General features: G+C 42.3%; 2 protein-coding genes, 1 long non-coding RNA gene and 2 pseudogenes across 6 annotated transcripts; 3 read left to right on the forward strand and 2 right to left on the reverse strand.

Annotated features, from left to right (window-relative positions):
• The first annotated feature begins 42,299 nt into the window (after nucleotides 1-42,299).
• OSBPL10 (oxysterol binding protein like 10) lies at nucleotides 42,300-364,688 on the forward strand. 3 transcript variants are annotated; one of them, XM_060162471.1, is made up of 12 exons: nucleotides 42,300-42,425; nucleotides 171,389-171,564; nucleotides 177,993-178,072; nucleotides 219,929-220,120; nucleotides 281,007-281,217; nucleotides 298,756-298,910; nucleotides 330,499-330,648; nucleotides 344,250-344,727; nucleotides 353,642-353,828; nucleotides 356,965-357,147; nucleotides 360,505-360,658; nucleotides 363,378-364,688. In XM_060162471.1, the coding sequence occupies exons 2-12, from the start codon at nucleotides 171,519-171,521 to the stop codon at nucleotides 363,420-363,422; spliced, it is 1,881 nt and encodes a 626-aa protein (XP_060018454.1). In that variant the 5' UTR covers nucleotides 42,300-42,425; nucleotides 171,389-171,518; the 3' UTR covers nucleotides 363,423-364,688. The 3 variants fall into 3 exon arrangements, with proteins under 3 accessions (XP_060018454.1, XP_060018452.1, XP_060018453.1); XM_060162469.1 differs by lacking the exon at nucleotides 42,300-42,425 and adding an exon at nucleotides 79,392-79,843; XM_060162470.1 differs by lacking the exon at nucleotides 42,300-42,425 and adding an exon at nucleotides 79,392-79,843 and having other exon boundaries at nucleotides 344,250-344,631.
• Nucleotides 203,416-203,780, forward strand: LOC132527192 (uncharacterized). Its single transcript, XR_009542905.1, has 2 exons — nucleotides 203,416-203,489; nucleotides 203,552-203,780. It is a non-coding gene; the product is annotated as an uncharacterized LOC132527192 (long non-coding RNA).
• On the reverse strand, nucleotides 289,805-290,261 carry LOC132527190 (large ribosomal subunit protein uL23-like; annotated as a pseudogene).
• Nucleotides 364,689-380,807: 16,119 nt separating the features above from the next.
• On the reverse strand, nucleotides 380,808-476,716 carry STT3B (STT3 oligosaccharyltransferase complex catalytic subunit B). Of its 2 annotated transcripts, none has more exons than XM_060162467.1 (16): nucleotides 475,976-476,716; nucleotides 426,687-426,795; nucleotides 423,175-423,462; nucleotides 409,154-409,219; nucleotides 407,430-407,529; nucleotides 398,933-399,031; nucleotides 397,656-397,802; nucleotides 396,355-396,403; nucleotides 394,815-394,969; nucleotides 392,207-392,418; nucleotides 390,777-390,964; nucleotides 389,880-390,051; nucleotides 388,830-389,003; nucleotides 386,313-386,426; nucleotides 384,104-384,316; nucleotides 380,808-381,075 (listed from the first exon to the last, which is right to left on the reverse strand). In XM_060162467.1, the coding sequence occupies exons 1-16, from the start codon at nucleotides 476,284-476,286 to the stop codon at nucleotides 380,995-380,997; spliced, it is 2,478 nt and encodes an 825-aa protein (XP_060018450.1). In that variant the 5' UTR covers nucleotides 476,287-476,716; the 3' UTR covers nucleotides 380,808-380,994. The 2 variants fall into 2 exon arrangements, with proteins under 2 accessions (XP_060018450.1, XP_060018451.1); XM_060162468.1 differs by lacking the exon at nucleotides 475,976-476,716 and adding an exon at nucleotides 475,584-475,602.
• Nucleotides 432,962-433,292, forward strand: LOC132528073 (non-histone chromosomal protein HMG-14-like; annotated as a pseudogene).
• Nucleotides 476,717-576,716: the final 100,000 nt, after the last annotated feature.

Here is a 576,716-nt window from a genome sequence, read left to right on the forward strand (position 1 = left end):
TGATTCACTTTAGTGAGCCAAGGATCATAACATATGCATACTGTAGCATGTTTGTTCATTTAACAAATATTTATGACTCTCTCAGTGTGTGTGTGTGTGTGTGTGTGTGTGTGTGTGTGTGTGTGTGTGTGTGTTTGTAATGCTGGTAAGACAAAACTGAGAAAAACCCCATCTCTGCTTTGGTTTGTAGCAGATGTGATCACAATGTATGGTCAGATAAGGACTGCCGTGATGGGGGTGGCGATGCCAGGCAGGGGAATCACCTGTATTTTGCAGGGAAAGGGGGAGAGTGGGTGGGGGAGGGACTCTACTCCTTTCTGCCCATTTTACAGATATGGAGTTTCCCTTCCTGCTTGTCCCCTCTCCTGCTCCCCCCCCAAAAAAAATAAACCCAGGTCTACCAATTATATATTGATAAATCAATATGTGTTGGTAAAACCTTTGACATGCCAGTACTCCTGAGAAAATGAAAGCCTACCTGTCATTCATACCTTGGTATTAATTATGTTAACCAGATAATCACTTAAAGTTAACTAAACTATGGGATGTTAAATGTAAGAAAGGAAGATCACTAACTGCCCGTCTAAGAGAAAGCTGAATGTATTTGCTTGCCTGGAAAGGGAGAGCTATGCCATTCAGTCTGAGTTCAGAGTGTTATCCAGAAACTGGGTTTGCCTCTTGGTGAGTGTCGAGCCAAAAGACGCAACCAAGCCAGAGATCGAGAGAAGGAAGGATTTACTACTTGCAGCAAATAAGGAGAACACTGGGGATCTTTCCCAAAGCAGTGTCTCCCCAAACTGCAAAATTGGGGAAGTTCTAAGCTAAGGGAACATGCATGCTCATGAAGGGGCTTGAGCTGAGTAAGGCATCAGCATAGAATCAGGACAAAGGTCGACAGAGTCCAGGCTTCAGCCGATTGAAGCCACAGTGGTCAGGAAAAGTCAACATCATCATCCCTTAGGTTCCAGTTGATATGGTTGTTGAGCACCCCCCGAGGAGGGTAGGGTTAAATTCTGTAAAATAGCTCAAGAAAGCGCTTCACGCTAATCTTTACCATGAAACAGAACTGGGAGTTTACAACTGGTTTATTATCTTTGCTGTTGTTACTTTTCTTTCTTGATAACAATAGTTTGTCCTTTTGTTCCCTTCAGATCATTACTACTGAGACCCATTCAAGGGCAAGCATTGGCCAGGCTTAGATCATAAAATGTCTTAGGCCAAAAATGGCTTCTCTTATGTCAAGAAAGACATGCCTGGTTCTCTTTCTCGGGGGACCCTTGACCTTATCTGCTTACAAGAGCAGAAATTGGAAGGGCTAGGTACAGAGCAAGAAGGGAGCAGGTAAAAACAAGGTAGCCTGCTGAGCTCTGGTCTCTGCATGGTACACAGGGAGGACTGTAAACTCTCCTTTGTAAACAGTCACTTTCCTTCCAAGTGTCACATCAGTGATTCTGAGAAGCCTAGATTCAAACAGATCCAGGAGGGGCCCAGGACAGGATTCAGTAGACAGGATTGTCTAAAGATAGTTGAAACTTAACAAGACGTTCTTGTTGTTTTGTTTTTTAAAACAGGGACCAAGTGGTTCCATGACAGTGTGGATTGAGTTTACAGGAAGCTTGGAGGCCTTCCAGGTGGGACATTCCCGAGGTAGCGTTAAGGGGTCTGAAATAAAGGAGGAAGTCTTTGACAGTGTCAGGGGGATGTAGAGAGCCTTAAGTGTGTCTGTTTGGACACACTTAATAGACTTTGCTGCTTTACCTAGGGTCTTAGGGTCTCTCTCCCCTACATCTGCAACCATTCCTGGTGGTCTTGGCTCCTCTCCATGCAGTAATGAGGAAATTGGAAAGTTGATCACATTTAGCTGAATCAAAAGGAACCCCACCCAGTCCTTTGGGACAGGCTATCCATTTAGAAACTGTCTTGGGACTTACCCGGTGGTGCAGTGGTTAAGAATCCACCTGCCAGTGCGGGGGACATGTGTTCGATCCCTGGTCCGGGAAGATCCCACATGCTGCAGAGCAAGTAAGCCCGTGCGCCACAACTACTGAGCCCATGTGCCACAACTACTGAAGCCCGTGCACCTAGAGCCTGTGCTCCGCAACAAGGGAAGCCACCACAAATAAAAGCATGTACACCGTGAAAAAGAGTAGCCCCTGCTCTCTGCAACAAGAGAAAACCTGCGTGCAGTAATGAAGACCCAACACAGCCAATAAATAAATAAATAAATAAAATTAATTTTTAAAAAATTAAAAAAAAAAAGAAAGAAACCATCTTGCACAGGCTTTGGTCTCTTTTTGTTGCCCTTCTCTGACTTTAGTCTTTGTTCTTGGTTTTTCCTTTTTGATGTCTTTTCTCCCTACTTTCCCCCAGGTTTTAATTCCCCCATGCTCCCCAGGATCCACCTCTGTGGACATTTCCTGAGCTGTACCTTCCTCTATTCCCATAGGGTCCAGATCCTTCACCTCCATTGCCAGTTAAACTTCAGGAAATTGTGTAAAATATGGAACAGATCAGTGATGAATATCCTAATATAAAAGAGCTCTTATAACTTAGAGAGAAAACTGAATATCCTAGCAGAAAAATGAGCACAAGATAGGAAAAGAGAATTTGTACCAGCAGAAACACAAAGGACCAAAAAACATGTAGAAACCTTCAGGATCAGAGGTAATATTTAGATGAGGGAAAGAACAGGTAACCTTTAAAAAATGTATATCTTCTAAATGTTCAATAATAGATATGTATTACTTCTGTAACAAAAGAACAGCAATAAAATATGTTCAAACCATCCGGGATTCAAGTCCTGCTTGGTTCATCTTGGTTGAGGAGTTTGTAAAGGATGGAACAGGCTTTATGTTTTCCCCATTCAAAAAAAACATTTACTGGGAATTCCTTGACGGTCCAGTGGTTAGAACTCTGCACCTTCACTGCCGAGGGCTTGGGTTCAGGTGAGATTTCTGAGCAGGCCTCTGATGTTTTAGATTCTACTTTGTGGGGCAGCTGCCTTCAGAGAGAGCTGATAAGGACTCAGTGCTGATGGTTTCCTTGTCAGCTGATTCCTGGAAGAGAAACCGGTCTTTGGGTGTATTTCCAGAGGCAGTACCGTGATTCTTGGGAGTCACAGAGAGAGCTGGACAGAGACAGAATGGGCCTCACAGGAAGGAGGATCTTAGCACGGAGGTCTCAGAGCAGAGCCTCGATGACTGTTTGTAAGAGAACCTGCTAGACGGGCCCATCCTTGGTGGACCAGACACCTTAACGGCTGCTTTTGTACTATTTACATTCTATGACTCTATTTGTCCATGTAACTGCCCCTAATGGCACCAGCAGGACCAAACTAGAAGACAAAGCTGAGTTTATAGCTCGCCATACACTACCTGCACAAAGGCAGGGGAAGGCAAGTTGGAAAGGGATTAGAGTAAGGATTTCGGTTTGTGACCTTGACCAGGACTGGATGAGGAGGCAACTATGCAGGACTGGCGAGGAATTTGAGGGATTCAAAGAATCTTAAGGTGCAAAGTATCTGTTGATGGTTTCCACTGAAGCATGATGTATCTTTCAGGAAGTTCCTCTTCTAAACAATTTAGCCTTTTGTCTTGGTGTAATCTTCTGGAATAGTAGTCATGCTAATGAGGACAGTGGAATTCTAAAGTTAAATCAACACAGCCTCTAAAAGGTGTGGGGGGCAGGTGGTCTCAGTCCTTAGGGCCCAAGCTGCGTGTGGGGGGAGATGGTTTGCGTTCTCATATTTAAAGTTGAATCTAAGAGAAGAGTGCTCTTTTTTGTACATTTTTACTCACCTTGCTTTCCCAGGTCGACTGCTTTACTGGGAAGAGGACACATTAACTGCCGATCAGTTCACCTGCGTTTAGATTTCTTATCCCAGGTGAGCCCTTGTACAAATCAGCCCCGTGGTGTTCCGTGTCCCAAGCTCTTTATGTAATTCATTCAGTCAATGCTAGTAGTATTTACCATGAGGCAGGCTCTTTGTTTAGCATTTCACATTCATCATTCATTTATTCATTCAATAATTTTTCAATGAGCACCTATATAGTGTCAAGCAGAGTGCCAGGTGCCAAATGCACAATTGTGACCAAGACACAGCTGCTGTTCTCAGGTGGTTTATCCTCTAGGAATCTCATCTTCAAAGTAGTCCCAAGGGATACTGTGTCAATGTCCTTTATGGAGGAGGGGACAGGGATGCAGAGTGCTCACGTGATTTGCCCTGTCTTCCTGATTGCACATGGTGAGTTTGCAGGAATCCTGGTTAATCTGACTCTTACGACCCTGCCCTTAACCTCTGGTGTTGGTCTGTTTACCCCTGGCGTGGTCACTCTGTGATGTTAAGGCCCAAAGATCCTGAGCTGTAGAGCTGAGACCCTGGACTTCTACTTGGCCGCCTTCCTGGTCTGCATGTGGCTCTAAACCCCTTGCTTCCTTGGCAGCCTCCAGCCCAATGCAGGATTAAATGGGGAACAAACTGGTCACTCTGGTGCTAAAAATAGTCAGCAGCCACCTCTTCCGGTGAGATATTTCAGATCAGTATCACTCCTCACTTCCTCCAGAGGGAATACAATGCTCTGCTATTGTACCCTTGAAACATACCCAGGTTGATTCAGCAACCAAGAAATGGAGTTGAAACTAGAAATGGGGAATTCCCTGGCGGTCCAGCGGTTAGGACTCTGCGCTTCCACTGCCGAGGACCTGGGTCCAATCCCTGGTTGGGAAACTAAGATCCCACAAGCTGCATGACATGGAATAAAAAAACAACCCACAAAAACAAACAAAAAACCTAGATATGACTCAGGCCTACAATTCAAGTTTTATGACATCCCACTGCGTGGTTTTTGAAAGATCACTATGGTGCTCGTCAAGACTGGGGAATAGGGGCTTCCCTGGTGGCACAGTGTATAAGAATCCGCATGCCAATACAGGGGACATGGGTTCGAGCCCTGGTCCGGGAAGATCCCACGTGCTGCGGAGAAACTAAGCCCGTTTGCCGCAACTACTGAGCCTGTGCTCTAGGGCCCACGAGCCACAACTACTGAAGCCTGCTCACCTAGAGCCCGTGCTCCGCAACAAGAGAAGCCACCTCAGTGAGAAGCCTGCGCACCGCAATGAAGAGTAGCCTCCCCTCGCCGCAACTAGAGAAAGCCCGCGCACAGCAATGAACACCCAATGCTGCCAAAAATAAATTAATTAATTAATTTAAAAAAACCAAACAGGTAGTCAGAACATCGAAGGATTACTGTTAATTAAAGAAAACCAGGCATCTCAAGTTAATGAATTTAGCCCTTTTCTATGTATGGGCAGATGCAAGAGTCTGAGATCACTGAAATCATTCTTTTGATATGCACCTTAACTATCTAGGACCAGTGTCCTGCTTTTCTCCATCCTGAATCCCCTCAGGGTGAACGGTGGCGGGGGGGGGGGGGGTGTGTGTGTGTGTGTGTGTGTGTGTGTGTGTGTGTGTGTGTGTGTGTGTGTGTGTGTGTGTGTGTGTGTGTGTGTGTGTGTGTGTGAGACTTCAGTGGCTGAGGGCTTGGCAGCCCTTTGACTCCATCCTGAGTTCCCTCAGGGCTCACTGTGGGAGGGCAGTGGTGGCTGTAGTGGCTGATGACTGCGACATCCTTCACAACTGGAAGTAAAAGGCGTCAGTAGGTGGTAACGCCAGGCCATGGCCACATGAGCACCAAGTGCAGGTCCTGCTGGAACCCCACACCCCAGCCTTTCTCTCCCTTTTTCACTTCTGCATCCTGGGGCAAGTTTCCGTATCTGCACTCAAGAGTTTTTGTCTGGCCCAACCTGAAAGGACTTTCTAAATCCTAAAGACAATCTGTATCATTCAAACACCAGCTATTGTGATTGAAAACAACTGAAATCCTAAAGGACAATTAGAACCAGATAAAAACATAGATTGGGTTAGAGAGCCTTGTGAGAAAGTAGTACTTAGCCACAGTGAGCACTGTTACATGCCTAGCCAAGATCCTTAACATTAAAGGGTTTAATTCGTCCAAGTTCTTCTTTCATTTTTGTCTTTTGAGAAAAGTGTCACTGAAAAGCAGCATTTTTTTTTACATCTTTATTGGAGTATAATTGCTTTACAATGGTGTGTTAGTTTCTGCTTTATAACAAAGTGAATCAGTTATACATATACATATGTTCCCATATCTCTTCCCCGTTGCGTCTCCCTCCCTCCCACCCTCCCTATCCCACCCCTCTAGGTGATCACAAAGCACTGAGCTGATCTCCCTGTGCTATGCGGCTGCATAGATACCAAACGTATCTATTTTACGTTTGGTAGTGTATATATGTCCATGCCACTCTCTCACTTTGTCACAGCTTACCCTTCCACCTCCCCATATCCTCAAGTCCATTCTCTAGTAGGTCTGTGTCTTTATTCCTATCTTACCCCTAAGTTCTTCATGACGTTTTTTTTTCTTAAATTCCATATATATGTGTTAGCATACGGTATTTGTTTTTCTCTTCCTGACTTACTTCACTCTGTATGACAGACTCTAGGTCTATCCACCTCATTACAGATAGCTCAATTTCGTTTCTTTTTATGGCTGAGTAATATTCCATTGTATATATGTGCCACATCTTCTTCTTTTTTTTTTTTTTTGCGGTACACGGACCTCTCACTGTTGTGGCTTCTCCCGTAGCGCAGCACAGGCTCCGGACGCGCAGGCTCAGCAGCGATGGCTCACGGGCCCAGCCGCTCCACGGCATGTGGGATCTTCCCGGACCAGGGCACGAACCCATGTCCCCTGCATTGGCAGGCGGACTCTCAACCACTGCGCCACCAGGGAAGCCCCGCCACATCTTCTTTATCCATTCATCTGATGATGGACACTTAGGTTGTTTCCATCTCCGGGCTATTGTAAATAGAGCTGCAATGAACATTTTGGTACATGACTCTTTTGAATTATGGTTTTCTCAGGGTATATGCCCAGTAGTGGGATTGCTGGGTCATATGGTAGTTCTATTTGTAGGTTTTTAAGGAACCTCCATACTGTACTCCATAGTGGCTGTACCAATTCACATTCCCACCAGCACTGCAAGAATGTTCCCTTTTCTCCACACCCTCTCCAACATTTATTGTTTCTAGATTTTTTGTTGATGGCCATTATGACTGGTGTGAGATGATACCTCATTGTAGTTTTGATTTGCATTTCTCTAATGATTAATGATGTTGAGCATTCTTTCATGTGTTTGTTGGCAGTCTGCATATCTTCTTTGGAGAAATGTCTATTTAGGTCTTCTGCCCATTTTGGGATTGGGTTGTTTGTTTTTTTGTTATTGAGCTGCATGAGCTGCTTATAAATTTTGGAGACTAATCCTTTGTCAGTTGCTTCATTTGCAAATATTTTCTCCCATTCTGAGGGTTGTCTTTTGGTCTTGTTTATGGTTTCCTTTGCTGTGCAAAAGCTTTGAAGTTTCATTAGGTCCCATTTGTTTATTTTTGTTTTTATTTCCATTTCTCTAGGAGGCGGGTCAAAAAGGATCTTGCTGTGATTTATGTCATAGAGTGTTCTGTCTATGTTTTCCTCTAAGAGTTTGATAGTTTCTGGCCTTACATTTAGGTCTTTAGTCAATTTTGAGCTTATTTTTGTGTATGGTGTTAGGGAGTGATCTAATCTCATACTTTTACATGCACCTGTCCAGTTTTCCCAGCACCACTTATTGAAGAGGCTGTCCTTTCTCCACTGTACATTCCTGCCTCCTTTATCAAACATAAGGTGACCATATGTGCATGGGTTTATCTTTGGGCTTTCCATCCTGTTCCATTGATCTATCTTTCTGTTTTTGTGCCAGTACCATACTGTCTTGATTACTGTAGCTTTGTAGTATAATCTGAAGTCAGGGAGCCTGATTCCTCCAACTCCGTTTTTTGTTCTCAAGATTGCTTTGGCTATTCGGGGTCTTTTGTGTTTCCATACAAATTGTGAAAAAAATTTTCTAGTTCTGTGAAAAATGCCAGTGGTAGTTTGATAGGGATTGCATTGAATCTGTAGATTGCTTTGGGTAGTAGAGTCATTTTCATAATGTTGATTCTTCCAATCCAAGAACATGGTATATCTCTCCATCTATTTGTATCATCTTTAATTTCTTTCATCAGTGGCTTATAATTTTCTGCATACAGGTCTTTTGTCTCCTTAGGTAGGTTTATTCCTAGGTATTTTATTCTTTTTGTTGCAATGGTAAATGGGAGTGTTTTCTTGATTTCACTTTCAGATTTTTCATCATTAGTGTATAGGAATGTCAGAGATTTCCGTGCATTAATTTTGTATCCTGCTACTTTACCAAATTCATTGATTAGCTCTAGTAGCTTTCTGGTAGCATCTTTAGGATCCTCTATGTATAGTATCATGTCATCTGCAAACAGTGACAGCTTTACTTCTTCTTTTCCGATTTGGATTCCTTTTATTTCCTTTTCTTCTCTGATTGCTGTGGCTAAAACTTCCAAAACTATGTTGAATAAGAGTGGTGAGAGTGGGCAACCTTGTCTTGTTCCTGATCTTAGTGGAAATGCTTTCAGTTTTTCACCATTGAGGACGATGTTGGCTGTGGGTTTGTCATATATGGCCTTTATTATGTTGAGGAAAGTTCCCTCTATGCCTACTTTCTGGAAGGTTTTTATCATAAATGGGTGTTGAATTTTGTCAAAAGCTTTCTGTGCATCTATTGAGATGATCATATGGTTTTTCTCCTTCAATTTGTTAATATGGTGTATCACGTTGATTGATTTGCGTATATTGAATCCTTGCATTCCTGGAATAAACCCCACTTGATCGTGGTGTATGATCCTTTTAATGTGCTGTTGGATTCTGTTTGCTAGTATTTTGTTGAGGATTTTTGCATCTATGTTCATCAGTGATATTGGCCTGTCGTTTTCTTTCTTTGTGACATCCTTGTCTGGTTTTGGTATCAGGGTGATGGTGGACTTGTAGAATGAGTTTGGGAGTGTTCCTCCCTCTGCTATATTTTGGAAGAGTTTGAGAAGGATAGGTGTTAGCTCTTCTCTAAATGTTTGATAGAATTCGCCTGTGAAGCCATCTGGTCCTGGGCTTTTGTTTGTTGGAAGATTTTTAATCACAGTTTCAATTTCAGTGCTTGTGATTGGTCTGTTCATATTTTCTATTTCTTCCTGATTCAGTCTTGGCAGGTTGTGCATTTCTAAGAATTTGTGCATTTCTTCCAGGTTGTCCATTTTATTGGCATAGCATTGCTTGTAGTAATCTCTCATGATATTTGTATTTCTGCAGTGTCAGTTGTTACTTCTCCTTTTTCATTTCTAATTCTATTGATTTGAGTCTTCTCCCTTTTTTTCTTCATGAGTCTGGCTAATGGTTTATCTATTTTGTTTATCTTCTCAAAGAACCAGCTTTTAGTGTTATTGATCTTTGCTATCGTTTCCTTCATTTCTTTTTCATTTATTTCTGATATGATTTTTATGATTTCTTTCCTTTGCTAACTTTGGGATTTTTTTGTTCTTCTTTCTCTAATTGCTTTAGGTGCAAGGTTAGGTTGTTTATTCAAGATGTTTCCTGTTTCTTAAGGTAGGATTGCATTGCTATAAACTTCCCTCTTAGAACTGCTTTTGCTGCATCCATAGATTTTGGGTCGTCGTGTCTCCATTGTCATTTGTTTCTAGGTATTTTTTTTATTTTCTCTTTGATTTCTTCAGTGATCACTTCGTTATTAAGTAGTGTATTGTTTAGCTTCCATGTGTTTGTATTTTTTACAGATCTTTTCCTGTAATTGATATCTAGTCTCATAGTATTGTGGTCGGAAAAGATACTTGATACAATTTCAATTTTCTTAAATTTACCAAGGCTTTATTTGTGACCCTTGGTATGATCTATCCTGGAGAATGTTCTATGGGCACTTGAGAAAAATGTGTACTCTGTTGTTCTTGGGTGGAATTTCCTATAAATATCAATTAAGTTCATCTTGTTTAATGTATCATTTAAAGCTTGTGTTTCCTTATTTATTTTCATTTTGGATGATCCGTCCATTGGTGATAGTGGGGTGTTAAAGTCTCCTACTATGAATGTGTCACTGTCGATATCCCCTTTTATGGCTGTTAGTATTTGCCTTATGTATTGAGGTGCTCCTATGTTGGGTGCATAAATACTTACAATTGTTATATCCTCTTCTTGGATCGATCCCTTGATCATTATGTAGTGTCCTTCTTTGTCTCTTCTAATAGTCTTTATTTTAAAGTCTATTTTGTCTGATATGAGAATTGCTACTCCAGCTTTCTTTTGGTTTCTATTTGCATGGAATATCTTTTTCCATCCCCTTACTTTCAGTCTGTATGTGTCTCTAGGTCTCAAGTGGGTTTCTTGTAGATAGCATATATATGGGTCTTGTTTTTGTATCCATTCAGCCAATCTGTGTCTTTTGGTGGGAGCATTTAGTCCATTTACAGTTAAGGTAATTATCGATATGTATGTTCCTATTCCCATTTTCTTAATTGTTTTGGTTTGTTATTGTAGTTCTTTTCTTTCTCTTGTGTTTCTTGCCTAGAGAAGTTGCTTTAGCATTTGTTGTAAAGCTGGTTTGGTGGTGCTGAACTCTCTCAGCTTTTGCTTGTTTGTAAAGCTTTTAATTTCTCTATCAAATCTGAATGAGATCCTTGCTGGGTACAGTAATCTTGGTTGCAGGTTTTTCTCCTTCATCAGTTTAAATATGTCCTGCCTGTTCCTTCTGGCTTGCAGAGTTTCTGCTGAAAGATCAGCTGTTAACCTTATGGGGATTCCCTTGTGTGTTATTTGTTGTTTTTCCCTTGCTGCTTTTAATATGTTTTCTTTGTATTTAATTTTTGACAGTTTGATTAATATGTGTCTTGGCGTATTTCTCCTTGGATTTATCCTGTATGGGACTCTCTGTGCTTCCTGGACTTGATTAACTATTTCCTTTCCCATATTAGGGAAGTTTTCAACTATAATCTCTTCAAATATTTTCTCAGTCCGTTTCTTTTTCTCTTCTTCTTCTGGAACCCCTAGAATTCGAATGTTGATGCGTTTAATGTTGTCCCAGAGGTCTCTGAGACTGTCCTCAGTTCTTTTCATTCTTTTTTCTTTATTCTGCTCTGCAGTAGTTATTTCCACTATTTTATATTCCAGGTCACTTATCTGTTCTTCTGCCTCAGTTATTCTGCTGTTGATCCCATCTAGAGTATTTTTAATTTCGTTTATTGTGTTGTTCATCATTGCTTGTTTCATCTTTAGTTCTTCCAGGTCCTTGTTAAATGTTTCTTGCATTTTGTCTATTCTATTTCCAAGATTTTGGATCATCCTTACTATTCTGAATTCTTTTTCAGGTAGACTGCCTATTTCCTCGTCATTTCTTAGGTCTGGTGGGTTTTTATCTTGCTCCTTCATCTGCTATGTGTTTTTCTGTCTTCTCATTTTGCTTATGTTACTGTGTTTGGGGTCTCTTTTTTGTAGGCTGCAGGTTCATAGTTCCCCTTGTTTTTGGTGTCTGTCCCCAGTGGCTAAAGTTGGTTCAGTGGGTTGTGTAGGCTTCCTGGTGGAGGGGACTAGTGCCTGTGTTCTGGTGGACGAGGCTGGATCTTGTCTTTCTGTTGGGCAGGTCCACGTCTGGTGGTGTGTTTTGGGGTGTCTGTGGACTTATTATGATTTTAGGCAGCATCTCTGCTAATGGGTGGGTCTGTGTTCCTGTCTTGATAGTTGTTTGACATAGGGTGTCCAGCACTGTAGCTTGCTGGTCGTTGAGTGAAGCTGGGTGCTGGTGTTGAGATGGAGATCTCTGGGAGATTTTCACCGTTTGATATTATGTGGAGCTGGGAGGTCTCTTGTGGACCAGTGTCCTGAAGTTGGCTCTCCCACCTCAGAGACACAGCACTGACTCCTGGCTACAGCACCAAGAGCCTTTCATCCACACGGCTCAGAATAAAAGGGAGAACAAGTAGAAAAGAAAGAAAGAAAGGAAGAAAGAAAGAAAAAGAAAGAAAGGAGGGAGGGAGGGAGGAAGGAAGGAAAGAAAGAAAGAAGATAAAATAAAATAAAACAAAGTAAGATAATATAAAATAAAGTTATTAAAATAAAAAATAATTATTAAGAAAAAAAATTTTTTTAAAGAAAGAAAAAAACAACAACAACGGACAGATAGAACCCTAGGACAAATGGTGGGAGCAAAGCTACACAGACAAAATCTCACACAGAAGCATATACATACACACTCACAAAAAGAGGAATAGGGGAAAAAATCATAAATCTTGCTCTCAAAGTCCACCTCCTCAATTTGGGATGATTCGTTGTCTCTTCATGCATTCCACAGATGCAGGGTACATCAAGTTGATTGTGGAGCTTTAATCCGCTTCTTCTGAGGCTGCTGGGAGAGATTTCCCTTTCTCTTCTTTGTTCTCACAGCTCCCGGGGCTCAGCTTTGGATTTGGCCCCGCCTCTCTGCGTGTAGGTCCCTGGAGGGCGTTCAAACAGGAAGGACAGGGTTAAAGTAGCAGCTGATTAGGGGGATCTGGCTCACTTAGGCCGTGGGGAGGGAGGGGTACGGAGTGCAGGGCGAGCCTGCGGAGGCAGAGGCCGGTGTGACGTTGCACCAGCCTGAGGGGCGCCGTGCGTTCTCCTGGAGAAGTTGTCTCTGGATCCCGGGACCCTGGCAGTGGCGGGCTGCACAGGCTCCCTGGAAGGGGCGTGTGGATAGTGACCTGTGCTCGCACACAGGCTTCTTGGTGGCGGCCGCAGCAGCCTTAGCATCTCATGCCCGTCTCTGGGGTCCGCGCTTTTAGCCGCGACTCGCGCCCGTCTCTGGAGCTCCTTAAAGAAGCGCTCTTAATCCCCTCTCTTCGCACACCAGGACACAAAGAGGGAAGAAAAAGTCTCTTCTTCGGCAGGTCCAGACTTTTCCCCGGACTCCCTTCCGGCTAGCTGTGGTGCATTCGCCCCCTGCAGGCTGTGTTCACGCCGCCAACCCCAGTCCTCTCCCTGCACTCCGACCGAAGCCCGAGCCTCAGCTCCCTGCCCCGCCCGCCCCGGCGGGTGAGCAGACAAGCCTCTAGGGCTGGTGAGTGCCGGGTCGGCACCGATCCTCTGTGCGGGAATCTCTCCGCTTTGCCCTCCGCACCCCTGTTGCTGTGCTCTCCTTCGCGGATCCAAAGCTTTCCCCCTCTGCCACCCGCAGTCTCCGCCCGCGAAGGTGCTTCCTAGTGTGTGGAAACCTTTCCTCCATCACAGCTCCCACTGAAAAGCAGCATTTAACAAAAGTTCTGAACTATTAGTAAGGGTCGTCTGCGTGAAACCCTTCATTTTGTTTGCAAACGGGGAACCTGAGACCCAGGGAGACTAAGTTGGTCTGACGAAGGCCACACAGCAGGTTCGTGTCAGGCTGGGTCAAGAATCACACCTCCCAGTGCGGCCAGCATTGCCTCCCTCCATGTTTCTGATTCGGGGTGTTGGGAGCACCCCAGGTTTCTGCCCTGGTTTCCCTTAGATGATACATTTCCTCCAGTGTCGCTCCTGCTCTCGCCCCCTTTTCCTCCCCCAGCTCTGTTCTCCAAATCGACGCCCAGCCTGGCACATAGTGGGCACACACAGACCATTGATTCTCCTGCCCCAAGGTAGCCATCTCCCTCTCCCTAAGTTGGCTAAGTTGCTCTCCAAGTTGCTAAATCCAGCAGCTTGTATAGGAACTGCCCACTCCCGTTGGCCTGGAGGCGAAACTTGACAATTGAATGGAGAATGCATTCGTTAAAGGGTTTTAGGTTGTAAGGACCTCAGGTTCCCCCGCCCTCCCCGAAAGGACTTCACCTAAGCTAGTGATAGATAAGTAACTTTAATTTTACCACGGATCATTTAAAAAGCATTTCTTCATCCCATCACTCATTTATGATTTCACTTACGTAAAAAATATTTATCGCACTCCTACTCTGTGCCAGTCCACGCTCCTCAAAATAGAGTGGTGCAAGGGCAGACACCATCCTTGCACCCACAGTCCTGCAATTTGTCTGGAAAAGAGATATTAAACAAATATTTGGGGGGGCTTCCCTGGTGGCGCAGTGGTCGAGAATCTGCCTGCCAATGCAGGGGACACGCGTTCAAACCCTGGTCTGGGAAGATCCCACATGCCATGGAGCAACTAAGCCCCTGCGCCACAACTACTGAGCCTGTGCTCTAGAGCCCGTGAGCCACAACTACTGAGACTGCGCACCGCAACTAGTAATGCCTGCGCGCCTAGAGCCCGTGCTCCACGATGAGAAGCCACCACAATGAGAAGCCCGCGCACTGCAACGCAGAGCAGACCCCGCTCGCCGCAGCTAGAGAAAGGCTGCACGCAGCAGCGAAGACCCAACACAGCCAAAAATAAATAAATAAATAATAAATAAATTTATTTTAAAAAAACCAAATGCTTGGGACTTCCCTGGTGGTCCAGCGGTTAGGACTCCGTGTTTTCACTGCCCAGGGCCCAGGTTCGATCCCTGGTCGGGGAACTAAGATCCCAGCAGCCACGTGGCATGGCCAAAAAACAAAACAAAACAAGACAAAAACAAATACAATCAGATGTGGTGACTGTTCTGACAGGGCGTCTGGGGTTCTCGGGGACAGAGCAGGAGGACCTTCTCAGCGTTGGCCTCCACAATGGGCTCTGGAGGAGGTGCCTGAAGGATGCACAGGGAAGGTGAGATGCAGAGGGGAGAAGAGTGATGTGCGAGGCCTGGGGGACAGCCTGAGTGAGGCTCCTGTGAGGAACCAAGAAGCGCCTGTGTGTCTGATGGACAGAGAGGGGGCTGGAGAAGGTTCCGAGGAGAGGGAAGAGGCAGCAGGGTCAGATCAAGGAGGGCCGTGTACTCCATGCCAAAGAGTCTGGGCTTTGTCCCCAGGGTAGGGGAAACCAATGAAGTGTTCTTTAAGCTGGAGAGAGACATGGTCAAATTTGCCTTCTTGAACATTAATTCTGGCTGCAACTGAAGAGAGTGACTGGAGACAGAGTGCATTGGAGACCGTTACTCTGGGGGAATAGTGCCCTTGGTGGGCAGAAGTGGGAAGCACGGGGTAGATTTAGGATAAAGATAAATGGTAAAACCAATATTATTTTTGGTAGCTGAGTGTCTGTGCAGGATAAGAAAGAGGGAGGAATTGAGAGTGATGGTGTCCAGCCTGGGTATCTGATGGATAGGGAGAGAGAAGGATGATGAGCTTGTTGGAAGCACATTGAATTAACCTGCATACATGTGGGAGGTGGGAGGATTGAAGTGCAAACTAGTGCAGAGGAGGCCAGACCTCGCCTGTAGGAGAATATAGCCAGCAGCTATTTAGTTAACTATTTTATTTTATTTTTTTGATTTTTTTAATCGAGGCATAGTAATTGATTTATAATATATTAGTTTCAGGTGTACAATATAGTGATTCACAATTTTTAAAGATTATACTCCATTTAAAGTTATTATAAAATATTGGCTCTATTCCCCGTGCTGTACAATACAAACTTGTAGCTTATTTATTGTATACGTAGCAGTTTGTACTTCCTAATCCATCCTAATCCCCTACCTCTATTTTGTCCCTCCCGCCTTCCCTCTCCTCACTGATAACTACTGGTTTGTTCTCTGTATCTGTGAGTCTGCTTCTGTTTTGTTATATTCACTAGTTTATTGTATTTTTTAGATTCCACATATAAATGATAACATATACTATTTGTCTTTCTCTGACTTATTTCACTAAACAGAATGCCCTCCAGGTCCATCTGTGTTGTTGCAAATGGCAAAATTTCATTCATTTTTGAGGCTGAGTAATATTCTATTGTGCGTGTATACAAACACACACAAACACACACACACTCAGGTTGCTTTCATATCTTGGCTATTGTAAATAATGCCACTATGAACATTGGGGTGCATGTGTCTTTCCAAATTAGCATTTTCATTTTCTTCAGATATATCCCCAGGAATGGAATTGCTGGATCATATGTAGTTCTATTTTTAGGTTTTAAAGGAACCTCAAAACTATTTTCCACCGTGGCTGCACTGATTTACATTAGCTAGTTAGTTAATTTTTATTTATTTATTTTTTATAGCACTTTTTGTTTGTTTGTTTTTTATTTTATTTGTTTTGGCTGTGCCGAGTCTTAGTTGTGGCATGCGGGATCTTTTAGTTGCAGCATGTGGGATCTAGTTCCCTGACCAGGGATTGAACCTGGGCCTCCTACGTTGGGAGTGTGGAGTCTTACCCACTGGACCACCAGGGAAGTCCCTCAGGAATGCCTTTCTTTCTTGTCTTCCTTTAATGTCTCTGAGCTGTCCTGATACAATTTTTTTTTTTTTGCCATGCCACGCAGCTTGTAGGATCTTAGTTCCCTGACCAAGGATTGAACCCGGGCCCTGTGCAGTGGAAGCTCAAGTCCTAACCACTGAATCACCAAGGAAGTCCTGTCCTGATACATTTTTTAAAGGTGACAATCAGACTGTCTGCCTGAACAGGTATCACGCTACCTGAAGCCAAGAGTATAATATTATAATCAAATAGTCCAGCAAGTTTGTTTGATGTATGCTTACTGATTCAGAACCAGTTAAAACATACAGAAGTAGTCAGGACTCAAAAAAGGCCATACTTTTCTATAGTTAAAACACATTTTTCGTGGTTTTTTTCTTCTCAATTTGTTAGTTATCTATAATCATATTTATGTCAATGTTTTTGTCTGGATATCTCATCATGAAAATTTTGAAACATACAGAAAAGTTGAAAGAGTTTTACAGAGAACACCCATATACCCACGGATTAGATTCTGTAACTGACAACATTTTGTTAAAGCTGCTTTAGCACATACATATCCAGTTAGCCATCATCAATTTATCTGATTTGTTTTGTTTTGTTTTGTTTTGTTTTGTGTGTTTTTGGCTGCACCACACGGCTTGTGGGATCTTAGTTCCCTGACCAGGGATTGAACCCAGGCCCATGGCAATGGAAGCTCAGAGTCCTAACCACTGGACCGCCAGGGAATTCCCTATCTGATTTTTAAAAATTAATTAATTAATGTCTGCGTTGGGTCTTTGTTGCTGCGTGCGTGCTTTCTCTAATTACGACGAGTGAGGGTACTCTTCGTTGCGGTGCGTGGGCTTCTTATTGCGGTGGCTTCTCTTGTTGCAGAGCACAGGCTCTAGGCACTCAACCTTCAGTAGTTGTGGCACACGGGCTCAGTAGTTGTGGCTTGCGGGCTCTAGAGCACAGGCTCAGTAGTTGTGGCACAGGGGCTTAGTTGCTCCACGGCATGTGGGATCTTCCTGGACCGGGACTCGAACCCGTGTCCCCTGCATTGACAGGTGGATTTTTTTTTTTTTTGACAGGTGGATTTTTAACCACTGTTCCACCAGGGAAGTGCCCCCCACTTGATTTTTAATGCATTTCAAAGTTGCAGACATTGGGACAATCCCATGCATATCATTAATTAGAGTTCAAGGTTTGGTTACAGATTTTTTTTTTTTTTTTGCGGTACGCGGGCCTCTCACCGCTGTGGCCTCTCCCATTGCGGAGCACAGGCTCCGGACGCGCAGGCTCAGCGGTCACGGCTCACGGGCCCAGCCGCTCCGCGGCATGTGGGATATTCCCGGACTGGGGCACGAACCCGTGTCCTCTGCATCGGCAGGCAGACTCTCAACCACTGCGCCACCAGGGAAGCCCACAGATTTTTTTTGAGGTAAAATTTATATGCAGTGAAATGCACAGATCTTGAGAATGCTATTAGATAATTTTTGAATGTCAATGGTTTCCTGATAACACCATGAATTATTAATCCTTTGAATGATTCCTATCACCATACCCACACAAGTCAATGCAATAAAAGATCAAGGTCATTCTCACCTCAGACTGGTTTCTTTGCATCGGTTACTTTCCTCAGGCTCCAGAGCTAAGTACGTGTGTCTCAGCTGCTCCTCTCCTGGGCTGGTGCCTCGACCTGAGGCTCCACGTTTCCCTTTCACCCCCATGGGGGCCAACAGGTGGTAGACAGTGTAGAGCAGATATTACCAATCCCGGGGCAATGGCTGGATCAGTTGGCAGTAGGATGTGGGGTTGGGGCATGGAGGAAAGAGCCAGGCTACCATGACGATGTGCAGGAGAGAAGGTAGGTGTGAGAATGGGTTCTGGATCTTTGAAGTTTTGGATGTTGGGAGTGGAGAGGTGGGAGGGGGATACCTATCAAGATTGGGGAGAAGGAAAAGGAAAGGAAAATCTAATAGATGTTGCCCAGCGCAGTGGTCAGAGGAGCAGGTGTGGGGTCAGACTGCCTACGTTCATGCCCCTGCGCCTCCATTTATTAGCTGTACATTTGTTTTCACTGAACTCTCTGTGTTCCACAACTCTCAATTTCCACATCTGTAAAATGGGGATAATAAGAGTACCCACCATTCGATTCTTGTCAGGCGCACGTGAAATCATGTAGATGAGAGTGAACAACACTGTTTCCTGGTTGGTGAGGGACAAATGTTGGCTGAACAGGTTGGAGGAGTGGTTGTCTGGTTTACCTCTGGGGCCAGTCTTAGACATTTACAGTTTAGAACACGGAAGGCCTCCTGCCTCTCTTCCTCATTCCCGCATCCTCATCACTCTGCCATCTGCCTGCCGTGGAAGCAGCATTAGTTTCACAGGAAGTAGAGCTACTCATTTTGCAGAAAGTCTTAGTTGCAGATGCCCAGAAGAGTTACTATATTAAGTGGATTTCATTTAAAGTGAAGATCTCTGATCTTTTTTTTTTTTTTTTGATAGGGAAAGGTAGAGAGAAGTAGGAGTCTAAAGAAGATGGAAGAACTAAAGCCACCAGGAGTGGGGGATAAGCAAAGGGGAGAGATGGGTACATCCAAACTGATTCTGTGGAGTGTCAGTTATTATTTTTTTTAATTGGAGTATAATAGCTTTACAATGTTGTGTTAGTTCTGCAGTACAGTGGAGTGAATCAGCTATATGTATACATATATCTCCTCCCTCTTGGACCTCCTTCCCCACCCATCCCACCCATCTAGGTCATCACAGAGCACCAAGCTGAGCTCCCTGTGCTATACAGCAGGTTCCCACTAGCTATCTATTTTACACATGGTAGTGTATTTATGTCAATCCTAATCTCCCAATTCATCCCACCCTCCCCTTCCCCCTCTGTGTCCACACGTCTCTACATCTGCATTTCTATTCCTGCCCTGCAAATATGTTCATCTGTACCATTTTTCTAGATTCTACATATATGCATTAATATACGATATTTATTTTTCTCTTTCTGACTTACTTCACTGTGTACAACAGACTCTGTCTAGGTCCATCCACATCTCTACAAATGACCCAATTTCATTTCTTTTTATGGCTGAGTAATATTCCGTTATATATATGTACCACATCTTCTTTATCCAGTCATCTGTCGATGGATATTTAAAGCAAGCAGTGTTTTCATATATGGAGGACCCCATTTTTGCAATGCAAAGATTTTCTGTATTGTAACTAAGAAATAAGAAGCTACAAGAAAGTGGGTTCAGGACAAACAGTAGAGCTAAGATTCCGGATTTTTTTTTTAAACCTTGAATAATCACATTTATTCTTTTTTTTTAAATTAATTAATTAATTTATGGCTGTGTTTGGTCCTTGTTGCTGCGCGCGGGCTTTCCTCAGTTGCGGTGCGCGGGCTTCTCATTGCGGTGGCTTCTCTTGTTGTGGGGCACGGGCTCTAGGCATGTGACCCTCAGCAGTTGTGGCACGTGGGTTCAGTAGTTGTGGCTCGCGGGCTCTAGAGCGAAGGCTCAGCAGTTGTGGCACACGAGCTTAGTTGCTCCGCGGCATGTGGGATCTTCCCGGACCAGGGCTCTAACCCGTGTCCCCTGCATTGGCAGGAGGATTCCTAACCACTGCGCCACCAGGTAAGTCCCAATCACATTTATTCTTTCTGCGATTTTGTTTCGTGCTGCTGAGTCAGCCCTGTGGGGGAGGTAGAGAGGAGAACACCGCTTTCCCCCAGTTCCCCTTCGAGGAAGATCGCTCGGGAAATCTGAGAGGCTGACGGAATTTTCAAGCTGCAGGGCCAGTACCGCCTGTAAAAGTGCTTGTCAACTCTGGCTGCAGGCTGAACGCTATCAGTTGGGAACATCACCGCCCCTCCTCCCCCCACCAGGTAGAAAGCCAAGCTTGCAGCCCTTCCCTTGTTGACGTTGTGTCCATTTCCTGATGACTCTGCTGTGTACACAGAGGTTCACCTTCTGCGCCCTCGATATGGCTCTTTCACAACCGTCTCTGCCGGCTCTTTGCAGATTGATCTGTTAGCATTAACGCAATTATCAGTTTACCCTTATCATAATCACCATAACAGCTCCTACTAAAATTTACTTTTGATAGTCATTAATGGAATCTAGCTCCTAAGTGACTCACAAGCGTTTTCCTGCCTCCGGGAGAAGCCCAACCGAGCCTTCATGCAGAGGGAGTAGGAATGTTCTCTGGCAGGAACCACACTCCTAAGTGCCTTTAGGAAACCACTCAAGGCTCCACCCGGACTTTCTCACTCACCCCAGCTCCTGGCACCAGCCCTGTGTCATCTCAAAAGGCAAGGCATGCAACAACAACGAAAAATGCAGGTTAAGGGAAATTAAATACAATACTGTAATTTATCTCACACTGTAAATTAATTTTAAACGGAATACACAATTAGGTTACTCTGGAGCCTTTCAAAGCAGGCTGTTCATTCAGAAGTAAGCCTAGTTTGCCCTCCAAAATCAGGTTCCCGTTCCTGCAAATTTCCAGGAGAGGCTGCATTGAATTGTTATTTCAAGTAAGATTCTTTTTTTTTTTTTTGACCGCGCTGCGCCGTTTGTGTGAAAGCACCGAGTCCTAACTACTGGACCGCCAGGAAATTCCCTGTAAGATTCTTTCAACAAATCATCTGTGAGATCCTGCAACATGAAGGGCTCTCCACTAAGTGCGGCAGCTCAGGGAAGGGAGGGGCAGCCGTGTGCCACTAAGCATCCCAGCAGGCTGACCACAGGATCAATTCTGACCCTGGAACTGGTGGTGCACAGGGGGTGGGGTGGGGTGGGGTTGCTTTTGTTGCCTTTTTAAGGAAGAATAGGACTTTGACCCCTCAAAATGGAAAAAAATGGTATGTTCTAGTTCCTACTACTGCATAATAAGCTGCCCTAAAACTTAGTAGCCAAAAAGAATCATTTTATTATGCTCACAGACCCTCTGCATCAGCAATTCAACAAGAGTACAATGGAGACAACGGTATCTAGGTTCCCCAATAGAAAGACTTCAAGGCTGCAGGTGACCCCACAGCTGGGGGCTGGAATTATCTGGAAGCATCTTCACTCACAGGGGTGGCAGTTGATACTGCCTACTGGATGTGACCTTAGTTGGGGTTGTCAGCAGGATACCTGACGGTGGCCTCTCTGTATGGCAGGGTCTTCCTCACGACATGGTGGCCGGCCTCAGGATGGTCAGGTTTCCAACTTGGTGGCCCAGGGCTCCAAAAACGAGTGTTTCCAGAGAACCAGGCAGAAGCTGCATGGAGTTTTCTGACCTAGCTTTGGAAGTCACGGCGTGTCACTTCCACCACATCCTATGGGTTACAAAAGAGGCACCAAGGTGAGCTAGCTCAGTTTCAATAGGAAAGGACAGAGACCCTCACCTCTTAATGGAAGGCATATGGCCATTTAAACACTTGTCACAGGTCTGCTGAGAAAGCACAAGAGCAAGTGGTGCGCTTCCAGCTGCCGGGTGGTCTGTGCTGCTGGAATTTCCCGTGCAGAGTAGAAAATGGAGCTGTGAATGCGGACCAGAGCCCCAGTTTGAAAAATCTTTACTGCCTTTGTGGCAGGCGCCACATCTGAAGCCACACATCACAGAAGAAATAGAACTTTGTTTTTCTGTGAGTCAATCTGATCTTTCTTTTGAGAAATTCCATCAGGGCGTGGAGACTTAATCTCAATTCTGGCAGTTCTCTGCCACTCTGGGTCACTCACCAGGAGTGAGCTCAGTCCCCCCTCCTCCCTCCTCCGGGGCGTATGCAGTGGGGAGGGAGCGAGGTCAGGGCTGACTTCCATCCCAGCTGGCATCGGCCCAGATGTGCCTGTACCTGATTTGTCCTGGGATGTGATTCCAGCTGGGTGTGCCATGTTGTCCCTTACTGCTGGGCTTTTTGAGCTTGGCTCTAGTTCACCTAAAACTGCCCCCTTCACAGGGCATGTGGGGGTGGGGTGCATTTTGGCTCCCTCCTGCACCTCCCTGGGGCTGCAGGGAGCTCTGGGAGGTGCTTTGGGATCTTCTCTGTCTACCTACTGCGTTTCACTCCTGTGCCAGGCCAGCTGCACAGAGACAGCTCAAGACTTCAGAGGTAACAATCAGGCTCCTTCCCCTCTAGAACTTCCAAATCTATCTGGCAGCTCTCACTCCCTCAAAAACCAGGTTCCCTCCCCTGCAAGATTCAAGTAGAGGCTGCATTGAATTGCTATTTCAAATAAAGTTGAGGGATACCATTCTTTCAGCAAATAATTTTAACCACTCTCCCTTACCTTCTTTCCACCCCAAGCAAGGATTCCTTAAGATCTAACCCAACAGTAAACCCCTGGGACTCGGAATGTGAATTTGACTACATTCTTCCAAAACCTTTTGTATTTATGCCCAGAGGACCTCTCTTTTCCAAACTCAAAGGTAAAGATTGGACTCAGGTCCTGAGTCATCCCTTCCCTGAGGCAGTGCAGAGGAAAAGACAGCTCCTCAGCCTGGAGAAGGTCCGAGGGGTAAGAGTGAAGAGGGAGAGCAGTGATCACCTCGTATACTGAAAACATTCCCATTACAAGCCTGGTGAGGCAGGCACAGAGGTGCACAGCTCACATCCCCTTTCAGGGAAGGGCTGGTTGCCCAGCTCTAAGAAGTGTGCTTGTCTGGCAGCTTCCAGCTTTTAGCTTCTTCAGAATCTGCCTCAGCTTTTTTTTTTTCCCCCCCGCAATTGTAGTAAAATAAACATAATGTAAAATTTGCCATCAGTGGTATTTAGTCCATTCACAATATTGTGCAGCCATCACCTTTATCTAGGTCCAGAACATTTCATCGCCCCCAAAGGAAACCCCAAATGCATCAGGCAGTCAGTTCCCTTTTGCTCCCTCCCCCAGCTCCTGGCAACTTTCCATCTACTTTCCGTCTCTATGGATTTGCCTACTCTGGATATTTCAAATACATGGAAGATATGGCCTTTTGTATCTGGTTTCTTTTGCTCAGCGTATATACAAGGTTCCTCTATTGGCCATTGTGATTAGTGCTGCTGTGAATATTTGTGTGTAAGTTTTTGTTTGAACACCTGTTTTCAATTCTTTTGGGTATATTAACTTAGGAATGGAATTTCGGGGTCATATGGTAATTTTATGTTTAACTTACTGAGGAACCACCAAACTGTCTTCCACAGTGGCTACGCCCTTTCACATTTCCACCAGCAATGTATAAGGTTTCCAATTTTTCCGCATCCTCACCAGCACTTATTATCTGTCATTTTGATCATAGCCATCCTAGAGGGTGGACAGTGGTATCTCATTGTGGTTTTGATTTGCATTTCCCTAATGATTAATGATGTTGACCTAAAAAAATGCACAACGTGCGAGTTGCGAGTTAAGTTTTATTTGGGGCAAAATGAGGACTTCAGCCCGGGAGACAGCATTTCGGATAACTCTGAGAAAATGCTCCGAGGAGGCGAGGGGAGGGACCAGGATATAGAGGAGTTTTGCAACAAAGGGCAGGTAGTCGGGAACCTCAAAATATTGTTAATTGAAGAAAACCAGATATCTCAAGGTAAGGAATTTAGCGCTTTTCTATGTATGGAAAGATGCAGGAGTCTGGGCTTACTGAAATCATTCCTCTGTTATGCACCTCAGCTATCTGGGGCCAGCATCCTCTATTTTCTCATCCTGTATTTTCACCTCCTGAGTTTCCTCAGGGCTCACCGCAGGGAGTGGCTGCAGTCTGATGGCCGCTAGATGGCAGGTATTCTTTCCAGACCTGAGTTTCCTCCCAGCTCACCGGCTCACATTGGAGGGCTGCAAACGTTGATGACTGACATCCTTTGTTTACTGATATGGCAGGAAATACTCCATGTATAAATATTCCATTTATCAATGATGTTGAACACCTTTTCATTTGTTCCTTAGCCATTCGTATATCTTTGGAAAAATGTCTTTTCAAATTCTTTGCCCATTTTTCTTTTTTAGTTTTTTTTTGGCCGGTGGTGGGTAGCACGCCCGTCCCCCCCCCCCCCCCCGGGGGGGCGGCCTTGAAGCTTACGGGATCTTAGTTCCCCGACCAGGATTTGAATCGGGGCCAGGGCAATGAAAGCGCTGTGTCCTAACCATGGAACTGCCAGGGAATTCCCCTCTTTGCCCATTTTTAAATTGCGTTGTCTTTTTCTTGTTGAATTGGAAGGGTTCTTTATATATTCTGGATACCTGCATCAGCTTTTAAGTTGAGATTCTCTCTCTTGGGGCATCCCCTGGCCAATGACCAGGTAAGACAGCGATAGGCGGTCTTGGCCAATTCCATCCTATAGAGGATGTCTCTACAGGGAGAAATGTTGCCAGGTCTGCCTCACAGTCAGTCTGAGATCTCACCCTGCCCAACCCTGCTTCCTCCCCTTTTTTCTCTTGCCAGTGTCACTCCCAGTAAATCTCATGCATTCCCCGCTCCATCCTAGCAACTGCTTCCCTAAGTACGCAACCTGCAACAACCAGATGACAGCAGGGTTTATCCATTCTTCTTGTTTGACTGAATGTAGTCACAGCCATGTGACCACATCAAGGTCGGGTGGGGGTGGGGGAGGGTGTGTTCCGTCCACACGACTGTTTTAATTTGGGGCCTATAGTGTTGTCCAAACACATGCACACAACACACACACACACACACACACACACACACACACACACACACGAGAAAAAATACATAATACTAATATAAGAACATTTTGAATTGTAAACTTTAAATATTTTCAAATATACCTTTTTGTTTCTGTATTTTATTTACTTATTATTATTTTATTACTTTTTTTTTTTTTTTTTGCTGCACTGCATGGCTTCTGGGATCTTAGTTCCCCAACCAGGGATCGGACCCAGGCCCTCACAGTGAAAGCATTGAGTTCTAACCACTGGACCGCCAGGGAGTTCCTGTTTATTTTCTATTAAATTGAAGTATAGTTGGTTTACAATGTTGTGTTAGTTTCAGGTGTACAGCAAAGTGATTCAGTTATACATATATGTATATATATATATATATATTTTTTCTTTTTCAGATTCTTTTCCCTTATAGATTATTACAAAATATTGAGTATAGTTCCCTGTGCTATACATTAGGTCCTTGTTGGTTATTGTTTCTTCTTAAAGCAATCTGGGTAATTTGTATTTTCTAGAAGATCATCCATTCACTTAAAGTTTAAAAATCATTACTTATAAACATGCACACGTATAATAGTATTTATAATCAAAATTGTTTTATTACAGGGAATTTGGAAAAGTAAGGAGAAAATAAATACCACTTATAGTCAACTTAAAGAGAGAGAATCACTCTTAACATTAAGGGGTATTTCTTCTGTCTTAAGTTTAAAAAAAAATCCTACATCTTTGTTTTTATACCTATGTTAAAAACAACACAACAGGCCCAAAATGTAGTTGCTTATGCCACACCCAATGATACCAAAGAGTCTTAACTTAATTACAGTTTCAGCCTCTCCCAGAAATGGAATCTCTCTTTTTTTTTTTTTACTTTTTTGGCGGCACTGCGTGGCTTGTTTTATCTTAGTTCCCAATCAGGGATTGAACCCTGGCCCTGGCAGTGAGAGCTCAGAGTCCTAACTACTGGACCACCAGGGAATTCCAGGAATCTTAAACTAGTCAGTCCGGAATCACCTGATCAACACCATTACCATTAGGTCATCTGCTTGATAGACCCTGCCGTGCCCTAAAGGAAAGTGACTGCGATTACCAACGAACTTTGTTTTTTTTTTTCCCGTACGCGGGCCTACTCACTGTTGTGGCCTCTCCCGTTGTGGAGCACAGGCTCCAGACGCGCAGGCTCAGCCGCCGTGGCTCACAGGCCCAGCCGCTCTAGCTGCATGTGGGATCTTCCCGGACCAGGGCACGAAACCGTGTCCCCTGCATCGGCAGGCAGACTCTCAACCACTGCGCCACCAGGGAAGCTCCACCAACGCACTTTTTTGCCTAGTATAGCTTCCTTATTCCTGCTCCCTTCTGGCTACAAAAGCCTTTCATTTCATGACTCAGTTGTAAAAAAGAATGAAATCTTGCCATTTGCAACAACATGGATGGACCTAGGGGATATTATGCACAGTGAAATAAGTCAGACTGAGAAAGACAAATACTGTATAATTTCACTTATATGTGGAATCTAAAAACAAAGCAAATGAACAAATATAACAAAACAGAAACAGACTGACTCATAGATACAGAGAACAAACTGGTGATTGACAAGGGAAGGGGTAGGAGATGAATGAAGTAGGTGAGGGAGATTGAGGTACAAGCTTCCAGTTGTAAAATAAATAAATCACAGGGATATAATGTGTAGAATTGGGAACATCATGAATAATATTGTAATAACTTTGTATGGTGACAGATGGTTACTGTACTTATCTTGGTGATCATTTTGTAAGGTATAAAAATATCGACTCACTATGTTGTACATCTGAAACTAATATAATATTGTAAGTCAATTGTACTTCAATTTTAAAAAGAAGTCTTTTATCCTGTGTAGCTTCTCAGAGCTCCTTTCTCTCTGCTAGATGGATGCTGCCTGGTTTGAACCAATTTTTGCTCAAACTCAAAAATTTCAATAAGCCTCAGTTTGTCTTTTTACATCTCCTTTAAAATTTCTATGTTCTTTTCTTCTTTTTTTAAAATACATTTTTTCTGAAGTTTAGCTCTTTATTAATTCTTTATTAGCTCCTAAAATTTTTATATTAATCTTACTGTTTTCTAGATTGTTACAATTTTTATTTTGTCTTTTACTTGGAGTAGTCTTTTAGTTCATCTTAACTTCTAGATAAGGCTTTTTGTCCATTTATTTTACTCCTCTTGTCTAGGATATGGTTTTTGTTTCTTTTTTTTTTGAACAGCTTTATTGAGTTATAATTTAGCTACTGTGAAATTCATCCATGGTTAAATGTACAATTCAGTGATTTTTAGTAAATGCACTGAGTTGTGCACACATCACCACAGTCCATTTTAGCCCATTTCCATCATGCCATTTTATAACTCCTGCCTGTTTGCAGTCAGCCCTCATTCCCACCTTCAGCCCCAGGCAACCACTGGTCTGCTTTCTTTATCTGTAGATTTGTTCTTTCTGGACCTTTCATGTAATGGAATCATATAGTACCCAGTCCTTTGTGCCTGGCTTCTTTCACTGACCATAATGTTTTTGAGGCCCACCCACATATCAGTACTTCTGATTTTTTAGATATGTCCACCTACTCCTTTCTGGTGGTTTTCCCCCTAGATTCAGGCAGAAATCAGCACTTTGCCGAAGTCTCAAGAGGACCCTTTTGCAAATCTCTGGAACTCTCAGTGCAACTCCCTTATCTCTGCTACGTTACTCCAGATCTTTTAGATATTTTATAGACAACTTTTTTGCTCTTATATAAAAACACTTTTTTTTTCCCCCGAAGTCCTCAGAATGATGCTCCCTTTCCCTTGAAAGCTTCAGAATCTCTTCTAGGATGTATAGATTCTCTCCTCTGTGAATGAGGAGATGGTCACCGGTCAGGTGACTGGACTGTTCTTACCCCCTTCATTGAGGGAGGTGTCAGATTTCTCCCTTCAGGCTGATGGAGAACTGGACTGCACTGTTTTCCAAAACAATTTCTGGTGACCATGAGGCGTTCTTCTTTTTTTTGGCTGCATTGGGTCTTCGTTGCTGTGAGTGGGCTTTCTCTAGTTGTGGCGAGCGGGGGGCTACTCTTCCTAATGGTGCACGAGCTTCTCATTGAGGTGGCTTCTCGTGTTGTAGAGCACGGGCTGTAGGCGCGCAGGCTTCAGTAGTTGTGGCTCCTGGGCTCTAGAGCTCAGGCTTAGTTGTGGCGCACGGTCTTAGTTGCTCCGTAGCATGTGGGATCTTCCCGGACCAGGGATCAAACCCATGTCCCCTGTGTCGGCAGGTGGATTCTTAACCACTGCACCACCAGGGAAGTCCCTGTGAGGCTTTCTTCTGACAGAAGCAAAACGTTTTTCTGCTCACATTCTAAGATTCTCCGACTGCAGAACCAGTCCAGGAAGCTGCCCAGTGGAGTGAGAGGGCCATCTGCCTCCTGCTTGCTGCCCAGCCCTCCTAGTGAGCCCAGAGGCACATCCTCTGTCAGATGGGGTGCATGGGGGGCCCTTTCTTCTAGCACTTATTGTTCTGGGGTTGCTGCCTGAGAGGATGCTCACCTCTCAAGATGCAGCGGGCGCATCAGTAACGGTAGTTGTTGTAATTGAATGGGGAGGGTGCCAGACAGTGAGGCCCAACTTTGGTTTAGACCAGTTTATTTTTTTTAATTTTTATTTTAAAAGATTTTTATTGGAGTATAGTTGATTTACAATGTCCTGTTAGTTTCAGGTGTACAGCAAAGTGAATCAGTTATGCATATACATATATTCACTCTTTTTTAGATTCTTTTCCCAAATAGGTCATTACAGAGTACTGGGTAGAGTTCTTTGTCCTATACAGTAGGTGGTTCATACCAGTTTAGATCAAGCTAGCTTGCCTAAACTAGCAGGACTTCTGCCTAGGTGTTTGGTCAGAATGGGGGGATAAGTCATCTACTTTGTGGCTGTCCATGGTGCAGAGAGCTGAGTGGGTACCATCACGAGTGTATTTTACAATCAGTGTCTGTTCAAACACAGCATTCAGTGGGAAGGTCTTTTTTTTTCTTTTTCTTTCAGACTTTACTGTGTGACCTCTATCTTTCACTTGTCTCCCTGTGTCATTCTGAAGGAGCAGCATCTTAGCAAGTTGGGAGGTGCTGGGGGTCTACCCCTGTTAGCCTTGAGGCAATCTAAGGATTTTGTATTTGATTGTGTAGGAATTAGTAAACTCTTGACAGTTTCAGAGTGGAAATGGAGAGGTGAGTGGGTCCCGGCTCAGAGTCGTGACTCTGGAATGGAGACTAGTTATGGGGCTACTACCACCATCTATAATGCATAAGACAAAAATGGTGGTCTGGCCAGGGTGGGGCAATTGGGATGGAAAGGAGGGAAAAGTTTCTCATTTTTTCCTTAAAATTTTTTTTTTGTGGTAAAATATATGTAACATAATGAGGGACTTCCCTGGCGGTCCAGCGGTTAAGACTCTGCGCTTCCACTGCAGGGGACACGGGTTGAATTCCTGGTCGGGGAACTAAGATCCCACATGCCGCATGGAGCGGACGAAAAAATTAAATGCATAAATAAAATAAAGGATATGCAAAACAAATTCAATTTTTAAAAAAAGCTTTAAAAAAAATCCATAATGCCGTACCTGGAGTAGTCAAATTCATAGAGACAGAAAGTAGAATGGTGGTTAGTTATCAGAGGTGGAGGCGAGGAGGACAGGGGGTTAGTGTTTAATGGGCACAGAGTTTCAGTTTTACAAGATGAAGAGTTCTGGAGATGGATGGAGGTGACGGTTGCACAGCAATGTGAATGTACTTAATGCCACCGGACTGCACACTTAGAAATGCTTAAGATGGTAAACATTATAACGTAGAATTTTAACCTCTGTTTTATTTTCTGTCTCTATGAATTTGCCTTTTATTTTTTGCTTGTTAAATCTGTGAAGATAGCTTGAGTTCTCTTCCTGCCAGAAGGTTGAGGGATAGAATGAATGGATATACTCTTAAGGGCTCTTCCAATCATTGTTATTTCTCCCTCTCTCTCTCTCTCTCTCTCTCTCTCTATATATATATATATATATATAATTTTTTAAAAAAAATAAATTTATTTATTTTTGGCTGCATTGGGTCTCTGTTGCTGCGTGCAGGCTTTCTCTAGTTGTCGCACGTGGGCTTGTTGCGGAGCATGGGCTCCAGGTGCTCGGGCTTCAGTACTTGCAGCACACAGGCTCAGTAATTGTGGTGCATGGGCTTAGTTGCTCCACCGCATATGGGATCTTCCCGGTCCAGGGCTCGAACGCGTGTCCCCTGCATTGGCAGGCAGATTCTTAACCACTGCACCACCAGGGAAGTCCTGCAATATTTTTATTAAAAAATAATATCAGTATCTGATCCTATTGTACAGACGACATTATCTGTTGTGAGTTTCTGTTTTAACATACTTTTTTTCTTTTTTTAATTGCTCTATAGTTGATTTACAATATTGTGTTAGTTTAAGTGTACAGCAAAGTGATTCAGGGACATATATATATATTCTTTTTCAGATTCTTTTCCATTATAGGTTATTATAAGCTATTGAATATAGTTCCCTGTGCTATATAGTAGGTCCTTGTTGTTTATCTAGTTCATGTAGAGTAGTTGGTATCTCTTAATTCCATATTCCTAATTTATCCCTCCCCTCTCTTTCCCCTTTGGTAGCCATAAGTTTGTTTTGTATGTCTGTGGGTCTATTTGTTTTGTGTGTAGATTCATTTGTAAAAGTTTTAGATTCCACATATAGGTGATATCATGTTATATTTGTCTTTCTCTGTCTGACTTCACGTAGTATGATAACTAGCATATTTTTTCTATAAAATATCTTTATGGTGTATCCTACAACCCAACCCACTCCCACTTTCCCATCTCCAAGTTCTCTCTGGGGTGGCCGGCTGTGTACCTGATGAGACTGTCTATTGCATTTATATTTCCTATTTCTCACTGTTTGCTTTTACATATATGCTCTTCCTGTATCAGTTTTTTCCTCTTGAGTCTACCACCAAATAGTCCTTTAAAAGTTACTAATATCATTAAATCAGCTATACTTCAATTAAAAAACCATTTAAAATAATTTAATTAAGTAATTAAAAAATTTTTAAAGTTACTAACATCAGAATTTTGTGGAGTCTTTCAGTATATTCAAAGCCTTTCTGATTAAATGATGGGAAACAATCTAAAAAAATTTTTTTTTGCAAGAAGTTGGCCTCTGGCCCAAATCATAATTAAAAAAAATTATGTTCAATATATGAAAATTAAAAGTTCTAAATACCAGCAACCTTGTCTTCATCTGTGAGCTTAAAATATATTCAGACAGGACAAACCCAGTTTCTGTCCCTGAAATTCTAAAATTGTGAAGTGGGGCTCCCCTGGTGGCACAGTGGTTAAAAATCCGCCTGCCAGTTCATGAAACATGGGTTCGAGCCCTGGTCCGGGAAGATCCCACGTGCTGCGGAGCAACTAAGCCCATGTGCCACAACTACTGAGCCTGCATGCCACAACCACTGAAGCCCGTGTGCCTAGAGCCCATGCTCCACAACAAGAGAAGCCACTGCAGTGAGAAGCCTGCACGCCACAATGAAGAGTAGCCCCCTCTCGCTACACCTAGAGAAAGCTCACGCGCAGCAACGAAGGCCCAACGCAGCCAATAAATAAATAAATAAAATAAAATTGTGAAGTGTTTTATTTTTTTTGGTAGGTGAAGTTCACTTTAGTTCTCCTTGATTATTTTCAATCTTTCTATTTCCCTTGTTAAAATATTTCATATCATCTTACCACCCCCTTGAGATAAAGAAGTACTTTTGGACAAAATGTGATTCCAACCAGAGAATATTTTATATAACTTAAAGGTTGTGCTTAGTAAAATTTTATCACTTGCTTCCTCAAGAAAATTTAGATACTATAAATTTAGCCTCTAACCTCCTTTGACATAATCCTCACTCTCACTTTATGACACAGTCTCTTCTGTTTTATTTAATGGTTTAATAGAATCATGTTTGAAACTGGCTGGAAAGCAATTTCAAGAAATGGTTTACAGGCTACGTTCAATGGGCAAAGTTAGAGGATTTATTGCTCTTGGATATAACATTATTATTATTATTAAAAATTATTTGTTGATTGCTGGTGGTTGCACTTGGAGCCATGTGAGACATAAAGAAACCGTAATCACTGCCCTACGCCCCATTATCTGGCAAATAAAAACGATGTGTCTCTATACGGTTTCTCTGGCTCTGCCTCAGATATTTTCTCTGTAGAGTGAGACGATGCAGTTTCACCTTATTTTCACTGGCTCTCTTCGCATGTGTATTAGATTCCCTGGCAGTCAAGTTGAACTCCCTAAGAGATAAATAAAGCACTAGAGTGCTGAGGTGTACCAGTGACCTCTGCTGGCACGTAAAGTTGATTCTTGACTCCAGGACGGGCCTTAGGCTGCCGTTGCTCATTTCTGTGAGTGAGTGTTGGAAATAACCTTAGAGGTTAGTGTCGTTCCAAACTCACTGGAAGAGAAATTTCCCCACAGGAATGAGATAAAGGGATTTCTTCCCTTACATCGGCAAGGACACTTGGCAAACTCTGCTTGTGCCCACTTTGACAAGCGTTGTCTCTCTTTACCTTGTTCATGCCCACTGTACAGTTTATTCTCTGCAGGCCTGTTTACCAGATCGACAAGGGCAGGGGCCACGGGGCGATGCTCTCTGGACCAAAGGCCCTGCCTCTTTGGTTCTGGATTCCAGCTGAAAGCAGAGTTTCTTAAAGCACGGCTTTCCAGCTCTCTAAGGAAGAAAGGCGGGAGGGAAGGAAGGATAGAAGGAAGGGAGGAAGGAAGGCATTTAGAATTAGGCAGTCACTCAAAAGATTTATTTGTTTATTTACTTATTTATTTATGGCACTTACCTGGTGGCTCAGTGGTTAAGAATCCGCCTGCCGATGCAGGGGACACGGGGTCGAGCCCTGGTCTGGGAAGATCCCACATGCTGCGGAGCAACTAAGCCCGTGCGCCACAACTACTGAGCCCGCGCGCCTAAAGCCCGTGCTCCGCAACAAGAGAAGCCACTGCAATGAGAAGCCAGCGCACCACAACAAAGAGTAGCTCCCGCTCGCCATAACTAGAGAAAGCCTGCACACAGCAACAAAGACCCAATGCAGCCAAAAATAAAAATAAAATAAATTTATTCATATTGAAGTATAGTTGATTTACAATGTTGTGTTAATTTCTGCTGTTCAGCAAGGTGATTCAGTTATACATATATATATTCTTTTTTTGCATTCTCTTCCATTATGGTTTATCATTGGATATTGAATATAGTTTCTTGTGCTATACAGTAGGACCTTGTTGGTTGTCCATCCTATATATAATAGTTTCCTTCTGCTAACCCCAACCTCCTAATTCTTCCCTCCCCCAACTCCCTCTCCTTTGGCAACCACAAGTCTGTTCTCTGTGTCTGTGAGTCTGATTCTGTTTCGTAGATAGGTTCATTTGTGCCATATTTTAGATTCCCCATGTAAGTGATATCATATGGTATTTGTCTTTCTCTTTCTGACTTACTTCACTTAGTATGATAATCTCTAGGTCTATCCATGTTGCTGCCAATGGCATTATTTCATTCTTTTTTATGGCTGAGTAATATTCCATTGTCTGTATGCACCACATCTTCTTTATCCATTCATCTGTCGAGCGACATTTAGGTTGCTTCCATGTCTTGGCTATTGCGAATAGTGCTGCTCTGAACATAGAAGTGCATGTATCGTTTTGAATTATAGTTTTGTCTGGATATATGCTCAGGAGTGGGATTACTGGATTATATGGTAATTCTATTTTTAGTTTTTTGAGGAACCTTCATACTGTTTTCCATAGTGGCTGCACCAACTTACATTCCCACCAACAGTATAGGAGGATTCCCTTCAAAAGATTTTTGTAATGGACTGTGTTAGTCTCTCTGATGATGGGGCAGGGTGCGGGGGGGAACACAGGTAAAATATAGAAGGAACCTTTCCCAAGCAGGGTATAGTTAATTAGAGAGGATAAACCATGTGTTCCAGTAACTGCAGCACAAGGTCAAAGTGGGAAGTGCCACAGGGGATCTAGATGGAGAGCTGGGGAATCCAGAGCACAGGGCAGACTTCTAGTTGGTCCTCACATTCATCAGTAAGGACACAGCAAACTAAAAATGCACCATACCTTCCACAATCTCTCTTTCCTCCTATCTTCCATCAATTATTTCTCATAAAAGGAGCAGATTTCTTAGCAATAGAAAAGGAAAGACGACAGAATGAAGAGGATACCAAACATTTAAAAATACAAAAAAGGAAATAAAGAATCTATGAGCTCCATATGTTTCCAGCCTGCTTAGAGAGGCTTAAAATATAAAAACCACCTCTTTGTAACATTCTTCCTTTTCAAGAAAAGGGAAGAAATACATTTTATATTGCAATTGAGTGTGCATATTATGTGTGTGGGTATGCGTGTCTGTGTCCAAAACACAAGTTTTACAAACCAATACTTGCGATGAAAGAATTATCTGTTATCTATTCTGTAGCTGATGGTGGCTGGGTTGTAGAGGGGGAGGGAAGAGAGCACTCTGGTCTTTGGTTGAAGCAGTTGGGTCAGATGGTGGTGTCATTTACCGAGATGGAGAAAATGGGGGAGGGACATTTTTCAGACATTTAGAGAGAAGAAAATGAGTGGAATAAAGATCTCTGATTCGGCCATGTTATGTTTGCATTACTTACGATAGTGGCTCTCAGACATTTTGACTGTGACCCACAGTTGGACAGACATTTGACGTCAAGACCAAGTTGACTGCCACATCTACCTATGTGAGCACGTGTGCGTATGAGAGAGGGTCTGTATGTCCTCCTTCCTGAGCTGGACCACGTAAGCTCTGGGCTGAGAGATGGGTTGAAAGATACCAGCTAAAGAGAGGACCTGCTGAAGTGGCGGGGCCATCATGAACGGGGAGGGAAATTCTCAATGTTTCCCTTAATCCTAGGCTGAACCCCCATCCAGAACCCACTTCCAGAACCCAGCGGCTAGTTATTTTCAAAAGGCCAAGGTGGCTGACAGATCGAAGACAGCTAGCCATTCTCTCCATTGCTCCATCAGGAAAAGAACAGGAAGGAGGAAGCTCTAGGTCTTGTCTTGCTGTGAGATAAAGCTAAATTGTGAAGCCTGAAGAGGCGTCTCCGTTTTTTGCAGGAATCTGCAAAAAATCCTCTTGCGTAAGATCTGAACACATTCTAAAAATTTTTTTTTTAAAAAAAGAAATAAAGAAAAAGAAAAAAAGGAATTCCCTGGTGGTCCAGTGGTTAGGACTCTGTGCTTTCACTGCCAAGGACGTGGGTTCAACCCCTGGTCAGGGAACTAAGATCCCACGAGCTGTGTGGCTGCGGCCAAAATTAAATTAAATTAAATTAAAAATCTGAACATATTCAATTTTCTATTAGTTTTTTTTTTTTTTTGAGCTAAACATACTGAAAAATATATGGAAAAATTTAGCAAATACTCCCATTTCCAACATCAAGATTTTTGGGGATTTTTTGGCTTCACTGCCTGGCTTGCAGGATCTTAGCTCCCCAACCAGGGATCGAACTCAGGCCCTTGGTACTGAAAGCACCGAGTCCTAACCACTGGACTGCCAGAGAGTTCCCCCAATGTCAAGAGTTAATAACTGTTAATGTTCGTCTGATTTGCATCTTGTCTTCTCATTAACGAATGTGAAACATTATACATGAAGCCGGCATACCCTTTAATCACCGCCCCAACCTGATTCCTCTCCTGTTCTGTGCTCTGACTTCAGTCAGCCCTGATGAGTTTGGGCTGTATCTTCCAATCCATGTTTTATAATTTTCATACATAATTATTTATAGCTAACGTAAGGTATTAATTTACATATCATTTCATTTATTTATTTATTTTGGCCGCACTGGCATGTGGCATCTTAGTTCCTCGACGAGGGATAAACCCCACGCCCCCTGCAGTGGAAGCACAGAGTCAACTGCTGGACCGCCAGGGAAGTCTCCACATACCATTTTATTAATAAATGACTCCTTGGCTGGCCATGGCTATTCTCACTCAAGCTAGTCTCCTAGAACTCCAAGGTTTGTCCTCTCTGGGTGTGACAACAGCCAGTCTGGGGGCTGATGCAGATCTGTGGATGCCAGTGCAGCATCTCTGGCCCAGAAGTGAGGGTATTACTGAGGAAGTGAAGAGGGCTCTGGGGAATTTCGGTCCTGCACCTGCTTCCTCAGCTTAGAGCGCTCTTGGCTAAAAATAGCAGAAGTTGTGCACCATCTGCAAAGCGCAGCTGTGAGGGCCCCTGTTTGGAAATGAAGGGAACGTTAGCATCGCTGGTCATTTCCCAAGAACAATCTTTGTTCATGAGGCAAAATGTACTGCATATACTAATTGATGGAGGGTTTTCTCTCCTGACCAGTGGTATGTGGTAGGAAGCACCCTGGAGTAATAGTCACTAAGGGATCTTTCAGACACACATAATTCCTTTGGCCATCCCTTTAGGCATCCCTGTAATCACATCAATCTGGGTTCTAAGTTGAAGTTATATTAATCAGAAAAGGAACTCCTTAAACAATATTAAGGTTCTTACAGAATCTTAGCGAGGACCAAGGAGTTGGGCTTGGAGGCCACGGAGCCGAGAACAGTGCCCAATGCCCTGCTCCAGCGTTTCTTCCCAGACAAAGCTCGTTTCTGTGACTTTCAGCTTGTTTGTGGCTATGCTTCCTTATACTATAAATATTTTTATAAACTAAAAGTGTGTGTGTGTGTGTAGGTAATACCTGTACATGGTACACAATTCAAAAGTTATGAAAGGATAAACAGGAAAAAGAAGTCTCCTTCCCTCTATCCTAGTGGCTCTTTCACAGAGGCAGACTTATTTTCAACTCCTTGCATGTTCTTCCAGAGAAATGCTATGCCTAAGTATATATGTTTATAGATTTGTTTTTCCTTATACAAATCATAGCACACCATATACTATAGAGTTTGTAACACGCATTTACCACCTAACACTATATTTTGGAGGTTGTAAATACAGACCGGCATCATTCTTTTCACCAGCTGTATCACTCAGTCTAGGGTAGGTTAGGCTACAGTAACAAAGAGCCCCCACATGTGATGGCAGCATTACCCTGATACCAAAGCCAGACAAAGATATCACATGAACAGAAAACTACAGATCAAAATTCCTCATGAGCACAAGCACAAAAATTCTTAATGAAACTCTATCAAATCAAATTGATCAATGTAGAAAAAAGGATTATACACCCTGACCGAGTGTATTCCCAGTGTATCCTGTGTCCTAGGTATGAAAGGTTGAATTAGCATCCAAACATTAATTAATTTAATACACTATACTTATAAAGTCAAATAAAGTAAAAGACTACATGATCATTACCATAATATAGAAAAATCTAACATTCATTCATGATAAAAGCCTTCAATAAACCAGATAGGGCTTCCCTGGTGGCGCAGTGGTTGAGAGTCCGCCTACCGATGCAGGGGACAGGGGTTCGTGCCCCGGTCCGGGAAGATCCCACATGCCGCAGAGCGGCTGGGCCCGTGAGCCATGGCCGCTGAGCCTGCGCATCCGGAGCCTGCGCTCTGCAACGGGAGAGGCCACAACAGTGAGAGGCCCACGTACCGCAAAAAAAATAAAAATAAAAATAAACCAGATAGAAGGGTACTTCTCAGTCTGATAAAGGGCATCCATGAACAACCTACAGCTAACATCAGTCTTAATGGGGGAGGACTAAATGCTTCCCTTCCCAAGACTATCTACTCTCATCACTTCTATTCAGCCCTGTACCGGAGGTCCTAGCCAGGATGATAAGGACAATAAGAAAACAATTCAACTTAGAATCAAACAGAACAAGACACTTAGGAATGAATTTATCAAAAGTAGTGCCAGGAACTTCCCTGGTGGTCCAGTGGATAAGACTCCACACCCCCAATGCAGGGGGCCCAGGGTTTGATCCTTGGTTGGGGAACTAGATCCCGCATGCATGCCGCAACCACGAGTTCACATGCTGCAACTAAGAAGTCCTTATGCCGCAACTAAGATCCCGAGTGCCGCAACTAAGATCCTGAGTGCCACAACTAAGACCGGGCCCAGCCAAAATAAATAAATAAATAAATATTTTTTAAAAAGTAGTGCCAGATATATACACTGAAAACAAAATATTGCTGAGAGAAATTAAAGAAAATATAAATAAATACACATTATAAGTTCATAGATTGGAAGACTCAATATTGTTAAGATGGCAATTTCCCCAAAACTGATTAATTCAACACAATTCTTAACAAAATCCCAACAGACGAGTTTTTGCAGAAATTGATAAGCTGATCAGAAATTTTTTTTTAAAATTATTTATTTATTTATTTTTGGATGCGTTGGGTCTTAGTTGTAGCATGTGGGATCTTTCGTTGTGGTGCCCAGCTCTTTGCTGCAGTGCACAGGCTTCTTTCTAGTTGTTGCGTGAGGGCTCCAGAGCACGTGGGCTCTGTAGTTGTGACACACAGCCTCAGTAGTTGCAGTACGCGGGCTTAGTTGCCCTGCGGCATGTGGGATCTTAGTTCCCCAACCAGGAATCGAACCCATATCCCTTGCATTGGAAGGCGGATTCTCAACCACTGGACGACCAGGGAAGTCCCCTGATCAGAAAACTTATATGGAAATACAAATAATCTTGCAGAGCCAAAACAATTTTGAGAAGGAAAAACAAAGTTGGAGCACTTATGTTGTTCAGTCTCAAAAACTTACTATTAAAGCACCAATGTGCCTAAGGTATTATTATGCTAATTAGGACACCAATATACTGAGATGTGCTACAAAAGCAATGACTCTTGAAAACATTATGCTAAGTGAAAAAGCCAAATGCAAAAAATGAGTATAGTATGATTCCATTTATGTAAACTGTCCAGAAAATACAAATTTAGATACATGGAAAGTAGATCAGTGGTTGCTTGGGACTAGATGTGGAAGGGAGATTGTCTGCAAAAGGGCTCTAGGGAATTGGAGGAAGGGGTGTTCTAAAATTCTAATGTGATGATTGTACAGTTTTGTAAGTTCACTAGAACTCATTGAACGGTGTACTTCAATGGGTGAATTTTATGGCATATAAATTGTATGTCAATAAAGCTGTAAAAAAATAAAAAGGACAAAAGATAAAATTCAAATGCTGCACAAAACCATGAAAATTCACTGTCAGAGCCAATTGTATCATAAAAGTGCACAGGCATCCAGATTTCTAATGTTTTGTGTGATAGGCTCATTAACTCTGCTTCTATAGAGCATTTTGAGTGGAATTTGGAAAGAAATCCCTCCATCACTTTGGAGTCCACATTTGAACAAATATCTAGAACCATCCGAAGAAGAAGAGGCCTTTGCTACCCTGGCCAAAGATCACAAAGTAATTGTGATTTAATTTCTATTTTCTAGTTAAATAGAAATAAAGGATAGGGCTTCCCTGGTGGCGCAGTGGTTAAGAATCTGCCTGCCAATGCAGGGGACACAGGTTTGAGCCCTGGTCCGGGAAGATTCCACATGCCGCAGAGCAACTAAGCCCACCAGCCACAAATACTGAAACCCATGCGCCTAGAGCCCGTGCTCCGCAACAAGAAAAGCCACCGCAATGAGCAGCCCGTGCACCGCAACGAAGAGTAGCTGCCGCTCACCACAACTAGAGAAAGCCTGCGCGCAGCAACGAAGACCCAACACAGCCAGAAATAAATAAATAAAATAAATTTATTTTTTAAAAAGCTATAAAAAAAAAGAAAGAAAAGATAAGAAAGAGAACTAACTTGATGAAGAATCAAACTACAATTCAAGCCATTGATCATGGAGCCAAGTGGAGATAACATGATGAAAGACTGCAAACAATTTCACATTTAACAAATTGTATAATTGCATTTTTAAAATGTGTTGAATCTTTTTTAATAACTCACTTCCACTCAATTATTTACGTATGTGACCAATTCCCATTAAGTGGTGTGTGGCCGTTGAATATACAAAAACATCAAGTTAAGAAAATGCTTTCTATTCCAACTATCTAATAGAAGCTTACATGATCTTTGTCACCAGTCTTTCTTTTCAAATGTATTCCTTTCTCTGGAACTTTCCTCCTACCACACATTTCTGCTTTGTAGGAATTTCCACCTCTCCTTAAAGACTTAGTTCAAATACCACTCCATAGCTCATTCCTTCTTGAGCTCTGATTATTTGTGTAAATAGATTATCAATAGTATCAAGATAGATTATCAAGTATACTTGTGTACGAAGAATGGTGCCTTATTCGTGGTGCCTCTAGGGCACCCTGCACTTGGTAACCTCGAAGCGTTTGTTGCATTGAGTGGAATGTGCCACCCCCTGGTGGCTGAATAGAGGAACAACGTCAACTTTGCTGAAGGATGGCCCAGTTCTTCAAACTCCTGTGGACTTTGGAGGGCTCAAAAACTTGTGGAATTCAATTCAAGAGAGTTTTGAGGGTGATGTTCTAAAATCAGAATGAGGTGATGTTTGCATGACCCCGTCAGATCAAGAGTGGCTTGGGCTCTCTCGGTGGAAATTACCTTTTTTCCATTTCTCCCCCCTCCTCTTCCCCTCTCACTTTCCCTTTTTCTCCCTTGTGGACCCCCCCCTTTTTTTTTCTCATATCCACCAATTTTGAAGTTTTTCTTCTTTCACTTCTTGTTCTCAACTTTTCACTACTCAGTTCTTTGAAACTGTGGTTTCCTTTTGATTTCTGCTTGTTTAAATTCAATTATTTCCAATGTGATCACACAGGAAACAATATTTTCTTTCTTGTTGTATTTAATGGACACAGTGGACCAAACTCCAAACTCGGCCACTGATGTTCAATTCCGGGGACGAAGAAGACCTCTTCAAAGAGGGTGTCTTGCATTTTTATTAATTTTCTTCCAATGTTGTTTCCCATCTATTCTCTTGCTCACTCTTTTTTTGGTACTTGAAGGAGCCTTCTTAGGGTGAACACACAGGTATTAGAACACTTTCCACTCAACCAAAAAGCAAACTGAAACAGAATGAGAAAGAATACCTGTCTCTGATCACAGATACTCAATCTGAATTTTTTTTTAATTTAAGTATAGTTGATTTACAATGTTTCAGGTGTACAGCAAAGTGATTCAGTTATAATAGTATATACACATATATGTATATATATGTACAGATACATTATTTTTCAGATTTTTTTCCATTATAGTTTATTACAAGATATTGAGTATAGTTCCCTGTGCTCTACAGTAGGTCCTTATTGTTTATTTTATACATAGTAATGTGTATCTGTTAATCCCAAATTCCCAATTCATCCCTCCCCCCTTTCCCCTTTGGTAACCATAAGTTTGTTTCCTATGTCTGTGAGTTTATTTCTGTTGCATAAATAAGTTCATTTGTATAATTTTTTAAAGATTCCATATATAAGTTATATCATATGATATTTGTCTTCCTCTGACTTACTTCACTTAGTATGATAATCTCTAGGTCTATCCATGTTGCTGCTAATGGCATGATTTCATTCTTTTTTGTGGCTGAGTAATATTCCATTGTATACATATACCACATCTTCTTTATCTGTTCATCTGTCAGTCGACATTTAGGTGGCTTCCATGTTTTGGCTGTTGTAAATAGTGCTGCTATGAACATTGGGGTGCATATATCTTTTCAAATTAGGGTTTTCATCTTTTCCAGATATATGCACAGGAGTGGGATTGCTGGATCATACGGTAACTCTATTTGTAGTTTTTTAAGGAACCTCCATACTGTTCTCCATAGTGGCTGCACCAATTTACATTCCCACCAACAGTGCAAGAGGGTTCCCTTTTCTCCACACCCTCTCCAGCATTTATTATTTGTAGACTTTTTGATGATGGCCATTCTGACCGGTGTGAGGTGATACCTCATTGTAGTTTTGATTTGCATTTCTCTAATATTAGCGATGTTGAGCATCTTTTCATATACCTGTTGGCCATCTGTATGTCTTCTTTGAAGAAATGTCTATTTAGGTCTTCTGCCCATTGTTTGATTGGGTTGTATGTTTTTTTGATATTGAACCTCAGTGTGATCTTTGTTCCCACTGCCCATTCACTGATGCACTAATCCATGTACAAAGCTGATTTCCAAAGCACTGGGATCAAACTTCTTTACCATAATGGTTTAACAGCTCTAGTTTTCTTTCAGGAGTCTGTAATCACTTATTTCTTTAAGTTTAGCGATACAATGAATGTAATTGCTCAGAATTCACCTGGCATGATAGGACGTTAAAGCTAAGAGGATAAATTCTTTTTTAACAAATGAGAAAATCGAGGCTCAGAGGTGAAATGACTTACCTGATGTCACACAGCCTGTTTGTAACACAGCCAAGATGAAAACCCAGGTCTCTTAAATTCCAGTTTTGTTCACTTTGCAGTGCTCTGTGCAGTCCAAACACAGTGTGGAGGCATTAATGCAGGGCACAAAGAGCCAGGACCTTGGACCCAAACAGACCTGATTTGAATCTCAACCTTGCCACTTCCTAAATCACATTAGGTAAGTTATTTAAGCATGTTTCCTCCTCTGTAAAACTGATAGAATCTTGCACTGACCTTATCAAGTTGTTGTGAAAATTAAAAATATAAAACACTTAGCATAGGGAAAATGTGTAGTTCTATAAAAAGTAATTTTATATATATATATATTTTAAAGTAATTATATTTTGAGACCAGTATAGCATAGTAGCTAAGAAAGTGATCTTTGAAGTCAAACACCTGGTGTTTCTAGTTGTAGGACCTTTGGAAAGCTATTTACCTTCTCTGAGTGTTAGTTTCCTCATCTGTCAAATGGGAATAATAATAATCCTTGTCTTTTAGGGTATCTAGAAGCTTGAATGAAATAATGTATGAAAAATTCAATGTGCTTGGCACGTAAGTCAGAGCTCAGTAACTCAGGCCTCCTAATGGGCAATCCACTGAAGTAAAGAATTTAGTCTAGGAAATATTTTATTAGAAAATAGCATTTTCTTTGCAAAGGGATGAGGTTTGCAAGGAGAGCAGCAGTAGTGACTTTTCATTGTCAAAAAAGTGTTAACAGCCACAAAGCACGAGCCATGGCGCTGCCGGGTCTTTACAGTCTTTTCCTTAATTTAACTCCCCCAATAACCCGACGAGGTAGGTATCAGAATACTCAGATGCAGACAGATGAAGTAACTGACCCAGGGTCATCCTGCTAATAAGCAGTTTCATTCGGGTCCAGGTTGCTCCAAGCTCTGTACTATTATTCTGCTGTGCTATTTTAAGTCTGTCTCCCCAGCCGAACTGGTAGGAGAATTAAAACCTGAGACTTTGAAAAACTGCACTAGATTTCGATAACCTATTCTAACCACCAAAAACTGTTAGAGATAGCATCTGTACATGGCTTTTATAAAGTCAGGAAAAGCTCTTTTTTTTTCTTTTTAAAATATTTATTAATTTATTAATTTTATTTATTTGGTTGTGCCAGGTCTTAGTTGTGGCAGGAGGGCTCCTTAGTTGTGGCTTGTGGGCTCCTTGGTTGCGGCTCACTGGCTCCTTAGTTGTGGCTTGCCAGCTCAGGAAAAGGTCTTTTAATGCTTAACCATTCCACGAAATCTCTTGATTATTCCTAAATGTAGCTCCTACCACAATTGGCTTTTAAACCCCGTATTAGTTTGCTAGGGTTGCCATAACAAAATGCTACCACCCGGGTGGCTTAAACAGTAGAAATCTATTTCTCACAGTTCTGGAGGCTGGAAGTCCAAGATCAAGGTGCTGGAAGGTTTGCTTCCTCTTAAGGCCTCTCTCCTTGGCTTGCAGACAGCTGCCTTCTGTGCACACGCATCCTTGGTGTCTCTTCCTCTTCATGTTTTGTTTGTTTTGTGGTGAGAACACTTCACTTGAGATCTAGCCTCTTAACCAGTTTTTAAGCGCAAAACACAGTATTCTTAACTATGTTGTACTCAGAGCTCCAGAACCTATTCATCCTGTGCTAACAGAAATTTTTACCCATAGAGCAACATCTCCCCATTTCCTCCTTCCCACAGCCCCTGGCAACCACCATTCTACTCTCTGCTTATATGAGTTTGACTAGTTTATATTCCTCATATAAGTGGAATCATGCAATATTTGTCCTTTTGTGGCTGGCCTATTTCACTTAACATAATATCCTATAGGTTCCCCTATGTTGTTGCATATGACAGGATCTTCTCTCTTTTTTTTAATGTATAGAATGTTTATTGAAGTATTGTTTGTAATGACAAAAATTGACAACATAAAACATCTCATTTTAAGTTTTTACTTAGACCAAACCAACTATGCTGTAGACTTATGACGAAATACTGTTAAATCACATAATATAGCTTCATAGTATACATCAAAGTGCTATAGTATTGATAAATCTTTACAAACATGGGATGATATTCACATGTGTGTTTGTGTGTAACAGGTATATATTTGGAGAGAGGAAAAGATTAGCAAAAGGTACATTTAACTGTATAGAATTAGTAAGTTTGATTGGGTTGTAGGATCTTCTTTTTTAAAAGCTGAATATTACTCCATTTTCTCTCTCTCTCTCTGTGTACACCACATTTTGTTTATCCATTCATGTGTCAGTAGACATTTAGATTGTTTCCATATCTTAGCTATTGTGAATAATAATGCAATGAACGTGGGAGCGCAGATATCTCTTTGAAATCCAGATTTCAATTATTTTGGATATATACCCAGAAGTAGGATTCCTGGACCTTATGATAGTTCTATTTTTAATATTTTGAGGAATCTCCATACTATTTTCTATAATGGCTACATGAATTTTCATTCTCACCAACAGTGTACAAGGATTCCCATTTCTCTACATCCTGGCCAACACTTGTTCTTTTTGGTCTTGTTGATAATGGCCATCCTAAAACATGTGAGGTGATATCTCATTATGGTTTTGATTTGCACTTCCCTGGTGCTTCAAGATGTTGCGCACCTTTTCACATACCAGTTGGCCATTGTATGTCTTCTGTGGAGCAATGTCTATTCAAGTCCTTTGCCCATTTTGTAATGGGGTTACTTGTGTTTCTGATAATGAGTTTTACAAGTTCCTTATATATTTCGGATACTAATGCCTTATCAGATATATGGTTTGCAAAAATTTTCTCCCATTTCATAGGTTGCCTTTTCATTTTGTTATTGGTTTCCTTTGCTGTGCAGAAGCTTTTCAGTTTGGTGTAGTCCCACTTGTCTATTTTTGCTTTTGTGGCCTGTGCTTTTGGTGTCAAATCCAAAAAATCATTGTCAAGACTGATGTCAAGAAGCTCTCTCCCTGTTTTCTTTTAGGCGTTTTGCAGTTTCTGATCTTACATGTCAGCCTTTAATCCATTTTGAGTTGATTTTTGTGTAAGGTGTCATACAAGTGTGCAATTTCATTCTTTTGCCTTTGGATATTCAGCTTTCTCAACACCATTTGTTGAAGAGACTATTCTTTCCCCATTGTGTATTTGGCGCCCTTGTTCAAGATCAGTATGTTACCGACCTGGGTTCTTGGACTCTTTAATCAATAGAAATTGATAAGAGGCCAGAAGAGGAATTCAGGCAAGGCTTTACTGGGACTCATGCTGTAGCAGGGGGGAGCAAAAACAAGTAACATGTGTCTTTGCTTGCTCCCTGAGGTGGGGCGAGCTGGTCCCTTATATGGGGTGAGGGTGGGGGCGGATTGGTAGGTCTGGCAGGAGAGGGGGCTCAGGTGGTCTGCCCACCCCCTTGGTGGTGCTGTGTGCAGGGTGCGTGCGCAGTACCCTGCTTTTGCTCCCGGCACCTCAGAAGTGGCAATTGGATGCTGGCCTTTTTGTATCTTGCTCATAATTTGCCCCAAAAGGTGCATGCATGCAGTTATTTTTAGTCCCTTATACTTTGTCTTCTGTTGCTTGAGGAGATGTTTGTCCAGGTGCAAGCACTACAGCAAAGGGTCCCAGGTCTCAGCCTGTCTCAAGTTCACCATATAAGATTAGGTTTATTTCTGGGTTTTCTCTTCTCTTCCTTTGGTCTATATGTTTGTTTTTATGTCAGTACCATACTTTTTTTTTTTTTTTTTTTTTTTTTTGTGCGGTACGTGGGCTGCTCACTGTTGTGGCCTCTCCTGTTGCGGAGCACAGGCTCCGGACGTGCAGGCTCATCGGCCATGGCTCACAGGCCCAGCCACTCCGCGGCATGTGGGATCTTCCCAGACCGGGGCACGAACCCATGTCCCCTGCATCGGCAGGCAGACTCTCAACCACTGCACCACCAGGGAAGCCCGTCAGTACCATACTTTTAACTTCTGTAGATTTGTATTATATTTTGAAATCAGAAAATGTGATGCCTCCAGCTTTGTTCTTCTTTCTTGAGATTGCTTTGGCTATTTGGGATCTTTTGTGGTTCCATATGAATTTTAGGTTTATTTTTTGTATTTCCATTAAAAATGTCATTGGGATTTTGTTGGGGATAATATTGAATCTATAGATCACTTTGGATAATATGGACATTTTAACAATACTAAGTTTTACAAGCCAGGAGCATGGGATGTCTTTCCATTTATTTGGGTCTTCTTTAATTTCTTTCATCAATGTTTTGTAGTTTTCAGTATACCAGTCTTTCATCTCCTTCATTAAATTTATTTCTAAACATTAAAATTGGGAGTGTTTTCTTAATTTTTCTTTTGGATACAGTGTTAGTATATAAAAACGCAAGTGATTTTTGTGTGTTGATTTGGTATTTTGCCACTTTATTGAATTCCTTTATTAGTTCTAAGAGTTTTTTTGTGGACTCTTTAGGGTTTTCTACATATAAGAGTGTGTCATTTGTGAACAGAGATCATTTTACTTCTTCCTTTCTGATCTGGATGGCTTTTATTTCTTTTTCTTGCTTAATTGCTCTGACTAGCACTTCCACTACTGTGTTGAATAGAAGTGATGAGAATGGGCATCTTTGCCTTGTTCCTGATCTTAGAGGAAAAGCTTTCAGTTTTTCACTGTTGAGTATGATGTTAGCTGTAGGCTTTTTATTTCTATTTACTTTATTTTATTTTAGAGGGAAGCACATTTTATTTTATTTATTTATTTTTGGCCGCACCATGCGGCGTGCGGGATCTTAGTTCCCCAACTAGGGATTGAACCTGTGCCCCCTGCACTGGGAGCGCAGAGTCTTAATCACTAGACTGCCAGGGAATTCCTGTGGGCTTTTTATATATGACCTTTATTAGGTTGAGGTAAATTCTTTCTATAACTAGTTTTTTGAGAGTTTTCAATCATGAAAGGTATTTTTGTGGGAGAACAGGGCCTGGGACTTGTATTCCATCATCTTACTAATGTCACCCCTCTTCCTCCTCTTATAATGACACCAATCCTATTGCATTAGGGCCCCACCCTTTTGGCCTCACTTAACTTTAATTACCTCTTTATAAGCCCTATCACCAAATACATTCATTTCAGGGGTCAGGACTTCAACATATGAATCTGGGGGGGGGACAGTTCAGTCCATTAAAGAATCCAAATTTTTATCCTCAAAGTAATAAGAGTGTTTTCTATAAATACTTTCAGAAACACTTTGATTGACAAACACAGTCATGAATTTTGTGTCCAAGTCCCCCAAATTATACAATGTGAGTGCTAGAGGGGACCTTACAGATCATAGTTCGGTGCCTTCAGTTTTCAGTTGGTGAAACTTAGAGCCAGAATAGGGAAGGCGCTTGTGTGAGGGTCACACAGCTGGGACTCACTGGCACCCATACTGGAACCCAGAATTCCCATGTGGTGCAGGGGTCATTTGATTGCAGTGCACCTGGCTATTTCAAATCTGATTTTATATGTGATATCCTCCCTGCTATTCACCACTTTGAATTTCACCAATGCTTTCTTTATATCTAGGCAGATAGCAACTCAGCTCACGCCAAGCACATTTTCTCATTTTATAGATAAGGATGTCTGAGAGGTTAAGTCACTTGCTCAAGGTTCTCCAGCTCGTAAGAGACATAGCCTGAGGCAGATGTAGATTTGAAGGTTTATGTGCTCATGAATTGAGTAGCTCCTGTGTTTGCTCACTCTGAAAGCTGAGTCACCAGCTTCTTTCTCCACTCCTATTATGACGTATCACGGCAGGTTCAACAGCAGACAGCAAAAGAGGGCAACTACAGACCTTCACAGGGCACTGAAAAATGATTCCTTTGTTCTGATTCTCATGCAAAAAAGGATTGCTGGGGAAAACAAATAATTTCTGCATGGCAGGGCCAGGGCACTTTAACCAGATGGCCTGGAGAATACTTTATAACAAAAACACTTTACAGTGATGGTAAAAATATCCTGTCCATGATTTTAAAAAACCTAAACAATGTAGAAAGGTATAAAGGAAGAGTAAATTTTCTCATCTTCCTGATCTATCCCCAGCTGCATTCTCCAGAGGTGATTATTACTACTTTCGTGCATGTATTCAGAAGTATATTTTAAGCACACATAAGCACATATCTAATATATATAAATTATAGTGTAGGATAATACTATAGTTATTGTTCAGCAATGTACTTTTTAATCCTTAATGGTACATCTTGACATAGTTTCATATTAATATATGTAGTTCCATTTCATTCTTCTTAATGATGGCAAAATATTTCACTGTAGGAATATACACGATTTATTTAATTTTTCCTATTATAGACTGAATAATGTCCCCTCCCTCAAATGTCCATCTCCTAATCAGTGGAAACTGTAAATGTTATCTTATTCGAAAAAAAGTCTTTGCAGATGTGATTAAATTAAGGATCTTGAGATGGGGATATTATCCTGGATGATCTGGGTGGGCCCTACATGAATCACAAGTGTTGTTTTAAGAGAAGCATGGACAGGGACTTCCCTGGTGGTACAGTGGTTAAGACTCTGCACTTTCACTGCAGGGGGCACGGGTTTAATCCCTGGTCGGGGAACTAAGATCCCACATGCCACGTGGCGTGGCCTGAAAAAAAAAAGAGAGAGAGAAAGGCAGAGATCTGATACACACAGAGGAGGAGGTGATGTAAAGACAGAGGTGGAAATTGGAGTGTTGTGGCCACAAGCCAAGGAATGCCAGCAGCTGCCAGAACCTGGAAGACGCAAGGGACAGATTCTCTTCTAGAACCTCCAGAGGAGGTGCAGCCCTGCTGCCACCTTGATTTTGGACCAGTGTTATTGATTTCAGACTTCTGGCTTACAGAACTGTGGAAGAAGAAATCTGTGTAATTTTAAGCCACCAAGTTTGTGGTAATTTGCTAAAATAGCCACAGGAAATGAATACAATTCCCTTATTGATGGACATTTAAGATGTTTCTACCATTGTGAACATGACCTATAATGATTAGTTTTCACATGTAGCTTTAACCACTTGTACAATTACATTTGTAGGACAAATTCTATGAAATGGATATCAGAGGCAAAGGATGTACATGTATAAAACAAAGATTTCATCTGGCCCAAAGGGAATATTTTATGCTTCCCAAATGAATTCCCGATACTATATGTCAAGATGTATATCTTTGAATTTATAGCTTTAAATATTTATCATAAAACAATAAAGACTGAAACCAAATGACCTAACCACTCAACTCAAAAATCAACTTAAAGAAAAGAGTAAATTTGAAAAACTAAAACAAAAGGAAGTAATAAATAAAGACAAAAATCAATAAAATAGTGAATAACAATAAAACAAAACATGATGTATATCAATATAACCAATGTTTTGTCAATGTAATTAGTTTGACAAACCTCTAGAAAGATTGAGCAAGAGAAAAAGAGAGAAAACGTGCAAACAAATTACAAAGTAAAAAGCAGGAAATCAGATATAATAGAGATTTAAACACAGTAAAATAACATTTAAAAATTTATACATAAACATATCAAAAGTAAAAACTGAGGGGAGAAGAAATAGGAAACTTGAACGGACTTACTAGTATCTTGAGAAAAAGTATCTCAAAGATCTCTTCCTATGCACATTAAAAACCACAGGCCCGGGCTTCCCTGGGGCGCAGTGGTTGAGAATCTGCCTGCCAGTGCAGGGGACATGGGTTTGAGCCCTGGTCTGGGAAGATCCCACATGCCGCAGAGCAACTAGGCCCGTGAGCCACAACTACTGAGCCTGCGCATCTGGAGCCTGTGCTCCGCAACAAGAGAGGCCGCGACAGTGAGAGGCCCGTGCACTGCGATAAAGAGTGGCCCCTGCTCGCCGCAACCAGAGAAAGCTCTCGCACAGAAACGAAGATCCAACACAGCCAAAAATAAATTAATTAATTAATTTTAAACAAACAAACAAACAAACACAGGCCCGTGATGAATTGGGAGACTGGGATTGACATATATACACTAATATGTATAAAATGGATAACTAATAAGAACCTGTGGTATAAAAAAATAAATTAAATTAAATTAAAAAATTAAAAAAAAAAAAAAAACTACAGGCCCGTGATGAATTGGGAGATTGGGATTGACATATATACACTAATTTGTATAAAATGGATAACTAGGGCTTCCCTGGTGGCACAGTGGTTGAGAGTCCACCTGCCGATGCAGGGGACACAGGTTCGTGCCCCGGTCCAGGAAGATCCCACATGCCGCGGAGCGGCTGGGCCCGTGAGCCATGGCCACTGCGCCTGCGCGTCCGGAGCCTGTGCTCCGCAACGGGAGAGGCCACAGCAGTGAGAGGCCCGCGTACCGCAAAAAAAAAAAAAAAAACAATGAAAACAAAACAAAACAAAAAAAAATAAAATGGATAACTAATAAGAACCTGTGGTATAAAAAAATAAAATAAAATTCAAAAAATCCCAAACAAACAAACAAATAAAATAAAATAGAGGAAAAAACCACAGGCCCAGATGATTTTACAAATATCTCTCAATCTCTCAAGGAGTATATCATCCTTACTTTATGTAAGTTGTTCCAAAGAATAGAAAAAGAAAACATGCTTGACTCATCTTTTGAGTCTAGTATAACCTTGATTCCAAATCCATATAAGGAAAGTAGAAGAGAAGACATTTCTAGGTCTGGGCAGATATAAGTGTGGTAATTTATAAGTGACATTCACCCAATATTCCCAGTTCTCCCCCAGATTTCTGAGTGCACAGTAGAATTGAATATATTAACCTGCTTGAGGCTGGGTGGGGCCTCTTTAAGTTCTGACCAATGATTTATGAGCGTAAATGATAGGTTATTTCCAGGCTGGTAAGTTTAATGGCTGGTCTGAGACCCTCTGGTGTCTGTTTACCTTTGTCATGGCAACCAGCAATGTGCGATGTGGCACAGGCTCCATCAGTCTGGGTCTCTGGATGACTAAGATGAGCAGTTACATCCCTGCTGACCAGTGACAGGCAGGTGGCATATCTAAGAACTAAACCTGTGCTATTTTAAGCCACTGTGGTTTGGGGCTTGCTTGTTATTGCAGCATAATCTCGTCCATCCTGGCCAATGCAATGGTCAATTGATACTCACTCTCCAACCCAGCGTTCTTCCAGCGAGCCCACCCGTACTGCAAAACCCGGAAAACGAAATGCAACCCTTTTCAGTCTCCTTTGCAGCTGGAGTTCTTGGTGTGATGAACTTTCAACAATTAGCTGCACTTGAATAAAATGTAGACATGCCAAGTGTGGAACAGGCCGTGTTCCCGCTGCTCTTGCTGTTACTTTGCTTAGCGTGGTTATGGAGACACTACTAGAGCAGCATTTGGAGTCCAGTCGCTAGCTGTGAGTGTTGAGAGGCAGTTTGGGAAGCATCAGGCTCTGGCGTTTGCATTCTTGTGTGTAATCACTAGCTCCTTTGTGTCAAGGGGCTGTCGTGATGGTTCGGCAGCTTCCTGCCCTATAGGTCACAGCTCCAGGTGGGGTCTGGCAGCTGCTCCTCCGTGGCAGTTCTTAGTTCTTCCTCTGCAGCTGTGGCAGTGGAAATAACACCCATGGTCTGTTCTGAGAGTCATTCCTGGACACCCAGCCTAGCGCCTGCTTCACCATCCCTTTTATGACTTTATAAGCACCCCATTCCCTAAATTTAAACCCTTTCTGCTTATGTGACTTCATACATGCAATTAAACCCTGACTAATTTAAGGCCTACCTCACAACTACAGATGCAAAAATTCTAAATTAAATATTAGTTAACTAAATCTACCAGTAACTATGTATATATATGGGTGTGTGTGAATTATACACACATATAAACAGACATATATGTACGTAATGCAAGGATGCTTCAGCATTAGAAAATCTCTATATGCAACCGACCCTATTAATTGATTAAAGGAGAAAAATCACAAAATTATCATAATATAGAAAAAACGTTTAATCAAATTAAACAACTCATGCTAAAAACTCAGAAAATTAAGAATAAATGGTAATTTTATTTTCTTGATAAAGGCTATTATATTAATCAGGGTACAGTGAACTGCTACAACAAAAAGGTGTAAACAGTGGCCTAAACAAACACTATTTCTTTCTTACTTACCCATCTCACTGTGAACAGTCCTGGTCTGGGGGACAGATGACCCTCTCCATGTCATATTCAAGTTTCCAAGTTTCTTCTGTTATAGTTCCAGCATCCCACAGGGATGTCATTGTCTTTGGTGGAAGCTAGGTGGCTGCCACAACCAGGTTCCTGCTGTTAAAAGACATCACAAAGGAGGCATGGCCAGTGTCTTAAGTCCCAGACCCAGAATGACTCATATTGTTTTTTTTTTAATTTATTTTATTTATTTTTGGCTGTGTTGGGTCTTCGTTGCTGTGCGTGGGCTTTCTCTAATTGTGGCGAGAGGGGGCTACTCTTCGTTGCGGTGTGCAGGCTTCTCATTGTGGTGGCTTCTCTTGCTGCAGAGCACGAGCTCTAGGCACGCGGGCTTCAGTAGTTGTGGCTTGCGAGCTCTAGAGTGCAGGCTCAGTAGTTGTGGCACAAGGGCTTAGTTGCTCCAAGGCATGTGGGATCTTCCCGGACCAGGGCTTGAACCCATGTCCCCTGCATTGGCAGGCGGATTCTTAACCACTGCGCCACCAGGGAAGCCTGACTCATATCATTGTACATTCCAATAATGATAGTTTAGACACATGGCCTCGTCAAACTACAAACACGTCTAGGAAACATGCCAAGCTCTAACTGCTGCCATGTGTACACAACCATTATGCACCACTCCAGATCTGCTTGGCTATGCCTACCTCAGTCCCTTGCAAGGGTGCCCCTGGTGACAGCTCATGCCATTCCTAGGGCCTTAGACACCTAGAGGTCAGGGGAGAGGACCTGAGAGGGTCGCGGTGAGCCACCATCTGGCATTTCTTGAATGCACGCTTGGTGGCAGTGCTGTTTCCACAGTCCAAGGAGTCCCCACCTGTGCACTGCCCAGAATGGACCTGCAGAGACTCTAAGTCTCCTTCAAGCTATTGAGGGGGATGAGGGATGAATCCAAACACGAAGGAGGTTAAGGCCTTAAGGGGCTGACCTGCACCACTGGGAGACAGAACACAGCAGGATACAGCAAAAACAGTGCTCCCTTTTCAACTGTATCAGGTGGTACTGTGCCTCAGTCATTTCACACAGCCTCTATGGAGACAAGCTTCAAAGTCCAGGCAGCACTGTTTGAAGCTGTTTCCAGCCTGGGAACATATTCCCTGTTTGCTTTGACCCCCCTTTTTTTTTTTTTTTTTTTTTTTTACGCGGGCCTCTCACTGTTGCAGCACACAGGCTCCGGACGCGCAGGCTCAGTGGCCATGGCTCACGGGCCCAGCTGCTCCGCGGCACGTGGGATCCTCCCGGACCGGGGCACGAACCCGTGTCCCCTGCATCGGCAGGCGGACTCTCAACCACTGCGCCACCAGGGAAGCCCCTGTCCCATTTCTTGCTTTACTTCCTTGATTTGCTTCCATGGGTTTGCGCCTCTCCCCAGTAGAGTGTTAGCATTTAAACTTTACCTTAAATTCCATTTACTAGGGAAACTGGGCTGAGACACCAAGGCCCACAGAAAGCATCTTACACTAAGGGACAATTTTAGATGCATTCCCTTAAGATCAGAAATAAGGCAGGGATGATTGATATCACCACTGTTGTTCAACACAATACTGCTGGCTCTAGCCAATGCAAAAAGACATAAGAAAGAACTAAAAGGGGCTTCCCTGGTGGCGCAGTGGTTGGGAGTCCGCCTGCCAATGCAGGGGGCACGGGTTTGTGCCCCGGTCCGGGAGGATCCCACGTGCCGCGGAGTGGCTGGGCTCGTGAGCCATGGCCGCTGGGCCTGTGCGTCCGGAGCCTGTGCTCTGTGGGTGTGTGGGGTGTGTGGAGGTGTGGGGTGTGGGGGGTGTGGGGTGGGGGTGGGGGTGGGGGGGGTGGGGTGTGTGGGGGTGGGGGGGTGGGGGGGTGGGGGGGTGCGGCAGTGAGAGGCCTGTGTACTGCAAAAAAAAAAAAAAGAACTAAAAGGTAAAAGGATAATAAGAGAAGAGATAAAATTGTCATTACTTGCAAAAGATATGCTCAACTGTATAGAAAACCCAACAGAATCAATAAACAAACTATCAAAATTTATAATGGTTTAGCAAGGTCTCTAGAAAAAAGACCACCTTACAAGACTCAATAGCATTCATTCCTTACACTAGCGATAAACAACTATAAGGTATAATAGAAAGTGTATCTTTCATAAGTACAAAAAATATAAAGTATCTAGGAAGTAAGATATCAAGGAGGTACTCAAAACCTCTTTGGAGAAAATTTGAAAAACTTAAAAAAATAGAAAATGATCTGAATCAATGAAGAGAGAGTCCATAATATTGGACTGGATGATTTAATATTATAAAGATGCTAATTTCCTTCCAATTAGTAGGCTATATATTCAATGCAATCCAAGCAATATTCCAGTCGGATTTTTTTTAAAAGAAACCCTACCATCTTCCTATAAAATGTCTAAGGAAGGATACATGTCCATAAGGATTCATGTCACTAGGTTCACTTTGAAATAGAAAAGCCAGGCTTCATCTTCCCAGATATTAACACACACTACAAAGCAACAGTAACAAAACAGTATGGTAATCATGGATGAACAGACTGGCCCAAGGGGACAGAACAGAGAGCTCAGAAACAAACAAATCTTTGTGTACAGGAGAACTTGATAGATGGTAAAGTTGGCACAAATCAATAGAGAAAGGAAAAAGTGCCTTAGTATTGGAGAAAAATAAAATTGGGTCCTTACCTCACTTCGTTTATAAAACTGGACTACAGATGGACTAAGGTGCCCTGGAAAGATAAAAGTATAAAGTTAAAAGAAGGGAATTCCCTAGCGGTCCAGTGGTTAGGACTTGGTCCTTCCACTGCAGGGGGCATGGGTTCCATTCCTGGTTGGGGAATGAAGATCCTGCATGTCACGCAGTGCGGCCAAAAAATAATAAATTGAAAGAAATAAAGTTAAAAGAAGAAAATGAAGGAGAATATCTTTGTGATGGGAGTGGGGTTGAAGTATTTCTTAAGCAAGGCCCAGAAAACACAAACCAAAAGGTGAAAAAGTTAAATGGGTTATAGTACATAAAAATTAAGAATTTCTTTTCTTTTCTTTTTTTTTGGCTGCGCCGAGCATCTTACAGGACCTTAGTTCCCTGACCAGGGATCGAACCCCGGCCCTCAGCAGTGAAAGCAGAGTGCTAACCACTGGATGGCCAGGGAACTCCTAATAATTTATTTTAAATATGATACAAGTGACAAAGTTGACAGTTGTCTTACAGGGAGATTTTTACATCATCAAAAAGTGACACAGAAATCCAATCTAGATTATAAAGCAAATCTAATAGAAAAATGCACATAGGGACTATCTAAATGGCCAGCATTGCTCAACTTGGTTATGTAACTGAGAAATGCAAAATAAAATGAGATACCGGGCTTCCCTGGTGGCGCAGTGGTTGAGAGTCCGCCTGCCGATGCAGGGGGCACGGGTTCGTGCCCCAGTCCGGGAAGATCCCACATGCCGTGGAGCGGCTGGGCCCGTGAGCCATGGCCGCTGAGCCTGCGTGTCCGGAGCCTGTGCTCCGCAAAGGGAGAGGCCATAACAGTGAGAGGCCCGTGTACCGCAAAAAAAAAAAAAAAAAAGAGAGATACCACTTTATAGCCTCTGGGGTGGCAAATGTTAGCATCTGATAATTCCAAGTGTGGGTCTCTGGAGAGCAGCGTGCCCAAACTTAGGGATGCTGCATACACCCCATGACCCAGCCAGCCCACTCCTGTGTGAGGACTCCTGGGTGAGGACTCCTGGGTAAGTACTCCAGAGAAACTTACTCACAGCCCACGAATGGATGCGTCCATGGGTGTTCATCTCAGTATTCACCTGGTATTGGGCAGGTGGAGGCAACCAGGCTTTTAACAAGAGGAGGACGGAATAAGGACTATGGAACAGATCAACCTATGGGGTAACTTTCCACAGTTAGGTACTATAAACTTGATATCCAGGTGCATCCTGGGCAGATCTTATTTACTTATTTATTTAACTGAAGTATAGTTAATTTACAATGTTGTTTTAATTTCAGGTGTATAGCAAAGTGATTCAGTTATACATACATATATATCTATTTTTTTCATATTCTTTTCCCTAATAGGTTATTACGAAATATTGAGTATAGTTCCCTGTGCCATGCAGTAGGTCCTTGTTGGTTATCTATTTTATATATAGTAGTGTGTATATATTAATCCCAAACTCCTCATTTATCCCTCCCCCCCCTTTCCCCTTTGGTAACCATAAGCTTGTTTTCTATGTCTGTGAGTCTATTTCTGTTTTGTATATAAGTTCATTTGTATCATTTTTTTAAAGATTCCACCTGTAAGTGATATTGTATGGTATTTGTCTTTCTCTGTCTTAGTTCACTTACTATGATAATCTCTAGGTCCATCCAGCTTGCTGCAAATGGTATTATTTCATCCTTTTTTATGGCTGAGTAATATTCTATTGTATATATGTACCACATCTTCTTTATCCATTCATCTGTTGATGGATATCTAGGTTGCTTCCACGTCTTAGCTATTGTACTAGGCAGATCTTAAAATCAGTGTTGACTGAAAGAAGCAGATTCAGATCCATGGACAATATGACTCCTGTATATTTTAACAAGGATATCAACATATGCAAAAGTACTTATCAAGTCCATTAAATCAGAGGAGGAGGGGAGAGAATAGGGGTGGGAACTGGAGAGAGAAAATAAGAGACTGATGTAGATGCTGGGAGTTGAGGATTATAATTAACTCAATTTCTGCACCTGTTTTCCAAAAACCAATTTAAAAAATTCTAGCCATCTTTTATTTTTTGTCTATAATATGCCCTGCATTGTTCTAGGGCCTTGACACACTTTGAAGCAGTTGTTTGTGCACCTATCGCTCTGCGAAGCTTCGAGGGTCTGGAGAGCACCCATATTCCCCCCAAACCCCTACCCTCCATTGTTCCCTTGGTACCTGGCACAAGCAGGTGACAGTCTTGTTGAACGAAAACTCAGAACACTTTGGAAATCAGTTTATACATTCCTCAAAAGCTTAGAAATGTAGAAAAACCAAAGAATGTGGTGCTTAGAACCAAGGTTTTCTAAATCTCCTCCTGCATATTTTCAAGGCTTGAGGCTGGAAAGCAGGTCCTGTTTTTGGTGCTTGTGTTCTGTCTCCCTTGACTGGTTCCCTGTCTGTTCTCAGCTCTTTCCAGCTACCCTTTCTCTCTGGGCGGGAAAGTCAGCTGACCGTGGCATTGATGTGCAATCCTTCCTGGTGGTAGAAGTGAGAGGCCAGGAGTTCGCCTATCACGGCAATAATCCAGCGAAGGCGGGCCAGGGAACTGTGCTCTCCTGCTTCCACCCCTCCTTCCCCGGGGTTGGGGGGAGGTCGGGGGTCGGGGGGGGGCATCGGGGGCGGGCCCACACTGCCCTCAGGGTAAAGTCTCTACCTGATATTCCAGATCTGCTCAGCCATCGGGCCTCAGCCTTTGCCACTTGAATTGGTATGATCTGCTTCTTTAACCAAGGGTACAACCATGGTCACGCTTTCCGGCTTTTTAAATTCAATAATAAATGATTTTAAATAAAACAGTTAAAATGAAAACAAAATAAGGGAGTAATCAACAACGCTTTCTTATTCCTGGCTCCGGAGGCGTCACTTTGTAGCAGACACCATCTCCACCGACCTTGGGTCTGCCCCTCCCTGCTGTGCTGTAAGTAACAACTCCTTTATCTCACTGTTTCAAACTCAGCTGTTGGCAGGGTGAACAGGTTGGAAAGCACTGTCAGCATTAACCCCTGTGCTCAGAGTTTCCACTCTGCCTCTCCAGACCCATGATTCTCCCTTCTCCACCCTGCTCTGGGCCCTGGAAGGCCCACCTCTCCAGAGAGCATCCGCAGGCTTCCTCCCCTTCCACTTCTGTTTGGGTTCAGCCAGTGAAGAGACAAGCAAGAGAACTAGCCCGTTTCACTGTGCAGTCTGTTCCCTCCCAGGACCTGGAATGATACCGCCCACTGCTAAATCCAGGTCCCTCCTCGAGGCCACCTTATGTCTCTGTAGCACTTTTATCTCTGGAGTCTCATTGTCCTTCCCTGCAACTCAGCATTGGTTGAAGGCCAGACTTGTTCCCCTGAATGTTCTCAGGAAGTAGGATAGGATGGTTCAGGGCAAAGTCGACAAAATGGCTCTACTTCCTCTTCAAGGATCAGCTTTGCTCCATAACCAGGTGCCTTTAGGAAGCGGCAGCCCCATGCAGCCTACTTGCCTTTCACTTGGGCATATATAGGAAGAACACGCCAATAACTCTTCCCTGAACAAAGAACACACACTCTAAGGTGACTGTGCGTTCCACCCTTCGACGTAGGAGAGTCCTACATCAGTTCCTCCTCTCCCTCTTACGCCTTTGCCCAAGTCCTTGCTGTGCGGTAAGGTAACCCCCCCTTCATTTGCCCAACTCCTGCTTTTCCCAGAGCGGGGTCTGCCTCGTGCAGGCAGTCTTCCTTAACCTAGCTTACGTCTAAAGTAAATCCCCTAATTCGACACCTTTCCGCACTGTATTGTAATGACCTGATTATCTGTGGCCCTCACAGAGACATAAGAAAGTAAAAATTAGCACGGACTTTTAAAATCTACCTGGCCAGTCATCAGGCTGGGATAAAAACACAGATAAAATCTTTTCCAAAGTTAACAAAAATTAATATCTCTCTCAAGGACACTGTAGCTATAGAGTGTTACAACAACTCCCTTCTTAGAGTGAGTACTGTTTTCTTACTCACTGAAGAATTTTTTCTCTAAAATCATAGACTATCAGAAACTTTGCTGTCTGGAATTATGTTAGTTAGAATGAAGCATCCACCACAAAAAAACAAATGATAGTTATGTGATGTGATAGAAGTGTTAGCTAAGGCTACGATGGCAATGAGATTGCAATACATAAATGTATCAAATCAACGTGCTGTGTACCTTAAACTTACATAATGTTATGTGACAATTATAATAAGAAACGTTTTAAAAAGTGAAACATCCCACGGTGTGGGGTGGGGGGGAGGGGGGGAGGCGCGTCTAAGTCATGACACAGAGAAAAGCCTCATTTACAAACCAGGTGCAGAGCTTATAACCCAGGTGCAAAACTTCGGATAACAGTATTCCAACGCTATCATAACTTTGTTTCCAAGTAAACAGGTCCCTGGGTCCACTTCATAGTCCAGGACTTACGATAATACCTTAACACAGCCCTGCTTTGCTTTGAGTCTATCAGTATACGGCTTCATTTACATTTCACCTAACCGCCATTCTTTCCCCCAGTCCTGTAACTCTCTCTTTTCCTTTGTTTGGTGAGATCCCCTATGAATTCTCTGATGTGCAGTCCCTCTGCCTTATGTCAATGAACCTGACTTTGTCAGTCTGAGGTTTGTGCCTGGTGGTCTTGGGCTGATTGAGAGAGCAATTCATCACAGCACCTAGAACACAGGATAAGAGCAATATCTGTTCAGTGGGTGAATGAGTGAGTGACACGTTCCCCTAGATAGACTAGTGTGAGGCAAGAAGTGTCCCTAGGCCCTGGCCAACTTGGATGGTTTAGATCAGGATATTGGAGTCAGGGCTGCATCTGAATCCCAACCTGCCATTTACTAATTATGTGAGCAAAACAAGTTTCTTACTTCTCTGGGTCTCAGTTTCCTCATCTCTAAAGGGATTATTATTATTATTTATTGAATATAATCATCCCTCTGTTACAGAATTGTTGTAATTATCAGAAAAGATTGTCCAAAGATTGAAAATGAACAAAAGAGGGACTTCCCTGGTGGTCCAGTTGTTAAGAATCCTCCTTGCGATGCAGGGGACACCGGTTTGATCCCTGGTCAGGGAACTAAGATCCCACATGCCGTGGGGCAACTAAGCCCGAGTGCCACAACTACAGAAACTGCATGCCGCAATGAAGAGCCTGCACGCTGCCACGAAAGATCTCGTGTGACCCAACTAAGACTCGATGCAGCCAAAAATATATATATATATATTAAAAAAAAAAAAAGAAAATGGACAAAACAGATTATTGGGTGTCCTATCAGGGAGTGCTTGCCATTGTTTAGGGGAACTTCTGAGATATGTTTCCATAGGGGTGTGCACATTTAATTGACTTGCTGTGGGAGAGACTTTTTTTTTAAACCACTCTCTGAGGGTAGAAATTAAGTTGAGAAAACTGATGGCTCATAGTAATGGAAATGGTTCCTGTTCATGGCACTGCCAACTAATTTTGTCTGATAGAGAATACAAATCTCTGTAATTCCAATTCTTATTTGAACCAGTTTTAACATCTTACCAGCCTCCTATAATTAACGAGTTGGATAAAACCTTTGACACGTGTTCATTTCACATGTGTACCTGAGTCATGATTTTACCTTTTGAGATTGTAATTTAGTATCATGAAGAGCAATGATGGGTGTGACATGCTTCCTCTGCTAGAGACCCTTGAGAAGTGGCTGTGATGATTATTTCATCGGCACACTGAGATAGGAGACAGAATGTGCCAACAGAGCAGCAAGGGCATAGGGAAGGGGTGAGGAAGGCGCAATTCTTTATTTTTAATGTACTAGATATATAATTAATTAATTTATTTATTTACACATATCTATTCTTTTTTAAAAATAAATTTATTTATTTATTTATTTTGGCTGCGTTGGGTCTTCGTTGCGTGCGGGCTTTCTCTAGTTGCAGTGAGCGGGAGCTACTCTTTGTTGCGGTGCGTGGGCTTCTAATTGCAGTGGCTTCTCTTGCTGCGGAGCACGGGCTCTAGGCGCCCGGGCTTCAGTAGTTGCGGCACGTGGACTCAGTAGTTGTGGCGCACGGGCTTAGTTGCTCCGCGGCACGTGGGATCTTCCCAGACCAAGGCTCGAACCCGTGTCCCCTGCATTGGCAGGTGGATTCTTAGTCACTGCGCCGCCAGGGAAGTCCTATATCTATTCTTTGCCAGATTCTTTCCCATATAGGTTATTTACAGAGTACTGAATATGTTTCCCTGTGCTATACAGTAGGTCCTTGTTGATTATTTTATAAATAGTAGTGTGTATATGTTACTCCCAACCTCCTAACTGGAAGGGGTAATTCTCTTGGGACACATTCTGGCTGGCTGGATAAGCTTGCCCCTCATCTTAGGTGTCTCTTGTTTTCAAACACAGAACCCACCTGGAACAATGGTGGGGAGCTCATGCCACGAAGCATAGGTGGAATGGCCAGGCTTCAGGAAGAACAGACACCGACCTGGATCTGAGGGCATCTTTATTCAAGGACCCCAGTGGCACGGGATGTCTTCTCTCCCCCTCTGAACTTTGCCTGTTTGTTGGCTTGATTCCCTATTCCTGCCATGGACCTTGTCCACACAGCCAGGAACATGGCTGCCAAGGCTCCCAGGACCCACTCCCCAAGGCTGCCACCAGGAAAGAAGGGCGGTCTCTCCTCAGTCCCAGTTCCATGGCTCTCCAGGGAGGACTCTGTGTGGTCTAGTTTGACAAGCTGTCCATCTTAGAGTCTTCAGTTGTGACCATGTAAGAAAAAGGTCTTTGCTGTGAACCACGTGGCTGGAGACAGGGGGGGAGCAGTTCCAGGAAGAAGAGAGAGATGCTGAGCAGAGAAGGTGAGATGTTGGAAACTGGAGTGTAACCTACATGGAACTGGCATTGAGGGGGGACAGCTAACAACGTGAAAGGAGGAACAGTCGGGGTAGGGGCTGACACACTGTGCTGAGAATAGTGCCATGATTTTGCACAGAAGATGTTGCGGAAATACCTGTAGAATGAGTGAGGTAAGCGATGGGCTTATATAGGTGTATTCATTACCCTTCACACATGGGTCAGTATGCTGGCCTCCTTACAGGTGTCAGTTAGCCCTCACAGAGGCCCTCTGGAGAGGTATGATGGTCTTTACCTGCCACTCAGTTTTGGATAAGGAAGCCCACAGAGGTCATATAGTTATTGAAGTAGCAGAACCAACTGGAGGCAATTTGATCCTAAATACCATTTGGAATGGACCTTTGGTTTTGTAAGCACGTATTATAATATAATATAAGCTTGGACATGACTCTGATCTTAATTTTCCTCCTTTATCTCAAGTGCTAACTCACCTGAGCAGAATGACCACGCCACAGTGAAGGTATAGGGAAGGGAGGGAGGCTGACACGTGTATAAGACCCAGGAAAACGAACACCATTTACCAGGTACAGGAAGAAAGCCTTGAATAGAATAACCTGGTACGATTAAGGAAGGCGGAATGAAGGCTGAAATTTCCGACAGGGAGATAATCGCCCCATGAAGATAATCATTAGACCATGTGACTCAAACCTTGAGGAACGGCCAGGGTCACAGCTCTAGATGTTAAAAAGGAAAACGAATTAGTCTTGAAGACGCCACTCAAGAACATTTCGGCACTGAACTCAGGTGAGGGGATTGAATGATCCCTTTCATGCCCTGTCTTTAGGGCCGGTTCTGTGACGGCAGTAAAATTATTTAGAGTCTGATTGGAGAGTTCCATTATAAAACAGAGTGCTCTGTGGGTCGTACTTCCCTGGGTGGTGGGTGTGCCTGGGAAAGGCAGAGCTGTCAGGGTAGTGATCCCATTCCTGACACCGGGGTATAGTTGAGACAGCCAGATTTTCTGAACCCCATAGCAAGATAGATGAATGGCTAATGATTTTTTTAAATGGTTTTTAAATATCTTTTTGGAAACAACCTCCTGGGGCATAAATAGGTAATCGGATTTATTGAAAAGAAAGAAAAAATTGGGGGCCATGTCATCACCATTGACATAGGGGAACCTAGTGGGGAAGGGGCTAGCAAGGCAGAGAAAATGATACTTTTGCCCCGTGCCACACCCCAGGTGACTACTGCAGCCCGGGTACAGCCTGTCCCTGGAGTTAAAATAATGCCATCAAGAGAGCAGAGGGGAGATAGCTGATCAAGCCTGTAAGTCCCAGAGCAATGCTGACAGCAAAGCAGGACCAAAGGAAAAGTAAAAATTAGGCCCTCTCCTGGAGATTATCATCTGTATCTGACTGATTTGAATTTCGCAAATTATGCCCCTCCTTTTTCTCTTTCATGCATCTTCCTCAAAATTGCATTTTCTTATGAATGCAGATTAGTTAAATAGACGTTAAAGATCCATTTATTCTAAAGTGTGAATGACTACCCAAAGCTGGTGGGTACTCTCATTTGGAAAAATAAATTTTATTTATCCAAAACTCTCTCAGTTCTTGAAAAAGAACTGAGATAGTTGGAAACTCTCCAGTAATGGTGGAGATCTACCATAACCAAAGGGGGAAGAACTCTATACGGACAGAAAAACCAATAGACATGGGCTATTAAGGGAAAATCAGGAATAGGAGACTAGAGCCAAAGAGGGAAGAGGTGGAGTTCCCAATATGGACTGAATTAATGGGTAGCCAGTTGGAAAGAACAGCTTTAAAACAGGAAATCCAAATTACCTTATTTGTCATTTATGTATCAAAAATCCTTGGAAAATATCCAATGAAAGAGACAAGGTGATTGGAAATTGCTTATGGGTTCTGCTGGTGACAGAATGAAGTATCTCAAGCCATGCGATCCCAAATTAATATACTTGTGAAGTTCTCTTTCTCAGTTGTAAATAAACCCAGTGCTTGGGGACAACTCTCTGCTGAAATTCTGACTGTTAACAATTCTCCCTTGCCAGCAAGAAATCAACTGACTCAGTGCTCATGTGGAATATTTTGTGAGTAGTTTTCATTTGACGGGCTGAACCACCAGTGGTGAGGTATGCTGATGGGGAGTATAACTTGATGGTGAGGACATTTTTTCTCCCTTCCTTTTCATTTGGGGGAGAAATGCTGAAAGGAAAACAAAAACCCAAACACACCCTCTCATTTTTTGGTACTTTACTACTCACAAAGCATAACACAAAATATCTTATTTGAGCCTTAAAACAGCATCCACATTTTTCTGATGAAAACACTGGGGCTCCGAGAGAGAGTTGGTTACTTCCATGGCAAGGAAGAGGCAAAGCTGGATGCACATTCAAGTCCACTGGACCCCAAATGCCACTAAGCCCCAGCCCTTCCATCTCCCATCCCAAAATATTTGTTTGATGAAATGTGTTATAAGCAGACTATCTGATGTGGAAAGCTAAATACGAAATTCTCCTTGTGTCTGGCATCTGCCAATTCACTAACTCCTCTCTGTCTCTAAAAATGAATGATGTCCCTAAATGATCATAAGACTACTAGAACTTAAGCACTGTCTATTGCAACTGTAATAGTCATACTTATGGGGCTCTGCTAGGCATATACATCGGGCATGCTTTTGTAGCCAGAAATAATTTACTGCATAATGTCTGCCAGTAAATTGGAGCATATGATGATCCTAAATGTGTCTTGTCAGGAAGTAAACCATTCAACTGTAGAAAGGGCACGATATCTGTATATAAAGGCACCCACCTTTGCATCAAGATGAATCTCCATGATCATCGCCTTCCTTTTGGCTTCTATCCCACTGTGAGTGGGGAGACTTGTGGGGAGAAGGGGAGAAGCCCTTTGATTTTCCTTAAGTTCTCCAAGATTCACAAGCTCCCTGTTATTTGAAATGAAGTTCTCACAACAATGAGCTTTCTATCTCCTGTCCAGAGATACTTGTCAAGTTTTTGTTTGTTGTTGTTTTAGGATATTGAGTATAGTTCCCTGTGCTATACAGTAGGACCTTGTTGTTTATCCGTCCTATATATACTAGTTTGCATCTGCTAATCCCAAACTCCCAACCCTTCCCTCTCCCATCGCCCCTTTTGGCAACCACAAGTCTGTTCTCTATGTCCATGAGTCTGTTTTTGTTTTGTAGATAGGTTCATTTGTGTCATATTTTAGAGTCCACATGTAAGTGATATCATATGGTGTTTGTCTTTCTCTTTCTGATTTACTTCACTTAGTATGATAATCTCTTGGTCCATGTTTGTTTGTTTTTATTTATTTTTTAAATTCTGCACTCTCTGGAGAGGAGTATGGGATCTCTCTATTTATTGCTTTTTGGTCTTTTGCGTCGGGTAATTTTGTATTCTTTCTTCAGTAGTTTCAAACTACAGAAATTGACCCGAATGTTAGGATTAATCCAAAAATAAACTTCAATACATGGCAGTTGCTTGTCTCTGGAATTCCTCTCTTTCCCTTGACTGGGTAGTACAAAGATACGTCATAGATTTCCAGTAGAGTGGTCTGTTCTCTTTCTAAACTTTAGGAAAACCAATTTTTAGATCTGTGGATAAAAGCCTTAAGGTCCACAAACCCCCTTTCTTCCTTGGAAATTTATATCTTAAAAAAATTCTTCAGATCAGAGCATAGGTTGGCTCATATGCAGAGGCTGAGAAACCCTCCAAGTGAAAGAACCCACAATCATGTCGTTGTTCTCTTGCATGGGAGGGCAGAGAGAAATCACAGTCCTCCCCAGCAGATTGCAGCAAAAAGAAAGTTACAATTCTCAGTTAAATTTAAAAGGTTTCCTGGGGCAGATGTTTTTCTTTGTGGGAATGCTACATTGTTTTTTTTTTTTTTTCATTTTTATGTCTCTGGAATATTTTGCCTATTTCAGTAATCTGCCAGTCTGGTTATATGGGCTCAGCCACTGGGAAGCTGGCATAACTATTGTGCAGACCACTTAAAACTGAATTGAAGTGGACTCCTGTGAAGAACATTCAGCACGAGACTGGGGCTCCAGCTCTACCACCAGCTCACAGTGTGACCCTGGGGACGTCTCTTCCTCTTTCTGGGTTTCATTTTCCTTTTCAGGAAAATTCCGAGATTGGCTTCATCTTCTCTTTCCAGCCTTTCATACAGCATTTGTCGGATGTCGAGTTGGGACGGGGACATGTCGTGGATGGTCATTAGTGGTGGCTTTGTACCACAGGTACCTTAAGCATTCACTGCACGTGTATTTCACTGCATCTTTGGACGGGGGTTTTCTATGGATTTTTAAGCTGGGGTATTTGTTTTGTGGCCTTTCAGGAGCCTCAACATTGTTGCAGAACAAATGAATGTCTAGATTGTTTCTTCCTTTAGCAGTAGCACAGCTGACATTCGTATTACACTTTTAGTTTATAAAGAATTTTCACATTTGGTGTCGCATTTAGACTCAGACACTCACTGAAATGTAAACGGAGGATAGTTATAGAAAAGACACTGGTATTCCTTCCTAAAAGGTCTGAGTAGGCTTCCCTGGTGGCACAGTGGTTAAGAATCCACCTGCCAATGCAGGGGACACGGGTTTGATCCCTGGTCCGGGAAGATCCTACATGCCACGGAGCAACTAAGCCCATGTGCCACAACTACTGAGCCTGCACTCTAGAGCCGCAAGCCACAACTACTGAGCCCCCGCGCCTAGAGCCCGTGCTCTGCAACAGAGAAGCCACCACAATGAGAAGCCCATGCACCGCAACGAAGAGTAGCCCCCACTAGCCGCAACTAGAGAAAGCCTGCACGCAGCAAAGAAGACCCAGTGTAGCCATAAATAAATAAATAAAAAGAAAAAAGTTCTGAGTAATATCAATCAATCAGTAAATAAAAAGGTCTGAGTAATATCACCTGGGAAACCTAAAGATTTGAGCAGGTGATGATAAGTATGCAGGTAGGCAAACATTCATCCATCCTTCCTTCCATGCACCCATGCATCCATCCATCCGTCCTTGCATCTATTCGTCCTTCTGTTCCCTGACATAGGGAACCCATTCCCTAACATGAAGGCAACCTGGCACTTGACCTCATATATCTTTTTTTCCTTCTTTTTAAAAATTTGTTTAAAATTTTTACATTTAATAAAATTCACTCTTTTTTGGTGGACAGTCTATGAGTTTAGACAAGTGGATAGAGTCCTTATAACCACTGCCATAATCCTCCTACAGAGCAGGTCCATCACCCCACCCCACTCCAAAAAATCCTCTCCAGCTGACTCTGTAGTCAGACCCTGGCTTCACCCTTACCTCTCGGCAACCACTGATCTGTTCCTTGTCCCTGTACTTTTGCCTTTTCCAGAGTGTCCTATAAATGGGATCACATAGTACGTGCTTCAGTCTGGCTTCTTTTTCTTAGCATAATGCATTCAAGATTTACTTGTGCTGTTGCAGGGATCAACAGTTTGCTCTCTCTTATTGCTGAGTAGTTGTCCGTTGTATGAATGTATGTTTTGTTTTGTTTTCAGTTCATTCCCCAGTTGAGGGATACTCGGGTTGTTTCCACATTTTGATGATTATGAATAAAGCAGCAATAAACATTCTTCTAGAGGTTTTATTGTGAACATAGACTTTTGTTACATTTAGATAAACATCCAAAGTGGGATAACGGGGTTGTATTTGTTGTTGCTGTCATTGTTGTTGTTCTTTCACTTGTATTTATTTTTAATTGAGGTAACATAGATTTATAACATTATATAAGTTTCATGTGTGCAACATTATATTTCTACTTCTGTATACCCTACAATGTGCTCACATCCAAAAATTTGGTTTCCATCCCGTTTACCCATTTCGCCCTCCCTCCCAGCCCCTCCTCCTGTGGTAGCTACTACTCTATTCTCTGTATCTTTGTGTTTGTTTGGTTTGTTCATTTATTTTGTTTTGTTTGTTTGTTTTTTATCAATATTTTTAGTGAAGTATAGTTTATTTACAATGTTGTGTTAATTTCTGCTGTACAGCAAAGTGATTCAGTTATACATATATATATATATATGTAAACATTCTTCTTTAAAATAATCTTTTCTGTTATGGTTTATCATAGGATATTGTATATAGTTCTCTGTGCTATACAGTAGGACCTTGTTGTTTGCTTGTTAGTTTTTTATATTCCACATGTTGATGAAAATAACCAATAAACAATCTATAAAAGGAATAGAGAAGAGTTTTATTTGAGCCAAACTGAGGACTATAGCCCTGAAGACAGACGCTGCACAGTTTTATGTCTTGTCAGAACAAAGAACATCAAACAAGTCAGGGAAACATTCCTTCAAGGTTTCAAAACATAGATCAGCACGTACACAGCAAGTCAGCATGGCCTTGGCACCTGAGAAAGGAGTCTTATTGCCAGAGGAGGACCAACATTGGTGTCCCACGAAGGGAGGCATTTCATCTTTATTTTTTTTATTTTTTATTTTTTTTTGCGGTACGCGGGCCTCTCACTGTCGTGGCCTCTCCCGTTGTGGAGCACAGGCTCCGGACGCGCAGGCTCAGCGGCCATGGCTCACGGGCCCAGCTGCTCCGCGGCACGTGGGATCCTCCCGGACCGGGGCACGAACCCGCGTCCCCTGCACCGGCAGGCGGACTCACAACCACTGTGCCACCAGGGAAGCCCCTAATCTTTATTTTTAACATGGACATTCTTGACTTCTGGTCAATGTGCCCTTTTCCTTAATAATTAAAGGAGATGTACAATGTATGTTTGATAAGCCACAAACAGGCTGTTTTAGCATGAAATTCAAGTGCATTCATGTATAAGCCAGAATGACTTCTTATATCTCCATATGTGAAAATTTCTTTTACTACACATATGAGTGAAATCATAGTCTTTGTCTTTCTCTGTCTATTCACTTAGTAAGTGTATGTTTAACTTTAGAAAAAACTGCCAAAAATTTTCCCAAAGTGGCCGTCCTAGTTTGCATTCTCGCCAGCAATGTATAAGCGTTCCAGTTACTCTAAGTCTTCACTAGCACGTGGTATCATTAGTTTTTTGTGGTGTGTGTGTGTGTGTGTGTGTGTTTAGCCATACCAATAGGTATGTAGTATATCATTGTAGTTTTAATTTGTATTTCCCCAATGACTAAAGATGTTGAGCATCTCTTCATGTACTTATTTGTCATCTGTATATCGCATTTGATGATTATTTAAAACTTTCACCATTAAAAAAATAAGGCTGTTTATTTTCTTAGTTCTACATTTTTAGAGTTCTTTACATATTCTGGGGACAAGTCCTTTGTCAGGTACGTGACTTGTAAATATTTTCCTCAGCCTGTGGCTTGTCTTTTCATTCTCTTGTCAGTGTCTTTGCAGAGCAAAAATTTTTTAATTTTGATAATGTCAAATTTTCAATTTTTAACAATATATTATGCTTTTGTTGTAGTATCTGAGAACTATTTCCCTAATCCAAGTTCATAAAGCTTTCTCCTATGTTTTCTTCCTAAAGTTTAAGAGTTTTACCTTCCACATTTTGGTTTATGATTCACTTTAATTTTTTTTTTTGGGGGGGGGTTTTGGCGGGGTACGCGGGCCTCTCACTGTTGTGGCCTCCCCCGTTGCGGAGCAACAGGCTCCGGACGCACAGGCTCAGCGGCCATGGCTCACGGGCACAGCCGCTCCGCGGCATGTGGGATCTTCCCGGACCGGGGCACGAACCCGCGTCCCCTGCATCGGCAGGCGGACTCTCAACCACTGCGCCACCAGGGAAGCCCTTGAGTTAATTTTTGTATAAGGTGTAGGTAAGGTTCTTATTTTTTTTTTTTTTTGCATATGAATGTCCAGTTGTTTTAGCATCATTTGTTGAAAAGATCACCCATGTAGGCTCAATGTAATCACAAGAATTCTTGTAAGAGGGACACAGGAGGGTCAGAATCGGAAGGAAATGAAACGACAGAAGCAGAGGTTGGGGTGATGCCATTGCTGGAGGGGCCATGAACCAAGGGATGCAGGTGCCCCTAGAAGCTGGAGAAGGCAGGAAACTGTCTCTCCCCTAGAGCCTTCAGAAAAAATACTGTACTGCCTGCTAATACTTTGATTATAGCCTGTAAGACCCATTTTTGAATTTCTGACTGCCAGAACTGTAAGATAATAAATTATAATAAATTTGTATTGTTTTAAGCCACCAAGTTTATGGTACTAGTTTACAGCAGAAACAGGAAACTAATACAGAAAGCTCCACTGAATTGTGTTTGCACTTCTATCAAAAGTCAATTGGCTATTCTGTAGAACTATTTCTAGATTTTCTATTCTGTTCCATTTTTCTATGTGTCTAGGCTTTTGTCAATACTACATTGATATATCTTTTTTTTTTTTTTTTTGCGGCACACGGGCCTCTCACTGTTGTGGCCTCTCCCGTTGTGGAGCACAGGCTCCGGACGCGCAGGCTCAGCGGCCATGGCTCACGGGCCCAGCCGCTCCGCGGCATGTGGGATCTTCCCAGACCGGGGCACGAACCCGCGTCCCCTGCATCGGCAGGTGGACTCTCAACCACTGCGCCACCAGGGAAGCCCCTGATATATCATTTTTATTTTAACCTGCCCTGAGTTATTTTATTTTCCCTGCTTCATATCTTCAGGATATGAAAATTTGGTCAAGGGTAGTGAAAAGGAAACAAAGAGATAAAAATTACAAAATGACAACTTTCAAGGTAGCCATCTGTATTAGTTAATTACTGCTGAGTAAAAAATTATCCCAAATTTAGTGGCTTAAAACAGAAACACTGTCTCACAGTTTCTGAAGGTTGGGAATCCAGAAGCAGCTTAGCTGGGTGGTTCTGCCTCAGGGTCTCTCATGAGGTTGCAGCCAAGCTGTCGGTCAGGGCTGCAGTCATCCTGAGGCTTGACTGGGGTGGACGTGCTTCCAAGGTCCCTCATGTGGCAGTCAGCTGGCCTCTGAAAACCTGCCTCCAAGATGACTCACATAGTGGCTGGCATGCTTTAATTCCTCTCTGTAGGCTGCCTGGGTGTCCTTATGACATGGCAGCTGGCTTCCCTAGTGCGAATGATGAGAGGCAGAAACAGAGAGAACATTCACCTAAGACAGAAACCATTGTCTTTTTATAACATAACCTTGGACATGATGTCTCATTACTTCTGCCAATGTTCTCTTCACTAGAAGTGGGTCACCAAGTCTATTCCACACTCAAGGGGAGAGGAATTAAGCTCCACCTCTTGAGAAAGTATCACAGAATTTGTAGACATATCTTTGAAACCACTATAGTCTGGCTACAAATTATTTATATCCCTCCCACATGCAAAACACAGTCGTCCACTCAAGGGCCCCTAAGAGTCTCCTCCCATCACTGCACCAGCTTGAAGTCAGAATCACGTCCTCTAAGCTGAGTCCAGGAGAGGAGAGGATGCTCAGGGGTAGCTATTTAAGATCAGCTCCTTGAGTTCATTCCTGCAACCTGTGAAACTGAAGAAAGGCTGTCTGCCCCCTCCCCCCGTCAACAGACAGTGGTCAACAGACACAGACACAGGATAGCCGTTCTGATATTCCTGTTCAAAAAGGGGGAAATGGGAAGCAGGAAGGAATCAGTGGTCCACGGTGATTCTAAAATCCAGTCAACAAGTTGTAATCCTCTTTCGAGTCCCTTGATTGCATCTCAAGACCTGGGAATAATTCTCCCGTGGTCCTTGACTCCCTCTCCAAACCCTTGGTTTTGCCTCCCAGTCAAACTTCCCTCTTCATAAGAGGTACTCTGTTTTCCTAACCCCAGTTCATAAAGATTTCTCCTATGCTTTCTTTTAAAAGTGAATATTTTTCTTTCACCTTTTAGTTTTTGATTCCTTTTGAGGTCTTTTTTTTTTTTTTTTTTTTTGCGGTACGCGGGCCTCTCACTGTTGTGGCCCCTCCCGTCGCGGAGCACAGGCTCCGGACGCGCAGGCTCAGTGGCCATGGCTCACGGGCCCAGCCACTCTGCAGCATGTGGGATCTTCCCGGACCGGGGCACGAACCCGTGTCCCCTGCATCGGCAGGTGGACTCTCAACCACTGCGCCACCAGGGAAGCCCTTGAGGTCATTTTTGAATAAAGTGTGAAGTATGGATTTTTTACTTTTTTGCATATAAATGTCCAATTGTTCCAGCACTGTTTTTTTCTGGGGTTTTTTTTGTTGTTGTTTTTAAAGCAACTTTATTTTCCAACCACCTTTTTTCTATTTTCTGTCTAAGAGTCTGTGGAAGAACAGCTTCTGTGTGTTCCTGCTGCAAGGAATTTGAAAATGTCTTCCTTGTTCATGTGCAGGACCTCAAGGGCTCTGGATATTGTGGAAGTTTTCCCTTAAGTTACCATGGGAACCCAGAACACTACCGTGTTGACCCCTCCCTGGGTATGTTGGAAAGTCAGCACCTTTGTTGAAATATGGCAGAAGTGACCCTGTGCCAGTCCCTAGACAAGGCTTCAAGAGGCTTTGCATGCTTCCTCTTTCTGGAACCCTCTCAGTGCCCTGAGAACAAGCTGAGGTGAGGCTCCAGGAGGATGAGAGATCCTGGTAAGGACGAAGAGCCCAGCTGTCCCAGCCAAGGCCAACCTAGACCATTCAGCCATCGCTCAAACGCGCGAGGAGACCCAGACAGGATCAGCAGAGTGAAAACTGATTCACACTTTCTGGGAGAATTTTGTAATACATGAGCCATGTTTTTTGTTTTTGCGGTATGCGGGCCTCTCACCGCTGTGGCCTCTCCCGTTGCGGAGCACAGGCTCCGGACGCGCAGGCTCAGCGGCCATGGCTCACGGGCCCAGCCGCTCCGCGGCACATGGGATCTTCCCGGACCGGGGCACGAACCCGTGTCCCCTGCATCGGTAGGTGGACCCTCAACCACTGTGCCACCAGGGGAGCCCTGAACCTGTTTTTGAATAAGATAATCTGTAACTATATTTCTGCATAGAAAAATGTCTGGAAGAACATACACATAACTTATTAACAGTGGTTTCCTCTGGGGAGGTGTTACAAATATATTTCACTTTCTATTGTACATTGTATCTTTGTGTATATGAATCTTTACAAATGATCATCCATTTAAATAAATAATCATCAAAACATGACATAATTTCCATTTTGGAAAAATGTCAATATAATGTATATATGGCTGTATTGCAAAGTTGCATATGACCATTGCAGTAATTTGATTTTCCTGGATATAACCCCCAGGGCGGTCCTGATGGAGCTGCTAGTTCACAGGGTGATGGGCTGTCCCTACTCCCACTGTGGTGTTTCCATCTTCCCAGCGGCTGGTAAAGTTGCAAGTACATACTGCTGCTGAAGTCCAGGCAGTGAATTTGTAAGAACATTGGACTTGGCGTCAGAAGACCTGAGTTCAGGTTTAGTATTGGCTTCTCTTTTCTGAGTTTCTGTTTCTTCCCCAGTAAAACTGCACTTCATTCATCAAACAATAAACATTTATTGAGGATTATGGCGTGCAGGCCCTGTGGCTGGATGCTAGGGGCCCAAGCTCCTGCCCTGCTTCTCTCCCAGTGGTGATGGGAGAATCAATTCCTACATGAACAAAAGTGTAACAAGAAATGGAATTCCAGGCACTGAGCTGTACTTTCAGTGGTTTCATTAAGTAGAAGAAAGAAGACTGAATCCATTATGAAGCAAGTGGAATAGCCAAACTGCCTGAGTTTAAAATCTAGCTCCAACAGGGTTTGGGGGGGAGGCTGCTTTTTTTTTTTTAAGTGGTTTAAGCCAGATATTATACATATATTTAATTAAGAAAAAATTTTTTGGCTGCACTGTGTGGCATGTGGGATCTTAGTTCCCTGACCAGGGATCGAACTCATGCCCCCTGCATTGAAAGCATAGAGTCTTAACTACTGGACCGCCAGGGAAGCTCCTTAAAATTTTTTTTATTTAAAAAAATTTTTATTGAAATATAGTTGATTTACAATGTTGTGTTAGTTTCAGGTGTACAGCAAAGTGATTCGGTTATACATATATGTGTATGTATATACATATATTTCTTTTTTAGGTCCTTTTCCATTATACAGGGGATGTTGCTTAACTATTTTTTTGAAATATAAATTTTTTTTTTTAGTAGATTTATTTATTTTTGGCTGCGTTGGGTCTTCGTTGCTGCGCGGGCTTTCTCTAGTTGCAGCGAGAGGGGGCTCCTCTTCGTTGCGGTGCACGGGCTTCTCACTGTGGTGGCTTCGCTTCGTTGCAGAGCACAGGCTCTAGGCACGCGGGCTCAGTAGTTGTGGCTCGCGGGCTCTAGAGCGCAGGCTCAGTAGTTGCGGCGCACGGGCTTAGTTGCTCCACGGCATGTGGGATCTTCCCGGACCAGGGCTCGAACCTGTGTCCCCTGCATTGGCAGGAGGATTCTTAACCACTGTGCCATCAGGGAAGCCCTAAAATAAATTTCTATTTCTCCTTGTAGAACAAGAATAAAATTTTTTACATCTTGCCCTATTTTTGCTGAACATTTCTTTGATTCAGTTTTTCTCCACCTGTAAAATAGGAACAGGAACAGTACACAGCTCATGTGGTTGTTGTAAAGATTAAACGAGTTACTATGTATAAAACACTTGGCACAGTGCCTGGCACATAGTAAGTGCTCAATAAATATTAGCTATGATTGTTGTTATTTGGGATAGAGAACACATTAGATCAGTTGTTTCTAACACAAATGTGACCAAGTTGAAACAGAGGGTGATCTGCTTGTGACAAACTTCTCTCCACTTGTGGCTTCATGTATGGCATCTGGCCAACCATGTCAGTGACTAATTACTTTTTCTAAAATTTATTTTGGGACTTCCCTGGTGGCGCAGTGGTTAAGAATCTGCGTGCCAATGCAGGGGACGGGTGTTCGAGCCCTGGTCTGGGAAGATCCCAGATGCCACAGGGCAATTAAGCCCGTGCACCACAACTACTGAGCCTGTGCTCTAGAGCCCGCGAGCCACAACTACTGAGCCTGCGTGCCACAACTACTGAAGCCCACGTGCCTAGAGCCTGTGCTCTGCAACAAGGGAAGCCACTGCAATGAGAAGCCTGCACACTGCAACAAAGAGTAGCCCCCACTCGCTGCAACTAGAGAAAGCCTGCGCGCAGCAAAGACCCAATGCAGCCAAAAATGTAAATAAATAAATAAAAATAAATAAAATGCTGTGAATTCAGAACACAAAGATAAAAAAAATTATTTTATTGAAGTATAGTTGATTTACAATGTTGTGTTAATTTCTAGTACTATTTACTCTTGCTGGTCCATGAACATCCTCTTAAGACTTTATGTGCCGTTGACAAGAATGACAGTCCCAGCTAGAAGAGGGGGTTCCGGAAACAGTTACTGGAAACTCCAGACCAGCTCTCTGGGTCCATGTGGAGAAACTGTGGTAGTCAGCTCCCTACTCGGGGTGACTGTTTCTGCCCATTATTTGAAGAGGTGTGGTGTGTTTGTCCTTTTGTTCCAATTATGTATGGCTTCCACTCACAAAGTCTTCACATGGTCCAAGATGGCTGTTAGATTTTCAGTCATTCTACTTACACTTGTATCTTTCTTAATGATTTATACAATCTGGGTAAGTTAAGGAAATAAGTCCTTGTTTTGGGCATGTATGTTTTGCAAATATTTTTGCCAATTTATTATTTCTTTTGTTCTCAAATTGTTTTTCCAACATGAAGAGAATTCTGCAGATATCATTTCTTCACTTGCTATTCTACAGTGGGTCAAGGAAAGCTTTCTAGAAAAAGTGACTTTAAATTTAAAACTCCAGTGATCCAGCAATCCCACTCCTGGGCATATTTCTGGAGAAAACTCTAATTCGAAAAGATACATGCACCCCAATGTTCACAGCAGCACTATTTACAATAGCCAAGACATGGAAGCAACCTAGATGTCCATTAACAGATGAATGGATGAAGATGTGGTACAGATATACCATGGAATATTACTCAGCCATAAAAAGAATAAAATAATGCCATTTGCAGCAACATTGATGGACCTAGGGATTATTATTACTAAGTGAGGTAAGTCAGACAGAGAAAGACAAACATCATATGATATCACTTATATGTGGAATCTAAAATATGATACAAATGAACCTATTTATGAAACAGAAACAGACTCACAGACATAAAAAACTTATGGCTACCAAAGGGGAAAGGGGGTGGGGGAGGGATAAATTAGGAGTTTGGGATTAGCAGATACAAACTACTATATACAAAATAGATAAACAACAAGGTCTTATTGTATAGCACAGGGAACTATATTCAATATCCTGTAATAAACCATAATGGAAAAGAAAAAGTATATATATATATAACTGAATCACTTTGCTGTACACCTGAAACTAACACAACATTGTAAATTGACTATACTTCAATTAAAAAAACAAACAAAAACAACAACAAAAAACCCCAATTCCATGGGTGAGAAGCACTAGCCTGGTGAAGAGGCGGGGAAGAGTGGGGACATGTGTGCTCCTCTCTCTGTCATGGTCTTGCCTCTTCTTGCAGCACATCTGCTCCATGCACCTCTTGCTACTGACTTACCTCTTTGGCCATTTCTGATCCCACACAGCTGGCTTGCTCTCGCTCCACCTTGGTTTCTATGGTCTGAATATTTGTCAACCACAGTTTCTGAGAAACTCCCTCAATCATGTTCTACATAAGTGTATTTGACATAAATTACTACCATGACTGGGATGCAGGAAAATTAGAGTTATGATATCTCATTTGTTTTTTTTTGTGACTTGATCAAATTACTCACTTTCCCTATAAAATTCCTACACTGTCTGCAAGAGTAATTAAAGCATTATATGAAGTAATACAAGGCCACAATGCATTGGAAAAAAATTTTTTTTCTTCTTTTTGGCAGAGGGTTTTGAATCCTTTATCAATATCCACCCAATTCCTATGTTGAAATCCTAATGCCCAATGTGATGGTATTAGGAGGTGGGGCCTTTGAGAGGTGCTTAGTTCATGAGGGTGGGGTTAGTTCTCTTATAAAAGAGACCCCACAGAGCTCCCAAGACCCTTCTGCCACATGAGGACACAGTGAAAAGTCTGAGGCTTGGAAGAGGGTTCTCACCAGAACCTGAACATGCCAGCACCATGATCTTGGACTTGCAGCCTCCAGATCTGTGAGAGAGAAATTTTTGTTGCTTACAGGCTCCCAGTCTGTGGTATTCTGTTACAGCAGGCTGAACAGACTAGCACTCTGACCTTGACTAGTCCTTTCAGTGTAGCCCCTCCCCCCTTCAACTAGACTATCTCAAGGGTCTCAGTTTTTTAGTCCAAGGTGAGAAGTCACAGGTGGGCTGGGTAGGTGGTAGAGGTTCGATAATATGAAATAAGATGATGGCATCTCCCACTTTTAGCCGGACCCGCAGGTGGCAGGCCCCCACGAGGGGTGCTGTGTGGGCATATAACGACTGACGATTATTGTTCAGTATGCGCCCACCTCCCAGTCCTCATGCCAATGAAGGGCTTCAAGATCGCTCATACACTGACCAGCTGGCTCAAGGAAAGTTATGCTGTGGGACAAAATGGTCCCTAAAATCTCAGCGGCAAAGATTTTGTGCATGTGGTATGGCCAAGGCTAACTGGCTTCAGCTCTGTCACACGTCTTCTCACTCCAGGACCCCAGCTGAAGGACAGCCCTGATCTGAGACATGCTGCTCACCTGGCAGAAGGAAGAGAAAGATGGTGGAACCGTGTGATGAATCTTAGACTTATATTTGGACATAGCATCTATTATATCTGTTCACAGTCCACTGGCCAAAAGAAATCCATGGCCGAGCCTGAGGGTCATGTGGAGGGAGAACAGTCCTCCCAGGGGAAGAGGCGGTAAGTATTTTGAACAAATAAACATTCTCACATAGTTCATCCCAGCCAGTAGTATCATCAGTCCCATTTTGCAGGTGAGAAAACTAAGGCTAAAAGAGGTATCAAGGTCATAGATTAGAACTCAGCTCCGTCTGGCTTCGAAGTTGGTCTTTTCTACCATGCAGTCTCTTGAGAATTTTTCTCTTTTTACACTGTGTGGGTACTTGGGATTGTAATTTATTCAGGGCACAACCAACTCTCATCAGCTCCAGAAGCTTCTCCATGATAATTTCTAGAGCTAACCCACCTCTGAAAGCTTCCTGGAAGGATATGGAGCTAGAAAGGAGTCGGGCTGGGGGAACTGTCCCCATGAAAGCCGACTCTATTTCATTTGGTAATTTTTTAACTGTTGAATTATTTATCTGCTTTATGGGTTTGTAGATGGGGATCATCTATCAATATTTGTTTTTGTTTTCTTGTGTGTGTGTTGGGGACAGTGTTAGATCCTGAAAGCTATTTTCCAGGTAATTTTGGAAACTTCCAGATTGCATTGGATATTTATATGCACAAAAATGATGAGTGCAGTGGAGAAAGTGTAACCCATCTACTTCTGCGGAAGAGCAAAAACAACTTTAGATTTAGAAACCCAGCTGCAGCTCCGTGTACCTTGGGGCGGGGGTGGTGGTGGTGGTGGAGGTGGGGGGGGGAGCAGAAGTTACAGCCAATAGAATACTTCGCTCTGTTTGTAAGTATCTGTGATTTCTCCTGCCTTAAGTGCAGTCTTACCCATTTCGGAGCCTCTGGTTCCCAGGTGCTTCGTGCTGTCTGATAACACCAGGTAGGGTTGGATTTGACAGGTTTACGTGTGTCCATCAGGGTGGGGATTAGGGTGAAGGCAGTGCGGCGCCTAGGACGCTCAATTTAAGGAGGCACTCGCAGGAACCCGAGTTCTCTTGCCTCTGGTCCCGGCCCTGGTGTCCACTGTGCCATACTCCGCTGGCTGAAAATGCCCCGGGAGCGCTCTCTGCCCTCCCCTCCCAGACGCACAGGAGAGCCCGGAGAACCTCCCTGCCCTGTTTCTTGGCTCGGCCAGTGAGGTCGATGTCCAGGTGACCGTGTACGTGTGTCCGGGCCAGGCTCAGTGCGGAAGACGGAGAAGAGTGTGCGCGTGAGCCGGCGCTAGGCCGGGCGGGTCCATATCCGGGTGGACCCGGTGGGTGGGACCGCCCCTCCCTCCAGGTCCCGAGGTGGGTGGGGGTTGGGGAGTGACGCGCGGAGATTCCCTTTCGCACCTTCCCATCCGAGAGGGGGCGGCAGGGTGTGGATTCCGGGCGTGCCCACCCTGCGCATTGGCGCTGGGAGCGCCCCGAGCCCTGGGCCTGAGCGGCCGCGGGGACTGCAAAGCAAAGGAGGAGGAACCGGAGGAGGGCTTGCCGAACCGGCCACCCGCTCCGAACTTGCCGGGGAAACTAGTGCGGAGGGAGGGGCCGGGGCCCGGGCCGCGGCCGGAGGAGGGGCGGCCGCAGCTGCATCCAGCCCCGTTGGCTTCCTTCCCAGCTCTTCTTTGCCTCCTCCTCCTCTTCCTCCTGTATGAGTCAGGCGTTTCCCGGGGATTTGGAGCAGCCACGCGCGGCCCGGGTGCCCGGAGCTGTAGCCGCCGCCGCGCCAGGAGCTCCAGCGCCGGGGTCGCCACCGCTGCGGGCACCCGCGTCCCAGCCGCGCGCGAACCATGGAGAGGGCGGCCCAGGGCGCAGACGGCGGCGGGGGCAGCAACAGCAGCAGCCGCAGCAGCAGCCGCGCCACCTCGGCGGGCTCCTCGCCCTCCTGCTCCCTAGCGGGCCGGGGGGTCTCCGGTCGGTCGGCGGCCGCCGGGCTCGGCGGCGGGGGCAGCCGCAGTAGCCCGGGCTCGGTGGCCGCTAGCCCGTGCGGGGGAAGCGGCCGGCGGAGGGAGCCGGCGCTCGAGGGCGTTCTCAGCAAATACACCAACCTCCTCCAGGGCTGGCAGAACAGGTAACACGCCGGCCGCCCGCCCCTCCCTGCGCGCCGCTTGTTGTGAGTGTGAGTGTGTGCGCGCGCGATCGGGCCGCCGGCGAGCCGGGGCCGCCTCGGCACCCGGGCCCTTCCCAGGTCCCCGCTCCGCTCAGCGCGCCGCCACCCCACCCTGGGACCGCATCGCAGTGGCGGGGAGGGAGGGAGAGCCCTGGCTCCTGCTGGGACTGGAGCGGCGGGCGGGCGAGCGCGCTGGTCCCCGGGCCCTGACTGCTAGCGGTTTCCCGTACTCCTGGAGAATGGCTGAGGACGGGGAGGCAGAGGGGGCGTGCTTTGACGCCTGGATGAAAGAGCTAGTACATCTGGTCCCATCACAGCAATTCTCCCCATATCATAGTTCATTTAAAACTTTGTCGTTTAAAGACACCACCACCACCAGAAACCAGCCACTTATCCTCGGCGGCTTCCGGCGCGCATGCTAGCCCCCTGCCCAGTTGGTGGCCGGGAACCTCCAATCTCTGCGACGGAAGTTTAGGGTTTTTTTTTGTTTTCCTTTGACACACTCTCCCCTTTCGAAATGGCAGGTCGCTATTTAAATTATTATTATTATTTTCCCCCTTTAGGTGTTTTTTGAAGTTCCCTGCTCACTCTACTCTCACAGTTGGGAAGCCTAGTTATGGACACGTGGAAGGATGGGTGTCAAGGGAAGGGGTCGCGGTGCTGTGTGGACTGAGTAGTGAGAATAGTGAGGAACACTTGAAAGGAGCAGATGGGGTACTGCAGCTGACATTTTTAAACTGTGTTTTTCAAAAGCAAGTCAAAGGAAAATACAAATATCCATGCAAGGAGAATGGGGCTTTTTGGAGACGTTGTTGATGAGATCTTGTGTCTGGTCCTTAATAGCCCTTGGATATTAGGACTTGGGGTTCTTAAGGATGCTTGTGAGATTTGAATCACACCCTGGGAACTCTTGCTTCTCTCCGCTGGTTAGTAGAGTACTTGGTCCTCTCTCCCTTTGTAAGTTTCAGATTGTTTACGGCTGAAACAGCAGGCAGTTATTTACATGAAACTCAACTAACAGGAAGATGGAGGGTTCCATCCTACGTATGGAACCTGAGTTGATATTATAGACAGAGAACTTTCACGGGGGTTTCCTTGGAGATCTGCTACTGTGTTAGTGGAAGTTGCACCTTAACTTTTGAATCCTTTTATTTCTTAAAATAGCCCCAGTGTCTGCTCTTGGCTCTCCCTTTTCCCCTCCAGTTCTTGGAGAGCTGAAAGGATGGGTCGAGTGCCGAGAGGAGACAGATGAGAGGGCTGAATCTGATTTCAGTTCCTGGTAATTGCGTTGTTAATGGCACCTCGCCGTGCCTTGCTGGTGATAGCATTTGGTTTGTGTGTTGGACAGTCACCTTTAATGCTTTTTTTCCCAAGTAGCTTATGAGGCCAACAGAGCTTTTACCCTGGATTACTGTTATTTCACTTGGGGATGGCATTTTACCTGCAATGTATATTAAAGGATTTGTTCTTTGGAGTGGATTTAGGGGGAATTGGAGTAACTCATGCTTTTGTGTATCTAAATCTACTGGAGTATTTAGGTTGAAGGCCAGATTGAGAAGAGGCAAAATTTATAATAATAACAACAACAACACGTACTTGATTGCAGGCTACACAGGTGAAATGTATTGTGTGTGCTGCTGAGGTCTCCTCTTTATTGAGTTTGTTTACTGTGGTTTGTAGCTGCCTGCCAATGTTTGTTCTCATCGTAGTAGATGCACCGGTTTTGAAGTCTACCACTGACTCCAAAAGCATTGTCTCTTTCTAATGGTTAATGTCTCAGTGTCAGGTTTTGTTGCCCACATCTGTGGCCAAGGGTCCATTTAGTGATCCGGAGAAAATCTGTGATGGCTGTGACTGCATACTTTCTTAAGGGGTCTTATAAAGGAAGATCTGGATCAGTGAAAAGGAAGAGGGAGGAGGACAAAGACAGAAACTTTGAGAATATATTCATTTGTCCATTTAATTATTCAGAGGCACCATTCCAGCCACTCTGGAGCTACTCCAGTGTTTAAAACACATGGGCATCTTCTCATCAAGTAGTGGAGGGGTTGCAGGATTCAGAAGTGGAAGGAGCCCACCCTTCCCCAGTCCAGGGAGTTGCCTTGGTGCAAGTAGGTGGGCTGGGTCAAGCTCCCTGCATTTGGGGGCCTCATGGTGTGTTCCTTTGCAGTTCTTTTCAAATTGCCTGCAGTTAATGAGAAATCTCCAGGCTCGAGGTCCTTGGTGAGTGTTCCTAGGCTGCCACGCTGTTGATAACATCCTCCACCGGCTCCTAGGGCTTCACACCAGTCACCCCTAGTCACCACTTTACTCTGGTGTCTGATTGCACGTCCTCAAGTTGCTGTAAAGCTTATATTTTACCATTCAGTGTCATATTCTGCCTTATTTGTAGCACTCTCATTCTCATCCCCATGCCCTGAGGAAGGTGGTGTGGCCAGAACACAAAATAAAGGACATAAACAGAGGTGACAGGAGGGAAAACTACACAGGTGGGACATGCCCAGGAGAGCTTGTCCAGGACACTTGGCTCTCTCATTGGCTGAGAAAGTGTGAGGTAATCAGAGCTGGGGCAAGTGGGGAGGGGAGGGGAGGGAATACCCATTAAGGAGTTTCTATAATCCATTATTATAGTTCTTTAAAGAAAATATTTCAGACATTACAGCATGGTAGAGATTTGTAAGATGGCATTAAAGAGTAAATGCCTCTAAACAAATGAATACAATTTCAGAAAGAGGTAGTGTGGTCCAGTGGTTAGGACTCTGTGATTCCACTACGGGGGGCCTGAGTTCAATCCCAGTTTGGGGAACTAGGATCCCACAAGCTGCACGGCCAAAAAAAAAAAAAAAGGAACCAGCTTCTGATTCTTTTTCAGGTGATTGGTGGGGTTGTGAGAACTCAGTAAAACACTGAAAAGCAAATCTTGAATAGGATAAGGAAGATGAGTGTTGGCAAAAGAAAACCTCAGGCCACCAATGGACATTTATTTGGAAAGTTAGAGCAGTGTCCTGACGTCAGCATTTAGCACACCGGTTACCTTGGGCCAGTTCCCTAATTGCACTGGGCTTTCCTTTTCCCATCTGTTAAATGTCGAAGATGGTGTTACCCCTATGCTTCTCATTAGTTCAGTGTGGGGGTTAAATGAAGACACCGGCGTATAAGGGGCTGAGAATAGTTCAGGATCCTGAGAAGTGGGAGCTATTATTAGATCTTCAATTTGCCCCATGGTAAATGGACCCTTTCTGGTCCATAAAATTCTTGGTCTGTTTTTTGAATGCTGGGATGACTCTGGGACTCCATTAACGTAATTATCCTAGAGTTCTTTGAGAGGAGAGAGATCATTTAAAACTTGGAACTAGACATTTACATCTCTGTGGGAAGTGACTTACTCCCTCTTCCAGCCTCTAATCCCCATCTCCCTTCCTTGCTTTTCCTCCTAAACACTTAACCGCCAGCTGACATACTCCGTATTTTACTCTTTTGTCTTTCTGCACTAGGTGTTAGCTCCCTGAGGACAGAGAATAATTTCACCTGTCTTGTTCACTGCTATATCGCCAGTGCCTAGAACAGCGTGTGGCATATAATAAAGGTTCAGCAAGTATTATTGAATGAGTAAGCAAAGGAATGCATGACAGAGAAGAAATCAAACCAGGACTTAGTTCTGTTTTGGCCAGTGTTTGCTACTGTTATAATTCTTAGTTCTCTACCTGCTCATAGCCTTGTCCTTGAGTTAGTATGTTTATTATTTGCCCTGCTGTCTGCAACCATCAGTCTTTGTCTTCTGGGTCAGCAGACATGCCCACCCTGACTTCAGACCCACCACAACCCACCCAGGGTAGACCTTTAGGGACTAGATTTCCAGGGCTTGCTTTTGTCTTGATCTGCGTTAACATACTTTGAGAAGGTAGTGTTTAGTCTCCAGCCGTGATTTCCCAGGATTTTGGGGCCACCTGGCCCATTTAGCAAAGCCAGTAGGGGCATATATTAACTTTAAAAATCATACTGCATTAAAATGAATGGTTTTTGAGTATTCCAGTAGTTTTAGAGGTAATTGGTGGTGATACTAGGGATGAAAATCACTGCTCTGGTTTAACGTTCTTGCCTCTGTGTACTTTGGAAGGTTTTGCACATCTTGCTGTCCGGGTTGTCAGATTGTTCTGAGGCTGCACTCAAATAGTTTAGGGACACTAGATCGTTTCGTTGGCAATAATAATAAAGGAGCGGTTGCTTAGGTTACAGAACTGCATATTACATATAATATATGTAATATGCACAATATGTGTAATACATTATATATGTTATAACCTGCTGCACTCTCTGCAGGATCCTCTCTTCCCCACCTTTTAATTATTTTATTATTATTATTTTTAAATTTATCTATTTGGTTGCACCAGACCTTAGTTGTGGCAGGTGGGCTCCTTAGTTGTGGCAGGCGGGCTCCTTAGTTGTGGCAGGCGGCCTCCTTAGTTGTGGCAGGCGGGCTCCTTAGTTGTGGCAGGCAGGCTCCTTAGTTGCAGCACATGGGCTCCTTGGTTGTGGCATGAAAACTCTTAGTTGCGGCATGCATTTGGGATCTAGTTCCCTGACCAGGGATCGAACCTGGGCCCCCAGGTTGGGAGCACGGAGTCTTAACCACAGCACCACCAGGGAAGTCCCCTCCCCCACCTTTTATTTCTTTTTTTAAAAAATTATTTGTTTTTTAATTTCTGGTTGTGTTGGGTCTTCCTTGCTGCGTGCAGGCTTTCTCTAGTTGTGGTGAGTGGGGGCTACTCTTTGTTGCAGTGCTCAGGCTTCTCATTGTCATGGCTTCTCTTGCTGCAGAGCACGGGCTCTAGGCATGCTGGCTTCAGTAGTTGTGGCACATGGGCTCAGCAGTTGTGCGGTCTCTAGAGCGCAGGCTCAGTAGTTGTGGCGCATGGGCTTAGTTGCCCCGCGGCATGTGGGATCTTCCCGGGCCAGGGCTCAAACCCGTGTCCCTTTCATTGGCAGGCGGATTCTTAACCACCGCGCCACCCGGGGAGCTCTCCCCTGCTTTTAAAACGTACATGTATTTGAGGAGATTTACACCAAATGGTTACCACAGTTTTCCTTGGTTGGTGGGATTGTGGGTGATTTTTATTTTCTTCTCTTCTCTTTTTTCCATTATTTTTCCCCCCTAAGGTGAACTTGCATCCATTTTGAGGTTCGAAAACGTTATTGAGAAAAAGGAAAGCTGCCCACACCTTTTCACATAATCTCTGAATAACTGAGTTTTTGAGGGTAAATTTGAAGTCTAACATACATTCAGAAAAGTACACAACTCATAAGCGTACATAATTCAATGACTTTTCGTACACAGAGCACACCCAGATCAAGAAAGAGCAGCCCCCAACCCCATCCCTTGCAGTCATCCCCTCAACCCCCCCGGAGGGCTCCACTATTCTGTTTTCTAGTACTGTAGATTAGTTAGGCCTTTTTTTGAATTTCATATCATACAGGATGTGATCTTCTGTATCTGGCTTCTTTCTCTTAACATTATGTTTGAGAGCCCCATCCATGTTGTGGTCTGTTTATTTCCACTACTGTTTGGTGTTCCATTGTGTGAATATACTAAATATGTTTATATCTATTGCAGATGCAGATAGACATTTGAGTTCTTCCCAGTTTTCGGCCCATACGAATAGTTTTGGGAAATAATATGTATGCCTTTCTGTGGGTGGATACCTAGGAATGGAGATATTGCAAATGTTCCCCTTATGAGATATTGCCAGAGAGTTTTGCAGAGTGGTTGTGTCTGTTAATACTCCACCAGAAATGTGTGAGTTCCAGCTGTTCCACAGACTCTTGCACACTTGATATCGTCTGTTGTTTTCATCGTAGCCAGTCTGGTGGGTGTGTGGTGGTATTTCATTGTGTGGTTTTGATTTGCCTTCCCTGAAGACTAATGAAGTTTAGCGTCTTTTCATGTATCTATTGGCCATTTGGATGTCATGTTTTGTAAGGTGCTGTTTAAGTCCTTTGTCTATTTATATATTGGGGTATCTGCCTTTTTCGTATTGACTTGTAAAAGTTCTTTTCTGCATACAAGTTCACTGATGGGTCTGTGTACACAGGCAGTGCATATTAGAGAAGGCAGCTATCTTCTCTCACTCTATGGTTTGTGAGTTCATCACTTACTAGTGTCTTGGTAAACATAAAATCTTAATTTTAATGTCACATTTTCAATGTTTTCCCTTTATGTTTGGTTCTTTTTGAGTCCTGTTTAGGAAATCTTTGCCTAACCCATGGTAATAAGATGTTCTCTGATGTTTTCTTTCAAGAGAAAAAAAACCTTTTATTAATTTGAAATTAATAAATTAATTTCTTAGGAGTTTGAGTTGATACTGGGGGAATGTAGACTGCTGGCAGAAGCAATACAGCTTTTTTTTTTTTTTTTCCGGTATGCGGGCCTCTCACTGCTGTGGCCTCTCCCGTTGCGGAGCACAGGCTCCGGACGCTCAGGCTCAGCGGCCATGGCTCACGGGCCCAGCCGCTCCGCGGCATGTGGAATCTTCCCGGACCGGGGCATGAACCCGTGTCCCCTGCATCGGCATGCGGACTCTCAACCACTGCGCCACCAGGGAAGCCCAGCAATACAGCTTTAAGGCTTCCAGTCTGTATTAGTTTTCTTATGGCTGTTAAGAAAAATGACCACAAACTTGGTAGCTTTAAACAACAGGAAGTTATTTTCTCATAGTTCTGGAGGGCAGAAATCCGAAATCAGGTTCACTGGGTCGAAATCAAGGTGTTGGCAGGACCGTGCTCCCACCGGATACTCTAAGGGAAGATTGCTTCTTGCTTCTTCCAGCTTCTGGTGGCTGCCAGAGTTCCTTGGCTCGTAACCGCATCACTCCAGTTTCTGCCTGTCTTCATGTTGCCTTCTCCTCTGTGTGTGTCAAATCTCCCTCTGCTTCCCTGTTAGAAGGACTCCTATGAATGCATTTAGGGCCTACCTAGATAATCCCTCCATTTCAAAATCCTGAATTTTATCAATCTTCCATATGCCAAAAACTTTGCTGTGTAAGGTAACAGTCACAGGTTCCCGGGATTAGGATGTGGACATCTTGGTGGTGGGGGGTATTGCATCCCAACAGTCATAATTCTAAGGTGGTTCTTTAGCTCACCAGCTCCCTTCCCCATCCACCTTTCCTGCCTTCCACCAGTTGCCATGGTGACAGCCATCTCTCCCATGGAAGGGCACAGGTTGCTGTCATGACTATAATGGGCTTGTTAGGAAGCATCGGTGGTCTCATTCATCTTTGTTTGCTAGACAGACCCCTTGGGCAAATATTAGATAGGTAATATTGTGAGGGAAATTGTTTTCCATTTTATCATCAGAATGACTCATTAGTCCAAGGACTTCTTTTTAAAGTTATAATTAACATACAAAAACAGGTCTTAGGTGTTCTGTTTGAATTTTGATACTTGTTTATACCATGTAACCACTGCTCCAAAAGGTACAGAACATTTCCACCCCCCAGGAAGTTTCCTTGTGCTTCTTTCCGGTCCATTCCCCTTTCCCCGCAATCTGTTTCTGATTTTTATCACCATGAATTTGTTTTGTCTCTTTGGGTTTCATGTAGATAGAACGATACAGTATATCCTTTTCGGAGTCTGGTTTGTTTAGTTCAGGAAGATGTTCTGAGATGCGTCCACATTGCCGCCCCTGTCAGTAGTTTATACTGGGTTTCTTTCTGTTGTTGAGTCATAGTGCATTTGTGGTTATACCACAGTTTGTTTATTGATATACCTGTAGGTGGACGTTTGGGTGGTTTCTAGTTTTTGGCTATGACAAATAAAGCTGCTGTTGGTGTACAAGTCTGTGTATGGACATAAGCTTTATTTCTCTTGGGTCAACCCCGGGGTTGGAATTGTAGGGTCCTAAGAGAGGTGCATGTAGAAACTGTTAGAGTGGCTGGACCGTTTCTCACTGCTCACCATCAGTGTGTAAATGAGTGCGTTGCTCTCCATCCCGGCCACCTTCTGTGTTGCCACCCGGGGAGCTTTTGGAAGCTGGGACTGCCTCCTTCTCCTGGAATTGCCTTGCTTCGGAGGGGACAGCCTGCAGGAGCACAGGCTGGTGACGTGCTTAGACCCCCTTGCTGGTCCAGCTTTGCCTCGTTTTTGCTGCATGACCTTTACAAGTCACTTACTTCTTTGGACCCTGGTTTCCTCATCTGCGCATGAGGCCAGCCTCGGAGCGTTGCTGTGAGCTCCTGCATGCATCGCGCCTGGCACAGTGCCTAGCACGCAGTAGTTTGTTTGCTGGGAGTCTGGTATTTTAAACAGACCAGTGGGTGACTTCGTGGAACCTGGGGGTGAGTTGGTGGTCATTGTTGACCCAGCCGTAGCCAGTATGCAGCTATTTCTCAGCCCTTCCTCCCCCACTCAGGGCCCCAGGTGACAAATGGTTTGATTTGCGTAGCGGATGCTGGTCTCCATTGGCTGCCCAGCCTCTGGCCCGGCAGGGTGTGCTCCAGTGGACAGCTGTTTGAGAACCCTGGGAGGAAAGGAGAGATGAGGGCCTTTGTGTCCTAAAAGCAGGATTGAGATGATTGTACCAGAAATATGGGAGGTGTTTTGCACATTTCCTCTGGGCGACTCCTGATGGGATTTCGGGCCTGGCCAAGACAGAATTAGAAAGAAAAGCATCCAGAATTTGGTTTTGATAACCCAGACTCCATTGGATATGGTCACAGCCCAGAAAGAAAGTGCTTTATTTGTGCCTTGTGTAATGTTATCAAGAATAATGATACAGGGCTTCCCTGGTGGCACAGTGGTTAAGAATCCACCTGCCAGTGCAGGAGACATGGATTCGAGCCCTGCTCTGGGAAGATCCCACATGCCTCAGAGCAACTAAGCCTGTGCGCCACAACCACTGAGCCTGTGCTCTAGAGCCTGCAAGCCACAACTACTGAGCCCACGTGCCACAACTACTGAAGCCCGCGCACGCCTAGATCCCATGCTCCGAGACAAGAGAAGCCACCGCAATGAGAAGCCTGCGCACTGTAATGAAGAGTAGCCCCCGCTCGCCAACTAGAGAAAGCCCTTGCGCGGCAACGAAGACCCAATGCATCCATAAAAAAAAAATAATAATAATCATAACGCTACAGTCAGGAAATGTGGTACACAAGCCTGTTCTTTGAAGGTCGGAGAAGGCATTTGAGCCGTGAATAACTTTTTCACGTTGTGCAGTAGTTTTTAAGGGACTATTTCTGTTTCTGTGTGGTTTGGTCCCTTTCTAGAAATATTTTGATGAAAATATAACAAGTTGAAAGATGACCGACCTCAGTGTTTAGTAACTCTTTTCCAGGATGTGTTGTGTTTATCTGCAGTGCCGGTCATGTGGCTGGTGAGCCACGAGCAGATATTGGGAACCACCGTGGGATTCAGGTTCTCCTGAGTGTGTGAGGGTCTGGGGCTCTCTGTCAGCCCCTTGTTCGGGGGGAGTTAAGTGGATTAGGCAACAGGTATGTCGCTGCAGTGGTCACTCCGTCAGAACTGTGATGGGCTGTGAACAGTGCCGGGAACGCCACCACGGTGTTTTTTCTGGGCCCTTTGGTTGTTCAACTGGGAGACTTTCCAATCCCTGCATGAGTTGGCAGCATCAGCCCCCAAACACACTGCTCTCTATGTGTAATTAGGCCTGATGGATGTTCACACCCCGTGTACTTGTTGAGCACCTTTTATGTGTATACCAAACGCCGTGCAGTATTTCTGGAGAAAACTCTAGTTCAAAAAGATACATGCACCCCAGTGTTCATTACAGCACTAGACATGGAAGCAACCTAAGTGTTCATTGGCAGATAAATGGATAAAAAAGATGTGGTACATACACACACACACGCACACACAATGGAATATTACTCAGCCCTGAGAAAGAACGAAATAATGCCATTTGCAGCAACATGGATGGACATAGAGATGATCCTACTAAGTGAAGCAAGTCAGACAGAGAAAGACAAATCTATGGTATCACATGTGGAGTCTAAAAATTGATACAAATGGGCTTATTTACAAAATTGAATATACTCACAGGCATAGAAAACAAACTTATGGTTACCAAAGAGAAAAGGGGATGGGGAGGGATAAATTAGGAGTTTGAGATAAACAGATACAGACTATTGAATGTTATATATAAAATAGATAAACAATGAGGTCCTGCTGTATAACACAGGGAACTATATTCAATATTCTATAATAAACCGTAATGAAAAGATATGAAAATGAAATGTACATGTATAACTGAATCACTTTGCTGTACACCAGAAACTAATACAACATTGTAAATCAACTATACTTCAATTAAAAACAAATAAACAGGGCTTCCCTGGTGGCGCAGTGGTTGAGAGTCTGCCTGCTGATGCAGGGGACACAGGTTCGTGCCCCGGTCCGGGAAGATCCCACATGCCGCAGAGCGGCTGGGCCCGTGAGCCATGGCCGCTGGGCCAGCGCGTCCGGAGCCTGTGCTCCACAACAGGAGAGGCCACGGTGGTGAGAGGCCCGCGTACCGCAAAAAAAAAAAAAAAAAAACAAATGCACTGAGAGATGTGGGGGTCAGAAGAGCACAGTGCAGACCCTGCCTTATGGAGCTGACAGCCTGAAACAGGGGTGGCCGACTTTTCCTATAAAGGGTCAGACAGTTAATATCTGGCTCTGTGGGCTCTGCGGTCTCCATGGCAACTCCTCAACTCTCCCATTGTAAACAACTGGGTGTGTCTGTGTTCCAGTAAAACTTTACAGAAACAGGTGGTGGGCTGGGGATTCTGCAGTCCAACAGCCTGTGCTTGCATCCTGGCTCTGCTGTTTACAACCTGTGTGGCCGTGGACCATCTAGTTTACCTCTCTGTGCCCTGGTTTCTTCATCTGTAAAATGGGGGTGTTATAGTGTCTGTGTCATAGGGTTGTTGGGATCAGCTTCAAAGCTGTGTGTAAAGGGCTTAGAACAGGGCGTGGCCCATAGAAAGCACTTATGATACGGGGTGGGGTGGGGTGTGGGGGGGTGATGCTACCCGAGAGGAAGCACCTGGGGAGAGCCCTACCTGGTGGGGATAGAGGGGAAGTGGCAGGTGAGGGGAGACCTAGGATGTCTAGGGGGTTCATCGTGCAGCCCAGGGCTTGGGGAGAGCTTCCCTGGTAGAAGCTCTGTGAGTACAAAGGTTGGGAGGCATGGAAGGAGGGAGATAGTTTGGTATGGCTGGAATGCAGGTGGTACGTGGGCTGTGGCCAGAGACTAGGCAGTAAAAGATAGACCAGGCTGGAAAAGCCTGTTTCCCGAAGGACATCACAAGCCGTGGAGACCACAGGTCATAAAATGTCAGCACTGCCAGAGGGGAAGGGATACATTTGTGGGCCCAGGGAGCATCGGACACTTTACATTTACAATTTAATCCTTAACATGGGATGAGAGGTGTTGCAGATTTATCCAGTCTCCCCTTCTTCTATAGTCACAGAACCCCAGTTTTAATCTGGATGTGTGCTTTGACCTAGATAAAACTATATTTGCACCCCTCATTCCCCCCTCGCAGCTAGGGATGGCCATGCGATTGTATTCTGGTTACAAGCAGAGTGGTCACATAGTAGTTTCCTGGAACCTTCTTTGTACCTTTCCCCTTTTTTCCTTATTGGAATATAGACATGTGGCCGAAACTGGAATACAGACGTGATGGCTGGAATTCCAGCAGTCTTTTTTTTTTTAATAGATTCCTGGAGTCATGGCAGGTCCTCCATTTTTTAAAATATTCATTTTATTTATTTGGTTGCGCTGGGTCTTAGTTGTGGCAGGTGCACTCCTTAGTTGCAGCATGTGGGCTTCTTAGTTGCGGTTCGCCGGCTCCTTTAGTTGCGGCATGTGTGGTCCTTTGTTGTGGCAGGCGGGCTCGTTAGTCGCAGCATGTATGTGGGATCTAGTTCCCTGACCAGGGATTGAACCCTGGCCCCCTGCATTGGGAGCACGGAGTTTTACCCACTGGACCACCCAGAGAAGTCCCCCAGCAGTCGTCTTGAGTCTTTAGGTGACTGGGATGAAGGCTATCAGGGCAGAAGATGCCTCTGATGACTTCGTTGATCCGAGCCACCTCACAAATCCTGGGGTGCCATCTTCTGGACTTTTCTATGATTGGGGGAATAAGCTTTTTTTTAAGTCACTATTCGCAGCCAAATCTAACCCTAACTGATGCAGGTGGAATCTCTGTTTTACAGATGAAGAAACTGAGGCATAGAGTGACCTAAGTTGCCCAGCTAGTCAGGTATGGAGCCAGGATCTGTCTGACTCTGGAGCATGTTTTCTTTCCATTACCCGGGAAGGAACTTGGAGATCTTCTACCCCCTCATTTTATAGATAAGATCACTGAGGGCTTTGCCTCAGGGTAAACCAGCAGTTCATTCCACTGCAAGGTAATCATTGCTCTGTTTTATCCCTCAGTCACTCCCTCTTCAGCCCTGGCCTTCCCCAAGAAGCGCCCCTGTGTTGTAATTAGTGATTTTGTAGCCTTCCCCTGGGCAGAATTTCCTTCTGTGAGTAGTTGATGTTTGGTGGGTTTTCCCTGGTCAGAAACAGGCACTGTTTTTGGGCTGTATGTTTAGAGCTTTCACAGCCTTGCCTCTTGCCTCCTGTAGTTCTTAGTCATCTTTTCTTACTGTACTGTCCTGTCTTCACTCGGGCTCCAAGGGCTGGCTGAGGGGCCCTGTGACTGTTTGGAAGCACTGACAGATGAATCTTCATTGACATGGAGAACTCCCAGGTCATGAAGCTCAGAGTGTGGACTTTGGCTAAAATGTTTTGAATCCATTTTGCTGTTGGGATTCTCGTGTAGCTGAGTTCCACCCTATTACTAATACCTTAAAAATGGGCCTCCCGACCCCTTTGGCTAACCGCTCAGCACAGAGCTTTTCTGTGTGCCTGTTCCAGCTGACTCATTTCGTGTATTGGTCCCAAAACGTGGAACAGGACAAAAAGCAATTTGTGTTGCTAGTGCTGTTGAGAGAGCATTGTTGCATACTTATTATATATGTGGCATTTCATATTTTGTCACTTTCTGTACTAGCAACAATCTTTGCGGTCATTTTTATTCGCCTGGCTAATGTATGCCTTTTTCTTTTTGTGAGGTCTCCATTTGATACCTTGCCCCGAAGTGCATTGTAACGCTATTGTAGTCGCTTAGTTAATCTGGAGTTTCCTGTAACTGAAATTTTTTTTGTTGAACGTCAGTTTTCGTGATTCCTTTGGGGTCAGCTGAAATTCAGGAAAAGAGTATTAAAAGCCAAAACTCTCTATATTTTTCCTCACATTGAATAACAAGATAGGATTGACATAAAGATACTTTAGAAAATCTTTGTGTCAGAGAAACAGGACTAAACTTGTGAAATCAAGTTTAAGTCTGGGCGAAGTCATTTTTTGAACAAAAGCAAAGCATAACCTAACTTGGAAGAGACTAAATCACAGTTATCCGTGTCATGGAATTGTCTGAATTTGTTTATCTAAAGGCTTGCTTCCTTTTCCTTTCCAGCATTGTAGCAGTTATTGGTATTTTTAGTGTTTTTTGTTTTGTTTCCGTCTTTATTTTTGCTTTCTTAGTTTGAAACTGTAAATTCCCTTTTAACACTTCAAAATGTACATTTTGTAACAACCAAATATAACTTGTGATCTGATTTTTTCCTGTAAATGACATTGACAGTGTGCAGTCTATAACTAACAGTACTGTATCCACGTTAATTATTTGATTTTAATATTTGTAGACTGAAGTATATGGGGATAAAGGGGCATTATTTTGGCAACTTACTCTCATGTGGTTCAGGAAAAATGTGTGTGCGTATATAGAGAGAACGAGAGAAAATGATAAAGCAACTGTGGTGAAATGTTACTAGATCTTTAGTAATAAATAGTTCTTTGTATCTTTGTAACTTCTCTGTAAATTTGGAACTTTGTTAACAAGTTAGCAAAAATTTGTTTGGCTTATTTTTTAAAAAGGCTGTGGGGCATGCAGTATATACTTCCTGGCCCAATGTAGTATGTATCTAATAAAAATTACCCAGTTTGCCTTAACCTCTAATCTTCTCAAGTGGCCACTGAGGCAGCCATCCTGCCTACGTCATCCACTCTGGTTTGGAAGATACGCCAGGTGTGGTAAAATGATTCTTAGACAATTCCGGACGTTAGCTATAGTGAAGCTGGTGGGAATTGTTAGTGCCTGGGAGCAACTGTCCATTAAACTAAGTAATGCCACCATATTTGCAGCTTATGGAAAGACCATTCAACCAAAGGCTTGGAGATTTGTGTTTTTAATCCCTTCCCTGTCTAGTTGTTTCATTTTATATGGATGTCAAACTTTTTTTTTTTCATGTGTAAATGAGATGAGGTGAGAAGCATATTGCTTGTTCTCTCTGACTGCAACATAGGAAAATTAGAATGAATTATCATTTATAATCACTTTTAAACTTACAACTTATAAATTCTGTTATCTAGAATTATGGTGATGCTTGTTTTAAAATTACCTGTGAAACATTTGTTGAATAAAGAAGGCAACGGGGGGGGGGGCTTCCCTGGTGGTGCAGTGGTTAAGAATATGCCTGCCAATGCAGAGGACACGGGTTTGAACCCTGGTCCGGGAAGATCCCACATGCCATGGAGCAACTAAGCCCGTGTGCCACAACTACTGAGCCTGCGTGCCTAGAGCCCGTGCTCCACAACGAGAGAAGCCACCAAAATGAGAAGCCTGTGCACCGCAAAGAAGAGTAGCCCCCGCTCGCCGCAACTAGAGAAAGCCTGTGCGCAGCAACGAAGACCCAACACAGCCAAAAATAAATAAATAAAATAAATAAATTTATTTTAAAAAAAAAGGCAAAGGGAATGTGCCTTGGGAGTTTTGTGTGACGATGGGCCAGCTTCTGGGAGCAGGTCTGGGCATGTCTGGTGGCCTTGACTGCAGGACTGTAGATGAAGACTTTGGACAGGAAGTGGTTCAGATATTTTCTCCCATTCCTTTGGCTGCCTTTCCACTCTGTTGATTGTGTCCTTTGATGCACAGAAGCTTTAAAATTGGATGTTGTCCCATTTGTCTGTTTTTGCTTTTGTTGCCTGTGCTTTTGGTGTCATATTCAAGAAATCACTGCCAAGTCCAGTGTCATGAAGCTTTTCTCCTATGTCATCTTCTGGAGTTTTATAGTTTTAGGTCTTATGTTTAGATATTTAATCTAATTTTGAGTTAATTTTTGCATATTGTAAGATACGGGCGTAGCTTCATTCTTTTGCATGTGGATATCCAATTTTCCCAACACCATTTGTTGAAGAGACTCTCCTTTTCCTACTGAGTAATTTTGACACCTTTGTTAAAGATCATATGATCATGTACAGAACGATATACTGTATGGGCTCTCTGTTCTACTTCATTGATCCATTTCTTTGTGCCAGCACCACACTGTTTTGATTACTATAGCTTTGTAATATGTTTTGAAATCAGAAGTGTGAGTCCTCCAACTTTGTTTTTCTTTTTCAAAATTATTTGGCTATTTGGGGTCCCTCGAGAGTCCATATGAATTTTAGGATGAATTTTCTGTTTCTGCAAAAACTGCCACTGAGGGCTTCCCTGGTGGCGCAGTGGTTGGGAGTCCGCCTGCTGATGCAGGGGACACGGGTTCGTGTCCCGGTCTGGGAGGATCCCACATGCTGCGGAGCAGCTGAGCCTGTGAGCCGTGGCTGCTGAGCCTGCGCGTCCGGAGCCTGTGCTCCACGGCGGGAGAGGCCACAGCAGTGAGAGGCCTGCGTACCGCAAAAAAAACCCCAAAAAACTGCCACTGAGATTTTGCTAGGGATTGCATTGAATCTGTAGATCCCTTTGGTTAGTATGGACATCTTTTTATTTATTTTTTATTTTTTGATTGTGCCATGTGTTAGGTGCAGCGTGCGGGATCTTCGTTGAGGCATGTGGGATCTTTCGTTGCAGTGCAGGTGTGTGGGCTTCAGTAGTTGTGGCATGCAGGCTCAGTAGTTGTGGCTCGTGGGCTCTAGAGCGCAGGCTTAGTAGTTGTGGCACATGGGCTTAGTTGCTTCACGGCATGTGAGATCCTCCCAGACCAGAGCTCGAACCCATGTACCCTGCATTGGCAGGTGGATTCCTAACCACTGTGCTGTGAGGGAAGCCCTAGGGGTTTCTTTATTTAGGAAATATTTATTTTTTGGCTGTGTTGGGTCTTAGTTGTGGCACGCAGGATCTTTTGTAGTGGCGCGCGGGCTTTTCATTGCAGTGCGCGAGCTTCTCTCTAGTTGTGGTGCGCGGGCTCATTAGTTGTGGTGCACGGGCTCTCTAGTCGTGGTGTGCCAGCTTAGTAGTTGTGGTGCTTGGGCTCCAGAGTGCGTGGGTTCTGTAGCTATGGCACACGGGCTCAGTTGCCCTGTGGCATGTGGGATCTTAGTTCCCCGACCAGGGATTGAACTGGCGTCCCCTGCATTGTAAGGTGGATTCTTAACCACTGGACCACCAGGGAAGTCCCTCTTTAGGAGTTTCTATACATGTCATTTGCAGAGATAATTTTATTTCTTCCATTCCAGTTTGGACGCCTTTTATTTCTTTGTCTTGCCTAATTGCTCTGGCTAGGACTTCTAATACTATATTGAATAGATATGGTGAGAGTGGGCATCCTTGCTTTGTTCCTAATCTTAGAGGAAAAGCTTTCTGTCTTTTGCTATTGAGTATGATGTTAGCTGTGGACTTTTCATAAATGGCCTTTATTTTGCTGAGGTAGCTTCCTTCTGTTCCCAGTTTGTTGAGTGTTTTTTATTTTGAAAGGGTCTGCTACCTGCTTTTGTAAATAAAGTGTTACTGAAACACAGTCATGCCCATTTGTTTACATATTGCCTATGTCTGTTTTCACTCTACAGTGACAAAGTTGAATAGTTGCTGCAGAGACCTTGAGGCCAGCAAAGACTGAAATGGTTACTGTCTGGCCCTTTTCTGATTGCTGCTTTCAACTATTAATGTGGTAGGTTACACTGATTGCTTTTTGAATTTTGAAGCAGGCTTGCTATCCTGGGATAAACCTCACTTGGTTATGGTGTATTATTCTTTATTTATGTTGCTGGATGCAATTTGCTGATATTTTGTTCAGGACTCTTGCATCTATGTTTATGGAAGATATTTGTAGTTTTCTATTACCGTCTTTGTCTGGTTTTGGTATCAGGGTAATGCTGGCCTTAAAATGAGTTGGGAAGTATCCTTCTTGTTAGATTTTCTGGAAGAAATTGTGTAGAGTTGGTGTTATTTCTTCTTTAAATATTTGGTAGAAATCACCAGGGAAACCATCTGGCCTGGAGATTTCTTTTTTGGAAGGGTTTTTAACTACAGATTCAATTTAAAAATAGTTGTAAAGCTATTCAGATTATCTGTTTCATCTTGGGTATGTTTTGGTAGTAAATGCTGTTTGAGGAATTGGTCCATTTCTTATAAATTGTTGAATTTATAGGGTGTATAGAGTTGCTTGTATTATTCCCTAATTATCCTTTCAATTATCTTGAAGCCTATAGTGATATTCCCTTTTTCCTTTTCCTGATATTGGTAATTTGTGTCTTTGACAGTCTTGCTAGAGATTTATCAATTTATTGATCTTACTAAGAGCCAGCTTTTTGTTTCACTGGTGGTCTTTACTGTTTTCTATTTTTAATTTTTTTTTACTTCTGCTCTAATCTTTTTAATTCTTCCCTTCTGCTATTTATGTTTAGTTTCTTCTTTTTTTAGTTTCTTAAAGTAGAAGCTTAAATTATTTCATCTTTTCTAATGTAAATATTTAATGCTATAAGTTTCCCTTGAAGCACTGCTTTAGTTGCCTTCACAAATTTTGATATGTAGTATTTTAATTTTAGTTCAGTTCAAAGTATTTTCTAGTTTCCCTTGAGTCTTTCTCTTTGACTCATGGATTATTTAGAAGTGTGTTAATTTCCAAGGGTTTGAAGGTTTTCCTGTTATCTTTCTGTTATTCATTTCTAGTTTAATTTCATTATGGTCAGAGAACATACTTTGTATCATTTCAGTTTTTAAATTTTTTTATGGGTTGTTTTATGACCTTGGTTATGTTCTATCTTGGTGAATGTTCCATATATACTTGAAAATAATATGTATTCTTTTTTTTTTTTTTTGGCGATACGCGGGCCTCTCACTGCTGTGGCCTCTCCCGTTGCGGAGCACAGGCTCCAGACGCACAGGCTCAGCGGCCATGGCTCACGGGCCCAGCCGCTCCGCGGCATGTGGGATCTTCCCGCACCGGGGCACGAACCCACGTCCCCCGCATCGGCAGGCGGACTCCCAACCGCTGCGCCACCAGGGAAGCCCTATGTATTCTTTGTCATTGGGAGAATTGTTCTGTAAATGTCAATTAAATCCAGTTCTTGTTGATATTTTTCAGTTCTTCTATATCCTGATTGATTTTAAAAAATCTTTAGTTTATAATTTTAGAGCTGTGTTCTAGAAAGAAAGCACAACCCCTGCTTACATCATATGTATTCAAAATTTCCCCTGAATTTGTGTTCTTTCACAGACTGTCTTATTTGTATATTTACTTTTCCTGAGTATCACCTGCATAAAGTCACGAGAACTTGTATTTGCTCATATTTTTGGAAAGCACACAAACATTACAGGGCGGGGTGCTGTTAATCTCTTTTTATGAGGTCCTCTCCCTGACTGTCTGGCACTTGCCATTATTTTAGGTGAATATCTAAAAAATCAGTTTTGGAGCCACCTGGAGATACTTTTTTTTTTTTTTTTTTTTTTTTTTGGCCTTGGGGCATGTGGGATCTTAGTTCCCTGACCAGGGATTGAACCCATGTACCCTGCAGTGGAAGGGCAGAGTCCTAACCACTGGACTGCCAGGGAAGTCCCTGGAGATACTTTTTCAGACAATTTAGGGGACTCCAATTCAGGCTTAATGTAAATATATTGGGTTCAACCCCGCAAGCCTCGTGGCACAGCCAAAAAAAGAAAATGTATGTATGTATATATATGCATTGGTTCTAATGTGTGGATGAATGGCCTCCCAAGAGGTTCTGAGACCACAGCTCCCCTGTTAAGACTGCTGAGTAGACTGAGTCACCAGGGAGACATCTGTGGAAGGAACCTTTAGACAATCCAGGTTCATCCATCCCCTTTACAAGAGGGGGATTTTCCTTTATTCCCCTAAGACTTCCATTCCAGCTTTGAATATGCAAAGTCTTCTGTAGTACTTTGAGCCTGTTATGGGGCCGGGGTAGACCCTAGACCACATCTGTAGAAGAGGGGCCGTGAGAGCTCTGATCCCTCGGCTCTGAGGATCCCGGGCTGGACTGGGGTCCTGTCTCACACAGGTAACACCTTGATCTCTCTCCTTTTTCTCCCCACCCTAGCTTGTGAATGGCCTTAAACAATACATTCTAAATGGGGGTGATAAAAAATGGTTCCTGGGGTGGTGGTGGTGAAAATGTCTCACTTTTTAATGTATACAGTGCAGATATAGGTAGAGTACATGAAGAGATGAACAGTCTATCTCTTGTATTAATTTCATTGGAGGGATGCTTAAGGAAATTTGTCTGAAAAGGCTCCCTAGGAAACTGATGATAAAAAAGGTTGAGAAATACTGCTTTAAATTGTAGTGCTGAGAGGCGCCAAGCAGAAGAGCTACTGGGCTTTGAACAGTTTCAAATTGGGGGGGGGAGGGTGATGCTTCAGAATTTTATTACAAGAAAATATTTTTATTCAGAGATTTTCAGTGACTAAAACGAAAGGAAAATAGAATTAAGTCATATCATGAATTCAGGTTAAATGTGAGGTGGTTGTTAAGAGCTTTGTTAAGTAACACAGGGAGAAGTTATAAAATAGGGAGAATTTCCTTCTGCCGGGAGTCCTTTAGGAAAGGTCTGGTGGGAAGTAAACCAGGTCTCCTGGAGTGCTGTCAGTCCATTGGGTGGCTGAGGAAGGAGCCTTCAAATCAGTATTTTAAAACCTGGGTACCGGGCTTCCCTGGTGGCACAGTGGTTGAGAGTCCGCTTGCCGATGCAGGGTACACGGGTTCGTGCAGGGAACACGGGTTCGTGCCCCGGTCCGGGAAGATCCCACATGCCACGGAGCGGCTGTGCCCGTGAGCCATGGCTGCTGAGCCTGCGCGTCCGGAGCCTGTGCTCCGCAATGGGAGGGGCCCCATCAGTGAGAGGCCCGCGTACCGCAAAAAAAAATAAAAGAAACAACCTGGGTACCACCGCTTTTCCCATTGTTTGGACAATTGGCAACTTTTGAGTATGGGCTATGTATTAGGTAATACTATTGAATCAATGTTAACTGCCAGAAACTGATAATTGTACTGTGGTTAAATAAGAGAAGGTTCTTATTCTTGGAAAATACATAATGAAGTGTTTAGGAATAAAAGGAGATGTCTGTGCCTCACAGTGGTTCCAGAACACCTGTCTATAAGGAGAAAGGGAGAGGGAAGGGGAGGAGGAGGCAGCTGGCTGGGTGTGGATGGAGGGGAGGAAAGCAAGGGGCAGGGCAGGAGAAGGGAGGGAGGGAGCCAGAGCCAGGATAAAGCAGATACCAGAACATCAGTAACTGCTAAATATGGGTTCAACAATAAAGGAGTTCTCTGTAATATTCTTGCAACTCTTCTGTAAGTTTGAATCATTTCAGAGTATAAAGAAAAAGAAATAAAAAGGAAAGAAGAAAACACATGGCTCCCTTGAGACATACAAGTCATACTGTGTCCTGTAATATTATTTGATTTGATGGTTTATTTTTTTAATTTTAACTTTTTAATTGAAGTGTAGTACATTTACAGTGTTGTCTTAGTTTCTGCTGTACAGCAAAGTGATTCAGTTATACATATATATACATTCTTTTTCATATGCTTTTCTGTTATGGTTTATCACAGGATATTGAATATAGTTCCCTGTGCTATACAGTAGGACCTTGTTGTTTATCCATTCTATATATAATAGTTTGCATGTGCTAATCCCAAACTCCCAATTCATCCCTTCCCCGCCCACCCGTAATGTTATTTGAAATCAACAAATCAATGAAATAGTTTGACTGAAGGCAGGATCCAGGAGAGCAGGTGTTGCCCTAAGTCCTGGCGCAGTGCCGGGCTGTAGTCGGCTCTCAATAAATATTTGTTAGAATGGATGGAATCAGAGTAGCAGTGATTTCAGAGAAGGCCTTGCAGGTTTGGGTGTGTTTCCCCAGACACACCTCTCTGTGCCTCTGTGGTCTCTGTGAAGATCACCAAATGACAAATTTTGTCTCAGGGACCTTGCATTAACGACTAGTGTAATGGAAGAGACTGAAACCCTAATTTTAGACTTCTTGCTGGTAAAGCATATGCGGCACCCAGCAGAGCATTTGTGACATTCTTCCTGTATTAGTTCCCATTTAAAAAGTATGGAATCTCCAGAAAACTGTGTTTAGGTGGAAGCTGAAGTTCCTTTTACTATGGTAAAATATACTTAACATAAACTGTACCATTTTAACCATTTTGAAGGAGAGAGTTCAGTGGCATTAAGTATACTCACACTGTTGGGAAGCCATCACCATTCTCCGTCTCTAGAACGTTTTCATCCTCCTAAAGAGAAACTCTGTATCCATTATGCAATAACTTTTTTTTATTATTATTTGCTTAGCAAACCATTTATTCTACAGAATTATAATCGTTACCTTTAGTGACAGTTGGCTACGGGACCCCAAATCTCAAATTGGTGGCACCAGAATTAGAGAACTTACTTTAATTAATTATCTTGAAAGGAAACACAAATTTAACAGGAATATCTACTGCTAGTTTACACAAATTAACTTTCCCTAAAGATTATGACATACATGGGGAGGGGCAATAGAGGGTAGGGGATTAAGAGATTATAAACTATTATGTATAAAATAAGCTACAGGGATATGTTGTACAACACGGGGAATACAGCCAGTATTTTATAATAACTATAAATAGAGTATAACATTTAAAAATTGTGAATCACTATATTGTACACCTGTAACTTACGTAATATTGTACATCAACTATATTGCAATAAAACGTTTTTAAAAGATTATAACATACACTATAATATATACTGTTTAAAGTGAAATGTGGGACTTCCCTGGTGGCACAGAGGTTAAGAATCTGCCTGCCAATGCAGGGGACACGGGTTTGAGTCATGGGCTGGGAAGGTCCCGCATACCGCGGAGCAACTAAGCCTGTGCACCACAACTACTGAGCCTGTGCTCTAGAGCCCACGTGCCACAACTACTGAGCCCGCTCACCTAGAGCCCGCGCACCGCAACGAAGAGTAGCCCCCACTTGCCGCAACTAAAGAAAGCCTGCGCGCAGCAACAAAGACCCAACACAACCGAAAATAAATAATAAATTAATTAAAAAAAATAAAGTGAAAAGTAAGATTTCTAGGGCTTTTAAAAATACTTCTTAAAATTAACCTTATGGTGGAATAATTAACAGGCAAATGTACCTGTTTTCAGTGTATAGTTCAGTGACTTTTGTGTCTTTTTTTAATACAAAAGAGGGGGGGTCATTCTCTGTTTTAATGACTTCGTTTTCTAGTTGTAAAGGTATTATTTCATGTTCCTTATAAAAAACTTGGAAAATTCAGAAAAGGCTACAGAGAAAACAAAAAACATTAATAATGATCTCTATCTCTCTTTAAAAATAGACTCTTTTTAGAGCAGTTCTAGGCTCATAGCAAAATTGAGTGGAACTACAGAGTTCCCATGTACCCCATGTGCATGCCCCCAGCCTCTCGTATTATATTTTAAATTATAAAGTGGAGAGTTGCTAGCCTTCTGAGTTTTCCGGGGTCACTTTTCTCCCGGAGCCTCCCTGGCACTTGGGTTCTCCTACACCTTGTTTGGTGGCTCGTGACAAAGTCATGCCAAGAACGCAGCCCTGGGCTTCGTGTTTGCCTGGTAGGTCTTCAGTATTTGATGGTTGAGCCAACAAGGGATTGGCACAGCTTCAGATTTCGGTTTGTTATAGACTTGCTTAGAAGTATTCTTTCTGGGGTGAGTTCTACACGGAGGCTCTAAAACAGCTCTGGCAAATAAAAAATACAGCTCTGGCTTCGTGATGAGACATTAACAGAAGGAGGCACCTGGGCATTTATGAGCTATGGCATGCGTGTGCGCGCGCGTGTGTGTGTGTGTATGACACATGACTGATGCCCTTGAAAGGGGGAGAGAGGTGGTCATGCAGTCTCTTGTGGCAGTTTCCAGGAAGTCAGGAAGGTTCAGAGCCACTCATTTGGTTTCTGAGCCGATGAAAGAGGAGACAGAGCTGCAAAAGGAACTCCCATTCTCACTCAGAACTGGATAGTTTTAAGCTGTGGGGGAGCATTATGTACACTAGCTTGCAACCTTCTGGTGTCCACTCTTGCCTTGCTGTCGCATTTAGGTCAATTGGATCTGAGTTAGAAATTTGACCAGACAACAGAATATTTAAACTGGTTTCCCCTGTTGCACCTCATTTCCATAGTCTTTATAATCCGAATCGATGCAAATGCTCTTGTTATCCTGAATGTGCATGCAGGGTTCTGATTTGTTTAATTTTACATCATGTTCATAGACCCACAGACATAGAAAACAAAGTTATGGTTACCAAAGAGGAAAGTGTAGGGAGGGATAAATTAGGAGTTTGGGATTAACAGATACACATTATTATACATAAAATAGATAACCAACAAGGACCTACTGTAGAGCACAGGGAACTATATTCAATATCTTGTAATAAACTATAATGGAAAAGAATCTGAAAAAGAATGTATATGTATATAGACATATACATATATATAAGAATCACTTTGGTGCACCCCTGAAACTAACACAACATTGTAAATTTTACTGTAATAAAAGTGGAAAAAAATGTTTACTTCACGTTGTTGAACTTGGTGAGTGTAGCTGAGGGTCTGAATGACAAGTGGGGTGTGGCTGGTGCCAGCCTTACTTTACGTGGTATCTCTGGCATCCTGGGCCACAGGGGAAGGGTGCTTTAGTTAGGTTGATAAAACCCAAAAACAAGTTCAGGAAGGGACCTCCAGGACTTCCCTGGCGTTCCAGTGGTTAAGACTCTGCACTTCCACTGTAGGGGACGCTGGTTGGAGAACTAAGATCCCACTTGCTGTGGTGGGGCACTGCTCCTGCCCTGAAAAAGTTTAAAAAAAAGGAAGGGACCTCCGAGGTTCCCCGTTTGCCCTGGGTCTTGAGCTGTTTGTTGCTCATGGAAGCTTTTTTGTATGTAGTTTTTTAAACATTCAGCATGGCACTAAGATGGCCCTCTCTGTGCCAGGGAGTTTGGAAGAACCATTTTACAACAGAATACGTCAGACCCCAGGAGGGAGAGTTTTATATTTCTTAACTGCTAGGAAACTTTTTCGTTCTCAGCATTGGAGAGAACTTGATTGTAAGTAACCCTATGACCACATGTTACAACTCAGGAATAATCCTGACGTTTTACCTCTATTCTTTTTCTGGAAGCATTTTCCAAAATAAATAAAAATTGCTTAACAGTAAAAGGCAGGGGTAGGCTGACATTTTCCTTCTCAGGAAATTATTCCGGGACCCCGAAGGCCCTCAGATGAACTTGCCCTCATCTCACAGGTAAGGAAACAGCCCCAAAGAGATGACATTTAATTCAAAGTTATACTCTGACTTTGTGGCAGAGTCAGAACAAGAAACTGGATCTCTGCTCCTCAGGCAATTTTGGAAAAACTCCAGAAGAGTGATGCTAAATATGGTCTTTTTGCCCTGTGGTTTTGTTATACAGCAAAGAATACCCACTGGTTTCTCATTATCTGGCCAGTGCCCTGAGATTCATTCCACATTTTAGTTTATAAGCTGTTTTGAGTGATGGAGAAGCATTTCAAAACGTGCAGAGAGCTATTTTTGAAGCCTGTGTTCCTGGGGTATTAAAAGATCGTGTTGGGGATATCTTATCTCTGAGTCTGATGCTAATTTCCTCTAATATATTGCAAAGAATAAGTCACTTTTTTTTTTTTTTTGGCCGTAGGGTTTGTGGGATCTTAGTTCTCCAACCAGGGATTGAACCTGGGCCCTTGGCAGTGAAAGTGCGGAGTCCTAACCACTGGACCACCTGCGATTCCCTATATCGCAAAGAGAACTGTTTCTTTTTAACTTTTAATTAACGAATTAATTAATGAATTAATTTTTGGCTGCGTTGGGTCTTCATTGCTGCACGCGGGCTTTTCTCTAGTTGAGGCAAGCGGGGGCTACTCTTTGTTGCGGTGCGCAGTCTTCTCATTGCGGTGGCTGCTCATTGCGGAGCACCGACTTTAGGCGCGCAGGCTTCAATAGTTGTGACACGTGGGCTCAGTAGTTGTAGCTCACGGGCTTTAGAGCGCAGGCTCAGTAGTTGTGGCGCACGGGCTTAGTTGCTCCGCAGCATGTGGGATCTTCCCGGACCAGGGCTCGAACCTGTGTCCTCTTCATTGACAGGCAGATTCTTAAGCACTGTGCCATCAGGGAAGTCCAGAACTAGATTTAGTAGTAGCTTTCTGTAGCCAATGTTGCTTTTATTTTATTTTCCAAATTATGAATAAAGAACCAGTCTTTAGGACTGCTTTGAATCTGTCAGTAGATAGTGCACTGTTTCTGGAGATGATGAAATAGAAGATGCACTTCTGAATTCTGGAAGGTACCTAGCTAAATCTGATTAGGTTGCATTAAACATTTGAGACTTCCCTGGGGACTGATGTTTCCTAGCAGGTCTTAGGACAGAGCATTCTTTAGTTGCTTGGCAGTGGCTCTGGCCTGGACCTTGGCACGTTGGAAGATGTGGCATGTTTGTTTTTCTTGCACACTCCTCCATTCTTGAAGAACTGCTCTTTTGGACCACACCCTGGCTCCCTAGAGATGGTGTTTGACCTTTGGGGGACGCTTCCCATGGTGCACTAGTGAGCTTTCCATGTGCTGCAGTGGCTCTTCCTTTGGTTAGGTATAGGGGTTGGCAAACTTTCTGTAAAGGGTCAGATAGTAAGTAATTTCAACTCTGCTGTTGTAGCATGAAAGCCCCCATGGACGGTATGTAAACAAACAGGCATGGCTGTGTTCCAAGAAAACGTTATTTACAAAAAACAAGCAGTGGGCTGCATTTAGCCCATAGGCCATTGTTTGCTTATCTCTGGTTTAGCAGCTTTTCGGAAAACAAGGCTGAAGCACCCTCGGCTTCTGTGGGTGACGGAGGAGAGAATCCAGTACTTGGGACATAAACATCTCAGTTGAGATTTAGTATCTGTGGTGAGGAAGATGCTTTTGTATTATTTTTCAATAACTTCTCAGTTATTATAACAAAAAAGGCTTCTTCTGGGAAAAATTTTCCCTTAATCTCACTGCTCTTGGGATCATACAACTGTATTTTCATTTTTGTACATTTCTTTTGAGTCCTGTCATTTTGTACTTTTACTTTTGCAAAGCCTTGACGTGTGTGCCTACCAGTTGGTTTTATTCAAGAGCCAAATGCACCTGCGTATCTGACAGGTGTTAGTACATTGAGATCTAGTAAAGCCTGAAAGGTATAAATGAGTTTTGGTGGAGAAGATCTTTTAAGGACTGATTTGTGAGGAGCAGTGTCATTTTCTGCTTTTTGACTTTTTCGATAAAAGAGTTATAATTCACTCTTTACCTAAGTCCTGAGCAGTAGCCAGAGGGCCAGCTATTGGAAGAAATCAGGCCAGGACTAAAGTGAATCAGGTAAATGGCTATTCAGTGCCAAAGTCACACTGTCGCTCTAAGTTAACTTTGTGGTCCCCAGGTTTCATAGCGGCATGAGCCTTCCTGCACCTTTGCCAATGGCCGCAGAGGCTAGACCACAGCAGATTAAAAATTTTTTCTTTCTTCTTGGTTGGTGCACACACAATTAACCAAGAAACAAATGACCACACTTCAACCTCACACTATATGAAGTGACTCTGAAGGTGTATTTTCCCCAGCAGGAATTCCCAAATATATGTATCTCCAAGAATGGCAAGAGTCCTTTTTACAACAGTGCTACCATCGGTCAAATTATTTTGAAAGCTACTTTTTTGGAATTGCCTTCAGAACAAGTACAAGCCACCGCAGAAAAGAAGTCTGCCCGCTTTGTGGTCTTACCTCATTTTTGACTAAAAATCGCTCTGACTTGCTTTCTGCTGTTTCCCAATCTCATAACCATGCTCAGAGCAGATGGATTTGTCTCAATGGACCTAAAGGTTATGGGTAATGACAATAAGCCAGGAGCTTCTGAGGGTCTTTCATTGGAGGGAACAAAAATATTTATTTCTGTGTAAGTTGTGGTAGTTAAAAAACAGTCATGCCTTTGTACATCATTAGGCTGTTCTCAAATCACCATGCCAACATGACTTTTGAATGAGATTATTCTTACCTGAAGTGGCCTCCAAGAATGACCTGCTTTATTCCAAATCCTAGTCTAGGGTGTGAGGCAGAGGTCCTTGAAAGGCCCTCATTTTTTATGTGCTCTCTTGTTGCTGTTACCTTGGATATTTGAAAGGCTGTTCTAGGTTTGCTTTTCTGCGAGACCGTGTGTATATTCCTAGAAGCTGACAGACTGTAATATGTTCTCCCTGTTCCTCTTGTCCTCTCCTGCCCTCCCTCCAACATGGAAAGTGGGAAGCTTATGTCCTGTACTAGGGAGTTTTGTTGTCTGGCAGACCGTTGTGTAGGCTTGTAACTTGGGAGACTGTCTCGGAGCTGCTCAGAAGCAGAGTTAGGATCTTCGTTGCAGACAGTAGATTCCTTCTAAGCCATCTAAGCAGCAGGCGATTTATTAGACAGGTTTAATTAGACAGTATTTCTGGGAGAACCAAGCTTCAACACGTTCAGCAATGACACAGCTTGTCTCCAACCAAATCGCAACCATAACATGGTTCTAATTCACTCCCACCCCAGTACCTGTGACAGTAGAGGCAGAACACTAAACCCTCTGCACAGCTGCTCCAAGACATCAAACACGCCTCCCACTGTCCTGTCTTGCTGCAAGTTCTGACCTCCCAGCCTGTGGCTGCTGCCTCCTGTTGTTCCCCTCTGCATTTGAAACCTTGCGTGGGTGCATCTGCCTGTAAGAATCTAGCTGCAAGAGAGTCGGTGAAGGGAGCGTCTAGCTTTCTCACCTCTGCAGAGCAGGAAGGCAGGTGGGCTTGAAGACTGTTGGATAGTGCTGAACTTTGCAATATTTGTGACCAGGGGTGTTTGCATAGATGTGATGACTAAAACTCTGGTGGGTAGATAGATTCTTGAAGTGCAAAGAACAGAGGGAGAAGGACTGAGTGTGGGAGACTCCGGGGCTATTGGGAGAATTCAGTGACTGGGATTCAGTGCAGCTGTCAGTGCTGTTACCACTGTGTGGCAGGTGGCACTACTGTGTAGGAGTGGTTTCCTGCCATGCCTGTGCCCTTGGCACAGTCCTGACCTTGGGAAGAGGGAAGAAGTGCTGGGCTCATGGTGCTCTTTCCTATGTAGCCCTGGGGTTTCGTGGCTGGCAGAACCAGTTTCAGTTTCCAGCCTGATGACCACAGGTAAGTTATTACGCCATTCTGAGTTTTAGTCTGCTTATCTATAAAATGATGATATGCTTATCATGCAGGGAGCTTGTGATGGTAAAATCAGATAACAGGTGACTCTCTAACGCACATCTCTGATGTATGGTGGTTGCCCAATAAATGACTGCTATCATGCTCAACTTTGCCCTCTTTCTCTTTTCCTTTTGTCAGAGCAGGTCACAGCTGCCTTAAACCCCAGTGGGTACAGTAGCTTCTGTGCTTTTTCTTAGCAGTTAGCTTACCTACCCCCCACCCCCCCGTATGGCTAACTTTCCCCTTGCTCCCTGAACATTTTATTTTGAAAAATTTTAAGCATACAGGAAAGTTGGTAGGGTTGTATAGGGAGCACACATATATCTATCATCTGGACTCTACAATGAACATTTCATTATACCTGCTTTATTACATAGCTTTCCATCTATCAACCCATTTCCTTCCTCTCTCCCTCCCTCCCTCCCTCCCTCCCTCCTTCCCTCCCTCCCTCCCTTCCTCCCTTCCTCCCTTCCTCCCTTCCTTCTCCCACCCACATGGCTTTCAGGATCCTAGTTCCCCGACCAGGGATTGAACCCAGGCCCTGGCGGTGAAAGCGCTGAGTCCTAAACCACTGGACTGCCAGGGAATTTCCCATTTTATTTCTTTATACATTTCAAAGTAGATCACCAATATCAGTACACTTCCTTGTAAACATTTTATCCTATCATTAATGATCTGTTTGCAGTTTTTTTCTCTTGATGTAAAATTTCACAATGAAATGCATGAATCTTAAGTGTGTGTTTGCTGAGTTTTGACAACTGCATGCACCTGTTACCCAAAGCCATGTCAAGGTATAGAACATCACCACCTTCCCAGAGTTCCCTCATGCCCCTGCCCCTCCCATCACAGGCAGCCACCACCCTGATTTTCTCCCACTATAGATGAGTTTTACCTAGTCTAGCATTTCATATAAATGGAACCAGACAGAATGTACTAGTTACTTACTGCCTGGCTTCTTTAGTTAGCCTAATGCATTGGGACTCGTCTGTGTCGTCATGTCTTATCAGGCACTGATTCCCTCTCATTGCTGAGATGGCAGCTTTAAAATCATTGCTGCGAAGAAGGAAGAGCCATGAGCCTTCCTCATGGAACTTGGAGGTGGTTTCTCCTTTTCCTTTCCAGTTGGATGGCATCAATGCACAAAGGCTCTTTGTAGCCGATTAGAGTTAAAGGGGCGCAGAGGCCGTTTGGCTCAGTCTCTCTGAGTCTCAGCATCTGGGCCAGGGCGCCCTTTCTCGGATCTGTTTCCCTCCCCTCTCCAGGAATACTGTTAGTGGAGGTTTATGTGCAGGAGGAGTGAGAGGGCCAGTGGATGGGCACCTTTGACATTTAATTGTCTTAGGGTTAAAAAGGATGGATCCAGCCGCCTTCTAATGATTTTTGTTGTTGAGGATTTCGTTATGCTGAGTACGTGCTGGAAATATAGGACCAGTCGGCCGCAACAGCTGGAGTTGGAAACAAATTGCTATTTAGCTTTTCTGTTAACAAATTAACCAGAACCTGAAGCTGCTAAATTCTCTGATGGAAAAAGGAGTCACTTTCTTGCCTCCTCTCCCCAATAATATCTTCCTCCCCCCCGTTCCCTTTCTTTCTTCCTTCCTCCCTTCTCCTCCATCTCTCTGTCTCTGTCACACACACACACACACACACACACACACATGAGACACACGCCCCTTTTGAGCATATTTACATTTAGTGACTTACATGAAAGTTTAGGTAGATCATTTTTGAAGGTGATTGAGATGTTTGAGGGGCAGAAGGAAGAGGGTAGGAAGAGAATGGCACGGCTTGATGACAGGGCGGCAGTGCCTACTCTCCAGGGACAGGTTATTAAGTAATGTGACAAGTGTTGGACCCAGCAAGCCTCCGTATGTGCTGCTTCTTTCCTTGTTCTCTCATTTGCAGAGGCTCTGGAACCTACCTGCACAGAAGTACTGGGAATTATTACAGAATACTTCCCACTCTGGACCAGTTGAACCAGAATGTGGGCCCCTTCCCCCCCACCGTTCAGTGTGCACCCACAGTTTAATATCACTTTGGGACCCATTTTCACATACATTATCGCCGCTAATCCAATCATTCAAGGCAGGCAGGTTTTAGTAAGATCTTATTATTTTAGCTGAGCCAGCTGATGTTGAAGTGGATGTTCGAACAGAGGGCAGTCTGATTGCAGTGGGCACATTCTCCCCATTACCCCGTGTCCCCCCGATCCCTTTATGTGGGTGGTTGTTCATTCATTTGTTGCTCACCATCTGCCACGTGTGGGTGGAAGGTCATTGGTGGATCCCTCCCTCTGGGAGTAATGGGCAGGCAAGGAGATCCCGGACCGTGGCGTGGAGTCCCAGGGCACAGGGGGAGCACGGTGGAGGGGCACCAGTTCTGGATGTGGTAGGCAAAGAACTCTTTCTGGAGGAAATACCACCTACTTAGGACGTGGAGTTGTGAGAGAGCTCTGAAGCTTCGAGCCAAAAAGAAAAGAAGAACCAGGAGCTGGTTACTTTATCACTTTTACCGTGAAACACTCAATCCACCCATCGTGTAGTAAGGCGTGGTTTCTTCCTTGCTCCAGCATCCTCTTTGCATTTGAAAAATAAAAGAAAATGCTTTATCATAGGTTTTCTTTAAATTGCAAATTGCATTGAATTTTAAAGGATTTTTTTTTGTCTGTTCAATATAACATGTTAAGAAGATGTAAAAAAAAATTGTGACTTTAGAGCTAAGAAATCCTGAGCAAATAGTGCTTATGTCCTACCACTCCTGGAAGGCATAGGTGTTCTGTAAGAAGAGTAGAATCATATGAATTATTTCTAATTTCTTTTCTTCCTGGTGGAAACCGTATAGTATAGCCTAGTGTTAAAAGCCTCAGCTCTTAACATTAAATAAAAGCCCAGGGGCTTCCCTGGTGGCGCAGTGGTTGAGGGTCCGCCTGCCGATGCAGGGGACACGGGTTCGTGCCCCGGTCCGGGAAGATCCCACATGCCGCGGAGCGGCTGGGCCCGTGAGCCATGGCTGCTGGGCCTGCGCATCCGGAGCCTGTGCTCCGCAGCAGGAGAGGCTGCAACAGTGAGAGGCCCGCGTACCAAAAAAAAAAAAAAAAAAAAGCCCAGCTTTGTCACTTTCATTTAAATGTATGTATGAAAGTTACCCTACCTTTCTAAACCTCAGTTTCCTCATCAGTAAAACGGGAATAATAATACCACATATAATCTAAAAAATCACTTATTTATTGTTTGTTTCCATTTTGTAATTTTATACTGTGATGAAATGAATAGATGACTATTTTTTATCTTTTTTTAAAAATTGAGTTATAGTTGATTTACAGTGTTGTGTTAGTTTCAGGTGTACAGCACAGTGATTCAGTCATACATCTATCTATCTATCTATCTATTCTTTTCCAGATTCTTTTCCCTTATAAGTTATTACGAAATATTGAATATAATTCCCTGTGCTATACAGTAGGTCCTTGTTGTTTATCTGTGTTATATATAGTATTGTATATATGCTAATTCCAAATGCCTTATTTATCCCTCCTCCCCACCTTTCCCCTTTGGTAACCGTAAGTTTGTTTTCTATGTCTGTGAGTCTGTTTTTGTTTTATAAGTAAGTTCATTTGTATCATTTTTTAGATTCCCCATATAAGTGATATCATATATTTGTCTTTCTCTGTCTTATTTACTTCACTCAGTATGATAATCTCTAGGTCCATCCATGTTGCTGCAGATGGCATTATTTCATTCTTTTTTTATGGCTGAATAGTATTCCATTGTATATATGCACCACTTCTTTATCCATTCATCTGTCGATGGACATTTAGGTTGTTTCCATGTCTTGGGTATTGTAAATGGTGCTTCTGTGAACATTGGGGTGCATGTATCTTTTTTTTTTTTTTTTGTGGTACGTGGGCCTCTCACTGTTGTGGCCTCTCCCGTTGTGGAGCGTAGGCTCTGGACGCGCAGGCTCAGCGGCCATGGCTCACGGGCCCAGCCGCTCTGTGGCACGTGGGATCTTTTCGGACTGGGGCACGAACTCGTGTCCACCGCATCGGCAGGCGGACTCTCAACCACTGCGCCACCAGGGAAGCCCTGCATGTATCTTTTTGAATTATAATAGTTTTCTCCAGATATATGCCCAAGTGTGGGATTGCTGGATCATATGGTAGCTCTATTTTTAGTTTTTTAAGGAACCTCCATTCTGTTCTCCATAGTGGCTGTACCAATTTACTATTTTTTCTAGCTTTTAAAAATGTAATATTTGGTTTATACAAAAGAGTATATGTAAGTATATGTTATATATATATAAGTATATGTCATAAGAGTAATAAGAACATGAACAGGTGTGAGTTCACTGCTCAATCAAGGAAGGATCATGTAACCACTAGAAGCTCACCTATGCATGCGTTCTCCAACTCCTACACCTCCCCCCTTTCAGGTTACCATTAATTCTTGGGTTTTGATTCATCATTGTTTAAAAAATATTTTATTTATTTATTTATTTGTCTGCACCAGGTCTTAGTTGCACCACGTGGGATCTAGTTCCCTGACCAGGGATTGAACCAGGGCCACCTGCGTTGGGAGCGTGGAGTCTTAGCCACTGGACCACCAGGGAAGTCCCTTGATTCATCATTGCTTTGTCTTTTTATAAATAATAATATAAATTATTTTTATAATATTTATTTAAATAATTTATCATTTAGTTTTGTTTGTTTTCAGTTTTATATATTTAAAAAGTATGTTGTGGGAACTTCCCTGGCGGTGAAGTTGTTCCAATGCAGGCGGCCCGGGTTCAATCCCTGGTCAGGGAACTAGATCCCACATGCATGCAGCAACTGAGTTCGCATGCCACAGCTAAGGAGCCTGCGAGCTGCAACTAAGGAGCCCGCCTGCTGCAACTAAGACCCAGCACAACCAAATAAATAAATATATATTTTAAAAAGTATGTTGTATATAGTCTTCTGTAGTTGTTGTTTTCACTCATTATGGTTCCACAATTGATCCCTGTTATTGTGTTTAACTGTGGTGCATTCTTAGAATACTCCTTTGTGCGAATTACTTACCTGGTGGTAGGGTTTTAGAAAGTTCCATTTTTGCTCCCAGGAGCACTGTTGCCACTGTGCACACATGTGTGTGTGTGTCTCCCAGTGCACGCAGTCGAGAATTTCTCTGTGATGTACATGTAGGAATGGGATTTGGGGGTTTTAGAGTATCTGGACTCTCAATTTTATAAGATGATGCTAACTTGTTTCCTAAAGTAGGTGTACCAGTTTAATGCCTGCCAGTGGAGTATAAGCGTCTGTCATTCTACATCTTTTTCAGTGTTTGTCATTGTTAGACATTAATTTTTTTAAAAAAACTAAATTGAAGTATACTTGATTTACAATGTTGTGTCAGTACATATATATATCCTTTTTCATATTCTTTTCTGTTATGGTTTATTACAGGATATTGAGTATAGTTGCTTGTGCTATATACAGTAGGACCTTGAGCTTATCTATTTTATATATAGTAGTTTTTATCTGCTAATCCCAAACTCCTAATTTATTCCTTCCCCCTCCCTTTCCCCTTTGGTAAACATAGTTTGTTTTCTGTGTTTGTGATTAGACTTCTTAATTTTGCTAAGCTACTGGGTATAAATAGTATCTCCTTGGTGTGTTAACTTGGGTATCCATGATTCTCAGAAAGAGAGCAGCTCTTCATTTGTTTAAGGGTCATTTTTTCTTCCTCTTTTGTGAAATTCCAGCTTGTGTCTTTTGCTCAGTTATCTAGTAGGTTATTTATGTTTTTCACATTGGTTTATGAGTTGTTTATATATTCTGAATACTTATCCTTTGTTGGATGTATGTGTTACACATATCTTTTCTTAATTGATAGCTTGTCTTTTAACTTCGTGATGCTTTTTATGGAAAACAAATTTTTATTATTTTTTGTATTATCTTTATTATGCTTCCCAACTCTGACAGCTGCTCCCTTCACTGACAGAAACAGCCATCTCCCCTGGCAGGCTCATCTCAGATGCCTGGGAAGCCAACACAAGCAAACATAAGTAGAGTTTCCTGCAGAGACCTACTTTTAAAAAATTGCTGATTCTCAGATCACTGCATCAACCCACAGCACAACTGACAACTCAAATCTTTCACTGAGAGTAGCTCCCAGCTCTGACCCAAACCCCGTCAATCCACAGATAGTGACCTTAGGTCAAGAGGTTCTTAATTTTATTTATTTTATTTTTTATTTTTTTGCGGTACGCGGGCCTCTCACTGCTGTGGCCTCTCCCGTTGCGGAGCACAGGCTCCGGACGCGCAGGCTCAGTGGCCATGGCTCACGGGTCCAGCCGCTCCGCAGCATGTGGGATCTTCCCGGACCGGAACACGAACCCGTGTGCCCTGCATCGGCAGGCGGACTCTCAACCACTGCGCCACCAGGGAAGCCCCTAGAGGTTCTTAATTTTAATGTGACAGGGTTTCTATATGTTCTTTTCTGGTTAGCTAGAAAGATATTCTTTTTTTTTTTTAAATTGAAGTATAGTTGATTTATAATATTGTGTTAATTTCTGCTGTACATCAGAGTGACTCAGTTATACATATATATTATTTTACATATTTTTTCCACTGTGGTTCATTGCAACATATTGAATATAGTTCCCTGTGCTATGTAATAGGACCTTGTTGTTTATCTATCCTATATATAATAGTTTGCATCTGCTAATCCCAAATTCCCAATCCAACCCTCCTCCACTCCCCCTCCACAAGTCTGTTCTTTGTGTCTGTGAGTCTATTTTTGTTTCATATATAAGTTCATTTGTGTAATATTTTAGATTCCACATATAAGTCATGTCCTATGTTATTTGTCTTTCTCTGTCTGACTTACTTCACTTACTGTGATCATCTCTAGGTCCGTGTAGCTGCAAATAACATTATTTCATTCTTTTTTTATGTCTGAGTAATATTCCATTGTGTATATGTACCACATCTTCTTTATCCATTCATCTGTTGATGGACATTTAGGTTGTTTCCATGTCTTCGCTATTGTGAATAGTGCTGCTATGAACATAGGGGGTGCATGTATCTTTTCAAATTGTAGTTTTGTCCAGATATATGCCCAGGAGTGGGCTTGTTGGATCATACAGTAGCTCTATTTTTAGTTTTTTGAGGAACCTCCATACGTTCTCCACAGTGGCTGCACCAATTTACATTCCTACCAACAGTGTAGGAGGGTTCCCTTTAGAAAGATATTCTTTATTTTCTGCTGAAAGTTTCAGAAGTTTACCCTTCTCAGTTAAGTCTTTACTCTGTCTGGACTTTTGTGTCTGTGGTGTGAGGTAGGGATCCAATATCCTTTATTGTTTCCTGCACTGTACATTGTTTTCCTGAGAATGGAGAGTAATGTAAATACCCCAGCTCTTTACACAGTTCTGGGCACATGCAAGGTGCACTGTAAGCGTAATTTGTTGCTATTTTAACTTTCAGTAACTTTTTTTTCTGTTGATTGGTGCATTTCTTCATGAAATCATTAATGTGTACATTTTAGGAAAGACAACTGAGGCAGGTTTGCATTGGTTAAGAAACCAACCTGCAATCTGTCCTCTCCCCAACTCTTCCCTAGTATTGTCAGAAACTTGATCTGTGAGTTTAATCAAAGGGTAGATCATAATTAATGAGTTAATTGATTTGAACATCTATTTCCTTTTGCACCTGGTTGGTGATTCAGAATTTCTCTGGCATCTTACTGAATACCTTCTCGTGCTGTCCCTGGATAATCAGATAATCTTTTATTACAAGGTTCATCTCATTACTTTGGAATTTGCTTATTCAGCTGTGTATTGCCATAGATGTACCCTCTAAATACGTGAAGACAGGGGCTGGGGCTTCAGCCAGGATGCTGGAAGTTCTCCTAAAGTTAATTCCTGCTTGAATGTCTTGGACCAGATTGTTTAGGCTGCCCAGAAATCTTGCTTTGGGGGCCTTTTCCAATTTCTCAGCCATGCTGTAGTGGAAAGGAGAGGTAGAGAAGTACTTCTTGGAAAATTAAAACTGCTTGGCCACACTCCTGGGACGCATTGAGTGCGCACAATGAAATCTGGAAAGTAAAACATGCAACTTTATAAGGTGAGCGTAAAAAGCACCGTAAAAATTGGAGGAATGTTGTCAGTTATATGGCTGAGGATGACTGCCCGTTTATTGCTTGGGTACTGTCAGAGAAATCCACTCTGAGGCCGGAGGGGTCCTGGGCAGGAGGCAGGTAGAACTGCTGGCTGCTGTTTGTAACAGGCAACAGAAAACCCAAACCTGGGAGAGCAGCCTTCAGCCTGGGTTGTAAAGTTACACTCCCTGCTCGAGGCTTTTCAGAGATGCTCAAGCACCTTGTGGAGGTGAGTTTGTTAACCTCCTGGACAGTTTCCAGGGAGGTGGAAAGATGGAAAGATTCGTGATGAAGAAGGACCCTTCTCTGTTCTCCTGCCTAAATGTTGTTCTCATGGGCTTCTGGAATGATTCTGTAGCAGATGTTGTCGGTACCCTGTCCGGAACCCCTTTAATGGCCCAGCACACCTAGTGCTTGGCTACAGCAGGGTTGGTTGCTAACCCCTCACACCTGGATCCTTCACTGGAAGATTCTGCCTTGCTGGAGAGCAGCTCCGTAACCTGGAGATGACTGGGAGGAAACCCCTCATCCCCTACCCTGGGGTGCCCTGTGCCCAGGGGCTGACATCATTGACTGATGTCCGTGACTGGGGTGTAAAACCTGGCCCTTTGCCTCCAGGCAGCATGAAGTCTGTAGCACAGTTGACTCCGGAGCTCCCTGTGGGATCAGACTGCGGCTCGCCTGCTCTTAGCCCGCATCTTTTCCTTTCCTTTTCCTTTCCCTTACTTTCTTGCATGTTTCTCTTGAGAGCACCTCCTCCAGCACCCATTGGCACAGGAATCCCCACATCAGTTTCTTCTTCTAGGGAACATGACCCAAGACAGACTCATCCATTTATCCTCTCTGGCCATCACACTTGGCTCTGTACGTGGAGCTTCACATCTGAGTCTTTTCTGCCGTGTGAGGTTCTTTGGAGGGCTGGTTTCATGTCTTGTCCATCTTTAGACTTCCACCAACCTCCCAGCACCAGGCCCTGCTCCTGGGACCTGCTCAGTGCTTGTCCAACTGCACGAGGGGAGATTTCATGTGTAGATGTCGAAGGGCTGGGGAGGTGACTACCGATGTTGCTGTGGGGTCTGGTATTGATAATGTGGACGGTTACCCACAAGCTTGCAGTGGGCAAAGCACAGTCCTGCCTCGGTGAGGAAGCCAGTGCTCGGATTTCTCACTCTTAGTGATGCTGTAGGAGCTGTCGTTGGCAGCCAGGTTGGGTGGAGGAAGGCGCCTCAAGCTTTGGTGCCAAGCCAGGGGCTCTCAGCCAGGCTGGATGGACAGTGGGGCGTGGCCCTGCCTTGATCCTTGATGGCCAGACTCTGCAGGTGGGATGCTGGCCTTTCTCTCTCACCCCATAAACCCTCACTCCTCAGTCATTGCTCTTCTTGTGTCTCTTGTCTTGGCTTCACAACTCTGACATCCACTGAGTTGCTGGAGCCAGAAATTTTGTGACTCTCTCTGTCTCATTCTCTCTCCAATATCTAACCAGGCACGGAGCCCTCACTGCCTCTCTGTCCCGCTCTTCCTGCCCTTTACCTTTGTTCAGATGCTCCTCGCTCTGGCCTGGACACCCATGGTCGCTTCTTACTGGCCTCCCTGAACCCAAGCTGGTCTTCTTCAGCACCGTCTCCACAGGGATCTTCCCAAAGTGTATGGAATCCTTAAAGCTCTTAGCAACTTCCCATGACCTCCAATCAAATCCAAGCTCTGCTACAATGGTACCCAATGCCCAGCCCCAGTGTCACCCCCCCATCTCATACTGTCGCTTCCTGTCCCCCCACCTCCCTGCCTGGTAGGTGCTGTGTCCTTTTTTTATTTTTGTTTTTTTTAATTTTCTAAACTTTTGGCCACGCGGCAAGGCGTGTGGGATCTTAGTTCACCCACCAGGAATGGAACCGCACCCTTGGCAGTGAAAGGGCCAAGTCCTAACCACTGGACAACCAGGGAGTTCCAGGTGCTGTGTCCTTTGATAAAGGCGCATGTGCTGCTCCCAGGTGGGAGCTGCTACTACTGCACCTTGCTCAGCCTTCTGTTGTAGCACTTTTCACATGGCATCTCCCTCCATCTGCCCGTGACATTTAATCTGTGTCTTACTCATCATTGTGTTTGCAATAGGAAGCCTCATCTTTTGTACACAGTAGGCAGGAAGTAAAAAAAAAAGTTAAAAAAATTCTTTTTTTAAAAAGCTTTATTCAACTGTAGTTGATTTTAAAAAGTTTTAATTGAGTGGTTTCTAATCTTTTTTGTTATCAGTAAAATAAAAATTTTGAGTTCCCTCTCGCCATTTAATACTTAATAGTGTTTGCTGTTTCAGGAAATACCTAATGGTAAAAGGTACTCTGAATTCAATTATGCTTTTCAATAATTTGGGTTTTATTAGTTGCAGTGGGATCTGCAGGCATATGAAAAATAAACCATATTTATGTGCATAACACGTTATTCCTGTCAGACCAGGGTCATAAGTGCAAATGTTTTGCAGGGTCCAGGCCCTCGAGCTCGAGGTCAAGGGTGGCAGCCTCAATGTCCTGAGTGGTCGGGAAGGTGGGATGTGGGTCTGCACCCAGCATCTGATGGGGCAGCTGCTTCTGAGCTCTGGCCTCTCATTGCTACGGGGTGAACATGGGTCCAACGCTGAGATACCTGGGTATTTCAAGAGGAACGAGATGTGGATTTTTGTGAGCTCTTATTTTTTAAAGACTGGCAACTGGTTCAAAATTCAAAAACAAACCAAAAAATTGACGAAAATGCCAAAATAAACAAAACAAAACACCCTTTTCTGGTCAAAACCAAATGGATTAGTGGACTTGAGGGCTGGAGCCTTTGTTTCCTGCTGTCATTGGAGCTCTGGTCCAGATGGTCCTCAGAGCACCTCTGTGGGGACTCCGAGGCCCCCTGGTTGCTGGTGATGCGGTCGGAACCATAGCTTTGGACCTGAAGTCCGTGGTGGGATTTGACTCCTTGTTGGCTGACATGGGAGGGAGGTTTAGGGAATCTCCTTCTCCATAGTGACTTCCGGGTGCCCTTTGTTGGTGTGGCTTGTTCCCTCTTCATCTGAAGCCACCACACTGGCCGGGATGGGGCTTGTCTCTAAGTGACAAGTGGGTGTCACAGGTGGGATTTACTTTAAAATCACCGTTTGGTTTCTTTATGTGTTAGTTCATAAAGTGGTGGAGGGTGGACCTGCCCTTTCTACTAAAACCCAAGCACTGGATCTTTCTAAGTAAATACATTGTAGGCATTAGAGTTGCCTCTAAGTCTATCCAAGCTTGGGTGAAAGGGACAGAGAGGGATCATTGGGGAGTGAGGGCAGCCACTCATAAATCTTTTTCTCCACATGTCTCTGTGAATATATTAATGTTTTAGCAGGTCTGTTCATTTAAAATAGGGATTACCATTTTCATAGATGCTAAGTCCTCAGATGGCTTGATGACATTGTTGAATAAGAAAGAAAATTGTTACCGCACACAGTTTAAAAGCAGTTCTAGGGCTTCCCTGGTTGCGCAGTAGTTAAGAATCCGCCTGCCAATGCAGGGGACACGGGTTTGAGCCCTGGGCCGGGAAGATCCCACAGGCCGTGGAGTGACTGAGCCCATGCACCACAACTACTGAGCCTGCGCTCTAGAGCCCACGAACCACAACTACTGAAGCCCGCGTGCCTAGAGCCCGTGCTCCGCAACAAGAGAAGCCACTGTAATGAGAAGCCCGCGCACTGCAATGAAGGGTAGCCCCCACTCACCACAACTAGAAAAAGCCCGCTCACAGCAACAAAGACCCAGCGCAGCCATAAATAAATAAAGGCAGTTCTATTATTCTATTCATTTTTAATTTTAGTAATATTTTGTTATAATCTTTAAAATTTTTTATTTTAATAATTTATGTATTTTTACATTAAAAAAAGCTATTTAACATTCCTGGTGGGAATGAAGGTTGATATGACTTTTATGGAAGACAGATATATAGTCTTTATCAACAGCCTTAAGAGTGTTCATGTGGTTTGACCCAGTGATTCTAATGTATCTAATGTATCCTCAGATGGCAATCAGAGAAGTCCACCAGAAACATGCACAAAGATGTTCATTGCTCTGTTATGTATAACCATGAAAAATAGGGAACAGTCTAAATAGGGGAATAGTTAAGAAAGTTAAGCTCCACCTGATGAAATACTATTCAGATACTAAATGATATTTCTGAAGAACATTTAATAACAATGGAGTTAATGTTCCTGATACAATGTCAAGTGGGAAAAAGCTGGTTTCAGTGAAAATATCCACGTGTGTCTGACTCTCTGTGTGTGTATAGCTAGACAGTAAGATTTTAAGGGAATATTCCAAAATATTAATAGTGGTTTTCTTTGGGTGGTGTAATTATTCTTCTTCAGAATTTACACAATGAACGCATATTGCTTTTATAGTCAGGAAAAAAATAACATTTGTTTTTCTTTCAAGCTATTAAATTAAAAAAAACTGTTCTGTGACCAAGCAGTTCCACTTCTAGGTGTATACCCAAAAGAATTGGAAAAAGGAACTTGAACAGACACTCGTATGCCAGTGTTCACTGCAGCATTATTCTCACAAGAGCCAAAAAGTAGAAGCAGCTCAGGTGTCCATCAACAGATGACTGGTTAAGCAAAATGTGGTCTATCCATATAATGGAGAGTAAGTCACCACAGACAGGGGTGAAGTTCTGATGCATCCTGCAATGTGGATGAACTTTGAATGCACTATGCTAAGTCAGATAAGCCAGTCCTGAAAGGACAAATGCTATAGGATTCCACTTATATGAGATTCATAGAGACAGAAGGTACACCAGGGGCTGGGGATGGGTGCAGAGTTTCTGTTTGGGGTCATAAAAACGCTTTGGGAATAGATAGTACTGATGGTTACACAACGTTGTGAATGTAACTAACGCCCCTGAATTGCACAGCTGCAAATGGTTAGATGGCAAATTTTGTTTTATGTGTGTTACCACAATAGAAATAATTCAAAACACGACAAAACTGTGTTGGCCAGGTTGAACCGTGTGTTTGCTTTGAATGACAGTGGCTGTCACTTGTTGGTTCATTTATCTCAATTTTTGCTTTTCACTTCGACCCCACAAATATGCCTGCACTGTAAATGTGTTGTTTTGAAGATTTCAGATGCCAGGCTCAGATCTTGATAATGGAGCCGGGGGTTAATGAGGCATCTAGGAGGGTTTAAAAGAATTTATAAAGGGGAATGTGTTACTCTTAATCTTGGGCCATACACTGAGTTCTTGCCTGGGAGGAGAAGGAAGAAAGAAAAGGCTTGGTGATACCCAGCAGCCCATCACAGTTCTGGAATATTCAGAAGTCTTCTAGCACATCAGACAGCCCTTGAAGAAATACAGCCTGCACTTTTTGGCTTTGGGAATTCACTTGGCAGCAAGAAGTGCTAAAGGAAGAGCTTTACTTACATTCTCTGCTTCCTGATATTTAAGGAATTCATTTCACTTGCAGCTTCACACCAGTGCATTTTCTTTCCCTTGCAAAGGGGAGGCGGTGCCCCTCTGACATGTTAGAGATGGTGGATGGCTGAGGCTGCTTCCCTTAAAGGTGACTTCTTTGCGGTCCATCTGAAGGTGTTTATGGAAAGTAAGCAGTTGGGGTCAGCAGGGATCTTGGCAACAGGCAAGCAGCCAGATCCCTCAGGGGAGTTTGAAGTGTCTAGACTTGATGCTTTTGAACTCTTGGTATGTTTCCAGATCATTGTTCGGTTCCTCGCTGCTTCTGTTAGAATTTACACAGTTCACAGAGGTTTGTTGGAGTAAAGCTCAGCTCCCCTTAAATCAACTGAAAAAGTGACCACTTTTATATTCATCAAAGAGCCTTCCCTGCTCAGTATGCCTTCCCTGAGATTTATTTGTTAACCCAAGATGACTCCCATTTCCCTTTTATCTTTGCTTTTGGAGTAAGAGTTAGCCGAGTCTGTTTGTGTTACTTTTCCTTTCTGTTTGCAGCAGACCTTGATATAATACAGTCTCTTGTGTCTCAGTGGTTACCGAAGTATTAAATATAAAATATTTACGTTCTTTTTCTTTTGAAGTTATTTTTCCTTAAATACTGATATTGTTAAGTTTCCATCCCTTCGTGTTTAGCTTGAGGAGAAAACATGCTTTGAGTATTTCACTCACCCATTGAACAAATGTTAACTGAATACTTGCTCTCCTCAATCCCTGGCACATCTAGCAGTGACTAGCTCGCAGCCTCCGTCCTCAGGGAGTTTATATCCTAGTGAGGCAGATGGACAGGTACATTTCAGAGTAAAAGGGGTTGTGGTATCAGCAAGCACAGGGAGTGGCAGGAGCCCAAGGGAGAGACCTAATTTAGTGTTGGGGGAACAGGAAGACTTCCTGGAGGAAGTGACATCCACACTGAGTCTTGAAAGATAATAGGAGTCAGCCACTTCAAGGGTTGTGGGGCTGCCCAAAGCAGAGGGGGCCAGAGAGGAAAGAGGACTTCATTTGTTTGGGAAAATATAAGAACTTCAGCGTGAGAGCACCATAGCCCATGAGGGAGGGTCAGGGAAGAAAAGTTAAGAGTAGACATTGGGGGACTTCCCTGGTGGCACAGTGGTTAAGAATCCGCCTGCCAATGCTGGGAACACGGCCTTGATCCCTGGTCCAGGAAGATCCCACATGCCGTGGAGCAACTAAGCCCGTGAGCCACAACTGCCCACTCTAGAGCCCACGCTCTGCAACAAGAGAAGCCACCGCAATGAGAAGCCTGCGCACTGCAACGAAGAGTAGCCCCCGCTCGCTGCAACTAGAGAAAAGCCCATGCACAGCAACGAAGACCCAATGCAGCCAAATAAATAAATTTTATTAAAAAAAAAAAAGAGTAGACATTGGAGAGGAAGGTAAGTATGACCTTCCAAAGGCCTTTGTCATGAGGTTGTGGAGCTCTCAGAAAAATTTTAAATGGGGAAATAACTTGATCAGATTTTAATTTTAGCAACTTCACTGTAGTTGGAGACATATATAAATAAATACAGGTATGTGTATGTACATATGTGTATATATTTATTTGTTTGAGATATAATTACATACAGTAAAATGGCCACAGTTTAGTCGACGGCCAGTTTGGTTGATGAGTTTTGACAACTGTATACATTCACGTTACCACCACCCCAAACCAGATATGGAAATCTCTATTCCCCCAGAAAGTTCCTCTAGGTCCCCTTCCATTCAGTCACCCAACCCCCACACCCCTACAGCCACTTTCTGACTTTTATCTCCAGTTATGTCTTTCTTGGAGTTCATGTAAATGGTGTCACACAGTAGGGGCTCTGTTGTGTCTGACTTTTTTTCAGTCAGCATAAATTGAAACTCATCCACATCATTGTATTTATAAGTAGCAGCTCCTTTTTATTTTTTAAATATTTATTTATTTATTTTTGGCCATGCCACGCAGCTTGAGGGATCTTAGTTCCCTGACCAGGGATCGAACCCGTGTCCCCTGTAGTGGAAGCTCAGAGTCCTAACCACTGGACCACCAGGGAATTCCCATAGCAGCTCCTTTTTATTGCTGAGTAGTATTCCATTGTATGGATGAACCACAGTTAGTTTATTCACTCTCCTGTTGGACATTTGGGTTGTTTTTAATTTTTGGTTTTGATGAATAAAGGTGCTATAAACATTCTTATACAAGTCCTTTTTGTTTTTGGGTGTACATTTTCATTTCTCTTGGGTAAATAATAGTGGGATTGCTAGGTCTGGCGGTTTTTTTTTTTTTCTCTTTACGTTTTAAAATAGATCTTTATTGGAGTATAATTGCTTCACAATACTGTGTTAGTTTCTGTTCTACACCAGAGTGAATCAGCCATATGCATACATATGTCCCCATATCCCATCCCTCTTGCGTCTGCCTCCCACCCTCCCTATCCCACCCCTCTAGGTCATCGCAAAGCACCGAGCTGATCTCCCTGTGCTATGCTGCTGCTTCCCACTAGCTAGCTATTTTACATTTGGTAGTGTGTATATGTCGATGCTACTCTCACTTCGCCCTAGCTTCCCCCTCCCACCCCATGTCCTCAATCCCATTCGGTCTGGCTGTTTTTTAAACAATATATTGGAGTTGAAGGGCTGGGAACAGGGAGGCAATGGAGTGCAGTCCCACTGAGAGATGAAAGTGTCTAGAAATAAGGTAATTTAATCCTGGAGGTGGATACAGTGAAAAAATCCCTGTAATGAGGAAGTTGAATGAACGGGACTCAGCGATGGGTAAAATGGAGACGAGAAGAAAAAGCCTCACTGGATATGGGAATGAATGGCGGTGTTTTCTCTGAACCAGGAAATGAATGCAGGAGGTGCAGGGAGCAGGGAGGGTAACAGCTTTAGTTTGGGACAGTTGAGTTTGAGATGTTTGGCAGCAGGAGAGAGGGCCAGGAGGCAAATGGCTCTGTGAATCTGGAGGCCGGAAGAGCGATCTGGCCATCACGTGAGGAGCAGATGGTGGTCACCATGGAGGCGGTAAAGGAGACCATGGGAGTGGAGGAGATGACCAGGCAGGGGATAAAGACCTACCCACAGTGGGGAGAAGATATGATGACACACCACCGACAGTGCAGCACTTGATTACAGAGTATATGAAAGAACTGCTAAATATCAGTAAGACAAGGGTAGCAATCTAATAGAAAATGGACAAGTGATTAAATGAGGCTCCTCAGAGAAGAGGAAACCAGAAGAGCCACTAAACTCATCATACTCTGCCCACCTTACTAGTCATCTGAGAGGTGGAGTTTAAACCACTGCGGCACACAATTCCACACCTTTTAGGTTGGCAAAAACAAAAACAAAAAAATCCTCAGCAACAAGTGATGGCAAGGATGTGAAGTAGTGGGGACCCTCACCCACTGCCGATCAGAATGGAAATGAGTACAACCTCCACAGAAAAAAAGTTTGTTTGATGCAATAATAATAATAACGAATATACTCTCTAGGAGGGTGGTAATTCTCCTGAGCACAAATCCAAGTGGATCTGTCACGCATTTGCACAGGATATATGCACACCAAGGTTAATAGCAGCATTGTTTACACACACACAAATATGCAGGAAGCCCAAGGGTCCACCAACCGAAGATGAATAAGTGAATAAATTGTGTAGAATAGGAGATACACACATGCATGAATTCCACAAACATAATTTTAGGAAAAAAAAAAAGCAAGTTGCAGAAGGGTGTGTAAAACATGCTCTTCTAAAACATTTTCTTTTTAATTTTTGGCTGCGTCAGGTCCTAGTTGCGGCATGCGGGATCTTCCTCGCGGCATGTGGGATCTTTTGTTGCTGCGCGGGCTTCTCTGTAGTTGTGGCGTGTGGGTTTTCTCTCTCTAGTTGTGGCGCTGGGGCTCCAGAGTGCGTGGGCTCTGTAGTTTGCGGCACATGGGCTCTCTAGTTGAGCTGTGCGGGCTCAGTAGTTGTGGCGCGTGGGTTTAGTTGCCCCACGGCATGTGGGATCTTAGTTCCCTGACCAGGGATCGAACCTGTGTCCCCTGCATTAGAAGGCGGATTCTTTACCACTGGACCACTGGGGAAGTCCCTAAAACATTTAAAACTGAGCAACATAGTATTATATATTGCTTAAGGACTCACATCCAAACATAGTAAAATCGGGGGTGGGGGAAATACCAAATTAGAGTTGTGGTTTCCTCCAGGAGTGTGGGAGGGGGTGCCTGCCAGGTTCCCTGCTCTTACCTGGTTGATAATGCTTTGTTTTCTTGAGTAGGTGCTGAGTACTTGAGTGTTCATTGTGTGTCTCTTTGTGCCTTTTTGCATTTCTGGATGATTTTAAAAGGGAGGGAGCCCAGGACAGAACCTTGGGAGCACCTACATGTAAGGTAGCAGGATTTAAAGTGTTCTGACTCTGACCCACAGAAAGAAGTACTTTCTATTCCAGGTGTACACATGTACACAAATACAAACAAGACCCAGAGATCAAAGTTTCATGGGAGGTCTTTATCCTTTCTTAGGAGACATACTCTGGTAGTTTCTATTTTATTTCAGTCTCTTAAAAAAAATATATTTGGGTTGCAACCCTCTAAGCCAGTGGTTCTCAAATGGGAGTGATTGCCAGTCTGACCACATCTGGAGACATGTTGGCTGGTCATGACTGGCATCTGGTGAGTAGATACTCGGGATGCTGGTAGACAGCCTGTAAGGCACAGGGCGGCCCCCACAACAAAGAATCACGTGGTGTGAATGTCAGTAACACCAAGGTTGAGAAACCCTGCTCTGAGTTGATTTCCTGAAGGTTGAAGACTTAACAGTTTGAAAAGCAGTGATGGAGGCGGGGGAAGAAAATTGGCGAGCCAGACACAAGGAAAAGCGGAAGTGTGTGTGGGTCTAGGAAGCTGAGGGAGGAGAAGGGGAGGGTGTCTGAAATGTGCTGGTGGAGTTTGGCAGCTAAGACTGTGCTGGTGTGAGTTTCGCTGGAGGTGTGGGGAACAAAGCCAGGGTTAGTGGAGGGGAGAGAAGATGGCAGAGACGTCTCAAGAAGCTTGGCTGTGAAGAAGAGAATGATAACTAGAGTAGACTGTAGGTTTGAAGCAGGATGTTTTTCCCAAGATGATAGTCTTGGCACATTCAAATGATGATGGAAGGGAGCTGGTAGAGAGGAGGATTTGAGGGTATAAGAGAGAGTTAACAGAATGGAGCCTGTGCCTGGGAAGTCAGGAGTGGATGGAGCCCCGAGCAGGGCTGGAGGAGGGAGGAAGGACGTAGAGACAGAGGAGCTTGGGGTGAGGAGGAAGTTGAAGGTATTCTTGCTTCCTCCTCTGTGAAGCAAGAGGTGAGGTCATTTTCTGAGAGTGGAGAGGGAGGAGGGGGGAGGTGGTGGACTCCAAGGCTTAGGTAAAGTGGAGGAGGTTTGAAATAGCCTTTGAAGGGACTGGGAGAACAGCTGAGTGGGTGTGCTGGGCAGCTCCAGGGGCCTCTGGAGAATGGAGACCATGAACCTGTTACGCCATCAGCTTTAGCGGATGTGTGATTTTCTCCTTGGTGTTGAGCGCCATGGAGAGAGACACAGAGGAGGTGATGGGGACCAGGGTCTGGGGTTGGGACTCGGTTGGGTGGGTGTATACGGGAGCACAGGGGAGCTGAGATCATTGGCCAGTGGGTGGTTGATGGAGGGTGGAGGAGAAAAGGGATGGAGACAAAGGACGCAGAGAAGTAGAAGAGAGAGCGATCGGCAAATTGGAGCATCAGGTGAAATGGAGGAGCTGGTGTGGTTGGAGAAGTTGTAGGAGAGATCTGAAGGGGAAGTTTATAGAGGATGAAAAGAAGTGGAGCGAGATGTTTGGAGGGCCTGCTAGAGGTGGGGCAGTTCTGAGTGTTGACGTGAAGGTCCAGGATGGATCTTTGGGAAGAAGGCCGTAATGCAGAGAAGGAGGTTACAGATTGAGGACGAGGAACCAACTCGTCAGAGCTTGGGGAATTCTGAGGTCGCTCAGAATGACAGCTGGACGCAAGGAAGACAAGCCAGGTGACAGGGTCTTCAACGAATGGGGGGGAGGACTGGTAGATGTAGATGGAAGTGTCACCCAAGGGTGGAGGCTCTTAGTTTGGCTTTGGGGAATAAGAAGAGGCTGTGGTGTGTTTCCATCAAAAGTGCCACTTTCAGCCAAGAAAGGAAGAGAGGCTGGGATGAGAGGTGGTTCCAGGGGGTAGGAGGATGGGGATGTGGGTGTAAGATTATGGGAAAGGATGGCTGGGGGCAGGAAGGGACTTCAGCTTGGCGTAGGGCTGAGAGGCATGACGGGAGTGAGTAGCCCTGTGGTTCTCTAGCTCCCCTGGTGGTTGGGAGGATCTAGTCTTCTCTCTTGAAGCAGTTTGGGAAGTGTTCTGCTGGACCTAAAGTGATGCTGTCTGACTTCCTGACTTGGAGTAAGTTGGCTGTACCTTTTCTTTTGTGAGTGATGAGCCCCTAAAGAGGATGGAGAATCTACATGGCCCGGACTTGGCACTAAAAGGTCTTTTATGGCATCTAAATATTTCATGGTCCTTTGACTTCCTAGAGGCCCATGTACTGGAGACGTGAATATTCTCAACTGCTTTTTTTTCCTGGTTTCTAGAAAAGAGGAGAGTTACAAGACCCCATGGGGTTCAGCTCCATTCAGTGCCTTTGTAAATTGGTGTGATCAGACATGCCTGGTTCTTTCAAGTCAGCAATGAATAAAACCTTTCCTGTTATAGAGAGTGGAGTTCCATTGGGGAGTTTGAACACATTTTCCTTTAATGGCTTAAATGAAGTGTTGCCTTTTTTCATGAAAGTTTCATATATTTGACCTATTTAATTTTATTTTTTCTTCAGGAAATAAAAGATGACATTTTTTTTTTACCTCCTTCCCACAAAAGAAAAGCATTGGATTTTTTGGCAAGGAAATACCTATAGGTGCTATGGAAATTGATGGGGTTTGGAAATGAGAAAAATGTAATCTCTCCCCCTTTTTAAAAAACTATCAAAGTGAATTAAAAGAAATGAATGTTTTAATGGAACTAGATATGATTCGAAAGCTTTAGTATCAGGATGAAAAATTATGCGTTGAATGCTTTCCCTACTTTTTCTTAAAAATATGAACATTTCGGGCTTCCCTGGTGGCGCAGTGGTTGAGAGTCCACCTGCCGATGCAGGGGACACGGGTTCGTGCCCCGGTCCAGGAAGATCCCACATGCCGCGGAGCGGCTAGGCCCATGAGCCATGGCCGCTGAGCCAGCACGTCCGGAGCCTGTGCTCCGCAACGAGAGAGGCCACGACAGTGAGAGGCCCACATAACGCAAAAAAAAAACAACAAAAAAACATTTCTTCTTGGAAACAATACTGGCATCTGTAACAGCATTTAATTAACAGCAGCCTCCATGAGTTACCAAGAAGGGTGGTTGAAAAAATCAAGTAAAAATTATACAGGAAGGGCTCACTTAATAAATAAATGCTAAACCCCAAATTGTTTTGGTAGTATAAGAAAATGGGAGAAGAAGAAAAGTAATTAAAACATGAGAAGCTGAACCAAAGGAGGAGTGAAACTTTGGAGAAACTCTGGAATGACTTTTTTTTTGGCCGTGCTGCATGGCTTGTGGCATCTTAGCTCCCCAACCAGAGATTGAACCCTCACCCTTGGCAGTAATGGACTTTTAAAGCCCAAGTTGAAACGTTCAGACGAGGGGAAGTTACATAAAGAAAGGACAGTTCTGGAATTGAGAAGGGATGGTGGGGAGGAAATGCTTATAAAGGCGTAAAGGGGAAACCAAAGATTTTTCTCACTGGAATTGTGACTTTACATTAAAAGTGAAAACACATCAGCTCCTGATTGTAGAATTCTGTTATCACTTTATTTCCAGGACCCTTTGTTTAAATGCAGCATATTCCTTCTACCTTTCTAAGTATGAAGACAGACTCTTTCATAAGAGTATTTTTTCTTCTTTTAGTTCCCAAAGCAGTATTTTCCAAGATGCGTTGCACCAAATGGTGTTTCAACAGGCTGTTCAAAGGAAATAAGGAATTTTGTGTTCAAATAAGTTTGAGAAGTATTGTGTTAAAAAAAGGTAAACAGGTTTATTTACTGCACAGTTTCTCAGAGTCTTTAATACAAAACATGCATGTTTGAATTTCTAAGATAAATAGGATGGATCTTTTAAATTCCTAAATAAACATTCAGTTTCTAGTTTCTTTTTGGTGCTCTGGTTTTGCTCTAGGTGAAAATGTACCTGGGTAGAAAATTTCACCTCCCTGGACTCCTTTGCCACTAGCAGTGACCCAGTACTGGCCAATGAGACGTAAGTTAAGTCTCTGCAGGGTGGGGCTTCCAAGGAAAGCTATTGCTTTCTCGATAAACAGGATCCAAGGAGGCTGACACACACCTTTGTCATTGTCCTTTCTAATTTCTCCTGCTTGAAGGAGCTGTAGTCAACTTGCACCAGGAGAACAAAAGCCACATGGTATGAGTAGCAAATCAAGAAGATCGAAGGAAGGAAGATGGAAGCAGTTCTTGATGGCTTCCTGAAGCTACTCCACCAGCCTTGGAATCTTCATCTGGGACTGATTGTCCCAGTTGAAAAATAAAGCCCTATTTTGTTCAACCATTGTAGCTGAATTTTTATTACATGTAACTGAGTGCAATCCTGTCTCATATGAGGGTGATGTAGTAAACAGCCATTGAACTTAACCATAGAAACTTGTTTTGTTTTTGAAACTGTGTGGAAGACCCTTTGGGAAATGCTGCCTTAAAGAAAGAGTAGGGGATAATTAGGAGTTCGGGGTTAAAATATACACACTACTACATATAAAATAGGTAAACAACAAGGACCTACCGTATAGCCCAGGGAACTATATTCAATATCTTGTAATAACCTGTAATGGAAAATCTGAAAAAGAATAGATTTTTATATATATATGTGTGTGTGTGTGTGTGTGTATGATCACTTTGCTATACACCTGAAACTAACATGACGTTGTAAATCAACTGTACTTACTTCAATTAAAAAATAAAGGGAAAAAAGAATATAATACAAACACAAAGGTAGTCATATATATTTAGCCCTGTTTCTACAAGTATGAATTTTCTGATGTTCTTTGACTGTGGAATAAGTGTTTTGAATTTTGGTCTTTTTCTTGTATTCTTACCTCTTCCCCTCATACAAGAAGTTTCTGCTTCTTTAAAAAAAACTTGATAATTTTTTTATGCCCCTTACCAAAGTACTTTACATAAGCCAGATTTCAAAAAAAACTGAGATGATTTTATTAGCCTATTCATGCCTTCTTTATATAGTAAAATTGTCCTAAAAATTTGTAGGTGAGTTGATTCAGATGTACATTTATTTCCATCATAATATCAGAGATGTTTCTTTTGAATTCTTTTATTCTTGACTCTGGCACCTACCCTCTTTCTGCCTTCTCCTTCACAAAATTAATGTTGGGCAAACCAACACCTGAATGTTCTAGGGAAGCTCTTCATGTGAGTGATTTTTGTAAAGTTGGAAATCATTTGTAATTTGATTGAACACAGCATGATTGGTCTTCTTCTGTAAGTTGGGTTTTAATTTTAAAAATTTTTTAATTTATTTTATTTTTGGCTGCTTTGGGTCTTCGTTGCTGCGTGCGGGCTTTCTCTAGTTGCGGCGAGCGGGGGCTACTCTTCGTTGCGGTGCGTGGGCTTCTCATTGCGGTGGCTTCTCTTGTGGAGCACGGGCTCTAGGGCGCGCGGGCTTCAGTAGTTGTGGCATGCGGGCTCAGTAAGTTGTGGCTCGCGGGCTCTAGAGCGCAGGCTTAGTAGTTATGGCTCACAGGCTTAGTTGCTCTGCGGCATGTGGGATCTTCCCGGACCAGGGCTTGAACCCATATCCCCTGCATTGGCAGGCAGATACTTAACCACTGCGACACCAGGGATGTCCCTTTCCTAGGGTTTTTAAAAAAATAGTGTTAGGCTATATTCTCTGATAAAAGAATTTTCTAATCTGTTTTTTAAAAAAAGACATGTAGGGGGCTTCCCTGGTGGCGCAGTGGTTGAGAGTCCGCCTGCCGATGCAGGGCACACGGGTTCGTGCCCCGGTCCGGGAAGATCCCACATGCTGCGGAGCGGCTGGGCCCGTGAGCCATGGCCGCTGAGCCTGCGCGTCCGGAGCCTGTGCTCCGCAACGGGAGAGACCCCAACGGTGAGAGGCCCGCGTACCGCAAAAAAAAAGACATGTAGGGACTTCCTCATTCTACAGCTGAAGGGACTTACCTATGGCCTCAACGTTGAGCCAAATGGTGGCAGAACTGGGGTCATCACCACTTGTGTCCAGCTCACTCTGGTGACAGCCTGACAGTAACACCATGGAAAGTTATAGTTCATTTCATTGATCTGGCCACAGTTTCTCCATTGGTAAAATTGGGTATCTTCTCGTTTGCCCAACTCACAGTAAAATCTTTAAACTGTTTTTTTTTTCTTTTTTTAGTTTATTGAAGTATAGTTGGTTTACAATGTTGTATTAGTTTCTGGTGTGCAGCAAAGTGATTCAGTTATACATATATATATTCTTTTTCATAGTCTTTTCCATTATGGTTTATTATGGGATATTGAATATAGTTCCCTGTGCTATACAGTAGGACCTTGTTGTTTATCCATTCTATATTTAATAGTTTGCATAAACTATTTTGAGTTGTTTGGAATTGAATACTTTTTCTAGTGTACCATGTTTGTTGGGAAAGAAGGATATTTGGCTTCAAAAAAGTTTATATTTTTAAAAATCAGGTTTACGTAGAATTCAGTCTTTTCATGTGTGTAATTTAGCGAGCTTTGACAAATGTACATGGTTTGTCTACCACAAATAAGAAAGAATATTCCCACCATCCTAAAAAGTTAGAGAAGTTTATTTTCTTTGATTAATATGAAATAGTAATACTTTTGGCAGTAAAATTCCAATTAGTTGCATGCGGATTACCCATAGCAGTATTTTGTAAGTACAAGGTAGTTTTTCCTTTTCTCTCTCCTCCTTTCATTGCCAGTCTGTGTTTACTTAGGGAGGGCCAACTAATTTTTTTCCTTATTGAGGTATGATTGACATATAATACCATATTAGTTTCAGATGTACAACATAATGATCCAATATTTGTATATATTGTGTGATGATCACATTAAGTCAACATCTGTCCCCAACATCTGTCACCACCACCATTTGGCCACAGTGTGCAGCTCGCGGGATCTTAGTTCCCAGACCAGGGATTGAACCCAGACCCTTGCAGTGGATGCATGGAGTCCTAACCACTGGACCACCAAGGAATTCCCGCAAACCCTTTTTCTTGTGATGAGGCTTTTAGGGTCTACTCTTTAGCAGCTTGCAAACCACATTTTCCTCATTAATTTGAGATATTGCTTCTATCGTATTCTTATTTCTCACATGCATTTTGGATGGATTGGAGGACTGTCTGTTCTTCACTCATCTGACCCACTGCCCGTACTGATTACACAGTTTTAATTGTTGTAGCTTTATGATATATCTGTTTGAATATTTTATAGGGCTATTCTCTCTTTGTTACCTTTATTTTCAGAATTTTCTTTGTTATTCTCCCCTGCTGGTTTTCCCATGTGAATTTTACAATGTGCTTATTCAGTGCTTCTCCCCCATCCCCCCAAAAAAGGTTTCCTAGTACTTTTATCAAAATCGTATTGGGTTTATCAATTAATTTAGGAAGAATTAACATCTTGAGAATGTGAAATTTATCCCTAAGATGTAATATCTCTTGCTTTTATTTAAGTCTTTTTTAGTGATAGCTTGGAGTGTTTTAAAGTTTTCTTCATATAAGTCTTGCACATATCTTGATAAGTTTATTGCTGGATACTTTACTTTTTATTTCGTAGTCATCTTGAATGCTTTTCTTCTATTTTATATATATATATATTTATTTTATTTTATTTTATTTTATTTTATTTTAATTTATTTATTTATTTTTTTTGCGGTATGCGCGCCTCTCACTGCTGGGGCCTCTCCCGTTGCGGAGCACAGGCTCCGGACGCGCAGGCTCAGCGGCCATGGCTTACAGGCCCAGCCGCTCCGCGGCATGTGGGAACCTCCCGGACCGGGGCACGAACCCGTGTCTCCTTGCATCGGCAGGTGGACTCTCAACTACTGCGCCACCATGGAAGCCCCCTCTTCTATTATATTTTATAATGGTTATTTTTCTCTATATTAAAGCTACTTTCTATTTATTTATTTATTTGGCTGTGTTGGGTCTTTGTTGCTGCACGGGGGCTTTCTCTAGTTGCTGCGAATGGGGGCCTACTCTTCGTTGCGGTGCGTGGGCTTCTCATTGCTGTGGCTTCTCTTGTTGTAGAGCATGTGCTCTAGGTGCGCGGGCTTCAGTAGTTGTGGCACGTGGGCCCTAGAGTGAGCGGGCTTCAGTAGTTGTGGTGCACGGGCTCAGTAGTTGTGGCTCACAGGCTCTAGAGCACAGGCTCAGTAGTTGTGGTGCACGGGCTTAGTTGCTCCATGGCATGTGGGATCTTCCCGGACCAGGGATTGAACCTGTGTCCCCTGCGTTGGCAGGTGGATTCTTAACCACTGTGCCACCAGGGAAGTCCCTAAAGCTACTTTCTGTTAATTTTATTTCAGTAAACTTTTTTCGTGTCTAATTACATTGATTGGAATCTCCAGATTCATGTTAAAAAGTACTGATGATATATTACATTCTTACTTTGAACCTGACTAGAAATCTGTTAGGCAAGATGCTTGCTTTCATGTTGAGATAGAGTTTATGATGTTAGAAAATACCTATCTCCATCTTTTTTGTTCTTCTAAGAAAGGATGTTGAGCATTATCAGATGCCTTTTCAGTGCCCGTGGCAATGATGGATGACCTATCATCTAAAAAATTTCTTTTTAATCCTAATTGTATATGAAGGAGGTAAATGAGGTAGTTGAAGGTTGTATGTCTCTGTGATTCTATTGTACAACTCATCTCTCTTATCAAATGGTACTGGTATTTCATAAACACAGACCTGATAATAGATTGATTTTTGAATAGTAATTTTATATTTCTACCTTCCTCCGTCAACACCTTTTGGTACCTTCAGGTCAGACTTCTAGTCTAGATGGAGTTATATGGCTGTAAATGTGCATTCCGGGCATTCTTAGTTGTGCAAGTCTGGGGTAGATGCTAGGGCCTGTATCATCTGAATCAAGAGTAGGGTATTGGGGCGTGGGAAGGGATGGCTCACACAATAATTATTGTCTGGCAGCATGCAGATAAACTTTTAAAAGTCACCTTGATGTATGAGTCATTCCTGAAACTCTCAATTAGTGGTTTTTTTTCCTCTAGGCAGATTAAGATACATGCCAAATGGACAGGATGCTTTGCTTATGTGTTGCCTGTTTTAAAAAAATCAATACCTCTGAATCAAAGTTTTGTAAGGACCTAAGTGCTCATTTTCTGTAGAGTTTTAAATAACGCCTGCAAGTCTCAGTTATTTTTCTGAAAGGTATTTGTGCTTTCCGATAGAAGGTGATTGTTATAAATGTACCAATCTCATCCCTTGGGGGTTTCATGGCCTTATTTTACTGATTGTGGCTCCTGTTTAATTTATTCTCCCTCTTTGTTCCTCATTTTGATCATGCAAACTAGCCTTTTGGGGCTTTTAAAACTTCTTACTCCTTACCTGTGTGTGGCTTCCTCCCTGTTCTTGAACAAAGGGCTAGGGGTTGGGGTGGATGAGAGAAACTCCAAGGCATGAACATGCTTAGATGTGAGAATTCACAGGCACAAAGCTCTTTGCCCTGTATTAGTGGAAGAACTCTTTAACCATCCATTCACTCAGCCTCTTACCCAGATAAGGTGTTTCTGGTTAATTACTTCATACAAGATTTCCAGAAGAGCTGAATTAGAAGAGGCTGCAGATGAAGGCCTGGGCAGGTATGCCTGTTGCAGCAGGAATGATGGTTACAGCTTAGTGGGTGACCCTGGAATTAAAACAGGAGAAAACCAGCCATAGGGGGCCGTTTCGTGAAGGGCAAGCCTTCTGTCCCTTTTCAATAGGCTGAGAGGGTTATATTAGTACAGTATTAAAGTAGTTAAGGTGACCCTGGGCATCCAGGAGAAGCAAATTTGACATAGTTTGTTCTGCTTATGAAAGGAGAGAGGTATGCCGTGTGTTTTAGACTCAGTTCTTGGGAAGATTTACTGAGCTAGTATTGAAGAGTGCAGATTCCTGTTAATAAGGAAACATAAAAGATTTGTTGGTGGCCAAGTTTTTCTTTAGAAATTAATGTTATAAGATTATGTGGTTGAAAATATCCTCTAAATATTCTGGAGTTTCTGTTACATATAATAGTGGCCTTGGTTCTGATGGTAGTTGAGGAAGTTTCAGATTCACCTTTTGTAAAGAATACAGTTTTAATCTACTTTAGATCCCAAATGTCAGTGACTCAGAAAGTGTCTGGAATTTGCAGCTTTTATGTCATCTTTGATTTTGTGTATGGTTGAGGAAGTCCCACGTGTGTTAGTATTTCTCTTGCTGCCTATGTTCTGTATCATTCCTATGCTGGTTGAATAACCTCTGCTTGAGAGTCTTATTCAAAGCACTCTGCGTGACACTGTGTATCCACACTGCCCTTCAAGCCAATCTGTGAATCTTTACGGGACGTCTGTGCATTTTTACTTGTCTTACATTACACTAACACCTTGAGTGTGTTGGCTTACTGAAGATGTTTATGGCATATAGGATAAAAATTTTCATGTCTTTCTATTTCTGTCATCCAGAATTTGTAGTAACTTCATGAGGAAGTGAGCTGAAGTTTTAAGTTTATTCCAGGGTTTCTCAGCCTTAGCACTACTGGCATTTGGGGCCTGGATAATTCTTTGTTGTGGGGGCATGATGTGTGTTGTAGGACGTTTAGCAGCGTCCCTCTACCCACTAGATGCCAGTAGTATCTCCCCTAGTTATGACAACCAAAAATGTTTCCAGACGTTGCAGATATCCCCTGGAAGGCAAAAGTACCCCCAGTTGAGAACCACTGGTGTATGGTATACAAAGGATGGTTTTTGTTATTATAAGAAAATGAATAAACATTTGTTGAGGGCTAAAACTATAGGATAATTCCAGCATAAAGAAGAAACATTCTTCAAAGAAAAACACATAGGTGAATAAGTAAATATAATACTGTGTGATAAAGGCTATCATAGATATAAAGATAAGGGAGTGGTTACCTCTGCAAGAAAGAGGTCAAAAAACACAAAAAAGGGGGGAGGGGAGATATTTGACTTGGGCCATGAAGGATGAGTAGGAGTTGACCAGGATGAACTTGTAATGGCTTTCACAACAGAGAAGTCATATGAATAAATGTTAAATGACTCTATGGTCTCCCTTGGGCTATGCTTCTTGTCCTAGCATAGGTATTAATAACATTCGTTTTATTCTCAAAAATGCTCTAGTTTGAACAATACACGGTCACTCTGGTAAGGGCTTGGAGACCTGAAAGCACATGGCCAAATGATGTATTTGAGGTGCAGTGAGTCCTCTAATGTTGTCAGAGTGTAGTTTGGGGGTGGAAAGAGATGTAGAGAATGCCTGGAGATGACGTTGGGACCAGATGTGGAGCGTCCTGAGGGTCTTGTATGCCATATTACAAAGATTGGACTTGCTGCAGACATTCTAGGAACCATTTCAAAACTTCCACATGAGGGAGTGTGTTAGGAAGACAGCCACAGGGAAGGTAAGCTTTCTGGGCCCTTGAGAAGTTTCGGTTTGATCCATATGGTGTGTGCATCTCCCAAACACTTCCCCTTAGAGAAAATAGTTCCTTGAGCAGTTATTCTTGGCCAAGTTTTGCTTGGTTACATCCAGGTATTGTTACTGAGTCTAAGCTCATACTGCTCGCCGCACGACAGGCCAGTAAATCGAGAGACAGAGTGTTGGGGCAAGGAATAGTGACCTTATTTGGAAAGCCAGCAGACCAAGAAGAGGGTAGACTAGTGTCCCGAAGAACCATCTTACCCAAATTAGAATTCAGGCAGCTTTTGTACTGAAAGGGGAAGGGGTGTGGCTGGTTGTTGCAACTTCTTGGTGCAGGAATCCTGCTCTCCAGGTAGGTCTGATCACAGTGTTCCTGTAAACCACCACCAAGATAAATGTTATTCTCTGTTCTGCAACTTCTTATCTCTGCGTGAATGGAAAAGCCTTGGAGGCAGAGCCTTGAGAAGGGGCTATCCCATATAGTTCAGGCTGTACGCAACATTCTTTTACAAAAGGTGCAGAGCCAGCGTGACTAAGTACGGACAACAGAACCCAAAGTTTAGAGCTAAAGGAATAGGTCCAATATGGAGTCAGGTTTGTTCTTCTCTGTTGCAGTACCGTTTACAATTGTGTGACTTTCAGCTGCGTTTCTTTAAGAAATAAGGAGACTTTCAGAGGATTCATGTAGATTTTCTTCCTGACTTATGAATGAAAAAAGTTTGTGTCTGTTCCTGAAATTTGAATGGATGGCAGCTATTTGAGAGAGAGAGAATGAATTATCTAATTCAGTAGTTGGCAGAGTACATCCTGTGTGTCAGATCTATCCTGCTGCTTGTTGTTATGTAAAGTTTTACTGGAACAGAGCCCCGACCATTCATTATTATTGTCTACGCCGTTGAGTGCTCCAAAGGCAGTGAGCAGTTGTCACAGATGCCCTACAGCCTGCAATGCCTGAAGTGAATAAGATAACTTTTCTCATAAAATCACTGAATCACTCAGATATTTTTCACATCTTCACTCTGACAAAGATAATTTCCAAATTATGCTGTTTTTAGTACATGTGCTTGTTCCAGGTGAGGCTTGTGTTTTCAGCCTTACAGTAGACATGGTGTTACCCAGGATTTTACGTGAGAGAGCCATAGTGCTCTAGAACTTGGCTTTTCTGTCTTCCAAGAAGTCTTGAATGTACTCACTGGATCCGTTACTGATCTCACGGGGACATGCTGACGGGCTGAGTGCGTGGTGGGGCTCACTCCATCCTGGGTGTCTGTGACACTGCTGCCCTGTTGGCTGTGGAGTGTGTCTGACAGCTTTTTCCAACTCCAGAATCAAAGCCATAAAGGACAAATATATTTCACACGTTACGTTTTTTTTCAAGTTTTTTTTTTTTTTTTTTTTAGAGAAAAGTGTTGTTTTACATGAATTTGTATGTTGGAGAATATTTTTAGCTTTTAAAAATACAGGAGGAAAAAGAGGTAGTGTTTGGTCGGCCTAGTGCATTTCCTCCTCATAATTTTCTGGTCTCCCCTCATTTTAATGGCCATGTTTGTTTGTTTATTGCCTTTCAGAGTGACTCTTGCATTCTGACTCGTGACAAGCTGCATACGGGTGTGGGTAGAAACAGGACCTTTGGCGAGACAGCCAGGGACAGCCAGCTATTAGCCACAGACAGTGTTAATTAACCAGAATTGGTGGCCTCCTGCCCCCTTTCCAAAATCAGACTGGAGAGCTTGGCTTTTTGTGGAATTTGGCTGCTTGCCTTTAAGGATTCTCCAATGAAAAGAGAATGGTTACCCTAGGAACCCAGTTCACATAAATGAAGAGTGCTTTTTAGTCCTTTATGGTCCTTGCCCCTGTTCTTTTTTTGTGAAGTGTTCACACAAGGGTTTCCTTCATCTCTCATTTGCTCCTTTAAAGCCCCGAGTGATTTTTATACCCTGTGAACCCCTGACATTAACGGCTTGAGATTTTTCGGGAAATTGCTGGTGTCACTTAAAATAGCTTCTGTTCTGTGTTGTAGAAAGTTCTTGTTGCCAATTGCCGGTAGCTACATCTTTGAGTTAAAGAGGTTTGGCCGGATTTGGGTGCATTTGTGAGATGAAGAATTTCAACCCAAGGGAATTCCCTGGTAGTCCAGGGGTTAGGACTCTGCACTTTCACTGCTGAGGACAGGGGTTCGATCCCTGGTAGGGGAGCTAAGATCCTGAGGCTTGCGCCAAAAATTTAACAAAACGAAACAAAAAAACCTTAAGCATTTAAAAAAAAAAAAAAAAGCATCCCATCTCCATCTCCCAAAAAAGCAAGATGGAGCCACACGTGAAGCCATCTGGGCTGGGGACCAGGTCACTGTAACACTCTGAACACTGACACCCCAGATCCTTGGTCTGACGCTTCTCTTTCCTCCCACTTTTAAAAAATTAATAGACTTTTTAAAGAACAGTTTTGGGTTTACAGAAGAATTAAGCAGCTAGTACAGAGAGTTCCTGTATATTCCCCATGCCACCCACACAACGTCTCTGTAATTAACATCCTACATTAATGTGGTACATTTGTTACAATGAATGAACCAGTATTGACACTTTTTTTTTTTTGGCCGTGCTGTGCAGCAGGCAGGATCTTAGTTCCCCAACCAGGGATCGAACACATGCCCCCTGCAGTAGAAGCTTGGAGTCCTAACCATTGGACCCTCAGGGAAGTCCCCTCGACACCTTATTATTAACTAAAGTATATAGTTTGTTCCGATTTCTTTTTTTTTTTTTTTAACCTGATGTCCTTTTTCTGCTCCAGAATCCCACCCTGGATACCACATTTCATTTACCAGTCTTGTCTTGATTGTGACAGTTTCTTCGACTTCTTTTGTTTTTGACAATTTTGAGCAGCGCCAGTCAGGTATATTGTAGGATGCCTCGGGTTGGAATTTGTTTGATGTTTTTCTCACGATTAGACTGCGGTGATGGGTTTGGGGAGGAAGAGCACAAAGATAAAGAGCCATTTTCATCCCATCATAACAAGAGTACATGTATCAACACGATTCATGACTGTTGCCAGTTAACTTTGATTGCCTGGCTGGAAAGTAGTGATTGTCAGCTCTCTCCACTGTGAAGCTTCTCTTTCCCCTGCCCTTTTCATACTGTGCTCTTTGGAAGGAAGTCACTATGTGCAGCCCACACTTAAGGAGTGGAGAGTTATGTTCTACTTCCCTGGGGGAAGAGTATTTACATAATTTATTTAAAATTCTTGTGCACTGAAGACTTGTCTGTTTGCCTCCATTTAATCATTTATTCATATCAGTGTGGAATCATGGGTATTTACTTTTAACTTTGGGTTATGGTCCAATATTACTTTATTTTGTTGCTAAAATTGTTCCAACTTTGACCATTGGAAGTTCTTTCAGTTGGCTTCTTTGTCATTTTGACATGCCCCTATCCTTATGGCCTTTTTATTCGTTTGTTTTTGAGCACTTCCTTCTTTCTGGCACTGCAAGACCCTCCAGGTTCCTCTTGTGTATTTCCTGCCCCAGTCCTAGCATCAGCCATTTTTCCAAGGAGCTCTGGTTCCTTTTATTGGAGAATGGTGTTAGAAACCAAGATCTGGGTGCTAGGTGTGCTTGTTGCTGATGGGGTGTCATTTCTCTTAGCACCTCTCAGCTGACAGAGGAAAAAAAAATGTGTGTGTATACTAAGCCGCGTGTGTGTGTGTGTGTGCGCATGCATGTGTATGTATGTGTACATTTCTGTATCTATACATGAGTTTAACTCATTTTTAACATTACTGATATCTCCAACTCTAGACTCCTCCTCTTGTTTATCTGTAAACCCCCAGTTCAACAGTGAGAAACTTGGATTTTACCTTCTGACATCCATTTACTTAATTGTTCAATTCCATTGTACATGTATAGTAGTATCAGAATTGTTAACTAATAGCCCTGTGGGAAACAACTTTATCAAGGAGAATAAGTGCTTAGGTGTAGTTTCTTTTTTTTGTTTTTTTTTTAAATTTTATTTATTTATTTATTTATTTTTGGCTGTGTTGGGTCCTCGTTTCTGTGCAAGGGCTTTCTCCAGTTGCGGTGAGCGAGGGCCACTCTTCATCGCGGTGCGCGGGCCTCTCACTGTCGCGGCCTCTCTTGTTGCGGAGCACAGGCTCCAGACGCGCAGGCTCAGTAGTTGTGGCTCACGGGCCCAGTTGTTCCGTGGCATGTGGGATCTTCCCAGACCAGGGCTCGAACCCGTGTCCCCTGCATTGGCAGGCAGATTCTCAACCACTGCGCCACGAGGGAAGCCCGGGTGTAGTTTCTTTTGCCTTTAGTCTGACAAATTCCACTCATTTCCAAAGTTACTTAGGTCAGCACTTCTCCCCACTCCCTTCAGTGAGGTTGTTTCATACATTTGTAATATAGTTAGATTCTCTTGTCACAGTCTGGCTTCTTTCCTGAAACCCCCGACCTCCTAATTTCTTTCTTAATTTGCATACATCAGGGTTCACTGTTTGTGTGGTACATCCTATGGGTTTTGACAAATGCATGCCATATCCACCATTATAGCATCATACAGAACACTTTCACCACCCTGAAATGCCCTATGCTCCACCTATTTATTTCTCCCCTTTTCCCCCCAGACCATTGACAACCACTGATCTGTTTGCTTTCTCTACAGTTTTACCTTTTCCTCCTTCCATTTAAAAAATTCTTTACAGGGGAATTCCCTGGCAGTCCAGTGGTTAGGACTCTGCACTTTCACTGCCGAGGGCCTGGGTTCAATCCTTGGTCGGGGAACTAAGATCCCACAAGCCACACAGCATGACCAAAACAAACAAACAAACAACCTCCCTCTTTACGTTTGACTATCTGAAGTAAGCTTCCACTGAGAATGACCAGCCATTCAGAGCTTATGGTCATTATTCTGCTGCTCTGGGAGGTTCAGGAAGGTGGACCTCTCTTTGGAATAAAGGAGAGGATAATTATGATAGTGTGTTGGAGGGGAGGCGAAGGATAAATTAAGAGTTTCGGATTAACAGATACACACTACTATACATAAAATAGATAAACAACAAGGACCTACTGTATAGCACAGGGAACTCTACTGAATATTTTGTAATAACTTATAAGGAAAAAGTACCTGAAAAAGAATAAATAGATACAGATGTATGACTGAATCACTGTGCTGTACACCTGAAACATTGTAAATCAACTATACTTTAATTTTAAAAAAAAAGAAACCACCAAAAAAAAAAAAAAAAGAAAGTGTGTTTGTTCAGACCTTCTGCACAGCCTGGTTTGGGGGGCAGTGCTGCCCTGCCGGTGTCTACAGCCTTGTTTTCCCAGCCCAGGATAGGAATCCCCATTGGAGACACATTCCAGAAGCCATTCCTCCTTCTTTGTGGATTGCCTCCCGCGAACACTTGTTTATTCCCCTCTCTTAGACATTTTAAATTGCAGAGATGGGCAATCAAGGTGGGTTCTTGCTGGAACTCTACAAGGTGCCCCCTCAGGAGCTGGAACAGTTATGTTCATCTCTGGAGAAACAGAGATTAGGATCAGAGAGAGAGGGGACACTTCCTCTCTGTTATCTGGATTTCCAGTCTTTGCTTCCAGGACTTTCCTAAGGCCTGGCCACCTCCCTTGGCTTCTATGAGATGCGTTGAACCCCCTTAGTAAGTCACCCCTGGGTTTGCTGAAGCAAGTTCAAATTAGTTTCTGTTATTTGCAGTGAAGGAGCCCTACTTGAAGTGATCTGTGTTTCAGTTTAGTCTTTTCCTCTGCCAGGTGCCATTCTGAATGTGTTTGATGTGTCAGACTTACATTGATACTAAACTGTTATAAAAGCCCTAGTGGAAATCTGTGTAGAGGCAAAGGAGGGGATGGTTGAGGCTCTCTGTGGGCAGCAGGACAGAGCTCAGGACACAGGTGGGTCTGTCAGGTGGGCAGGGCAGGGCATTCCACGTAGAAGGTGCAGTCTGAGCAGAGGACTGGAGTTAGGGAGTGGAGTCATCTCAGGAGTTGCAATAGATTGATCAAAATCTAAATATTACAGTAAAAGAGATAGCTTTAACAACATATATTTAGTCCATGTATTTCTTTTTTTTTTTTTTTTTTTTTTTGCGGTATGCGGGCCCCTCCCTTTTGTGGCCTCTCCCGCTGCGGAGCACAGGCTCCGGACGCGCAGGCCCAGCGGCCACGGCCCACAGGCCCAGCCGCTCCGCAGCACGTGGGATCCCCCCAGACCGGGGCACGAACCTGCGTCCCCTGCACCGGCAGGCGGACTCTCAACCACTGCGCCACCGGGGAAGCCCTAGTCCATGTATTTCTTAATGGGAGTTGAGGCTTAAAATAAAAACATGTATTAAACAAGCACAGTTAAGTCAGAAAGACAAATACCATATGATGTCACTTATATGTGGAATCTAAAATATGACACAGGGGGAACTTCTCTGACAGTCCAGTGGTAAAGAATCTGCCTTCCAATGCAGGGGACGCGGGTTTGATCCCTGGTCGGGGAACAAAGATCTCACATGCCACGGGGCAACGAAGCCCGTGTCCCACAACTACCGAGCTCGAGCACCTCAACTAGAGAGCCCGCGTGCCACAAACTACAGAGCCCACGTGCTCTGGAGCCTGCGCACCACAACTAGAGAAGAGAAAACCCGCACACCACAACTACAGAGAAGCCCGCATGCCACAACGGAGAGGCTGTGTGCTGCAATGACAGATCCCATGTGCCTCAATGATGATCCCGCGTGCTGCAACTAAGACCCAGCGCAGCCAAAAAAATATATATAAATTAAAAAAATAATAAATAAAATTTAAAAAAACAATAAATAAAAAAATATGACACAGGACTTCCCTGGTGGTCCAGTGGTTAACAGTCTGCTTTCCAATGTAGGGGATGCAGGTTTGATCCCTGGTCGGGGAACTAAGAGAGCCTGCAGGCTCTGGAGCCTATGTGCCACAACTAGAGAGGCTGTGCGCTGCAGCTACTGAGCCCACACACTCTGGAGCCTACGCGCCACAACTAGAAAAGCCTGCATGCTGCAATGAAGAGCCCGTGCACCTCAACGAAGACCCAGCGCAGCCAAAAATAAATAAATAAAAATAAAAACAAACAAAATATGACACAAATGAACCTATCTATGAAACAGACTCACAGACATAGAGAACAGATTTGTAGTTGCCAAGAGGGAGGGGGTTGGGAGAGGGTTGGATTGGAAGTTTGGGATTAGAAGATGCAAACTAGTATATGTAGGGTGGATAAACAACAAGGTCCTACTGTATAGCATAGGGAACTATATTCGATATCCTGTGATAAACCATAATAGAAAAGATTTTGAAAAAGAATTTAAAAATATTTATTGAACAGAAGAGTTAAAATTAAGATGGAAACGGAGAGATAGGTGGCCATTTTTAAGGAAGGGCCAGGTGGTTGAATCAACCCAATTGGGTTCTTCAGCAGGAACAGGAAAACCCACTGATCTTGGTTTGGCTAATTGGAAAGAGGAAGGGAGATTAACAGGTGCCTGAGAAGTAATTAATCACAGATTTGTAAAGCTTTTATGTTGGGGCAGTGGGGGGAGGGAAGGTGATTGTGAAAGTGTCCACTTCAGTCTTTTGAGAGTATTGAGCGGAACAAACATTTACATTTTTATTGTGCTGATTAACATGATCCGTGGTGAGTGGTGAACTCTAGGAAATGATCATTTTAGGGGATGGTGGTAAAAAAAATTGACTGTGAGTCAATTTAGAGGGAGGTTGGTTTCTTTTCTTTTTTTTTAAATTAATTTATTTATTTTTGGCTGTGTTGGGTCTTTGTTGCTGTGCGCGGGCTTTCTCTAGTTGGCGGTGAGCGGGAACTACTCTTCGTTGTGGTGCCCGGCTTCTCATTGCAGTGGCTTCTCTTGTTGCGGAGCATGGGCTCTAGGCGCGCGGACTTCAGTAGTTGTGGCTCGTGGGCTCTAGAGCACAGGCTCAGTGGTTGTGGTGCACGGGCTCAGTTGCTCCGCGGCACGTGGGATCCTTCCCGATCAGGGCTCGAACCCGTGTCTCCTGCATTGGCAGGCGGATTCTCAACCACTGCGCTACCAGGGAAGCCCCGGGAGGTTGGTTTCTCAAGAAAGTGTAGGATATCTCACTTCTGCCCTGCTCACAAGAACAGAGGCATCATAATGTCTGTAGGAGACCTCTTGTCACACTTGACCCCTCTGATTTTAGAGGCAGGGGGCTGGCCACTCACTCTAAAACCTGCCAGATGCATCCAGCCAGGAAGAAAAACCAAGAAGGAACATTTTATGGTTACTCTAAAATTGAAGAAATATGTTTTTGCATGTTGACTAACTTTGAAACGTTCTAGAATGTAGGCCCTCTGAGTAGAACTGAGTATCTATCAATGTGTGTTTTAGACTTTTTGGTAGAATTTGAACCATGGCATTGAGAGTAAATAAATACTTACTGTGCATTAATTATTGACTTACTAGAGACAGTGCTGGATCCATGGTAAGGAGATTTTTTTCCAACTTAATAAGATGTAACTGACAGACATGTAATGTTGTATAAGTTTCAGGTGTAAGATGTGATGATTTGATACACTTATATATTGCAAAATAATTGCCACAGTAAGGTTAGTCAACACATCGATCACTTCACATAATTACTGTGTGTGTGTGTTTGTGTGTGAACAGTTAAGATTTGCTCTCAGCAACTTTCAAGTATGTGATACAGTATTGTTAACTGTAGTCACCAGGCTGTACATTAGATCCTCAGAACTTATTCATCTCATAACTGGAAGTTTGTACTTGAGGTATAAACTTGTACTTGTGGGATTTGACCAGCATTCCACATTCTTCCACACCCTAGCCCTTGGCGACCACCAATCTACTCTCTGTTTCTATGAGTTTGGTTTTTTTTCGTTTCCACGTATAAATGAGATCATGTAGATTTGTCTTTGTCTGATTTACTTCACTTAGCATAATGCCCTAAAGGTCCCTCTGTGCTGAGGGGATGCTGTGTGGTCGGTCACCAGAGAATTTGAGGACAGGGGTTGGGAGAGGAGAGGGTGTGGTTGGAATAACTGCAGAGCAGGGCAAGTCTTATTCATGATAATTTTTACCCTGTTCTCATTCAACAACAATTTATTAAATGCTGTGTTCAAAGCACTGTGTTGGGTGCAGGTGCGCATACAGTAGAAGACACAACAGACACTTCCCTGAATACAGGAAGTGTAGATTCTAGTGCAGTGCTGTCCAATAGAATCTTCTGCAATGATGGAAATGACCCATAGGTATGCTGTTCAGTACGGTAGCCCGTAACCGTGCTGTGGGTATTGAGGAACTTTAAATTTTATTTAATTTTAATCAATTTGAGTTTAAATAGCCACATGTGAGTAGTGGCCACTTAGATAGCATAATGGGTCACGTAGATTCTAGTAATCTTCCTATTTCAAATGCCTCATTCTAGGAAACCAGAAAAATTGAGTTTTTGTCTTTTCTTTTGTTGATGTGGTGTATCACATTGATTGATTTGTGTACGTTCAACCATCCTTCTGAACTTGGGATGAATCCAACTTGGTCGTGGTATATGGTCTTTTTTATGTGTTGTTGGATTCGGTTTGCTAATATTTTGTTGAGAATTTTTGCATCTATATTCATCAAAGATATTGGCCTGTAATTTTCTTTTTTGATGGTGTCTTTGTCTGGTTTTGGTATAGAAAAATTTGATACTAAGGACTAGAGTCCCAGGCTCAAATAATCCCACATATGGGGAAATGAGAATCCCATCTTGGATATATTATTGCTATGAAATTTCCCAGAGCAAGTTCCATGGAACACTAGTCCCATGAGATATATTGCCCCCCCCAAAAAAAAACTTACTATGGTTTGTAAGTTTGGAAAACACTGCCTGCTGGATCCCCTTGTAGGGCTGCACAACAAACACGAGCATATTTATAGACTCTGATAAGTCATACAGTAGAGGAACTGATGCTTGGTTCAGTTTCGCTTTAGCTGAGTTTTTCAAACTTAGCTGATGATAGCACCTTTTTATTCACTGACACCTAGCAACACATAGAACAAGTTGGCAACTGAGCTTGGTTTAGGACTGGCTTAAAAACAAAAGGAAGAAATGGCTGTAGTTTTGTCATAGACTGAATGTGTCCCCTTTCCTCCCTCCCCCAATTCATATGTTGAAGCCTAATCCCAATGTGATGGTATTAAAAGGTGGAGCCTTTGATAGGGTAATTAGGTCATGAGGGTAGAGCCCTCCTGAATGGGATTAAAGCTCTTGTATAGAGACCTCAGACAGCTCCCTCGCCCCTTCTACCTTGGCAGGACTCAGCAGAAAGCTGTCTGTGAACCAGGATGTGGGGTCTCACCTTGAATCTGCTGCACCTTGACTTTGGACTCCCAGCCTCCAGAACTGTGAGAGATAAATGTCTGTTGTTTATAAGCCACCCAGTCTGTGGTGTTCTGTTATAGCAGCCTGAATGGAATAAGAGAAGTCTCTGCTTCATTCTTAATTTTCCGAGTATATGAGAATCTTTCCATTCCCCTAGATTTTGGTGGGTAGAAATGTGACAGGGTCTGGGGCATAGAACTGCATGGTACACATTTGGGTGCTGAATGATTGCTTCTTGTCTAGAACAACTAAACTCTTCAGAGTTTTATGTATATAAATGTTGTCTAGTCAGTTTTGTAAGTTTTCTAAGCTAGGTTGTGGTCTAAGATAGCCTGAATTTATACATGCACAGAGAGATTGAACGGTTTGATTTTGCTTTTCTATTTATTTGTTTTTATAAAATACTCAGGCGGCCATTTCCACCTTCTGGCTTGGTTTACAAAGGCCTGTATGAACTCCATGGCTGTTGTTTAAGTCCCCTGATCTACTTGGTTGTAAATTAGAAGCACATAGTCTAGGATATATTAACCCATATGGTATTAGCAAAATTCTGGTTGGATTGAAGTGTACATCAGTTGTCACTCACTATTTTTAATTTACTTAAAATTTTTTTTAAAATTGGGATATAGTTGTTTTACAATGTTGTGTTAGTTTCTACTGTACAGCGAAGTGGAGTTCCCTGTGCTCTACAGCAGGTTCTCATTAGTTAACTATTTTATACATATTAGTTAATATGTCAATCCCAATCTCCCAATTCATCCCACCCCCACTTTCCCCCCTTGGTGTCCATACATTTGTTCTCTACGTCTGTGTCTCTATTTCTGCCTTGCAAACAGGTTCATCTGTACCATTTTCTAGATTCCATATGTATGCGTTAATATACGATATTTGTTTTTCTCTTTCTGACTTACTTCACTCTGTATGACAATCTCTAGGTCCATCCACGTCCTGCAAATGACCCAGTTTCATTCCTTTTTTTTTTTTTTAGTTTCATTCCTTTTTATGGCTGAGTAATATTCCGTTGTTTATATGTACCACATCTTCTTTATCCATTTGTCTGTCGATGGACACTTAGGTTGCTTCCATGTCTTGGCTGTTGTACATAGTGCTGCAAATGAACGTTGGGGTGCGTGTATCTTTAGAATTAGAGTTTCCTCCGGATGTGTGCCCAGGAGTGGGATGGCTGGATCATATGGTAACTCTATTTTTAGTTTTTTAAGGAATCTCAGTAGTGTTCTCCATAGTGGCTGCACCAATTTACATTTGTCTATGGATACTTTTGTGCTCCATTAGCAGAGTTGAGTAGTTAAGGCAGAGACTCTGGCCCACTGAGCTTAAAATATTTACTTTTGGGACCTTTCCAGAAGAAGTTTGCAACTCCTGTTCTAGGGCCTCTGCCATTGGCCCTGAGTGTCAGCTGTGAGTGTCCTTACAGATCTGAAGGCTGAAGCAGGCGGGGCATTAGCCGAGTTCCCGGTGGGTGTTGCATTTAATATGAACCCTGCTTTGGTGTCCTGAAAGGCTGTACCATTGTGATGCAAAGAATCAAAGTAATAGCCCAAGTGTGGCAGACCTTGAAATAATCTTTGATTAAGGAGAACATTTTATTCTGGTCTGTGTTTGAAATAAGGGTGTGCTGGCTTACAGAATGATTGGAATGAAGGAAATAGGGGCCCTTTGATTTATGAAGTGGATTAAATTGAAGTGGAAGGTAAAAGAAGCATGCTATAAATATTGGTAAGGCTTGGGAGACTTAGGGATGCAGTTGAAGGAAGGGACATTTTGCAGTGGAAGACCGAGCGGTGTTTCAACAGTACTGATCCAGCTCACATTCTATTTGCCAAGAACAGGGCTTCCCTGGTGGCGCAGTGGTTGAGAGTCCGCCTGCCGATGCAGGGGACGCGGGTTCGTGCCCTGGTCCGGGAAGATCCCACGTGCCGCAGAGCGGCTGGGCCCGTGAGCCATGGCCGCTGAGCCTGCGCGTCCGGAGCCTGCGCTCTGCAACGGGAGAGGCCACAGCAGTGAGAGGCCCGCGTACCGCAAAAAAAAAAAAGAAAGAAAAAAGAACAGCGGAGTGGGGGGCGTCTCTGGAGTCCTGGCCTCTGAATTCTGCAACTGCCTTGTCCCTTCCTGGAGCACGTGTCCCTGTATTGAAAGACCAGGGAGTTATGATGCTATTGGTTGTCCTCCCCTCTCCAGGGCAGCGGCCTCTTGGTTTTCTTGGACTTTGCTTTTCAGTGCCTCCAACTTCTCAGACTTTTTTTTTTTTAAAGGATGTTAGGTGGTTGGTTTCGAAGCTGCTACTCAGAGTGGCAGCCATTCAGGGAGATGGATATGAGGTTCACAGATGGCAGAGTTGCCCAGCATGTGGAGAATGGCCCGGGAAGAAGAGCTGACGTGGACGCTGAGGGTCTGTAGAATCACAAGCGCCCGTTTGACCGGAAATTGCTGGGTACCACAGTGGCTCTGCTGAGTCAGTGAGTCACTGTAGGAATGTCATTTGCATTTTTTCGCTAATGAAATGACTTGCTGAGAGGAGGTGATTTGGTGAGCAGTCCCTCTCCCCTCTCCTTTTTTATTTTTAACCTTGAGCTGCACCAGCCATAGCTTTTCATTAGCCACAAGAGTCATCGAGTTAATGGAATCTTTTATTTTCCATTATCTTGTTCTCTTTCCCAGGACTAATCTCCAGGTGCCTCAGAAACAGCCTCAGAAAACAATGCACAAGACCAGAAACCAAGTCAGGAGGGTGTTATGGCTGAACGCCGACATATTTCCCTTGGTAGAGAACGCTGGTTAGAAACCAGAGGTCTTGGTGATGAGCGGATGTATGCCTTTAGTATAAAGGAGAGTGACTGTAGAAACAAAGCTTTGAGAGACCACCAGAGGCCAGGCCCTGCCACCTGAGGAGGTCACTTGAGCCCTCAGGTTACTTTCCTCATCAGCCTCTAGGGAGGGCTCCCTTAGCTCAGTCTATAAAAACGAAAATTAACATTATTAAGAATCCTGATGCTATTGTTGGAGGATGGAAGGAATGAAAAGTGCCCTCTGAACTGGGAAGGTATTTTGAGATGGAAAGATGAGGCAGGCAGCTCCATGTTGTTAATGGACCAGTTTATCACAGGATAAGTTACAGGGTGGGATCTGGATCAGGACAGCAACCTGGAAGCATTCGCAGCTGCACTCCACACCTCCGAGGGGCCACTGGGATAGTTTTATAGTTAACCTAGGGTATGGGGGTGGGTGCTCGGAAACAGGACGTGCCTTCCTAAGTCAAGTTTATGAATGGGTAACTGGTTTCGTGGGTGCCTGGAATGTCAGCGAAGGTCTTCATCATTGTTTGGGGACTAGCAGAGCATGGAGGCCACCTGGTCCTAATGATTATTAAACAATGTCTATTAACTATTAACTACAAAGGCTCTGACAACAGAGAGGCGATTTACCGCACAGTACGGTCCTGGGTAGGGTCAGCGGGAGAGCAGGAGGAGCCGCACGGGCCAAGATGGCGTCAGTTGTGCCAACAGGCATACGGCTGTGTGGTAAGGTTTTATTCTTTTTTTTTTTTTTTTAAAGAAGATGTTGGGGGTATGAGTTTATTAATTAATTTTGGCTGTGTTGGGTCTTTGTTTCTGTGCGAGGGCTTTCTCTAGTTGTGGCAAGCGGGGGCCACTCTTCATCACGGTGCACGGGCCTCTCGCTATCGCGGCCTCTCTTGTTGTGGAGCACAGGCTCCAGACGCGCAGGCTCAGTAGTTGTGGCTCACAGGCCCAGTTGCTCCGCGGCATGTGGGATCCTCCCAGACCAGGGCTCAAACCTGTGTCCCCTGCATTAGCAGGCAGATTCTCAACCACTGCGCCACCAGGGAAGTCCAGGTTTTATTCTTTCAAGAGACCTCGTTCTAATCTAAGTGAGACTTCTCTCCAGTGAGCTACAGTCAGTGTTATTGGATGGCTGTTGACCAGGCCCCTCTCTCTGATGGATGCTGTTGGAGAAGTGATTTCAAGGTTTCTTGTTGGTTACAGATCACCAGTTAAGGGAGAGCCAAGCTGCGTGCAGTGCCTGAGGGGAGCTGCCCATCTTCTCTTCCACCTCTTTGCCCCAAAGTGCCCCCATCACCTATCGGAGATCAATATCCTCCAGTACTTGAAACACATCCTAGCCAATGGGAATGGACTATTCGATCAGGGAATTGATGGCCACAATCCAGAGAATCACACAGGCTGTGTAGAGGCAAGCAAACATCTTAAAATTATAGAAACCAAAGTCAATGCCTGTCCCTTCCTTAACCTCATCCTCACCCATGAACCACAGTCAATACAACTAGGCCATTTACAGTGGAAACGCCCTGCGCCCACGCCCAAGGCTGGCCATCCTGCCTCTGAGTCAGCGGATAGATGAACAAGTTATCAGGCTGCAGGTGGAGGAGAACGGGGTGACTGTTTTAGCTGTGCTGGAAAATTCTGTGTTACTTATCTGTACACGTTACATGTTATCTGCTGGCGTAAATCTCTGCCTGGACTATTGCAGTTAGCTCTTAACAGACCTCCCCGCTTCTCCAGCCACCCACTTGAGCATCGTTCTGGAGTGATCCTCTAGCGTCAGAGCCCTCCAGAAGCCTCCCCTCGTATCTGGAGTAAAATCGGAGGCCCTTACCGCAGTCTGCAAGGCCCTGCGTGATCTGGCTCCTGGCTCTCTCGCAAGTCAGCTCCCATCACTTGCCCGCTCACTCATCTGCTCCTGTTACACTGGCCTTTCTCCTGCTCTTTTCCAGCACGCCCAGCCTGCTCCCACCTCTGAAATTGTACGTATTGCCTGGAACACAGTATTTCCTTCAGCCGGTGCACCTCACCTTCCTTCTGGTCTCGGCTCAAATCCTCCGCGTATAGACAGGCCTTCCCTGACCTGGTGACCTTAGAATGCTCCAAATGGCAGCCTTTTTTCACTTTCTGATACTGTATTGTTTTATTTTTTTCTAAAGCGCTCACGGACACTTAACATATTTGCTTAAAATTTCTGTCCTCCCACTAGAGCTCCATGAGGCAGGAATTATCTGTTTTGTTTACTGCTCTTTCCCCAGCATCTAGAAGAATGCCTGGTAGTGAATGTAAACCTAAGTTTAGGAAACCTTATCATTTAATGAAATAAACCATGGACCAGAAGTTCAAATAGCCGGTCCTTTTACAAAGTAGTTGAGAGATAACAGGAAAGTCACTTAAATTTACCAGCCTTAGGTTTCATTTGCATAAAATGGAGTGAAGAATATCTCTGCATTTTATAAGATGATGAAATAAGGACTCAGATGAGTGTTGGGTGTGTTGGGTGCTGGTTGGGTTCGCGGCCACAGGACCCTTGCACTGCAGATGCTCGGGACCCATTGGCTCCATGTTGCTTTTACTCCTAGTCACAGACCCTTGAGTGTGTCTGGGGTGTGACCTATGACCTAATGGAGACCTTTCAATAAATTATGACGTCAGTAATTCAGAGGCAGGCTGTGTAGTTTCCCTGATTCTCCAGAGGGCTGGGGAAATGTTCAGCTTCCCAGAGCCATCAAAGTTCTCTCGACGTAAAATCTTCTACAGAAGTGGGTTTGGCAGGTACGCTGTCTTCAGTGACCTGAATGACGATTCTTCAAAATCAAGTTTAACTTCAGGGAGTTCTCTGTTAGCTATGGATGACCTAACACCATCATTGTCACCATCAGGTGCAGCCTCTCTTATCCCTAAAAGTCGAATGCAATCTGCTCGTGGTCAGCTGCGTGGAGCCAACCTGGTTCTCTTTTCTTCCTGTTCAGAGAGGAGTGGCCAGTGGGGGAGGGGACTGGGGACTCAGGGTGGTCCCCAGATGGATGAACTAGGTCCTGAATGGTTGGGGATTGATTATTCTGCTGACTGGCTGGTCTTTAATCAGGGATAAGTACACTGGGTAAGATGCAGAGTCAATGACTTGAGATTTCACAAAAGCAAAGTTTCCTATCCTGGTGTGGAGTCTCAGGCGTATTCACAGAGTACTAAAAATGTTCTTGGTGATGGAGAATAGTTTTGGTTTTAGAGAGCTTTCTATTCTGATTGTGATGGTGGTGATAATAGGTAAATGAGGACAATAAATGATAATGAAGGGACACATTTTTGTTTACTGACCTTCACCTTGGTCCATCAGGGAACTTGTATTTGCCTCCTTCATATGTGAGGTTCTGTGCCCAGCCCAGAGGGATTCTTAATCAAGTGACATGGCCCCAAAGGAGTTTCCAGCTTAGGTGGCAGAGATAGTCGTGTAACTGATGATGGTGATGATGATGATAATAATAACAGTAATAATGATAATAGGAAGCCAAGTGATTTCCCACCTTTTCAGCTCCAACAGTCGGCTGCGGGAGGGTTGATGAACGAGAGATGAATTCTGGCTGGGGGTGGTAGGAGCAGGCAGGTCATATATATTTTACGAAAAACAATTTAAGAGATAGTTGGGGGAGGGTATGAGAAACTTGAAGAATCAACTGAAAGGAGATTAGCTTTTTGTGAAGTGGACTGTTTCGTTTGCTCTTGCTCTGCAAGCTGAAGTGGCAAGTAACTGACCAGGCAAACGAAATAGTTGTCATGCTGCCCGTCCTTGATATTTACGTCTTTGAGTGCACTGTTTGCAGTGCCTTCTTGAAATACCACACAGCTTAGTGGGGAGCCCCCAAACTCATGTTGCCTCCACAGGAGAGGAGATTAATAAGGTCGAACAGTGGCCACTGGTGCTCAAAATTCAGGCTAGACCGTCCCTGTCTGTGGAGAACACACATCTCTTCATTCCTCTCTTTCTCCTGTTTCCCACTCTTTGAGGGATGGGAAGAGTCAGAATGGTGAATCAGGTGACAGTTTCCTTGGCAAGAAATGCTGAACTGTCTTGCTAAGAAGGGTTAGATGTTTGTTCTGGAGATGGTGTAGTGGGCATTTCAAATCAGATTTGGAAAATACCGTTGATGGTTGGGATTCAGTTGATATTTACTAATCTTCATCCTCCTAAATCTCATTATTGAGATGAGCAGCCATTAGGCTCTTGGACGCGGTGCTCTTTGTGGAATGCCACTCGCTCTGACATGTTGACAGGTTTGTTGTCGTCATGTGACTTGGGGAGTAGGGAGTCACAACTGGTGTGTATCTAGTACAAGATCACAGACACATGCCCCTGAAAAAATAAGACCAGGATTCCTTTCTGCATATTGTTTCTTTATTGGTAGAATAGAAGTAATATCTATGTCACAGCGCTGTTAGCTCAGCAACTAGAATATAGTAAATTCCATAACCTGCTGTCCCCAACAACAAAAATAATAAAATAAAAGCTCTTTCCTTAATTGTAAAATGAAAAAAAAAAAAAGACCAGGATTTTTTTAAGGGTAATTGCTAAGTATCTCCTCAATATGTTATTTGAGCAATATTTGCATATATATTATTTATATATGTGGAATATATATATTGCTAGCAGTGTGCCAGACATTGTTCTAAGCATTTTACAAATAATAACTTATTTAATTCTCAAAAAAGTCCTTTGAGGTAGATACTTTTCTTACCTGATTTCTTTGTTGTGTGTTCATTTGTTTCGTGGCCACTAGAGACATGTTGGTAGTTGCGTCTAGAAAAATTCTTTCGAGAAAAACCTCAAAACTGGGAATTCTATCCACTCGCTGACACCTCCTCTTCCCCAGAAAATTGGGGAGGTTCCATGTTTCCTTGAGCTCAGTGGCAAAACACCAGCGGCTTCCCCAGGCGCAGACCTTGACAAGGTCAGACCAGGTTGGAAATGATTATGACTCGGGCTCCCTGAGAGAGTCTGTGGCGGCGAGTGGGCATGTGTGGACACTTGGGCCTCTGTGTTCCCGCTCAGGATTCTGTGTCCGCAGAGAGCGTGATGTGTCCACAACTCCCAGGAGGACCCGGCGACCTCAGGGTGGCTTTGTTTTGGCCCTGGTGTTGTGGTCGCGGTGGATCGTGTTGCATGGAGGCCTCAGAGCATATGTTGGAGGAACAGTTGAGACTTTAATCTTGTTTTGGGCAGCATTTTTGGTACGTTGGACCCTTTCAGGTTAGTTTAATGACGTGCCAGGTAGAGCTAGCCAGCATGCGGATTTCCCTTTGGGAATGTGTGTATTTTTCCAGGGCCCTTGGTGGCAACCTGCGCTGAGCTGATCTGATCTGCCCATCTGTCATCTCGGCTTATTCTTGCATTAGTGCCCGGGACTTGTTGCCAGGCCTGCCCTGTCCTTCCTTCCCAGCCCTGAGATCCATAGGCGGGGGAGCTACGATGCTCCTGCTGAGTGTTCGGTTTCCTGGAGGACCAGGGAGAGAGTGAGCAAGCCAGCTGCCCACGGCGGCCACAAGAGGCAAGACGCTGATCTCTCTGGGTGAAGCCCATCAGCCCTGGTGAGAATTCTTTGGACGGTCCTGTTTGGATTTTCCCCTTTCATCTCCTCTCCTCCCCGTCTCTTTGGTGTTAGCTGCCTGCAGAATCCATAGAGGAGAAATTGCCACTGGGCAGCCGAGTTCACTGGTTTGAGCAGACCTCCCACCTCTGACTTGCAGTCTGAATAGTCGACATTTCCTGACCAGGGCGTTCTCCCACCGCACAGCTCTGCTTAGAAGATGATTGAAGGCTGAGGCGCCTTGTCCTGAGGGGGGAGATTTAGTGTGCTCACAGCTTTCTGAGACAGGCAGGATGGTGCAGGGGTTAGGGGCAGATTGCCTGGGCTCACGTTGTCTCTACTGCCTATGGGCTGTGTGACTCTGGTAAAAGAGAGCCCCTCTCTGTTTCTTCATGGTTAGAAAGGGGTAGTAATGATACCTACCTCAGAGGGTTAGGCCAATCTGAGCAAGTACTGTCTTTTCCACCTTCCCTCCTCTCCTCCATAGAAGGACCATAAAATAAAGGCAGGGATTTTTTTGTTGTTGCTAACCTTTAGATCCTTCTTGTTTATTTTTTATTTACTTATTTTTTAATTGAAGTAGAGTTGATCTACCATATTGTGTTAGTTGCAGGTGTACAGCACAGTGATTCAGTTATACATACATATATATATATATACATATATATATATTCTTTTTCATATTCTTTTCCCTTATAGGCTGTTATAAAGTATTGAGTCTAGTTCCTTGTGCTATATAGTATAGGTCCTTGTTGTTTATCTATTTTACATCTAGTAGTGTGTGTGTGTTAATCCCAAACTCCTAATTTATCTCTCCCCCCTTTCCCCTTTGGTAACCGTAAGTTTGTTTTCTATGTCTGTGGGTCTATTTCTGTTTTGTACATAGATTCATTTGCATCTTTTATTTTTAGATTCCACCTATAAGCAATATCATATGATATTTGTCTTTGTCTGTCTGACTTACTTCATTTAGTATGATCATCTCTAGGTCCATCCATGTTGCTGCAAATGGCATTATTTCATTCTTTTCTTATGGCTGAGTAATATTCCATTGTACATGCATGCTTTTTTGCATAAGCTTTGCAGGGTTGGTTTGGAGGTTCCACAGATTTCAGAGACCCATGCTCCTTCTTACTTTCTGCTTCATCATCCCTAGGGTGTGGCTGTGTCCTCAAAGTCCAAAAGGAGTGTTGGAATTCCAGCCATCACATCTACCTTCCAAAAAAGCAGGTAGAGGAAGGGAAGGGATCTAATTCATCACTGTTCTTCATGAGCTCAAACTTACTCAGATGACCACATCTAGCTGAAAGGAAGGCAGGGAAATGTATTCTGGCATCATGTATTGGCCCAGATGAAAATTGGAGTTCTCTTGATTTGAGAGAGGCAATGGATATTTGGTAGGTGGGGTAAGTAGTCCGCTGTCCCCACTATACTTGGTTTCAGACCACAAGTTAATCCTAGCTAGAGCTGAGGTTGCAGCCCCTGGTTTCAACCCAGAGATCCATCTTTCCACTGTTTCTAGTAAAAATGGAACATGAGTATTGGGAAACAGCTGGTGGACTCAGTACATGTTTGGAAGAAAAGAGAAGTTCTTTTCTCTTGGGCTTGCACACCAACAGGAACTGATTTGCTTCACAATAAACTTAGGGTCATGGAAATCCATGAATCTTTTTTTTTTTTTTTTTTTTTTTTGTGATACGTGGGCCTCTCACTGCTGTGGCCTTTCCCGTTGTGGAGCACAGGCTCTGGACGCGCAGGCTCAGCGGCCATGGCTCACGGGCCTAACCGCTCCGTGGCACGTGGGATCTTCCCGGACGGGGGCATGAACCCGTGTCCCCTGCATCGGCAGGCGGACTCTCAACCACTGCGCCACCAGGGAAGCCCCATGAATCTTTAAATATGCAAATAGATCATGTATGGTCACAAAGAAGACATGTTTCAGTTCCTATCTTACTGACATTTTGTTAGCATTTGACACAGATGATTACTCCTGCCTTCGTGAACGTTCTCTTTCTAGGGTTCTGGTTTTCCTCCTACCTCTCTGTCTTGTTCTGTCCGCCTCTTTTCCTGCTTAATGTTGTAGTTCCTCACGTCTTGATCCTGGGCCCCCTCATCCCTGCCCCCCTTCTCCTCCCTGTATTCTCTTTCTGTGCAATCTCACCCATGGCTTTGGCTTCCATGGCTACTTATTTTTAGATGATTTCATCTTTATATTTCCAGCTCAGACCTTCTCTGGGTTCCAAATCCATTCATCCAATTGCTAGTCAACACCTTTTGGAAGTTTTAAAGGCGTGTGAAGTGCGACAGTCCCCAAACGGAATTCCCAGTTCATTATCAGGTCTTGACAATTGTACCCCTGCAGTGATTCTGTCACCTCCACCCTGGTCTAGGCTATTGCCAGGATTGTTGAAGTTTTTTAAAAACACCTTTATTAAGGTATAATTTACACACCATAAAATAGACCCATTGTAAGTATACAGTTCAGTAATTTTTAGTTAATTTATATAGTTGTGCAACTATCACCACAATCCAGTTTGAGAACATTCCTATCAGCAAAAATAATTTCCTCTAGCCAGTGTGTAGTTAATACTGTTCCCATCCTCAGCCCCAGACAGCCACTCATCTGCATTTTGTCTCTATAAATTTACGTTTTCTGGACGCTTCATATAAATGAAATCATATAATATATAATCTTTTTGCATCTGGTTTCTTTCATGTAGCATCATATTTCTGAGGTTCACCCATGTAGCATGTATCAGTACTGTGTTCTTTTTATTGCTAAATAGTATTCCATTGTATGGATGTAACACAGTTTGTTTAACCATTCACCAGTTCATGGACATTTTGTCTTGAGAAATGAGGCTCAGCACAGCTATAGTCACACGTTTATTTTTGTAAATATTTTATTGTCTGTTGGCACCATTTTTCCAAGCCCCCATCAGATCAGGGACCTTGTTGCCCCCCCCAATATATTTTTAGCATTTAGCATATAGTGCCTAGCAAGGTTGGTACTCAGTTAAAAATTTTTTTTTTAAAAAAACGAGGGAATTCTTGGAAATAAAACTTAGTTTTGGAACCAAAGCTAAATTCTTTAAAAATAGCTGGGCTTATGTAGATTCTCTTTTGTTTAACCATAGAATGAGTAAATGTATCCACAATGCTTTACCCATATCACAGAACATGGTACAGCTGACCACACTGAGAACCTTGCCAAATAATATTGCCATGGCACCTCCAAAAAAGAGCAAACACTGGCTTGTGTTTTAAGTTCTGTCTTGTTGGCTTTGTAGTCAATTAACTAAACTGCTCTTGCTGATACAATGCAATATGAGCATTGGATCCGACTCACTGTCTGCATTCAGAAATGTGATGTGGACTTTTGGAAGTTCTGGTTTTATAACCAGACAGACCTGGAGGCACAGCGATGGTGGAATGGTTCCAAAGAGAATGAGCCAGCTTTGTGCTTTTGCCGGCGTGGGCATCGAGGCTCAGGGTGGATGAGTACCCTGGCCAAGTTCACAAAAGTGAGAATTCAGTGGCTCTCAAAGTGTGGTCCTACCTGCAGCATCAGCATCAAATGGGAACTTGCTGGAGTTCTCTGGCTCCACCCAGACCTCCTGAATCTGGGGGAGGGGCACAGGAACTTGTGTCTTAACAAGGTTCCAGGTGATTCTGATGCAGCAGATGTTTGAAAACCACAGGTCTAGTCAGGCCTTTTGCTGCCAGATCACACCTCTTTCCTATATGCCGTGTAACCATAGGGAAAAATAAAGGACGCTCTGATCCAGGGACAGTGGGGCTTAGGGCCTGACTCAGTTGGATATTTGGGGCAGAATAGCTGAGCCTAGGGGCCTGCTTCTGCTCCTCACTGCTTCCCTGGTCTCCACAGGCCAGCTTCCCATCTCTCTTCATTTTGATGGGTACCAGGCCTGGGCTTCCCACTCGTCTTTGTCCCGGGGCTTTAGCCAGTATCAGAATCCTTTTCACTGTGACTTGATGTATATGTTGAAGCTCTTAGTGATAGGCAGAGACTTGATTCAAGACTCGGTCCATCTCAAGGATTCCCAGGTAAGTTCCATGTGTTGTTGATGGCAAGAATGAAAATGAATTGTGAGCGTTAAGATGGGTCTCAATATTTTACAGTTTAGTTAAAGTAGTAGTTGAAGTTCTTACCTAATGTCCTTGGAAACCTAAGAGTTAATAGGAGTTCAGAAGGTGACGGGGCAATATTCTGAGAGCCTGCACTAACTTGTGTTAGAAAGCTCTCAGTTCTTGCTCCTGGTATTAAATCACCTGGTCTTTAAAAGCAGATGGAGTGTCATGATAGATCAAATCCAAGCGCAGTACATCAGATCTTGTGTTAAGAGTTCACTGTGAGTTATGCTGGTCCTTTGTCAGGTGAGGCGGTTCCCAAGGCAGCAGCCACTCGGGCTGGTGGCCCTTAATCTTCAGGTGCTTCACTTGGGCTGGTCCTGGGGCTGCTCTGCGCAGGTGGGCGCCTGCGTGATGCTAGTTGATGATCCGATTATACAGGAACTCCAGGCCTGGTGACTTCGTAACTTTTCTTTAAATCTTTCCAAAAATACTTCCAATGTAACAGAGCCAAGATACCTACTGCCTGAGCTGTGGTGATTTAGGAGCAGGGCTTTGGCTCTTTCAGACCAAGACAAAATGAGGTCAGCTCACGCTTAAATAATATGTTCTGCTTGGTTGCATGGGCCCATAGTGCTGAGATGTTTGTTGAATGAATGCCTAGGGGTGAAAGCTTGAACGACCAGAAAAAAAACAGTGTGTGAGTAACACTCTAAGGTTTTATCCTGACTCGATTTTGTACTGGTTTTTCTACTTGGATGATCTAGGCAAACTTTGAAATTCAGTTTCCTGATTTCCTGATCTCAGCCACAAAGAATCTGATTCTTTTTTTTTTTTTTTTTTTTTGCTGTACGCGGGCCTCTCACTGTTGCGGCCTCTCCCGTTGCGGAGCACAGGCTCCGGACGCGCAGGCCCAGCGGCCATGGCTCACGGGCACAGCCACTCCGCGGCATGTGGGATCTTCCCGGACCGGGGCACGAACCCGTGTCCCCTGCATCGGCAGGCGGACTCTCAACCACTGCGCCACCAGGGAAGCCTCTGATTTTTTAAGTATGGGCTGGGAGTCAGGAATCCACATTTTTAATAAGCTTCCAGGCTGATTCAGAAGCAGGAGGAAGTAACCCAAACTGTAAAAAAACCATTCTTTTTAGAAGGCAAGACACTTCAGTATTCTTTTTTAAAACTCTGCTTTATTGGTTGTCTTTTAATTTTATTTATGGATTATTTTTAGCTGGAGATTTTTTTTTTTTGCGGTACGCAAGCCCCTCACTGTTGTGGCCTCTCCCGTTACGGAGCACAGGCTCCGGACGCGTAGGCTCAGCGGCCATGGCTCACGGGCACAGCCGCTCTGCGGCATGTGGGACCCTCCTGGACCGGGGCACGAACCCGTGTCCCCTGCATAGACAGGCAGACTCTCAACCACTGCGCCACTAGGGAAGCCCTAGCTGGAGATTTTTTTAAATTTAGGAATATGTGTCAATACTTTTCTTTATGGTTTTGCAATCTCTTGTTATGGAGCCCTCCCCACCCTAACTGTTTAAAAATATCCACCCATATTTTCTCCTAATACTAATATATAATATGACATAATTATATGTGAATATATTATTAAAACTAATACTATTAGTTTATTATTTTTAAGTATTTAACATGTCAGATGTTATTTTGCTATGAGGTGCAAACATTGTGCCCTATAAAATTTCTACTTTTAGATGTTTGATGTTTTTTTAGACAACATTTTGGAAAATGTTCCATGCACATCTAAAAAGAAGTTATATTTTTCATTGGAGTATGTAATTATTTGTAACATTTGAAATAAAACTTGGGAATATATTGTTTTGAATCTATATATCCCCGTTTGTTTTCTGCATATCTGTCCAACTCTGGGTGAAAGGAGAATTCTAAAAATCTCCCAATCTGATTGTGTTTAATTTTTTTTTTCTTATCTGTCTGTCCGTTTTGATCCTATGTTTTTGCATCTTTGTAGTGAAAACGGTATTTTAATAAACACAAGGTATCTTAGTTTTGAGCCGTGGCCTGTAAGGCTAGATTCCCTGGTTAACGTCTACCCCATAACTTCCTCTCCGTAAGATCTTGAGCGTGTTTTTTTACCTTTCTGCGCTTCAAATTTTCATCTGTAGAAAGAGGTTATGGTCACATCTACTTCCTAGGACTGCTGGGAGGTGTAAATGAGATAATATGGCAGCACAAATGCGTGACACATAGAAAGTGCTCTGTAAACATTAGCAATCATTTTTATCAGTGGTTCAGTTTATATATTTTTAAGACATCTGAAGACCAGCATAATGGTTCTGCTATAGACAGGCCATAGTACATGACATTTTTCTGATACATTTGAGGTGGAACTTGTATTGCATGCCTGGATATTTTTAATAATGTCTGAGTTATGTGACAGAGTATATTTATCCCTGAGTTGGTGATGTGCCTTAGGGCCCTCTGACAGTTTAGTACTTTCTGGAGTGTGTTGGAGTCTCTCACTTAGTGCTTTTGGTGGGGGGTGGTGGCAGTTGTGGAAGTCTCTGATGACAGGTTGAATAGTAGGGATTTGAGAGATGTAAGAAGGCCTCTCTGCTTTTCTCTCACCATCGCCCCAGTTTCATGTGTTGAGAGGATTCCAGACTTTAACACTTGGCTGGGATCGAGGTTGCCTGCAGGTGCTGTGCCTTGGAACCTTGTTGTGAGGTTTTGATGCTTGGATCCATCGTCTATCCTCTCCAGGAAGTTTGGTTATCCTGAGAGAAATTCTGGAAGATTTATCCTTCTTTCTCAAGCCAGAAACTCTAAGGGTTTTGAGTGTGAACCCTTCTGAGGTAAGGAGACCACAGTGGCCAACGTGTCATAGGCCCACCTGGAGAGGCAGAGACACCCTCTCTTATGTGAGACAGGCAGCTCCACGGAAGTAACTCTGGGGTAAACTTTGATACATTCATCTCTGAAGATGAGAGGTGTTTAATCAATGATCAGCAGCTGATAGTCCTTTTGAAGACTTAAGGTAAACTTAGGTAAATACACCCACAATTTGAAATCCTCCTTACCTTCACGAGTATGCTTTGCTGTGCTGATTTTCCTTGAGTTTTTATTTTCTATAAGCAATAGGTTGGAAGTTGTAGAAACGTGGTGATACTAGATCTCAGAAATGGTGCTATTTCGGGTGGTTGTGGGCAAGAGGGAATTGGAAGGCAGGTGAAACCTGGAATATGGGTGTGTAGTGCCTGCACCGGGCAAGGCGTCCCTGGGACTGTGGGGAGAGCAGGACGCTCCAGGCCGGCAGGACCAAGCCGCTGCCATTTTGGTGTGTTGCTGGCGTGTGGACTGGGATTCTGGAACAGTTAGGCAGTCAGTCACCCAACCCAGAGAAGGGTCTTTAGCTGAAGAACAAAGGTCACTGTTGTCATGGCCAGGACAAGGCACAGGTGGCCTCCAGCAGGACCTTCTCAGAAGACGGAGGGCCTGGCATATGCAGATTTCTTCAGAAATTATGAATCCGTGAAAGAGTTTGAGGCAGTGAAGAAGGTTGGCATCTTTCAGAGTGCAAAGTATTTTGGAATGTAAAGAATTTCTTTGGGTTCAGTTCCATGGAAGTTTGTCACTGAGCTGTGTTCTTGAACTATGAAGTGTGAATATTTGGGCTAAAGAATAGCTTCTCTCTCTCTCTTTTTTTTTTAACATCTTTATTGGAGTATAATTGCTTTACAATGGTGTGTTAGTTTCTGCTTTATAACAAAGTGAGTCAGTTATACATATACATATGTTCCCATATCTCTTCCCTCTTGCATGTCCCTCCCACCCTCCCTATCCCACCCCTCTAGGTGGTCACAAAGCACCAAGCTGATCTCCCTGTGCTATGCAGCTGCTTCCCACTAGCTATCGGTTTTACATTCGGTAGTGTATATATGTCCATGCCAGTCTCTCACTTCGTCCCAGCTTACCCTTCCTCCTCCCTGTGTCCTCAAGTCCATTCTCTAGTAGGTTGACGTCTTTATTCCTGTCCTGCCCCTAGGTTCTTCATAACCATTTTTTTTTTAGATTCCATATATATGTGTTAGCATATGGTATTTGTCTTTCTCTTTCTGACTTACTTCAGTCTCTAGGTGCATCCACCTCACTACAAATAACTCAATTTCATTTCTTTTTATGGCTGATATTCCATTGTATACATGTGCCACATCTTTTTTATCCATTCATCTGTCGATGGACACTTAGGTTACTTCCATGACCTGGCTATTGTAAATAGAGCTGCAATGAACGTTGTGGTACATGACTCTTTTTGAATGATGGTTTTCTCAGGGTATATATCCAGTAGTGGGATTGCTGGGTCGTATGGTAGTTCTATGTTTAGTTTTTTAAGGAACCTCCATACTGTTGTCTATAGTGGCTGTATCAATTTACATTCCCACCAAGAATAGCTTCTCTTGATAAATAGTTAATAAATACTGTGGGGGCGAGGGGGGAAAAGAAGAAAGAAAATAGAGGGCCTGGGAAGGTGAGGCAGATCCCAACAGGAAAAATGCCTGTGCGAGCTGGGGGCTTGGTCCGCTTTCGCGCGTGGAGGGTGGTGGACGGGGCCTCGTGCCTGGTGTGGAGCGAGCGGCAGAGCCCCATGGAGAACGGGAGGGGTCCTGACTCCCTCCTGGAAGTACTACCGTGGGTGTAAAAGGTGTCTGCTCAGGCATCACGGGCCTGGCCATCACCTCCCTTCTCAAGCCCTTTCCTCTTGCTTTAATTTTCACTTTTCAGTTTAGATGAAATGATTTAGCTTTTTGTCAGCAGCAAGCCTGTCTGGCAAAGTTCCTGTTCGAAAGATTTTTTTTTCACTGCATTTTTTTCCTCTTTGTAACCCTCTTGTAGTTTGCTTGTACCTTCTGCTTCTTGGCATTAATGAACTGGTTCCCCCATGTCCCTCCCCACCATCCCCCCAATCCTTTCCCTTTATTTTTCTGCTCCTAACTGGATGCTAACGGCCATTGGTGTGCCTCCACCTTCTCAAAGTAAATATGTCTGGTTTTCAACTTCTAGATCCTGAAGTTGAACCTTCATGAAACTGTGTCAGGCAGGTGGGGGTGGGAATTAAAAGGCTACAGGTGTTGACAGATGACCCTCAGCGAGGCAAGGCTTGGAGAGCAGTGATGGGTAGGGGCAGCTACTTTGTGTGTAGGCCCGCTCAAGTGAGCGTGAATGTGTATGCGCGTGTGAGTGTGTGTGCATGCAGGTGTGTCTACGTCTGTGCACGTGCTCACATGTTGTTTTTGAAGCAGTGGCCTGTCCTCAGCCCTCCTGAGGCAGGCCTGCCACTCGCCGCGGGTCCCAGCTTTGGGACGGGGTGAGGCTGCCACCCCGAAACTGGCCTGATCGGGACTGGTGGCTCTTTTCATGGGTTGGTTTGATGTCTCCCCCCTTTCTCTCTTTTCTCTCTCAGCACCCTCTTTGGTCTGTTAACATAGTCCCTAAAATATGTTCCCTCCGTATACAGTTAAGTTCACCTGCACATTGGTTAAGTTGCAAACTAAAGCTCGAGATGCTAATTAGAAAAGAACCCACTAGGAATTAGGTTCGTCTTATTCATTTCTCCAGAGGGAAAAACCTTAAAGAATGTTTCAGGATTTTATCCGGCGTTTGCACCTCATTTAATGAAGCCTCATCCAGGAACACGGTTAACTTTTCCATTTAGAATGAAAGCTGTGAGTTTCAGATACAGCAGCGAGCTTCAAACAGCAGTGCCTGACCAGAGCCCTGACCCTGCGGGGATCCCAATGCAATTTCTTTCCTCTCAGGGGATGTGACCCCCAGGCAATGCCCTTCTTAGTGCCGCGTGGACAGCTCCTACCTGCATGGGACACAATCTAAATCAACTTTCAAAGACCATCCTGAAAGAACACTTGATGTTTAGTCTGTTGTAATTTTTAATCAGATATTCTCCTTTCACTCCCTTCCAAATACGATGGAATTTTTAACTGTCTTTAGAAAAGGAGTAAATTATTGATGACCTTGCTTAGTGCACATGATTCAAACCTGTGCATTTGCATTAAAACTATTTTAGGAAGCAGTGGAAATGTGTTTTTTTTTCTGCCTGAGGCAGGGGGTTAGAATTAAGTTGTCATTTTGAAATAGGTAATGTGAAAAATCATTAATGTGTTCCGTATTCTGCATAATGTGACCTCAACTGGTTATTCTGTCATCCTTATTGAAAAAAACCCCCAGTATTCAATTCATTTCTTGGTACCAGCTTCTTAACAATGTCCTTTGCAAATATATGGTTGGTCTGAGCAGGATGCGTTTGTGAAGCTGCTTCTGGGAGCGGGGAAGGCTGATGGGGGCCTGGTTGATGAGTGGGCAGAGCAGAAAGGGGAGAGAGGTGTTCAGCCCTTTCTCCGTTCCAGCCAACGACACAGGGTGGATGGGGGGTGGGCAGGGGAGTTGAGGGCCACTTGCTCTTGCCTTTTCCTTGAAGCCTGTTCAGGTTATGCGATGCAGTACCTTTCCTACTTCCTGCTGTGTAAAGGAGGCATGTTTATGGATGGGGGACACTGCTGCTCTGCCAGAGCGGTTTGGGGGGTGCAGGGGCGGCTGGAGACACAGAATGCTGTAGTCGGAGCCGAGGTTCCTTCCCTACGCTTGTACGGATTCTTGCTCTTCATCCTGTGATTTGCCAGGAGCCGTGTCTGCACAGCTGCAGTCACCATGACTGTGCTGACATTAAATATAGGTCACGTGGAAAACATTTGCTCTTTTTTTAATAGATCTTTATTGGAGTATAATTGCTTCACAATATTGTGTTAGTTTCTGTTGCACAACAAAGTGAATCAGCCATATGCATACACATGTCCCCATATCCCCTCCCTCTTGAGGCTCTCTCCCACCCTCCCTATCCCACCCCTCTAGGTCATCGCAAAGCACCGAACTGATCTCCCTGTGCTATGCTGCTGCTTCCCACCAGACAACTATTTTACATTCGGTAGTGTGTATATGTCGTTGCTACTCTCACTTCGCCCCAGCTTTGCCCTCCCACCCCATGTCCTCAAGTCCGTTTTCTATGTCTACCTCTTTATTTCTGCCCTGCAACTAGGTTCATCAGTACCACTTTCTTTTTTTTTTTTTAGATTCCATATATATGTGTTAGCATACGGTATTTGTTTTTCTCCTTCTGACTTACTTCACTGTGTATGACAGACTCTAAGTCCATCCACCTCACTACATATAACTCAATTTCGTGAGAACATTTACTCTTAAAAAGAAGCGCAGGGTCAGCATTTGAACAATGTGACCGCTGGCGGCTCAGAAATCACCCCAGGTATTCTCTCGTTGACGGAATTTGGTCTTCACATCACAGAAGGGAGGAGAGGAGCACATTTCAAGTAGAAGGATGTGAAAATAGACATTTAAAAAATATTTTTTGTGAATTTGTCAGGCTGGCTTCTTTAACTGATCTTAGTGGCCTAATAAGCAGAAGCTTCTTTCTCATCCATGTAGAAATGAGGTGACTCTCTTCCAGGTGGTAATTCGGGGATCCAGGCTGCTTCCCTCTTGTGTCTTTGCCACACCTGTTGTGGATCCCGAGTTGCCCTGCAGGGTGTCTCCATTCCAATCTGTATGTGTGTGTGTGCGCGCACATGTGTGCGCACATGTGCATGCGTCTGTCTGTCTGTATGTTATAGGTCTGGCTTGCATTTCTTCTGCTCACATTCTGTTGGCTACAGCTCAAATGGCCACACGTCCTTACGAGGAAAGCTGGGTAATGTATTCTGCTTGTGTCTCCTGGAAATGGAGGGTAAGGATTGGGTGATGAGCTATTAGTTTAGGCCAGTGCTTCTCAAATTTGAGCTGCATCAGAATCACCTGGAAGCTTCCTGGCCGCCCCACACCCCCACCCGTTTCTGATTCAGCAGGTCTTGGGTGGGGCCAAGAATTTACATTTCAGAAAAGCTTCCAGGTGATGTTGATACTGCTGCGCGAGGAACCGCACTTTGAATAGTCCTGGTCCAGGAGCACACTTTTGTGTCTTGATTTATCCATGCTAATCGTGGATACCAGAAGTATATCCTTATTATTGTGACTCGAGAGATAGGGAAGGAGAGGGGTAAAAAAGGTAAATAGCCTTGGCCAGGACATTTGGAATGTTACAAATAATTAATGTTTCTTAGAGGAATTGGAGTTTTGGAGGGTTGAGACCTGGGTCGTCAGGTGCGCCTGCTCTGTGGGATGGGGATGAGGTGGGACCTCTGTGACCAGGCAAAGGTGCTTTCAGCCCGGCTAGCTCTGTTGGAGCAGGAAGCTTTGGAGAATAAAGTACCTAAGTGGATACAGGAGAGGTGACACGGAGCAAGCGACAAGCGGGGGGACTTGCGTGAGACTCGAAGGAGAGTTTGTGAGTGCTGGACTGAACCAGGTGTGGATTTGGACACAGACAAGTGGGACTTAGATTTTGAGTTTCTTTGAGTCTTAGTGCCTGTAAAATGGGGAATAATGATGGCTGTCTGTCGGTTACTATGAGAATCAATTAAGTCAGAATTTTGTAAACTTTCTTGGTTCGTGGTGCTTAGAGGTTAAAAAATATCCTACAGTTTCATTTATTATGAAAGCAGTCAGCTTTTTTTTTTTTTTTGCGGTATGCGGGCCTCTCACTGTTGTGGCCTCTCCCGTTGCGGAGCACAGGCTCTGGACGCACAGGCTCAGCGGCCATGGCTCACGGGCCCAGCCGCTCCGCAGCATGTGGGATCCTCCCGGACCGGGGCACGAACCCGTGTCCCCTGCATCGGCAGGCGGACTCTCAACCAGTGCGCCACCAGGGAAGCCCCAGCTTTTTAAAAATTATTATTAAAGCAGCCAGCTCCAAACAACTTCATGTACATTGATGTCCTAACAACTCAGTGGCCTTTTGAAAAAATAATCAACATAAATGTTTATGTTTCTACGTTATGAATATGTGTCTCCATTAAATAACTGCAAGTGCTTGTTGATGGACTGTGTGTGTCTGCGGATTCTGCACAGCTTCTCTCTCAAACCTTGGGATTTTGTTGGCATCGTTGCCCTCTTCCTATTCCCTGTCGATGTTTCCTTGTTAACCCAGCAACTGCTGAAAACCCAGCTTTGCAAAGATGCTATGTCTTTGAAAGGAATGCAGTGCAACTAGTATCGAAACTGTGAAAACTGCCTGAGTTGTTCGTATGCTTTATATCTGACCGATGTTGAGCATCACTATATCCCTCAAAAGTGTGACATATTTCCCAGTGCCTCTGCAAGTTCACAGTGGTGACCCAGCTGCTTTGGTGCACGGATTGAAAAGAGTGGAATTTGGTAGTTTTTTCCCTTTCATTCATTCACTGAATAAATACTAACTGAGTATCAGCGAGGTGTCGGGCACTGTCCACCTCCGAACAGCGTAGAGTCTGGGGGGAACCAGACATTGAATCGCATAATTCTGCAAATGTAGACACCCGATGAGCCAGGGCCATGAGGGGTGAGTTCAAAGTGAGAGCTTGTGGGAGGAAGATTTAACCTGGTCAGGAGACGCTTTCTCAGGTTGGTGGCACCTGAGTTGTTCCTGAAGTTACCGTGCAGTAAATAGGGCAGGGAACCACGTTCTAGCCACAGGGGTGGCAAGTATATCTCAAGCTGATGAAGAACTTGCTTCCTCCCACCCCCCAATTGCGCCGTGGTTGATTTGAGACTGGTATTGTGGCTTGTGTGCGCCATGTGTGTCAGACAATGTCTGGACTCTTTCTTTAATGAGACAAACCTACTGACGTGCAGCTGGATGGTGATGCGAAGCCCAATTGTGGGAAGAGTTTCGATGTTGTGGATTGGTAACGATCTGTATCACTTCGAGTAACTGCTCCAGGTGGGGGAAACGGCATGAGCAAAGTGGTGGAAGGCAGCTGGGTGAGCCAGCGTGAGTGGAGCAGAAAGTGGGAGGCTGGGAGAGTCAGCAGGGGCTGTGGTGAGCCTCTGGGTCGCAGCGGGCATGTGGGTCTCACATGAAGACAACTCGTCCTGGTGGAGAAGGGGACGTTGTCTTGATTGCTTCCTGGTGATAGATGGTGACTATCAACAGGCCAGGTACTCGGCTACCAAGATTTGTTTGAGTGATTCAGGCAACTCGCAGTTTCCCTGTTTTCACCCTGAATGTAGACTCCAGTGGCATTACAGCCTCCCAGAGCGGAGGGAATCTTGTCCCTTTGTGTGAAAAGTGATCCACGGAAGGGCCCGCTGGAGGATGCCCAGGGGGCTGTGTGAGCACCTCCAGTTGGCTGGATTGACCAGCTCTGGAGCTCAGGCCCCATACAGTGCCCAGGCTGTTGGCTGGAGTCTGGCCCAGTTTGCTGCTTCTGGGCTGTGAATTCAGCTGTTCCTGTGAGGTCACGTGGAGCCTGTTACCAGAGTCTGTGTCCCAATGCTTCTCTCTTCTTTACCATTCTGAGGCTTACGTATGAATGGGCATTGCACCGAATCGAGAATGGGCCTGGCCCTTGCCCTTGCCCCAGGGGCCATGACAGGTTCTGCTTTGACTTAAGAATTGGGTGCTCTCTCCCTACACAGGGATGACTTGTGTGGGTGCCTGGCAGGGACGTTTAGCTTCCAGCATCCTGGATTGGGAGCCTTGATGTCAATTTAAGGATTATGTTCTTTTTCTTCTTTGCTTGGAGGGAAAACTGATGCACTGTGGTTTCTCCACACAGGTACTTTGTGCTGGATTTTGAGGCTGGTATCCTGCAGTATTTTGTGAATGAGCAAAGCAAACACCAGAAGCCCCGAGGGGCCCTGTCTCTGTCTGGCGCCATCGTGTCCCTGAGTGACGAAGCGCCTCATATGCTGGTCGTGTACTCTGCCAATGGGGAGATGTACAAACTGAGAGGTACGTTCTTCTCCCGGGAACTTTTCAGACGGGCCTCCTGGGTTCACAGTTACTATGGTGATGGCTATCTTGTTTTTTGATTTTTTTAAAAAATCACCTTTAACAATTTGCCGGTTTTGCGGACTCTGGTGACAGATGCTGCTTCTCCTACCCCTGGGGTGGGGAGAGGAGCTGACATTAGGAAGTGTTTGTCCTAATTAACTGAGCAATTAAGGACAAACAAAAGGTGAGTGATCGCAAACCTGGCTGAGCCTCAGGACTTGGGCAGATTTTTCATATTAGCTCAGTATATATTTTCCTGGACCGTATACTGTCAGTCTTTCCTCCAGTGCCCGTGGGGCTGTGATCTGAGCACAGGTCAAGCCTTTTAAGGGTCATGGTGTCCTCCGCTCAAAGTTCCTCTAGAACCAGCTCTTAGTAGAGGCCCCTTCACCTGTACTTTATTTAACCCATTGTGGCCCTAGAGCCTGGTGAAAAGCCAACTGGTGTTATGTCCTGTTGTCCACTTTCTCCCCTTCTCTTTGCTTCTTGAAAGCTGAGGTCTGCTAAGCATTCTCCTCAGGTCTCGGGGGAGCCCAGCATTTGGCCGGAACTGTAGGTCTTGTCGCCCCCGAGGCATATCCACCTCGCAGGTTTTCTGATGGGCCAGAGTTGTCTGCAGCGGTGTGATTTGATCGCTAGATCATTCTTCCAGCATTCTGTCATGGGCACATTGCTGGAAAAATTGTCAGTCTTCTTCTAACAACATAACAAAACCAAACCCCAAATGCACATGTTTGCACGCTTGTGCATGTACACACACACAGAGTCAGTTTGCTGACCTTCCTCCAAGCTTTGCTACCCAGAGGCGGGCTAAGCTGAGGTTCCTTTATTTTTATTTTTTGGCCACGCTGTGCAGCTTGTGGGATCTTAGTTCCCCAATCTGGCTCTGGCTTTGGAAGTGCAGAGTCCTAACCACTGGACCACCAGGGAATTTCCTGAGGTTCTTTTATTATCAATATACAAGTCATATCTCGGGATCTATAAAACAATCCACAAACCTATGATATAAAATTGTCTATAGTTGAAGAAAGTTTTTTGTTTTTTGGGAACTGTGAGAAGATTCATGTTCTCTTTGGAGATTCATACAGTGTGTGTCCCAGATTTATATGGTCCTTGGTTTCTCTTTGCTCTTTATTGCTTAATAAAGTGTCAGAGCAGAAACAATAGCAGGTGAAAAACTTAATGCCCCACCGCCGCCTGTGGTTTCGTTTTCTTTTCTATTGAATTTTATTTTTTTATACAGCAGGTTCTTATTTGTTATCCATTTTATACATATTAGTGTATACATGTCAATCCCAATCTCCCAATTCGTCACACCACCCCACCCCCACCCCCCCTCGCTTTCCCCCACTGGTGTCCATACGTTTGTTCTCTACATCTGTGTCTCTCTTTCTGCCCTGCAAACCGGTTCATCTGTACCATTTTTCTAGGTTGCACATATATGCGTTAATATACGATATTTGTTTTTCTCTTTCTGACTTACTTCACTCTATATGACAGTCTCTACAAATGACCCAGTTTCATTCCTTTTTGTGGCTGAGTAGTATTCCATTGTATATATCTACCACATCTTCTTTATCCATTCGTTAGCCTGTGGGCGTTCAGGTTGCTTCCATGACGTGGATATTGTAAATAGTGCTGCACTGAACATTGGGGTGCATGTGTCTTTTTGAATTATGGTTTTCTCAGGGTATATACCCAGTAGTGGGATTGCTGGGTCATATGGTAATTCTGTTTTTAGTTTTGTAAGGAACCTCCATACTGTGCTCCATAGTGGCTGTATCAATTTACATTCCCACCAACAGTGCAAGAGGGTTCCCTTTTCTCCACACCCTCTCCAGCATTTGTTGTTGGTAGATGCCCATTGTAACTGGTGTGAGGTGATACCTCATTGTAGTTTTGATTTGCGTTTCTCTAATAATTAGTGATGTTGAGCAGCTTTTCATGTGCTTCTTGGCCATCCTGTATGTCTTCTTTGGAGAAACGTCTATTTAGGTCTTCTGCCCATTTTTTGATTGAGTTTTTTTTTTTAATATTGAGCTGCATGAGCTGTTTATATATTTTGGAGATTAATCCGTTGTCCGTTGATTCATTTGCAAATACTTTCTCCCATTCTGAGGGTTGTCTTTTCGTCTTTTTTGTAGTTTGCTTTGCTGTGCAAAAGCTTTTAAGTTTCATTAGGTCCCATTTGTTTATTTTTGTTTTTATTTCCATTTCTCTAGGAGGTGGATCAAAAAAGATCTTGCTGTGATTTATGTCGAAGAGTGTTCTTCCTATGTTTTCCTCTAAGAGGTTTATAGTGTCCAGTCTTATATTTAGGTCTCTAATCCATTTTGAGTTTATTTTTGTGTATGGTGTTAGGGAGTGTTCTAATTTCATTCTTTTACATTTAGCTGTCCAGTTTTCCCAGCACCGCTTACTCAAGAGACTGTCTTTTCTCCATTGTATATCCTTGCCTCCTTTATCATTTAGTTGACCATAGGTGCGTGGGTTTATCTCTGGGCTTTCTATCCTGTTCCATTGATCTATATTTCTCTTTTTGTGCCAGTACCATATTGTCTTGATTACTGTAGCTTTGTAGTATAGTCTGAAGTCAGGGAGTCTGATTCCTCCAGCTCTGTTTTTTTCCCTCAAGACTGCTTTGGCTGTTTGGGGTCTTTTGTGTCTGCATACAAATTTTAAGATTTTTTTGTTCTAGTTCTGTAAAAAATGCCATTGCTAATTTGATAGGGATTGCATTGAATCTGTTGACTGCTTTGGGTAGTGTAGTCATTTTCACAATATTGCTGCTTCCAATCCAAGAACATGGTATATCTCTCCATCTGTTGGTATCATCTTTAATTTCTTTTGTCAGTGTCTTATAGTTTTCTGAGTACAGGTCTTTTACCTCCTTAGGTAGGTTTATTCCTAGGTATTTAATTCTTTTTGTTGCAATGGTGAATGGGATTGTTTCCTTAATTTCTCTTTCTGATCTTCTGTTGTTAGAGTATAAGCAAGCGATTTCTGCGCTTTAATTTTGTATCCTGCAACCTTACCAAATTCGTTGATTAGCTTTAGTAGTTTTCTGGTGGCATCTTTAGGATTCTCTATGTATAGTATCATGTCATCTAAAAACAGTGACTTTTTCTTCTTCTTTTCCAATTTGTATTCCTTTTATTTCTTTTTCTTCTCTGGTTGCCATGGCTAAGACTTCCAAACTATGTTGAATAATAGTGGTGAGTGTGGACATCCTTGTCTTGTTCCTGATCTTAGAGGAAATGCTTTCAGTTTTTCACCATTGGGAATGATGTTTGCTGTGGGTTTGTCGTATATGGCCTTCATTATGTTGAGGTAGGTTCCCTCTATGCCCACATCTGGAAAGTTTTTATCATAAGTTGGTGTTGAATTTTGTCAAAAGCTTTTGCTGCATCTACTGAGACGATCATATGGGTTTTATTTTTCAGTTTGTTAATATGGTGTATCACATTGATTGATTTGCGTATATTGAAGAATCCTTGAATCCCTGGGATAAATCCCACTTGATTGTGGTGTATGATCCTTTTAATGTGTTGTTGAATTCTGTTTGCTAGTATTTTGTTGAGGATTTTTGCATCTATGTTTATCAGTGATATTGGTCTGTAATTTTCTTTTTTTGTAGTATCTTTGTTTGGTTTTGGTATCAGGGTGATGGTGGCCTCATAGAATGAGTTTGGGAGTGTTCCTTTCTCTGCAATTTTTTGGAAGAGTTTGAGAAGGATGGGTCGTCTCTAAATGTTTGATAGAATTCACCTGTGAAGTCATCTGGTCCTGGACTTTTGTTTGTTGGAAGATTTTTAATCACTTTCAATTTCATTACTTGTGATTTGTCTGTTCATATTTTCTATTTTTTCCTGGTTCAGTCTTGGAAGGTTATACCTTTCTAAGAATTTGTCCATTTCTTCCAGGTTGTCCATTTTATTGGCATATAGTTGCTTGTAGTAGTCTCTTACGATGCTTTGTATTTTTGCGTTGTCTGTTGTAACTTCTCCTTTTTCATTTCTAATTTTATTGATTTGAGTCCTCTCCCTCTTTTTCTTGATGAGTCTGGCTAATGGTTTATCAGTTTTGTTTATCTTCTCAAAGAACCAGCTTTTAGTTTTATTGATCTTTGCTATTGTTTTCTTTGTTTCTATTTCATTTATTTCTGCTCTGATCTTTATGATTTCTTTCCTTCTACTAACTTTAGGTTTTGTTTGTTCTTCTTTCTCTAGTTCCTTTAGGTGTAAGGTTAGTTTGTTCATTTGAGATTTTTCTTGTTTCTTGAGGTAGGCTTGTATTGCTAATAAACCCGCCTGTGGTTTCTAAAATGACACGAACCCGTACAAAAGAACAGCCCAACCAATTAACCATTTGAGCCATCTCATTTTGCCTTTTAGTTGTTATTCTCTGGGTTATTAAACCCCAAGTTTGTTTTTTTTAAGGGTTGTTTTAATAGCAAGCATAAAAGTTTTATTATCTACATGAACTAATCACAAGGGCTAAATTTAGCTTAAACTTACCCACTACAGCAGAGGGAGGACACATTTCTGCCTCTTTCTGGCTGGTCCTTGGTCCATCCCAAAGAATCTGGGCATTGGTTTTCTCATTTCACGTCTCGCTACATGTAGAGATGAATCTTGATGTTAATAGATGAACAGCTTTGGGAATGTTTTTGGAGCCTTTGGGTACTGCCACAAAGCAGCAATTCTTCATGTTCCTAAGGAAAATGGCTCTAGTTTCTGCAGAATCCTTTTATTCTTTGGAAGTAGGGTTCACCTAGTCTTACGCTGGTCTGCACTTCCAGATTTCTTCACCAGAAGTTCAAGCTGAAGTTGGGTTTTATTGACAGATGACAGGCTCATTTTTGTAAATGATACAAAGTTCTAGGGGAATCATTTTGTTTTCTGCATATTTAACATTTATGCAGTATATATTCTGTTAAAATATTTATGCAGTGAGTTATGCAATTAAATTAACTTGGATTTTATTAGAACCTATTATGTATCCATGATCTTTTAAGAAAATAATTTTATATATTTGAGAGATGGGGGTGTAGATGGAAGATTGTGACTATGCAAGTGACTGGTACTGTAATGTCTCTTCGGGGGACATTTGAGGGTCTGTAAGTCAACATTTTGTACCTTGTTCTGTTCAGTCATAATAAGAACCCTTGAGAACATATATTAAAATGGTAATTCAACTGAACGCTAATTTTGTAAAGGCTGATAACTCCACATTACAACTCCGATAGTTAACAAAGGGGCCTTAAACACTGCACTTTGCTCCTCCTTTTAGCCACATGTGGTAGAGGCATTAAAAATAATCATGTTTTCTCTTCCCTGCTGCTTTTTAAAGAAGTAGAAATGACTTTTTCAGAAGAGTTTAAAAAATTGGCCAAATTGTTCTCATAACAGACATTTCAGAATAAGTTAAGTTTTTAACGTGGTTTAAAAGGGAATTTTTTGGTCACTTCTTCAGGGAAACCTTCATTAAGCACCTGTCATAGGACTATATTAGGTGCCCCCACTGTGTACTACACAGTAAAGCAAAGTGTTTTAACAAAGCATATTTGCAGCCACTTAGATAATGCCCCACTGAAAAAGAAATTCCACCTCTAACTGCCTTCTAATGACAAGAAACTTACTTTATTCACTTTTGTTCTGTTTGAAGTTTCTGAGTTGGTATTTATAATTTGAAAAGAGAGATTTAAAAAAAATGTGTTAGGGGCAATAAAAATGCTACAATGTGGATGAACCTGAAAAACATTAAGTAAAAGAAGGCAGCCACATACTGCATGGGAGCATTCATATGGAATGTCTAGAATAGGCAAATCTATGAGGCAGGAAGCAGATTAGTGGTTGCCTAGGGATGGGAAAGGGGGTGGGGAGAGAGAAATGGGAAGTGACTGCTGATGGGTGGAGGATTCTTTGGGGGATACTGGAAATATTCTAAACCAAGATTATGGTCATGGTTGTACTATTCTGTAAATATACTAGAAATCACTTAATATTAAAAACAGGTGAATTTTATGTATGTAAATTCTATCTCAAAGCTGTTAAAAAATCTGTTAGAAATTTAAAAAAAGAGAAAGAATATAAGTGTATTGATTACTTTCGGAGAAATTGATCTGTATGTGTTCAAGTGATTCCATCCAGGAAGATGGAATTCTGAAAATCCCTTTAAGTTTCTCAAAACTTTTTAGATTTGTTAAAAAAAAAAAAAAAAGGATTTTTGATTGAGATTTGGTGTTGTCAGATTTTTGGCATGAGTACCATCTGCATTTGCCTTTCGCTCCTTCATTCCCAGGCCCCCAACCCCTCAGATGCGTGTAGAAATGGGTTGGATGTGTTTTGGCTCAATTGCTCCAAGCCTTTCTTTCTCTATTTTAGCTGCTGATGCAAAAGAGAAACAGTTCTGGGTGACTCAGCTTCGAGCTTGTGCCAAATACCACATGGAGATGAATTCTAAGGTAAGTCACTGCGGGGTGGGGTGGAGGGGGGGCGTTGCATCCGCTGGGATCAGCCTTCAGCCCAGTGATTGGCTTCTTGGGGGAAGCTGTTTTCCATAGTATCTTTAAAGTTCTCCACCATCGAGGAATTCATACTTGTCCTGTGACATTTACATTTAAAGCTAAGAGAAAGGTGGGAGGATTTGCTTGTAGGTAGAGTGAAGGGGAATGCAGACACTTTATTGGAACTGATTCTGGAAAGACACTCCTGTGTCTTTCTGTGTTGTCCATTTAGGCAGCTGGTAACTGGTCTGCGGAGAAGCTTGAGCAGATGGTGTCATTGTGGCGGCGGCAGAGGAGTCAGATTTACTGTTCACGAAGACTCCTTGTCACAGACCCTTAAATAAAACGAGACCCCAGCTCGACGAAGCGCTCTGTAAGGTGCTTCTGCATCTAAGTGTGTCAGAATGTTCTCAGGTAGTTTGGTATCCATGTATGAATTAGCTTCTCCTCAGGATTCAGTCTGAGATCTTGGTACAGATGCGCAGGGGATAGGAGATAGGAGGTAGGCATTTTCATGGATTATTTGGAGGATCTCCTATCCTTAAATACAGGAAATAAATAAGTCAGACAGAGAAAGCCAAATACTATTTGTTATCGCTTATATGTAGAACCTAAAAAAATAATACAAATGAATGCACATACAGAATGGAAACAAACTCACAGACATAGAAAACAAACTTGAGGTTGCTAAAGCGGATGGCAGGGGAGGGATAAGTTAGGCATATGGGGTTAACAGATACAAACTACTATACGTAAAATAGATAAGCAACAAGGATTTGCTGTGTAGCACAGGGAATTACCATCAATGTCTTGTATTTTAATAATCTAAAAAAACCCCACAACTGAATCACTTTGCTGTACACCTGAAACGAACACAATATTGTAAACCAACTGTACTTCAATTAAAAAATTGTAGGGCTTCCCTGGTGGCGCAGTGGTTGAGAGTCCACCTGCCGATGCAGGGGACACGGGTTCGTGCCCCGGTACGGGAGGACCCCACATGCCGCGGAGTGGCTGGGCCCGTGAGCCATGGCCGCTGAGCCTGAGCGTCCGGAGCCTGTGCTCCGCAACGGGAGAGGCCACAACAGTGAGAGACCCGCGTACCGCAAAAAAACAAACAAACAAAAAATTGTATAGGAAATAATTGACCAATGAATTTATTTAGGGCAATAAATATTTGTTAAAATTAACGAATTAACGTTCAAAGGGCTACCCCTTTTATGTCATTAGTTCAAATTTAGTTATGATATCCGTTTGCATTCTTTTTCTGTATTCCATGTATCTGATAGGAAGACCCACACTTCAGACTTCTTAGGCTTCCATTTACTGTAACCTATCTGCTGTCTTGCTCAGGGAGGACGTGGAAATGTCTTGCTTGGTTATACCTCCCTGTTCTGCTTCCAAATACAACCTGAAATGATTTCTTCACAATGATTTTGTTTATGTTTTTCTTTCTGGAGACATCTTCTCTCCTTGACTCACTTACGACAGTTGCACTCACTGTAATGCCCCTCTTGACTTGCTCCAAATGTGGTCTTTAATCATAGGTAGGGCCCCATTTCTTTTTTTTTAAATTTATTTTATTGAAGTCTAGTTGATTTACAGTGTTGTGGTAATTTGTCCTGTACAGCAAAGTGACTCAGTTATACATATGTATACATTCTTTTTCATATCCTTTTCCATGATGGTTTATCCCAGGATATTGGATATAGTTCCCTGTGCTCTACAGTAGGACCTTGTTGTTTATCCATTCTGTGTATATCAGTTTGCATCTGCTAATCCCAAACTCCCAATCCATCCCTCCTCCCCCACCCCCTCCCCCTTGGCAACCACAAGTCTATTCTCTGTGTCTCTGAGTCTGTTTCTGTTTCATAGATAAGTTCATTTATGTCATATTTTAGATTCCACATATAAGTGATATCATATGGTATTTGTCTTTCTTTTTCTGATTTACTTCATTTGGTATGATCATCTCTAGGTCCATCCATGTTGCTGCACATGGCATTGGTTCATTCTTTTTTATGGCTGAGTAGTATTCCATTGTATATATGTACCACATCTTCTTTATCCATTCATCTGTTGATGGACACTTAGTTCTTTCCATGTCTTGGCTATGAAAAGTGCTGCTATGAACATAGGGGTGCACATGTCTTTTTGAATTATAGTTTTGTCTGGATATATGGGTAGGGCCCCACTTCTAAAGCTTTCTTCCCTCTGGCCTGGTTTATTTTCCAGGAATTACAGTAGGAGTTCTGGACATTACATCAGTATTTTAGAAACAGCTAGGCAGGGCAGTATAAAATTGTTTTCTTTTTATATGTATTGTTTTACTTTTTATAAAATAGAACAGAAAGGGATCAAATAAAAAGGACATATCTTCACCTGTTGCCATAAGTGCTCCTCGGAGATGACTGCTCTTTGGTACATCAGCCTAGTAAATTTAGGCGTGCATTAGTGTGTATGTATCTGTAGCTCTACGTTTGGTTTTTACACAAATGGATCGTTTCACGCACACTGTTCTATCCTTATCTTACACTTATTAATGTATCTTGTAGATTTTTCCCTGTTGGACATCTAGATCTACTACACTCCTGTTAGGATGACCAGATGCTGTTCTAAGGGGTGGATGTCAGTGCTTTATTTGAGTCCTTCACTGACAGACGTTTAATTTGATTGTGGTTGTTATACATGATGCTATAATAAACATCTTTGAACACACATCTTCTGGTACCTCTAGGTGTGTATATATATGAATCTATACCAGCAGAAGTACTGGGTTATAGAATAGAACATGAAAGGTGGATTCGCTTGGGGGGTTGACTCGTATACTAAGTTCACAAAGTCTCTTCTACTTCTAAGGCTACTTCTGCTAAGTCTCTTCGGATGCTAATTGGGCGTTAGTACCTTCTCCCCTGCCTTTCAGCCCCTAAAGGATGAACATGTGACAGGAGGGGATGATTATCGCTGCCTCTGGAGGTTAAGTCTCCAGCCAACCCCACGATGGGGAGAGAGGCAGTGGGGTTCAAACTCTGGGGGGGCGCCCAGGACCCCCTTTCGGCTCAGCTGCCTCCTTTCTGACTGGCGCCTCCATCCCCACCACAAACATAACTCCTGTTGCGAGTTCACTGCTGACAGCTTGTGAAGGCATTTTTTTTTCCTGTAATGGAAGTAGCATTGTTTTTTAAAAATTGCGAACATTACCTGTACACAATGCAAAACATTCAGAAGATAGGAAAGTATAAAGAAGGAAAAAAATCACCCCAAATCCCAGCCCCAGACCTAATCTCTGATGATACTATTTGAGTGTGCATCCTTCCAGAGCCTTATCTGTGTAGAGAAATAGCAACAGAAAGAGGTCACGTGACCCCACGTGGGGCCCATCCTTCCAGTCTTTTCCATACAAGCATGGGGGTGTGTGGACTATTTCTGGGAATCAGAAGCCTTGTCTGTTGTGGGGAGGTATGGGTGGGGAATTCTATCAGGCTGTGTGTTATGCCTTGTGTGAAGAGTAAGGAGATGTGTAGCTGCTGCTTAATTGATTCTCCCAGGAAACTCGGTTTCTGATGGCGAATGACTACAGCTTTCCTGACTGTCTGCCGCCCTGGGGTGTGAGTCAGAGGGCTTTGGAGAGGTGCTTAGCTGTCTTGGCTGTGCGGCATCACAGCAGGGAAGCACCTGCCACCGGGACTAACCCAGTGGTGTCTGTGGAATCTGAAACCACGTGGTTGTGAGGGACTTCAGGTGTCATCCAGTCCTGACCCAACCGCATCCCACCATCCTCACAGCAGCGCATACCAGAATATTTATGGTCATAACGAAAACATGTGGGCTGATTCTCTCAAAACAATGCCTGGTTTTATTCACCTAGAGGGGGCACTGCTGGTACCTCACTGAGTGAATGCTAAGAATTTGGGGAGTCATCTAACAAATGACGTCGAATACCTCTCTTTTATGACTAAACAAATTTGAGGCCCCTCAGAACAGTTTGGAATAGCTAAGAAGTAATGGAGTGATTAAAAAGTGGGAAGGGATCCCAAACTCCCTCTGTTCCATGTGTCTAAAAACAGTAGCTGTAAGGAATAGGACAAGAGGTAGGTCCTAAAACTGTGTGGTCCAATATGGAGGCCTTGGGGCACAGGAGGCTGTCCAAACTGAAATTATTTGAAATTAAATTTGAAATTCAGTTTCTCGGTCATGCTTAGCCACATCTCAGGTGCTCAGGGGCCATGCTTGGCTGATGCCTGCCGTACTGGACAGCACAGGGTTAGAACATCTTCCGTAATCACAGAAGGTTCTGTTGGAAAGTGCTGATAAAGCTTCCATTACGGCTTCGTGGTTTCTAAGGAGGGACTTGCCAGTGTCCGGTTTAATCTCCTCTTGCGCCATGGACAGTGTTTTGCTTTCTTTAAATCTGCAGAGGTTGACTGGTGCTTCCCACCCGTCTGTCCTTCCTTCTGGGCTTCCCCTGCTTCTTTCTGAGCTTCCCCTGCATCCTTCTGGTGAGGAGTTCTGGTCTGTGCCACAGCCTTGGCGTTGAACATCCTGCTTACTGTTACTTCTCCCGTGGCCTCATCTGTGCAACAGGGACCCTGACCTTACTTGTCTGAAGTTAGGAACTGGTGTTCTCATGTGATCAGATTCCACTACATGCTTACTGAGGTGCAGCTGTTTGCCAAGAAAACCAGTTTGAGGTGTTTTTTAAAAACTTTTATTTGCATTTTTTTTTTGCAGAATTTATTCTCAGGCCATAAGTTTTTGTTTCTTCAGTTTCTTCTGGGGTATCTTTTTCTTCTGTGCAACCTCCTTTCCTGGTTTACGGACAATCTGCTCTTTTTTTTTTTTTTTTTTTTTTTTGTGGTACACGGACCTCTCACTGTTGTGGCCTCTCCCGTTGTGGAGCACAGGCTCCGGACGCGCAGGCTCAGCGGCCATGGCTCACAGGCCCAGCCACTCCGCGGCATGTGGGATCTTCCTGGACTGGGGCACGAACCCGTGTCCCCCACATCGGCAGGTGGACTCTCAACCACTGCGCCACCAGGGAAGCCCCAATCTGCTCTTTTTCAGTGAAGATCATCTCAGTGTGGCCGGGAGAGCTCATGCACAGGTTGATCGGACCATGGACTCTGCTAAGTCCTGAGCCGCATTTTGGGAGCTGTATTCACCTGAGTGTGCTCAGTGATTAGGGGATCTACATCTAGGCCCTAAAGGTCAGCATCCCTCTCTGCATTTTTGAGCATGTGCAGTAAAAATTCAGCACTCCTTTGGGGCCATCGACCGTGCGTCCAGCCCCACTGTTTGGCCTGAGCACACCTACTAACCTCACCACTGGAATGATGGAATGGCACCCATCGCTTCTGTAAAGGGACATCCTTCAGATACTCGGTAGCTTTTTGGATGTGCCTACCTTTTATGGCCTGGGCAGTTTCACGAGTGTTCTTAGAATGCACGTGAAGATTTGAACCTCTTGTTTTGCATGATTTTGTGAGGTTTTCTGGGTCAAGTGAACAGCAAACCATTTTCAGAGGTCACCTCAAGGCTGCTTACTGGAAAAGCTAGTTCGAGCTTTTGTGAGCAGCAGAGGAGCAAGGGCAGGTTGCCAGTGGGGCTGCTCCCTGGCTCACACAGCCTTTGCTAGCACCCGCTTCCTAAGACAAAGTCTAGAGCTTTACCTTGGCGACGGCTGCCCCTTACATGCCAGGTTCGGTTTCTCCACCTTCACTCTCGGGTACCCGTGTGTTCCCCTTCACTCTCGGGTACCCGTGTGTTCCAGACACACGGCACACTGTGTACTTTTCCTGCGTTTGTGCTGTCTGCTGGGCTAGGAGTGCCTTTCCCTCTCCGTCCTTCCTGGGGCGAATACCCATGTGGTCTTCAAGGCTCGTAGAGTTCTGTGATGCCTTCCTGACCTGCCTGCTCAAGAGTGGATCTGCTGTCTCCTGTGCTCCCGTTTATCCCAGGACACACCTGTATGACAGCATTTTTCATGGTGTGTGTGTGCGTGTGCGCACACGTGTCAGCCCTCAAGGCTGACTGTGTCCTTACGCCCAGGACTGTGGGGAAATCATAGCTGTCTCCTCCATACCTGCCACTGTCATATGACAAGTCGTGATGGATATAAAGCATTTGAAGCAATGAATGTCAGCCCTGCTTCCTCTTCCTCACTCCTTCCTGTGTGTGTTAGTAACAGTAGTGTTAGTAGTGGTAGTGGTGCTGGATTTGGGTTCCCTAAACTATACCCAAGTTATCATATTTTAATTTTCGTTGAATACTATTATATTTTATATTAGATCAAGTACTTGAAGATTCTATGTAGAGAGAGCTCTGAGCTTCCTGCAGCCAAAAATCAATCAGGAGTAATTTCAAACAAAATGTATCCTGACTTTTTTTTTTTTAATTGAAGAAAATAGCAATCAAAAGGAACACATTTTGGGGAAAGGAAATGATAACAAATGGTCTCTATCAACACATTTCTACATGGCAGATACTAAGAGAGGTGCTTTTCTTGGATGATCTTAGGTGTGTCTCACAACAGCCCTACGAGGCAGGTACAACTATGACTGTGTTTTTTGTTTGTTTTTTTAACATCTTTATTGGAGTATAATTTTTTTTTTAAGATGTTGGCGGTAGGAGTTTATTAATTAATTAATTTATTTTTGCTGTGTTGGGTCTTCGTTTCTGTGCGAGGGCTTTCTCTAGTTTCGGCGAGCCGGGGCCACTCTTCATCGCGGTGCACGGGCCTCTCACTATCGCCGCCTCTCTTGTTGCGGAGCACAGGCTCCAGGAGCGCAGGCTCAGTAGTTGTGGCTCACGGGCCCAGTTGCTCCGCAGCATGTGGGATCCTCCCAGACCAGGGCTCGAACCCGTGTCCCCTGCATTGGCAGGCAGATTCTCAACCACTGCACCACCAGGGAAGCCCTATTGGAGTAAAATTGATGACTGTTTTATAGATGAGGATGGAAAGAATAAGTAGTATGCCTGCCCATGCCCGCATAGCTAGCAAGGGCTGCCATCTCTTTAAAAAGATTTGAGATATAATTCACAAACCGTAGAATTTACCCTTTAAAAGTGTACAATTCAGTGGTTTTTAGTGTATTCACAAAGTTGTGCAACCATCAGCACTGTCCCGTCCCAGAATCTTCGATCACCCTCGAAAGAAACCCCTCCTGTGCCCATCAGCAGTCCCTCCTCATCCCACACCCACCTCCTCTCCCAACCCCTGCCAACCCCAAACCACTGCCTCTGAGAAGTTGCCTATTCTGGACATTTCATGTAAATGGAATCATTAAGTATGTGGTCTTTTGTGTCTGGCTGATTTCACTTAGCATAATGTTTCCAAGCTTCCTCCATGTTGTAGCATGAATCAGTACCTCATTCCTTTTTATGGCTGGATAATCCCATTGTATGGATATGCCACGTTTTTATTTTTATTTTTTGCCTTGGCCGTGTGGCATCTTAGTTCCCTGACCAGGGATCGAACCCGTGCCTCCTGCAGTGGAAGCACGGAGTCCTAACCACTGGACTGCCAGGGAAGTCCCCATGATATGCCACCTTTTTTTAATCCATTCATCAGTTGATGGATATTCGGCTTACTTTCACTTTTTTGTTATTGTGAATGATGCTGCTATGAACATTTGTGCACAAGTTTTTGTGTGAATGTATTTTCTCATTTCTTTCAGGTATATACCTAGGAGTGGAATTGCTGGGTCACATGGTAACTCTGTTTAACTTTTGGAGGAGCTGCTCTTTTCCAAAGTAGCTGTGCCATTTTACATGCTTAGTGAATGAGGGTTCCAGTTTTCCTACGTCTTTGTTAACACTTGATCTTGTCAATTTTTGATTGTAGCCATCCTAGGGGGTATGAAGTTGTATCTCATTGTGGTTTCGATTTGCATTTCCCTAGTGACTAATGATTTGGGGCATCTCTTCATGTTCTTATTGGCCATTCATGTATCTTCTTTGGAAAAATATCTACTTAAATCCTTTGTCATTATTTATTTTTAATTGTTGAATTGTGAGAGTTCTTGATATATTCTGGGAACTAGACACTTATCAGATACATGGTTTACAGGTATTTTCTCCTATTCTGTGGCTTGTCTCTTCACTTTTCTCATCTTTTTTGACATAAACAAAAATTGTGAGGACAAATGGGACATCTGGTATAATGGAGTGGGGACTGGAGTCAAAAGACCTGGTTTCTGGCTGTGCCTGGACCACTCACAGCAACTAACTAGTCTTGTTGTCTAGAGTAACTTAATCTCTCTTAACCCCTGTAAGTGGGGCAAAATAATGGGCATCAACCATACAGGATGGTTTTTAGGATGAAATGACATTAAGTACTTCACAAACATCAGTTCTTTTTATAGCACGAACTCTTCCAGCTCTGCCAGAACATCTGTGTTGACAGGTAACTTGGTTGTAGAGCTGGGTTCCACCTGAAGATGGATCACTCAGGACTAGAGGCTAAGAACCTCCTCCAAAACCTGATTGTAATGATGCTTTCCCCGACAAGGTTGGCTAGACTGCCCAAAGGATTACATTCCCCATGCATCAGAAAGTTTGAGAATAATCCCGACTGAACCAGTTTGGCATTTTTCACATTGTGTGGTCTCGTGGCCAGTGGTTCCAGTCTCATTTTCTGAGGCTGTGGGGTGGCCCGCCACCTGCTTCACAACCCGTCCTCTAGTGCCACTTGGGACGAGTTACTGTCTGAGCCTCAGTGCCTCATCTATGAAAGGGGGATGACAGTTATCGACGTGAAGATCAAACTGTGGGTTGTGGTGAGATTTCAGTGAGTTAATGTCTGTCATCTCTTACTGTAGAGCCAGATGCTGAGTTAGTTTCCATAAGGGGTGCTGGGCTGGCAGGAGGACCCTGCCAAGTTGGACCTCATGAGGCAAGGCCAGGGAAAAGGCCAGGACCAGACTGCCCAAGACTGTATGCACGGCTTGCAACACGGGTATTTCTGATAAATGAGTCTCTAAGATAATCAGAAGAGAAATTTTTTTTTTCTGGGTGCACCACACAGCTTGCGGGATCTTAGTTGCCCGACCAGAGATTGAACCCGGGTCCACGGCAGTGAAAGCGCCGAGTGTTATCCACTGGATCGCCAGGGAATTCCCAGAAGAGAAATTTTTTACCTGTTTAAATAACCAACATTAAAATAGATGAAAAGTTTAAGGGGAAAAAAGGGTGGAGAAGGTGTACCATTGTGGAACCAGTCAACCGGTCAAAACAAACAACAAACAGAGCAAATAGAGATACACACCACACACAGTCTTTGGAAGGAAAGATAAGGACCTTGTAACAGTGGTTGCCCCTGGGAGGGAAGGGGGAAACTGGGGATTTAGAGTTGAAAGAAAGTAGGGGTTTAGCTGTACCCTTTGATACTTTTTGAAATTTTCATGTTGTGCATTGACATATACACATATAGTAGTTACTCAAATGGTTAACATTTAACTTTGTAAAATTTTTCCTTTTTAAAAAACATCGCTGAGGCTGTTTGGCAAAGTGCTGTGCTCTCTCAGACTACTGTCAAGTTGGCCCTTTATCTGCAGACAGAAGCTCTTCCCCAGTCACTGATTAACCTGCTTCTCTTTATATTCTCTCCTTGAAGGTCTTAAAACCAAATGTCCTTAAAGATATTCAATAATTCCAGATTCCTGCCGGTTCAGATGAAGCTTCTAGTCTTGTTTCTCAAAATTGATTTTACTTGATACGGTTTGAGGTGTTTAAAGTTTAATGCTCTTTGGGGGAAGTGTTCCTTCCCCTGCCCCCCCCCCTTATTTGAATCGAACAGTGATGAAGTGTGAAAGTGGCTCCCGCTTCTTCGGCTGAAGCCTTCCTTCGGTGCTGGGGCGATTGGCCGAGGATCAGGGAGCCTGCATCTGGGTGTGGGGTTCTGTGAGCAGAGCTTCTCCACTGGAGGTTGAAGGGGGTTTGTGCTGCCTACCGGACAACATCTTTAGAAATTGCCTGTGTCTCAAAAAATTTCAGCTCATCCTTCTTACTGTACAATATACTAGCCTGATTTAATATTTTAAATGTGTTTTATTTCTTTACCCAAATTGTTGGGTAAAGACCAAGATATCTGGGACTTCCCTGGTGGTGCAGTGGTTGAGAATCCGCCTACCAATGCAGGGGACACGGGTTTGAGCCCTGGTCCAGGAAGATCCCACATGCCGCAGAGCAACTAAGCCCGTGCACTACAGCTATGGAGCCTGAGCTCTAGAGCCTGCGAGCCACAACTACTGAGCCTGCGTGCCACAACTACTGAAGCCCACAGGCCTAGAGCCCATGCTCCACAATAAGAGAAGCCTCTGCAGTAAGAAGCCCGTGCACCGCAACGAAGAGTAGCCCCCGCTTGCCGCAACTAGAGAAAGCCCATGCGCAGCAATGAAGACCCAATGCAGCCAAAAATAAATAAATAAATAAATTAATTAATTAAAAAAAAGCAAGATGTTCATCTCCCACTGAGACCCTCAGGTAAAAAGTGCCCCAGGTTGAGAAGCAGAGCATCACAGGGTCCTATCTGTGTTCCTAAGTGGCAAGTCTTTGGGGGAATCTCATACGATGGGTTTGAGCTTCCTAAACACTCCCCAGTAAGTAAAGCTGGACAAGCCCATCGGAGGATTTACTCTTCTTGGCTCTGTCTTCCTGTTTTCTGTTGTTGGGCAATTTTACTTTCATGTTATATTGAGCGCAGTGCCATTGTTCTTCTAGAATTTTTCACAGATAATTACCTTTTGGGTACTTAAAACTAAGTGTAAAACATCACTCTCTGAAGCACACCATCAAATTAAGTAAATTAAACACAATTTAAAAACAGTCTTTATTAAAACGATAGTTCGGGGAGTTTTTATTGCCTTAATGAAGTGCAGCAATTTTGCATACATTCTCGAGCATAATTTTAAAATTAGGCTGCCTGCCTTGCCCAAAAGGGAAGTATTAGTGCTACCAAGGAGGATGATCTTAGGCCAAGGGGACCTTCAGATTTTTTAAATTTTTTAGGAAAAAATAAGGGTACAGTTTTGATTCAGTTGAACTCATTTATTCCACCTTTTATCTGTGTGTGTGTGTGTGTGCGTGTGTGTGTGTGTGTGTGTGTATATATATATATATGGCTTTGTTCTAGAATAAGTAGTTGAGTTGCTGTTTCTGTCTAGAATATTGGTGGATGGTTTTATATTGTGAGGCCTCTTTGAGAAGTTTTGATTGGAGGCAGGATAAACAAGTCTTGGTCTGAGGACATTTCCTACACTTCATCGTAGGCAAGTACGAATGAACACACTAAGGACAGGAGAATCCAGGCGTACAGTTGGGGTCCGCTGTTCACGGTCTGGTCACTGTTTTGCTGACATTGGGAGAGAAGTTTAGAAGGAGGCCAACTTGGGAAGAGTATTCAACAAAGCCTGAGTGCTTGGGTGCCATGATATTCTGGCTCTGGGGACATGGTGATTCCGTGGAGAGTGGCTACATGGAGCTTACCCTTTTTCGGGGAAGACAGTCAACAGGTAGGTACTGTCAGGTAGCCATAAGTTCTAGATGAAATAACAAGGTCAGAGACTAGAAAACAATTGAAGATTTTAAGGTATTCCTACTCAAAAATATATCCCATGTATGCTGTATTCTTTAAAAATGTCAATATCTTGAAAGATCAAGAAGGCTGTGGAAATATTCCAGATTAAATGAGCCTAGAGACGTGACAGCTCAATACAATACCTGACCTTAAACTGGATTTGAGTCTGTATTGCCAAAATTAGATAATGGATCGTGGGTTAGATAAAGGTAGCTGATAAATGTTTTGTGGTTATGTAAGGAAATATCCTTGTTTTTAGGAAAGACACCCTGAAGTAGTTAATATCTAAGGGCAAAAGGCCATGATGCATGTAACCCTCACTCAAATGGTTTAAGAAAAATTTTTAATATGTCTTATAATTACACTTGTGTGTGTGTGCACGTGTGTGCATGTGCATGCCCCCGTGTACTGGGGAGAGAAAAGAGAGGGAACAAATGATAAACGGGATAAAATGGTAATTGCTGAAACTGACTAAAGGGTACACAGGAGTTTTTCTTTTGGTGTGTGCAACTTTAAGTTTGAAATTATTTCCCTGTAAAAAATTTTTAAAAATCAGGTATAGTCTAACACTTTTGAAAACAAGATCCTATTCTTAAAAAAAACATATATTCCTTGGGAGAAATTTTTCATAAATCATTTATATATTAGTATGACTTTTTCATTCTTTTTTTTTTGGCTGTGCTGTACGGCATGTGGGATCTTCTTTCCCCAACCAGGGATCGAACCCGCGCCCCCTGCAGTAGAAGTGCAGTCTTAAACATTAGACCACCAGGGAAGTCTCATTTTTCATTCCTTTTTTCTTTTATTTTTAATATTAGTATGACTTTTAAAGAAAGTAATTTTTCACTTGCTATTATCTAGCTGAGACTAGCTACCAAGGAGCTTGGTGGTTTTCTGAGAATTAAAGATAATTTGGGGAAAGGAGGCATGATAGGGTCATTGCAGTCAGGCTAATATGGAGAACTGGTTAGAATACTGGGCTTTGAAGAGCGGGGAGGATGATGAGTTATGGGTGATGGAGACTTAGAAAAGAGGGGGGGGCAAGCCAGTGATAAACTACCCCCGACTGAAGGTGGGCAACCTCTCTAGCCCCTTCTATGTGTAACTTTGGCATTTATCTTTAAAAAAAATTTTTTTTTATTGAGATATAATTTACATACCATGAAAGAAGGTTGTGGATGACTAATAATAGTGATATTTTATTTTTTTTAACTTTTTATTTTATACTGGAGTATAGTTGATTAGCAATGTAGTGTTAGTTTCAGGTGTATAGCAAAGTGATTCAGTTATACATATACATGCATCTATTCTTTTTCAGATTCTTTTCCCATTTAGGTTATTACAGATTATTGAGCAGAGTTCCTTGTGCTGTACAGTAGGTCCTTGTTGGTTACCCATTTTATTTTTATTATTATTATTTTTTACATAAATTTATTTATTTATTTTTGGCTGCGTTGGGTCTTCGTTGCTGCACGCGGGCTTTCTCTAGTTGCAGCGAGTGGGGGCTACTCTTCATTGCAGTGCACGGGCTTCTCATTGCGGCGGCTTCTCTTGTTGTGGGGCACAGGCTCTAGGCACACGGGCTTCAGTAGTTGTGGCACACGGGCTCAGTAGTTGTGGCTCGCGGGCTCTAGAGTGCAGGCTCAGTAGTTGTGGCACACGGGCTTAGTTGCTCCACGTCATGTGGGATCTTCCTGGACCAGGGCTCAAACCCGTGTCCCCTGCATTGGCAGGTGGATTCTTAACCACTGTGCCACCAGGGAAGCCCTCCATTTTAAATATAGTAGCGTGTACATGTCAATCCCAAACTCCCTAACTATATCCTTCCCCACCACCCTTCCCCCCAAGTAACCATAAATTTGTTCTCTAAGTCTGTGGGTCTATTTCAATAACAATATTTTATATCACTATATTGTAAATTATTATGCCAGTAGCTATCACAACTGATCAAAATGCTAGGCACGGTGGTAAGTACTTTAATAGACATTATTTCATTTATTCTTTAAAAGATGCTTAAAAGGTCGTTTTAGTTTCCTAAAAGAGAACAAGGATAACAAAACCCTGAGAGATTATAAATAACTCCCTTGGGTCACATATCTGGTAAAGGGCTGGATTTTGAACCCACGTCTCTGATACCGTGAAGCCGGTGGACGAGGCTGCCTCGCCGTGTCTGGGACCCCTCCTGCAGGAATTGGGCTGGCAGGGTGAGCAGAGATGTTTTACTTGTCTCTGGTACCTAGAAACAGAACACGGGGTACTTCTTGAAATGTGGAAGAAGAAAATTGATACTTCTCAGCCCAAGAAGGGAAGAAAGATTTTGTAAGTAATAGATCTTTAATGTGTTAATGTAGGGAAATGAAAATACTTGGAAAGTTAATTGAGTGGTTTTGGGTTAGTATCAGTGGAGTCAGATCTGGGCTGAACCCCTCCATTTACCCACCCACCCATCGGACTTGGGTCCTCAGGTGACTGTCTAACACTGATCTGTAGTTTTTGGTTCTGCCAGGCACCTACAGCCCCAACCTCTCTTGCCCGTGCTGCAGGTTTGATGATCCTATTTCTCTACCACAACTTTACCCTCATTGTCTTCTACCCTTAGCTGCTTTTTTTTCTGGCCACGCTGTGTGGCATGCGGGATCTTAGTTCCCCGACCAGGGATTGAACCTGTGCCCCCTGCACTGGAAGCATGGAGCCTTAACCACTGCACCGCCAGGGAAGTCCCATACTCTTAGCTGCTTTTAAAGCCCCCCACAGACTCCTTGACACCCATCTGGAGAGGTTATGATGAAGCCCACTGGAGTTAGGACACAGGGGCATTTTCAGTGAACCCTGAGTTCCATTAGTAGGTTGGCATCTGCCTTCAGTATCTCTCTTCCCTCTAACCCTCCTTGGCTAGGTCGGCAGCTGGAAAAGTTTGCTGATGCTGACACCTGTATTTAAGGTATTTCTTTTTCGTTCATCTACTTGGTAGCTTCTCTTTATGGCATCTTCATTTTTTTTTTTTTTTGTGGTACGCGGGCCTTTCACTGCTGTGGCCTCTCCCGTTGCGGAGCACAGGCTCCGGACGCGCAGGCTTAGCGGCCATGGCTCACAGGCCCAGCCGCTCCGCTGCATGTGGGATCTTCCCGGACTGGGGCACGAACCCGTGTCCCCTGCATCGGCAGGCGGACTCTCAACCACTGCGCCACCAGGGAAGCCCTACGGCATCTTCTTTTTATCCCCCTTCAGCCCTGCTACTTGGCAGGCCTGCATACCTCTCTGGATTCCAAAGCTCTTTCCTTTGTGCACTAGACAGCAGGCATTTATTAACCACCTACTGTGTGCATTAAACTCTCCCTGGTGCTCTCTCCTTTACAGCTTATAGCATAGAAGCTCGAAGTTCCTAGATCCTCATCATGTATTGAGGTAAAAAGCAAGAATGACAACAGGAAACTGTTTTTGTCCCATGGAAACAGTTTGTTCAGATGCCACAAGAACATGTTCTTCCCTCATAATAACAGTGATAAGTGGTGCCCTGTAGTTGCTAAGTTCCTTCCGTGCAAATCATGTGGTACCAGGGTTTCTCAGCCTCAGCATTGTCGCCATCTTTGGCTGCATCATTCTTCGCTGTGAGGGGTGTCCTGAGCGTCGTAGGACACTCAGCAGCATCCCAGGCCTCCACCCGCTAGATGCTAGAAGCACCGTCACCACCAGTTGTAACTCCCAAAAAACTCTCCGGACTCTACAAATGCTTCTTGGTGGGAGAGGAGGGTGTGGGGGGGGCATCACCCCTAGTTGAGAACTATTGCCTTGTATAATTCTCACAACAGTCCTATGAGGTAGGTGTCATCTCCACTTCACAGATGAGGAAACTGAGGCTCAGGAAGGTCCAGTGGCCCCAGGGCTAGGACATGACAGAGGGGAGACCAGAAGCCATCCCCACACCTTTGCTTCTTCATCTGAGCCTCTTTTGGACCCGGGGCTGCTGGGAAACTGCTTCAGTGGACAGGGAGCGGCCAGGCCAGCGGGGCTGCTGTGCACTTGAGCCTTTGCTTTTGGGAGAGGCCTTGCTCTCTTGCCAGGTGTGAGACAGCTCATCCGTCACGTCTTGAGATTCCTGGGCCGCTCCCCCCGCCCCCTACCCCGTGAGGGAGGCAGCGAGGAACTGAGAGAGATTTTAGCAGTGGAGCAAGGATGCATTCGCTGTCCTTCTCCACCGAGCCGGTCCCCAGGCCCAGCCGTAAAATGAAGGGGACCCCACACTTTGCAGTCTTGGACCCCCTTAGCCAGGATTCTGCACGAATCTGAGAAGAGGCGGTGGCACCTGGCACGTGTTTCTGAAGTTTAATTTCCCCCACGCACTGCGCTGCACTGATGGACAGAGAAAAGACAGAATGTTTGCTGGAGGCTGAAACTTGACGGCCTGTGTGTGAGCCGTGCTGGGCACTGGCTGGGGGCTCTGGGCCTCCTGATGGGCTGCAGCCACTTGGCCGCCGTGAGGACCCCCAGTGGCACATCTTCCTGCCTCATCCCACTGTGGGCCGAGGCAGAGGGAGGCCCTCACCTGCCCCCTCACCCCTGGTCATCAAAGGTAAATGGGGTCCCAAAAACTGAGAAGGGGGGTGAGGGACGCATTTACTCATCAGCTCCCCTTCATGTCTCCCTTGGGACAGTGTGGTCTAGGCTCCCAGGGCACAGGGGTTTCTGCACATTTTGAAGCCATAAATATTCTTTCCCCCAGTGGATGCACAGTGCAGAACAGCCAAACTTGAGGTCTCTCTTTATTTTTATTTATTTATTTTTATCTGTTTTGGTTGGGGCACGCGGGCTTTCATGAGGACTTGCCACAGCTTCAGCTACCGACCTCAGGTGGCTGCTTGGATTTGCTGGCCTTTGAAGCCCATGTGAGTCATCATGTTGTTAGTTTCCCCTCATCTCATGTATGGGGATGATGTGCAGACACAGCCCGTGAGCAGGAGCAGGCTCAGCTCTGAGAGTCAGGAGACGGGGTGGTGGGGTAGGGTGGGTGTTTTGGTGGTGCTGCTGTGGGCCTTGACCTTGAGCTGTTTGCTTTCTTTTGTACCTCGGTTTCTTATTCTGTAACATAGAATGTGTTTTGCAGAGATTTTGCATGATAAGTAAATGACTACTTTCAGAGAGGCTTAATGAAAGTAGCTATTCATATCATAATTATGAAGATGATGAGTAGTATAATTGCCAGCTTTCTGTGCTCAAGGTGCCATGAGGGTGACCTGGGGGGAGGTCTCCTGTGGACCTCCGTGTGTTTCTGTGGGAAAAGAAGGAAGCATATTTCTCTCTCGCTCACACTTATTTTAATTTGGGAATGGACAGAAAGTAGATTTGCTTTTTGATGTGTTCGAAGTTCTCTGCCGCCCCCTTGCTCTCTGCCCTTCCGTTCCGTTCTGATCCTGCAAAGTCAACATTTTAGGCACCTTTTTCAACAAGGAAGGGAAATGAGGCCCTCTTTTATAAATTGTTTTGAGTTTTACAAAGTTGCTTTTGTATTGTTTTGTTTGTATTTGTCACATGATAGTCTTGGAAATCTTTCCATGCCACTGGGTGAATCTGTCTTTAAAAAAACCCAGCTGCATGGCATGTAATGAATGCATTTGTCATAATTCTGTTAATAATCTCCTGGTGAGCATTTTTTGAGTACATAATAGACCCTTGGATGTAGAGAAAGGCCTGGTGTATCTGTGGTATGAAGTGGTCAGGCCAATGAGACCTAGAATAAGGTAGTCTCCTAGTCTTGGCTCTGTGCGCTTGGAGTTAATTGTTCAGCTTCTCTGGGCCTCGATTTTCCTTTTAAAAAGACAGATTTGGACTAGAAGGTATTCTCAGATCCTACCCAGCTTTCAGTGTTAGAAATTCATCCTCAGATCTCATGTACTAGTTGTCTCCTTCTGTGTAACCAATAACAAACATCCTGAAACTTCATGTCTTAAAGTCACCACCACTTTATTCAGCTTAAAGTTAGGCTGGGCCTTTCTTCTTGTCTGAACTGGGCAGCTCAGTGGCTCTCCTTGGGCTTGTTTATGTGTCTGCAGTCACCTGGCAGGCGGGTTGGGCCTGGTATTCCTGGATTGCCTCACTCACATGGCTGGTGGTTGGCTGACTGTTGGCTGGGCAGTTGGGGTGAGGGTCAAAGAATATATCTCACCCTCTAGCAGGCCACTCCGGGTCGCACGTGGCTGGGCAGGGTCCCCAAAGTAGCAAGAACAGAAACTGAAAGGCCTCTTGAAGCCTGGGCGTGGAACAGACGCATGTCATTTCCATTGTGTTCATAGGTCAGAGCACATCACAAGGCCAAGCAGATTCGCGGGGCAGGGAGACAGACCCCTCCCCCTCCTGATGGGGGGAGTGCCAAGGATCGTGGCCATTTTAACAGTTTAACATGTCCTGCGAACTGAGCCTTTGAATAGCAGTGAAAGACTGTAGAAAGGGAGGAAGAAACAGAGAGAAGCTGAAGATGGAGATTTCAAGAACTTCTTCTGGTCAGCAGTAAATACCCTTGATGTAAAACAAACAACAAAAAAAGCAAACAAAAACACTTCTTTGGACTGCTACGGTATATATGCTAGATATGTCTCCCAGCACCAGGGTTAAGAAGATAAATTCCACGTGGCTGCTGTTTCGAGACAGTTTAGTGTGGGATTTGATGGCTCCTCCAATAAACTATAATCCAGAACAAACATTTCTGGTTGAAATACAAAACCAGTGCTGTGCAATCCCCAAGAAGGGACCCACCTAGTCTATCTGGGGGGTCAGAGGAGGTTTTGGGCATCTGATTCTAGCAGGATGAGTTGGCATTTAGTGAGCAGAGAAGGGCCAGAGTGGGCACGGGAGGAGGGTGGCAGATAAAGGAAACAGCATGAGTGGAGGTTCTGTGCCCTGGAAAGACCAAAGGACTCAGAATCAGGAGGCTATGGGGTCAGTAAGGTCTGAGCTTAGGGGGCAGATATGGTGGATGCCACAGATGTGATGCCAAAAATGCTTATCTCATCACTGAGGAAATGGAGCCAGACAGGCTTGGGAGCTCTTTTAACTTTTTCTGAGATGGTGAAAGTGAACCGGAAGTTCAACATTTCCACTGAATTTGTCCTTGTATGTTCTGGAAGACAAGAAGGTAGTGTATTTGTTTTCCCCTTCTTTTATTTCTGAGGCATTTGTTGAGTCTAGTACATGCCTGTCATATACCAGGTCAATTAAATGAGGGAATAATACTTATCTCTTATTTAGCCCTGGCTGCTTCCTCGATGACTTTGAGGTAGGTGAGAATAGCCGTGAAAGCCCAACGAAGAGAATTCTGCCATCCCGTTCTGTACTCAAAGTGTGTTCTTTCTTTCAAGCAGCCTAGAAACATGATTCTGGGGAGACTGCCTGTGACAGTAGCTGTTGGATGCCAACCCAATAGCCATTCCTTGTTTGTTCTTGCCACTGGACCCCTGATTTGCTCCATAGCCAGTGGTCTTGGGCCCAGGGATGAATTGTGCTTGGTCTGAGCCACTCATGGCCAAGTACTCGCCCACCAGCCCCTCCTGTTGCTAGGGATGGTCATGAGACCCATTCTGACCAGTGGGGCTTGGAGAGGGGGCTGCTGGGGGCAAAAGGGGAATGTTTTGATTCTGGTAAAAGGAGAAAGCTACAGAAGGAGGAAGTCCCTTGGTCTCATTTCCCTGGATACCCATGTGTGTTGACATGGCACCTGGAGTAGTGGCAGCCAGTTTGTCACCATGAGGGCTTGTGCTTTGGGCCAAAGCCACTACACAGAGAGTGGCTGAGCAGAGGTGTGGACTCTGGGTCCACCCAACTCTGAACTTATTGCTAAATAGTAAAAAGGGTTATAAAGTTCAGGCCACTATCAGTCAGTTTTGTTACCTGCAACCTTTCCTAAATGATAGACTGTCTATATCATGATCAGGGATATGATGAAAAAAAGAAGAGAACCAGGGTGTACCTTTTATCCAGCCCCATTTAAATGTGGGAGGAAATATTGCAGACCATTTTGCCATGCTTTTAGATGGACTGGCATCCTTGGCTTTTGGCTAGAAATGCTCCCCAGCTTTTCCTGTGTTAATCCTGAAACCTGGGCAGAGAGGTGACAGCACGCAGTGGGCATGTAGTGGGGGCAGGCGTTGCTCCCACTGATTCTGGGACAAAAGCACCATTAAGAGGATGGTCTTTGGCATGGGAACTAGTTGTTCTTTAAAATGTAGGCTTCTTTTTGTTTTAAACACAGTAGGAGATTTGAGAATGGTGGAGCGTGAGTTTTAAAAAAGAACTGAGGAAAAAAGTCTGTGGGTGGAATTGGAACCAGCCTAATGGAACTTGTGATCTTCATGTTTGGAATGAGAGTTGTACCATGCTTTTAACCATGACCTTGTACCTGCCCTATGTCCATATTTGAACAAGGGGTTGGGGGTATGTGAAATTCCTGCAGGAAGAGCAAAGAGCAACAGCAGGAGACAAAATGAAGTGTGACCCTGAGAAAGGGCAGGCGGTTCAGCAAGAGGTAGGATGGAGGGTTAAAGACCTGGAGAAAAAAATAACAGAGAATTATGCCAGAGTCTCTAGAAGGACACCATGCTCAGGGCCTAACAAGCAAACACCAGACCTTTAGGGCAGGTGCCCTGGCATGTAAACCCGGGTTCTGAATAATCTTGTAGTGCGCAAACTTGCCTGTTTGGCTGTGTGTAAGGAAGGCCTTTATGGGATGCCTTGCTCTGGGTTCCGTCGGGCAGGTTCAGTCCGTTGGGGGGGTTGGGGTGTGTGTGGAAGCAGCGTGGGCGGGGGCAAGGAGGGTGGGCGTGGCTGTCCGTTTCCCTCCGCCTGAGGTGGGCGTGGGCCCCGGCCAGCCCCACCCACCAAGTCCGGCCCCTTCTGGGTGCTGCTTCCACCCCTCTCCCCAGGATCCCTTCAGCCCTAGAGGTAACCTAGAGATTACACGGACCTCCAGGAGGCCTCACCCTTCCCTGGTGGTTCTTTCTGTTCTTCCATCCTGTGTTTAAGCAGTTTTCCACATAAAATTTCCCCTGAGAGATTTCCACTTTCCTGACTGGACACAGTTTTGTTATCTCAGAATGTGCACAGTTCCATGTGGGAGAAGCCCAATTCTGATCACCCCTTTGGAGGACTTCTTTGGTGGCCAGCACGGACGTGGACTGGGGTGGTGGCCGGGAGTGGGACAGGAATGGTCAGCTCTGAACAGGGAAAACTAGACAGGAATGGTTACCAGAGTGTGAGAAATAGAGTGGGGAGGATTTAGGATGACTTGTGAGTGGGGTTTGGGCCGGGAGAAGCCAGCCTGTGGGCAGATGATGTAATAAGAAAGCGGGGGGGCTGAGCGGGGGAGTATTTCCCTAGTAGTCCAGTGGTTAAGACTTCCCCTTCCAATGTTGAGGATGAGGGTTAGATCCCTCGTTGGGAAGCAAAGATCCCACATGCCTCCCGGCCAGAAAACCAAAACATAAACAGAAGCAATATTGTAACAAATTCAATAAAAAAACTTTTAAAATGGTCCACATCAAAAAAATCTTAAAAATAGGGGTGGGGGTGGAAATGGGGCAGGGAGGGGGTCCTTTGAGTGAAGGCATTTTAAAAAAATTAATCTTTATTGGAGTATAGTTGATTTACAATGTTGTGTTAGTTTCTGCTGTACAGCAAAGCGAATCAGTTATACATATCCACATATCCACTCTTTCTTAGATTCTTTTCCCATATAGGTCATTACAGAGTATTGAGTAGAGTTCCCTGTGCTATACAGTGGGTCCTTGTTGGTTCTCTATTTTATATACAGTAGTGTGTATATGTCAGTCCCAATCTCCCAATTTATCCCTACCCCGCCTCCTTTCCCCCGTGGTAACCATAAGTTCGTTTTCTACATCTGTGACTCTGTTCCTGTTTTGTAAATAAGTTCAAGGGAAGGCATTTTATAGATGATTGGAAATCTGTAGTTTGAGGGCTGACAGTGAGCATTTGTAATTCCTCTGAGAAAAGGCAGCAATTGAAGACACAGTGAGAAAAAGCCCTTTGTAGACAAAGGTACATGCATAGAACTGCGGATTGGCCCTCAGGGTTCACCCACAGCTGGGTGGTGGAAGATAACTAGAAGACTTTGGTGAGAAAGGCGACATGTGCCCTGCCGCAGATGCAGGAGGGGCCTGGGGAGGGTTCATCATCCCCCAGGCTTTGAAAGGTGGGAGTGCTCAGTGGCATCAGAAGCTGCAGGAAGAAGGGTGATTGGGAAAAAGCATTGAGATTTGCCCCGAGGAAGGTGAGAGAGCAGGATGTTTATATTTAGCCACGAGCATTAGAGGAATTGTTTCAAGTAGGATTTTAAAAACAGCCATTTCGTCACTGTATCATTGTTCAGTGGCCTCAGATTTGCCCTCTGCAAGGGGCACATCTCATCTTCCCAAGGCCTTGACCTCAGGTGTGCAGGATCCTTCTCGAAGTCAATAAGTGATGCTCGGATGAGCCATGCAAACTGTAAATGGGGCAACAGTGGGACTGAGAGAGCCTGCCTGCGGCACTGACAGAGGTTTGCCCACACCTCCCTCTTTCTGGGGCACCTGGACCAGTAGAGAATTTCACATCTGGACTTGAGGGAGTGATTGTGTGGGCCTGGCAGCATCTCTGGGTGAAGTGAGAACTGCTTCCTACTGAGTTCTGCTCTGTGTGTAATACAGTCTACCTAAGAAGGCAATTCCAGAATACAATTTATTTGTTAGTTTAACTTTTTGGATTATAGAAGTAATGTAACGGGATGTGACAAACTTTGGAAAATAGAAGAAAGAACAACGTGGTCTCACCACTGTAGAACTTCCGCTGTTAACAATTTGTGATAGTTTGTGCAAATAGTTTTTTACTCCTGTGTTGGTTGACTGACTTCCTATTTTACTAAGAAAACTTGAGCTGTTGCTTAGAAATGCCTCCCAGTTTTTAGCCAGTGGCCCTGGGTGTATAGTTCTGCCTGCATTAAGGGGAAATAAGACCAGCCTTATAATAAAATAAAGTTCCACATACATGGAAAAAAGAGAAGAATCGCTTTCAGGATGTGTAGGAGGACGTGGGGAGAGGCTGACAGACACAGATTATGTTAGAATTGTCTGTGGAGGGTTCTCTGATTCTTAAGGCATTAATCCTTTTTTTTTTCCTTCATTTTTTAAAAACTGAGGTGAAGTTCAAATATCATAAAATAACCACTTTATTTTATTTTTTTAATTTTATGTTTTTGGCCATGCCTCGAGGCATGTGGGATCTTAGTTCCCCGACCAGGGATCGAACCCGCGGCCCCTGCATTGGAAGTGCGGAGTCTTAACCACTTGACTGCCAGGGAAGTCCCTAAAGTAACCATTTCAAAATGGACAATTTGGTGACATTTAGTACTTCCACAATGCTGTGCATCCACCACTTCCATCTTCCATCTTGTTCCAGAACATTTTCATCACCCCAAAATAAACTCCTGAAGCACTTACTTCCCCGAGCCCCTGGAAACCACCAATCTGCTTTCTGTTCTACGGTTTTACCTGTTTTGGGTAGTTCTTACAAGTGGAATCATACAATAGGTGACTTTTGGCGTCTGACTTCTTTCATCCAGCATCATGTTTTTGAGGTTCAACCACATTGTAGCACATCTGATCATTTCTCTTTATGGCTGAATAATATTCCATTGTATGTTATGCTGTAATTTGTCCATTCATCGGTGGATGGAGATTTGAGTTGTTTCTACCTTTTGGCTCTTGTGAATAGTGCTGCTGTGAATGTTTGTGGACGTGGATGTGTATTTGTTTGAGTACCTGTTTGCAGTTCTTCTGGGTGAGGCACTGATCTTAACTCCTCACTCCCTAGGTTGTAAAACACCTAGATTGAGGCAGACCATGTAGACCCTGGCAGCTCTCTGATGGAACCCACACATTTTGCTGCCTGCATAGCACTTCTCTGCTTTATATTGATTTTGGTTACAATCCCAAAGATAATACATGCGACCTCTTTTGCCCAATAGAGGGTGATTGCTGCTTTGTTACAGGAATCCTAGTTCAGCATCTTCTGTGTATGGTGTGAAATAGAAGACGGAATCTCATTGCTCTTGTCACAGCTGCTCATGGGGTAAAACAGTCTCTTACTGCTCTGCCTGTCAGCGGATCTTAGTTCCATAGCCCCAGACTCTAGAGTCCCTGTCATTGCCTCAGAGAGGGGCTGCCTTCTTTGTTTGGCTCAGGTCTGAGGGTCCAGGGCTGCCGGCGACTGTGGACCGTTAGATGTGTGACTCCCCATGTCCTGGAGATACCCCGCCATGAACTTTTTAATCAGTTATGTTCTATTCGCAGTGTCTAGATCGGGCCCTTGTCTGGAAATTTCTCTCTCTGTTCCTCGATAGAACTCTTGAAAGATTTGAGGAGGAAATGAAATTTGACATCATGCTTATGGAACTTCAGCCTAGAAGAGCAAATCTGGATGGAAAAGAAAAGAGGAGGGACCAGCAAATAGCTCTGATGACAGATTAAAGCAAGTGTACCATTTTGGCTACTGTCTGGCACCCTGTGTAACAATACGTAGTACCTATTGTTTTAGGTGGATTCTCCCAGAGGGCAGAGCCTGAGAGATGAAGGCTTGGGTGCAGGATTTTGGAGTTAGGGAGACCAGCAAGAGGGAAATATGGAAATTGACAAAGGCAACCAAAAGGGCAGGTTTTTGTGCTGGTTACCGCCGTGGGCGATTAAAGCAGAATCACTGTCGCCCTTCTAGGAATGTGCTTCAGAATTCTCTACCCCAGGTCCGGAAGATGGGATTATTTATCCACTGGCTGCCAACCCACCGATCAAGGGTTGCCCCATGGGCGTGTTAATTCTCTCTTTTACTTCCAAGTTTGCTCTTGAACCTGTCAAGACAGGTACCTGTACCTCTTGAAAGTTCGTTCCCATTGACTTTTTGAATTGGCTCCCATAGAACAGCCCCAGGTCAGAAAGTAGGAGGTTTTAAATAGTGCAGCCAAGGCTGGTACTAACATCTGTGCACAGCTGGTCGCCTCAGAAACTGCTGGAATCGAAAGGTGGGCTGGGAGGATGTAAGGCAGGACACACCTGTATCTGACACATGTCACTTCCACATCCCCTGTCTCTCTTTTGGTCGCCACTGCTTCTTTGTCTTTCAAAGCTTCAGGAATATCCAGAATTGATGGTATCTGATCATAGGGGATTTTCTCAGCCAGGTTCCAAGTGAAGGTCATGTATTTTTCCCAGTGCCCTTAACCTCTTTTTTCTCCTCTATTATTCATTTTGGTGGAATTAAGCCAGTTGATCTGTTAAAGTCACTAAGTCTGTTAAAACTGTAGGAATCCAATTAGATTTTAATACAAGACAAAACCGTCTTTTAAAAAATGAGTGATTTGGACTCTTCAACAGGTAGTGGAGTCTCTGGAGACAGTAAGGAATGAGGAAAAATCTCTCGAGTATTATCATGCAGGGAGCGATCAGAGTTTAACTTTCCCCTTCATGTGCCCTCGAGTCTGTTGTAACAGTGACATATTAGCTCAGAAGCATTTTGAGTCCTAGAAGGACCTATTATTGTGTGTCTGTAACACCCAACAGCTTTGCATCCACATTTCCTGTGAGGATCAGGCCATCTTCCTCCCTGTCCCCTGAGTATTAACATACAACTGACCTTGTGGGACTCGAGAGACATTGTTCCAGCTAATGATTAAGAACTCTCCAGACAATAGGGGCTTCTTAGACAATGGGTGAATTTCCAGGATGTCCGGCCCCCTTCCGAGAAGGAGGGAGATAACAAAATGTAAAAAAGGTGTCTGTCAAAGACCAACCAGGCAGCTGGGGAGAAGGAGGGAGATAACAAAATGAAAAAAGGTGTCTGTCAAAGACCAATCAGGCAGCTGGGGACAAGTTCCCTCTCTGGTCCGAGCCTAAGCCGGGACCAATCAGCAGGAGAACACAACCAAATCTATAATTTACATACGGGGAAGTGGGAACCTATAAAACTGACATATTCGCGCCCAAAAGGGTTCCTTCTTCGACCTCCTGCGTGAGGACCAAGGAACCCCGGTGCACCGGCCTTCAATAAACCTCTTGCGTTTTGCATCGACTTCCGACTCGTTGTTTCCTGGGCGAGTCGAAACTCCTAGGAGACCGCGCAGGTCTAACAACCTGCCCAGGTATAGAAACCTGGAGCCAATACCACCTCCCCTGTGATGAGCCCAGAAGCTCTTGGCCGAGCCAGTATTTGCGCTGGTGAATTCATGGAAACTGCTATCTTGCAGCTCACTCATTGGAGAGCAGGGTTTCACTCCAGGGCTGACACTCCAGGAGAAGTTCTCTTAGCTGATGATTTGGAGACACTGTCCCTTGATAAAAATCAGTTGGCTAACTATGGAGAACAGTATGGAAGTTTCTTAAAAACTAAAAATAAAGTTACCATATGATCCTGCAATCCCACTCCTGGGCATACATCTGGAGAAAACTATAATTTGAGAAGACATCTGCACCCCAGTGTTCATTGCAGCACTGTTGACAGTAGCCAAAACATGGAAGCAACCTAAATGTCCATCGATAGATGAATGGATAAAGAAGATGTGGTACATATATACGATGGAATGCTACTCAGCCATAAAAAAGAATGAAATAATGCCATTTGCAGCAACATGGATGGACCTAGAGATGATCATACTGAGTGAAGTAAGTCAGAAAGAGAAAGACAAATATCATATGATGTCACTTATCAGTGGAATCTAAAAAATGACACAAATGAACTTATTTATGAAATAAAAATAGACTCACAGACTGCAAAAACCAACTTATGGTTACCAAAGGAGAAAGGGTTGGTGGGATAAAATAAGAGTTTGGGATTATTATATACACACTACTAAATATAAAATAGATAACCACCAAGGACCTGCAGTGTAGCACAGGGAGGTATACTCAGTATCTTGTAATAATCTATAAGGAAAAAGAATCAGAAAAAGAATACATATAATATATTTATATATAACTGAATCACTTTACTATACACTTGAAAGTAACACAATGTAAATTAACTATCCTTCAATTAAAATAAACATTTAATTTACAGTATCAAAAAAACCCCACCGAAACCAGTTGGCTAAAGCTAGGAATCATAATCTTAAGCATGTATGTCATTTTAACTTAAAATCCTCACTCACCAGTCTCTGTGGGAGGGAATGAGCTTCAGGTTCTACTACTCCACCATCTTGATTGTTCTCCCTCCCTCACCAGTCTTTAGATGTAGGTGCAAGGCCCTTTCACCAAGCATGGGTTTACTGGTGCAAAGTCTGCATCTTCTCCCCTGTAGAAAGCATATCTGTAATGTATCACCTATAATCTTCTGTTCTGGTTTCTTTAAAGAACAGGACAAACTGGTTACAGAATCCTTCTAGATTTTTCGAAATGGTTTCTAGTCTTTTACAGTTATCATGACCACACCTAATTGAACAGCAGTTTTTAGCAGCTCAACTTTTATTGACATTTTCCAAGTCATCGAGCTTAGTTTCATAGAGACTTTATGATTTCATAAAGAATTCATCACACTGATCTTGGAGAGGCAGCAGTGTGCGGTGGCTTGAAGTGAGATCTTAGTTCCCTTCCCAGCAATTGAATCTGGGTAGCCTGGATGAAAACCAGAAATCCTAGCCACTAGACCAGCAAGGGCTGGAGGCTAGAAGCAAATTTCCCCTGGCTCTTGCCTCCATTGAAAAATGCATTTCTCAAGGAGGCAGAAACTGTAAAAACAGGTACAAAGTTTATTATTAGAAACAGCACAACAAGTGGGGGAGCACACAGAGAAACAGTTTCAGTTAAGACAGAAGCAAGGCAGAGATACACACTGGGAGAGAAAGGGTGTGGGCATCCCCCCCTATCAGGAGGAGTGCAGTGAAGAGGCAGTTAAATCATTTATATAGGGCAGTTCTTCTGGGTCTTTGTTTACCTTTGGCCAATTATCTGGTTTCTTTTTCCACACGTGACCAGCCCTAGGACCCTCCCCGACGTGTGTGCAACTTTTTTCCAAGATGGATTCCAGCCCAGAGGCCTATGGGGGGCCTTGGCATCACCTATTATGGGGTGGCGCCCCCTCCTTTTTGACCCCCAAGGAGGCTTTCTGCACATGTGCAGTGTCTCCCTTGACCCTAAGGATGGGAAGTATGTGACCTCTTGATCTTTTGCTCAGACAGGGTTTAGCCCCTCTCTGTCCCTGCCATGACTGTTATCTTAAAGTGTCCACAGGAGACAAAGTCCAGCTATTTACCCTGCTTCTGTTGTTATTTCTATTTCGTAGTGCAAACGGGAGGCTGATTGTAAATGTCTAACCTGGAGCCCACCTATCTCCTGTCTCAGGAAATGCAAACAGGAGGCTAGTTGTAAGTGTCCAGACTGAAGCCCATCTTTTTCTCACCCCAAAAAATGTAAACAGGAGGCCAGTTGTAAATGCCTAACCTGGAGCCCACCTATCTCCTGCCTCAATACATTGGAATTATTTTTCGTAGTTATATTTTGTCAGTGTACTATGTAAGTTAGGCCGTTAAAGTAATGCGTACACCAACATCAACAGAGTAGGGACTAAATCTACGTGGCTCCTTGTGGACCCCCAGCTCCGCTGGTGGGCGGAAGTGTGCAGGCATCACTGCGGGGGTGGGTGGTGGACTGTGCGCCATGAGCAGGCTTTACCCGCTGTGCTGGACGGTGGATGGAAGGAATGGAAAGTGGTGGGAAATCCGATTACTTGGTTAAATTGAGGACATTGAGAACATCCACTAGAGCTTTTCTAACTCTGCTACCTGATACCCTAAGGCTGGACATTGCAAAAATCCTCACGTATAATATGACATTTACAGCTGGCCTCCTGTTTACATTTCTTGGGGTGAGAAAAAGATGGGCTTCGGGCTGGTCACTTACAACCTTTTCTGGGCTGTTTCTAATGACTCCATCTGCAGACTTTCTGCATGGAAATTACTGGCACCCACTGGGAGTCCTACGGGCTTTTTTGCTCTGCCAGATACTCATTTGCTGGGCCAGCTTCTGCAAATTTCAGTGATTGGAATGACAGGGCCTAGTCCTTAAACCACTTATACTTCTAATGACTCCCGTCTTAAATTCTTGGCTAAAAATTGAGAGATCTGAGAGTGAGTCAGGTTCTTTGCGGTCCAGAAATCAGTTGTAGGGGAAAAAATAATCTTGTTGGCTCTGTATACTTGTCAAGTCTTGTGTCTGGATTGTTAGAAATCCTAGACACAGATAAATTCCTTAGTGTTTTAAAAATAAGTTTAGCTTAGTTTTAGCATAAGCTTGTGAACCTGTGGTTTGTTTCTCTTCAGCAAGAAGTGCCTTAGGGAGAATTAGGGAGGGGTTACGTAGGTGCAGAATACCTACCTGTGTGTGTTACATGCAGAGAACAAGTCCAGCAGGAAAGAGGAGGGCAGATATCAATAGCTTCGAAGGTTCTGGTCAGATATAAAATTTTAAGAAAATTGCAGCTTCCTGTTGCTACCACCCCACCTCCCACCATGTGGGTTGGTAAGGTGCTATTTACCCAGATTCCCTGAGTTATTAGCAAGTCCTGCATTTCTGTCTTAACTTCATCAGTAATATGAAACTTGAAATAAGTCATTTCAAGTGGGATTTATTCCACGGATCCTGTAGGATTCTGCATGCAGCTGAGGCATGTTGACGGTGGTGTGATTTAATTTTTTTTCCATGGAAAGCATTTTGAAACACAAGTAAGACTTGCCCTTTTGAGCTTCCTGCTTTTGTGCCTGAGCATTTGGGGAGGAGATAATGATCTCTAAGTAGATAGGAGTGCATCGGTCAGAGATGAGTTATGGATTGTGGGAAAATCACATTTGCTTCTTAAAATGTTCTGTCTTAGAATTGCACTGGACTTTCCATCCCTGTGGCTGCGTTGACCCCACTGGTAAGTGATGGAAGTTTAAACGTAAAATAAGAGCCCCCTTTCTGCCATGTTATGGAGTGATCATTTATAGAATCCCTTGGCGTGCAGTCTCCTTTTGTTCTGTGATTCATTTCTGGCATAAAGTATCTTCTAGTTCGATGATATTGAGATGTGAGAGGAAATAGGGAAGGGAATAAATCATGAAGTGCCCATCTGCAGGGCAGTACAATTTAACCATGAAAATGATCCAGTAGAGATGATCTGTGCTATGTAGACATATCTAAATTGTATGCAAATAACAAGTTAACGCCTGAATATGGCCCTGAGGAGGAAAGCTTGCTGGAACCCATTGTTCTCATTTGCTCATCTTTCAGAGCATCTGAATCAGCCCCAGGTTATACCAGGTACTCTGGCTTGCCTGGCCATTGTCTGTAATGTCTAATTCAGGAGCTCATCTTTCCAGTCGTTACCTCTCTGACCTCATCTCTTACTGCTCTGTACCTTGCTCATTTCACCCCGGCCATGCTGTCCTCCTTGCTCAAATGTGCCAGGTGGACTCCTATCCCAGGACCTTTGCACCTGTTGAGTTTCTACCTAGAATGCTGTTCCCCCGTTGTCAGAGCATGGCTCACTCCTTTGCTTCACTCAGGTCTTTAAATCAAATGTCACCTTCTCATGAGGGCTTCCCTGGCCACCTATCTAGAATTGGTAAGCCCTCCTACTTTTGTCTATCCCTGCTTTGTATTACTTTTGTCTATTATTCCTGCTTTAGATTATTATATATTATCTAAAACACTTTATATTTTAAGTCTATCTGTCTCTTTGCCTTCCCAGAATGCCACTTCCATAAGGACAGGTATACTTGTCTGTTTAGTTCACTGTTGTATCTCTATTGCCTAGAGCGGTGCCGGGCACATAGTAGGTGCTCAGTAAATACCTGTTGGATCTCTCAGGTATGTGTGTTGGTTGAAACTGTACCAGGTTGCTTTTTGAACATTTCGGGCTTGGATATAATTAAGTGGGGGTGGTGTGTCTTTTCCAGACTCTTCTGCCTCTTGGAAAAGGAGAGGGATATCTCCCTTTCCTTTGAGTCATTGTTGGTATTTTAAAAATTAGGTTTCCAGGGAGGGAGCAGTAGTGTAACCAGCAGTTAAAACTGAGGTTGGGGGGATTCGTTGCTCTCATTTACTGCATTCGTACCACTTGCCAGGTGAGGCCTGTGTCAGATTCCACAGGGTACACAGTGGCTGGATACAGTCCCTCGCCTGGGGGAGGTCACAGTCTAGGGAGGACAGTGAATCATGGACAGACCACCCATGGGTAAAACACACTAAGTGCTACGAGGGGTGTGAGCTGCATTTTATTCTTGATACCATTGCCCCTATTATTATGGATGATTGATTAAAAAAATTTAAATCCATGTATTTTCACCTTAAAGAGCTTATTGTTTGAGTATTTGAGAACTGGCGCGCTTACGGGGCTTTGATATTATAAAGGATTTTTTTCCCTCCAAATGCTAATTAAGCTATTAGTTATGGTTATAAAGAGTTGTGGTGACTTTTTCAGACCTCAGTTGAAGAGAGTGGGTGAATCACTCTAGCAAGTGCAATGTAATGGGCCACGGAGGCAGCTCGCTTGGACTTGACTCCCAGCTCCATTGTTTACTAGCTGTGTGACCCAAGGAAAGATGCAGAATCTTTCTGTGTCTTATTTCTGAAATGGAAACAATAGATCTACCTCATGGTATCATACAGATTTATTATAAATTTTTATTTTAAAGACTTACATTATTTAAAGATTTATTACATCTTTTATTATAAATTATAAAAATGATTTAAGATGTGTATATAATACTTAAAACAGTTCATGGTACATAGTGGGTGTCATGTAAGTGTTAACTATATACTCGTAATTAAAGTTATAACCATCATTACAGGATCATGGTAAACTCATCAGTCCAAACAAGTCCTTCTCTTAAAAATTTTTTTAAGAAACTCTTATAATTATTTTTCTTTTTTCCTGGCTCCCATTCCCCAGTCAGCATTAATTCCTGGCATACGTATGTGTCTTTGTTTGCCTTGTTGTATGCGTTTTGAACTTACCTAAGTGGTATTGTCCTGCTGGTCTTATCATTTTCTTCTTAAACTTTTTAACTCAGCAGTATGCTTTATCAGTGTTGCTCTACATACCTCTAAGTCATGACTTCTACTTGATGCATGTGTATTATTGTATGAAGGAAGAGTCTGCTTTTTATTTATACAGACTCTTACTGCTGTACACCTACATTGCCTCAAACTCCCCACCTTCATCACCTGGGAGCATCGTTGTATCTATCCCTCTGTATACATGTGACTGGGAGCATATTTGTTGGGTACCTGCCCAGCAGAAAGTTTGAGGTTCATAGGGAACATACGTATATATTTTCACTAAATTCCGCTTTACTGCTACTAAAATGGCTGCACCAGTCTACCCTCTCACTAGCAATGCAAGGGGTTCCAGTATCTTTGCATCCTTGCCATTATTTGGGGTTGTTTTACTCTTTAATTTTGGCAAATCTGGTGGGTATACTATCTCCTGGTGATGTAATTTGTATTTCTCTGATTACCTTGATATATTATTAGCCATTCGTGAATCTCCTGTAAACTGCCTGTTCTTATCCTTTGCCCATATTTTTTGCTGTGTTTTCTGACTTCTTTTTCTAGGAGCTCCTTTTATATTCTAGATATTAATCTGACTTCTCCCAGTCTCTACACACTTGTGATTTTTGTCTACAGTGTCCTTGTTGAATAGAAACTCTTACTTACAATGTAGTCAAATCCATCAAATTATTCAACTTGTGATTTACACTTTTGGTCTTGGTTAAGAAATGCTTTTCTCCATGTTACATAACTTTTCTCCTACCTTTTCTTTTGTTAGCTTGTAGTTTTACTGTTTACATTTAGATTTTTGCCTTTGTATATCCCGTAAGACAGAAAGCCAGCAATATTTTTGCTTTTCCCAATAGCATTTTTTCTCTTCACTGGTTTATGGTGCCGCCTCTGTAATATACCAAGTTCTCATATATACTTAACATGTTCTCACACCCTCTTTTCTAGTTTTTAGTCCAATTGCTAGTTCCTGCATGAATACCATATAGTCATCGTGGCTTTGCTGTTTGTTAGTATTTGTATCTGGTGGGAGGGTGAGCCCCTCTCCTTTTTCTGAATAACTTGGCTCTTCACAGACCTTTATTCTCCTATTTATATATTGTAATAAATTTGTTGAGTTGCTCAAAAAATCCTACTGGAATTTTTTTTTTTTTTTTTTTTTTTTTGAGGTACGCGGGTCTCTCACTGTTGTGGCCTCTCCCATTGTGGAGCACAGGCTCCGGACGCACAGACTCAGCGACCATGGCTCACGGGCCTAGCTGCTCAGCGGCAAGTGGGATCTTCCCAGACCGGGGCACGAACCCGTGTCCCCTGCATCGGCAGGCGGACTCTCAACCACTGCGCCACCAGGGAAGCCCCCCGCTACTGGAATTTTTATTAGAGCAATTATATAATAATTCGGGAGAAATGACATTTTATAATAAGTTGTCCAATTCATTCACCTGGGTGTGTCTTCATCTTTTCAATTCCTCATTGATTTATTTTCACAGATTTAAAAAAACTCTTCTCTACAAAAGTCTTATGTATTCCTTATTGGATTAATACCTGTACATCATAGTTTTATTGTTATTTTGAATATCTTATTTTCTGCTGTATTTTCTAGTTGGTTATTGCTGATACAGAGGAAGGCTGTTGACCTTTCTAAGTTCATCATATATCTGGCAACTTTGTTGGACTCATTAGTGTGCTTGCTTTTTATTTTTTTGTAAAATGGTCACACCTACAGTCAATGACATTTTTGTTACTTCTTATCCTTCTACCTCTTTTTCTTTTTTGTTCCTATTTTGTTGGCTAGTGCCTCTAGTACTATGTTAAACAGTGATGATATTGGAATCCTTATCTTGTTTCTAAAACTAAAAGCAGTGAAACTAAAATTTCTATATTAAATCTGGAGGTTGCTCTAGGGTTTTGGTGGTTGTTCTGGGTTTTTGGTGGTTGCTCTGACATAACTAAGTTAAATTAACTTCTTTCTAGTCCTTGTTTTCAGAGTTGTTTTTTTCCTATTGAAACAGCTATTCAGCATTAAAAAGTCTTTGTTTCATGTTATTTACAAACAACATATATAAAATAAAATGACTTTCTTTGAGGATCTGCAGTTCTAAGAGAATATAGTACACAGTTATCCTGCTTTCAAAGGAGTGTTGCATGTGTATTTTTACAATAGGTGAATGTGCAAGAGGAAAGGTGAAAATGGATAAACTGGTATCAGCTTTCATCCTTTCTATTAAATGTTTTAATGTCAACCTTGTGTCAGACACTGTTTCAATGACTAAGTCCTCATTTAATTGAGAAGGACCAGCTGGAGGGCCTGAGTCTCTCATCAGGCTTTTTTAGTTAAATCTTGAAGGAGGCTCGTAATTGGCTCCTCTTTTGGTATATTTCACTTTATCTTTTTGAGGCTGTAGTTTTTAGATCTATAAAGTGGGAGGACTAGACTCGAGATTTCTTCTAGCTCTAAAATTCTGTAATTCCACAGCAGGAGGATTGGAGAGAATGGGGCCTGGACAATCGAAAGAGGGAACCTTCACACTTTCAGAATAAAGCATAGAAAAGGAGTCTTGGTACGTGGAATCACAAGGTCCCAAGTAAAGGATGTGGATAGAAGGTGCAGGAGGTGAGAGGGTGGGTGTGTGGAAGGTTTTAAAATTGCACATGACCACTTCTAGGTGGATCTGCAAGATGGTGGAAGCTGAGGGAAGTGGGAAAAAATAGTAGTGTGTGATGTGCCAAGTGCATGAGACCAATGCTTTCAGCCCAGTTGTTTTCTGTTTTTTGTTTTTGGCCTTGCCATGGGGCATGCAGGATCTTAGTCCCCGACCAGGGATCAAACCTGTGCACCCTGCAGTGGAAGCACAGAGTCTTAACCACTGGACCACCAGGGAAGTCCCTTTCAGCCCTTTTGGGACCTTCAACTTGACCTGGACAGAGGCTGGGCCAGAGTATGGGTTAGGGATTCTGGAGCAATTGGATTAGCTGTTAGAGAAGAGTCAGCAGAATTTATTTGGTGGATGAAAATGTTGGGAGAACAGGCAAGCTGAAAATGTCAAGATTTCTATCCCTCTATTTGCATAAAATGGAAATATATGCATTTTGCTTGCCCTGATTTTTCAGAGATCTAGCATTTGCATATATAATCAGGATGATATGTTTAGAAGCAAGCTAGAGCCTTCCTCTCTGGGGAAAACCACAATTTTTCCTTTGCAGACATGTTTGTATGCATTTGTTTGTGTGTATTTTAACAGAATCTTGGTATAAAGTTAGTGGAAAGTGTTTAAGATGTATTCAAGATTCACATATAACAATGGAAGAAATTTCCTAGGCTTGGTAACTTAGAGTTGAAACTATTTCTGTAAGAGGACAGGAATTTGGAAAAGTAGAGAGAGCTGAGTATAATTTTGGGAAGTTAATCATGGCAATGAACTTGGAAAATGTCCAAGTTTTAAGCTGAGGTAACAGAATATTAAAAAGCAAAAGCAGGGCTTCCCTGGTGGCGCAGTGGTTGAGAGTCCGCCTGCCGATGCAGGGGACATGGGTTCGTGCCCCGGTCCGGGAAGATCCCACGTGCCATGGAGCGGCTGGGCCCATGAGCCATGGCCGCCGCTGGGCCTGCGCGTCTGGAGCCTGTGCTCCACAACGGGAGAGGCCACAACAGTGAGAAGCCCGCGTACCGCAGGAAAAAAAAAAAAAGCAAAAGCAAACAAATAAAAAGCAGGGCTAATGAAAAGGTTCATATGAAACTATTAAGCAAAATAGTAGGATAGATTCATTTTAAAAACACTCCACATTAAGAAAAAAAAAAACTCCACGTTTTATTGAGATGTTGACTGCCAAGAAAACAAAAGTCTGAATAATTTTGAGGCCCTGAATGTAATATTTAAAAAACTGTTATGCTTTTCCCTTTTGGTTGATTTTGAGGTATGTTTCCTTTTGGAAGAAAAGGAATAAACCACAATTTTTATGATTAGCTTTCACATATTTAGAAATGGCACATTAATTTGTTTTTTTAGAGGAGAGAGAAGGAATGTGATGAAATGGTTTTAGTCAGTTGAATTTATTTTTCACAAAACATAACCAGGCCGGTTTGATTTTTCTGCCTCCCCTGGGCTATTTTATTCTGAAATATAGTGTCTTTTTTCCCGTTGCTGTGAAAGAATTCAAGGAAGTGAGGAAAATATGCACCAAAATTAAATGGCATTTGAAGGCTGTTATAATTGACTCTCAGCAATTTTTCCCATCAGAAAAATTTTCTACAGAAACAGTTGCCATGAATGTATATTTAAGATATTCCCCTCCCCTACTCCTTTTCAGCTTTTTAATTTCAGCTGCAGCAAGCTTAATTATAAATTTCTGATACAAGTTTTAAGCCGTTTTTATGACCAGCTGATGATCTTTGCCGTTTGAGGGTTTGTTTGTTCTAAAATCCTAATGGGAAATAGCTCATTACTTATTTATACTAATTCTTTGCTTTTGGTACCCATGCATCATTGGAGCAATCTACAGTCACTTCGTGTTCTACAACAGATAGGTTTTCAAAAACGTGCCATCACAGTAAATGTACTTTGTACTTTTTTCTCTGAAGCAAACTTTTTTAGTAATTAGGATGATTACTCTTAATTTACCTTTTTTTTTTTTTTGTAGGTTAAGGAAGTTAAGGTAAGGCTATGTCTGCTTAAGGCACTTGGATGAAAACAACCTTTAAATCCATATACTTGACTCTGGGCCCACTTAACAATCATTCACCTACTCAGTACCCAAAGGCCTCATTTTTCTTAATTTTTGAATGATAATGATGACATTTATTGCATGCTTCCTATATGGCATGTGCTTTACCTCTGTCTTTTCATGTTACTCTCCAACAACCCATGAGGTAATATTAACATTTTAGAAATTAAAACACCACGTTACTTTACTAGGCCGCACAGCTCATGAGTGGCAGAGCGCAGATTTGAACCCAGACCCTCAACTTGAGAAACCGTGGTCTTAACCACTCACCCACACTGTCCTGTGGGGCTAGGTTCTCTTGCTGCTCGTCCTGTGATTCTCTTCTAAGCTTCCCAGACTAGACTCTCTCTCTCCGGCTTGTTGCTTGGTTTCCCTGCTGGAAATCTTCTTTCTAGCTAGTGCTGCTTCTCCCTTTACAGTCACACCTTTCCTTTATGCCAGTTTGGGCCAGTAAATACAAAAAGGACGTCTGTGTGTCCCTGCCTTGAAACCTTGGGAAACGTAGAAGTCCAAGGAAGAAAGTAGGGAAAAACCAAGAGGTTGGTAAATATAACACCTGATTACAGGTGGAATTCTGGGTGGGGTCTGAGCATCTGTGCTGTGTCTTACCTGCTACCTGTTCTCTTCTTTGGCATCACCCCATTTGTCAGGCAGGAACCCCACTTACCTACTGCTACTTGCTGAGGGAGGGGACACAGGGGGTGACTCTCCTAAGTAAAGAGTGGATCTCATTCCCGGGTAGGAGCCATTACTCTTGCCTCAGAATTTTCTGCAGATGTGGCACACTTGGCATTTCTAGTTGCTCCCTTGAAGTCAATATTTGGAGCAAAACCTTGACATGTTGTTCCTCAAACTTTGATAATATCTTGTTTTAAATTAGTAGCAGAGAGGTGTGTGTATGACATCTAAGTGTAATTTTCATTTTTTTCCAATATAGCTGTGCCACGCAGCTTGCAGGATCTTAGTTCCCCAACCAGGGACTGAACCCATGCCCTTGGCAGTGAAAGCGCTGAGTCCTAACTACTGAACCGCCCAGGGAATTCCCTAAGTGTAATTTTCTTTTTTAAATTAATTAATTATATATCTTTGGCTGCGTCGGGTCTTAGTTGTGGCACGCGGGCTCTTCGTTGCTGTGCGCAGGTTTCTCTCTAGTTGAGGAGCATGGGCTCAGTAGTTGTGGAGCGTGGGCTTAGCGGGGGCCACTAGTGGCAGCATGTGGGATCTCAGTTTCCCGACCAGGGATCGAACCGGTGTCCCCTGCATTGCAAGACCGATTCCTAACCACTGGACCACCAGGGAAGTCCCCCTCGTGTAATTTTCAAACACAACCTGGACATTTTCGACAGGCCACCTTTTTTTTTTTTTTTTTTTTGCGGTACGCGGGCCTCTCACTGTTGTGGCCTCTCCTGTTGTGGAGCCCAGGCTCCGGACGCGCAGGCTCAGCGGCCATGGCTCACGGGCCCAGCCGCTCCGCAGCATGTGGGGTCTTCCCAGGCCGGGGCACGAACCCATGTCCCCTGCATCGGCAGGCGGACTCTCAACCACTGCGCCACCAGGGAAGCCCTCGACAGGCCACCTTTTGGAAAGAGCCGCTTGTTTGTAGTGGTTGCGGTTTGCTGCCTTTTCTGCCTTTTCCTCAGGGTGCCTGATGACCTACGGGATTTACCGAGACTTTGTTTGCTCATATTTGCCCTGAGAGGAGACATGAGTGTGAATTAAACCACGAGAAACATACAGTGAATGGGAAATTAAAGGTTTTTCGACTCAAATTTACTGCTTGTGAATTGAAGTGACAGCCGTTAAGTAATGAGCGTGGGGTTTAGATGTCCACAGCAGAATCCTTTGGCTCCTCGGTGAATTTCCTGACTTATTGTCGTTTACGTGATAGTCCTTCAGGTTTCAAAGGCGCCCCTTACCAGAGAGGTCTTCCTTTCTGATTTCTGATGGGTTCTCATTCTGCTCAGAATTTAGAAGTGTGGTTCCCCCTACAGTCTTGCTGACCATGTAGGTTCTCCAGTAATTATTTAATTACATTTTGGGCTTCATCACGACTTTGACCCTATAGAAAATAAGGAGCAGGTCAGTGACTGCTTACAATTTTGTGCTAAGCGACTTCTTAACATTTTAAAAATCAGTAATGCCTTCATCGATCAAGTTTTAAGGGCTATAAGGGAAGAAACGAACTTTGGCCACGCAGCTCCTGCACGGGAGGTGCTGTGCTAAGCATTTTTTGTGCATGATCTACTTTAATCCTCATGATGGCACTTAAGGGTCAGTATTATGATTCCTTTTTTAAAGATTAGGAAATTGATGCTTAATAAGAAAGCTTAACTCACTTGAGGTCACATAGCTAGAACCTGGTAGAGCTGGGGGTGTGAGCGAAACCTGGCTCTCTGGCTTCAAAGCCCAGTGAAAAAATCTGCCTTTTCTTGGGTTGGAATAAGGCTTCCAAACAATCAAAATGTATTTCAGATTGGAACAAAGGGTGAATACGTTGTTCAATAAAGTTCTTGGTGAAAATGAAAACAAAACAAACCAGAAAAACAAAATGTATTTCAGTAGATTAATGCTTAGGCAAATTTGCGTCTTTGAAGAATTAACGACATAGCTTCTTTCCTCCTCTTCACTCCAAGGGAAAAGATTGAAGCTGAAAGTAGACGATTGTTGTATTTCATTGTGATCAAGGTATACTTAATTCTTAGACCACAGGTTTCTCCAGTTACCTGTATATAAGCTGACATAAAAGCAATACACTGCCTCCTGGCTTTATCTGTCTTCCTATTAATTCTGTTCAAGTTCACATCCAGAGAAATTTACAAGCTACCGTGGTACTGCAGGCTAACACAAAATTCTGATTTCTACCCTGGCTCCCACCCTGCTCCCCAACCCCTTGGAGATTTGTAAAATTGTGGATCATTAATTTTTAACAATTTTTAGACCTGTGACTGTTATCCAAGGCTGGAGGCTTTGAACTTCCTGTCTGGGTTGCTTTGTACGCCACCCGTGTCTCTTTATCTCCCTCAATTCTACTCAGGCTTCAAATTCTTTGCCCTCAGAACAGTCTCCTGTGATGAGATCAGCTCGCCTTGATCTTTCTGTTCCTCACTTTGACATTTTCTGGCTGTATTGCCAAATTAGTATCTTGTCATGCCCTTCCTTACTCTGTGTGTGTGTGTGTGTGTGTGTGTGTGTGTGTGTGTGTGTGTGTGTGTGTGTGTGTGTGTGTGTGTGTGTGTGTGTGTGTGTGTGTGTGGAGGTGGATGGGGAGAGGAGAAACAACAGGTCCAGAGAAAGGGGGTGTGTGTGTGTGTGTGTGTGTGTGTGTGTGTGTGTGTCTCGCTGTCTCTGTGGCTGTGCTCTTATATCCCCAGCAGTACTATAAAGCATCTATGGTGAAAGATGGCCTCATACATCTCATGTTTCACCTTGACATCACACATCAGATATTCTCTTTGGCACATAGTAGGTATTTGGTAGATATTTGATAATTGAAATAGAGAAACTAGCATGAATCCAAGCATAGCATCTAACTGCCTTTTGTTCTCAAGCTGAAATGAAGTATAGAAACATTTAGAACACAGGTTTTTATGTAGAATGTAGAAAATCTTGGATCGATAATCCATTCACATGGTTCAGAATGAAAGAATATGAAAACTCTGCAGTGAACAATCTCCCTCCCTCTCTGTTCCTATTCTCTCATTCCTAGCTTCTCCATGAATAAGTAACCCACTTTGAGTTTCATGTGTATCCTTCTAGAGTATTTTTTGTTTTAAACAATGATTATAAACAAATGATAAAAACACTAATTTTCCACATTTTGACACAGAACTTTGCATACTATAGAACAGTTAGGAACCTTGCTTTTTTCACTTAACTGTATAGTTTAGAGATTTCTTTTTCCAGACCAGTTCACGGAGACCTTTCTTATGATCCTATTATGTCCTGGTAATGTTCCATCATGAAGGTGTGCCGTGTCTTATTAACCTGTCCTGGACGGAGGGACGTTTGCATTGTTTCCCATCCTTTGCCATTAAACATATGACTTTGGTGACTCCTGGGTACAGATGCCGTTCCACCTGCATGCAGGTGTATGGAGGAGACATTCCCAAACAGGGCATTGCTGCATCACGGGGAAGCGAATCTGTAACTGGGACAGGTCCTGCCAGATTGCCCTCCTCGGGCTTTCTGCCACCTTATACTCCCACAAACCCATCTCTCTAAGGTCCTGTCGGTAGACTGGGTACTCATACTTTAGGATTTTTGCCAATCCAGTGGGTGAAAGATGGTATATCTAAATGTGGTTTTATTGTATGAGTACAGTTGAACATGTTTTCGTATAATTTAAGGGCCATTTATATTTCTTTTTTTTTTGTGAATTGTCTGTTCATATCTTGCCCTATTTTAATAGTTTGTTGTTCTTTTTAATTCCTAGGCATTATATTCCTATTTACAAATTAGAATGATGAGCCTTTTGTCTGTGAAACTAGTTGAAAATAATTTTCCTAGTTTATCGGTTGGCTTTGTCAGTGGCGGGAGTGGGTTTTTAAAATTTGTTTCCCATGAAGAAGTTTTCAACTTTTAGGGCATCAAGTTTATTGAGCTTTTCTCTTATGGCTTTTGGATTTGGAGGTGTTAGGTCTTCCCTACCCCAAGGCCACATGTTTTATTCTAGTGCTTTTTTTCTTTTTTTCCCCTTAAGCCTTTGATCCATTTGGGGGTCTGTGATCTGAGAGGTAAATCCAACTTTGTTTTTCAGTTGGCTGCCCAGTTATTCCAACACTAGTTATTGAAAAATTCATCTCCACTAAGTTTGTGATGCCGTCCTTATCATATACTCAGTTGTTATTTGGATGATACGTTACAATAGGATGAAATACCAGCACTACACTAACAAACGGGGATTAATTGGTGGATTACTTGGTACATTCATTCCCTTATGCAGCAAACATGTATTAAGTACTTAATAAATAAGAATCATGATGTGCCAGGTCTTGGGGATATAAAGATGAGTTTGAAAGAATCAAAGTTTAGCTGGACAATGAATATAACCTCGATGTAGTGGAATAAGGGCACAGAAGGGGCTGAGACAGACAGGGGTTGCTCCACACAGCATAGAGCGTTGAACTGGCTTCGCCAGCGGGAGGGGAGGGCATTTAGGAGGAGGAGCACCGCACCCCGAGAGCCCGCGGTGTTGGGGGGCTCAGAGTAGATCTCCATGGCCATATTTTGAGGCAGGAGACATGACTGGAGGTGAGACTAGAAGCGTAGTTAATGGAGACAGTCTCTCTGGCCTGAGTGAGTGTGGGATTAGAGCATGTCGTGCTGGGCACCTCCCCAGCCCCTCATCCCGCTAAAGACAAAGGGGAAAGCCTGAGAGGTCCAACATAAATGGAAGCCAACACTTGGTTGTGTTCTGCAGGTCGGTTGTTGAGTTTTGACGCCTGTTGCTTATTCTAGACGACTCCAAGCTCCCGAAGCCGAAGTCTCACTTTGCTCCCCCATGGAACACCCAATTCTGCATCTCCCTGTAGCCAGAGACACCTCGGTGCGGGGGCCCCCGGCGTGGTCACAATCACACATCACAAGTCGCCTGCTGCCGCCCGAAGAGCGAAGAGTCAGTATTCCGGCCAGCTTCATGAAGTCAGAGAGGTACGTCTTGTTCTTCTCCTAGGTTTAGTCTTCTGTGGGAGATGAGGGCTGTGATGTTGCTCTGCCAGCTTCTCTTCCTTTGTACCGTCTTGACTGATGGAGAGAGAGGACCAGAAGCAAACCTCCCAGACACGGCCATGACAGTCCCTCCTGGTTTAAAAAAATAATTATTTCTGGGAATTCCCTGGCTGTCCAGTGGTTAGGCTCCACGCTTCCACTGCAGGGGGCATGGGTTGATACCTGGTCAGGGAAATAAGATCTCGCGTGAAAAAAAAAAAAGATAAAAAAAAATTATTTCTGTTTCTTGGGTTAAGTGAGTTTTAGGAGACCTCTGCCAGAGCTCAGAAAGCAGAGGACACCAGCCCATAGTAACACGGAAGGAGATGGAAGGGCCATTCGTTAAGGCCTCCATGCTCATAGCAGAGAAGAGAAAGAACAAAAAGACGGTAGTTAGGAAATAATTGAGGGCATTTTGAAACTCAGGAAGTGGTGGACCTAAAGCTGGTTTCCCCTTTTCTGCTTCACTTTATGAAAGGCTTACCTGCTCTCACCATCACATATATACTCCAAGGAGGTGTGGGGCAGTGAAAAGAGCACTGTCCTTGGAAGCAGAAGACTGTCGCCTTAAAGCTTGGAACCCAGGTTTCTGCATCCATGAAATGGAAATAACACAGGCCCTACCAGCCTCTCAGGGGAGATTTGAGGATCACATATGATAGTGGACATGAAAGCCCTTCCACTGGATATGCCTTAGGGGTTATGCTTTGTTTTTACTTCTGATTCACTGGGAGGTCATCAGTTTGGGGCTCCCAGGTCCTTAGTATTCGTATCAACCTTTGCGACTGTTGCCAAGAACAGACTGTATAATATCACTTATATGTGGAATCTAGAAAAATGGTACAGATGAACTTATTTGCAAAGCAGAAATAGAGACACAAATGTAGAGAAAAAACGTATGGATACCAAGGGGGGAAGGAGGGGTGGGATGAATTGGGAGATTGGGATTGACATACATACACTACTATGTATAAAATAGATAACTAATGAGGACCTACTGCACAGCACAGGGAACTCTACTCAATGCTCTGTGGTGACCTAAATGGGAAGGAAATCCAAAAGGAGGGGATATATGTATACGTATAGCTGATTCACTTTGCTATACGGCAGAAACTAACACAACATTGCAAAGCAACTATACTCCAATAAAAATTAATTAAAAATTTTAATTTAATTTAAATAAAAAAAAGATTGTATAAAATAAATGATCTTCATGTTAGTTTTCTAACTTGTGTTGAGTGCTGAGGCTTTTTGCCCTGCAGCTGACTTGTGTAGGCACCAGCTTGTCCTCTTAAAGAAGTAGCAGAGTCCTTACTCCGTGTCAATCAGGAGAATGGGGCTCCCAGAATAGGGTCTTGCTATGGCTTGAATCAGCATGCATCTTGTTTTATTTTATTTTATTTTATTTTTGCGGTACGCGGGCCTCTCACTGTTGTGGCCTCTCCCGTCGCGGAGCACAGGCTCCGGAGGCGCAGGCTCAGCGGCCATGGCTCACGGGCTCAGCCGCTCCGTGGCATGTGGGATCTTCCCCGACCGGGGCACAAACCCGTGTCCCCTGCATCGGTAGGCGGACTCTCAACCACTGTGCCACCAGGGAAGCCCGCTTGTTTTATTTTCTAAATGTCGCGAGCCAAGTAGTGCTGTGTCAGTCGGCTATCTTGTTCTAATTCTGGCCCAGGACAGAAAATCTGAAATCTTCTGACTCAGATCAGTAGATGCATATGAAAGACATTTTTGAATATAGATTTACACATGCATATACTCTTTATTGCGTGATAAAGAAAAGGTACAGAGTCAGATGCTCCCTTTGAGATAGTCAGCCTGATGTGAAAAAAAAAAAACAAACCCCAAAACTGTTTGGCTGTGAGCTTAATTTCGCTACCTTGGATGATATACGAGCAGTGATTGTGGTGCACATGTGTATATGGCTTTTCACTTGTCATGGTACCTTTTCAAAAAGCTATATTATGGAAAAACTTTGAATGTACACAAAGCAGAATAGAATAATGGTCCCCATCACCCAACTTAAGTAATTCCAACCCTCTGTTGTTCTTTTTTCATCTATTTTCCCCCATCCCTTTTTTGGGGTGAGTTGAGTATTTTAAGGAAATCTTAAATATTTTATCATTGCCAGTAAATGTTTCAATATATATCCAACAGATAAGGACTTTAAAAAAAAAGCAGGAAAACCGCAATACCATCATGTTGCTGTTATGTAAACCTCATTGCATATATTTTTTGCAAGTACTTTAGAGACTTTAACCTTAAAAAAAAAAGAGAGAGAAGAGTAAGTTCATGGTATTTTGAGAATTCTTTTAATTCTAACGAATCTCTGATAGACATACTATTCTAAGTGTTGATAGGAGGCCTGGTACCTATGAAAACAAAAGGAGGAGGGGGGTGCTTGTGTTTAGTGAGCAGTGGCCCAAATAAAAGTTGGGGGATCTGGCTGAACTTTTAGTAGGATTTGATTTCATATAATGCCAAGATCTGTTCTACATCCATTTTTAAGAATTCAAGTTTTTAAAAGGATAAGAGTATGTTCTTTGGGTATGTCTGTATAAAAACGTTTAATTGTATGACGTATATAATGCAGAAGAAATCTACAGAAGATCAGAATAACCCATGACCCTACCTCCCTTCACATAACCACTGTTAACCTTTCAATAAATTTACTTCTTTTTTTTTTTTTTTTTTTTGCCGTACGCGGGCCTCTCACTGTTGTGGCCTCTCCCGCCGCGGGGCACAGGCTCCGGACACGCAGCCCCAGCAGCCATGGCCCACGGGCCCAGCCGCTCTGCGGCACGTGGGATCCTCCCAGACCGGGGCATGAACCCGTCTCCCCTGCACCGGCAGGCGGACTCTCAACCACTGTGCCACCAGGGAAGCCCTACTTCTTTTTTTTAAACTTTATTTTGTGAGATTCCAAAGAGAGAAATACTCATTTTCTTTTTTTACTTTATTATTTTTTAAAAATTGAAGTATAATTGATTTACAATGTTGCATTAGTTTCAGATGACTTAACTTCTTTTTTTAATATGTAAGTTACATATGTAGATATGTAAAAATTCTATAGTATAATCTAAACTTTGTAAATGACTTTTTGCTTTATCGTATTGTTTTCTCTCCATTTTCCATCAATGGTGGGAAATATTGAAATTTCCCAGGGAGTTTTCATTATATGACAAATAACTAGGTAACATGCCTCCATAGCTGTTTTGGTTTGGTTGTTGTACTCCAGGGCAACAGCCAGGTGTCTTCTTCAGGTGATTGCTTTTGTTTGTGATGACCTTCCTTGCTGAAAATTAATTGTAAGTGAGCTTGTCAAGATATATACAAACACTGGCAGTTAAGGGTTGCAGGGTGGTGGACATCTTGAAGAGAAGGCAGACGTTTTGATTCACAAATTTCATGCCCAGCTTCCCTCCTGACTGAAGAAGGGTGACTGTTCTGTGACATCTGTCCTTTTATGATATGGACCAGTCCACCTTGGGAACTGAGAAAAATTCATCCTGACCAGAAAGTTCTGCAGTTTTAAAAGTCTATTAATCTCAAAGTATAAAGGCACCTCAGCTTTTGAATGCCACTGTATTTATTTATAAAATAACTAGAAGAAAATGGAATAGGATTTTTAACCCAACCGTACAGGGAAGATAAACTTATGGCCACTGAAGCAAGGTAGAAAGTCATCGTCCTCAAGACAGATGTGCTGGAATATCTGAAGAACAAAAGAAAAATAGCCCAGCCACAGGCAACAGAATCGATATTAAATGGAATGCCACAGCATGGGTGAAGATAGTGAGACAGTTTAAAAGATTAATTGGTTATTATCCAAAATATAAAGAATTGAGATCTCAAAGGTCAGTACCCAAAGTCATCTCTGGAAGTGGCAAGGAGAGATGAATATAGAAAATTCAAGACGTGATATCATCGTGAAGAACAGGTGTATCCTCCTTAGCAATTCAAGAAATGGAAATCAAGACTACTTCATCTATCAGATTACCAGAAATAATTGCAGGTTACGGTGGTAAGAAATATTGGCAGTGCTGCATATTTTCTTTTTGCTACAGTCTGGTGATATATAATAAGAACTAAACATAAAACAAAGCTCTTCATTGCCATTGACCCGTAAATTCCCTGTTGGGAACTATATTCTGAGGAAATCCATGGAATTGGGGGTAGAGGAGGAAAGTTAATCGGGGTTAAGGTGTTCATACTAGTAAAGTGAAAGATTCAACACAGAGCATTCTGGGAATGACTGAATAAACAATAATACACTTAACATGCTGAATTACTATATAGCAATTCAAGATAAAAGTCTTGTAAGTATCATTTCTACTTGGACATGTGTATATAAAATAAGAAAATCAGAATAGAGAATATTGTACACACATTGGCCCATATGTTCATATTAATAAAGTCCAGAAAGTGTTTAAAAGAGGTGGTTCTAGAATTTTGGATTTTACTTGCATTTAAAATTTAGAAATAGAAATTTTGGAGAACTTAGAGTTGCAGATTTAAAAATTTGCCTGGTACAGGTTTTGTTGTTTTTTTTTTTTTTTTGGTACGGATGTTTTTAAAGCGCAGTGACAATCTGTGGTTACCACCAAGTCATAAAAGCACATTTAATCCCCCCACCCCCACCAAGGCATATAATCTTAGAATAAAGGGCCATTTATTGCATTGAATAAGTTTAGTTTTATGAAAACCATACTGCATTTCCCTTGTTTTTAATTTTTTATCTTATATTGGAAGAATGTTCATCATGGATTGATTCTGGCCTATGAATCTGTGTTTTTAACCACTGATTAACACTGATTTTTTTCTTTTTTTTGCGGTACACGGGCCTCTCACTGTTATGGCCTCTCCCGTTGTGGAGCACAGGCTCCGGACGCACAGGCTCAGCGGCCATGGCTCACGGGCCCAGCTGCTCCACGGCACGTGGGATCTTCCCGGACCAGGGCACGAACCCGTGTCCCCTGCATCGGCAGGTGGACTCGCAACCACTGCGCCACCAGGGAAGCCCAACACTGAATTTTTTAACTGTCTCACCCTTATGCCCCGCTGTCCACAGGGTAAAGTTTGCACTCTTCAGTGTGGCAAACAAGGCCTTCTGAAGTCTGCCCATCTCTGCCTCTCTGTCTGGCTGCCTGGCCTCAGCCCTCCTCCTCCCCACCCTGCACTTCCCACCTCCCTCTGTTGGGAGGTACATTGTGCAATAGAACTTTCTGCCACCATGGAAATGTTCTGTCACTTTGCGCCCCACTCCCCGGGGAGCCGTTGCTTACATGAGGCTAATGAGCTCTTGAAATGTGTGGGCCTGAAGTGAAATGTACTTTAATGAACACTGCATGTGAAAGTGCATGTGAGATTTCAAAGACAGTACCCCAAAAAGGTAAAATGTGTCATGAATAATGTCTTAATACTCATGGCAGGTGGAAGTGAACATCTTTTCTATATGTTAGGTTAAATTAAGTATATTAAAATTAACTTCATCTGTTCCTTTTTATCTTTTTAAGTGTGCCTACCAGGAAATTTAAAATTACATATGTGCCTCCCATTAGTGGCACTGCAATTGTTTTATAAATAGAATCTAATATATTTTATTTTTATTTATTTATTTAAAAATATTTATTTATTTATTTGGCTGCACTGGGTCTTAGTTGCAGCACGCGGGATCTTCGTTGCTGCCTTTGGGTTCTTTAGTTGCGGCTTGCGGGATCTAGTTCCCTGACCAGGGATCGAACTCGGGCCCCCTGCATTGGGAGCGTGGAGTCTAACCACTGGACCACCAAGGAAATCCCGAATCTAATATATTAAAAAAAATCACTTTGAGCCCCTAGCTGTTTAAGCATTTGAGGATTGAAATGTGTGGTATTCACTTGTATTCTAACTTTTACACTTTTAGTGGCATTATAACAGGTTTTAACGTTATTTAATGTTATTTAAATGGACACAAGTTCAATTGGTACAGGTATAGTGTAATTTTTATAAAATTCCTGTTCACTAGATGCTTTCTGAAAATATATACCCCCATACCTGTTTATATGTGTGTGCTGTGTGTATGTGTGTGCTGTGTGTGTGTGTGTGTGTACACGCCTGCATACATGAATTGAAGAGCTTAAAGTAGGAAAGTCAGAGGTTTCTTCCTTTCCTAATTTCATTGCTGTTTCCCAGGAGTGGCTACTGAGGAAATGATCTGAGTGTCTGCACACATGACAGCACATGTCTGTGCACAGAGCTGTGTGTATGTGTGGGACTATTTGTGGTCTCCAACAGGTTTTAACTATTTTCTTCCTGAGATAGTTAAGAAAATTCTCTAAAGAGAGTCCCTACTAAAATTTTTCTCTAAGTCCAAATATGGTAACAGGCATGGGCATAATAAATATTTCAGCAACACAATAAGCTTTGTAGAGCCCGGGTTCTTCTGGCTTTGACCACATAATTTTTTGTAGCTGTGACATTTGAGAATTAAATACACTTAATTCAGTAGAGAGACTTTGGACTCTGTAGCTTGATGACAAAAAAGGTCATGTTATTGCACTGTAATAGGTGTAGGTGAAGCATAAATGTAGATTTAATTAAGCATTCAATGATCATTTATTGACAAATAGCAATTATCCTTCTGTTAAACTTTTTAAAATTGTTAAATAGCCTGCTTCCAGCCACATCACATCACGTACCTTTTTATTTTTTGGCCGTGCTGTGCGGCATGTGGGATCTTAGTTCCCCGACCAGGGATCGAACCCGTACCCCGTGCATTGGAAGCGCGGAGTCTTAACCACTGGACCACCAGGGAAGTCCCCAGGCCACATACCCATTTGAAGAGAGGGCTGTGTGCTGCCCTGGTGTATAATGGGTAGATAAACTGTATTGTGGCCATGTCCTTTAATATGGTTTTAAATAAACCTTTCACAGAGTATAATGTGTGGAGGAGAGTGTGTTTATGTGGTTCCAGCTGTGTGAATTTATATGTATGTTTTTTAAAAATTTTTTTTTGTTGTTTTTTGCTGTACGTGGGCCTCTCACTGTTGTGGCCTCTCCCGTTGCGGAGCACAGGCTCCGGACGCGCAGGCTCAGCGGCCATGGCTCACGGGCCCAGCCTCTCCGCGGCACGTGGGATCCTCCCGGAACGGGGCACAAACCCGCGTCCCCTGCATCGGCAGGCGGACTCTCAACCACTGCGCCACCAGGGAAGCCCGCGGTGCCATCTTTATAAATGATACTGATTCAGTATTCTCCCTTCAGGACGGTTTGGTTTGATTCTGGTACACGCGGCTGTAGTGAATGCCTGGTTAGAAACCTTGATTCATGTATACAGCCTTAGCTATGGAAGCAGTAGCTTGTCAGTACCCTAACGAATTTTATTAGTGGATCAGTGTTAAGGTAGTGGTCAGTACCGGCAGCACTGAATACAGCCCATCCTGTCACCAGGGAAACCGCATTTAGGGTATAAAGTGCATTTATCCTTTGTGTAAACAGAATGATTATTTTAAAAATGTCCCAGATTAATTCTCCTGTGTACTTTTTGGATAAATGATGACCAGTAACCCTCAAGTACATTGGAGTGGCGATTTGCAATCTCTCAAAATATGTCAGCCCCAGACTTCAGTTTTCGTTTCAAAATTCAGTTTTCCAAATGTTTTTAAAGCAGTAGAGTATTATTTTCAAATAAAAATATTATAGATCCCTACTATATAAAAACAGTGCCTTATTAGTGCAGATTTACTTTAGAAGGTGGAATGGGCATTTACTGATTGATTCCAGGTTGACTTGGAATAGTATTTATGACCACCATTGTGATCTCTTAGTTTCTGTATCCATGCAATTTGAAACAAACATTTGGTGGTGCATGGAACCTCTTGGAGATCCTCTGAGAACCCAGTTTGAGAGTCACTGGATTTTGGCATTAGCAGTATTTCAGGTGAATAACAACAATAGCAAAGTAGTGAGGTCATGTCCCCTGTCAACCTCCAACTTGCTGTCTCTCAAATTGCTGCCCTGGGGGAAGGAAGCTCTGCCTGCTTAGGGCACCGCTGGGGGCATGCGGAAGGTGGGAGAGGCTGAGGGTGGAATTAACCACAAAAGGACTAACTGCCTGGTCTCCCGGAAAGCTGGGGTTGCTCACAGCTTTCTGTTCCTCACCTTGGTTGAATGATAGGTTCTGGCCTTGCTGGTTATAATTCTAATCCCTCTTTTCCCACTTTTATCCCAACTCTTCCCAGAATTCCTTTCTTACCCTCAGTTGCTTCTCTTGCTAGGCTTGTTTTTCTTTCATTATTCTGTTACATTTGGAAATGAGGCGTTTATTTGTTTAATGTCTGAGCCCTTTTGTCCATCAAGAGTTTTTTTTCTTAAAACCTCTTTATTTCTCAACCTTTAGCACAGTACCTGGCACGTAGTAGGTTCTCAATAAAAATTGGAGTAAATGAGTGATTTTTCATGAAGGGGATCATAGCCTTTGGGAAACACTTCTCTGCAGATTTGGCTAAAAGCTTTTGGTGAGGAAGGGGTTTCTTGCCCTGTAGCATATTTTTAGGAGAGTTATGGTCCCAAAACAGAAGCAGTGGGGTTCTTGGGCCCAGCTGTATTATGTATTTACAGTGGGCCGCCTTCCACTCTGCCCCAGACATGCTTAAGTCTTTCTTTTCTTAGTTCCTGGTACACTTTATATCTACCTATATTTTTAGCAAATATGTCTTTATGTTATAATTATCTTTAAAAATCTCCCTACTAGTGTGTAAACTTCTTCCCCAAAGGCATGGATTCATTAATAACAATAGCGACTGTTACATGAACAATAATATTTCATACTTGTTGGGGTCTTACTGTGACCCACGTACTGTGCTCAGCTTTACTTGTGTGATCCTCAGGTCAGCCCTGCAAGGTAGATATTATTATTGTTATCTGTTTTACAGATGGGAAACTGAGGCATAGAGAGGTTAAGGCAAAGAGAGGCATATCAGCCAGGGTTCCACCAGAAAAACATATGCAGCGGAAGATGTATGTGAAGAGATGTATTGCAAGGACTTGGCTTATGTGCAGTTGTGGGGCCTGCCTCTCAGCTATGCTGGGAGTTGTGCAAAAGATGAGATTCCTGATGCATCGTCAGTCTATACAGGAGATACTAGGATTCATGCCTGGGAGTATAGTGATTTCTCTGGGCAACCCCTACCCCTGTCACTAGTGATTAAAAAAAAGGGGGCGGTTGAGTGGTTAATGATGACCAGCCTATTGAGTTTTGTGCCATGTGACTCTACCATCCTGAACCAAGCTGTCAGACCAGCTGTCGCTGCCTTGTCCTCTAGCCCAGCCTTTGGACTCGAGGTGGTCTTAAGTGGGAACTCTATAATGAGATTAGCTGCCCCTTTAGAGTGTGAATGGGAAGCACACAGATGCCAGGTGCTGGAGAAGAAGCAGTTAGTGGAGAAATGAACTGCTGTCAGCAGAGTGTAAGCAGCTAAGTCCCGAACTGGTGGATCCCGGAGGTTACCATTGTATTAGTCAGCAGGCTTCAGGGAAACAGAACCAGTAGGGTTGGGGGTGGGGCAAGGGAGAAGGTTTATTTTAAGGAATTGGTTCGTGTGAGTGTGGAGGCTGGCACGTCCAATAGGTAGGCTGTAGGGTGGTCAGGCAGGCTGGAGACCCAGGGAAGAGCCAGGGCCACGGTTCACGTCTGAAGGCTGTCTACCAGCAGAATTTCCTCGTGCTTGGAGGAGGTCAGTCCTTTGTTCTATACAGGCCGTTGGCTGATTGGATGAGACCCACCCACAATTCAGAAGGCAATCTTCTCTGCTCAGAGTCCACCAACTTAAATGTTAATCTCATCCAAAGGCAACCTCATAGAAACATCCAGAATAATATTTGTCCAAATACCTGGGCACCATGGCCCAGCTGAGTTGACACATAAAATTAACCATCACAGGCACCCTAGACTGTTGTATTCCCCCTGTAGCCTTCCTGTATGTGTCTGTCCTGAGGTCTTGTTTCTGGAAAGCTCACAGGGCTTGACTGTCTTCAGTCAAACCAGGCTCAGGTCCAGTGCTGGCCTCTGATGTGGGCTTGGAATGATGTGTGCAGCCCTGGCTCTTGTCCAGGGACTGGATAATCTAGGTGGTTGGTTAAACTAACATGAAAATTATTTGGTGCTACAGTGGTTAATGGCAGTAGGAATTCACTGGAAAGTGAGGCCAGTGTGGGCTGGCCATCCCTCCACATGAACCCGTACCCTTTGGGCTCCACAAGTCGCTGGGACCCCTGGAAAAATCAGACCCCTGGATTATTAGACTGTTGCTGAGAAAAATGATATATATGGTGAGGGAACCTGTTTGCCTCTCTCTGGCTCACAGAAAATTCATGGTTCAGACACCTTTGAAGCGTTACACTCAGAAGGAAGCTAAGTGGCAGATTATTTTACGTCACTTTTCTGTGACAGGAAAGACTAATGCATGTTTTTACCCTAGGTGGCAACTTAATACAAGGAACCTTCCTATCAGTGCCCTCGGGCCAAGAGATAATAACGTATTTTGGATGTTGACAAGGAGGGAAGTTAGACAAGTTCGTCCTTTGGCGCTCAAGCCACCCTTGGAACTTGTGTCTTATGATCTGATTCTTGGTGATTTTTGCAGAGGATGTTGTTTTGTTCCTCGTGGCTCATAGTAGCATTTCAGGATAAGACAGGGATCCTTCCTCATTTAAAACCCAGTCATCTTGGTCTGTTTTCAGCAGAGGCACTATTCCTCTCTCCCACTTACACTGGATGTTTGGGCATAACAGACTTGCAGGTGAATTACAGCATTCCCTTAACTACCCTCCTTCCTTAGCCACCTCTTTGCCCCCCTGCTGGGACCATGATCATTTTCCATTGCTTTGATCCGAGTTTTCTCTAGTTCATTTTTAAGGTGTAGCATCTTTTGCTTCTATTATACTTTTGTGTTAGAGATGGAGCAGCATAAACAGTCCTGATTGAAAAATCAAAGCCCGATTGGACTTTGATTCCTTTTTCTACCAGAGCAAGCAGTTTGCAAATGGCTGTGAACAGGTCACAGTCAGGGAGTAGAAAAAAACTTCTGAAGTTTTCTAAAAGCGATAGAAGACAATTCACAAGTGTCTTTAAAGAGGATACAAAGGAAACCAGGAGAGAAGCAGTTGATTTCCAGTGAAAAATCAAAGGATATTACATGGTGCCACAGAATTCCTATTAACCTTAATCTATTACTGTATTTCTTGACTTCTTTTTTTTTAAATAAGAACTGTGTCATTAATGGGTATCACTATTTTATATGAAGTTCTGTTTTTGTACGAAAAAGCATGTTCGTGTCTGGAAATGTGTACTAGATGCTTGGAGTCTCCGCTAACCAGGCTTAAGGCATATGTGTGCCTGTGAAGCTTATAGGACTGTAGTCCAGTTTTCTGCAAACATACTTGATCACCTACCCTTGTCAAAAAATGTATGCCTCCCATTAGATATGTATTTATTTACGAAGTATTACATCTAAAACTGATTTGGTATTTTATGAACATTAATCAAATATACAGAAACAGAAAGAAATAGATTAAAAAACCAATAAACAGCCCTGATTATCTATTGCTGTATCACAAAGCAGCCTCCAACCTGACAGCGTGAAACTACAACAATCCTCACTTTTGTTCAGGAATCGGCCATGTGGGCAGGTGTACTAGTATGACGTGGCCTCACACTGAGGGTGTCTGGGGTCCTTGGGGAATCCTCTGTCTGGGGCAGGCTGGGCTCCTCCCTGTCTTTGCGTCCAAACAGGCCCTCCAGCTCGGTGGCTTCCGACTTCTTAGGTGGCAGCTCAGGACTCGGGGCAAGTGTCCTGGGAACAGGAAGTGAACGTTGCTGGTTTCTTGAAACCTGGGCCTTAAATTGGCACTTTGTCACTCATATTTTAGGGCTCACAGAACACAGATTTAGGGGGAGGGGACAGAGACCCTGCCCCCTTGATGGGAGCAATAGCTAAAACCATTTTTCGTCTACCAAATAAGCCATTTGTGTGTTTTATGTATATTACTGTAACCGAAGTAGCCACATATCTGTTCCTTGCTCCTTTGCTTCCAGAATTTAGATCCTGTATTAGTTTCCCAGGGATGCTACAACCAAGTACCCCAAACTGGGTGACTTAAAACACATACATTTATTGTCTCACAAACTGGAGACTGGAAGTCTGAAATCATGGTGTCTGCAAGGTTGGCTCCTTCTGGAGCCTCTGAGGGAGCCTGTAATTCCGTGCCGGTCTCCCGGCTTTGGTGGTTGCCAGCAATCCTTGGCTTGTAGGTGCATCCTTCCACTTTCTGGCTCCTTCATCCTGTGGCCTTCTCCCCACGTCTCTACCTCTTTCCCCCTCTTATAAGGCTACTAGTTATTGAATTTATGGTCCACCCTAGTCCAGCATGACCTCATCTTAACTAATTGCAGTTGCAAAGACCCTATCTCCAAATAAGGTCACATTCTGAGGTTCCAGTGGACTTGAATTTTGAGGAGCACCATTGAACTCAGTACAGAAGACCCCCATGAAGTTAAGCTCTTTTATGTCACAACACTTGAAGACTATTCTTCCATTTGTCACTGTGTGATAGTGATTTAGTACAAAGAGTTGTCCATATGGGCTTTAAGCTCTTGGGTTTGTTTTTCAACGTGGCAGGCCTGGCTTGGAACCATAGTTCTCTTGACCTCACAGATGGGCTGCCTGGGATAGGTCTGGGCCAGGTGGAGTTTGTCAGGCCCCGGGCAAAAGTTGCCTTGCCCCTGGGGTTCTTGCCTGTGCCATGAAGTGAGGGGAGGCTTTGAGGGTAGGATGGCTGATGGGACCAGGCTCTGTTGGAGATTCCGGCTCCGGCTTATTGAAGCCTTGGACAGTGGCAAGGCCCAGCATGTGTGCTCAGGGCGTTCCTTCTTTGTCCTGATTCTTCATGCGGACAGTGGGGTTCAGTACGTACATGCATCCCTACTGCAGGGAGCTCACGCCTATCAGATGCTAACGTGTGTCTTCTGCATCCTGGCACTGTCAGATGGGTTTCATTCCCACTGTACAGATGAGGACACGAGGCCTCGAGGGCCCAGCCGTGTGCTCAGCTCCTTCAGAGAAGCAGCTGTGCCAGAATTGGGGCCCACGGAAGCCTCATCCTGGAGCCCTCCCGCAGCCAGGCACACAGAGTCATCTGCGCATGCTCCTTGGCGCCGCCCACAGCCTTGGAATCATGCCTGTGTTTCTACTTAGCGACAGGGCAGGTATAGCGCTCACAGCACCTAGACAGCTTGGCTCAGATACCTTCTTTTACGTGTCATTCCCAGCTTACAGTTGGTGCTAAAGGCAACGACAGGAAGTTTGAATTTTTGTAGCTTTGAGGTATATTAACACTTTGTCCCACATGTCATTTCATAGAGGAAAAAACTGCCTGTGTAGGTGATAAGTAAGTGGTATAGGCTGTGGGGCTGGTGGACAGCCTTGTGAGGGCGTGGGTCTCTGTTCTGGGCCCGTGAGCTGCTCTGTGACCCTTGGGTGGGTTATCTAACCTTTGCCCCCACCTGTGAAATGAACGCACCAGGCTGGGTCGCCAGCTCAAAGATGCTTTGGTCGTTTATAAATCAGAACTCGATGTCACAGTGAAAAGGACATGATAGGATTTCTTTCTGAAGGTTGTTCATCCCTCTATTTTACTTTCATTCTTTGATGTCTACTCTCCCCAGTGCAAGAATATAGTCTTAAAATAGGTCTGTGAAGAAACATTTCTGTATTTTCATTTACAGAGAAATTCCTTATATAATATATTCTTTATTCCTTGTATTGGAGAGATCCAATGTAAAACATATGTGATTTACACAGGTTGTCCACAAGGGATGAAATAAGAATCCTAAAAGTAAACAAAAACTTCTGCCCTATATTTAGGGAGAAAAAAAAAAGAAATTACATCATTTTAGTACAAATTTTTATCTCCAACATAAATATAATTGTCCTTCCAACATGCTATTGGGTAAATTTTTTTTTTTTTTTTTTTTTACCTGTTGTATAAACTGTTCCAAACATACCTCAGAATAAACATCTATCAGCTTAACACTCAGGAGATGAGAAGGTAAGGTGAAGATTTCTCACTGGCAGAGAAATTATCACAGGAAGCCATGTTATTTAGAATTTACTAACATTGGGGCACGTAAATCACAGCAATAATACTTCATAATTACACAGCACCTTTCATTTGAGATTCTAGAGAGAATTTACAGACCAAGTTGGGAGCTGTGACAGTCGTGTTAAACTTTGTGCTTGGAAGGAACTGATAGATATAATTCAAGAACCAGAATCTAGATACCAGGGAAGGTGCTCTCCAGCCCTGCCAATGGGGAGGTGAGCCAGGTATTGAGTTGTGTTGGTTATAATAGTCTTGCCACTTGAGATTGGCAGTTATCTACTTTTGTTCAGAGGTAACTTCCATGTTAACTCTATTTTGTTAAACAGATTAGAGTTTTGAATTGCTAGTAAGTACACAGGAGATCAGAAGGGACCTGTGTGTCTGTGGAGATGGGTGTTGGCCATCCATTGACAAAGGGCTTTCTTTCTTTCTTTTTCTTAAATTAAAGTATAGTTGATTTACAACGTTGTGTATGTTCTGCTGTACAGCAAAGTGATTCAGTTATACATATATATATATATATATATACATTCTTTTTGATATTCTTTTCCATTATGGTTTATCACAGGGTATTGAATATAGTTCCCTGTGCTATACAGGAGGACCTTGTTGTTTATCCATTCTATATACTAAAAGGTTACATCTGCTAACCCCAGCCTCCCACTCCATCCCTCCCCCAACTCCCTCCCCCTTGGCAATCACAAGTTTGTTCTCTATGTCTGTGAGTCTGTTTCTGTTTCATAGATAGGTTCATTTGTGCCATGTTTTAGATTCCACATATAAGTGATATCATATGGTATTTGTCTTTTCTCTTTCTGACTTACTTCACTCAGTATGATCATCTCTAGGTCCATCCATGTTGCTGCAAATGGCATCATTTCATTCTTTTTTTATGGCTGCGTAGCATTCCATTGTACCACATCCACATCCATTCATCTGTCGATGGACATTTACGTTGTTTCCATGTCTTGGCTATTGTGAATAGTGCTGCTAGGAATATAGGGGTGCGTGTATCTTTTCGAAAAGATAGAGTTTTGCCGGGATATATGCCCAGGAGTGGGATTGCTGGGTCATATGGCAACTCTATTATCAGTTTTCTGAGGAACCTCCATGCTGTTTTCCACAGTTGCTGCACCCATTACATTCCCACCAACAGTGCAGGAGGGTTCAACAAAGGGCTTCCTGCCTCCCCGTTCCCAGCCTGCTGCCCTGACCAAAGGCAGCCGCCGCCATTAGCCTCTTGTGTGCTCTATACATGTGTCGGCATGTATGTTTTATGTACCTGTACGTATATGTATAAAATATTCTTATTTTTAAAACAATAGTCTTGTTTTAAAAAACACCAACTGTAGTGTATTATACACATTGGTATGTACTTGTTATATTCTGTTATGAACTTTGCTTCTTTCTCTTGGAAATGGCTCCTTGTCGATCACATAAGAATTCTTTCTCTGTTTGATATCAACAGAGTGCTCTTCTGTACAGATAAACCATGGTACGCTTCAAGACTCCTCTCTTTCAGAACTGCTACGGGCCAAAATTCCATGTGTGATCTTTTGGGCTGAGCACAGGCAATTACGAGGGCTTTACCTGGCAGACCTCATAAGGAAAGCTGCCCTCCTGGGACCAGACTGGATGTGGGATCTGGAGGGAGTTACAGTCCCGTGCTCTTCTGCGCGTCTGCATTGCTAGCCTTGGCGCCTCTCTCCGAGGCCTCGTTATCCAAGGGCCCTGGCCAAGACCCTTCCCCGGCACCTCTGCTGACATCTCTTTGTGAGAGGAGGGGGCTCAAAGACACTTTTCTCCACTCTCAGTCCTCAGTACTTTCCCCTTTGTAGCCCTCTCCCCTCTCCCTTGTCAGCGAGAGGATCGCCTCCCTGTCACGCCCACCCATAGATCTGACCCTCCCTCACCTTCTGCTGTTTCGTAGGGGAAAATGACACCTTTTCCCTGTTCTGCCTCTTGCTTACACAGTAGTCCTTCTGTATCAGCAGGAGATTGGGTCCAGGACCTGCTGCAGATACCAAAATCTGTGGATGCTTACGGCCCTTGGTTGGCCCTCGGTATTCGCGGGTTCCGCATCCGTGGCTTCACCCAACCACGCGTGGAGTACTATTTACAATCTGCTGTTGGTTGAATCTGCAGATGGGGAGGCAGTACTATCACAGTAAGTAAATAAAGGCTTAATTGTTACTTTCAGTTTGGCTTCTTGTCCTAATTGACGTCCTCCTCACCAGTGTCAAGCTCTTGACACTTTTAAGGAACAATTTATAGTATTTCTAATTTTTTACTGTTATAAACAACACTGTAAGGCAGCGGTCCCCAACCTTTTTGGCACCTGGGACCAGTTTCGTGGAGGACAATTTTTCCATGGACTGGGGCGGGGAGGAATGGTTTTAGGATGATTCAAGTGCATTACATTTACTGTGCACTTTATTTCTATTATTATTACATTGTAATATATAATGAAATAATTATTCAGCTCACCATAATGCAGAATCAGTGGGAGCCCTGAGCTTGTTTTCACTTGCCATTCACTGATAGGGTTTTGATATGAGTCTGCAAACAACTGATTTATTGTGGTCTCTGTGCAGTCAAACCTCTCTGCTAATGATAATCTGTATCTGCAGCTGCTCCCCAGCGCTAGCATCACCGCCTCAGCTCCACCTCAGGTCGTCAGGCATTAGATTCTCATAAGGAGCACGCAGCCTAGATCCCTCGTGTGCACAGTTCACAGTAGCGTTCGTGCTCCTATGAGAATCTGATGCCGCCACTGATCTGACAGGAGGCAGAGCTCGGGTGGTAATGTGAGTGATGGGGAACAGCTATAAATACAGATGACGCTTCACTTGCTTGCCCGCCATTCACCTCCTGCTGTGTGGCCCGGTTCCTAACAGGCCATGGACTGCCACCAGTCCGTGGCCCGGGGGTTGGGGACCCCTGCTATAGGGAATTTCTGTGCCTGTGTGCTGTTTAATAAAAGGAAGGATTGTGGATGGAGAATTGCTTGATGGAACCATTTATACAACCCCCAGTGATGTTAGGGAGAGGAAGTTTCTCTACACCTTTGTGGACTCCCTGGGTTTTCAAACCTTTTGCATTTGCCATTTGGCTAGAAGGAAAACGGTATCTCAGAATTTTAATGTTATTTTAAGTGAGGCTGAGTATCATTTCATATTTATAAGAGTGGTTCATGTTTTTTGCCCATTTTTGTTTAGGTATTCCTTATTTTGTTGATTTCTAGGAGTTTTTTATATATTAAGGAGATTCACCTTTCCTAATTTGTCAGTTGTCCTTTATTTAGGGTGTTTTATTCTGTGTTGAAATTTTTTATTTTTATGTGGTCAAGTTACCAATCTTTAAGGATTTGGAGTTCTGTATCATACATAATTAGAAAAGTTGTTTTCCACTCCAGTATTATTTAAAAAGCACCCATATTTTAAAAAATGTTATAGTTTCATTTTTTAAACAGCATTATTGAAATATATTCCATACCATAAAATTCACTCATTTTAAGTTTTTTTTGTCTTTTTTAACAGCTTTATTGAGATATAATTCATATACTATATAATTTGCCAATTTAAGGTATAAAAATCAGTGACTTTTAGTATATTCACAGATATGTGTAACCATCACCATAGTCATAGTCACATGCTCCTCAGCCTGTGGGATATTCCCAGACCGGGGCTTGAACCCTTGTCCCCTGCATTGGCAGGCGGATTCTTAACCACTGCGCCACCAGGGAAGTCCCGCACATTTTGTTTTTACATTCATCAGCTGATGGACATTTGGGTTGTTTCCATATTTTGGCCATTATTAATAATGCTACTGTAAACATTTATGTACAAGTTTTTGTGTGGACATATGTTTTCATTTCTCTTGGGTATATACCTAGGAGTAGAATTGTTGGGTCATGTGGTAATGACTCATTTGAAGTTTACAGTTCAATGAGGTTTAGCGAATCTTTATAGTTGTGCAGTATGGCCACCGTCCAGCTTTAGAACACTTCCATTGCTGTTTTATTTTTATGTTTTAAGTATTTCAAAAATTTGTTCTGTTTTTGTATTTGAATTTTTGTTTGATACGGAATTTACTTGGTGCACAGAGTGAGAACAGCATCCATTTGCGTTTTTTTCTTTGTGCCTATTTATTTTTCCAACACCGTTTATGGAATAGTCCATAATTTTTCTACTGATATGGCAGTGCCACCTAAACTGCATACTAAGTTAAGTGTTTGGGTCTGTCTCTGTTCTTTCTTTTCTTTCTTGTTGATTTGTCAGCCTGTTAATGTGCCAGGACTATAATATTTTATGTACTGCCACTTTAGAATATGCTTTAGTATCTGATGAGGCCAGCACACCTTAGCCACATTTTATTTCAGCCATTCCTGGATGATTGTTTCCATAAGAACTTCAGAAACAGCTTGTTTAATTTTTAAAAACTCCACGGCCGCCATCACCTCACAGGCTTTTTTATTAGGCTTGCATTAAAGTTATACATTCCTTGAGAATTGACATCTGAATGATATCCTTTTCAAGAATCAGGGCATAGTTATTCATCTTTCACCTCACTTCAGCATTCTTTTGTGTCCCTCAGGAGAATTAAAGTAACATTTTTTTGGCCTCTTGGCTTGTGGGATCTCAGTTCCCCAACCAGGGATCGAGCCCCGGCCCTCGGCAGTGAAAGGGTGGAGTCCTAACCACTGGACTGCCGGGGAATTCCCCCTACATGGTCCTTTTAATTGCTGAGTATCTTGTCCCTTTTATTGCTGCTGCAAATGGATTTTTTTCATTTATATTTTATAACTGATTGGGCGACTTGATTCGGTGGCTTGTAAATAAGGAGGCTGTTGTTTTCTGTGGGTTGAATTTATTCCCAGAAATCTAAATACCTTGTGTCATTTTGTTTGTTGTAGTTTCTCTGTTGATCTTCTCTGGTTTTGCAGGTGTACAGTCTTATCTGTTACAAATAGTGATTATTCACCTCCTTCTTGATTTTTTAAAATTTTTTTTAATTAATTAAATTTATTTTTGCGTGGTCTGTGTTGGGTCTTCGTTGCTGTGCGCGGGCTTTCTCTAGTTGCGGCAAGCGGGGGCAACTCTTCGTTGCGGTGCGCAGGCTTCTCGTTGTGGTGGCTTCTCTTGTTGCGGAGTGCAGGCTCTAGGCGCGCGGGCTTCAGTAGTTGTGGCATGCAGGCTCAGTAGCTGTGGCTTGCGGGCTCTAGAACGCAGGCTCAGTAGTTGTGGCACACGGGCTTAGTTGCTCCGTGGCCTGTGGGATCTTCCCGGGCCAGGGCTCGAACCTGTGTCCCCTGCATTGGCAGGCGGATTCTTAACCACTGTGCCACCAGGGATAATTGTGTTGGCTAGTGTATCCAGACAAATTTTTTTTTAATTGTGGTATAGTTGATTTATATTATCATGTTAGTTTCAGGTATACAGCATGGTGATTCAGATATATATATATAATTTATTATTTTTCAGATTATTTTCCCTTATCGGTTATTACAAAATATTGAGTGTAGTTCCCTCTGCTATACAGTAGGTCCTTATTGGTTATCTATTTTATATACAGTAGTGTGTATATGTTAATCCCAACCTCCTAATTTATCCCTAAACAAATTTAAATTGTAGTGGTTATGGTGATAGTTTGTGCCTTCGTCTTCATTTTATTCAGAATGCTTCTAGTTTCCCCATTAAGCATGAAATACATGTATATGTGTTATATATAAAGTATATTATATATAATACATATGTGTATTGTATAAAGCATATTATATATAATACATATAATATGTATTATATAGTATATATCATATAATGTATGTATAAAATATATTTAAAAATATATATATACATTAGGGCTTCCCTTGCGGCGCAGTGGTTGAGAGTCTGCCTGCCGCCCTGGACTGGAAGGATCCCACATGCCGCGGAGCGGCTGGGCCCGTGAGCCATGGCCGCTGAGCCTGCGCTTCTGGAGCCTGTGCTCCGCAACGGGAGAGCCCACAACAGTGAGAGGCCCGTGTACTGCAAAAAAAAAAAAAAAAAATATATATATATATATATATGCATTATTAAGAGCTTTTTAGAAATCTAGAAGAGATATTAATTTGCCCATTTGATCAATATTATTGCAGGTCTAAGATGTTCCAGGAAGGATTCTAGTTCTGAGGATATAGTAGGAAGTTAAACAGAGACAAAGCCTTTGTTGTCACGAAGGTCAAAGTCTAGCGGGACAGACAGGAAAGAAATCAAATAATTAATAAATGTCGGGTTCTATGAAGTCAAGCGAGGAGAGAGAGAGGGAGTAATATGGTGAATTTAGTTAGGCCCGTCAGAAAGGGATTTAGAATTGTTGCAGGTGTCTTTTCATTAGCTTTGTCTTTTTCTTTTTATTTAATTTGAAATTCTGGGTACACTTGCCCCCGTCCCAGTCTCTAGCATTTTCGCCGGGGCTGTGGGGACTTCAGAGCAAACGCAGCGCGAGTGATGTACCCTCTCAATCCACTGGTTGGTATTTGCTTGTGCTCAGCTTATTTCTAGGATACTGATTGTTTAAGAAATGAACTGAATTCGTTAGAGAGTGGGGTAATATATCACTACATTCCGGAATCACAGTCTGCAAACTCCGCCACCCACAAGACCTCGGGGGCCCTGGAGCTTCCCTGGCCGCCAGCCCTCCCGTGTTGCTCGGGCTGCTCCCAGGTGGCTTCTGTGTTCCCTCTCCTCTCCCTGCTGGCTGCTGGATGCCTACCTTTGCCTTTTCTCCTGGCTCCTCCCTCTTCCAACTTCCGGTCAGACCTGCTGGGATGACAGGAGTAAAATGGGAATGATTTTAGGCTTACAGGGTGAGTGTGGAATCTTGGCTATTTTTCTTCTCAGGGATCCACCAGGCTGTAGGTGACTGATCCTGGGTGACACTAAGGTTATTGTAGCTAGTTGCTCATTTGACAAAATCAGAATAGAACTGTGGACTGTGGAACTGTCTTCATGCTATGTAATTCCACCCCCTTTTTAAATTGAGGTATAATTGACATATAACATTATATTAGTTTCAGGTGTACAGTATAATAATTCCATATTTGTATTGTGAAATGATCACCACAATAAGTCTAGTTAACATCCGTCCCCATACATAATTACACATTTTTTTCTTATGGTGAGAACTTTTAAGATTTACCCTTTCAGCAACTTTCAAATATGCAAGACAGTATTATTAACTCTAGTCACCGGGTTGTACATTACATCTCCATGACTTATTTATTTTGTGACTCCAAGTTTGTACCTTTTGACCCCCTTCATCCATCCCCGCCCCACCGCCTTTAGCAACCACCAGTCTGTTCTCTGCATTTATGAGTGTTGGAGGATGGAAGAAATGAAAAGTGCCCACTGAACTGAGAAGGCATCTTGAGACAGAAAAACGAGGCAGGCAGCTCCATGTTATTAATGGACCAGTTTATCACAGGATAACTTACAGTGTGGGATCTGGATCAGGACAGCAACCTGGAAGCATTCGCAGCTGCACTCCACACCTCCGAGGGGCCACTGGGACAGTTTTATAGTTAACCTAGGGTATGGGGGTGGGTGCTCGGAAACAGGACGTGCCTTCCTAAGTCAAGTTTATGAATGGGTAACTGGTTTCGTGGGTGCCTGGAATGTCCGTGAAGGTCTTCATCATTGTTAGGGGACTAACAGAGCATGGAGGCCACCTGGTCCTAATGATTATTAAACAATGTCTTTTAACTAGAAAGGCCCTGATGACAGAGAGGCGATTTACTGCACAGTACGGTCCTGGGTAGGGTCAGCGGGAGAACAGGAGGAGCTGCACGGGTCAAGATGGCGTCAGTTATGCCAACCGCCATACAATGAGCTTGGTGTGTTTTTTCCTTTCTTTAAGAATCCACATGTAAGTGAGGTCCTGTGGTACTTCTCTTTGTCTGTCTGATTTATTTCATTTAGCATAATGCCCTGTGTGATGTTCTTTATACAAAACGATAAGTTTATTAATGCATCATGATATCATGGCCCAGCATCTGTATTCTACTTCTTAAATATTTTCCAATTCTTAAATAATTTCTTATTTCTTACAGAGTCCTCAGTGCCTGTGTCCTTGAGGCATTCGTTCTAAATTCAGACAAACCATATCTCACTCACCACCTCCACCATTACTGCTCTGGTCCAAACCACCATCATCTTACCTTTTAACTCTCCCTTCTCCTGCCCTTGGCCCCCACCTGGTAGCCAGAGTGATCTTTTCATGGCCATGTCAGATCGTGCAACTGTTAAAGAGCTGTGATGGATTTCCACTGTACCTACAGTAAAACCCCCTATCTGATCTGTGGCCCCAAGCTCTATATGTCCAGGTCCTTGGCTGTGTGCGACCTCATTTCTCAGACCTTTTTCACCCTCCCCTTTCCTGGGTTCCAGCCGCCTGGCTGCTGCTGTTCCTGAGCTCAGACACCCCCCATTTCGGGGCTAAAAGCATGTAGGACTGAGCACTGGGTGATGGTGGGAGAATGAAGCATGCGAGGCAAGTTACAGTCACGTTGATTAATTTTCTTTCAGGTCATAACAAGAATCACTTCTGTATTTAGTTAGCACTGTGGGCTTCTGGAAAGGCACCCTATAGATGAGGGACCAGGGGACGTGGCCAGGTTTAGTAGGTACCTCTCTGGTGCGTACAGACCTCAGTCACATCCTCGTGTGCAGAGAGAGTGAGCGAATCCCCAGAAAGGCTCAATGTCTGTCGTACTTTGGCTGATTGGGGATTTTGTTTGAAAGTTCATCTGAAAGGAGGAGTCTGAAATACCTTGCCTGAAATCACTTGCCTAGTTCACTTTTAAAGAAAATAGAAACCCATGCTGATTCATTTAAAGCATGAGTGAACGATGTCTTAAAGCTGAGGATGATTCAGCAGACCCTGTACACATTTTAGATTAAATAATAATAATTATTATTATTATGAATTTCGTCGGTGATGTAGAAAACCAGAAGGAAAGTTGGGCATGATAGTGGAGATGTTAAAGTCATCAGGCAGTAAGATGCTCCTCTGGGGATAGTTTGCTTGTTTGAATTAAAATCTGAATCATTCCACTGAGCAGACACACAAAGTGAGAACCTTGATCCTTTAAACAGCCCCAATAAATTGCAGACCACAGCAGGTCAGGTAGTTGGGAAAGTGAAGTGTTATTAAAGTGGAATAACCTCTGAAACAGCTTCATTTAGATCACTAATGTTGCTGTTTATTGCTTTGGCAGTCAGCACTTTGAGTGTGGGTAGAATTGCCCTGAGTCCTTATGAAGTGCCTTCGGTGGGCTCTGTCCACCATGGGGTTGGGGTGCTTGCTGGGAAAATGGCAAGTAATTTGGGGGTAAATAATTCTGCTTGTTAAGATGAAGAGCTTCAAGGTGTGTTTTTTTTTGGTTATTCGTTTTTTTTTTTTTATTTGCTCTTCTGTCCTAAAGTATGATTTCTAGTTAGTGGATCACAATTTGCTCTTTTGCTAATTGAAATGACCTCTCTGTTTACCCTAGCTAGAGGCTGAGTCATTTGCTAATGAAGAACTTGAACTTGTCACTCAGTCCTACTGGCTTTGCATCTTGGCTCCTGACTCGCTGAGTAACCTTAGGCAGGGTCTTTAACCTCTTCCTGCCTCATTTTCCTAATCTGTACAATGGGGGTAATATCAGAATTATCAGGACCAAAAATCCATTATGCTGAGAGTATTGGGTTATAAACCTTAGAGTAAAATAAGTATCCATGATTCGTGCTGCTGTAAATAAATAACTGAATAAACAAACAAATGGGGCAGAAGGAACAGCTCTTCCTTATGTAGAATTCCAATTAATAAATGTAGAAAGAATGAGCAATAGAAGATCACTACTGGGCACCATAATAATCATTGTTGCAGGCAAGAACTATCAAAGTATACTAAAATTAGTGAAGGTATGATGAGAAACAGGATATTTCCATAATCTCAAATTATCTCCCCATAAGAGACTTAATAATTAAAAAGAAAAAATAGTACTTGATAGCAGAGTGACACAGCAGACACCACCGTGACCGAGTGATCAAAGTTAACATCACCAGTAATAAGATGTCCTGAACCCCCAAATATGATGCATTGAGAAGGCAGAATGGCACGTCTGTGGTATTCTTGCCAAAAATGCATCTAATAACCTCACTGTAATCATTAGAAAACCAGAGGGACATTTTGAAAATAACTGGCCTGGACTTTTCAAAAGTATCACAGGTTAGAGGAAGTGAAGAGAGCTGATGGCTAAATGCGATACGGGATCCCGGATCCTGGACCAGGAAAAAAGAACTGAATGGGAAAGCTGGTGAAATGCAAACAGGTGTGAAAATTCAGGTGCTAGCCATGTATCAGTGTGAATTTCCTAGCGTTGCTAATTGTGCTGCTTTTATGTAAAGTGTTAACCATAGGGGAAGCTTGGTGAAAGGTATATAGAAACTCTCTACAATTTTTGCAACTTTTCTGTAAGTCTAGAATTATTTCAAAATAACATGTTTTACAAAATCCATTATGCATGTGAAGCACCGGACAGAGTGTCTGAGGAAACACAACAGTGATTGCTGATGCTGCTTTTGGTTTGGAGGAAAGTGTTCCCCACGCCTCTTACAAGCAGAGGGGGTGATAATCTGATCATAACCCCGTGGCATGAGAAATTTATACGGATTTCCTGGCATAACACACCACTGAGGGCATTCATGGCTCTTAGGTATCTAAGCTGCTCCTTTTCTTTCCTTGTGATGGAATTATGTTTGCTGTCAGGTGAGAAGCCAGGATCTGTAGAGCTGTTGAAGGTGGGGGGTGGCAGGAGGCTAGAATCCACCGTCTCAGGTGGGGCCAAGGTCCCCTTTTCACATCTGGTCTGTCCTTCCTCCACATACGTGATGCTAAGAGCAGCTGTTCACTGTAGGAAACTTTCTGAGACTCGGGGACCATAGCAGCCCCATCACCGCACTGCAGAGATACCATGCCGCCTTGTGTGGACCAGCTTAGTTCTACCTAGAGAGTCCCCATCCTATGACCCTGGAAGGTTGCTGGTCCTCATGCCTGACACCCAACATCCAGGGACCTGAAAGAAGTTTGGGGTAGCGGGGCCCTAAACCCCTGACTCCCACCCCCTTGGAGACATCCTAGCTCTGAGAATATCAGCAAGGTTATCTTTATCTAGGAAGAACAGAACATTTGAGAGGTTAACTTTTTCTCTTTTCTTGGTGAGAGAACAGTAAAGCATTATATTGTCGCTGAATTAAAATCTAAGAAGGTAAAGCCTGAAACACAGTCCCTGTTGTAGGCGTTTTTCAGAAAAGCTTCAGAGAGAAAGCCAAAGGACGTTACAAACTGAATAATTCTGATAACACTTTTCTTCTTAGGGACTCATATAATTTCGAAGTTTCCTTCACTGTTATCAGTACAGTTTTCTTTTTAAAATAAAATTTAAATGTGTACCATAAGTTTTTATAGCATACTGAATTTCATGGTGTAGCTATGAATTTTAACTTGCCCCAAAATATGGCTCATTAAACGCCTTTTCTTGCCATCAACCGCATGATTTTATGCTGATTGTTTATCCCTGTAAGCAGTGGTGTTTTGCCTAGTTATTTGCTTTCAGTGAACGAAGGTGGTTGGAAGGATGGAGAAGGAAAGCACCTCTTCGGGAGAAGGGTTATTAGCAGGAGTTGATGGTCTGTGAGCTGAAGCTCTCCTTGTTAGGATGCCCAGGAGGGGCTGGAACGCACACTCTTTGATGACCCCTTCAGTCCTGCCGCAGGCTGGTGTCAGCACTGGGCCTGGTGGCTTACTGAGACTCGTCATTAAAACTTCTCTCCCCTCCCCGAGATGAGCTTCACTTTTACCCGAGTGTAATGGAGACAGCAGGGTACAACCATCTTGAAGTGAAATGTTGCTGCCTGCCTGTGGTAGACCAGCATGAGTTCATTGACCTGGACTGTGATTGAGGATTTTTTTTATTTTTTTAAAAATTTTATTGGAGTATAGTTTACAGTGTTGTGTTAGTTTCAGGTGTACAGCAAAGTGATTCAGATATACATATGTTCATTCTTTTCAGATTCTTTTCTCATATAGGTTATTACAGAATATTGAGTAGAGTTCCCTGTGCTATACATTAGGTCCTTGTTGATTATCTACCTTATGTATAGTAGTGTGTGTATGCCAATCCCAAGCTCCTGATTTATCCCTCCCCCCATGTTTCTCCTTTAGTAACCATAAGTTTGTTTTCTAAGTCTGTGAGTCTGTCTGATTTGTAAACAAGTTCATCTGTATCATTTTTTTAAAAATTAGATTCCACATATGAGTGATATCATATGATATTTGTCTTTCTTTGTCTGACTTCACTTAGTATGGTCATCACTAGGTCCATCCATGTTGCTGCAAATGGCATTATTTCATTCTTTTTTATGGCTGAGTAATATTCCATTGTATATATGTACCACATCTTCTTTATCTATTTGTCTGTCGATGGACATTTAAGTACAGCAGAGAATGTGGGGAGATGGTCTGTTTTAGAAACATCTGTGGTTTCTACACAAGAGTACGTGGCCCCTGAAGCCATGTCATCAACATGATACAAGTTCATGTGAGAAGTTGGACAATCCCTAAGATCATTTTCTTCTCAGAGCGTCTTGTCCTTTTACCCACTGGCCAAACTGAACCCAGACAGAGAGTATTAAATGTGCACCTTTCACTTGTAAGATTCTGAAGGTGCTGCACTGGATTCGTGGGATTTGGAGCAAGCAACTTCTGTTCCTGGTCCCTTCATTTTCTTACCTGGTAAAGGAGGTTGATCGATGGTTTCTGCCATAATTTCTGGAGTGTTCACCATGTACCAGGCACTGTGCTGAGTACTCATTCATCTTCACCAACAGCTCTGTGAGCTCTGCCCCGTTATGGTCATCATTTTACAAATGCGGTGCTGGAGACAACAGAGGGTAACTTGTCCAAGGTCAGATAGATAACAGATGTGAGGCTGGAATCCAGACTGGCCCATCAACTCCCCACTCTCTGAGTCGTGCCTATGCTTTAGTCGTCCTCTCTCTCTTGGCGTATCTGAAAATCAGATCCAGAGGGTTTGCCTGGCAGACAAACCCCCACGAAGAATCAGATGAGATCTAGTCCTGGAAGGGCCTTGGGTGTAAAAGACTAACTGACATCTGCCTTAGAGTGACAGTTTTCTGCACTCCAGATTCAAACTGTATAGAGGACTTGAAGAAACCTGTTTTCTAACATTAAATAAAAGCTTACTTAGGGACTTCCCTGGTGGCACAGTGGTTAAGAATCCGCCTGCCAGTGCAGGGGACAAGGGTTCGATCCCTGGTCCGGGAAGATCCCACATGCCGCGGAGCAACTAAGCCCCTGCGCCACAACTACTGAGCCTGCGCTCTAAAGACCACAAGCCACAACTACTGAAGCCCGCCTGCCTAGAGCCGGTGCTCAGCAACAAGAGAAGCCACCGCAGTGAGAAGCCCATGCACAGCAACAAAGAGTAGCCCGCACGCAGCAACAAAGACCTAGTGCAGCCTAAAAAAAAAAAACTTGCTTAGTTGCAACTGAGTATGGCCTTGGGGGGCAGGGGGAGGGGCAGTTAGGTTATCATGGTCCAATAGAAATATAATGGAAGCCACATATGTAATCCAGATTTTTCTTTAGCCATGTTAAAGGTAATAAGAAACATGTCAAATTAATTTTAACATATTTAACTCAATATATTCAAAATTTTACGATTTCAACATGTGATCAATATGAAAACATAATGAAATACCTTATTTTTTTTCCATATCAAGTCTTTGCAATTCAGTGAGCGTTTTACACACACTGCACATGTCCCAACTGGGTCTGGTCATGTTCCACATGCTTGTAGCCACTTGTGGCTAGAGGCCACTGCACTGGGTAGCCTTTATCAGTAGATAAATGTATTAAGACAGCCTTGCAGGCAGCTCCTTGGGCCTGGACCCAGAATCTGGAACAATTTGTACAAAAGTGATCATTACTGTTCCATTTTACACCACAGCCTATGAATGTATGTGGAGTCTAGGTTGAGAGTGCTGGGTAAAACCATAGCTGTCAGTTTTGTTACTGGATCCAAGCTTGTACTGCTTGCTGCACGACAGGCCAATAAATTGAGAGACGAGTTGTTGGGGCAAAGAATAGTGACTTTATTCGGAAAGCCAGCAGACCAAGAGATGGTGGACTAGTGTCAAAGAACCATCTTCCCTGAGATAGAATTCAGGCTTCTTTTATACCAAAAGGGGAGGGGTTGTGGTTGGTTGCTGCAGACTTCTTGGTGTCCGAATCCTTTGTTCCTGCAGTTGTCCTGGTAGGTCAGGTCACAATGTTAAACCTGCAACAAGATAAATGTTATTCATTGTCCTGCAACTTTTTATCTCTATATGAATGGAAAAATGTTAAGCCTTTAAAGGTCAGAGCCTTGAGAATGGGCTGTCCTGCATATTTCAGGCTGTAGGCAACATTCTTAACTTGTAGCCAAAGCAATAGAATACAAAGGTTAAAGTAAAAGAGATAGATCCGGGCTTCCCTGGTGGTGCAGTGGTTGAGGGTCCGCCTGCCGATGCAGGGGACACGGGTTCGTGCCCCGGTCCGGGAGGATCCCACATGCCGCGGAGCGCCTGGGCCCGTGAGCCATGGCCGCTGGGCCTGCGCGTCTGGAGCCTGTGCTCCGCAATGGGAGAGGCCACAGCGGTGAGAGGCCCGTACCACAAAAAAAAAAAAAAAAAAAAAAGATTAATGGGAGAAAAACAAAAGCATATGAACATGTATACCTCATGTAAACATGGGAGATAGCCAGGGGAAAATGACTCAAAGAAGTGGCTTAGAATTCTGGTTTATTCAGCATCTTCAACAGAGGACAATAAATTTGTGGAGAAATGACAGGACAAAGGAAGTCAGTTTTGGGGTTACCAGGGTGAAGATGAAGGATAGGGAGTGAAGTTTGTTTTGTAGGTTCCTCTGGTGTCACCAGGCGGATAGGGCCTAAAGCGGCCTTAGGGGGTTAACCTTTGTCCTTCTTGGTGGAGGGGGAGAAGGAACACCTTTGTAAATTTATGGCCTTCTTGGAAAACGGGAGGGCAGAGGGTTTTTCTTGTATCTGCTTCTTCCCAGTTGCCTTCAGCTCATAATAATCCTTACAGCGAAGTGGCATATTTGGGGGCAACACCATCTGCTACCCTTCAGAGGCCAGGATACTGAGGAAGATGTCTGGGGTCACACAGTGTTATTGGCTTTGCTGGCTTTGTGATATATTGTATTGTGGAAAAGGCGTAAGTGACCACGGCGTTGTGTGTGTTTGATATACCCCTTTTATGTGACAAAATTGCTGTGACCTTTTGCAGGGTTCACAGAAACCCTAGATTGGAGAAATGGAAACATTCTCTGAGATCAGCTGGTTCAACTTCATTTTCTCTACTGGGCCCGAGGGTCAGAGAGGTTACATGGTTTGCACAAGGTCATAGAGGTGGGTCTCTTGCCTTGGAGCTGTTGTTTTGCTGTTACACTCGGAAGACAGTCGCAAGAATCCATGGCTTTAAGACAACACAGAGCAGAGGAAGGAAAGTCCAACTAAGTGCTAAGGATCTTACCTTTCTTCAAACATTCAGCTTGTTTCCGTGTAGCCCTGAAATTGCTGGTGAGGTTTGTGAGTCTCTCTAGAAGGAACGTGTGTGAGGATGGGAGAAAATGCTTCAGTTGGGGAGAAAAGGGGTCAGTGGCTGCTGGCAGAGATGAGGGATGAGGTTGAGACCTCCTGAGTTTGGACATTGGGCGGCCTTCCTTAGCCAGGAGAGGGTCAGCTGTGAGCAGTCATTCACAGCAGGGGTTGTCAACCCTGGGGTGTTTGACAGTGCCTGGAGACATTTGCTAACTGGCACCTCGTGGGTAGAGGCCAGGGATGCTGCTAAACATCCAACAGTACGCAGGACAGTCGTGTACAATTAGCTGGACTAAAATGTCCATAGATTTGAGGTTGGGAATCCTTGACTTAGGGAGGGGCAAAACTCATATATTGGAACTCTCTGTATTTTATTTTATTTTTATTTATTTATTTTTTTTTTTGCGGTACGCGGGCCTCTCACTGCTGTGGCCTCTCCCGTTGTGGAGCACAGGCTCCGGACGCGCAGGCTCAGCGGCCATGGCTCTCGGGCCCAGCCGCTCCGCGGCGTGTGGGATCTTCCCGGACCGGGGCACGAACCCGTGTCCCCTGCATCGGCAGGCGGACTCCCAACCACTGCGCCACCAGGGAAGCTACTATTTATTTATTTTTGGCTGTGTTGGGTCTTCGTTTCTGTGCGAGGGCTTTCTCTAGTTGCAGCGAGCGGGGGCCACTGCTCATCGCCGTGCGCGGGCCTCTCACTGTCGCGGCCTCTCTTTTTGCGGAGCACAGGCTCCAGACGCGCAGGCTCAGTAGTTGTGGCTCACGGGCCTAGTTGCTCCGCGGCATGTGGGATCTTCCCAGACCAGGGCTCGAACCCGTGTCCCCTGCACTGGCAGGCAGATTCTCAACCACTGCACCACCAGGGAAGCCCTGTATTTTCTTTAATACATCTGAACAATATTGTTTCTTATGAGTCTGAATTTAATTACAGTGACTTTTTTGCTTGGAAAGCTTAGAAAGTCTTCATAATTCCTTGTTATTTTTCATGAACCAGAGGAGCTTTTTAAGGAGAAATTGTCATAGATAACAAACAAGGAGCTCTGTATAGCACAGGGAACTCTGCTCAATATTCTGTAATAACCTAAATGGGAAAAGAATTTGAAAAAGAATAAGTACATGTATATGTATAACTGAATCACTTTGCTATACACCTGAAACTAACATAACATTGTTAATCAACTATACTCCAATATAAGATAAAAATTTTAAAAAAGGAGGAGGAATAGTTATATTTGTGAGATCATCTTATTTCAAAAAGGCAAACATGTATTTGGTGCTGGGTTTGGGGTTTCTTTAATTCCCATACCTGATCCCCTTCGTTAAACCCACATTGTGTTGCAGACTAACAGCCTGATAAATAAGCAGATATCGTCTATATTATCAGACATTTATTGCTAATAAGAGTACATCTAAGTTTAGAAATTTAAAAAAGAACTCTGTACATTTTCATTTTCTGCATAAATTATTTGTGCTGCAGGGGTCCTACAAATAAATGGGTCCTTGATTGTGGTGCTGAAAACTTCAGCAGAGCCAGGGGAAGTGCAGTGTCTGGCTGCTTATGTTGTAACTATTTTAGGCAGAGAGACAGTGACAGGAGCTTTCCTAGTCTGGCTGGGAGTTCACAGGAGGTACAGATGCCATTGGAAGGGGGAGGCAGGACCAGAAAGTGATGAAGGGATTACGAAGGCGTTTCTGCTGCGTTTGGTTGGTTTGTGAATAGGGAGGACTGGTGGAAATTGGGGAGCTGGTGAAATTGACTAAATCGATACCTATTTTCTCTCTTCCCTTTGAGGATACAACAGAGGGAATCTAAAACTTGTTTCATGCTTCCCTTCCAGGAAATCCAAATTGTGTGAGTTCTTGGGGACAGAGCCAGCTCCTGTCACTTTCTGGACCATCTGGTGTGTCTGGATGGCTGAGAGTTTAAAACAAATGGACACACATACACAGACACACACATGCACAAAAACAAAGCAAAGCTGCTGTGGTGGTGTCATTTTTAGGTAATTAGAAGCCTTTCAGACATCTCATATGCTGAGTGTGGGGGAGGGGAGCTGCTTTGCTCCTTGCTTAACCTGGGGTGTTTGAAAGCCACCCTCAGCTTTCTCAAAAACTTGCAAAAGCTTCATTGAAAGGATCAGTTCTACAACTTGATAATGAGTTTTTCTCCTTCCTGAATTCCTGAATGTTTATTGAAAGTGACACATAATGTCTGATTGCTTGAAAGCTCCTGGAATGTTCTTTGAGGTTCCAGATGATAATCTATCTTGCTCATCATGTTTTAATCCCTTAAGTCACCTATACTCACTGTGTAAACCTTGGATGGCTCAGTCAATGTTGGATTGAACTGGAGTATACTGGGTTCTCTTTTTTCCTTCTTATAAATATAACCTTTGAAATGCAATTTTTCATTTAAGCACTGGGTGCTTTTAAGATCATAATCACACAATGATCTGTTTTTCTCAGTTGGTAGTAACTAGCTCTGTTACTTTGGCCTTAGGCAGCTCAGCTCAGCAAGGCTTTGTGAAGTAAAATAAACTAGTGTGCTCGCTTCTATGAACCAATACAAACTCAGGCTTTTGATCCATGCACACTAGAATATAAGTAGAGTGAACCCTTCCAGAGTGTAAGACTGAGTTTATCCCGCCATGCATGCTCATACAAACATTTTTCTGAGGCTGTCAGAAAAATGTCAGAACCTCAGGGTGAGTGCATCTATTTTTATTTGCTGTTAATCCTGCTTTTATAACTCTGTCCTGGAGACTCCCACCCCCTTCAGATGTATACTAAATACTTTGGCCGACAGGCTTTCACTAAAAGGGAGTTTTGAGCCCGAGAATGTGCCCTGCACATCACTTCTTCCTCTCAAAGCCACTGTGCATTTTATCCCAGTCTCTGCGGTCTGCAAAGATGCATTATGGTTTTTCAACGACAAGATTTTTCACCTTGCTTCAGAGCCAAGTCTTTAGAAGAGCGGGCTGTTCCAGCGTGAAAAATGACACTTCTATTTTAAAACAAAAATGTTTTGTTTTGCAAAAAGGTCACACAGGTATTTTTTTTTCCCATGACATTTATTTTCTTGATCCAAGTGCACCAGACTTGAGCCTTCTCCATCCTTCTCTCCTTCTGCACTTGGTAACTTGTTTATGAGTCTCAGAGGCCCAGTTCCTTATGCCAGCCAGCCAGGGAACCCTCGACCATCTGGCCTAGGTTTGGGGGATAACATGAAAACGAATTCCAACAAGCAGAGCTGTGTTTCCTGCACCATCTGGCCTTTAGACACGTATGTGGTTGATCTTTCCTGCCTGGGCTGGGGGATCTGCTTTGGATGATGTAAGCCTATTACTCAGGAAAGACGGTTGTGTAGAGCACATCTTGTGGGTGAGTGTGTCCTGTTTATTGCAAGGGTCACCAGGAGGCAGGGGGTGCTTGGGGCTTTCAGATCTTCAAACTCAAGCTTTGGGGTCGGACCGCAGGGACTGGTACCAGTTCTAAGGACCTTCGCAGCTCTGCAAGCATCTCAGTGACATCTCTGCCTGCAGGTGGCTAGGAGAATGCTGTCCTGTGGGCTCTTAATCTTTATCCTCCATCAGTATTTAGTGATTGGCAGATGGCCGCTCCTAACATCTGTGATTTGGAGACATAAGATTTTGATACATATGACATGTAAATCAGCCCCTGACTATTTGGGGGTAATTCAGGACACGTTCCTCGTTGAGCACATACTCAGGGGTTTGCCAGTACCGCCGCACGCAAATCGTCTTTGAAAGGCTCTGGGAACTTATTGCCAAATGGCCCAGAGAAAAGTCATCCTAATTTACAGCCTTGGCCAGCAGTGGGTGTGACTGCTCACTTCCCTGAACTCTTGCCAACACCGACTTTTATCATATTTAAAATTTCTTGCCAACTTGCCCGGTAGACAAAAGACGGCATCTGATTCTTCTGCTCATTTGCATTTCTTTAATTACTTGTGAGATCAAAAAATGTCACATGCTAATCGATCATTTGTAATTTTGGTAATTGCATTGCTTACAGTTTAAAAAATATTTTAAAATTTTTAATTTATTTTATTGAAGTATAGTTGATTTACAATTTTTTGTGTTAGCTGTTGCTTACAGTTTTATCTCACTAATTTCCGCTTAGCTGAAGAAAGGAACACCCATGTGGTAGGATACCAGATAGTCCTTAAGCTTATGTTTTGTTTTTTTAATGTAAATTTATTTATTTTGGGCTGTGTTGGGTTTTTTTTTTAATTTATTCATTTATTTAATTTTTGGCTGCATTGGGTCTTCACTGCTGCACGCGGGTTTTTCTCTAGTTGCTGAGAGTGGGGGCTACTCTTTGATGCGGTGCACGGGCTTCTCATTGTGGTGGCTTCTCTTGTTGCAGAGCGCGGGCTCTAGGCTCACAGGCTTCAGTAGTTGTGGCTTGCAGGCTCAGTAGTTGTGGCGCACTGGCTTAGTTGCTCCGCGGCATGTGAGATCTTCCCAGCCCAGGGCTCGAACCCTTGTCTCTTGCATTGGCAGGTGGATTCTTAACCACTGTGCCACCAGGGAATCCCTGTGTTGGGTTTTCATTGCTGCATGTGGGCTTTTCATTGCAGTGGCTTCTCTTGTTGCAGAGCGCGGGCTCTAGGTGCACGGGCTTCAGTAGCTGTGGCACACGGGCTCAGTAGTTGTGGCTCACGGGCTTAGTTGCTCCACGGCATGTGGGATCTTCCTGGGCCAGAGCTCAAACCCGTGTCCCCTGCACTGGCAGGTGGATTCTTCACCACTGCGCCACCAGGGAAGTCCAAGCTTATGTTTCTAAAAAATATTTAATATTGTAGTGAAGTATTCATAATCTATTAAGCGAAAGAAAATCAGTAGTAAAAATGTGTCTCATGATTCCAATTTAATAAAACATTAATAAGGTATATGACTATGGCACAGAGATTTAAGAGTCGCAAATTTATGTACCCTTCAACTCAGATTCCAAGGAAAAAGCACTCTATTTTTGGTGACTGGTCCAGCCATCTCATGGACCTCTACTCTGGGAGGGAGGAAGGAACTTTCCAGAGTGTCTTAGTCTCTCCTAGCTTGTGCTTTTGGTTCAGCCAGTGCCCGATGATCCTCCTAGACAAGACCTGGCTTCAGTTCCCCACGGTGCTGCCAACCCCTGACCCTTGGCCGCATCCTCATCCATCCGACTGGGCCCTTTCCCTCGTAGCATCCTTCCTGAAGCAGCATCCCTTCGGGTGGTGCTGCTGCCTGTCAACTTGGCCCCACCTCTCCTCCCACTGCCAGGTGCTAGGTTCTTGGCCTCTTGCCCTGCAGGGCTCATCATCCCCCTGGTCCTCTCTGCCCTGTAGCCTATGGGAAGGGTCTACAGTTCAGACTTCGAAGCTGTGTTTTGGAGTTTCAGGATCCGTTACTCTTACAGTAAAGCCTGACTACACCACTGTCTCATGGGAGACTCAGATAAGACCTGAAGAATGACCCCTTTGTGGTGTCTACCCCATCCCCTCCATCACTCCCCCTTGGGTACCTTCCATTGAATCCATTGATGGGACCTTTTAGGCCCACAATTTATAGGATATGAAAGTACATCTGACAATATTTCGTTAAGACTATATTTAAAGATACTGGGAGGAAATATACCAACATGATTTTTCTCTGGATTAATGGGGTTATATGTGAATTTAATTTTCTTCTTCGTGCTTTTCTGTGTTTTCCAAATTTTTTCAATGTCTATACTATGTTTTTATAGTTCTCTAAATCCATTTTTAAATGAAGTATTTTTTTGTTTCCTTATAAATGTTAAAGAAAGGGGGCAAATGAGTCATTAAATATAGTATACTTTTTGGATTATGCACAATTTTTAGTCTTTCAGATTTCTTTTTCTTCCAACTTTCTTTCTCCCCGTCACCCCAAGTTTGCAAAACAAGATTAAAAATTATATGCATGCCTGTCACCAGCAGATGGAACCAGGCAAAGGGCTGAGTGGAATTAAGAATTGAGGAAAATCATTGTTTATCTTTTTTTTTATTTTTTTAATTATTTTTTAAATTGAAGTATAGTTGATTTACAATGTTGTGCTAATTTCTGCTCTACAGCAAAGTGATTCAGTTTTATATATATATATATATATATATATATATATATATATATATACACACACACACATTCCTTTTTATATTCTTTTCCACTATGGTTTATCATAGGATATTGAATATAGTTCTCTGTGCTATACAGTAGGACCTTGTTGTTTATCCATCCTATACATAATAGTGTATATCTGCTATGGTATTTGACAAATACGGTATTTGTTGTTCTCTTTCTGACTTACTTCACTTGGTATGATAATCCCTAGTTGTATCCATGTTGCTGCAAATGGCATTATTCTGTTCTTTTTTATGGCTGAGTAGTATTCCATTGTATATATATGTACCACATCTTCTTTATCCATTCATTTGTCAACGGATGTTTAGGTTGTTTCCATGTCTTGGTGAATAGCGCTGCTATGAACATGGGGGTGCATGTATCTTTTTGAATTAGGGTTTTGTCTGCATTTATGCCCCAGAGTGGGATTGCTGGATCATATGGGTAATTCTACTTTTAGTTTTCTGTGGAACCTCCCTATTGTTCTCCGTAGTGGCTATACCAACTAACAGTCCCACCAACAGTGTAGTAGGGTTCCCTTTTCTCCACATCTCCTCCAGCATTTGCTATTTGTCGAGTTTTTAATGATGGCCATTCTGACTGGTGTGAGGTGGTACCTCACTGTAGTTTTGATTTGCATTTCTCTAATAATTAGCGATGTTGAGCATCTTTTCATGTGCCTATTGGCCGTTTGTATTTCTTCTTTGGAGAAATGTTTATTTAAGTCTTCTGCCAATTTTTTGATTGGGTTGTTTGCTTTTGTTGAGTTGTATGAGCTATTTCATATATTTTGGAAATTAAGCCCTTGTTGGTTGCATTGTTTGCAAATATTTTCTCCCATTCTGTAGGTTGTCTTTTCGTTTTGTTTATGGTTTCCTTTGCTATGCAAAAGCTTGTAAGTTTGATTAGGTCCCATTTGTTTCTTTTTGTTTTTATTTCTATTGCCTTGGGAGACTGACCTAAGAAAACATTGGTAAGATTTATGTCAGAGAATGTTTTGCCAATGATCTCTTCTAGGAGTTTTATGGTATCATGTCTTATGTTTCAGTCTTTAAGCCATTTTGAGTTTTCTTCTATCATTTCTTTAATTCCTGTTTTGACATTTGTTTCGCATCAATAAAAGTTATCTTGTATTAAATAACTTTGTGGCACGTGATCCCTTTATAGGATAAAACTTGGTGCAATAACTTCTTTCAGTGTTTTTTGGTGCACGTTGATGATCTAACAAAATAATTTCTGTAACCCTGCCAGGGTTAGATTGCTAAGATCTCTGCAATTTAGAGATAAGCTGATCCCTAGACAACCTTAAAATTTATTCCAGAATCATCTTTTTCTTGGGGAGAAAAAAATTATAATAATGTGAAAGCAAATTAAAAGAAAAGAACCCCATTTTAATGGTTTTGTAACATTTTCTCATCTTTGTCAATTTGCACAGATATTGTTCATACATTTATTACAGAAAACATATGGTCTTTTTCACTTAATGTATTTATTACATTTATATCCTATTTATGTATTTTAAGATAAATTATATATTTACTTAAAAATGCCTAAATTCCTCTATAATTTATTTACATAGTACTCACACACACCCACAGACGCACACACACACACGTCCTGGGAATAACGGCTCAGCATTTGCTAATTCACTGTTCATGGTGACTCTGTAGAGCATATTACTGCAAATAATGAGAATCAACTATACCTGCTAAGTGTTCTACAAGAAAAGGATTACATGGAAAAAACTGGGCTTTGATACTAATTGAAACTAGCTTGTTTTACAAGGACCTTGGCAGACAAACCTAGTGGTGGGCCAGAATGTCACTGCAGACTCACGGGACCCTCATGCTGTATTTCCCTTAGCAGTGATGGTACAGTATTCCATAATCAAGCATCCATGGCCACTTTGTGGAATGTAACTACTGTGAATAATGGGACCCGACTGCAGTCGATTTGGTGAGGTTATTTTTTAAGAACAGGGAAGTCAACTCCAGTAGGGAAGGAAATGGTTCTGCAAGAGATGTGTAATGTATTTGACATTGACTGTATTGCTTTTGAAACAGGTTTCATGATGGTCTGGTGAAAACCACAGGATAGAAAGATTCCACATCTGTGTTTATTTTCCACTGGTGCTCACCATCACCATGGTTGCTGATGTGTTCAGTGTTTCCTATTTGCCTATCACTGTTTTCAGCTTGTTACACGTAATCTAATTTAACCTGCAGAATAACAGTTGTGGTAGTTATAGCAGGAGTGGAAACAGAAGCAGCTGCAAACACTTGTGTGATGCTATGTCGGGTTATGGACTAATTCACCCCTCACACATGCCTCTGCCATGAGAACGGTTATGAGCCCCATTTTACAGGTGAGGAACCTGAGGCCCAGAAACGAGTAGACCACATACCCAAGGTCACACTTAGTAAGTGGTCCTGAGTCTGCACGCTTAGACCCTAATTAGTTCTGCTGCTTTCCAGGGTGGATGTGTTGGGGAAGGCGCTTTCTCCACCAATAAGCAGATTCACTGGGTAGGAGCTTGTACGCGCTCTCCACTTTTTATTTACGTATTATTAACTTTCCATGCCCTGAGCTCAGATTAGTGCCTGCAGGCTCTTCAGCTGATCAGCTTCTATAGGTTGTGACATAGCAAGTGTCAGATGATTAACTCCTGTTTCTCAAACCAGCCTTGTAAACAGAGGCTGACCTGTTTGCCAAGGAGAACTGACCACACAGGGTAAATGCTTAAAGAGTTATGGTCTGTTGTGGTTGCCATTCCTTTTTTGTTTCAATCTTTAAAATTTGTTGACTGAAAAAAAATGCACAACGTGAGAGTTGTGAGTTAAGTTTTATTTGGGGCAAAATGAGGACTATAGCCTGGAAGACAACATTTTAGATAGCTCTGAGGAACTGCTCCAAAGAGGTAGGGGGGAAGGTCAGTATTATATATAATTTTAGTGAAGGGTGGGTACGTGCAGTCAAGCACCCCATTGTGGCCGAAGGTTGCTGCTAGGCACAAGGACCAGATGTTGCCGTTAATGATTTTAGTGCTTTTCTAGGTATAGGGAGATGCCAGAATTGGGCTCATAAAATCTTCCCCTGAAAATATCTATCTGAAGACCTGTTCTGCCAGTTTTTCCCAGCATACAGGGGGCCTTATTCCTGATCTCCACCCTGAACTCCTTTCAGGGTGTGTTGAAGGTCAGAGTCTGCAGTGGCTTGTGACTTAATCCTTGTAGAGGCAGATGGCAAGTGCCAATTTTTAGTAGGCAAATTGTTGAAGTGATGTGGGGTATAAGAGTTTGGTGGAGTTAGTTTGGAAAGGAAGAATAGATTTTTTTTTTTATTTTGAGAAAAACAAATAAAGGCAAAGATACATTTCTTTTTTACTTAAAAAAAAAAGAATAGATATTTTTTCTTCAATTTAAATCTGAATGGATGCCTCTCAGGATAGGAACCGGAGAGCATGGCATCTCCCCTGGAATTGCTCTCTGCACCCTTCACATTATCTGAACCGGGAGTTCTTAGCCTGACATCATAGGCCTACAGATTTTAGTTTTGTTTGTTTGTTTAGTTTTAGTTTGTTTGTTTAGTTTGTTTAGTTTTGTTTGTTTAGTTTTGTTTGTTTGTTTTGTTTGTTTGATTGATTTACTATTGGCCACAAGTGCCTTTGAGAGTCTCATGGAAGCTAAGGACTCTTTCCTCAGGAGCAAAATGCTCACAGGCATAAATAACCCTGTCACTGAATCCATTTTGTAGGCACCAGACCTCCTGAGAAGCCCACTGAGAAAGCATCTTAGGGTTCATGGATTCTAGAACCTTCTCTCTTAGGGGATCTGTGAGCTATTTTCATCATTGTAAAATTCCCTAACTGAAGCCAAGCACTTATCTATGTTTCTTTGCTCTTGGCTGGATATAGATGAACGTTTGCTGGGTACTCTGGTTTCCTTACGTGCAAGGAGTCCATGCAGAGTGAGGTGGGGTTCCTTAGCATGAAAGATTGGGAACCACTAGTCTATATGGGGCCTTTGTCTTCATCGACCTCACCCTTCCCAGAATCTTGTTCGTCTGGACAGTCCTTACTCTATAACTTAACAGTATAGTTTTATACTGTTTTGATGGTTTTGTATGTACATGTTTTGTCTTCTCTGTTCATTCTTAGAATCCTGAAGGAGCTGTGTCTCTTGCCCCTTTCTTCTTCTCTGTGGGGCTTGGTACCCAGTAAGCCAGTGGGCTTATTATTATTATTTTTTGCTTATCAGTATTATTTGTGTTTTTTTAAAATTGAAGTATAGTTGATTTACATGTTGTTAATCTCTGCTGTACAGCAAAGTGATTCAGTTATACATATATATACACATTCTTTTTTAATATTCTTTTCCATTATGGTTTATCATAGGATATTGAATATAGTTCCTTGTGCTACACAGTAGGACCTTGTTGTTTATCCATTCCATATATAAAAGCTTACATCTGCTAACCCCAAATTCTCACTGCATCCTTCCCCCAACCCCCTCCTCCTTGGCAACCACAACTCTGTTCTCTGTCTGTGAGTCTGTTTCTGTTTTGTAGATATGTTCATTTGTGTCGTATTTTTTCTCTTGCTTCTCCCTCCCACCCTCCCTATCCCACCCCTCTAGGTGGTCACAAAGCACTGAGCTGATCTCCCTGTGCTACGTGGCTGCTTCCTACTAGCTATCTATTTTACATTTGGTAGTGTATATATGTCCATGCCACTCTCTCACTTTGTCCCAGCTTACCCTTCCGCCTCCCCGTGTCCTCAAGTCCATTCTCTATGTCTACATCTTTATTCCTGTCCTGCCCCTAGGTTCTTCATGACAATTTTTTTTTTTTTTAGATTCCATATATATGTGTTAGCTTACAGTATTTGTTTTTCTCTTTCTGACTTACTTCACTCTGTATGACAGGCTCTAGGTCCTTCCACCTCACTACAAATAACTCAATTTCGTTTCTTTTTATGGCTGAGTAATATTCCATTGCATATATGTGCCAAATCTTCTTTATCCATTCATCTGTCAATGGACATTTAGGTTGATTCCATGTCATGGCTGTTGTAAATAGAGCTGCAATGAACATTGTGGTACATGACTCTTTTTGAATTATGGTTTTCTCAGGGTATATGCCCTGTAGTGGGATTGCTGGGTCGTATGGTAGTTCTGTTTATAGTTTTTTAAGGAACCTCCATACTGTTCTCCACAGTGGCTGTATCAATTTACGTTCCTACCAACAGTGCGAGAGGGTTCCCTTTTCTCCACACCCTCTCCAGCATTTATTGTTTGTAGGTTTTTTGATGCTGCCCTTTCTTACTGGTGTGAGGTGATACCTCATTGTAGTTTTGATTTGCATTTCTCTAATGATTAGTGATGTTGAGCATTCTTTCATGTGTTTGTTGGCCATCTGTATATCTTCTTTGGAGAAATGTCTATTTAGGTCTTCTGCCCAGTTTTGGATTGGGTTGTTTGTTTTTTTGCTATTGAGCTGCATGAGCTGCTTGTATATTTTGGAGATTAATCCTTTGTCAGTTGCTTCATTTGCAAATATGTTCTCCCATTCTGAGGGTTGTCTTCTCATCTTATTTATGGTTTCCTTTGTTGTGCAAAAGCTTTTAAGTTTCATTAAGTCCCATTTGTTTATTTTTGTTTTTATTTCCATTTCTCTAGGAGGTGGGTCAAAAAGGATCTTGCTGTGATTTATGTCATAGAGTATTCTGCCTATGTTTTCTTCTAAGAGTTTTATAGTGTCTGGCCTTACATTTTAGGTTTTTAATGCATTTTGAGTTTATTTTGTGTGTGGTGTTAGGGAGTGTTCTAATTTCATTCTTTTACATGTAGCTGTCCAGTTTTCCCAGCACCACTTATTGAAGAGGTGGTCTTTTCTCCATTGTATATTCTTGCCTCCTTTATCAAAAATAAGGTGACCATATGTGCGTGGGTTTATCTCTGGGCTTTCTGTCCTGTTCCATTGATCTATATTTCCGTTTTTGTGCCAGTACCATGCTGTCTTGATTACTGTAGCTTTGTAGTATAGTCTGAAGTCAGGGAGTCTGATTCCTCCAGCTCTGTTTTTCTTTCTCAAGATTGCTTTGGCTATTGGGTTCTTTTGTGTTTCCATACAAATTGTGAATTTTTTTCTAGTTCTGTGAAAATGCCAGTGGTAGTTTGATAGGAATTGAATCTGTAGATTGCTTTGGGTAGTATAGTCATTTTCACAATGTTGATTCTTCCAATCCAAGACCATGGTATATCTCTCCATCTGTTGGTATCATCTTTAATTTCCTTTATCAGTGTCTTATAGTTTTCTGCATACAGGTCTTTTGTCTCCTTAGGTAGGTTTATTCCTAGGTATTTTATTCTTTTTGTTGCAATGGTAAATGGGAGTGTTTCCTTAATTTCTCTTTCAGATTTTTCATCATTAGTGTATAGGAATGCAAGAGATTTCTGTGCATTAGTTTTGTATCCTGCTACTTTACCAAATTAATTGATTAGCTCTAGTAGTTTTCTGGTAGCATCTTTAGGATTCTCTATGTATAGTATCATGTCATCTGCAAACAGTGACAGCTTTACTTCTTCTTTTCTGATTTGGATTCCTTTTATTTATTTATTTTTTCTTCTCTGATTGCTGTGGCTAAAGCTTCCAAAACTGTGTTAAAAAATAGTGGTGAGAGTTGGCAACCTTGCCTTGTTCCTGATCTTAGTGGAAATGGTTTCAGTTTTTCACCATTGAGAATGATGTTGGCTGTGGGTTTGTCATTGTGTCATATTTTAGATTCCACATATAAGAGATATCGGGCTTATTTTGTTGCAACCGCCATTTTCAGGGATGGGCAGCAGTGTCCGGCAAAGGTGTGCATCCCTTTGTCAGCAGGGGGCAGCACTGGAGAGGGTAAAAATGGTCATTGTTCTTCAGATTAGCCAATCTCAAAGCTGAGGAAATTGTTCCCCAAATAAATGCAGCTCTATTAAAATCTAGCATGTATGTCAGTTTGAAGCAATACTTTAAACTTTTACTAGAGGAATGGCTCTACTTTAGATAAGTAGTTTTTGTTTGTTTGTTTGTTTGGCCATGCTGCTCTGCTTGTGGGATCTTAGTTCCCTGACCAGGGATCGAACCCGGGTCCCCAGCAGTGGAAGTGCCAAGTCCTAACCGCTGGACCGCCTGGGAATTCCCAGTTCTTTGTTTTTTTTTTGATGCTTTGGAGTGGGGTGGAGGGTAACACACACAGTCAGAAACATGAATATTTCCTTTTGCCAAGGGTTACCTTTTATTGCTACTAAATTTACATGAAGATAAAGCCAATTTATCCCTGGGGTGAAATATGTATTTACATTGTAGTTGTGGAAAGAATTACAGCCTGTGTTTATTTTGCATTTGGGAAACAGGAGACAGTATCTGGAAGAGTCGCTAATAGTATACATTTTCTAAAAGGTTAGGTTAAAGCTGGGGAATTAACAGGACACAGGTGGGCCTAAGGGGAAACAGTCATTTCTAAGTATTTTCTGAATTGAAGGAGAAAATGCATTTTTTTCTTCTGTAAATGCCCGGCTTAGCCCAAGTTAGGCAGCCCCAACTACTGACACAAATATAACAATGGAAGCAGAGCATTTTCACTGGGAAAGAACGAACCTGGAACCTGAAACAGTGGCCCAAAGCCTAGGAATGCATCTAGTGAGAACATCATTGAAAACTGGTCTCCCAGCCAGGTGCTGGGGGCACACGGGCGTGGGGCTGCTTCCCTGACCTCAAGAACTTAAAAGAAAAACGGTGAGCACTCATGGGGGGTTGGAGGGGCTGGGGTTGTGGTGACTGGTGACTTCTGCTTGGGAGCGCAGAACTTCAGGAGCTGGGCATTGGAAGCCTAGTAGGACTTGACCATGAGGGGTGAGGAGGAAAGGATTTCCAGGTAAGATGTAACCTAGAGAAAGTCAAGGGGTGCAGGGCTGGCTGAGGAGGTAGAATATTCACGAGAAGACAGGGGCATGATACACAAGCCACCTGTGAGAATTACACCTAGTTCTGTTTTCAGATCCTGTACTTTCCAAGGTCGTTGCCAGGGCCAGACATTTTCTTTTTCTGTCTCAGGTTGGGTGATGGGAAGAGAAGAATTTATTCCCATGAAAAAGAGAACTCTTTTCATCACAGCTGCATAGGGGAAACTCCAGAGGGCTCTTGAGGGAGCGTTGGCTAATGTCAAAAATCCAGAGCGGGGCTTCCCTGGGGGCGCAGTGGTTGAGAGTCCACCTGCCGATGCAGGGGACACGGGTTCGTGCCCCGGTCCGGGAAGATCCCACATGCCGCGGAGGAGCTGGGCCCGTGAGCCATGGCCGCTGAGCCTGCGCGTCCAGAGCCTGTGCTCCATGGCAGGAGAGGCCACAACAGTGAGAGGCCTGTGTACCGCAAAAAACAAACAAACAAAAAACCCAGAGCTCCTTGGTGCTAATTTTAATTTACACAAAGTTAAGGGTGGCGTTAGACCCGTGAACCTGATAGGTAACACAGCTTGGGGGTTGTCGTCTAGATGTTGGAAAGTCTCAGGAGAGGTGTGAGCTGAGAGAGGACAGGGGACTGAGTCCCTGTCTCTTCTTAAGCCCCCTTTAGCCTGTGGGACCCTATTGACCTTGCGTTATGAGGTGGTATCACAGGTAAGAGAGCGGTGAGGGGGTTTGAGCTCAGTTAGAGTTGGGTGTTTATCATACACATTTATAAGAAGTTAGTAAACTTCTAGAACCCTCGGACAGGAGGCTGTGCGAGTGTGGCATTCATGTTTAGGGAAACACCTCACCACTGAACTAAGTGTTTTGGATGAAAGCGTTGACTGATGTTCCAGCTGAGACATACGTCTTCCTGTTAAGTGAGTTTTTAAGGTGTTTGTAAAGAGTGTGCATCCTTGTATCTCATGCATGTCAGAATCCTGTATCAGGTTAAAATCACAGTCAAAGAGAAGTGGATGGAGGGGAAACCCCATGCTGAAGGGGTTGGTCTGTGTGTGCAGGGCTGTGGCATCACAGGACACCATTCTTCACATCCCTGGTGTCAGCTGACTGGACCAGGGCAGGCATCTGACCCATGACCAGCCCGTCATATTCACTTGCTCTCAAATTTGAAATCAGACCTGTGAGATGGGGTCGATGTGGCTCCAGGGCCTCTGCTGGGATTTGTCCAAGTGCAAGAAGTTTTCAGGGGAGTAAAATGAGAGAGAGAAGTGCCCATCAGAGACCACAGAGACCGGAGGGATGGAGAAGAGAGAGCGTGGTATCACTGCAGGACAGAGAGTGGTCCTTTCTGGCAGATGCTAGGCACCTCTGTCCCATATTCGTGAAGGGATCCCCTTGTCTTTGAACTTGCGTGGGTCCGGTTTACGCTCTTTGCTGCTAAACACTCTCTATGACCACGATCAGCTAGACCTGGGAGGCACGTGACCACTGCAGTTTTCCGACGAGATGTGGCAGGAAAACAGTTAACTTGCTCCGTTCATCCCCAGAACTGGCACGGTGCCTCCTTTCCTTGTCAATTTTGAAAGCCCATGGCTGTCACTCAGATGGTGTTTGGGCCTTTTATTCATCTGGATGAGTCTCAGGTTGCCCTGTCTTTTTTCATGCCTGAAGGGAGGAGAATGGCTGTTCCCAGCTCTTAAGAGATGCCTGGGTGCTCCCCTTCATCTATTCATTCACTCATTCTTTCCACCAGTATTTTTTGCCTGCAGTTTCCCAGGCCTTGACCTAGATTCTAGAGAAGCAACAGTGAACAAAAGAGCCATGGTCCTTGTCCTCATGGAGCTCAGAGGCTCATAAGGGCGAGAGAGAGGAGCCAAGTAATAGCATAACACATCGCTTAATTACAACCATGATGTGTTCTGTGGGTGACGGGGATCGTGACCTTTTTGGGAGATGGTGGAAGACTGCCTGGTGAAAATAACGTCTCAGCTGAGTCTGAAGAAAGAGTAAGACTTAACCAAGAGACACACTTTTGGTGGGAATGTAAATTGGTGCAGACACTATGGAGAACAGTGTGGAGGTTCCTTAGAAAACTAAAAGTAGAGTTACCATATGATCTGGCAATCCCACTCCTGGGCGTACATCCAGAAAAGACTAAAACTATAATTTGAAAAGGTACATGCAACCCAGTGTTCATAGCAGCATTATTCACTATAGCCAGGACATGGAAGCAAGCTAAATGTCCATTAACAGATGAATGGATAAAGAAGATGTGATACATATATATACAATGGAATATTACTTAGCCATAAAAAAGGATGAAATAATGTCATTTGCAGCAACATGAATGGACCTAGAGATTATCATACTAACTGAAGGAAGTCAGACAGAGAAAGACAAATACCATATGATATCACTTATATGTGAAATCTAAAAAAGTGATACAAGTGAACTTATTTACAAAACAGAAATAGACTCACAGACGTAGAAAACAAATTATGATTGCCAAAGGGGAAAGGTGGGGGGAAGGATAAATTAGGGATTTGGAATTAACAGATACACCATTTTATATACTACTATATATAAAATAGATAAACAACAAAGACCTACTGTATAGCACAGGGAACTATGTTCAGTAGCTTGTAATGACCTATAATGGAAAAGAACCTGAAATAGAATATATATGTATGTATAACTGAATCACTTTGCTGTACACCTGAAATATTGTAAATCAACTGTACTACAAAAAAGGACAAAAAAGACAACCAGGAAGCAGATATTCCATGGTTGAGCCTAGAGCCCATTCAGGTAGGGCTTTGTTTTTCCTAGGAACATACAGATTAATTTAGAGGCTGTAAGAAATGTGGGGTTGTTGTGTGCCTGGAGATGTCTCATGTGCAGTTAAAACATCCCATTCCCTCTGTCCTCCAGGGAGGACTAACAGTTAAGGCTGAAGGTCAAAGGTCACAGGCTACAGGAGGAAATATCATTTATTCCTTGAGTGGAAGTGGCAGCTCCAGACTAGGGGCATTGGAAGGGAGTTCTTGGATTTGCTAGAGGACCTTGCCAGCTTGTCTACACTTCCCGAAACTTTGGAGCTGTGTCCTTCCTTTCCACCTTGCTTTCTCAGTAGTCTCCCCTCCTCCCCTCTCCTTCTACCTTTTCTCCCCCGCCTCCATCCCCTTCCTTTCACTGCCCTCTCTTACTTCTTCCTCCTTCACCCATCCACCCATCCACCCATCCACCCAGCATTTGTCAGGCATCTCCTGTGAATAGTCTTTTGATGAATTAAGATCCTGTGGGCCCTTCTCACAGTGTGTGTGGTCGTAGATTAACTGATTGATTCTGTCAGTAGGCTGGGCCCTGGAGATGGACATGTATGGAAATCATTATAATAAATTCCCATTGCATGTTTATTCATGTGAATAGTGGTGATGGACTACACACTCTTATACTTCCTTAAAAAGTGGATGCCAGAGTCATGAGGAAGAGTGGAGAAGATGTAGGAATGGGTCCAGGGCAGTTCATTTCCATCACACAAAAGCAATTTCCAGTGCAGGCACCTGTGAGGGGTGTTAGCTCTTTTGTAAAGCACTGTATATCACTACGCTAGCTCGTATTTCAGCACCTCAAGGATTACATTGTAAGCAGTTTGTGTGCAGGAATTGTGTTCTCTGTTCTGTAAAATGATGACTGCAGTGTCATTTACCCAGTGGGGATACAATAAATATTAATTACTGGTAGCTTATCCCTTACCATAATTTTCCCTTTCAAATTAATGAAGCAGATTCCTGATAAATGCATTTGTCTCTCCAGAGTTTCATTTGCCAAGGCTCAGATGCTGTAAAGGATTTGCCTGGAGATGTGACTTTCTTGTACAATTTTGTCCCCGTCTTTCATGTATCCTTTGGAGATGCATTTCTTTCCTGAAAATAATTGGCACTAGTGAAATTAATTTTAGCTGGAAAAGAGAACAATATTGTCATGTTCTTGTCTGCTGCTTTGCATAGATATTTGAACTAAAAACAACAAATAAGTTTTGAAAGAGAGTAACAGGCATTAGTACATAGAGCTACGGCCCAGTGGGAGATAAGAACGTGCTACTAACCTGAAGTTAGATATAGATGTCTACTGGCTTTTTTTTTTCCCCAGGAATTCTTAGAACAACCTTCGAATTTCCCCAAATGGAGATTACATCTCCAGAAGCTTAGAGGTTCTCTGAGATAGGCCAAGCATGTACGTGGAATATGAGTGTGAATAAAGGTAAAGCAGACTCAGGAAAGTGGTTTAATTTCATACTCGTTGATCTTTGGTTTGTAAGGTTCCATTCTGCAAGAGATAAAAACCTGATATACCAGCCAGCATCTGCTGAGAGATGGCAGGTCGACCAGAAGGCTTCTGACATGGATCAATAAAGCAGCATTTTAGTTTTTGTTTTATACATGATGTATATTTAACAGTTTCTGATGAGGGGACTTCTGAGAGATACTTAAACACTTGAGTGAAACTTCCACACCATTTGCAGGACAAATCCTTACCCTTTGTTGTTCAGGCTTTGTTTATGAATCAAGATTTCTTTCTGGGGATTTTACCCAGGAAGACTTTGTGGTCTAACTTGTTCTCTTTCAGTTCAGAGTGAATTGCATCTTAATTCCTTTTAGGCGGAAGGCCTTGCCAGGTGAGCATCCCTGTGTGTGTGTGTGTGTGTGTGTGTGTGTGTGTGTGTGTGTGTGTGTGTGTGCGCGCGCGTGCGCGCGCGTGCGTGTGTGCTGTGATCACGAATCGTCTAGGGCAGTGCCGTTCTGCGTGCCTCCTGGGAGTGAGGCAGAGGGGCAGAGAAGTTTGGGTCCAGGACACTGCACTTCAGTCCTCACATCTCCACTTGCACGGATTATGATTTGGGCCCCAGGGTCGTGTAAAACAAGAATCACGATGACCAGCCTGCCTTGGGAGCAGGACAGAGCTGGGAGAGTGAGAGATGATGAGTGTGGTAGCACTTTGTAAACTGTAAGGCTCCCCCTTGGTCTGGACGTGAAATGGCCCTGCTTCTATTATTCATGTCGATGGCTGTGACTGGTGTGACTGCTGTACCGGAAGTAGATGGAGAAGTTGAGACGGAGGAATGTGGGAAAGCCAAGAGCCAGTTTCTGCTTTCCTCTTCAGCTTAGATGCTGGATTCAGATCAGACACAGGACCTTGCTTGGCGAGCTTGGCCAAGGTGGACAGTCCTGCCCTTATCCAGTGGGTCCTGGGGGCAGAGCAGGCAGTAGGACAGGGTCCAGGTAGACGCTCCCTCTGGCATGAGAAGGGTGTGGGCACCTCGGGCACTGTTTCCCATTGTCTCTTTGTCCTTGGACCTTTTAGGAGAGAGCTATGGCTTCTTCATGAGCTTTCTGAATCCAGTGGGTTCTCCTGGTCATCCTTCCCCTCCCAGCCAGGGCTGTGTGTAGCTTTCCTTCCATCGCTGGGGCCCCCTTGTCCCTTGCCCTACACCTACCCACCCATCCACATGGCTGTTTCCACCCTGATGAAGGAAGCGTGCTCTCTGGACTCCCTTTAGTCTTATTTGCTTGAATTTTCTTTACTGGATATGGAAACTTCTTTTTTGTTAAGTATATTTTACATGTAACATTCTGTAAATTTAAGGTGTACCGCATGTTAATTTGATACATATACACAGGGTAATAGGATTGCCATTGTAGTGAGATTTAGCACCTCTGTCACATTACATAATTATCCCTTCTTTTTAGTGGTTGGAATAATTAAGTTCTAGTCACTTAGCAAGGTTGATGATTTTAGTACAATATTATTGTGTATATTCATTATACTGTGCATTAGGTCTCTAGGGCTTATTTACTGCTCGTTGTGGAAATTTCTTAACCTTTTTTTAGCCCCATAGTATACAGGGACATGTGCAATGAATTAAAATTAAAAAAAGATACTGGTTTTCATTTTTTGAGTTTTTTTGTCTGTGAAATTGGTTATGAAAAAAAGATGAGTTTTAGAGAGTGCTAATAAGAAAGAGGACAACTCACACATTGCTGAGGGAAAACAAATCGATAACAATTTTTTTTCGATGGTGAGCTGGCAGTATTTCTCAAAAGGCTTAAAAATTAATGTTAAATACCCTTAAATTCAGCAACTCCTCTTCTAGGAGTTTATTTTAAGGAAATCATTACAAATTTATGCTGAGATCTACCTACAGAGAAGTTTATGGAATTGTAATTTGTCACAGAGAAGAAAGTTAGACCTCATTGTAAGGTCCAGTGACAGAGAATTGGGCAATAAATTGTGGCCCATTTATGTGCTGGAATGACCTGCAGTATCGTAAATAGTATTGTTACAATTCAACATGGTATATGGAATTTTAAAAAAAGCAATATTATGATGTGCAACCACTTTCGTAAAAAGTAAAAGTACATATTTGTGCATAAAACTGTTGTATGTATACCAAAATTTTAATACTTATTTCTCTAGTTTGGGATATGTTATGGGTATTTTTTTCTTCTATTTTACTATGTGTGGTGTTTTTTTCCGTGATAAGTATTGTTTTTGTTTAAAAAAAAAAGAGAGAGAGAGATTTATAATGAAAACCAGCAGTGGGTGGCACTTCCACCAAAGCCCGGGTCGTGGGTGTCATGCAGGGGAGGCCAGCCTTGTGCTGGTAAGGGTGAGCGCCTTTATCTCATCCAGCACCCTGCCGGGGCTGTGCCTGTATGAGGGAGGCAGAGGTACAGAGCGATGAGGGATGAAACAAGGCGGTGATTTCCTGACTCCTTACCTTTTACTCACAGTCCTTCTGTTGGCCTATGGTGTTTTCGTTGAGAACAGGATAAGAGACCATTCCTTTTGTACCCGGCACCCCTCATTACCAACTTAACATTCCAGTATAGACAGGTGGAGTGAAAAAATAATACTTTAAAAAAAATAAATTTATTTATTTATTTTTGGTTGCTTTGGGTCTTCATTGCTCTGTGCAGGCTTTTCTTTAGTTGTGGCGAGCGGAGGCCACTCCTCTTTGCGGTACGTGGGCTTCAGTAGTTGTGGCACGTGGGCCCAGCAGTTGTGGCTCGCTGGCTCCAGAGCGCAGGCTCAGCAGTTCTGGTGCACGGGCTTAGTTGCTCCATAGCATGTGGGATCTTCCCAGACCAGGGCTCGAACCTGCAACCCCTGCCTTGGCAGGTGGATTCTCAACCACTGCGCCACCAGGGAAGCCATAATAATACTTTTTAACATTTGTGTCAGCATCTTCTGTTACCTCATTCTGAAAATGCGTTCTCCACCTCAGTTTTCCTTTAGCAGAAATTCCATGAGAAGATGTGATGGTGACACTGCAAGCAAGGAGCTTCTGCTCCAGAGCCAGGGTTGACTTTGCTTGGAGTGAAAAGCTCTTCCATGATGCAGCCACTACAGTGAGATCTGTGGAAAGATGTCTGTGATGTGTGTGTTAACTTTCTGGGGCTGCGGTATCAAAGTACCACCGACTGGTACTTTGTCTCCCAGTGATGGATGCTAGAAGCCCTCAGTCCAGGCATTGGCAGGGTGGTGCCTTCTGAGGACTGTGAGAGTCTGTTCCAGGTCTCTCTCCTTGGCTTATAAATCAGTCTTCTCCCACGGCTTCTCTCATCTGCCCTCTGTGCGTGTCTGGGTCCTAATTTCCTCGTTTTCTAAGGACACCAGTCATATTGGATTAGGGCCACCCTAATGACCTGATTTTACACTGACGACCTCTGCAAAGAACCTTTCTCCTTGACTGCAGCAAGGATTGAAACTCCTTGGTAACAGCCAATCATACTTTCTTTCCTGAGAATTTGAAAAAATGTGATTGGAGTCATGCACATGTGTAGCAAGTTTGGAACCCTGCATGGCAGCCCCTAGCGAGGGGATCCTCAGGTTTCTGCTACTGAGAGTCCCCAAATCTCAGCCCTGTTCTTGTCCTTTCTGAGAGTTGGTTGTTCATCATCTTTAATCCTACAAGAAACTCCTATATTTTTCTAATAATTTTTTTTTATTGAGGTATAGTTGATTTACAATGTTATATTAATTTCAGGTGTACAACACACCTGATTCAATATTTTTATAGGTTATATTTCATTTCAAGTTATTATAAAATAAAGGCTATATTTCCCTCTACAAAAAAAAAAAAAGTCCTGTCTCCAAGTTAGGTCACATTTAAGGTACTGAGGGTGTGGGATGTCAACATATGAATTTTGGAGGGACACAATTCAACCCAGAATGATGTATTTCCCCCCTATTAAAAAAAAACTCATTATTTTGAAAAATTTCAAACGTAAAAACATTAGAGAAGATAATATTAAACCTCCATGTCACCACCAACAGCTTCAGCATCCCCAAAGCCAGTGTCATTTCACACTATCCCCCACCAACACCACTGGAGTATTTTGAGGTAACTCCCATCTATAAGAGATGATGCATTTCAAGTGGTAAAGGTTATACAATTATATATAAGGGATATCCTGTTAAATAAAATAATACTGTGTGTGTGTGTACGTGTGTGTGTGTGTGTGTGTGTGTGTGTGTGTGTGTGTGTGTGTGTGTGTATGTGTGTGTTTGTATAAATTGGAAGAGTCAGAGTAATACCAGAATGTTAGGGCTTATCTCTAAGAATTAGGATTTCAGGTAATTTTTACTTCCTTTTTTAGAACTGTATTTACTTTCTGATTTTGTTGGGATGGTGATTGATGGTGTGAGTCAGCCTTTTGTAATCAGAATAACAAAAACAAGTTGTTTCCAGGTGGTGAGAAAAGGTGGGGTGAGGGACAGTGGAAGGAACGTCACCATCACCGTAGTTGTCTTCTGAGGCAGAAAGGGTATTGTGCTTCCCGAATAAGAGAAGGAAAGAGGAGGAAGTATATCAGATCGTGCCTCGGAGTGGAGCCACCCCACTGTAGGAGGAGAGTGTAGGAGGAGAGTGAGGGCTGCCACTACAGGTGAAGCTGTGTGTGACCTCAGCACGGACTCCTGGCTTCTCTGAACCCAGATTTCCTGCTTGCAAAATGAAGGAGACAGACTTGACAGCCATAGATTCCTTTGCCCATGAATGCTATGATCTCATAGTTCTTTTTTCTTTTTTGACGTATAGTTGATTTACAGTGTTATGTTAATTTCTGCTGTACAGTAAGGTGACTCAGTTTTTTATATATATATATATATATATACACACACACACACACATACACATTCTTTTTTATATTCTTTCTTATTATGGTTTATCTCAGGATATTGAATATAGTTCCCTGTGCTATACAGTAGGACCTTGTTGTTTGTCCATCCTGTATATAATAATTTGCATCTACTAACCCCAAACTCCCACTCCATCCCTCTCCTGCCTCCCCACCCCCCAGCAACCGCAAGTCTGTTGTCTGTCTGTGAGTCTGTTTCTGTTTGTAGATAGGTTCATTTGTGACATATTTTAGATTCCACATATAAGTGATATCATATGGTATTTGTCTTTCTGACTTACTTCACTTATTATGATAATCTCTAGTTACATCCATGTTGCTGCAAATGGCATTATTTTGTTCTTTTTCATGGCTGAGTAGTATTCAATTGTATGCATGTACCACATCTTCTTTATCCATTCCTCTGTCAGTGGACATTTAGGTTGCTTCCATGTCTTGGCTTTTGTGAATAGTGCTGCTATGAACATAGGGTGCATGTATCTTTGTGAATTAGATTTGTGTCTGGATATAGGCCCAGGAGTGGGATTGATGGATCATATGGTAGCTCTATTATTAGTTTTCTGAGAAACCTCCATACTGTTTTCCACAGTGGCTGCACCAGCTTACATTCCCACCAACAGTGTAGGGAATTCCCTTTTCTCCACACCCTCTCCAGCATCTATTATTTGTAGACTTTTTGACGATGGCCATTCTGACTGGTGTGAGGTGTGGTACCTCACTGTAGTTTTGATTTGCATTTCTCTAATAATTAGCGATGTTGAGCATCTTTTCATGTGCCTATTGGCCCTTTGTATTTCTTCTTTGGAGGGATGTTTATTTAAGTCTTCTGCCCATTTTTTGATTGGGTTGTTTGTTTTTCTGTTTATGATCTCATAGTTCTTGAACATTTCAGTATGGGTTTGTCTTTTGGGAGTTGGTAAAGATAAAATGTGCATTTCATATGTGAGCAATGTGGAGTTATTACTGAGGGTGGTGAGGAAATGATTGTAGAAAAGCCAAAGGTGAAGGTAAGACAGAAAAGAATCCATTTTTAAGAAATGTGCGGACCCATCCCCATATCTTCAGAAAGTGTTTCTGAGTATGTGCATGTGCAGTTCAGAATTTTGCCTTTGCCTTTTGCCTTGGATGGCATGGGCTGCTGTAAAAATAGCACTGAGACTTCTTGGTAACACTCACGTTCTCATATTGAAACTATGGAGGGACCAGGATGGATGTCCTTCATCTCTGGATTGGCCTTTCAACCACTCTGTTCTTTCATTTCTATTCCCCTAGTCTCACATGATAAAGGCCACGTGTCAGAATGTTGAACTAAAAATGCCAGTAGCCTGTCCTGCCTCCCAGTGGTGGGGGTGGACAGAGAGATCTGGAGTCAGCGCATAAGTCATCTGGTAACAGTCAGCCTCAGTCGTACCCCCTGAGGTCCAGCAAAGTGGGTATAAATCCAGAAAGTAGGTAAAAATGTAGAAATGATGAATGCTTCTCTTCTGTCAGTTTTCTAAAAGAGAGAATAAATTCTGTAACCAAAAGAATGAGTGACTGGTGCTTGACACTCTTCCATCTGGCTAGTTAGATCTGCTTAGGAAGCAGCCTTCAACTTGGAAGTGGAAATAACATGTATGCACTTACATACCTTTGAAAGGAAAGCAAACTTTTCTGCCCAAAGGCATAAAAATGACTTCAGGCCTGAGATTCCCCTCCCCCACCCAGAGCTGAGGGCAAGGGGGATCCTGCCAAAACAGGCACCTGTCCCCTGTGTGGAAGGTCTGGACTCTCAGGTAGACCAGCAGGGACCAATGGAGACCCCGGGACAGGAGATAAACCAAGCAGATCAAAATAGCCCCACAAAGTGTCTGAAATTAGATTGTCATTGAAACCACGGGCCATAAAAGTAGGCTAGGGCTTGTGTGCTCAACCTAAACATGTGATTGCCTCCTAAAAAAATTCACATTGGACCTGGAATCGCCTAACACGATAGCCAAAATGTCCAGGATATGGTCAGAAATCACCAGTCACTCCAAGAACCAATAAAATCACACATTGAATGAGAAAAGAGAATCATCTGACATCCAAACCGAGATGAGTCAAATGCTAGTTGTATGTGGGCACAGCCTCACCCAAGTGCTCACACGGGGACTCTGCCTGCCTTCCAGCTGCAGGGGCCAGGCTGAGCAGTGACCACAGAGATCCAGTGGTTTGCCAAGCCTTAAATATTTACTCCCTGGCCTTTTATAGAAGTTTGCGGACACATGTAGTTAGGTCATCAAAGATCTAATGGTCAATTTTTGGGAGATCTTTCCTTCTTTCTCCCATTTTTTTTTTCCAATTAAAATTTTTATTGAAAGTTGAATTTCAGAGCAATATCTCTGAAGAAATTTTCACTACAATTTAGGCTTCCAAATTAAATTTAAAATTCAACTGCCCATGTTACTATTTATTTGAAAAACTCAACAAAGATGACAAGATGATTAAGGCCTGTATTTCAGATGGTTAAATTTACATATGCCCAGGCAACAGTAACTCCGTCCTAATTCACTCCTCTGCCTGGAAGACAGTAGGTTGTTTTGATGTTGGATACTTTAAAAGGTGGAATTTTGGTTTCCCTTGGTTTATAGTTGGTTTCTCTATTCTCTTCCTGTATTTTGTCACCTTGTTCTTCCTCTTTATCTGTAACCTCATCTGTGTAGCTGGCAGCCTCACCCCTGGAGAGGGACCCTGTTTCCTCCCGCTCATCTTTGTTCCTTATTGTCACTGTCACTCTCTTACTCCGATCAAGTAGTGTGGATTTGAAGATCTGCCCACTCGATGGGGTTTTCTTTGTCTGTTCACCTGATGAGCCTGGAGAGAGATTTGGGAGTCCAGGAGATGTTTAGGACTGGCCTCCGTGGGGTTGTGCTTGGGGCCACGGAGAGCGGTGCAAAGGGACCCGGGACCCTGCTTCAAGGAAACTCTTGGCTTGCTAACATTCCGGTTATGCCAAGAGCTGGAACAACAGACAAAGCCCAGGGAGTGCAGGAGGCAGGCTGAGAGTCAGGGAAGCGACTCAGGAAGAGGGAGAAATTGTTCAGGTGAGGCCAGGCCTTAACTGGGTTCCCAACGCTCAGAAACAGGGAGAAAGGCTGTAGAGGTTGGGATGTTGCCTCTCCAGATGTCACCACCACCCTCTGATGACAAGGCCAAGGGACTTTATTGTTCACGCTGTGGGGGAAATGCCACCTCCATGGGGCAGCGTCTCCCAGCCAGGAGGGCAGCGTCTGGATACAGAATTAGAACTTTGGTTGACAATACAGGGACTTGATTGGGATCAAGAGACAATGGCTCAGGATTGGTGGAAACAAGGCAAGGACTTTGAGACAAGGCATTTTACAAATTTTAGGGTGCACACTGTTATGTTGATGGCTTCCATTAAAGAGCTGATGGATATTTCAGGAAGCTTCTATAAGGAGCCGTCAAAGCCATTTCTGGGGTGGGGAGTCTGGAATTTTAAAGTAATGCCAATGAGGGTCGTTGAATAGTAAATCTGTGTTAATGTAGATAGTAAGCTGTGTGTGTGTGTGTGTGTGTGTGTGTGTGTGTGAGAGAGAGAGAGAGACAGAGAGAGAGAGACAGAGAGAGAGAGAGAGAGAGAAAGAGAAGTGTTAGTTTTAGTTAGCTAGTTAGTTAGTTTTGGTTCCAAGGTCTTTGAAGCCTGAGTTAGCCAAGGAGTGATCCCTGACCCAGACGGGAGACTTAGAAGGGGCTCTGGAATTCCACCAGGCTGAGGAGAAATGTCAAACCAAGGCCACCTTGAAGTTGGCATCGAATTGTTTGTTCTCCTTCCAGGCAAGAGGGATTGAGTTACTGAAGGTCCCAGGGAGTCTGTGAACCCAGGAGGCTCGGCCAAGCAAGGCCGGCAGCCCTGGTGACATTCGGATAAGAAATCCGAGCCTGCTGCTGCTGCTTGGTTACTGACGGACGGATGAGTGAGGAGCTGGTATTCGTTGATGTCTAGCCTGTCAGGACTGGACCTTTCCGGCGCCTCTCAAAACCTACACCAAGCTTTGCAGGTCAGAACGGTCTGAGGCCATCAAGGCGAGCGAGTGTAGCCGCTGCCCCCTTGCTGCCCCCTCCTCAGTTCCCTCTTTAGCAGGATCTCATCTTGTTGAGCTGATGTCACTGGGTTTTGGTCTTTGCCTTCAGCTTTGGTTTCAGCTTCAGTGAAATAAAACCATAAAATCTGCAGCCACTGACTTTCTTAGCTTTGATTTTGCAGTGCACATGCCATTGTTTGTGCTATGAGAAGTGGACCTTTTTTCTTTCCCTATGAAGTTGGATTTGACCTAAAGTTAGACTACTTCACAACCTCAGAGTTGACATTCCCAGGGGGTGGATCTCTGAAATTTCACGGGGGGGTCCCATTTTGCACCGGTGTTAACAAGGTGACGATACCCCTGATTGTAGAAGCCAAACGCCACAAGAAATGAAATGCGTGCTTTTTTTTTTTTTTTTTGGTTTTTAAACACCACACATGGTTGATGTTGTGCTTCTGAAGAAGTGTTTAGAGCTCTGACTTGAAACTTACGTAATTAGTGGTTCAAGCAGTTCAAAGGCTGGTGGCCGTCACTGGCCGTGCTTTGCTCTTGTGTTGAGGGTGTGGGAACCTTGCAGGGCAGAGGGAGCTGCTTTGGGACTTTGTTGTTGGTGTTTTTGTCATGTACAGCTTTGAGACATCTTCTCATATGTGCCCTTCATTAAAATTAGATATGGAAAAAACAGCTAAAACTTGTTCTTCCCAAGTCTGATGAAGGTTCTCCATCAGTGCCTCCCAGTGTGAGAAAAGTTAAAGCAGTGATAAGCGTGATATACAAGCGCTGAGGCTGGGAGTCCTGTGTTGCTTTCAGGGTTCGTTCAGTTTCTTTTGGAGCCTGATGATGCTAATAGAAAGTGAAGGTTGGCATTGATTGTGTGTTTAAAGACTAAAGTTCTGTTTTGCGTCACATGGGAAAGGGGAGAAAATGACTCTCGGTGTCTCCTGTGTGTCACGCGCTGTGCTAAGCTCGTTTTAGTGCTCAGTGTACCAAGAAAGATGCTGAAATCCGTCCAGTGTCTGGTCCCTGGTAAGTCTGTAGCACAGGGTCACTCAGGGAGCGCTCTCGGCATTTTGAGCAGGAAAGTTCTGCCGTGACTTGTGGGGCATGTGGCACCCCTACTCCCTCCCACTCAGCGCCAGCCATTCTGCAGTCATTGTAAACGTCAAATCCATCCACTGCCGGTTCAGACGTCCTTTACTGGAGGCTGTCCTGCCTCTTGGCGCTGGCAACAGGCTCTGATAAACACTGTTGAATGCTTTCTAGAGAGCAGATACGTGCCTTCCATCTCTGGGAACCTGCCTCTGTTGTAATAGGGTAGAAGATTCTGGAAGTCACTTTTGTGTTTTTATTACCTGAGATTTGCATCATATTTTATGCTTGTGAAATAACAAGTACTTATCCTATACTATATAATTGGAATACAGTTCTCCTTTTCGTTGATTAAAAAGGAGTATATTCCATATTTAATGGCTTCATTTTACTCACTTTTTAAGCATTATGTTATCGTCCATAGTAGTCAGGAACATAATATACATTTATACATATACATACATAATATACATTTACATTCCATCATTATATTTGCTTCTTCCCTTTCAACACATCATTTTTTTAAGACAAGATTTTATGGTAGGAATTTACAGAAATGCTGACTACAACAAGTAGCTTGAAATCAACTTCTCCCTAAATGTTAGCAGTTCTACATAGAGTTGACTGTCGAAGAGTATAAAAACATTTTATCTTTTTCAGTGTTAAATTTAACCATTTTCTTGGCAAACCTAAACTGATAACGGAGGTATTATTTTTACTGAATCTTCAGCCATGTTGTCCTAATAGACTATAATGATTTGTGTAGACTTTGCATCATAAACAGACTCTCTTGCGCCTCAGTGAGAAAAATGGGACCCTGGGATTTCGTTCATTCTTTCAACAGATCCATCAGTGAACAGCACAGATAGAATGGTCCTTGCTTTCACACTAGTACAGATGAACATAAGAAATAAGTAAATTACAAGTTGGGTTGGAAGATGGTAAGTGCTATGGAGAAAAGTAAGTTGGGAAGGAGCACAGGAGTGCCAGGGTTTTGGCTGGACATATGATTTTAAATTATGTGGTTCAGGAAGCTTTCCTGAGAAGGCAGCTCTTCAGCAAAGACCTGAAGGAGAAATGAATTCTTATTGAGCACCTATTATGCCCCAGGTACTGTTTTAAGAGCCAGAATGGCTAGTTATAAACTTTGTAATCTGCAAAAAATAATTTACGTGGCCAGAGGATGGGCATGTAATATGTTTAATGTTGATATTTTAAAAAATCTTTTTGAAGTAAGGGCACCGATTTTGGTAAGTAGGATTGCAATGGGGGAGACTTTTTTTTTTTTTTAAGGAGATGACTACACAGAGTGATAGGAAATAGCAGAAAGAAAATAGAAAAATCAGCCAGAGCATGGGATGAGTTTTGTGTCCAAGTCCAGCAGTCCTTACAGAGTATTGCTTCTTCCCAGCTGGTGGCATCTTGATGGTAACAAGGATCCTCCTGGGATGACAGTGACAAAGCAGGAGTGATTGCTTCAAATTAAGGATGGCTTTTGTGAGGGATGCTTAAGGAACAGTGGACCGGAATCCAGAGAACAGGAGTTGGTTCCTGCCTCTGATGCTGACCTGTGACCCTGTGACCTTGGGCAGGCTGCTTTAGTTCCTCCATGTATCAGCTCGACTGTTTATTTGTTTGCCATGCAATTTATGCTCATCATCTTGCTTAGCGAGATAAGTTGTAAAACAGGAGGGGCATGAACTTCACAAGATCACCAGTGAAGTCCTTTTCTAGTTCTTGAGTTCCTTTCTCCTTCATTTGTCCAAGGAGCCACTGCTTGTCTATAGCTTACGAACTGAAGCCAGGCCACAACACAGGGTTACTGGTTTGTCACAGCTTCAGCCATGGAGCAGGGCTGGCTCTAGAACTCCCAGTTTTTCTCCTCCTCCTGTCACCCTACACACGGTGTTAAGGAAGTCGCGGGCTCTTGTAGCATTTTGGGGTCAGAGTGGGTCGGCACTGGCCTCGGTCTGATCTCACCCCCACAAATGCCAGCCCCATATGTCACTTCTATTTCTTGAACTTCGAATAGGACTGCCAGGGAGTTAGGGATGGATTGCAGCTGGAAGGAAAGCATGGAATTAACCTTGCTCTGAGGCAAAGCCACACACTTCCACCATCTCAGATAACCTTCCGTGGTCCAAGGACCTTAAAGTTGCTCACAAGACTTCTATACTTTTAGTATATTTATTATTACCTTCCAAAGATCTGTAAACCGATACACCCGGCTGGCCCCGATGGTCCCTTTCAGCTCTAAAGTTCTAAAACCCTCTTGTGATCAGAGCTCTAGAGGCGTGCCTTTGCGTGGATGGACCCAGGTAGATTTCACCCAGGCCTGCATCATCCCAGGAGGGTTGTGCGCCGAGCACCCTCTGAGCTGTCTCCCACGCTGCTGGCAGTCTGGGTGGTGATGCTGTCTCTCACCACTTCCCCCGCACTTTCATCCACTCCTGTGGTTTAAGCGCTGGCTCCCCGCCTGTGGAAGAGAGGACTTCAACCCTCACCTCCTCGCTGTCTTCCCGTTCCGCAGATGATGACCCAGGTGGAGGGACAGCAGAAGAACCTGGTGCATGCCATCGAGTCTCTGCCGGGGTCCGGGCCCCTGACTGCCTTGGACCAGGACCTGCTGCTCCTGAAAGCTACCTCTGCTGCCACCCTCAGCTGCCTTGGGGAGTGCCTGAGCCTGCTCCAGCAGAGCCTGCACCAGGCCAGTCAGCCCAGCCACAGGCCCGGGGCGTCGGGTAAGACCTCCGGGGGCCCGCCCGGGGCTGCAAGTGCGCGCTCTCCGATGTACGCATGCGTGTGTCTGTCTGCCACCGCCTTCCGCCTTTAAATCCATCCATCTCGCCTTTTATCCAAGCGCTTCTCCATTTACCCCTTCTTCCTTCCCCACCTCGCTTGGGCTATATTTTTATTTCTGTTTTACCCGTTAGCAATTGCCATCCTATGCACAATTTAACGTGTTTCCATGAATACTCTGAAACTACTTTGAGACGTGCTGGCACCCTGTTCTCCGTTGCACTGCGTTTGTGAATTTTGCACTCAGTGTTGTGTTTGCAAGACTCATTGCTATGCAGCCTCTAGTCCACTATTTTTTTTTTTTTTTTTTTTTTTTTTTTTGCGGTACGCGGGCCTCTCACTGCTGTGGCCTCTCCCGTTGCGGAGCACAGGCTCCGGATGCGCAGGCTCAGCGGCCATGGCTCACGCGCCCAGCCGCTCCGCGGCATGTGGGATCTTCCCGGACCGGGGCACGGACACATGGGATCTTCCCGGACCGGGGCACGGACCCGCGTCCCCTGCATCGACAGGCGGACTCTCAACCACTGCGCCACCAGGGAAGCCCTAGTCCACTATTTCTAACTGTGCCTGTGGAGTGCGTCCCCCGACACTTGGCTCCACACCTTCTCCTGATGGACACCCGCCTTACCTCCTGCTCTCTGGACACCCGCTCCCCCATCCCTTTCCTGTCCCCTCAGGGCCCGGTATGAGAATTTCTCTGGAATACATAGCAGAAGCATTTCCAGTTCTTTATCAAGAAGTTAGATATAATAATAACCCCCCTTAAGATGCTCCAATCCTTTTGAAGTGTTTAATCGATAAGCACATAGAAAGATATTAGGGAAGATTAAATTAAATGATAAAGGTGAAAATGGCTTGAGATTGGTCATGTCATATAGAATTGTAAAGTATTAGAAATAAGAGACGAATTGAAGCCTCATGGAGCTTTGTTGCCCAGTGTTCAATTAATTAATGAGAAATGAGGCAGTTCAGGTGATGGAAAGTATAGCTGGGTTATGACAGATAGTCTGTATTTCACGCTTCCCACAAGCCGCCTTTGCCTTCCTCTTTCACCAAGGTTAAAAGCGGGATGTTGGTTTCCTACAGTAAACCGTATAAGGGTAATTCGGGTTTCTTTCTGTAATACCCACCATCACGTACTAAGCGCTGATTCTGTCAGCATTTGGCTTTTGCTACACATTTTCTGAAATCTTCACCAAGTAGATATTATGCCCATCACGTGGGTGAGTTGCTGAGGCTCAGAGGGGTTAAATGACCTGCCCGAGGCCACCCAGCTACGGCAGAGCCACGTCCAGAGGTGGGCTCTTCCCACTGTGGCAGGTGCCTGGGGTCCTTTGTTCAGTCCAGAATGGAACACCCAGCGGACTCTGGGTTCCCCAAACTGGGGCCAGGGACACTGTCCTGCTCACATCATAATTTTCTCAGGGCAGATCTATCTTCTTTTTCTTTACTTTTTTTTGGAAATAATTTGAGACGTCTAGAAAAGTAACAAGCATAGTATGAAAAATCCTCATATCCCCAAATACTCTGAATGCCAACATTTTCTGACATTTGCTTCATTATCTTCTGTCTGTATATAGAAGCCTATTATAATATTCTAACCACTTAAGAGTAAGTTGCAGACTTGGTATATATCTTTACTCTTATATACCTCAGTGTAAATTTCATTAAAAGAAAGAAAAAAAAAAAGGACACTCTCCTATGTAATAACAGCGCAGTGGTCAAACTCCGTAAATTAACATGAATACAATCCTCTTCCTAATCTGCAGACCTTACTAAATTTTGCTGATGGCTCCATCAATGTCCTCTGTAACAAAAGGAAAAACATTCAGGTACAGGATACAGGCTGGGAGGGGCATGTGTGTCGAGGCACAGAGTGAAGGCACCCAATCTGCTTTTCTCCTTCCTTCTTCCTTCTCTACTTGAAAAGTGGGACTCTGATGCTGAGTCTCCCTGACTTTTCCTGATCTGGATGGAGCCTCGGTGAGTGCGTCGGGGCTTGGGCACAAATCAGTGTTAGACCGGATGCTTCTCAAGATTCCTAGGATCCCTCTCACACCAGATTGTATGTCCAGCCTCTGGAACAGGCTCATTCCGAGAATGAGTGGATAGAAGCTTGACCCATTTTCTTATTCCTAAAATTCATCCTTTACATTTTTCTTCAGGGTGGCTTTCTAGCAAATTTCTAATTTTTGTTCCTGATTTTCATTGTGTCTCTGGGGTTTTTAAGGGCCTGGAGGGACAAAGCTCGCGGTGGAATTTCAGATGTGATGACAGGTGGAAATGAGGACTATTGGGGTGGGAGGAGGGGGAGACCGAGCAGTGTCGCCGACACTATGCCACCAACCATGCTGCCTTCTGCAGCTCTTCACTGTCCCACCCCTGGCCTGGCCCCGTTTGTCCATCCTCCCTTCCTTTTAGCCATTTTTTTTTTTAACATCTTTATTAGAGTATAACTGCTTTACAATGGTGTGTTAGTTTCTGCTTTATAACAAAGTGAATCAGCTATACGTATACATATATCCCCATATCTCCTCCCTCTTGCGTCTCCCTCTCACCCTCCCTATCCCACCCCTCTAGGTGGTCACAAAGCACCGAGCTGATCTCTGTGTGTTTTTAGCCATTTTTACCAAAGAACTTGGCTGAAGATTGGAGAATAGAGCATGAAGCATCATAAGAGTTATTTTGTTTCTTTGTCTTCTTAACCCTTCCAAAGTTACATTCCATATAACACAACCCCTTAGGTTTTAAAACATTCTGCATGTGTCTTTTAAATCTGTGCTACATGCATTGGTTAAGAATCCGCCTGCCAATGCAGGGGACACGGGTTCAATCCCTGGTCCGGGAAGATCCCACATGCCATGGAGCGACTAAGCCTGTGTGCCACAACTACTGAGCCTGCACTCTAGAGCCCGCAAGCCACAACTACTGAGCCCGTGTGCCACAACTACTGAAGCCCGCGTGCCTAGAGCCAGTGCTCTGCAACAAGAGAAGCCACCACAATGAGAAGCCTGTGCACCACAAGGAAGAGTAGCCCCCGCTAGCCACAACTAGAGAAAAGCCCGCGCACAGCAACAAAGACCCAACGCAGCAAAAATAAATAAATAAAGCTGTGCCACACATTTGGGGGAAGAAATGGAATCACTTCCTGCATCCAAAGCATCTCAGTTGCCTGCAGTTAAAATGGATTTCCAGACTCTCAAGCTAGCAGAATAAGAGAATCTGACAACCCTGGGAGTGTCACCACAAAATGTGTTTGTTTAGAATCTCAGGGCTCTTGAGGTTGATAGTGGCTGTAGCAGACTGACTCCCGCTGATAAAAACATAATGGTTATATCCAAGGAGTGCCAGGCTGGGTTGATGGAAATCAAAATCTCATTAAAGCCAACCTCTGTCGGGGTTTCCTCTAGATGTTCAAGGGGCCTGGGGCGGGGGATGCAGATCCCCTAGCACAGCCGGTATCCATGGGCATTGTTCTTGAAATTTCTATGCTTTCTGACTCCTGCACTGATTTTTTTTCCTTCTGCCTCTCTTCAGAATCAAAAATTAATTTGTGGTCTTGCAGCATTTCATCTTCCGTAGCCTCTCATTGCATCTTCTGGGGAATGTGTCGGCTCTGGAGCCTTTGTCTGCAAATGTTGCTCCCTGATCCTGATTTCATTTCAAACACGCAGAGCAACTGGACCAAGGTCCAGAATTACCTGAGCGTTCACCTGCTCCCACCTATGCATTTCAGGCTCTAGGCCTGTCTCTGATGTTACCTCTAAGATACGCGGGACTGAAATGCTTCATTTAACTTCTGTTTATGAAGAGGTTTATAGCTAAAATTAATAAAGTAACTTGGCTTTGTGACCAAGGCTTGTGTTGTGCAGCTCTCCTCTGTCCTGTTGACTAGATCTCCTCCAGCATCTTGATGGAGGCAGTTGATTGACGGGGTGGGGCAGGTGGGCATCTGGTTTCCTGAGTCTAGATGTGCGCCTCTGATTTTACGTGGAGAGGCAGGCAGGGCTGCTCCAGAGATGGCTGGGCTGCTTGGGAATCTGGGCTTGAGGGGGGTTCTGGAACCTTAAAGTGGTCTAGGGGCAGAGTAGTCTGCTGCCTGTGCTTTTGGGTAGTTCCTCAATTGCACCCTTGATGCGGGGAACTTGCTTCAAAGTCAGTGCAGGCACCTGTGACCAGGCCAGCACGTTCTAGTGCGAGGTCAGAGCTGAGTACCAACGAATGGTGGGTGCAGGGCACGTTGGGAGAGAACATTGGGGTCAGAGCTGCTGGAGCGAGGATGGCAGAGCCTCAGGGAATAGCCGGATGATGCCCATGCCCTTGGACATAAATCAGGGCCAGAGATCAAAACAAGTGTAATTGAAGAGAGGAGAACCGGAGCGGAATTTAATATGTGCTTCTTAACTTGCCCTTCCAATGACTTTTTCATTCTCTTTTAAGATTTGTGGGGATTGTCAGTTAATAAGCCAGTTGCATTGGTTCCTCCTATTTTGGGGTTTGGCCAACAGGGTCAAATCGGTGACACTATTGTTATAGGTACTCTTCTTGGCTTTTCTGGCCCGTTGCCGTCTTCCTTCTGCTCTGCTTCGCTTTTTTCCAGAAACAGCTTCAGATTCTCAACCTTCATCTCTTTTCCCCACTCAGAGATTCTCTTTGCTTTGCCCTGTCTCTTATACCTTCTTTCTCAATACCTGCTGCTTCTGGTGAAAATGAGTCCCACATAAGTCACCTTCCCTTATTTTGTGATTAAAAGCCAAGATAGAAATGTGACGATTCCTTCAGTAAACAGCATATGGAGAAAATGGAAAAGCTAGCATTGCAGACTATTTCAGATGGTAGTATTTTTTTACAACTGTATAAACAGATTTTTTGAGTGGCAGCTCCTCCGTAAAGAAAGCAGTTAGATCCTAACATCCCAGCTTTTCATCATAAATATGCCTATGTTTTTCCCACGTTTGTAAATGTCAGTCTTATTCCATTTGGGAAAACCCCTCTCAGGTTGATTGAACCTGGGAGGCGTGGATTCACTGTGTTACAGGAAGAGGCAGGGGACCTTCCAGGGACCTTCACCTGTCACTGGCCTCTGAGCAGAGGTGTCACAGCCCTGGCACGGGCACTGCAGCTCCCAGCACTCAAGCAGGGTATAAACCGAGGCTAAGGACAGAGGAAGACAGTTCCACGGTCAAACCTTAAAGCCCACAGTTAAATCTTCTGTAGCTTTCTTTCTGCTTCTGGTTGGTTCAAAGAACCAGAAACCCTTTTTTTCCTTCTTCCTGGCATTCTTCTGTCTACTTAGGCATGTTGTGTGAGGAGATGCAGGCGTGTGTCAAAGCCTGGTTTAAGGACTGGGTTTGCCATTTGGTGGACATCCGATCCTTTGTCTTCCTCCTCTCTTCTGTTGGATCATCTTTGATGGTCTCCTGCTCACAAAGGTTAAGGTGGACCAGAAAGTGGAAGGTAATTAACATGCAGTTACCTGATTGACCACCAGTCAGCAGCCACATGGTAATATTTGATCCCAGTCTTCTTTGCATTTGTACTTGCTGGTGTGTTTGTGATCTTCTGAGTCACTTTCTATAAGTGAGGCATATTTTCTCATCTGTCAAACACATCAACAGTAACACACACCATTAGCCTTTGTGCCACTAAGAAAAAGCTGCCAATTAAACTATGACACGCCACTGAGTGTAAGATGAACTCCAACTTCAGAGTCGTCAAAATGTGAAAATTGCTGTGTCTTCCGATTAATGAAATATGGTTTAGACTTGCATTTTGTTTTATGACACAATCTTGAGAATCTATCTTTCAAAAGAATAACACAGTCCATTTATTTTTTCCCTTACACTGGTGGTTGTTTTTCTGTTGGTCTCTGTTACACTTTTTTTTTTTTTAAATAAATTTATTTATTTATTTGTGGCTGCGTTGGGTCTTTCTCTACTTGCGGTGAATGGGGGTTACTCTTCATTGTGGTGCGTGCAGTTATCATTGTGGTGGCTTCTCTTGTTGTGGAGCCCGGGCTCTAGGTGTGCAGGCTTCAGCAGTTGTGGCTCGCGGGCTTAGTTGCTCTGCGGCATGTGGGATCTTCCCGGGCCAGGGCTCGAACACGTGTCCCCTGCATTGGCAGGCAGATTCTTAACCACTGCGCCACCAGGGAAGTCCCTCTGTTATGCTTCTTGTTTTCATGTTTCTATGCTGCTTTTCTTGTTTCCTCTTATTTTGCTACACAGATTGTATTCCCTTTTCTTTAGTGTTTTGGGAAAAAATATGTACATAAAGTCTAGTAGTAGTTACAATGCATTGTTCATAAGCATTCTTTAACTTGTGTTTTTCTAATCATCAAAATCAAGAATGACACTGTGTCTTCACTCTCTCCTTTAGTGCTGAAGACTTAGAATACTTTAACTTCTTTGTTTCTCAGATAGACTTCCCAATTTTTGGTAATATAATATGGGGGCTATTGTTATTAGTATTTAAATATTAATTGAATACTTAATAATGTGTGATAATGATTAAATCTCTTTAAAAGAATTTTAACTTCATAGTTGTGTAATCACGTTTATAAAAAAGTATTTAGGGGCTTCCCTGGTGGCACAGTGGTTGAGAGTCCGCCTGCCGATGCAGGGGACACGGGTTCGTGCCCCGGTCCGGGAAGATCCCACATGCCGCGGAGTGGCTGGGCCTGTGAGCCATGGCCGCTGGGCCTGCGTGTCCGGAGCCTGTGCTCTGCAACGGGAGAGGCCACAACAGTGAGAGGCCCGTGTACCGCAAAACAAACAAACAAACAAAGAAACAAACAAAAAGAAGTATTTAAATTCAGTTCTAGGACTGGGACAGGATGAAATGAAGTGAGGCACCCACCGTGAGCACACATTTAAGGGTGCCAAAGTAATTAAGGTAAATGCTATTTTAGTGCAATATTTTTAAACCAAAATTATTGCAAAAAATCCAGGATGAACAAAATATCAAAACCTTAAATAAAAACAGGATTAGATAGTGTGAGGCAGGTGAGACTGAGTCCTTTAAGACATTTTTTGTTTTGGCATTAATTTTGATTTAAAAAATATTGCGTGAACATGTCATTTATCTTGACTACTGAGTGTTTTGGCACCTCTTTAAATCTTACCCCTGGGCAAGTGTCTTTTTACTTCCCCTGAGTCCCATCCTTGCTCAGCTCTGTGTTCAGCTGGGTTCATTGCTCACTGCCAGTCCTTTTATACAGCTTCTCCAGTCTTGAGTTCTTAATTCTGCTTCTTTTCTTCATGTATTGGGATATGTCCTCAAGTCGTTTTTTTCTCCCAGAAGGTAGAATATTTTCTGAGTCTCTGCAGCGCTGCTCAGAAGGCATACAGTGCAGAGTTTAAGAGTCTGGGCTCTGGAGCCAGGTGGCCTGGGTTTTCATCTCCCTTGTACCCTGACACTTACCAGCTCTTGTGCCTTTTTGTTTCTTTACGTGTCAAGTGGACATAACAATAGGACCTACCCATGGGTCGTCATTAGGATTAGATGAGTTCACGCATGTAAATTTTATATGGTAGTCCTTGGCACCTAGCAAGAGCTCAATAAATGCTGACTCTTTTTGGCAGAGGAAAGATAATTTGTCTGAAGATAAGCATCATCCCCCCCAGCGCGCACCCACCTTCAAATCTGTAGACTTTTATTTGCATTATTCTCTTCATCTACTCACCTTCTGGTGTTTAGTGTTGCAGCAAAACCCAAGACTAGCTTGATTTCTTTTTTCCTTTAGGGCAGGTCTAACTTTTCTGCCTAAATGCTTGGAAAATTTTTTCTCATGATTTTTTTTTAATTAAAAAATGTTGCCAACTTCATGAGCCAGGCAGTCATTATACTACTCTAGTTTTGTATGTGTTTGAAATTTCAGTGAGAAAAAGCCTAAGAAAATATCGCCAAGCTGTGTCTAGATGTGAGTCTTTTCCCATTGGTTTTGCTGGACTGAGGTGGGCTGTTCTCAGCAGAACCCAAAGCCCTCTCTTCCGCTCGGGCTGTGTTTCTTTACTTCTGTCACTGTTTATTGTTTCTGTCCCACTGATCTGATCTCTTTACTTTAGGGTCTCTGTTGTGTATCTTCTGTCTTATGTTCTGTCTCATTGCTGGTCTTGTGCCCTTTGCAGCTGCTCACTGGTAGAACTTCATCTTCTTGACACACTACTTACTCGACTTTCTACATGGTAGATTCTACTTTTTCCTCGTTTCGGTATTAACCTTAATTCTGCTAATGTTGACTTTGTTTCCTTATAATAATTCCTTTCTGCCTCTATCTCCTTCTTCACCTCAGTCTGTTTTCTTCTTCTGGCTCTCTGTTCTCGTTTCATAGCGGCTACTTTATTTTGTATTGTTGCAAGGATACACCTCTCCTGATGTTTTCTCTGACACCTTATGTTAGAAATTTCAGAGATATATTGTTCCTATAAGCCTTCTGAGTATCCTTCTGAGGATAACTGTTTCTTTTCCCAAGCACTATATGGTCCTTTTTTTTTTTTTTTTAACTAGTGAAAACTTTTACATTTAAAATTAGCCAGCTGGACTCAGTTTAGATGATCCCAGTTTTGTTGGCAACATCCAAAGCATCATAGTCAGGAGCCAGTCGAACATATGCCTTCTTCTCTCCATCAGGCCTGATGAGGGTGTTCACCTTAGCCACGTCAGTGTCATAGAGCTTCTTCACAGCCTATTTAATCTGGCGCTTGTTGGCCTTGGCATCCACAGTGAACACCAGTGTGTCGTTGTCTTCTGTTTTCTTCATGGCTGACTTGGTGGTGAGGGGGAACTTGATGATGGCATAGTGGTCAAGCTTGCGTCTCCTAGGGGTGCCCTTCCTGGGATATTTGGGCTGCCTCCTGAGCTGTAGTGTTTTGGGCCGTTGGAAGGTGGGTGACATCCGGATCTTCTTTTTTTGTGTGGCCGTGGACGCCTTTCAGCACTGCTTTCTTGGCCTTCAAAGCCTTTGCTTTGGCTTCGGCTTTGGGAGGGGCAGGGGCTGAGAGAAGGAAAGAAAATGAGGGTGTGGGCGTGCTCACTACTGGTCTTGAGGCTGGAAGTGATTGATTTATACACTCGTTTTCATTCACTCTGTATTAGAATTTTCCTCCTTTATCCTCACATGAGGCAGCTCTCTCCAGACTCCCAAACCAGTGGCTGGTGGTTAGAGCAGCTGGACTGGTCTGAGGCGGTCTTCTCTCCTGTCCTCCCTCACTGGTTCTTTGATGCTCTGACTCCATAGAATGTACAGAAAACTGCATTAACCAGCGTGCATTGCTACCCCCACCCTTCCTGTCCTGGTCTTTGTCTCAGGATGCTGTGTATCACAAGCAGGCCAGACTCTACTTCCTGCCCTGTTGTCTGTCTCCTGGTTATCATCTCTGAATGATGGTGGTGTGGAGGGGAGGGAGGGACAGAGTTAAGGTATGGGAGTAATGATGGAACATTGTCCTGATTGCCTAGGAGAGCAGATTTCATTTTTTCCCTTAGTGCTTTTTTAAGTTTTCCTAATTATTCTAGAGGACATTTACTACTTGCATAATAAAATAAAATGAAAAGAAAGTAGTACCCCTGTATTTATGAGACAGCTGCCCAGTATTTAAGATATGAATCCAACTTCAGGTCTCTGAGGAGGAGTTGGTCAACAGGACAGGTAAGAAGTATCTTTCCACCTTTCTTAGGGAAGATTCTGGGTCTTGGAACCCTGGGTTGGTTTTCTTAGTCCAACCCCATCCACCTTATTATTTATGGGGATTCTTCATAAGCCTGTCCTTAGCTCATCCTTCAGCCTTTGATTTTAGTGTTGTGAGTTTCTAACTTTTTAAAAATGACATCAAGGACTGATATATGGATGCCTTTTTGCCGTTAAAAAAAAAGTTGTGGTAAAAATACAAATTAAAAAAATTTGGATTGGTTCAAGATGGTGGAGTAGAAGGATGTGCTCTCACTCCCTCTTGCGAGAACACTGGAATCACAACTAACTGCTGAACAGTCATCGACAGGAAGACACTGGAACTCACCAAAAAAGATACCCCACATCCAAAGACAAAAGAGAAGCCACAAAGAGACGGTAGGAGGGGCGCAATCACAATAAAATCAAATCCCATAACTGCTGGGTGGGTGACTCACAAACTGGAGAACACTTATACCATAGAAGTCCACCCACTGGATAGAAGGTTCTGAGCCCCATGTCAGGCTTCTGAACCAGGGGGTCTGGCAATGAGAAGAGGAATTCCCAGAGAATCAGACTTTGAAGGCTAGCAGGATTTGATTGCAGAACTTCGACAGGACTTGGGGAAACAGAGACTCCACTCTTGGAGGGCACACACAAAGTAGTGTATGTATCGGGACCCAGGGGAAGGAGCAGTAACCCCATAGAGGTTGAACCAGGCCTACCTGTTAGTGTTGGAGGGTCTCCTGCAGAGGCGGGGGGGTGGCTCTGTCTCACCATGAAGACAAGGACACTGGCAGCAGAAGTTCTGGGAAGTACTCCTTGGCGAGAGCCCTCCCAGAGTCCACCATTAGCCCCACCAAAGAGCCCAGGTAGGCTCCAGTGTTGGGTCACCTCAGGCCAAACAACCAACAGGGAGGGGACCCACCCCACCTATCAGCAGACAAGAGGATTAAAGTTTTACTGAGCTCTGTCCACCAGAGCAACACTCAGCTCTACCCACCACCAGTCCCTCCCATCAGGAAACTGGCACAAGCCTCTTAGATAGCCTCATCCACCAGAGGGCAGACAGCAGAAGCAAGAAGAACTACAATCCTGTAGCCTGTGATACAAAAACCACATTCACAGAAAGATAGACAAGATGAAAAGGCAGAGGGCTACGTACCAGATGAAGCAACAAGATAAAACCCCAGAAAAATAACTAAATGAAGTGGAGATAGGCAACCTTCCAGAAAAAGAATTCAGAATAATGATAGTGAAGATGATCCAGGACCTTGGAAAAAGAATGGAGGCAAAGATCGAGAAGATGCAAGAAATGTTTCACAAAGATCTAGAAGAATTAAAGAACAAACAAACAGAGATGAACAATACAATAACTGAAATGAAAACTACACTAGAAGGAATCAATAGCAGAATAACTGAGGCGGAAGAACGGATAAGTGACCTGGAAGACAGAATGGTGGAATTCACTGCCACGGAACAGAATAAGGAAAAAAGAATGAAAAGAAATGAAGACAGCCTAAGAGACATCTGCGACAACATTAAACACAATAACATTCGCATTATAGGGGTCCCAGAAGGAGAAGAGAGAGAGAAAGGACCCGAGAAAATATTTGAAGAGATTATAGTCAAAAACTTCTCTAACATGGGAAAGGAAATAGCCACCAAAGTACAGGAAGTGCAGAGAGTCCCATACAGGATAAACCCAAGGAGAAACACACCGAGACACATAGTAATCAAATTGGCAAAAATTAAAGACAAAGAAAAATTATTGAAAGCAGCAAGAGAAAATACTTAAAGTGCTGAAAGGGAAGAAGCTACAACCAAGATTACTCTACCCAGCAAGGATCTCATTCAGATTCGATGGAGAAATCAGAAGTTTTACAGACAAGCGAAAGCTAAGAGAATTCAGCACCACCAAACCAGCTCTACAACAAATGCTAAAGGAACTTCTCTAAGTGGGAAACACAAGGGAAGAAAAGGCCCTATGAAAACAAACCCAAAACAATTAAGAAAATGGTAATAGGAACACACATATTGATAATTACCTTAAATGTGACTGGATTAAATGCTCCAACCAAAAGACACAGGCTTGCTGAGTGGATACAAAAACAAGACCCATATATGTGCCATCTACAAGAGACCCACTTCAGACCTAGGGACACGTGCAGACTGAAAGTGAGGGGATGGAAAAAGATATTCCTTGCAAATAGAAATCAAAAGAAAGCTGGAGTAGCAATACTCATATCAGATAAAATAGACTTTAAAATAAAGAATGTTACAAGAGACAAGGAAGGACACTACATGATGATCAAGGGATCAATCCAAGAAGAAAATATAACAATTATAAATATATATGCACCCAACATAGGAGCACTTCAATACATAAGGCAACTGCTAACAGCTGTAAAAGAGGAAATCGACAGTAACACAATCATAGTGGGGGACTTTAACACCTCATTTACACCAATGGACAGATCAGCCAAACAGAAAATTAATAAGGAAACAGAAGCTTTAAATGACACAATAGACCAGATAGATTTAATTGATATTTATAGGACATTCCATCCAAAAACAGCAGATTACACTTTCTTCTTAAGTGCGCACAGAACATTCTCCAGGATAGCTCATATCTTGGGTCACAAATCAAGCCTCAGTAAATTTAAGAAAATTGAAATCATATCAAGCATCTTTTCTGACAACAGTGCTATGAGATTAGAAATCAATTACAAGGGAAAAAATGTAAAAAACACAAACACATGGAGGCTAAACAATACGTTATTAAATAACCAAGAGATCACTGAGGAAATCAAAGAGGAAATCAAAAAATACCTGGAGACAAATGACAATGAAAACACGATGATCCAAAACCTATGGGATGCAGCAAAAGCATTTCTAAGAGGGAAGTTTATAGCTATAAAAGCCTACCTCAAAAACAAGAAAAATCTCACATAAACAATCTAATCTTACACCTAAAGGAGCTAGAGAAAGAAGAACAAACAAAACCCAAAGTTAGCAGAAGGAAAGAAATCAGGAATATCAGAGCAGAAATAAATGAAATAGAAACAATACAACAATAGCAACGATCAATAAAACTGGTTCTTTGAGGAGGTAAACAAAGCTGGTCCTTTGAGGAGGTAAACAAAATTGATAACTCATTAGCCAGACTCATCAAGAAAAAGAGGGAGAGGACTCAAATCAATAAAATTAGAAATGAAAAAAGAGAAGTTACAGTGGACACCTCAGAAATACAAAGCATCATAAGGGACTACTACAAGCAACTATATGCCAATAAAATGGACAACCTGGAAGAAATGGACAAATTCTTAGAAAGGTGTAACTTTCCAAGACTGAACCAGGAAGAAATAGAAAAAACGAACAGACCAGTCACAAGTAATGAAATTGAAACTGTGATTAAACATCTTCCAACAAACAAAAGTCCAGGACCAGATGACTTCACAGGCGAATTCTATCAAACATTTAGAGAAGAGCTAACACCCATCCTTCTCAAACTCTTCCAAAAAGTTGCAGAGAAAGGAACACTCCCAAACTCATTCTGTGAGGCCACCATCACTCTGATACCAAAACCAGACAAAGATACTACAAAAAAAGAATATTACAGACCAATATCACTCATGAATATAGATGCAAAAATCCTCAACAAAATACTAGCAAACAGAATTGAACAACACATTAAAAGGATCATACACCATGATCAAGTGGGATTTATCCCAGGGATGCAAGGATTCTTCAATATATGCAAATAAATCAATGTGATACACCATATTAACAACTTGAAGAAGAAAAACCATATGATCATCTCAATAGATGCAGAAAAAGCTTTTGACAAAATTCAACACCCATTTATGATAAAGACTCTCCAGAAAGTGGGCATAGAGGGAACCTACCTCAACATAATAAAGGCCTTATACGACAAACCCACAGCAAACATCATTCTCAATGGTGAAAAACTGAAAGCATTTCCTCTAAGATCAGGAACAAGTCAAGGATGTCCACTCTCACTACTGTTATTCAACATAGTTTTGGAAGTCCCAGCCACGGCAATCAGAGAAGATAAAGAAATAAAAGGAGTACAAACTGGAAAAGAAGAAGTAAAACTGTCACTGTTTGCAGATGACATTGATACAGGTGACATCTGATAGGCAGATGACATAGAGAATCCTAAAGATGCCACCAGAAAACTACTAGAGCTAATCAATGAATTTGGTAAAGTTACAGGATACAAAATAAATGCACAGAAATCTCTTGCATTCGTATACACTAGTGATGAAAAATCTGAAAGAGAAATTAAGGAAACACTCCCATTTACCATTGCAACAAAAAGAATAAAATACCTAGGAATAAACCTACCTAGGGAGACAAAAGACCTGTATGCAGAAAACTATAAGACACTGATGAAAGAAATTAAAGATGATACCAACAGATGGAGAGATATACCATGTTCTTGGATTAGAAGAATCAATATTGTGAAAATGACTATACTACACAAAGCAATCTAGAGATTCAATGCAATCCCTATCAAATTACCATTGGCCTTTTTTACAGAACTAGAATAAAAAATCTTAAAATTTGTATGGAGACACAAAACACCCCGAATAGCCAAAGCAGTCTTGAGGGAAAGAAACGGAGCTGGAGGAATCAGACTCCCTGACTTCAGACTATACCATAAAGCTACAGTAATCAAGACCATATGGTACTGGCACAAAAACAGAAACATAGATTGGTGGAACAAGGTAGAAAGCCCAGAGATAAACCCACACACCTATGGTCAACTAATCTATGACAAAGGAGGCAAGGGTATATAATGGAGAAAAGACAGTCTCTTCAATAAGTGGTGTTGGGAAAACTGGACAGCTACATGTAAAAGAATGAAATTAGAACACGCCCTAACACCATACACAAAAATGAACGCAAAATGGATTCGAGACCTACATGTAAGACCGGACACTATAAAACTCTTAGAGGAAAACATAGGCAGAACACTCTTTGACATAAATCACAGCAAGATCTTTTTTGATCCACCTCCTAGAGTAATGGAAATAAAAACAAAAATAAACAAATGGGACCTAATGAAACTTAAAAGCTTTTGCACAGCAAAGGAAACCATAAACAGGACGAAAAGACAGCCCTCAAAATGGGAGAAAATATTTGCAAACGAATCAACAGACAAAGGATTAATCTCCAAAATATATAAACAGCTCATGCAGCTCAATATTAAAAATACAAACAACCCAATCCAAAAATGGGCAGAAGACCTAAATAGACATTTCTCCAAAGAAGATATACAGATGGCCAAGAAGCACATGAAAAGGTGCTCAACATCACTAATTATTAGAGAAATGCAAATCAAAACTACAATGAGGTATCACCTCACTCCAGTTAGAATGGGCATCATCAGAAAATCTATAAACAACAAATGCTGGAGAGGTTGTGGAGAAAAGGGAACCCTCTTGCCCTGTTGGTGGGAATGTAAATTGATACAGCCACTATGGAGAACAGTATGGAGGTTCCTTAGGAAACTAAAAATAGATTTACCATATGACCCAGCAATCCCACTACTGGGCATATACCCAGAGAAAACCATAAATCAGAAGGATACATGCACCCCAATGTTCATAGCAGCACTATTTACAGTAGCCAGGGCATGGAAGCAGCCTAAATGCCCATCAACAGACAAATGGATAAAGAAGATGTGGTACACATATACAATGGAATGTTACTCAGCCATCAAAAGGAATGAAATTGGGTCATTTGTAGAGACGTGGATGGATCTAGAGACTGTCATACAGAGTGAAGTAAGTCAGAAGGAGAAAAACAAATATCGTATATTAACGCATGTATGTGTAACCTAGAAAAATTGTACAGATGAATCGGTTTGCAGGGCAGAAATTGAGACACAGATGTAGAAAACAAACGTATGGACACCAATGGGGGAAAGCAGTGGGGCGTGGAGGTGGTGGTGTGATGAACTGGGAGATTGGGATTGACATGTATACACTGATGTGTATAAAATGGATGATTAGTAAGAACCTGCTGTATAAAAAAACAAAATTCAAAAAAAAATTGGGGGTCCTAACCATTTTTAAGTATACAACTCAGTAGTGTTAAATACATTCATATTATTGTACAATCTCCAGAACACTTTTCATCTTGCAGAACCCTTTTCATCTTGCAAAACTGAACCTCTATACCCAGTAAATAACTCTTCCCCCAACCCCCTTTTCCCCACTTTGTCCCCTGCCCTTCTCCACCATGGACATACAGGCTTTTTGAAACATACACTCTTCTTGAAATTGACCATCTCTGAAAGTCTTAATGGTCATCCATTCATTCAGCACAGATTTAAGGAGCTCACACTCCTTGCCAGACCCTGTTCTAGGTTCTGGGGATACAGCAGTGAGCAAGGGCAGTGTTGTCCCTGTTTTTAAGGAGCTAATGTTCTAGGGAGAAGAGGAAGGCAGACAATAAACGAATGAACAGGGTGAGTTCAGAGAGTGCTAAGAGCCGTAAGACAGTAAACCAACAGCTGGGACAGGGGGTGCCTCTGGGGTGCTGCTTTGGCCAGCGAAGTCCCCCGGGGCCTTTCTGAGCGCGTGATTGTTGAGCAGACCCCTGGATTTACTCAGGAGATCTCCTCCCCCAGGTAGAGGAACTAGAGGCTGGCAGTCTGAGCAGGGAAACAGCACACACAAAGGCTCTCGTCCCTTTGAAGAATGGGAAGAAAAAAAAAAACAGCCTCACTTGAGCGTTGTGAGCAGTGGGAGAGAATCAGGAGATGCTAGGCAGCATCTGAGGTGCTGAAGGGCGGCTGAGTTCTAGTTCACGTGAGGTTGTCTGCACTTGAGCCCACCTTTCCTTCATCACTCACTCCTGTGCTCAGGCTGAGAACAGAAGCTCCAGATTCAGCTGAGTTTGAAGCCTATTTTTTTTCTAATGGCAGAATTGCTACAGGGTAAAGAAATCTACCTCTGATCACTCCTGTCCCCCTTAGCAAGCATATATACAACTATTCTGTAATAACCCATTACTCTTGGAAAGATCAGTATTAGAAAGGTTTTTTTGCTGTTCCCAAGGGTTGAGGGAAAATTTTTAAAATGCTTTATAAGGAATCCCTGGTGGTCCAGTGATTAGGACTCTGCATGTTCACTGCTAAGGGCCCGGGTTTGATCCCTGGTTGGGAAACAGATCCCAAAAGCCATGTGGCGTGGCCAAATAAAAAAAAGAAAGAAAAAAGCTTTATTAACAGCAATATGGTAGCTAGAATGGCACGACCGCATCCATCCTCCATACCCATGTCTGTCCATGATGTGGCTTCCTGACTTCTGCCACCCGAATGGACTTCGGCCACATCTAATGGCCGATCACACGTGGCGTGATCACACCGCAGGCGTCTTTTCTCAGCTGTGGTCATCATGTCAATGGGCATTCAGACTGCATTTCGAGCAGCCCATACCCGATACAATTTGACTCTTGTTTTTATTGTAAATATTTATAAGTATTTTTGAAAAGTTAAAAAAAAAAAGAAAAACACCCTCAAGGAAGTACAGCACATGTGAATTTTGTCCAGGGACAGGGAGAGACACAGCCTATGGTCATTACGCAGAAACTCGTTTATAAATAGGTGACCTGAATCTACACTTAAATCCACTGAATCAGCTTAAATCCTCTATGGTCCACTTAAAATTGGACCCACTTCAAGTCGGGTTTCTTCAACAGCATGGTATGGCTATTTCTTGAGCTCTAAATGTTGGATTTGGAAAATACTTGGCATCATTCTAGGTCTTTATTTCAGAAAGCATCCTGGGATGGCACGGGCCTAAGTCACACTCCACAGAGCAGCTGAAAAATGGGACACTGGGCTCTTTGCCATCGGCCAGCGCCAGCATAACCTGGGCCATTTTACCCAACTCCGTGGAGGATGAACAAACCTGCCCGCCAGAGCCAGAGGTAAGCTCGCCAGCCTCTCTTCGCACCTTTCATGGCTTGTGTTAGCGCTTGTTCAGAAGTAGAGTAATTATATTTGTAACTTGCTCACCGCTGGGTTTTAAGAGGAGACAAATTATAAAATGGAAGCATCGCCCAGGGAGACAAAATCAGCTCCGTGCACGCCTGGCGCTCCTGCTCTTGTGCCTGGCAGCTGCCGTGGGCGAACTGTGATCCAACTGATGCGGAATCTCCCATTTTCATTGAAATGGGAGTCGTTTTCACGTCACGTGGGAGAAACTCTAACACACCCACTAACGTGATGCCTGTTGACATGATGGGAGTGGTTACAATATATTATGTTGCTCCCCTCAATATTGGCTTCTTCGTGTGGTTGTGCTAATAACATGAGCTCCTTCCTCCTATGCTTGATCCCCGCATGCTACACAACCGGGCCAGCCCAGGGGCAGTGGCTGGGACTCTTCTAGGTGTTGCACTAGCCCAGGTCCAGGGAGAAGCAGCCCTGCAGACCTTCGGGGCTAGCCAGGCCCCCACAGGCTCCCTGGACCCAGTCATCTGCCCACGCAATCTCCGTGACTAACTGCGCCTCTAAGTGGCAGCTGGAGGGAAGCCAAATGCAGCCTGCATTTTGTCAATTTCCCCGGGTGTCATGAGTGAATTTCTCTTTCTTGGTTGCACGTGTCCTGTTGACATGATCTCGTGAACTGGGCTGGGACCTACTTTAACCATGTGTTAGAGGTGGTTCTTCATTTGAATTGAAATCACTTTAGCCTGAAAATTGTGGAGCAAAATCTATTTTGTAAGGTTGCAAGTCCCAAGGCAGCTTCTTCAGTCAAATGGTCTTGGTTATCCATTGAAATGTTTCTCCAAGCTTCACGTGATTCTATTCTCCGAGGGCCGCTTGAGGGCTCAGGTCTTCCAGAGGCAGGATCGGCCTGCCAGCAAGTATTTCATCAGCATCTGTAAGGTGACTTTGCAGGGTATGAAACGATAGGGGATGTGAGATTTTGAAAGGTATTTGCCTCTGCCTGTACACCGAGTTTCAGGGGGAAAACACTTGTAGCTGACGTGTGGGTGCCTCGCAAGGTAAGTTGGCAACTGAGAAGATGTCGGAGCTTGCTGTCAGGTAGTTTTTTTGAGAGCCTCAGGTGGGGTCACGTTTGAGGAGGTCGTGCTTAGCTGCTAAGGGGTTGAGAATTCCAATCACCTCCATTCTGTTGGAAAAGAACCTTTGGGAGTTCACACCATAATACACATACCTAAATCTTGCTCTAGAAAGAAATTAAAAGAGAAGTTCTTAGATCTTTAGAAATAACTGTTTCGATCCTCATCCCCAGCAGCATCACGGGGAAACCCTAACAGAGGCTGTCACCTAATAAGCTTTTTTTAAAAAAAATGATTATTTATTTACTTAAGTGTAGTTGATTTAAAATGTGTTAATTTGTACTGTACAGCAAAGTGATTTAGTTACACATATATATATAATTATTAAATATTCTTTTCCATTACGGTTTATCACAGGATATTGAATACAGTTCCCTGTGCTGTACAGTAAGACCTTGTTGTTTATCCATTCCATACATAAAAGCTTACATCTGCTACCCCCAACCTCCCACTCCATCCCTCCCCTAACCCCCCTCCCCCTTGGCAAGTACAAGTCTGTTCTCTATGTCTGTGAGTCTGTTTCTGTTTCATAGATAGGTTCACTTGTGTCATATTTTAGATTCCACACATAAGTGATGTCATATGGTGTTTGTCTTTCGCTTTCTGATTTGCTTCACTTAGTATGATAGTCTCTGGTTGCACCCATGTTGCTGCAAATGGCATTATTTCGTTCCTTTATATGGCTGAGTAGTATTCCATTGTATGTATGTACCTTATCCATTCATCTGTTGATGGACATTTAGGTTGCTTCCATGTCATGGCTATTGTGAATAGTGGGGCTATGAACATAGGGGTGCATGTATTTTTTTGAATCAGAGTTGTTTCTGGATATATGCCCAGGATTGGGATTGCTGTTTCCTATGGTAGCTCTAATTTTAGTTTTCTGAGGACCCTCCTTACTATTCCCAATAGTGGCTGCCCCAATTTACATTCCCACCAACAGTGTAGGAGGGTTCCCTTTTCTCCGTGCTCTCCAGCATTTATTGTTTGTAGTTTTTTTTGGGTTTTTTTTTGCGGTACGCGGGCCTCTCACTCTTGTGGCCTCTCCTGTTGCGGAGCACAGGCTCCGGATGCGCAGGCTCAGCGGCCATGACTCATGGGCCCAGCCGCTCCGTGGCATGTGGTATCTTCCCGGACCAGGGCACGAACCCTTGTCCCCTGCATCGGCAGGCGGACTCTCAACCACTGCGCCACCAGGGAAGCCCTATTGTTTGTAGTTTTTGATGATGGCCATTCTGACTGGTGTGAGGTGATACCTCATTGTAGTTTTGATTTGCGTTTCTCTAATAATTAGTGATGTTGAGCATCTTTTCACGTGCCTGTTGGCCGTCTGTATGTCTTTGGAGAAATGTCTACTTAGTAACCTGATAAGCTTATTATTAGGGCTGCTGATCTTCCCTATTCTGAGTCCTTCCTAATGTACGTGCTGCCTTTCCTGTGGGTGCTTTTTCTAACCCTGAAGTTTGAAAGGGTTAGTCTGTTCTTTTTACATAAAATTATTGCCCTCTTTGCTTTGCCAGTCAATAGCATTGGCAGAAGATAGTATATCATTGTCCTTGACGAAATAACTAGCTCCCAAGTTCAACTTTTAAAAAATACTTTGAAGGAGAAGAACTAGGGAGAGCTTTTAAGTTAGGAACAATCATTAATTTCTGATTGTCGTTTTTGCTCTTACTCCTTTTGTCAGAGTAATAGGAGGTATTCTCTGGTACTCTCTTGCAGCAGTGAGAGGCTTATGGGGTGTGATGCGGGTGTGAATGTTTTCTGAGAAGGAAGGATTAGAGCTCTTTTGCAAAGACGTCCTTCATTTTTTCCAGTGACAGCTCTGGTAGATGATTCTCACAACCCAAACAGCTAGTGTTGCTTGGACACTATTTTTATTTTAGGCCATTGTGCTTTGTCACTTTTTTTTTTTTTTTTTTTTTTGTCCTAACAGTTGAAGAAGCTAGCCATAGCCACCCAATAGTTTTCTTGTCAGAAAAAGGAAAATGTTTCCATTGCCTCCCTTTTGTACAATTTGGAGAAATAACCCAAGAAGGAATGAAGTGAAATTCCTTATGAGAAGGTTTCTTATCCCTTTTGATGTGGAGAATGTAATTACTATGTGAGTGATCGTTGGGAGACTAGGAATTGTAGTTATTGTGGTGCTTTAGCCAAATATTTTCTTCTGGCTTATTGTTTTGATCATATTAGGTCTTTAGAAGCATAAATTAGGGTATAAAACATACCACATCCTAATGTATATATATTTTTTAATGCCATCAAGCAATTAACTCAATCCAATTCCCATCAGACATAGACTGGGTATCCTACAATTCAACTCAATTCTGATACTGTCCACCTGGAAGGAGCGTCAGATCTCACAGGTGAAGGGCTCAGTCCTGCAAGACTGAGCACCCCATCAACTTCAGACGCCAGTCATAGATCCAGGTTGTCACCTGTGCTTCTGACCAGCCGACTGTGGATTGGAGGTTCCCATGTCCTCTTCCTCAGGCTTGATTAATTCGCTAGGGTGGCTCATAGAACTCAGAGAAACATCTACCAGTTTGTTACAAAAGGATGTAATTCAGGAACAGAAGGAAGAGATGCATACAGCAAGGTCTGTGGGAAGGAGCTCAGAGCTCCCATGCCCTCCTGCCCTCTCCGAGTGCACCACTCTCTCCACCAACCGTGAAGCTCTCTGAACCCTGTCCTTTAGGGTTTTTAAGGAGGCTTCATTACATAGGCATGGTTGATTACATTACCCTCCAGGCCCTCTCCCCTCCCCAGAGGTCAGGGGTAGGACTGAAAGCTCCAACCCTCTAATAACCGGGGTTGGCTCCACTGGCAACCATCTCCCATCCTTAGGGGCTTTGCAAAAGTCATTCGTTAACATAACAAAAGACACTTTAAAGCTTTCATCTCTTAGGAAATTCCCAGGGTTTTAGGAACTCTGTGTTGGAAATAGGGACAAAAAAGCAAATATATATTTCTTACCATAAATCACAATGTGACACTCCCCTCCGCTGTTTCTGGCTTACCATAAAACAACTTACAGATACCTGGAAAACGAATGCATTTTCAAGCTTAGTCTGTTTCATTCTCAACAGAATAGAACTCAGAAGAGCAGCGTGTATTTAATATGTGTGTTACAAGAGAATTGTGGTTGGCTCTGTTATCAGATGCAGTGATCTCAAAATTTTATTCGGCTGGGGCTGGGGCTGGGACCCACTAAATGTGAAAATGAAATATTCTTCCATAACGAAGTGAGTTAGGATCTTGGTTTCCCCGTTAGGAGAACAGTATTTCAATTCTCTCAGCACGGTTTGAAATTTAAGTTTAGACAGAAAAGGGTTTTGGTGGTGCTTTCTTTGTCGAAGAGTGCCTTGTTTTAGGACAGGAGGAATGGTGACTGGGGAGATGAAGTACTGGGCCTGGCGCTCTTGACCTTCCACCCACCCTCCGGATTGGAAACCTACCAACGCAAGTCCACGTTGCAGGCATTCTCACAGGGAGGTTTCTAAATGCATGACGGTTTCCTCAGTGCATTTGTGTGAGAGTTGGAAGCTGAGGCGGGGACCAGGTTCCTTCTGCTGGTGCTGCTGGCGGACAGGGTCAAGGGGATGTGAGTATTTAGAGGCAGGTGCAGTGGCCAGACTCGTTGTTCTGGGGCCTCTGTCCCCCTGCGTTGGCAGGAGAGGCTGTTGTGGCCGCAGCGCCGGCAGCATCCCGACACTTGGATCAAGGATACCTGCAGTGGTGTGTCCTTGCATGAAAAAGTCTAAGGGGGCCTTCTGTTCTGGCCTTCTGCCAGACCAGTGATGCTATAAGCACCTAATTCCCATATCAAATCCCTTCCTGATTGAAATACCTGGAGTGGTTTCCGTTCCTGGCCCTGGATCATGACTGGTTGGGCTGTTGGCATAGGGAAGCAGTGGGTGGCATGGGGACAATCCTCAACGGCAGCTCACGTGTCACCATGTTTACCCACCTTTCTGGAGGCTGTTTCTGAGAGACAGAAACCCTAATTTGTGGTAAAAGTCAGGTTTATTGAGGTAAATTCATAAATAATGAAATTCACCCCTTTAAAATGCAATTTTACCACTTCTGAACTTTGATCTGTTACAACAGTTCCATCGCTTTCCAAGATTCCCTTGTGTTCCTTTGTGTTTAACTCCTCCCCTAGCCCCTGGCAAGCGCTCATCTGCTTTCTGTCCACGTAGTTTTGTCTTTTCCAGAATGCCATGTAAATGGAATCACGCAGTGTGTACACGTGAGCCCGGCTTTCTTTGTTTAGCATAATGTGTGCTGTGTTAATTGTTGGAGGCAGTTATTAGGTGCCCGGACACCGACCCCTGGCCTGGAGGGAAAAGGTGGAGAGTCAGTCCTGTTAATCCCTCTCCACTGGGGACCTGCAGCAGGGGGTCTTGAAGCCGCGTCTCAGGAGTACGTCATCAGCTCCTATCAACCCCTGGGTTGACTGTTTCACTAGAAAACTTTGCCTGGTGAATTGTCTGCATCGCAGTGGCAGTAATGCCATCAAGAGACCACATGACCTACACTCCCCAAATCCAGCAGGTTCAGAAGGACTTCTCATAATGTCCCTAAGTACTAAGGACTCGATCAACATATAAATTAGCCAGTGGGCTTTGGTTAGAAAACTGCAGCATTTAATTTTCAAGTAAGTGTGTCAAAATCCCCACTTCCCCAAGGGAGGGCATCGTTTTACAAATAAGGGAAAGAGACAGATATAAAGATTTAGCTGAATTTTGCCTCAAGAAGAATTTGCATGCTCTTGGTTGAATTGTCATCTTTAGCACTGAACTTTTGAACCACTTAACCACATATAAAGCTGTTAGTTTTGAAATCCTCTGACATTCAAGTTGAAGCCTGACCAGTGTAATCTCAACCCATTTTGATCCTTTTTATTCTTTATCTCCACAGTACATCAATGTATAGGTAGATGTTAACTGAGCATGAAGTGTCAGGCATGGGATGGTGATAGAGTTTTTCAAGATAAGGTAATATGCTGTTTTGATCCTTTGGATAATTCTTTTTTTTTTTTTTTTTTTTTGCGGTACGCGGGCCTCTCACTGTTGTGGCCTCTCCCGTTGCGGAGCACAGGCTCTGGACGTGCAGGCTCAGCGGCCATGGCTCACGGGCCCAGCTGCTCCGCGGCATGTGGGATCTTCCCGGACCGGGGCACGAACCCGTGTCCCCTGCATCGGCAGGCAGACTCTCAACCACTGCGCCACCAGGGAAGCCCTGGATAATTCTTTTAACACGCATTTTCAACCTTACTGATTTGTTCAAAATATTTGACATGTACTTGTTGTCAGCTGTTTGACCATGGAGTGGGTCAGCTAACACATCCCTATAATGGTTGAAAATCAATTTAGTGAATTCTGTGATAGCTCCACAAAGTTAATGGTTGCTACATAGGAAATGTTGTCGATCACATTTGGACTTTGTAACAAGTAAGGTCGTGGGTGATATGATTAACCCCTTTCTACCCCACTCCCCACCCTGTCATTAGAGAGTTTGATTGCCTCTTCTTCCCAGATCCTGTAGGACAGATGTTTTTTCTCTTTGAGCCATGGCCTTTGAGTCACTACATCTTAGAATAGTCTTTAGGGGTCCAGTGGCCACTCCCCAAACTGGAGTGACTGACTGACTTGCCAAGAGTCACAGAACTGACCAGTGGTAAAGGCAGGATGGACATCTAGACTTCCTTTCTCCCCAGCCAGTGCCCTTCTGTATATACCACACCATCTCCTGTGTCTAGGAGGATTCTTTCAGCTGCAAATAACAGAGAACCCAACAGTTAGAAGCTCAAGCAATAACTACATTTAATTTTCTCACACAGTAAGATTTCTGCCAGTGAGTGGCCGTGGGTTTGTTGCAACCACTCCCGACGGCCTCGGAGATACAGGCTCCTGGAAAATGGTATGCAGTTCCTGAAAAAAATTAAAACTAGGACTACCATATGATCCAGCAGTTCCACTTGTGTGTATTTATCCAAAAGAATTGAAATAAGGTTCTTGAGATATTTGCACCCCAGGGTTCATTGCAGCTTTGTTCCTCGTAGCCAAGAGGTGGAAACAACCTAAATGGATGAATGAATGAAGAAAATATGGTATATGGATGATATGATAGATTGTTATTCAGCCTTAAAAAAGGAATGAACCTTTAGAAACATTATAATAAGTGAAATAAGCCAGTCATAGAAGGACAAATACTGCATGATTCCACTTATAGGAAGTATCTAAAGTTGTCAAACTGATAGAAACAGGAAGTAGAATGGTGGTGGCCAGGGCAGTGGGGAGGGGATGGGGAGTTGCTATCCAGTGAGTGGAGAGTTTCAGTTGTGCAAGATGAAGGGTTCTGGCGGTCTTCTGTGCAGCCATCTGCGTGTAGCTAACACTACTGTTCTACGCACTTCCACATTTGTTAAGAGGGTAGATTTCATGTGCTTTTTATCACACAAAAAATCGATCACTTCTCTCTTAAAAAAAAAAAATGAAAAACCGGTTTCTTCCATTCTTCTCGCTGTTGGCTTTTCATCCCCATGCTTGTCATGGTGGCAGCATGCCAGCTACAGTCCCAAGCATCACCTGCTCACAACATTCTTTTAGAACGTGGGACGAGATGAGAGCTCTTCCCAAGACGCTCTGTGTGGGAAGGGAGGTCCCCGGCACACTTTTCTTGTTATCTCATAACCAGAACTAGATCCCCCCCAAGACCCAGCAACTGGGTTTCCATGACTGCTTTAGAGTTACCACAGTCACCCTCCATGGCTTTGGAGGAGGGTGCTAAATCACAGGGATCTCGAGTCCTAGGGGGACCCACATTGGGTCCCCGTTAGCCTTGGGGAGTAACAGAGAGTGTGGCTGGACCCCCATACCTGCCCCAAGCAGATTTTCTTCCTGCAGTGCTCATCTTCAGTTTCCATAGGACTTTTCTAGTGGGGAGGGATAAATTGGGAGATTGGGATTGACACATACACACTACTGTATCTAAGATAGGTAACTATTAAGGACCTACTGTATAGTACAGGGAACTCTACCCAATACTCTGTAAAGACCTATGTGGGAAAAGAATCTAAAAAAGAGTAGGTATGTGTATATGGATAACTGAGTCACTTTGCTGTACAGCAGAAAGTAGCACAACATTGTAAATCAACTATACTCCAATAAAAATTCAAAAGAATTACAGATTCCCAGATCCCAACCCAGGAAAAAAAAGGCTTTTCTAGCCTGACTGTTTCATCTCATAGACCAACTTTTTTGAGTGTAGACCTCTCTCTGATCCCTCACTGAAGACTCCAAAATATTTAGGAAAGCACCGTGGGCATAGTAGACACTCTGTAAATATGTGATGAATGAATGGACGTGAATGATAAAGTCCATCTGTACTGTTCATAGCCTGAGGGCATCCTTCTCCCCGTCTTCATCTCTGTCCCTCTCTCTTTCCTAGGGGTAAGTCTAACCTGTTGAGTGGCAGGTGAGTTATGTATGCTGCTGTGACAAGTGATTCATTGATGGCCAGTGTCCTGGACCTCCCTAGTCAGATGGCTTTCTTACTAATTAGTCCATTTCTGGTCGTTGGCCTCGACCTATCCAACAGGTACTAGGTGGTGGTGGTGGTGATGTGTGGAACTCTTATTATAACCTTTTCAGAAGATCCACAGAGGGCATTCCATTTAGGTTCTGTCATTATGGAATGGGGAGTGTCTTTTAATCATCTGGGTTTTTTCTTCTCCTCTTCTGGCTGTTGGTTTGGAGGGAAAACAGTCCATCCACTGTGCAAATGTAGAAGAGACACCTCCTGGCTACCAGACCCTCGACACTTAGAAATCAGAAGGATCCAGGTTGTTGCTTGTGCTTGAAAATAGACTGCTCTCTCATAAGTATGCTCTGTGTTCCCAGTATAGTAAGATAGTAATTATTCATCTTCTCAGTTATTTGTTCATTCATTGCGCTACTATGTGATGGACATGGAATGGAGAACTCCTTAGTTTAGCAGATTTTCATAGCTCAGTACTATGAGATGAATTATACACTCACCTCCCTGCAAATTCATATGTTGAAGCCCTAACCCCTAATAGGACTGTATCTGAGAGTTAGGGTCTTTAGGAGGCAATTAAGGTTAAATGAGGTCTTAAGGGTGGGGCCCTAATCCAATAAGACTGTAGCCTTGGAAGGAAGAGGGAGAGAGATCTCTCTCTCACTTTCCACCCTGTGAGGACACAGCAGAAGGCAGCCATCTGCAAACCAGGAAGAGAGCTCTCACCAGAACCCAGCCATGCTAGCCCCCTGATCCAGGACTTCCAGCCTCTAGAACTGTGAGGAAATAAACTCCTGTTGTTTAAACCACCCAGTCTATGGTATTTTGTTAGCCTGAGCTAAGATACTCAGCTTATTAACTCTGTGCATTTTTCACAATAGTTATTTTTTTATAACTTGAGATTAGAAGCAGGAGAAATGGTTTTTAGCCAAGTGATGTTTCCAGGTTAATTTGCCAGCACCATGGAGGTGCTGGTTGTCTGTGGCTGCAGGCTGTGGTAGTTAAGATGACCGTCTGTGGCATCTGGCATCATGGCATTTGGAGACATATTTCTGCAGTGTTCTCACAGGCTGTGATTGCTGAGAACAATCTCTCTTCCCATGGCTGAGAGCTCCTGTCTGTCAAAAAGAGCGTTTTTCTGCCCTCTTCTCTTCTTAACAAATGGACAGCAAACATAGCCATCACACACAAACGTAAGCTCTGTGTGCATTTTTCAAGGGCTTCTTGAACTTGGTTTCTGGCCACATTAATGAGCTCTCAGAGGCACAACAGTGTCATTTCCTGTGCAGCTTTGGGGGATTCATTTCAATTTTTGCTACTTTTTTCAACGACTTGTTCTTCCCTTCATTCCTTTTCCTTTTTTCGTATCCCTTTTTGTGGGTGATAATAAAGTTTTGTTTTCTTGGCTGGTGTTGCTTTTATAAGAGCGAGGTGGAGTATAGTCATAGGTCCCCAATCACACCTGCTCAGGGGCCAGTAGGGTGTGTCTGGGGCTTCCAGTAGGTTCAACCCTAGAACAAGCCAGTCTTCGGGGAGCCTTGGGGGTGGTCACCGTGTTACCTCCCTTTCCTCCCCTCCCCCCAGGCCACTGTGGCTTTGTGACATAAACACCCACCAGAGTGTTGGGGACACAGTCATCTTGGATTTGCCAGTTGTGAGCTGGAGCCATATGAAAAAAAATCAGCACCAGGTGGTATAATCTCTTCTATCCCGCCGCAGTCCCCAAAGGATTAAGCACTTTGAAACTGGTGAATGAAGAGGGCTTAAAGCACTGCAGTGTTTAGTATGGGTTTTCCCTCCCCCCAACCCCCTATCCTGAGTCCTCTTCTCTTTGCCCTGATATCAGTTCTTTGGCCATAGAGGGAGAAAGTCAGATCTGAAGCATTGGCGAAGAGTTGAAGAGATTGTAGCCATGTGGTAGGATAATTTTTAGTGTCCTGTTGTTTTGGGTATTTATTTTCTTCCTATCCCTGTGGCCCCAAATTTCACAACTCTGTCTGCTTTCCCCCTAGCCTGCCTCGCCCCATGGGATGCTACCAGTAGAAACGAGCTCTTCACCATCTGCCCGGCTTACATTTTTATTTGCCCACAATGAATAACTCTTCTCGAGGTGATTTATATGCTGTCTCAGATGCCGTTCACTTTCCAGAGATGTGAAGTCGATGCTCAGAGATTTATGACCTTGGGGAAAGAATGTTATGGAAGAAAAGAGGAAAATCTTTTCTCACATATACTTCGGGCTCTGCCTGAATTAATGAGTTCTTGGATCCCTTTTGCAATGTGGATTGAATTTTGTAGATGGATTATGGGGTGCGGTGCAGGGGCTGCCTCTGTGCTATATTATAATTGTAAATTAAAAATTTTTTGGTAATGGTGATAGATGAGCAGCTCAGCAGAATGGAGATGGTATGTGTATGTGTGAATGAAATTGTCTAAGTTCTGATAAAGATTTTACCCCCTCTGGATATAGGACTCAAACAACCGCCCCTCTGATACTTGAATTTACCTTACCAGCAGCTGTCTGGCTGTCCATCCTGTCCCCAGTCACCCCAGCACCAAAGCTCTCCTTGCCCCTGCAGATATTAGAGCAGCAGGGGCCAAGCAGGTAGGCTTTGTGAGGTGACAGGTGCAGTCAAGTGTCATGTGACACCCTGTCACGACCGTCTTCTTTCTCCTCTGAGGACAGCTCATAGCCATTGCTTCCCCAAAGCCCCGGGTCCCTTTTCTCTGCCATTCACCATCTGCAGCCAGCTAATGAGACATCGGACTGTCCTATGTCATTTGTGGCTCTCTTTATTAGCTACAGTAATCCCGGCAAATGACCGCATCACAAATAAGTATAAGAAGATGGGCAGAAATACAGCCATTTGGAGGAAAAGGAAACCATAACTTTTTTGGAAATGAAATTAAACCTAACTGAGAACAGTGTATCTATCCTTAAAGCCATGGAAATGTCCTTCAGATTGCCCCAAATCTCTCTTCACATTTTCCTTGATCTCATCAGAATTGCTTTCCTTGAAAAAGAATAAGAAATGTATAGAACTTGATTGTTTTATAGTTAAAGTAATACTGCAAGAGTATCAGATCTTCCTACAGCAAATGTATAGTATTTAATCCACATTCTGAGTTTGAAAGAGCTTTGTGGGTTACTCTGGAAATGCACCTACACCATGAATGACATTCTTCTTTGGAAAATGTGTTTCAGATCCCAAATATCTTCTTTTCAATGGCTTGTGTACTAAAATGCAGGGCCAGTTTGTAGTTCTGTCTTAAAAAAAAAACCATGTAATTTGGGGAGAAAACAACTCCTTTGGGGAGTGTGAGGTTTTCTTATAGTGACTGAAACCAATTTCCTGCACTGAAGTGAGAAAAGAAATGCAAGCAAGAGAAAGGGACTATTTTTATGTTTACATGCCTTTTAATTTCATTATGATGCATTTTTAGAGCTAAAAACCTTACTTAGAATGGGATCTTACATAGAAATTCCCAGAATGAGGAAACACCTTTCTGTTTTAGATGCTGCTCTGTGAGATCAGTGGTTCTTCACTAGGTGAGTAGAAAAGTGGGGACAGATGTCATAACAATTCCTTCCTGAGCCTCAACAGAAGACCTTTATAAGCATCAGAGTGCCCACCTCACAAAAGCAAGCTTTTTGTTTATATTTTTTTAGCACACAGATTCCTTAAAGAAGCAATCAGTGGAACATAAGATACAAAACAATAACAAAGCAGTGAGAGATCCTCTTTCAGGTAGTTTGGCTCTTGAGATGAGTAAAAAGGTGTTTCAAAGCTACAGGGGTATTTTGGAGAGGTGAGGTTAAATGATTGCATTTCTAGATCATAGGAATGAAGCTGATATTCTCTTTCTTCTCTTGGGTATTCTGGTCTAGAGTAGATGTCAGTTTAAGCTGTCCCTCGATGCGGGGGTTAGAATGATGTCTCTAGGGTTCCAGCTGTGGAGGCTCACAGAGTCGGTTGGACCCCAGCTCTTGGACTTACTGTCTGTGAGAACGTGGGCATGCGAATTATCAATGGTAATGATCGTAGTAATTTCCTGATGGAAATGTGATGAGAACTCGATGAGACGGTATATTGTCAGTATTCATCTCGGTGCCTGGCACATAGTAGGTACTCAGTAGTCAGAGTCTTATTCAAATTGTCTTTGACCTGCCTCTCTTACCCCAGTCTGTAGATAGTAAGTTGGTTGAGGAAGCCTTATGAGCATTTGTTGTTAAGCTCTTCTGGGTTCCTCACGCGAGATTCATTTCTCTTGTGTAGTCTTCCAAAAGAGTATTCTGGGTGTAAATGATGACAAATGTATATATTTATACGCTGGGGCCTGATTCACAAAGGGCTTCCATTAATAACTTACTCAAACTGGGCTTCTCCAGGTAGAGCTGATTTAAGCATTATCAAGGCAGTTTTGTTGCAAGGTAAGTGTCTTGCCTGGCCTCTCTCTGAGGAAGTCCTAAAATCACCCAGCCAGCTGGCAGGGTGGGCCCAATCCAGTGGGCATCTCTAAGGCAGGCTGCCCAGGTGGGCTGATTTTCACAGCACACCCCAGCTTTGCCCACAAGAGGAAGTCTGGAGTGTAAAGACATAAAGGAAATATCAGGTAGGTTGTATTAGTTTCCTGTTGCTGCTGTAACAAATGGCCACAAACTTAGCCTAAAAGACACAAATTTATCCTCTTATAGTTCTGTAGATTAGAAGTGTTACGCAGGTCTCAGTGGGCTAAAGTCCAGGTGTCAGCAGAACGGCATTCCTTTCTGGAGGCTCTGGGGTGAATCCATTTCCTTGACTTTTCCAGCTTCTGGCAGCTGCCTGCATTCCTTGGCTTGTGGCCCCTTCCTCCATCTTCAGGGCTAGGAACCTTGCATCTCTTTGACTCTGCTTCCATAGTCCTGTCTCCCTGTGATTTCTCTCTTCTGCCTTCCTCTTCCACTTTTAAGGATCCTTGTGGTTACACTGGGCCCACCCAGATAATCTAGGACAGTCTCCCTACTTTAAGCCGATTAGCACCCTGAATTCCCCATTGCCATATAGCCTAACCCAGTCACCGTCCTGGGGATTAGGACCGCACATCTTTGGGCTATTATTCAGCCTACACAGCAAGTGAGTTGGTTGGCAATCACAAAGACATTAGATAAACCATGAAAATAAAAGTGGGATGGACCTCCGACTTGAAAGAGAGCCAGTGGTTCCATTGCTCCCTTGGAGGAAAGCAGTCAGCTCAGCTGGATGTGTTGTCGGGAGGAAAGTAACTGGCTGTGCCTTTTGTCCAGAGTGAAACTTTGCCAAGCTGACTTTTCCCAGCCTGCTGCTGCTCCTCACCCCTCCATCCCCTCTGCTGCCCCCGAGAGCCTCAGTATTAAGCCAGACGTGACCCATGAGGTCGTCTCTGACAGTTCACACAGTTCAGATCTTGGCACTGGGAGGAGGAGGACCTGAAAAATTTTTGCAGCGTAATTGTCGCGTAAACACAGCATAGGACTTATAGGAAGTCAGAAGTAAAAGTCCACTCTTTCTTCCTTCCAACATACCTCCTACAGGGAGCTACTGTATCTCTTCTGGGGAGTCTGTTTGCATAGCAAACATATATACTTTAAACAGTTTTTACAACAGTGGAATCACACTATAGATAATGTGGCTCTTTAATTTACAATAGACTTTAGGTATATTGTTTGCATTCCTTTTAACAGCCACAAAGCATTCAACTCTGGGTGTATCATAACTCGTGGAATCATGTACCGTAATTTATTTAACCAGTCTCCATGAGAGACTTGTAGATAGTCCAGTTTTCTTTTACAGGTAGTGCTCGACATATATCTGGCATACTAATGCACATATGTCTTATATAGGGAAACTGTCTATCAGTGGAATTCAGGCAACATACGTGGGAATTTAAAATTTTGCAAAGTATTACCAAATTGCCCTCCGAGATTGAGCCAAACTTATACTCTCAGCAATGTGTGAGGGCTGCTGTTTCCTGTTCTTTTGCCATTAAGAATGAATATCAAGGTCCTATTTTCTTTTTTTTTTTTTTTTTGCTGTACGCGGGCCTCTCACTGCCGTGGCCTCCACAGGCTCTGGACACGCAGGCTTAGTGGCCGTGGCTCACGGGCCCAGCCGCTCCGCGGCATGTGGGATCCTCCTGGACCGGGGCACGAACCCGTGTCCCCTGCATCGGCAGGCGGACCCTCAACCACTGCGCCACCAGGGAAGCCCAAGGTCCTATTTTCTTACCAGTGCTTTTTAAGAAGAAAAATGGTATCTTCTTTAATTTCTATTTTTATGATTATGAATGAAGTTGAGAATATGCTTCACGTATTTATTAGCTCTTTGTATTTCTCTTGTTTTCAGTGTCTTGTTCACAGCCTTTGCACATCTTCCCATTCAGTTGGACTTTCTAATTAATGTTTTATAAGAATTCTTTTTATATTAAGCCAATTAGTCCTTCATAGTATGAGGAAAATATTTTGTCCTCTTCTTGGGTGTACTTTCCCCATGAAGGAGCCCTTCGCTTGAATTGGTTTGAGTCAGATTCCCCTTACTTACATCCTTTCAAATGAATTTTGTGTGTTGCTGTCTAGGGCTGCCCACTGAGATGAGCCACGGTGTTGCTGTGTTTGTGGTGGCTGTTATATAGGGAGGTATCACACTGTGGGAACGTACAGGAGCTGATATGTACACCCATCCTTCCGGGAAACATCATCGGCACGAATCAAGCATCCTCTCATTGAGAGCATTGGTTCTCCTACCCTCAGCTTCTCCCTCAGGCAGATGTCAAAATGTGTAGTGACTCATTCTCTGGTGGTTCTGGTTTGGGCACTCTGTCTCCATCCAGGGTCTAATGTTGCTGGGTTTTAAGGCAGTTTTAAGCAGGATATTTATCAAGTTGAAAAAAAAAACCCAATAGTTTTATTTCTCAAAAATGAAGTACTTAATGTCAGAAGTTAAATTGTTTTTTAGTTTTAAAGACATTGGGTTATAGCATGGTAAAATATTCAGTTAAATATCACCTACCATGGGGTATTTTCAAACTCACAAGAGGGCTGTGTTTCATTATCACCCTTTATGAATGGGATGAAGATTTATCGTTCAGGAACAGAGCATTTTTCAAATGTCTAGCCAGGTGACAGAAAGCCTGGCTCTGAGAGTCATTGCAGGACTGTGTTATACTGGAGACATGGAAATTCTGTGCATCAGAATGATCTAGAAAAGGAAGAGACAATTGAATATTTAAAAGAATGTGGGTCCTACCTGAGACATTCATACCTTAAAATCTACTGTGCTCTTTTTGTGCTACATATGATAATCCCACAGTTTAAAAAATATATATTTTATTGAAGTATGGTTGATTTACAATGTTAATTTCTGCTGTACAGCAAAGTGATTCAGTTATACATATATATATTCTTTTTCATATTCTTTTCCATTATGATTTAGCATAGGATGTTGAATATAGTTCCCTGTGCTGTACAGTAGGACCTTGTTGTTTATCCATCCTGTATATCAATAGAGTAGTTTGCATCTGCTAATCCCAAACTCCCAATCCTTCCCTCTCCCACCCTCCTCCCCCTTGGCAACCACAAGTCTGTTCTCTATGTCTGTGAGTCTGTTTCATAGTTAAGTTCATTTATGTCATATTTTAGATCCCACATATAAGTGATATCATAGATATTTGTCTTTCTGTGTCTGACTTACTTCACTTAGCATGATCATCTCTAGGTCCATCCCTGTTGCTGCAAATGACATTTCATTCTTTTTTATGGTTGAGTAGTGTTCCACTAGTAGTGTTCTACCACATCTTCTTTATCCATTCATCTGTCAGTGGACGTTTAGGTTGTTTCCATGTCTTGGCTGTTGTAAATAGTGTTGCCATGAACATTGGGGCGCATGTATCTTTTCGAAATATAGTTTTAAACCCACAGGTCTGATCATTAATAGTGCTCACTACACAGTGTTTTCATTACTCTGGGATGATTACAGCTGTCTCACACATTTCCCCTTGACGTTTTCATTGAATAAAGCATTTGAGAGTGGGGCAAAGCAGAGTATGATACTGTGATGGTTTTTAACGTAGAAGGCATAGTAAGCCTCATCTGGATTTTATGGCCGTGAATAATATGAAAAAAAAATTGCTGCAATTACCCTCTTAGATCCCGAGTATCAATTCCCATTTGAATAAATGTACAGGGAAAACTTCTTTTAATATCCGCTATCACAGTGGCTAGAAAAATGGTTGCACATGATGCAAATTAAAAAGCAGAGAGGGCTTCCCTGGTGGCGTAGTGGTTGGGAGTCTGCCTCCCGATGCAGGGGACGTGGGTTCGTGCCCCGGTCCGGGAGGATCCCACGTGCTGCGGAGCGGCTGCCCCCGTGGGCCGTGGCCGCTGAGCCTGCGCGTTCGGAGCCTGTGCTCCGCGTACCGCAAAAAAAAAAAAAAAAAAAAAAAAAAATCCACGAAAAAGCAGAGAAAATGCCAGCTATTTGAGCCAAAATGTACTGAGTGGGATTTAGAGATTGTAGGTTTAATGGAGCCTTATTGGTGCTTCCTCATTGTAGAATTAAGAGCTGTGGTGGTTTTCTTTCTGGTTTATTTCTTTTTTCTACAAGACACTAGATAGAGCCTGTTTTCTCTGAGGTGCTTTTCCCTAAGTTTGTTAGTTTTTACTGAAATCAAGACATGATAGACAAATACCAGAGAGTTTTTAAGAGAAGTTGAAGAATCTAAAATTGTCCAAGCTTGGGGTTGTTTCTAAAATTCCTAGCTTTTGATCTTCTTGTGGTACTAAATCATTGGATCTTCTGAGAGTCAGAAATTCCCAAAGGGGATAGTAATCCAGAAACTCTACCCCTTGAAGTGAAATGGCATAGATTTCCCTGATTTTGGTCCTTAAAGGCTGGGATGCGTCTGTGTGTGTATTGATATGTGCCTGGCACACAGGAGTCCCCTGTGAATGATGTCCCTGGTGGCCTGGACAGAGCGTTAAGAGTAGCCCCCGCTTGCTGCAACTAGAGAAAGACCACGCGTAGCAATGAAGACCCAATGTAGCCCCCCCAAAAAAATAAATAAATAAAAACAAAAAAAAAGTTTATAGCTTTCTGATCCTGTTTTTGGGCCATCAAGTGAAATTTCCAGAGCCTGGTCTAATGTTGAGAAATACAATTTCCTTCTTCAACTTATGCCTACACAAGATTTTGATAGAAGTTGTCCATTTGTCCATGTTTGACTCCCGTGTCCACACTGGGCACTCAGGATTGGGTTTGGGGAATCAGAAGAGGCCAGTGACACATTTCCTGCTACATCTTTCCTGGGTGCCAGGCCTCTAACACGCCTGCTGCTTTTCTGGGCTGCTCTCTGGAGCCCCTATGGCCTGGGATCATTAGAGCAGCGGTTTCTCAAGTGCTGGCATGCATCCCAAACACCTGGGGGGCTTGGTAACACTCAGGTTCTCCAGGGGGAGGGGAGGAGGTGGGCTGGAAGCCTACAGTGGGCGTAGAGTTTCAGTTCTGCAAGATGAAAAAGTTCCAGGAATCTGTTGCCCGGCAATGTGAATAGAGTTGATACTACTGAACTGTACACTTAAAAATAGTTAAGGTGTTAGAAAAAAAAAGTAATTGAATATAAAGTGATTTGTCATAACTCATGGAACTACGCACTAAGGCCTGTACATTGCACCATATAAATTCTATTTCGATTCAAAAATAAACACAAACATAACACAGGTCTGGGCCCCCGTCCCCACAAACGTAACACAGGTCGGGAAGTCTGGGATGGGGCCCAGACTTTGCATTTCTGTCAAGTTCCCAGCGATGCTGAGGCTGCAGGTTCGGGACCATGTGTTAGGCCTGATCCCGAGCTTCTCCCTGCTCCATTCTTCATCCCCTCCTTGCTTTGCATCCTTTTTCCCTGTGCCTGCCTCTAAGTATGAGCCCATGACTGCATAATGTGTGGAAGAAGCAAGGTGGTCTAGCAATTAGCGGCATCAAGTGTAGACTCTGAAAGGACCACTAAGGGGGTACCATCGACTTTAGTCTCCTTGTGTTTATTTTCTGAATAGAGGCATTCACCATCTGCAGAATCAGAAGAAATCTATCACCCAGCACAAAACATAAATCATTAACAACTGTGGATATAGAAAGCCAGAATTCTGTTCTCGATGCGCATCCATGGTTACAAAAGAAGCAAATCACAGGGGGACCCCCCCCCGATATATCATTCTGTCGTCTTTTTGTTTCTTCGGTGAAGGTGCTTGTAAAATGGTTCATCTGTGGTTCAGTAGGAATTTTAGAGTTTTAAAATGATCTGTTCTCACTGAGCTTTTTATTGCCAAAATGTCAGGAAAAGATAGGCAAGGCAGTAACCTGTGAGCGACCCTGGCGAGGCTTCCATGTGGGGTGTTAGAGGAGGGAGGGATTCCCTTTGCCCCGGGATCATCAGAGCCTGCATCAGGGCATGGGTGCTCTTTCTGCAGAGAAAGTGTAGAACTTGGGACTTCCCTGGTGGCGCAGTGGTTAAGACTCCACGCTCCCAACGCAGGGGACCTGGGTTCCATCCCTGGTCAGGAAACTAGATCCCACACGCATGCTGCAACTAAAAGTTCACATGCTGCAACTAAGCAGCCTGCGAGCCGCAACTAAGAAGCCCACAAGCCGCAACTAAGACCCAGTGCAACCGAATAAAAAGTATTAAAATAAAATAAAATAAAGTGTAGAACTTGTGCGATGATGAAAATATTTTCTCTGCCAACTGACCAATATGGTAGCCACCAGCCACCTGTGGCTGCTAAGTACTTACAGTGTGGCTGGTTAAATTGTATTTCATTTTAATTAATTTAAATAGCTACTTGTGGCTGGTGGCTACCGCGCCGGGCAGGGTAATTCTAAGCTGCAGGAGGATTAGGTGAATAGCAGGAGGGGATGTGACAACAGGGGTCTGGGGGACGAAAGCCCGAAATGCTGGGCTGAGTGAGTGGATCGTTTTCTCTGGGCTGTGGGATGGCCTTGAAGACTTTGAACAGAGAAGCGGATGTTTTGGGAAGAACATTCTAGTGGCGCAATATGAAACAGAGCATAAGAGGAGGGGTCTGCAGCAGATGAGAATCTGGGAAGTGTTCGGATCCTATGAGATGTGCCCGAGGCCCAGCGTGTGATGGCAGAGATGGGAGAGGGAAGGGATGTGTAAGCGGGTGGGTGTCGGGGTGCTGGGGCACTGGGGAGGCGTCTGTGAAGCTGCAGGCCTCAAACCTGGGTGACAAGGAGGATGGTGAGTGAAACAGAGGAGGCGGGGTGCTGCAGGGGCCCGTTGAGGTGTGCGAGATGAGATGCTAACGGCTCTTTCCCACTTGAATGATGCTGCGTCTGAATCTCCTGAGCTCTCTCCTCTGTGGCTCCATTTGCTCCCTCCAGAGCTTGCTTCTTCCTTCTGAACTGCCTGCCGCCGCCTTGCTGCTCCCCCGTGGCTCCTGTGGTGCTCGCTGTTGACCCTGCAACTGGGAGCCCACACCAGCCACTGTCTGCACAGAGGCTGCAGGCCCAGGGGGACCCAGGCCGTGTCCTACACCGTCTGTGCTCCTCTCCTGTGCCTCACACAGAGCCTGATGGGTCTGTTTGTGCACGCCGTTCTCCCTCACGCTGAACCGTGGCTGCAGGAAGCTTCCAGAATGGTTCTCAGTGCCCGTCACCCCTGCGACAGTCACATCGTGGCTTAATTAACAGGCCATTCCTTGGGGCCTGGGTTATATTCTTCAGCCTCTTAGTGATCGTCCGTAGTTGCTCACTTCCAAAGGGGAAAGCCAAGTGTGTATTTACTCATTCGAGGAATATGTCAGTGTCAAGTCCTATCTTTGTTGATAGAGACACAACAGTGAACAAAATACAGCCTGGTTCTCGTGAGCTGACCTTCTCCAGGGCACAGAGGTGATCAATCAGCATATGATACGATCAGTGCCAGGAGGGAAGGAGCAGCTGGTGGGGGGCATGATGGGGAAGGTGGGGAGGACAGTCAGGTGACACTTGAGTAGAGATCTGAGTGAAGGGAGGGAGGAAGCCATGCAGAAATCCAGGGGGAAAAGGGTGGTAACAGCAGGTGCAAAGGCCCTGAGGTAGACGTGCACTTCATGTGTTCTAGGAACAGAAAGTGGCTGGCGGGGCCTGAGGAGGGTGTGGGAGGGATGCGGTGGGAAGGAAGGTAAGAGAAGCAGTGGGGCGAGATCACATGGGGTCTCCTGGGCCCCAATAAGAACTTTGATTCTGAAGGAAGTGGGAGTGTTTTGAGCATGAGTTAGAGGATCTGCGTTATGACTGAAGATGCCTCCTGGTTGCTGTGAGGAGACCGAGGCCATAGAGGGGGTGCGGGAGACTTGCTGGGAAGCTGTTGCAGTAAATAAGTGAGAGCTGGCGGTGGCCTGTGCCAGGGAGTGGAGGTTGTGAGAGTAATTGGATTGTGGATGCAACTGGCAGGGTTTGCTGGGTGCTGTGGTGTGGGTGGAACATGAGGAAGACTGGAGTCAGGGGTGGTGCTGAGGCTTTTGGCCAAGTGGCTGGAAAAATGAAGTTGCCATTTCCTGAGACAGAGGATCACGTATTGGAGGTGTGAGTTGCAAGGTGTGTTTTGGATATATTATGTTTAATATGCCTATTAGGTAGTGTGTTAATTTTCTGTTGCTGCTGTAACAAATTATCACAGACTTGTTGGTTCAAAACAGTGCAAACTGATCGTATTATAGTTCTGTAGGTCAGAAGTCCGACATAGGTCTCATGGAGCTAAAATCGAGGTTTCTTTTGGAGGCTCTAGGGGAGACTCAATTTCCTTGCCTTTTCCAGCTGTCAGAGGCTGCCTGCTTTCTTTGGCTTGTGGCTCCTTCCTCCATCTTCAAAGCCAGCAATGCTGCATGTCTGACCAGTTTCCATGAGTACATCTCCTCTTCTGACCACAGCCAGGAAAGAGTCTCGAATTTTAGGGATTTCTGTGATTCTGTTGGATCCATCTGGATAACCCAGGATACTCGCCCTGATTCCAGGCTTTAATCACATCTGTAAAGCCACTTTTTCATGTAAAGTAACATATTCACAGGTTCCAGGGATTAGGACGTGGGCGTGTCTGGGAGTCCGTTGTTCTGCCTAATAGCTTAGGGGGTGTGGATAGACAGTTGGACACACAAAGCTGGAAGTCAGGGGAGAAGGCTGAACTTGAGATATAAACTTAGAAGCCATCAGTGTACAAATGGTTTAAAGCCACGGCATCAATCACATGGGCTTTCCAAGGGAGTGAGTCTAGTCCTAAGGGCAAAGCCACATACAGTCTGGCCTGAGCCACACCTCCCTGTCACGTCACTCTGGTTGGAAGGGCCCCGCCTTTCTCTGCTGCCCTAAGCGCTGCTCCTGGGTGAGACTCAGGCCGGAGTCTGGCTCTGCACACGTCACCTTCCTTCTGGCCTTGTTTGACTTTGCATCATGTGTGCATTTATTTATTTGTTTTTAATTTTATTGAGATATAATTCACATGCCATGTCAATTCACCCATTGGGAGTGTGCCATCCTGTGGATTTGAGGATGCTCCCAGCTATGTACCACCAGCGCTACGGTCAGCTTTAGGATATTTTCATCACCCCAAAAGGAACCTTACCTCTTAGCTGTCACCTCAAATCCCCCCGTCCTTCCGTCCCCCACCAACCACTAATGTACTTTCTGTCCCTGTAGATTGGCCTGTTCTGGGCATCTCATATAAGTGGGATCATGTCATGTGTGGTCTTCTGTGACTGGCTGGCCTTCTCATTTTAAATCTGGATTTTGTCTTGCACGCTCCAGTTTTCCCAATTTTTCTTTAGTTTTATTCATTCAGTCCTTACAATTTTTTTTTTTAACTGAGCAGCTATTATAAAACCAGGCTTTGTGTTGGGATTCTAGAAATGAAAGCCTGAGTAAGACAGGCTTCCCATCATCACGGAGCTCTGAGGTGGGTAAGCTGACAACGCCATGGCTGTCACTCTCCCCTCCTGAGCTCCCGGCTGGTGTTGCTGCTGGATCGGGGCATTCTTCCTCCCAGATCCTGGAGGAGGCTTCTAATCCACATCGACCCAGATCCCTAAGCAGCCAGCCTTAGGGATCATCAGTGTTCCTGTACCAAAAGAGAGCTGACTGTCTTGCTCCGACGGGAAGGCAGATAGATGGGCAGTTGCATAAATACAGTTGGGTAAGTGCCGAGCTGGGCACGGACAGGGTGCTTAGGGATTCCTGGTTAGGATGGAGGCATCGCCTCTGCCCCCGTGAAGCATGATTGAACTAAGTGTCGAATGATGAGTTGGGAACTTACCAGTCACACCCAGGGCTGGAGAAAGAAAGGTCCTCCAACAGATCCCCGCTGGTTGAATGCAGAGACCGTGGCTTAAGACCGCATCCTTCTGTCTTCAGTATCTCACGCGGTGCTTTGAGTTCGAGGCAGCTGGTGCAATGGTAACTCATTCAGGCCTGGTGACTGCTTACCCTTCAGCCCACCCCAAGTAGGAGGGGGGGTCCTTTTATGTCTTAAACCACCACTTTTCCTCTTATCAGAGGCCAGGAAGGCTAGGATGGGTCTCAGGGAATTTCTTCCCTACCTTTCCTGGGTAGCCTTGGATGGCAGACACCCCTGTACTGTCACTCCCTGCAGACCACAGCAGGTCTCCTGAGGCCAGGGGATGGCCTGCACTGTCCGATTCACTGTCCTGGCTACTGTGTATTTGTCCCATGTGGTTCCCGGATCTGCATGTGACTCTAGGCTGAGATTTGTTGGAGGATGGATTTCTATGAACCCCTTCCTGCTGCAGCCCCAGGTCCAGGAAGTGATGCTACCTCATGGTCAGGGCCATGGACTCTTTGGGGGGCCTGGACCTTTGCAGCCCCAGAACCCTCGGTGTCATCATTGCTGAGGAGGGCCTGGGAGACAGCATGGGCGGCATCCTGCAGCTTCCAGAAGGATGCTGCCGGGACAGGAACGAGCGCAAGCAGGGGTGGTGGGCACTTCAGCTGTGGTTTCTAGATCCCCGTGGCCGCAGGTCCACCATGTGCCCATGAGGATGCTGCAGCCTCACGAGAGCAGCAGGCTTGTGCTCAGTGCTCCCTCTGCACCCACTTCCCGTGCCCTGACTTCCCCGGGCCTCTCAGCAGCCCTCCAGGGGGTGGGTGGTACCATCTCCACTTCACAGGTGAGGAGACAGCCTGCCAGGTGGAAGGTGGCGGATTCAGGATTTATGTCCAGGGCCGTCTCTCTGCAGCCACCGCGCAGAGCTCTCCCTGGATGCTTTGCTGCCTTGCAGAGCTGTGGTGATGCATCCCCTTTCTTCTCCTTCTCGTGACCTTTATCCCCATCCTCAGGGGCTTCCTGTGAGTTGGGAAGCGTGACCCGTGCTGCTGGGGCCACCCAGGACTAGGGCGCGGTGGGCGTGCCCCTTCACCCTGCAGAGCTTTGCTGAGCCCTCGGCCCGGCTGTGAATTCAGTGCTGGGCTGGGCTGGAAAGGGCTGGACTTCTGCTGATGGAGAAAAGGCCGTAAAGCACTGGATGCGGCGCTAGTACTTTGCTTGACCCACCATGCTGGCACCCTCCCCGTGATTCCCGGTGCCCACATGCCAGGGCCAGGGGTCCTGCTGATGTGCTTCCAGAACCTCAACTGCAAAATAATCACCCCCCTCTTTGTTTGCAGCTGCTGCTTCCTTTTTCCTTTGCGGTGCTTTCTTGAGGTTTCCTTTGCTCCTTCGCAATTCCTTTCTTTTCTGCTTTCGTTTAAAATGATTTTCAAGTAGACGCATGGATGCTGGAAAAGGGCTGGCGATTCTCCTCCCTCTGAATGCTTATTACCTCACGTGTCTTGAAAGGAACGCTTTTTAAACCTTCTTGGTGTGATGTTCCCGATGACCTTGGCTGATGACGAATGCACCCCCCCCCCCGCTCCACACCCCTCCCCAGAAGCAACTTCCTTCTGCCTTCCAGGATGTCTTTGATTTAAAATTAACCTTTCTGCAGGTCGGCCCCTTTGCTCAGGACGAGCATCTGTGCTTACAGTCTGTGAGAGCCAAGTGTGGTAAATGTGTATGTATGTGTGGGTAGAGCCAGAAAGCCAGCGCATCCACTGGGAGGCGGCAGAAGGATTATGATGGCAGTGGCAGCCAACTCAGTGCCCCCCAGATGGCAGCTGGGACCAGCAGGCTGCGTGGACATGCTTGTACTTGAACCTGTCAAGGATAAGAGCCAACTTCTCCGTCAGGTCCCCCCCACCTCGCCACGGTGGCCTCATTGTACCTACCTCCAAATGGCCAGATGAGGTCCCCTAACTAAGGGGGTGGCCTCCGAGGCCCAGTCGGTGGCCTGGCTTCGACCTGGCTCCACAGAGAGGACGGTACATGTGAGGAGCCTTCAGCTGCCGCCCTGCATCAGGGCCGAGGGCCGTCAGCCGGACCAGACACCATCCAAAGACGTGTGGCCGACGGCAGCCCTCTGGCATGACTTGTGACCAGAGACAAGCGTCCATCCGTTCCGACCGAGAGCCCTTCCACCGAGCAAGGATGGCCTACTTCTGGGGCATTAGAGAGACTCTTCTGGAGGAGAAACCCCGCCTGTGCTGAGCGTGGGGAGAGCAGTAGGTCCCCAGGAGCAGCCTCTGCACGTTCAGAGGACAAACTTCACGTCTGTGTCTGTCCTCGGGAGATAATTCTTCCAAGCGCGTGGTAGGGAGGGCCGTGCACTTGACAGTCACGGGGTAGACGTTTCCTGTTGGGGAATGAGGGCCAGAAATTACTGGTGGAATTTGCTGGACGTCTGGCTATCTTTGGGGGCTCCAGGCTCTGCTGATGCTTGCTGACTTGAGCCCCAAGTTGGACCGGCTCCTCGGATCCAGCTGTGCCAGTTCTCGTGACCTTGGGCTGTCAGGCGGGGCTTCTTAGGATTTACTGATAAAATGTTACTGATATGAAGATGCGCTCTGAGGACCGAGTCATGGTTGTGATAACTTGGTTAAATACACTGTGACTATTGAGATGAAAAAATGACTAGAAATTAAAGAGACAGTAATACCATTTATCATTAGAACCAAAAAAAAAATTGGTTTGGTTGTTGGTCCCTGGGTACTTGTACCTCTTAGACACTCACACCCTCTTGCTTTTCTTCCAGTATTCACTGGATTTCCTTTTTTTTGTCCCCTTGGTCTGTCTCCATGTACCCACCCTCCCAGTCTCTCTGACCCCCTAAGCTCTGTCCATGTTTCACGTTCCTATTTTTCCTAAAACCTCTTATTTTCTGGAAGACCAGCTTCTCTTGACTTTTATCCCCGGTCAGCAAAAGCAGACTCGCCCTGGTGGCCGCGATTGCATGTCATTGCATGTTCTGTGTAGTTGTGGGCTTGAGAAGCACGTCGCGTAAGAGGACACGTCATTTCCTGGTTACTCTTCTGCCAGCCGCTGTGATACAGACATTGCTCTCATTTGAGGGTATCTGAGGGCGGTGATGCTCTGGGTCTTCTTCCCCGCTGCCCACCTTTCGCTGGCCCCCAGAATACCAGAGAGTCTTCTTGACATGGCTGTGTTCCCCCCTTTTCCTGTAAGGACGATATCTGGGCTACGTTGGGTTCTTGCGTTCAATGCCAAGGTTCTTTGGGATGGCACAACCCACCCGTGCCTCCATGCCAAGGTACCAGCGTGCGGGGAGAGATGCCAGGCTTTAAAAATGATTGAGCTGAAGTGTGTTCGCTGCCAGAGGAGAATGTTCATTCTCTAGCTGGCTTTGTATCTTGGTCCGGTAGAATTTCAGGAGGGTGGTGGCTAACGTGAGCTCAGTGGATTATGTTTTTCTGCTGAAGACGTTGTTTAGTTAAGAATACCTCTTACCTGGCAGAAGATGGCTATAGGAGTCCATCCCGATCCTTGCTGGGGGAGACCCCTCACACCCGCATGTCTGGGTTTTCAGGGCTCTTTGTGGAGCTGCTCCCCACCCAACAGTGAAAAGGCTTTTTGGAAGGCTTGGTAATGCCCAGGCCTCTCTCTAATGCCTTGAGTCTCAGGGTTCAGCCCTTTAAGACATTAGGTTAAAGAGGATGTTAGTACAATAGATCCAACTGCTTATACTGGCCCCAGCTGTCTGAGGGCCAGGTCTCAGTTAAGAAAGAAGGAGAGATCATTGTGAAGAGAGAAGTACACCGTCTGAGGAAGGGAAAATAGGGAGCGAGGCCTGGGAAGGGGGGTTGGGGTGGATTTGGGAGCGTGGGGGTGGAGTGAGGCCTCCGACAGGGAATTGAATGGACTCTAAAGATAAATGTCTGTTTCCTGGGGTTTTTTTTCCTGGAACTGACTCCAACTGTAATTAAATCACATATGTGTATTGAATAAAAGAGGTTGGAATTTCAGTCTTGCTTGGAATTTGCATTTGTATTGAAGAATTAAAATTTTGTGAAGAAGAAGAGACGCTAAGAATGTTCAGTGTCTCCCCTACACCGGTGTCCCCCTTGACGAGACTGCTGGACCCACGTAAACCTAACTCAAGTCACGGTGTTGCTTCTGGCTTTGGTCCTTGGCCCGTGGAGGAGCTGCCTCCTATCAGATAAGGAGTAGAGGTTGGTGGTAAGGCAGGGGCACGTCTGCAGGTGCTGGGACCGTCTTTGATTCAACCGCTTCCCACCCTGAGAGCCCATCTCTGTTCCATGACCCTTCAGACCTTGAGATCCTGCAGACCTTGTGAGGCCTGAGGTCAGCCCTGGACAGATACCCTTCTAAGAATCCATGGAGAGCAGGACCCTCTCTCCGTAAGATGCCCAGACACACAATTTGTATATGAAATGTCAAGGGTATGGGTAGGTATCTTAACGAGTGTCCACAGGGCCCAGATTAAGAATCCTTGCTTTAGGGCCCAGGTCACTGCGGAGCTACCAGGGGTGCCCCTGGACCCCAGCTGCCAGGTGGCCTTTTCCTGTCCATCACCTTTGCTTGTCCGTCCCCCCACCATTTGCTAACAAGGCAAGAGTCACTGGATTGTTGTAGCACCCCATGTCCCGCGGTACTCATGTGGTAAGCGATACTGAGTCATAATTTTTTGTTTTTATTAAAAACCTCTTTTTTCCAAAGCCTGCTTCTCTTTACAACATATTCTAATTCCATTTTATCTTCACGTTTGTGTACATTTTTACGGTTCGGGCTGGCTCATTTGCAAAGCTCTCTGGGGAACGGCAGTATTTAGAGATTCTTCTTGCTTGAGTCTTAGGAACTGTCTCAGCCTTAGGAACTGTCTCAGAAAATACGAAAAAGCCATTTCTTATTTTCAGTTTTCTTCTGAGGTGGAGAAAGACCGTTCTGCCACCTTTGATCACCTCAGGACGGTTGTCATCACTTTACAAGCAGAAATCCATTGGTATAGGAGGGCGTGGGCATACAGGGGTACCCAGGAGAGGAGCAGAACTTGATGAGCTGGGGGGGTGAGGATGTGATGAGCACGTGGGCCTGACTGTGGAAAGCAGACTTGGATCCACTGACCGTTACCGTTGTTGTGGATTTCACATCAGAACAGCAGAATCTGCAAACCCTTGACCCTAAAAGGGAAGGTTTTCTGTCTTTAAAACTCCATCAAAGCCTGGTTCTTCGAAATCTCCATTTCTCAGAGCCCCTGCTAACCATGGGTGCTTTGCGGGTGCCCACAGATTGGTGTTTACACGGCCAGTTGACCTCCTTCAGACCGATGTGCCCTGTTGGGAACCCCTACCCTCCATCCACGTGCCCCCATTTTGGACCCACACCAGAGGGTGGTCTCACCTTCTGCATATGGACTTGAGTTCCAGTGTGGGTGGAATTGGGGGTGTCCTCTAAGACGTTCACTGACAACGTGATGAATGAAACCAGCTTTATTTTTAAACCCTGATTATTTACTCAAGGTTGGATAAGAGAATTTTTGCAAGTTTTCCGAAGCTGCAGGAGACAGAAATGTTGCTGGATCCTTGTTTAAGCTTAGGGCACCGTCTGCTAAGGGTCTGTGCCAGTGAGGGGATGTGTGTCAGGCTCCCCGTGGCCTTTCCTCCCTTGGCGGGACTTCAGGGTCCCCAGGAGCTCTGGCCGCCATTCGCCCTGGAGTGAGTCAGCTTCTGAGGCCTGTGCACCAGCCTTAATTCTCCTTGCTGGAGCCAGTGTCCCTGACGGCATCACCAGACACAGGAAACGTGACGTTGATTGAAGTGGGACAAGCTGGAGAGGTTTGTGTGCACAGTAATGTATGTTCTTCGTATGATGTGGCGGGAGCTTGCAGAAGGCGTCTTGGCTCCTGGAAATCAGGGACCAGCTGCGTTTGGTTTCCAAGGAAGGCAGACAGCAGGAGACGCTTGGTCCCTGTGGTTTGTTAAGCATCTCCCTGCGAGTGTGGCAGTGGGTGGGAGGGGTGCACTGGCTTGTGGGCAGATGGGAAAATCACAGTTTCAGAAGAAAGAACAACTCTTCACTTCATAAAACTTGCTTGAGCTATTGATTTGTTTAGTTTACAATCAGTGCTTTGTGAGAGCAGCTAATTTCAAGCAGGAACAATTGCACTCCAGGTGGAGCTCCTTTTCTCTCTCTCTCTTTTTTTTTTGGTTTTTGTTTTTAATTTTTATTTTATATTGGGTATAGTTGATTAACAATGTTGTGTTAATTTCAGGTGTAAAGTGATTCAGTTATACACATACATGTATCTGTTCTTTTTCAGATTCTTTTCCCATGGAGCTCCCTTTCTTGTTGAGATGTATAAGGACCTTGAAAGCTGTGCCCACCCCCTTGAGTGCAGGATGGTAGCGTGATTTGCTTTCGATTGTCCTTTTTCCTGCCACACAAGACACCCAGGCCTTGCCCTCTCCTGCCCCGCTGCCCTGGGTGGAGGGGATGTCTGCTAATATAGGTGACCACCCAGCATGTTACTGCGAAGGAAGTAGCAGCTCCATCACCTTGGCATTGAAGGGAGTGTGTCTGAGCTCTCTGGCTTTGGTGGCAACTGACGGGAACTGCAAACTCACAGTGAATGGAGACAGCCACCCTTTAAAACTTGCCTGAAACCCAGAGGAGGGGGAAAGAGCAGGGAAGGTCAGGAGGGCAGGTATATGGGACGGTGGCCCTGCTTTAGCCCGTCAGACTCGTAACCACAGTGACCTTGGCTGCCACGGGTACTGCAGCACAGGAGCTGAAGCTGGAGGAGAGGTAGGCGGCTTCCAGGCATTGACAGCAAGTGCTGGCTCCTGTCCCTCTGTCTCTGATTTCCCAGTGTGGAATCAGGGTGGCCCATGGCCCCAGACTCCCCCTCTGGTTAGTCTCCTCTGGACCATGGTGGGGGTCAGGGGCCCTCAGTTATTTCAGTATATCTAGCAAAGCACCTTTCCAGTGACGTCACATAGCACAACACATGACGTGAGTCTAGGGAACCAGGCACATGATGGAAACTTGACTTGTGGCTGGAGGAAGGCCCCATGGCCTTGGGAATAATTTGAGCAGTATGTCTATGGTGAATGTCCATTTCAACTGAAATCTTAAAAATGCTACCCCAGTGGAAAGAGCACCATATTTCCTTTGGAGTGTTGGTGAGGAAGGACAATTATAAACACCTTGATCGCTAAATAACTTTTGTGTTTTGGAAGTAGATGAGATGGTTCTTTGTAATGAGACTGAAAATGATTAGTTTTTTGCTTGGATATTTGGGCAAGTCTGTATCCTTTTATATTAAAATGTTTGGGCTCCCGTGTTTCTGTATGTTAAGTTCATTAGTAATTACCAGTCAGCAGCAATTAGAAACAATTACGTAGTGTTTTGTGTAGAGTGCTTTTGCTGACATAGAAACAAGTACTATGAGAACATACATAAATGAAGAATGGTGAATAGGATTATTTCTTTCAACAGAATTGTGAGGACAGCTGTAATTGTAGCCAGAGTTCTTGGTAATTAGGTATTGGAAAATTATGCGCTCAGCAATCCACCTTGCATATTTTATTAACTTGCCTGCTTCCTCTGTAATTTGGAAAACTGGAATCAAGCAACTGAATGAATAAAACTTGCATCAAGGAACGTGCAGGGTCTGTTAGCCAGGTTGAAGCTTAGCATTATTATAAAATTTCAGACTTTTTCTTTACATTTTCATTTTTGTTTCCCTCCATAAATTAATGCCAGCACTGAGCCTTTTTTTTTTTTTTTTTACTTGCTGTAGTGATATTCACTAACGGGAATAGAAATAATTTCAGAGTAAATTTTCCCATAAATAAGGTAATGTCAGTTTCTGGGGTGTCTGACTTTTGCTTATAAACAGAGAAATTTACGTTAGCTATAGTGCTCTGGGTTGTACAAGTTAACAGGAGAATATTAATTGGGAATAGCCAAGGTGAAGGGACTCACACTTGAATATTATAGTTAGTTTCTTAGAGGGCAGGAAGCTTTCTTGTCAGGGGAGGTGCTTAGGCTAGAAGGCTCACTCACAGGTGAGGGGAAGATGAGAGGGCTCCTCAGGTGCTTAAAGGTGGGGCCTGCACCCCAAAGATCGTCTTCTGGGCTTCCCTGGTGGCGCAGTGGTTGGGAGTCCGCCTGCCGATGCAGGGGACGCGGGTTCGTGCCCCGGTCCGGGAAGATCCCACATGCCGCGGAGTGGCTGGGCCCGTGAGCCATGGCCGCTGGGCCTGCGCGTCCGGAGCCTGTGCTCCGCAGCGGGAGAGGCCACAACAGTGAGAGGCCCGCGTACCGGGGAAAAAAAAAAAAAAAAAAAAAAGATCGTCTTCTGCCCACGGCCGGGAGGACCAGTTTATGGAGAAACTCTATCTGGGCAGGCTTGGGCTCTCTGCCCTTGCTAAGCACATGGGTTCGGTGCTGTGCTTCTAGCTTCTCAGGACCAGGCTGGTGATTTTTACTGATGATCTCGTTTTAGCCAAACTCAGGCCCCGAATTGGTTTTGTCAGAAGATGAGAAAAGTGACACTGAAGATCAGGAAGAGACAGAAGTGGGTGTCATGGAGGATCAGCGCAGTGTAATCCTTCACCTCATTTCTCAGCTCAAACTTGGAATGGATCTGACCAAGGTAGGTGGGCATGTCCCCTGGGGCTTGTGGCCAGTCGTCTGGGTGCCTTCTGTCCCTCACAGGCTTTCCCGCTCGGGAGACTGGGGATGCAGAGTAGGGAAGGGTCAGAGCTGCGGTCAAGTACGGATGTTCCGGGGATTATTGGAAAGGATATTTTATGTAAATGATCATCCCCAGGGCATGAGCCTTGCGTTTGCTTCTCTGGAGGAGCTGCGATGCTTCAAGGGCAGGGAAAGCACACAAGATGATAAGGACAATTCAAGATGGGATTTCTTTGTCTCCTGCTGTGTCCTAGAGAGGATTAAAGGTGACCTAGAGAGATGGACGTGGCGCATTGGCCACAGAGAGAAAACAGGAGGAAGGAAATGGTGTGGGCAAGAGTGAGGCTGCCTCCACCTGCACCACCACCACCACCACCCCGGCCCCACCCCCCCACCCCGCCTCTGGGCACCTGGCCACCTCCTGTTGCTGGCTGTCATTGGCCTTAACCCCATTGATGATCCAGACCTCGCTGCCCACGTGGAGAGCTGTGTGCCCGCTGGTTGGTAGACGCACAATAACTCTTGTTGGTGCTGCACCCATCCCGGGAAACCTCATCGAGAGGACCCAGCATCCTCCACGCTGGTGGCCGGGCGATGGCCCCCGTGGAGCCTTCCCCGCCTCCGGGCAGTGGCTTCGTTCTGGAGGAGAGAGGGAAGGCCGCTCTGCGTGCAGCTGAGAGGTGTGTGGGCATGGGGAGCGTTGTGGGTGGTGGGAGTTACCTGGACTCGGCTGTCCAGCCCACCTGGCTTCCCTTGCCCGTCCTGACGCTGATGCCGAAAGCTCGGCTTCTTTGCACTGGTGCCAAATCGAATCTTGGAGACAGGGTTTTGGGTGAAGTAGAAACGAATAGCTTTATTGCTTTGCCAGGCAAAGGGAGACACAGCGAGCTCCTGCCGCACAAAACTGTGTGTCCCAAACCGGGAGGTAAGGAGTTCAAGGGTTGGGTTGCTGATAAGGATCAGGGTGTGTGTGTGGGGGGGGGGCCTGTACTCCTCCAGTCTGGCCTCAGGTGGTCTTCTCTGGAATGAAGAATGCTAACATTTTCCATTTGTTGAGGGTTTTCTTTCTGCAGAAGTGTTCAAAGACATTGTTAATGTTTATCCCTTGAGGCTGAACGGGGACCCTGCCCCAAGGCTGCACTATTGTTTCCTGACTGCTCCTCCCTGGTCTCTGCTTCCCCTCCCTTCCCTGACAAGCAACTGTTTGAAAGGCTTCCATGCCCTGGAGCCCCACAGGGTCCTGCTCAGTTTCGGTAGGTGCTTCGTGATTAGGAGGGAGGGACGTGACCATGGGAAGGGTGTGCTGGCAATGAAAGTTCTGGATCGGGAAGGCCTACTTGAAATGGTTGGAGCCCCTGAAGGCGCAGCCTGGGGAAACTGCCTTGAGGGTCGTGGGCTTGTTTGGCTGCAGGGAAGGGGCTGGATTCCACAAGCTCAGCTTGGCCTGGAGGCCAGACCAGCGAGAGGGAGGGGGCGGGTGAGACAGGCTCTCTGAAGAGGAAAGCGACAACAGGGAGCCTCAGAGGGGACAGAAAAGCCTTTTCTTGGGGATGTTCTCATGGGTTTGATCATGAGGGAGTCTGACGTCCTGGGAACCTGCACTACTTTCCATGGGATTGGGGCGCATGCTGAGCAGTGTGACCTGGAAGGTTCCCTTGTCTCCCCTTTCCCTGCCCTCTGCTCGGGGGCTCCACACACCAAGCTGACATCCTGCTGCCTTCCCTTAATTTCTGTCTCCTGGCCATGTAATTTGCATCCTTTTTGCTAGAAGAATCCTTTAAGTGCTTGCCTTTTAAAAAGCCCCCTCTCTGATTCCTGTCTGAGTGTAGACCACTCAGAAGGAGCTTTGAGTGAAGACCTGGGGGCTGGAATCTGGGCTGTGACATCACTAATTTGACCCCAAACCATGTTTCCAAACTCTGGTTCACAGCCCGTTTTGTGGGTTGTAAAACCAGTTTAGTGGGTCAGATGATCATTTCTAAAAAATGAAATAAAATACATTAGAAAATACCAGAGTGTACAGCAGGTGAAACTTTTTAGTTCTGTTGATACGTGTGTACTGGGTCACCATGTGAAATATATTTGCATCGTGGATCATATTCTATAATTCAATGTAGACTCCTGAGTGATACAGGAGAGAGACTGTCAGAGTAACCGAAGTTGCCCAGGTCAGATGTGGAGAAACCCAACAGCACTGAGGGGACTGTATGACGGCAGGTGGAGTGTCTCGGAGACATCACCTTCTGGCTCCTGTGTTTTATTTTTTAATTTTTTTATTTGGCTGTGCCGCACGGCATGTGGGATCTTAGTTCCCTGACCGGGGATCAAATCCATGCCCCCTGCAGTGAAAGCTCGGAGTCCTAACCACTGGACCGCCAGGGAAGTCCCTCTTGTTTTAAAATATGGAAATCATGAGAAGTGTACATCGCCTTTTCCTAAAAGAGCAAACGTGTTTATCCAACAGTCAGCTATCAGAAAGAAAAACTTTTCTAATCTATTGTTCATTAACTTATTTACTGGGAAGAAGCTGTTATTCAGAAACCAAGGGAACATTTGACAAGCTGAAATACTTGTGAAAGGAAGAGGGAAACCTTTTATTGTCCCATGAGGCTTTTGGGCTTTCATTGCCCTGTCCTGTAAAAATGTTGATGAAATTGTATCTTCCCCTTTTTAAAAAAATTTTTATTGAAGTATAGTTGACTTACAATGCTGTGTTACTTTCTGCTGTACAGCAAAGTGATTCAGTTATACATACATATATATTCTTTTTCATATTCTTTTCCATTACGGTTTATCATAGGATATTGGATATAGTTCCCTGTGCTATACAGTAGGACCTTGTTGTTTATCCATCCTATATGTAATAGTTTCCATCTGCTAATCCCAAACTCCTCCTCCATCCCTCTCCCACCCCCTTCCCTTTGGCAACCACAAGTCTGTTCTCTATGTCTCTGAGTCTGCCTTGTTTCATAGATATGTTCATTTGTGTCGTATTTTAGATTCAACATGTAAGTGATATCATATGATATTTGTCTTTCTCTGTCTGACTTACTTCACTTAGTATGATCATCTCTAGGTCCATCCATGTTGCTGCAAATGGCATTATTTCATTCTTTTTAATGGCTGAGTAATATTCTATTGTCTACATGTACCACATCTTCTTTATCCATTCATCTGTCGATGTACATTTAGGTTGTTTCCCTGCCTTGGCTATTGTATATAGTGCTTCTGTGAATATAGGGGTGCGTGTATCCTTTTGAATTATGGTTTTTTCCAGTTATATGACCAGAAGTGGGATTGCTGGATCATATGGTAGCTCTACTTTTAGTGTTTTGAGGAACCTCCATACTGTTCTCCATAGTGGCTGTATCAATTTACATTCCCACCAGCAGTGTAGAAGGGTTCCCTTTTCTCCACACCCTCTCCAGCGTTTGTTATTTGTAGATTATCTCTTTCCTTATTGTCTCTTCTTGGCTCTTGTCTGTGTCATTCAGTTAAGCTTGTGCTAAGCTGGCAGTGGACGAGCTTGGCCTGAATGGCACTCGGTTCGATGAGCAGGCGCCCTGGAGAGGTTACCTTCCACGACTTGAGGATGAAGCTTTGATCTCTCCGTGAAATAAGTGCGCAGCCCCATCTTTGTGGAGGTGTCCAGCACAGCTGCATTCCCAGGTCACCAGCCTCACTGGGCCTTGAGTGCTGTATTTTGCTTTAGTTCATTAACCGTGGTCAGCAGTTTCCTGGGCAAGTGACCAGTGGGGTGGTATAACATCCCATGCTCAGAAGCATCCCAGGCTTGGTTTACTGCTCTGCTGTTGCTGTCTTGAAATTCTTAATCATTTCGAACAAGAGGACTTGCATTTTTGTTTTTCACTGGGCCCCCCAAAGTAGGTATCTGGTCCTGCCTCCAGAAGCACCTTGGTCTGTCCTCCTTCCTCAGTTGTGGTTCCAGAAGCCCAGGTTGCTGGTGAATTCCGCCACTGGATAACCTGCTACAATTGCACAAACCATGGGTAGCCCAGGAAGGAAAATGAGGGAGAAAGGAGGAGCCGCAGAGATGGAGGGCACAGAAGGGCTCTTTGACAAAGGGACATGTAGGTTGAGCCTGAAGGGTGAGTGGGCAGTAGTGGAAGGAACTAGAGGAAGGGCATTCCTGGTGGAGGGAACAGCATGGGCGAAGCCAGAGAGCGAAGGCGGTGAGGCTGGGGGGAGTGTGTGCTGGCGGGGCATGGGGGAACCTGGAGTGGGGGCTAGGGTTAGATCTGCAGAGCCTTGTGGGCCGTTGAAGGAGGGTAAACTTGATCCTGAGGGTGATGGGAAACCTTTGGAGGCCTTGGAGCAGGTGGGAAACGTGTTTTTCAGAGTTGCTGCCCTGATAATTTGTGGGCTCCGGGGAGGGGGCCCACAGGATGCAAGGTTGAGCTTGGAGGTTTATGACGATTTTTACCATGTTTTCAGGGCTATGAAAGGCAGCCGTCAGTAACGCACGTGCTCTCTCATCTAACAAGTACTTATTGAGTACTACACCTGCCAGGTACTGTTCTAGGCGCTGAGAGTGCAGCAGCGAACAAAACAGTTAGAATCCACGCCTCACGGAGCTTGTGTGATGGTGGAAAGAGACAGACAATAAGCTAGAGAGAGAAAAGAAAAGAATGTGGAGATGCAAACACAGTGGAGAGACACAGAGCATGGCGGGTGGGGATGGAAAGCTGTTGGGGCCGGTGAGCCTCTTAGATGAGCCGCTCAGCGCAGGATTCTCCAGGTGTCACTGGAGTACAGGCAGGTGAAGATGAGGAATCCAGCCAGGTGGCCATGTAGTGGAAGGCTGTTCGGGCCAGCGGGGTCAGTGAGTGGACAAGGCCCAAGGTGGCCCTTGCCTGGCATTTTGAGGACGAGCAGGGAGCATTGTGTCTGGATCAGAGTTGACCCGCGTGGGCTGGCAGGACATTAAATCGGCAAGACAGCAGGGGCTGGATCGGAGGGCCTCACCGGACATCGTGAGGACTTGGGATGTTGCAGTGGATGATGTGGGTGGCTGTCAGAGAGTTGTGAACAAAGGAATGCAGGGCTTTCCTTGTATTTTAAAAAGATTGTTTTGACTCTTTTGTAGAAAGTAAACTGGGATGGGGCAAGTGGGGTGCAGGTGGCAGGGTCAGGGTGGGCATGGAGGAGGTGACAGACAATGGCAAGGGCAGTGGCAGTTTCTGGGTGTACTTAGAAGACGTGCCAGCAGGCCACAGGTATCCTTTTTGCATGTGGTTTGGTTGTAAGGTACGAGCAAAAGAGGAATAAAGAATGACTCTAAGATTTCAACCTGAGCAACCGGAATAATAAACATTAGAGCTGCTGTTTGTTTCAGTGACCTATTGCTGAGGGACTGACCACCCTAAACGAAGTGGCTTAAAATAACCATTTTATTTATGTTCACAGTCTGGGCTGGGCTCAGCTGGGTGGCTCTTTTGCTGGTCTTGCCAGTGGTCACTCGTGTGCCTGTCATCAGCTGGTGGGCTGGTTGTAGGCTGAACGTGGCTGGGACAGCTGGGCCTCTCTCTCCTCATGAAGTCTTGTAACCTTTCTGTCTCCATGAATCCTTCCCGCATGGTCTGTCCAGCTGGGTTGCCAGACTCTTACACAGTGGCTCAAAGCTCCCAGGAGGGCCAAACTGGGTGCTGATAAGCCTTGGGCCCCAAACTGACACCGTCACTTCCACTCTGTTGATTAAAGTGCCACAAGGGGACTCTTCAGGGATGTGAATTCCAGGGGCTTGGGTTCATCGAGGGCCACCCGTGGAGCAGACCACCAGCCCCGCTTACCAAGGGGGGAGAGGCTATGGGAAGAGGAGGTTGGGGTGTTTGGGGGGATATCCCAGATTCAACCTTGGGTCTCTTGGGTCTGAGGGATCCATTCAGTTCTGCATCCAAATTGAGAGGATGTGTAGGCAGCTGAGTAGAGAAGCCTGGGGTTTGTGAGTGAAGCTTGGGTACCAGTTTGGGAGTGAACAATCTGCAGAGGGTGGTCCAACGCAGGAGATGGTAACCCCCCTTTAGGGAGTGAGTAGAGATGTAGGGGGAAAGTCCAAAGGTCGAGTCCGGGGAATCTGTATGTGAAGGCTGGAAAGATGAGAAGGGTCCAGCAGAGGAGACTGAGGAGGGTCAGCTGGGGGGAGGGGGGGTAGGAAGCAGAGGAACATGATGACATGAAGTCACACACAGGCAGTGTTTTAAGGAGAAGGGAGTTCTCCGCTGCGAGGCACTGCTGCCAACACGCCTGCAGAGGGACCACTGCCTTTGTTTTGGTCAAAGTTTGATTAGGTGGCTTCAAGGGAGGATGGGGAGAAAAGTGGTGACAGGGAGTAAAGATGGAGTTTCAAGGAGCTTTGATGCAAAAGGGAAGCAGAAAATTGGGACGAAGCTCTGGAACAGAGAACTTTGGTTTCTGAAGATGTTTGAATGCTGATGGGAACGGTAGGTCGGGAGAGAGGGCGGGGATGCCTGCGGGAACTTGAGAGGGGAGGGGTTCTGGGATCCCGTGCGGTGCGGAGGGTCTGTCCCTAGCTAGGACAGCCCACCGTTGTAGCAGGAGGCAAGCAGCAGAGCGGAGGGGCGGGGACCCCGGGGGACCCTCAGCTCTGTGTTTACGCACGTGGTTCTGAGCCGGGACGCGCCCCAGCTGTTACCTCACTTCTGAATGTCTCTGTTTCCTTGCCTGTAAAGCAGGGATAATCCCGTCTTGCTCCCACATCTGCACAGCCACGTGTCAAGGATTCAGAGCAGTGAGGGTGATGAAGAGGGAAGGGCTGTTAGAGATTTGGGGAGGGAGGAGGCAGCAGGGATGAGTGGCCCTCTCAGGCGGAGGAAGGAGGTGGCAGGGTTGCCCCTCGCCCCGCCCCGGGGCGGGGCACGTAAGGATTCTAGGTCGCGAATTTAAAGTGAGACCAACGAGCATGTGTCTCTTTTCTCCAGGTAAGTTGAGCTGCCAGGTTGAGGCTCGGAGAACGTGAGGAGGTGGATTAAACCAGGGTTGGGGTTTGCTGGCTGACCCCCCAGAGGGAGAGAGGGCCGAGGGGCCACGGGGTGGTGGTGGTGGCAGATCAAGGGAGTGAGTGTCAGGTGGGGCAGGGATGCCATGCTGGGCGTGGAGGGAAAGGAGGCGACAGGGGATGGTGGACGTGATGGGGTCGTGGGGCTGGGGCTGTGATGGAGTGAGCTGGACGTACCGGGTGATGGGAGGAGGGGGGTGCTTGAAATTGAGATTTCGGGGGGTGGTGGTTGTGGGGAACAGCAAGGTCCAGGGTGGGCCTGTGACCTCTGTGGATTCCTCAAGGGATTTGGTCTAAACTCAAATTTTACAGATTCAGATGGGACAGAGATCTGCTGGAAGAGGGGATCGTGAGCCCTTCCAGAAGGCATAACTGATTCCATAGAGCAGGTGGGAGTCTGGGGCTGCAGACTGTGGTTGAAACTAGTGCAAAGCAAAGGTGGATTGAACACTCCTTGGGTGCCCCGTGCACATCCTGTCCTCAAGGATGTTAGACAAGATTTGTACATTGAGAGAGAAGCTTGCTGAGATCGTTGTGAAGTTTCTATGATTCTTAAAGAATTATTTAAATGGTTCCAGTAGAGCTGTTTGTTGAACCAAGAGGAGACGTGGTTTGTGGTTGCCGTTTGTGTGCCCCCGGGATAGAGAATTGCCTCACGACAGACACCACGTGCCCGCCACTGGGTTCAAGGATGAGAACATTCCCATGGCCTGCGTTCCTGCTCACGGATGCATAACCCCCCCCCACCAGCTCACTGCGTTGTCTTGTACTTCCTCCACCAGTGACTTCTGGGTGTTATAATGATACAGTGGACATCTTGAACTCACAGCTTTTTCCTTGATTGAATTATTTTATGAGGCTGAATTTCCAGCGTCAGTCACAACAAGCACGGATTAACAGTGCTGTGCTTAAGCTCCTTCTTCTAAGGGGGGAATTTGCCCAGGTCCACGTGGTTGTCGCTGCCAAGAGATGAACCTCGGCTCACGGTTTCTGACTCTCCTGCAAGCTGGGCCATTTATTTCTTTATTTACTTACTTATTTATTTATTTATTTATTTATTTATGGTACGCGGGCCTCTCACTGCTGTGGCCTCTCCCGTTGCGGAGCACAGGCTCCAGATGCGCAGGCTCAGCGGCCATGGCTCACGGGCCCAGCCGCTCCGCGGCATGTGGGATCTTCCGGGACTGGGGCACGAACCCGTGTCCCCTGCATTGGCAGGCGGACTCTCAACCATTGTGCCACCAGAGAAGCCCAGGGGCCCTTTTTTAAAAAAAAATATTTTTATTAAAAATAAATTTTTATTGAAGTATAGTTGATTTACAATGTTCTGTTAGTTTCAGGTGTACAGCAAAGTGATTCAGATATATATATATATATATATATATATTCTTTTTCAGAGGGTTTTCCATTATAGGTTATTACGAGATATTGAGTAGAGTTCCCTGTACTATAACAGTAGGTCCTTGTTGTTTATTTTATATATAGTAGTGTGTATCTGTTAATCCCAACCTCCAAATTTATCCCTCCCACCCACCTTTCCCCTTTGGTAACCATGTTTGTTTTCTATGTCTGTGAGTCTATTTCTGTTTTGTAAGTAGGTTCACTTGTATCATTTGTTTTAATGAGTGCCTTTCCTGGTGTCCCAAGCACCATGAGATGCACAGGAAGGGAGCTGGCCCTTTAAGGAAACCGGGGGAGCATTCCGTGGGCCTTTGGCAGTGTGAATCCTCTCCTGCTCATTTTGTAAGGCTGGATTTTTATGTACTTCCCCTGGTTTCCTTAGAGGATTGCACAGGTCACTCTCAGGTGGTTTTGGCCTCCCTTCCTTGCTTGTTTGCACCGGGTAGGTTTCCCAGACTGAGACCAGAGTATTATGTAGATGACTCTCAAGGTTATTAGGTTAACCGATGTTTCTTTGGAGAAGTCGCACCTGCTCTGGCCTTCCATATCGGAGGCCCGCTGTGCTTCCCTTTGTGGGGAAGGGACGGACCATTGCTCTTTCGGGGGACCCTTTGACTTTCTCGATGGGTGATCAGTTGTTTCCAAATTCTAAGATCCCCATCCAAACGTAAGTTATTTACTTCTAGATTGATGCAACTTTAGCCGTAATTAATTGTTCTCTCAATCCTGAGTGCAGATCTTCTTCTTTTTTTTTCCTTTCCCCAAAGTAGTTTATCGTCTTAATTATGTTAATGGCAGAAAAGGCAGCCCTGACTGATGGCTCAATAAATCTGCAGTAGCGATTGCAGCCATTTGGCTGCCATAAGTCTCAGCAGCTGGGCCATCGCTCACCGCTCAGTTGGAGGCAGACAGTCCAGTTAGTCCTCACCACTTTGTGGCTCCCTGTCTGCAGTGTCCACTGCCCAAGAAACAGATGATTAAGTGACTTATTGGCAAAGGGACCAACAAGAAGTCAGGGAGATCACAGAAGAGAGAGAATCCACTTTAATGAAATGTCTTGCCCACAGTGGTCAGTGTGCTGGCTTGAAAGGACATAGGTTGGGTATTCTGCACAAACACCAGCAAGAGATGAAAGGGGAGATGGTCACCCCACTCCTGCCCATTCTCCTCCATCTCTCTGGGAATTCTACTTTTCCTAGCGCGGACAACGCCACAGCATCACTGTCAAGTGCAGAATACATGCCTCGAGGGTTGACTCTGTTGTTGGCTGTGAGACCACATTCCCTGTGTCTTTCATTTCAGGAGGGTTGTCTTTGACAGTAAGTTCTCAGGTATTGCATCCCTAGTAGAGCCTTTTTTTTTTCTTTTTCTTCCAGCTCTTTATTTAGCACATCTTCCAATCTACAGTAGAGTTGCAAGAGTAGAACAATGAACTTCCACATATATGCTTCACCTTTATTGGCCAATTGTTAACATTATGCCACTTTGTATTTTTCTTTCTTCTTTCCCCTCTCCCACTCTCTCCCTGCTTCTCTCTGTCCGCCACACAGCAGGTACACACGCACATGTATGTATGTGTTTATTTTTTGATGAGCCATTTCAGAGTAGGTCGTAGACATGACACTTTTCCCTGACATCCATCAGTGAGTGGACCTCAGTGGGCCATCAATGACCTAACAAGGTCATTCTCCTACATGACACATTTGTCACCCTGGGGAAATTTAACATGGCTTTGATACTGTTTCTTACACGCCCATAGTAAACTTTCCCCCCAGTTGTGCCAATAATGCTCTTTATAGCATTGATAAGAGCAAAAAGAGCCCTGTGGATGCTACAATGTGGGTGTGTGATGGGTACAGCGAAGGAGGGGGTTGGATGTAGGAGGGGGTGTCAGAAAAGACCTCACGGAGGAGTTTACCTCCTATGAGCTGAGTAGCTGTTTCTCACTTAGACGAGGGCAGGAGGGAGGGCAACAAAAGGAAACAGGAGTAAACTCGTGTGTGTGTATGTGTGTGTGTGTGTGTGTGTGTGTGTGTGTACGTACTTGTGAGGGGAGAGCTGGGGCAGAAAGTGAGGGATACTGTGGGACTGGAGGAGGTGGGGGCCAGGCTGGACTTTGTGTCTTACAGAGATTTTAGAAAGATGACTCCAGCTGTGGTGTGGAGAAGAAATAGTGGCAGGCGTGACAGCTGGAAGGCGGGTTAGGAAGCGTCAGCTGTACTTTTCCAGACGGGGCACCGTGAGTGTCCTTAGTTGCCTATGGTCTCCCTCCCATCTGCACATTAATGACAGTCTTTGGGTTGGTGGGTTGCCTTGTCATCCAGGAAGAGTAGAACGGACTAGAAGGTGGGGCTCTCGTCCCACCTTTTCCCCCTGGGCTGCCTCCTGACCCCTGCATGTTAGGGACAGGAGAGGGGGTGGCACAGCCGTCCCGGTTCTGACGTCCAGTGACCGCTCACCTCCCTCGGCCTCTGAGGGAAAGAAGATGCTCTCATTGGCCCGAAGCAGAGAATTGTGATGTGTCAGATGATGGACAGAACTTGGGGGGCAGTTGAGAGCCCTGAGGTTCCCCACATTCTCCTCCACCTTCCCTGCCTTCTCCCCAGTCTGTCCCCTCACCTGTGAGACCAGGGGCTTGACCTGCAGCATCCCGACGAAGGGGCCTTCGGGTTCTGATGCTGAGCGATTTGGGATTCTGCGTGGGGTTCTTTTTTCTATTTGTTTTGTTTTAATCCTTCAGCTTCTGAGTTCAGAAATGCTAAGTTAGGGGAAATGCCTAAAACTCTTGCCCTTTTCCAAAGTACCCCAAGAGAGCGTAAACATCCACACGATTCTTTCCTTTTAATTTCAGTCTCGGGTGCAGCCCTGACCAGAGGTGGGATTGTTGTCGGAGACGCCCCATCCCACGCGGTTGGGGAGGAGGAACCCGGGTCTTGGGACCGTCTTCACGCGGAGCTCCTCAGTGTAACTCTGCACCCTACCCCTGCCCTCCATCAGAGGGCCCCCCGGCCCGGGAGGGAGCGCAGGAATGCAGTGTTTCAGGGAGGTCTGGAGATGCGGACCTTGGTGGTTTCTTTTCTTTTGCAATTGATTTGGTCACATGGGCCGGGGGTGGGTGTGGGGTTGGGGGGAGTTCCAAGGTTGCTGAAATGCACAGCCTCAACCTGCACAGCCTGGGTGGGGAGCATTCCTGGGGGGACCTTGAGTGGCTCTGTGGGGGGCAGGCATGGGAGGCGCAGCCGGGCCCCCGTGAGGCTCATGAGAAGGGCAGGCCTCACAGGGCACGGGGACGGCAGCTGAACTTGACCTGTTCCCACGCAGAGACGTAGGAGGTCATAGCAGTGGCGTCTGAAGGCGGTTCTGAGCCAGGATGCACTTTTCCCGGCCATCTCAGATCCTCACATACTCAAGTTTGTCAAGTTGTGGCTCAAAGAAACTTAGGAAATCTCCATTAATTTGCATAGTTGTGTTTTAAATAATGTTTCTTCTTCTAGTTTGTTATAAAAGTAAAGCAGAAAGATACTCAGAAGGAATGTAGAAATCACTCACTTCTGACACCCAGAGAGACATGTTAGATTGGGAGTGTTGCTGTGATACCTGGGTTGTGTGACATGCTCATTTTATATCTGGCTGCTTTGCAACCTAGCGAGGGTGCGTTGTCCTCTGACATAGTTTTCAAGTGGGACAGAAAAGCATTAGAAGGGGTACCAACCTCACCTCCCCAGCGGGCTGGGCTTCCCCCAGTTTCCTCTGTGCTTTGCTGCTCTCATGTCCACCTGTCTGTCGGGACACCTCACTTCCACGGTATCTCCATCTTTCCCTAGGAAGGGTCCCAGCAGGCTGAAGCGGGGGCCAGGTCACAGACCTGTGTGTGGTATTATTGGTTAGCAATGCTTTCGTGGGAGTTGGGGCCTATGATGTGACAGAAGGACAGACCTGGCCATGTAGGGAGGAGTGTAAACCGGCTGCGTGACCTCAGTCAACCCCTTCCCTCACCCGGACGGTTCAAGGGGGAGCCAGCGGGTCAGGGCTGGGCTTCCAGCTTCAGAACCCCGTGACTGCCACCACGAGAAGCAGAGTGAGACGCTCCAGGTCAACGCAAGCTTGTCTTGCAGCCGAGGGGTGGAATGGTAATACGTCATCAGACCACTGGGGGGGGTGATAGCATATCAGGGACGGTGAGGGCTTCCCAGCTTCCCAGAACGTCCATCATTTGCTTTAAGTGACCTAATCCTTGGGTTCTAGGCACTTGGGTTGTATGGTGCCTGAGGGACCACTGGGATCCACTTTGGACCAACGAGGAGTCCCTTAGTGCCTGACAGAGCATCCAAGTTTCTACCTGTCTTCAGTAACGGGGCCAATGATACACTGAGGGGATGGCCCCTGTGACAGTCCATTTACCAGAAGCTTCAGTATTAAGTACCAGCCTACTTCTTTGTAACTTCTGCTCATTTCTTCTGACCCAGCCTAGGGGGCAGCCTCTACCCATGGCCCCTCTTCTCCGTGGCAGCCACTGTGGACACTGCCCTCTAGCTGGCCTTGCCTCCGGAGACGTTTGTCGGGCCCTTTCCACATTCCTTCCCTGCCCTGATCCTGTGAGGGTTTATACGCTGCTCTTCCTACAGAGATCTCCAAACAGATGTTCTCAGTGGTGGGTCCTGCTCTACCTGGGCCCCGCTTTGACGCAGCACCAACGAGCCCCCGTATCTGTGTTTGTGGGAACACACTGAGCATCCCCCTTGGTCGTGCCCGATGGCAGGAAGGATACGAAGAAGCCCTTTGGAGCTATTTGCTTCACGTCTCTAAATGATGGGGTGTGAAAGAGGGCTGCATGTTAGCAGGGCGCTGGCCATGGAGGGAGGGACAGAGGCTGCTGTTTCAGCCCAGGTGAGCAGAGAGGAAGATGGCTCAGAGCAGTCCAATCCACGAAGCTGGGTCGGCGTTGATGCCACCGCTGCGGCCACTTCCAATTTCTTGGATGTTCTTTCCTCTGATGTGTCACGTGTGCACACATCAGAGGAACTGGTCCCTGGCACCCGCCCTTAGGACCTTTCTTTTTTCCTCTCCAGCTTTCTCCTGCACCCACAGGGCTTGCTGTCTGACTTTGTCTCCTCTGGCCGCAGGTGGTGCTTCCCACGTTCATTCTCGAGAAGCGGTCCTTGCTGGAGATGTACGCAGACTTCCTGGCACACCCAGACCTGCTGCTGGCTGTCACCACAGGGGCCACGCCACAGGACAGGGTCATCGGCTTCGTGGAGTATTACCTCACCGCCTTCCACGAGGGCCGCAAGGGCACCCTGGCCAAGAAACCCTACAACCCCATCATCGGCGAGACGTTCCACTGCTCCTGGGAGGTTCCCAAGGACAGGTTCAAGCCCAAGAGGACTGCCGCCCCTACTCCCTCCGGCCATGAACACCCGATGGCCGACGACCCTTCCAAGAACTACAAAATGCGGTTCGTGGCCGAGCAGGTGTCCCACCACCCGCCCATCTCCTGCTTCTACTGTGAGTGCAAGGAGAAGAGGCTGTGCATTAACACTCACGTATGGACCAAAAGCAAGTTCATGGGCATGTCCGTGGGGGTCTCAATGATCGGGGAAGGTAAGCCAAATCGCTGGGTGGAGTTGGGCTCTGACCAAGGGACCTTTGTGTACCTGATGGACACTTGAGGATTTGTGTGCGGAGGCCTTTGTTTTTATTTCGTTACAGAATTGGGAGTAAGTGGGCGGGTTGGAAATATGGATGGGTTTTGCTGTTTGGGAACCAGGTTCTGGTCATTTCCCAAAGCGGCCGAGGCGATGGGGTAAGTGGGATGCAGCTGTTTGCCTCTTAGACTGCCCGCCTGGATCTTCACCTGCTACTCGTGTGTGAGCCGCCTCACAGATCCTTTTCTTTCCAGCTCTGTATGAATATTAGAGTTGGCTTCAAATCTATGAAAACACATTTTTCTTCATTCTCACCAGTTTCTGGCTCACAGACAATGAAGACCATAGTGCTGCCTATTCAAAATCTGCTCATAAATAATTCCCAAGGCAAATCTCTGGACGCTGGGCTTGCAGTTCTGAAGGGAAAACCCGGTATAATCAGACCACTCGTGGATCGCACGTTTCTCTGTTAGCAGATAGCTGTGAATGAAGGTTATTCATTGTTTGAGGGAAACTGTAATCATCCTTGTCAAATTCAGGAACCTGTGTTCGTGGTTCTTCAACTTCTTTTGAGTCGTAAATCCCTGTGAGATTCTGGCTGTAGACTCTCAGGAAAAAGAAAAATCCAGCACAGAATGTGGCTTTCAGTTTCAGGGCACACACGGCTCCTTGGAAGCCCTTTCCAAACCCCAGGAGATGAGAACACCTTTCACTGACTTAGCACGCTCTTATTGAGCGCCCACTGGTTGCCAGCCCTTGCCTTGGGAGCCATGGGTACTTGAATGAGCAAAGCAGACAGAAGAATCTCTGTTCTCACAGAGCTCTCTCTTCTGCTGGGGAAATACAATTGTGTAGTGCTTTGGAAGGTGTGAAGTTCTATGGAGAAAAATGAAGGCGGGAAGGGACCTGGGAATAAAATAAAGGATCTAGGAATGGTGGGGAGAGAGCAGTGGGACTTTGGGATGGGTTGGGGTGGCGGCTGGGAAGACGTCACCGAGAAGGTGACAGTTGAGCAAAGACCCAGGGGGGGATGAAGGTCCCAAGAAGGTGATGATGGACAAGCTTTGTCGATTACCCGGGGAGTGTGTCTTGGTGGAGAGAACAAGGCCAGAGGCAGAGGGGCCAGAGGCAGGGGCATCCCTACATGCTGGTCTGAGACAGGAAGCCTGTGTGGGTGGAGCCGGGAGAAGGGAGGTGGGAAGGAGAAGATGCCGTCGGAGAGGTGACTGAGTCCAGGTCACGTGGGGCCTCGGGGGGCCACCGGCAGGGGTGTTGGCCGTCCCACTAAGTGAGCTGCCAAGTCTCTGTGGGCTTTGAGCAGAAGAGTATCATGATCTGACTTTCAGTTTCCAGCTACTTGTTGAAACTAGACCATAAGAGGGGGAAGGCGACGCAAGGAGACCAGTTTGGAGATTATGATAATAATCCAGGCAAAAGGCGATGGTGGCTTGAACCAGGGCAGGAATGGTGCGGAGGCAACACAGGCTGGGAATCTGGATGAATTCTGAAGTGGAGAGATCAGATGTGGGGTATGAGTGAAAGGTGATGCCAAGGCTTTTTTTCTTTTTTTAAAGATATTACATAATCATTGACGCTCTTCCCTACATTGTGCACTGCATACCCATGACTCATTTATTTTGCAACTGGAAGTATGTACCTCTTAATCTCCCTCATCTCTTTCTCTTCTCCCCTCTGGCAACCACCTGTTTGTTCTGTGAATCTATGACTCTGTTCTGTTATGTTTGTTCATTCGTTTTAGATTCCACCTATAAGTGAAATCTTACAGCATTTGTCTTTCTCCGACTTATTTCACTTAGCACAATACCTTCTAGGTCCATCCCTGTTGTCACACATGGCAGAATTTCATTCATCTTTATGATTAAATAATATTTCATGGTGTATTTATACCACAATTTTTTTATCCATTTGTCTGTTGATGGGCACTTAGATTGTTTCCATATCTTGGTTATTATAAATAAGGCTGCTATGAACATAGGGGTGCGTATATCTCTTTTAATTAGTGTTTTCATTTTCTTTGGATAAATACCCAGAAGTGGAATTACTGGATTGTATGGTGGTTCTGTTTTTAGTTTTTTGGGAACCTCCGTACTGTTTTCCATAGCGGCTGCAACAATTTACATCCTACCAACAGCGTAGGAGGGTTCCCTTTTCTCCACATGCTCTCCAGCATTTGTTATCTGTGATCTTTTTGATGATGGCCGTTCTGACAGGTGTGAGGTGATACATCATTGTGGTTTTGATTTGTATTTCGCCGATGATTCGTGACGTCGAGCATCTTTTCATGTGCCTCTTGGCCATCTGTATGTCTGCTTTGGAAAAATGTCTGTTCAGGTCCTCTCCCTATTTTTCAGTCGGGCTGTCTGGTTTTTTTTGATGTTGAGTTGTATGCATTCTTTGTATATTTTGGATATTAACCCCTCATCGGACACATCTGGATTGGATGTGAGGTATGAGAGCAAGGTGACATCAGGCTTTTGACCTGAGCAACTAGAAGGATGGAATAGCCATTAACTAAGGTGGGGAAGACTGAAGAGGGGATTAGTTGGGAGAGAGAGCACAGGAGCCCAGTTAGGTTGTGTTGGGGTTTAGACATTTGAGAGGGGGGCTTGAGCAAGCAGGCCAGAGTTCTGGGTGAGGTCCCGGCTGAGGTTAAAGCTTGGCATGTAAAGCCTGGAGACTTGTATGTATTGCGTGTCTGTGTCGCGTGAAGGGTCGGCCTCTGATGTTCGGGATCTCGGCTGCCCTGTTCCTTCCAGGCAGCCGGTAGGGGTTGCAGCCTTCATTCACTCTGCACAGCCCTGGACAAACTCTTAAGGCTGTGCGTGTGTGGGACACCACGTAACACCCTCTGCTGAGACCCTCGGCCGTAGCATCCCTGGAGCAGAGCTGGCATTTGCTGCCCTCACTTCTTCTCTCTGCTTGAAAATTCTACTTAGAACTTCTCAGTGAAGAAAGCAGAAGGAAGATTCTGGAGAGAGACTGTGGAAGGCCCCTTCCTGGCCACCCCCCACCCCCATGTATTCCTGCTGTCGACGGGCCTGGAGAGGGTCAGGGGACCATCTCTCATTCTTGTGAGGCTTTAAGTTTGTCTCAATCCTTTCAGTAGCTACGTCCCCCTTTCTTTCATGCTAATTAAATGTGAGCTCTGTAACACACAATTTTTCTGATTTTTCACACAAAATGCTTCTAAGAATCCCCAGACTTCGAAGCCAAAGGTTCTGGTTCCTGTCCTCAGGGCTCCTTTGGGGTGTGGGTTATGGGGAGGGCGGGTGGGGGAGGTGGGATGTTTTTCTTTCCTCACTCCATTCCCTGCACTGATCCAGCACCTTCCATGCATTTGTTGATAGGGCATGAAGTGACGTTTTTTTCCCACCTTTCATTTTTCTTTTCTTTTTTTTTTTTTAACTTTTGGCTGCCGTGCAGCGTGTAGGATCTTAGTTTCCCAGCCAGGGATCAAACCCGCGCCCCCTGCATTGGAAGCGATGAGTCTTAACCACTGGACTGACAGGGAAGTCCCTCCAACCCTTCATTTTAAACATTAGATGAGTCCACTTGAAATTTTGTATGTAAATACATGGGCTTACATTTTAAATTATCGCCCTAAGGCTGTGGCCTATTTGGCTATGATAAAATGCCATTATCAAGTGCTTCATTATGCCTTGAATTCCCCGAGGTTGTAGCTCAGAGACCTCCCCCGAATGGTCCCTCAGCTCTGACACTGAAAGTCCGTAAGCGTGACACTGTTGAGCCAACCCCGAGATGACATCCATCCGTGGATGGAAGCAGACGCGCCTCTGCTTGGTACCCACCCTCACCGCTTGGGACACAGCTCGTCCAGCTTCTCTTGAAACCCCTCCCCACCAGAACTCCAGACCAGCGCCCAGTAAATGGCACAGCCTCTGAATTGGGTCTGTGGGGACAGGCAGGGACCCGTTTGCCCATGAATGCCGGCACTGTGGGCCCTGAAGACCAGTTCCCCGGAGTTGCTTTCCGTGATTCTGTGCTTTCTTTCCAGAGTCAACGCCCTGTCGGAATATTTTGGTTCCTCAGAGTTATTTTAAATTTATCAGTTTGAAAATCTTAGTGCTTGGCCTTACGTTTATTGATAAATCAATTTGTGGGATATAAAGCAAAAATCTCCCAGCATGAGGACTAGCTATGTCCCGGAAAGATGGATTATTCAGTGTTTTTCAGCTTCTCTCAGCTCTTAGGCTAATTAAAAAGGAGCTTTCATTTGTGAGCCCGTTTGCAGGTCTAGTTTTAATATAGTCTTTTATTCATTATTAGGGACAGATTTTTGTATGCAGTCCTGAAAAAAAGAGTCCTGGGAAGGCATAATTGCCGGTGATTTAATGAGTGAGTGCACATTTATGGATTTTCAGAAAAGAGCCTGGGAGTGTGGTCTTGCCAGTGCTTTAAACCAGCCTTGCTCTGGGGCTCACTTTTCTGATTTCTGTGGACTTGCGGGAAGTTTCCCCTTGGTTTGGAAGCGGTTTTTCTGAAGATGAGAGGGAGGAGGGATCCCCCATGTGCATCAGCCGTCAGCAGATTCTGTGATTTCTTCTTTGTTCCCAAGTACCGCTGCTGAGAATTCACCTGCCACGAGATGGGGGTGTGAGCAGGATTCCAGCGGTGTAGCAGGCTGCGTGCCCTTAGCTGAGTTTCAGGGTTGCCTTTTTTACAGCCCCGTGAGGTGCGGGTACCATTATCCCTGCATCACGGATGAGGCAGTCGAGGGGCAGAGAACTTAAGGTCACCAGGCTGGCGAGGGACGGAGGAGTTGGAATGATCCTCTAAGATCTCATCTAGGGCTTTTAAAAAATGGTGGCGTATGCTCCAGGTAAGTATGTTCTAAAGGAAATATCAGTGGCATGATCCTACCTCACCAAGTTTATATTCGTGAATGAGACCAGGAAGACTCAGCACGTGGCGCTCGTGGCTGTCGCGTGGTCCTGGCCCGCTGAGAGAGGCCACCGCGGGATGTGCAAATGGGTGGGGGTCCCCAGAGTATGGCAGGTCAGAGGCTGGAAAGGCTGACAACAGAGGGGGACATTGTAGACATCGGGGGTGGGGCAGTGCTGTCAGGGGACATTTGGGCCCCTGGGAGGACTTTACTGCCACATAGTCCATCCGCATGGAGGGTGAGGATGGGGGACAAAGAGCTGCCTTCTCTGGGCCCTTGAAGGCAGGTGACACAGGGACCAGCAGCCTCCTCCTCAGGGTCTCAGGGCCCTCCCGCTGCCACAGGCCCTGTGGGGAGTCTGCTGGAGCCTCTCTCTTTCCAACTTCCACTTCCGGTTCCTCTTGACTGTTGGTGTCAGACCTGTTCGGCATAAACTTTACCACCTGCTTCGCTCTCTTCTTAGCAGCGTAATTCTAGGAAAGACACAAAGTACGCTTGGAAACAAAAAGTATACCAGGCCTGGCCATTCTTCTTCCAGGGTCCTGAGCACAAGCTGTAAGAAGCGACACATTGGTGTCGAATCCTCCTTGCAGACACAGGTCCACCCTTGTGCATCACAGGACAGGGCCTCAGCGGTCACCTGGGGCAGCTCTGCCCCCTGAACTGCGGGGAGGGATAAGTGACAGAGGGAGGGTGTTCGGTGGCCCAAGGCTTGGCTTTGGGAAAGATGGCGTAATTTCATTGGGAGCTCTGGCGAGTGGGGAGGTGGGGAGAAGTCAGTGTGCTCTGATATTCAGTGTATTTGGTGTAGTGGAGCCGTGCTGTCTGTGCGTTTATGTTACATGTATTCAGTTCTCTTCCTGGTTAAGGAGAGAGATTTAAATGTTGCTGCGATCTCTGCCCCTTAGTCCTGCCCGCGCGATTGTGAGTGACCTGAGTCTGCTTTTTCTCGGGGTGGGGGGGTCTTCTCTCCTGCCTGTGCCCATGTGTGAGCATCCTGCCTCCCTGGGGGAGGTCACGACCCCCAGACGCACATGGGCCCCTGGGGTTTCCACACCGGCCCCCTGTGTCTGTGGGTCAGCAGGTGTAACTTTGCTGGACTTACCTGGGGGAGTGAGGTTGCGGGTTCTGGACAAGCCTGGTTTATTCCAAAAACTGTGGCTCCTGGGCGATGCAAGGAGTTTTTAAGGGTAAATTGAGTGACTCCTGAGTACATCTTCATATTGACTTTGGAAACTCAGCATTCTTGATCGCTTTGTACCTTTAGTCCCCTCTCCTCAGACTCTCCTGGCGAGCTCCCCAGGGCTGAAAGGGACTCACACACATACACTGTCTCTCTGCTGGGCAGATTCTAGCTCTGTTGATTGATTTTTTTAAATTTATTTTAATTTTATTGAAGTGTAGCTGATTTACAGTGTTGTGTTAATTTCTGCTATACAACAAAGTGACTCAGTTATAAGTATATGTGTGTGTGCATGTGTGTGTGTGTGTGTAGATATACATTCTTTTCCATATTCTTTTCCATTATGGTTTATTACAGGATGTTGAATAGAGTTCCCCGTGCTATACAGTAGGACCTTGTTGTTTATCCATCCTGTGTATAATAGTTTGCATCTGCTAATCCCAAACTCCCACTCCATCCCTCTCCCAACCCCCCTCCTCCTTGGCAACCACAGGTCTGTTCTCTGTGTCTGTGAATCTGTTTCATAGATAAGTTCATTTGTGTCATATTTTAGGTTCCACATATAAGTGATATCATATGATATTTGTCTTTATCTGACTTACTTCACTTAGTATGATCAACTCTAGGTCCATCCCTGTTGCTGAAAATGGCATTATTTCTTTCTTTTTTAGGGCTGAGTAATCTAGCTCTGTCGACTGACATGCTAATCTAGTCTCAGAGAGAAGTACCGACCAGTCAAATTACTTAACCCCTCTGAGTTTCCGTTTCCACCTCCTTATTTTAAAAATGATAATAATTGATGCTGCGTTGAGTAGTTGTGAAGCTCACAGAAGACACTGCACGTGAAGCCCCTGGAAGTGCTGGGTGGCCAGGAAGGGTCCCCCAGGGCACATGGAGCCCCCTCCTCGCTCTTTCCAGTGGAGGAACCAGGGGCCCAGGGAGGGGACATCACTAACACCTCCAGTCACATAGTTCTGGCCGAAGGACAGAACTGACCTTCCTGAGGCTCTTGCTGCACTTGACCATTGCAGGCCCAGAGTGGGCAGGAATAGAGCTGGGAGGGCTTTTCTACAGGGAGCGAAGCCCCACTGCGGGGTGGGAGGCCGAGAAGGCCCCTCACACAGAGCAAACCTCAGTGAGCCAGGCGTGTGGGTTCCCAGGCCTCTGCCGGCCCAGGAGGTGCTGCCCTCAGCAGAGGGGGCCCTGTGGGTGCCCGACCGGACAAGCCAGAGCAGGGGCTGGGTGTCAATGCACCAGCCGTACAGCAGCCCCGGGAGACGGCGCCTGTCGGGGCAGTTCACGGCAGCCTTTGAGAACTTGTTCAGAACTGGTTCCTTTCCCTAGAAAAAGAGACAAGCCCACGTCATTTTGCATTGTTTCAAGAGGATCAGATCTCTCCGAGACTAGTACTTGGCTCCCAGCCTGGAGAACCTCTGATCAAGGGGTGGGTGCCCCCCGGGTGGGGACAGCAGCTGTGCACTCTTGCTTTGTAACTTCCTGAAAACCTTTGAGGTTGTCTCTGCTGCTCTCAGGATAAAGGCAGAACTCCTTAACAGGCTTTTTCGAAGTTTAAAGATGAGGCCTGGCCCCTGTAGACCTGGGCAGCCTCCATACCTATACACACCACTTCCCTTTCTTCCCTGGGGCCCTTTTCTCAGACCCCCATGTTCACCCGGCTCCTTCCCACCACAGGGCCTTTGCACATGCCTCCCCCTGCTTCTACTTTCCCTCCCCTCTTCCCCAACTCAACTCTTACCCAGCTCCAATGTCCCTTCCACCAGGAAGCCTCCCCTCCCAGCTCAGCCCCTGCTGCTGGAGGCCCCGGGCACCTCCCCCTCCCACCCCATCACGGTCACAGTTTTGTGTTTGCAAGTGCTTCATTCACAGCCACCTTTCTCTTTGGCTCCTTGAGGGCAGAGAGCGGGTCTGTCTTGTTCACCATGTGTTCTCAGCATCTCTCGTGCAGTAGAGATGCAGCAAATAGATAAATGGCACGTGGGTGGCCGGCCTCTGTGGAGGTGGGAGGCGTGACATCTGTTGCAGGAGTGTGTTTGGTTTCTCATCTTTGCATCTTCTGGTCCCCAGTGATGCCCAAAGCTCAGCTTCTCTGTGCACCGGTGCTGAATTGAATCTCGGAGACATAGTTTTGGGTGAAGTAGAAAAGGACAGCTTTATTTCTTTGCCAGGCAAAGGGGGACACAGTGGGCTCCTGCCCTCGAAAACTGTGTGTCCCAATTGGGGAGGATTTGATGAGGAGTTTTATAGCAATGGTTCAAGGGTGGGGTTGCTGACAAGATTAGGGTGTGTGCAGGGTCTCAGGTGCGATTAGGTCTCCGTGGTACACGGGGCCTCTCACTGCTGTGGCCTCTCCCGTTGCGGAGCACAGGCTCCGGACACACAGGCTCAGCGGTCATGGCTCACGGGCCTAGCTGCTCCGCGGCATGTGGGATCTTCCCGGACCGGGCACGAACCCTTGTCCCCTGCACTCTCAACCACTGCACCACCAGGGAAGCCCAGGTCTCCTAATCTTGATGAACTTCTCTGTTCCTTTAATCTTTTGCCTCCGGTGGTTTCTTGGCTCCGCCTCCCTTGATTAGCAACTGTTGCAATCTGCCCTTTGGAACTCAGGGAAGGTCATGGAGGCTACAAGAAACGGAAGACAAAAAGGCCTCCATGCCCTGGAGCCCCTCAGGGTCCTCCTCGGTTTCACCAGCTGCGCTTTCCTCGTGTGCGAGCCTAACCCTTCCCTCCTGTCTCCCTCAGGTGTGCTGCGGCTCCTGGAGCACGGGGAGGAGTATGTGTTCACCCTGCCCAGTGCCTACGCCCGGTCTATCCTCACCATCCCTTGGGTGGAGCTCGGAGGAAAAGTCAGCATCACCTGCGCCAAGACTGGGTACTCAGCAACAGTGATCTTCCACACAAAGCCTTTCTACGGGGGGAAGGTCCACAGGTAGGAGGGGCCAGGGAGACTCCATCTCTGTCCCATCACGATGCCCCAGGTTTCTTGTCTGCATCAGAAGACTGGGTTCCAGCCGTGGGATGAGTTGAAAAATCAAGATCAATTTAACAGATGTGTTTCAGATGACATGTCTCACCGGCGGCGTCTTGAACCCTCCCCAGTCTGGTGATGTGTTGGCAGAACATGCCCCAGAGAACAAAGGGCTTCTGGCGTTATCGTAACCTCTTGCTTCCGAGGCCGGAGGCCTGACCTGCACTGATGCAGTTCTGTGAGCTCCATGCAACATCCCGAATCCTGCATCTATGAGAGCAGGACCGTTTCTCTCCTTTTGGAAGCTGGGAAGCAGTCCTAAGAAACAGAAGGAGAGGCCCGCTGTTTGAGGGGAGCATCACCTCGTTTTTATGGCTCTAATTATAAATTTCCCCTTTGGAGCAGATCACTGGATAATAAGCAAGCCCCCATCTTTGACCTTTTTCTTGGAAAGCTTTTCCGGATGGCGTTCATGTGGGGTGCTGGAGTGTCGCCTGCAAAGTAGGCACCTTCAGTGGCCGTTTTGGAGCCAAACATACCAGCCCCCAAGAGCTGATTATGCGCGTTTCTCCCCAGCTCCGCGGCCCCTTATGCCCCAGTGGTAGCTTGAGATCCGCTGTGGGTGGGGCAGCACAGAAACTGGCAAAAGCTGTAAACCAGGCGTTTTCCCTCCTGGCGAGCCCGTTGTTAAAGCGTTACCAGCACAGCACGGATACCCTTCCGCTGTGTGCCGTTGGGAGGATTCCTGATGCCGCCTGGGCTCCCGGCGGTGTTCAGGCTCAGGGAGAAAAATTCCAGACCTAGGTTTGAAAACACCAAATTCATCCCAAGCTTGGCCATTAGGAAAAGAAGAACCGGGGCTTCCCTGGTGGCACGGTGGTTGGGGATCCGCCTGCCGATGCAGGGGACACGGGTTCGTGCCCCGGTCCGGGAAGAACCCACATGCCGCGGAGCGGCTGGGCCCGTGAGCCATGGGCGCTGAGCCTGCGCATCCGGAGCCTGTGCTCCGCAACGGGAGAGGCCGCAATAGTGAGAGGCCCCCCCAACAAAAAAAAAAAGAAAAAGAGGCCCCGGGCTCCTCCACCTCCCATTTCTGCTGTGTTACTCTGCCTGCAGCAGGCTCCTGGGGAGAGGGAGGTGGGCTCTGCTTTCACCCAGAGCTGAGACCCGGAGCCCCCGGGCCGGGTCGGTGAGGCAAAGGGCCACACATCTCCACCAGGGGCCCTTGTGAAGCCAGGCTGGAGGGGTTCGACCTTGTTTAGTGATTGAAAAGTTCCCCCCTAGACTCTCACACTCTTTTGGTGGTTGAAATGTACACTGTTAGTTGGTATTTGAGGGAGGAGAAGGGTATATATATATATATATATTTTTTAAGTTTTATATATGTGTATATATACATATATATATATATATATATTTTTTATTTTGCGGCACACGGGCCTCTCACTGTTGTGGCCTCTCCCGTTGCGGAGCACAGGCTCCGGACGCGCAGGCTCAGCGGCCATGGCTCACGGGCCTAGCCGCTCCGCGGCATGGGGGATCCTCCTGGACCGGGGCACGAACCCGTGTCCCCCGCATCGACAGGCGGACTCTCAACCACTGCGCCACCAGGGAAGCCCTAAAGTTTTATATATATTTTTTATTGGAGTATAATTGCTTTAGAATCTTGTGTTAGTTTCTGCTATACAGTGAAGTGACTCAGCTATATGTATACATATATCCCCTCCCTCTTGAACCTCCCTCCCCCTCCCCCTCCCCCTCCCCCTCCCCCCTTCCCCCCATCTAGGCCATCGCATAGCACTGCGCTGAGCTCCCTGTGCTATACAGCAGCTTCCCACTAACAGTCTACTTTACACATGTTGTAGTGTATTTATGTCAAACCTAATCTCCCAATTCATCCCACCCTCCCCTTTGCTCCCCACATCCCGCGTCCACACATCCGTTCCCTATATCTGCCTTTTCTATTCCTGCCCTGCAAATAGATTCATCTGTACCATTTTTCTAGATTCCACATATATGCGTTAATATACGATATTTGTTCTTCTCTTTCTGACTGACTTCACTCGGTATGACAGTCTCTAGGTCCATCCACATCTCTACAAATGACCCAATTTCATTTCTTTTTATGGCTAATATTCCATTATATATATGTGCCACATCTTCTTTATCCATTCACCTGTCGATGGACACTTAGGTTGCTTTCATGTCCTGGCCATTGTAAATAGTGCTGCAGTGAACATTGGGGTACATGTGTCTTTTTAAATTATGGTTTTCTCAGGGTATATGCCCAGTAGTGGGATGGCTGGGTCATATGGTAGTTAGTTCTACTTTAAATGACACAATAGACCAGATACACTTAATTGATATTTATATTTTGGTTTTACTGAGTTTTGTGATTTCCACCCCAATAATAACATCTTATAAAACCTTGGCATTTTTATCAAAACTAAGAAATTGATGAAATTCAACTAAACAAATCACAGTATATAGTGTATACAATATAGTGTAAAACATGTATAATTTTCAACCGCTTATCTAATTTATTGTCAAAAATCAATAAAACAATATTAGTTGAAAAAAACTAAGAAATTGGGGGGATAAATTAGGACTTTGGGAGGGACATATACACACTACTATGTATAAAATAGGTAAACAACAAGGACCTACTGTATAGCACAGGGAACTATGTTCAATATCTTGTCATAACCTATAAGGGAAAAGAGTCTGAAAAAGTGTGTGTGTGTGTGTGTGTGTGTGTGTGTGTGTGTGTGTAACTGAATCACTTTGCTGTATACTTGAAACTAACACAACATTGTAAATTAACTATACTTCAATTGAAAAAAAACTAAGAAATTAACATTGCTGCATTCCTATGAACTAATTTACAGACTTTATTCAGATCCTACCTGTTTTCCCACTGATGCTTGCTTTATTCTGCTCAAGGATATTAGATCACATTTTAAGAGCTAGTCTTTGAGCAAAAGAGCAAAAAGCAACCCCATAAAAAAAGCTCTCTACATGTGAGGATGCCTGTTGAAGTCGGCCTCTGTTCTAATAACCTTGCAAAGCGTGTTTATTCGATGCTTCATTAATTCAGGGTCACAGCAGAAGTGAAGCACAACCCGACCAACACCATTGTGTGCAAAGCCCACGGGGAGTGGAATGGGACCCTAGAGTTCACCTACAACAACGGGGAGACCAAGGTCATTGACACGACCATGCTGCCAGTGTACCCCAAGAAGATCCGACCCCTGGAGAAGCAGGGCCCCATGGAGTCCAGGTGGGGACCAGGCCACGTGCTCCTCTCCAAGCTTTGTTGTCCTCAGCACTTGACCCAAGGGGCAGAGAGGAAGCCCAATGCAAAGGGGCCAGGAATCATTCCTTTGGAAACTTGAATTGTCCTCTGTGTGTCACTTAGGTGTGTGTCACTTTGTTTAGTTGCTCTGCAGTCATAGGGTGGAGTGTGAAAACAGCCCGCCCAGACTTTAATGCCTGTCCTAAAAGAGTTTGTCAACTCTGTGGGTCTGTTACTTAATTGGAAAGTTAAATACAGAGAGATGCTAGTAATCAAAGAGCTGTGCAGCAAAGCAATGAGATACTTGTTTTTTTCTTACCAGATTAGCAACATAATTCAAAAAAATTCAGTGCCTGCAAGGCTGTGATAAAATTAACACTCTCTGCCCTGTGCTTCCAGTAGGAAGGTGTGCAGGTTAGCTGCGTGGATCAGTAGCTTTAAATTTGTGAGTTCACCTCTTGTAGTCCATTTCTGGGAATCTCATCTAAGGGAGAATTCTTCGATTCACAAAAGGTTTTAAATATGAAATTTGGGTATTTAAAAAAAAACTAAAACAAAAGGAAGAAAAAGAAACCATCTAACCGTGCAACAATTGGAAAACAGTTAAGTGAATTATGGTGAATTCACTCTATCATGTGAATATCCCGCAAGCCACTTAAAGTGATGTTTATGCAGGTACAGAAGCAGAATCTTCTGGAAATAGGCCATTTTAATTTTTTAATCCAGGAGGTCAGCCAGCTGTGGCCCATGGGCCAGATCCCATCTCTGGCTGATTTTTGTAAAATTTTACAGGAACACAGCTGCATCCATTTGTTTGTATCTCGTTTGTGGCTGCCCTCTGGCTACAATAGCAGTGAAACAGTTGCGACCAAGACCAAATGGCCTGTAGAGCCTAAAACGTTTAGTCTCTGGCGGTTTGCTGGCCCCGCTCTTATCTAAAAGCATGCTGCTCTGTAGAAAGAGGATATAGGGTTAAAGTGAAATTACAGATGATTCTTTGAAAGGGTTTGCCATTACAGGAAGAGTTTGTAATGAAATTGGAAAGGTGCTTTTTATGTGGAAACAAAGCAGGGATACCAGTGTGTATAAATCATACATTATCACCGAGTTTAATAGAAAGAGGGCTGCAGTGTCCTGGAAACTTGGCTTTGTGGTAGGATTAGTCCACTCATTCTTGTTGATCAGCGTGTAACCTTCTCTGAGTCCAAATGGAGGGCGTGAACCCAGCCCTTTGGACTGTGACAGGAAGGAATCCCTCCCCTGGCCTCTGACGACACCTCCCCAGAATCAGGAGCCCTGTGGTTGCTGTCACAGCACTGCTTGTTTCTGGTATGGCTGTTGACAACAAAACTATGATTCCTTTGAGCTGTTATTCCAAGACTGTTGAGTAGGTTAGCTGCTCCTCACTAAGCCTTGCTGGGAGTGGAATGGATGGAGGATGGAGTCTGCAACCAGAGAGAGGGGCGTATCGCCTCTTCTCGTCTTGCATACGTGGACTTTACTGTTGACAAACCCAGCAGCCCACCTTGTTCTCCGAGGCGGGAAGGGCCTTGAGGTGTAGCGCCTGCCACTCAGAGCACCTGAGCCCAGCCACCTGTGCCAGGCCTCACCTGAGGAGGCGAAGGAGGGCCTGCCTAGTGGTCTCAGCCCCACAGTGGCCCGGCCCCCACCAGCCCCTGTGGAGGGGAACCCCTGCCCCATTAAGGGGAGAGTGAAGCTGCTCTTACATTGGCCCACTGCTGTCAATGTGCTCGCGGTGCTCAGAGCCCGGCCCGCGCAGGCATCCTGCTCGGGCTGGAGCCCTCCACACGGCAATGCTGGCCACACCCGGCCTAGCCACCACCTGGCCCTTGGCCACCGGGACCTCCGCTTCTAGCAAAGGCTCCCCTGGGCTTCCTTTTAGCTTTTCTCGCCGACTTGCCCCCGCCCTCTCCGCCCTGAAGGCTTTTCCGCCTTTCCCTTTGTCCTGAAGTTCAGAGCCTTCGGAAGCAGAGCCCCTCCAGGGGGTTCTTGGTGGGTGTCTGGGCATAGCCCTTGACCTGTGGGCCGGCTCTTTGCTCACCACCCCATCTGCACTCCCTGGGGCTCTCTATCGTCTAAATTTGGGGCCACTATTTTATGATGGGCCTTATCAAGGGAGGTCCTGCCCTGAGAGCACCCCAACCCTGGATGTCCGGGCACCCAGTCCTTCCCTCAGTGCCAAGGTGTGTGTTGAGGGTTCAGGTGATGGAAAAGACTGATTTGACCAGGCACCAGCCCTCCCTGTCTGCTTCGCCACCTTCCTTTCCTGTATTAGGCCATCTTTTCCCCTCTTAAGTCAGCTGTCAGGGCGTGGTAGAAAGAGCAAGCGCTGTGAGGCTGGTAGGACCTGGCTTTCTCCCACCTTCCACTGTGTAAGTTCGGAGCCAGGGTGCCACTGTACCCTCTGCATGGTGGGGTGCTGGGCGGCGGTGGGCAGGCTGGCCTTGCAGCCAGAGCCCGGGCCCCATCGGTTCCTGGGCTCGGGTCCCCCAGGAGGGCTGCTGTCCTGGATGCACTGGCCACTCCCCTGCGGGCTCCTGGCCCAGGATCTAACGGGGAGCTTCTGCTTGGCCCCAGCTGCAGAGACATCATACCCCCAAAGCCTGGTTCCCTTGTGCGGAATACCGACTGGTCCTGATGTGCCGAAGTGAGGAAGTGTCCCCCTTCACCTCAGTGCTGGTCCCCTCCCTCCAGCACAGAGTGGGACTGGAGGGGGCACCCCGGCTTCCTGAGGAGGGAAGCTGCCGCCTTCTCCAGTGAATGAAGGAGTGAGTGAGTGAATGAATGAATGTGTCTAACTTTGCGTGTAGACACAGGGAGGTGACGGATCCCCCAGGGTCTGTAACTCCTAATACGGGGCTCCCGGTGGGAGAGCAGCCACTGTTCACATCCATCAGCCTGCTGACCTCTGGCAGGTCACTTCACCTTATGTGGATCTGTTTTTCTCCCCTTTACAATGGGGCGATAGTATCGCATCTACATCCCTGGGGTGTTGTGTTGATGAGATGAGTTAATCCATATGTAAAATGTTTAGGAATGTGGTGAATGCCCCGTGGCAGGGTCTGCTGTAGATTTTGTCTGTAGGAGCAGTTTGATTGCTCCAGTCTTCCCTAGATTGGTCTAGACGCTCAGAGCCCGGGAGGGGAGAGGGGATTCAGATCTGGGTGCAGGTGGGGCCCTGGGCCTGTGGAGTGAGCTGCTCACCCCCTCCTGCCCCACAGCCCAGCATCCTCGGCTCGGGCCCTTCCTCGCCCAGGACCGCAGCCTCAGGCTGCTGGCCCTGCCTGACTGTTCCCTGTCCCCAATGACCCCTGCCCCCAGGAACCTCTGGCGGGAGGTAACCCGATGCTTGCGGCTGGGGGACATCGACGCTGCCACCGAGCAAAAGCGGCGGCTGGAGGAGAAGCAGCGCACAGAGGAGCGGAAGCGGGAGAACCTCCGCACTCCCTGGCGGCCCAAGTACTTCATCCAGGAGGTGACCGTACCGGGCGTCCTGGGCGGGGAGGACGGGCTGTCCCCTATCGCGGCCGCCGGACGGGCAGGGGGGGCCTGGGAGGTCTGGGCATGGTGGCCGTGGCTCCCCCATCAGGGAGGCGTACCCGCCCGCGGGGAGGCATGGAGTGGGGCTGCTTCACAAAGACCACGGCCCAGCTACTCTGCCTTCAGTAGCAGATCAGTCGGGAAGCCCCTCCCAGCCCAGCTCCACACCTGGGTGGGTTGGAACCTTCTCCATGACAGCACCCTTTCAGAGCTTTGCCTCCCAGGGGCCCAATGGGGGATGGACGTGCCGGGGAGGCCCGCGGGGGTCTGTGTCCCGGCGCTGCTGCTGGAAGTGGTGTTGGAAGGGGACCCCCCACACACGCCCCTCACCCCCTGACTGGGCAAGGCGCCCTGTGCCCAGTTGTTTGTGGCACAGCCGGGCAGCATTCTGAGAACAGAACTGGAAATGACAAAGGTGTAGGAGACACAATTTTTTTTTTTTTTTTTTGCAGTACGCAGGCCTCTCACTGCTGTGGCCTCTCCCGTTGTGGAGCACAGGCTCCAGACGTGCAGGCTAAGCAGCCATGGCTCACGGGCCCAGCCGCTCCGCGGCAAGTGGGATCCTCCCGGACCGGGGCACGAACCCGTGTCCCCTGCATCGGCAGGCGGACTCTCAACCACTGCGCCACCAGGGAAGCCCGGAGCCACAATTTTTAAGGCAGGCTGGTCAGGAGCCTGGCAGCATCAATGAGAGAAACAGGCTGGTGAGGGCAGGGCAGACCCAGGGTCTGTATCTAAAAGGGTGGATGCCACTGACCTCCAGGCCGTCACAGGCTGATGGCCCAGTTCTTCAAGAGAAACCAGAAATCAGAATTTTTATGAGATCTGATGTTCACCTGGTGTCAAGGAAGTTTTAAAAGTTTAAACACTAAGGGCCAATTGAAGTCTGTCTGGGCTTTCCTTGCCTAGGCACTGCTGGTGTCTGACTTCTGCTCCTTGGAAGGATGGCTCCCTGGAGCTGGAGGTCTGCGGGGAGAGTTAGTGACCTTGAGCTGGGCTTCTGGTCTGGGCAGGAAGCAGCCACGTGTCTCCTAGAAGCAGGAACTAGGGCCGTGGGCTGAGCACAGATGTCAAGGTCAGATGCTGGTTCAGACAGGAAGCCTTCTTGGGGAGACTCTGAGTGTATCCCTGTTTGGAGGCCTTGCCCAGGGGAGGTGACTCTGTATTAGTCAGGGTTCTCCAGAGAAACAGCACAGAACCAACAAAAGATAGAAATTTAAATAGATTTATTATGAGATCGTGGAGGCTGAAAAGCCATGGGATCTGTGGTTTGCGAGGTGGAACCGCGGGAAAGCCAGTGGTATGATTCAGTCCAAAGGCCTGAGACCCAGGGGAGCTGACAGTGTGAATCCCAGCCGAGGGCAGAAGTCAGGATGAGTGAGGCAGGAAAGAAAGGGCCAGTTCCTGCTTCCTCCACCTTTTGTTCCATTCAGGCCCTGGGCACATTGCATGATGCTCACCTCATGGGGGTGGGATATCTACATTACTCCACCCACCAATTCAAATGCTACCCTCATCTGGAAGCACCGCCCCCTCCCCTGTGCTCAGAAACAATGTTTACTGCAGAGCCAGTCAACACATAAAATTAACCATCACAGAATCCCCCAGGGATCCTTCTGCGGGATCTTGTCTCTCTGAGACAACTAGGTTGCCCGGCTTCTGTGGAAAGTTGCACAGTAAAAAGTAAAATGGGGCTTCCCTGGTGGCGCAGTGGTTGGGGGTCCATCTGCCGATGCAGGGGACGCGGGTTCGTGCCCTGGTCCGGGAAGATCCCACATGCCGCGGAGTGGCTGGGCCCGTGAGCCATGGCCGCTGAGCCTGCACGTCCGGAGCCTGTGCGTCCGGAGCCTGTGCTCAGCGACGGGAGAGGCCGCAACAGTGATAGGCCCGCGTACCACAAAAAAAAAAAAAAGTAAAATGACAACAACCAAAAAACATCGTTTTCCTCCCATAGGGTGTAAGAAAAGCCAGTCTGTTTATAACAGGAGGCTTGAGGATATTTAAAGAATACAAATCATCCCCGCACCAGCATGATTACCATTCAGTACACCCCTCTAGTCTAGCACCAGATTGCATACCATTTTGATTCTTGCCTTTTTCTCACTGGTATTTGACTGGTGTCCTCTCCTGTGTGTGCTGATGTCTTTTGACTGCGGCCTTGCGTGTGCCCTTTGTTGGGCACTCCCCTCCAGCCTGGTGGGTGGTAAAAGTCACTGGTTTGGGCAGATTCCTCCTATTCAGGCCCTTGTCTTTTCTCTTCCCTGTCCGTTTGTCCAACTACCCTCCTTTTTCTCCTGTCCCCGTTTCAAAGGCCTTTTTTTTTTTTTGGCCAACTAATCTTGATGTAAACCAACAAAGCCCTCCCCCTCGTTACTTTGGTCGTTTTGTGGGGTTTCCTCCCAAAATGCCAGATACGAAGATCCCATGGGCTCTAAAAAGCAGCCGGGCTGAGGAGGGGTGGTGAGACCACCAGCATGGCTTGGCTGTGAGACATCAGGAGAGGCCGGCACACAGGTTGGTGGTACTGAACAGATAGATGGTAACCAGCACTGCATGGTACTGTGTGGTACTAGCGCAGCAGGGGATACCCTTGCTTCTCCCCTTGTCTCGCCGACAGGTCTCCATGTAATGATGTGTCCTCCTCTCTCTTGCAGGGTGACGGCTGGGTATACTTCAATCCGCTTTGGAAGGCACACTAATGGGTGGAGATGCAGAACTTTCAGAAACGGTCCTGTTTTTAGAGGAATTAAAGTGGTACAGTATCAAGGTTCTTCTGGTATTCCCTGAGACCTCTTGCATTCAAGACATGGTACCTGAGAGGGAAATTATGTACTGTGAAAAATGCACCCCCAGACTCTACTATGGGATTGAATTTATTCAAGAGCCATTTGGGGCATGCGTGTGCACACACATCTGTGTGCAAGCTCTCGGCACACTGTATGTTCACACGCATGCGCTATGTCTGCTGGATATTATTACACATGTAAATAGTGCACTTAACAATATTGAAGTGGGTAATTATGAGCTCCTTTTTATCAATGAGGTTTGAAGTTTTCTACTTTTCACTTTGCCAAATACTTTTGCACTCACAAAGTATTCTCCAGTTGACAACTCCTGTTCAAACAAAGGTGAACTGGCGTGGCCCTACTGCTGTCCATCTGGTAGAAGGTGGTTGTCATTTCAGAATAATCGCTGTGCTTCCCATTCCCCTCCCAAGTCAACATTTGTTTGTCCATATGCAAGACAGATCAACTGCCATTTCCTGCTGGATGGGGAGCGGGCAGGACGCTGTTAAAGGTTTATGCCGGAGCCTTCCAGGATGGAGCACCCCTGGGAGAGCCCAGAGCCAGGCCTACCTTGGAATGTTCCTCCCACCTCCTTGCCCCAGAAGCTTTCTGATAATTTCTCATGCTCAAAGCTCTAGTCATACAATTTTCAGAAGCTGCTTCTTTCATGGTAGAAAACAAGTCATATGGAGACTGCACTACTTTTATCTTGAAAAAAGGGCTTTAGAAATGAAATACACGCATTGCAAACATGCAGTGTTTGCAAAGGTGCACCACCACAGCCTCAATCTTATATTTCATTTGGGGAAAGAGAAAAGAATATCCTGTGGATTTTTTTTAAAGTGCACCTCTTGTTTGACCCGAATTCTGCAAGGAAACCACTGTGATTAAAACATCCATAAAGCCTGCATAAGTGTTTCATGGTTTCAGTTCAGTTTCAGTCTTCAGCCTTTACAAATGAGGTCAAGACATGACCAGAATATAAGAAAGCAAGGAGAAAATGAAGTATTTGATCTTTGCTCAATGCTTAATTTATTTTTTACTGTGCCACTCTAATGAGAATATTTATACAATCCAGTAGCATGAATGCTTCTCTGTAGTAATACTAATTTTGTGCCTTTTGTCTGCTTTCTTAAGACCAATTGTTCACACTTTGTAGATATTAGACAAATATATTTCGATTAAATACTATACTTATCTGTGTGTCTGTATTTTATCTTTAGGGATTCCTAAGTTCTGTTGGAATTGGTGGCTCTGAGTGAACTCAAATTTTATTGATTAGTATTAATTTGATGTGAACAGCAATGATATTTTCATCAAAACATCATGTATGGATATTTTGTGACAAGGTCATAAGGTCACATCTAGTGAATAGTCTTGTTTTGAGAGAAGTGACTTACCAGGCAAAACCATAATGTAGGCTTGTTCTAGTCCATCGTCTTAAAACATCCAGGAGAGTAAAGTGTTTGGAACCATTTTATTTCTGAGAGGGAAAGTGGAATAGGTGCTATTTTGAGAAGAAAATCCTTAGTGAGAAGACCGAAAAGTAATCACTGTGGTGTTTTTAGATTTTCCAGTCTTATACCAGAGTATAAACCATCTGGGTAGTAAAAAATGGAGAAGGGTCACATTTTTTTTTTTGAGGGGGGGTTCATTTTGCCTTTTTAAAAATCGTGAAATATATAAAAAAGATGTACACGAAACATAATACTGTTCAAGAATAATTATAAACACCCATGTACCCACTGCTTAGGGAAAGAAACCTGTTTGTTCATACCTTAAAAGCCACCTTTGTGCCCCAACAAAATTGTGCCCCTACAAAATTCTGCTCCTGGACCCCAGAGGTAACACTGTCTTGACTCCTGGAGTAATCATCCTCTTGGCTTTTTTTTTTTTAATTTTATTTTATTTACTTTTTACACAGCAAGTCATTAGTTATCCATTTTATACATATTGGTGTATATATGTCAATCCCAATCTCCCAATTCACCAAACACACACACACACACACACACACCCCGCCAGTTTCCCCCCTTGGTGTCCATACGTTTGTTTTCTACATCTGTGTCTCTATTTCTGCCCTGCAAACTGGTTCAACTGTACCATTTTTCTAGGTTCCACATATATGCGTTAATATACGATATTTGTTTTTCTCCTTCTGACTTACTTCAGTCTGTATGACAGTCTCTAGGTCCATCCACATCTCTACAAATGACCCAATTTCGTTCCTTTTTATGGCTGATTGTATATATTGTATATATTGTAAATATTGCATTGTATATTTGTACCACATCTTTATCCATTCGTCTGTCGATGGGCATTTAGGTTGCTTCCATGACCTGGCTATTGTAAATAGTACTGCAATGAACATTGGGGTACATGTGTCTTTTTGAATTATGGTTTTCTCAGGGTATATGCCCAGTAGTGGGATTGCTGGGTCGTATGGTAGTTCTATTTTTAGTTTTTAAGGAACCTCCATACTGTTCTCCATAGTGGCTGTATCAATTTACATTCCCACCAACAGTGCAAGAGGGTTCCCTTTTCTCCACACCCTCTCCAGCATTTGTTGTTTGTAGATTTTCTGATGATGCCCATTCTAACTGGTGTGAGGTGATACCTCATTGTAGTTTTGATTTGCATTTCTCTAATAGTGATGTTGAGCAGCTTTTCATGTGCTTCTTGGCCATCTGTATGTCTTCTTTGGAGAAATGTCTGTTTAGGTCTTCTGCCCATTTTTGGATTGGGTTGTTTGTTTTTTTAATATTGAGCTGCCTGAGCTGTTTACACATTTTGGAGATTAATCCGTTATCCGTTGATTCGTTTGCAAATATTTTTTCCCATTCTGAGGGTGTCGTCTTGTTTGTAGTTTCCTTTGCTTTGCAAAAGCTTTTAAGTTTCAGTAGGTCCCATTTGTTTATTTTTATTTCCATTACTCTAGGAGGTGGATCAAAAAAGATCTTGCTGTGATTTATGTCAAAGAGTGTTCTTCCTATGTTTTCCTCTAAGAGGAATACACACACGCACACACACACGCACATACACACACACCACATTTTGTTTACCTGTCGATGAACATTTGGGTGGTTTCCATCTTTTGGCTATTGTGAATAATGCTGCAATGTGCATGGGAGTGCAAGTATCTCTGAGTCCCTGCTTTTAATTCTTTCAGGGCTGTGTGTGTGTGTGTGTATAGTGTTGTATCGTATGAATATTCCACGTTTAATTTTTTTGAGGACCTGCCATACTGTTTTCTACAGTGAGTACACCATTTGGCAATCCCACCAGCAATGCACAAGGGTTTGATTTTTTCCATATCCTCCCCAACACTTGTTATTTTCTCTTTTTTGTTTGTTTTTACAACAATCATCCTAATGGGTGTGAAAAGCTAACTCACTGTGGCTTTAATTTGCATTCCTCTAATGATTAGTGATGTGTTTATTGGCCATTTGTATATCTTCTTTGGAGAAATGTCTATTCAAGTCCTTTGCACATTTTCTAATTGGGTTGCTTTATGTGTTGAGTTGTAGGAGTTCCATATATATATATATATATATATATATATATATATATATATATATATATATATATATATGATTTGCAGATTATTTTCTCCCATTCTGTGGGTTACTTTTTCACTGTTGATAGTGTCCTTTGATATACAAAAGTATTTAACTTTGATGAAGTCCATTCTTTTTAATAGCTTGTGCTTTTGTTGTCATATCCAAGAAATTATTGCCAAATCTAATTTCATGGGGCTTTCCCCCTATGTTTTCTTTGAAGAGTTTCAGTTTTAGCTCTGATGTTTAGGTTTTTGATCCAGTTTAAGTGAATTTTTGTATATGGTGTTAGGTAAGTGTCCAACTTTATTACTTTGCATATCGATATACTGTTTTCCTAGGACGATTTGTTGAAAAGACTCTTTTCCCCATTGAATGGTTGTCTTATCAAAAACCATTTGACAATTCCTGGACTCCCTAGTCTATTCCATTGGTCTACTATGTCTGATTTTATGCCAGTACCACCGTTTTGATTACTTTTGCAGTAAGTTTTGAAATCAGGAAGTGTGAGACTTTGTTTACTTTATTTACCTCTATGCTAATATTTTATTATTTCCTTCTGTTAGCTGTGGGTTTAGTTTTGTTTAGCTCATTTGTTTCTTAAGGTTCAAAGGTTGCTGATTTGTGAGCTTTGCAAATGTAAGTAATTATAGCTATACATTTCCCCTTAACACTGCTTTTTGCAGCATCCCGTACATTTTGGTATGTGTTTTTATTTTCATTTGTCTTTAGATACGTTCTAATTTCTCTTGTGATTTCTTCTTTGATCCATTGGTTAAGAGTATGTTGTTTAATTTCCACATATCAGTGGATTTCTCAGTTTTCCTTCCACTATTGATTTCTAATTTAATTGCACTGTGATTGGAAAAAATACTTTGTATATGATTTCAGTCTTAAAATTTACTGTTCTATGGGCTAACATAGGGTCTGTCCTGGAGAATGTCCCATGCACGCTTGAGAAAAATGTGTATTCTGCTGCTGTTTGGTGGAGTGATCTGTATGTTAAGTCCAGTTGGCCTACAGTGATGTTCATGTCTTCTATTTCCTTATTGATCCTGTCTTGTTGTTTTTATCTGTTGATAGTGGGGTATTGAAATCTCCTACTATTATTGTAGAGCTATTTCCCCTTCAATTCTGTAAATGTTTGTTTTGCTTCATACATTTTGGAGCTTTGATGTTTGGTGGATGTATGGTTATAATAGTTATATCTTCTTAGTGAATTGATTCTTTTATCAATATATACTGTCCCTGCGTCTTGTAAGTTTTTGAGTTAAAGTTTAGTTTGCCTGATATTAGTATAATCACCCTTGCTCTCCTTGGTCACTCTGCATGAAATATTTTCCCCATCCTTTGACTTTGAATGTACACCGTGTTCTTAGATCTAAAGTGAGTCTCTTATAGAGAGCATACAGTTGGACCTTGTTTTAAAATCCATTCTGCCAGTTTATGTCTTTTGATTGGAGAATTAAATCTATTTACATTTAAAGTAATTACTGATAAGGACTTACTTTTGCCATTTTATTTGTTTGCTGTGTGTCTTATAGCTTTATTGTCCTGCATTTCCTTCATTATAGTCTTCCTTTGAATTTAGTTGATTTTTTTTCTACATTTTGATTCCCTCTCATTTTCTTTTGTCTTTATTCTATAACCATTTCACTTGTGGTTATTAGAGGGATTACACATAACATCCTAAAGTTATAACAATCTATTTTAAATTAATACCAACTTCAATCACATAAAAAAACTAACCCTCTACAGCTTCACCCCCCCCCCTTTTTTTTTTTTTTGCGATACGCGGGTCTCTCACTGCTGTGGCCTCTCCCGTTGCGGAGCACAGGCTCTGGACGCGCAGGCTCACCGGCCATGGCTCACGGGCCCAGCCGCTCCGCGGCATGTGGAATCTTCCCGGACCAGGGCACGAACCCGTGTCCCCTGAATCGGCAGGCGGACTCTCAACCACTGCGCCACCAGGGAAGCCCTCACCCCTTTTTATTGATGTCACAAATTACATTTTTATATATTGTGTACCCATTAACAGGTCTATGGTTATTTTTATGTGCCTGTCTTTTAAATCACATAGAATAAATTATAAAATTATACAAAATTGTATTGGTTTACATATTTCTCCATGTATTTACCTTTATATTTTTATAGCTTTGAGTTATTGCCTAAAGCTTTTCATTTTAACTTAAAGAATGACTTTGTGTAGTGGTAATGAACTCTCAGCTTTTGTTTATCCGGAAAGCTCTTAATTTCTCCTTCATTTTTGAAGGGCAGTGTTGAAAGGTATAGAATTCTTGGTTTACATTTTTTCTTTATTTCAGCACTTCGAATGTATATTCCTACTGCCTCATGGCCTTCAAAATTTCTGAGAAATCCACTGATAATCTTATTGAGGATGGCTTTTATGTGACAAGTCACTTTTCTCTTCCTGCTTTCAAGATTTTCTTAGCTTTTGGCTTTCAACAGTTTGATTATAAGGGGTCTCAGTGTGGTCTGTGGGTTCCTTTGGGTTTAACATACTTGACATTTGTTGAGTTCCTTGAATTTGTAGTCATGTCTTTCATCAAATTTAGGAAGTTTTCTGCCATTATTTCTTCAAATCACATGGGCCATTTCTCTCTCTTCCTTCTGGGACTCCCATAATGTATATCAGTCCGTTTAATGGTGTCCTGTGGGCTCTTTTCACATTTCTGCAGTTTTTTGCTTTTTTGTCTCTTGAGAGCTAATAACTTCAGTTGACCTGTCTTCATGACTTTTTCTTCCTGTTAAAGCACTCTACCCAACTTTTCATCTTATTTGTTTCAGTTTCAGAATTTGATTTTTTCTAAAAAGATAATTTCTATCTTAGTTGATACTCTAATTGTGTGTTTTCTTGAGTTACTTTAGTCCTTTGTGTCTTCCTTTATTTCTGTGAGCATATTTAAGACAGTTGGTTTAAAGTTTTTGTCTAATACATCTGATGCCTATTTCTTAAGGACAGTTGCTGTTACATTATTTTCTTCCTCTGCATGGGCCATGTTTTTCTGTTTTTTTCTTTTTGTATGCCTTGTGATATTTTGTTGGAAATCGGGCATTTGAAAAAAATAACCATCTCTCCCAGTGTTTTCATTGCTGCACCCCAGGGAAGACCTTCACTGATGTGCAAGGTGTCTGAGCCTTGGGATCAGCCCAGCGTGGAGGCTTAAGGTTCTCTCAGGTCTTTTCTGGACATGTGTCTTGCCTTGGGCTGTGTGCCGTTTTTGATCCCCCCTTACACATGACTATTTTTTACATATCTTAATTCTTCAGAGAGTTTCCCTTCAGCTTCTTCTCAGGACCTTAGGTATTCTCTTGTTCCTCTATCCATAATTTCTTGCCCAGGCATCTCCAGGTCTGTAGTCTCCCTGCAGCCTTCTTCTTCTTCTTTTTAATTGGAGTTTAGTTGATTAATAATGTTGTGTTAGTTTCAGGTGTACAGCAAAGTGATTCAGTTATACATATATCTATTCCTTTTCAAATTCTTTTCCCATCTAGATTACTATACAACATCTAGCAGAGCTCCTTTGCTGTGAAGTAGGTCCCTGGTGGTCATCTCTTCTAAATATAGTAGTGTGTATCTGTCAATCCCAAACTCCCAATTTATCCCCCCTGCTTTTTCCCTTTGGTAACCATAAGTTTGTTTTCTAAGTCTGTGAGTCTGTTTCATACAGAAGTTCATTTATATGTTTTTCATATAAGCGATATCGTATGATATTTGTCTTTCTTTTTCTGGCTTCCTTCACTTAGTATGATCATCTCCAGGTCCATCCATGTTGCTGCAAATGGCATTATTTCATTCTTTTTTTATGGCTGAGTAGTATTCCATTGTATATATGTACCACATCTTCTTTATGAACATTGGGGTGCATGTAACTTTTTGAATTAGAGTTTTCTCTGGATATAAGACCAGGAGTGGGATTGCTGGATCATATGGCAACTCTATTTTTAGTTTTTTGAGGAACCTTCTTCTCCATACTGGTTGTACCAATTTACATTCCCACCAACACTGTAGCAAGTTTCCCTTTTCTCCATATTCTCTCCAGCATTTATTGTTTGTAGACTTTTTGATGATGGCCATTCTGACTGGTGTGAGGTGATATTGTAGTTTTGATTTGCATTTCTCTAATAATTAGCGATGTTGAGTATCTTTTCATATGCCTCTTGGCCATCTGTATGTCTTCTATGCAGAAGTGTCTATTTAGGTCTTTTGCCCATTTTTTTTTTTTTTTTGCAGTACGCGGGCCTCTCACTGTTGTGGCCTCTCCCATTGCGGAGCACAGGCTCCGGACGTGCAGGCTCAGCGGCCATGGCTCACGGGCCCAGCCGCTCCGCGGCATGTGGGATCTTCCCGGACCGGGGCACGAACCCACGCCCCCTGCATTGGCAGGCGGACTCTCAACCACTGCGCCACCAGGGAAGCCCTGCCCATTTTTTGATTGTGTTGTTTTGTTGATATTGAGCTGCATGGGCTGTTTGTAGATTTTGGAGATCAATCTCACATCATTTGCAAGTATTTTCTCCCATTCTGGGTGTTGTCTTTTCGTTTTGTTTATGGTTTCCTTTGCTGTGCAAAAGCTTTCGAGTTTAATTAGGTCCCATTTGTTTATATTTCCATTACTCTAGGAGATGGCTTGAAAAAGATATTGCTGCGATTTATGTCAAAGAGTGTTCTTCCTATGTTTTCCTCTCAGTTGTGTAGTATCAGGTCTTTCTTACATTTAGAGCTTTAATCCATTTTGAGTTTATTTTTGTGTATGGTGTTACAGAATGTTCTAATTTTATTGTTTTACATGTAGCTGTCCAGTTTTCCCAGCACCATTTAATGAAGAGACTGTCATTGTGTAGCCTTGCCTCCTTTGTCATAGATTAATTGACCATAGATGCCTGGGTTTATTTCTGGGCTTTCTATCCTGTTCCATTGATATTTGTGTTTTTGTGCCAGTACCATACTGTTTTGATGACTAGCTTTGTAGTATAGTCTGAAGTCAGGGAGCCTGATTCCTCCAGCTCCATTGTTCTTTCTCAAGATTGCTTTGGCTATTCGGGGTCTTTTGTGTCTCCATACAAATTTAAACATTTTTTGTTCTAATTTTATGAGCAGTGCTTCCCTCTTTCTGTAGCTTTCCCCAGCTATACTACTTTTCCCTGAGACTAAGTTAGGCGAAAAGTTGTTTTTTTCCTTCAGGCAGCCCTAGACACATCAGAATTTTGTAGGTGAGTTCTGCTTTGTTCCCTCCTATTTAGGAGAGGTCATTGAGAGCTGGGCTGCTGCTTTCTCTCAACCATGCCACTGTGGAGAGGTGGGGCCAAGGGAAAAGCACTGTGAGATTTCATACTATTTTTAATGTGACTTTTTCTTGATTGGGCATTCGATCAGTGCTGTAGACCAGTGATTGTTTTCCAGAGCCCTTATAATGGTATTCTAGCCAGTCTCTAGTTTGTTGTTAGTTTGAGTGTTTCCATGAAGGAATGATGGCCTGGAGCTTCCTAGTCTGCAACCTTGCTCTCATGTGTGTGGTATAAGCACAGTGCAAAAATCTAGTGTGCAGTGTAATGAATTAAAGTAGAAGCAGACACATGTAATGAATTATTTTAAAGTAGAAGCAGACACATGTAACCACAATCCAACTCCAAAGAAACATTGCTATCACTCCAAAACGTTCTTACATGTTCCTAGTCAAATTCCCCATTATTCTCCCTCTACCCCCACAAAGTTGACCATTAATCCAACTTTGTGGGTGAATCACAGCCTGGTTTGCTTTATAGCTTTAACACTATGTATACATCCCTAAATGATACGTAGTTGCCTCTTTTTGAACTGTATATAACTGGAATCATGTTATATATCCTTTGGTCTGGCTTTTTAACTCAAATTGTTTTTAAGATCACCAATGTTATTCCTTATGAATGTAGTTCATTCTTTTTCCTTCAATACTATTCCATTATATGAACATACTGCTATCAATGTTTATCTTAGCTACTTCTGACAGACTTAGAATTGCTGGGACATGGGGATATGCATCTTCACTTGCATCAGCTAATGCTGAGCAGTTAAGTTCTCACCAGCAATATACACGTTTTTGTACATCTTCTCACTTATTTGCACATTTTAGCTAACCCTGGTGGGTATGTTCCTTTTCATATATTTATTTCCTATTTGGTTTCTTCTGTTAAGGACTAATCAAAATCATCTGTGTTTTTTCCTAAGCGTTCTTTACCCAGTCTGGATATTAATCCTATGTCAGCTGCAGGTTGGGTGACAACACATCCTCGTTTGCCCAAGATGCCCAGTGTATGCCTGTGGTCTCAGGGTAAATATTAAAAGTCATTGAACAAAGGTGTAGAACTCACATTACCCAAGTTGAGTTCAAGACTTACTGAAAAGCTACAGTTAATCAGTGTGATGTTGGTGTTGAGGACACACACAGATCGATGAAACAAAATAGAGAATTTTGGTCAGTTTAGTTTCTACAAAGGCCAATTAAATGGGAGAAATAGGTCTTTTCAACACATGGTGTTGGCCCAACTGGATATATAAAACTCACACCTCGTCATACACAAAAATTAAATCAACAGATTACAGACCTAAAAGTTAATTCTGTGTGGACCAAAGATACGAAATGGGAGGTTTGCTCACTGACAAGTGTCTTTTTCATATTCCTGGCAGAAGGGAGGTGACAGAAGCTTGACTAGTGCCCACCTTCCTCATAAATAGCTAGGGCCATAAAAACATTAAAAAAAACATAGATTATATGTTTATATATAATATATATTAAAAGATACAAAGTATTATTTTTTCCTTCAGCAGGATACAAGCCTGAGCTCTGATTCATGTTAATCTAGTTTTGTTAGAAGAGAGAGATGATGTTTCATCTATTTATCTGGCTTGTTTGAATAATTATGATAGTGTGCTGAGGTTACAATGCACTGTTGTCAGTCAGTCAGTCTGGCTGCAACTTGATCTTGAGTTTTCATTCAATCTCATTAGCTTCAGCTTTCACTGAAATCCAATTCAACAAAAGCAGACACTTGGTATTCTAATCAACCTGTCACCAGGATTTTAAACTAAGACGACTCTCCAAGAATATTCCATATTCTCCAAGTAAATAAAATACTGAGATTGTGACTATCTATGGGATGCACAAAATTTGGATTGCCAAAGTCTAGCTGTTACACAGCAAGATAGAGGTGAAAATGTTAAGAAACAAATACTATATCTGTTTTAGGATCCAAAGGACCACAGGTAACATTGTTTCTAATATTCAACTTCTGACAGTAGTGGACTGGGGGAGTTTGGACCAACTCTTTGGCTAAGGACAAGTAGTAAAGCTGGACAAGAAATAACACCTGTTTTAAGACTTCACGGAACCAAGACATTATCACCACGCTAGAACCCAGGAGAAGATGCAAATCCTGAGAGAAAAGCTTGGCATTTGAGGCCATTTTCCCCTGGAAATTGGCAGAGACTGAACTGCAATTTCAGTAACCTTGTAGAACTAGGAGGACAAATGTTGGTATTGAAACCTGCATATGGATGAAGTCCTTGCAGGGTTTCAGCCTAGAAATAATGAACCAGCCCTCACAGTGATGGCAGTCTAGCTCTGTGTATCATATAGCATCCCTTAAATTCGATTAATGTGACGCTGGCTTGCTAGTTTCACTAGGTACCTAGCAGAAACAAAATCTTCTAGAAAGGAAAATATCCTAGGCCTAAACTTACTTAAACAATTTCTTAAATATGTGTCCAGAGCACACAATCTGCCCCCTCTCTCCTCCACACGTTAGGAGGAAACACACACCAGAAACAAAACCCACAAAAGCTGAGTTAGCGGATTATCAAACACACTTTAAAATAACTATGCTCACTGTGTTAAAGGACTGTCAGTGGGTCAGCTGTAAACCATAAAAAGAAACAGCAGATTTGGCATGGTAAGAAAGATGAACTCCAAAATTGAAAAACAATAAGTAAAAAGAACTCAATGGATGGGTTTAAGAACAGATTAGCCATAACTGATGAGAGAGTTGCGTCGAGAAAATACACAGAATGGAGAGGCAAAAGGAGAGAGCCAATAAAGAAGGCTTAATTAACTATGTTCAATTGGAGTCTTGGAGAGCAAGAGCATATGGGGCAGAAACAAGATTTAAAGAGATGATTTGGGAACTTAAAAAAAATGATGAAAACCAACAAGCTACAAGGCTGAAAGCCCAACAAATCCAAAATAGGGTACACTAGAAGGATTAAAAAGATACATCATGCAAACATCTTAAGAAAGTTGATATATTACTTACTAATCAGACAAAATAGGCTTTAACAAAAAGCATTACCGAAAATAAATCCTGATATTTCCAAAAAAATTGAAGCTTCAATTTACCAGAAGTTCTAAATATATATACACCTAATAATCTGGGTTCAAACAAAAAAAATTAACAATTCAAAGAAGTATAGGCAAACCTATAACAGTATACAATTTCAATACATCCTTCTCAGAAAATAACAGAACAAGCTTCAGGAAGATTTTACACACAAACACTTTGGACCACAGAACAAATTGCAAACATCTTCAAAGGAGTAAAATCAGAGTACCTGATTACAATACAATTAAGGTAGAAACTGATAATAAAAGGACAACTAAAAAACCACCATATTTGAAAATCAAGAAATGTACATCTATATAACCCACGGTTCAAAAAAGAAAGTACACAAATTATGCATTAAACTCAATGACAGTTCACATCAAAACTTGGGAGAATGAAACAGACTATGATTGGAGTAAATTTATAACTAAATTCATGTATCACACTAAGGTAAAAAGAACAACTCTCTTGCAAGCAAACAGAAGTAAATTAACACTAATGAAATAAAAACACTGTAGAAAATGTCAACAAAGCCATAAGCTGGTCTTTGATTAAAAAACTAAAGGAAAATGAGAAGCAAGGTAATGAGAGAGAAGAGACAGAAATAGGGATGCAACAAGAAAAAAGAAAACCAGAAATAATCATATTCCAGGAATGCAAATTTAGTTCAACAATGTAAACAAAGTCTCTGTAATTCACTATTAACAGAATAAAGGAGAAAAATCAGAATCATCTTAATAAACAAAGGAAAAAATCACCTGATAAAACAACACTCATTCATGATAACTCAGGAAATTGGGACAGATATGTACTCAATCCGATCAAAGATACCTAAAGAAAACTACAGTAAACATAGTTAAAGGAAAAATATTGAAAACTTTGTGTGAGACAGGAGCAAGACAAACATGTTACCTTTTCTATGCAGTACGATGCTGGATATCCTGACCAGTGCAGCAAAGGCAAGAAAATCAAATGTATAACCACCAGAAAAGGAGAAATAAAACTGCCATTATTCCCTAATTATGATGGCATATGTTTATAATAATCTGAATTATCAGGATGAGTTTAACAGGTTGTTCAGTACAATTTCAACATATAAAACCAAATGTTCTATATACTGACAACTGGAAAATAAAACTTTATAAGACAGTATTTATCAAAAAATATACCTTGTAATAAAACTTATGAAAATGTGCAAGACCTATTGAAAAACTACAATGCAGACATTAAAGATGACCCAGACCTTTATAAATTGAAGGATATGCCATGTTCACAGACAGAAGACTCAGTATGTCAAAGGTGTTAATTTTTCCTAAATTCATCTATAATTTCAATGCCTAATGCCCAGTCAAGAGCCCAACAAGGTTTTTCTTTTTTTTCTTTTTTGGTGTTATTTAATAAACTGGTTCTAAAATTTATATGGAGAAACAAAGGGCCAGAAATAACCAAGCAAAGTCTGAGAAGGTGGGGATGGGAGACATTACCATATTAATTATCTTAAAGCACATTAAATCAATACAGAAAGGTAAGAAATCTATGGATTATAACATACATCCCAGAAATAGATTCATGTATGGATTTACTGCAAAAGGAGAACTGCAGAACTTTAGGAAAAGGACAGTCTTTTCAATAAATGGTGCACAATTAGATTTGCATATGGAAAAAAAACAACCAAAAACCTAACGAACCCAAAACAAAACCCAAACAATTCACACTGTACTCAACAAATGAATTCCGGGCAGACTGCAAACCTAAGTATAAAAGATAATTCCGGGCAGACTGCAAACCTAAGTATAAAAGATAAAACAGGGCTTCCCTGGTGGCGCAGTGGTTGAGAGTCCGCCTGCCAATGCAGGGGACGCCAGTTCGTGCCCCAGTCCGGGAAGATCCCACATGCCGCAGAGCAGCTAGGCAGGTGTGCCATGGCCGCTGAGCCTGCGTGTCTGGAGCCTGTGCTCCGCAACAGGAGAGGCCACAACAGTGAGAGGCCCACGTACCGCAAAAAAATAAATAAAATAAAATAAAATAAAATAAAGATAAAACAATATTTCCTGGAAGAGAATACAAGAGACTATCTTCACACCGCAGATTAGGAAAATATTAAACAGGGTACACAGAAAGCTACAGTCACATGGAAGACTGAAAAATACAACATTAAAATAATAAATTCCTAGGCAGTTTGCAACACAAATGATGAAGAGGTTATATACAGGATACGTAAACAACTCCTACTAATACAATTAAAAAAAAAGAAAAACCAAATCCTTATAAAAAGGGGATTGCCAAATGACCCTCATTAGCAACCTGGAAATGGCAAACTAAACCACAATGGAAAACCATCATTCACCCACCATAAAGGCAACATTAAAAAGCCTGACAAGGGCTGATTAGGATGTGGGAGTAACAAGAACCTTCATACCCTACCCAGCAATTCTACTTTATTAGGTAAATACCGACTAAAATGTGTGCATGTAAGCTCCATGTGAGTTGTAAAAGAAAATTCCTATAGCCTTAACTGTAATATCCTCCAACTGGAAACAACACAAATATCTATCAATAGAATGGTGTGTGTGTGAGAGATACACACACACAGGAATACTATATACCTCAATGAAAATAAATCTACAGCTGCATGCAACATTTGGAATTTCATAAAAACTAAGCAAAAGCAGCTATATTAAAAAATACATACTTTGGTTCCATTTTATTGTTCAAAGAACATGTACAATTAAATATGTTTAGAAACAGAAATTACTGTAAAACCTAGGAGACTGATTACCTCCTAGAGGGGCAAGTAGGACAGGCCAGTGACCAAGTGGGAGCATGAGGAAGCTTCTGGAGTCCTGGCAGTGTTGTTCTCTTGATCTGAGTTGTGGTTACAAAGTTGCTTGTCTTGTGGTAATTTGCTAAGATGTACATTTTTGTCTTCCTGGTGTCACACCTCACACCAAAAGAAGGATTACTTTTTCATTTCAGACACCTGCCATTTCTAACAGAGAGCTGTTTCTACATTCATTCATGACTCCACCTACCTCAGTGAGGCCTGGATAACAAGGCAGGGGGTCTGACAGCACCCACATCCAGCAGCACCCATTCCAAAGGAGGAAATTCGGAGAGGGTTGCACAACAATGTGAATGTACTCAACACTACTGAACTGTACATCTTTAAAATGGTTAAGATGGTAAATTTTATGTTATATATTTTACTACCATTTTAAAAAAGTGTGCAGAGGCTCCAGATTTCATAATCTTATGACCTTAAGCTATGGAAACGATAATACCCTATAGGCTGCTTTTATACCATCTAGTTCTCTGGCCTTTTGGTCGTGGCCTGGGGACTCGAAGTTAAAACTCTACAAATGCAAACTCAAGTAAGTAGATAAGGACATTAAGTTTGAAAAATAAACTTTATCTTTGGGCTTGCTGCCTCACTGCCTTATTTATACTACAAAGCACTCAGCTTGTTCAATTCTAAGATGTGGAATAAAAATAAAAGCTGTTTTACTGTCTATAATTTCACTTTTCTGTTACAATAAAATCTCAAGTGTGGTTACAATATAGTTTTTGCTGAGGCAATCCACTGAACCAAAATGGGGTTCCCTAAAACTGGAAAAGGTGAGAGATCATTCCTGCTCTTAATGAGAAAATTATACAAGACTTGGCTGATTAAATATCGGAACTTACAGAGCAGAGCTTTTTTGTTAGAGTCCTAGCCTCATTTACATGGAGATTAAATTCTTATTTGGCTAGGTGTCTTCCCCTCACTCACCCATAAAAAGTCAAAATGAAATTTTCACTCTGGGGTGGAAAGGAAGGCAAAATAAATAATAGATTAGTTCAACTTAGACCTTAGACCTAAGTTGAACTAATCTAGCACTTTTCCTACACGTGTTCTCTAAAACCTTTGTAAAAGTGAACAAGAAGGAAGTACGTGTTCAATACTGTTAGTCCTTTCAAAAATAAAAGATGTATAAAAGACAACACTTAACACAAAATTTGAATTAACTTTATTTTCCCTACAGTCAACAACTTCTCTGCACTGAATTTTAAAGCAACAAAGTAAAATAAAATCCTCCAAATGACAAGGTATCAGAAATCCAGATTTAGTTACACTTTTATTGTGAAAAGGTTCAACCATTTTATTGGTATGTAAAAGAACCATCATCTGGGTCAAAAATGGATTCTATAAATCAAAGAATATTCTACACTTTGGAAAAGAAAATCAGCAGTAACATTCTCAATGAATATTGTAAATTACACTTTTCTTCATAAAAGTTACATACTATTCTGCACTTTTCCACCAAAAGCAGTGGTGTAAATTATACTTGTTTATATAAAAAAAAGATATCCTGTGGCAGGAAAAACCCTTTCTCTTTCACTTTTACTAAACAGGAGAAAATTTTCAAGTCTATATAAAGTTGCCTATGAGATGGAAAGTGAACATGTTCAATCTCCATTTATATTTTAGTGCATTTTTTTGGACAATTGTCACATTTTTAATAAAAATAAGAAAATGCATATAGCATTAAAGAGTGTTTCATCAAATGCCTAAGGGACTAACAAAATATGGAGCAGAGGACAAAATCACTGTGATGGATGAAACTGTTATAAAAATGAGAGAAATCCAGGCAAACTTTACAAATCCTTTGTCATTTTGAAGAATCACACAAAATGAACTTTGGCTACCTGTCCACTTTAAGGGTTTCTTCCTTAATCTTTTGCATGTAAACAAAGTGCTAACCTCAGGACTAAGATACCAAACCCAATCCTGGTAATTAGCAACATCCTGTGCAGTTGCCATGATTTCCAAAGGATATAAATTTAGCCCTTGAATGAACAACGTATGAGATCTGCTCTGTAAGTACCTGGTGAAAACAACTGCTAACAGCAGCAATAATGTTTCAACATAAAAAAAAAAAAACTATTTGAATCGATTAGTTACAGGTCCATCTTTGAAACAGCAGCTTCTTCTCAGAGCAAACAGTAAGCAATAGAAAATGTACATTTGATGAAACATTCTTTGCACTGGAGAAACATGAAAATAAATATAGTTCAAGGAAGTATAATTATTTTTCTAATACCTCTTTCTCAGACCATACTAGTTTACTGGTTCAAGAAGCTTGCATCACATTTTGTCATTCGTATTTTACGTATTGCTATCTGGGTAATTCAAATAAAATCTTGTAAAAGAATAAAAACATTGACAATTATGTATGTGCCAGGGACCAAATTAGAGGGTTCTTTGGTGCCATTAGTCCAAATTCTCAGATTTGAAGGATAACATGTACCAGTAAAAAAAAAATCTGCTGTTAGACATTTACAGCAGTGCTCTGTCTTGCTTCACATTACAAATCAAAAACAGCTGTTCTCAGTAAGCCAATTTTATTTTTTAAATCAGGCATTGCCAAAAAGTTTTGTACATTAACCTGGACCAGTGATGGTTCCAGCGATGGTTCTGTACCCTCCGTCGCTGTGAAACATGACATGAGCTAAAGGCAAAGACCGGTTCTCACAAGGACATCTGCTTCAAGTTAGGAACCAGAACAGTATATTTAAACAGTCTTCTTAGATATTTTCTTGCCTTTCTTAAAAATTAGTTTATTCTTAATGTAGCCACGCTTCCTTTTCGCAGTCTAAAAAGAAAACAGAACACATGGTGTTAGTGCAGGTTTCCTACGGATTACAACTACAGATACACACATGGTTTACTGCAGAATGATGAAGACTGTCTTTATAATCCCTCAGATCTTCCTAGGGCTGGACTCCTTGAAACAGTCAATGAGCACCATGAACTGCTCTATGCCAAGGATGCTGAGATCCAAGATGAACTGGACTAGGTCCTCACCTTTAAGATGAAGGACGACCACAGCAGTCCTCAAATGCCTGTCATACATTCCTCACCATCAAGTGAATGAATCCCCACCTCCCCTCTCAACCACTAAATGCTCAGGTGTAATAATTACTCACATTTCCAGGCATGATAGAATATATAACCAGACTAAGGATTCAGAAAATGTTAATGGTGCTCCTAGTTTAGTTTCCAAGAATCAGCTGTGTCAGAAATACAAATTAACTTAGTAACTTTTGGAGCCCCGATTTTCTTATCTGTAAAAAAGGAGGATGATTATACCTATCTACAAAAATAAAGAGAAATAAAGTTACTTGGCACATTCTCCAATTTAGGTAGGAAAATAAGCACTTAAATATTAAAACCCAAACACCAAGAAAAAAAAACCCATAACATTCCTTGAGCATCACAGATCTTTAAAAAACTAAGATATTTTTCATTTTTCTTAACACTTCAGGATTCCACTTAAAAAACTGTCAACTGATGTCTGTGGTGTAAGAAATAAATTACTACAAATGTGGTGGTAGAAATTACTGCAAAAATGTTTGCTATTTTAGAGTCTCACAAAGATAAATCAATATAGGACATAGATCTGACAATCTGACATATTCATAGATACTGAAAAAAGCAAATTTCTTGGAAATTAGTACTTTAAGGCATCAGTCAAAGCACTGGGTTAGCAGCAGGTCAAGACTCAGGAGATTGACCCCTCAATTCAATTCTCACATTTAAATACAACTTGTGGAGGTTTCAGAAACTCTGGCAAATGCTATGTCGTGTACATATATTATGATGTTCAGTTTAAAACAATTTATAATTCTTTTCTAACAGTGACAAAAATACAAGGCAGAATGCAATCCTTCTTAAGGTCACAAAAATTAGCTACTGCTAACTTGCCCACAATATATGTTACCTTATTATTAACTTATTTTATTAGGGCAAAAAGTAAAGAATTTCAGAGGACACAATTTGTAAAAATTCAAACCAGGCCAAGGAGTTGGTTTCTTTATCATCATCACCTACATTATTTCTAACTTGAAACCTTTTCTATGAGATCCTGTAAAATGCCCCAGGTCTCTGCACGTATGTATCTAGGTCCTCAGGGTGTTTTCTCTCTAGGAGCAGGTGAGCCATGCAGCCCTGGACTACAATTCCCAGTGCCTCAGCCATGTCAGCTTGGCAGTGGCAGGAAGTGGCTGCTGTACTCACTCACACCCCTTCAACCCCCAAAATAAAAACTGGGCTGGAGAGAGGAAAGCAAAACAAATAAAAAGCATTCCTGCTACTACAAAACTAAGTATAAAGCCATGGAAACCAGAAATACTAGATCCAGGTTGTTGGCTAATAGAATATGTTTTTGGCGTACAAGACAGATGGATTTTTATTTATCCATTCACTTATTTGGGGGAAATGATGAGAAGACAAAGAGGTCAGATTAAGAAACTTCACTATCAACAGTTATACAGCAAGTTCAATGCCTTGTTTTCATAACTGGGCTGAGATGTCTTAGGAGTGACTGCCTTCAGACTGTCAGCATTTGTTCTGACTTCTGCACTGATGTGACTCATCAGTTTCTCCTACCACGTGCCTATGAGACACCAGATCACTTGATATGACGACACAGTGAGTGCCAGCTCTGACTTATTTAAATACGTTAGTCTAGATATGGTAACCTATTCCTGGCACAGAAAGTATTCAGTTAAAGTTTCTATTTACATACCATACAGTTAATATTCAGCACTTTATAGTACAAATTGAAATGATCTGTATTCTGAATATATTTGTAGTATATTTTAAGTAATACAAAGGGATAAGACAATTCCTTCAATGATTTAAAATAACTGATCTGAGCAATGTACACCTAAGTATCTTTCAAGATTTAAGACTGAGATCAGTCTAATAACAATTAGTATTATAAGAGTAGTACCTTAAAATACAATCTTAATATTTCTTCTAACTGCTCATTATTTTCCATCTCCCACAGAGGGCCAACCATATAAATACTCATTTTTCAGTAGCTTTTATAGCAAAGATTAGATCTATTTGGCTTAAGTGAGCCATAATGACCTCCAGTAAAAGACTTCATATCTTATTATTTATTATAAAAAGACTGCCAATAGTCTCATCATCATAATTCTACCTACAAGCTTTGTCATGACAATTACATTTAAAAATAATTATCTTAAGATAAATGATTTTTTTTCATTCAAGACTCAAACCAACTCAAGTTTATTTTTTATTCAATGAATAATACAGTAACGTCGTACTAGAACGGAACATGAAAATGCTATATAAATTTGCTTTGACCAAAAGATGATGAACGAATCACAACTGTTATTACTTGTTTGGCATTTTTACTTTCACAAAGGTTCAGAAGCCACAGACACATCTCACTTTACAAACAAGTCGTACATTAATGGGAGTGGCACAAGCTAAAGCCAGAATGCCTCTGGAAAATCTTAGCTTGGTTCACTGATAACCACTCTTCCCTATCGAGAACTATCCAGAACAGTTGCTGCTTGGGGTACCTGAAGTGCTGAGTTTGCAAGGACTGCCCTCAGCAGGTTGGCTTTATATCTACTTTGTATATAAGCCTTGGTCTTTATTCATCTGGCAAATGAAAATTTATTCGCAATTTTCAGTAATTATTTATCAGTCAAACCAACCAATCTTGAGTTACCCTTTTTTTCTCTTTTATTTGAATTTTATTTATTTTTTTTTATACAGCAGGTTCTTATTAGTTATCCCTTTTATACATACTAGTGTATATATGGAGTTACCCTTTCATAAACATGACTTCATTTGGCACCCACCTTCTTTGACAAATACTTCTGTTTTGGGAAAATGTTGGTTACTCGAGGTTTGTGGTCTAGTGTCTCCCTGTTATCGGGTGCTTTCACTTTATATATCCTTACAAGCCAGTGCTCTGATGTAAAGGCCTCCTCCAAATGCTTGAATTTAATGTCCTTGTTTCCAATCTCAGCATTACGTGTTCGATCAAAACCTGGGGGTGTACGGAAATCCAGCTGCAAAAGTGACATTAGTATTGGATGTTAACCATATTGGAAAGCTTGCAATATTAGAAGGTAGTAAATGTTAGCAGCAGAATAAAACTTTCTCCTTTTAAACTAGGAAAACACAATCAGAGCAATATATTGTAACAGTTCTTATATGTTGCTAACCAGATAGGAAAAACTCTGCAAGAGAGAAACTAAATGAACCCTTAGAGTGGATGAACAGCCCACAGGCATAAAAAAACCAATAGCAAGATAAAATCCATTAAAGCCCTTCTTATAGGTATTCAGAGAAAACACACAGAAGGGCCCTGCACTACACTATCTACTCTTTCAACCTCAAAGTTCTTCATTCAGTGATTTTGCATGGCTGGTCCCCTTTCTATCTTTTGGTCTCAGCCCAAATACCATCCCTTCAGGAAAATATTTTCTTGAGGTTGATGGTTGCGAAGTCTCCTCCATTGATTCCTTATTCTTTTACTCTATAGTGTTTGTTGCTAAGGTTTTTATTTATCTTTAAAATTACCTATATCCTCCAACAGGATGTAAGCTGCATGATGACTTTACCTTATTCAGTGTGGCTCTATCTTACCAGCATTACTTGTTAAATCAATGCACAAGTAAAGCAGTGATGCTAACCAACCTGAAATTGGGAACTACAAAGGAAGTCAGACAAGCCAAACCATGGGAAGATTAACCAAGAATGAAAGGAGGAAAAAATGGAGGGACGGGAGATTTTAAGAAATTCTCAGACTAAGTTTATATGTTGCCACACAGAACTTAAATGAATTCAACTTAAATATAAATCCAAAAACCAAATCTCCTCCAGTGCGAGAATAACTTGTTATTGCACATCTATACAAGAGCAAAGTTATATACCTCATGTCTTAAACATATTATTCTCGAGCAGGGAAAGGCATCAAAATGAATGCATGCTACAGGCATGGCTTGGAGCTCTTGATAAACGTGACAGAAAAAAAAAGTCCTTCAATGCTCTCATTAGTGAACAGAGAAACTAATCTTTCACCCATTTTCTGAGGTAGCTAATTATTATGGCTTAAGTTGCTTCTTTCTTAGCATGAGTTTAGAGACCAGGCAGTGGCCTTCAAAGAAAACACAAACAAAAACGTAAATCTGGTAGTAAAATTTTTGTCTGTTTTTTCAGAGCCACCTGTAGAGTAATTCCAAGCGAATAATGCTGAAACATTATCTCGATCCCTGGTATTTGTATAAAATTAAACAAGCAATTTTTCCTCTGCCATTGATGTGACCTTAGTATGAAGGTGTAACTTGGTATGACAGTCACACAATCTGAGAGCTATGAAGAATCATAGAAGCCATCAGTCCAACCCCCATTATACACAGACAAGGAAAAAAACAAGTCCAGAGAGAATGTGACTTGTCCAAGGCTTATGTGACCTGACAGAGCCAGATCTGGAACCCAGGTGTTGTGACAGTCCATTATCTGTTCTTTTTGCCACGATGCCTCTTTGCCCATTCACTCATTTTTGTCGACTCTTAATCTTTTGTACCATATCATTCCAATTTTCTGGGAAAACTCTGACCCAGAGAGTCCTAGCTCTCTGTGGTAATGGAGAACAGGGAAACAGTGAATATATGAAGTGACTAAATAATTCATCTCTTTAATTTCAGGCTTTCCCCCACTAGGCAGTGAAGTTAAACTACTTAAGATCACACTGCTTCCCAGCTGGAAGACCTCTCCCTGGTCTTCCAAAAGCATGAAGTTGAAAAGTGAGATGGCAAACAAAGAATGGATTTGAGCCTATGTTAATTAACAATTTTGGAAGGAAATCTTTGATCTAAAAAATATTTCCTCGTTTTTTACATACAAGTTTCAGAAATTAAATTTAATAGAGAAAAGAATCTTTAGATGAGCACATTTTTCTTTACAGCGCAACCAAAACATCATTATCCTGTTTTTTAGAGTCAAACAAGGCTACTTAATATTCCTTTGAATAAAGATTATAGAAAAATTGATGTAACTAACCTGCATTTCTCCAAATCTGTAGTACGACATTTTATACATAAGGCAATTCAACAAAGTAGGGGATCCTGCTTTGTCTACACGGAATTCTCCTTGTGGGGTGAAATAGTCACTTTCCTACAGGAAAGAATCCAGAAGTTTGTGTCAGTTTAATATAACCAATTCAAAGCTACAGGTTCCCCTTTTCGTTTCCCCATAAGAACTAACTTTTGAGGTATCTTCATAAAACCATATTTAGTTACATCTCAAAAAAATATAGTATCAGAAGACGAATTTATAAATTTAATGTCATCTCTTAAAAAACCCACAAAACTATCATGGGTGTTTTTTAAAGCTCAGTATAGAAATCATTTATAGGAAATAAACAAGAGTATCCAAAACACAGAGAAAAAGAACAATAGTCTGTTAGAGTGAGGGAGGGCGATTATTAATTAATTCTACCAGATTTTAAACCATGTTATAATAAAACCTCAATAATTTAAGAAAAAAAAAGGTACCAATACCATGATTTAATATCAGGTAGGCCAACTAAATTTGTTCTTTATTTTTCCATATGAACTTTTAAAATCAGTTCTTTAGTTCAGAAGGGAATGTTTAGAAAACTTCTGTAGGAATTTTTATTGGGAGTTCATCAAATTTATGAATTAACCTCTAAGAGGGCTAATCTGACACCATCGATAGAAATTCCTCATCTAGGAATTTATCCTACAGAGATACTTATACGTGGGCAAAATGATGAGTGTAGAAAGTTATTTATCGCACCACTGTTTATGAGATTAAAAAACTGCAATCAACCTAAATGTCCATTAACAGGGACAGGTTAAATAAATCATGGTGCACACACACAATGGAAGACACTATGCAGATATAAAAAAAAAGGAATGAAGAAGCATCCCCATAAGATCTCCATAATATATTGTGAAGTAAAAAAAGCAAGAACAAGGTGTATATTTTGCTACTAGTTATCTGCTTCAATAAGAATCATAAGAAAATAGTAAGAGACTACCATGGACTTTTTTCTTTTCCTTTTCTTGGGGTGGGGGGTGTAAACTTTTACTGTATATCCCTTTATATTTTGAACCATGTGAATGTGTAAATTACCTATTCACAAAGCATAGGAATTTAGGATTTTTCTCTATATAAATGGTTCAAAGCATATATCTGGATCTACCACGTCAGTTTTAACACTGCTAAAGCAAATGCACAAATGAAAATTATATACTAGGAGGAGTAAATTAAGACCAATTTAACACAAGGTAATATTGTTTATTAATCGTACTTAAGGGGAAATGTCACAGCATTTACACTTAAACAAGAAATCTGGGGCTTTACTCGACTTCATCCCTGTCACATAAAACACATTCATACATTTTCCCAAAAGGTTCTTTTATTCTGGATCAGCAGTGAATCTTACTCTCATCTTTTGTGCCTTCACCACGTAAACCACAGTGCTGGGTGCCCAACCTCTCTGAGCTCACAGCTGAGTGGGAGAGATACAACAGAATCTACCTACAAACCAGGCTGGATGTGATCTGATAATGCACCAGAGAAGGGCTTCTGGAGAGGGGACTAATCTGTGGTAGGGAAGGTACTCCAAGAAGAAAACTGTATAAACACGTGTGTCAGATGAGCCAAGGAAAGAAACCACGAGGCAAGTTTCACGGGCTAGAGTAGATCGACAGAGTAGAAAAAGGTGATAGAAGGACAAGAGGCCAGCAAAGGAAAGTGAAGTATTAAGGGGTTGTGCATTCTGAGCTAAAGCGTTTGGATTTCATAACACTGCTTCATTATTTCAATCATCATTATGATTATTTCAAACCAGCCACTAGGCTGAGGTTTCATCTATGTTACTATAAATTCTCATAACAGCAGTACAAATGAATTATTCCTGGCATCTGTTAGTGATCAACTGAAACAGCCGTAATCACAATTATAACACTAGAACCTAGAACAAGACCTAGTGCTCAAAGCATATAATGCTGACTGGCTGAAAAACAACTTGCCCATAGCACCAAGCTGGCAGTGGCAGGGTTTAGTTCCAACTCATGTCTGTCTGGTTTCAAGGCCCCTTTCCTTAAACTAATGAAGGCTTAAAAAAAAAAAAAAAAAAGCTGGGAAGTTACATGATCAACGTCATGTTAGACTGGGAGAGGGAACAAGACTAAGGCAAAGATAGCAAGTTCAAGGCTACTGTCCTATTTCAGGTTTACGAGCATAGGGGTCAATGCCAGAGTGGAAGCAATGAAAATGGAAGGAAAGGGCAGAAGTGACAGGCTGTAAGGAGTAAAGGCAAGAATTTTGACAAGGGATTGCTTTGTAGGGGAGAATGGAAGTACCAGGTATGAGTTTCCAAAGTTTTAAACCTGGGAAAATGCTTATGGTATCTTTAATAAACAGTAAAGTCAGACTGAAGAACTAATTTGGGGGATAGGATAATGAAAACAAACACAATGCAATTAACAAGGTAAGAGGGCTACTGGGAGCTGTCTTGCACACACCGAGAACAACCTAGTTTCTTACCCGAATGTCTTTTGGATGTTCCCCTTCAGCTATCCTAACCATCCAGAGAAATTTGTTGATATCATCACCAGAATACCCAATAACCCCTCCAAAAATAACCAAAACATAATCTACATCCAGACTCCTCATGATTTTATAGGCTGCTGTTTCATTTGAAGACATGGCTTTTCCCACCTACAGAATAAAAAATGAGAATGGGTGTACTTAGTCCCAAAATACACTAAAAATAAAAATGGACGTACATTTTTACTTTAAGATGGAATGCATCTCAAGAGTTTGATTTACATGGACTTTTTTATAAAAATGATTTGCTATGAATTCAACAGATTTACTGAGATTTATAAGCACCTCACTTACTACAACCAATTATAGCAGAAATGTCAAAATCAGAAATACATGCTCTAATATTTTGCTAATAATTAGGTCTCATGAAATTAACATTTTAATATGAAAGCAGGCAAGCTTAAAAGAAGTAGAACTTCTCATAACCTCAGGCCGAGGATGACCATCCATCTAGCTAGCACAAATATATTCTTCTCTTCAGTTTACTAAACATCTAATGATTAGTTACAACACTAATACAAAGAGAATTCATTTGGCTAACGCCCAGTTATCTATTTAAAATCTTTAAAGAACAGAGAGGTGATTACTTTAATTAACGTAAATTAGTTATTTAATAGCTAGAGCGAACATAATTTGCATGCCCATAAAACACAGTGCATTTGTTTTACATATTTGCAAATACTTTTCTTAACTTATGAAATGGAAAATACAAGACAAATATAATATTTTAAGTTTCAGATTTTGCCTATTCTCCAGCAAACAGCCTACAATTCTGAATGATACTTAAATAAATTCTATTCTTAAAAACAAAATAAGCATAGCTTGAACTCACTTTATTGAATAAATATGTAGAGAAGTATGTTCAAAATTCAGCAAGCAAAGAGTACTTTCACCCACATTTTTCCTACTTAATCACAAGTGAAGTCTGATTGCTAAGTAGTGAATAAAGGTTTGTAACTTTTGATCTTTTGTTGATCAAATTCTTACCAGTGCTATGTGGCTGTTATTCCAGGTGTTATTATCCACCAAAGTAGTTCTATTAGCCATCCCAGCTATTTGATAGCCATAATCCCACCAAGACATCACTCGGGCATGTTCATCTGTATTTTGCCTCAGCCAAAAGTAAGCTTCTCTAAAATCATCTAAGATATTCCTGGTGCTGAAAACAATCACAATATTCTTTTAAATGATATCTTGGAAGTGTGAAGATGGTAACTTAAAACCTTGAGGTGCCAGGCCACTAAGTAATTTCATATTTTAAGGATGGTAGTTAAAAGCCTCCATGGTAGGGAGAAAAAAAAAAAATCAATGGAGAGCTAGACTAGTGCTTCTTAGACTTTAATATGCATACAAACCACCAGGCCATCTTGTAAAAAAGCAAATTCTGGTTTAGTAGTTCTGGGGTGGAGCCTGATACTGGGCAAGTCTAATGAGCACCCAAGTGAAGCAGAAGCTGGAGTGGGAATGCGGGGTTGCAGTACATAAACCAGCTGTTCTTAAACTGCAGCTGTATCAGAATCACCAGGGGGGCTTATTAAACCACAGATCACTGAGTCTCACCCCCAGGTTTCTCATTCACACACTGAGGTGGGGTCAAGAATTTACATTTCTAAAGGATTTCCTGGTAATGATGATGCTGTGTCCAAGCACAACACTTTGAGAAAGACTAATGTGTATGTTATATATGCAAAGATATTTTGGAAAAGAGCATGAAATACAATGATTATTACCTACTTCTACCAAAGGGGACGGGCAGGGGAAAGGTCACAAGAAAAGCACAGCAGATTCAAATGCAGAGCTTCACAAACATCTTTGAATTCTATCTTTTGAGACAGGAAAAAAGGGTAGGTATAAAATCCTCTTGTAGTCAAGTTGTCTTCTTACCCGTCATGATTGTAAGAGGCCAGGACCACACTTGGGCTGGAGTAGGCATTGCTTGTGACCCAGGTACAGTGGACTGCAAACATCATCAACAGCATCAGCATCAACATGGTAACAATGCTTTTTATATTAGGACCTAATCCCTCTTCAGTTTTTTCCTGTTCAGTTACATGCTTCCTCACTTTACCTGCCTGAAAATGCAAAAAAAACTGATGAGACAAATTCATCATTTGACTTGCTTTCATTAAGACACTCAAAAGGGAGAAGGTTGGGAGAATGTTATCTATCAATTTAATTCTTTCAGAAGGAAAATGTATAACCATCAGGAATTCTCGTGTGGGTCATACAACATTTTCTAAAAATTATCAAGGTGAATTCTAAAGTCAAATGTGAATGAGAAGGCTTCCTGGAACTAAACCCAATCCAGGAGCAGGTTGCAGAGCAAAAAATCTCCAGTAAGAAGCTGCTTTCAAACTCAACTGTCCTTATGTTTTATGTAAATACAAAGGAGATAACCAAATGGTCTCATGCTGGCCACCTTTTCTTATAAAAAATCTGAATTCCTCACCGTGAAAACAGCAATATCCGGCTTATAATCCAGACCATGTAGGACTTTAGTATAGGAAAAACCTGCATTATCAGAATCAGTTTTCTAATTTCCAAACCCCAAACCAACAGACTTGTTAAAATCAAGATTACATTTTTGAAAACAAAACAAAAACCTCACGGAACAGAGAACAGAACAGTCAGGTTCTAAATTGCAAGGCTAGTTATTAAGAAACCACAAAACAAAACATCACAAACACAAAAGCAGGTATGTGCCTTATTAGCACTAATCTGTATGAATAATACTGGACCTATCATAGTAAAGAAAGAAAATTTCAAAATTAATACATATACTGCGAAGTTCTTCATTGCTTATTGCTACTTAAAAATCTAGTTAATAAAGTTTACTATGTCATCCAAGACAAGTGCTCTGATTCTAAGTCTTTTCCACACTTGCACCAAATATAATCCTGCTCTGTTAGCTGAGAAGTTAAAAGTGAATTACATTATTATATGGGCCAGCCACCTAGTGCTAACGAACTGGAGACTTTTTTTTTAAGGCACTTATTCCCCTCGTGAATCACTATTCAGTCAACCAAATATTTTAAAAGTTTACAGTGAATATGGACCTCAAGGATAAGCACTTTGCACATTGTTTCAGAAGGATTTATAGCGCTAAATTTTATGTAATTTAGTAGAGCACCAGCTTTCTGAGTGAAAAGACCAACCAGGATTCAAAATTTGAGGCAAGCAGTAAAGACCAACTAGAAATGTCATAGTTTGACTAAATTCTTGTTTAATCACCCTTCATAATATATACGAGTTCTTACTGTGGTGGAAAAATAAAACACGTAAAAATTTTAAAGGCCTTACTTTAGATTTCCCACCTTATCATACAAATTTCCTGGGTTTCTCTTGTCATCCTCATCACTGCTGTCCTCCACAGGTGGGTTTTCCCTTTTCATGTCATCCCCCAAATAATGCTCAAAAACATTTGAGAATGCAATTGCAGACAGCATACAGACGACTGGAGTCAAGGTCAACATCAGCCGCACCATCACGCCAGCAAAGTAGACAGCACTGATGGCATACAGAGCAACTGCAAAGACAAGTTCTCTCGTAACACTTTAGAAGAGAAAAGGGTCCCTGGAAACTCCACTAACTATTTAAAACTATTTAAAACAAAATCTAAAAACAGACAAACATCTCATAAAAGGGCTGTTTTATTTATTTATTTACTTAAAGAGGAACTTTTTTAAAAAAATAAATTTATTTTATTTATTTTGTTTTTGGCTGTGTTGGGTCTTTGTTGTTGCACGCAGGCTTTCTCTAGTTGTGGCAAGCTGGGGCTACTCTTTGTTGCAGTGCACAGGCTTCTCACTGCGTTGGCTTCTCTTGCTGCAGAGCACAGGCTCTAGGTGCGTGTGCTTCAGTAGTTGTGGCACGTGGGCTCAGAAGTTGTGGAGCATGGGCTTAGTTGCTCCACGGCATGTGGGATCTTCCTAGACCATGGCTCAAACCCGTGTCCCCTGCATTGGCAGGCGTATTCTTAACCACTGTGCCATCAGGGAAGCCCTAATTGTTTTTGAATTGATAATGCTAACCAATTTAAAAGTCATATTTAGAAATTATAACTAGTGTTGACAAAATAAACACTGCATATCAACAGTTTAGAGAAGCATATCATGTTTCAAGTTTAATTATAGCTACTATGGGGAATGAGACAATTATTTGTCAACAGCATCACATATTAGAAAAATACATTAACTGACAGATGAAAACATGTTTGGTGAATTGTATTATTAGGCACAGTAAGTTTATAGAATCAAAGTCTATGAAAAGTCTGTGCCAGTATCTGGCATAAAACCTGCTTTAAAGTAAGAATGGGATGAGAAGAATATAATTTATTACCAAAGGAGGAACTTATAAAGTTATTGCCAAGAAACTTAAAAAACAAAAATTGGAAGTAATTTCCAATAGTCAAAGCTTTCCAGATAATGTGCTCACCACAAGGAAAGGCTCTATCATTTCTGGCTAGAGGCTATATGACTTTACAAAGTTAATGAGTCATTTGGGTGCCTATCTCATTTGAAGCTAATTCACATTTTTTTTCCTGACTAAAAAATACATTTATTATACCATATTGTTTATCTCAATGGATTTTTATATATGCACACACCTATGTAATTACCACCCATATTGAAATACAGAACATCTGTATACCTCCTCAGGAGAATCCCTCATGCCTCTTCCCAGTCAATAACTGCTCCCCTCACCCCCCACCCTTTTTTACCTTAAAAGTCCAAAAAGGTAATCACTATTTGGACTTTTAAAGCAATAATTTAGTTTTCCTTATTCTTAAACTTCATAGTAATGAAATTATATAAAAATGTTCTCTTTTGTACTGGTTTCTTTTAATTACCCATGCTATTCTTTTATTAATTGTTGTGTTGTATTCTACTGTACAAATACATAATCTCTTTATCCTACTGCTGATAACCTTTGGAATGTTTCTAATTCAGGGCTATTATGGATAAAGTTGCTATGTATATACTCTTAAACATGTCCTTTATGGGACACATGCACTTACTTCTCTTGGGTATATACCTAGGATTGGGACTGCTAAGTCATGAGTGGGCAGTATGTCTAAGCTAAAATCTTTTTGAATGATGCAATATTAACATGGCCTTATCCAGAGTCCACTGACCTATAGAAACCAGAAAAGAAGGAGTGTCATCCTTTGGTTAGAACCTATGCAGATGCTATTTTATCTCTCCTGACTTCACTCTGGAACAGTAACTTTTGAGTGTCTCTAATGGTCCAGGACCCATACTTGCACAAACTATTTGCTTGTGTGACCCTGTGCATATTACAAAGCTTTTTCAGTTTCAGGTTTTATCAAATGCAAAACAGCCACAGCATACTTCTTGTGATGACTGAATTACATAAAAGTGTTTGGTATCTGTTTATTCTGTCCATTTATATTTTGAATGTCAGATCCTAAACACTGCCTTTAAAATAGTTTGTATATCTAAGTCTTGTAAGTTGGAAATTACACAAATCAGTCAAGAGGGTGTTACTTAAAGGTGATTCTTATTCCATTACAAAATGTACTTTTGCACTGAAATTTGGATCATGGATGCCCCTGCAAACTTCTTCCTACTTGACTGGATTTAACTGAGAAAATAAAGTCAAGTCTATTCTGTCAACAGTTATAATTTCCAATTCTCAGCCACAGACTATAATTACATTAACCTCTCAGAAAACAATAAATTGAATGAAAAATTTATATACTAGTCCAAAATGAAAAGTTAATAATTAGAGTATATATAATGCAAATTCACTGAATTTTTCTTAGTTAAGCACTTGTGCAAAGTAAGAGGAAAGTTTATCTTAAATATGCATAGAGTCAAGCAAAGAAAAATAAAACTTTAAAGTGCAGTGATAATCTCAACAAAAATAAATAAATCAAAGTACTTATTAAAAATCTCTTACCAAATACTCTTTCATCGTTGATATTTTTAATGCAGAACCACAGGCCTGCTGGGAAGGTACACACAAGAATATGTAGATCAAAGAAGAAAGATACCCAAGTTGTAGGTTGATGCTCAGACACTGACGCAATAATTGGAATGTGTATTTTTGCATACCTGGTATTAAAAAAGGTTAACATTATTTAAAAGTAAATGATAAAACAGGAGTTCCTTTTAGATGACTAAACTTTCTCTGATTGTAGATATGGTTCCTATCCCTACCTCTTCTTGCTTAAAAGTATATTCCAATGTAACCAGCTAGAGTGGAAATAATTCTGATACACACTGGTAAAACCAAAACCAATATGCCCCTCCTAAAATCAGAATTATCTAAGGCCAGTTATAAAAGTGTTGGCTCTGACTTCTAACACAAAAATCTTTGCTCAAATAGGAATTTGTTTTGCAGTTTTAACTTAGTACTTTTCTAAGTTTGCATCGACGAGTTTCACTATCTTCTGGACTTATTACTAGCAGAAATACCTTATCCGATAACATATCATATTGCCACAATACCTTTCTTAACAAGGAGATGGCACAGAGGCTGGTGAGGGAAATGGAAAAGACAGGACAAATTTTCCCTGAAATTCCAAAGTGGTCAGTTAAAGTCTGAAAGCAAGAATAAGTATGACTAAGAAAAATTTAACCTAGGATTTTAACCTAATCAGAATAACTAACTTCTACAACTGGGGTTTTCCCTCAAACTCTGGTGATGCAAAGGCTGATCTCTGGAAGTTTGTGTCTATTAGCTTCAGCCATTCATACATAATTTGCTTATGCCCTTTAATTAGTCATGGGCAGGAGCCCTTTTGGTATCACACCAAAGGGCAGGCCTGTTCAATAAATTGTGGTAGGTTTTTTATTCGGCCACATGAAGAGTAACAAAAAAGATGGAATAGCAGAATCAAGGGAGAGAAGTAAATTATCACCAAGAGATATTTTCTTATCCTTAGGAAAACATTTCTAGAGATAAAAAATTATTGAGCTAATTTAAAACTAATTTTTTTTTACTAACTCTTTTTATAATAGCACTCTTAAAAAGCACGACAAATATTCTCTAGTATATTTGATAGGTTAAAAAATATCAAGAAACTTAGATAATGTGGTATTAAAAAGAAAGTTAAATTTTTCTTCATATCTACGGCATACAGATGCTATAACATAGCATCTATCCTTAATGATTAAAAATTAAATATTACTAACAGATGGAAACTTTGAATACATTGGTAAAAACAAAAATCAATTACTAAAATGGCACACGTTACCTGAAATGTTTTAACAAATAAAACTAAAATAAGGAGTTGCCCATGAACAGAAATGTGACTTACATAATCACACTAAAGGTGAATTCCAAACAGGTATTATAACAGACAAAATACAACATTTACTAAACTAGTACATGCTAGATACTTTAGAAATGTTGCCCAGGTATTGACAGAGATACTAATAAAGAACAGACGACAAAAGGAAAATAACATGAGGGCAAATAACTTATCTGCACTTACCCAGTATCCCACAATGAGTAAAACCTGCCACTCCACGGTGCAATGTAACCTTGGAAGGAAAAGTGTAGAGGAAATTAATCTGCCTTTTCACTGTTTTTATGTTTATTGATTATTATGGATTAATTTAAGCTAATATTAAAAGAATTCTTGTTTTTAAAAAAATAGGTGACAACGTATTTCACACAGCTGGCAGTCAGATAAAATAAGATTAGGGATCAAATAAAAAAAAATCCATGGACATTACATTTCCAGAGAAATACAACAAGTTGACAGATAAAATTGTAGAACGTTTTCCAATTCTCTCTTAAACCTCTAGTTGACTAGTAAAATAAAGCTAAGGTATTAAGATAGCATTGGATAATTTTAAAAAGTGAGGTGTCCAGTATGCCAAATTTAGATAAATTACAAAGATGATTTTAATTTTTTAAAAAATTTATTTATCTTTTATTTATTTTTGGCTGCGTTGGATCTTCATTGCTGCGAATGGGCTTTCTCTAGTTGTATCGAGCAGGGGCTAATCCTTGTTGCGGTACACAGGCTTCTCATTGCGGTGGCTTCTCTTGTTGTGGAGCATAGGCTCTAGGCACGAGGGCTTCAGTAGTTGTGGCTCACAGGCTCCAGAGTACAGGCTCAGTAGTTGTGGCACATGGGCTTAGTTGCTCCACAGCATGCGGGATCTTCCTGGACCAGGGCTCGAACTCGTGTCCCCTGCATTGGCAGGTGTACTCCCAACTACTGTGCCACCAGGGCAGTCCACAAAGATGATTTTAAACATTCGTGCCTTTTATTCCTGTCAATTAATTCTTCATGATTTTATGACGTAGGCTGGTACATTAATTTGACATACCTTCAGAAAGAATTTGACTTATTTCTAGGGACTAGTAGAGTCAGGATTAGAAATTAACTCAGAATCCAGAAGCAGACTGAAACTTATCTGGTTGACTGTTTAAAATCAGGAGATAGAGTATATGTACACAAGGGAGGGTAAACCTGCACTGTTAATACTGGAAGCTTTGAATTTTATACATTTTGGGTCTATTCATCCATCAAGAGAAGGATGTTTGAAAGTGGATTTATCAGAACCTGAAGCAGCAAAATTAAGATACTGTTAAAAAAAAAAATCAAAATTTGTACTGCTATTCACATTTTAGAACCTTTGACTATTATTTTCATACAGTTTGTAAAGAAACCACAATATTTGAACTACTAGGATAAATGCAACATGTACAAAATTTGAAAAAGAATTATCTTTTGCAATAACCTAGAGACAAGATTCATATCCTACAGGTGATGACACCTACCTGTATAAGTCAAATAGATGACACTAAGGAACACAGCACCTGCAGCTAGTGATACACCCAAAAAGAACAGGGTCTGGAACTCTTGTTTTGTTAATCGGTCTCTCAGATACTGCAAGAAAGCATAAGCTTGCAGCAATGCAAAGACACCTAATTAAAGAAAAGGTTCATATAAGTAATCAACAAAGCATTTTTACCAAGGACATTTACAAACGTTAATTTGGAAGACCTTCTTAGAATACCTTGTACCATTCATATATCAGAGACTAGTCATTTGATCTGACATTTCCTTTGTCAAATGACAGTTAACCAATTAATACACCCAAAAAATTGTGTTACATATTTTTTTCAAAATGATCAGACTCCCCATACATGGACCAGGCAAGAAAAATCTCATTTCAGTAACTGAAGCCTATTCAGCACATTAAATTCCACCCTTTGTCCCATATTTTAGCAACATGTTTTCTAGGAAAAAAAATTTAAAAAATAAAGAAACATCATTAAAAAAATAATTCTCAGATTTACTGAAGGATACAACTGACCTGGATCAGAAGAATCCTGATATATGGTTACTGTTTATAGTTGGGTGGGGGATGGAGATGGTTCAAGATTCTTACTGAGAATCTGATGATAAAAGCTATGGAACATCATCTCAGAAAGTTAAATATACTGATATTTATAAAATGCTACAAACAAAATAACTACCCACAGACTTCCTATGGATCATGCACCTTGTGTGGAGAATCTCTGATAAAGTTTTATTCACAGATCTCCCACTGTATCTTGTTATTTGTGACCGAGATTAATGATGGCAAAATGCTCTGCTTTAGGGAGAGAAATTATATGACCTTATAATCAATATGAAAGCCATTAATTCCAGTTAGTAGATATGGATAAAATATTTTAGTGAGATGTATGGAACATAAAAATGAAATGTTCCATCTAAATTTGGTAAAATGAAAACTCAGTGATACAGTAACTCAGTGTACAGATACACTATTTAATTTATACAAAGCAAATGTTATTTAGTGTTTGCAAAAAAGGATGTTTTGCTTTTTCAAAACAGTCACAGCTGGCAAGATAAGCACTTTTAGGCGTACAGTATCAGAAAGTCTCGATAAACTCTATGATATTCATATTTTATAGTGGTGATGTTTTAGAACCAATACGATGAAAATTAAAAACTACAAAACCCCAAAAGAACCCTTCATTCCACTGAAGATCGGCCAGTCATACCTTCACAGATTCCTTAGAAGAAACAAAATAAATATTTTTCATACCTGCAGCTGCCATGTGTTCACTTGTTCTGATTGGCTGGAATCCCACAAAGGGTATCTGCATGGATAATATTAAGCCCACAATATAGAAAGTGCTATATGCTATAAAGACAAAATAGGAAACAAGGATAATTTACTACTACCAATAAGTACTTCAAACATAAATATATACACAACTCATATATTTTTAGCAAAGTTTTAACTGAACTTATTTTAAGAATAGAATACTGAAGTGACTATTGTATTTGATACATATTTGATGGTTAATCATACATTATAAATTGTGGAATTCTTTCTGCCATTTTAAAAAATATTATTTTAAGGAGACTGGTGCTGTTTTACTCTCCTGAAAATGGAATCAAGTTTTTTTTCAATCTATCATTAATAATCAATGACATAACCCAAGAAGCTATGTAATATATAAGTAAACACCATTCCTATTGGCATTAACCCATAAATAAAGTATGCATGACCAAATGAATACTGATCATCATATTACGAATAGCTGCTATTGTCTCAAAAGCTTTTAAGTATTCACACCCTATTTATAGTCTCCTAACACTTTTGTACAGTACTTAACCAGTTTAAAAAAAAATCTTATGTCTATCCACTAAGTTTTATGTGATTAAAGAACAAAAGAACTAAGTACACAGAAGTCAAGCCATAAAACAGACTAGTTACTGAATTTATTAGGATCTAATAAAGGAAACTTATTTGCTCTTGGCACTGAATATACTATATATTATTCTCGGCTTATATCAACCTAAGTGTATAGGTAAATTGGGGAGGGGCTACAATTTGTATAACAGACTTATTTTTGCATTTAGGTGTTCACAGATCACTACCAGACAAGCTGATTACAGTGAAAGTATTTGGAATCACTGTAATTAAAAATTATTTAGAAATGGAGTTAAAACTCATGTAAAATAGTTAATGTGAAGATTATTCCATTTATAAAGCTTACTCACATACTTTATGAAGTACAGTCAATATTTAGTTGTTGGCAAATAAAATACTCTATTAGAAAAAAAAACTGCAAGAGAACTGTTATAGCAGGCATATCTGTATGCTACACATTGTACAGCACAGCATATGCTTCTCTTCACTCAACTCAGCTGAGAAAGAATGCTTATTTGCTTTTAAAAGAAATCCATTTAAAGAAGGTAAATTATGTGTTAATGGTTCAAATGTTAAGTTGCCTTCCAAGCTGTCTGATGAGAGATGACTACAGTGTTAGAAAAAGGATAAGAAGCTTAAGTAAATGTGATAGGAAGGACCAACGTATAAAGTTTCTGATGACCTCAAGCTAACAGAGAACCAGTTGTCTAGAGGACGCTGCAGAAGTAACACATCCAACAATGTACTTTCCAGACATATTAATGTTGGAATACAATTTCCCTCAATAAGACAGCTGAACACAAATGCAATAAAAGTTAAGTAAATATAAATAAGAATTTCTATGTCACATATATTTGAACTGCCAAGCAATTTGGTTGATGGGTTATCTAATAACAGTATGTTTCTTTAACAAATCAGTCTGTGTAGACACCCAGACGAAGAGTCACAGAGGCAGAATTAGAAAAAAAATGGGAAAAAGGTCATTGTGTGACCTTGAACAACTACTTAAAACAAAAGTTTGTCTCCTCGCGACAGAATGAGGAGTTTAGACAAGATTTGTAGATCCCTCCCCTCTTCTGCCCCAATAATAATAAGCTAAGATTCTATGATCAACAGGTCTTTTAGACACCTAGAGCTGAGAAATTAAACCCTGGAGAAATACTGAACACACAAAGGCACAATTAGAGGGGCTTCCCTGGTGGCACAGTGGTTAAGAATCCGCCTGCCAATGCAGGGGACACAGGTTCGAGCCCTGGTCCAGGAAGATCCCACATGCCGCGGAGCAACTAAGAACGTGCGCCGCAACTACCGAGCCTGTGCTCTAGAGTCCGTGAGCCACAACTACTGAAGCCCACACGCCTAGAGCCCATGATCCGTAACAAGAGAAGCCACCGCAATGAGAAGCCCACACACTGCAACGAAGAGTAGCCCCCGCTCGCCGCAACTAAAGAAAGCCCGCGCACAGCAACAAAGACCCAACGCAGCCAAAAATAAATAAATAAATAAAATTAAAAAAAAAAAAAAGAAGTAGGTACACTAGAGTTCAAGTTAATAAAAAGATGAAGATGAGTTCAAGAAAAAGAAGTTCAATCTCGGCAAACATAAAAAAGGCCAGGTGGGACTTTAATTTGTAAACATTACTTTGTAAATATAGGTTAATGTCAAATAAATCTGAACTAACAGAAACAGACAAGTTCTCAACAATATTTTACCTATAAACATTCCTCTATCCAAATTAACCTCATTTATACCTACTTACATGCACCAATGATACAAAGCTGATAAATGTGCTATATGCAATAATCCAAAGATAACCATTTCCTTTTCAGAGAATTGGATTCATGTCTTCCCTATTTTTATCTTTTTTGGGTCACTGATACTGAGATGTTTACATAGGGGGATATACGTTCTACTTCACAGCACTCTTTAACACACCAATATTTCCATTGTAAAAGAAATGACAGGCCCCAAATGGAGTCACCTGGGCTAAAATCAAAACTTAATTCATAACCTTAATTGCAGTCACAACCTTCCCCAGGAATGCAATCCTAACTGGTCAATGTGGAATTTTCTGGTCAGCACCAATGAGGTAATTCTTTCTAAACCCCCCGCACCAAAGAAAGATGAGGTAATCTGACACATAGACCCTTCCCTCCCCAAAAGGTAGGTTACCTAAGCCTGAAAGGCATTTCTGTTTGTGAATTTCCTTGTCTTGCCTAAAAAATCTTTCCCTTTCTGAGGCTCTTTGGAGCTCCTTTCTACTTGGCTAGATGTGATGCCACTCAACTTATGAATCATTCATAAAGCCAATTAAATACTTAAAATTTACTCAGTTGAATTTTGTTTTTCTAACACTATTAAATTCAGGACTGCCTGCCAAGTAAAATAAAATGTCACAAGCTCATCTTGCTTTTTTTAATACTGCCCTTCTTCTTGAACCTGTAAAATTAGATATACATCTCCATACCTCAGTTTAAATCCCATTTACAAACCCATGTTTTAAAACAAAGAAAAAAAGAATTAGATATACTTGAGTATTAAGAAATAGTGAAGTAACTTTCAATTCTTAAAAATAAACACAATCTCCACTGCAAAATGAAAACAAGTTTTTCTCCAGTCTTTATACCACAGCATCAAACAGTGTGTTTAAAAATTATCTCTTTAATTAATTCATTCAAATATTAAGTTTATGTCTATCATGGTCAAGACTTTCTAAAAATACAAAATCTTATTAAGATCAAACCTATCGTCTAAGAGTTAGATATGTAATTAGGAAAATCAGAGATGTACACAAATAACCACAATACAATGAAGCAAGTACATGTGACATTAGTGGAAAAACCCCTGGCTCTATAAAAATTTAGAGGGAGAGAGCTCCTCTTCTTGACATGGGCATTGAAGAGGCAGTTGACAACACCCGTACCATTCTCTAATGTTCTCAAAAGACCTCAACAATACAAACACATGGCAATCATTCTCCACCAATTCTTCCTCCAGATTCTTTATGAAATTTGACCAAACTACTATCTACATCTATCACAACCTTCTATCCATCCATCTTAACCTACTTTTCTTACCCTTTAAAGCAGATGAATAAAGCTTTCCATCAAAGTAGTAAGCTCTAAGAAAACGCACAAGACCAATAATGTAGTAAATCATTTATTACATCACGACAATGTTTATCACACTGCCATCCTGTGGAAGTACAGTTACTGGCCTTCGCTACAGCAGACCATACTTCCAAAGTGTCAGAATTCCCCCCAAATTACCATTAGGAAGATATATACAAGGTCTGTTATTCTGTTTTTTTTTTTTTTTTTTTTTTTTTTTTTTTTGTGGTACGCGGGCCTCCCACTGTTGTGGCCTCTTCCGTCGTGGAGCACAGGCTCCGGACGCGCAGGCTCAGCGGCCATGACTCACGGGCCCAGCCGCTCCACGGCACGTGGGATCTTCCCAGACCGGGGCACGAACCCATGTCCCCTGCATGAGCAGGCGGACTCTCAACTATTGCGCCACCAGGGAAGCCCTGTTTGGTTATTTTTAACCAAAGAAAATCTCTTGGGTTTGGGACAAATAGTAATCTTCTGAAACAGAACCTAAACATCTTTTCACTCTTAAAGTACTTTATGTTTCTGGGGACTTCCCTGGTGGCGTAGAGGTTAAGAATCCGCCTGCCAATGCAGGGGTCATGGGTTCGAACCCTGGTCCAGAAAGATCCCACATGCTGCGGAACAACTAAGCCCGTGTGCCACAACTACTGAGCCTGTGCTCTAGAGCCTGCCAGCCACAACTACTGAGCCCGTGTGCCACAACTACTGAAGACAGCACACCTAGAGCCCGTGCTCCACAACAAGAGAAGCCACTGCAATGAGAAACCCACACACCGCAAGAGTAGCCCGCTCGACGCAACTACAGAAAGCCTGCGCACAGCAACAAAGACCCAACGCAACCAAAAATTAAAAAAAATTTTTTTTAAAGTACTTTATTATTTTTTTTAATCCAAGGGTATGGGGTGGGACCAGACTGATATAGAGAAGAAACAAACCACTGTCCTTGACTTAAGGTGTACAAATGAATTGTTCTATTAACTAAAAGGCACTGAAAGACCTGATTCGAGTTCCAAAAGAATGTCAAGTTTTCAAGAAGCTCCTGCTGTTCCCCAAACTAACCTTTAAGTACCTTCTTAAACAACTTACGTTGACAGTACCCTTCATGCTTTTAAAGTACTGCTATACTTCCTTTTACTTAAATAAAGTTAGAAAAGGTTTTGTGAATATTATATTCCTGTTAACTTTGATCCACCATTAAATCACCTTACCATTTCTGAGTTGCTTTATCTCCTGGGTGATAATGAAAGGGCTAGCAAAATATTCCTTTGCCACCCCCTGTCTCTCTCAACCAAAACAGTACTAACCAAAAGAAACATAGTGAGGAAATACTTTAAAATTCAACCAATTTTGCTTTATTATTAACAAATATGATTAAAGGCTTGTAAGACTGTTGAAGCTTTTGACTAATAAAGATACTTTATTACGGCTTGACTACTTGACTACTGTGAATGCTGGTAAATAAGCAGGGTGAAAAATGCTAAGAAACTTGTATGAAATTAAAGCTCACAAGATTCCCCCCCAACGCCCCCCAAAAACTAAAAATAAAAAAAACCCTCCACGGATTCTTCTCGACCAGCAGAGAGAAATCCAGTGACTAACTTAACAGATATACATAATGAGAAAAATAATTTTTCTTTTTCCAGGATGCTGTTCATTGCAAACTATGTAGAGAATGAGTCTTGTAAACTATTATTTTTTATAAGCTCTATTTGTAAAAGCAGCAAGAAGTGACTTGTTCAAAACACCTGAGTGGAGAGACACACAACTTTTAAAAATAGCAAATATACTTAATACTGATACCTCAAATGAAATCAAGGATAGTACAGCAGAAAAAAAACAAATAAATATAATTTGAAAGTATAAGGTGATGTTCCTTGGTAACTTCCAGAGCTAAACAGAAACAAGGAGGGCGGGGTGGAGAATTTGAACACCATGAAATTATCTAAGAGTTTGCTAATCTAACTTCATACACATCCATAACATCCCTAACCCATTTTATTTTTCTTCCCTCTGAAAAGCTCTTCTAATATTCTTATATTCTCAAGAGCCAACCAAAGCAATGTTAATTGTATGCTTTTCTAAAGTGACCAGAGAAATCCTATTCATCAAATACAAGGTCTTTTCTCAACTCTCATCCTACTTGATCTTAGTGCTAACACTTAAGAGGACTTGGTCACTGTTCATGCTTTAAACTTTTATGTAGAAAATACTCCCATTTGACCTCCTTAACAATGTATTTATCTGGCTACTTCTAACTCTTCCTTTAGTTCTTCCTCTTCCTGATTCAGGGGCATTTCACAAAAGTCTATCCCTCAGTCTTCTCCCTAACTCTGTTCTCCTGATCATTACATTCTCAGGACCCCAATTTTTGAAAGTAAACAAAGAAACTCTTAGTTCTTCCCCATAAGCATTTAACTTAAAATGTTTTTCCTTGTATAGTTCCAAAACAAAAAGCCAAGAGTTATTGTTTAATCTGTCATCTTCTTTTCTGGATTCCAATGATTGTTTACAGTGTTTTCAGGGTAAAGAGATTTATCATAGGTTGATATATTTCCCCAGTAAGGTATTTATTTACATGGCAGGCACACAGTTACAGTGATTTTTTTGCATTACGGGCTATGGAGCCAAAATATCTAAGTTCAGGCTTCAGCTCCATTACTAGCTACATGATTTTGAGCAAATTATGTCTTCTCTTGTTTCCTCATCTGTAAAATGAGGATAGTAATAGTACCTATCCTCACAGTGTGGTTATGAAGGCTAAGTGAGTTAAATACATGTGAAGAATTTAGGACAGTTTGTGCTTATATAAGAATAACTTGATACATACAGATGTACTATTTCAGTGGTGATTATTATGAAGTATGCTGAAATGGCTATAAATATAATTAATATACTCTTAAAAATTGATATAATTTGTACTAACAAAAAAAACCTTATCCTTTTAAAATGTACCATCGAGTGGTTTTTATTATATTCACAAAGCTGTGTAACTATCACCACTGTCTAATTCCAGAACATTTCCTCACCCCCAAAAGAAACCCCATACCCATTAGCAGTCACTCCTCTACTACCCAGACCCCTGGCAACCACTAAATCAACTTCCTGTCTCTAATCTGCTTGCTGTCTTTATGGATTTGCCAGCACTGGACACTTCATACGAAAAGAATCCTACAGCATATGGCCTTTTGTGTCTGGCTTATTTTACTTAGCACAATGTTTTCAAGGCTCATGATGTAGCATGTTATCAGTACTTTATTCCTTTTCATTGCCAAATAATATCCCATTGCATGGATATACCACACTTTATCCATTCATCAGTTGATGGACATTGGTTTGTCTTCACTTTTTGGCTATCATGAATAATCAATGCTGCTATAAATGTTACAGTACAAGTTTTCGTGTAAATATATATCTTTTCTTTTCTTTTAGCTGTGGCCCACTGGCTTAGTTGCTCCGTGGCACATGGGATTGAACCCGTGTCCCCTGCATCGGCAGGCAAATTCTTAACCACTGGGTCACCAGGGAAGTCCCAGAGTCACAGTCTCCCTTTTAATATACCTTAAGCCCAAAGAATCCATGGAAAATTGTTACAGAAAATAAGACAATAAAATATTGTAAGGACTATAACGGAAGCATATAGTACACAGTTCATATAGACACATCCTAAGCAGTTACAAAGTAAATATATATTTTCAATTCTCTTAGGTATATACCTAGGAGTGGAATTGTGGGTCATATGGTAACTCTATGATTAAATTTTTGAGAAATTGCCAAACTACTATGTTTTTTAATCAAGTAAATAAGATTTATATCTTTTTGTTACTGTTTTCCAACATTATTAATAATGGAATTATATTATTTTACTAAGACACTGGTTTCAGATCATAACTTCTCTGTGATTAGTTCAACCCATAAAAGTTCTGTCTCTCTCATAGAAAATGAGCTCTAAGATTTGAGACATCATCTATTATTAAGCATCTTATTCAAAAGATATGTTTTAAAACCTGTAGAGCAAATTAAAATCGTGCAGAGAAAATACTCAGTCTCTACTATGGTCCGAATGTTTGTTTCTCCCCAGAATTCAATGTTGAAAACCTAATGCCCAAGGAAATGGTATTAGGAGGTAGCCTTTGGGAGGTGATTAGGTAATGAGGGCTCCAAGGGAGCAGTGCCCTTTTAAAAGAGGCCCCAGAGAGCTTGCTCATTCCTTCTACCAGGTGGGGACAAAGAAGGTACCAGCTGTGGAACAGGAAAACAGCACTTACAAGAATGTGAACATTCTGGTTCCCTGATTTTGGATTTTTTAGCATCCAAAGCTGAGAAATAAATTTCTATTGTTTATAAACTACTCAGTCTCTGGTATTTTGTTATAGCAGCTCGAATGGACTAAGACAGTCTGTTGTATATTATACAGAAAGAGCTTTCAAAAGTTTATTAAACTGTTAAGGATCCTTATCTCTTACAGTAAGCTGAATTTGAATAATATGTATATGTGAATGATAGAAATGCCCATTCCCCCGAATTAACAAAAAAGGTTGACAAATATTAAATCTAGACTAATTTCAACAAAAGCTCATTAAGGGAAAGTTGGTAACAACATACTTAGTAAAAATGCCTGACCCTCCTTATTAATACAAAAAGCAAAATAACTCTAAAATTATTTTTACCTCCTCATGAATAATACTAACCTAACAGAAATGTCTGTTCAATGAAAAGAACGTATATGAAACACCTCTTAGAAGTTGACAGCTATCAGAAGTCAAATCACTTACCTATGTAGACTCTTTTGCTGTATCTCTGCATTAGTAACAACACAAAAACATGCAGTGGAATAAGGTTGATAATAAACACATAACCACCCCAAGCAGAGACCTATGAGTAAAGAAATGCTAAGTTAAATAATTTATATATTTGCTTTTTAAAATAGATAAGTTTTGTGATGACATGTCATGACAATCTAAACATATAATAAGCAAATATAAACACTAGGATTTTTAGCAATTTTGAGATGCTTAAAAATGGATTTGTAACCTACAAATAACCTATTTTTCTTTATTTTTATTGATAAGTAAAACAACACAATACCATAAATCCAATACACTTTTATATATTCACTGGAGAAATGGTCAAATTAAATTAAACTTATAAGAACACTGAGAACAATATAATTTGTGAATTGGCAATAAAAAGACTGTCATGGAGATAGACTTTTAGAATATAGATCATCAATTTTTTAAAGAAAAAAAACCCTTTTACTCCCTCCATTTTTGATGATAAATACATTGCAAGAAACTTCACTAAGAATAAGAACAATGGATGTTAGCATTAGTCAACAACTAAAAGGAATACTCAGATGATCTGGATGTGCTTTGTGATCCTCAAGACAAAAGGTGCTACCTTCGGTATAAATTTCTTCCTACCAATGGATACAAATCAAGATCCCAGTTTAATGTTTAGCCTGTAGCACAAAATTAGAATAATTCTATTTACCAGACAATTGAGTATGTTATGTTCTGGTCTAAATCAATAAAGGTTCTAAAGATAATGTTTATTCCAAACCAATAGAATTTATTAAGTACATTCAGTAATAGGCAATAAGGTCTGTCAAGATCAAAGTTCTTGCATGTTCTCTAATAATTAAAAGCTTAAAAGAACCATTTGTACCAACAGTCACCTTAGGAGACTATATGTTAACATACATGTTCTAACAATGCTGCCCTTGTCTAAAACGTAGAAGAACAATTTATAAGAAACGGTCTTCAGTTTACAGTTCATATAAGAACACTGGTTTACTGCTTCAGTCATATGCTATTTTTCACCAAAGACAACATTACTTCGGTTGAGTTCCAGTTCTAACTGAAGGACTTCTGGTTATTTCCAAAATTTCAGTCTAAACTTGAAAGAGAATGGGTTTGCTATTATTGAGTACAACTGCACAGAATGTGCCCTAACCTTTAACCACTTTAAAAGGGGCATGGATAATATGGAAGTACAAATTCCATGACATTTGTTTAAGAAACAAAAAAAGTTACTTAAGATTATCATTAATTTTCAGCATAAGGCTACTATATAGGCTGTGGTGTGGGAAAGAAAGGCAGGAGATTAAAGAGGTAATACTGAACCCCAATTTTAAGTAATCTGTTGAAAAAAATTATGTTAAGTAGTTTACAGGTTAACCTAGAGAATGTGATCATTATTTAGGAAAAGTTGTACATTTGAAAGAAAAGTTTTTGTTTCACTTGCTGCAAGTATTACGTTTGAGGGGTTGAGTATTAACCCTCCCCACTAAAGTAAAAGTCCATACCAGGCCCTGAAGGTGGGAGTAGGGAAGAGAGTGGTAGTAAGGAAAGAGAATACATTAAACAAAAGATCTTAAAGACTGCAGGAGAAACGAAGTGGGGAAGTAGCCCTGGCTGAGAAGGGAATGATGAAGAGTCACTGATCCAGCTGCCAAAGACTTGTTTGCCCTCATGTAGTTTCAAACATGAAATCTTACCATATAGAAATATGACAAGCAGCAGCACATCGTCCAAAAAACTGACCCAGTTTTTACAGATTTTACCTAAAAAACAAACAAGCAACTGATATAATAAAGTTTATAAATATTCCTGCTGAATGAAAAAAGGTTAAATGTTTAGTAAACTTGTATTACAAAAAGCAAAGATTATTTTTAAGAAAGAGTAATGAGGTTATACAGATACTTGGATCCACTTAATATATATTACATTTATAACACTGGACAGTAGTCAGACATTTTAGGAATAGCTTTGGTTTTTTTTTTTTTATTATATAGTTTTTAGTAAAAAGAATCATCTTAAAAGGAACAACTTCTATTTTTCCATTTGTAATAGTTTCTATCGTAAGATGATTAATATCAACAAATTAAGATATTTAACTATTTTTTAACTAAAGAATAAATTTGTTCAGTAAGTCTACATTTTTACATGGTAGGTCTGCTTAGACATAACACCTTAATCTGTAGTTTTTCTTCATCTGAATGTGATCATCTATATCTCAATTATGAGCATCCATTTTTGAAAACTTATCATTACCTAGAAATTTTCAGATACCACAATCATATCTTCAATAAATTTATATTCTTAAAATTTCTAGAAGGCCTAATGATATGTCAGTAAAATTCTCAATTACTCTGAACTGGAAAGACAACGTGCAATAAATGAAGGTTCAAAAAGTTGACAAATCTCTATTGTCTTAAAAAAACTAATCAAAGAGTTTACATGCTCATTTGAAAAATCAAAATATATTAGCACCTTCAGAAAACAGAATTTAAAATTCTAGAAACACAAGCTCTAAATACTTATGCCAAGAGCAAAGGGTCATCTTTAAGATGAACTGAGTAAGAAATGATAGATGTAAGTCCTAATATAGGTAATTCTGTATTAAACATTATAGGTAATTCTGTATTAAAAGAGTTATCTCCATGTTCAAATTTAACAGTATGCTTTCTATAGAGCTTATTTCAAGGAATTCTTTACTTTCAAAATGGGCTTCTATTTCTGTTAGTACATTAAAACAAACTACAAGTGACATCCAATCTTTGGGGAAATTGTAAAACAAACAAACAAACAAAAAAGGAAGGGAGGGAGAGAGAAAGAAAAGAAAACACTCTTAGTTTTACAGCACTTAGAGCTGTAAAAGACTTCTAACAGACTATGAAACACTGCTTTGAATTCAATGTTACAGTGCACATGTGGGACAAAATACACTCCAATCTCCTCCCCCAAACCATGCCAACTTTGAAAAGGTTTACCTTTGAACAGGGTCAAATAACAAGGTGGGTCCTATACTAAGATGTGAATAGGGGAGGGAGTATATTAAAATATTGAAAAATTTTAAAGTGAGAAAATTACAACACTGGAATTTGTGTTATAACTTTATTCATAAACTAAAAGCCACTGAATTGTATACTTTAAAAGGGTAAATTTTATGGTATGCAAATATTATTTCTCAAAAAAAGTCTGTGCAGTGCAGCTAAAACAGTGCTTAGAGGGAAACTTCTACCTTTAAGTGCTTATATTAGAAGAGATGGTCTCAAATGACTAATTTATAATCTAGAAAAATTAAAGCCAAAACTGAGAAGCAAAATAATGAAAAGAGATAACCATGTTCATGCATCAGAAGACTTCATATTGTTAAGATAAGAATTCTCCCCAAACTATGTATAGATTTAATGTACTCCCAATAAAAGTAGAAATCCCAACTCATTGGGGTAGATGTTGATAAGCCAATTTAAAATTTATATGAAGCAAAGGACTAGGAACAGCCAAAATAATTATGAAAAGAGGAACAAAGTTAAATCACTCACGCTACCTGATTTCAAGACAACATGGTGATAGATATATAGAGATCTCAATAAAACAGAAGAATCCCAAAATAGACTGACGTGTATACAGTCAACCTATTCTGACAAGGCTATCAAGGTGAGTAATTCAGTGGAGAAAGGAGAGTCTTTTCAACAATGATGTTCGAATGACAGGATATCAATATCCTCCCCAAAGAGAACCTCAGCCCTTTTCCTGCACCACAGACCATAATCAACTTGAAACAGATAACAGATCTTAATGTAAAACCTAAAAAAACAGATCTTAATGTAAAACTATTGAGTTTCTAGAAGTAAAAACATGAGAAAATGTTTGTAACTTTGGGGTAGGCTAAGATTTCTTAGATGACACACCAAAAGCAAGATCCATAAAAGAGAAAATGGTAAAGTAGACTTGATCAAAACTAAAAATTTCTACTTAGAAAGATGTTAAAAAAATAAAGACAAGCCACATACTGGGAGAAAATGTTTGCAAAACACACATCTATCTGATAAAGGACTTATTTCCAGAATATATAAAGAACTCTTACAACTCAGTAATAAAAAGCCGAACAGCCCAACCAAAACATAGGCAAAAGATATGAACAGACATTTCACCAAAGAAGAAAAGGAATGGGAAATAAGTACATGAAAAGATAATATTAGTCATTGGGGAAAAGTAAGTTAAAACCATGAGATACCACCACAAAAATTGTTAAATATGAACAAACTATGTGCTGGTGATGCAAACAAAATAAATGCAACTCTTCATACTCTGATGAAGGGAATGCAAAATGATAGTCACTTGCAAAAACCATTTGGCAGCTTTTAATAAAATTAAACATGTAGTTATTTTACAAACCAGCAATCCCACACCTAGGCATTTATTCAAGAGAAATGCTAGTTTATGTCCATATGAAGAACTGTATGCAAATATTTATAGCCTCTTTATTCATAATTACCAAAAGCTGGAAAACAAAATAAATTACAGCACATCCATACAACAGAATACTACTCAGCAATAAAATGTTACAAACTACTAAAACATGCAACAACATAGATGACTCTCAGAAGTATTATGCTACATGAAGTAAGTCAGACACAAAAGGCTACCCCATACTATCTGCTTCTATAACATGGCATTCTGGAAAAGAAACTCCCAGAGTCATACAGACAGAAATCAGATCTGTGGTTGCAAGTAATACGGGTTAAGGAGAGGACTGATTACAAAGGCACAGGAGGAAACTTAAAAAAAAAAAACAAAACCCACAACTATAGGAGGCAATATGGTAGTAAGTATTATTCTAAGTACTATTCTATCTGCATTAGCTCTGTTTTTGGTGACAGTAACAATAGAAGTAATAACAAACATGTACTCATCACTTTCTGTGTTCCTACAATGTTCTATACCTTTACATGCATTAACTTATTTAAACCATATGAGGTAGGTACTATTATTACTTCCATTTTATAGTTGATGAAATAGATATTCGGGAGGTTTAAACAACCCTGAGTGATAGAACTGGAATTCAAACAAACAGGAAGAAGATCCAAGAAAAACAAAACAGTGAAACAAACTAATATTTGAAACTATAATCAAAGACAACTTTCCAGAAATAAAAATGATCAATATACATGTTGAAAGGGGTCACCATTACCAGAAGTGTCAACTTTGGGACATATCCTAGGAAATTCATTAGACTTCAATGCTATAGAGAAAAAACTAATTATTACTTCAGGATAAAAAGATCATGTTTGTTATGAAACACATAAAATTAGGTTCTTGACAATAACAAGCAAAATGATGATAGTACAACAATTCCAAGAAATTCAAGTAAAGAACAAATGACCCAGATCTTTCTATCTAGCCAAACCCTCATAAATGACACTATAAAAAACAGATTTAAACATGCGAGGACTTCAGGAATATGATACTCATGGGCCTTCCCTGAGGAGTCCAATTAGAGGAATACCTTCATCCAACTGAGAGATATCATGTATAAAAAATGTATAAATAACATTAATATACAAAATACTATGCACTAGTATATAGTATAAAATATATTACATACTTAATAACATGTATTACATGTTAATATATAACAAAAGCCATATATGAAAAACCCATAGCAAACATATTCAGTGGTGAAAGACTGAAGTTTTTCCTCTATGATCAGGAACAAGACAAGGATGCCTACTTTCACCACCTCTATTCAACATAGTACTTGAAGTTCTAGCCGGAGCAATTAAGCAAGAAAAACAAATATAAGGCATCCAAATTGGAAAGGAAGACGTAACATCACCGCTGTTCGCAGATATGATCTCATAGGGAGAAAGCACTAGATTCCACATACACAAAAAACTGTTAGAGCTAATAAATGAACTCAGCAAAATAGCAAGATAGAAAGTCAACACACAAAAATCAGTTGCATTTCTATACTCTAACAATGAACAATGCAAAAAGGAAATTACAAAAAAATTTCCAATAGCATCAAAAAGAATAAAATACAAGTCAACTAATGAAGTAAAAGACTTGTATGATGAAAACTATAAAACATTGTTTAAAGAAAACATAAACAAATGGAAACGTCTCATGGTCATTCATGGATGGGAGGATGACAATACTACCCAAATTGATCTACAGAGTCAATGCAATCCATATCAAAATCCAATGATTTTTTTTTTCTTTGCAGAAGTAAAAAACCCACCCTAAAATTCATATGGAATCTCAAGGGACCCCTAATAGCCAAAAGAATCCCGAAAAGAACAACAAAGACAGAGGACAAACACTTCTTGATTTTAAAACTTACTACAAAGCTAAAGTAATCGAACAGTGTGGTGCTGGCATAAAGACATACATATAATACACACAGGCCAATGGAACAAAATAAAGAACCCAGAAATAAACCTTTGCATATATGGTCAAATGATTTTCAATAAGGGTGCCAAGTCCTCTCAATGGGGAAAGGACAGTCCCTTCAGCAAACAGTGCTGGGGAAACTAGATATCAATGTGCAAAATAATGAATTTGGACCCTTACCTAACAGCATATACAAAAACTAACTCAAATACACCTAAATGTTAGACCTAAAACTATAAAACTCTTAGAAGAAAACACAGGGCAAAAGCTTCATGCCATTAGATTTGGCAATGATCTCTTGGATATGACACCAAAGGCACAGCAATATAAGAAAAAATAGACAAACTGGACTTCATGAAAAATTAAAAATTTTGTGACTCAAAGACAATATTAACAGAGTGAAAAAGGCAATCCATAGAATGAGAGAAAACATTTGAAAATCATGTAACTTATAAAGGATTACTATTGAGAGTATATTGAGAACTCCTGAAACTCATCAACCGAAAACCAAAAAATCCAATTCAAAACTAGGCAAGGGACTTGAGTAAACATTTCTCCAAAGATATACAAATGGCCATTAACCACATGAAAAGATGCTCAACCTCACTGATCACTAGAGAAATGCAAATCAAAACTACACTGAGCTATCATCTCAAACCTGTTAAGACGGCTTACCATCCAAAACAAACAAACAAACAAACAAGTGTTGATGTGGATGTGAAGAAATTAGAACCCTTGTGTACTGCTAATAAGAATGTAAAATAGTACAGCTGCTACAGAAAACAATATGGTGGTTCCTCAAAAAATTGAAAATAGAATTACCACATGATCTGGCAATTTCACTTCTGGATATATACCCCAAAGAATTGAAAGCAAGGTCTTTAAGAGATATCTGTATACCTATGTTCATAGCAACATACTCATAATAGCTAAAGCATGGAAGCAACCAAAGTGTCCATCAACGAATGGGTAAACAAAAGGTGGTATATAAATACAATGGAACATTATTTCAGCCTTAATAAAGGAAGGAAATTCTGACATATGCCACAGCATGGATGAACCTTGAGGACATTAAGTGAAATCATCCAGTCACAAAAAGACAAAAACTGTATGATCCCACTTACATGAAATACTTAGAGCTGTCAAAATCATAGAGACAGAAAGTAGAATGGTGGTTGTCAGGGGCTGGGGAAAGTTAAAATGGGGGGTTATTGTTTAATAGATATAGTTTCAAGTTTTACAAGATGAAAAACTATGGCGATGGATGGTGGTGGTGATTGCACAACATTATGATCTATTTAACAACACTGGACTCTACACTCACAAATAGTTAAGATGGTAATTTTTATGTTACATGTATTTTATCACAATTTAAAAAACACACAAAAAAACAAAAGCAACAACCATGAGATACCACTTCATACCAACAGGCAAGTAAAACAAAAAAACTAGGAAAAAAAACAAGTATTGGCGAGGATTAGGAGAAATTAAAACCCTCGTACATTGCCAGTGGAAATGTAAAACTGGGAAACCACTGTGGGAAACAGTCTGGCAGTTCCCCAGAAAGTTAATCACAAAGTTATCACGTCAACCAATAATTCCACTCTTAGGTATATATGGAAGAGAAATGAAAATATATGTCCACATAAAAACTTGTACACAAATGTCATTAACAGCACTATTCATAATAGTCAATGTCATCAACTAATGGTGAATTTAAAAAATGTGGTATTGGGTTTCCCTGGTGGCGCAGTGGTTGGGAGTCCGCCTGCCGATGCAGGGGACACGGGTTCGTGCCCCGGTCTGGGAAGGTCCCACATGCCGCGGAGCGGCTGGGCTCGTGCACCATGGCCACTGGGTCTGCGCGTCCGGAGCCTGTGCTCCACCAACCGGAGAGGCCACAACAGTGAGAGGCCCGCGTACCGCAAAAAAATAAAATAAAATAAAAAGTAAAAAATGTGGTATTATCCATACAATGGATTATTCAGACATAAAAAGGAAGTACTGATACATGTCAAAAATATGAATGATTATGCTAAGGGAATGAAGCCATACATAAAAGGTCACTTTTTTTTTTTTTTAATTTTTATTTATTTATTTATTTTTGGCTGTGTTGGGTCTTCGTTTCTGCGCGAGGGCTTTCTCTAGTTGTGGCAAGCAGGGGCCACTCCTCATTGCGGTGCGCAGGCCTCTCACTGTCGCGGCCTCTCCTGCTGCGGAGCACAGGCTCCAGACGCGCAGGCTCAGCAGTTGTGGCTCACGGGCCCAGCCGCTCCGTGGCATGCGGGATCCTTCCAGACCAGGGCTCGAACCCGCGTCCCCTGCATTGACAGGCAGACTCTCAACCACCGCGCCACCAGGGAAGCCCAAGGTCACTTTTTTTAATGCGGGTTTTATTTACATGAAATGTCCAGAATAGGTAAGTCTTTAAACAGAAATTAAATTAATGGAGGAAAGGCATAATTGGGAGGTACAAGGTTTCTTTAGGAGGTGATAAAATGTTCTGTAGGTACACAGTGGATACTAAAAACCACTGAACTGTATGCTTTAAAATGGTTGAAATAGTGAATTTATGTTACATGAATTTTGTCTCAATTTCTTACAGTGAAATTTTAAAAAATGTTGAAAGGTAATTAACATGCCAGTTAAGGCACTCCTGCAATGATTCAGACTCATGCTATGTTAAAAGAATATAAAGAATAAAAAAACTATATATAAACAATACCAGTTTTGCATTTCATAAAAGCATACAAAATTTTAAAAATATGACAAAATGCAAATGTAGTAACACCTGGGTGATGGCTTCTTTACATTAGTTTTCTATGTTTCTAAATTTCCAACATACAGAATATATTATTAAAAAATTTATTACAAAATGTTTCAAACATATATTTGCTTTGGATGATTTTATTTAAAAAAAAATTTTTTTTTTTACTGACATAGTTGAATCTCCCTTCATACTTTCTTCCTCAATATCACCCACCCATACTCAGGAGTAACCACTATCAAAGCTGGTATATATATGGATAAATGCCATATTTTTATACTTTCATTACAAACAGGTATAAACAAACAGTACACAATATGGTCTGTACTATTTAAAATTACTGTATGTTACCTTATTTTTCCATTTGGCATTATACTGTCAAGCTCCATCCATTCATATGTATTGTCAAGATATATACTTAATATGTAATTTAAATACCAAGTACTAGTTAAAAGACCTCAAAAGGATATTCCAAATTTTAAGGGTTTTTCTCAGTTGTTTTTAAACATTTTTTGGTGAATACAACAGCATCAGCAGCATCCGGCTGCTTGTCATCATCTTCATCAGCATGGGTGCTTTTCTTTCTTCTCTCTTAAACTCAAGATCAAGCAACTGTCTATGTTGATTGACTGCAACAATTCTCCTCTGAAATTCCTTGCCAAAGCAAAAATATCCACAAGCTAAAGAGCTTTAAAAGATGTAAAATACAAAAGAGAAAAATGCTACCATTTTGCTACCATTCACCTAGCTACCTAAAAATATATGAGTATTCATATATTTTGGATCAATAAAAATTTGGAGCAATTTCCAACACTGAAATAGTATGAACATAGGCTAAAATAATAAAGAAGAAAACAATTAAATATATGCAAGGTTTAAATTGAAGCTAGTACTAAGGAGCATCCTTTTCCTTGCAGGAAAAACATTAAGTTTAGATAGCTTAGCAATAAATAGACTTCTGGTTTCTGGTTCTACATGTAAGGAGCCTGGACGTCACCACTCAGTCCTAACAAGTAAAAAGCTGAACAGACTGAAAAATCAACAACTCTTCCTGGATCTGTGAGTGAGGGAAAGACACAGGACAAACTGCTGCTCGCAACAATGGAGAGACACACATGCAGGAATCAATACTGCAAATAACTGGGGGCAGGGAGGTGGGTAGGAAAACCTAAGTCTCAGTGTGGAGACTTAAAAACTCCAGGATGGACTAAGTCATATGGTGGTCCCCACAATTATGCTGGACTTGCCTTGAAGATCTTAATCGGGTTCTCACAATAAATATATGGAAAAACAAAATCCCTTTGTTGCTTCTGGCACAGGGAGCGGAACAGAAACCATTTTGAAAAATGCAAAGGCATTCTGTTCTTAACAAGGCCTGTCCTCAGAAGAAACTATTAGCCAGAGCCTGACCTGCTGGGGTGTTATCAGAGCCTAACTGACCTGGGGAAGGGAAATACATAACTCCAGTCAGCTCTAGCCATCCTTTCCCACCTAAGCGGGGAGAGAGAAAAAAGAAACATTTGTAAAGTTCACAGTCCAACTTACGAAAAGACTTAGACCTAATCATAGGACTATACCTTACCTCCTGATTACTGAAGGCTTATTCACAGCAATTCCTTTTACCAAGTGTATCACGTCTGGCTATGAAGACAATATTGCAGGGCATACCAAAAGGCAAAAAACCACAATTTAAAGAAACAGAGGAAGCATCAGAACCAGATATGGCAAGGATTCTGAAAGTATCAGACCAGGAATTTAAAACTATGATTAATATGCTAGGAGTTCCGATGGATAAAGAAGATAGCATGCAAGAATAAATGGGAAATGTAAGCAGAGAGCTGGAAATCCTAAGAACCAAAAACAAAACAAAACAAAAAACAAAACCAAAAAAAGAGGCTACAGGTGAAATGAAGGATGCCTATGCTGAGTTTATGAATAGACTGGCCATGGCTGAGGAAATCATCTCTGAATTAGAGGCTATATCAATAGAAACCTCCAAAACTGAAAAGAATGAAGACTAGAAAAAAAATAAAACAGAATATCCAAGGTCTGTGGAACAACAACAAAGGTATAATATACATGTAATAGAAATACCAGAAGGAGAGGAGAAAAAGGAACAGAATATCTGAAATGATAATGACTGATAATTTCTCCCAATAAAGTCAGCCATCAAACTACAGATCCAGAAAGCTCAAACACTAAGCAACAAATGCCAAAATAACCAACCACAACTAGGCATACCTTTTTCAAACTACAGAAAATCAAAGATAAAGAAAAAAATCCTGAAAGAAGCCAGAGCAAAAGACACCTTGCCTATAGAAGAACAAGGATAAGGATTACATGACTTCTACTCAGAAACCATACAAGCAAGACAAAAAGTGAAATATTTAAAGTATTGAGAGAAGAAAACCTCCAATCTAGAATTTTGTGCCCTGTGAAATTATCCTTCCAAGTTAAAGGAGAAATAAAGACTTTCTCAGACAAACAAAAATTGAGGGAATTTGTTGACAGATTTGCCTTACAATAAATGCTAAAAGTTCTTTAACAAGAAGGAAAATAACATAGATCAGGATCTTAGATCTACATGAAGAAAGGAAGAGCATCAAAGATGAAGTAAAGGTAAATTTAAAACTTTTACTTTTCTTATTCTTAATTTATCAAACAGAAAAGTCTGTTGAAAATAATAATACCAACAATGTATTCTATTATGTATGCTCATATAAAAGTGAAATGAGTGACAAGTTATGATACAAGGGACAAGAGGGAGGAATTAGGATTATTTTGTTATTATAAGGTACTCACTGCCTATAAAGTGATACAGACAGACCTCAGAGATATTGTGGGTTTGGTTTCAGACCACCACAATAAAGTGAATATTGCAGTAAAGCAAGTCACATGAATTTGTTTCCCAGGGCATATAAAAGCTATGTTTCCACTAAATTGTAGTCTATTAAGAGTACATTATGGGGCTTCCCTGGTGGCACAGTGGTTGAGAGTCCGCCTGCCGATGCAGGGGACGCGGGTTTGTGCCCCGGTCCGGGAAGATCCCACATGCTGTGGAGCGGCCGGGCCCATGAGCCACAACTACTGGAGCCCACACACCTAGAGCCCATGCTCCGCAACAAGAGAAGCCACCGCAATGAGAAGCCCGCGCACCACAACGAAGAGTAGCCCCCACACGCTGCAACTAGAGAAAGCCCGCGTGCAGCAACAAAGACCCAACGCAGCCAAAAATAAATAAATTAAATAAATTAAACAAAAAGAGTATATCATGCTTTAAAAAACCAACACATATACTTTAATTAAAGAGTACTTCATTGCTAAAAAATGCTAACCATCATCTGGGCCTTTAGTGAGTTGTAATCTTTTTGCAATAGTAACATCAAAGATCTCTGATCACAGATCACCATAACAAATATAATAATGAAAAAGTTTGAAATATTGTGAGAAATACCAAAATGTGACAGAGACACAAAGTGAGAAAATACTGTTGGATAAATGGCACTGACAGACTTGTTTGATGCAGGGTTGCCACAAACTTTCAATTTCTAAAAAAGCAGTATCTGTGAAGTACAATAAAATGAGATATGCCTGTATAGTATTCTTTGAAAGTGAACTTGGATTAGCTGTAAATGTATGTTGCAAACTCTATGGCAACCGCTAAAAAGTTATAAAACAAAGTATAACTGATATGCCAGAAAAAGAGAAAATTGAACATATAAAATGCTCAGTTAAAACGACAAAAGGGGGGCTTCCCTGGTGGCGCAGTGGTTGAGAGTCTGCCTGCCGGGGCAGGGGACGCGGGTTCGTGCCCCGGTCTGGGGGGATCCCACGTGCCGCAGAGCGGCTGGGCCTGTGAGCCATGGTCGCTGGGCCTGCGCGTCCGGAGCCTGTGCTCCGCAGCGGGAGAGGGCACAGCAGGGAGAGGCCCGTGTACTGCAAAAACAAAAACAAAAAAAACGACAAAAGGTAGAAAAAAAAGGAGTATAGAACAAAAATAAAACAAAGAACTAAAGAGTTCCAACTAGAAGACAGTAACATATATGGTAAATATTAATCCAACTAATGAACATCAATGGTCTAAATGCACAACTTAAAAAAACAAATTGTCAGGGTGGATCAAAATCCAAGACCCAACTATATGTTGTCTACAAGAAACCCACTTTAAATATAAAGATTCATATAGTTTTAAAATAAATAGATGGCAAAAAATATACCATGCTAACACTAATCAAAAGAATGCAAGAGTAGCAATATTAATCTCAGATAGAGCCGACCTCAAAGCAAAGAAGTGATCAAACAAGGGCATTACACAATGACAAAAGGATTAATTCTCAAAGACGACATAATCCTTAAAGTGCATGTGCCTAACAACAAAGTGTCAAACTACATGAGGAAATACTGATAGAGCCACGAGGGTAAATGGATGAATCCACTACCATAAATGGAGACTTAAACCGCCCCCCGAGATGGATGAATCCAGCAGGTAGAAAATCAGTAAGATTTTCATGATTTAAGAAAATCATGAAACTCAACACCACCACCGATCAACTGGATATTGGATATAATGGACATCTAAACTCGATTTCATCCAAGGACAGCAGAATACATATTCTTCTCAAGCCTACATGGAACATTCACCAAGGTAAACCACATCCGGGCCATGAAACACATCTTAACAAATTTGAAAGAATAAAAATCATGTAAGGTGTTGCTCTCAGCCCACAATGGAATTAAACTAAAAATCAGTAACAGAAAATTAACTGGAAAATCTCAAAATAAATGGGGATTAAACAACATACCTTTAAACAAATATATGGGTCAAATAAAAAAATCTCGAGAAAAATTTTAAAATATTGTTAACTAAATTAAAATGAAAATACAACTTACCAAAATTTGTGGGATGTAGAGAAAGCAGTGCTCATAGGGAAATTTACAGCACTGAATGTATATACAGAAAAGATAGATGTAAGACAATTATCTAAGTTTTCACCTTAGAAAACTAGAAAAAGAAGGGCAATTTAAATCCAAAGGAAGCAGAAGAAAAGAAGTAAGAATCAGGGCAGAAATCAATGAAGTTGAAAACAGGAAATTTATAGAGAAAAATCAATGAAACCACAAACTGGTTCTTTGGAAGATGAACAAAAATCAATACACCTCTAAGCCAGGCTAAGAAAAAAGGAAGACACAAATACTAATATCGGAAATAAAAGAAGGACAATCACTACAGATCCCACGGACATGTATTAAAAGGATAATAAAGGAATACAATAAACAACTCTATGTGCACAAACTTGATAACCTAAATGAAATGGACCAATTCTGTGAAAGAAATCTCCCAAAACTCAAACAAGAAGAAATAGACAATCTGAATAGCACTCTATTAAAGAAATGGAATCAATCAATAATTAATAACCTTCCAAAACAGAAAGCACCAGGCCAAGGTGGGTTCACTCGTGAATTCTACCAAACATTAAAAAAAAAAAAGCAATACTCTACAACCTCTTTCAGCAAACAGAAGTAGAGGGAATACTTCTTAACTCATTCTACAAGGCCAGCATTGTCCTAACGCCAAAATCAAAGACATTACAAGAAAAGAAAACTATAGACCAAGATCTCTCTCATTAACATGGATGCAAAAATCCTCAACAAGACATTAAGAAATCAAGTCTAACAACGTATTATAAGAATTATATATCAATATCATGACCAAGTGAGATTTATTCCAGGTATGACATAGTGGCTCAACATTTGAAAATCAATTAATGTAATTCATGACATCAAAAAGTCAAAGGAAATATATCATGTAACTACAGTTGACCCTTGAACAAGGCAGGGGTTGGGGCAGTGACCCCCTCACCCCCACTTGGTATCAAAAATCCACATATAACTTGACAGTAGGCCCTATATAATCTGTGGTTCCACATCTATGGATTCAACCAACCTTGGATCATGTAGTACTGTAGTATGTATTTACTGAAAAACAAACCTGTGTATAAGTGGACCTGCAGAGTTCAAACCCGTGTTGTTCAAGGGTTAACTGTGTATCAATAGATAGAGAAAAAGCATTTGACAAAATCCAACATCCATTCATGATAAAATCTCTCAGCAAACTATTGACAGAAATAGAGTGGAACTTCTTCAACTTGATAAATATTACCTACAAGGCAAGGATGTTTCCTCTCACTACTCCTTTTCAACATCATACTGGAATTAGTAGCTAATACAGTAACACAAAAAAAGGAAATAGAAGGTATACAGATTGGGAAGGAAGAAATAACTTTGCAAGAGTAAAATAATACAAGTTTTGCAAACATAATTCAATATCCTAAGCCACTGAACCACATTTCATTTTCTTAAGTATTTGACTCCTCTCTCCCTTACAAAAGAAACAAAATCAAGAGCTCATTTTTTGATAGCCTCTTTATTGGAGCTATGACTTACTTGTTACAAACAGTAACAGAGTTCTCTGTATACAACTATAATTGATAAAAGACAAATGCTGCACAACAGCATTTCAGCAGGAAGTTCATGGGTATTAACGATAACAAAACATTAAGTTTTACTTACCCACAAGTAATATGTAAACTGAAGTGCAAAAATAGCAATGCCTTCATTATCAAAGGATCCAGCTACTGACCGAGAAATGTAACCTGGTACAATAGCAATAAAACAAGCAGCTAAAAGTCCTGCTCCTTGGTTCCAAAGTTCTCTGGTAAGCAGGAAAGTAGATATAGATGTAAGGCCGCTAAAAGTTGGTGCAAGGAACACACATACATCTCTTATGTGAACTGTTATGTTCAGTGTATTTAAAATCCAATGGATAAGGCCAGCTGTTATCATCAACCCTGGGTAAACCTAGGAAGAAAAAAAGAGGACAATTTAATTACATATAAAATGAGGTAGCTGAAAACACTAACATAAGCTCCTTTCTTTATTATTACATATTGTTTATAGTAAGTTTGAGAATAAGCTCTTACAATAGTTTGCCTTCACACATTACAAAATTAAATGTTCTTTTGGATTAGATACAAATAAAAATCTGATATTCAGAGATACATATTTAAGCAAAAGAAGAAAGATCATATTGAATGAATGATTAAAAGTGAAGAGGTTTAACAATGAAAAACTAGGTAACTTTCTTATTGATCCCACTTATCTTTTTACTATAAAACAGGGTCCTAATCTAACATATCCTTAAGTTTGGAGTTTTAATGTGCTCCAACATCGCCTATACTTGTGTTCAAGGGACTGAGAAAAGGATGGAAGATGAAAGAAAGTTATGTGCAATATTATTTAAGTGGTATTTATAAATGATTTTTCCCTTCTTTCAAATTCAAGATTTGGAAAGTAAACAATTCTAGCTAGGAAAAGAAGGACTAGTTAGTTGGTGAATTCAGATATAATATTTTCAGACTCCTGGAAGGTTAGACCTTTTTACACTTCTTTAAATATTTAAGGATAGAAAGGAAATAATAAACTAGAATAGGCCAGTTAACAGTTATATTCTTCACCCTCCCTCTAAAAGAGAACATAAAACATTAAGAGAATTCAAAGAACAAGAAATAGGACATTAATTCTGAGCTCTTCTTCAGTGATTAAAATGTGTATTTATATTTCCATCCTTATCTAAATCCTAAAAGATTCTTTTTCTTTTTCCATCACTGAAACTACAAAGAATGTTATAAATTTCCTTTCCTAGCTATCCTATTTAAACTTGCGAACTCCCCATGGTCTTTAACCCAACTCCCTTGCTTTTTCTCCATAGCACTTATCACCATTTCACATACTATTTATTTTATTTATTTATTGTCTATTAACTAAACACCCTCACAAGAATATAAGCTCCAGAATAGCAAGAAAAATTTCCCCAGCATCCAGAGAACAATGATTGACACAAAATGAATGCTTGATAGAAGGTACAGAAGGCGAATGGGATAATGGAAGGGGGAAAAAGTATGGCAATTATCACCATTCTTAAAAATCAAAATTTTGTTCCATTTCATATACGATACTAGGCCTCAGTGTATGATTTTGTTAGCAATATTCAAAGAAAATGGAAATGAATTTGAAAATACTCTAAATATGGCAGACTGAACTGGCATATGAAATACAGCCAAAATATGTAGAAGTACTAGATGAAAGGACCAAAAAACTCTAAACAAACAAATAAAACCACCCAACAACAAAAAAGGCATATTTAAGCTAAAAAGGAAGGGAACCCTCCAGGTTCCAAACATAAAGAAGAAATTCAAACTAGGTACTGATGTCGTTGGAATCTAAAAAGAGAAAAAACAAAGCAGGCTTGATATATAGGTACTCGAGGTTGGGGGGTAGTTTCTACTCACCACAGGGATCAAAGAAAAGGCCTAATTCCCAGCACAAAGCCAGGGCTCGTTTATGAAACTAGACTAGACAAGTTCTACCCATCCATCAAGGGAAACAGTAAGGAACTCTTGCCTTACTTCCAAAGCTTTGAATATAAACAAAACAAGAAATAAGAAACTCATTCATCACATGGGTGAATATGGGTTCCACATTTGTAACAACTTCATGTATAAAAAACATCAAGCTGAGAAATAACCTCTAAAAACTGTCCTAAAAGCAGTAAGACCTCTAAGGGCTCCAGCAAAGGCAAATGAGAAAGATTTTAAGGATGGTCCCAAACACCAAGTCTCAGAAAACAAGCCTTCATTGAGGGTGAATTCAAGGTAAAAATTTATAAACACACCAGGAAACAAACTATAGTAATCAAAGACTAGTACAATGAAGTATATGATAGCATTCACCCCACAAGAAGTACAGATACAGCCATCTACCACATCTCTCACAATTCTTTCTAATTCACCCTAATTCATGACTATTCTCCTGTATCTTTCTCTCTGTTTACATCAAAGAACTTAATGTGTGACAAGAGATCCACTTGTCAGAAATAGTGGCTAGTATGAGGTAATCCAAATTATAAACACAGATTATAAACACAACATCTGACTACCATGGAGAACATATTCCTTTCCAAACACAGAGGGAACATTTATAAAAGTTGGCTATATCTTGGGCCACAAATCATGTCTCAAATAATTTCAAAGATTAAAATTACAGAATTTGTTCTCTAACCATAATATATTGGAAGTATAAAGCAAAAAAAAGATAACTAGGAAATTCTATTATGTTTAAAACTTAAATACAACCCCAAGTAACCCATGAATCAGGGCAAATTATAGTGGAAATTAAAATACACTTTGACCTGAACAATAATGAAAATACTACATATCAAAACTTATGCAATGTAGTTAAAACTGATTATTGGGAAATTTAAAGCTTCAAAATGAATACACTAATAACAAAGAAATGTTGAAAATTACTGAGCAAACTGTATCAGGAAGACAGATAAAAACATCAAAACAAACTCAAGAAAGTGGGAGGAAGGAAATAAATGGAAATTAACATAAGAGAAAGCAAATATTTAATAATCAACAAAGTCAAAGTTTCTTTGGGTTAAGAAATCTACTAAAATTGATAAACCTCTGACAAAACTGATCCAGAAAAAAATACTACACATATATATTGCCCAAATAGGTGTCTTGTCTTTCATTTTCTCTTCAGGATTCTCCTTACATCCCAAATCCTAAAAATATTTTCTCTTATATCATCTTCTGGACATTATAATTCCCCATGAACTATGATCAATACTCAATTACCTCGAGTAATTGGGACCTGGAAAATTAGAATTATCTGATTCTTCTACATTTCTATTTCCTTCCAAAAATTTTTTTTCAATAAAGTTGTTATAGAACAAGACAAAAACATACAAATAATCTGAACTTAAATGTGTGACAAGAGATCCACCTGTCAGAAATAGTGGCTAGTATGAGGTAACCCAAAAACAGGTTGGGGGGTGAGAGTGGGAAGAAGAGGGTCAAGAAAAGAGATTTAGCAAGTTAAATACTAATCAGCCACAGAAAAATCTGTTAGTTAACTATACAAAGCTTTCAAGAATTGCCACCACCTTAGTGATTAATGATTTACTCAAATAACTGCAAGATTTTAAGATTAACATAAATAACTGCAAATATACTTACAGTACCACCGACTATTCTTCCTAGTGGATACCATGCTCTTTCATCAAACCAATTTAAAAATTCATAGAACCCATGAGATGCAAGATGATGTGTTGATCTATAATTAAACCTAGAGAAAACAGGAAAAAAAGAAATGTTATAAAACTTTACTAGAAAAAAATAGCTCTATCTTTCTAATATTATACTTTATATTTAACTCTTTATATATAGCTCTATGGCTACATAAATACATTTTTTATAACAATTTTCCTTAAACCTAAGTAACACATTATTTTCCAAGAAATAGGCAAATACCTCTAAATATAACTAAAAACAAAGTCCCCCCTCCCCCCCCAAAAAAACAACTCACCAAACCAGTAATGCTCAAAATTTGGCCACTGCCTGGGGTACAGATGGTAGACAGCTATGCATCTGAATTTTTAAAAAGTGAGGGTACATACAATTTACCAAATGGTCAAAGAAGTCAATGACTCTCAAAAGATTAAAAACCACTGACAGAAAATAGCATCAAAATGAAGGATGCACATTCAACGTAATTGCCTCCAATCCTATAACCCTAAAAATTACAGAAATAAAGAATAAGTTATAATAGCACTAAAACCATGGGAGATGAACTGTAACAGCACTTTAAAACAAGAACATGACCTTAACGAATGAGAAATTTCATCAACGAAAGACCAAAAAACCAAATGAGAAGAAATGAGATGGAAGAAGCCACAGCCCAAACTGCAACCAGAAGTAAACTGCAAACTATGGTATGTGTGTGTGTGTTGGGGGGGTGGGGGAATGGGAGGAGTTTCCAGGATGTTCCATGTTTAGTATAAAGTTGTTATGGGGCAGGGGGGCAAGAGAAAATCCTGCAGCAATCCTCAGGGTAATGAGCATTAGGAACAGCCAGGGAGGTGGATCCCCTCGCCCTACCATTGCCAAGCAAGGAAGTGGGCCTCAAAGGTATCTGCAATACACGTAGACAAGTGATTCAAAAAGTGGAATAGTGCTTGACAGAAAGAAGATGAATAGGAATCCTCATATCCAAATTCAGCTTGATATATCCTTCCCAATAGCAAGCCATGACTCTCCCTCCCATAATCACTAGATACAAACACTGTAGTATTTGTAGACAGACTTGATCAAATACAAAAATAAGCACACATCCAAAAACCAAACATTTAAGAAAAGTAGACAATATGAAATCTAAGCATCGAAATCAATGAGTGGAAGAACTAATACCATAGAAAACAGAAATAGGAATATCTTCAGAAATAAGATAAGCCACAGCAGCCTGAAAGGAAGCATATCCTAGAGGTTAAGACTACGAGTGTTAGAATCATACTACCTGGGTTTGAATATCTTAGTTCCATACTTATTTGCTATGTGACCTTGGTTTGGCAAACAACTCATGGTCTCTCTGTGCTCTAGTTTCTTCGTCTGTAGAAAAGGGATAACAATAGTACCTATGTCAATAAGGTGGCTATGATAAGTAAACAATATAATGTCTCTAAAGCACTCAGAGGCTACTGCTACTATCACTGTGAAATGAAGATCTACGATAAAAGCACTATTTAAGTTTTTGAATGTCAAATGACTGTTAAGATAAACAAAATAAAGGATGGGCTAAATAGTAAAAAGGTCAAAGATGCAAAGCAAATTAGTAACAAGACAGAAAGTATTCTGAGGGGTGGCATTAGAAAGATGGTGCAGTAGGAGATACCAGCCTTCATACCCCCAACAAAAAATAAGAAATAGACAACTATCCATGAAGGAAAATATCCCCAGGAGGCTCATGCAGAACTGAGATCCTACAGCAGCACAATGAAGCAAAAAATGGAGATCGACCATACAGAAGGATCACTAGGGAGACAGGCTTAGCTGAGACATCTAGAGACAGCCAGGAACAAAGAAGGGTAGAGGCTATCAGTATCAGCCATGTGGTAGGACCACTGCAGTGCCCAGTGTGGTCTGCTCTGTGGAGGACCTAGGCAGGCTCTTCAACTGAGGACAATAGCACCCATGACAGCTTTCACAAAGGAGGACCCCATAAGTATTCATCAGGACAAACTCCAGTGGCGTGCTCTGCAGAGGACAACAGCAGCTTTCACCAAAAGCCATCACTGCCACAGGGCCCCTGGAGAGGGAGACATTGCTCTGTCCTCAGCAAGAAAGAGCTACTGCTGCGCTGCCCCATGACCAGGGCTGCCACAACCCCCTAATCCCACAAATGTTCTGGACTCCAGAACCACTGTTGCTCTGTAAGTGTTTACACTTCAGACTCCAGCTCTGCAGCTGCTTTGTGTGTGCCTGAGCTCCAGACCCTAGCTCCATGGCTACTCCATGGGCACTCATCAGTACTACCATGATTAAGAGGACACCTGTGAGCTGAACCCGGTGCCAAGAGAGATCCCCTTGGCCACAACAACTCCTGTGGGAGAAAAAGAGACCAGAAGGTCCCCAACAGCCCTTAACAGCCCCATGGACACTTGCTGCCTTGGCCATTGAGGACCCCTGCAATCTTCACTAACACTGATCTCAGCTGTTGGAGCTACACAAAGACTACACCCCTGGATCTTCCCCAGAGTAAGAACTGCCACAGCCTATTCAGCTGGCACCCTCACACTTACCCACAGGTAAAGGTCTTTCCCGACCAAAACCACTCCATCAAATGGGCAGGCATAAATGCAAGGCTTCAACAAAAGTGAAAAAAATCAAGGAAACATGACACCACCAAAGGAACCCAATTATTTTCTAGTAACTGACCACAAAGAAACAGATCTATGAACTGCCTGACAAAGATTTCAAAGTAATTGTTTTAAGGAAGCTCAGCAAGCTACAAGAGAACCCAGAAAGGCTACTCAACAAATCAGGAAAACAATACATGATCAAAATAAGAAGTCCAAAAGAGAGACAGAAATTACAAAAACAACAACAACAAAAAAAAACCAAAGAGAATACTGGAGCTGATAAATACAATGAATAAAATGAAAAAAAATGCAGCAGAGAATATCAACAGCAGACATGAACAAGCAGAAGAAAGAATCTGAGAACTAGAAGAGAGGTTACTTGAAATTATCAGGGCAGAGGGGAAAAAAAAGTGAAAAATAGCCTACATTAACTATGCATCAAGGGTAATGATGGCTGCATTATGAGAGTTCTAGAAGGAGAGAAAGGGGTAGAAAGCTTGTTTAAATAAATAATGGCTAAAAACTTTCCAAATCTGGGGAGAGAAACTGATGGTCATCCAGGCATGTGATGTTCATAGGTACCAATACATATTCAACCCATAGAGGACTCCACTGAGAGACATTATAATAAAACTGTCAAAAATCAAAGACAGAGAATTTTGAAAGCAAGAGTAAAAAACTTATACATGGGACCCACATAAGGCTATCAGCAGATTTCTCAGCAGAAACCTTGCACCAGAATAGCATACATATAGTCAAAGTGCTTGAAGAAAAAAACTGCCAACCAAGAATATTCAGCAAAGCTGTCCTTCATAAAGACGTTCCCAAACAAACAAAAACCAAAAAAACAAACACTGAAGGAGTTCATCACTACCACACTGCCTTATAAGAAATGCTAAAGGGAGTCCTTCAAGCTAGCATGAAAGGGCAATAATTCGTAACATAAAAACATATATAACAGTATAAAACTCACTAGTAAGATAAGTATGTAATCAAATTCAGAAGATTCTACTATTGTAATGGTGTATAAATCACTTAACTAGTATAAAGGTTGAAAGACAAAAATATCTATAGCTACAATAATTTGTTAAATACACAACATAAAAAGATTATGACATCTATAACATAATTGAAGGGAGGGTGTAAAAGAATAGAGATTTTGCATGCAACTGAATCAAATTATTAGCTTAAAGTTGACTGTTATAATCATAAAATGTTTTATGTAAACCTCAAGGAAGCCACAAAGCAAAAACCTATAGCAGATATAAAAAGATAAAGAGAAAAGAATCAAAGAATACTGCTAAGAAAAACTATCAAATCACAAAGGAAGACAGCACAAGAAGAAAGGAACAAAGGAACTAGAAAACAATTAACAAGATGGCAGTTGTTAAGTCTTTATCAGTAATCACTTTGAATGTAAATGGATTAAATTCTCCAATCAAAAGACATAGAGTGAGTAAATATATTAAAAACACAAGACTCAAACATATGCTAACAGAAAACTCACTTCAGCTTTAAGGATACACATAGGCTGAAAGTGGAGAGATGGAAAAAAAATTCTATGCAAACGTAAAGCAGAAGAGAGCAAGAATGGCTATACTTTTATCCAACAAAATAAACTATAAATCAAAAATTGTAACAGAGACAAAAGGTCATTCATTATAGAATGATAAATGGATCAACTGATCAACAGTATATAACAATTGAAATAGACAGCAATGCAATAATAGTAGCGGGCTTTAATACCCTACTTTCAATGAACAGATCAGAAAGAGAGAGTATGAATAAGGAAATACTGGACTTGAACTATGCTTTAAACCAAATGGATCTAACAGAGAACATTCCATCTAACAGCAGAACACACGTTCTTCTTAAGTACATACAGAATATTCTCCAGGAGAGATCACATACTGGGTCACAAAACGAGTCTTAACAAACTTAAGACAGAAATTATACCAAATATCTTTTCTGACCATAATGATATAAAATTAGAAATGAGTAAGAAAGCTAGAAAATTCACAAATATGTGGAAATTGAACAGTATTCTCCTGAACAATCAATAGGTCAAAGAAATAAAAAGAAAAATTTTAAAGTATCTTGAGATAAACACAAATGGAAAAACAACATACCAAAATGCAGCAAAAGCAATCTAAGACAGAAGTTTATAGCAATAAACACTGGCATTAATAAAAAACAGACCTTAAATAAACAGCCTAACTTTATACCTCAACGAACTAGAAAAAGAATAAATTATGCCCAAAAAACAGAAGGAAGGAAATAACAAAAATCGGAGCAGAAATAAATGAAATAGAGACTAGAAAAAAAGAAAAAAAATGAACAGTTTTGTTCAACTTTTTTTTAAAAAAGATAAGCAAAATTGACAAACCTTTAGCTAGACTAAGAAAAAAAAAAGAAGACAAAATCAGAAATGAAAGAGGAAATGTTACAACTAATACCACAGACACACAAAGGATCATAAGAGATTATTATGAACAATTATACACCAACAAATTGGATAACCCAGAAGAAATGGACAGAGTCTTAGAAACATACAACTTACATCAAAGACTGAACCAGGAAGAAATTTAAAAATCTGAACAGATCAATAACGAGTAAGGTGATTGTTGGGGGATTTTGATCACTGATTCAAAGAAAAGCCTAGGACCAGATGGCTTCACTGGTGAATTCTACCAAACATTTAAAGAAGAATGAATGCCAATCCTTCTCAAACTCTTCCAAAAAATTAAAGAAGAAACCCTTTCAAAATCATTTTACAAGGCCAGCATTACCCTGATACCCAAGTCAGACAAGGACACAACAAGAAAATGACAGGCCAGGGTCCCTGATGAACAAAGATGCAAAAATCCTCAAGAAAATACCAGCAAATCGAATTCAACAGCACATTAAAAGGATCATACACCATAATTAACTGGAACTTATCCCTGAGTCAAGGACGGTTCACCATACGAAAATTAATAAATGTGATACCAAATTAACAGAATGAAGGATAAAAATCATATGATCATCTCAAAAGAGGCAGAAAGGGCCTCTGACAAAATTCAACATCCTTTCATGACAAAAACTAAAAAAATTAGGTATAGAAGAAATGTACCTCAAAATAATAAAGGCCATAGATGACAAGCCCACAGCTAGCATCATACTTCAATGGTGAAAAGTTGAAAGCTTTTCCCCTAAGATCAGGAACAAAACAAGAATACCCACTCTCACTCTTCTTTTCAACACAGTCCTAGCCTGAGCAATTAGGTAAGAAAAAGAAGTAAAAGGCTTCCAAATTGGGAAGGAAAAATTTAAATTGTCTGTTTGCAGATAACATGATCTTATATACAGAAAACTCTAAAGGCTTCACCAAGGATACAAGATCAACATTTAAAAAATCAGGTGCATTTCTATACACTAACTGAATTATCTGATAGAGAAATTAAGATAGCAATCCCGGGTTCTCCCACCACTCCCTCTGTGGGTCCCAGCAGCTTGGGCAGCAGGAGGAGTGGCAGCAGCCAGGCAGCCCAGCTTCACAAAGGCTCTCAGCGTGCCGCGGCTCGCAGGCACCCGGCACATGTCCACTCCACCGCCACGATGCCCAAGAGGAAGGTCAGCTCCGCTGAGGGGGCGGTGAAGGAGGAGCCCAAGAGGAGATTGGCAAGGTCATCAGCTAAACTGGCTCCTGCAAAAGTGGAAACGAAGCCAAAAAGGGCAGCAGGAAAGGATACATCTTCAGACAAAAAGTGCAAACCAAAGGCAAAAAGGGAAGCAAAGGCAAAACAGGCTGAAGTGGCTAACCAAGAGACTAAAGAAGACTTACCTGCAGAAAATGGAGAAACTAAAAAAAAAAGAAAATGGAGAAACTAAAAACGAGGAGAGGCCAGCTTCTGATGAAGCAGGAGAGAAAGAAGCCAAGTCTGATTAATATCACACCCCTGGTCCTATCAGTGGTCCCCATCTCCCTTCTTGTACAATCCAGAGGAATACTGTTATCAACTATTTTGTAAATGCAAGTTTTTTTAGTAGCTCTGTTATCAACTATTTTGTAAATCCAAGTTTTTTAGTAGCTCTTGCATTTTGTAAAGGCAAGTTTTTTAGTAGCTTAAAAAAAAGCATTTAGTGTAAATGCTTTTTTTTAAGAGGTGAAATCATTTGCTGGTTGTTTATTTTTTGGTACAACCAGAAAATACTGGGATATTGAATATGGGAGGCTTTGATTGTCTTGGGTCAGCTTAACATTCCACAGATGCGAGGGTAGCTTTTACATCTTATAATACAAAGCATACTAAATGGCAGTTTGGAGTCAGCGCTGCATTTAATGTCTTAAACACTTAAATTACTTCTCTTCCCATGTTGTTTTTGGTATAATTGTTTCCTAAAGCAAACCACTCACCCCCTGGTCTTGGCTCTCCTGGGCAGAATTTTGTGCACTATGTAACATCTTTGGTCATGGTAGTCCGGTTCTTCTAGTAACTGTTAATGTGCTGTGAATGACTGACAATTTGAGTATGTAGGGTATATGACATTAAATTGTGAATTAGTGGGACTTACGATGTAACAGCATATCAATATTTGAAGATATTGGTATTTAATATCCAGTGAAGGAAAATTTGCCTCCAAATTTTAAGCTGGAAAGTCACTGGAATAACTTCAGAAAAGAATTACAACTACATGATTTTTTAGATTTTTGGTACGTATGTTGAGAATTGTGTACAAATTGAAATGTCTATGTACTGATTCTCAAAACAACCAATAAAATCTCAATTATGAAAGACTTTCTTGAAGCACATAAAAAGAAAAAAGCAATCCCCCTTACAACAGTATAAAAATCAATAAAATATTTAACAATAAATTTAACCAAGAAGGTGGAAAACCTGTACAGTGAAAACTATAATACACTGATGAAAGAAGACACAAATAAATGGGAAGATATTATGTGCTCACGGATTGGAAGAATTATCAATAGTATTGTTAAAATGTCCATATAACCCAAAGCAATCTACAAATTCAGTGCAATCCCTATAAAAATTCCAATAGCATTTTTCACAGAAATAGAAAAATAACCCAAAATTTGCATGGAACCCCCAAAGACACTGAATAGCCAAAGCAGTCTTGAGAAAGAACAACAAAACTGGAAGTATCACACTCCCTGATTTCAAACTATGTTACAAAGCTATAGTAACAAAACAGTATGGTACTGGCATAAAAAAAGACACACAGACCTTTGGAACAGAACACAGAGCCCAGAAATAAACCCACACTTTTACAGTCAACTAATCTTTGACAAGGGCACCAAGAACAAACAATGAAGGAAGAATAGTCTCTTCAAATAAATGGTATTGGAAAACTGGATGTTATTAATATATGCAAAAGAATGAAACTGGACTCTTATCTTACACCATACACAAAAATCAACTTGAAATGCATATTGACTTCAATGTAAAATCTGAAACCATAAAACCCCTAGAGGAAAACAGAGAAAAATCTCCTTGACATGGGCCTTGGCAATGATTTTTGAGCATATGATGCCAAAAACACAAGCAACAAAAGCAAAAATGAACAACTGGGACTATATCAAGCTAAAAGGCTGTGCATAGCAAAGGAAAGAATAAACAGTATGAAAAGGCAACCTATGGAATGAGAGAAAATATTTGCAAACCATATATCTAATAAGGGGTTAATATCTAAAACACATAAGGAACTGATACCTCTCAACAGCCAAAAAAAAAAAAAAAGCCAAAAAACAAAAACCCACAAAAAATCTGATTAATAAATGGTCAAAGAAGTCAAAGAACCTGAAAAGACATTTTCCCAGAGATATACAAATAGCCAGTTAGGTATATGAAAGGTGCTCAATATCAGAGAAATGCAACTGAAAACCACAATGAGAAACACCCTCACATCTGTTAGTGTGGCTACTATCAAAGGAAAAGAGGTAACAAATGCTGTCAAGGATGTGAAAAAAGGGAACCCTTGGTACATTGTTGGTGGGGATGTAAATTCATACAGCCATTATGGAAAATAGTGTAGAAATTCCTTAAAATTTTTTAAAGCAGAACTATCATGTGATCCAGAAATCCTACTTCTGGGTATAGAGTAGACCCTTGAACAATGTGGGGGTTAGGGGCATCAAGCCTCTGTAGTTGAAAATCTGCATATAACTTACAGTGAGTCCTCCATATACTTGGTTCCTCCACATCTGCAGTTCCTCTGCATCTGCAGATTCAACCAACTGCAGGTTGTATTTATCAGTGACAAATATCCACATATAAGTAGACCCATGTAGTTCAAACCTGCACTGCTCAAGGGTCAACTGTATACGTAAAGGAAACAAAATCAGTATATAGAAGAGATATCAGCACTTCCATGTTCACTGCAGCATTATTCATAATAGCCAAGACAGGGACTTCCGTGGTAGTCCAGTGGTAAGGAATATGCCTTCCAATGTAGGGGATGTGGGTTGGATCCCTGGTCGGGGAACTAAGATCCCACATGCCGCGGGGCAACTAAGCCTGTGCGCCACAACTAATGAGCCCGCACGCCTCAACTAGAGAGCCCGCATGCCGCAAACTACAGAGCCCACGCGCCACAACTAGAGAGAAGCCCACGTGCTGCAACAAAGAGCCCGGGCGTGCAGTGAAAGATCCCGCATACTGCAACGAAGATCCCGTGTGCCACAACTAAGACCTGACATAGCCAAAAATTAAAATAAATAACTACATACATAATAGCCAAGATATGTAAACAACCAAAGTGTCTGTTGATAGACGGATAAAGCAAATGTCATTATACATTTATATAATGGAATACTATTCAGCCACAAAAAGGAAATCTTGCCATTGCCAATTTGTGACATGTATGAACCTGGAAGGCATTTATGCTAAGTGAAATAAGCCAGGCAGAGAAAGAAAAATACTGTATGGTATCACTTATATGTGAACTCTCTTTTTTAAAAAAAGTTTAACTCAGAAAGAGAATAGAATGGTGACTGCCAGAGGATGGGGGATGGGACAAATGGGGAGAGGTAGGTCAAAGGGTACAAACTTCAGTTATAACACGAATAAGTTCTAAGGATCTAATGTATGACAAGGTGACTGTAGTTAGTAATACGTACTGTATTGTATAATTGAAATTTGCTAAGAGATGAGATCTTAAGAGCTCTCACCAAAAAAAAAAAAAAAAAAAAAGGAAGAAAGAAGGAAAGAAACTGTATGAGGTGACGGATGTGTTATGATTGTGGTAATGATTTCACAATGTGTACGTATATCTCAAATCATCATGCAGTACACATTAAATATACACAACTTTGTCAATTATATCTCAATAAAGCTGAAAAGTATGAAAAAATTAAGAAATCTAAAGGTAAATCCAGTTTTTACATTTAATCTTAAAAGAAGAATCATTATGCCCCACAGATGATTAGGAAAAAACACAAAAAACTACATACACCTCTCAATAAATTTCAAAACGCTAAGAATAAAGTGCAACTTAAAATCATTCATAGAAAATAAACAGATTTTCTCCAAAGGAATATATCAGTCAACTGGAATCACTGAATGCTATAAAGGCAATGGAAATAATATAAAGGCAATGGAATAATATACCAAAATTTCTGACTAAGGAAAAAGGATTTTAAACTCAGAACTTAAAACATTTGTTTTCCAGCAACAATTCTGGAAATCTAAGCTAGAAATGCTACACACCCTCTAAAAGAAAGTACCAGAGCTAATTTTAAAAGCGAAACCTCCAAATGCTAGAAACAAAGTATTTATTGTACTTAAAGGTGGGACCATGGGAAGACTATCCCTTCAGAGATGAAAAACAATGTATCCACCAGCATGGAAGTGGCTAAATTTTTCTCCTCCCCAGGGAAGAAAGACTCCCATAAGAAAGGTAAACTCTTAACCTTTGTACCACTGCATGTTAGTCTAAATTTACAAGGGGTCTACAAATCAAGAAGTTAACACTGAAACCAAGGTCCAAAAACTTGGATTAACAGTAAAAGCAAACACCAAAAATAACTTGAGACTCAAATGAGCTTCATAAAGGACAGTTACAAACTATAGGAGGTAGAGGAGCACCATTAGGAAGTACACAACAGGAAAAGTAAGTAACATCCCCAAAACTTGTGAAAATAGTTCAAAGACAAAAGGCCTAGTATTTTAACAAGAATCAGGATTTTAAATTTTAAACGCAATTTTTCACTTAAAAAAATGGACTCCAAGAGATTAATATGTTCTTAAAACTAAGAAACATGGGGTTCCAACTTCATAATCAAAATTGTTCTGAGTGGTATTTTTCACTTTCCATTTCGCATAAATCTTGTCCTCTCCCTCTCTGTTCATTCTCTTCCCTGGCTTCTATAACTACAATAGTCTCCTATTTTTTTACCCCACATCTCCAACCCTCTTCTCTGCTTTCCGTACAGGCAGCCTCCTCTACCCAAGATCCTCTCATTAACTGTAACTCTCCCCCAAGAGATGTCAGTCATACCTGGGCCTTCAATTACTATCAGTATGCCCACAATTTGCCAATGTTATCTCCCTGTCTACATTTTTTTTCCCTTGAATGTCACAAAGGCATCTCAAACTCAATATCCAACTAAACTCATGACTGGACACCACCTATCCACCCTCAAAACAAATACCTACACTGTGTCTGCTTTTAGTATTTTCTATCTAATTACCACCTAAATTGAAAAAGCCAAAAATCTAGGTGTCATCCTAGAGAGCTCCTTCCCTCTCACATCCTATACACAAATCATAACCAGGTTATTTTACTACTTAAATATCCTTGAAATTTGTCCACTCTTTCCTACTCTGATACTAGCACTGTAATCCAAGCTATCATTTTTTTAACTAGACTACCGCAGTAGCCCCTAACTCATCCCCCTACATCCATTTTGCCCACGTCCTAATTCTCCAATCTGTATACTGTTTCTCAACAAAGAACATCTTTTCAAAATGCAAATGTGATCATATTGCAACTCCCTGCTGAACTATTCAAGGGCTTCATCTCTTAAAATTAAAAGGAAGGAAACTTCACTTAACATAATCAAAGCCACACACTCTCTAGCTCTTACATAACTCTAGTCTCATCTCACACCTTACTATCTCCCTACTTTCCATATACCCATCCTTCAGTCCTCCAGACTCACCTTATCCCCTCCGACCTCAGAACTTCAGACTGCCAAGTTCCTTCACTCTGGATCACTGCTATCTCCCCTCTTAGCCTAAATAACTCATTCTTCAAACTTCAGCACATTTCTAAGGGATGCTGTTGACAGAAAAGGCTCAATGTACTTTTTTCTTCTAGCACTTGCCACAGGTGCAATTTCACATTAGTTTACTTGATTAATATTTACCACACTAGATAAATACTCCCACGAGGAAACCACATGTCTCCAACAACCTCGCACAGCACCTGGTACATAGCACCCCTCAAATATTTGTTGAATGAATAACTGATTTCATAAATATGTTTTTAAATGGAGATGAAATACACTCTAGATAGCTTCCCAGATAGCTACCTAACGTCAATTTTAAATGGTATCCCCAAAGTTAAAGACTAAAACTAATTTAACTATACTTCCTGAGATCTAAGCCTGAAGGCAAAATTAAAGAGTTAAAACAAACAAGCAAGCTCATTAAGATTCTACTGAAAACCTAGTCAAAGTATCTAAAAACTAAACATAAATGGATGTAGAATGTGTTTAGTCCTATTTTATCCCCAGGATCAAGTCAATCCTGGTATGCAAAGCTCCCACAACTCCCTTAACTTTATTTTTTTTTTTTGGCCGCACCATGAAGCTTGTGGGATCTGAATTCCCTGACCAGGGATCGAAGCTGTGCCCCCCTGCACTGGAAGCACGGAGTCTTAATCACTGGACTGCCAGGGAAGTCCCAACTCACTCTTATAAACCCATTTTCTTTGATTTTCAGTTAACTTCTTCCTGTCTGATTTGCTGTTCATTTTTCTATCCTATTTTCCAGCCCAGTTTCCAACCCAGCACTGTGAATAGTTTACTGAATGCCCTTATGGGTTTCCCTTCTTATCGCCTGGAAGTGAAATAACAGGACTTTAGTAAAGGGCAGCACACTCTTATTTCACTGAGCACTTTGAAGGTAGTAGTAGTCACTATCTTCTTCTTAGGCCCGTAATACAGTACCTCCCCCCCATTCCCCCCCCCATACAACACACCACTACCACTAAACTAATCAGCCCTGACAGCTAAATGAACTGACTATAGAGATAAATAAAAGGTGGACACCCTACCCAAGAGTTCTTGCTGCTTAGTAACATTACCAACACTTAGGATTATCAAACAATTTTTGCCAACAATGGTAATTTGCATTTCTATGATGTCTTGTGAGATTAACACTTTTCATGTATTTAATGGTCATTAAATTTCCTCTGAAGTATGTATTGAAGTACTCTGCACATTTTTTCTAGTTAATTTGACTAAGTTCTTCATATTGTTCTTTTGTCAGTTATGTGAGTTGTAAACTGTTCTCATTCATAGCTTCTCTTCACTCATGATGGTATTTTTTAAAGAACAGAAATTCTTGACATAAAACCTAATTTATCAATTTTTTTTTGCTGTGAGTTAGTGTTTTTTTCTGGTTAAAAAAGTCTTTTACTGTCCCAAGGTCATAAAGATATTATTTTCTTTTTCATGATAATTTAGTTTAAACTTACTTATTTAGGTATTTAATATACCTGGAATCAATTATTTTATATGGTGAGAAATATTTATCTATTTTTATTTCCTCTGTATAAATAATTGTTCCCACATCATTCACTGAAAAATTATCTTTTCTCCATTGCTGTACAGTTCTACCTCTATCATACACTAAGAGTTCATTAATGTGCAGATCTGTTTCTGGACTCTATTCTGCTCAAGTGGTCTTTATGTCTATCCTTGCACCAATAATATGCAAACTTTATAACTAGAGCTTTAAATAAAATCTTGACATCTGGCAGAACATTCTAACACTGTGCCTTGTATTTCGTCCTTTTGCATCTCCACATGAATTTTAAAATAAGCTGTCAATTCCACCAAAAAATCCATGTGGGGTTTTGACTAAAAGTCCATTAACTCCACATGCTGATTCGGGGAGAATTAATATCTTTACAATACTGACTCATCCAATCCATAAATAGAGTTATCTCCTTCTTATAGGTCTTCTTTAATGTCTCTTCAGAAAATGAATAATTTCAACCTTAGAGATCTTACACATATTTGCTTAGATTTATTCTTATTTTTAATAGTATTTTCATTTATTTTTTAAAAATCCTGTTTGACATACTGACAGGTATCTCTTTTTAAAAATCTTTATTGGAGTATAACTGCTTTACAATGTTGTGCTAGTTTCTGCTGTATAACAATGTGAATCAGCTATATGTATACATATATCCCCATATCACCTCCCTCTAGCGTCTCCCTCCCACCCTCCCTATCGTACCCCTCTAGGTGGTCACAAAGCACTAAGCTGATCTCCCTGTGCTATGTGGCTGCTTCCCACTAGCTATCTATTTTACATTTGGTAATGTATATATATGTCCATGCCACTCTCTCACTTCTTCCCAGCTTACCCTTCCCACTCCTCGCGTCCTCAAGTCCATTCTCTACGTCTGCGTCTTTATTCCTGTCCGGTCCCTAGGTTCTTCAGAAGCATTTTTTTCTTTAGATTCCATACATATGTGTTAGCATATGGTATTTGTTTTTCTCTTTCTGACTTACTTCACTCTGTATGACAGACTCTAGGTCCATCCACCTCACTACAAATAACTCAATTTGGTTTCTTTTTATGGTTGAGTAATATTCCATTGTATATATGTGCCACAGCTTCTTTATCCATTCATCCATCGATGGACACTTAGGTTGCTTCCATGTCCTGGCTATTGTAAATAGAGCTGCAATGAACATTGTGGTACATGACTCTTTTTGAATTATGGTTTTCTCAGGGTATATGCCCAGTAGTGGGATTGCTGGGTCATATGGTGGTTCTATTTTTAGCTTTTTAAGGAACCTCCATACTGTTCTCCATAGTGGCTGTTATCAATTTACATTCCCACCATCAGTGCAAGAGGGTTCCCTTTTCCCCACACCCTCTCCAGCATTTACTGTTTGTAGATTTTTTGATGATGGTCATTCTGATACCTCATTATAGTTTTGATCTGCATTTCTCAAATGATTATTGATGTTGAGCATGCTTTCCTGTGTTCGCTGGCAATCTTTGACAGGTATCTCTTGATATTTTTACATTGATTTTATAACCAGAAACCTTGCAAATGCTTATTAATTCTAATAATTTACCACTAGATTCCTTCAGACTTTAAATTTGAAAATCAATAAACATTCCTGTGACTATGTTAAAATGAGAGAGATGTCTCAAAGACTACTTGACAAACTTCCAAGTTTTTAAAGCCCTGTTATCAGAGGTAATGTTTTGTTCCCACATCATTCTATCCCATTATCTATCCCTTATAATTGCCAATCTTTTCAATTATACAGAAAATACAGATAAATATTAACTTCATTCAAAGTAAAGACATTTAACTGAAATACTTAATTAAGATATATAATATGAAATTCCAAAATGAAATAAGCTACTGCATTTCAAACTTTAAAGGCTTGGAACCTTTATTCAAATAAAATCTTCATAAAAAAATAAAAGAAAAATAAAAGTATTTTTTAAATAGAAATTTAAGTACAAATTTATAACATTTATTAATAAATCAATCAGTAAGAAGAACAATTAGGTTCTTTCAGTAAACACAGAGTCTTAAACTCGAGGTTATATTTCATAGTTGCAAAGATGCTAAACATCGTCTAATTTATTTTGGTATTTTGTTTTGGTTCACAAAGTTGTAAAATATTTGACTCAGAAGTAACCGTCAAACAGTCATCAGTTTTTAAAAAGTTTTTCTTGCTGTTAAAGATATTGCTCAATTAAATGATGCAGAAGTTTGTTTAGAGCCTAGTAGAAAATTTTAGTAATGCTTGTATTTCTCATTGTTTGCATATAAACACACATATATAAATTAAACCAGAAGCACCCAAATCTAAATTTGTAACACTGTGTTGCAGATTCAGTTGTTACTACAAGTATACTATAAGTATAGTCTGGTTATTTACTTTTACGTGAATTCCCATGAAACCTCAGTTGAGATATTAAACACCCAATCCAAACTGATTCAGACATTTTCCCAAAGGAAACCAAATACCAACAGGTACATGAAAAGGTGCTCAACATCCTAATCACCAAGGAAATGCAAAGAGGTTATCACCTCACACCTGTCAGAAAGGCTATTACCAAAAAGACAAATATCGGCAAGGATGTAGAAAAAAGGGAACCCTTGCACACTGTTTGTGGGAATGTAAATTTATGCAGCCACTATGGAAAACAACATGGAGGTTCTTCAAAAAAACTAAAAACAGTACAATCATATGACCCAGCAATTTTACTTCCAGGAGTTAATCCAAAGGCATTAATCCAAATCACTATCCTGAATAGGCATCTGTACTTCCATGTTTGTTGCAGCATAGCCAAGACATGGAAACAAACTAAGTGTCCATTGACAAATGAATAGATAAAAGAAAATGTGGGGTGTACACACACACACACACACACACACACACGCTCTCTCTCTCTCTCTCTCTCTCTCAGGAATATTACTCAGCCATAAAAAGAAGGAATTCTGCCATTTGTAACAACAAGCATGGACCTTAAGGGCATTATGCTACATGAAATAAGTCAGATAGAAAGACAAATACTAGACGATCTCATTTACGTGGAGTCTAAAAAAACCCCCCAAAACCAAAACAAACCAAAAAACCTAAACAACTCAGATACAGAGAACAAACTGCTGGTTGTCAGAGGTGGGGTTGCAGGGGTGGGGGAAATGGGTGAAGGTGGTCAAAGGGTTCAAACTTCCAGTTATAAGATAACTAAGTTGTAGGGATGCAATATACAACATGGTGACTACAGTTAACGATACGGTATTATATATTTGAAAGTTGTTTAGATCTTAAAAGTTCTCATCACAAGGGAAAAAAAAGGTGTGGTAATAAATGTTAATTAATTAAACTTATTGTGGTAATCATTTCACAATATATACATATATGAAATCATTATGTTTTACACCTAAAATTAATACACTGGTATATGGTAATGATTTCTCAACTGAAAAAAACAAAAGAACCCGAGGCAGGGGGGGAAGTTAATAACCAGGGGAAACAAAAAAAACCAATCCAAAACAAATATAAAAGGCATTTAGATTAATCATACAACTACTCTTTTCCATTACAGTAAATAACCAAAAAAAGAATTGTATCTATTAATCTTTTGTTTCACCTTCTTATTGAGCAATTTTAGCATGGTCTTTCCTAGCTCTTTGTTCCATCTACATAGAAACACACCACAGCCATGCATTTTATTCTCCTTTCTTCCTGAGATCCCCTCAAACCTGAAATTCATTCTTGAAGAAGCCTTCTCTAATACTCCATCCTCCCCTCCCCAGTCCACTTGAATTTGTGCTTTGAAAACATCACGTTGGAACCTCTATTCTAATTTACCTGACAGTGGAATATTTTTTTCTTAGTGACTTTTGCATCCTTGAAGGTATCATATAGTTCCTGGCACTTCACTTATGAGGGTCAATTAATTCTTTCTGGCATACTAGTAATAAGTAGTAACACTGACTTAAATTTTGGCTTCTATTTTCTTCTTCATTAAATGCAAGCAATTGTGTGCACAAAAGCAGTCTTCAATTTTAGCATGTCCAATATACATATTAAAAAAATTTAAATAGCTGGGGAGGGTGTTATAGATGAAACAAGATGGACCATAAATTGAAAACTGTTGAAGCTGGGTGATGTATACACATTCGGAAGTTCATTACAGTAGTAACTCTACTTTTGCTTATGTTAGAAATTTTCTACGATATTGCACGTGTGCATATGTATGTGTGTGTATACAGAGTTTACATATACATGCACACATATCTATATATGCAATTATAATACTTACATATACATAGATAGATAATCTACATAATTATATATATGAGTAATACATATTGTTAAAAATGTTGGGAGACCAGAAAGGGGAGCTCTCATGCCCTGCAAGGACAGCAGAGCCCAACAGGAGGAAGAAAGGTTCCTCTCTTCTTCCCTGGCAAGGACTCAGCAGCCAATGAAAAGCCATAGACTCTGTTTAGCCCCTCCAACTTCCTTTTCCTCTCTATAAAATGGCATGCTGGGACTTGCACATGGCCTGCTGTGGTTGCAGATCCCTAATTGCAATTCTCTGCTGATCCCGAATAAACCCATTTTTGCTGAAGAAATATCTGACAGTCTATTTGTTTCAAGTTAATTATATGTAAACTTTATTATGGAAAATTTCACACACACACACACACTCTCATATATACAATTTACAGTTTTCATCAAGTAAAACTAGGTGAATTGACTGAGAAAAGACGTACTAAAGGTTAGGAGACACCAAAATAAAACTGAAATAAAAGAGAAAACAAGTGGTAAAATAATATCTAACTCAGTCTGAGAAAACTACCAGATTTTACATATACTTTTATTAATATTGTCAGAACAACTTTTGGTATTTTAAATTCAATAAAATGATTTGTTTTGAAACAAGTGTGAAAAAAAGATGCTAATTATTGAATACCCTGTATAGTAGATACATGTGATTCATTGTGGTCTTCTCTACTTTTGGTTTATTTATTTTTCATAAAAGTTTTCTAAAAAATAAATGAACGCCTTCCCCCAAATTCTCTCAACCCAATCTCTAGAGCCAACCTGAAATTCCAATGTGGGAGAATGACTTATTAAGACAGACAAAATAATTCTCACATGAACTTTTTCATTCTAAAAGGGGCATATAAATAATTTTACTGCTTTCCAGTAACAAGCAAACTGCTTCAAGATGTAAGGAGAAACTGGGGATCACAGGAAAATGTGAGTTTTAAATCTGATAAAGAGAAACAGCCATATTACAAATTAAAAGAGGTCTTAGAGACCCACCTTTACAAAGAAGCTAAGATACATAAATTTAGTTTTCTTCTGCAATGTATATTCCTAAGACCTCCGTGTCCTTTGGCTATTCAAAGACACCGCATTTTATAATGGCCTTTCCCGATATCTATAAGAGACAAATGAAAAGTAACAAGATAGGAATAAAACATTTGCTTCTGAAAGCCACACACTTGCTTTTAATCCTTAATTAATTCTTAATTAATCCTTAATCCTTAATTAATTCTTCTTCATCCCAAGAAACCCTTCGAAAGCTAAGAAAAGTCTATGTGCTTGAAACAACCTCTTAAAGCAGCAAGATGAGATTAAATTATGGAAGTCCATTTATGGAAAAATGGTTACACCTCTTGGGTTCTAATAGAGATTAGCACAATACTTGAATTCAGAACATTACAGCTTAAATAGAACTTTACAAACTGGTTTACGTCTTATTCAACATATACCATATTGTTTCCTTAGGAAAACAAACACTCAGTACCAACCCATTTGTAAACTAGGCCTGCCCTTCTGAACAAAGAGGGAAAGCGCTACCTCTGCGTTTTCCTTCTACTGATCTTGTTGGAGACGTAACCACTTCATACACTTCGTTTTAGGTTTGTTATTTCACCTTATGTTATACTGAAACACTTAATGTACACTCAAAAACAATAACGAAATCTCACAATTAGGTACTGAAGCAAAATACAATATACCCTTAATCTTAAAGGTTAAAAAAAATTTATACCTCAGCTCTAAAGTTAATGAAAGGCTTTTCTATCTTCAAGAGGAAACTTTTGAGGTGGGAAAGCATTTTGTATGTTTAATTAACATTTCCAGTTCTCTATAAAAATATGGCACTGTATCATAAAAAATATTAATTGGAAGATGTCTAGGAATAAGTAGAACAGTATATTCTTAGCCTTAAAGCTATGACCAACCTGAAGTCATCTAAGACCCCTGTGACTAGCTTTCGTAACAGAATATATGGTATGTGTAGAATATGAGCTAGAAAAGCTGAGAAATAAAGGTCTCAATTTATAGCTAAGAAGTAAAGATAGAGAAAGTTCCAGCCTAAAGAAATGGGCTAAGGCAGTGCTAAAAGTAAAACACAAGCAAGTCTCCCAAGGGCCATTTCCGTCCTCCTTTTCCCTAAGCCATTACTTCTCTAAAACTATCTACCAAATGCATATAACTATAATTAAACCTTTAACTAAAGTTTGCTAACTGACATTTTCCAGGGCCTATGTCACTGCTTTTTTGTAAGACTGGCATCAAAATGCCTGTCTCAAAATAAGCGCTTGCTGTAATAACCCCTACTCTTTTCACTTCTATATTAAATTCTTATACAGATTCAAGATTAACACACTTTTAGATGAACACAGTTGAAACCTCAGAAATTTAGAAACCAGGCTTTACATAAATAGATTCAAATTAGGAAGTAACCGAGAAACAATAGAAAAAGACTGCTTTTGGCAATGAAAGAGCAAGATAAACACAGAGGGGATGGGAGACAAACATGTCCCACACCCCACAAATGTTCAATGCACAAATCTAATTTCCATAAGACAACACAAGTCTAGTTTAGCTTAGCCTTTGCAAATAAAATCTAAAAAGCAGAAGAATAAATCAGAAACAATGGAGGAAACAAAGGAAAGGCAAGTGGCTTTGCTCCATGATGGTGATAAAGAACAGCAAATATAAGTAGCAAAGAAGGGAAGGAGAGGAAAGAGATAGGGCAAAAGGGAAGAGAGGAAGTGGAGCTCTGTATCAAGTACTACCACATCTCAACATTCCCGTTAAAGTCAAAGCCTTGAATCATCCCACTATTTTATTTTATTATTATTTTTTTTTTTTTGCGGTGTGCGGGCCTCTCACTGTTGTGGCCTCTCCCGTTGCGGAGCACAGGCTCCGGACGCGCAGGCTCAGCGGCCATGGCTCACAGGCCCAGCCGCTCCGCGGCATGTGGGATCTTCCCGGACTGGGGCACGAACCCGTGTCCCCTGCATCGGCAGGCGGACTCCCAACCACTGCGCCACCAGTGAAGCCCCATCCCACTATTTTAATTTGCTTTGTGGTGAAATACCAGGTTAACTGAAGTTTCTATCAAAAATAAGGATATGTGAGGGCTCATAGTTGTCTCCTATGAATAGAGAACCTATGTCAATTTGACAGCACATCTTTCAAAGCTTCCCCAAAATTCTTGTCTGTCAAGACATTATAATATGTGCCTCTAAGGACAGCTATTCTACATTGAACATTAGTATGGTTTTCATTTTTAAAAGGTAATAATCATTTACCATTTTTTAAAAAAAAATTCTAAGCAACTAATGTGTCCCAGGTTTCCATTCAGTACTAGAAAGAGAGCAGTGAAAAAGACAGGCAAAGTCTCTCTCCTGGAGCTTAAGTGCAATAAACACAAACCAGATAATTATAGGTTGAAGCAACAGCTTTGGAAGACACTAAAGGGATGGGATAAAAGAGTGAAATAGGAAGAAGGGGAGGAAAGGGTAAAGATGGCTTTAAGCAAGGTATAAATGAAGTCTTCTAACATTTGTGAGACCTTAAGGATGGGAGCAGCCAACCATTCCAAGAGGTGGGGAGAGCTGTCCCTAGGTAAAGAAACTAGCAGTGCAAAGACCTTGAGATAGGAGAGGTTAGCGTGTTTAAGGAGAGAAAGGGGTCCAAGAGGGGTAGTAGTAAAGAGATGCATTTTTAGCACTATTTATTTAAATACAATTATTCTTTTTTAAAAATTTTTATTTATTTTCGGCTGCGTTGGGTCTTCATTGCTGCATGCAGGCTTTCTCTAGTTGCAGCGAGCAGGCTTCTCACTGCAGTGGCTTCTCTTGTTGTGGAGCACGGGCTCTAGGCGTGTGGGCTTCAGTAGTTGTGGCACGTGGGCTCAGTAGTTGTGGCGCATGGGCTTAGCTGCTCTGCAGCATACGGGATCTTCCCGGACCAGGTCTCGAACCCGTGTCCCCTGCAATGGCAGGCGGATTCTTAACCACTGTGCCACCAGGGAAGCCCATAAGTACAATTATTCTTTTAAAAAATTGTTAACAGTTGTCAGGTACTGTTATTTAATCATCACAAAAAAAAGAAACCTTTGAGGTAGGATACTATGCCCAATCTATCAGACTAAAGCACAGAGATGTTAAATACTTATCCAAAGTCATACAGCCACTAAGTAGTCAAGATGGGATTTGAACCAAGCAGCTCTGACTCCAGTGCCCACATTCTTGAGCATGATCACAAGATGATTCCAAACAGCAAGAGAGTAATAAATGCCAGTAATAATTTGCATCACCTTCCGGGCACTGTGAACCTTTTAAGTGGATCTTAAATCATTCCCTGTACCTCAGATTCCAAAGAACTCCTCTCATACTACCTTTTCTGACAGGAGTGGGGTATACATTTTCAAGTGAGTAGAATATATACTTTTGAAAGGAAGAAGGTACCATCCCATTTAATCCACACTTATCTGTATATTAGGCTCTTGTGTAAACTCTCATTTGAAGAAAGGGTTCAAGAGCTAAAATAAGTGTTTAAAAAACACTGGCATATGTTTAAAATTATATAAGCAAGACCATTAGCATAGTTCTCTTAAGATGTTTTAAGATGCAACTTTGAACTTTGAAGCTTTTGCTCTTTCTTAAGTTACTTTGGAAACAAAAGGACAGAGAAGTCCAATATACCTCTGACTATATCATTTCAGATTTCAACTCTGTGGTACAGATATTACCTTTTAAACAACCATGGCCCTAATAGTCACTACCTTGAATGTTGCAATCATTCTGCCGGAGAAAAGAATTTTGGAGGTTTAAGCACAACAAATTTTCAGGTGGAAAGAAACACACATCATTTACACTCTTGATTCATTGGCTAGTACTAGTCACATGGCCCCACCCATGTGCTGAGAAAAGAGGGAAACCAGATACTGGTGAATAGCACTATCAGCTACCATATATGTCATGCTATTTTGTAGATGAAGCAAAATTCATTAGTCTGTATAGTATGATCGTATTTATGCCAAAAACCTAAAGGTTATGTGTGCGTGTACACTTACATAAATTTCAAAAACTGTGTATCCTTTGAAGAAATCCTAGCAGAATATATAACAAGCAATTAATAGATTATGCTTCATTCTTTGATTTTTTTTAAACAATGAGCAATTTTTAACAAAAAAAGAAGAAAAAAAAGCAAAACCAAAAAGGCTAGGCAAAGAAAACAAAATCATAGCCAGAAAACTTCATTAAGTACTGCATGACCAAAAATAACAACCATCACTACTACCTACAAGCTTCACACATAATCTATAAAATAGTTTTTTACCAAATCCTCCAACAACTATTAATTATTACTCTCACAAAGGAGATACAAAGCAAGTGGTCCCCATCTCTGCCTCATATTTCTCCCCTTCTTGGCACCTTTCTCATATTAAATATATTAACCAATTCAACCACCACTGTCAAGCTCCAGATAACCACTCTTACCAGTAAGCTATACTTTCTAATCTTTACTCCCTCAAAGTTTATTTCTCATCTTATAAAGGTATGTGTAAACCTGGGTAAACTTCCTTTTCAAAAAGACTTGAAGTCCCTCCTTCCACTTCTACCCAGTACAGGTTTGCTTTACCCAAACCAGTCTTCCCATCATAGACAAGCTTGCCACATAAATGTTAAAGAACTATTTTGGGAGAATGTCTCAATGATAACATGACATTGATGTCTGTTATCATTTGCATATTCAGTGTCTCCGAAAGGAGAAAGGATGAGAAGTTTTTCTCATGCAGAAATTTTCCTTCAAGCTTTTAAAACTCTGTTTACAAAGTATAAAGAGGGAACTAGGAATTTCTATTTGATCTTAAAAAGCCAGTTCACTTTTACAATATACCTGTTATACATGGATCAAAAATATATCTGATAGAAAACAAAGTCTCAGTTCTCATGAAAAGAATGCAAGACAGACTTGTTAATAGGTTGCATCTATTGTCCATTATTGCAGCATCTTTCAAGAGATGTATACAACTTTCAGTATTATCACCACAATCATCTATCAGCATTTTGATTTGAACAGATTACTTATGACACTTAAAGTTTAACAATTTATTTTGAATCTCTTCCTCTTTCTCCTGTTATCAAGTATTTTCTAATTCCACAGGACTTTCAAATATAGTTGTTTCTCTTCCTTTAATGAATTTAAAAATCACATTTTACTCTTTATCCCATTTTTTCCTTAAATCTTTAAATAGTCTGGTTACTGACAAGTGAGAAAATTATTCATATACCCATTTCAGAAATGAAGTCTATGAGACTTATTTAGTCTGTCTTAAGAAGTCATTCTCCCTCTCTTCCTGAGGAAAAAATATCCAAAATGTGTAGGGGTGGGTAATTTTAGCTCCTTGTGACTTTAACTCTTAGATTATTCAAGTAATATATTACACTACCGAAAAGTAGAGTCTCTACCTTAAATGAAACAAGGGAAGCTCACCTTCTCCATTACATACTTCTAATACTTTACTTCAATTAGTCTCCTTTCTCTCTTGCATAAGTCTAGGTCTTCTATAAGAGAAAAAGACTTTTCCTGTTTCCTCAAATATAGTAGTAAAAACTGTAATATGAAAACATAAGAAGAAAAAGCACTGTCTTCTAAAAAAGATATTGGCTTTATGGAAAAGATCTATTTTTCTAATTTCAGAGTTCTACATTGCTTCCTAAAGAACACTGTTCAACCACCATCAGCTTTATTAGAGTAAGAAAATCTATGCTAAGCTATATAGAAGCTTGATCTGTCCTAAGGGAGACCATCTGTACACCAAAATTCCAAATGAGACACCCCTCACCAAAGGCAAGCATCTCAAGGTTTATACTGTAATTTCTGTCCCTAAAACTGACCTCTGTCCACTTTTTTCCCCTTCTCATTAATACTGACTTTTCTGCTCTATTTCATGCTTTAGAATTAGTAGGATAGTGTTAATAAAAATTTTTAGACTTACCCTCACAAATATCTCAGGATATATATTAGTTCTTTCAAGATAAATTTGCTACATTCAATCTGTTTAGATTATGATCCAACAAATAAATTCCTGAAAACTCAAATTCTCAGAAAGAATCACAGAGCTTCCTCTGTGACATCTCCATGACAGATACCTGATTTGCTCTCTTTGGGAGAAAGGTCAGTATCTCCACATGAACATTGTGAACTGTGCTGTGCCTTCATTTGGAAACCTAGAGATTTTTATACCTCAGGGCAACATATAGGGACAGGTGAGTGGTATGCTTTCCTTTTGTAAAATGGGAGATGCATGACTGTGCAATTAGAGATGGGGAAAGTGAATCAGTATGATGCCTGGACCTCAGTTGTAAGAAAAAGTACATGAGGAAGCTAAGAACGTGAAAACTTATTCTCTTCCAAGGGCCCGTTCCCCTAAGTCCCTTAGATGAAAAAAATTTTTTGTGTACCATATACATTGATTTTCTTGGTCACTTTGATGCTCCAAAGATTGATGTCAAGAGTCTGACTGATGCCAGACTCTTTTCACTGCTACCTCTCCTCTTTCCCTCATCCATTCCCTGAATTTTGACTACCGTGGATTATTCCTAAGTACGCAATTCCTTTTTCTAAATTCTAAATCCTCATATTGAACAGCCCACCAGAATAGCTGCTGAGATGTCTTCATGGGCACATCATACCTAAAACTGAACTCATTTTTACTCTGCTCTCCACTAGTAAAGTTGCTCGCTATCTTAGTTAAAAACTTTACCATTATCACAGAGAATCATCTTAGACTACCCACTCCCTAAACCCAGCTCCTAAAATTTCCCAATAAGAAGTCCTCTTCATATTCTATCTAGACTATTTCACTTGTCTCTACTGACTTCTCACCACCTCCCAATCCATCCTCCATACAATTCTCTCTTAAATGAACTATTAACCATACTAATCCTTCACTGTTTCCCAAAATCTATAGGACAAAGTCCTGATGTTTTTGAGACTCCCTTCCCCATCCCCACCCTGAAATGTCTCCTCCCTACTTCCTTCTCACCTCATATATTCCCAACTTTTTTTCCCTAAATATATACTATTAATGCTTTTTCATACTTCTATACCTTTGCACAAGCTGTTCTTGTTTCCTGAAGAGCAAACCCTCTTCCATATCCTCTCACACCTGCCCTTCAGGACCTAACTCAAGAGATACCTCCTCCTAAGCCTTAACTATCCTTTTCAGCTAAGGGCTGGCACTCCCTCCGTTATGCCTCTACTGGATCTTGCACTTTGCATTTTATCTCTCTCCAACCAACATACTAAATAGCATAAATTTACCTATTAGGCTCCATCGTAAGTGAACAGTAACAAAATTAACAAACAGTGAACATTTAGTAAGTGCTTATTATGAATTATATACTGTTCTAAGTACTTTTATGTGTATTAGTTCATTTAATCTTTATGGTAACTTACTGAGACGGGTACTATTGTCATTCCCAATTTACAGACGAGAAATCAAATGCAAAGAGGTTAACTTTGCTCAAAGCCACTCAACTAATGAATAGCAAAGCCAGGCGTCACACAATTTGGTTTCTAGGCAAAGATGAATGAATAGATCTTCCTACCCCTACCACCAAGCACCCAGCATATAGCAAGTTCAATAAATGTTAAAGCACCTCTGAACATTTTATATATGATCCAATTTTAAAACATTTTCCCACGAATGTCACCTGGGTAAGGTGATTTAATGCTAGTGTGAAGTTATGAGTTGTGTAAAATGTTTTAACTCTCACTCTAAGGTAAACTATTCTTTCTATAGAAATATACCATTCAGGTAGAAGGAAATAAAAATAGTGTAACTGGGTTAATCAAATTTTCATTGTCTGAACACTCCATAGTCAATGCTATTTCGGTCCCTCTTCATGTTCTGGCCTCTAAAGTCTTTCATCCATCCTTTGTATCACCCACAAAACCATTCAGTATTATATACAGAAATGAAAAACATCTGCTACAGCCAAATTAACTTCTGCTCCACTTATTTTTTAAATTCATCTGAATAAGGGTTTAACTCCCACAATTACCAATCTCCGTACTTGATCTGGCCTTATCCTATCCCTATCTACATTATATCCTTTCTCATTATATCCTGGCCATAGGGGCCTTATTTTCCTTCAGCATGCCAAACTTGTTCTTGCTTGGAGAGATGGTCTTAATTCAGATCTTCACAGGGCTAGCTAACTCCTTGTCATCCTGGTCTTAGCTCAAATATCACCTCAAAAGGGCCTCATTCACTTCCCTCTCTGAAGTGGTAGGCCCACAACCACATCCTGGACACTAGCTAGCATGTTACTTTATTTTTTCTTTTTATTTGCTTACATTTTGCTTGCTAGAAAATACGCTCCATTACAACAGAGACCTCCGTATATATTCCAAACACTTGGTACAGTGCCTGGCACATATTCAATAGTTATCACACAGTAAATATGTTAGGTAATTTGAACATTGAAGGTACCATTTAGTACTAAAAGCATTTGCTCTACTATAATTCAGATATGCAATCAAAGTCTATGGGGTGGGGGGGGAAAACTCAATGCTTTTCCAAGTTCTAAGATCTGTAAGACGCCTTAACTTATCACCTTTTTGTTCCACAAAAATACATAATAAACTAAAAGTAACATAGAAAGATAAAAGACATGAGAAATATAGATTAAAAAATTCAAGACTAGGTAAAAACATACCAAAATGTAAGTCATAAGGGCCTACAAGTTCAACTTTAAATCTGACTTCATTTCCCAGCAGTCAAAGCCAAATAGGAGAGGCATGAGTAACATAACTCAACAGAAAGGATAAAAAATGTCATTTCCTCAATCAAATTAAATTTTGATTGAATGTATATCAATATGACAATGTTTTTGAACTAAGATAGAATACAGATATCAAAATGCAGTTAACTCTAACATGAATTTTCTTAAAATATGAAACTTATCCTAATTAATTTTTTGCAAGAATCATGCTATTTTATAGGTTATTATAGCTAGGTACCACCTCAAGGATAAGAGTAACAAGATTAGAAACAGGAGAGTCAGGACAGAATAAATTAACAAGTGACAGAACATGCATGTAGCCACAGATTTAGATTTTGACATTCCTGAACATCTTGCCAAGAAGTATATATTTTCCCGCAAAAAACTGTTGTTATAATTGAGAACAAGCATTTCTGACCAGAGATTCCCTAACAAAAATCAGGTTTACTAATGGAAGTATTTCTTTTTCATCATTCTTACACCTATATCTGGATGGTTTGGAATGCAGAAGCAAAGAGGACAGTCTGTGGAACCCAGTAATTATGATTTAGTTGTGCAACCAAAAAGGTAAGAAAAACAGTAAAAACAATGAGAAATGAAGGGAACCACCAGACATATAAAATACTACACTTTCACAGTGTTCAGTACAGGTGAACACTCAATACAGAGTAATTTCTTGCCAACTTAGAGCTGGTTATGTTTCTGAAAAGTTGGCAAAACCATCACCTGGCAATGAAAAAAAACCTCATAAAAAAAGGAGGGAAAGGCGGAGGTTTTAATCCTTCTGGATGAGAGCCTCTGAGAATCTGATGAAAATATGGATTCTCTCACCAGAAGAATGTGCATAAAAATTTTGCAGAATTTTGAATTTATTTTTAGAAGACCCCCAACATATAAGTCACAATAGAAAGTCATTTCTTTCCAACACTGAAAAACCTACTCTGAGTTATCTTCTTCAAGAGTTCAGAAAAACTACACCTGTGATCTACCAGTTTTGGGAAATCAAGAGTATACTTATTCAAGTTTCTGACTCAGCCATTAAAAATCGTTTAAAATTTTCATCAGGGAAAAAAATAACACCATGACCACAAGGGATAGCACCAGTTAGGCAAAGTGCTATGTAACCACCTGGTTCTTTTTCAAATTACTGTGGTGCTTAAGGGCTTTTTGTATCAAAACAGTAAAACAATAGTGTCTCCTTTCTTTGCTCCATCTCAAAAAATTAAAGAGAGGTGGCAGAAAGAGGAGAAAAAAGAATATTTAGTTTTCATTTGTTTAAGAGGAATATAATAAACTTCACATTTACAAAAAAGATCTGATTTTTAAATTTTGGTATATAAATAAAGCACCGTGCTATCTCAAACTGTGGTTGGCAAAGATGTAGTTGGTGCGAGATTACTCTACCAACACTTAAAACAGATGTCTTTTGTGCATCCTAGAAAAGAAAAAACTAGAAGCTACATAAAGAAAAAACACTGAATACAAGATTCTGAAATAATACAAGCATTTTTCTTGAAAAAATGCAACCATGAAACATGGATACCAACTTATGAATAAACTATAGTTCACAAATAACTTTTCACTCAGAGCCAATAAGCCTGGGCATTATGCATACAAGTACACAATTCTAACTAAGAACCAGAGGCAAACTTGGTCCCTGACCTCAGGAAGCTGACAATCTTTGACAATCTTACAGGAGGGATAGTCAACAAGCAAATACAATCAGAGAATAGAACACACAGGATTCTAAAGAACATCTGACATTTTTTTCATTTTTAAAATCTGAAGTATAATTTAATGCATTAAAATACACTGATGTTATGTTTGATTCAATGAGTTCTGACAATTGTATAATCTCATCAACCATAACTATCACCCAAAACCATCACTGCAGAAAGTTCCCACATCACCTTTAAAGTCATTTCCCCCTCCTACTTTCTGAGTGCTTTCATCACAGATTAATTTTGCTTGTTCTCAGATTTCATATAAATGGATATTTTATTCTCTATAGGTGTCTGGCTTCTTTCACTCAACATAATGTTTCTGATATTTATTCTTGTAGAAGCAGTTTGTTCCTTTTTTCTTGCTGAGTAGTATTCCATTTTATGAATACTACAACTCATTCTCCTATTGAAGAACATATGGGTTGGTTCCATTTGAGGCAATAATTAATAAGGCTATAACATAGTTTTCATAATGCTAATAGAAAATAAAGCTAGATCAAATTTTGTGATGGCAAGAATATACTAAAAAGAGAGAAAAGCAACTTAGGAAGAATATTTTAAAAAGTTGAGTAAGTCCTAAAGAGATACTTGGTGTTTCATTAAGTCTGTTAGATGCTCTTGTGGTATGCATCTTCACAGCATTTGCCATTCTAAACTGTTTCAAATCTGTCTCCCCCACTAGACTAGAATCTTGTCTATCTGGGTTCACACCATTGTATCCACAGCACCTGGCAAATAGGTAACATTCAGCGATGGGAAAGGTTTTTTTAAGGGTATTTGTATTCGTTTTCTATGGCTGTGTAACAAATTACAACAAACTCGATGGCTTAAAACAACATATATCATTATCTCATGGTTTCAGGGGTCAAGAGTCCAGGCACAGCTTAACTGGATCCCCTGCTTAGTGTCTCACAAGGCTGCAATCAAGGGGTTACCAGGGTTGGACTCTCATTTGGACTCAGTTAGGGAAATAATTCACTTCCAAGCTCACTTAGATTGCTGGCAGAATTCATTTCCTTGAGGACCCTGGTTTCTTGCTGGCAGTTCTCTGGAGCCTCATAAGGGTCTGTCTGCAGTTCCTTGCCACATGGACTTCTCCAACATGGCTGCTTAGTACTTCATAATGCCAACAAGGAGAGTCTCTGGTGTGAGTCCAGTAGTAAGACAAAAATTTTATATAACGTTAACATAATCATGGAAGCTACATCCCAACCGCCCAAACTCTGTCCACCACTCTATTCTTCAAAGACTATCAATAGATAAGCTCTTTCAAAAATAAGTCATTCTGTGAAAAGATTCACAGTCAATTATAATTCTAAGAGGTTTTTTTTGCAAAGTGTAGCATAAGATTTTACAAAATTGGCTGGGTTAACACGTATTCACCTCGTAAATGAGAAGGCAACCAGTGCCACCAACAGAAATGATCAATTATGGATGCCAAATGTAAGCATAAGAGAATCGAGAAATAAAGGAAAGGAACAGAATTTCACAGAGATAATAAAAGTGAAAACCTACTTTCAAACATATATCCATATTTTAGTTCTCTCTCAACTTCTGCCTTAACTGGCAATGAGAGCTATCAGTTTTCTTAAGTATCCATGTGAAACAGGAGTATGTTGTGCTTTATAAAGGACACTTAATAAACTGAAAAAAAGAAAAAATGATGAGAAGCTGGCACCAAAAAATTATATCAAAATAAGTATCTTAATGCCATTTAAAAAATCTAAAAAAAATTTCTAGGATCACATATAAAAGAGTGTATTTGACAAATTAAAATTATCCAATGATACTTTTTGCTCAGTTAAATGCAATACAGACTGAAATCTAAAAAAACCTACACGAAAGGCAGATGCACACGCCTTCATGTATTCTTCCTCCCTACGTGTATGTGTAATACACATTTTAGTCAGGCACACATTCATATATAATTGCAACAAGATCTCCAACAAATGTTATAAACATGTTGATTTACATTTATTTATTGTTATTAGATATTTCTAACATTGCCATTATATAATCATTATGTAATATACTATATAAATAAGATTTCCAGCTAATAAGCATTTGATATATAAATATGTATTATAATACATATACTTAAGTCAAGACACATATTCATATACTATAGAAATAAGATTTCCAACTAACAAGCACTATCTATAGTAGTAATATCCCATGACCCACAATTTGCTGTGATTAAAGAACCAAAGTGGTTTTGGTCAACTAATAAATTCAAAAGCTAAGCAAACATTCAGGGAGAAAGCAATACCAAGAGATAAACTAAAATAAAACGGCCACTCAAAATAAGCAATGTATACAGGCCTTCTCTGGACATCTTAATTTTTAAGACCTAAGGGAAGGCGTATTCATAAGCTATATTGCAATGTTAAAATCTGACAAATTTCCAAGTACTGAAGAGCTGGGTGTCAAAATACTCAACTTAGTCACCAAGACAAATCGGGGTGATGGTATAAATGAGCAGATACTTGTTTACTTATGAAAAAATATACACGCTCCCATTATACTGTGGATATACTCGATGGTCATAATGCAGTAATTCTTTCAAACCTGCAAGCCTGTCAGTCCTAGTTATAGCTCTGTGACTTTGAGAGAGTCACTTAGTATCATTAGGCCTCAGGTTCCTCATCTATCAAATAAAGCAACTAGATCAGTCTTTCCCAAACTGCATTGCACTGAACACTAATTAAAAAGCTACAGTGATTCCTAAATTAAACATGTAAACACTGTATTAAATAAAATCAATACTGTGTTCAAGAACTTCTCAGATTTTAACATGCATTGTTAAATAAGTGTATGGGGTATTCAGTTTTTTCCAAATTTAAATTATCATAGGTTATTTAGTTTTGAACTACAATTCCTGGGATATGTGTTCTGCAGAATACACTTTGGGTAAGTACTCTAACAAACAATTTCTATGTTCTCTTCTAGGTATGAAGTTCATTCTACATTCCAGAGGGGGGAAAAAGTGATCCAGTTTACCTAGTTTTAGTCACCCCATTTTCAAACAAAGTGTCAGCAAACATACTCAAGCAGTTATGAAAGAATAAAGGGAGAGTGATTCAATTTTCTCCTCCCTTTTGACCCACATTTCAGGCTTGAGGAAGAGGTGCTAGGAAATAGTGAACTATAAGAAAGTTTTAGTATCCTTCACATATCAAAGGTAATTTTATTAATTTCTATAAACTAATAACATGTATTGAACTCCTCAGAGAATAGAATGTTTTTGGTATACTCTTATTTTTAAAATGTGTTTATTCTGAGAATTACAAATGTTACAAATGCATTTATTGAATTTTAAATGAACTTAATTTTTTCCCTCTTTTCTACAAATGGTGTTGTACTATACTCAACCTGGTGGAATCTAGCTTTACACTTTTTGCCAAATTACCTGACACCTATACTTTATCATGGGAACATTATAGCAAATGTTATATGTCAGTTTACTTCTTGAGGAAGGGTAACTAATTCTCATGCAGGACACTGGAATTGGAAGAATATGGGGCTGGGAAAAATAAAAATGAATGAGAGGCTCAGCCTTGTGATGCTGGTATCACTGGTGGAAAAAAACACTTCTGCCTCACAGTCCAAAGATGCTCTGAATTCCACTATATGTCAAAAATCCCTCCAGTTACGTACAACTACTATTATCACTTTCATTTCCGCCTTTGAATCTTGGACCCAAGAAACCTGAAGTGACATGAAAATAAGTCATGCTGCCTGAAGCATTGCTTTTACGCTGGGGAGCTGTACTGAGGTGTCTGTCTTCAACATATAGAACTGTAATGATCAGAACAATCAATCTTGTACAAAGAACAATTTCCCTAAATTTGAGGGTTGGGAAGAAGTGTCTACAAGTTTATTTCTGTATACTGTGCATTTGCTCAGGCATGAGAGAAAGTTGCCTCATTTTATTCGAAGTCTTACATTGTAGAATTCAGAATTGCTCTGTGGCATTTTCAGTTTTAAAGCAACTCAGCTGCGCTTGATGCGTGCCTACAGTGTTCTTTTTAAAGTACTTATGGCAAATATTTGAATATTGTGAATAGCTTTATTAGAATTATTATTAAACATTCTTACCACAACACTTATGAATCTTAATTTTCATGATAAACTTTTTAAGTAGGGTTAGCCAAGGAAATCTCCAATATCAGCCAATTCCTTTCCACTGTGTTCTGAGAACTCCAGCAAACCCTTAAAGTGAGAGACTGAGTGCAGAACTAGTTTGGCTATCAACACAAGTGTTTGAAATGTACTGGCAGATCGTGAATGAATGATCCAACTGAATAATTTAGAGGAAGAAAAGTGAGGACTGGGGAAGGCAGCAAGACTAGAGAACTTGGACCTGAATGTACTGGTTCCAGCTCCATCACTCTGGCATCACCAGGCCTGTATCCTAACAGAAGCCAAACTTTATCTAAAACATTATAATTGACCATAAATGAATTTTAAAAACCTGTAAATTTTCCAAGCGTCAATCTTTTTTTGGGGGGGGGGAGGTGTAACAAGCAGATTGATGTCATTTCATCATGCCATTTCATAATTGTACATATTATGTACAATAGCATATGCTATTCTTTTTTTTTTTTTTTTTTTTTTGCTGTACGCGGGCCTCTCACTGTTGTAGCCTCTCCCGTTGCAGAGCACAGGCTCCGGATGCGCAGGCTGAGCGGCCATGGCTCACGGGCCCAGCCGCTCCGCGGCATGTGGGATCATCCCGGACTGGGGCACGAACCCGTGTCCCCTGCATCGGCAGGCGAACCCTCAACCACTGCGCCACCAGGGAAGCCCGCATATGCTATTCTTTATACCAAAAATATCTCCTGAGGCTGGCTGACTTCAAGGCCTACTTTCTTAACACACTAAGCAATACTGACTCTTCTCATCTGTAAAATGGGGGTAATAAAATATCTATCTCACAGGACTGCTTAAGGACCAATAAGCCACAAAATGCAGCAAGATTTGCAACAATTTTAACCTAGACTTAGTATCACCTCCCCCTCACACACCAAAATACAAAACAACCCAGTAAAAAAACGGACCAAAGACATAACAGATATTTTACAGAAGAGGAGATAAAAATGATAAATACACTGTGGTAGCCAGTGCCCTAAGATGGCCCGAAACAATTGTCCCTACTGGTATATGCATCTTCTCCCTTGACTCAGAGATTGGCCTGGCAACTTCCTCTCTCGGGCCACTCTTTCTTAGAACCCAGCCACCATGCTGTGAGGGCAGTCCTAGCAGCCCCCCCCCACCCCAGGTATGTACCCTAGCAAACATGTACACATATGCATCAGAATATATAGTTTTTAATGTTCACAGTAGCATTATTTATTCATAAAAACAAAAAACAGGAAACCCAAATGTTAATCAACTAGAAAATGTAAAAATGCAAGTCAGAGAAGCTTATATGTAGGATACTATTTTTTAAAGCTCCAAACAAAGCGAAACTTAGGAATATACTGTCTAGAAATACATACATGAACTGGTTTTTTTTTTTTTCCCCAAAGGAAATGTTAAATAGAACTCAGGATGATTGTTTCCTAGTGCTAAGAGGAAAACCAGGAGGATAGGCTAGAGAAGGAACATGAACAGATGTGAAATTGATAATGTTTTATTTCTATAGTTAGGTAAGGGTTTCACAGGTGTTTATCATTATGTTCATAATTACATATATGGGTATATATTGATACATTCTTTTATATGCAAGTTGCATTCTCAATAGTTTGATTTACAAAAATTTTATTTATAATATTGTGGCCAATTCATATCGCACAATTATGACATCCAAAACTTATTACACACTTTTTAAAAGTCTAAATGATTATTTCAGAAGGAAAATCTTTTTTTGTTGTTGTTTTAAATTGTTTATATCAGATACTTCATTTAAATGCAGTCAATTATTTTAACAACCAAAATAAAGTATCTTAGAAAAGATCTCCCTTTCTAATGAAGTGACTGACTCATTTTTAACAACCTTCAAAAAATATCCTTGGGCTTCCCTGGTGGCGCAGTGGTTGAGAGTCCGCCTGCCAATGCAGGGGACACGGGTTCGTGCCTCGGTCCGGGAAGATCCCGCATGCCGCGGAGCGGCTGGGCCCGTGAGCCATGGCCGCTGAGCCTGTGCGTCCGGAGCCTGTGCTCCGCAATGGGAGAGGCCACAGCAGTGAGAGGCCCACGTGCCGCAAAAAAAAAAAAAAAAAAAAAAAAAAAAATCCTTATATTTAAAAAGATTTTAGTTGCGCCTCAAGTTCATTTTTCTACTTTGAACAAATGACTGGGCTTTACATAGTTGTTTTTTTTTAATTAATTAATTAATTTATTTATTTTTGGCTGCGTTGGGTCTTTGTTGCTGAGCGCGGGCTTTCTCTAGTTGCTGTGAGTGGGGGCAGCTCCTCGTTGTGGTGCACAGGCTTCTCATTGAAGTGGCTTCTCTTGTAGCGGAGCATGGCCTCTAGGCACACAGGCCTCAGTAGTTGTGGCACATGGGCTTAGTTGCTCCACAGCACGTGGGATCTTCCCGGACCAGGGATCGAACCTGTGTCCCCTGCACTGGCAGGCAGATTCTTAACCACTGCGCCACCAGGGAAGTCCTTTTACAGTTTTAAGATTACAGTTCATCTGCTGTACATTGTTTCATTATCCTGTTCTTTCAAGTGTCAGAAAGCTGCTTAGCATATTAAAACAAAAGTCTTCTTTAGCTAACTAGAATAAAAATATTAAGATTGAAATTAAACTTCCATGAAGCAAGTTTATTAAATTTTTAAATTTAACATATTCAATAGTTTAATTGTCAATTTATTCAACAAACCCTACTCACTATAACAGATTTTTTTTAAAGGCACACTAATGGATGAAGGCTAAAAAAAAACATTTTTAAGCAAAAACATCTTGTGAGATCATTACAGCACATCAGGTTTAGGACTCACAGGAATGCTGCTATTATTACATGGAATAATAGTATAATTAAAGAGCTGATTAGTCATTTTGTTAGAGCTCAATCCATAGTAAAAGAAGATAAATATATATCTTGGTTTACTTAACTCTTAAGATCTACAATATTCAATGATCCTCCCAATGACTAGACATAGACAAAACTATTTCCACTGCAGACACTTTAATGGAGACAAGCAACTTATTTCATCCCTAGTGAGTATTTTTATTTAGTATCCTTTAACCTCTTATGGAAAAGTTTAAATGAGATCAGAGCTGGGATGGCTTCCTAAAATGTTGCTTAATTTCCATATAAATTACCTATTATCATAAAGTTAAGAGCCAAGAAACTAAATGGATCATTAATCTAATCCCACCCAAACTCATCATTTGTATGATTTAGTATATTCTAACTAGTGCCTGTGTATACAATGATCATTTCTATTCTTCCACATCAAGATATTATTTCTCACGTTCAAACAAAACGCCAGCTTGTGAATTTTACTTTGGTTGCTGATATCTTTTTTCATTTATCATCTCAAAAGTTAACAACACTGGAACTTTTATCATTCATATAGTTATTGGATATTAACTTGTCTGTCTTTTCTTATTCAATGTTCCTTAACTAGTGAGTTAAAACTTGAGACAGAGCTTTTACTCAAGAGTTGTTTGTATTTGGAAGAAATACTTCTGTAACTAAAATCTCCCTCCCTTAAAGTTCTTCCTAAGGTATCCATCTGTCCAACTAGCCATCTCTCAATTGCTGATGGCAATCACTGATGCTCACATAAACTACTTCTATAAGCATTATCACCTCCTTTCTTCAACTCTTTCCTTCTTAAGATTAAAATGACACTTTTATTGAGAGCAAGATTTTGATGTTCACTATAAGAGGTTCACCATAGCAATTCCAGTGTGTGTGTAGGGGCTGGGGGTGGGTGGTGTTTTTCAACACCACCAAGCAATTCTCTGACACCATCTGCATGTTCTACAATTCAACTGACACTATCTACCTGGAGAGAGCATCAGATTCCACAGGTTAAGGGCTCAGTCCTGCAAGACTGTGCACCCCATCAACTTCAGATGCCAATCAGAAGTTCACGTTGTCACCTGTGCTTCTAACCAACTGGCTACAGAAGGGAGGTCCAAGAACCCCTTGGGTTGGATTAATATACTAGCTCACAAAATTCAAAGAAATATTTTGTTAAGTACATCACCGGTTTATTATAAAAGGGTAGAACTCAGGAACAGCCAGATGGAAGAGATGGTATGTGGGAAGGGGTGCGGAGCTTCCATGCCCTCTCCGAACCCACCACTCTCTCTCAATCTCCACATGCTCACCAACCAAGAAGCTCTCCAAACTCTGATCCTTTTGGTTTTTATGGAGACTCCATTACATAGTCATGATTGATTAAATTATTAGCCACTGGTGATTCCAGTGATTAAATCACCTCCAGCTCCTCTCCCCTCCCCAGAGGTCAGGGGGTGGCACTGAAATCTCCAACCCTCTAACTGGGGTTGGCTCCACTGGCAACCATCTCCCATCCTTAGGTGACCCAGGGGCTTTCCAAAAGTCACTCATTAACATAACAAAAGACACCTTTAAAGCTCTCAACATTTAGGAAACTCCAAGGGGGATTTAGACCAAATATGTACTTCCTATTAAAAATCACAACATCCCAACTACACATATGATTTTCCCGACAGCACAGTCAAGTCCAAGGTTTATCAAGGTATTACACGATAAGCACTTCCTGTACTATTACTATCATCACCAAAACATAAAATGTGGTTATCATTAAGGATAAAGGATCCATGTTAATATAAATTGAACACTCACTAAGTTCCCAATATAATGTAGTTATTCTGGGAAGAAAATTTTCTTAAGGATCTTCCGTTTGTCTTTCTATAGTAACAGTAACAATAAATTGTTGTTATTATCATTCATTAGAGGGGGAAATGAGCACCATATCACCACAACAGTATCTCGCCAATTTAGGCAAAGAACGCCAATTTAGGCAAAGAACGAATAATAACTTAGTCTCCTTGAGTGTTTTTACATTACACGTGTTAAAATCTTCAAAATGGCTCTGGCCTATTTAGTTAAATGAACAGTCATAAAATTTAACTGAAGTAAGTCTACTTTATACTGGGATTAATAAAACTTGTACCTATACCTCACGTAAAGCAGATAAGCTATACTGGATTGTTATTTCTGAAAGAAGTATGCTGGGCATGTTTCCTAATAGTTAATACATTTCAGAAAAATATCCCTACTTCCCTGAAGAAGTCACACAAGAGGAATACTAGCGGTGTTAAAATAGCTTAAATCATTAAGTTGGACCATTATCCAAACAGAGCCTAATTCAAAGTTTCTCTCTGGCATGTGGATTTGGGGGAGAAAGCGTAATAAGTATATCTTCCTTATGATACTTGATTTAAATTTTAAGTTTGAATTCTTTAGAAATATTGATTGACTACATTGGAAGTTTGAAGAAAGACAGTCCTAGATTTAAATTCTTCTTCAACTAATAATGAATTAACCATACAGTCTTTTATTTGTTCACAAACGAAATCAACGGTTATCCATTCAAGTAGCATGGGTTCCATAGTAATGCACAGCAGAAAAATACCAACCAATTTCATCAAAATCATTCTGACCAATAGATAGAAATCCATTAGAAGCATTCATGTTTATTTCACTTAAGAACTGCTTTCTAATTAAAAGCTCATAAGCTGGAATCACGTTTCCAATAGTATCTTTAAATCACTTGCTAATATATAATGACGAATTCTCATATCCTAATAGATTCTAAGTTCCTACCTAAAGATCAATGACCTTTTACCATTCTTTGAATACAACTTTTTATCCCCTCAAGACAGTTTCTGAAAGGATCCTACTACTATCATACCTCTCCTATTCTTCCTGAAGACTAAGACAACTACTAAATCAATAGAGATAAAGATATTGAGACAGGCTGGGACCTGGGACCCTTTACTGCAGTGCTTGCACCTGGACAAACATCTCCTGGAGCAACAGAATACAAAGAAACTGTAAAGGACTAAAAATAACGTGTGCATACTTAGTTGGGGCCAATTATGAACAACATGATACAAAACAGCCAAAACCCAACTGCCCTTTCTGAGGTGCCAGGACCAAAATCAGGTACTGCGAATGATCCCTGCACACAGCATCACCAAGGGGGTAGGAAGACCCCCTAAGCCACTCCTCTGGCCCGACCCACCAATCACCCCTACCGTCACCCCAAAGGGACCAGCTCGGGGAGCAAGAAGGAGCAAGCTCCCGCTCAGGGAGCAAGCAAGGGATCCCGTTACTTATTTTTGCTCCCTCCTGCTGCAGCACAAGTCCCAGTAAAGTCTTGCCTGAATTCCTCATCTGGGTCTGGCCTTGAACCCGTATCTACTGATTAAAGAGACCTTGTATCAATTTCTACTGATTGAAGAACCCAGGTCGGTAACAATATGGGAAAAGAACAGAAGTGGTGGCCAAGGAAGATTGGAAGAAAGCAACCGGAAAAACAACATTCAGAGAAACGAAAGCTATTCAGGAGCCCATGATATCAACACAAACAAAATCACACACAACCCAGGGTCAACAATCCTCTACAAAAATACCAATACATTAAACAGTCCAGTCTTAGGGTTTTCCTAAATTCCTATAGTTCAGATCCCCTTTCAACATTCTCTTTCCTTCTTTCTTTCAAGAACTAACTACAACAACTCTTTTCCTTACATAAATTTTAATATATATTCTTTAAAACGAACAACAGTTGGTAAAAGCTTCAGTTTAAAATCCAGTAATTTTGCATTTATGATTACTTGATTATCATTTGGCTCTTGAAAGTGATGTCTCCTCCCCCCAACAACCCTCTTCTTTGCAGTCTGTGTCTGTTGAAAGATTACATCTCTCTGGCCAGTTAGTACCTTTAAAAAACTTGTCAAGGTTATCTAGAGACAAGGTTGGCTAGAGCTCAGTGTTCAACCATGAGACAATCTTTTTATCTCAAGTGAAGACAAGGATGCCTTCTCTTTCTAACAGATACTTCCTTCCTGCTGCAAAAGAGCAGGCAACCTCCTCGGTGAGTGAGAAGCCTGGTTAATGAAATTATTGCTAAACCTTATTATCCACATACACTCAACAACCCTTGATCAGTGAAGATGAATCTTAAAAACAATGATGAGCAAAAAATGCAAGACACAAAAGTCACAAGTGCGTTTTTCTAAAGTTTTTAAATAGGCAAAACTAAATTATATTACTTAGGAATGCACTCAGAATTATACCACCTAGGGGAAAAAGCAAGAATGTAATTATTGTAAAGTGTGTGGCGTGGAAGGGGATGGATTGAGAAAGCACACACCAAGAATTCTGAGGTCATGGCAATTTTCTTGATTACATGAGTGATGGTCACATGGGTGTTTATTTTATAATTACACTGTATATTAGGTTTAAATACTTTTCAGAATGTGTTATATTTCACCATAAGTGAAAAAAATTTTTAAAGGCTGAAACTGAACATCTTCTCACTGATAATAAAAAGCCTCTGTAGAATACATTTCTTTTCTCATTTATGTAAATATTTAAGACATTTTCAAAGAATAACTCAAAAACTACAAGAGTGCTACCTTCCAATAACTCTGTACTCCATTATTTTTCCTGTGGATTACACAAGTAAGATCGTATAATTTAGTTTAACAATAAAAACTTCTTAAATAGGGTGTATTTTTCTTTACAGGAGTTACGGGTGTTATAAGAATAAGAATGAACTGCTAAGAGAGTAGATCTAAAAAGTTCTCATCACAAGAAAAAAAAATTGGGGGTAACTATGTTAAGGTGATAGATGTTAACTAGACTTACCCCGGTGATGATTTCAAAATGTATACAAATATTAAGTCATTATGTTGTATATCTGAAACTAATGTTATATGTCGACTCTACCTCAATAAAAAAAAAAAAAAAGCATTATGGTCACAAGTGAGTTTCCAAGCATGATTCTTTTCACCAACTCCACCCATCTGGCCAGCAACAAACAATAATTTCAGCTGGGCATATACTGGCACTTTAGAAATTAATTATGAATGAATATATTTTAATTTTTTAAATAGTATAGAAAACAGTATGTGCTGTAATATTATCTATCCATCTATCTATAGAAAGAGAAGTCCAATAATTTAAGTTTAAAAATCAAATTCACTTGAAGTCATTTGCAGGTTGGAGAGTTTGCTAGATAATATTAAAGAACAGAACACCCATAGTATGAAGAAAAATCTTTACCTGAGAATAGCTAATAAACCTTTAAGGCATGAAAAAGATATTAAAAGGAAACCCCAAAAGAAACATTACCAACTTGGTTATCAGCAAATCGCTAATACTTTACTAAGAGAAACAAAATTTCTTTATGTTTTTATGCATTAATATTTCCCTTGGGATAAGAATGAAGAAAAATTAAGAATGAAGGAAAAAAAGGTCAAAAAATAAAAGTTTGAAAATTTAAACTATGGATATTATTAAGTTATGGAAATTACAGATAACTGATGCAGTTTTTAAAATCACTAGTTCTAAAGAAGCCAAATTTCACACAAAAGCTGTTTCCATGACTAAACTTGAATTGCCAACATCTCCCACACTGTCAATTTAAAGTGAACGGTAGGGGGCTTCCCTGGTGGCGCAGCGGATGAGAGTCCGCCTGCCGATGCAGGGGACACGGGTTCGTGCCCCGGTCCGGGAAGATCCCACATGCCACAGAGCGGCTGGGCCCGTGAGCCATGGCCGCTGAGCCTGCGCGTCTGGAGCCTGTGCTCCGCAACGGGAGAGGCCACAACAGAGAGAGGCCCATGTACCGCAAAAAAAAAAAAAAAGAATAAAGTGAACGGTAGGGACTTCCCTGGTGGTCCATTGGCTAATACTCCTCGCTCCCAATGCAGGGTGCCTGGGTTCGATCCCTGATCAGGGAACTAGATCCCACATGACAACTAAGAGTTCGCATGCCACAACCAAAGATCCCACACGCCACGGATTTGATGACCTAAGACCTGATGCAGCCAAATAAATAAATACTCTTTAAATAAAGTTATCTCTAAAAAAATAAATAAAGTGAATGGTAGACACTAACTTCCCCTCATCTTCTGAAGTAACAATTTTCAAACAACTTCTCAAAAACTTCCTCTAATGCAAACACAGGTGCAAAGAAAACAGAAAAGAATCTAGCCAAGCCACAACTGCACCACCTTAGAAAAAGTACTTCACCACTCTGGCAATCAGCTTCTTCACCCAGAAAACAAGCCAATCCAACCAACATATACTCTAAAAGTCCTTTAGTCTATAGAATTCTGAGTCTACTCCAAAAGTTTAACTTCCACCCCATAATTCTCTAACTCAAATGGCTTAATATTTCCAACCTCATTACTCTGAACTTTTTACGGACAAATGTAAATGAAAACAACATTCAGTTGGATTCAATCATCTTTCCCTCTCATTCAGCTATTCCCTTAAAAGCCCGTCTCTGAAAATTCCCTAGTCATTCAGGTATAACAACTTTAAGCCACCATCAACTCTTCTCTCTTCCCTACATCAAAACAAACAAAGTAATTAGCCATCATCCAACTAATGAGTGTGGTTAGCTTGGGCAGGGACTGTGCCCAGGGCATTTTGATAGGTCAATGTGTTAAGACTTAAATCAGGGCCGCTGATTAAAAAACATTAAATTAAATGGAGGACACGTTCATTTAAGCCTGCCTTGGAGGCAGAGAATGCAATAAAAAGGACACAGATTTTGTAGAACAGGCGGAGACATAGATCTTGGAGAACAGGTGGACCTGTATTATTCAATCCTTGAGAGGAATACTGAATTGAAATATTTTTTATCTACAGAAATAAAAGATGTTACCTGATCTCTTCAATTCTAGGATCTAAAATCAAGTTATAAGACAAGGTAAAAAACTAAGTATCTACCACTATTTAGAACACATGTTAACGTTACCCTGCAACACTAAGTTCCAAAGAAAGAAAAAAAGTCACAGATGATATGGTCAAGTACCAGTCACAATTTTCTAGAAATTTGTTTTCCTAAAAATAGTACAAACTTCTCCAACATAAAGACACCAACTTACATACAGGTTATACTCGAAAATATGTTTAAATGTCTTTCATTTAAAACTATGAAAGCACTTTTCCAAAGAAATAAAGCTCCAAATAGTAGTTAGGTTTCCTGGAATGTCTACAAATGCCAGTTAACATACATTTATCAATACTAAAACATGAGAGCCTCGAGCAGTTGCTCCTATTTCTTCCAACCCTGACCTAACAACCATTTTTTTTTAATCTTATGGTATTGACACTTTCTATCAATTTCTAAATCCCTGGAAATTATTCATGTAAGAAAAAGGTAAAGTAAGGACACAGAAACCTTCTCAGAAAAGAGTAAGAGGTTTAAAAACAAAAAATGTCCACCCGAATAAGGTAAAGCAAATAAAGGAGTGAAGATGGAGTAGCAGGTTAACCATTTACATTTTTTCCCTTTCAACAGTATTAATTTGCCCATATAGTATAGTTGTGGGTCCTACATTATTTGAAATGTTTTCCTATCTTCCTATTTATTGTAGGGATTGACAGAAGCCACTTTTGCAATCATACATAAAACTCCATTAAGCAGGGCTTCCCGGGTGGCGCAGTGGTTGAGAGTCCGCCTGCCAATGCAGGGGACACAGGTTCGTGCCCCGGTCAGGGAAGATCCCACATGCCGCAGAGCAGCTGCGCCCGTGAGCCATGGCCGCTGAGCCTATGCGTCCGGAGCCTGTGCTCCGCAACGGGAGAGGCCACAACAGTGAGAGGCCCGCGTACCGCAAAAAAAACAAAAACCCCCCGAAAACTCCATTAAGCATTCCATGTGGATAAAACATGGCAAAGAAAGAGCATAAGACTCATCATAGTAAGCAACAGGCTGACCAATAAAAGGCTTCTAATAATTCAAAAGTTTAGGAGTTCCACATAAACTAAATCTAATAAAACCAACATCAATATCTTTCTAATAACTTCAGAGTTTCTCCTGAGACACCAGATTCAACAGTCATTTAACAGACTTGGGCTAATGCAATGACTTATGATGTAGGTTAGGTAAGTTACTAACCAAAACCTAGGATGATTGAATCTGGTTCTAACCTGCACTCCAATCAAAGACGATATATAAACAGTATTTATACTCATTATATTCAAGTATTATAGAAAATAAGTGCTACCCAGAAATAAGAGCTCCTCTTTATCATGGAGTTTAGGAACAAAGATAACATTCATTACATTACAGTACACTATCGGTATCCTACAAGTAAGATTTAAAAACAGTAATGGACAGATAAAAAGATACGATAAAGCAAATAAAGTAAATACTAACCGTAGAATCTACATGTTCAGTATGAGTGTTCATTGTAAAAATCTTTCAACTTTTTTGTATGCTTGAAAATTTTCATAACAATTAGCATTATACAGGTCTACTGAATCGTAGGGTGCTTTATAATTCAAGTTAACTGCAATATTGTCTTTCTCTAATAGCACTAAGTTTGCAAAGTAAACAAATTGAGGAAAAAAATATGATTCAGTCACTGGATAATATTAAGCTTTCCGGTATTTCTGAGAGCACATATGCACTGATTAATAAGATATCACGATGAAGAGAACTTTTAACATTTTCTCTCATACCCCAAAGCACCCAAAACTTATTGAGAGCATAAAAATCAGAGACAGATCATAGGCAGACTAGTAAGTTTCCTCATATTCATAATAACTGTGTCAGAGCCTATAATGCAATCCTTATTCTAAGTTTCTACGACCGATGTTGTCTTTATGCAAACTACTCATGGCAGTATGTCATGTGCAGTATTATTCAAGTTAGCCCTCAACGTATGAATAGTCTAAAGCAAGAAAAAGTTCCAAAGTGGTTGCTGACAGAGCCTAACTCCCCCAGGACATGCCTCAGGAAACCCAGGATTACTACCTATAGGAGCCACCACACTCACCCAATGGGATGAGGTCCAATCCCATCATCCAACCCAGCAGCTCAAGGCACTCCTTTCACCTCCTCCCTGAGTGTTCCTACAACATAGAATGATCTCAAGAGCTCAAGGCTAGAAAAGTTTTAAATTACAATGAAATCAGTGACAGTATACAATAAGTCCCCTACATATGAACGAACAAGTTCGTTCCTCCAAGAGCACATAAGTAAGTCTAATTTGTTCCTAAGTCCAACAAAGTTAGCCTAGGTACCCAGCTAACACAATCAGCTACATAGTACTGTACTGTAATAGGTTTATAATACTTTTCACACAAATAATACATAAAAAACAAACACAAAAAATAAATAAAACATTTTTAATCTTACAGTACAGTACCTTGAAAAGTACAGTAGTACAGTACAACAGCTGGCATACAGGGGCACATTCCCATCTTTGAAAGTTCCCAACTTGAAGGTTCGTATGTAGGGACTTACTGTACCTATTCTGAAGTGCATTTGGACTGCTGTTGCTAATGATTCCATAAAGTGCCTTTTTAAGATTTAGGGATGTTTCTGATCTAAAATTTGTTTTGTTACCCATTTTCTCTTCTTCAGAACTGAGGTCAATAGCCTCTTTTTGTCATCTGCAAAGTGAAGAAAAACATGGAGACCTCGAAGTACAGGAAGTAGTCCCCAACTTACAAACAGCTTATGTTCCAAAGGTTTATCACTCCTTTGAAAACATGTTTGTACTAATTAACCTATTTATACCATAGTTTCTATGAAAAAATGCATCCCAATTTTCAATTCTAAATTGCAGCTTTCTGCCCTGCAAAAAGGCATCTGCTGCCCTTTTACAGCTAACTGCAGCCAGAACTCAAAGCTCAGAGAAGTCTCCTTCTAGGGCTCCAAGGAGAACCCCCTACAACCTGTGCAGGCAGGGAAAAATGCAACTCTTTTATAGGGAGCTTTTCCATCGTCTCTGTGGGAAAAGCTACCACAATTTATTTAACAAGATAATGGTTATGGGAAAAGCACCTGGTTAATATGAAAGCATTAATAGTTACAACAAAAATAAGTAGGAACTACATTCTGCTCCAGATAAAAAGAAGATACAATTAGGTGCTGTTAAACTAGTTGGTCAACCAAATGTTTGCCAAGTACAGACAACAAATTCTCAAACTGTGTCCTCATGTCTGATCAAGTCAACTGATAAGGGAGGAAATTACTAAAGTGAAGTGGTGGAGATCATTACCAAAAATGCGATGAAGTTCTAAAAAAGTGCAGTGTACTTTAAAATTCAATAAATACTATTGAACATCACATACCAACCCTTATAACAACTGGTAAGATTTATAAAATAACTTGAATGACAAACTTAAAAAACAAGTATAACTTTGTGACAATGAGTCACCTTTGGCAGCTAACTAGAGTCTTACGCAATTTAAGTACTAATGTTAAAATTTACAGAAATAACTCACAATCAAACAGAGAAAGTAAACTTTTCACTAAAAAGATTTCAGAAGTGAATCCAGTACAGAGACATGAGAAAAAGGGATCAGGGAAAGCCAGAATAAATTGGTTTGTGGATACACAACCTGAGAGGAACATTTAAACATTATTAAAGGTTCATGTTACTACTACATGTTAAAACAGTAATCTGAGAGACTCCCAAGATAGTATAACACTAGAATGCTTGTAGAATCAAAGTGCTGGTACTATTAGTAGCTTTGAAGGAAAACCACTTTTAAAATTCAAATTTTTCAACAGGAATGGATTATAAAAATAAGATGCCTAACTGAGATCTTTGAAAGACATGAAAAGAAAAACATAAGTGAGCAAACACGGGATTTTTTTTTTTGACTGAAAATTCTCTCATTAAGTCACCTGAATTATACTTAAGACATTAGATTTATACTGGCCAATCTCCATTCACAATAAAGGATAGGGACAATTCCTTTTTATAAAAGGCTATTTACTACTAGTCAGAATTACCTAACATTATGAACATAAACACAAGCCGAAAACCTACATTAAGTAGGTCTTTAAGACTGAAGAGGTTTATATACCTTTACAGTATATGAATTAAAATTCGAATGTAGAATGTCATTCGTTCTACTAAAGGATGTTTCTGAAATGTGTTTTATGCACAGAAAGATGCAAACAGATTTTTGTGAGTAAAAAAGGGTTATGCTCTCCAAGCATATTCTTGAAACTAGAGAAGAAATCAACTTTTAAGTTTTTGCCATATTGAAAAAAAAAAAAACTTATCTGTGAAGCAATCCGATAAGACTTTTCATGATTATAATACTCAATTTTAGTAGAAACTCTTTGGCTCACTTGATGCAGATTTCTAATCTTCCTTCAAAATTAGGAAAAATATCAATCATCTCATCATTCAATTGTGAATTTTTCTGCAATCCTTAATTTAAGCCTCAATGTTACTACTAAACATTATGCAGCCTTCTGTTTGTAAAAATGATACTCTCCAGAAATATTATTCACAATTTTTGTTATCCGTAATGTTTGGTCAACCATGCACTTCTGCTCTTGTAAACTGAAAAAAACACAACTTTCTCTTTTTATATGTTCAGCAAAACATTAGCAGTTTTCATTTTCTGGTTTCAATTTCATTTTTATCTAATTTGCTTATGTGTTTCAAAGCTAAGACTAAGAAAACTCTGTCTAGTTCATAAGCGTCACAGTAATTTATTTTCTTCTGTGATTCCAAGTAACACAGAAGTTGTTTTTTTTAAAAAAATCAAACCTCTAAAATGGAAAGGAAACGTTTCATGGAAGCATGTCACAGCTGTTAACTGTCTACCTAAACTGGATTCTCCAGAAGTGGACCCCTCTGGTGTTCAACAGATGATGCACTACCAATTTTTCTATCTGTAACAGAACTTCAATTGGTATTTTAATATATGGGTAACTCACTCCCCCAAATATTTATTATCCATATATTTAGTAACTCTCAAGAAGATTCTCTCTCTGTACTTCCAATGACAAATACCCTCAAGTTTAGTTGGGCCTAATTATAAGGAGGTAAGATGAACTCAAGGGTGATGGGTCAAGAAAATGAATTAAGTCAGTTTAAAAGGCATAGACTAGGGCTAAAACAAAAAACAAAGAAAACTTAACCCAGGGTGGTCAAGTTGGAAAAAAAAATAAAGCACTCTTCCTATCTAAATAATTCACAGACCAGTGAATTAAGTTAGCTAAATTAGCTACCGCTCTTTATGTGGTAATTTCCTAAAACATTCAGGTCAGTCCCTGATACCACGTGAAACTTCAGTATTACAATCCAGCGCTCCCCATCACTATGGTACTGTTTGTTCTCTAATCCACAAACCTTCCTGCAAAGACCAATGAAGGAACTACTGCAACGCTTTCGGATATTGTGCATAACATACTGAGGGTGACAGTTTGGCTCACAGAGTAATGAGCCTGCTCTAAAAAGTAGCCCAAGATAATTGCGGACCTGTGAGGTGCAGAGTGCACTTAAAGACTTGAAAAAAAAGCCACTCTTGAAAATATCTAACATTAAATAAGCGTCCCTAGCTTTCAGATCACTTTTAGGGTTCTTATTTCCTTTCCTCCAACACCTCACTCCCTCGCTTTTTCCCTTCCCGTCTGAGAGCCAAGAGAAACACGGTAAAAGCGTGCAACCGCGAGGCTGCGCCGACGAGACTCCTGCACATCTGGACTCACCTCCAACTGCAACAGGGCACCCCCTGGGCGAGCCCATCCCAACCGGCCGAAAACGCGCGCGAGAAGCTGAGAGCAGGCGAGAGCCGCGGGCGGGGAGGCGGATAGTCCGCCGCCCGGCGCGGCGGGTCGGGCTCTGCGGGCCGAGGCGGCTACGAAGAGAAGCGTTCGCCCTCCTGGGAGTCTGCAGACTCGCCCGACCCGAGTCAAGGTCCCGCTCGGGCCCCGACGCCCCGCCTCGAGCGGCGCGGGGGAAACTTCGCTTGCAGGCGGGGGCGCGCCCGAGCTCGGGACCAGTGGCGGGTCCGGGCAGAGCGCGGGGCGGTGGGGGGGGGGGAGGGAGGCGCCGGTCCCGGTCCCGGGCCCACGGCGGGGGAGGGGCGGCGGGCACTTACCACGGGTCGAACTCGTGGATGATGCTTTCGAAGCGGATGACGGCGAAGAGGCGCGAGCTGAAGCCAGCGAGCCAGGCCAGGAAGAGAATGGTGAAGGAGAGCAGCGACTGCCAGCCGGCCGGCTGCGACAACCCCCCCGACAGCCCCGCGGGGGCCGGCTTCGGTGCCGCGCCGCCCGCCGCCTTGTGCGCGCACTGGGCCCCGGGCCCGTGGTGGCCGTGCCGGCTGTTCCCCAGGGCCATGAGGCCGCTCCACGGGGATGAGTTGAGGGACGACTTGTGCTTGCTCTCCGGGGCCGAGGGCTCCGCCATGTTGTGCCCCGGCGGCGGGTCTTGCTCCGCGCCGCCGCCGCCGCCGTCGCCTCCTGGTCCGAGGGGTGCTGGGCGGGGACCCGGAGGAGGAGGAGGAGGAGGAGGAGAAGGAGGAAGAAAAAAAAGGAGGAGGAGGGAAGAGAGCCGCGCGCGCCTGCCCTTAGCGCCGCGAGGCCGGGGGACGGGGGGTGGAGGCGGCGGCGGGGAGTCTCCGCCTCAGCAGCGGCCGCGACCGCCGCTCTCTCAACTCGGATGGCCCCTGCGCCCCTCTAGCCATCCGTCTTCCCAGTGCAGTTGCGGCAGCGGCGAAAGCCGACGGGACGAGGGCGCCAGAGAAAAAGCAGGAGCAGACGGAGGCGGCACCACGGCTCGGAGCAGCAATGACATTCCCCCCACACCCGCCGCCCGCCCCGCCGTGAGGAGCAGGAGGAGGAGTCCTGGGGAGTCCGGGCGGAGCTCAGGCTACCTCTGACTCCGCCCCCGACCCAACAGGAACTGGCCCCTACGCCTGTCACAATGCGACAGGTCCGTTAGGGGGCGGGCCCAGAACCGCGGTGCTGGCCAATGGGGGCGCGAGCTGGCGCGGGGCTTGGCCCAACCGTTCTCCCCTCCCCCTCCCCTCCTCGCGCTCGTTCGCCCGGAGCGGCCTGGCTGCGCGGTTACTGCTTCATTGTCAGTTGAAAGACGCAGTTTCTCGCGCCTGTATTGGCGGCCAGGAGGGGCGCTAGGCGACTCCGCGCGTTGCTTCGAGCTGAGCCGGGCCAAGGGGGCGGGAGGAGGTCGAGGACAGACGGGCGGCCTCCTTTAGAACCGGTTTAGGGAACGCAGGGAGCGCCGCGCCGACTGGCCGGGCGCTCGCGGGCGCTCCGAGGTCGTGACTTTTAACCCGCTTTGCGCGGAGCGCCCATCACGTGACCGGGCGCGCGGACGCGCAGGCGCGCAGTACTAGTGCCCCGCGCGTGGGTCTGGCGCGTAGGGATCTGCCGCCTGGGGCTCCCCGCTCCTGGCGCAGCGAATCACCAGCCAGCGGCCCCGCCACGACCAGCCCAGCGAGCTGCGCCAGGCGGCCTGCCTCCGAAGTCCCGGGCGAGGGCACGTTTGCCGGCGCTGGGAACTCGCCGGAGCCGGCAAACAAGCCCCTAGCTCGGGAAGGACCCGTGGGCAAGCGAAGTGCGACTTTCTCCGGCTTTTTTCGCTTCTTGTATTCTCCTGATTGCAAAGATAACGTGTGTTCACTGGAAATGTGGGCAAATGTAGGAAATTGTTAACAGTTGCATACATTCCATCAGACGAGTGAAACTTTCTGTGGACTTTAAGCTGTTACCCAATCCTCTCTTCATTAGGTGATAGCGAACTGCAGATCCCTGTACACGAATTTTTGCACGTCTAGTTTGTATTTTTAAACCTTTCTCCCCCTTTACCCAGTCCCCTGCCCCCCAAAAGAAAGTGCTACCCGGTAGACTAAACTCAAAGCAAAATGAGTTTAAGTATAAGTGGAGTAATCAACTTTATTTCAATAAAAATTTATATATATATATAATATATGGAGACTAGAAGTGCTCTGATATAAGCCCCAGGAAAGGCACGGAGCTTTCAGTATGATCAACACTCCGTAAATACTTGATTAACTTTTCATGTAAATTAATATTTACGTAAAATTGTCCATTTTGTTAGGTAAATAACATCTGAACTTAAAAGCGTGTATTCGCGTAATATTATAAAGGCACTCAATTATTAAGTCATTAAAAAATTTAGTAAAGAAAATGTAAACACATCTAGAAGTTGTGTTTAAATAGTAGGTCTTTTCAAAATGTTAGCTAAATGAATAAGTAGCCTTAGTTAGCGGCTGCTCTTTGAAACAACTGGACCCAGCTACGTACTCAACCTGCTAGATGATTAACTTTTCTCTCATTTCCCTACAAAATTAAATAAATAAATAGTCTCATTAAGGAAAGGATGAAAAGGTTTCCAGAAATAGACTTTCCCACTAATGATTTAATAGCCGACATTTATTGAACATCTAAATTTTAATGAGAATTATGATAGAATATTAACTGAGTCCTGTTGTACCAGAATTCTAGGTGACTTGCTCTATGTAAGAGCCCAAACCTTCTAGGCTAAAATGCCAGCATTTAGAGAACTTGTGCCCGTATTCCATGAACCAAAGTTCTATCAGCCTAAAATAAATCTTATTTTGTATTTTTATTTGGATATCTTTATTTTATTGCCTTTTGTGTAGATACTGCCTATTAAGTTGCACGTTATCTTCTTTTGCTTCCTTTTGGGTTGTTTAATGGCCAGAGCCCTGGTCTGAAAAGTGACAAAGCTTGGTTCTGGTCCCACTTTTTTGCTTACTAGCCGTGTAACATTGGACAAGTCACCTGCATGGGTTACCCTTTCTACTCTTCGAGTCAATTGTTAATATCAAATTAGATCGCTTATCTGGAAATATTTTGAAATTTTGTTAAGGTACATATGCAAATACAGAGTAGCCGCGAGGGTAAATGCAGCAGGGAAAACTCCTGTTATTCTTTTTTTTCCCCCCATTTAACATCTTTATTGGAGTATAATTGCTTCACAATGGTGTGTTAGTTTCTGCTTTATAACAAAGTGAATCAGTTATACATATACATATGTTCCCATATCTCTTCCCTCTTGCATCTCCCTCCCTCCCACCCTCCCTATCCCACCCCTCTAGGTGGTCACAAAGCACGGAGGGAGCTGATCTCCCTGTGCTATGCGGCTGCTTCCCACTAGCTATCTATTTTACATTTGGTAGTGTATATATATGTCCATGCCACTCTCTCACTTCTTCCCAGCCTACCCTTCCCACTCCTCGCGTCCTCAAGTCCATTCTCTACGTCTGCGTCTTTATTCCTGTCCTGCCCTTAGGTTCTTCAGAACCATTTTTTTCTTTAGATTCCATATATATATGTTAGCATGTGGTATTTGTTTTTCTCTTTCTGACTTACTTCACTCTGTATGACAGACTCTAGGTCCATCCACCTCACTACAAATAACTCAATTTGGTTTCTTTTTATGGTTGAGTAATATTCCATTGTATATATGTGCCATAGCTTCTTTATCCATTCATCTGTTGATGGACACTTAGGTTGCTTCCATGTCCTGGCTATTGTAAATAGAGCTGCAATGAACATTGTGGTACATGACTCTTTTTGAATTATGGTTTTCTTAGGGTATATGCCCAGTAGTGGGATTGCTGGGTCGTATGGTAGTTCTATTTTTAGTTTTTTAAGGAACCTCCATACTGTTTTCCATAGCAGCTGTATCAATTTACATTCCCACCAACAGTGCAAGAGGGTTCCCTTTTCTCCACACCCTCTCCAGCATTTATTGTTTGCAGATTTTTTGATGATGGCCATTCTGACCGGTGTGAGGTGATACCTCATTGTAGTTTTGATTTGCATTTCTCTAATGATTAATGATGTTGAGCATTCTTTCATGTGTTTGTTGGCAATCTGTATATCTACTTTGGAGAAATGTCTATTTAGTTCTTCTGCCCATTTTTGGATTGGGTTGTTTGTATTTTTGATACTGAGCTGCATGAGCTGCTTGTAAATTTTGGAGATTAATCCTTTGTCAGTTGCTTCATTTGCAAATATGTTCTCCCATTCTGAGGGTTGTCTTGTTTATGGTTTCCTTTGCTGTGTAAAAGCTTTTAAGTTTCATTAGGTCCCATTTCCTTATTTCCATTTCTCTAGAAGGTGGGTCAAAAAGGATCTTGCTGTGATGCACATATGGTCACCTTATCTTTGATAAAGGAGGCAAGAATATACAGTGGAGAAAAGACAGCCTTCACAGTCTTCAATAAGTGGTGCTGGGAAAATGGACAGCTACATGTAAAAGAATGAAATTAGAACACTCCCTAACACCATACACAAAATAAACTCAAAATGGATTAAAGACCTAAATGTAAGGCCAGACAATATTAAACTCTTAGAGGAAAACATAGGCAGAACACTCCATGACATAAATCCTGTTATTTTATTTTATTTTATTTTATTTGCGGTACCTGGGCCTCTCACTGTTGTGGCTTCTCCCATTGCGGAGCACAGGCTCCGGATGCTCAGGCTCAGCGGCCATGGCTCACGGGCCCAGCCGCTCCGCGGCATGTGGGATCTTCCCGGTCCGGGGCACGAACCCGTGTCCCCCCCGCATCGGCAGGTGGACTCTCAACCACTGCGCCACCAGGGAAGCCCAATCCTGTTATTCTTGATCTTCACTCACTCGCAGATTCATTCAAGTATTCATTGAGCTCCTCCTTTATGCCAGACTCTATGTGGATCATGGGATGCAGGAGAGAACATGAGGGATGTGGTTCCAGCCCTAGGGAGGTGGACATTGAACCATCACATTACTAAGTACCAAAAATGGAATGTGGCAAATACAATGGAAGGGAGATACACAGGGGATTTGATCTTCAGAAGAGGAGAACATTACCCTTAGCAAGCAGCACTAGGGCTGAGGACTGGGGGTGAGAATGAATGGACCAGGGGAAGAAGAATGGAAAGAATTATCCAGAGAGAGAAGCACATGCAAAGGCCCTGCCGTGGGGCTGGGTAGGCAAGTACAAGGAACCCAGAAAAGGGCCAGTATGGCTGCAACACGGATAGTGGAACAATGTGGGATAGGAGTTGAAGAAATGGCCAGATAGTGTGGATCATGTTAAGAGGTGTTTTTTGTTTTGTTGTAACTGCAGAGTAATATGGAACCATGAAGGGCTTTAAGCAGGATGTGGTGTGTGTGATATGGCGTGAGAGATGATCATTGTGCGGTTTGAAAAGATTACTGGTGTACAATGTGGAAAGCACCTTGGAGAGGGGACCAGTGAGAGATCTCATCGGTCTATGAGGGCCAATATCTGAGATTTCCGAGGTTCCTTCCGTGAGGAATGCATTACTGAAGAACTACTAAGGAACCCATAGACATAAATTGCAACATGGTTCATTCTCAGTTTCCAGCTCACCAACATAGAAAAAATGGTTTCCAGTTTGTGCATGAAGCTTGGGTGTACTGTTTTGCCTCTCTGCACTTAACTTCTTGATCCTGCTAGGTGCTTATAATGTCCTCACTGAGTTCACATCTCCGAGGGGTTAGACAGTCAAACATAAGTGGTACAGCGTGATGAGTGGAGTGGTGAAATAACAGGAGCAAAGCAGAAATTCACCAAGACACACCAGGCAGAGGGATGCGGGCATTCCAAGCAGAAACAGGGAAGTCCTTGGAAGTCATACTCGAAATTCAGTATTAATGAAGGTGCGTTGAAAGATGAGGCTGAAAGGGAGATAAGAACCACATTATCAATGATTTGTCTGCCTGGTTAAGGAGTTGAGATATTAACCTTTAAGCAGCTGGGAGTCACTGAAGCATTTAGAACAACAATAAAAGCATCGGACTTGGTTAATGGAAAAAAATGTTTGACAGCAGCGTGAAGAGTACACAGGAAAGGATGAGAGTAGAAGGGTGGGGTCCAGAGAAGAAGTGCTAGATTGGAGAGGTATCAAGGGAGCATAATCCAAAAATTGATGGTGGAAGTCAGGGTTAGGATGAGCCTGGGGTGGGAGGTGGTGTCACACAAATGGGGAGCACAGGACAAGGCACAGGTTTGGAGGGAAGATGATCAGATCAGCTTTGGACATGTCATGTTTTAAGTCTCTTTAGGATACGCAAGAGGAGGTGTCTAACATAGAGACACATAGATAAAGAGATCCGATGCTCAAGAGGTAAACGTTTTTCTGGGGATAAAGGTTGAGGACTTCTTGGCCATGGATGAAATTTTGGTGGAACCTAATTTAGAGAGAATGATAGAAGGGTTGAAGACAGAATCCTAAGGAACTCCCAAATTAAGAAGATCGAAAATGAGCCTATAAGGGAGGTGAGACAGGAGCCAAAGAGATGGAGCAGCTAAGTGCAGCTAAGTGCAGAAAGGGGCAAAAAACGAGGCTAGCAGTGGCACAGAGTGGAGAGAAGTGCAGTGTGACACTGCTGGAAAGTGTGCCGTGTTTGGCAACCAGGAGTTGGCCAGTTCCTTTTGCAAGGCCGGTGTAGGGAAGCAGCAAGGAGCAGAAACCAGATGGCAGCGGGTGAGGGGGGATTGGAAGCAAAGGACGCAGAGGCAGGGAGTGTAAACCACCCTTTTTAGAAGTCTGGCTTAGAAAGCACACAGAGGATCAAGTCAGGTTAAGAAAAGACAAAATGACTGATCCTCAGGGCCTGGCATTTCCTCTGTGGTCAAGAAAGACCTAAGTGATGATTCTGTGTCTCGGGAGTGGCACAGGTCTTAGAGGAGTTTTCATCCTTCCTAGAGGAACAGAAATGGCATGACACACATCCTTGTACTAAACACACCACAGGAGGAGGTGGCCAGAGCCTGGTATTTAACTGGCATCTATAAATATTTGGTGACTGAGGGACTTCACTCTTACATCATCCCCTTCTGATAAGCATCAGTCGGAGTACCTGTCTGGTGACCTGCAGCCCCAGAGGGGAGAGGGAAGCAGAGAGGGAGAAATGTGGGAGAAAAGTGATGAGGTTGTGAGCTCCTAGCTGGGCTGCCTAGAAGCAGTGTTACGTGGTGGTTTAGAGAGCACACGCTCTGGAGACATCCTGCCAAAGATCAAATCCCAGCTCGACTTCTGAGTCACGTGGCCTATGGCAAGTTTCTTCACCCTTCTGTGCCTTGGTCTCCTCATCTGTAAAGCATGGATAAGGATTGCACCTTCCTTTTAAGGGCCTAATGAGGAATAAAGGAAACAATCCAGGAGAACTTGGACCAACACCTAGCACAAAGGAAGCATGAAATCCATGTTGGTTTTTGACACTATTACTGGGACTACTTCTATATCTAGAACAATGACAGATGGGCTGTGAGACTTACCTCTGTGGATCTCCTTAAAATAATCCCCCATGACCTGAGCCCATCTCAACACTTCTCTGTTTCTTTAAACTAGGAAGTACCTGCCTCAGATCAACCACCACCTAGGAATGCTGTTTCACTGAAATACCTGCTAGATAAACTAGTGGGGAGCTAAGGTGGCAAGAAAACCTCAGAGGGCAGGTGTGATAGGCAGCTTCTAGTGATCCTTGATTCCTGGTGTTCATACCCTGTGAATCTCCTCCATCGGGTATGGGCTGGATGGAGTGACTACTTCTAAGCAACAGAATATAGCAAAAGTGATGGGCTGTTGCTTCCAAAATTAGGTTACTAAAAACTAGTCTCTTCTTCTCCTCCCCCGCTTCTTCCCCCTCTCCCCCTCCCCGTCCCCTTTTCTCCTCCTTCTTTCCCCTCTCAGGAAAGCAAACAATAGTACTGTGAGTAGCCCCGCAAAGGGGCCCCACGTAGCATGGAACTATTGTCTCTGGCCAGCAGCCTGCAAGTACCTGAGGCTGTGAACAGCCACAAGAGTTTGCTTAGCAGCAGATACTTCCACAGCCCAGCCTTGAGATGGATGTACCCCCAGATGACACCTTGACTGCAGCCTAATGAGATACCCTGAGCCAGAAGACTCAGCTAGGCTGCACCCAGATTCCTGGCCCACAGGAACTGTGAGAAAATACATGTTTATTATTTTAAGCCGTGTGTAATTTGTTACACAGCTATGGATAACTAATACAGGGGAATGATAAGGTTATCAGCAATCTTTTGCATAATTTTCCTAAGAATGTACCTAAATAACCTGCAAAGATGAAAAGAAACAACCCTACTGTCACCACTTAACCACCCAAAGAATATTCTAAGGCACACTCATCCCATAAGATACTTTGGGAGAAAAAAAAAGTTTGCCCGGTCAAAATAACCAACATGCTTTATTTCCCCCTTGGAAATTTATGATAAACATTGCCATACTCAATGCTCTGGAAAGTTCTGCAGTAACTCAATTTTACCTCTTCACTGCCCAAGCCTATTTGACCTGTTTCCTCATAACACCTTTTAACAGGCTATGAAACATCCAGTCTTCAGACATAGTTTGGAAAACACTGCATGAGATTAAAGTTGACACTTCAACCTCAGCTCTAGAACTACAAGCACCTTTCGTATGGAAGAGCCCTGGATGGGCAGCTGAGAGTTGCATTCTGGGTCAGGTCTTACCAGTAAGTCAAGTGACCTTAGGCAGGTCACTGAAGTTGCCCACAGGCACCTGTCAAATAACTAGAGCATCAGCATGTTTAACTCACCACAGCCCTGCAGGGTTGGTTTTCATTCTCTTGACTGCTGTCTCACTATCATAAGATAGCTGCTGAAGCTCCAGACATCACACCAGCATTTGAGGCAGAATGTCAGGGGAACAGGAAGTGTCAATCATGTATGTCTCCCTTCTTTAGGAAAACAAAAATTTCCCAGAAATTACCTTAATTTACCTTCTCTTAGGTCATTGGCAAGAACCCACTACCACCCCCCCCCACACCCCTGTGATCACATTGAGTTTCTATCGCCCCAGGGCTCCAGCGTCACTTCTTCAGGCATGTCTGGCTGTGCTGATAGCTCAAACAAAAATCCTGGAATTGGGTTTCAGTGGGTCTGATTGGCCTGACTTGGATGAAGTGTCAATTCCTGACCAAATGCCTTGGCTAAGAGGATGAGAAACACTCACTGATATAAACAAATGAGGTGGCTGTGTTCCAATAAAACTTGATTTATCAAAACAGGTGTCAGGTCAGATTTGGTCTGCAGGTTGTAGTTTGCCAACTCCTGAACTAGAGTATTCCTTATCCCTGAAATGATGCAAACTGGAGAGCTTGATTTATTATTATTATTACTACTACTACTACTATTACTGAATGCTTTACAGAGGTAATACAGTTATGTGAAGACTCTGCCTCCCTCCCTTTGTCCTGAAGCCAAATTCCTTTCTTTTCTCCCTATAGGTAATCATTTTTATTATTTCCTTTTGTATCCTTTCAACATTCTTTATGAAAAGGCAAGCACATATGAACATGTTTTCTTATTTTTCCATTCTTTTTACATGCTCTACACACTTCTCTCTGTCTTGATTATTTTTTCTAAATATTTATCTTCAAGATCTTTCCACATCAGCTCATAGAGAAAATTTTTATTCCTTTTTATGGCTGCCTGATATTCCATAGGATGGAAGTATCATATTAATTTAATCAATAACCCATTGGTGGGTGTTTGAGCTGTTTTCAATCTTGTGCTACTACAAACAAAGGTACAATGAATAGACTTATAAGGAAGCAATTTTTCCCAAGTGCCAAGTGTGTGGGTTGGAGAAATTACCATACATGAAATTTGGTATGAGTTTATTTGTAATTTCAATAGATAAATTGTCCTTATATGGGTTTTTATCTATTGCCTTACCACAGTGTGTGAGAGACCCATTTCACAGGGCTCACCAACAATGTACGTTAAGAAACGGTTGGTTTTTTGCCAACAAGTGAGATGCAAACTCATAGTTTTAATTTGCATTTCCCTCATGAGTAAGGCTGAGGGTACTTGATTTTATATTTAAGGCAATCTTTTCACATCCTCAGTGAGGCAGAATTGCCATCACTGATTGTGTACCTTTAAGCATACTTATTGGGGTAGTAGCTCCAATATTATGGAGACCATTAACATGTATAGTTTTATTTGCTGGTTGCTCAGAAAACGAGGCCATCTACAGTGAATTCATGCAAATCTGTTCCTAAACCACCACCCCCCGCAAACTCTTCTACTGTTCAATTTAGCATATCCTCTAGCATATCTATTCTACATCATGTACTTCACGAAAGTACCCCTGAGGTAATGACGGGATTTTTTACGGTGCATTAAGAAATTCAGATAGAATTTTTCTAAAGAACAAGTAACTGTTTGCAAATGCCTCCCCTGAAAGAAAGATGGTTGTTTCATTTTGTTTTAATGTCAGGAAGTTTTGTGCCTTCCTGATATGTAGCTAACTGTCCACCTCTTCCTGAGAGTCTTATAGGAGCAGACGAGTAAATAGTTTACTTTGGTAAAAAATATTTTCTTTTAATGTATTCCAGGTAAAATCACAGTGATCTGATCACCAATCCTTATACACTGGGGATTTTTTTTTTTTACATATTGTAAAATGATCACAGAATCAATAACTGCATTATATTTGTAAGACAATGTATTATATTCTTATATAAAGTAAGTCAGAGTGATGTTCAAAGAAGTTTATAAAATATGAAGTTGCTGTTATTTCACCCTACAGGTGTCCGGAAAACAGGAAAAATTGACATAAGGACTTTTTCTTGCTTAACCAGAGAATTTAATATATATTGAGCTGCAGAGTTCATGTATTCATTTTTTTTAAGTCTCCCCACTTCTTTCTATTGTAAATTGTTCATATCTCAAACACTTAATTTTAAAATTAGGTACAATAAATATTATGCTGAAGAAATGTCTTCCACTTAATAACTACACAAAACAAACTCATTTACCAAGGAGTTAGAGATTTTGTTGGTTATTAAATTAGTGACATAACGAAGAATGGAAGGCACATTAGCTGGAAGTTATAAAATTGAAAACTACATTATAATTTGTATAATAAAAACAAAATTAAAAGGAGCTGAAGGGATATATTAATTGTAAAAATATTCTGAACATCTAAAGCATTATAAACGCATTTACGATTGGGACATTCATTTCATTTCTGATAATGTGGGTTTCTTAGGCTCTTTCAAGTTTTCAGAGAACAGAGATGTATTTGGGTTCCGGGTAATGGAACTTATTGAAGGGATGCACAGAGGAGTAAAAGAGAGACAGGAAGACTTCTCTGCAGATGCACAGCCAGACTGCAGAGAAAACAATAAGTTATTTTGGAATGCACAGCAATTCTAGTGTCTCAACAAAACTCTGCTAGGCCAGTCATATGACCTGTCATCTTCCTTGCACCATGTCCATATGCTGACGCCACTGTTCTGTCTTGGTTTCCATTGTGCTGCCTTTCCTGTCTTTACCCTCTAACACACTCACTATTCTTGTTCTCAAAGACACTTACTCATGCTTCCTTATGGCTCCTATTGCTCTGCCCTCTCTTGAACATCTTTCCTTTTTAATTTTTGAATTGTATTTTATTTATTCTTGTATACAGCAGGTTCTTATTAGTTATCCATTTTATACGTATTAGTGTATATATGTCAATCCCAATCTCCCAATTTGTCACAGCACCACCACCACCACCCCTGCCGCTTTCCCCCCTTGGTGTCCATACGTTTGTTCTCTACATCTGTGTCTCAATTTCTGCCCTGCAAACTGGTTCATTTGTACCATTTTTCTAGGTTCCACATATACGTGTTAACATATGATATTTGTTTTTCTCTTTCTGACTTACTTCACTCTGTATGACAGCCTCTAGATTGATCCATGTCTCTACAAATGACCCAATTTCGTTCCTTTTTATGGCTGAGTGATATTCCACTGTATATATGTACCACATCTTCTTTATCCATTTGTCTGTCGTTGGGCATTTAGGTCACTTCCATGACCTGGCTGTTGTAAATAGTGCTGCAATGAAAATTGGGGTGCATGTGTCTTTTTGAATTACGGTTTTCTCTGGGTATTTGCCCAGTAGTGAGATTGCTGGGGCATATGGTAATTCTATTTTTAGTTTTTTAAGGAACCTCCATACTGTTCTCCATAGTGGCTGTATCATTTTACATTCCCACCAACAGTGCAAGAGGGTTCCCTCTTCTCCACACCCTCTCCAGCATTTGTTGTTTTCTGATGATGCCCATTCTAACTGGTGTGAGGTGATACCTCATTGCACTTTTGATTTGCGTTTCTCTAATAATTAGTGATTTTGAGCAGCTTTTCATGTGCTTCTTGGCCACCTGTATGTCTTCTTTGGAGAAATGTCTATTTAGGTCTTCTGCCCATTTTTGGATTGGGTTGTTTGTTTTTTTAATATTGAGCTGCATGAGCTGTTTACATATTTTGGAGATTAATACTTTGTCTGTTGATTCGTTTGCAAATATTTTCTCCCATTCTGAGGGTTGTCTTTTCGTCTTGTTTGTAGTTTCCTTTGTTTTGCAAAAACTTTTAAGTTTCATTAGGTCCCACTGGTTTATTTTTGTTTTTATTTCCATTACTCTAGGAGGTGGATCAAGAAAGATCTTGCTGTGATTTATGTCAAAGGGTGTTCTTCCAATGTTTTCCTCTAAGAGTTTTATAGTGTCCGGTCTTACATTTACGTCTTGAATCCATTTTGAGTTTATTTTTGTGTATGGTGTTAGGGAGTATTCTAATTGCACTCTTTTACATGTAACTGTCCAGTTTTCCCAGCACCACTTATTGAAGAGACTATCTTTTCTCCATTGTATATCCTTGCCTCCTTTGTCATAGATTAGTTGACCATAGGTGTGTGGGTTTATCTCTGGGCTTTCTACCCTGTTCCATTGATCTATATCTCTGTTTCTGTGTCAGTACAACCTTGTCTTGATTACTGTAGCTTTGTAGTATAGTCTGAAGTCAGAGAGTCTGATTCCTCCAGCTCCGTATCTTTCCCTCAAGACTGCTTTGGCTATTCAGGGTCTTTTTCGTCTCCATACAAATTTTAAGATTTTTTGTTCTAATTCTGTAAAAAATGCCATTGGTAATTTGATAGGGATTGCATTGAATCTGTAAATTGCTTTGGGTAGTATAGTCATTTTCACAATATTGATTCTTCCAATCCAAGAACATGGTATATCTCTCCATCTGTTGGTATCATCTTTAATTTCTTTCATCAGTGTCTTATAGTTTTCTGCATACAGGTCTTTTGTCTCCTTAGCTAGGTTTATTCCTAGGTATTTTATTCATTTTGTTGCAATGGTAAATGGGAGTGTTTCCTTAATTTCTCTTTCAGATTTTTCATCATTAGTGTATAGTAATGAAAGAGATTTCTGTGCATTAATTTAGTATCCTGCAACTTTACCAAATTCATCGATTAGCTCTAGTAGTTTTCTGCTGGCATCTTTAGGATTCTCTATGTGTAGTATCATGTCATCTACAGTGACAGTTTTACTTCTTCTTTTCCAATTTGTATTCCTTTCATTTCTTTTTTGTCTCTGATTGCCGTGGCTGGGACTTCCAAAACTATGTTGAATAATAGTGGGGAGAGTGGACATCCTTGTTTTGTTCCTGATCTTAGAGGAAATGCTTTCCGTTTTTCACCATTGAGAATGTTGTTTGCTGTGGGTTTGTCATATATGGCCTTTATTATTTTGAGGTAGGTTCCCTCTATGCCCACTTTCTGGAGAGTCTTTATCATAAATCGGTGTTGAACTTTGTCAAAAGCTTTTTCTGCATCTATTGAGATGATCATATGGGTTTTATTCTTCAGTTTGTTAATGTGGTGTATCACATTGATTGATTTGTGTATATTGAAGAATCCTTGCATCCCTGGGATAAATCCCACTTGATCATGGTGTATGATCCTTTTAATGTGTTGTTGGATTCTGTTTGCTAGTATTTTGTTGAGGAGTTTTGCATCTATATTCATCAGTGATATTGGTCTGTAATTTTCTTTTTTGTAGTATCTTTGTCTGGTTTTATTATCAGGATGACAGTGGCCTCATAGAATGAGTTTGGGAGTGTTCCTTCATGTGCAATTTTTTGGAAGAGTTTGAGAAGGATAGGTGTTAGCTCTTCTCTACATGTTTGATAGAATACACCTGTGAAGCCATCTGGTCCTGGACTTGTTTGTTGGAAGATTTTTAATCACAGTTTCAATTTCATTACTTGTGATTGTTTTGTTCATATTTTCTATTTCTTCCTGGTTCAGTCTTGGAAGGTTGTGCATTTCTAAGAATTTGTCCATTTCTTCCAGTTTGTCCCTTTTGTTGGCATAGAGTTGCTTGTAGTAGTCTCTTAGGATGTTTTGTATTTCTGCAGTGTCTGTTGTAACTTCTCCTTTTTCATTTCTAATTTTATTGATTTGAGTCCTCTCCCTCTTTTTCTTGATGAGTCTGGCTAAGGGTTTATCAATTTTGTTTATCTTCTCAAAGAACCAGCTTTTAGTTTTATTGATCTTTGCTATTGTTTTCTTTGTTTCTATTTCATTTATTTTGCTCTGATCCTTATGATTTCTTTCCTTCTGCTAACTTTGGGTTTTGTTTGTTCTTCTCTCTCTAGTTCCTTTAGGTGTAAGGTTAGATTGTTTGAGATTTTTCTTTTTTCTTGAGTTAGTCTTATATTGCTATATACTTCCCTCTTAGAACTGATTTTGCTGCATCCCATAGGTTTTGTATCGTCGTGTTTTGATTGTCATTTGTCTCTAGGTATTTTCTGATTTCCTCTTTGATTTCTTCAGTGATCTCTTAGTTATTTAGTAACGTATTGTTTAGCCTCCATGTGTTTGTGTTTTTTCCGTTTTTCTCCATGTAATTGATTTCTAATCTCATAGCGTTGTGAACAGAAAAGATGCTTGATATGATTTCAATTTTCTTAAATTTACTGAGGCTTTATTTGTGACCCAAGATGTGATGTATCCTGGAGAATGTTCTGTGTGCACTTGAGAAGAAAGTGTAATCTGCTGTTTTTGGATGGAATGTCCTATGGAATGTCAATTAACTCTATCTGGTCTATTGTGTCATTTAAAGCTTGTGTTTCCTTAGTGATTTTCTGTTTGCATGATCTATTGGTGTAAGTGAGGTGTTGAAGTCCCCCACTATTATTGTGTTGCTTTCCTCTTTTATAGCTGTTAGCATTTGCCTTATGTATTGAGGTGCTCCTATATTGGGAGCATATATATTTATAATTGTTATGTCTTCTTCTTGGATTGATCCCTTGATCATTATGTAGTGTCCTTCCTTGTCTCTTGTAACATTCTTTATTTTGAAGTCTATTTTATCTGATATGAGTATTGTTACTCCAGCTTTATTTTGATTTCCATTTGCATGGAATATCTTTTTCCATCCTTTCACTTTCAGTCTGTATGTGTCCCTAGGTCTGAAGTGGGTCTCTTGTAGACAGAATATATATGGGTCTTGTTTTTGTATCCATTCAGCGAGCCTGTGTCTTTTGGTTGGAGCATTTAGTCCATTCACGTTTAAGGTAATTATTGATATGTATGTTCCTATTACCATTTTCTTAATTGTTTTTGGTTTGTTTTTGTAGGTCCTTTTCTTCTCTTCTCTATCCCACTTAGAGAAGTTCCTTTAGCGTTTGTTGTAGAGCTGGTTTGGTGGTGTTGAATTCTCTTAGCTTTTGCTTGTCTGTAAAGTTTTTGACTTCTCCATCAAATCTATGAGATCCTTGCTGGGTAGAGTAATCTTGGTTTTAGGTTCTTCTCTTTTATCACTTTAAATATATTGTGGTACTCTCTTCTGGCTTGTAGAGTTTCTGCTGAAAAATCAGCTGTTAACCTTATGGGAGTTCCCTTGTATGTTATTTGTCATTTTTCCCTTGTTGCTTTTAATAATTTTTCTTTGTCTTTAATTTTTATCCATTTGATTACTATGTGTCTTGGCATGTTTCTCCCTGGGTTTATCCTGCCTGGGACTCTCTGTGCTTCCTGGACTTGGGTGGCTATTTCCTTTCCCATGTTAGGGAAGTTTTCGACTATAATGTCTTCAAATATTTTCTCAGCTCCTTTATCTCTCTCTTCTCCTTCTGGGACCCCTATAATGCGACTGTTGTTATGTTTAATGTTGTCCCAAAGGTCTCTTAAGCTGTCTTCATTTCTTTTCATTCTTTATTCCATTCCACAGCAGTGAATTCCACCATTTTGTCTTCCAGGTCACTTATCTGTTCTTCTGCCTCAGTTATTCTGCTATTGATTACTTCTAGTGTATTTTTCCTTTCAGTTATTGTATTGTTCATCTCTGTTTGTTTGTTCTTTAATTCTTCTAGGTCTTTGTTAAACATTTCTTGCATCTTCTCGATCTTTGCCTCCATTCTTTTTCCAAGGTCCTGGATCATCTTCACTATCATTATTCTGAATTCTTTTTCTGGAATGTTGCCTATCTCCACCTCATTTAGTTGTTTTTCTGGGGTTTTATCTTATTCCTTCATCTGGTATATAGCTCTCTGCCTTTTCATCTTGTCTATCTTTCTGTGAACATGGTTTTTGTTCCACAGGTTGCAGGATTGTAGTTCTTCTTGCTTCTGCTGTCTGCCCTCTGGTGGATGAGGCTATCTAAGAGGCTTCAGCAAGTTTCCTGAGGGAGGGACTTGTGGTGGGTAGAGCTGGCTGTTGCTCTGGTAGGCAGAGCTCAGTAAAACTTTAATCCTCTTGTCTGCTGATGGTTGGGGCTGAGTTCCCTCCCTGTTGGTTGTTTGGCCTGAGGCGACCCAACACTGGAGCCTACCTGGGCTCTTTGGTGGGGCTAATGGCGGACTCTGGGAGGGCTCACGCCAAGGAGTACTTCCCAGAATTTCTGCTGTCAGTGTCCCTGTCCTCACCGTGAGACACAGCCACCCCCCGCCTCTGCGGGAGACCCTCCAACACTAGCAGGTAGCTCTGGTTCAGTCTCCTATGGGGTCACTGCTCCTTCTCCTGGGTCCTGATGTGCACAATGCTTTGTGTGTGCCCTATAAGAGTGGAGTCTGTCTTTCCCCCAGTCCTGTTGAAGTCCTGCAATCAAATCCCGCTAGCCTTCAAAGTCTGAAATCCTAGGAATTCCTCCTCTCGTTGCCGGACCCCCTGGTTGGGAAGCCTGAGGTGGGACTCATAACCTTCACTCCAGTGGGTGGACTTCCATGGTATAAGTGTTCTCCAGTTTGTGAGTCACCCACCCAGCAGTTATAGGATTTGATTTTATTGTGATTGCGCCCCTTGTACTGTCTCATTGTGGCTTCTCCTTTGTCTTTGGATGTGAGGTATCTTTTTTGGTGAGTTCCAGTGCCTTCCTGTAGAAGATTGTTCAGCAGTTAGTTTTGATTCTGGTGTTCTCGCAAGAGGGAGTGAGAGCACGTCCTTCTACTCTGCCATCTTGAACCAATCTCTTGAACATCTTTCTGCTTCTCATAAAATCTTTGTACATGAATTTTAGATCCGTTTCCCGGGAAGAAGTCCATGAGATGGGCTTGTGTGTGATTTACTAAGGAAGTGCCCTCAGGAGAAATTGGCAAGGGAGGGAAAGGTCAAGGAAAGGGAAGAAGCCCAGCAAGGACGCAGCTAGAAAAAAAAGACCTGAGTGCAAAGGCAGCAGCCAAGCTAAACTGTGAAGCTAAAGGTGAAGGACTGGTAGAAGAACGTCATCAAGAGACTGACGGTCAGCAATTGTGTTCCAGACACAGTGCGAGTGTGTGTTTGGTGAAATGCTGACCAGTTCAGCACTGCATACTTGGGCCATGTGGTATACTTGGGCCACGTGGTGTGGCCAGGAATGCTGTCCTTGATGTAGGATAATCTGAGCATATCCATGGAATTTTGAAGTGTTACTTTTGACCCAAGTGAGAATGCAGGAATCAGAGGGGACTGAAGTGCTGTCATATGCAACTTGTAATGCAGACCTCGCTTGTCAGGACTTGGAACCAGACTTCCTGTGTTTGTATCCTGGCTCCTTTTACGTGCTGTATGTCCTCGAGTGAATTACTCAACCTCTCTGTGTATCAGTTTTGTCCATCTGTTAAAGAGAATAATAATGATATTAATAATAGGATCTACATAAGAGGGTTGTCAAGATTAAATGAGTTCGTTGAAGTAAAGCATGAGGACAGTACTTAATATGGTGAGTGCTCAATAAATCTTGTCATTATTATTACCAAGCCACTTTGCTTTTCCCTGAGAAAAACTGTTTCCCAGCTGCAACATCTAACTTTAGCCAGAAATTTTGGACACATGTGCACTGGGTCACAAAGGCAAACCACATGAGAGGGAATAACAATGCAAACCTCAAACCACTCTTGGAAAAACAACTCAAAGGTCATGTTCAGTTGAAAGTGGTCGGGCAGTGTGGTATTTAGTGGCAAGAGCGAGGGCGTGTGCATGCAAAGTACAAAATGTCAAGCAGCGAGACGTTTGAGAAACCACACATGAAATTAAATCTTGAGAGTCCCTCCTCACGTATCCTGTACATAATATAATGTGTTTAGACAGGGTCTTGTTTTTTTTTTAATTTATTGAAGTATACTGCATTTACAATATTGTGTTAATTTGTGCTGTACAGTAAAGTTGACTCAGTTATACATATATATACATTCTTTTTCATATTCTTTTCTAATATGGTTTATCACAGGATATTGAATATAGTTCTCTGTGATATACAGTAGGACTTTGCTGTTTATCCATTCTATATATCATAGTTTGCATCTGTTCATCCCAAACTCCCAATCCATCCCTCTCCCACCCCAACTCCTTGGCAATCGCAAGTCTGTCTTCTATGTCTTTGAGTCTGTTTCTGTTTCATACAGAAGTTAATTTGTAACATATTTTAGATTCCACATATAAATGATATCATATGGTATTTGTCTTTCTCTTTCTGACTTACTTCACTTAGTATGGTAATCTCTAACTCCATTCATGTTGCTGCAAATGGCATTATTTCATTCTTTTTTATGGCTGAGTAGTATTCCACTGTCTATATGTACCACATTTCTTTATCTGTTCATCTGTCAATGGACATTTAGGTTGTTTCCATGTCTTGGCTATTTTGAATAGTGCTAATAGTGCTGCTATGGATATAGGGATGCATGTATCTTTTTGAATTATAGTTTTAGACAGTCTTGTATATTCATGAATCAAGAATTAAAACTAGACTAAAACTATAGATTTTACTTAATTGACTCTCATCTCACACACACACACACACGAAATGTATTCGATCTCTCCTTGGCTACTGAGACTGGAGAACATTCTAGAAAACCCCAGTACTTCTTGAACTTTTATTCCTTCTTTTCTAGACTGTCTCTGTGGGGAATGTGATTTCTCAGTGACTCTGTGAAGGATTCACAAGCATAATTACATCTTCACTTTCTCCGCAGGGATGTGAGACTGAAAACAAGCTACCAGGAGTTTGCCCGCCCTGCCAGGGCAAACTTCTCCCACCTGCCAGCATCTCCTGGATGCACTCGACTCCCTTTCATTCCAACACTGAGAATGCAAACATTTGTGAGAATAAAATCTTATTCAGGTATACCAACAAAACTGGAGCATTAACTTTAAAACTAAATTCACTTCTGCTTGAATTCACGTTTTTTTTTCTCTATATCGACAGTACTCATTAAGTGTCTGCAAGCTTACTATGTCACAGAGATAAGAAAAACACTCAAGAGTCTGAGTACACTTCAAAAAAGTAAGTAATTTTGAAAGAAGACATTCAAGTCTCTTTCTCTGTACATTATTTAACAAAAATCATGAATGGTTAATGGTAACTTCTATGAGTATAATGAGAGCTTAATTTAGTACTCTCCTATTTTCCCCTATTCATCTTTGTGCTCTTTAAATAAAAGAGATTTATTTTATACTCTACACATAATTATGGTTTTGTGCCTTGTATTAGTAGTAGGGAATGCCTTGTTCCATCTCTACTTAAAAAGAAGGTTTTATAATTTTAGAGAAATAAATAAGCATCTTAAAGGCAGAGGATGTGAGCACAGATTATAAAGTAGACACTGACCCAATACTCTTGATATTAAGATGTAGGCAGAAATTCATAATGCTCAGGGTAAGTAGCAAGAAACAGCCCTGAGAAGTCTCAATAAGTTTAAGAGGTTTTTAACTCTGCAGACCAGGATAAATGTAAGGAATATATTCAATGAATATTTATGCTCCTCTCTACCAGGTACAGGGCATTTCCACCAAGTCAATGGCGCATTTATTATTCTAGTTTTGTTTGGGTTCGGGTTGAACTATTCATTTTCCAAACAATAGCCTATAAGAATGAACTCTATTCTCTCTTTCTTTCTTCTGTTCTTTTTTTTTTTTTTTTAATTTATTTATTTATTTATTTTTGGCTGTGTTGGGTCTTCGTTTCTGTGCGAGGGCTTTCTCTAGTTGCGGCGAGCGGGGGCCACTCTTCATCGTGGTGCGCGGGCCTCTCACTGTCGCGGCCTTCTCTTGTTGCAGAGCACAGGCTCCAGTTGCGCAGGCTCAGTAGCTGTGGCGCACGGGCTTAGTTGCTCCGCGGCATGTGGGATCTTCCCAGACCAGGGCTCGAACCCGTGTCCCCTGTATTGGCAGGCAGATTCTCAACCACTGCACCACCAGGGAAGCCCTCTTCTGTTCTTTAATAACTGTTTCTGGTTCTCCACATCAATTTCCTTTGCCATGTTGTGTACCTGATCTATATTTTAAAAAGTGACTTCCTCTCCGAAAAAACACTAATTTGAAAAGATACAAGCATCCCCATGTTCATAGCAGCACCATTTACAATAGCCAAGATACGGAAGCAACCTAAGTGTCCATCAACAGATGAATGGATAAAGAAGATGTGGTACATACATACAATGGAATATTGGCCTTAAAAAAGAATGAAATTTTGCCATTTGCAGCAACATGGATGGACTTGGAGGGCATTATGCTTAGTGAATTAAGTCAGACAAATACTGTATGGTAACACTTGTATGTGGAATCTAAAAAATACAACAAACTAGTGAATATAATAAAACAGAAGCAGACTCATAGATTTAGAGAATGCACTAGTGGTTACAAGTGGGAAGGGGGAGAGGCAATATAGGGGTGGGGGAGCGGGAGGTACAAACTATTGGGTGTAAGACAGGCTCATGGATATATTGTACAACACAGAGAATGTAGCCAATATTTTGTAATAACTGTAAATGGAAAGTAACCTTTAAAATTTGTATACACAATTAAAAAAAACTTTAAATGATTTCCTCTGAAGTTATAAAACCTGCCTGAGGTCAAGAAGGCACAACACCTTGGGCACATTTTACCCAGGGCTGAGATGCCGTTGTACAGGTTTAAGTAGAGGGATGAATTCTGGGTGGAGTCTGAGCACCACACACCTACAATTTTGAAGGAGTGTGGGTGGGTTTTGTGTTTAAAATACAGTAACACACCGGGCCCCATTGTTTCTCTTACCCTAGTAGTTCCTGTTCAACCTTTCTTAGAAATTCTAAACCATGTGAGGAAGAGATGTGAAGGGAGAGAAAAGAGGAATGGAAGGGAAAGAAAGAAGTGATGTAGTTATGGGAGCAGCTGTTGGAGAGACAGAAGAGAAACTTCTAGGGAGTAGGGAACATAGAGTCAGTGGGGGGAAAGATCTCATATAAATGCTGTTTTCAAATAATCATAGTAACTAAGAATAAAACCACAGCTAACTCTACCTGTGAGATGTCAAATGACTGAAAATAAGAAATTTGTGTGCCAAGGGAACCAAGGCAGCCCAGGTGCTGACACAGCAGACAAGCTTGGGCAGCAGGAGAAGCTGGGCATAGGACAGGGAACCATAGTGTCACATCACCCATGTCTTTCTTTTCCACCTTGATCAATATTTTGTTATTTTTCCACTATTGCTAATGGATAGAATCAAAGCTTATTTTTCACAAGAGGTGATTAATGTACTTTAAAATTTATTTGTATTTATTTATTTATTTTAACTGAAGTATAGTTGGTTGACAATGTCATGTTAGTTTCAGGTGTACAGCAAAGTGATTCAGTTATACGCACACACAAACACACACACACACACATCTCTATTCTTCAGATTCTTTTCCCTTATTGGTTATTACAAAATACTGAGTACAGTTCCCTATGTATTTGTATTTATTTTTTAATTTTTCATTTGGAGATTCCAGAAGTGTACCACAACAGAGTTCCCATATGCTCTTTACTCAGCTTCCCCGATACTAGCATCTTACATAATCTTAGTACAATGATTAAATGAGTTCATTTGTACCATTTTTTAAGATTCTACATATAAGCGATATCATATATTTGTTTTTCTCCATCTGACTTGCTTCACTCAGTATGACAATACCTAGGTCCATCCATGTTGCTGCAAATGACATTATTTCATTCTTTTTTATGGCTGAGTAATATTCCATTGTATATATGTACCTATTGTATAGCACAGGGAACTCTTCTCAATACTCTGGAATGACCTATATAAGAAGAGAATTTTAAAAAAGGAATGGATGTATGTATATGTATAACTGATTCACTTTGCTGTACAGCAGAAACTAGAACAACATTTAAAATCAACTATACTTCAATAAAAATTTAGAAAAAATAAAAATAAAAAACAAAGGAATGAACGTTGGTACCTGATTATCACTAAACTAGAGACTTTCTTTGGATTTCACTGGTTTTTCTATTAATGTCCTGCTAAGCCTATCAGAGCCCTGGGTCACAGTGATCAGCTCAGTGATTGGCCTGTGACCCGATCAGAGCCACCGAGAAGCTCAGATGCATCTTTGGGCTTTTGAGGAAGAGGAAGGTGTAGTATCCTATGGGGCTTTACCTCACGGGATATAAGCCTGGCACTGTGGTAAGCATTCTGCTATGTGTGTTAATTAATATTAGGCTTTGCTAAGAGACAGAAATCTCACATTTGCAATAATCTAAACAAGATAGAGATGTATTTTTTTTCTTACATGAATGAAGTCTGAGGTAAGCAATTCAGGGTGGCTCAAGGTCAGCAGGGAGTGGTTTCTTTCTTGCTCTGTCATCCTTGATAACATGGATGGTCCCAGATGGATGCTTGAGCTTCTAGGCTGCAGGGAGGAGGAAAGGGTGAAGAGGGAAGCTTCAAAGACACTTGCTGGAAATTGCCCATGATGCTTCCTCTGCTTGTATCCCATTGGCCACGCTACTATGCATAAATGCAGTAGAGGTGTGGAAAATGTGGTCTTTACCTCAGGAGACGTGTGCCCAGCCACAGGTGAGAGGTTTTATGATAAAGGAAGTAAAGGGAAAATAGCTGTGGGTGAACAATGAGCTTTTTCTGCTGCTCTCTCCACCAACCAAGAGCCTGACTGAGAATAGAGCCTGTCCTGAAGGAGCAAAGTTGAAAGATGAAAATAAATCAATCTTACCCCAGTGGTATCTTTGAACCTCTGGATCAAACTGCACCTGAAGACAGACCACCCCTGCTACTTAAGCTAATAACTCTCCTTCCCTCCCCTCCCTCCCCACTTCCTTCCTCCCTTTCTCCCTTCCTTCCTTCCTTCTCATTGTTTTTTTTGTTTGTTTGTTTTTTTAACTCTGAAAAAATCTGGATGGGTACAGAAAGGAGTATTCTCCCAAAGAGCATTTAAAGTCATTTTTATTTCTTTGTCCTCTCAAGCTCTCCATTCCCCTCACAGTTGCTCAGAAAGACAACTGAATTTTCCCTTATATCTCCTAAGGGCCAAATTATGCGTCTCCATGCTCTATTTCCTTTCAGCCTAAAGGAGAAGGAACTGCTGGTGTTTCCTAGAACTTGCCTTTTAGGATTTGATTAAAAATTTCAAAATATGTTGGCTTGTAAATCTCTACTAAGACTTGTACACTGGAATTCTCAGCTGGACCTATTCTAGGTATGTTTACTTATCTTTAGCAAATGCTTCTTGGAATTCTTTCCCTATTCAGTAAAAACTCCTCTGCCCAATAGCTTGGCTACATACCACCTCCTCTTTCTCAGTTCTGACTTTTACTAACATTAATAGCATTTGTGAGAATTAGAGCTTAATGGATTTCTTTCTGTTGATCCGAGAATCCTGCCATAATAGATCTCATTTTAAAGGATTCCAAACAATTGGTCAGCAGTCCAACTTTTTTTTTTTTTTAAATAACTTTGCTAGTAGAATCAATTTGCCCAGACTGTTCCCTTGGCATCTTTTTTTCTGGGTCTTTCCTTTGAAGCAGAAGATCCAAAATATTAGGTTTGGAAGTTTTCCTTTCAGATTTTGAAAGCATGGTTTTCACTTAAATTATTATGCTTCTCTGTCCCTACTTATATCAGTAAAGTGATTAAGAGTGTCTACCAACTGCAATTCTCAAGCTCTGAAATTTGGCCTTTGGAATTTAAATTATACCGCAGCACCATATGGTGAGGCAGAGGAGAAAGGAGTGCTCAGTTTCTCGTCTAACAGAGAGCTCCTCTCAAGCAAGGGGTATTGCGGTCACAGTCCAAGTTTCCCCGGCCCTCTGAGGCTTAGCATCTCCTGCTGCCTCTCAAGGCACATGTGCACAGGATTTTCTAAAGCAGCTGCGAGAAAAGTTGCTACAAACCAGAGAGATGAGTAAGAGCCCACCTGAGTCCACCATCACCCGCCTTCCCACCACTGATACTGACACAGCCATGAAGCCAAGCCCTGGAAATGGGAGAACTCTAGGTGTCCTTCACTTATATGCATTAAAAAAAAAAATGTATGTAACTTGAGGTATATTCAGAACATCATCCCTTTCCCTGAGGGCATGGTAAGCAGTGGCTACCAGCCTAATGCAATTTTGCTTGGGAGCACCACGGAGACCCCTAAAGCTTCTGAAGCCCGAGGTCAAATGCTACAAAAGTCCAGGTGTGTGGGGCGGGGAGGATGCTGCTAATTTATCATTATGGGGACTCTTCTCTCTGAATCTGTCACAAATAAATGGGACCCAAGGAGCTACACATCCTCTTTAGGATTATAAATGGGATCCTGACGTTTTAGACTCACTGCCACCATCGTGACTGAGTGTCCTTTCTCTCACTCCCGATATTAGGGGGCACCTTACCACTTACTGAGATGGCGAACTTGTACTTGCCTTCTCTCAAGTCAGTGTCAAGACTGTTCAGGACTACCCAGGGGTGGAGATCGCTCTTGTTTAGTTTGCATAGGAATTGAGCAAGGTCCTTTCGTATGCTGGTGGCACTGGATATCTGCTCTTGTCCTCCAGACCCTCTCTGCACATGCGCTCTGCTCCTGGTGGCTGATCTGGATGGGTGACATCCACGGGACCCTGCCCTTTGGCTTCTAGTAGGGGTGTCCAACAGCGAGTACACACAGGGAGGTTGGGGTGCTTGCTTCCCTGGCCCCCTTTCTGTGGGGTCAGCTGTGCTGACACACCCACAAAGCTCCTGCCACGTGGCCCTCTCCTCTCTGATTTCTGGTAACCTCTCTCACTGCCTGCCCCTCCGGGCTCTGAATCTCCTCCCTGCTGTCACTAGCCCTGAATAGTAACACCATCCATGGTGGTTTCCCTAATCCTGCCCACACTTTTATAAATAATCCATTTCTTAAACTCTCTCCAAATTTCTCAATTCTGGTGTGCCTCGTGTTTCTTGCTGTAACCCTATGTGTTAAAACAGCGTTGTCTTGATTTATCCGTTTTCCCTTCTGCCTCTTCCACATGCTCTGACTCAGTCTTTCCTCTTAAGTGTCTGTAAAAGACCACCATCTTTGTTTGCTTGTGCTTGCTTACTTCATGCACTTTTGCCTCGCCTGATTTCCAGAAGGATGTGTTGATGTGCCTGTTGGCTGGTTGTGCCCCAGCGCTGACTTTCCTCTGCCCATTTTAAATATCGGGCTTCCCTGGTGGCGCAGTGGTTGAGAGTCTGCTTGCCAGTGCAGAGGACACGGGTTCGAAGCCCTGGTCCGGGAAGATCCCACATGCCGCGGAGCAACTAGTCCCGTGAGCCACAACTACTGAGCCTGCGTGTCTGGAGCCTGTGCTCTGCAACAAGAGAGGCCGCGATAGTGAGAGGCCCGTGCACCGCGATGAAGAGCGGCCCCCGCTTGCCGCAACTGGAGAAAGCCCTCGCACAGAAACGAAGACCCAACACAGCCAAAAATAAATAAAGAATTATTCTGCCTTCCTCATGGAATTACTTATTAAAAAAAATGCACTATATCTTAGGTCACCCACACAGTCTTTTAAAGAAACTCGGGGGAAACCTTCAAACTGGCTATTCCCTGTCACGAAGACAACCTCTAAAACTAGATTTTATTGAATTCAGTCCCTTAAAATAGAATTTGATTGACCCTTTTGGAATGGATATAACCTCAGAAATATAATATGCACTTGTCTGGTAACATTGAAGTATGTCCTATTTCGGTTAGCACAGATGTCACTTTGATTCTTTTGAGATAATTGTCTTCTTATAGAAAACGGAAAATTATTTTCTTAGGTACCCATTGCCCTATCAGAAAAAAAAAATGCCAAGAAAAATAATGCCAATGTATCACACTTGTGATAAAAAATAATCCAGATATGGGTGCTAATTTCTAGGTTACTCAAAATCAGGATAGGTTATTCAAGACTCAAGTAGACACGACAAAATTTGTAGTACAAGAGAAGTATATGGTGCCTTTAAATAGTGGTAAAATGTTTTGAATCCTAGGTATTCTGATGATGGCTTTGGACCAGGACTTTTACCCAAATAGGAAAAGGAGATGTGGCAGATGCTATGAATGGCCCACGCACCTCCCCGTCGCCCCTCCACCCCCAGACGTCACCTGCTGCTTCCATGGAGAATCCCTCTACTTGCACAAAGCTTCCTCTCACCTGTATCTCTCTGCCATTGGGATGTGCTGGGCCTGGGTGAGGCGGATGCCCCAGCAGCAGCCCTCAAGTGTATAGGGACAGGAGCTGCAGGATAAATATCCACATACCTTTATCCATCTGGGAGAAGAGACAATTCTGAGATGTGCTCTATGCAGGCACTAGTGGATCCCCAGCAGGACTGAGACCCTGCTGCCCACGGCAGTAACATCTTCATTAGCATACCCTTTATTGGTTTTCCTCTCTTTCCTGTCTCACTTCGCTACTCTCTCTTGTTTCTTGTGATTGCCTCCCAAATAAACGACTTGTACACAAAATCTTGTCTTAGGGACTGACTTTTGGGTGAACGTATTTAGGACAGGAAACTTCAGAAGGACAGTGAGAGGAGAACTATGGAAGATGAGATCAGGTCATTCTTAGCTACAAGAGAATCGCTGTCTTTTATGTTCTTCTGAATCATCTCTGTCTTTAGATTATAAACTACTGAGAACACTGGCTGTTTCTAATCAACTCTATACATCTCTACACTCTATGTGTGCAATGAAGAAAGACTCGATAAATATTTGATAATAATGACAATTCTAAGATCATGCTATTTATGGTAGTCATTACCCTAGTGAAGGGATATAATTATTGCAAAAGAGCAAATTGAATTCTGCCTTTTATAAAAGGTAAGTGCTGTCAGCTCCCTTTGAGTCATCTCCAGAAGCTAAAAAAAATATAATGTCTTCCTCAGATGAGAACTGTTAGGGGGTGATAAGTTGATACAGTTGTGTTCAAGGCAAACTGAATTTCTTCTCAGGTAGCTTGTCAGTTTTTCACATTCCTCCACTCATGTTGCACATACATGGAGTGATTGCAACATCTCTGCGTAGTTCCTTAGACAACACAGCTTCACCAAATGCACATTGAGGGTCTGTATCTGCATGCACAGCTCAGTCTTAGCATTTAGAACTGGCTGCAGACCTTTCTAAATCTTATTGGAAGAAGCCCAATCCAAACACAAATGGCAGAGAATTCAATGGAGAAAACAATAATGAAACAAGAATTATGTGCATTATTTAACTCTCAGCAACTCCCCAAATTCTGGCCTTTATTCTTTGACTTGTCATCCACCCACTTATTCAATGATATGATAATGTTTTCTGCATATTGTTTAGGATTTTTTTCCCATAAATTACTCACCAGCATTGATCATATAGTTGAACAGTGAAGAGTCACACCCAGGATGGTACCAGACAATTTCTTCATCTAACTAATATTAAAGAAATTGAATAGGCTCCCATAAGCCGCATGGTACAGCCAAAAAAAAAAAAAAAGAATTGGAATACTGGAATAAAGTTAATTGGTCAGCCTAAGGGAAAGTGAACCTAGGTGTGTGTTTGATTACCCTTGAGACTTTTCTGTGAGTTTGGCATTTTTCAACACAAAAAGTTGGAGAAAAAAAGATGTGATTAGCTAAATAATCACTAAAAAATTTGGTGGAATTAACTGGAAACAGTTAAAAAAAACCAAAGTGAATTGTGTTTCAATACTAAATTAACTGCATAGCACAGGGAACTATACTCAATATTTTGTTATAACCTATAAGGGTAAAGAATCTGAAAAAGAGTATATATATATATGTACTGAATCACTTTGCTGTATACCTGAAACTAACACAACATTGTAAATCAACTATCCTTCAATAAAAAATACTAAATTAAATAATTAATTAGTTAATTGAATAAATGAATGAACGATCTGATCTCCAACCTTTTATTTTTTATTTAGAAGAAAATACTGAAAGTGAGAACTATCAGATGGAGAATTTGTTACCAGGAAGATTTCAGAAAATGGAGGAGTTGGAGACTAAAATGAAGCTTTTCTTCTTAGTTGCATTGTTGAAACTTGCAACCAATTAATTTCCCCAAAAGCTCCCCATTCTATATTAGCCTCTTAATAGAAACCTGTTTCTGCTTTCATTTCCAGTTAACCCTCCATTGTACAGTAGACAGGGAGCAATACTGTGGACCAATAAAAGCAGCAAGAGGACAGACCACAAAAGATACCAGCTGGTTGTGCTATTCCTTTCTGGTTACCCTCAGAGCCCACAGTCCCTTTCTGCAGAGGCTTTTACCCATGAAACATCATGCTCTGTACCATGCGCCCTCGCCATCCAGGCCACATCCTACTGGAGTAGTGAAGGGGCCCAGGTTCAAAGATGGCCAAAGGTCAGCAATCTTCCAGGTGACCTGGATCTATCCTGTTTTGTGGCTGGCTTCTCTGAGGATGTTGGAAGATGAGACACACACAGACATACAGCAAGAGGAAGGCAGCACGGAACCAGGGAGGTAACAAAGAGATGCCTCTAAGTGTGGATGCTGTCATGGGAAGAGAAGTGAGTCCTTAGACAATGGCTGCAGCAGTGGAAGCAAAAGCAGAAAATTATTTGTCAAGATTCTAGTCCCTTGTTTTCAAGGGACAAAAACCCAACTTGAACTTACTTAGGCAAAAAAGGGAAATTTATTGGCTGACATAGCCATGAAGATTGGGTATGTGGGGTTTCCCTGGTGGTGCAGTGGTTGAGAGTCTGCCTGCCAATGCAGGGGACACGGGTTTGTGCCCCGGTCCGGGAAGATCCCACATGCCATGGAGCGGCTGGGCCTGTGAGCCATGGCTGCTGAGCCTGTGCGTCCGGAGCCTGTGCTCTGCAACGGGAGAGGCCACAGCAGTGAGAGACCCGCGTACCGCAAAAAAAAAAAAAAAAAAAAAAAAGATTGGGTATGTGGTTAGGTAGGATGAGAAGCAAGAATTGATCCCAAGCAGAAATTACAGTCTTTGTCTTGTAAGCTTGTTTCCCTTGTGTCTTTTATTTTATTTTATTTATTTTATTTATTATTTTATTTATTTATTTATTTATTTTATTTGTCAACAGGCATCATCAATACAGGGAGAGGGGACATGACAGCTGTAATACTAAAACATTTTAGGGAAAGGCTCTGATTGGTCCTGCTTAGGTCACATAACCATCACTGGACAAATCAGTGTGGCTAGGAGGGCTATGTACTATGGTTGACAGTTTTCATGGTTTGCACAAGAGAAAAAACAGACCTTCAAGAGAAAGAAGGTAAATTTCCCCAAAGAAGGGGGAAACTGGGTAGAGTAAATAATTGATACCTACCTTAGTAGCCATAATGGCAGAATGTTAGAGAAGGAATCAGTGGACATCTATTTCGCAGCACAGTAGCACTTAAGATTTGGTTGTGTCATCAGAGCATCTCCTAATCTCCTAAGGCTACAGCTGTTCACGTGTATTAGCCAGCTATTACCATAATAAGCTGCATAACAAACATTCCAAAGATCTCAATGGCTTACCACAACAAACATTTATTTCTCATTCATGAATTGGGGGTCAGCAGGGATGACTCTGCTTTGTGCTTTGATCCCGGTTTTCTCTGTGCATCTTCTCATTCTGGGATAAGTGCTATCTGGGGCATGCTCTTTTCATGATGAAGGGCAAAAGCTCAAGAGATCAAGCCAAACTCTGCACTAGTATTTTTAAATGTCTCTGGCTCTATTTGCATCATGTTTATCAACATTCCCCTATCCATGCCCATCATCAGGGCCAAAGGAATTCCACAGAGGTGAGGAAGAGAAAGTGGATACTTGCTGGATAATAAGACAATCTACCATAATCCTGAATGGCATTGAAAGACATTCTAGGAAGTCTGTTGAAATTGCTTTTTCTGTTTTCTTGTTTTTCTATATATTTATTTAGTGGATCTATATCTCAGTTCAGAAATCCAAGCGTTGAAGTATACTTTATTTCCTCTAATGCAACTTAATTCTATTTGGAGCCCCCATTCAGCTGAGTGGCTGAAACTTGACCTCCTTGAATTCAGAATCATCTGTGTCTTTTTCCCGATCGGATCTAAATCCTGGGGGTTTATGTATTATCAAAACATATCTGGAGAGCATCTGGTCTTCGAGGCATCTTTCTGCACATACAGCCGCTGAAGTGTTCATCATTCTTCTGTCTCAGAAGTCAATCCTTGCAAATGACCACTGGGAGCTCACATCTGTGACTTGCTTTACATGAGAATCATTCAGCTGTTTCTGTGCTATGGTGGGCTTTGTGGGGCCAGGAATGACCAAAGTTCTGCCTGCTTAGATGCACATGACTCTCCCCAGTCTCTATAGACTGTGCTGCTACAGCTCCAGGCAGCTCCATTCACATGGGCAACAGAGGTCAGGTACCCATCCCTTGGTCCTACAAATCTATCTTAAGTTTGCTGCCTACTGGGGGCTCTGACTAGGAAAAAGGGTACAAAGCCACAGTCTTGAGGACTTGCTCTTTTCCAAATATTTAATTTGTCCCTGGATTTCTCCCTTTCAGCCAATCAAGAATTTTCTAACTTTGAAGAAACCCTAGTCTACCCAGTGACTTTCCCCCAACTCAACCCTGTTCTCAACCATGGAGTTTCTCTGTCTCTGCTGAGGATGGTCTCCATCTGTCCTCTCCTCCTTTAAAACAGGGCCTAGGACTTTGGAAACCCAACCCAGGAAAACGCCACTGTTTCAGCTCTCCACCAGGGTGTGTCCCTGCCTGGAGGCAGTGAGCTCAAAACAGCCCAACTGTTTGGAGAGGAAAGAACATAGGGAAGAAATGAACTACTGGGGGAAATAGCTTAAAAATATGACCTTTACTACATTTACAGGGACCCACTGATCATGCATCAGTTCTTAGGAATTTGAAGGAAATAAAAATTTAACAACACACTTTCATAAGTCATATCAGTTAGGCTTTAAATGGATTTTGGTACTTATGTTAAAATAGGGATTTGTTTGACATGGTGGAAAAATCACAACATTTCTAACTAAATAGCAAACCTATTCACATTATGAAAAAAGGTTCAAGAGGAACTAGAAAGTTGTCCAAAATCCCTGTTATTTTCCCTGTGACAAGCTGGAAAGGGTGGCCATTCCCTTGCAGAATGTGAAACACTGGTCTGAAGAGTTCCTCATTTTCCACCCCAATTGCCAAACTTGCTATTGCACACCTTCTGTGGGTCACAGTGTTTAAATATTTTGGTGTACACACACACACACACACACACACACACACACACACACACACACACACACACACACATATGCTATTCTTTGGTGGACTCTTTTGGAGATGTTTGATCAGCTAATGAGACTGCAACTCCCCATTTTCCCAGGAACGACTCTCACCCTAATAGTTCGTTCTTCAGCCACCATGATTATTCTGTGCAAACCCATCTCTAGCTATGCCACCTGGACCAGAGTTGGATATAAGCTCTAAACTTGACAATCTCCTGGGCCTCTGGGGCTGACACTGAAAGGTGAGTCTGTCTCTTGGCTGAAACTTCAGGTCCTGGAAAGCAGAAGCTGGTTTGGGGAGAGAACATAGAAGAAGCCTTTGCTGAATGTGTCCTCCTAGTTTTGTCATTGCCAAGTCCTTTCTCTCCTGAGGTCGTGTGTCTTGCTCCCTCCAGGCCTTTGAGACTCTGCACCATCTCACAACAAATCCCCTTCCTTTGTGAACTTGAGCTCATCTAATTGTATTTCTCTTGTTTGCAACTAAAGGACTTGAACAAATACACTTTTCCTTTTGCTGAGCTCAGTTAAACCAGAACCTTATTTATATCAACAAGGACTTAATTAAGCTGAGTGGGTAACAGTGTCAAGAAGAACTTGGATAACCAGGAGTAGCTGATCATAGTTCCTTTAAAAGAAAAGAGAACATAGCGGTGGCTACATGTGGAGTCACAAAGTCCCCATTTATAATTCTGCATGCATCAAACTGTCAGTGTGGAGTGCTGGTTGTTTATATGAGAGCAGGATCTGAAACATTTATGCCCCTAGTTATTGAACAGTGTGAACAAAGGAAGGGGAACTTTTACAGCCTGCAGGGAGCAGCTGAGGGTTCACAGGTGGACGGAATACACAAGAGCAAAGTTTTCACTTCAGACACAGGAAGTTTTTGTCATACTTATTATTTTAGGCTACCAGACTGCCTGCTTTCATGTATTGATATATTGACTTTGCAAAAATAAAATCATTAAAAAAATGTTTGATCACATGATTCTAGCCATCTGCTTCTGGTGACGAAGTTGGGGGGTGCAGAAAGCCAAGAAAGGATGTACTTATCTTTTGTCAACCGAGGCAAAAATAAAATTCACAGATCAAAACTCGGAACTTGGGGGAAGGAACATCCGGATTTCTCAAATAAGTCGAGAAATACGCAAACTGTAGACCTCTCTCGAATTCTGGAAAAATCTAACTTTGGGGGGTGAGTTTTGCCTGCTTTCTAGAAGATGAACTCGGGTCAGTGGATGTGGGTGCTATAGGAAGTGACTGGAGTTTGAGGCTTCAGATTCAAGCATCACTGAAGAGGAAATTTCCTCTTTCTCTGGATAACCTCTGCTAGAGGATACAAATAGAAATGAGTCTATTTGAGTACCCTTGAAATTTTGCCTGATTTCATTTGTTGAGTATTCCATTTAAAGGCCCCAGTTTCCTGGTGTAAGCCCCAGAAAAACACTTGCCCTGAAAAAAGCTGTATTCCACGATCACATCTCACAGTATCGGCCGACAAGAGCATCTGGCAGTTAGCTTTTTATAGAGCGGGGGAAACAATCTCTCTTTTGAACCATTTTTCTGGTTCTTTAAATTAATAGAACTTCTTTTTCTTGAGGACGTTCCTGGAGTGTAGCAGCAGGGCATTTATTCTTCATTCTTCAACTTCAGAATTTATTTAACGTCTAACTCCACTAAGTCTGCCCTCAGCCTTTGACCTCCTTTCTTGCTGTTAAATTGAGCTTTCTGTGATTGCTGTGGACAAGATGACTCTAGACAAAATTGGAAGGAGGTCACATTTGTCATTGGCTCCCTTTCACCCCCCCATTAGCACGATTCCCTTTCTACTTCCCATCCACGCCAAGTCACTCACATTGCCTGGGTGATCCATCTTATGTAGACCCAACTTTCTCTGTAGTGCCCGGAAATCCCACTTCTGTACTTAACTATGAGCAAAACCATATTTACTTATTTTTGTTAACTTAAAACATACGATTATTGAACATATATTGGGTTAGGCATATAGATACAAAAGCAAATGTCAGGGGCTTCCCTGGTGGCGCAGTGGTTGAGAGTCTGCCTGCCGATGCAGGGGACACGGATTCGTGCCCCGGTCTGGGAAGATCCCACATGCCGTGGAGCGGCTAGGCCCGTGAGCCATGGCTGCTGAGCCTGCACGTCCGGAGCCTGTGCTCCACAACGGGAGAGGCCACAACAGGGAGAGGCCCGCATACAGCAAAAAAAAAAAAAAAAAAAAAAAAAAAAAGGAAATGCCACAGGGCCCCTGTTTTCAAAGAGATCACAGTCTAGGCAAGATAGAGGCATACAAATGTATGTATGTGCAATAGCAAAGCAAGCAACTATCATAATAATCCTTAGGTAAACAATAGAAATGTGACATGATAGAAATGGATGAAAGCCCTTGGCAATTAGAAGGAAAAGCAGAATTGGGAGTGAGGGAAGATTTGGGAAGGATTCAGGTTAGCTGAATCAAATCTATTCCAGAAAAAATGTGAGATAGCAGATTTTCAGATTGAGGGGAAACTGTATTTCCTTATTTTAAAGGGGAAAAATAAGAATGCATTGTCAGAAATAAGGGTGAACCTCAGACCAGGACCCAAAGATGACAACTGAACAACATTTGAAATCGGGTTGACCCTGGAAGATCTAGGCTATGTGGTCACTGAATCCATATTTCTTAAGAGATTAGGAGATTGGGTCATAACCTAAAATGTAAAATGTTGATTGTTTCTTCTTACAAAAATAATGTGCAATGAGTTGAATATCAATTTTGAAGTTAGAACTGGAGAAAACTGGAATTGAGGTGAACCACGTGGCATATTTATTGATCTGCTTTGGCTTAGCGGCTTATCCTTTGCCATATAGGTTTTCATAAAGAAGGAGAGTAATATGATAGGTTTCTTCAAAAGTCTATTATGAAAATAGAAAATGACATTTTATTCCTGGGTAGAATTAGCCTGATCCCGGTAGATCTCTCGGGACATTGTTTCGTGCACTGTCCTTATTGAAGAGCTTGATGGATGCCATTATGGGGTTAGTGGGTGATGGGACTGGGGTGGAGGTGAACTTAGAGAAACACCAGAGGGCAAAACAGTGAACACTCACCTTTTAAATTCACATGGAAACATGCCATCAAGGAGAAAAACTCAGAAAAACGTGACATTTCCTAAACTGTGGTATTTAAATGCTGTATTTATCCTAGGCATTTTTTCTCCAAAGAAGAAATACAAATGGCCAATAGGCACATGAAAAGATGCTCAACATCCCTAATTATTAGAGACATGCGAATCAAAACTACAATGAGGTACCCCCTCACATTGGTCAGAATGGCCATCATTAAAAACTCTACAAATAACAAATACTGGGGATGATGGGGAGAAAAGGGAACCTTCCTACACTGTTGGTGGGAATGTAAATTGTTAACAGCCACTGTGGAAAACAGTATGGATTTTCCTTAAAAAACTAAAAATAGAGTTAACATATGATCTGGCCATCCCACTCCTGGGCATATATCTGGAGAAAATGCTAATTCAAAAGGATATATGCACCCCAATGTTCATAACAGCACTATTCACAATAGTCAAAATATGAAAGCAACCTAAATGTCCATTAATGGATAAAGAAGATGTGGTACGTATATACAATGGAATACTACTCAGCCATAAAAGAATGAAATAATGCCATCTGCAGCAACATGGATGGACCTAGAGATGATCATACTAAGTGAAATAAGTCAGAAAGAGAAAGACAAATTTGCATTTGGCAATCTGCCTGTAGGAGGAGAGCTTATAACTAGAAAGAGGACATTCCTGTGCAAACAGAATTGTAGACTCAGCCCCTGGGAACGTGTTTCTTAGTCTTACAAAGATGAGGGTGGCAGCAATGAGGTGGTTCTCTAAGTGTGAACTTGAGCTACCTGGGGAAAGTTGTTGAAAACACAGATGCCTGTAGAGAACAGACGTGTGGTTGTCAAGAGGGAGGGGGTTAGGGGAGGGACGGAGTGGGAGGTTAGCAGATGTAAGCCATTGTATATAGGATGGATAAGCAACAAGGTCCTACTGTATAGCAAAGGGAACTATATTCAATATCCTATGAAAAACCATAATGGAAAAGAATATGAAAAAAAAGAATATAAAAAAAACACCCCAAAACATAGATGTCCGGGTTCCACTTAGACCCTCTGAATCAGAAACTCTGGTGGAAGGGCCTACGAATTTGCACCCCAGGAGACTCTGACACCTACTACAACCTTGTTGCTTAAAGTGGAGTACAGGGCCAGCCTCACCTGGGGGCCCCATCCCTGATCTCCTGAATCAGGGTCCGCATTTTAACATGTTCTCCCACGTGATTCTTCACGCAATTTGAAAAGTCCTGGCCTAATGGTTTGAGAAACATTCATTTCCCCCAAAGGATTCTTTTCCTGACAGATTCTGAGAAGTGGGAGGGAGAGGCAAGTCACAGAGTATTCGTTTGATGCCCAGGTGAGGCAGCCTGGCACACAGAGGCCCTCCGACAGGGCGCCCAGATGATTCTGCTGCAGTGGGGACTCTAGGGAAGGGGTATCAGTCTGCCATCTCCAGGGCTGGCATCCTTAAATGCTCCTGGAGGCAGCATGGACGTCCTGATGGGCACTGGCAGCAGTGCTATGGGGGTGTCCTCAAATGGCTTACCAGGTGACAGATACCCAAGGAAGGGGGAGAGGGAGGCAGGCCACCCTGCTGAGTCCCAGAAGGAACAGGGGGAGACTGTGGGGCTTTGAGAACTGACAGTCTATGTAATGTCACTGTGAGCAAGATCTGCAAGTACAGATCAGAGGCTGGGAAGGCTGAAGGAAAGCAGGTCACATTACAGTGTGTTACACCAAACAAATGCGATCAGAGGCAGTGTTTATGTGCCCCAGTCGTTCTCAACCAGCGGCTGTTTTTAGACCCCTGAGGGCATTTGGCAATGTCTGGAGACTTTGACATCTCGGAGGTCGAGGCCAGGGTGTACGGCTAAACATCTACAATGCATAGGGTAGCCCCAATAACAAACCGTATCCAGACCAAAATGTCAGTAGTGCCCAGGCTGAGAAATTTGGAAGTGTATCCCAGAGATGGATTTCCAAAAATCAGTATTCTCCATCAACTTTACAACCATCGTTGGTGATATTTAAAGATTTACCCCACAGGTAAGGTACTGAAGGAAGTGGGAAACCTTCTAGCTGGCAATCAGTTGACTACAGCATCATTTCAAATTGACTCTTTTTTCAAGCACCTTTGCAGATATTGAAGTTAAACTGATTAATCTCAAATAGCCAGTGGAGTCTTCTGACCTCTTAAAACTACTGGGCACTGTATTTGTCCCATTTCCTGATTCTTTTTTATTCAGTACTATCAGTTCTGAAAAATAATGACAAGTGACTCAGCAGTAAGGCGACCAATTCCTGCCGAGTGCTGAGAACCATGTTATCAGGGCCCAGCAATTGGAATACTCTTGTTTTATCACACACTAGGCCTCCAGGCTAGAGGAGGGGAGAAAGTGATTACCCATCACACACTGGTACCCAGCGCTTGCTCTTCATATCTGATCAATTATGAGCTTACAAAACAAACTACATATATATAAAAATACATTTTTGGAATAACCAGTTATTAGGTTTTTATTCCTGTTATCAGTGGGCCATATTGAGAACTGACCCAAAAAAGGAGAAAAGTGATTCTAGGAAGTCAAATTTCTGGGCTGGGAAAAGAAGACACTTTCTAGGGAGGGCTATGGACCTTAGTAAAAATCAACCAAGGGACACATGAAAGTAAAAATAAAATTAATTTTGTTAGTTTTTTGGAAAGAAGAATATAAAGTTTCAAGAAGAAGCATGCTGTAGGTAAAAGAGCATTGGAATTTAGATTAGACAGACTTTTGTGTGAATCCTGGCTCTGCATAATACTAGCTGGGCGACTACGGGCTTGTTCTTATTCTGTTTCCACTTTGGTTAAAAAGGGATATTACTATTTACTTCATAGGTTTGTGCATTGGTTAGCTATTGCTGTGTAATAAACGCCACAAAATTGCAGTGGCATAATGCAATAAAGCTTTGTTTATGTTGTGTGGGGTCAACTGGGAGGTGGCTAATCTGGGTTAGTTTTTTTAAAACTTATTTTTATTGAACTATAGTAGATTTACAAAGTTGTGTTAGTTTCAGGTGTATAGCAAAATGATTCATATATATATATATATGCTTATCATATATGCGTATATATATATATATTCTTTTCTGTTATAGGTTATCACAAGATATTGAATATAGTTCCCTGTGCTATACAGTAGGTCCTTGTTGTTTATCTATTTTATGTATAGTAGTGTGTATCTGTTAATCCCAAACTCCTAATTTATCCCTCCCGGCCACCATTCCCCTTTGGTAACCATCAGTTTGTTTTCTAAGTCTGTGAGTCTGTTTCTGTTTTGTAAATTAGTTCACTTCTATGAATTTTTAGATTCCATATATAAGTGATATCATCTGATGATATTTCTCTTTCTCTGGCTTACTTCACTTAGTATGATAATCTCTAGGTCCATCCATGTTGCTGCAAGTGGCATTATTTCGTTCTCTTTTATGGCTGAGTAATATTCCATTGTGTGTATGTACCACATCTTCTTTATCCGTTCATCTGTCGATGGACATTTATGTTGCTTCCATGTCTTGGCTCTTGTAAATAGTACTGCTGGCTTAGAGTGATTTTGTTCTCTGAGAGCCTCATTCCTCTCCTGGGACCAGAGGGCTGCCTGAGAATGTGTTGCCCTATTTCAAATCTTTGCTTGTATCCCATCTATTAACACACTATTGGTCAAAGCTGATCACATGACTGAGGCCAAAGCCAAGGAGAGGGAAAATACACCCTGCCCCATAGAAGCAAAAGCAAATCACATAGGCAAACTCAACATCCCTGGAGCAGAAAGTCTACACTTCCCAGGAAAGTGAGGGGCAGGGAGTGAACATTTCTGAAAAATAATCTAATCTACTACTGCTGCTAAAGTGATTAAGTGAATTTATGTCCTCAGAGCATCTTGCATAATGTCTGGCACCAAAGTATTTAATAAATGTTAGTTCCTTTCTCCTCCTCCAAACTCTGATTTTACAATGAAGAATGGCGAGTATGAACTTAATTTCAGAGATACCATGACTATTTAAAAATAAACTTGGGTTAGTTAGGGCTTCCCTGGTGGCACCGTGGTTGAGAGTCCGCCTGCCGGTGCAGGGGACACAGGTTCCTGCCCTAGTCCGGGAGGATCCCACATGCCGCGGAGCGGCTGGGCCCGTGAGCCATGACCGCTGAGCCTGCGGGTCCGGAGGCTGTGCACCGCAACAGGAGAGGCCACAACAGTGAGAGGCCCATGTACTGCAAAAACATAAAAATTAAAAATAAATAAAAAAATAATAAACTTGAATTCTGTAGTATGATCAGCTGTGAGAGAAGGTATAAAAGGAAAGGAAGAGGTATTGAGAAAATATGGAAACAGTCAGAAGAAGAATGAGGGGAGAAAGAAACAATACCTCCTCAAATTTGTAAGGCGGGGGATAAAAAAGTTATAGCAATACAGCCACACAACAGAGGAACAATAAAGAAGGAGGAGGAGAAAATGACTGAACAAGAGAATCAACATGAAATCCTGGGAGCTTTTTCAAAATATATACACCGTTCTTCCCTCCCCTCTCTCCCAAGTTCTGAACTGCATGTTTTTCACACGGAATAGCCTAGGAAACGAAGAGGAATGTGCATAGTTTTATGGCCTCTCTCAAGGTTTTATGAAAGACTAATTGGCGTTTTAACCACCGTTTACAAGGTCATTGAACACACTCTATCCCGATACTTCAGAAGCTCTAATCTGAATGTGGCTATTATTTCGACCTGCTAAATGAGTGATCATTTATTTCCTGGGAAGGTAGTGTGAGGGAGAGAGAAATGGTATCATAGAGATCAAGTGAAATTGACTTGTGGTTTTCGACTCATGACTTGGTCCATCCAGAAAAAAGAATATTCTCTGCACAACCCATCTGATCATAAAGTATTTCACATCACCCCACTGCTCAGTGTTCCATAGTAGGAAAAAAATGTGCAGGAATTATTTTCTAGAGCCTTCAATATAATACTCTGCCTACAAGTACTTCCAGAAGAAGAGAAGAAATGCTTTGGTCAAATTGGACTTGGTTAACAAGAAACAAAAGGAACCCCTGTTAAGATGAAAAGTGTTAATATTTAACCAGGCTCTCCTTGTAAAGAGCAATGGTGAATGGTTTTAGCTACATCACATACTTAGGGAAACAAAGATATACAAATTCAACCCTCTTTATTTTCCATAGTGAAACTCTTGTTTGCTTTTTGCCTGAGCCATCTTGTTTATGGTCACACTGCCAACAGCCAACACACAGGAGATGCTTAGATATTGGAGTAAAGTCAGGAAAAGGCCGTTTTCGAAATTATAATTAGCAAAAATCTGACTAGTCGTGGACATTAGCGGGAATATGGAGGGGACAATCCCTCCACACACGTTTCTTTTAAAAAAAGAAAGCTTGTACTGCTTGAAGAAATGAGAGCATTCTAAGAAAAATATTCAGCGTTTCATATCAAAAAGATAGGCTTGGAATGTAAAGGTGTAAAAACAAATGTTGAATGGTGCTGTCAGCTGGGAAACTGACATAAGGAGTGACTTAAAAAAACACCACCACCACCACACTGATTCTTAACTGAAGGGTTTCATGGAACCTGGAAAGAGGAGGCCAGAATCCAAGAATTTTCTGGTATTTTTCTTCTACCACTTTCCACTCACTCCTGCCAGCCTCTTTGCTCTTTCTCATCACATCAAGTTCATTGCCACGTCCAGGCCTTTCCACACACTCTGCCCTGGGCCTAGGGAGGGGCTTCCCAACCTAGATACTGGCTCACCTCACCTCCTCACTTCCTGTACTCAGAGCTGCTTAAACATCACGCCCTCACCGAGGCCTGCCCTAACCATTTTCCCTGAAATTGCTCTCTGTTCCCCTCTATCCTCTACCGTGGCATTAAAGTTCTTCCTATCATTTCCTACTACCTGACATTACATTATACACTTACTATGCTAATCTGTTTCTTGTCTGTTCTTCACTAGAATGTAAGCTCCCTGAGGCCAGGGCCTTTGTTTTACTCACCACCGTATCTTCAGTGTCCAAGGCAGCACCTGTGTCTGGCACACAGCAGGTATTTCAGTAAACTCTGCTCAGTGAATGATTGCCTGTAGGGAGGAAAGGACATCATTTTGTACTATTCCCCACAGTTCTAAAGATGAAAATATCCTTAACGTGAAGAAGAGAAGCCCTTGGCTACCACTGCTTTGTGAAAAATTCTATTGGACATATACATTCACTCCTCGAATAGCCAGTTGGACCTACCGGGCGTGGAGCACCTTGCTAGGTGTCATACGCAGAACCGATGCAAATAAGGCCGGTCCCTGCCCTCAAGGAATGATCATCTAGCGGTGGAATCGGATCTTCCTGTGTGATCGTTGGGGGTGCCATTCACATAGACGTGACATAAATCACACCTTCCTAAAGCTATAAAGTACCCAACCTCTCCAGCTGAATACAACAAGCTAGGACACAGCATTTCTCTTCCCTTCAGCCAACATGGTGCTTTCTAACAACCCAGATAGCAGGGGACTTTCATTCATTCATTCAACTAACATTTATCAAACACCTGCTACATACAGTAAGTCCCCTACATAAGAACATTCAAGTTGTGAACTTTTGAAGACGTGAAAGTGCTTTCCATCAATGTCAGGCGTGAGTGAAATTGCAGCTTGCCCTCCGTCTCCTATAGCTGACGATTCTTCAGCTCTACCATCTCCCACCTCCTCTCCCTCCTCCAGTCAGTAATTCTTCTTGCCTGCTCACTCGATGCCAGCCCCTGTATGCCAGCTGTTGTGCTGTATTACTGTACTTTTCAAGGTACTGGACCGTAAGATTAAAAATGTTTTCTTTATTTTTTGTGTTTGTTTTTTATGTATTATTTGTGTGAAAAGTATTATAAACCTATTATATTATAGTACTATATAGCCGACTGTGTCAGTTGGGTACCTAGGCTAACTTTGTTGGACTTAAGAACAAATTGGATTTACGAACCCGCTCTTGGAATGGAACTTGTTCGTATGTAGGGGGCTTACTGTAATGGGAGTGGGAGTGGCAGAGTTGCAGAATAGAGGTGAATATGAGAAATTTGTACAACGCTTTGTGCTTTAGGGTGAATAGGAACAAAGCAAATCAAATGCAATTTCTCTATTTTGATATGCTATACATAAATACATCCCCCAAATCATTTCCATAGTTATGCAAACAAGAGTGACATGAACAGAATACAAAACACAGGAAAAAGTTCACCTACATTTTTACCACCCAAACAAACGAGTACTTTCATTTTTGCATCTTTCCGGGCCTTGCAGGAAAATCTATGAATGTTTCTATCTCTATAATCAGAGTGTTGATACGATTTTATGGTCAGGCCATCTTGGGTTTGAGGCTTTGCTCGTCACCTCTGAGCTTGGAGGATGTTATACAGGGAACATCTGTACTTCTGTCTGCAATGCCTTCAGCACACAGATACTGGATTTTATGACAGGACCACAGTGAAGCGGCTTAAAGGGGGGCGTGGAGGTGCAAAGAGCCAGCTGGCTTAGAACAGCATAGTCGTGGGCATGCATCTTGTCAGCTCTAAAGCACTGAGCCAAAAATGTGCACGTGGCAGAAATAAAGGAGAAGAGAACAGGTTATAATGAAGTGGTTGCAATCTTCCTCCTTCATTAAGGAGGAAGGATTCTAGCTTGGTCATTCTAGAGTCTTTCTTTTTTATTTTCTGGAATTGGGAAAATTGAACAATCCCCCCAAAAAAAGAAAAACAAGCAAAAATAAATTAAAAAAAAAAAACCCTCAACCAGAGAGCTACAGAATAAAGACCTAAGGTGAAGGAAAGACAGGGACACCATAAAATGGAATGGTTATCTTGCAAACGACATCACAGCAACATCATAGTATGCAATGCTACTAAATGTTTAATACAGGCTTTCTGAAAAAACAAAACTCTGTGTGTGTGTACACATACATAAGTTTATTATATATTTTATTGTGTCATGCACAATTTAGATAATAAAATATGTAATACTCTTTATTATAAATTCTTTGTAAACAATTGATTCCCACAGAATGCTTTCATTGATTTTTGTTGAACTCTTAGATCCATTGCAACCGATAAATGAATATTGTTCTCACATAAACGTTGGTTAATATTTTCATTTATTTTAACAAGTTAGACATAAGAAAGTGAAACAACAAAGAATATGTTTAACTTGATACATTCATCAATGATGTGAGTGACTGACTTTTTTGCTAAGTTGGATAATAGTTTTGGAGCCCCGAAAGAATCTTTTCTTAATTTTTTTGTGCTGTTCACAATGTAAGGCATAACACAGTTTTAAGTTTAATCTGTGTTACTAGCATTTTTTCCATGACTTTCTTAAGTCTTGACAACCAAGAAAACAAAAAATCAAGCCCTGGTTTGGAGTGTCTGCTGATTTCCATGGTGTAAACATGCCCATCATGGCCAATTTCAAGCTACCAACATGAGGTCACTGGAAATGGAATTGGGAACACAGGCCAGAAGCACTATTGTATAGTATCTCCACATTATAGATACAGAGTGTAAAGAAACCTTAAGAGTATATAGATAGTAGTAAAATGTAGTAAAATAATTAGAGAGTGATGGATTTCTAAGTCTTTATTACAGCTTCTTGAAGTATAACTGACATACAGTAAATTGCATGTACTTGAATTTGATAAATTTTGACATTTGTATATACCTGTGAAACTACTACCACAATCAAATCAAATACCCGCAAATCTCCTCACGTCCCTTTATAACCTGCCTCTTCCACTGCCTCCAAGCCCTGCCCTCAGATGACCACTGGTTGGCTTTCCATCACTATAAGGGTGATTTGTTTTCTATAAATGGAATCACTCTGCATGCACTCTTTTCTTGTCTGGCTTCATCATAACTATTTTGAGATTCACTCATATTGTTGCACGTTCATTCCTCTTTTTCCTCTGAGTATTGCATATTTATCACTTTGGTGTGTAACTTATTTTGTTGTAAGTTTCTATAATTTAATTTTTAATAATGGCTGTGTTGAACAACCAGCTGGCAAAATTCCTGAAAATTGACCAATTGGCTCTTTCAAGCTGGTGCAAGCCGGCTCTGGCATATCGCTGGTGGGCTGTGTGCAAGTGTGTGCGTGTGTCTTGCTTTAGGGAGAAGGTTGAGAGCCTTTGGGACAGTTGCAGGGTTTGAGGAATAATTGGAAATGAATGAAAGGGAAGAGAGAATTTCTAACAAGTTCTGTGTTTCTTCTTTGGCGTTCTTTGAGAGTAACTACAGTAAAATGCTAATTAAAAATTACTTTTTGGGGGCTTCCCTGGTGGCGCAGTGGTTGAGAGTCCGCCTGCCGATGCAGGGGATGCGGGTTTGTGCCCCGGTCTGGGAGGATCCCACATGCCACGGAGCGGCTGGGCCCGTGAGCCATGGCCGCTGAGCCTGCGCGTCCGGAGCCTGTGCTCCGCGATGGGAGAGGCCACAACAGTGAGAGGCCCGCGTACCGCAAAAAAAAAAAAAAAATTACTTTTTGGTTGCTGGCTTGTTGTTGTTGTTTTAATGTAGGAATCTTTTAAAAATTTATTTTCCTTATTTTTTTGGCTGTGTTCGCACATGGGATCTTAGTTGTGGCACGTGGGATCTTTGTTACGGCGTGCAGGCTTCTCTCTAGTTGCGGCCTGTGGGTTTTCTCTCTCTAGTTGTGGCACGCGGGCCAGGGCATGTGGGCTCTGTAGTTGTGGCACGCAGGCTTAGTTGCCCCACAGCATGTGGGATCTTAGTTCCCCGACCAGGGATCGAACCCATGTCCCCTGCATTGGAAGGCGGATTTTTTTACCACTGGACCACCTGGGAAGTCCCACTTGTTGTTTTAAAGAATGCATGACTGGACCACAATAGAGCTGGGCTTTGGGGGTTTTACGGGAGGGACTTTTATTCCTGAGGTTTCCAAGAGAGAATTCCAAAAGCCAGAGTCAACTTGCTTCTGGTTCCTCAGGGCAAACTGGTAGAGAAGGATCTGGAGCTGATGCCTGAGCACAAGGATGCTGGGAGTTGGCTACTCACAGACCGCTTCACCTCTCCCCGAATGCACTAGACAGGCAGGTGTGTGGGAGAGGGCTTGGGCTTGGACTTCATCCTGTGTCACTGGCACATTGTCATCAGGGAGATGCAATTTAGGGTGTGATACTCACTGTGTACATCCCTGAATATATCCTTGGGTAGAGGCCGAGGGGTGGGAGGTTGTTCAATGTTTCTTCTGTGCTGTAACAAACTAAAAAAGCTAGTAAGGAAAGTTGCAATGCTAACTATTTATTGAGTGTTTACTACATGCAAGACACTCAGCCGAGGGCTCTCTGTACAGTATCTGATTTAATGATCAGAGCAGCCCGAGCTGAGTCATAGGATCATACCCATTTTACAGGGAAGTTAAGTGCTTTGCTAGAGATCACAGCAGGAAGTGGTGGAGACAGTATTAGAACCCAGGTCTGTCTGATTCCTCTGGTCTTAACCCCTACACTGTGCAGCCTTCTGGTTGGCTGACCTGTAGGAAACTCAAGAGTGTAAGGAATTAAAACAAGAGTTACAGGCCTAGTTGGCAAAGGGTCTTTCCCCAACTAAATGACAGCATCCCCGGCTGCCTAGAGAGTGTGCCTGGAGGTGACACTGGGGTCCAGTCATCTGGGGCCTTTTAAACTTTTTTTTGAAACTTGGATTCACTCCTAAGGGTAATGGGGGTACCATTGATAAAATGTGGAGTGTGGGCTCAAGTATGTATTAGAGAAAAATAGGTTGGAAAGTGGTCGTATAAGTTAAGATATAGGCTAAAGACATCCCAAAATACAAGGTAGATGTGCCTGTACTCTCTCATTTTGACAAATCCTTCCAATTATTATTTTGCAGATTAGGTTCAAAGAAGGTAAGGAACTTGCCCAAGGCCATACTGCTCCCCAGAAGCTGTGTTAGGATTTAAGGCTGTACTTTATGCAGTGAAGGAAGGACAGCTCATCCTCTGAAACCTGAGGAAGAATGAAGGATGCCTGAAAATGGAAGGAGTGGGAGTGGATAAGGGGAGGAAGGCGCCTGGAACAAAGACATATAAACTATAGTGGCTTAAGTAAATAGGCTTATTTATCTCCCAAGAACAGTCTAGAATGAGCTCACTTGGGCTGGTAGGGTGGCTTTGTTCTATGAAGACATTCAGAGACCCTGGTGCCTTCCATCTTACTGCCCTGTAATCTCCTCGAATGTCCTTAGGGCTGATGCTGGCTCACTTCCACATTGGTGGTCTAGCCTGGGGCAGGTCAATCTTTTAGAAGACCCTGAAGTTGGCTACATCCCATTGGTCTAAGTAAGTCACATGGCCACACTTAAACACAAGGGAGTCTGGGAAATGTAGTTTCTTCTTGGGTGGCTAGATTTCTAGCTAAAACTCAGGGGTCCTACTACTGAAAAGAAGGAGAAAATGGATACTGTATGATCTGAGTCTTTTATTAGAATTGCTCCTAGGCAAGTCATGTGGGAAAACAACAAAGGCTGCCTGTATAATAGACACACAAGACAATTAATGAAAACAGTATTCTGCAACAATTTAAAGTGTGTCGTGTAGCAAATAGTGTTTCGAATAGATGGAGAGAATACATTCAGTGTCCTGTATCTGTGTCATTCCTCTGTGGCTCTCCTTTTTGCCCAGCAGGTGGACATCTTTTGGAGATGGTGGCTGTGGCAGAGTGGGTATTTCCCATGGCTTGGGTCTTCTGCAGATCGCTCAATTGGTTGTAATATTCTGCCTGTTCTCATGAGAGGTGGGAACCAGTGGATATTTATGCTAAAAGGAAATGGGTGATGCTGATGGGGACAGTGGTGGGTGGAGACAACAGGCCCTGGGCAACTACTCCTCAGCTTTAGCTATTCCTTCCTGCCAGGAAGGAATGTGGCCAGGGTTTCTGGGAATTTAGAGAGTCTCAATAGAATCCAGAAATTCAGGTTTTAGCATGTCATCCAATCTTTAAATGTTGGCTCAAATATTTCAATACTACTCTGTGGGCCAAAAGAACATCCCTGTGAGCTGAGACCAGGCTCTGGTCTCTGACTTAATCTCTTAGATCCTTATGTCCTCATCTGTCAAATGGGAGCAATACGCACCTCAAAATGTTACAGGAAGGATGGAAGGCAATATATGTCTGGGCAGATAATCATTATTGTACCTGATTTTTTTCATGATGCATCTGCCTTAAAACTGGGAAATTCTCGTGCCCCATCCTATTGGATGGGAAGTTCAGGATAGATGTTTTGAAGAAGCTAAGAGGGTAGAGTCTATAAGATTTACTGGAATTGGCTGTTGTGATTCAGGACTTCACAGCTATCCCAAAGAACATTTTCCAACATTGCCTTTTGGAGGTGTCATGCTCAAGAGTTGGGTCTTGCTTGATCAATAAGCTTGAATTAGAGAGTAAGATAAATCTGTTCTCCACTCAGCCCTTGCTACTGTGTGACTTTGGCTAAGTTATATTATATTTCCTGTTTTAAAAGTGAGAATAATAATAACTTAACTGATAAAATAATTGTCAGGACTCAATGAGATGATACATATAAAACCCTTAGTGTATACTGCTGGGCGTATAGTAAGTATTCAATAAACATTAATTGTAATTAAATATTATGTCTTACCCAGGTGGAAGATTATATAAAATACGTTGCTTGTTATTTTTATTTCTGGTAAAATTTTTAGTTTCAGGCAAATCATTTTACTTAGTCAACATCTTGAGGTTTTTTTTTTTCTGGGATAATTGCAATAATATAATAGATAAAATCTTAGGAAATATTGCATAAATCATCTTTTGTGCAATTCCCTACTGCAAGAAGATGGTGCCAGGTGTAAAGTGTTCTAAAGCAACAAAGTGACCTTGAAAGAAAATCAATTTATTCTTAAAGTAAATCACTAAAGGAAAGGGGGAAAAGGTCTTGTATATTGCTAGTATTGGATCTTTGGGCTAGCGCCTTGTTTGGCATCATTTGGGTTGGTTACATGCTATGTATAAAGACTTATTTCAGAGCTGATAGATCCTGTGAAAAAGGAATATTGAAATTTACTACAGCAAGGAATACATGATCTGTCCTACAGAAAGCCCCACAGGCAAAAACAGTGGAGGCAAAATGCAAATGGTGAATGGGTCCTTCCAAAAAGTTATCAACCAGCAATTAAGCTCTTTTTTCAAAAGTAGACAAACTCCCACAGGATGGTTAGACCTATTGATCATCTTTATCTGTATCACTATTATTATTACTAGTAGCAGTAATAATAATTACTGATGCTTATTAGGATTTTCCTATGGACCACCCAGTGGATAAACTGCATTACATGCTTTATCTCAGTGAATTCTCTCAATAACTCTATGAGTGAGGGGATATTACTATTCCCATTTTTCAGATGAGGAAATTGATGCTTCGGAATGTTAGCTAACTGGCCCAGCTTCATTCATTTGTCAGGGGCATGGTTTGGCTTCTAACCTAGCACTGCATGGCTCCAATGTTCATGGTTCTGTGAGGGAATGGAAATTCTGGTGAATGAGATGGAAAGAGAGAAAGAGATTTGATTTGGAGCTTTAAGCCCTTTCCCAGAGGGTATGTCTGAATCGAGTACTTTATTGTGGGTCTGTGGGGAGAGGGGGAAGGGAAGCCGGAAGGTCCAGGAGGGGAGCGAAGGAGCAGTGGAGACTTTGAAGACCAACTCTGAGTGCTTTACAATTTCAGCAGCTGGGTGGCTATCTCACGCTCATTCTTTGATAACCTGACTTATTTGCTCTGACTGGGGATGGCTTTTGTTATCCACGTTGGTGATCACCATTCTGGAATTCCCGTGATGTCCCCAGAGGTACATTCACACTTGTCAGACTGGGTTTGGGGACCGTGGTCTTGCAATTACGATGCAGTTTCCAGACCCACAGTTCCAGCTCACTGACCCCAGCTGTCAGGGTGGCCCCTCTCTCCAGGTGCAGTCAGCCTCTGTCAGAAGATAAATGTCTTCATGACAGCTCTGACAATTGTCCACTCTCCTGTGTGGAGAGGAAATGTCATTTACAACTCTGTGCTGTTGGTTATTCTCTTCACAGCGTCATCAGACTTCAGTCTTCTTGTTGAATCAAATAGTCTACATCCCTTTCATGATAATAATTTAACATATATCCTCACTTTGATCACATTTTTTTATATTAAAAAAATTTTAAACATCTTTATTGGAGTACAATTGCTTTACAGTGGTATGTTAGTTTCCGCTTTATAACAGAGCGAATCAGCTATGCATATACATATATCCCCATTGGTAGCTTGGTTGAATGTATTTATAATTACATAATGCTGTCCTTGACTATGTTAAGGGGGATTTTTGACAAAGAAACTACTTCAATTATGAAGTTGCTGATCTTGAATGGGATAAGATACAAACTAGATATATACCCATAGAAATAAGAGAAAAAATATTTTCAGGTGTAATAGGCTGGGGAAAAACTCCAAGAGTCCTGTCCTAGTAAAAGCAAAACACTATTTCCATTTTTTCTTGTTGGCTTTGGAGCCTACCAGCCACATCCTGCTGGGTAGAGCTATGGAAAGAACAGTGGACATTGGGACAGCTGGGCTCTACTTTTGGCTTTGTCATTGTATAGTCCAGAATTCTTTGGCTTGTACATCGCAGAAAGGGTAACTCAATCACTTAAGCAAGAAGGGAGTTTCTTGCTTAAGTAACTTAGATGTTCAGGGGTAAATCTGGCTTCAAGTAGCTCAGAGTTATAAATTATGTCGTGAAGGCTTCTTTTCTTTCCACCCCTCAACTCTACCTCTGCTTCTTTCTCAGACTCCACAAGGCAGCTTACATCAGCTCTGGTCTCATCTTCTCCCAGGCTCTAGACCAGCAAGAAAGCACAGGACACTTTTCCAGCAGTCCTAAGTTTCACTCTAAATGAACAGGCCTAGGGATCCATGTTATCCCTGGACCAATCACTGTGGTGCTTTAATTGACCATGTCTGGATGGAGCCTCATCCAGATCCCATAAGAGTAGGGAGGGTGGATCCCCAGACAAAAGTGGGGGTTATTACCAGGAGATGGGGAAATTTACACAGGTGAGTGTCAATGCCACTCACCAATCATGTCACCTTAGAAGGATAACTAAACCTCTGTGAAAAGTAGAGTTAATACTGCCTACTAAAAGTGGATTAAAAATAGTTTGTAGACCAAATAACAAATGCTGGAGAGGGTGTGGAGAAAAGGGAACCCTCCTACACTGTTTGTGGGAATGTAAGTTGGTGCAGCCACTTTGGAAAACAGTATGGAGGTTCCTCAGGAAACTAAAAATAGAACTACTATATGATCTAGGAATCCCACTCCTGGGTGTATATCCAGACAAAACTATAATTCAAAAAGATACATGCACCCCAATGTTCATAGCAGCACTATTCACAATAGCTAAGACATGGAAGCAACCTAAATGTCCATTGACAGATGAATGGATAAAGAAGATGTGGTACATATAGACAATGGAATACTACTCAGCCATAAAAAAGAATGAAATAATGCCATTTGCAGTAACATGGATGGACCTAGAGATTATCACACTCAGTGAAGTAAGTCAGAAATAGAAAGACAAAATATGGCAAAAATGAACCTATCTACAAAACAGAAACAGACTCACAGATATAGAGAACAGTCTTGTGGCTACCAAGGGGGAGGGGACTGGGAGAGGGATGGACTGGGAGGTTGGGGTTAGCAGATGCAAACTAGTGTATTGATATATAGGATGGATAAACAACAAGGTCCTACTGTATAGCACAGGGAACTACATTCAGTATCCTGGGATAAACCATAATGGAAAAGAATATGAAAAAAGAATGTCTATATGTGTATAACTGAGTCATTCTTCTGTACAGCAGAAATTAATACAACATTGTAAATCAACTATACTTCGATAAAAAAATAATTTGTAGACTACATATACCAATAACAGTGCTTTGTAAACTGTGAAATGCTATACAATTTCATGTTATTCACTTTAGAATTTTATCTGGGATCTATATGTAGGAGCGAGCTTGATGAGTTATACACAGACTGTGTACATCTTCAATCTCACCAGGGAAGGCCAAATTACTTTCTACTATTAGCAGTGAACAGAGTTCCTGTCGATCTACACTGTTTCAAGCACTTGGTATCAGACTTTCTAGTTATTTTAGATATTAGACTTTAGTTATTTTCCAATCCAATGTGTATCTCATTACAATTTACATTTTCCTGATAACATACAAAGACCATCTTTTTTCATATTTATTATAATGTGGTATTTGTTGGCTATATTTAGAGTTGTTCACATTTTTTACTCACTTAACAATTGTGGTTTTTTTTTTGCTTTCTCAATCATTCGTAGGGAGCTCTTTTTATTTTCAGGATACTAATACTTTGTTAGTTACCTTATTACAAATACTTATTCTCAGTTTGTGGCTTGCCTTTTCGCTTTTTTTAGCGTGTAATTTGATGAATATAAGCTCACAATTTTAACAGTCTAATTTACCAATCAGTGCTATCCTATAAGGTTTGTACTTTCTGTGCTTTAAGAAATCTTTCTGCCCTCTAACCCCTTGGGTCATAAAGATACTCTCTTCTAAAAGTTTGAATGTTTTGCCTTCCATATTTGAATTTTTAATCCACTGGGAATTTATTGTGTATGTTGTAAAGTAGTTGCTCAATTTCAAATTTTCCATATGGACACCCACCACCTAGTCAATCACTGTCTTTCTCTACTGCTGTGAAGTGCCACCTCCATTTACACAAAGTATCCTTCTAGGCATGCACCTGTTTTAGGCTCTCTGTCCTATTCCCTTGGCCCATTTGTCCATCTCTCTCTTTTTTAAACGTAGGACTTACATATGCTTGCAATGGCTGTGAGAAGAGTATGGTCTGCAGAATTGGGTTCACACCCCGAAGGCTCTTCCTGTGCTTCATCATATATCCTAACAGTATTTTGCTGATCTGGTTTCAAGAAGTTTTTTTTTTTTGTTATTTGTTTGTTTGTTTGTTTGCTTTGCGGTATGCGGGCCTCTCACTGTGTGTGGCCTCTCCAGTTATGGAGCACAGGCTCCGGACGTGCAGGCTCAGTGGCCATGGCTCACGGGCCCAGCTGCTCCGCGGCATGTGGGATCTTCCGGGACCGGGCACGATCCCGTGTCCCCTGCATCGGCAGGCGGACTCTCAACCACTGCGCCACCAGGGAAGCCCTCAAGAAGTTTTATTGAACTCTACCTACTAGATATCACTGCTAATCCCTGTCCTCGTCCACCCATTTGTAACAACAGCATTGCTGGTTTTTTTTTTTTTAATCACTTGTGGTATTGGAATTAAATGAAATTGAGCTTAAAAATCTGAGGGATTTGGGAAAGATTATGTATTTCTTTTTACCTGTAGAAAACCTGGAGAGTGAAATATAATTTGGAGAGAGGACCTGAAAGGTTAACAGTTTCAAAATGGAAGGTTCATGATGAGTGAAGCTAGGTGAGAGGGGAAGGGGGGTAGGGGCTGCTCAGAGCTAGGGTTTCAGGACAGAAAACCCCAAAGGAAAAGTATCCTTATGGCTCTTTTAGCCTATGGCACATTATTGATACTTCAAAAAATATACTGGGGGGACTTTCCTGGCGGTCCAGAGGTTAAGACTCTGCACTTCCACTGCAGAAGGCATGGGTCTGATCCCTGGTGGGGGAACTAAGATCCCACGTGCCATTGCCAAAAAAAAAAAGAAAAAAGAGAATGGGAATAAAGGCAGATAAAAGCCAGACAGGATGTAGATAAAATATATATTTTGTGAATATGGCTTTTTAGTCTACAAAATATTTTTTTTCTCTCTCTGTGAGTCGGTTTAACTCTTAATATACGTACTATCTCAATGTGATTTTATATTAACAAGACAAAAAGAACATGATTCTTGGCTCCATGCTTTAATTTTCTGTCCCTTCTCCAGGGGCAAGTGAGCACTTTTGTTTTTCCTCAAAGAAATTTCTTTGCCCGCAGCTCTCCCAAAGCACGGGTTGGAGCAAAATTCACGGAGAGGGGAATTCAAAAGGCTACTTGCTTCAAGTCAGCTAACTGTACTAGAAAAAAGTAGGGGAGTAAGACCCTAGAACTCCATGATTAAAACAGAAACTAAGCTGTTTAGCTCAGAGCTCATGTCTTTTCAGGCTGTCGTGATTGGCACACTGTGTGTGTATGTGGGGTTATTGGTAATAATTATAAGTATTACTTGAAGAATGTGTAGGAAAGCAGCTGCCCTTAAGATGAATTGGACGCAAGCCACAGCACACAGTGTCTGACGAATTAAAAACCCTGGTCCTTGTTCAAATCACCATTCCCTTCAACAGAAGCCAGCCAAGGAAATACACAGCAAGGTTAAAGGCTGCAGGTGCAATCAGACATCAGCTGTGCTCTTGGCCTTTGACCTCCGCATGGAACATGTTGAACATCAGCCAACTTGGATGCAAAAGTCAATCCTTGTCCACTTCTCCAGCCAGAATCCCCTCCCACAGAAGCATTACCAAGCAGAGAAGAATTGGTGGCAACATTTTGTAGGGAAGGTGGAGAACTGGGATTTACATTGGATACCCTACAACAAACTAGTTTAAAAGTCCCCTTACATAGTTCTGATTTCCCCAGTCTTTTGAGCCCACCCCCAAGGGAAGAACTTTCTCTCTGGGTCCTCTCAGGTACCCCCCAGTGATGCTGGGCCTTTCTCGGTACACCTTGCCTTTGTTTTTCTTTTCCTCTCTCTTTAGAGCATGTCGAGTTCTCCCCATTATCTTAAGCCTGGCAGGTTAGCTACCACATTTCATCACTTGGTCATATCCCAAAATGGAGGCTCTTATATCCACGCTAAGGGGCTTATTCATTCATTCAAGTATTTATTAGGTGTTTACCATGTGCTAAGAACTGTTCTAGGCCCTGGGGATTCAGCAGTGAGCAAAACAGACAGAAATCCTTACCATCAAGGAGCTTATATTCTAGCAGAAGGAGCCTAACAAAAATAAATCAATAAAACAACTAAATAATAATTAAAACATATAAAGTGTATAAAATGTCAGATAGTGATAAGAGCTATGTGCAAAAATGAAGCAAAGAGATAAGGGATTCTGGAGAGGCGGTTGCACTTTTTGAGAGGGTGGTCAGGGAAGATTTTGCTGGCAAGGTAACATGTGAGCACATTCCCAAAGGAGGTAAGGGAGTAAATCTTGGATAAATCAGATGAAAGAGTATTCTAGATAACAGGAACGGCAAGAGCATGGACCCTGGGGCAGAAGTGTGCCTGGCTCGTTTCTGCAAGAGCAGGGAGGCTGTTGTTGCTGAAGCTGAGGAAGGGCGAGAGTAACTAGAGATGAGGTTGGAGAGATAATTGGACAAGATCCTGAAGGGCCTTATCCTGTGAAGAGTTTGGTTTTTACACTGAGTGAGATGGGGAGACATTGGGGAATTCAGGGCAGACAAATGACATGATCGGATATATGTAAACCTCCCTCTGGCTACAGGGCTGAGAGTAGACGATAGGAGGGAAAGGGAAACTGATTAGAAAACTCGTACTACCATAACCCAGCCTAGAAATAAGTGGCTTGGAGAATGGTGAATGGGGTGGAGGTGGTGAGAAGTGTTGGATTCTGGATATATTTTAAAAGGAGTGTTAATAGACTTTGCCGATATTTTGGATGGGTGTATGGGGGGAAGAAAGAGGGAAAGTGAAAGATGTCTCTAAGGTTATTGACTTGAGTCCCTGAAAGATGGATTTTCATTTTCAGAGATGAGGAGGATTGTGGGTGGGGGTGAGGTGTGGGAAGAGCAGGAATATGATTTTGGCCACAGTAAGACTGAGATGCTATTAGCTATTCCAGGGGAGTTGTTGGCTAGGCCCTTGGGTATAGGATGCTGAAGTTCAGGGGAGACATCTAGACTGGAAAGACAAATTTGGGAATTGTAAACATAAATAATAATTAAGAGTGAGGGTTCTTGGGATCACCAAGATGGCTGGCATAATCTGATGACATGACGTTCAAAGCTTATCAGTACATTCCGTTAAAACAAATGAGATGCTCTCCTAGGGACTTCGCTGGTAGTCCAGTGGTTAAGACTTCACCTTCCAATGCAGGGAGTGCAGGTTTGATCCCTGGTGGAGAGCTAAGATCCCACATGCCTTGTGGCCAAAAAATCAAAACATAAAACAGAAGCAATATTGTAACAAATTCAATAAAGACTTTAAAAAAAATGCTCCACATCCAAAAAAAATCTTTGATTGGGATTGACATACATACACTGATATGTATAAAATAGATAACTAATAAGAATCTGCTGTATAAAAAAAATAAAATTCAAAAAAAAAAATCTAGGGCTTCCCTGGTGGCGCAGTGGTTGAGAGTCTGCCTGCCGATGGAGGGGACATGGGTTTGTGCCCCAGTCCGGGAAGATCCCACGTGCCGCGGAGCAGCTGGGCCCGTGAGCCATGGCCGCTGAGCCTGCGTGTCCGGAGCCTGTGCTCCGCGACAGGAGAGGCCACACACAGTGAGAGGCCCGCATACCACACACACACACAAATCTAAACCAAAGGGGGGAAAAAAGAAAGATGCTCTCCTAAGTGGGCGTCTCTGTGCACGTGACCCTGGCAGGGTGGAGACACATAGACCCTATGTGATCTGACCCTGTATTTCATTCTGTTCCTGCTGCACTATCCTCCGTGCTGTTCCTTGAACTTGCCACACGTGCTCTGATTTCATGGCTTTGACACTTGCTTTTCCTTCCTCCTGAAAGGCAGGAAAAGGAAGCTTCATCTTGCTTCCTTCTTTCAGGTTGCTCACCTTATGTATTACTTATCTTTTGCTGCCTAACAATTCACGTCAATGTAGAGGCTTTATTATCTCAAGTTTTCTGTACACCAGAAATGTGGGACCAGCTTAGCTGGGCGGCTCTGTCTAAGGGTTTCACATGAGGCTGGAGTACAGACTTGAGCTGGGGCTTCAGTCATCTGAAGGCTTGACTCGGGCTGGAGGTTCCTCTTCCACGGTGCTTTATTTACACGTCTGACAGATTAGAGCTGCTGGAGGGGAGGTCTGAGTCCCTCTCCATGTGGTTCTCTCCCAGGACTGCTTGAGTGTCCTCCTGACATGACGGTTGGCTTGCCCCAGAGGGAGTCATCCAAAAAAGCAAGGTGGAAGCTTTGACACCTTTGATGACCCAGCCTCAGAAATCAAATACCTTCATCTCTGCTGTACTTTATTACCCAGAGACCATCCCCAATTTTTTTGTGGGAGGAGACTACATAAGGGTGTGAATATTGGGAGGTGAGGCTCACTGAGGGCCATCTTGAAAGCTGACTGCCGCATCTTATCAGAGATGCCTTCTCAGACCATCTTGTATATTATGGACTGAATGTATGTGTCCCCTCCTAAATTCATATATTGAAGCCCTAACCCTCCAATGTGGCTCTGTTTGGAACGAGGAAGTAATTAAGGTTAAATGAGGTCACATAGGTGGGACCCTGGTCAGATAGGATTAGTGTCCTTGTAAGAGACACCAGAGGGCCCTCTCCCTCTCTCTCTCTCTCTCTCTCTCTCTCTCTCTCTCTCCCTCCCCGCCCCCACCCTCCATGTGCACATATTGAGGAAAGGCCACGTGAGGACACAGAGAAGGTGGCAGTCTGCAAGCCAGGAAGAAGAGCTCTCACCGCAACTGAATAGAGTGCAATCTTGATCTTGGACTTCTAGCCTCCAGAACTGTGAGAAAATAAATTTCTGTTGTTTAAGCCACCCAGTCTGTGGCACTGGGTTGGCTAAAAAGTTTGTCTGGGTTTTCTGTAACATCTTACGGAAAAACCTGAACAAACTTTTTGGCCGACCCAATATTTTCTTTGGACAGCCCAAGCAGACTAATATACTGCATAAAGGAGCAACCTTCTTCCTGAGCACTTTCTATTCCCTGTATTCTGCTTTATTTTTCTCCACAGTATTTATCACAACCTGACATTTTCTCAGTTCATTTGTTTATTGTCTGTCTCCCTTACTGGACTGGAAGCCCTCCGAAGCAGGGACTTTGTCTGTTTGGTATACTGTTGTATCCTCAATTCTGAAACCAGTGCCTGGTACATAAAATGTGCTCTGGGGAATTTCCTGGCAGTCGAGTGGATAGGACTCTGCACATCCACTGGCAGGGGGCACAGGGTTGATCCCTGGTCGGGGAACTAATAAGATCCTGCAAGCTGTGCAGCGCGGCCAAAAAAAAAAAAAAAAAAAACGGTGCTCTGAATTACTTGTTGAATGACAAATGAATGGATGCATATCTGACCTTATTTTATGTCTCCTCCTCATCCCGTTGGTGGCCAGGATTATCCTTACTTTAGGTAAACGTGGGGTTCATCATATTCCAGCACCATTTCTGAAATCAGGCATGAAACAGAATATTTTAAAAATTTCTGTTTATCTAGTGCTTGGATTATTCATTATAATGAGTTATTTGAAATTTAACCCAGTGAAATATAAGCCCATCTGAGGTAATTTTGAGGTGGCTCTCACCTAGAGATGAGAGCCTAAGCAATTTTTTTCCCCTTATTTTTGAGGTTAAGCAACTTGCTTGAGGTCACACAGCTAGAGAATGACAGGGGAAGATCTGAACACAGGAGGTCTGGCTCCAGAATCTGCCTACAGCCCCAGCCATTGCTGCTTCTCCATGTCACTGTGGTGGTTGTTCCAGGTGGAGCCCCTGGAGCACACCAAGAAGCTTCTCTACCAGTACCAGTACGAGGCCATATGAAACTGACGAACGAGGAGAAGTTGTCCAGGCATCAGGCCTGGGAGTTGGAGCCGGAGGTCGGGTCCCCACGGAGAGCGGGCAGACGGGAGGTGGCAGGGGTAGGGGTGTGTCTTAACCATGTCCGCCCCTACTTCCCAATTCAGGTGCTGGAGATCCTGAAGCTTTGGGAGGAAAAGGAGGAGGGGCATGCACTGACCATCTCATGGTCAGCTTATTACCTAAGCAATTAACTGTGGGAAACCTTCCAGTTCTTGGGGCTGTTTTTCCTGCCTGAGGGTGAGAATTCTGCACTTTGTAGAGCACATGTAATGACTAATCCTGATGAAATGCTACATGTGTTTTTTGCACGCATGTAACAATAAAAGAGAGCGAGGTTGAAAAGAAATGCAAAATACATTTCTGTGTATTCCAATTTTCCCATCACACTTATGCACTTACTTCTATAGTTAGAAATGCAAAAGTTATAGAAGATGAAATAAAAAGAATAATCTTGAGGTACGATAAACTCATTCATATCTGTGCTCTGCGTCTTGCGGATGGGATTAGTTAGTTAATCTCCCTGAGTCTTAGCTTCCTGCTCTGCAATTAAGAAACAATAGTATGGAACTTCAGCCTTGACATTGGTAGAAAAATGTCCCAGTGTTGGAGTGTGTTGGCTCATTCCTGTAGCTTTCAGTCAAGTCCTGAAAGAATGGGACAAAGTTTGGTCCAAGATGGCTCTTATAAGAGGAAACAGGATATAACTTTGATACGAAAAGTCCTTTCTGTTTGCAAAACCAGGGGCGGCCAGATTGGCTGACCAAGGACATCACTTCACTGCCAAGGACAGGAGTGCCTGCCAGTCTTCTCTGGCTGGATAGAGTGTGCTCAGGACTGGGTGTTCTGGGTGGTTACATTTGATTTTATCCAAAAAGGACTCAGCTGCGGTTAACTTATTTTTTTTCTACCACTGTTGAAATATTTAGATGTTGGAAATATTTAAATTGATCATTGCTGGACTCTGAGAAATTATACGTGGACCTGACTTGGAAGAAGAGACAGTCCCCAGGAGATGCCGGGCTTGGAGCTAGACGGAGTAATGGGGTGAGACTTCAGGTTGCCTCTCCCATAAAGCCCCTTAGCCCATACTAAAAGCTGCTACCATCGTCATCATTATTATTAATGCCACTGTTTCTTCTCCCTCTGCAGTAACACAGACGCCCCCATTAATCTCAGTTCCATCTGGGTTTGCTTAACCCTGTGGGCATGAGCTTCCATGGAAGCATGGCTATGCTGACAGCTGAGATTTTAAAAAGCTAGAGCAAGTGGAAATCAGCAAACTTTCAGCCAACAGGCTGCTGGGAGGATCTCAGTCAGTAGGGATAAATTAGTTATAATGCAGATATCGATGAACACAGGCAAGTCTAATGAAGCTAGAGTGGAAACATAGGGGATTCAGAAAGGCAGATCAATAAGCAAGAAAACCCACTGGAAAAGACTACCTTATAATGATTGGACCTCCAGTCTTTGGTCTCTTTCCCATCCTCCCAAGGAGGGCAGTACTGTAGTCCTCTCCTTTAACTGCCTCCATCTGGGCTCCCCTCTCTGGCTGCCTTCCTGGGTCTGCCCAGCCACCACGTTTAGAGCTTTCTCCCATTCTCATCCCTCACTTTTGCATGGGCCTGGCAATTTCTCATAGCTTTTAAAATCTGTTAATCGGTATACACTGCCAAGAGAAGTTGGTTTCAGACTTAACTAGCTGCTATGGTCTGAATGTTCATTTTCCCCTCAAATTTATAGGTTGAAATCCTAACCACCCCCAAAGGTGCTGGTATTAGGTATTTGGGAGGTGCTTCGGTCATGAGGGTGGAGCCCTCATGAATGGGACTAGTGCTCTTATAAAAGAGGCTCCAGGGGCTTCCCTGGTGGCGCAGTGGTTGAGAGTCCGCCTGCCGATGCCAGGGACTCGGGTTCGTGACCCGTTCCGGGAAGATCCCACATGCCGCGGAGCGGCTGGGCCCGTGAGCCATGGCCGCTGAGCCTGCGCATCCGGAGCCTGTGCTCTGCAACGGGAGAGGCCACAACAGTGAGAGGCCCGCGTACCGCAAAAAAACCCAAAAAACCCAAAAAAACCCATATACATATGTTCCCATGTCACTACCCTCTGGCGTCTCCCTCCCTCTTTTACTAGATTTTTATGTACTCCTTCCCAAGAAAGTCTACACATGTATAGAGTTAATATATATCTCCTTTCATGTTATACAGTTAATATATATCTCCTTTCATGTTATACCGAATGGTAGCAACCTGCAGACGGTTCTGCATCTTCCTTTATTCACTTAATGATACATCTTGCAAATTACTCCACATCAGTGTAGATTTGCCTCGTTCTTTCTAAACACTGCAGAGTATTTCATTTTATTCATGTCCAGTGATTTAAGTTTATTGGTGGGCCTGTAGATTGTTTTTAATCTTTTATGAATACAAACAACACACATGAACATCCTTGTACACATTTGGGATGGGAAAAATATGACAGCATGTCTGCCAGCTGTGTTTTGAGAAGTAGAGTTGCTTGGTCCAAGGATACAAGCAATAATGTGCTGGAGTCAGTTTATACAGGCCCATGAGGACCAGGTCAAACGCATCTCTTCCCCGCTCCATGGTCAGTGACATCACACCAGTAACTTGAATTGGCCATAGTGAGAGTATTTACATCATGGGAACCTGCAATCATTACACATCAGGGCTTCCCTTGTCCCTGGAGAGATGGTTGTTAAACACTGCGGTACCTCAGTTCAATTCTGCCACTACCTGGAGTTAGTGCACACTCCATGGGTTAAGGGCACAGCCCCCAACAAGGCTGGCCTCACTTCAGATACCAGCTGCAAATCTGGAGGTCCCCAGGCCACCAACACTTCTTAGCTAACTAGTTACAAATGTGGGGGCTCCCATGACCCCTTCTGGTTTGATAATTTACTAGAATGACCCATGGAACTCAGGAGACCACTTCACTTATTACAGTTATACTATGTAGGATGCAAATCAGGGCCGGCCAAATGAGGAAACCTATTGGTGAAGGCTGGCAGGTTCCCAAATGGAGTTTTTGTGGCTGCAGGGACACATCATCCTTCTGGCATATCAACGTGTTCATCAACCAGGGAGCTCCTGGAGCTTCAAGTGTTCAGAGTTTTGATTGGTGTTTCAATATGGCAGCATGATTGATTAAATTATTGGCCATGTGATTGAACTCAGTCTCCAGCCGTGTCCTCTCCCAGGGGAGGGAGGTTGGGCTAGCGGCAGGTGGCCTAAAGCCCCAACCCTCTAATTACAGGATCAAACTCCCTGACACGGCCAGCCCTCATCCTGAAACTTCCTAGGAGCCCATCACAGTCACCTCATTAACATAAACCCAGGTGCAACCCCAGGAGCCCACCATAAATAACAAAAGCACTCCTAACGTTCAGGAAATTCCAAGGGTTTAGAGGTTCCATCCCAGGAACCTGAGACAAAGACTATTCAAATTCTTTATTATACAACAAACACTTAGCATATGACTGGGTGTAAGCATTTAAAGTGTTGACAGACATCTCCAAATTGTCCTCCAAGGAGGCTGGACAAAATATTCAGTCCCACACGCATGTATGAGTTTTTGGAGGGAAAATTCTGACCACAGTGACTCATCATACTGGACCACTAGACTATACCAGTTATTTCTTAGAGACCAAACATGAGGAACTCAGAGTTACTTCTCCGGGAGAATACATTTCTATTCTCGCTGAATCTTCAGTGAAACCCAACACTTGCAAACCTTTCTTATGGCTTTATGCTCCTGCTACTTAGGCAAATAGTTACTGGTGAAAGTTACTATTGACGGAAATAAGATGACTTCAAATGCCTCATACTTGGTCTTTAACCTTTTTATAATCACTACTCTATTAGAAAATTTCCCTAAAGATTATCTTTTAAGAGTAAATTCCATGTATGATAAAAACCTTACAAATCTGGGGAAAGGTCATTCTGACATAGTGACAAGGAGGAATAAGAAAGTTTTGAAAATGTCATCGTGTACTTTTGTTTTCTTACACATGACAATGCTAAGTTGTTTCAAAATATTGTCAGATCCTATTGGGTAATGCTTTAGTAGAATATAAAGAAAATAAAAAATACATAATCACTAAATAAAGTGACTTAGTCATTGAAATTTAATGAATGTTATTCATATAAATTCTAAGTGATTGACACATTAACTCCTCTCATCCTCTCAACAACCATATGAGATAGGTAGTTACACTATTTCTATTTGACAAATGAGGAAACTGAGGCATAGAGATTGAGTCATTTGGTCAAGGTTGCACAGGTGGGAAGTGGTAGACCTAGTACTTGAACTCAGAAATCTGGCTTCTGAGACCATGCTCTTTGCTGCAACACCACACTACCTTTACATTTATATGCAAAGAGGATCAAAGTCATCAGTGAGCAGTATCTCTGATTCCCCAAATGAGCACTGAGAATTGACATGAGTCTCAAGGAAGCTGGGGATGGGGGTGCTAGGGTGGGAGGGCCAGAACTGGGGTGAAGTAGAGAGGTGAGGACTTGGCCTAGAACCTTCCAGGGCCTGGCTGCTGCCTGGAAGTTTATCCCCCCTCCCCACCTGTGGACCACCCCTTTCCATTTGATGGAGCTCATCATGGGGGCCACATAGGGTGCTGTATCAACCGTTCTTCCTGGTATGGCTGGGAGAATATCCACTGACAGTTTCCTGTGGATATTCTAGCGACAGAAGGCCCACCCATAACCTGAGTTTGGTGATACTTTATTAAAACAGCTAGGCTAGCTGTCTGGATTGTTCTGTCATTAACACAGTTCAGCTGGGACTACATTTCCTAGAATCCCTTTCCCCCTACGATTCTGGGTTAGAGTTGGCCAAAGAGGAACTTGCATAAAATTTGAGAGGCAGAAGTGAAGGGATGGCCATCCCTTTCTGAAGGTCTTTTCAGTCAGGTATAGTACAAGTCATAATCAGAGGGGCCCTGTCAGTTCTCTGGCTGGATTCCCTGGGTCCCATACCTTTTCTGTGTGTATTTTTGTTCCAAAGGCTCACACCCGCAACTCTTCTTCAGAGGCCTGTTATCAGGCTACTAGAGTTAGTCAAAATCACCTGGGAGTTTACGGCCCCTGAGGGTGACCCTTGGAAATGACCTATGACTGCAATCATCACGAAAGCTCTGAGGCCACTCACACGCCAGAGCTCCCCTGGCGGCCAGGCTGGAGTGACCCTGGGAGGCCTGGTTGCGTCCTGCCTACACCACCCACAATAAGTCACTCACACAGGACCCTCACCTTGGAGAATTTTTCTGGATAAACTAACCTAAGACCAAGAGTATCTAAGAAAAAACATTGGCTTTCAACCTGGTTTGTTCGACGTGCATCAGCCAGCTCTAACTACCTCTTCTTTCTGGGCAGGTCTGTACTTTGAGTCTTTTGATGGAAAGACTCAAATGGAATCCAAAAACCCACGATACTGAGGGTAGATAAAGGGTTTCACGGACTCTGACCCTTGTCAATGAAAGTGGAAGATGCAGGTTTTCCTCATCTAATCAGGAAAACAGATGATCTAGATTTTGAAATAGAAGGTTGGTCGTGAGGTGTTAGAAGAGCTGGAGGTTAGGTGGGAGGGTATGACTTCCCAAAGATCAGTCACTGCAGCAAGTGTCTGCCACCTCCAGTTCAGAAAGAGCAAGAAGAAAAGAGAAAAATTGCTGCTCGTTGCGCTTAGCCTGCTGTTGTCAGGGCCTAGTTGGCAGAAAACCAGGAGCCTGACCCTGCCCTCAGCCACTGCCGCCTCCCCTTCCATGGCTGCCCCGACTCTGCAGAAGCGCAACAAAGTCTACAGAAAAAAAGCTTCTTCCGAACTCCTGCCAGGGTCTCCCCTTGGCGGCATCTGACAAGGAGCCAGGTGGAAAGCCAGGCTGGAAAATATAGTTTGCAGGCTCTGTACCCGGCAGTGGAGAAGCAGCTGGAATAGGGGATTGTAGGGCTGAGACAGGAGACACCATCCACTCTCACCTCAAAGTCCCCATCCTCTTCCTGGTTGGGAAGGTCATCCCAAGATGCCCAAAGCTTCAGAATTGGTGTCGGATGACCTTGTTGGGATGGAGGAGTTGGGGAGAGGGGAAGAGGGCCAGGGATAGGACACTGAATGGATGGCAAAAGGCAGCATCTGCTGTCTAGAAAGCATCTTTCAAGAACCCTGGGAGACTTCCAGGTGTTTGACGGTTTAGTCCCTTTCACTCCTGTAGGACACAGATTACGGGACACACTTTCTTTTAACTTCTTTGGGACACTGGCGGATAACCTTTCATCTAAACTCTAACAGAAACTTCAACCTTTCCCAGGCACAAGCAAGCAAGCGTGCTTTCAGACACAAATGAGCTTGAAGAGGAGAACTGCAGACCCGTGGGTGCTTCTGTTTGGTTGCCAAATATAGTTGATCTCCTAGATCAGGCCCGGAGACCTTGGCATTTGTTATTCAAGAATCAAAGTCACAGTCTATTAATCCCATCTGCTTTTGAGAAACAGGAACAGTCTCTGTCCTGGTTCTCAGGCTCCACCCAAAGCCTGCTCCCTTGGGCCTCCTGTAGGTCTCTTTGTTCAGAGAATTTTCAGCTCTAGAGTGAGAAGAATAATTTAAAACCCCTGTATTAACTTTCTATCGCTGCTATAACAAATTTTCACAACTGTAGAGGCTTAAACAACACAAATGTATTACCTTATGGTCTTGGATGGTACCGCTGGTCTAAAATCAAGGTGTCAGCACACTTGTTCCTTCTAGAGGCTGTAGGGGAGAATCCACTTCCTTGTCTCCACCTTCAAAGCCAGGGGCCCAACGCTTCTCTCGACCTCTGACCTCTGCTTCCATCTCTTCCCTCTGACTCTGAACTGCCCATATCCCTCTTATAAGGCCTGTCAGATTACACTGGGTCCACCTGGGTAACCTAGGCTACTTTCCCCCTAACTTAATCGCACCTGCAAAGTCCTTTTTATCTTGTGAGGTAACATATTCATAGGTTCCAGGGATTAGGACGTGGGCACCTTTGGGGGCCATTGCTTAGTCCACCATGCCCACTGTCTGGAACGTACATTAAATGGACAGGACGTGGAGGCCCAGCAATGAGTGTTGAACTGGGCTAGAATCCCCCGTGTATTGGAAAAGGCAGCTTCCACGTGGCCTTTAAAATGAAAATTAGTCGGCAAATAAATCAATGTTAATGAACCCAAATTTCCTTACCCCTTCACTATTTGAAGTAAACCAGTTTAGGCCTCAGTTCCTTTTGACTGAAGAAGCATTTTTTAGAACAGTTGCCACACTAAAAAGAATCTACTGTATAGCGCAAGGAACTCTACTTAATACTCTGTAATGACCTATATGCGGAAAGAATCTAAAAAAAAGTGGATATATGTATATGTATAACTGAATAACTTTGCTGTACAGCAGAAACTAACACAACATTGTAAAGCAACTATATTCCAATAAAAATTAAAAAAAAAAAAAGGGCTTCCCTGGTGGCGCAGTGGTTGAGAGTCCACCTACCGGTGCAGGGGACACGGGTTTGTGCCCCGGTCCGGGAAGATCCCACATGCCGTGGAGCGGCTGGGCCCGTGAACCATGGCCGCTGAGCCTGCGCGTCCGGAGCCTGTGCTCCGCAATGGGAGAGGCCACAACAGTGAGAGGCCCGCGTACAGCAAAAAAAAAAAAAAAAAAAAAAAAAAGAACAGTTGGCACATATGCCCTGGGTCTGGGTGGTCACATGGAGGGCAGACAACAGGTCATCGGGGAAACAGAGCTGGTGTGAAGAGATATGGGCTCGAGATTTGCCCAGGGATCAGTGTGAGCATCCAACCAGGTGACTCCAGGCAGATGCTGGACTCGGGAAATCTCACCTTTAATGTACCAGCGTGCATGCGTGGGGCACTGGCGTTCTCACACCACAGGGCAGTGGTCAACCATGGTGTGCATCCAAACCACCCACAGAGCTAGTCAACCACACAGCTGGCCTCCCCGTCCTGTCCTGTTCAGAGTTCCTGAATCACAAGGTCTGGGGTGAGGCCCTGGGATGAATATGTTTAACCAATGCTGAAGATTATTCTCATTAAAGTTTGAGAATTATTGCACTTGTGTCTTGGAGCCCTTATTAGCATCAAAACCCCAAGGGCAGTTTTTGTGAAACAGAAAAGTGTGTCATAGAAACCCAACCCAATGCCAGCTGGGTAATTGCAAGATTTATTTCCATAAAGCTACACATTCATGTTTAGAATGAATCTCTTCTAGGGCTCATTCTAAATATGGTCAATATGCTCAAAATTGCAATAGGCAAGAGGTAGTATATACAGATAATGAGCTGCAAAAAGCACTCCAAGTTTTGGGTATAGCTGTTTGCTTCTGGAAGTGTCCAAAAGGGGCTACATCAGAGAGGAAATTCAGTTTTTCCTCTTTGCTTTCACACACCTGCATTTAATATTGAAGTCTAGTCAATTCTCTCTGGCTGAGTTGATGTGGATTGCCACATTTCATCTAAACTCAGACATTACCAGTTTTAAGGCACACCATTATTTTATGTACCACTATGAAAGAAAAAAGCCAATTAAACGATGATAATTACTAGACATGCCTTCATTTCATATATGTTAAATTCATAAGGGGAGGGGGAAGTACGTTGTTAAAATTCGGTATTTCAAGATTGCCGCTCCCCATGAAACAGGAAGCTATTATTTCTGGGATGAGATCAAGTTTCCCTTGAACTTGGAGCAGGTTATTTTCTCCACACTAGGCATCTATGCACAGGAGAGCAAAATCTAGTTCTGTGTTAGCACGTATTTTGTATGACATTGATCTCTATCTTGCTAATTAAAGAACAACATTTTAGAGACTAAAAACCAGTGATTATGGAACTAAATTGAGAATTAGGATTAAAGTTTAACAAGAAAATACAATAACATCAAGTTGTAACAGTGTCTCTGCTGTATCATTTAAAGAAGAACAAGCTCAGAAAAAAGAAAAAGAGAAAATACTGTTCTACTTATTGTGGAATTAGCCAGGAAAAGTGTCTGATCTGAAATATTCTTCTAGACTATGTAACTTTAATAGGCAGATTTCACCCTTGAAGCTTACTAAATGGCATTGGAACACGTGTTTTTTTCCATCTCAGGCACTGATATAACCAAGATTGGTTTTTGTCGCTCACAAAGAGAAAGCTAGGTAGGAAAGCTAGCTATAAAACCCTAGTGGGATTTAGGAATCACATTCTCTATGCTATATGCCGTAAGGCAAGTGGTACATGGTAACTGGAATTTGCTTTTCTAAACTATGAGAGTATATATTTGTGACTCTTATTCAGCCAAGACAAGAAGCCGCTCCACTCCTATATTTGAAAATAGAGCAACCAGGTTTGGAAACCAGATCTGCAACCCATGTTATCTGATGGCAACGATAAGATTTTGTCCCCAGGGCAAGAGGTGATTTGGTTAAGGTTTTTTTTTTTTTTCCCACAGGACACCTGCCTTTCAGATAGTTTGTTGTGCAGCCATAGATGAAGTTTGGGGTAGTTTTTGACACAACAATAGACACCTGAATTTGGGGTAGTTTGTGATGTAGCAACAGATAATGGAAACAGGAAGAAACCCAGTAAGCGTAAATTTTCAAGTCAAATCCTTTAGAGGGTATCTCCAGCTTGATCCTGTTGAAGGAATCTGAATTACGTGTCAGAGTTATCTTAACCTTAGGTTTTCATGTTCCTGGTTATTGGATAAAGACCACCTGTGGGGGAGAGATGGTGGCATAAACTCTCCGGCTCTTCTGGCTTTCTTCAGAGTGTAGACAGTGTCAGTCACCCCTCAGAGTGTACCTGGCCTGTAGCTGGCACTGCACCATCAGATCAGAGCAGGTAGTAGTAACTCATCTGTTATTATTTCTCAATATTTAACAGACTATACAACACAAGCAAGAAAGCCATGCAACAATCCAAGGCTGTAGCTTGTTTGATTGATTAAGGACTTTATTTAATAGTGACACATTGTGGGAGGAATCTTTGTAGGTAGAGGAACAGTTAGGTGCACTTTCTTTTTTGCAAGATAGGAAAACTAAGCCCTGAAAAATGACACAGGTGAAAGATGCTTGCGTAGCAAAGCACAGGAAAACAGCTTTGTGACAGCACCAAACATTTTCTGCTGTTCAGAGAAGCGTGAAGTGGGAGATGCTAAGTCGTTGACTGGTGTGTTAGACAGTAGTGTTGGCACAACTAACTTCCTAATTCCTGACCCTATTGAAGAAATGCCTGTAGTCTTTCTTGTTGGGTTTAATTAGAGCATAAATATGATTTTTAAAAAGTGGAAATTGGTTAGAATTCGAGAACTAATTTTCAACAAAGTGTCTTAGAAAACCTGTGCTGGCAGTTTGGGGAGGAAGGTCTCATTTTCTAAAGGCAAATTTTGGCTACCTCTGTCCTCTCCCTTCTACCTCAACACTTAAAAAAAGAGAAATAGGTTTCTTCAAATCCACCATATAAAGCAATAAGTTCTGTGATATTCTTTCCTAGATTTATCTTACAACAGAAAACAAGTTTTTACTTGGTCTAGGGTTTTTAACATACAGATGTTCAGAATGAATGAAAGAATTTTACACACCACAGTTGAGAGCTGATCTATTCCACTTGCTGTAATACACAACCTGGACCTCTTCTGGGCACCCAAAGCGCTGCCGCTGGGGATTTTGCTGGGTGGGACAGCAGCTTTTGGCAGTGCCATAAAAGCTTAAGTGCTGAGGTTAAACTAAGAGTTCTGGGTAAATGTTGCCTCAAAACAGCTGCTGGCACCAAAGCCAAATCAGCCAAGGAATCAATTACCCTCAGATGCCGGCACGTCAGATGGCTAGAACCATCATCACTGCAGCTGCTGGGAGAGAAATCTCTGGTTAAGTCGGGTATCTGATGAAGCTAAGAACAGAATACACACCCATTTCCTGGGCAATTATTTCGTTTCCATAACCTCCCGCCGAGGGACACAGACGGCATCATTTGGCCCCAAGTGGCAGCCCTTCCAATGCCTGGGCACCGTTTCCTCCTTCATTCAGATATCTTATCGGGAAACGAAGTTTTTTTTTTGTTTTTTTTTTTTTTTTACATCTTTATTGGAGTATAATTGCTTTACAGTGGTGTGTTAGTTTCTGCTTTATAACAAAGTGAATCAGTTATACATATACATATGTTCCCATATCTCTTCCCTCTTGCGACTCCCTCCCTCCCACCCTCCCTATCCCACCCCTTCAGGCGGTCAAAAACCACCGAGCTGATCTCCCTGTGCTATGCAGCTGCTTCCCACTAGCTATCTACCTTACGGTTTGGTAGTGTAGTCCATGCCTCTCTCTCGCTTTGTCACAGCTTACCCTTCCCCCTCCCCATATCCTCAAGTCCATTCTCTACTAGGTCTGTGTCTTTATTCCTGTCTTACCCCTAGGTGCCTCATGACATTTTTTTTTCTTAAATTCCATATGTATGTGTTAGCATACGGTATTTGTCTTTCTCTTTCTGACTTACTTCACTCTGTATGACAGACTCTAGGTCTATCCACCTCATTACAAATAGCTCAATTTCGTTTCTTTTTATGGCTGAGGAATATTCCATTGTATATATGTGCCACATCTTCTTTATCCATTCATCCAATGATGGACACTTAGGTTGTTTCCATCTCTGGGCTATTGTAAATAGAGGTGCAGTGAACATTTTGGTACATGACTCTTTTTGAATTATGGTTTTCTCAGGGTATATGCCCAGTAGTGGGAATGCTGGGTCATATGGTAGTTCTATTTGTAGGTTTTTAAGGAACCTCCATACTGTTCTCCACAGTGGCTGTATCAATTTACATTCCCACCAACAGTGCAAGAGGGTTCCCTTTTCTCCACACCCTCTCCAGAATTTATTGTTTCTAGATTTTTTGATGTTGGCCATTCTGACTGGTGTGAGATGATATCTCATTGTAGTTTTGATTTGCATTTCTCTAATGATTAATGATGTTGAGCATTCTTTCATGTGTTTGTTGGCAGTCTGTATATCTTCTTTGGAGAAATGTCTATTTAGGTCTTCTGCCCATTTTTGGATTGGGTTGTTTGTTTTTTTGTTATTGAGCTGCATGAGCTGCTTATAAATTTTGGAGATTAATCCTTTGTCAGTTGCTTCATTTGCAAATATTTTCTCCCATTCTGTGGGTTGTCTTTTGGTCTTGTTTATGGTTTCCTTTGCTGTGCAAAAGCTTTGAAGTTTCATTAGGTCCCATTTGTTTATTTTTGTTTTTAATTTCCATTTCTCTAGGAGGTGGGTCAAAAAGAATCTTGAAGTGATTTATATCATAGAGTGTTCTGCCTATGTTTTCCTCTAAGAGTTTGATAGTGTCTGGCCTTACGTTTAGGTCCTTAATCCATTTTGAGCTTATTTTTGTGTATGGTGTTAGGGAGTGATCTAATCTCTTACTTTTGCATGTACCTGTCCAGTTTTCCCAGCACCACTTTTTGAAGAGGCTGTCCTTTCTCCACTGTACATTCCTGCCTCCTTTATCAAAGATAAGGTGACCATACGTGCATGGGTTTATCTCTGGGGTGTCTATCCTGTTCCATTGATCTATGTTTCTGTTTTTGTGCCAGTACCATACTGTCTTGATTACTGTAGCTTTGTAGTATAGTCTGAAGTCAGGGAGCCTGATTCCTCCAGCTACATTTTTCTCTCTCAAGATTGCTTTGGCTATTCGGGGTCTTTTGTGTTTCCATACAAATTGTGAAAATTTTTTTTCTAGTTCTGTGAAAAATGCCAGTGGTAGTTTGATAGAGATTGCATTGAATCTGTAGAGTGCTTTGGGTAGTATAGTCATTATCACAATGTTGATTCTTCCAATCCAAGAACATGGTATATCTCTCCATCTATTTGTATCATCTTTAATTTCTTTCATCAGTGTCTTATAATTTTCTGCATACAGGGCTTTTGTCTCCATAGGTAGGTTTATTCCTAGATATTTAATTCTTTTTGTTGCAATGGTAAATGGGAGTGTTTTCTTGATTTCACTTTCAGATTTTTCATCATTAGTGTATAGGAATGCCAGAGATTTCTGTGCATTAATTTTGTATCCTGCTACTTTACCAAATTCATTGATTAGCTCTAGTAGTTTTCTGGTAGCATCTTTAGGATTCTCTATGTATAATATCATGTCATCTGCAAACAGTGACAGCTTTACTTCTTTTCCGATTTGGATTCCTTTTATTTCCTTTTCTCCTCTGATTGTTGTGGCTAAAACTTCCAAAACTATGTTGAATAAGAGTGGTGAGAGTGGGCAACCTTGTCTTGTTCCTGATCTTAGTGGAAATGCTTTCAGTTTTTCACCATTGAGGACGATATTGGCTGTGGGTTTGTCATATATGGCCTTTATTAGGTTGAGGAAAGTTCCCTCTATGCCTACTTTCTGCAGGGTTTTTATCATAAATGGGTGTTGAATTTTGTCGAAAGCTTTCTCTGCATCTATTGAGATGATCATATGGTTTTTCTCCATCAATTTGTTAATATGGTGTATCACGTTGATTGGTTTGCGTATATTGAAGAATCCTTGCATTCCTGGAATAAACCCCACTTGGTCATGGTGTATGACCCATTTAATGTGCTGCTGGATTCTGTTTGCTAGTATTTTGTTGAGGATTTTTGCATCTATGTTCATCAGTGATATTGGCCTGTAGTTTTCTTTCTTTGTGACATCCTTGACTGGTTTTGGTATCAGGGTGATGGTGGCCTTGTAGAATGAGTTTGGGAGTGTTCCTCCCGCTGCTGTATTTTGGAAAAGTTTGAGAAGGATAGGTGTCAGCTCTTCTCTAAATGTTTGATAGAATTTGCCTGTGAAGCCATCTGGTCCTGGGCTTTTGTTTATTGGAAGACTTTTAATCACAGTTTCAATTTCAGTGCTTGTGATTGGTCTGTTCATATTTTCTATTTCTTCCTGATTCAGTCTTGGCAGCTTGTGCATTTCTAAGAATTTGTCTATTTCTTCCAGGTTGTCCATTTTATTGGCATAGAGTTGCTTGTAGTAATCTCTCATGATCTTTTGTATTTCTGCAGTGTCAGTTGTTACTTCTCCTTTTTCATTTCTAATTCTATTGATTTAAGTCTTCTCCCTTTCTTTCTTGATGAGTCTGGTTAATGGTTTATCAATTTTGTTTATCTTCTCAAAGAAGCAGCTTTTAGTTTTATTGATCTTTGCTGTCGTTTCCTTCATTTCTTTTTCATTTATTTCTGATCTGATTTTTATGACTTCTTTCCTTCTGCTAACTTTGGGGTTTTTTGGTTCTTCTTTCTCTAATTGCTTTAGGTGCAAGGTTAGGTTGTTTATTCGAGATGTTTCCTGTTTCTTAAGGTAGGATTGTATTGCTATAAACTTCCCTCTTAGAACTGCTATTGCTGCATCCAATAGATTTTGGGTTGTCTAGTCTCCATTGTCATTTGTTTCTAGGTATTTTTTTATTTCCTCTTTCATTTTTCAGTGATCACTTCGTTGTTAAGTAGTGTATTGTTTAGCCTCCATGTGTTTGTATTTTTTACAAATCTTTTCCTGTAATTGATATCTAGTCTCATAGCGTTGTGGTCGGAAAAGATACTTGATACAATTTCGATTTTCGTAAATTTACCAAGGCTTGATTTGTGACCCAAGATATGATCTATCCTGGAGAATGATCCATCAGCACTTGAGAAAAAAGTGTATTTTGTTGTTTTTGGATGGAATGTCCTATAAATATCAATTAAGTCCATTTTTTTAATGTATCATTTAAAGCTTGTGTTTCCTTATTTATTTTCATTTTTGATGATCTCTCCATTGGTGAAAGTGGGGTGTTAAAGTCCCCTACTATCAATGTGGTACTGTTGATTTCCCCTTTTATGGCTGTTAGTATTTGCCTTATGTACTGAGGTGCTCCTATGTTGGGTGCATAAATATTTACAATTGTTATATCTTCTTCTTGGATCGATTCCTTGATCATTATGTAGTGTCCTTTTTTGTCTCTTCTAATATTCTTTATTTTAAAGTCTATTTTGTCTGATATGAGAATTGCTACTCCAGCTTTGTTTTGGTTTCCATTTGCATGAAATATGTTTTTCCATCCCCTTACTTTCAGTCTGTATGTGTCTCTAGGTTTGAAGTGGGTCTCTTGTAGACAGCAAATATGTGGGTCTTGTTTTTGTATCCGTTCAGCCAATCTGTGTCTTTTGGTGAGAGCATTTAGTCCATTTACATTTAAAGTAATTATTGATATGTATTTTCCTATTTCCATATTCTAAATTGTTTTGGGTTCATTATTGTAGGTGTTTTCCTTCTCTTTTGTTTCTTGCCTAGAGAAGTTCCTTTAGCAGGTGTTGTAAAGCTGGTTTGGTGGTGCTGAACTCTCTCAGTTTTTGCTTGTCTGTAAAGGTTTTAATTTCTCCATCAAATCTGAATGAGATCCTTGCTGGGTAGAGTAATCTTGGTAGCATGTTTTTCTCCTTTATCACTTTAAATATTTCCTGCCAGTCCCTTCTGGCTTGCAGAGTTTCTGCTGAAAGATCAGCTGTTAACCTTATGGGGATTCCCTTGTGTGTAATTTGTTGTTTTTCCCTTGCTGCTTTTAGTATGCTTTCTTTGTATTTAATTTTTGACAGTTTGATTAATATGTGTCTTGGCGTATTTCTCCTTGGATTTATCCTGTATGGGACTCTCTGTGCTTCCTGGACTTGACTAACTATTTCCTTTCCCATATTAGGGAAGTTTTCAACTGTAATCTCTTCAACTATTTTCTCAATCCCTTTCTTTTTCTCTTCTTCTTCTGGAACCCCTATAATTCAAATGTTGGTGCGTTTAATGTTGTCCCAGAGGTCTCTGAGACTGTCCTCAGTTCTTTTCATTCTCTTTATTCTCCTCTGCAGTAGTTATTTCCACTATTTTATCTTCCAGGTCACTTATCCGTTCTTCTGCCTCAGTTATTCTGCCATTGATCCCACCTAGAGTATTTTTAATTTCATTTATTGTGTTGTTCATCATTGTTTGTTTCATCTTTAGTTCTTCTAGTTCCTTGTTAAATGTTTCTTGCATTTTTGTCTATTCTATTTCCAAGGTTTCGGATCATCTTTATTATCATTATTCTGAATTCTTTCTCAGGTAGACTGCCTATTTCCTCATCATTTGTTAGGTCTGATGGGTTTTTATCTTGCTCCTTCATGTGCTGTGTGTTCTTCTGTCTTCTCATTTTGCTTATCTTACTGTGTTTGGGGTCTCCTTTTTGCAGGCTACAGGTTCATAATTCCCGTTGTTTTTGGTGTCTGTCCCCAGTGGCTAAGGTTGGTTCAGTGGGTTGTGTAGGCTTCCTGGTGGAGGGGACTAGTGCCTGTGTTCTGGTGGATGAGGCTGGATCTTGTCTTTCTGGTGGGCAGGTCCACGTCTGGTGGTGTGTTTTGGGGTGTCTGTGGACTTATTATGATTTTAGGCAGCCTCTCTGCTAATGGGTGGGGTTGTGTTCCTGTCTTGCTAGTTGTTTGGCATAGGGTGTCCAGCACTGTAGCTTGCTGGTCGTTGAGTGAAGCTGGGTGCTGGTGTTGAGATGGAGATCTCTGGGAGATTTTCGCCGTTTGATATTATGTGGAGCTGGGAGGTCTCTTGTGGACTAGTGTCCTGAAGTTGGGTCTCCCACCTCAGAGGCACAGCACTGACTCCTGGCTGCAGCACCAAAAGCCTTTCATCCACATGGCTCAGAATAAAAGGGAGAAAAAGTAGAAAGAAAGAATTAGTAGAAGTAGAAAGAAAGAAAGAAAGAAAGGAAGGAGGGAGGGAGGGAGGGAGTAAGGGAGGAAGGAAGGAGGGAAGGAAGGAAAAAAGAAAGCAAGAAGATAAAGTAAAATAAAATAAAGTAAGATAAAATATAATAAAGTTATTAAGATAAAAAAGTAATTATTAAGAAAATGAAAGAAAAAATTAAAAAACAACAACAAAAAAAACGGACGGATAGAACCCTAGGACAAATGGTGGAAGCAAAGCTATACAGACAAAATCTCACACAGAAGCATACACATACACACTCACAAAAAGAGGAAAAGGGGAAAAAATCATAAATGTTGCTCTGAAAGGCCACCTCCTCAATTTGGGATGATTGGTTGTCTATTCAGGTATTCCACAGATGCAGGGTACATCAAGTTGATTGTGGAGCTTTAATCCGCTGCTTCTGAGGCTGCTGGGAGAGATTTCCCTTTCTCTTCTCTGTTCTCATAGCTCTCAGGGGCTCAGCTTTGGATTTGGCCCCGCCTCTGCGTGTAGGTCGCTGGCGGGCGTCTGTTCTTTGCTCAGACAGGACGGGGTTAAAGGAGTAGCTGATTCGGGGGCTCTGGCTCACTCAGGCCGGGAGGAGGGAGGGGCACGTAGTGCGGGGCGGGCCTGCGGCGGCAGAGGCCAGCGTGACGTTGCACCAGCCTGAGGCGCGCCGTGCCTTCTCCCGGAGGAGTTGACCCTGGATCACGGGAGTCTGGCAGTGGCAGGCTGCATAGGCTCCCCGGAAGGGGGGTGTGTATAGTGACCTGTGCTCGCACACAGGCTTCCTGGTGGCGGCAGCAGCAGCCTTAGCGTCTCATGCCCGTCTCTGTGGTCCGCGGTTTTAGCCGCGGCTCGTGCCCGTCTCTGGAGCTCCTTTAAGCAGCGCTCTTAATCCCCTCTCCTCGCGCACCAGGAAACAAAGAGGGAAGAAAATGTCTCTTGCCTCTTCGGCAGCTCCAGACTTTTCTCCGGACTCCCTCCCGGCTAGCCGTGGCGCACTAACCCCCTGCAGGCTGTGTTCACGCTGCTAACCCCAGTCCTCTCCCAGCGCTCCGACCGAAGCCCGAGCCTCCGCCGGGTGAGCAGAGAAGCCTCTCGCACTGGTGAGTGCCGGTCGGCCCTGTTCCTCTGTGCAGGAATCTCTCCGCTTTGGCCTCCGCACCCCTGTTGCTGTGCTCTCTTCCGCGGCTCCGAAGCTTTCCCCCTCCGACACCCACAGTCTCCGCCCGCGAAGGGGCTTCCTAGTGTGTAGAAACCTTTCCTCCTTCACAGCTCCCTCCCACTGGTGGAGGTCCCGTCCCTATTCTTTTGTCTCTGTTTATTCTTTTTTCTTTTGCCCTACCCAGGTACGTGGGGACTTTCTTGCCTTTTGGGAGGTCTGAGGTCTTCTGCCAGCGTTCAGTAGGTGTTGCGTAGGAGTTGTTCCACGTGTAGATGTATTTCTGGTGTATCTGTGGGGAGGAAGGTGATCTCCGCGTCTTACTCTTCCAGCATGTTCCTGGAAGCCGGGAAATGAAGTTTTAATTGGAGACAATGAGACCCCCCCTGGGCTTCCAAGCGCCAGCTGGTGGGGAGAGGGCTTCTGGGGTCACAGACCCAATCACTGCTTACATTTGACTCCACTGATTGCTCACTGCTGGGGGTGATGGGGATATGCAAGTTGATTAAAACTGGAGATTTAGTTGCCGAAATAGAATTTCTCAGATAATTGCTGGAAATGGGCCAATTCCTTCGCTGGACTGAGTTCCATGTGGCAGATGATATGCTCTCTCACTGAAACCAGATCCACAAGAGACAAAAACGGTTCTTAAAGACACACCGTCCAAACAGGTGCTTGGTCTTGTGATCAGCAGAGCAAGGGAGGACAGGATGGGATTCTCCTGTATTTCTATTTCTTTGCTCTAAGGTGTTCACCAAAGGAGTGTCAGAACCTATTCAGGTTTTTTAAATTGGTATTTGACACCACAGCCTTAAACTTATAAATGGACTTCTTGGGCTTGGGATGGTTTTCTTTAGAAAATGAAATCAACATGAAGATTGTTCTATTTCTCTCTAGAAACAATTTCAAAGGGCATCCTATTTCTTTCTTCACCTGAACCTTTTCTTTTGTAATTGCGTAGTTTTCTGCTTGTAAATGTGTGTGTGTTTCATGATTTTTCCTGCACAAGACCATGTTTGACCCTCGCAGTCGGTGTCATTAAAACAGTGTGAGCTTGTGAGTCCAAACCAAGACCCCGCACAGCTTTGTGCTGCACAGAGTTCAAAATGTTTTAAATGTTGTGCCTGAAAGACTTAAAAAATTATACCACCCAAGATTGGTGAGGGGGCCTGGAAAACGGTACTCCCATACCCTGCTGCTGCTCCTGGAAAGCAATCTGATGATGTTGATCAATGGCTTTAAAAATGTCCATGTCCTTTGACCCAGCACTTCTTCTAGAACTTAGTCTTTAGGAAATAGTCAAGGATGTCAGCAAAGTTTGGCTTCTCTTAACATTAGTGGCTGCCTGTCTAGCATAATTGTGTCCAGCAAAATCTTCTCTAGCAATATCTTGACGGTAGAGTTTAACTTCGAAGGACTAGAATAGCGTGTATTCTGTAACAGCAAAGGTGGAAATGTTAACAGTGGTTGTCTCCCCCCGTTGAGTTACAATTCTATTTTGCGTATCTGTAGTTTCTAATTTTTCTTCAATGAATATGTTACTCATTTAAAAATATTAAAAAATTTTGAACTGTGAAAGAATTTTGCTGTAGAAGTTTGTCTACGGACATGATAAAAGTGTTCACAGGAAGAACAATTGTAAATAAAAGGGCGTTAAACTGCATGTGCAATGATTCTACTTTTTAGAAAAGAGAAATCAATTTCTTCCCTGTCTTTGCACCTTTCCTCCCTGCTCTCACAACACAGAAACACGTTCGCACACACACACATCTGGAAGCACACACACCAGTATACCGCAGTGGTTCTCTTTTGGTGAGAGATACGGAACAATTTCTTCTCTTTGCTCATCTGTATAATTTATATTTTTTTCAATGAACATGTAATACTTGTATAATTGGAAAAAAATAGAGCTTAATTTCACACACAATAGACAGGATGCCGGAAGTGTCCATATGAAGGGGGTTGTCAGGGCCATGTTCTCAGTCCTCCACCCCCTTTTCCTTACTGAGTGCTGATGTAGGTTTGGGATTTCCTTCTACCTTAGGTAAAATGGAGCCTCCCATTTGCGCAGAAGTGTTTTGGGTCAGAAAGCCTCAGACAACCACCAGGCAGCATCTCAGTGGCCTTTGGGATAAGATACACATCTGGGATTTAGAAGCAGGCATGGGGAGGGAGGATTTGTAGCCTGCCACCTCTAAATATTGCACCCAGTGACCTCCTTTTAAAAGCCTTTGCCTGGCCCAGCCCACTGGCTCCGGGGGTGGCTTCTGGCTCTTTCCTACCTGGGATGGGCAGGAGGGAAATGATTGTCAGCGGTGCCGATCTGTTAGAACCAGAAAGCTTTCCCCGGGCTCTCATAAAACATACTGTACTTAAAGTCACTTCCCTCATCCATTTATTCCCCTAGAGAAATCTGTGTAACATGGGAAGGTGAAGGAGGAGTTAGAGCAGAGCTTCTCACAGCTGGGGACTTATAGGGAGTGACGTGTAATGGCTAGAAGCAGGCTTTGCTGTGCCAGCTACCGCTGTGTGGGCAAGTCTCTGCCACACACTAGCTGTGTGACCTCGGGCAAACACTTAACACCTCTGGGCCTTAGTTTCCTTATCTGTAAAATCTAGATGACAACATTGTAATGATTAAATTAGGTAAAACAGGTACAGCACTTTGAACAGAGCCTGGCGTTTGGCAAGCACTTAACAGATATACTACAACTTCCACAAATGTTGCCGTATTGTTGTTCATATGTACTCTTCTGTTATTTTAATTATTTTTAAAAATAGATGACCCATACCCATGGTACAAATTACAACCTCAAAATGTTAACGAAAAACGTACAGTGATGTGGTAGCTCCAATACTGCCCCCTCCCAAAGATGTCCATGCGCTCATCCTTGGATCCTGTGCATGTGTTACATGGCCAAAGGGACTTTCAGATGTAATTCAGTTTATGAACTTTAAGATAGGGAGATTAGCCTGGATTATCTAGGTGGGCCCAATCTAGATAAAGAGAGAAATTTCCCGGCTAGCGATAGAGAGGTGCAGCAGAAGAGGAAGGCAGAGAGATTCTGAGCATGAGTGAGATTCACTAGCTGGTGCTCCAGGTACCATGTGGGATGCAGGCAGCCTGGAGGCTCGAAGCCCAGCCCTGGATGACAGACAGTGAGGACACTGGGACTTCAGTCCCACAACCGCAAGCAACTGACTTCAGCCAACACCCTAAATGAGCCAAAAAGCAGATTCTTCCCCAGAACCTCCAATAAGGGACGAACACTGCTAGCACCTTGGTTTCAACCTCATGGAAGCCAGAATAGAGAAACCAGTCAGTCCAACCCAGATGTTTGACAGCGAGACAACAAATTTGTATTGTCTTAGGCTGTGAAAGTTTTCATAATCAATAGAAAACTAAAAGTGAAGAGTAAGTTTCACTCCTACCCTTGATTCCCAGCCCCCATTTCCCTTTCCTGGAGACAACCTCCCTGTGTTTAGAAGGGAAAATCAGAAAAAGGAAGGAAATAGGTCTCTTATTTAGGATATTTTAAGCTGAGAGATTTTGGTTTGGGAAGATCAAAGAGTAGGAAGAATGATAGTTCTTGGATGTTTTCTTAGGGAAATCTGTAATGCTGCGTTGTGCCAAGTGTGATACTGTCCACATGAAAATGATTAATGAAGCAGTAAATTTGAGATATTTATGAATCTTCATAGAAAAGAGAATCACAACTATTTAGAAAATGTGGATAATTATGAACATAATGGTGAACTTAAAAGATGTGAATGTATCATAAAGGAAAGCTCCCTCTGAAAATATGAGGTTTTCTTTTTAGAACCATCAAAAAGCTTCTGAATACTTCAGTCCTGTCCCTCCTAGAAGCCAAATTCTCTAGAAAATGGGGAGAGAGGGCTTCCCTGGTGGCGCAGTGGTTGAGAATCTGCCTGCCAATGCAGGGGACGCGGGTTCGAGCCCTGGTCTGGGAAGATCCCACATGCCGCGGAGCAACTAAGCCCGTGTGCCACAGCTACTGAGCCTGCGCGTCTGGAGCCTGTGCTCCGCAACAAGAGAAGTTCGCGACAGTGAGAGGCCCGCGCACCGCGATGAAGAGTGGCCCCCGCTCGCCGCAACTAGAGAAAGCCCACGCACAGAAACGAAGACCCAACACAGCAAAAATAAATAAATAAATTAAAAAAAAAAAAAAGAAAATGGGGAGAGAGAGAGTGGAAGGGAGAAAAGGAAGAGACCATTAGTCAATATGAAGAAGAGAAATATGAACAGAAAAGAACTGTAAATACTCCAAGTGGAATCAGAGCTTGAATCATTTTAATCAGGTCTGGGACAAGGTAGACAAAAGATGGTCCTGTAGATAGATTGGGTCATTTTATATGTCCCTCCTTCTATTGATAACCAGCCTGCAGCCTTATATTTCTCCTACTGACATTGGAAAGTTGACAGTCTATCAGCTATTACTTATATTTTAAACCTGGCTTTGCAGGACTTTTTTTTTTTCTGGTGTTGGTGGCAGGGAGGTCAGGAAAGGAATGCAATAAGCCATCAAATGGACATGCTGGCATATTCTTTCAGAAGACTCACCAAACCTGACTTACATGTTGAAAACTTTTTGTGTTTTACTTTAACCAAATGACTCATAATTAAGAAATCAAGGGACTTCCCTGGTGGTGCAGTGGTTAAGACTCCGCATTCACAGTGCAGGGGGCCTGGGTTCGATCCCTGGTCAGGGAACTAGACACCACATGCATGCCGCAACTAAGAGTTCGCATGCCACAACTAAGATTTCATGTGCCGCAACTAAGGAGCCCAAGTGCAGCAACTAAGGAGCCAGCGAGCCACAACTAAAGGAGCCAGCCTGCCACAACTAAGACCCAGCACAACTAACCAACTAACTAACTAACTAACTAAGTAGATATTAAAAAATGAAATCAAGTTAAAAATGCTTTATGAATATTTGGAGGAAATAAAGTATATTGACTAGTCTGATGAATGTTAGCCCCAGTGGGAATATTGTAACCATTCCTATATCATATGGATGGTGGAAATAATAATTGTTCAAGTCAGATTACAAATAAGGCAAAATGCAGCTTTCTCATGACAAAAATAGAATATACAATGGTGCTGTCTGAATAGTTATTTTTTATTTTTAAACAGAAAAAAAACTTTAAAAAATCCAATTGCTTTGCAATAATTTTCTCAAGAGATTTCGTCCCGAGAAGAATAAGATGTAACTCAAAGACTTTTATTCCCACCCAACAAATGTATCACAATGTGTGCAATCACCCAGGAGTTCACTTCTAGACTTGTACATCCTCAGACTCCCAGTTATTGTTACATTGATTTCAAAGAAAGGCCAGAAACAATTTCCTCTGAAGTTTTTCTGTCTGTTACGACACAGTGCAGAGCACCAGGAAGATGCTCCCACCTGGCCCCTTTTTCCAACAAAAGAATCCTGGGCGTCGAGGAAGTGCTTTCCAGTCAAGGCTCTGCAGTCTCTCTGCTCTTGGCTGAATAAGAAAGGTGTCTCAGCTAGGTGGCTTTGATCAATAGAACGTCTTCAAGGTCAGCAAAGAGAACCTGGTTTAATTTGCTTTTGTAGAGGAATGAGGACAGAGGCACCTATCATGAGTAGAGGACAGGGGGATGTTCTTGTGATACCCACCAAGGCCATACACTTGGGCATGGAATTAGGTTTCTCATGGCCCTCTTGGTCCATCCCATTCTCTTTAAAAATGGTTTAAAAATAATTTTCCAAAGGGGAAAGTTGGGGGGGGGGGAATAAATTTGGAGGTTGGGATTAACATATACACACTACTCTATATAAAATAGATAATCAACAAGGGCCTACTGTATAGCACAGGGAACTCTCTACTCAATACTCTGTAATAAGCTACATGGGGAAAGAATCTGAAAAAGAATATATATATATATATATATATATATAAAAAAATAACTGAATCAAGTTGCTATATACCTGAAACTAACACTACATTGTAACTCCACTATACTTCTATATAAAATAAAAATTTAAAATATTTAAAAATAATTTTTATTTTTTATACAATTTTTAAAGGTTACTTTCCATTCATAGTTATTATAAAATATTGGCTATATTCTCTGTGTTGTAGAGTACATCCTTGAGTCTATCTTACACCCAGTAGTTTGTACCTTCCACTCTCCAACCCCTATATTGCCACCCCCATTGGTAAGAACTAGTTTGTTCTCTACATCTGTGAGTCTGCTTTTTTGTTATATTCACTAGTTTTTTGTATTTTTTGGCTTCCACATATAAGTGATATCCTACAGTATTTTTCTTTCATTGCCTGACTTATTTCACTTGGCATAATGCCCTTCAAGTCCATCCATGTTGCTGAAATTTACAAAATTTCATTCTTTTTTATGACTGAGTGGTATTGGTATTCCATTGTATATATGTACCACATCTTCCATATCCATTCATCCATTGATGGATATTTAGGTTGCTTCCATGTCTTGGCTAAATAGTGCTGCTATGAACACTGGCATTTTGTTCTCTTCATGTGGCTAATGAAGAAGACACCACATTTGGTTAAAATAACCCCCAGAAGAAACTGGCATCCTAACTATGAGAATCACATCAAAGAACATCCTTATTTGCTATGATCACACATCTTCAAAAGACAGATTATTAACACTCATGCAGTTGTCCTGCCTGTGGTCAATTTACTAAGAGTTTTCCATATCCAGCCATGTCAGTCACATCAAACTGCATGCATCTGATGGCCAACTGGATTATTGCCTGTTAAACTGGGTAGTTGCTCATTTATGAGAAATACGGGATCAAATGCTCTGGTCCTGATGAGAGCATGACATTTTAGAAAAGCGATGTGTATTTTGTCTTTAAACCTAAGAGTGATATTGACTGTTGACAACACCAGCTGTTATTTGTCTTTCTGCACCCATCTTGAGGGAAAGTTTTCAAATACATTTTCCAAACCATTGACAAGAAGTTCCTTCTTCTTCCATTTATAACGCTACTGTTTTGGACCTCGTTATCTTTTAGAGACTGTCTCGAAGAAAGTGGGGCACAATTCTTGACTGTGAGAAGGTGTAGTTACCATGATCTTGGCAGGAGTTTTTGACTATCTGTTTTACAGAATCCAAATTAACTCACTTCTGTGATGACCCATCTAGTAAACTTTGGGTTTCTCCATTTAAACTTTTTTGGACTGAAGTCATCCTCAACTTATTTCTCCATTTATTTGTCTTCTTGTCTGCTTTACGGAATAAGGTGGGTGGTTGCTGCTGAGTTTTGATGATTGGGATGTGCCGTGCATGGTGGGAGCTTCTTGGATGGTAAGATGGGAAGCTGACAACAGTGAGAATCTCCGTGGGCAGCGATAGGAGCTGCCATGTGCTCTAATTAATATTCCACAAACCTCTTAGGTCTCAGCTTCCAAGCCATTTCCTCAAGGAAGCCTCTTCTGACTCCCCCAAATTAAATGTCTCTGTATTCCACAGCTCCCTGTACCTCTCCTTTCACACCATTCATCAAATTTCCAAATATCTGTCTTCTTTCCCCATGGGCTGTAGGCTCCACATGGGATGGGAATAGTGTCCATCTTGTTCATGTCTGTGTCTCTGGCACTTACCTTTCAATCATGGTGGACTGGCTTTATGTCCGCCAATCTTTCTTTTTTGATTGTAGCATTTGCCTCTTTGAAGGTGTTCATTTTTGCATAGCAGAAGGCCATCTTTATGGTGTGGCTTTAAGAAAACTTTACTTCACCCCTAGGCTTTGCTATCAGTGTTCTTCCAGGTTTCTTTGTGAATAAAGCTCAAGCCAATGGAGATGCACATCTTCTCATGTTTTCTGGGCGGGGTTAATCTAAGAGTCCACGGGAGCTTGTTTGTTTGACCAGGTTGTCCTGTATGTCCGTCTGCTCAGAAGTGAATGGGAGGTGCTTTATTGCTTGGTGGGTGAGTAAATTCTGCACTAGTCATTCTACAGCCCAGGATGGTTGGTAAATACTTGCTGAGTTTAGAAATCAGTGGTAAAGGAAGTGGTCATGTGGGGTAAGAAGCTTACATTTGGGAAAGCACATTTGCCCTCCCACATTCAAATCTTGACAAGAGGGTCTCAGATCTGTAATAACGGTATTTCTATTTTTAATCATGTTTTCCCATGGAATTAACATTTAGTGGTCTACAGCAGAATAATTTGAGGAACTTCAGTTTCTGTCTCTTTGTGGCTGAAAGCAGATGCATGAAAATAAACTGGGACTCACGGGTGGTCTGTAGATAGAGCTAATTGCTTTAAAAGCCTCAGGATTCCTTCAACCTCCTTGCCCCTATTGGGGTTAAATGCCTCCCTCTCTGGGGATGAGAGGATTCCTTTCTGGCCTGGAAGGCATCTGTGCATTTACAGGCCTCTGCTTCCTACCCCAGGTCTTTAGAATCACACAGCTGCCTTCACCTTTTTACAATTTCTACCGGCGAATTTTTGGAGAGAAAAGGTAAGAGTTAGCATGGGTGGCAAGTAATTATAGTTTTTGATTCCCAATCTTTACATAGAGAACTAAGACCTTTGTGATGATTAAGACTATAAACCTGTGGGTGCTCGTGGAAGCTGTGGGGAGAAGACGGGCTGTACAGATGGGGCTGAGCACCCTCCCACCCGTCCCCCACCCTGCTGGCTCCCCCATGTAACTCCCGGAAGACAACCGCAGCGGAAGACGATTTCAGGAGCTCAAAGGGCGTTTGTTAATCATTTGCATTTCCCAGAATTTCGGGTAAGCTGAGTGGATTTCATTTCAGACACTAAGTAATGAAATGCAGGGCTAATTTTAGAAGTTATTATTCATCAATCAATTAAGTCAGGAAGTTATTTAATACCCTCCCAAAACGATTTTCTAGGCTTCCTGTTTCAGTCACTTAGCCATGATGAGCAGGCAGGGGAAACCTCACCTTGGAAAGCAGGATCCCCGGTGTGAGCATCCCTCTGCTTTGTGGGGAAACGGGGCCAGGGCTGTGGCAGCCAGGAACAGGGGACAGAGCTGACTCAGCTTTCTATTTTCTTTCTTTTATATACTATTTGGCTTTTCCACTGGAGACTGTCAATTTTTGGTGAATGTGATTTTTACGCCAAACTCTTTATTTTGGTCTCAAGGGACCAGATGGCTCTGATGGTATTGCTCTTTGTGGTAGATTGTGTTATTGTTCAAAACATCCATCGTCTCTCCATGTGGAGCCCTTCCTGCTGGACAGAGGATTATACCTCCCTGCCCTGCTGAACACAAGTGTGGCCATGAGGCTTGCTTTAGCCCAAGAACTGTGAGTGAATGTGATGTGAGACTCCAAGCAGAAGATCTCAGGGTTACCCGTCTGAATTTCCTTCTGCCACAAACTGGCCAGGTCACAGGCCGGGTGCCAGGGGGAAGCTGGGCTGGCAGAGCACCGTGGCAGATCCGAGACAGCCGGGCAGCAGGCACAAGAAATAAGCCGCTGAAACTTGGGGTCACAACGGCACAGCGGCCTCTTCTGAATGACGCCACAGTGAAAACATTTGGGGCCTAGTCAGTGAAAATAATTTTTGCCCGCCCCTCTCCTTCTTTGATTTCTGCTCATATAAAGCAGCCCTCATTACCGTTTGCAAGGATACTTTTCCAAGTAGCCAAGGATACTTCTCCAAGGCTCAGGAGAAAGCTATGTTGTTGCTAATGGAAAACTGAGGCTTCCCTGTAGTAATATACTCAGAAGAGCTGGACAGAGAGTTTGCTCCATGATGACCGAGATCACACACATCTTGCTGTATCTCTGGTGCTTACCAGTGTGCCTTGCCTGTAAGTGCTCAATAATTATCTGTCGAAAGGATGCTGAGTGATTGAATATACAAGAAATCAGGCATCTCCATGTTTATAGGTGGCAGAGAGCACTTTGGATTTAAAAAACTACAGGCACACCTTGGAGATATTACAGGCTTGGTTCCAGACATCACAATAAAACCAATATCACATGAAGCGAGTTACACGAATTTTTGGTTTCCCAGTGCATGCAAAAGTTATGTTTACACTGTACTGTAGCCTGTTAAGTGTGCAACAGCATTACTTCGAGAAAACTAATGTGCCTACCTTGATTAAAAAATACTTACTGCTAAAAAAGTGCTAACTCTCATTTGAGGCTTTGTTGAGTCGTAATCTTTTTGCAGTTGTTACATCAAAGATCACTGATCACAGATCATCATAACAAACAGAATAATAATAATGAAGAAGTTTGAAATATTGCGAGGGTTACCAAAATGTGACACAGAGACACGAAGCGAGCAAACGCTGTTGGAAAAATGGTGCTGACAGCCTTGCTCGACACAGGGTTGCCACAGACTTTCAGTTTGTTAAAAAAAAAAAAAAATGCAGTATCTGTGAAGCATAATAAAACAAAGCGCAATAAAATGAGGTCTGCCTGTAGGTTTAGGGTTTGAAACACAGGTTAAATCAGATGAGGAACCGAGAGGCTGAAGTGGGTCTAAAGGAGTCTGCTGGGGTCAAACCAGGTATCAGAACCCCACGTGTCTCTTGGGACTGTGCACTGAGCATAAATAAGTGAGACAGGCTGGCTCATTTTGGCCCAGAAATAGGCTTCCCACTCCTTCTTCTTGAAACATGTGGTTCTTTTAGTCTGTCTCTAATTTCCCCAAGTTTTGGTAGAGAAATATTTTTCTAACTTGACTGTAAGGAAAATAAAAGCATGATTAGGATGGCAATCAGTCACTCGTGGTCAGCCTCAGTTTCTCAGGGACAGAAGCAGGGGAGGGCTGAAGAGCCCGTGTCCGAGCAAAGGAGTCAGTCGTTTCCCAGCTCCGGCTGAATGCTGCCATGTTGGAATATGGGTCCAGTTTTCCTACAGCATCCTAAATTTCATGAGAAGCTGGCAATCTGGCTTTTGGTTTTGAATTTCCTAATTTTTAAATGTTGGCACATAAAAGACAACATTAAGTTCAGTGCAGGCCTGCAGTGCACCTTGGCAGGGCAGACTTGACCCTATGCCACATTGCAACTTTGACCATAGTCTGTGTCTACAGGTGTGGCTTCTGGGATGAGAGCTCTGGACTCTAAGGTTATATTTGCATAGGTGTGTGTATGTTTTAGAAAACACCTGGAGGGAGGGCTGATGCCAGTTCCCACTGCGCCCAAACCGCAGACTGGTGACTCACTATCCAAGCTGCCGTGAGGGCAGCAGAAGGCTGCCAAATGGCCTTTTGGAGTCTCTCCTCCACTTAGGCCAACATCCTTTAACGCTGAGTTGAATATTTCTAAGATTAAATTGGAGACTTGTGTACTAAATTACATATTCAGGGGGTCCTTGCTGAAATAGTGTTTTTGTTTTTTGTTTGTTTGTTTGTGGAAGTGTGTTTGTCTCTTGTTTCTTTTTCTCAGATAACATTAGAAATGTCCAATCTCCTCCAAGGGAAATGAAGGCCTGGATGAAGAGGCAGAGGGTTTGGAGTCCCAGGACGAGGATGTTCTGGAAGAGGACAGAAAGTCCTGTGTAAGAGGAGGTCTTTGTTGTCTTCAGCTATTCTGAGGTTGGAGATTGTGGGCTGCAGCAGTGGCTACTGCGTGAAGATGTGTATGATCTTTGGGATGTACCCAACTGATGGAGTTTAAAGAGGACAATTGTCTCACTTGTGTCCACCCAGCATCACCAGAACATTCTATTTTAGAAATTCTGTTTTGGAAATTTCCCTCATCCAAAACTCCTACCTCCAGAAGGTAGGAGGCAGGTCTCACATACCCAGCCCTCACACTCCCGTTCTTACAGCTGATGTCGAGGCCAGTGACCTAGGCTCTGGGTTTCTTCTATTTGTCACTCCAGATCTGCTTTCCACCCCTCTCTACATGCTCTGTCCACCAGGAGGCCGCCCTGCGTGGACTATATCACCAAAGTTTCCTTGCTTCTGGCTTCTGGTTGGCTTTAGCCAATGGGAGGTAATAGCAGGAGATTGGACAGTGGAAGGAGAGGGCAGTGGGACACAGATTCCTCCAGCTCCATCTGTGCCAGGAAGTGTTCTAACTGTTGCTACTGCTCCAGAAATAGAGTAGGGATAGTAGAGAGTCATAGAGATCATTGATGACCTTGCCAACCTGGTGGAGAGCACAGATGAGAAACTGCACTGAAACCAGGTGTGTGAATATGGTGGACAGAAAGTCAACATCTTGTGGGATGATTGGTGATTGTTATTGCTGCTTGTGGCTACTGTGGTCACTACAAGCTGGCCTTCCAACTAGTACTGATGAAAGAACCACCAGCTGTGACACCTGCCAGTGATGGAGAAAAGCTCACTACATGAAAGCTGCTCTTGGTAAAGTCCCCCAAAACTCTGAAACAAAACAAAACAAAGCAACAACCCACAGAATGGGAGAAAATATTTGCAAACGAAGTGGCTGACAAGGGATTAATCTTCAAAATATACAAACAGCTCATGCAGCTCTAATACAAACAGCTCATGCAGCTCTATGTCAGAAAAACAAACGACCCAATAAAAATATGGGCAGAAGATCTAAATAGACATTTCTCCAAAGAAGACATACAGATGGCCAAAAGGCACATGAAAAGATGGTCAACATCATTAATTTTCAGAGAAATGCAAATCAAAACCACAATGAAGTATCACCACACACTGGTCAGAATAGCCATCATCAAAAAGTCTACAAACAATAAATGCTGGAGAGGGTGTGGAGAAAAGGGAACCTTCCTACACTGTTGGTGGGAATGTAAGTTGGTGCAGCCACTGTGGAGAACAGCATGGAGGTTCCTTAAAAAACTAAAAATAGAACTACCATATTATCCAGCAATCCCACTCCTGGGCATATATCTGGAGAAAACCGTAGTTAGAAAAGATACATGCACCCCAATGTTCATTGCAGCACTATTTACAATAGCTGGGACATGGAAGCAGCCTAAATGTCCACTGACAGATGAATGGATAAAGAAGATGTGATACATATATACAATGGAATATTAGCCATAAAAAGAACGAAATAATGCCGTTTGCAGCAACATGGATAGATCTAGAAATGATCATACTAAGTGAATAAGTCAGACAGAGAAAGACAAAATCATATGGTATCACTCATATGTGGAATCTAATTTTTAAAAATGATACAACTGAACATATTTACAAAAAGGAAACAGACTTACAGATACGAAAACAAACATATGGTTACCAAAGGGGAATCGGAGCGAGGGGGAATAAATCAGGAGCTTGGGATTAACATACACACTACTATATATAAAATAGATAACCAACAAGGACCTACTATAAAGCACAGGGAACTCCACTCAGTATTCTGTGATAACCTATATGGGAAAAGAATCTGAAAAAGAATATATGTATATGTATAACTGAATCACTTTGCTGAATACCTGAAATTAATGCAACATTGTAAATCAACTATAATCCAATCAAATTTAAACCAAAACAAAACAAAAGCTACTTACTATCTCTACTTTCTCTACTGACCTCCAGGAATGGCTCCTTCCCTTGGCCCTTCAGTTCTAGGTATGGTAATGGTTTCCGCTGTTACTAGCCCTTGGGTGTGTCACCATCTCTCCCCACATCACTGTAAACCATCCTCTTAATAAACACTCTGCAATTATCCTTCTGAGTGTGCCATTTCTTTCCTGCCCGGACCCCCACTGATTCACTCTGCCAGTCAAACATGTCTTTGCCAAACTTTGACCCAAAAGCTAGTGACAGAAGAGGGCTGGATTGGTGGGATGGTTACTTTTTATGTGTCAACTTGGCTAGGCCATGGTACCCAGATATGTGGTCAAAGATCACTCTGGACTGTCTGTGGGGGTGTTTTTGGATGAGATTAAGATGTCAATTAGTGGACTTTGAATAAAGCAGATTTCCCTCCCCAATGCGGGTGAGCCTCATCCAATCAGTTGAAGGCCTGAATAGAACTGACCTCCCTCAAGCAAGAGGGAATTTTGCCAGCAGACTGCCTTTGGACTTGAACTGAAACTCTTCCCTGCCAGCTTACCCAGTCAGATTTTGGACTTAACCAAGCCTCCATAACCACATGAGCCAATTTCTTAAAATAAACCTCTCTTTGTATATACAGTTGGCCCTGAACAAGGCAGGGGTTGGGGCACTGACCCCCTGTCCCATCAAAAATCCATGTATAACTTCATAGACAGCCCTCAGATTGAACCAACCACAGATCATGTAGTACTGTAGTATGTATTTGCTGAAAAAAAATCTGCATAGAAGTGAACGCATGCAGTTCAAACCTGTGTTGTTCAAGGGTCAACTGTATATACCTCCTATTGGCTCTGTTTCTCTGGAGAACCAGTGAAATAATACAGATGGTGAACTTGCTCTCTTTCTTTGGAGGTGAAGGCTGTGAGGTAGAATTTCTGGCATGGATGGCTCGGTGGTTCAAACTGCATACTTATTGCCTGCTGGCAGTGGTGGCGGTAACTATTTTCTAATCAGACTAGTTCTGCTCTGTGGATTTGGGAACTCTTTCTGGGAGCTCATCTTAAGCCTGGGTCTCCAGCCCTCTAAAGGATTTGTGACATCCTTCGAATATTCTCCTTTTCTTCATTCAATCAGAGTCCAGCTTCTGTTGCTTATAACCATTAATCATGACAGAAGCATGGATTAAGTACAGTTGGAGAAAGGTCAGATTGTAAAAAAGAAAAAGTTTTGTTTTTGTTTGTTGATTTAAAGAATAATTATCAAATATAGTTTCATGGTATTAAAGTAATTCATTTTTCTTGCAATACAAAATGAATATACTGTCATTCAGCTGTACTGTTATTTCTTCCTTTGGAGTGTAATGTATTTTTCCAGACTGGGATAGATTATAAACCATTCAAGCATATTGCTACCATTCCCTCATTTAATTTCACTTCTGAATGTCCCTGTGATCTTGATTTAGCATGAAGAAGCAAATGTGATTGTGTTTGCAAGCGTGCATTCCAAGACGGTGTGTGCATGTTGGTCTATGAACCTTTTCTTCCTTCTCTTTATATAAACATGAAGCTAAGCTTGCAGTTTCTGTGATGTTTGCGGAAGGATTAATTTCTACAAAACAGAAGATTTCAAAACCTGCCTAAGAATAGTTCTACTTCCTGTATAGTGCAACCAATGGCTTTTATTTCTGATGTAATCAGGTTTTAACTTTTTGGTTTCCACGGGAATGCAGGAAAGGAGGAAATTTGTGAGAAAACACTGGTTTTCCTCTTGTCACAGGATCAATAAGCCAATGGCTCTATCCCTAAATTGAGTATCTTTTGTACAATATCTTTCTGAGTGTAACAATTGTTTTTTTTCCTTTTTTAATATATATACACTTAATTTTTTTTCAAGAGCAGTTTTAGGTTCACAGCAAAATTGAGTGGAAAGCACAGAATTCCCATATACCCCCTGCCTTCACCACAGGCAAAACCTCCCCCACCATCAATATCCTCCACAAGAGTGGTACATTGGTTACAGTGATGAACCGGCACTGACACATCATTACCACTAAAGACTGTAGTTTATATTAAGGTTTGCTCTTTGTGTTGGATGTTCTACAGGTTTTGAGAAATGTATAATATATCTACTATAGTATAGTATTATACTGAATAATTTCCCTGTCCTAAAAATCCTCTGTTCTCTGCCTAGCCATCCCTCCTCCCCCACAAACCCCTGGCCATCACTGATCTTTTTACTGTCTCCAGAGTTTTGCCTTTTCCAGAATGTCATAGAGTTGGAATCATACAGTATATTGTCTTTTCAGATTGGCTTCTTTCACTTAGTAATATGTTTTTACATTTCTCTCATGTCTTTTCATGGTGTGACAGCTCATTTCTTTTTAGTGCTGAATAATATTACATTTTACAGATGTACCACAGTTTATTTATCCATTCATCTATTGAAGAACATCAATTTAAAACAATTTTTAAAAGATGGCACAAGATCCATATTTAATTTTAACCGCTGTGTATATCATGTCAAGGCAAACAGCAGTTAAGAGCAGGATAAGAACACAAGCAAATTTATGAATTAAAATTTTTGTCTCCTTTTCTCATTTGTACTACATGACCACCCTTATGTCTTTGCTGCTCCCCAAGGCACATATTTCTGAATAGATTATGCTCCAGTTGTATTAATGAGAACTCTTGGCTGCCCATGCATGGCACCCCAGACTTCTTATGAGGGCCCTACTCCATCTATTCTAGTCAATGTCTAATAGTAAAATAGAAACCTTTCTAAATATTCCAGACATAGAGAGATTTATTACAGAGAATTGGTTGTAAAAGCCTTAGGATGGCTGGAGAAGCAAAAGAAGGAAAATGGTGTTGCCTAGAAATCAGGAAGCTGCTCCCCACCCACCAAAAAAACAGTGTGGAGATTCAGAGAAGACATCAGTACCATATTAGGAGATAGCAGAAATTTTGGAATTATCACACCAGAAATGTATAATAACTACAATAAATATGTTGAGGACACTAATGGAAAAAGTGGACAACATGCAAGAATGGGTGGATAATGTGAGCAGAGAAACAAATGCTAAGAAAGCATCCAAACAGAATGCTTAGAGAACATTAACCAGGTTAAATACTAAATAATCTACCTAAGCATATCATTTTCAAACTGCAGAAAATTAAAGACAAAGAGAAAATCTTGAAAGAAGCCAGAGGAAGAAGCCCACATTGCCTGTAGAGAAACTAGGATAAGAATTACATCAGGGACTTACCTGGTGGTCCAGTGGTTAAGACTCTGCGTTCCCACTGCAGGGGGCCTGGGTTCGATCCCTGGTCAGGGAACTAGATCCTGCATGTCGCAACTAAAACGATCCCACAAGCTGCAACTAATGATCCCGCATGCCGCAATGAAGATCCCGAGTGCCGCAGTGTAGATCCTGAGTGCCACAACTAAAACCCAGCACAGCCAAATAAATAAATAAAATATTTAAAAAAAAAGAATTACATCAGACTTTTATTCAGAAACAATGCAAGTAAAAGAAAGTGGGGTGAAATATTTAAGGTATTGAAAGAAAAGAAAAGCTATCCACCTACAATTTTGTATCCAGTGAAATTATCATTGAACAGTGAAGGAGAAATAAGGACTTTTCAGACAAACAAAAGTTGAGGGAACTGGTTGTCAGTAGACCTGCCTTGTAAGAAATGTTAAAAGGAATTCTTTAGACAGAAGGAAATGATATAGGTCAGAAACTCAGCTCCACATAAAGAAAGAGTGTTAGAGAAGAGATTATGAAGATAAAATACAATCTTTTATTTTTCCTATTCTTAATTGATCTAATAGATAATAGTTTGTTCAAAATAATAATAACAACAATTTATTGAATGAATATGGTTATGGATTAGTGAAATGAATGGCAGCAATGTTATGAGAGCTGGGAGGGAGGGATTGAGAATACTCCATTGGAAGATACTTGCGCTACCTCTGAAGCAATATAGTGTTGTCTGAAAGTGAACTTAGATTGGTTGTAAAGGTATATTGCAAAATTGAAGGCAATCACTAAAAATTTTTAAAAAGAAATATGATTGAGAAAAATGGAATCATGTAAAATGCTCAGTTAAAACTAGTGAAGGCAAAAAAAGAGGGAAAGACAAAAAAAGAAAAAAACAACAATAAGTAACAAATTAAGTTAATTAAGTTACAGATTAATGTGTAACAAAGTTACAACATGGTAGGGAAGAAATATCCAACTATATTAATAATCAATTTACATGTATATGATCTAAATAAGTACACCAAGTAAAAGACAGAGACTGTCAGACTGGATTAAAAAAAGAGACCAAACTCAATTTTATCTACAAGAGTTAACTCTATGTTATCTATAAGAAATCACTTTAAATATAAAGACACAGATAAATTGAAAATAAAGAGACGGGGAAAGCTATACCATGTTAATGCTAAAGAAAGCATTAACACGGTATTAATTCAGACAAAGTAGACTTCAGAGCAAGGAAAGTTATCAGGGAAAACGGGGGTACTACACAATGATAAAGGGGTCAATTCTCCAAGAAGACATAACAATCCTTGATGTGTATGTGCCTAACAACAGAGTGTAAAGATAAATGAAGCAAAATCTGATAGAACTGCAAGGAGAAATAGACAACTCCAATTATAGTTGGAGACGTCAACACTCCTCACTCTGATTGAAAAAAAGGTAAACAGTAAATCAGTGAGGGTACAGAAGACCTGAACAACACTATCAACCAGCTTGTCCTAATTGACATTTATAAAAACTCTACCAAATAGTAACAGAATACATATTCATTTTAGGTGCACATGGAGTATTCACCATGATAGACCATATCCTGGATCATAAAACAATTTTTAGCAAAGTTAAAAGAATTGAGATTATTTGAAATATGAACTCTGACCTTACCGGAATTAAGCAAGAGATCAGTGACAAAAAATATTGGAAAAATCTCTCAATATTTTGAAATTAAGCACATACTTTCAAGTAACCTATGGCTCAAAGAAGAAATCTCAAGATACGTCAGAAAATGCTTTGAATATTCAATGAAAATGAAGATACAATATATCAAAATTGGTGGGATGCAGCATTTAGAGAAAAATTTGTGGCATTAAATGCAAATATTAAAAAAGAAGAAAAGTCTCAAATACATAATCTAAACTTCCACCTTACACAACTAGTAAAATAAACAGAAAGCAAGCTGGAAGAAAGAAATAGTAATGATAAAAGCACAAATCAATGAAATAGAAAACAGAAAAATCAATGAAACAAAAAGATGATTCTTTGAAAAGATCAACAAAATGTATACACCTACAGTCATATTCTGAAGGAAAAGAAGAGAGAAGACACAAATTACCAATATCAGGACTAAAACAGGTGATATCACTATAGACTCTGCAGATTTTAAAAGGATAATAAGGAAAAAACTATGAACAGCTCTAAGCACATAAATTCAATAACATAGATGGCATGGACCAATTCCTTGAAAGAAAAATAATTACCAAACCTCATTCAAGAAGAAATGGATCATCTGACTAGTGCTATATCTAGTAGAGAAATTTAATTCATATTTAGAAACCTTCAAAAAAAGGGCCCAGAAGACTCTACTGGTGAATTCTGCCAAACATGTAATGAAGAAATAACACAATTTCTACAAAATCTCTTCCAGAAAATAGACAAGGAGGGAACACTTACAAACTCACTTTATGAGGCTAGTATTTCTTTGATACAAAAATAAAACAAAGAGACTACAAGAAAGGGAAAGACCAATAACAAATAACCAATAACAGAACAATAACCTTCATGATACAGATGTAAAAACCTTCAGCGAAATATTAGCAAATTGAATCCAGCAATATGTGAAAAGAATAATACATCACAACCAAGTGGGGTTTATCCTGAGAAATGCAAGGCTGGTTCAGTATTCAAAAATCGATCAATGGGGCTTCCTTGGTGGCGCAGTGGTTGAGAGTCCGCCTGCTGATGCAGGGGACACGGGTTCGTGTCCTGGTCCGGGAAGATCCCACATGCCGCGGAGCGGCTAGGCCCGTGAGCCATGGCCGCTGAGCCTGCGCGTCCGGAGCCTGTGCTCCGCAACGGGGGAGGCCACAACAGTGAGAGGCCCGCGTACCGCAAAAAAAAAAAAAAAAAAAAATCGATCAATGTATTCCACCATATTGACACGCCAAAGAAGAAAGACCCTTTGGGTTAGGTAGAACATTTTTCTGGCCTGGGCTATGCTCCCTCTCCAGTGTGTGTGATAAGTGGGTGTTGGGTGAGCAGCTCTGCTGATCTTTTGTGATTGAGGGTCAGCTGCTGCTGTAGGGTTTAGGATAACTTTGGGTGGGATGATTGTTTTCTTCCACGTGGTCTCTCATTCCCCAAAAGGCTTCTTTCTGTGGTGGTAGCAAGGATCCGAAAAAGAATTGTGCATCCTTTGAGACCCAGACTTGGAATTAGAATCACTTCCGTAGCATCGTACTGTCAAAGGAGGTGACAGTGTCAACCCAGATTCAAAAGGTATGGACATGGATATGCAGTAGACCGCTTTTATCCACGGTTTCACTTTCTGTGGTTTCAGTTACCTGTGATTAACCGTGGTCCAAAAATGTTAAATGAAAAACTCCAGAAATAAGCAATTCTTATATTTTAAACAGTGTGCTGTCCTGAGTAGTGTGATGAAATCTGGCACCGTCCTGCGGTGTCCTGCCCTGGATATGAATCTTCACTTTGTCCGGTGTCTCCCACCTGTTAGTCACTTAGCAGCTGTCTCAGTGATCAGATGGACTGTCTTGGTATCACAGTGCTTGTGTTCAAGCAACCCTTGTTTTACTTAATAATGACTCCAAAGCGCAAGAGTAGGGGTGCTAGCAATTTTAATATTCTCTTACTGTGCCTAATTTATAAACTAAACTTTATCATAGATATGTACAGGAAAAAACACATAATAATGAAAAAAAGGTTTGGTAATATCTGTGGCTTCAGGCATCCACTGGGGGGTCTTGGAACGTATTCCCCGTGGAAAAGGGGGACTACTGTACTCTTTGATTCGAAGATTGACAAAATCGCATTGCAGAGGGGCATGGATACAGGGGAGATGGAGAATTTGGCCCACTTTTGACAATTAATGTACTCCCAGATATTCACTTAGGTATTTTCAAGAAAAAGAGGTTTGCTATAAAATGCACATTTCTAGATAGAGTAGCATAGAACTGGACCTAGCTACTCCTAGCTACCCTCTCTCTGTCTTGTTAATTGGTGTGTCTTCTTCTGTCACATCTGTCTAGACCTCCAGTACTAATTCCTGAGTGAGAATCTGATGGGTCCGTTCCATCATGGACCACCCACCAAACAGTAGATTGACGGATGAGTCCCATGAATGTGCCTCATCATTCACCATTTCAGTAATTATCAACTCTGTGCTCCTCTCAGTATCAGCAGTTCTCTGCTCGAGGAGGGCTTCCTCTTGACCCAAGCTTGTGGGGCAGTCTGGCAGTGCTGAGGAATTAACCTAAATCAACAGCAGATGGCAACTGGTGGATATGGTATATTGTTTGCCTCGATAGTACCAATTCTTTGACCCTCTCTTAATACACATCCCTTGCCCTATGACTCTGCAACTTCTCTCACTAAAGAGATGGTGTCTATTTCCCTATCACTTGAATCTGGGCTTCATAGGTTGTCATTGGTCTATAGGATGTTAGTAGACTTGCTACAAACAGAGGCTTGAGAAAGCCTTTGTGCATTTCTGCTTTCTCGGCTACTCCTCTGTGATTACCATGAGAACGTGGCCAGGCTAGCCTGTCAGAGGATGAGACATATGGGGAGGCCAAGGCCTTTGCAGGACAGCTGAGAGTCAGATGACCCCTGGGCACGGAAGAGAGAGCCCAACTAGGATCAGCAGAGCCAAGTAGCCAATCCACAGCTGGGCTGCAGATGTATGAGTGAGCTTAGCAGAGATCAGAAGAACCTGCCCAGCTGACCTGCAGACATGTGAGCAGAATAAAGCATTGTTATTTTAAGCTACTAAATTCTCCTTGAACTGCCAGCCTGGAGCCTTAGTGGTTCAGATAGGAAAGGTTAGGTTCCTGACTTCTTTGGCAAGAGGTAGGCTTGGGCATTAGGCATTGTTGAGAAGGGGGATTTTCCTAAGTTCCTTTAGTTCGTTTTGTAGCATAGCAAATGCTAGTCTTCCTAGAGTTTCCCTTAGTAAAGAAAGAAATATTTATCCCTATTATGGCCTGGCCTTGAGGCTGGAGTTGGGAGGAAGAATATGACACAGGAGAAAGGCTGTCCCTTCTGGTGAGATGTTTTAAGGGCAAAGAGGAGGCAGACAGAGAAAGAGACATTGAGGCAGAAAAGGGAGTTTGTAGGACATGCGGGTCCTGATATTCTCTCTCATGAAGAAGAGGCTCATCATTAGAGGAGACTGTGTAGGTCTGAGGACACCACTGCATTGCCATGAAGACACTTGAGTCCCCTACTCCTTATACCCAGATGCCATTTTGAAAAGGAATGTTTGAACATAGGTGTATTGTATGTATGTGGGGTTGCGGAATGCCATAATAAGAGAGACTGAGAAGGATAGTAGTTACTTCTAGGGGGAGAGAAGGGGTTGTGGTCAGGAAAGGACGCATGAGGGATCTCTGGGGTAGTGGCAGTTTCTATTTCTTGACTGGGTGGTTTTCATAAGAGGTGTTCATGGCCATCTTTAACATGCTCTCATGATTGCAAAGTGGCTGCTGCATCTCATGGAGCATATCCATGCTCCACACAGGGTAAAGCTGAATCTTTTAAAGGGCTATCCTGAACAACCTAATCGAAAAATGGACAGAAAACTTAAACAGACATTTCTCCAAAAAAGACATACAGATGGCCACTAGGCATATGAAAAGATGTTCAACATCACTAATTATTAAAGAAATGCAAATCAAAACTACAATGAGGTACACCTCACACCAGTCAGAATGGCCATCTTTAAAAAGTTTACAAATAACAAGTGCTGGAGAGGGTGTGGAGAAAAGGCAACCCTCCTACACTGTTGGTGGGAATATAAGTTGGGGCAGCCACTATGGAAAACAGTATGGAGGTTCCTCAGAAAACTAAAAATAGAGCTACCATATGATTCAGCAATCCTGCTCCTGGGCGTATCTCCAGACAAAACTATAATTCAAAAATATACATGCACCCCTATGTTCATAGCAGCACCATTCACAATAGCCAAGACATGGAAACAACCTAAATGTCCATTGACAGATAAATGGATAAAGAAGATGTGGTACATATACACAGTGGAATATTAGTCATAAAAAAGAATGAAATAATGCCATTTGCAACTAGAGATTATCATACTAAGTGAAGTAAGTCAAAAAGAGAAAGACAAATACCATGTGATATCACTTATATGTGGAATCTAAAATATGACACAAATGAACTTACCTATGAAACAGAAACAGTATCATGGTAATAGAGAACAGACTTGTGGTTACCAAGGGGTAGGGGCAAGGGATAGATGGGAGTTCGGGGTTAGTAGATGTAAACTATTACATATAGAATGGATAAACAACAAGGTCCTACTGTATAGGTCAGGGAACTATATTCAGTATCCTGTGATAAACCATAATGGAAAAGAATATAGAAAAGAATGTATATATGTGTATAACTGAGTCACTTTGCAGTACAGCAGAAATTAATGCAACATTGTAAATCAACTATATTTCAATAAAAAAATAAATTAAAAAAGAGAAAAAGCGCTTTCGTGGAGGTCATAGATGGCAAATTCCATTTATATCTCATTGACCAGGACTGAGTCATGTAGCCATATCCAGTTGCAAGGGAATATAGAGAGGTTAGTACTTTTAAGTGGACACATTGTCAACTTTAAAATACTAGGGTTCCATTGGTCAGAAAAAAGGAATGGACAGATTTGGGGTGGCTATACAAGTTAGGGTAATGTTAGCTGTTTTAACAAGGAAACTCCAAAATTTCAATGGCTTAACACTACAGAATTTTATTTACAGGTCGCTAAAAGTCCAGTGTGGGTATTCCTGGTCAGTGGGCAGCTTTCCATCTTGTTGATCAGCTATGCTCTAGGGCACTGAAATCCTCTTCATTTATTAGACAGATGGGAAGAGAGAATAGAGAAAGTATACAGTGTCTTAGCCACTGAGGCCTAGAAATGACACATCACTTCTGCTCACATTCTATTGGTAAGAATGAGTCACATGGGTCCATCTAAAAGCAAGTGGTTCTGGGAAATGTCGTCCCTGCTTTGGCATCTGCTTCTACTGACAACTCTGTACCTGGAAAGAACACACTGTTTCCCAGTGTATTCTATTTATTTGCCTATGTTGTGTAGACTGGATCATTGATATTTTAAATTTTTATTTATTTATTTATTTATTTTTAATTTATTATTTTTTTGTCCTCACCGTGTGGCCTATAGGATCTTAGTTCCCCGACCAGGGATTGAACCCAGGCCCCTGGCAGTGGAAGCACGGAGTCCTAACCACTGGACCGCCAGGGAATTCCCTGGGTAATTGTTTTTAGACACTTTTTACTGTAGTACACAATCAGAAAAGTGCATGTATTATAAATGTACAGCCCAGTGCATTTTCTTTTTTTCCCTATTTTATTGAAATATAACTGACATACAGCACTGTATAAGTTTAAGGTGTACAGCATAATGATTTGACTTACCTACATCATGAAATGATCACCACAGTAAGTTTAGTGAACATCCATCATCTCATATAGATACAACATCAAAGAACTAGAAAAATATTTTTTCCTTGTGATGAGAACTTTTGGATTTCCTTTCTTACGTTTCATATGTAATGTAAAACAGTGTTAATTATATTTATCATGTTGTACATTGCATCCCTAGTACTTATTCATCTTATAACTGTAAGTTTGCGCCTTTTGACTGCCTTCATCCAATTCTCCCACCCTCTACCCACTGCCTCCGGTAACTAAAATCTTATCTCTTTCTGTATAAGTTTGTTTGTTTTTGAAGTGTAATTGACCTACAGCACTATGTTAGTTCCTGGTACACAACATAGTGATTCAATATTTCAATACATTTCAAAATGATCACCATGATAAATCTAGTTACCGTCAGTCCAATGCATTTTCACAAACTTAATACACTTGTGTGATGAGCTCCAGATGCAGAAACAGAACATAAACAGCACTGCAGAAGTCCCTTTGGGGAGGATAACTTTTTGATGCATAGGTAGCTGTTGCCATAGTAGACTATCAGGGGTCTCTGCCGCAGTCATAAACAGCAGGAATTTATATTTTTCAATTTAACTATGTTGCTTCTTAAGTGCCATATCCATCATCAGTGCAGTTTGGTTGCTGGGTTCTGATAGGAGTTTAAACAAACAGCTCCACATGTGGCTGGCCACAGGTTCCTGATTGGCTGAATTTCTGGTGGTCTGTTGATATTCACAAGGGTGCAGGTAATTTGCAAATAAACAATGTTGTGAATCTTTTCACTTTGTCTAGTACATGAGAGTGTTTTTGGTTCTAAGTAAATATTGGTGATATTCAGTTTA

Source organism: Lagenorhynchus albirostris, chromosome 10, assembly GCF_949774975.1.
Source record: "Lagenorhynchus albirostris chromosome 10, mLagAlb1.1, whole genome shotgun sequence".
NCBI lineage: Eukaryota > Metazoa > Chordata > Mammalia > Artiodactyla > Delphinidae > Lagenorhynchus > Lagenorhynchus albirostris.

Excerpts from the sequence above, each read along its gene's own strand:
- STT3B (XM_060162467.1), bottom strand. The coding sequence starts at position 476,286 with ATGGCGGAGCCCTCGGCCCCGGAGAGCAAGCACAAGTCGTCCCTCAAC. Across the intron at positions 426,796-475,975 it reads ATCCACGAGTTCGACCCGTG|GTTTAATTATAGATCAACAC; the intron begins GTAAGTGCCCGC and ends TGTTTTCTCTAG. Across the intron at positions 396,404-397,655 it reads CATCTATTTGACTTATACAG|GTTACATTGCACCGTGGAGT; the intron begins GTAGGTGTCATC and ends TTTCCTTCCAAG.
- OSBPL10 (XM_060162469.1), top strand. The coding sequence starts at position 79,563 with ATGGAGAGGGCGGCCCAGGGCGCAGACGGCGGCGGGGGCAGCAACAGC. Across the intron at positions 171,565-177,992 it reads GGAGATGTACAAACTGAGAG|CTGCTGATGCAAAAGAGAAA; the intron begins GTACGTTCTTCT and ends TCTCTATTTTAG. Across the intron at positions 344,728-353,641 it reads GGTCTCAATGATCGGGGAAG|GTGTGCTGCGGCTCCTGGAG; the intron begins GTAAGCCAAATC and ends TGTCTCCCTCAG.